The sequence below is a fragment of the Colletotrichum fioriniae genome, assembly GCF_027942845.1.
Source record: "Colletotrichum fioriniae strain IMI 355084 chromosome Unknown scaffold_1, whole genome shotgun sequence".
NCBI classification, from domain to species: Eukaryota; Fungi; Ascomycota; class Sordariomycetes; order Glomerellales; family Glomerellaceae; genus Colletotrichum; species Colletotrichum fioriniae.
In genome coordinates, this window is record NW_027076837.1 from 3,946,876 (window position 1) to 4,351,532 (window position 404,657).

At 52.8% G+C, this 404,657-nt stretch overlaps 108 protein-coding genes and 2 non-coding genes across 110 annotated transcripts; 58 read left to right on the forward strand and 52 right to left on the reverse strand.

Annotated features, from left to right (window-relative positions):
* Positions 1–2,050: 2,050 nt before the first annotated feature.
* Positions 2,051–2,545, reverse strand: N0V96_000990 (uncharacterized protein; the record flags this gene model as incomplete). Its single annotated transcript, XM_053195349.1, has 2 exons — positions 2,051–2,465; positions 2,529–2,545. 2 exons carry the CDS (start codon positions 2,543–2,545, stop codon positions 2,051–2,053), a joined length of 432 nt encoding a protein of 143 aa, XP_053047319.1.
* A 1,759-nt stretch (positions 2,546–4,304) lies between these two features.
* On the forward strand, positions 4,305–9,119 carry N0V96_000991 (uncharacterized protein; the record flags this gene model as incomplete). Its single annotated transcript, XM_053195348.2, has 2 exons — positions 4,305–8,885; positions 8,937–9,119. The coding sequence occupies 2 exons, from the start codon at positions 4,305–4,307 to the stop codon at positions 9,117–9,119; spliced, it is 4,764 nt and encodes a 1,587-aa protein (XP_053047318.2).
* Positions 9,120–11,358: 2,239 nt separating this feature from the next.
* Positions 11,359–14,070, forward strand: ADI1_1 (1,2-dihydroxy-3-keto-5-methylthiopentene dioxygenase; the record flags this gene model as incomplete). Its single annotated transcript, XM_053195347.1, has 4 exons — positions 11,359–11,446; positions 11,511–11,786; positions 11,846–13,756; positions 13,811–14,070. The coding sequence occupies 4 exons, from the start codon at positions 11,359–11,361 to the stop codon at positions 14,068–14,070; spliced, it is 2,535 nt and encodes an 844-aa protein (XP_053047317.1).
* Positions 14,071–14,782: 712 nt separating this feature from the next.
* On the reverse strand, positions 14,783–16,054 carry RAD14 (DNA repair protein rad14; the record flags this gene model as incomplete). Its single annotated transcript, XM_053195346.1, has 2 exons — positions 14,783–15,892; positions 15,965–16,054. 2 exons carry the CDS (start codon positions 16,052–16,054, stop codon positions 14,783–14,785), a joined length of 1,200 nt encoding a protein of 399 aa, XP_053047316.1.
* A 645-nt stretch (positions 16,055–16,699) lies between these two features.
* Positions 16,700–17,449, reverse strand: PHO88 (phosphate transporter (Pho88); the record flags this gene model as incomplete). The annotated part of the gene is made up of 3 exons (XM_053195345.1): positions 16,700–17,094; positions 17,152–17,312; positions 17,433–17,449. 3 exons carry the CDS (start codon positions 17,447–17,449, stop codon positions 16,700–16,702), a joined length of 573 nt encoding a protein of 190 aa, XP_053047315.1.
* Positions 17,450–18,950: 1,501 nt separating this feature from the next.
* N0V96_000995 (uncharacterized protein) lies at positions 18,951–20,150 on the reverse strand (the record flags this gene model as incomplete). Its single annotated transcript, XM_053195344.2, has 4 exons — positions 18,951–19,061; positions 19,127–19,723; positions 19,786–19,899; positions 19,953–20,150. The coding sequence occupies 4 exons, from the start codon at positions 20,148–20,150 to the stop codon at positions 18,951–18,953; spliced, it is 1,020 nt and encodes a 339-aa protein (XP_053047314.1).
* Positions 20,151–22,052: 1,902 nt separating this feature from the next.
* On the forward strand, positions 22,053–22,512 carry RSM19 (mitochondrial ribosomal small subunit component; the record flags this gene model as incomplete). The annotated part of the gene is made up of 4 exons (XM_065756095.1): positions 22,053–22,095; positions 22,157–22,172; positions 22,245–22,424; positions 22,479–22,512. 4 exons carry the CDS (start codon positions 22,053–22,055, stop codon positions 22,510–22,512), a joined length of 273 nt encoding a protein of 90 aa, XP_065615335.1.
* A 350-nt stretch (positions 22,513–22,862) lies between these two features.
* On the reverse strand, positions 22,863–23,535 carry N0V96_000997 (uncharacterized protein; the record flags this gene model as incomplete). The annotated part of the gene is made up of 2 exons (XM_053195342.1): positions 22,863–23,270; positions 23,332–23,535. The coding sequence occupies 2 exons, from the start codon at positions 23,533–23,535 to the stop codon at positions 22,863–22,865; spliced, it is 612 nt and encodes a 203-aa protein (XP_053047312.1).
* A 5,607-nt stretch (positions 23,536–29,142) lies between these two features.
* Positions 29,143–29,868, reverse strand: N0V96_000998 (uncharacterized protein; the record flags this gene model as incomplete). Its single annotated transcript, XM_065756096.1, has 2 exons — positions 29,143–29,440; positions 29,798–29,868. 2 exons carry the CDS (start codon positions 29,866–29,868, stop codon positions 29,143–29,145), a joined length of 369 nt encoding a protein of 122 aa, XP_065615336.1.
* A 782-nt stretch (positions 29,869–30,650) lies between these two features.
* Positions 30,651–31,655, forward strand: N0V96_000999 (uncharacterized protein; the record flags this gene model as incomplete). Its single annotated transcript, XM_065756097.1, has 3 exons — positions 30,651–30,928; positions 30,993–31,048; positions 31,105–31,655. The coding sequence occupies 3 exons, from the start codon at positions 30,651–30,653 to the stop codon at positions 31,653–31,655; spliced, it is 885 nt and encodes a 294-aa protein (XP_065615337.1).
* A 507-nt stretch (positions 31,656–32,162) lies between these two features.
* On the reverse strand, positions 32,163–33,209 carry N0V96_001000 (uncharacterized protein; the record flags this gene model as incomplete). Its single annotated transcript, XM_053195340.2, has 1 exon — positions 32,163–33,209. One exon carries the CDS (start codon positions 33,207–33,209, stop codon positions 32,163–32,165), a length of 1,047 nt encoding a protein of 348 aa, XP_053047310.1.
* A 1,275-nt stretch (positions 33,210–34,484) lies between these two features.
* On the reverse strand, positions 34,485–48,166 carry N0V96_001001 (uncharacterized protein; the record flags this gene model as incomplete). Its single annotated transcript, XM_065756098.1, has 3 exons — positions 34,485–48,067; positions 48,110–48,134; positions 48,161–48,166. 3 exons carry the CDS (start codon positions 48,164–48,166, stop codon positions 34,485–34,487), a joined length of 13,614 nt encoding a protein of 4,537 aa, XP_065615338.1.
* Positions 48,167–50,842: 2,676 nt separating this feature from the next.
* On the forward strand, positions 50,843–52,133 carry N0V96_001002 (uncharacterized protein; the record flags this gene model as incomplete). Its single annotated transcript, XM_053195338.2, has 2 exons — positions 50,843–51,316; positions 51,387–52,133. 2 exons carry the CDS (start codon positions 50,843–50,845, stop codon positions 52,131–52,133), a joined length of 1,221 nt encoding a protein of 406 aa, XP_053047308.1.
* Positions 52,134–52,595: 462 nt separating this feature from the next.
* N0V96_001003 (uncharacterized protein) lies at positions 52,596–57,336 on the reverse strand (the record flags this gene model as incomplete). The annotated part of the gene is made up of 7 exons (XM_065756099.1): positions 52,596–52,697; positions 52,753–54,291; positions 55,980–56,027; positions 56,127–56,438; positions 56,500–56,912; positions 56,998–57,131; positions 57,221–57,336. The coding sequence occupies 7 exons, from the start codon at positions 57,334–57,336 to the stop codon at positions 52,596–52,598; spliced, it is 2,664 nt and encodes an 887-aa protein (XP_065615339.1).
* A 2,809-nt stretch (positions 57,337–60,145) lies between these two features.
* FGM1 (Cytochrome P450 monooxygenase fgm1) lies at positions 60,146–61,590 on the forward strand (the record flags this gene model as incomplete). The annotated part of the gene is made up of 2 exons (XM_053195334.2): positions 60,146–61,168; positions 61,255–61,590. The coding sequence occupies 2 exons, from the start codon at positions 60,146–60,148 to the stop codon at positions 61,588–61,590; spliced, it is 1,359 nt and encodes a 452-aa protein (XP_053047304.2).
* Positions 61,591–63,103: 1,513 nt separating this feature from the next.
* Positions 63,104–63,796, forward strand: N0V96_001005 (uncharacterized protein; the record flags this gene model as incomplete). The annotated part of the gene is made up of 2 exons (XM_065756100.1): positions 63,104–63,322; positions 63,650–63,796. The coding sequence occupies 2 exons, from the start codon at positions 63,104–63,106 to the stop codon at positions 63,794–63,796; spliced, it is 366 nt and encodes a 121-aa protein (XP_065615340.1).
* A 1,111-nt stretch (positions 63,797–64,907) lies between these two features.
* N0V96_001006 (uncharacterized protein) lies at positions 64,908–68,278 on the forward strand (the record flags this gene model as incomplete). The annotated part of the gene is made up of 8 exons (XM_053195332.2): positions 64,908–64,998; positions 65,060–65,281; positions 65,380–65,579; positions 65,649–66,191; positions 66,320–66,860; positions 67,076–67,404; positions 67,510–67,687; positions 67,923–68,278. 8 exons carry the CDS (start codon positions 64,908–64,910, stop codon positions 68,276–68,278), a joined length of 2,460 nt encoding a protein of 819 aa, XP_053047302.1.
* Positions 68,279–69,645: 1,367 nt separating this feature from the next.
* N0V96_001007 (uncharacterized protein) lies at positions 69,646–71,089 on the reverse strand (the record flags this gene model as incomplete). The annotated part of the gene is made up of 3 exons (XM_053195331.2): positions 69,646–69,936; positions 70,081–70,853; positions 70,969–71,089. The coding sequence occupies 3 exons, from the start codon at positions 71,087–71,089 to the stop codon at positions 69,646–69,648; spliced, it is 1,185 nt and encodes a 394-aa protein (XP_053047301.1).
* Positions 71,090–72,151: 1,062 nt separating this feature from the next.
* Positions 72,152–73,442, forward strand: AMT6 (Glucan 1,4-alpha-maltohexaosidase; the record flags this gene model as incomplete). Its single annotated transcript, XM_053195330.2, has 4 exons — positions 72,152–72,205; positions 72,265–72,354; positions 72,421–72,516; positions 72,579–73,442. 4 exons carry the CDS (start codon positions 72,152–72,154, stop codon positions 73,440–73,442), a joined length of 1,104 nt encoding a protein of 367 aa, XP_053047300.2.
* Positions 73,443–74,828: 1,386 nt separating this feature from the next.
* On the forward strand, positions 74,829–78,585 carry N0V96_001009 (uncharacterized protein; the record flags this gene model as incomplete). The annotated part of the gene is made up of 8 exons (XM_065756101.1): positions 74,829–74,856; positions 74,958–75,322; positions 75,398–75,804; positions 76,879–77,004; positions 77,095–77,732; positions 77,799–77,819; positions 77,875–78,333; positions 78,452–78,585. 8 exons carry the CDS (start codon positions 74,829–74,831, stop codon positions 78,583–78,585), a joined length of 2,178 nt encoding a protein of 725 aa, XP_065615341.1.
* Positions 78,586–80,259: 1,674 nt separating this feature from the next.
* N0V96_001010 (uncharacterized protein) lies at positions 80,260–80,914 on the forward strand (the record flags this gene model as incomplete). The annotated part of the gene is made up of 3 exons (XM_065756102.1): positions 80,260–80,340; positions 80,404–80,718; positions 80,771–80,914. 3 exons carry the CDS (start codon positions 80,260–80,262, stop codon positions 80,912–80,914), a joined length of 540 nt encoding a protein of 179 aa, XP_065615342.1.
* Positions 80,915–81,706: 792 nt separating this feature from the next.
* N0V96_001011 (uncharacterized protein) lies at positions 81,707–82,072 on the forward strand (the record flags this gene model as incomplete). Its single annotated transcript, XM_053195327.2, has 1 exon — positions 81,707–82,072. The coding sequence occupies one exon, from the start codon at positions 81,707–81,709 to the stop codon at positions 82,070–82,072; it is 366 nt and encodes a 121-aa protein (XP_053047297.2).
* Positions 82,073–83,058: 986 nt separating this feature from the next.
* Positions 83,059–84,918, forward strand: N0V96_001012 (uncharacterized protein; the record flags this gene model as incomplete). Its single annotated transcript, XM_053195326.2, has 1 exon — positions 83,059–84,918. The coding sequence occupies one exon, from the start codon at positions 83,059–83,061 to the stop codon at positions 84,916–84,918; it is 1,860 nt and encodes a 619-aa protein (XP_053047296.2).
* A 1,465-nt stretch (positions 84,919–86,383) lies between these two features.
* Positions 86,384–88,341, reverse strand: N0V96_001013 (uncharacterized protein; the record flags this gene model as incomplete). Its single annotated transcript, XM_065756103.1, has 6 exons — positions 86,384–86,940; positions 86,997–87,093; positions 87,155–87,471; positions 87,531–87,883; positions 87,941–88,082; positions 88,131–88,341. The coding sequence occupies 6 exons, from the start codon at positions 88,339–88,341 to the stop codon at positions 86,384–86,386; spliced, it is 1,677 nt and encodes a 558-aa protein (XP_065615343.1).
* Positions 88,342–89,799: 1,458 nt separating this feature from the next.
* N0V96_001014 (uncharacterized protein) lies at positions 89,800–91,234 on the forward strand (the record flags this gene model as incomplete). Its single annotated transcript, XM_053195324.2, has 4 exons — positions 89,800–89,955; positions 90,017–90,151; positions 90,234–90,610; positions 90,688–91,234. 4 exons carry the CDS (start codon positions 89,800–89,802, stop codon positions 91,232–91,234), a joined length of 1,215 nt encoding a protein of 404 aa, XP_053047294.2.
* A 396-nt stretch (positions 91,235–91,630) lies between these two features.
* Positions 91,631–92,394, reverse strand: CAP22 (the record flags this gene model as incomplete). The annotated part of the gene is made up of 2 exons (XM_053195323.1): positions 91,631–92,013; positions 92,088–92,394. The coding sequence occupies 2 exons, from the start codon at positions 92,392–92,394 to the stop codon at positions 91,631–91,633; spliced, it is 690 nt and encodes a 229-aa protein (XP_053047293.1).
* Positions 92,395–99,290: 6,896 nt separating this feature from the next.
* Positions 99,291–100,298, reverse strand: N0V96_001016 (uncharacterized protein; the record flags this gene model as incomplete). Its single annotated transcript, XM_053195322.2, has 1 exon — positions 99,291–100,298. The coding sequence occupies one exon, from the start codon at positions 100,296–100,298 to the stop codon at positions 99,291–99,293; it is 1,008 nt and encodes a 335-aa protein (XP_053047292.2).
* A 1,059-nt stretch (positions 100,299–101,357) lies between these two features.
* N0V96_001017 (uncharacterized protein) lies at positions 101,358–102,647 on the forward strand (the record flags this gene model as incomplete). Its single annotated transcript, XM_065756104.1, has 2 exons — positions 101,358–101,916; positions 102,010–102,647. The coding sequence occupies 2 exons, from the start codon at positions 101,358–101,360 to the stop codon at positions 102,645–102,647; spliced, it is 1,197 nt and encodes a 398-aa protein (XP_065615344.1).
* Positions 102,648–103,927: 1,280 nt separating this feature from the next.
* N0V96_001018 (uncharacterized protein) lies at positions 103,928–104,860 on the reverse strand (the record flags this gene model as incomplete). The annotated part of the gene is made up of 1 exon (XM_053195320.2): positions 103,928–104,860. One exon carries the CDS (start codon positions 104,858–104,860, stop codon positions 103,928–103,930), a length of 933 nt encoding a protein of 310 aa, XP_053047290.2.
* A 2,853-nt stretch (positions 104,861–107,713) lies between these two features.
* Positions 107,714–109,327, reverse strand: N0V96_001019 (uncharacterized protein; the record flags this gene model as incomplete). The annotated part of the gene is made up of 1 exon (XM_053195319.1): positions 107,714–109,327. The coding sequence occupies one exon, from the start codon at positions 109,325–109,327 to the stop codon at positions 107,714–107,716; it is 1,614 nt and encodes a 537-aa protein (XP_053047289.1).
* Positions 109,328–111,123: 1,796 nt separating this feature from the next.
* Positions 111,124–115,191, forward strand: N0V96_001020 (uncharacterized protein; the record flags this gene model as incomplete). Its single annotated transcript, XM_065756105.1, has 3 exons — positions 111,124–114,128; positions 114,183–114,497; positions 114,573–115,191. 3 exons carry the CDS (start codon positions 111,124–111,126, stop codon positions 115,189–115,191), a joined length of 3,939 nt encoding a protein of 1,312 aa, XP_065615345.1.
* A 395-nt stretch (positions 115,192–115,586) lies between these two features.
* Positions 115,587–117,421, forward strand: N0V96_001021 (uncharacterized protein; the record flags this gene model as incomplete). The annotated part of the gene is made up of 3 exons (XM_053195317.1): positions 115,587–115,897; positions 116,012–116,282; positions 116,333–117,421. The coding sequence occupies 3 exons, from the start codon at positions 115,587–115,589 to the stop codon at positions 117,419–117,421; spliced, it is 1,671 nt and encodes a 556-aa protein (XP_053047287.1).
* A 2,088-nt stretch (positions 117,422–119,509) lies between these two features.
* Positions 119,510–120,370, forward strand: N0V96_001022 (uncharacterized protein; the record flags this gene model as incomplete). The annotated part of the gene is made up of 2 exons (XM_053195316.2): positions 119,510–119,700; positions 119,770–120,370. 2 exons carry the CDS (start codon positions 119,510–119,512, stop codon positions 120,368–120,370), a joined length of 792 nt encoding a protein of 263 aa, XP_053047286.2.
* A 561-nt stretch (positions 120,371–120,931) lies between these two features.
* On the forward strand, positions 120,932–122,117 carry N0V96_001023 (uncharacterized protein; the record flags this gene model as incomplete). Its single annotated transcript, XM_065756106.1, has 4 exons — positions 120,932–120,974; positions 121,047–121,085; positions 121,138–121,675; positions 121,757–122,117. 4 exons carry the CDS (start codon positions 120,932–120,934, stop codon positions 122,115–122,117), a joined length of 981 nt encoding a protein of 326 aa, XP_065615346.1.
* Positions 122,118–124,031: 1,914 nt separating this feature from the next.
* Positions 124,032–125,444, reverse strand: N0V96_001024 (uncharacterized protein; the record flags this gene model as incomplete). The annotated part of the gene is made up of 1 exon (XM_053195314.1): positions 124,032–125,444. The coding sequence occupies one exon, from the start codon at positions 125,442–125,444 to the stop codon at positions 124,032–124,034; it is 1,413 nt and encodes a 470-aa protein (XP_053047284.1).
* Positions 125,445–132,641: 7,197 nt separating this feature from the next.
* Positions 132,642–132,935, reverse strand: N0V96_001025 (uncharacterized protein; the record flags this gene model as incomplete). The annotated part of the gene is made up of 1 exon (XM_053195312.1): positions 132,642–132,935. One exon carries the CDS (start codon positions 132,933–132,935, stop codon positions 132,642–132,644), a length of 294 nt encoding a protein of 97 aa, XP_053047282.1.
* A 1,588-nt stretch (positions 132,936–134,523) lies between these two features.
* N0V96_001026 (uncharacterized protein) lies at positions 134,524–135,570 on the forward strand (the record flags this gene model as incomplete). Its single annotated transcript, XM_053195311.1, has 2 exons — positions 134,524–134,806; positions 134,858–135,570. The coding sequence occupies 2 exons, from the start codon at positions 134,524–134,526 to the stop codon at positions 135,568–135,570; spliced, it is 996 nt and encodes a 331-aa protein (XP_053047281.1).
* Positions 135,571–139,162: 3,592 nt separating this feature from the next.
* On the forward strand, positions 139,163–139,640 carry FAD1 (3'-phosphoadenosine 5'-phosphosulfate sulfotransferase; the record flags this gene model as incomplete). The annotated part of the gene is made up of 2 exons (XM_053195310.2): positions 139,163–139,258; positions 139,314–139,640. 2 exons carry the CDS (start codon positions 139,163–139,165, stop codon positions 139,638–139,640), a joined length of 423 nt encoding a protein of 140 aa, XP_053047280.2.
* A 1,813-nt stretch (positions 139,641–141,453) lies between these two features.
* N0V96_001028 (uncharacterized protein) lies at positions 141,454–143,327 on the forward strand (the record flags this gene model as incomplete). Its single annotated transcript, XM_053195309.2, has 4 exons — positions 141,454–141,723; positions 141,782–141,888; positions 141,957–143,092; positions 143,149–143,327. The coding sequence occupies 4 exons, from the start codon at positions 141,454–141,456 to the stop codon at positions 143,325–143,327; spliced, it is 1,692 nt and encodes a 563-aa protein (XP_053047279.1).
* Positions 143,328–143,396: 69 nt separating this feature from the next.
* Positions 143,397–145,408, reverse strand: N0V96_001029 (uncharacterized protein; the record flags this gene model as incomplete). The annotated part of the gene is made up of 4 exons (XM_065756107.1): positions 143,397–144,038; positions 144,088–144,755; positions 144,806–145,070; positions 145,133–145,408. 4 exons carry the CDS (start codon positions 145,406–145,408, stop codon positions 143,397–143,399), a joined length of 1,851 nt encoding a protein of 616 aa, XP_065615347.1.
* Positions 145,409–145,869: 461 nt separating this feature from the next.
* N0V96_001030 (uncharacterized protein) lies at positions 145,870–147,661 on the reverse strand (the record flags this gene model as incomplete). The annotated part of the gene is made up of 7 exons (XM_053195307.2): positions 145,870–145,925; positions 146,263–146,587; positions 146,641–146,849; positions 146,912–147,053; positions 147,114–147,213; positions 147,267–147,394; positions 147,458–147,661. 7 exons carry the CDS (start codon positions 147,659–147,661, stop codon positions 145,870–145,872), a joined length of 1,164 nt encoding a protein of 387 aa, XP_053047277.2.
* Positions 147,662–149,708: 2,047 nt separating this feature from the next.
* N0V96_001031 (uncharacterized protein) lies at positions 149,709–151,437 on the forward strand (the record flags this gene model as incomplete). The annotated part of the gene is made up of 2 exons (XM_053195306.2): positions 149,709–150,147; positions 150,500–151,437. The coding sequence occupies 2 exons, from the start codon at positions 149,709–149,711 to the stop codon at positions 151,435–151,437; spliced, it is 1,377 nt and encodes a 458-aa protein (XP_053047276.2).
* Positions 151,438–152,515: 1,078 nt separating this feature from the next.
* On the forward strand, positions 152,516–154,414 carry N0V96_001032 (uncharacterized protein; the record flags this gene model as incomplete). Its single annotated transcript, XM_065756108.1, has 3 exons — positions 152,516–152,747; positions 152,807–154,043; positions 154,102–154,414. The coding sequence occupies 3 exons, from the start codon at positions 152,516–152,518 to the stop codon at positions 154,412–154,414; spliced, it is 1,782 nt and encodes a 593-aa protein (XP_065615348.1).
* Positions 154,415–155,168: 754 nt separating this feature from the next.
* On the forward strand, positions 155,169–156,218 carry N0V96_001033 (uncharacterized protein; the record flags this gene model as incomplete). Its single annotated transcript, XM_053195304.2, has 1 exon — positions 155,169–156,218. One exon carries the CDS (start codon positions 155,169–155,171, stop codon positions 156,216–156,218), a length of 1,050 nt encoding a protein of 349 aa, XP_053047274.2.
* Positions 156,219–161,803: 5,585 nt separating this feature from the next.
* On the forward strand, positions 161,804–162,169 carry BAS2 (Biotrophy-associated secreted protein 2; the record flags this gene model as incomplete). The annotated part of the gene is made up of 2 exons (XM_053195303.1): positions 161,804–161,837; positions 161,904–162,169. 2 exons carry the CDS (start codon positions 161,804–161,806, stop codon positions 162,167–162,169), a joined length of 300 nt encoding a protein of 99 aa, XP_053047273.1.
* A 1,350-nt stretch (positions 162,170–163,519) lies between these two features.
* Positions 163,520–164,951, forward strand: N0V96_001035 (uncharacterized protein; the record flags this gene model as incomplete). The annotated part of the gene is made up of 6 exons (XM_053195302.1): positions 163,520–163,726; positions 163,790–163,950; positions 164,010–164,182; positions 164,263–164,688; positions 164,744–164,808; positions 164,865–164,951. 6 exons carry the CDS (start codon positions 163,520–163,522, stop codon positions 164,949–164,951), a joined length of 1,119 nt encoding a protein of 372 aa, XP_053047272.1.
* Positions 164,952–165,426: 475 nt separating this feature from the next.
* On the forward strand, positions 165,427–167,422 carry N0V96_001036 (uncharacterized protein; the record flags this gene model as incomplete). The annotated part of the gene is made up of 4 exons (XM_065756109.1): positions 165,427–165,967; positions 166,017–166,133; positions 166,250–166,433; positions 166,549–167,422. The coding sequence occupies 4 exons, from the start codon at positions 165,427–165,429 to the stop codon at positions 167,420–167,422; spliced, it is 1,716 nt and encodes a 571-aa protein (XP_065615349.1).
* A 189-nt stretch (positions 167,423–167,611) lies between these two features.
* N0V96_001037 (uncharacterized protein) lies at positions 167,612–168,504 on the reverse strand (the record flags this gene model as incomplete). Its single annotated transcript, XM_065756110.1, has 3 exons — positions 167,612–168,051; positions 168,117–168,201; positions 168,259–168,504. The coding sequence occupies 3 exons, from the start codon at positions 168,502–168,504 to the stop codon at positions 167,612–167,614; spliced, it is 771 nt and encodes a 256-aa protein (XP_065615350.1).
* Positions 168,505–170,750: 2,246 nt separating this feature from the next.
* Positions 170,751–173,028, forward strand: MRE11 (meiotic recombination; the record flags this gene model as incomplete). The annotated part of the gene is made up of 4 exons (XM_053195299.2): positions 170,751–170,766; positions 170,827–170,954; positions 171,009–172,098; positions 172,151–173,028. 4 exons carry the CDS (start codon positions 170,751–170,753, stop codon positions 173,026–173,028), a joined length of 2,112 nt encoding a protein of 703 aa, XP_053047269.2.
* A 13,899-nt stretch (positions 173,029–186,927) lies between these two features.
* On the forward strand, positions 186,928–188,893 carry PIN4_1 (Peptidyl-prolyl cis-trans isomerase pin4; the record flags this gene model as incomplete). Its single annotated transcript, XM_053195298.2, has 4 exons — positions 186,928–187,257; positions 187,329–187,851; positions 187,910–188,773; positions 188,838–188,893. The coding sequence occupies 4 exons, from the start codon at positions 186,928–186,930 to the stop codon at positions 188,891–188,893; spliced, it is 1,773 nt and encodes a 590-aa protein (XP_053047268.2).
* Positions 188,894–191,307: 2,414 nt separating this feature from the next.
* N0V96_001040 (uncharacterized protein) lies at positions 191,308–191,824 on the reverse strand (the record flags this gene model as incomplete). The annotated part of the gene is made up of 2 exons (XM_053195297.2): positions 191,308–191,662; positions 191,820–191,824. The coding sequence occupies 2 exons, from the start codon at positions 191,822–191,824 to the stop codon at positions 191,308–191,310; spliced, it is 360 nt and encodes a 119-aa protein (XP_053047267.2).
* A 568-nt stretch (positions 191,825–192,392) lies between these two features.
* On the reverse strand, positions 192,393–193,240 carry HTZ1 (histone H2A.Z; the record flags this gene model as incomplete). Its single annotated transcript, XM_053195296.1, has 3 exons — positions 192,393–192,581; positions 192,663–192,794; positions 193,136–193,240. The coding sequence occupies 3 exons, from the start codon at positions 193,238–193,240 to the stop codon at positions 192,393–192,395; spliced, it is 426 nt and encodes a 141-aa protein (XP_053047266.1).
* Positions 193,241–195,145: 1,905 nt separating this feature from the next.
* Positions 195,146–195,772, reverse strand: N0V96_001042 (uncharacterized protein; the record flags this gene model as incomplete). Its single annotated transcript, XM_053195295.1, has 2 exons — positions 195,146–195,168; positions 195,223–195,772. 2 exons carry the CDS (start codon positions 195,770–195,772, stop codon positions 195,146–195,148), a joined length of 573 nt encoding a protein of 190 aa, XP_053047265.1.
* A 1,329-nt stretch (positions 195,773–197,101) lies between these two features.
* Positions 197,102–199,154, reverse strand: N0V96_001043 (uncharacterized protein; the record flags this gene model as incomplete). The annotated part of the gene is made up of 3 exons (XM_053195294.2): positions 197,102–197,381; positions 197,434–197,645; positions 197,706–199,154. The coding sequence occupies 3 exons, from the start codon at positions 199,152–199,154 to the stop codon at positions 197,102–197,104; spliced, it is 1,941 nt and encodes a 646-aa protein (XP_053047264.2).
* A 2,285-nt stretch (positions 199,155–201,439) lies between these two features.
* N0V96_001044 (uncharacterized protein) lies at positions 201,440–205,357 on the reverse strand (the record flags this gene model as incomplete). Its single annotated transcript, XM_053195293.2, has 7 exons — positions 201,440–201,884; positions 201,939–202,152; positions 202,208–202,388; positions 202,454–202,748; positions 202,808–202,865; positions 202,925–203,008; positions 204,904–205,357. The coding sequence occupies 7 exons, from the start codon at positions 205,355–205,357 to the stop codon at positions 201,440–201,442; spliced, it is 1,731 nt and encodes a 576-aa protein (XP_053047263.2).
* A 1,503-nt stretch (positions 205,358–206,860) lies between these two features.
* N0V96_001045 (uncharacterized protein) lies at positions 206,861–208,481 on the forward strand (the record flags this gene model as incomplete). The annotated part of the gene is made up of 2 exons (XM_065756111.1): positions 206,861–207,023; positions 207,094–208,481. 2 exons carry the CDS (start codon positions 206,861–206,863, stop codon positions 208,479–208,481), a joined length of 1,551 nt encoding a protein of 516 aa, XP_065615351.1.
* Positions 208,482–210,925: 2,444 nt separating this feature from the next.
* Positions 210,926–210,998, reverse strand: N0V96_001046. The gene has a single exon. It is a non-coding gene; the product is annotated as a tRNA-Lys (tRNA).
* A 1,706-nt stretch (positions 210,999–212,704) lies between these two features.
* On the reverse strand, positions 212,705–214,271 carry N0V96_001047 (uncharacterized protein; the record flags this gene model as incomplete). Its single annotated transcript, XM_053195290.1, has 5 exons — positions 212,705–212,750; positions 212,823–213,003; positions 213,062–213,349; positions 213,403–213,936; positions 213,986–214,271. 5 exons carry the CDS (start codon positions 214,269–214,271, stop codon positions 212,705–212,707), a joined length of 1,335 nt encoding a protein of 444 aa, XP_053047260.1.
* A 206-nt stretch (positions 214,272–214,477) lies between these two features.
* N0V96_001048 (uncharacterized protein) lies at positions 214,478–216,788 on the reverse strand (the record flags this gene model as incomplete). Its single annotated transcript, XM_053195289.2, has 2 exons — positions 214,478–216,567; positions 216,785–216,788. The coding sequence occupies 2 exons, from the start codon at positions 216,786–216,788 to the stop codon at positions 214,478–214,480; spliced, it is 2,094 nt and encodes a 697-aa protein (XP_053047259.2).
* Positions 216,789–217,164: 376 nt separating this feature from the next.
* On the reverse strand, positions 217,165–218,904 carry N0V96_001049 (uncharacterized protein; the record flags this gene model as incomplete). Its single annotated transcript, XM_053195288.1, has 4 exons — positions 217,165–217,275; positions 217,329–217,701; positions 217,763–218,135; positions 218,739–218,904. The coding sequence occupies 4 exons, from the start codon at positions 218,902–218,904 to the stop codon at positions 217,165–217,167; spliced, it is 1,023 nt and encodes a 340-aa protein (XP_053047258.1).
* Positions 218,905–221,058: 2,154 nt separating this feature from the next.
* On the reverse strand, positions 221,059–223,134 carry NOP58 (Nucleolar protein 58; the record flags this gene model as incomplete). Its single annotated transcript, XM_053195287.1, has 3 exons — positions 221,059–222,781; positions 222,928–223,017; positions 223,100–223,134. 3 exons carry the CDS (start codon positions 223,132–223,134, stop codon positions 221,059–221,061), a joined length of 1,848 nt encoding a protein of 615 aa, XP_053047257.1.
* Positions 223,135–223,628: 494 nt separating this feature from the next.
* On the forward strand, positions 223,629–224,886 carry VMA6 (H(+)-transporting V0 sector ATPase subunit d; the record flags this gene model as incomplete). Its single annotated transcript, XM_065756112.1, has 3 exons — positions 223,629–223,660; positions 223,720–223,808; positions 223,859–224,886. 3 exons carry the CDS (start codon positions 223,629–223,631, stop codon positions 224,884–224,886), a joined length of 1,149 nt encoding a protein of 382 aa, XP_065615352.1.
* A 201-nt stretch (positions 224,887–225,087) lies between these two features.
* N0V96_001052 (mitochondrial 37S ribosomal protein uS15m) lies at positions 225,088–226,110 on the reverse strand (the record flags this gene model as incomplete). The annotated part of the gene is made up of 2 exons (XM_053195285.2): positions 225,088–226,001; positions 226,065–226,110. The coding sequence occupies 2 exons, from the start codon at positions 226,108–226,110 to the stop codon at positions 225,088–225,090; spliced, it is 960 nt and encodes a 319-aa protein (XP_053047255.1).
* Positions 226,111–226,526: 416 nt separating this feature from the next.
* RPS0 (40S ribosomal protein uS2) lies at positions 226,527–227,622 on the forward strand (the record flags this gene model as incomplete). Its single annotated transcript, XM_053195284.1, has 3 exons — positions 226,527–226,696; positions 226,831–227,279; positions 227,357–227,622. The coding sequence occupies 3 exons, from the start codon at positions 226,527–226,529 to the stop codon at positions 227,620–227,622; spliced, it is 885 nt and encodes a 294-aa protein (XP_053047254.1).
* Positions 227,623–230,180: 2,558 nt separating this feature from the next.
* On the reverse strand, positions 230,181–235,767 carry LTE1 (Guanine nucleotide exchange factor lte1; the record flags this gene model as incomplete). The annotated part of the gene is made up of 2 exons (XM_065756113.1): positions 230,181–235,116; positions 235,343–235,767. The coding sequence occupies 2 exons, from the start codon at positions 235,765–235,767 to the stop codon at positions 230,181–230,183; spliced, it is 5,361 nt and encodes a 1,786-aa protein (XP_065615353.1).
* Positions 235,768–251,109: 15,342 nt separating this feature from the next.
* N0V96_001055 lies at positions 251,110–251,181 on the reverse strand. Its single transcript has one exon. It is a non-coding gene; the product is annotated as a tRNA-Met (tRNA).
* A 326-nt stretch (positions 251,182–251,507) lies between these two features.
* SPB4 (ATP-dependent rRNA helicase spb4) lies at positions 251,508–253,505 on the reverse strand (the record flags this gene model as incomplete). Its single annotated transcript, XM_053195281.1, has 3 exons — positions 251,508–253,232; positions 253,283–253,385; positions 253,441–253,505. The coding sequence occupies 3 exons, from the start codon at positions 253,503–253,505 to the stop codon at positions 251,508–251,510; spliced, it is 1,893 nt and encodes a 630-aa protein (XP_053047251.1).
* A 1,709-nt stretch (positions 253,506–255,214) lies between these two features.
* On the forward strand, positions 255,215–256,426 carry DGK1 (Diacylglycerol kinase; the record flags this gene model as incomplete). The annotated part of the gene is made up of 1 exon (XM_053195280.1): positions 255,215–256,426. The coding sequence occupies one exon, from the start codon at positions 255,215–255,217 to the stop codon at positions 256,424–256,426; it is 1,212 nt and encodes a 403-aa protein (XP_053047250.1).
* Positions 256,427–264,869: 8,443 nt separating this feature from the next.
* Positions 264,870–265,772, forward strand: N0V96_001058 (uncharacterized protein; the record flags this gene model as incomplete). The annotated part of the gene is made up of 3 exons (XM_053195279.1): positions 264,870–265,204; positions 265,279–265,431; positions 265,691–265,772. 3 exons carry the CDS (start codon positions 264,870–264,872, stop codon positions 265,770–265,772), a joined length of 570 nt encoding a protein of 189 aa, XP_053047249.1.
* A 1,560-nt stretch (positions 265,773–267,332) lies between these two features.
* N0V96_001059 (uncharacterized protein) lies at positions 267,333–268,097 on the reverse strand (the record flags this gene model as incomplete). The annotated part of the gene is made up of 1 exon (XM_053195278.2): positions 267,333–268,097. One exon carries the CDS (start codon positions 268,095–268,097, stop codon positions 267,333–267,335), a length of 765 nt encoding a protein of 254 aa, XP_053047248.1.
* A 919-nt stretch (positions 268,098–269,016) lies between these two features.
* N0V96_001060 (uncharacterized protein) lies at positions 269,017–269,640 on the forward strand (the record flags this gene model as incomplete). The annotated part of the gene is made up of 1 exon (XM_053195277.2): positions 269,017–269,640. One exon carries the CDS (start codon positions 269,017–269,019, stop codon positions 269,638–269,640), a length of 624 nt encoding a protein of 207 aa, XP_053047247.2.
* A 1,270-nt stretch (positions 269,641–270,910) lies between these two features.
* On the reverse strand, positions 270,911–272,135 carry N0V96_001061 (uncharacterized protein; the record flags this gene model as incomplete). The annotated part of the gene is made up of 3 exons (XM_053195276.1): positions 270,911–271,204; positions 271,256–271,839; positions 271,907–272,135. 3 exons carry the CDS (start codon positions 272,133–272,135, stop codon positions 270,911–270,913), a joined length of 1,107 nt encoding a protein of 368 aa, XP_053047246.1.
* Positions 272,136–275,346: 3,211 nt separating this feature from the next.
* Positions 275,347–278,162, reverse strand: N0V96_001062 (uncharacterized protein; the record flags this gene model as incomplete). The annotated part of the gene is made up of 6 exons (XM_065756114.1): positions 275,347–276,232; positions 276,301–276,651; positions 276,708–277,071; positions 277,136–277,296; positions 277,352–278,015; positions 278,078–278,162. The coding sequence occupies 6 exons, from the start codon at positions 278,160–278,162 to the stop codon at positions 275,347–275,349; spliced, it is 2,511 nt and encodes an 836-aa protein (XP_065615354.1).
* A 131-nt stretch (positions 278,163–278,293) lies between these two features.
* On the reverse strand, positions 278,294–279,286 carry N0V96_001063 (uncharacterized protein; the record flags this gene model as incomplete). Its single annotated transcript, XM_065756115.1, has 2 exons — positions 278,294–278,374; positions 278,900–279,286. 2 exons carry the CDS (start codon positions 279,284–279,286, stop codon positions 278,294–278,296), a joined length of 468 nt encoding a protein of 155 aa, XP_065615355.1.
* A 1,108-nt stretch (positions 279,287–280,394) lies between these two features.
* Positions 280,395–282,249, forward strand: N0V96_001064 (uncharacterized protein; the record flags this gene model as incomplete). Its single annotated transcript, XM_053195273.1, has 2 exons — positions 280,395–280,864; positions 280,920–282,249. 2 exons carry the CDS (start codon positions 280,395–280,397, stop codon positions 282,247–282,249), a joined length of 1,800 nt encoding a protein of 599 aa, XP_053047243.1.
* A 119-nt stretch (positions 282,250–282,368) lies between these two features.
* On the reverse strand, positions 282,369–283,567 carry N0V96_001065 (uncharacterized protein; the record flags this gene model as incomplete). Its single annotated transcript, XM_065756116.1, has 2 exons — positions 282,369–283,506; positions 283,560–283,567. The coding sequence occupies 2 exons, from the start codon at positions 283,565–283,567 to the stop codon at positions 282,369–282,371; spliced, it is 1,146 nt and encodes a 381-aa protein (XP_065615356.1).
* Positions 283,568–284,430: 863 nt separating this feature from the next.
* SEC18 (transport between ER and Golgi ATPase protein) lies at positions 284,431–286,887 on the forward strand (the record flags this gene model as incomplete). The annotated part of the gene is made up of 3 exons (XM_053195271.1): positions 284,431–284,555; positions 284,610–286,479; positions 286,540–286,887. 3 exons carry the CDS (start codon positions 284,431–284,433, stop codon positions 286,885–286,887), a joined length of 2,343 nt encoding a protein of 780 aa, XP_053047241.1.
* Positions 286,888–287,214: 327 nt separating this feature from the next.
* Positions 287,215–287,859, forward strand: N0V96_001067 (uncharacterized protein; the record flags this gene model as incomplete). Its single annotated transcript, XM_053195270.1, has 1 exon — positions 287,215–287,859. One exon carries the CDS (start codon positions 287,215–287,217, stop codon positions 287,857–287,859), a length of 645 nt encoding a protein of 214 aa, XP_053047240.1.
* Positions 287,860–288,859: 1,000 nt separating this feature from the next.
* N0V96_001068 (uncharacterized protein) lies at positions 288,860–289,300 on the forward strand (the record flags this gene model as incomplete). Its single annotated transcript, XM_053195269.2, has 1 exon — positions 288,860–289,300. One exon carries the CDS (start codon positions 288,860–288,862, stop codon positions 289,298–289,300), a length of 441 nt encoding a protein of 146 aa, XP_053047239.2.
* Positions 289,301–293,788: 4,488 nt separating this feature from the next.
* On the forward strand, positions 293,789–295,649 carry N0V96_001069 (uncharacterized protein; the record flags this gene model as incomplete). Its single annotated transcript, XM_053195268.2, has 3 exons — positions 293,789–294,060; positions 294,118–294,318; positions 294,395–295,649. The coding sequence occupies 3 exons, from the start codon at positions 293,789–293,791 to the stop codon at positions 295,647–295,649; spliced, it is 1,728 nt and encodes a 575-aa protein (XP_053047238.1).
* A 2,135-nt stretch (positions 295,650–297,784) lies between these two features.
* Positions 297,785–299,397, reverse strand: N0V96_001070 (uncharacterized protein; the record flags this gene model as incomplete). Its single annotated transcript, XM_053195267.1, has 5 exons — positions 297,785–298,006; positions 298,057–298,460; positions 298,517–299,054; positions 299,130–299,157; positions 299,219–299,397. The coding sequence occupies 5 exons, from the start codon at positions 299,395–299,397 to the stop codon at positions 297,785–297,787; spliced, it is 1,371 nt and encodes a 456-aa protein (XP_053047237.1).
* A 1,419-nt stretch (positions 299,398–300,816) lies between these two features.
* N0V96_001071 (uncharacterized protein) lies at positions 300,817–301,219 on the reverse strand (the record flags this gene model as incomplete). Its single annotated transcript, XM_053195266.1, has 4 exons — positions 300,817–300,843; positions 300,910–300,991; positions 301,043–301,074; positions 301,124–301,219. 4 exons carry the CDS (start codon positions 301,217–301,219, stop codon positions 300,817–300,819), a joined length of 237 nt encoding a protein of 78 aa, XP_053047236.1.
* A 363-nt stretch (positions 301,220–301,582) lies between these two features.
* Positions 301,583–302,172, forward strand: N0V96_001072 (uncharacterized protein; the record flags this gene model as incomplete). The annotated part of the gene is made up of 4 exons (XM_053195265.1): positions 301,583–301,600; positions 301,654–301,785; positions 301,850–301,917; positions 301,980–302,172. The coding sequence occupies 4 exons, from the start codon at positions 301,583–301,585 to the stop codon at positions 302,170–302,172; spliced, it is 411 nt and encodes a 136-aa protein (XP_053047235.1).
* A 925-nt stretch (positions 302,173–303,097) lies between these two features.
* Positions 303,098–304,967, forward strand: N0V96_001073 (uncharacterized protein; the record flags this gene model as incomplete). The annotated part of the gene is made up of 4 exons (XM_053195264.2): positions 303,098–303,155; positions 303,209–303,405; positions 303,454–303,867; positions 303,930–304,967. 4 exons carry the CDS (start codon positions 303,098–303,100, stop codon positions 304,965–304,967), a joined length of 1,707 nt encoding a protein of 568 aa, XP_053047234.1.
* Positions 304,968–308,801: 3,834 nt separating this feature from the next.
* N0V96_001074 (uncharacterized protein) lies at positions 308,802–309,887 on the reverse strand (the record flags this gene model as incomplete). Its single annotated transcript, XM_053195263.2, has 1 exon — positions 308,802–309,887. One exon carries the CDS (start codon positions 309,885–309,887, stop codon positions 308,802–308,804), a length of 1,086 nt encoding a protein of 361 aa, XP_053047233.1.
* Positions 309,888–318,691: 8,804 nt separating this feature from the next.
* Positions 318,692–321,340, forward strand: N0V96_001075 (uncharacterized protein; the record flags this gene model as incomplete). The annotated part of the gene is made up of 2 exons (XM_053195262.1): positions 318,692–320,480; positions 320,532–321,340. The coding sequence occupies 2 exons, from the start codon at positions 318,692–318,694 to the stop codon at positions 321,338–321,340; spliced, it is 2,598 nt and encodes an 865-aa protein (XP_053047232.1).
* A 102-nt stretch (positions 321,341–321,442) lies between these two features.
* On the forward strand, positions 321,443–322,201 carry N0V96_001076 (uncharacterized protein; the record flags this gene model as incomplete). The annotated part of the gene is made up of 2 exons (XM_065756117.1): positions 321,443–322,070; positions 322,176–322,201. The coding sequence occupies 2 exons, from the start codon at positions 321,443–321,445 to the stop codon at positions 322,199–322,201; spliced, it is 654 nt and encodes a 217-aa protein (XP_065615357.1).
* Positions 322,202–322,891: 690 nt separating this feature from the next.
* N0V96_001077 (uncharacterized protein) lies at positions 322,892–325,002 on the reverse strand (the record flags this gene model as incomplete). Its single annotated transcript, XM_053195260.2, has 2 exons — positions 322,892–324,949; positions 325,000–325,002. 2 exons carry the CDS (start codon positions 325,000–325,002, stop codon positions 322,892–322,894), a joined length of 2,061 nt encoding a protein of 686 aa, XP_053047230.2.
* Positions 325,003–325,818: 816 nt separating this feature from the next.
* On the forward strand, positions 325,819–326,701 carry N0V96_001078 (uncharacterized protein; the record flags this gene model as incomplete). The annotated part of the gene is made up of 2 exons (XM_053195259.2): positions 325,819–326,122; positions 326,187–326,701. 2 exons carry the CDS (start codon positions 325,819–325,821, stop codon positions 326,699–326,701), a joined length of 819 nt encoding a protein of 272 aa, XP_053047229.1.
* A 160-nt stretch (positions 326,702–326,861) lies between these two features.
* N0V96_001079 (uncharacterized protein) lies at positions 326,862–327,481 on the reverse strand (the record flags this gene model as incomplete). The annotated part of the gene is made up of 2 exons (XM_065756118.1): positions 326,862–327,119; positions 327,185–327,481. The coding sequence occupies 2 exons, from the start codon at positions 327,479–327,481 to the stop codon at positions 326,862–326,864; spliced, it is 555 nt and encodes a 184-aa protein (XP_065615358.1).
* Positions 327,482–328,288: 807 nt separating this feature from the next.
* Positions 328,289–328,809, forward strand: N0V96_001080 (uncharacterized protein; the record flags this gene model as incomplete). The annotated part of the gene is made up of 2 exons (XM_053195257.1): positions 328,289–328,690; positions 328,792–328,809. The coding sequence occupies 2 exons, from the start codon at positions 328,289–328,291 to the stop codon at positions 328,807–328,809; spliced, it is 420 nt and encodes a 139-aa protein (XP_053047227.1).
* A 466-nt stretch (positions 328,810–329,275) lies between these two features.
* On the forward strand, positions 329,276–330,526 carry N0V96_001081 (uncharacterized protein; the record flags this gene model as incomplete). The annotated part of the gene is made up of 1 exon (XM_053195256.1): positions 329,276–330,526. The coding sequence occupies one exon, from the start codon at positions 329,276–329,278 to the stop codon at positions 330,524–330,526; it is 1,251 nt and encodes a 416-aa protein (XP_053047226.1).
* Positions 330,527–330,779: 253 nt separating this feature from the next.
* On the forward strand, positions 330,780–331,908 carry EAF3 (Esa1p-associated factor; the record flags this gene model as incomplete). The annotated part of the gene is made up of 4 exons (XM_053195255.2): positions 330,780–331,058; positions 331,247–331,518; positions 331,571–331,686; positions 331,736–331,908. The coding sequence occupies 4 exons, from the start codon at positions 330,780–330,782 to the stop codon at positions 331,906–331,908; spliced, it is 840 nt and encodes a 279-aa protein (XP_053047225.2).
* Positions 331,909–332,585: 677 nt separating this feature from the next.
* On the reverse strand, positions 332,586–332,846 carry MRPL33 (mitochondrial 54S ribosomal protein uL30m; the record flags this gene model as incomplete). Its single annotated transcript, XM_053195254.2, has 1 exon — positions 332,586–332,846. The coding sequence occupies one exon, from the start codon at positions 332,844–332,846 to the stop codon at positions 332,586–332,588; it is 261 nt and encodes an 86-aa protein (XP_053047224.2).
* Positions 332,847–335,332: 2,486 nt separating this feature from the next.
* Positions 335,333–337,402, reverse strand: acl1 (ATP citrate lyase subunit 1; the record flags this gene model as incomplete). Its single annotated transcript, XM_053195253.2, has 2 exons — positions 335,333–336,865; positions 336,935–337,402. 2 exons carry the CDS (start codon positions 337,400–337,402, stop codon positions 335,333–335,335), a joined length of 2,001 nt encoding a protein of 666 aa, XP_053047223.1.
* Positions 337,403–344,189: 6,787 nt separating this feature from the next.
* acl2 (beta subunit of ATP citrate lyase) lies at positions 344,190–346,164 on the forward strand (the record flags this gene model as incomplete). The annotated part of the gene is made up of 2 exons (XM_053195252.2): positions 344,190–344,630; positions 345,136–346,164. The coding sequence occupies 2 exons, from the start codon at positions 344,190–344,192 to the stop codon at positions 346,162–346,164; spliced, it is 1,470 nt and encodes a 489-aa protein (XP_053047222.1).
* Positions 346,165–348,430: 2,266 nt separating this feature from the next.
* GAS4 (Glycolipid anchored surface protein 4 precursor) lies at positions 348,431–350,212 on the reverse strand (the record flags this gene model as incomplete). The annotated part of the gene is made up of 2 exons (XM_053195251.2): positions 348,431–349,870; positions 350,207–350,212. 2 exons carry the CDS (start codon positions 350,210–350,212, stop codon positions 348,431–348,433), a joined length of 1,446 nt encoding a protein of 481 aa, XP_053047221.1.
* Positions 350,213–356,329: 6,117 nt separating this feature from the next.
* On the forward strand, positions 356,330–357,164 carry GUK1 (guanylate kinase; the record flags this gene model as incomplete). The annotated part of the gene is made up of 3 exons (XM_053195250.1): positions 356,330–356,339; positions 356,515–356,834; positions 356,907–357,164. The coding sequence occupies 3 exons, from the start codon at positions 356,330–356,332 to the stop codon at positions 357,162–357,164; spliced, it is 588 nt and encodes a 195-aa protein (XP_053047220.1).
* Positions 357,165–357,965: 801 nt separating this feature from the next.
* CDC10 (cell division control protein) lies at positions 357,966–359,142 on the reverse strand (the record flags this gene model as incomplete). Its single annotated transcript, XM_053195249.2, has 3 exons — positions 357,966–358,295; positions 358,352–358,914; positions 359,028–359,142. 3 exons carry the CDS (start codon positions 359,140–359,142, stop codon positions 357,966–357,968), a joined length of 1,008 nt encoding a protein of 335 aa, XP_053047219.1.
* An 857-nt stretch (positions 359,143–359,999) lies between these two features.
* Positions 360,000–360,469, forward strand: N0V96_001089 (mitochondrial 54S ribosomal protein bL32m; the record flags this gene model as incomplete). The annotated part of the gene is made up of 2 exons (XM_053195248.2): positions 360,000–360,360; positions 360,420–360,469. 2 exons carry the CDS (start codon positions 360,000–360,002, stop codon positions 360,467–360,469), a joined length of 411 nt encoding a protein of 136 aa, XP_053047218.2.
* A 1,286-nt stretch (positions 360,470–361,755) lies between these two features.
* On the forward strand, positions 361,756–362,790 carry rec14_1 (Ski complex subunit Rec14; the record flags this gene model as incomplete). The annotated part of the gene is made up of 1 exon (XM_065756119.1): positions 361,756–362,790. The coding sequence occupies one exon, from the start codon at positions 361,756–361,758 to the stop codon at positions 362,788–362,790; it is 1,035 nt and encodes a 344-aa protein (XP_065615359.1).
* A 524-nt stretch (positions 362,791–363,314) lies between these two features.
* On the forward strand, positions 363,315–364,463 carry rec14_2 (Ski complex subunit Rec14; the record flags this gene model as incomplete). Its single annotated transcript, XM_065756120.1, has 4 exons — positions 363,315–363,317; positions 363,369–363,405; positions 363,489–364,034; positions 364,093–364,463. 4 exons carry the CDS (start codon positions 363,315–363,317, stop codon positions 364,461–364,463), a joined length of 957 nt encoding a protein of 318 aa, XP_065615360.1.
* Positions 364,464–364,932: 469 nt separating this feature from the next.
* N0V96_001092 (uncharacterized protein) lies at positions 364,933–365,596 on the forward strand (the record flags this gene model as incomplete). The annotated part of the gene is made up of 2 exons (XM_053195246.2): positions 364,933–365,364; positions 365,426–365,596. The coding sequence occupies 2 exons, from the start codon at positions 364,933–364,935 to the stop codon at positions 365,594–365,596; spliced, it is 603 nt and encodes a 200-aa protein (XP_053047216.2).
* A 645-nt stretch (positions 365,597–366,241) lies between these two features.
* N0V96_001093 (uncharacterized protein) lies at positions 366,242–367,400 on the reverse strand (the record flags this gene model as incomplete). Its single annotated transcript, XM_053195245.2, has 2 exons — positions 366,242–366,414; positions 366,473–367,400. The coding sequence occupies 2 exons, from the start codon at positions 367,398–367,400 to the stop codon at positions 366,242–366,244; spliced, it is 1,101 nt and encodes a 366-aa protein (XP_053047215.1).
* Positions 367,401–368,914: 1,514 nt separating this feature from the next.
* On the forward strand, positions 368,915–370,937 carry UBA2 (E1 ubiquitin-activating protein uba2; the record flags this gene model as incomplete). Its single annotated transcript, XM_053195244.2, has 4 exons — positions 368,915–369,109; positions 369,170–370,180; positions 370,239–370,585; positions 370,640–370,937. 4 exons carry the CDS (start codon positions 368,915–368,917, stop codon positions 370,935–370,937), a joined length of 1,851 nt encoding a protein of 616 aa, XP_053047214.2.
* Positions 370,938–371,008: 71 nt separating this feature from the next.
* Positions 371,009–372,433, reverse strand: N0V96_001095 (uncharacterized protein; the record flags this gene model as incomplete). The annotated part of the gene is made up of 5 exons (XM_065756121.1): positions 371,009–371,157; positions 371,267–371,359; positions 371,494–371,580; positions 371,793–371,970; positions 372,119–372,433. 5 exons carry the CDS (start codon positions 372,431–372,433, stop codon positions 371,009–371,011), a joined length of 822 nt encoding a protein of 273 aa, XP_065615361.1.
* A 2,276-nt stretch (positions 372,434–374,709) lies between these two features.
* Positions 374,710–376,709, forward strand: LCB3 (Long-chain base-1-phosphate phosphatase; the record flags this gene model as incomplete). The annotated part of the gene is made up of 5 exons (XM_065756122.1): positions 374,710–374,884; positions 375,020–375,236; positions 375,298–375,586; positions 375,652–376,561; positions 376,627–376,709. 5 exons carry the CDS (start codon positions 374,710–374,712, stop codon positions 376,707–376,709), a joined length of 1,674 nt encoding a protein of 557 aa, XP_065615362.1.
* Positions 376,710–379,852: 3,143 nt separating this feature from the next.
* On the forward strand, positions 379,853–384,615 carry N0V96_001097 (uncharacterized protein; the record flags this gene model as incomplete). Its single annotated transcript, XM_065756123.1, has 5 exons — positions 379,853–380,200; positions 380,276–383,421; positions 383,476–384,112; positions 384,176–384,281; positions 384,344–384,615. The coding sequence occupies 5 exons, from the start codon at positions 379,853–379,855 to the stop codon at positions 384,613–384,615; spliced, it is 4,509 nt and encodes a 1,502-aa protein (XP_065615363.1).
* A 1,401-nt stretch (positions 384,616–386,016) lies between these two features.
* On the reverse strand, positions 386,017–388,856 carry N0V96_001098 (uncharacterized protein; the record flags this gene model as incomplete). The annotated part of the gene is made up of 3 exons (XM_053195239.2): positions 386,017–386,635; positions 386,688–388,628; positions 388,753–388,856. The coding sequence occupies 3 exons, from the start codon at positions 388,854–388,856 to the stop codon at positions 386,017–386,019; spliced, it is 2,664 nt and encodes an 887-aa protein (XP_053047209.1).
* Positions 388,857–390,957: 2,101 nt separating this feature from the next.
* Positions 390,958–394,014, reverse strand: N0V96_001099 (uncharacterized protein; the record flags this gene model as incomplete). Its single annotated transcript, XM_065756124.1, has 2 exons — positions 390,958–392,883; positions 392,944–394,014. 2 exons carry the CDS (start codon positions 394,012–394,014, stop codon positions 390,958–390,960), a joined length of 2,997 nt encoding a protein of 998 aa, XP_065615364.1.
* Positions 394,015–404,657: the final 10,643 nt, after the last annotated feature.

The window sequence follows — 404,657 nt, forward strand, 5'->3', positions numbered from 1 at the left end:
CAAGTGAGGTTTCCTCAGTCTGGTAGTAGTCTCCGCTGCTGGCATACTAGGGTTGTGTTTCTTGAATACTGCATAAGCCCATGTAACACGAACTATTCTCGCCGTCATCAAGTACAAGTACTCAAACAAATCAGACCACGATATGGGATATAGATTGACCTTGTATAATCATACCAACCTTGGCATCTCTTGCCTGCGAATATGAGAACTTGAGCAGGTCCACAGAGCCTTCCAAGCTTCCGTATAATATGTTGATTCCCACACAGCCTTACCTCATGGCCCAGAAACCCAATTCTCTGAATGAGTCCGATTTCCCGTCTTCTCAGGCAATAACCATCGAAGAAAACATCAAATAAATCATCGAAGATGGTTACGTGGGCTACTTGACGGGATTTAGAGCACAACTTAGAAATACCGAAATGTGTGTTTCCATGAGAAACATCGATATAATATAATGGAGAAGCTCTGACTAAACATTAGACATGATCTTGATCTTGGTTTCGAAAGACTTCAAAGTTGACAAATGTCCTTGAATACACGGAAGGAAAGTCCGGTACTACCTCCAAGTTCCATTGTCAAGTTCTCTTACAGGTCGTCCTAGCAGGCCAGAGATGGCTTTTCCCCTAGATCTTACGAAACACGACGATACCCATTCCAACTTTCTTTTCTGAAAGATCCCAATGTCGAGACAAATCAAGCAGCGTATGTTTGTTTCCAATGTTTCAAGTATGAGATTATTCACTGAAACGCACCTTCATGAAGAAAACCGCTTGTACTCGTTCTGGGAACATTGACATGTCCCTAGCCTATGACCTGAACATGACAATCCACTCACGATACTGGATTTTAACTGAGTCATACTGCTGAGGAGATCTAGATGCTTTCGAAACATGGACTACGGGAACTTATTTTATTGTGTCGTGCCCTAGCTCAAATATCTGATGGCTATGCCTTAGCATGTGCCATTCTGGGAACAGACCTGAGTTTTCGGCTTCACGAGCCCAATTCGATCAGCTTGCAATACCTTATTGGAGTAGAACGGCCTCTCAACACACTGCCCGTCTCATACAGCGTACCATACTTGGTTAATGAGTGTACCAACGCGGGTGTATCGTGGTCTGGACTCAATTCGCATGTGGTTTTGACTGGACCTACTGATTTAGTTTCAGTATCATTGGGGATGAGCCAAAGATTCGTGTGTTTAATATCATTGCTATACGGTTTCAAGCTTTTCAAGACGTGAATATCCCAACCAATCTCGGCCAATTTGTTGCCAATCCGTTCCAATAAACTCCATCATAATGGCGCAAAGGTCACCGTATCGCCTAGGATTGAGCAGATACCTCAAGTTTGGTCTCGCAGAGACGCCATTATCGAACGAATTTCAACGTAACCTTCCTACCGTCCAAATATACATTGGTCATCTGAATCAGCTTCTGGTTCCCCGAGTAAAAGAATTATGTCAGGTTATCAAACTGACTTTCACCACCAGAGGAAGTGCTCGATTGTCTTGCCACCAACACCTGTCCGTCGTTTGACATCACTGCAACATGCCCTCTACTTTCACCCGTCATGGCTACCCCTCAACAACGAGCACAAATAAACCCCGGGTTACATAGAAGAGGAAGATTATCCATAGTACGAGTGATTACTGCATCTTTCACGACCGTGGCATCGCAGCCTCCCGCAGACAAGGGCAGCTGGACGGTCAACGCGGAAATGATGCTTGGTTGGTATCGTATTGAATACATCTATATACCCAGGTGCTTAAAGGAATGACCCTACGGAGCACAAACGTTCTGCTCTATACGGGGGGAAAAAACAACCCCTCGAAAGACTAGTGTCCAATAAGTACTCATGGTGCTCTATTCCACATGGCACCACACGCACCATGTACAATATAAAAACGCCCTGGAATGCACCTGAGAACCACCGTGGTATACCGCGTGTCCATTTTCCTGCCCTATTATCTTGCCGGCTTTTCCCAACTTCGCAAACAGTCGTTACTCATGAACACTCATTCCTTCACACAGTCTGTCAGCAACCTCGCCTACAAGCGAATGTTGATGTCTAGGCAGTCAACCCGCCATTCCCTCCGGCCCAGCAGACTACGCAACCACTCGATACCCAACCCTGTCCACTCCTGTCTCTGCCGCGCAAGTTCCTCTGCCGCAGCTCCGGCCAGGGCGCTGGCTGTGGAGTTGATGACTTCCACGACGGAGGCGTTGAAGCTGGTATTCGGATCGAGCTCGGGGAGCGGAAGAGAAGTAGGCGGGCGAGGTTGAAACCAGTTGCTGCTAAAGTCGAAGAAGCAGCGGTCGGACCAGTTGCACGAGGTGAGGAAGAGGATCAAGAGCAGGAAGCTGCAGTAGACGCAGGGCCGGTTGAGGAAATAGGTGCAGATGAAGAAGAGGAAGATGAAGGCCGGCGAGGCGTTGGTGGGGATGAAGAGGAGGGGGAGCCAGCTGTATGGGAGTTGTCAGCAGGAATATTGACACTAGGTCAGGGTATTGCTTCACGATGCTCACCTCCTTAAACAGAACATGGTGACGGGTGTGCGTGCGAGAGGGCCGTGACGTAGATGAGGGCGACGTGGGATCCCTGAAAGGTTGCTGGCGTCGGGAGGGGAGGGGGGTTCCCCAGGCTGAGCGCTTCCTTCAACGCGATATCGAATCAGGGGACGTTGCCACGTTCCTAGAGTACAAAAGCTGGTTCAACCGGTTCGCGAACAGCGCAGAGTTGGAGCGCAGCGAGGTCTTGCGTTTGGAGTGTTTGTGTAATCGCAAACGACTTGGAGGTTTTCGGTTGGGTCAAAGTATGTGCACACTGCACACGAGTCGGCACAGGGGTTCAGTGCGAGGAATGATCTTGTGGTTCGGTTGCAATCTGGGTGCAGCGAGGAATTGTTGAATCCAGGAACCAGTGATACAGTTTCCTGACAATGTCATGGAATGCAAGGCGAGGCGGGATGGCGTCGAAGTGGACGGGAAAATTAAAAAAAAAAAAGGGACGTTTACTGGTTGCGTGCAGATCTGTTGCAGTCAAGAGCCTCTCTCTGTCAGGCTGTCTGGGACTCTTAGGTAGTCTCTCGGGTCTCAGGACAGGCATTTGGAGGATTGCTTACGTCAGGAAATCTATGTATGTACGAACCCGATTCTGCAAGCAGCTTAATTACCGGGGAGCTCTCGGTGGGCTGTCCAGTGGGAGCCGTCCTACCTTACCTAAGGTAAGGTAAGGTAAGGTAAGGTACGGTACGGAGTAGGTGTTGAGAAATTAGGTAAGGCTGCAAAATCGGTACGTGTGGGAGCAGTGTGAGCGGGGAGGAAAGACCACCAGTGGCACGTCCCCACGTCGTCCGCCACGTAGCGCACAGACCAGATGCATCCTGCCGGTCTGCCCAAGGCCACAAGCAAGCACCCATGGCCGCCAGCAGAAGCAGAAGCAGCACCAGCAGCACCAGCAACAGCACCCAAGCTCTTCGTTAATTCTCCAACCTAGGCACCTCTACGCAGTAAGCTTAGGGCGAAGAAAGGTTGGTACCTCTATTACCTAAGCTTCTCTGGCCAGGAACAGGAACCTCTCACCTCCAAATTGCCTCAAACAGCACCCGCGCTGGCACTAAGGCACGCCGCACCACCGATTGAAGGACCGCAAGACACGCCCGAGCCCAAAGCTGCGCTAAATCGAGTGGTCGCAGGCAAATCGCACCTTGCCCTGCGTCCCGCACCGCCTCAGACACTCTCCAGTCCAGGCTTGTCTTAGCACCTTAGCACCTTACCTAGGTATCTTACCTTCCACTTCTACAGGGCACCTCAGCTGCAAAGACGCGCCGGCCCTTTGTTGCTTCCGTCCAGACCGGGCAGACAGACAACCTGGGGAAAGCACGGAAAGTACGTACAGGCGCAGACGACGACCAGTTCCTTCCTCTCAAAATTCAACCACGTCACCCCCCTGCTCTTGCTCCTTGCTCTCTGGCTCGCGCTACAGGGTTGTGCCACCTTTAGGTTGGGCTCTCAGGAATTCCAGCGCCGCCAGCCTCTCCCATCCTTCCATTCTCCGTCCCAAAATTTATTTTCAGATATCCCATACCTTCACCTACCTTCACCTTACCTTTCTTCTTCCTTCCTCCCTCCTCCTCCTCCCTCAAAACCTCAATTCGCAAGAAATTCAACACATTCTTGTGTAACGACGGAAGGGTCTGCTCGTCAATTGTCCTTCATTTCCCTCGTCGGATCACGTCCCTTGCCTCTCTCTGCATCTCCTCTTTCCTCCCCCAAACTCCCTCACATCAAACGGGCGCCATCATGGTGTCTCCCATGCCTCCCGCACCGACACCCCCTGGTGGCAGTATGCCCTCAAACGGCGATCGCAGCAACAATTTGCTGAATTTGCTCAAGTTCAGCGGTGTCGGAAGTGCGTCGGCTGCGCAGGCTCGTCAGGAAGGCTATCAGCAGCAGCAACAGTCTCCCCAGCAGCAGCAAGCCCAGCAGCACCATTACCAACAGTTACCGCAACAGCAGCATCACCAGCATCAACAGTTGCAGCATCAACCCCACCAGTCCCAGCCTCAGCCTCATCAGCAAGGCCGTGACTCGTCCTCGACGATGCCTTCGTCCATTCCGACGCAGATCGTCGCACCCGCCCGCGCCCCGGCCGATCCTACCGGCCTGCTCGCCGCTCTGATGAAAGGAGCTCACGATGGCGAGGAGTCGCGTCCCGAGCCGCCTCAAAACGGCTCCTTCTCGACTTTTGGCGCATCGTCGCCCCCCGACGATACGCGCGCCTATCTCTTGAACTTGCTGAACCGTCCGAAGCCCAGTCAGAATGACTTGCTTCTGTCCGAGTCCACCCGTTCCAACCCCCCTCAGGCGGGCGAAAACATCCTTCACAGGGTGCTTGCTGAAGCTGGACAAGCTCCCAACTTGTCCCACATGGCTTCCAACTCGTTCGAGTACGACCCCAACAGCTACGCTCAATCGAGCGGCAACTATGGCGCCTACTCGTTCCCTTCTACCCAAGATTCGAACCACCACGTCGCCCACCACCAGCACCAGCAGCAGTATGGCTACAATGCCAACCACAACGGCAGCAGCTTCGACGAGTCTCAAATCACTTCGCCACACAACAGAACTCCCAAGACGGGTTCCATCTCGGGAATCGCCCCACCTCAGTCGTCTGGCCAGTCACCTGCTGGTCCGGCTTTCCAGATCCTCAAAAAGGCTCACGACTCGCCGAGCTCTCACCACTCCCATCACTCCCATCATGGAAGCGAGTCTAAGCGCATCGTCAACGAGCACCGCAGCCCTCTTGCTAGCCCCGAGCGCCTTCGCCACAGCTTCGGCCACGGTTCTTCCCCTGCAGACAAGCTTGCTAATCCTACGCCTGGCTCCACTGCCTCGTATGCGAGCATTCCTGCCGAGAAGAATAAGGAGACGGTTTCCGAGGCAATCCACGATATTGCCCAGCAAGCCGACTACGAGGCTCAGCAAGCTCTGGCCCGCGCTGAGGAAGAGCAGTCGCGGCCAGAGTATCTGCAGGATCTCGAAGACATGGACACCGCCCGTACCGAGAGGGAGTTCGAAGAGAGCGCCCACCATGCTGCTCAAGCCATCAAGAAGGAGCTCGAACGCGAGGAAAATAGAGACCTCCTCGAAAAGGTTGTCTCCGCCGAGGTGGCCGAGGAGGTTCGCGAGATCATCGAAGAGGCTGCGAGTCATGCCGTCGCCGATAGCTGGGAGAGCGCCGACCAGGACGAGATTGTGGTGATCGAGGAGGAAACTCCCGCTCCCGTCAAGGTCTTCAACTTCCCCATGAAGCCTTGGATCTCAATTGCTCTGCAGGACAGCGCTACCGAGCCTCGACCTCAGTTCAGAGACGACGCCATCATGGATATCGCCCGCCTCAAGAAAGAGTTCGACCAGATTGACCGCAATCTCTACACGGCCACCGAGAACTACATGGCTTACGGCATGTCCAAGGCTGGTGGTCTCCGCGTCATTAGGCAAGACGACGGCAAGGACGCCAAGATCTTCACCGACACCAAGGACCGCATCTTCAATGTCGCCATGTCCGTCACTCCCACTGACCATACCGGCATCCACCGCGAGGCCATCATTGGCACTGGCATCACTGGCACTGTCTACTGGGTTCAGATCAAGAGTGGCGAGAAGGATCACATCGAGGATGCTCACCCCGAGCAATATGGCTTCGCTCTGCCTCCTATGGCTTCCCACGAAGGTGGCGATGCCCCTGGCGGCGTTCTCAAGACCCGTGCCCGCACGTCCACCATCCACCCCGAGTTCTTCGCCGTTGGCCGCGGCAAGTCCATCAACATCATCTGGCCCACATACATCATGCAGAACAACCTGTTCAAGCCTGGCCACGACCGCGTCGTCGACACGGAGAGATTGGCTAAGCAGTGCTCGTTGAAGATCAATACCGGTAAGGCCGGTAAAGACTTCACGTTCAGTCAGGACGATAGCGTGATAGTGTCTCTTGACAAGTCTGGACGTGTCAAGTTCTGGGACGTTCGTGACCTGACCGCCGCCAAGGAGGGCAGCGACCCTCGTGCGCCCATTCCCGCCCACACTTCATTGGAGGTGAAGGAACCTCTCATGACACTCACCAGCACCCCCGAGGGCGAGAAGGCATGGCCCACATCTGTTCTCCTCGTCGACAAGCTTCGCCCGTACCAAAAGCGCTGCGCTTTGCGTTACATGATCATTGGAATGAAGCAGAACCACACGCTGCAGCTCTGGGATCTTGCGCTGGGCAAGCCTGTTCAGGAGTTCAACCTCCCCCACACCAAGGAGTCTGACGCCGTTTGCAGCGTCATGTACCACCCTCCCACTGGCATGTTGGTGATCGGACACCCGACCCGCAACTCCATCTACTTTGCGCATCTTTCGGCTCCTAAGTACAACCTGAAGAGCGTGTCGCAGGTGGACTACATCCAGCGTCTGGTCGCCCAGGACACCACCATCCCCGCGCCCGACTCGACTGCCGTTATCAGCGGCGTTCGTGAATACTCGTTTGCAAACCGTGGCATCCTGCGCAGTCTCGACATCCTCTGCAACCCTGCTATGGCTCAAGAGACTGACGAGCCTACTCTGTTTGAACTCTACGCCATGCACTCCAAGGGAGTAGCATGCCTTTTGATCAAGCAGGCCGAGCTCGGCTGGACCAAGGACAACAAGGTCCTGGCACCCGTTGATGCAGTTGACGCTGGGGTCGTTACTATTTCGAAGCTGAAGCCCCCCGCCAGCCAGCCCGCTGAGCCCAACCACCAGAATGCTGAAGGCGCCCACCCCTCGGCTCGCAACATTGCCAAGGACTCCCTTCTGCAGACCACGCCTTCTCACGATGATAACGCTCCTCGTCGCGGCCCCGAGTCTGTCACGCCAGTCAAGATCGCCAAGGCGGAGTCAAAGGAGGAGGAGACGCCTGTTCCCGCTCCCGCCCCCGTTAAGGAGGAGAAGCAGGAGCGCAAGAGCCGCAAAAAGAAGGCAGCTGCAGCCGCTGCAGCAGCGGCGGCGGCCGCCGCTGCCGGCAACGAGCAAACGAATGGCTCGCCCCGTGTTGGTCCTTCCAACAACAACAATTCCAATTCCAAGGACTCAGGCAAGTCTTCCGGCAACAACTCCAACTCGAACTCCATCACCCAAGAGTCTGTCGAATCCGCAATCAGCAGCATGGAGACTCGCCTCCAGAACGGATTCAACAACTTGCTCAACTCGTCGTTCAAGACGCTCCACGGCCGCATTGACGAGGGTCTGCGTGCTCGTGAGGCCGACTTTGACGACCGCCAGCTCAAGCTCCTAAACATGGTCTCCGAGGTCCTTAACGAGAACACCCAAAAGGTTCTCGAGGCCCTCATCCAGGAACAGTTCAGCAACGCGGTTATCCCCGCTATTGCTGACGTCGCCGGCAAGGCTGTTTCTGACCAGTTCACTAAGAGTATGAACAATCAAGTCTCGCACTCCGTCCAGAAGGAGATTCACAAGGCCCTTCCTTCCGCGACTCAGCACGCGCTGCAGAACGGCGACTTTGTGAAGGCCATCTCGGATAGAGTTGGAGCCACGGTGGCGGCCAACGTCCAGCAAGAGGTCGTCAACACTTTGACCTCTCGCCTGGCTCCCTCCTTCACCAACATGGCGACCCAGGCATGTCAGCGCGTGGTCGGTGAACTCCAGAAGCAGCACCGCACCGAGATGGAAACTCTCAATGCTCAGCGTCTCGCTGAGAGCAACAAGGTTGACCAGCTTTCTGCCATCGTGACTCGTCTTACTGGTACGATTTCGAGCATGGCGGCGTCCCAGGAGCAGTTCCAGAACGAGTTTCTCAAGTTCCAGCAGCAGATGATCCGCGTTCAGGCCCAGGCCCAGGCCCAGCAGCAGCAACAGCAGCAGCCTCAACAGGTGCCGCATCACCAGCAGGCCCCTTCGTACGCCCCTTCTGTTGTTAGCCAAGTTCCCAGCCAGGTTCCCAGCCACATGCAGAGTCAGGCCTACAGCAACCTGCAGAGTCCTGACAGGGCTTCGCAGCACTCCATGAGCTACAGTGGCCACTCTCAGGCTCTCACGGTGGCCAAGTCCAACAATGAGTACGATGCCGATCTCCAAGCTCGCATTGCTGTTGTGAACCAGCCGATGAAGGAAGGCAGAGCCGAGGAGGCCGTCGTCCGCTGGATGCAGTCTGGCCGTGAGCAGGAAGTGTTTGAAAAGTACATGTCCAAGTACAGCCCCGAATTCGTCCGCAACCTGCCGCACCTCGTTCTCTTGACCGTGACTGCCACGGTCAGTTTGAATCTGGAGTCGTACACTCGTGAGAGAATCGCCTGGCTCGAAATGGTCGTGCACAGCCTCCAGGTCTCGCTCGGCGAAATGGTGAGTTATTCTGACTTCAGTCTATGCAAGTCGATGCTAACAAAGCTCTAGGATGGTGATGCTCGTGCGGTTACACCAAAGATTATGGGTATGCTGGTGGCCCGCGTTGAGGGTCTCTTCGTTCGCATCAGCAGCACATCGGGCAACGACCCGGTTCTCAAGAACCTTTCGCAGATTATTGTCAATGCGAAGCGGGTGATTGACGCGTGCCAGGACGAGCAGCAGTATGCTTGAGAAGCAGACAGACGAGGGTGATTATTTCTCACACCTGGCCCGATGACGACATGACGATATCAAGTACATAAGACATTTCGACACCATACACATTTGCAGGATGGCCTTGCTACAAGGCATGGTTACGATGTTGAGGGGATACGTCCTCTGAAGAATGGGTGGGCACAATAGCCGACGGTCGATACCTTAGTGCACATATGGATGCGTTTTCTTTGGCATTTGGAGAATGGGGTCTGTGAATACGTTTTTCAATGGGAGGCGTATGACAGGCATGCGAATGGAGTAGTTTGGGCTCCAATGGATGGATCTGCGTGTGGATGGCTGACAAGATTCCCAAACCTTTTCCTTTCTCTTTTTCCTTTCCGTTGTAATAAGTGGTACGTTTGGGTGTTGGGACGAACCAAAAAAATGGCTTGGGAGCAAGGGCGTGTGGACATCGACCCAGAGTCTATAGCATTCTTGGGGTTGGATGATTCCATTGGGACGTTACCTCGCCGTCGTAGACAGGAATATCAAGGCGTGATCTAGCTTGGTGCGTTGGTTGTGTGACTGTCTGTGTAATGTAATGTGAGGTGGAGGGGTGTGTGGTCGTCGTAGGCTTCAGGACGCCCGTGAATCAATATTATGGAATTACCTTTCCAAACCAAGCACATACGACCACACCCATCAGAGAATTCGGGATCCCGTCCGCTCTCCCATAGACAAGCTGATGAGGGCCAGATTAGTAGTTGAGTCGGTGACGATCAGCGAATACCTGGTGTTGTATGTTTCTTTTTTCTTATTTGGTGTCTTGTCAGTGTCAGGTCTACTCACGATTGTTTGCCCCGGGGAAGTAGAGCGAGATTGTACAAGATATTGAATAGCAATCCGAATACATCGACATTTTCAATCTAGAATCAACGTGTAGAAGTTGAGGGTGTGAGAAGCGAAACCTGTCTTTGTTGTCTCAATGGGTGCATGCGGTAGCAAGATACCTGTACCTTATACCTACCTTACAGTAAGGTACCTTAGGTAGCGAGGTTATCGTCGTATAATAATTGGGGAATCGGTTACATAATCATCGAGATGCAGCAATGTGGCCTGTGCCCCTGAAGAGACGGCAGAACCTTGCAATTTTGCAGGGCTTGATGCCTGACAGCCTCACACCCTCGTTGGCCATGTCTAATTGGACAAGTGGCTGGCGGCAAGAGCAGGACACCTGTGGTCGTTTCACTGTTCAGTCAGTTTTTGGGGAAAGCTCGAGTCACACAGCACAGCACAGCACCTGCCCTGTGGGCTGTGGCCGCAGGAGCCACCTCCCGCAGTAAAGCCAGGTACGTGCCTTGAAGTCTGAACAGTGGAAGGAACCCCGGGCAGTCAGACTCAAAGAAAGAAGCACCGCTTCTGATTCCACCTATCTTTACAGTGAATACATGCCTGCCCTGCCTCTCACTCCCTCTACCCGTGCTGTTGGCCCGAATTGAAGTCGAAATCTTTGCTGCCACCTCTATAGCCAAACTGCCATTTTCACCCAACTAAGTTTTCTCTTGTTTATTGTTGGGGGAATAATTCCTACTTCATCAAAGGCAGCCTTTCAAGTTTCAACCATCCCAGCACGTAGTTTCTCCGCGCCCTCGACTCGGCCAATTGCGTTTGACAGAGTGTACTTCCCATCCGCTGCGCGGTACATGGACTCTTCCACTCCAAAGTACCTTACCTCAGCCCTTTCAGGTACACCCGACCGTCCAGAGTACTCCGTACAGAACAGACAAACGCCGACGCGACGACAGCAAAGCTCCAATTGAATCGACCAGGGGTGTCAACGCCAACACCACAAGCACAGCTCCGACCACCGCTTTAGGGGTTTTGGACCTGGATTTGGATTGACAACCACCTTGTTCCCACCTCACGACGACACGACACCACGACTACGACGGCAAAGACCGCTGCGCCAGCTCCTCGACGAGTCGCCGCCGATACCTTTTTGACCTTTTTGCTCGTCTGATGTAAGGACGACGCACCATCATCACCTCGAGACGATACCAAGGCGCGCAGACTACTGCGCCTAGCGGGACGATCCGTGAGAAGGAACCCATCCCGACACCCGTAACGACCACCGACGAGACGATTCCCGCACCTCGCATCTACCTCCTCCCAAATTCGACAGCAGTGCTGAGCTGCCCGTTGGGGACCAGTCCCCCCTTGCGCGCGTATGAGCTGGCAGGTGGTTCCGGGTATGGGGTCGAACGTAGGCAACGGCATGGGCGGGCCTGGAGGAAACGAGATGGGCGGCGCGATGCAGGGCAACGGCGGCAACCAGCCCCATGCGACCGAGTATACGCTGCAGGGTACGTTTCTTAACGCGAACATTGAGTCCCTCCATCATTTTATACTGACCGCAATGCGTCACAGGTGTTATGCGCTTCCTCCAAACCGAATGGCACCGCCACGAGCGGGACAGGAATGCTTGGGAGATTGACCGCCAGGAGATGAAGGCTAGGATAGCTTCCCTCGAAGGCCAGGCAAGAAGGGCCGACGCAACTCAAAAGGCACTTAAGAAATACGTCGCCATTCTCGAAAAGAAGGTTAAAGACCAGGCTGCACAGCTCAAGGGCGCTGCCAAAGCAGGCGAGGACGCTGCAAAGGCTGAAAAGGATCGCGCTGCCCTGGTCCAGGAGAAGCTGCGGCGTGAGTTTTCACTCCTTGCCATTATCGATGCCGAAGCAACAGCTAACATATTTATACAGCTTCCTCCAAGAAGCCATTCGATGCCCATGGTGGCGAGCTCGATGTCGATAAAGCCGACGATGAATCGCAAAGAGCCGACCTCAAGTCTTTCCTGGATCAGTGCCAGGCCGAGTTCACCTATCTGATGATTACCCCGGCGAATCCTCTGCCTCCGCGAGATTCACCCCCTCTCCCGATACTCGAAGACTTGCGCGAAGGCGAGCCGTTCGGCGTGCCTGGTGGTAAGCCATTCCAGGAGCCGCCCTTCCCCTTTGCCTCATCGTCTCTTGTGCCTCAAAACCATGTCCGCGAAGCCAACCGCCCACCTCCCGCCCCGAACCATGCACCCCCGATGCAGCGAAGCCAACCAACGAGTTTCCAAGTCAAACCTGTCGAACAGCAACAGCAACTACAGCAGCAGCAACAGCAGCAGCATCAACCACAACAACAGCACCAGCAGCAAATGCCACCTCCCGCACAAGAATCTGCGCCTCCTGTCATGTATGCCGCTGGCACCGAATGGCCTCAGCCAATGTCGTCGACTGGCCGTATGCTCGACGACAATATGCAACGTCCCAGCCATGCCGTCGAGTCTATCAGTAGCGTTGAACCAACGGAAGAGTCTCAACCTAGCCGCCCTGCCCCTGAAACCGACGGTTGGGATTTCTCCGACGGATCGTTCGCCGATGCCAACTCGTCGCAATCTCTACAGCACATCACCAATAGATCCGATACCGATGCATTCCCCACCGCAGATAATCTTCCAAAGTCGCCCAATCGTGGACCGAGCTCCCATCGCCGCAAAGGTTCAATGTCGCGGAGACGCAGCGCAGACCATGAGCTATCATTGAACTCGGCTGCTCAAAAGGCCGAGACGGGCAATTTCAAACTGCGCTTCGGACTACGAGGCCATCTGGACACTGTACGCACCGTCATCTTCTCCGGCGGTGGCAGTCCTGGCGAACCCGAGATCTGCACAGCAGGCGACGATGGCATGATCAAGCGGTTCCACATTCCCCGTGCCGATAACCATGGCCAGACCAATGCTGCGTCGGATCTCGACGTGACAGCTAACTTCTCTCATCGTGGCCACGCCGGAGGCGTGCTCTGTCTGACGTCTTGGTCACCTTCGCCAAACTTCTCCACCGGTGGTCGCGCCCAAGGTGACGGCTGGATCTTTTCCGGCGGTCAGGACGCTACCATCAGGGTATGGGAACGTGGAAGAGTCGACCCCAAAGCTACCCTCGAGGGCCACACCGACGCCGTCTGGGCATTGTGCGTGCTGCCGACCACATTGGGCGCAGTCTTTGGTCAGAACAGCCAATACGGAAGCCCCGATCGCATACTTCTCGTGTCTGGCGGCGCTGATGGATCTGTCCGTCTGTGGTCCGTCAGCGCACCGCCTCAATTGACATCGCCTCAGCCTGGAACGAACAGAGCTGGTCCGACGGGCAGCAGAGGCCGCGTCCGCGGTAACTCGATGAGTTCGGGAAGTGCTTTCTCGAGCACCCCGCAGCCCAACATGGCATCAAGCTCCCCCTTCAACCACACACTCGTCCACAACATTAAGAGGCCGGATGGCTCTGACGCCAGCCCTACATGCATCACTTCCCTCAGCCCTAGCGGCGACACGTTTGTCGTCTCTTACTCTGACGCAGCCATTCTCGTCTACGATACCCGGACAGGTGAACAGACTGGCACAATGGACAGCTCTGAGACATACGACGGTTCAATCAACACCAGTGTCAACGCTGTGGTTGCAACAACAGTTGGTTTGGAACAACCTCAGGGCGGGTTGTCTGAGGAAGATGGCAGTGCCGGTGGTGGACCAACCGGTGGTGGAGGCAGATCCATGGCAGGATCTGGGGTCGAAGGCGTCATTATTTCTGGACACGAGGACCGGTTCGTCCGCTTTTTCGATGCCAACAGCGGTAAGTCACAAAAGTTGAATGCATGTGAGGAGGATGTGCTAATTGAATGCCCAGGCCAATGCACCTACAACATGCTGGCCCATCCGGCATCGATTTCGGGCCTTTCACTTAGTCCAGACGGTCGCGAGCTTGTCAGCGCAGGCCATGATGCCTCATTGCGGTTCTGGAGTCTTGAGAAGCGATCCTGCACCCAGGAGATTACGAGTCACCGCATCATGCGTGGTGAGGGCGTCTGCTCTGTCGTGTGGAGTCAAGACGGCAAGTGGGTTGTCAGCGGTGGCGGAGATGGCGTGGTGAAGGTTTTTGCGCGGTAGACGGTGAAGGTTTTGGTTGAGTGAGGAAGAGACAGAAGGGGAGAGAGAGAAAGGGAGAGGGAGGGGAAGAAGTGAGGGAGGAAAGAAAATATACAACAGCAGCAGCAGCAGCAGCAGCAGCAGCAGCATAGCGTCCGTTGAAATGGCGTCGTCTTTGGGTCATTACTTGCTATGGGATGGATGTCTGAAAAGATGGTCTGCTCTCCGAGCTGATTGTGCCCGGGCATGAGAGAAGACGAAGAGGGTGTTCTAGGACTTTGTTTCAACTTGTTTTTTGGGCATGAAGTATAAGACTCTAGGGGCTTTTGGCTGCAGCAGTGGGCTGCGGGCCAGATAAGGAAAAAGACAGAAAACGAGGGGATGAATGGAATAGGATAAGGGGGCGTGGACCGGCGCGGCCGACCCGCGTCCTGTTGTAATATTGTACTGGGGCATCATTATTGTTCATCACACGTCGATACCCTTACACTTCACCAACCAGCCCGACAAAACCGACCGACCTACCCCTTGCTTGCCTGTTGTTTGGTGGACTCTGGACAGTGGTCTCTGTTTCTACGTACATAGCTTTATTTCTTTTTGTTACAGGTGAAGAAAATAGATGATTGTATGATTCTGGGTATTAAGAATGCTATGAAAAAACCAAAGTTGCCGTCGCTGCTGTGTAGTAGGAAGGTCTGCTGACTGAGAACCTAAGAAGAACATGTACATGGGGCTAGAATTCCAGCTCCTCGACCTCCATACCACATCCATTACACTTCTTCACCGTCATACCCTCCTCGTTCTCCACCGCTCGTCCCCAATCGTGAACGTGCTTGCCACCGCCAACCGAGTCTCCAAACTTTCTCGGTCCCGCGCCGGCGGCCGTGGTGGCCTGCTGTCTGCGAATGGCCTCGGTCCTGGTCTTTCGCTTGAGGTCGTTGAGCTTGTCCCTGAACTTGGCCTCCTTGCGCCTCTTCTTGTCGGCCTCGCGCTTGGCGAACTCGGCGTCGAGCTTCTCGGCGGAGCCCCATTTCGTGGTGAAGGCGTACTCTTCGACCTGCATCCGGAGGAACAGCATCATGTCGTGCCAGTGCGACTTGTGCGGGTTCGGTCGGGAGAGGTGGGGGAGGAGATCGGCGTCTTTGAGTTCCTCGTCGGTGAGGAGGTAGTCCTCTTTACATTCCGTCTTTGTGAGGAGCGAGTATTTGTCGGGCAGCTTGTCCTTGCAGGCGTGGCAGACCTGGATACCAAAGATCTCGTCCCAGACAAAGTCGATTTCGTACGAGGAGCAGTCGGCGCACTTCTTGCGCATGGTGGCGTCGGCGAGGACGCTGAGGCCCGGCTCAAAGGGTCCCGCTTTCTGCCGGCGGAGTTTCTTGAGGAGCTGGAGGCGTTCCCATTCCTGCGAGGACATGCCTTTCGGTTTCTCTTCCTGGGGCGGGCCGCCCGGTTTTGCTTTGGGGACGAGGGCCGTGTTGTGCGGGTCGTCTTCTGCGGTGAGGAAGCCGCCTTTTGTATCCGTCATGGCGGACATGTTGTAGTCGACGAATTTGGCAAAGTTGCGCGCCGGGCGCGGGGCGGCGTTTGTGTCGCGGGCATCGCGGTTCGTTGAGGGGTGTGATTCTGCTGCTGCTGCTGCTGCTGCAGGATTTGTCGTCGAGATGGAAGAGTGTGGGCGTTTGCGGGAAATGTCTGTCGCTTGGGAGGCGCCGGCGTTGGTGATGTGAACGTCGTTGGTGGCTACGAAGCCCGAGGCGGTTTTGGGAGTCGGGATTGCGCCTGAGGCGGCAAGTTCGGCATCGCGGCGGTCGCGGATTGCTTTTGCTTTGAGGCGAGATTCTTCCTGTGGGAAGGAAAGTCAATTAGTCCTGGGGAGGTCCGAGTAAAATCGAGGCTTGAGGATTCATTCACTCACCATGCGACGGATTGCTGCTGGTGTTGGAGGGGTTCTGGCGGGTAGCGGCGCCGTTGCCGGGTTTGGCGGTGGCGTTGAGGGACGCACCATTGCGATTGTCTGTTGGGAAAACAATTCGGAGTATCTAAAGCGTCGTGGTGGTGTAGACAGAGGGTTGGGTATGGAGGATGCAAGTGGGAGGCGTGAATCTGCGTGCGCGCGGAGGGGCAACTTTTTGGAGAAAACGATTATGTCACTACGGAAATCGCGAACGCACGTGCCTTGCCGCCATGACCGAGCCATACCGAAGTGACAGGAGGGAACGGAACTGGCGGAGCTGTCAGACACGAATTGGAGCGAATATAGAGAGGCTACAGAGTTTGATGTCAGGTACGGATAGTATGCTACAAGACATTCATGGTAGGTAGGGAATGGCGAGAACGAACAGAGCGCGGATTAATGAGCTGTATCTTGATGAGACTAAGCATCTACGCGACCAATACGGAGTTGTGCCACTCCGATTTCGAGAGAGTCGCACCATCTTGGAAAATCTACTTCCCAGCCGTGAGAGCGTATCCCCCGTATTGCCTCCAGGTAGGTACGGTAAAATATACGACCACCCCTTGTGCGCAACCAAAAATGTCTCCTGTATAACCAATGGTGACACCCTATTTTGATTTTGTATTTTATTCACTGTCCGACTGTCCGTTTTCCCCCAAGCACCAACTACGACGGGCGACGAGAGCGAGCAGATATTTACTCCTCCTTGGCACCACCGCGGCCGGCACGCTCGGCAGTCTCAATGGCCTTCTTGTCGCTAGCAGCGGGGCCGCTCTGGAGACCCTGCATGAAGCCGGCGGGAGCCTTGAAAGGACGCTTGAGGTCGCCGGCGGCGGGCTGGCCAAAGACGTGGATCTTGACGAGGTTGCTCTCGAGGGCGCTCTTGAGGGGGATGATGGACTGGATCAGGAGGGGGTTGGTGTACTTCATGTAGATGTGCATGAAGGCCATCATGGCAATTCCCATGGCCTGGGAACGGAAGGCCTGGCGGAGCTGGGTGGTGTCGTAGGCGTGGATGGTGGTGGTGACAAGCTTGCCCTCCTCGGCGGATCCCATCGCTGGTGGCTCGACGTACTTGAGCGTGGTAAGGTCTACTGCCTGTCAGCGACTGCTTCGATAACCCTGTACAATGCACGAAATGAACGCACCCTTCTTCTTGTTAATCTGGGCCTGGACGTAGAGGTAGATGATGGCGATGATGATGTTGCTGGCAATGTAGCCGGCGCGGCACATGTTCAGGACGTTGGGGTCTTCGAAGGGGACCTTGCGGGAGACCTGCACCATGCCGAGCATGATGATCAGGTTGGTGCTGCAGCATTATCAGTAAGGTATTCGACTTCGTTGCTGAAGGCGCGCAAGAAAACATTGAAATCAGAGATTTGCAATGCGGTTCGGTGCGACAGAGGGAAACGGAGAGGAGGCAACGTACATCTGGGGGCTGACCATTTTGGCGGTTTGCGACGGAACTGATGGTATTTGACTGGGGAAGAATTGGAAACAAGGACGAGGGCAGCAAAGAACCTAGAGGTCGCGAGAGAGTGGGAGGGCTGGCTGGTTTATTAAGAGGAGAGCAGAGGAGGAGGCTGGCTGGATGCAAAGGCGAAGACGGCGCGGCGTGGAGTTGGCGAGTTTTTGTACGGATTAGCGCGTGAGGGCGAGGGCGTCTTTGGGGGGCGATGGAGAAGAAACTCGGAGAGGGTGAGGTGGTCGAAACGGCGCCCGTCCGGTGGGTTGGTTGTGTGTGGCCTGGCTGGGGGGTGGAGGTGGAGGAACCTGAACAAGGTACCTTTTTAGTGCGCAGCACTGCAATTAAGGTGGTGGTCTCCTGGAGAGGTACCTCCTTGCCTACTGCAGACGTGTGCTAAGTTCGGGGTCCAGCGGGCTGCGGGATGGCGAATTGCAAAATGGCACAATTTTTAGTCCAAAGCTCTGTCAGTTTCTGTAGCATTCCGCTGCACTCTTTTTGGTCTGTTCAGGGTCATGCAAGGGTGTCTGCGCATGCGTGTGTTGCCTGTATCTGAGCCTCAACTCTGTCACATGGCTCAAGGTATCTCTTTAACTCTTGTTCCAATAATATTGGATCTCGGATATCATTCTGTCTATTTATTTGCCTCTCTATCGTCTCCGTTGAGGCACATGATGCAAGACGGCACATTGCAACTTTTGGGTTGTCTGCAGCTAAGGAAAGGTGCTCAGACTAATACATAAACTGCCCAAGGCAATCTGCCATGCATTCAGTGGCTGGGAACTTGGAGAAAACGCCACTGAATTTTGAATTCTGACAAGTCTGATTCCCCGCGTTTGCTCTTGAGTTATGGTCAAATTTGCGAGGCTCTTGTAAATTGCGGGCTCTATTGATTTGCGAGTTCTGGGCTCTTGTTTTACCAGTTGCAGTCTCGGACTACGACACCAACACCAACAACAACAAGGTGAGAGGACACGTTCGTAAATTGCAACGTGGGGAATCCTGTCAGATATATCCACCACCTGCCTGATTGAGACAGCTCCCTTTTTGCCTCATCTTACAGCTGAGATTTGGTCATGCAACACTGATAATCAACCGAAAACTAGCATCAGATATCTCTTACCTATCGCTTCGTGACTAACAAGTACCTGACTTCCAATTGCCTCAATCATCAGTTGTTATTTGTCGTAAAATCCAGTCACAAACTCACAAATATTGCAGTATCACTACAACTGTAACGGCAAATACGAATGAAAACTGGGCTTTTCATATTCCAGATATGTACACCAGGGGCCAGGATACCCACGATCAATATCTACATTGAGAATTTCATCAGACTTCAGCACCCATGTCCGCGGACAGGCACTTGAGTCTTCGGCAACAACGCCGCCATGAAAATCACGTGGCGCCGGCCGCAAGCTCCACTTCCGCCGATACGCACTCCACCAAAGGTACGTATCCACCCCGATGTCCGGAATAACCTCAAATGAAGCTCTTGAGGATCGGGAGGTAAGTTCCGTACGCCTTTCCAGTCGTGGGCTCCATGGAGTACATGTAGTCCGCCCACCAAGGTCCAGCTGCCCACCAGAGCACCTATGGTTTCGATTGTTAGCGGCGTTCAGAACAAGAGAAAATGGCTGAAAACAGGAAACACTTACACCTCTCCACTGCTCAGAGTTATCAGCAAGGTGCTGGATGGCACCCTTGACGGCAGTCTCGCACTGGGTGTTGACACCGGCGCCAATCTCGCCGAGAACACCCTGCTTGTTGTTGTCCTTGAGCCACTTCGTGGCAACGGCGAGACGCTCGGCGCCAATGGTGCTGCTGACGCAGGCCTCGTTGGTGCCGGAGCCGTCCGTGTCGAGGTACTGGTGCATCTCGTAGAAGAGAAGCTTGCCAGTCGAGTCGGACGGGTCCGTGAGGTTCTTGAGGGCGTCGCCGGAGCCGCTCTCGATCCAGTGCCACGCGCCAGAGTACGAGTTGCCCTCGATGAAGATGTTCTGCTTCGTGGCGCCCGCCGCGCGGATGTTGGTGATGGCGGCCTGGTTTAGGTCGTGGACGAGCGTGTTGTCCATGTCGTGGTACTCGTTGTTGGTGTCAAAGATGACCTTGTCGTTGTCCTTGAAACGGGCGGCGACCGTCTTCCACCACGCTCCAAAGTCGGCAGAGCTGGTGATGATGTTGCCGTAGTAGCGGCCGTAGTTGTGGGGGTCGATGACGGCGTAGGATCCCTTGGAGGTGACGTCCTTGACGAGCTGCAGTCAAAGTTTCAGCATACGATATCTCCATCATCACACAGGCTGCACAAAAGACTTACATCCTCAAGACCAGAGAAGTAGGTCTCATTGATCGTGCCAGTCAACTTGTCAGGAATGATACGCTCCATCATCGTTCCGATACGGAAAGTGTTCAGGCCCTGGGCTCTAAGGGTCTACAACCACGAAGTCAGCTACCATACGGCATCGTCGTGTTTTTGTTGCTCACATCAATGGCAGTCTTGTTAGGCCATGTGTACTCCTTGCCCAGCTGTCCGGGGAGAGTACCCTGACCGAACTCGCCACCGCTCTCGTTGACACCGGTGAAGAGAAACTTGCCCGCGCGCTTCTCCTTGGCGCCGTCAATGGGGGCCGCCAGGACCGATGCGACGGACGCAGCTCCGAGAGCAATGTTGGAAAACTTCATGATTCTTGATCAAAGAAAGGAACGAAAAGGGTTAGACTAGAAAAGAAGGTAAAAAGGTCGGATGCAGTTCAAGCAAAAGCCAAGACCGACCCCAGAGTGGCTCCGAGGCATGGCAGACTTTATATCCTCGTGGCCAGGACCCTCTCTCTCTCAGTCTCTCTCCTCTCTTTCGTCTCCTCTTTCGTCTCCTCTCTCTTCCGTCCCTCGTTTACAGTTTAGGGGGTGGGAACCTGGGACGGAATGGCAAAGACGGTACCGAACATAGTGGACTGTCGACAGGAAAAGTTGCCTGTTGCGAACGTTTGGGTAAGAATTACCAGGCCACCCCCCTACAACATCGTGACGGAGTCCCTTGCTCCGTCCCATGTATAATGGCAAAACACCACACGATTTGTGGGAAAAGAGGGAACGCAATCAACGAGGGGGGGCCGGTCACTTTGCTTCTCAAAGTCTAGTCTGGACACTCTGGAGCCCGTGGAAGCGGCGAGCCTCACCAAACTAAGCCTGCTTGGCATGGATGATGTGCCGTGTGGGGTAGTCCCCGGTAGGGAAGAGCACGATCTCGGGACCTGGACCTCCTAGTGCTGGTCGTGCTGGACCTCCTGGGACCTTGCAGGCTCCAAACTGTGGTTCATGGTTACGTTGATGCCGAGAGTGCCGAGGAATGCGGCTGCTTCGTACTGTCCTACAGTTGGGAAGCTTTTTTGTTTGCCGCCTGGGTTAGATTGCGCGCAGGTCTAGTCTGAAGTTGTTTGGATAGACGGCATCATCATCGAAAGGGGGCCTGGGATAATCTGGCAGGTAGTCGAGTGGCGGAGGGTGACATGCTCCGGTATTTGCGCAAATTTCCCGCGGGTGACAAGTGCCGGCATGAGAGACAAGAAAAGCAAAGTGCGACGCAACAGTACATAGGCAGAAAGAGACTGACAAGTCGAACTCGCGGCTCGCTAACAGGCTTTGAGGTGTCGTTGGTCCCAAAGGGGGGGAATAAAGTTGGCTGTTTCAAGTCGCCGGGGGAATTCCCTCCGCGTGGTCACTGGTATAGCACCTGGAATTAAGGGATCGCCAAACCCCACATTGATCATCAAGATGGGACTTGAGGGCTGCGAGGGGGCCAAACTGAGCCGCGAACTCGGGACGACGGCGCGAGAAGGTTACATATAGAGGATGTGGCTGTTCAAGGAGACGGCTGGAAGAGAAAGGAGAGGTAGGCTTAGAGTGCAATGACGTGATAAGAGCGACATGAGATCAGAGGAATAAGCCGTTCAAGCTAGAATCGTTAAACTTATGGCCAGCGGACCTCTCTCTCAGTATGTAGACTTTGGGAATTATCGGCCAGCAGGGAGACCCTTGGGTCACAGCAATACTGACAAAGTTTGGACTGAGTCGTTTCAACAGAGTTCGCGGTTCAGGAAACAAGTTGACTGATAGCTCTGCACACTCTGCTTTACCGTCGCCATTGCCGTCTGAAACAGCGTGGAACGGCCGTCCGAGCGTGCGCTGAGATGCCGAATAAAATAGTACAAAGGCTACAATTCGAAAGCCCTCTTCAACGTTGCAACATTGATAGCTTCATGCCAGACTTGCAATCATTTGGAGAGTTCAGATAGAGGAAAGAATTTACAGGACTGAATTCAGTAGCTTTACTGCGGTAGCTCAAGTTACGCCCATCAGTGACGTTGGTCGAGATGCACAGAAGTTACCGCTGAGTCCAATGAGCCGTGATTAGCTAAGCCGACACTCTGACGTCGGGTCCGAAGCACGGAGCATCGGTCATTCACGTGACCCAGCCAAATTCTGGAAGCTCGGAAATTCTTCCCGCGTGTCATCGCGACAGCCCAGAAGTGACTTGGAGGTGGAAGTAGATACCAATCCCAGAATATCGCAAAAGGAGTCGCCAAAATGCAGCCAACACGACACCTCCTGAAGCGATCCGTGTGGAAAGGTAAGTTTCGAATATGTTATGCTGAAATGAAGGTGGTGGTGAACTGACAGCTCTTTTCTAGGACCTCACATCGTCCCGTAAGGGCTCCCTCCCCCTATGCGAACACCCCTCGATCGAACCACTTTCAAATCTAACATTGACGCAAACAGTCTCCCCATCGTGCGCCCCGCCCCCGGACAGAAGGTTGTGCCCATCCGGACGCAAGCCCGTTCCGCGACGATCCTGCCCAACTTTGTCGGCCTCAAGTTCCAGGTCTACAACGGCAAGGCATACATTGACGTTACGATTACGGAAGACATGGTCGGTCACAAGCTGGGAGAATTCTCGCCGTACGTTGGAATCGATCTTGGAATATTGAGGTTCTTGGAGCTAATTGTTGGCAGGACGAGAAAACCCTTCATCTGGTCCAGGATGTAAGAGGCGGCGATGGTCTAGGGATTTCAAAAGTTTATCAGCGTGCGGATGGCGTCTCCGTCAGGGTCAAGGAGTGGAGGAAACATTTGTACAACACTGTCAAGATACCAGCGATATACTGTAGCATAAGAATTTGGGGCCTTGTGCCGTTGACGATCCTCTGCTAGCCGAATGGATGTCCATATCATAACACTTCGAGCACCTCTAACGTAGTGCTCGTCAAAGCCGGACCTCCCTGTCATGTAAACCCCCGTTGACGCCATACCCAAGCCCGTCCAACGCCGTGGTATATGTACACCAGCCCGAAAAATAAAAATAAAAATGGCAGCTCCAAGCTGCTCTGACGAACCCCCTTATCGATAAAATTCACTTCTTTTGACGTTGACTCCGTACTCGCCGACTGCCATGCCAAGGTCCTCCATGGTAAGAACGGTCCTGTTCTGGCTGCCGCCCTGTCCACCGCCGCCGTAGCCTGGTCTCTGGATACCAAGAGGGCCTCCGCGACTCTGGTCCTTTGCGCCGGCTGGTCCTGTGGGTTGGCCCGGGATGGGGAATCCCGCCGCGGCACCGAGGTTGCCCATGGGGTTATTGGCGTTGGAGTTTGAGGCGCGGATGCGGCTGTACTGATATGCGTCGGCAGAGATATCGGCAATGAACTTTTGCGTTGCGAGAGCGAGCAGGCGCGCCAGGCGCGGGTCGGTCTGCGGTGGTGGGGGGAGACCGGCCTTGGTCATGTAGTAGTTTGTGACTGCGTCGGGGATCTAAGCAGGTGAAAGCTGTCAGCCAATATTCATTTCCCTACAGATTGGTTTCGAGACATACAATGGGGGCGTAGTCGTCCATCTTGGTCAGGAACTCGCGGAGAGACATGTCTTTGCGGGTGATGGCCTTGGGCTCTGGGCCGGGCGCGACTGCCTCGGGGACAGCCGCGGCGTCAACTGGGGCGGCGGCGGCATCGGTTGTCGTTTCTTGCGTGTTGGGAGCGGTGGGTACCTGTTCGGCAGTCTCTGGTGCGGTGGTCGACATTGTGATCGCGGCAAGTGAAGAGCAGAGGTGTTGGTGATAATGCCGGATAATATGAAGTCGAGTCACAGGCGCGTTGTACCACAAGGCTGATGAGGCTGGTGATGTAAGGTCCAGGCGCCTTGCGAGAGACGCGGGAGTGGCGTCGATATCACGTGCCCAACAGCTGAGCCCACGGTCCACCTCAGGTGTGCAGCGGGCCTCACCTCCTCCTCACCTTTGCGGTTCTCCACATTCAAGGTCAGCAACCTCTAATAGGTACGTATCCGTACATAGGGAGTATGGTCTGTGCATTCGAGTTCCAGCATCTTATTTAAGCTTCAACAGGGGTGCCACGCCAATCATGGTGTTAGAGGCCTCAAGGTGACTGTCACGGAGTCATTAATATTACGGGCAAATGAAAGGCATTTTAAGCATCCAACTACGCCGTACTCACTGATTGTGAAGACGGGCCGACACATTCGTTCCCTCTTCATAAATTGGCACCTCCCTCAATCATAAAATTCAAGATCATGGCCACCTGATATTGAAGACTTCGTAGCACCGCAATCACTCTGGCATCATTCCTTAGAGCCACCTTACAAAATACTGTGCAAGGGAACGCTGCCAACAGCGATAATCGTGAATGGATTATGTTGCTAGAGGCCGCAGTATGGGATCGCTATGGCTCGTCAACCCAGCCGACATGAAATCTCATATAAGAACCTTTGCTAGGTATATGAATCGCATCCCCGTCTCGATTATGTGCATAGGAGGCCTGGAACTGGGCGCAGTGATTCGGGCGTTGTCGTTATCTTTGATACCGAAGTTCGTTCATCGGAAGGTATTTGTCGGCCGTCCTTCTACGAAATTGATCATTAGTTGGAGGCTTGGAAGACGGGCTTATCAATCGGCAACGGGGTGATATTTCCATCTTCACGTTTGTCAAGGAGTAAGTATGGGTCGCCTTCTCAACAATAGAGAGTATGAAAGCCCAACATCTCTTCTTACTCGAAATCAATCGCTATATAGTCCATCTCAATCCAACAAACCAGTTAAATATCCAGAAATTGCTAAAACGTAGTTTTATTTATCAACTTTAGTTCTGGCTCTTTTCGGCCTTCTTGCCTCCCAAGCAGTGGCTTGGCAGATTGTAAGTGAACACGCAATACCCGACTTAGACTTGACTTGAGGGGAACTTGCGTATACAGCTTGCATAACGGCGTGCGAAAGAAGACCTGGCGTATGCTGGGGCGGAGATAACGTTGGCTACTGCAAGAACCTCTGCAGTCGCAACTGCCCCAACATGTTTTGAATGTTGGATGAATCATTGGATGGATATGTAATTGAAGCCTGGATAGATTCTTAAAGAATCAACAATCCAGTATATGATCACTTTTCGATGGAGGCAGTATTGGACCTATGTTCTTCCTTGCCCCTTGCTGTTCGAAGCGCTCATCACGCCCATGCTGATGATCTCTAGTGTACAACAACGCCCCCTCGATTCCAATGTCTGACAACTCAGGAACAATATCCTGTGTAATTTTAGTAACTATACAGAAGCGTGCTATGGTTACCTGAACGCGACAGTCTTCGGTTCTCCTTCACCAGCATCCATTTCAAGACCCAAGCCATGATCGCGGCTGCCACAGAGAAAGCAGCACTTGAAAGCATAGCCGTGGTATATCGAGGTGCATCTGATTCTGGCCAGAGATACTTTGAGCAGTCAGGGGGTTTGCCGGGCAATTGTTGAAGCTGGATAGGGGGCGGTGACTCACTGGGGTGTAGATTGAACCGATGGTGGCGATGGTGTTAACCAACGCGAGGGAGACTGCCTTCTTCTCCCTCGTTTGTCCACAAGTACTTGAGACCCAGCCGAGGATGATAGAGTTACAGGCGTAGACACCGCTGGCAAAAGTGCACATGGCAAAGTACCTCGCACCGACATTCAGAGTACTACAGGCTAGCACGAAGCCAATTACCGCGACGGCTTTGGCAATGGTAACGTGCCAGACTCTTTCGTTGAAGTGACCTGGCAATAGTTGTCAGTAGTACGCACGAACGATTTCTTAGAGACCTCACCTGAGCTGGCAGCCCATGCTATGGTTGCAATACCGGAAATGATATAAGGGGGGCATGTTAAGGCAAGCGTAACGTTTCGGCCGAAGCCCAGTGTTTCGACAATGGTTGGGAAGAAGTTCTTGTATCCTGATGCGCTGAGATGCAAATGCTGCATAGCTACCAGAACCCACAGACGTGGATCCCGAGTGGCTTCGGAAAGACCGGCCCAAGTGCTGGTGTTCGCTTGAAGTTGGACTGTATCAGCTGCGACTCGGGAGTGTGCCAGCGTCCTTTGCTCATCACTGAGCCAGCGAGTATCGAGCGGTTGATCAGGCAACAAAAAGGCCGATGAGACCGAAATTATGAAGCTGATGACACCCTGAAGAATGAACAACCATCGCCATCCGCTCAAACCAGCCACCTGGTCCATCTGGAATACTCCTATGGCTATGAGACCGGCAAAAGCAGTGCCACATATGTTCGCCGTGAAGAGTATGGATATTCGAGTTGCAATCTCCTTTCTGGTGTAAAAGATTCCGAGTAGATACAGAGCACCGGGGTAAAATGGCGCTTCCGTGATGCCCAGGAAGAATCGAGTCAAAAGCAGGCCTTTGAAATCTTTCGTCACACCTGTGACCGTGCTGACTATTGACCAAAGGGCCATAGTTGAAGCCATGAACCATGAGGGCCTGACTCGTGTAATCAACATGTCTGTTGGTCTTTGTCAGATTCTGCTTGGAATAAGAGCCCAAGAGGGGATATCAGGACGCACTACTCGGAATTTGTCCTAGGATATATCCAACAAAAAGTATGGAAACACAGGTCTGGTACTCAGTCGACGTCAGGTTGAGCTCGTTCTCGATGCCATCTAAACGAGCAACGGTAATGGCGTTTCGATCAAGGTAACTGTCGCAAAGATAGTCAGAGAGAGTCACTGGTTGAACATATCGCCTACTGATGCTTACTTGAACCAATACTGATAGTATAGTGCAGCAGTCAGCATTCATATTAGGCTCGAAACACCAGACCGTGAGTACCAACCATAATCCAAAGGACTGGTAAGATAATCCAGTCCAGTCTCCGCACCAATCTTCTCTCGGCCGAGCTCATGCTCCCGCAAGTTCCCGCCGAATCAGTCTTCGGCGTGCCTGTGTGCGATCTCGGTGCCACGCTCATCTCCAGATGCTGGCATACGGCAACTTCATCTACTTTCGGTGCAGATATAGGCTCGTGCGCCTCAAGATCAGGCTGCTTAGAAGTAGCCATGTTGAACTTTTGTTAACAAAAAGGTATACCTGCCAAGATAGGGAAGGAAAGCTTCCAGACTCTCACTATAATCACTGGAGGAACACGAAGACTTGCCAAAGAATTCATGCTCCCCCTTCTTATACCGAACGCGTCTCAATTTAGTAGCTACATCCCAGACTACCTATCTAACGGATAGCCCAGGTTTCCCCGCATTATCCTGCGAACACCTACCCGCTAGTGCAAATGTATGTCTTCGTGACATACCTCATTTGGAGAAATCTACGGGATACTTAACCGAAGATGTGTAAATCAAACAAGTTAATGATGGGGTGTTTGAGGTGATCAAGACTATACGATGGCTGGACGGAGTTCAGCGGACTGAGACGGGCGGAGGAGATATGCGCTGCCAATAAAGCGACGGACGATCTTGGACACCCCTCAACTCGCATGATGTAACCGACATCCACGGACTGACACGGCTTGACGCGGACAATCACGGATGCCTTGCAGGAGGCTAACACGAAAGACTGTGCGGAGATCTAGAACCAGTATCACTGACACATTCCCATACGGATGGTTTACGTACGAAGCTATTTGGCCGTGTGCCTCTAACTGATATCTGGGAGGTTCCACAGAAAGTTTAGTGAATCGATGTCAAACCCCTGGTAGAGCTGATCTGTGTTGTCACTGAAAGGCGCAATGCTGGAGTCAAATTGCAGAGCCCGCCAAATCCCGCTCTGATCCATGGACACGCCATCATTCGTACTTTGATCCGGCGGAAGAGCTGGCATCGCGAGTCCAAATCCATTCAGGCTGTCATGGATATCATTGAGCGCTCTCTGTGGTTCAGATACAAAGAAGAGATTTGACTTCAGGAATTGGGTATGTTTCTCAATGAGATGGGCGTATCTTAGTGCAAAATCCATGTCGTCTGGCGGGTACCGTCCCAACGCAGTTACACATCGATCTAACGTCCGTATGGCTGAGGGAGCATCTGTGGCTGGTGATCCGAGACTAAGGGCCTTTAACAAGAAGACAGATGCAGATATCACGCTGATTCTGACACTTGCTGGCGCGTATGCAAGATGTGACTGGAAAGACGTCTGGGTGGCAATGCGTAGCACTTCGCTGCTGTCCGACACAACTTCTTGCAGAAATTTAGCGTCCTGGGCAGTCATATAACCGGCGAGACTGTCCTTTTCAATTCCATCCGCTCTGGCTGTCGCAGCTCTTCGTACGACTGCCTGTATTGATATGGCACCTATGCAAGCTCTGATGTGATAGTACTCGATAGATAGTGATATCCTTAGAAGCCCTGCTATGATGACGCATTCATGTTAGCCATCTGAACTGTTGGGATGAATACATGACGAACCTTTGCAGTCTAAATCAAATGAAGACTTCCAGTTGGAAAGAGAGCTCAGGAAATGATCCAATAGATCTGGGTAGCCATCGCTCCGAAGTAAGCCTTCCAAGTGCTCCACAGATTGGAAGAACATTGATGAAGCTACTTTCGAGAGACGGGTAAACTCGAGGTAGACATCCATGTATGAGGCCCATGAAACCTGTGAAGAATCGCTCACGTCTTTCATTGAGGATCGTGAGGCTGCGATGGATACACCTTCTGGAAAGACGGAGCTATACCCCAGTCTCGTTGCGGTTTGTGTCATGTAGGCATAAAGGAGCTTTTGAGCTCGAAACTTGCGACAATCTGCAACATTAGACGCCAGATAGTTTGCGCGTTGGTCGGTTGATAATATTCCAAGTTCATAGGCAAGATTCGTAGCGAGGCCAAGGAGCATCCATGACATCCTACTCGCTCTTTTCGCAGGCTCAAAAACATCCTTGCGCCAACGAAGGAGGGGCTCCTCATCATTAGTTCGCCTCCGGTTTTGACGGTCATAATCCAGATCGATCAGCAAAGCATCCCATCCCTCTGTATCAGGGGGGAAATGGATGGCTCGCGGGTGCCAATCCGAGATGAGCAGCAGACTCTCGATTGTGCCGATTATTCTCATTTTAGCAGTGGAAATCTTCTCTTGACCCAAAATAATACGTTTGATCATTAGCTCACAGAATTGCCAAAGTCGATTGTGTATCAGATGACTCCTGGAAATACCACCTGCTCCCGGCAAGAGGAAGAATCGAGATGAAATCATCAGGATAGTGCAGCATAACATGGATTCTTCGTAAACAAGGCTTGAGTGTGCATCGTGGTTCCGGAACTGGTCAACGATGACAGGAGAAAGTGGAGAGAGGTATTTGAAGAAGCTAGGTGACGTCAGTGAGAATTGGCTGCACTGGGGCCCAAAGAGTTGAAACTTACAGATCGATGTACGTGACGGCTTCTTGCGATGTGAACCAGCCCTGTCTGACAAATCTGCACTTGTCCCACATATCGAGAGTATCGTCGCCAGGATCGGATAGTGCCTGAATGATGAAGCCCACACCAATCTGACCTCCAGTCTGTTCTCTAGCGGGCACAGCGACGGGGATATCTTGCGCGACGTGGGCTGGTTGTGCTGAAGGGGGACCAGAGGATGGGGATACTGTAGCATGGTGAAGTAGATTTGCGGCGTCGGACAGCACATCAAGAGCGTCATTAGAGCCAGTCACAAGACTGGAGACAACCCGTTCTGAAAGTGAACTATCATGAAGAGAGCTTCGACGCCACCCCGTTCCAGGGTCTTGGGTGAGTGCTCTACTAGACGGAGTGGCTGCAGGTGACATGCTTTCTTGTACTAGTGTATCAACATCTTGCGGCGATTTGGATAGACTGGCGCCAGTAGGCTGTGGTGTAGGAGCATACGCCTTCGTCCTCGTGCTTTTCCAACTTGGCGGATCCCTATGTTTCGAGGTTCTCGGACGTCGATCGAACCGACAGTCGCGATGCTCACGCCTGCATTTCGCGCAAGGGGGCTCATCTCCCATGATGCACCTCACTTTCCGAGACCTACAGGTATCGCAAGCAACATACGTCCGCTTAAATCGTGGTGATCCGACCGAGGTCGGTCCTGCGGCGGACTTATTTCGAGGCTCATCGCTCATGGTGAGTCAAGTTAAGCAAGAACCATTGGAGTTGAGAAAAGAGATTCGACTGGATGATGGACAAGTCAGCTCCAAACATCTCAATCATTCATCAAGTCTTGCTTGTCATCTTCTCTTACCCTATGCGTCTATTGAATGATCCAGGAAACAGAAAGAGGTGCTTCCTCTTGATGCTGGTGGTCTGGTGGTTTGATGAAGCGAGGATAACCACTGCCGAGGAACCCCGCTACGATCCGCTATATAGCGCCAATGCCCGCGACAGTCCGTGACTATCCGTGTCGGTCCGTCGTCGATGTCTGCGCTGACATCATCTGAACTTTGCTCCTCTCCGCACCGGGGGGCACTGTTCAATCAGCCTTCGGCATAAATTCGAGTACCAGACAGGCTGCTTGTAATCTTGTGAGACTTTGAAAATTACATTGAAGGTGGGTGCTACGAGTCTTCGACTCCGAGAACCGGAGCTCTCGGAGATGCTGCATAGTTGTTGGTGAAGCGTAGAACTTCGTGTATATAAGTCAGGAGAATCGCTTGACAATGAGGCTCATGTAAGTCTGACAACAGCACAAATATCAAAAACCTGCCGGCTACCAGAGATTTCCATACCAAGCGAATCCCCACAGTCAATCATGTCGAAGTCCATCGTCAACACCACTCCTTACCCGTTTCAATTCGACGCAAGCAATGGCCCAACCATCGAGAGAAGCGACAAGAAAGCGATAGTGAAATTAGACAACTGCCGTGGAAAGACTCCTTCACTCCAGGCAACCAAGATTCGAGCCATGATGCAAGAGGCGCATGAAGATCCATCCAAGATCCTTGCCCATGTCTGCAGTTACGATGCTTTGAGTTCACGACTTTGCGAAGAGGCCGGCTTCCCTCTAGTCTTCCTTGCCGGATATGCCATGGCTTCAGCGTTTGGCCTTCCAGATACTGGGTATATCGCTTTCCAGGAAGTTGCTGCCAAGGTTCAAGAAGTTGTCAGGGAAGTCAAAGTTCCCGTCCTTGTGGACGGTGATACTGGATACGGCGGGCCGATGAATGTGAAGAGGACCGTTGAGGGGTAAGCTTGATCTTCGCTTAAGCCAGGAAGACATATGGTGATCATGCTGACATTGCTTGTGCAGCTTTGCGGCCGCGGGAGCTGCTGGCATTATGATAGAGGACCAATCTTGGCCAAAGAGTATGGCCAGTCATGCCCCGTGATGAAGAAATAGACTGGATCTAACAGCTATGCAGGATGCGGCCACACTGCTGGCAAGAGCGTGGTCTCTAGAAGTGAGGCTTATGCCCGATGGCAGGCCGCAGTCGATGCCAGAGACGAAGGGGTGGACATGTGGATCATGGCCCGGACCGACAGTCTCATCCACGGATACGACGAAGCTCTCACCAGAGCCCGAAAGGCGATTGAGATTGGAGTGGATGCCGTCTTTGTTGAGGCGCTCCCCGATCGCGAGACCATGGAACGACTTCGGAAGGACCTCGACTTCCCCGTCTTTGCCAACATTATCGAGGGTGGTAAGACGGAGAACTTGTCTGCGCAAGACCTGGGTAAGCTCGGGTATTGCGGAGTTGCGTATCCGTGGACTCTGGTTGCCGCAAAGCTGAAGAGCATCCGCGAGGCTTTAGAGGCGCTCAAAGGTTCCTTCACTGTTGGAAAGCCTCCGACGATTCTATCTTATGCTGAGGTTTGTGAGGGGGTCGGCTTCAACAAGTACTTCAAGCTTGAGGAGCGCTACCAATTTGAGGGGCGCACAAATGGAGCGAATGGACACCAGTGGCAGGACTAAGAGAAGCTCTCGGCTCCTCGGATCCACGGCCGACACCTTGTAGTCAAGAGTTAGTGAACTTCATCTCACCCTGCCTCAAAATTGTTTGACTTCGAATATCACCTACCAGGATAAGAAACTGTACAATTTGTGCTTCTCAGCAATGTGCATAGTGCTACTTCCCCGCAACATTGGCAATTGGGGGTCGACACTGGCCCAACTATTGACACAGGTGCCAGTGAATGGTGGTTCTCCCAGGAAAAGAATTGTAAGAGTCTCGAGATTCGAACCGATTGCAGCCTAATTGTGGCTTGTCGACGGCTTCTAGCCATGTTGGATTTGAAGTCTAGGTACTGTACGCGTATTTCCAATTGACGCTCATCTGACTTTTGTGTGAGTTGAGTTATTCACTGCCCAATACTAGAAATCATACAGGTGTTGACAGGTTTCATCCAAGCAGATACATGTAAAACCTGGGCTAGAACTCAACAAGAATGGTCCGAGCAGTTTGACAGGTGAGATAAGTACTTACCAGTCAGCCTGAAGGCCCATCATTGTGTTTGCGACTTCAATCGGTCGTGGAATACGGCCGTCGCGGCTCAGCCGGTCCAGGCAGTCGAGGGCGAAGCGTCGAGCGTCTGGGGGCGTGATGGAAATCTCAGCAATGACTGATAATGGCCAGATCAAGCATCTCGCCGTAACAGAGAATCGGTCTTCGGTGGTTTCTAGATACTCGCCACAACTGGCGAGTACCTCAATCACCAGAGTCGACATTTTCCGCATCGCGGCCTCCTGCATGGCAAAGTAGTCCGCAGTGGCTGATGTGGGACCCTGAAGGAGGCTCAAGGATGCTTGCATCCAAATAAGGTCGTTGAGAAACATGCGAATGATTCTCAAAGAGTTCCAGTACCGCAGCGCTCGAAGAGAAGGGTAGCGAAAAGACATTCCCTTGTATGTCATTGGTGCCCTCTCATATGGGTCCCTTGCCGTGAACCTCCATTCTGCCGAGACTTCTTGCCCAAGCTTCGCTGTCGCCGCGTCCAAACTAAGAGCTTCAACAAGGATCTCATGTCTCTCCGAGTCCTCCAAATAGGCTATCCTTGACCGTAGAGTGGCGACCCTGTCGAGAACGGGGGTGACTTTGAGGAAAGGGTCGTTGTGATCAAGATACGGCTGTGCTTTATCGTATAGCGCTATGAATCGGGTCGGGACTGGTGTTTTGCTATGCGCGCAACTCGTGCGGATGTTGTTTGCAGAGTGAACAAAAAGCTTGCGGCCGAGGGCAGTCTCAAATTGCCGACTTCCACGCAGGCGCAACAACTCTACGGATCCAAGCGTGTGCTGATTCCAGCTATCCATAGACTGCTGTCCGGAAAAGACGATGGCCTCGAACAGTCCCAGAAGAAGCACGGCAGCTAGAGTGCTATCCTCGACGGCAAGTTTCGGGGAGCTAAGTGCTTGATTCGTTTGGCATAGTGCGCTGGCGTATTGGACTCTAGCCTGCTTCATGAGTTTTGGATCCGATATCTTTAGCGACAGACTTGCAAAGCTTGCAGCCAGTATCGACGCGGACATGGCATCGCTTCCTGTTAGCCCATAAGGGCAGAGTTTAGGTAGATAATCAAATGGCGAGGTTGCTATGTAGTCGGTCATGAAATAGGTGCGGGCTAAATCCTCGATGGGCGACGAGATTGATCGATAGCGAACCACCTCACCGTCAGACGGTGGAGTTGAGGACGATGAGCTTGATGGAGACCAGTGATTGACCAAAGTCCCAACAGCCTGCCTTGGTGTGGCCGCCACGGTTATAGTACCGCTCGAACTTGCATGCTGCTTCTGCGCATCTGCTTCCGCCACCGATTGCGTTTGCTGCTTCGTTTTGGCGGCCAAACGCCTCCTGGGTTTCCTATTCTGGACCTTAAAAGCAGCGTTGGCGGTCTCGTCTCTAAAGTAGAATTCCGAAGGATCCCTGTAGCCGGGGCAAACTATCTGCTTTCGGGAGCACTGGGTACATCCGGGCTGCAGGCGATCACACTGTAGAACGAGAACGGAAAGAGACAATTGTCAGCCTTGGCTCATGTCCGAAGAGTGTGGTTCATGTTGGTTGTTATAACGCGCTGGACAACGGTGCAGAAGTGTGCGTGCCGTGGTGTCGTACAGACCGCCAAAGGGACTGACGGGTCGAGGCTCGGGGCTGAAGATACGAGCGGACCAGTCGGAGGGGGGATTTAGGAACAAGATGGAGTACGAACCCTGAGTCTTCCCTTGCGACAGGGGTAGCACGCCTCTGACGGCCGGCCCAAGAAGACCATTATCAGTTTTCGGTTGGACTGGGGAAAACGAATCGTGTCGGACGGTGGTGCGTAGGGACCGAGACACACTGCAGCAACCCTCAAGACAGAGACACACTGGCGATATCTTGAGGCAGATGGAGATGTGGTGTCGATACTTTCCTGATTGTGGCTGTGTTTGGGGGCCATCCTTAACGTCGAAAGACCGTCGGGATACGGCCGGAAAAGCGGCATAAAGTCGTACATCTTGGCATTGTCGAAACACGATCCCCATTTGGTATGGTCGTACTTTATGAACAAGCACAACTGGAATTCAGTCTTCACAACTCCACATTTTAAGGCTTGTTTTCAGGTGGCGCAACGGATCATTCAATTCAACTGGAACGCGAAGTTGCGGGGTCGAAAGATGTTCAACAGAGAAACAAATTTACGCCAAGCTCCTATCTATGGTATAAAGTACCAAACGCCATTCCGATATCCAAACACTAATCTCGGGAGATAATAAAGCCATTTTCAACAGGATAACAAGGAAAAAATGATAAACTAAAAGTACAAAATCTCAAAAGCCCAGAGAAGTCAGCAAGCCTGCCTGCGATTCCATCGTCGGGTGCTGAAGAAGTTGCTCGAGATCGAGGAACACGTCCAGGCTCTCATATATGCCCTTCAAAGCCACAGCGACGAGGTTGTCATTCCATACCTCGAACATGGAGGTAGGAGTTTCTTCTGACGATGTGTCTCGGCAATGTGCCTTGTGCAGCAAGCTCCACGCCTGATTGACAACGGCGCGTGCATGCTCGTCAGGATTCTGCATGTCGGAAGACGCGACAGACTCGTCCTCATTCCCAGATGGGCCGCCCGGCAAGAGCGGCGCGTTGTTCGCTCTGGTCTTCTGGCTTCGAGTGTCGGGCAGTGGTGCTTCCGAGTCCCAGTGGTGGCCGAAGTGCTCAATGGCGACACAGAGTGCCTGCAGGAGAGTCTCGGCGGTGTTGTGGTTGATCGTATTGAGGGCGTGGGTAAGCTCAATACTCAAAAGGCCTTCCGAGGGGCGGGAAGTAGTGATGATCCAGATCGCAGCAGCATTCGAGGTACCTCCCTTTGCGCTCAACTCAAAAGGCAAGTCAGGCGTCGTCTCGTTCAGCTCGGCGGCCAGTGGGATGTTCTGGTGCTGGACGATGGACGCGCCCGCGAAGGACGTCCGGGCTGGCCAAGACGTGGCTCCCGTGATGATGCGACGGAATCCAACGTGCTCGTGCTCCATGCTCTTGGTATGCTGAGCGTGAACGGCTTGTAGAAAGGCGCGCGTGCTGGTATCCTTCAAGATGTTGTTGACGCGGACAGGAGACAAATTGACGCAAGGTCCCACCACAGACTCGATGCCAGGAACCGGAGCGAAGCGACCGGACACAAGGCAACCAAAGACAACGTCAGAAAGACCCGAGTGTTGGGCAAGGACGATGGCCCAGGCGGCCTTGAGAACACTGGCGAAGGTTACGCTGGCTTGAGAAAGATTTGGCAAGGTCACAAGCCGAGTAATGTGGCCCTCAATTCCGTCATTGGCAGTGATGGCAGCAGGGGTGATGACTGGAGTCATTTGTGAGTTATCAAGGAGGCGTCGCCAGTATGACATGGAGTGCCGAGAAGGAAGAGCCTGAATACTGGAAGAGAACTTGGCGAATGAGACTTCGGGAGCTAGCTCACTACGCTTCAAGGCCTGAGAAAGCGTCTGAAGGAGAAGTGGGAAGGACAAGCCGTCGTAGTGCGTGTGAGCAAGTCTCATGACAAGTTGGGTTTGCGAGGCGGACTCGACGATGAAGAACTTGGTAGGAATCTCATCGGAACCCAAGCGACGGGCCTCGTCAGTTTCGATCAAGCGCGTCGTAAAGGAGACAACGTCATCCGACGTGACACGGAAGAACTCGAAAGCGGCCTGGAAGGAGGATTTGGAAGCAGCAAGCTGCCAGAGTCGGCCGTTGGCGAGCTTGAGCTTGGTGCGAAGGATCGAGTGATGCTGGACCAGTTGTGTGCAAGCGTTGCGGATGCGTTCATGACTGAAGCGATCGAGGAAGCGGAGGACAAAGTAGTTGACGAAGCCGCGGTTTCGGAGCTGAGAGAACTCGAATGCAAGAGCCTGGAAGTCTGATGCAGGTGTGATGTGGTACTCGGCTGGGCTGCTTGAAGAAGCCTGTGCCATGGAAGACACTTCGGTACCAATGGCGATGTTGTCAGCGGCGGCAACTTGAAGGGCCTCATCATCGGTATGCTCAGCGTCTGGGGTGAGATCTTGACTACCGCCAAGATCCGACCACTCATCTGTTGAGGACGACCCGTCTGTGCGATCTTCCTCTCCTTGGAGATGGCGACACAGACTGGCCAACACGGGGTACTTGAAGACATCAGAGACACGGAGCGTGAGACCACCCTCAGCCAGGATTGGCACCAGGCGCATGGCTGTGATGGAATCACCTCCAAGACGGAAGAAACTGTCCCGGATGCCAATCTTGCTGGTATCAAGTCCAAGGACTTGTGCCCAGGCAGACACCATGCTCCTCTCCAGAGCAGAGCGAGGAGCTTCTTTGACACCTTGAACACCACGAAGAAGTTCCAATTGCTCGACAGTAACATCTGCAACAATGGCTTGTAGCCTGCGGCGATCGACCTTGCTCGACGAGGTGAGCGGGATTGAGTCGAGAGGGATGTAGAGCGTGGGAACCATGTAAAGCGGCACTGCATGAGACACCTCCACTGTTGCCTTCGACCAAGACTGCGCGAAAGCCTTGACAGCTTCGCTGTCGAGCGGGAGCATGGACCCAAGGGAGTTGCCCGATGCTCTGCTGCTCGAAGGCACGACAAAGGCGATCAAGGCCATAGAGTCGTTCTTCTGCTGGGGGAAACTGACGATGTCGGCAACGACGTGGCATTCAGGCAGAGCGCGACGCATATGATGTTCAACTTCGCTGAGCTCAATGCGCTGGCCCCTGAGCTTGGCCTGGTTGTCCTTTCGGCCGATGAACAAGATGCCACCGTCTGAGTCGTATCTCACAATGTCGCCAGTCTTGTAGAAGCGTCTGGGCCTGCTGCCAGGACTAGGGAGAGCTTGAGTCCAGGCAAGGTCCTGTACGAAGGCGGCGCGGGTCTTCTCTTCTTGGTGAAGATATCCGCGAGCCAGGCATGGTCCTTCGATGAGAAGCTCTCCAGGCGCACCAACTGGTGCCAGCTTGTTCGGATCTTCGGGGTCCACAATCCAGCAGATACAGCCAACACCTCTTCCGATACGTCCAGGCTTGTGGTTGCTGGACTCCAAGACGCATACAACGGTGCACTCGGTCGGGCCGTAGCCGTTGCTGACACGGCGGCCCTCCCATCGCTGGATATCTGAGCTTGTCACAACCTCAGCACCCAATGCAATAGCCTTGATGGCCGGGACCTCCTTGGGACGAAGGAGAGAAGCAACTCGAGGTGAGAGAGCAGCAAAGTTGACACCATACTTCCGAACTGCAGCGTTCAGGTCTTCGGAAGCTTCCTCCGACGATGGAATGCAGACGCAGGCCCCGGCCAGCAGTGTGCCGAGTACCTCGAGCACAGAGGCGTCGAAAGTGTAAGAGGCGAACTGCAAGACTCGACTCTCGGAAGTGATTCCCATGGCGGAGCCGTGGGCCAAAGTGCTGGAGGCTGTAGCAGAATGAGACACCATTACTCCCTTTGGCACACCCGTGCTGCCAGACGTGAAGACGACGTACGCCAAGGAGTCGGGTAGAGACACACTGTGGCCAGGTGGCGGCGTGGTCTCTTTCTCCTCCGTCGAGTACTCAAGCGATGCTGGGAAGACTGGAGTAACAGGGAGATTTGCTAATGAAGGAAGTTTTGCCAGCTCCGGTGAAGTGAGAAGGACGCTGATTTTAGCCTCTTCGACGATGAACTTGAGACGACTTTCAGGCTGTGCAGCATCCAAAGCAACGAACGCACCGCCGGCTTTGAGGATACCAAGCATGATGACTGGAACCCATTTGGACTTGCCGTGGCTAAAGGCAACCACAGTCTCGGCGCCAATGCCGACTCCAATGCCGCGGAGGCGATGGGCCAAGCCATTGGAAAGTCTGGTCAAGTCGGCATATGACAAGTCACCGTCCCAGGCACTGACAGCGGGTGCCGAGGAGGGATTGCGACCGATGATGGTGTACACAGCCTCTCGCGCTCCAGCAGGAGGACCTCGAGCGTTCCATGCCTGAATTTGAGACAAGTCTGACTTGCCAGCTAGGTTTAACGCCGAGATGAGAACGTTGGGGTTCTGGTCGAGGAGTGAGGCGGCATGCCCGATCTGGTGCAAGATGCGGCGCATCTCGGGGGGATCAATAATGCGACTGTCGTAGGTGGCAGACAGTTCAAGCTCATTGCCCTCGACCGTCGCTTCAATGCCTAGTGGGTAAGTCTGAGGAGAAGCAGTCTCATCGCTGCTTGAGGCGTGGCTGAGCTGGTCACCAAAAAGACTCTCGCAAGCAGGGCTATCGTCGTCTCTCTCAGGCTGGACGACGAAGATGCTCTGGAACTGGCACGATCTCTTGGCCGACTCGCTGATCTTGGCAATGTTGACCAGACCCATCTGCTCGAATGGCATCATCTCCGTGGCCTGGCGCTGGGCATTCTGGAGGAGCTCCTGCGCTGTCATATTGGCATCCCAAGACAACCGGACTGGCACAGTCGTGATAGTTGGGCCAACAATGGTCTCAACACGGGGGACAGGGACATTGCGGCCACTCAATGTCGTGCCAAAGACAACATCAGAGGAACCGGTGTATGTCCCGACGACGATGGCATATGCTGCACGGAGGAGAGTCGAGACAGTAACTCCATCGCGTTGTTGTGATCTCCAAGACAGATTCACCTTCTCGGACCTGTCGGCGCGGAATTCCAGAGAAGCTCCATGTGGAACCGCCGGGAAAGGAGAAGCGCCTGCTTCGTCAAAGTAAGACTTCCAGAATGACTGAGCAGCGGTGGCATCGACTCCCTGGATGTGCTTGATAAATGTGTTGAAAGCAGGAGCCTCAGGGAGCATCACTTCCATGTACGCTGTGGCCACGGCTTCTTTAATGATGGGCATTGACCAACCATCGTACATGGCGTGATGAGCAGTCCAGATGAAGATGGCATCGTCGGCCGGGTTGGTCGGCAATACAAGACCATACCTGCTCAGAGCCGTACCTAGGCCCATTGTCTCTTTCTCGTCTTGGGCAAGGTACTCCTCCAAAGAGGACGCCGTGCGCCATCGCATTGCCTGTTTTGTGCTGATCACGGCCTGGAGAGTTCCGTAGGTATCCAGATGAACGAGTTGGGTGCGAAGAATGGGGTGAATGTTTGCGACGTACTCCCACGCCTTTTGGAATCTGCTCACGCGGACACTCCGGAGGCGGAAGATCTCACGAACGATGTAAGACCCCTCTTCCTTGACCGAGAGTGAGATGAGACCTTGTTGAAGCGGAGTGCAAGGATACAAGTCCTCGAGGGCTTCAGGGGCCACACCGCACTGCCGGGCAGCCTCTTGATGCATGAGAGTGTCGTATGCTGGGATGAGAGAAAACGGTGGAATGACTTCAATCTCATCGCTTTCGTTGCTACTGCACCGGCAAAGGTTGGCCAAGACGGGCGTCTGGAAGATGTCCGACACAGTGATGGAGATGCCGACTGATCGCGCAGCTGTGACGAGCTTCATCGCAGAAATGGAGTCACCACCGAGACGGAAGAAGCTGTCATTAATGCTGATACTCTCAGGATCCAGTTGGAGGACGGTTGACCAGGCGGATTGCATGCGCCTTTCAACATCGTTTCGAGGTGCAACCTTAGGCCCGTCGCCTGTTGCTCCACGCTGAAGGGCTCGCAAGGTGTCGAGGTGCTTGTGGGGGATCTTGGCTGCGATGGCCTTGAGTCTTTGCCGGTCCGTCTTTCCGGAAACCGTGAGAGGCATCTTGGAGATGGGGATGAAGATTGAAGGGACCATGTAGGGTGGCACTGAGCGAGCCAGCTCAGCGACAGCGGTCGAGGCAGCTTCTCCGACCTGCTTGAGTGAACCAGCGCTTATGCCAGCGTTGCTCTCAATGTTCACGTCGACGCCTTCAAGGACGACAAAGGCAGCGAGGGCTTTGAGCATGCCGCTGCCAGCCTTTTGCTGCTGAAGATCGACAATGTCTGAACGTACAGTGGCCGACGGGAGAGCACGGCGAATGTGGAAGTCAATCTCCCCAAGCTCGATCCTCTGACCACGAAGCTTGACCTGTGTGTCCTTGCGTCCGAGGTAGATGAAGGAGCCGTTGCTTGTCTGCCGCACCAAGTCACCCGTCCTGTAGAAACGGCGCGTTACCGAGGGCTCGTCGCTGGTTGCCCAAGCTGGATTGAAGATGAAAGACTCTGCCGTGCGCTCGGCATCATTCAGGTAACCAATGGCAAGACTAGGTCCTTCGATGAGGAGCTCACCAGCACACCCGATTGGTACCAGCTTGTCGATATTGTCGGCATCGACGACCCAGGCACGACAACCAACAGCGTGGCCGATGCGACCACCGTCCCGAAGATCAGGATTGACGACGCAAACGACAGTACACTCTGTAGGCCCGTACCCATTCTGGATGCGACATTGGCTAGACCAGCGTGAGATATCATTGTCGGTGACTTGTTCGGCGATGAAAATGATGGAGCGAAGTGAAGGCGTGTCCTCTGGGGACAGCAGCGCCAGAACGGACGGAGTAAGCATGATAGTGTTGATGGAGTAGGAGTTGATAGCTGCTGCGAGATCATCCACACGCTGAGCATCTGAAGGCATACAGATACAGCCGCCGGTAGCAAGCGTTGTGAAGATCTCAAAGATGCAGGCGTCAAATGTCAGGGATGAGAACTGCAACGTGCGACTGGAAGAGTCGACCCCGAAGCGCTCAGCATGAGCCGTCATACTCGAAGATGCCGCGCGGTGACTGATCATGACACCCTTGGGTACACCGGTACTGCCAGAAGTGAAGATGACGTAGGCAAGATCTTCAGGCGATGAGATGACTCCCTTTATGAGGGCATCACTACCAGAAGCTCTGTGCCGCTTGACGAAGGGAGCAGCGGTGTCTGCCAAAGCAACAAGTTCCGAGGTGCATACGACGTTGGGTGCATTCTTGGAGAGTCTAGTCAAGCGCTCCTCTAAGCCCTTGGAAGTCAAGACAAGACGAGCCTTCGATAGCTTCATGATCGTTGCAAGTCTGTCATCCGGCTGGGCTGGATCAAGAGCAACAAAGGCCGCGCCAGCCTTGAGAATGGCGAGTGCTGAGACGATGGCCCATCGAGACTTCTCAAAACACAACAGGACCATCTCGCCCTGTCCACTACTACCGACGCCGACGCTACGAAGCCGACCAGCGACTTGCGACGATGCCGACTCAAGTTCCGCGTACGTCATCTCTCCGTCCCAGGCGCTGATGGCAGGGCGTGTGGCATTGACGACGGCGGCCGCTCCCACAAGGTCATGCATAGTCTTGTGGATTGGGTTGACTCGTCCCTCGTTCCACTTGATGACCTGGTCATGATCAATTGGATTGATGAGATGGAGATCACTGACTGGCTTGTCAAGGTTCTCAGTCTCGACAAGTTGAGAGAGAATGTGCTTGAATTGTTGCGCCATTCCAGAAACGAGGAAAGAATCCAGTAGCTTCGGGTCGTAACTCATCCGAAGGGTAACTGTCTTCGATGAAGTCTCTATAACACACTCAACCAACAATGGCTGGGTGGTGAACTGGGCTGAAGTGTCTTCGGAAGCGTCATAGAGCTCCATGATGTTGGCGACGGCTTCATCTTCCTCACTGTCGTCCTGTTGGACGACGAAGAGGGTACCAAACTGACAAGCAGCTTGGGCATCCTCATGGAGACGAGAGATGTGTTGCAGACCTGTCTGCTCGAACGGGATCATAGTTGTGGTATCTTGCTGGACCGACTCGAGCAACGAACGGATAGTGGTGCTTGCCTTCGAATCCCAGCGGACACGGATGGGGACAGTAGCAATGGTTGGGCCACTCATTCGATCGATGCCAGGGACAGGTGCGTTACGGCCGTTGACTGTCATGCCAAAGACCACATCCGAATCGCCGGTGTAGCTTCGCGTGAGCAGAGCCCAAGCAGCGCGGAGAATGGTAGACGAAGTGATGCCATCAATGGCGTTGACAGAGAAACCCATACTCTCATCGTGTGTTGCACTAGGTTGGGCAGTCTGGTTCGGGAGTAGTGAAGCAGGGAATGTGGTACTCGGCCCCTCGAGGTAGGACGACCAGAAGGAGTCTGATTCGGTCTTGTCCAACCCGTTCAGGTGCTTGATGAAGGCATTGAATCCTGGGATATCCGAGTCTCCACGCGAGGTCTTGTTGTACGCCTTGGAGAGGTCGCTGAGGAGAAGTGGGAGTGACCAGCCATCGTATATGCAGTGGTGCAGCGTCCAGACGAAGAAGAATCGATCGTAGTAGGGGATAATGGCGTATCGGCTAAGAGGCGCCCCAAATTCGACTTCACGAGAATCGTCGTGCGCGATGTAGTGGTCAAGATCGATGCTGGTGTCCCAAGACAATGACCGAGTGGTGATGGCTTGATACATGTTGGAGCCGACACTGACAATTCGCGTTCGCAAGATTGGGTGCGCCTGGACAACCTGCTCCCAAGCCTGATGGAAGTCGGCCATGCGTATATCAGTTGACAGCACCAAGACTTGACGCATGATGTACGATCCGTGCTGCTTCGCCGAAAGCGACATAAGTCCCTCCTGAAGGGGCGTGCAAGGATAGACATCTTCAACTTCCTCAGGTCGTACACCGCATTGCTTGGCTGCCTCGACAATGATTGATTCCTTCTCGCTTTGGTCAACGAGAGAGAAAACAGGAATCTTTTCGATCTGAGACGGTTGGGTACTCGCGGCAGCTTGAGAAGCCAGATCCCTCAAAATGGGAGCGCGGAAAACGTGGGCAACTGAGATGTGAAGACCGAGCTGTCGTGCAGCAGGGACCATCTTCATGGCAGTAATCGAATCTCCGCCAATTCGGAAGAAGTTGTCGTCGAGACCAATTGTCTCAGCCTTGACGCCAAGAACTCCAGCCCACACCGCCTGCATATTGACTTCAGCTTGGGACTGCGGCTGCTCCTTGATATCCGAGGTTCCCTGAAGCAGGGCGAGATCTTCAGGACTCAACCCTTGGGCGAGTGCACGAAGCTTTCGGCGATCCGCCTTGGCTGAGATTGTCAAGGGCATCCCGTTCATGGGAACAAACAGAGTTGGGACCATGTAAGCCGGCAGCGAGCGCGAGAGATCTGCGATGAGCTTGGGTCTGATGGTAGCCAGCTTCTCGACAGTCGCAGCATCCAGACATGTGGTGACTTCGGCAGACTGCTCCTCGTCGTTGGGGAAAACGATAAATCCGACGAGGGTGTCTGGAGCTTGACTGTTGGCTTGCATCGTGGCGATCTCGGCAGATACATCGAACTCTGGGAGTGCCTGGGCCAGTTGATGCTCAATTTCACCGAGCTCGACGCGTTGACCTCGGAGTTTGATCTGCGTATCCTTGCGGCCATGGTAGAAAACGGCACCCTCGTCATTGGCATGCACAAGATCACCAGTCTTGTAAAAGCGACGCCGTCTTCCGGATCCGTCGTTTGACCAAGCCGGGTCGAAGATGAAGGACTTCGCGGTGCGCTCGGGATCCCCGAGATAGCCACGAGCAAGGCCCGGCCCCTCGATCAGAAGCTCACCCGGCGCACCGACAGGAACGAGCATGTCGTGGTTGTCAGGATCAACGACCCAAAGGTTGCAGCCGACACCTTTGCCGATGGGGGGCTCCTCGTTGCTGCGTCTGTTGAGAGGAATAAGGGTAGATGTGACAGATGCTTCGGTACAACCATATGAGTTGAGGAGATTGGTGCTCTCAGGCCACCGGCTGACATCGCTTCCGTGGGATCGATCGCCTCCAAGGATGATGGTCTTGAGGGAGGGAACCTCTTCAGGAGTGAGGAGGGAAGCAACCTTGGGGTTGAGCTCGGCCCAGTTGGTCTTGGTCCGACGGATCTCACCGGCTAGGTCGTTGATTCGTGATGCTTCCGACGGAATGTGGAGGGTAGCGCCCGCAAAGAGCGTACAGAAGATCTCTTCTGAGCTGGTATCGAAGCTGTAGGAAGCGAATTGCAGGACTTGTCCGTCGGATCGTAACCCGCTGTCACGACCAAACTCATACATGGCGGAGCAGAAGGCCCAATGCTCCGTCACACATCCCTTCGGAGTGCCCGTCGACCCAGATGTAAAGATGACATACATGGCGTTGTCTGGGCTGCCATTCGGCAAGGGCCTTCTGGGGAGTGGCAGCTTCAGGATCGAAGCATCACAGACGACGAGAGTGTTTACACAACCCGATGGGAATAGTGACTCGGTCGAAGGTGCCACGACGGCAACCTTGGCGCCGAGCTGCCGAACAATGACCTCTTTCCTGTCAAGAGGATGGGAGGGCTCGACGACAGCAAAAGCGCCGCCAGCCTTCAAGACACCCAGCATCGCGACAACAGCCCAGATGGACTTCTCGAAACAGATGGGGACCAATATATCCGGGCCAACTCCGAGGGCATGGAGATGACCTGCAAGGCGGTCCGAGGCATCGTCAAGTTGAGCGTAAGTCATCACACCGTCCCAAGAGCTAAGGGCGGTATGAGTCGAACGCAGTCTGGCTTGGTGGCGGAATAGGTCATGAGCCTGTCTCCTGACAACCGCCGGCGGTATCGCGTTCCACTCCTGGATCTGATAAACATCTGCATCGGTGATCAGGTTCAGAGAGGAAACCTGGGACTGGGAGTTGCTGCTTAGGTACAAGACCGTCTGCTGGAAGAGAGTGACGATTCGCTCCAGTCGTTCCTCGTGCAAAACGCGGCTGTCGAAGGTGGCGATGACGCGTAGTTGATGCTTATCCATCTCACACTCAATGGATAAAGGATGGTCGTCGTATTCTGATGACTTGTCACGATCCTCGATACCAAATACTTCTTCCAGTTTAGCCTGGTCGGCAGTGGCAGGAGGCTGTACCAAGAAGAGACAAGAGAACTGGCATGCTCCCCGAGTATCCGAGCTGATGCGTGAGATGTTTTGCAGACCCGTTTGCTCAAAGTGCCGCATGTCGAACTCTTGGCGTTGAACGGCCTCGAGAAGTTCCATGATTGACATCTTCGGCTCCCAGCGAATGCGAACCGGAACAGTCGCAATGGTTGGGCCGGTGATGACATCGAGGCCAGGAATAGTCACGGGGGTATTTCTGCCACTTAAAGTGTTTCCAAAGATGACGTCCCGAGAGCCGGAATATCTGCCAGCAACTATAGCCCACGCCGTCTTCAAGAGTGTAGACGCGTTGAGACCATTCGTTGGCTTCCAAGTCCAAGGAAATTGGCGCACAACGGTCGAGTCAGGCTTGGGTGTGGATATTGAAGATGGGACCGACGGGAAGAATGACAAGTCTGGTCCATCGAGGTAGGTCTTCCAGAAAGTCTGGGAAGCCTTGGCATCGATGCCATTGAGGTACTTGATGAAATTACCGAAAGGGGGAGAAGGGGCGATGTTCTGACCGTTATAGGCCCTCCAGAAAGCGTCTTGGATGATGGACATTGACAATCCGTCGTAAATGGAATGATGAACAGTCCAGACGAAGACAGGGCTCCTCTGCGCCCCCGATTCTACGTCGATCAAGGCATAGCGGCAAAGTGGCGTACCGAAAGTCATGGGATGTTGCGCGTCTCCGGCCAAATACGCATCCAGGTCGTTTCCGAAGTTCCAAGACAAAGGACCTCTGACCACAGCCTGGAGCATTCCTTGGTCCGCGGTGTTGACAAGTCTGGTGCGGAGAATGGGATGTGCGAGGGCCGTAATGTTCCATGCCTCCTCGAACTGGAACATGTTGATCTGGCTGGGCAGGTTGAAGACCTTCCTGCTGATGTACGCCTCCGAGGTGTCATGCTTGGACGATAGTGAGATCAGGCCTTCTTGGAGAGGTGTGCATGAAAAGAGGTCTTCGATATCCGCGGGAGAGGTGTTACATTGCTGAGCAGCTTCCCGGCGTAATTCCAGAGCGGCATCGAGCGGGATGAGTGAGAATGGCGCCACCTGATCCTCCACCATTCCAGTCGATGCTTCTGATGCAAACTTGGCCAGATCGGAAAGCTTTGGGCACCTGAAGAAGTCTGATAGGCCCAAGGGCAGACCGATAGTTCTAGCCGCGCTGGCCGCCTTCATTGCAGCGATGGAGTCCGCGCCGAGCTCGAAGAAGGATGTGTTTTTTCCAATCATGGTGGGATCGATGTCGAGGGTCGAAGCCCAGACTGATTGTAATTGCTGCTCAGCTTCAGTCTCCGGGGCTTCAACAGACCCTTGAGCACCACGAAGGACTGCCAGTTGGCTCAATGATAGTCGCTGCGCCACCAGTCTGAGAACGCGACGATCGGTCTTCCCAGATACAGTGAGAGGAATCGAGGGAATGGGTATGAGAATAGCCGGAATCATGTAGGCAGGCAAGAAACGGGACAGCTCGGCTGCGACTCGCGTCCTGGCTTCTGCTGCGGCAGTGAGTTGTTGTTCGCTGGGCTGTTGTCCGTCAGATTCGGGGAACACAACAAAGGCCACCAGAGTAGCTGAACCCTTGGATGATGCCAAGTCCTTAACGACTTCAGCTACAGGCTCTTGGCCGGGAAGACTCTTGCCAAGGTGGTGTTCAACTTCGCCCAGCTCAATACGGTGACCTCTCAGTTTTACCTGAGTGTCTTTCCGACCGAGTAGAATCAGAGTTCCGTCAGCTTCATACTGTCCCAGATCTCCTGAGAGATAGAAACGAGCCGTGTTGCGATTTGGGAATCTGCCGCGCCATTTGGGCTCGTCGATGAATGCTCGTCTGTCGACGGGTCGGTAGTAGCCTCTGGCAAGTGCAATGCTTTCGACGAGGACCTCGCCAGGTATACCGATGGGTAGGAGGATGTCGTGGTTGTGAGGGTGGACAATCCAGATCTTGGCACCGACGGTGTGACCCACGTTCCGGTTGTCACTCTCGGGCGTCAATGAGAGTGTGGAGGTCTCCCAGATACCCATCTCAGTGCCACCATAGGTGTTGATGAGATTCAACTTTGGACTCAGCGAAACCACCTCCGATTTCCGCAGAGGCTCACCGCCTACAATGAGATACGTAAGAGAGGAGGCAATTGTCGGCTCGACCTGTGCGGCAACAGTCGGTGTGAGGAATGCATGCGTGACTTGAAGTTTCGCCATGCTGGCGTTGATGTCATCGACAACCTCCTGATTGTTGGGAATACATATGCAGCCTCCAGCGTACAGGATCGTCAAAGTCTCTGACATTGTAACATCAAAGGCGGGAGAAGCGAACTGCAAGCATCGGGTGTGTTGGTCGATGTGAAAGGGTCGAAGAACGTCTTTGATGCCGTTGCAAATGGCTTGATGCTCGTGCAGGACGCCCTTGGGAACACCCGTGCTTCCAGAAGTGAAGAATGCAGTCGCAAGAGCGGTAGCGGCCACCTGAGGGAGTGGCTCCGAGTCAATAGTGCTGGTCTCAGCTACTTGTGGGAGGTTTTCCATGATCTCGAGACCATTTCCAAATTCCGGCAGGGTCTCATCAACAAAGTTGGTGATGAGACACTTAGCAGAGACCTCATTAGCAATTGCAGCCACACGGTCTGCGGGAGCTCGAGGATCCACGGGGACAAAGACGCAGCCAGCTTTCAGAATAGCGAGCATGGCTACCATACTCCATCGCGATTTAAGCATCTTGGAGATGATAAAGGCGCCTTGACCCCATCTCTTGGCGACAAAGTGGCGGGCCACAGCTTCGGAGTAGTAGTCCAACTCGGCGTAGGTGAAGCTCCCGTCCCAGGCACAGATCGCCAAGTCTCTGGGGCGATGGAACGCGTGAGCAGTGACAATGGTATGGACACACTCTTGACTGTCTGATTGAGTGTTGTTGTTCCATCTAGAGAGCTGCGCTACCTCATGGAAAGGCAAGAGGTCAATCTGGTCAATCCCCAGATCTAAGTTCATGCTGGAACTAAGCAGCTGATGGCAGATGATTCGGAAAGTGGCGGCCACGGCCTCCATCTTCTGCTCGTGTGCTGCACCAGAGACATTAATATGGCACTGATTTGGTTCTTGACCAGACAGCACAAGTGTGTAGAAAAGCTGGAACGTGGTCAGTGACGCAGTACTACCATGGCGTTTCTTGATTTTACTCACCTCTTCGGGAGCAATGTGGGCGATGGAGGAAGTTAGCTCGTCCTCTGTGACGAGGAATCGGGTAGGACAATCGCTGAGTCTCAAGCAAACACTAGCGTCTTCCGCTGCGGCAGTTTGGCTCACTCGATGTAAGACGGCGCCCACCGTGATAGAATCAGGCCCAGTGTGCAGGTTTCGTATCGTGACATAATGGCCATCTTCATGACTGTCACTCTGATGCAAATTTGCCAGATTCACATCGTCGGAGTCTGTGTGCACGTGGCTTGTGATTGCCCATGCGGTTTTGAGAACGGAGTTGGGTTGTAAACTGAGCCTAGAACAAGCTTCCCGAAGGGCTTGGGATGAGACCACCAGCGTTTTCGAAGTAGACTTCATTTTTGTATAGTGAAAAGTAATGTGATAATACAGTCTACCAAAAGATTGTTGATTATTCGAATTAAGACAGATGGACTGGTAGAGTCAAAAACGAGGTTCATCGAAGAATACATGTATCATGCTACGGATTCAGGCTTGTGGTGAAGTGGCTTCATGCAATAATTATCCGAGTGATTGTACTTCCCGTCCCTTCCCGCCCTCCCCTAGTCAGTACCCTCTCCTCATGTCATATCGCAATAGCTGACACTGCCAAAACAACGCTCGGTGTTGATGGAAATTGAAGAGCGTGTTACCAGGGAGTCTTGGCCGCCGGCAACTCTTGCTCCAAGCCGAACAGGGCAATGCCAATGACCCTGCCCAAACCTTAAGACGGCAGACTGATCCTTTCGACGAGCAGTGCAGTCATCATTGCGCACAAACGCGAGGGATTGGAAGGAATCGAGAGCAGTCGCATTCGGGGTCCTATGACTCCAACTTCCTACACAAACTAAGTAAGCCCGTATGGATCGTGAGTCGTGACCTTGTTTCAATCTCCGGCATGTCACTGCGAGTTCCACTTTGGCTCCCAGGCTTATGTTATGTGTGGTGGGTTGATGCAATTCAGCGAATAGGAGACACTACACTCTTCGCCGAAAAGCAGGGTCACATCGCCCGTCGGCCTGGCTTTACATAACTGCAAGGTTCCGCGATGTTCGGCTTCGACGCGACAGTGAGCCTCTGCGGAGATTACCCCGGTCATGCTGCTATGATCAGACGAACCTCAGCCGAAAATTCCTTAGGATTCCGGATCCTTTGGAAGCAAGGTGGGGCCGTAGACGGATCCGGATCGTGGGGCCAAGCTGCAAGGTCAGCAATATCCCCTGGCTGCGGCGTGGCTCAAACGCAGGACAAGCCCGACACGGAGAATTTAGATTACTGCAAGAAATCGTTTCCAGAAACCCAGAACCAATGTGGTAAAAGCAATACCACCACGGGTAAGCCGGGTCATCACACAACTGCAGATGTTGCTGACCCAGACCAAACAATCGGAATACCGAGAGTTCCTGAATCCTGCACGCGAGGCGTGAGAGAAGTTACATCGAATCTATATGCGGCCCGCACGGCAGCAATGCAGAGCCGAAGTTGGGCTGAATAACTCCAGCTTGAGCTTGAGTGTTGCCAGTGGCCACGGAGATTTGAGCCATGCCGACGGTCTCGGGTATTCAGGGCAGAGGAAGGTTGCCACAGTTCAAACTTGGGAGACTCGTATCTGCACGTGCGGTTAGGTCGGGATCCGGCTGGTGCTTCAAGAACGCGGGAGCGAGCACGACATGCCATTTGTCAGGGTGCCATCTGGGCTTCTTATGTATCCTTGAATGACTCTAAGTTTGACCCCGTCCCACCGCCATATCTGGAGTTCTAAGACAAGACATCCATTGCCACGGAACCGGTGCCAAATTTCCACGTCCACGTTGCACCTGGCCCAACGCACTGCCATCAACCTACTCCAGTTCAATCCCTTCAAAGTGGCTGCCTAAACTGATATCACTCTTTCACCAAACCAAAACACTCATTCACGGCAATCGGCACGATGACGAGCTCCAAAGATACGGATTCGTTGGAAACACCAGAGCGAACATGTTTTGGAATACCTCTGTCTGCACTGGCGGTGTGCATTGCCTTGTCCCTCACCGTCGGACTGATTGGCATGGTGAGTGCACGGGTTTTTATTCCCTAGCCAAATCTATGAAATAGGCGTAGATGGCATCACATACTACTGTTCTTGCGTGTAAATAATATTTTGCTAATTCATGTCGATAAATAGGATGGCACGATCGTGGGAGTAGCAACTCCTGAAATCACGACCGATCTCGGAAGTCTTGGTGACGTTGGTTGGCTTGGATCTGCCTAGTATGTGCTTAAAGTTATCCGAACATCTTTTACGCACCCAGATCAATCTCGAACATGAACTGACAAAGACAATTCAGCTTTTTGGCAGCAGCGGCATCTCAACTTGTCTTTGGCGCTCTCAACCGAGTAGTCCCACACAAACATGTCTACATTGCAGGAATCTTCCTATTCGAGCTCGGATGTTTGCTTGCCGGGCTAGCGAATACATCTGCAATGTGCATTGTTGGTAGAGCATTTTCTGGCCTTGGTTGTTCTGGAGTTGTATCAACTTCACTGGTGTACGTCAAGGTGTATTCCAGTACTATGCTCAGAATATCTTTCGCTGACTACCTGACTGCCCTGATGTTAGACTCGTAACAGAAATTCTGCCACCCGCCCGCCTCCCACTCATGATCGGAGTCTTGGGCGCCATGGAGTTGGTAGGGCAGATTACCGGCCCTCTCATCGGTGGCGCCCTGACGGACAACGCCTCATGGAGATGGTGCTTCCTGATAAACGTACCCATGGGAACAGTGGCCGGTGCCGTCGTTTTCTTCCTGCTCAGAACCCACCGAAAGCCTTGGAAGACGATCTTCCAGGAACTGAAGTTGATTGACGGCATCGGCATTCTCATTTTGACTCCGGCCATTGCTCTTATTTTGTTCGTCGTTCAGTCTGGTGGCAACACGTTCGCATGGAACAGCGCAGAGTCCATCAGCATGTTGACCGTAGGATTCGCTCTCCTCGTGGCGCTGATGTTCTGGGAGCATCGGAAGGGCGAGGCTGCTGTTATTCCCCTGGCACTGTTTAAGAACCGCAGCATCTCTTTCGCTGCAGTTTTTGCTGTGACAGCTGGCATGGCTATGGCTTTGTTCGACTACTACGTAAGTACAACCCTATGGAGGTGGCATCCCTCCCCACACCTTCGACGAGCCACGTTCTAACACGTTGTAGATCCCGCTATGGAATCAAGTCATCAAAGGCTATTCAGCCGCACGCTCTGGGATCCTTCTTTTACCCCTTAACGCTTGTTCTGCTGTTGGTGTGATGGCGGGAGGCCTTCTGGCGAACACCATCGGTCGCGCCAACCCGGTTATGCTTCTCGGCGGCACTCTAACGGCCATCGTGTCTGGTCTTTTCAGCACAATCACTATGGCCAGTACTGATTCCCGTATCATGGGATTCTCGGCCCTGGCGGGTTTCGCTGCTTTGGCGTCACAGCAGCCCATCGTTGTGGCTCACAACGCTGTCGAGACCAAGCTATCACCAACTGCGATCTCCATGATGCTCTTCAGCAGCATGGTGGGCAGTGCAATCAGTCTTGCTATTGCGCAGGCAGTTTTCCTCAATAAGCTTCAAGGCAACCTTCGTCCAGTGCAGGGAGTCGACGTGGACAAGATCATCCGAAGCGGCGCGACAGAGCTTCGCCACATTGTTGATCCATCCTTGCTACCAAAGGTTCTCGAACTTTATAATCTTTCGATTGTTCAAGTATTCTACATGGCTTTAGCTGCTGGTATCGCTATGACAGTAGCATCACTTTTGGTCAAGTGGACGAGGATCTTGGAAAAGAAGCCAAAAGATGCAGAAACATGTGAACCTTCGCCAGTCACATCAGCCGGTACTGGGGTGACCGAACCTGAGGACAGAGAAAACGCCCAAACAACCACGGAAACCATCGTCGAGAAGGATAAAGATTGATGAGTAGATCATTTTGGGTGGCCACAGTGTACAAGTAGCATCCTGGGTTTGTCGTTTCATGCAGTTCGTTGATAATTACTTTATGCATGTTTGGGTCTTGTTGTTTGATCATTTGTTCAAGAGGGTTATTACTATTTGGCAGATTAGCTCAATATACGTTTTCTCATTTGTCAACCTTTTATCGTCCTTCCCAATGGTGTGACAGCGGTATCAATGCTATATATTCTGAAGACATGGCGACTAAGGATTTGATGCTATACGCAAAAGTACTCGATTAACGAAGGACCTAAATTGGCTATTTCAACCGGAGCCGAGCATCAATAAACGTGCTCGCTTTCAACATGGCTACCTCATCGTGTTGGTGGTGGCTTTATCAATTTTAACTTAATTTACAGGCAAGCAGTGTTTCCCAGGATATCCATGCACAAGTGTGACTTTCTTATCATCAACCTTCCACAGTGCTTAAGCTGTCGCCGCAGTCTGAGTTGTGCTTGCGGCCGCGATCTTCGCCATAGCGTTTTGCTTCTTGAGCGGCAAGGTTGACAATTTCCGACGGTACATGTGCTATGGCTAATGTTAGTGGCAGAAAAAGAAGTAGGCGAGGTAGATATCAACTTACTAATGACGCCGAAACAACTGCCATTGCCTGGGCATTCTCTTCATTCTCGTCGATGAAGTAGCCCCATGTGGTCTTATCTCCCTCCACACAGGTAGCAAGGACGCAGAACTTCCCATTGAACCGCTCAGACAGCTGCTGAGTGTGATGAATATTGGCGACGGCATTAAGGTCCTTCATGAAGTGCAAGCCCCTGACAACGGCGGAAGCGATATCGGGCCCAGTTCCATCGATTCGAATGGCGAAGCTGTCGGCAGGGTTGATCATCCCGACAACAGTTTGCAGCGTGCCATCGCTGGTGATGGAGATGTTGCCAATATTGGAGGCACTATCGTGCTTCTCACTTGGCGTAAGTGCGTAACTGGCAATGAAGAGGTTGATGACCTCCTGGTGGGAGATCTCTCGTGCAAGGGCCTCGCACATCATCTGAACCCGGCCTCCAAAGTTGACCTGAAGCTCGACGGGGATATCAAGACCCCAACGTCTGTTGAGGATCCAGGTTGCAGCAGCCTTGCCACTCTGGGAGTTAACCCGAATGATTGTGTCCAAGGGAATGCCCAAGTCTTCAGGATCAAGAGGGAGGTACGGAATGTCCCAAATCGGTCTTATCCCCTTCTCGGCAGCCTCGACTCGTTGCGCAATGCCCTTGCGGATGATGTTCTGATGGCTGCCACTGAAGGCTTGAAGCGCAAACTCGCCGGTGTAAGGCATGCGCTGAGACACAATGAGTCCTGTGAGCTTCTCGTACTTTCTCTTGATGTCGTACAACTTTGAAAAGTCGAGACCGGGGTGGATGCCGCGCGAGTACAAGTTCAAGGCCAGTGTGACGAGATCAACATTGCCAGCACGCTCTCCGTTGCCGAAAAGACATCCCTCGACCATGTCAGCGCCTGCAAGCATACCCAACTCAGCCGCAGCAACACCGCATCCACGGTCATTGTGGGTGTGGATTGAGATGGAAATCTTTTCGGGGTCAGACAAAGACGCTCGGAAGGTCTCGACTTGGTCTGCAAACACATTGGGAGTAGCAACCTCGGTGCTAGTCGCCAGTACCACAACCAATGGGTCTTCCACAGTGGGCTCCCAGGCCTCTCTGACAGCCTCGGTGATCTGCACAGCGTAGTCATGGTCGGCTTCGTTGTAAGACTCAAGGCCAAAGGCCATGGTCCAGTCGGTCACCGCCGCCGATTCTGGGTCATCCTTGGTGATAGATCGCAGGTACCTAACAGATCTGACGGCCTGCTCGAGTGCTCTTTCTCGCGTGAAGCCCTGGTATTTGAGCTGCTTGTCACTGACGCAGATATAGGTGCAAACAGACGCCCGCTTGGCGCCACGAAGCGCGGCGACGGTGCGAGCTAAAAAGTCCTCACGCGTGGGGGAAAGGCCCCGCAGACGTACAGTGTCGGGGACGATGTTTGGCGTCTCAATAAGACGTCTCGTAAAATCGAACTCGACTTGGGATGCGGCGGGAAAGCAAACTTCAATCTCCGTATAACCAATTTCCACGAGCATCTGAAAGTATTCCCATTTTTGCTCAATGGTCTATGGCCAAAATTAGCTTCCTGAAGTGTTGAGTGTCAAGCCTACGTGTAATACTGACCAAAGGGTTGATGAGAGATTGGTTGCCATCACGCAAATCAGTGGAAAGCCAAACTGGAGGCTTCGTCAGAACCTGGTTAGGCCATTTCCGGTTTGGGTTGTGGATTTGCTGGAATCCTGTGTATTTGGTGTGTGGGTCGGGAAGCCTGTTGTCACAATAGCTGTAAGTAAACCAGCTACAACGGAATGTAAGGGGATGCGCTACAATCGAGGGGCACGCACATATTGACTGATTGTAATTTGCGGAGCACCGAGAACGCAATTAACTCGACAAATGAGGGCACAATATGACTAATGAATTTTGAGGCTGGTAATCACATTGATCAGTTGAAAACTTGAGAACTTGAGATGCCTACACCCTGTAATTGGTCCCACTGGCACTTGAAGGTATATGTATCAATCAGCTCAATCTGGACAGAAACTCCCTATGTTCTAGATACGGGTCTATCACCCGAGCTTCCGACAAAGAATCACCAAGGGAAAAGAAGGTTCTTGACTATGCAGCCATGACACTGCATATGGTGGGCTTTCATCTGGGGCGGCAACGTGGCAGTGACACAGCGGTATTGATGCTAGGTCTGTGTGTACAACAAGGGTCCAGTCCCGTTCCAACTTCAAGGGGTCCCCCCGAAGAAATATTGTTCCCGTCGACTCAATGTACGAAGTACAAGGTGGGCGCATCATCGGTCAGCAGCACCCTGGCCCGGATCAAGACGGAAATCGGACCCGTCCGATGTCAGATTTAGAGTGCGAATCTCATGTTTAGTCTCATCCATTCAACGTCGGTTGATGCAAGACTCGGATATGCAAGTCAGGAATGCTGACCAGGTAGTAAAAGCGCTTCCTTTCTAGGGGACTTCATGCCTTGCGGAATTAAGCATGGAAGTCTCTTCTTTTCTTTCGCGAAAACGTTTTCTTGCGGATGTCAACCTCCAGGAATCGAATGCTAAAGAGTTGGAAGATTGATCCGTAAACAGGAGTTCTTTACACCGCCCGATCCCCATTACGGCGCTTTACTCAACGCAGCCAGCGCAAATTCTGGCTTTCAGTTGATTGATTGACTTCCTGCCCCCGGAGAGTTGATTGAGGGCACATTGTTTTTCTTGGGAAAGTTGTTTGTTTGAATTGTTATTTGGCTTGTTGAAGTTGCGTTGAGTGAAGCGCTACCCCCTTACTGAGTACCTATACTGCCACTCCATGTCCAAGGTACCGAGAATCCGAGACGATGTCAATCTAGTGAGAGTTCAGGATATAAAGTAGCTATACCGGATGAGATGATCAGAGTTCCAGCTAATTGCCAAGGTTTATGTACGTATGCCTTGGGTATGTTATGCTTATCTTTTGGCGGGGATCGCTGGTCTCAAACAATAGGCTGGAAGATTCAACCCACCTAAGTCATGGAACCTAAATCACATAAAGTTCAATCACTACAATCAAACAACGTTTCGCATTCTAGTCTTTTCTGTCCATATCCCTATTTTTTTTTTTCATGAAGTTCCCAAAACCTTCTTTAGAGCCTCAATGATCACATCAACCTCCTCCACTAGATACGAGAACATACGTCAGCTTTCTGGATCATCCGAACATGTTGAAGAGGGTAACTCACCGGTGTTGTAATGCACCAAACTCACTCTGACAACGCCATCTTCGCCGAGACCGAGAATCTTCTCGGCCAGCCGCTTTGAGAAGAAATGACCCCATCGAATCCCAGCGATGGATTGAGCCTCAACTCCCTCTACGACGCTTTGAGACGATTTTCCCTTTACGGTAAAACTCACGGTGGGAACACGGGTTGAGGCTGCAGGGGATGCGTCGCCTCGAATAGAGACGTCAGGCCGTGACTTCAGAAACTCGAGGAGATGCTTTTGCAAGACCTCTTCATGTCGAGCAATCTCAGCCCAGGTCTGCTTCGGGTTTTCTCCGAAATATTCCACCAGCGGCATGATCGCCTGTGTGAGCTCATAGCTAGCCGCAGCCAGCTCAAGCTTGTCCATCAAAGTTCCAGACGGATTAAAGTAGTGTCCAAGTGACTGCAGCTGCTCCTGTGCCTTGAAGGATCCGTACAGCAAAGATATGTGCGGACCGTACACCTTTGAGTTGTACACACTGTCAGTTTGTCCAGTACAGATACTTTCTCATGGAATCTCTTACCTTGTACCAAGAAAAGGCATAGAAATCAGCTCCAATCTCCTTTACGTCAATCGCACGGTGTGGCGCATAAGCAACGCCGTCAACACAGAGCAGGGCCCCCGGGACTTCATGGACGACATCTGCAAATGCCTTGATATCATGAATGCTTCCCAGGATATTACTGGCGTGTGTGCAGGCCACAAAACGAGTCTTCGGCGTCAAGAGACTCCGGAGTGTCGCCACATCGAGCTTTGGGTTTGAGTTATCAGAAGGTGCCCACCACTTCACCGTTGCGCCGGCGAGAGTTGCGTAGTGGAGCCATGGGTCAATGTTAGACTCATGGTCAACTTCGGAAAGAATAACTTCATCACCGGCCTTCAACCTGAGAGCGGCTGCAAGGTTACGGAAAGCTTGAGTTGTTGAAGGTGCAATGACTAATACGAAGGGTAAGAACATGTGACATTGAATATTGGGTCCCTTTCTTCTGAGTCTAGGCGTGGGGTGGTGGGTGATCCTTACCAATTTCACCGACATCAGCATTAATGTAATCGGCGGCAGCTTTGTACGCCTTGTCGAATGTTTGCGTTGAGATCTTGGATGTTTTGTAGCTCGCTCCCAGTTGCACGTTGTTGTTCACGAGGTATTCCGAGATGCTGTTCGTCGATGTCAGTAAGTTAGCTACCTTCCATGTTGTCCACCGTGTCTAATCCCTGAGACTTCTTTATGACTGGCTGCTTCTCACCTCTTTGCGACACTCCCAAGAACTTGACTTCCACCAGCGTTGTCGCCAAAAATCTGGTCTTTTGCCAGAGCTGGGAACTGAGCCCTAGCCTTCTCAACTGAAAATGTTGAAGCCATCGTGCAGTTGGTCATCCAGGTAATCTTTGAGCGGTGTTTTCCTTACTTACGCTAAGACACATACAACACAATTGTAGAACCTCAAATCTCTTGAATTCAGTATTCTTTCGCGATGTCGATTGATGATATGAACAAGCGTTCAACCCCTCATTCAAATTCCACGATGGAATAAGGTAGGGAGGATGGTGCCTCAGAACACGCATTGACCTACTCCATATGCAAGGTCACAGTCAGCCATGCTGGGTCGCAGCGAGTGCATAAGCGACGTCATGATGACCAAGATACCCAGCGACAGTCACTGAACAAAATCTGCATAAACTCTATCATCTTCCATACAGTCCCTTCAGATTTCAGATTCTTGAGACAGTGCAGGACGAAACACGGTCATGATGCTGACAGAGTACGGGGTGTCGCTGGCATCGATGAGGCCCTTAGAGCTCCACTAGTTGGGTTCTGGGCAGAGCCTTAGTTGAGTGTAATCAGATCTAGAGGAGGGGTCCAATGACCATGTAGAGACAGCAACGACACCGCATATTCGTAGTGCTTATCGTGCATTATCTTATCAACAAGAATTACTATAACTGGGTCAGAATTCTCGAGAGTAGACAGGACAAGAGGTGCACACTCCAAGTCCGACCCCAACTGACCATCGCCCGTTTGCTCATCGTAAAGATCATAGCCAATCTCAACCTTACTTTGTCGAGAGATCTCTGGGCAGTTTCTCGGTCGAGCAATCTGAAAATGGAACACGGTATGGAACCTTGATCGACCCGCATGTATCCCGATACCTGTAATTAACTGCCCATCAAGTCGTTGAAATCGGAGGCGTCCGCGTCCGGATGACACCTGTCGACGAAAGCCCGAAGACAGCCGTTGCCTTCCAGGATCTTGTTGGGCAGCTGCAGATGACTACGGCTCTCGCTAGGATCCCTCGACCAATTCCTGAAGCCCGTCGTCGTGTTCAAGTGCTCGTGTCAGTCGACTTCGATGCGGTGTCGGGCTGGATGGGCACAGGGCAGCATCCCAACAATTGCCTCGCCGACTTCTCATCGGGCATCTTCGCAGGCCGCGTCGGCGTAGGCCGCCTTCTCGGTCTCTTTGACCGCATCGGTGTCTCCGACAAGGTAACGTGGTTCATACCAGGTCACTCTATGGAAACATTCCCAGCGGAGACGAAATCTATCGTGGACTCGGGCGCGGAGATTGCACTTCATGGCTACTGCCACGAAGACTGTACCAAGCTCGACACGAAGCAAGAGGAAGACGTCTTGGACAAATGTATTGCCCTTGCCGAATCTCTGACTGGGAAGCGCCCTGTCGGATTCCGAGCTCCTTTGTACCGAATCCGTCATGAGACGATTTCTCTCTTGGAGAAAAGGGGGGTTTCTTTATGACACCTCACTCAGCGGCCACGACTCACAGCTGTACCCTCTTGACCGCGGCTTTTCCCTCTCCCCAGTCGACTATTCTAAGCCAGCACATACATGGATGCAGCCCTCTGTCCAGCCGGAATCTACCGGCATTGTTGAAATCCCTGCCAACTGGTACATGGAAGATATGACCCCTCTTCAGTTTTGGCCCAATGTCGAGAATTCTCACGGTTTTGTGTCGGTCCAGACGATCGAGAAGATGTGGAAAGACCGCTTTACCTGGCTGTGGAGTCATGGCGCTGACGGAAATGGCCCCAGTGACTTCGTCTTCCCGTTGGTCCTCCATCCCGATACCTCGGGCATGGCACACATAGCAGGAGCTATCGAGGATGTGCTGCTCTGGCTGCAAAGCTGGGGGTCGCAGGTGGAATTTGTCACATACGAGACAGCAGCAAGGTCATATGTGGAGCAAAGGGTAACAGTGCAAGGTAGATCTTGTCCCTATAACATAATGTCGTACACAAAATAGACTTTCTTCGCCGTGCCCACATACTAAATACGATGTATTGCGTGTAAGATTACTGTGCTTTGAATGATGGGCGATCAATTGTGAGGCAGCAGGATTGGTGTCAATTCGAGTTCAAAGAAATTTGAATTTGTAGAACTATGATCCCTTATAGAGTAAGACTTTCCGCTACATCTTCTTCACCTGCTATATCGTGAATATTGTGCTAGGGTTAATCTTCTCAAATCGTACACACAGTCTCTAAAGCTGATGTGTAAACATTGGTAGACTAATAAGTACCTACATTAAGTACCTAGCTGATACACCCTTGATGGAGGCTATACTTAGTTTTTGCAACGCAATGCTGCGTCCATCTCAGTTACGTTGCTTTGATGTTTTCTTGCGGTGACGCGGAAACTTTCCGGCGTAATCTTACGACTACAACTGTCTCAGCCACAAGCTCTTTTGTTTGACAAATTATCACCAACATCAGGAACCGCTTACGCGAGTCTCCGCTCGGAATGCAAAGTCAGCGAACGTTTGGGGCCCATACAACATGCCTGTACTGTCACACCATCTGTTGAAGACATCATCATCGAGGCTGTAATTGACAAAGATGATCCTCATGGCAAGTCAAATCATCTGGAGGAGGAATAGATCGCGCCTACAAGTATTCGTCAGCCACGTTCCTGTTCAAACGAAAATCTATGGATGAGCATCCTACAGAGACACAAACTTCCTCATCACCCTTCCAACCTCTTTTTTACGAGCACCATGGCCAATCTTATCACTTTTCAGATCTTTTCCCGCTACGTCGGCCTATTCGCCTTAGTGCTGACTGTTCCCGTTCTCGCTTTCGTGCTATGGCGGGTGGCGAAATACCGGCATATTCCCAGGCCCCTGGCCATGCCGAATTTCCCATCACTATGTTGCAATGTTCGAATTGATTCGTCAACGGCCTCAGGCCATCGCAAAATGGCATCGGAAATATGGCCCTTTCGTGCTTATTGCGCCCGGAGAAGTGTCAATCTCCGACGTTACGGCTATGCGAGACCTTTACAGCAGTTCCAAGAGGAATCCCAAGAGCGATTACTTTGACCACTTCATTTATCACGGAGAGCGGTCCATATTTGCCGAAAAGCCATACGAAGAGCACAAGGCGAAGAGAGGGTTATCTTCGGCGTTCTACCAGGCAACTTCCATCTACAAATCTGAGATACAACAGCCTCTCCGGCAAAAGGCGCTTGGAGTCCGAGAGACACTTGAGAGACATACCAAGTTGGAGCAAATCATCGACGTGTTCCCTGTCATTAACCATTACGCATGGGACAACATCACTGCGTTGGTTTACGGACCAAGGCACTGCTCTCATGCCGTTCAGGGAGACTACACAGATCGCGACATTCTTGCCAGACTCAAGAACACCGAGATGTGGAACTCCCTTAAGTTCAACCTACCTTTCGCCCACAACATGATGGAAAAGGCCGTTTCCATGTACACTGGCTCGTCCAAGTTCCTCTCGGCGGAGCGTGACCTAGATGTCTGGGCCATGCAGCGTCTGGCTTACTCACTCTCGGATCCCAAGTCATCGTCTGATTGGTCGCTTATCCGCCTCATCCAAGACCTTCGACTTGCTGGTCGTGATATCTCTGACGATTACGTGGCATGCGAGGTGATTGATAACCTCCACGCGGCTCAGGCCACCGTCACTGTTGCTTTGACATATGTGGTCTACCACCTGAGCCGGAACCCTGACTGGCAGGCCAAGGTCCGAGCTGAGATCGAGGCGTTACCGCGGGAAGATGACGGTCTCCCGGTCTGGCAGTTACTCGACAAAGCCCCTATTCTAGAAGCATGCATAAGAGAGTCATATCGGATCAACCCAGTTTCTAGTGGGCGAGCCGAACGCGTATTGGCCAAGGGCACCCGATACGGCGATGTTTACATACCCCCATACGTAAGTTGCCGGTTGCGTTCCCGCTGCCGTAGAACCCAAGCCAGTATTCTACACGCCGTTCTAACATTTACCCATGTAAAAATTAGACCGTTGCATCCGCTTCGACCATTGCGTTGCACCTGGACCCGTCAGTCTTTCCCGAGCCTCTGGAATTCAACCCAAGGCGGTGGTTAGACGTCAAGCCTGAAGGCTTGTTAAGACTGGAGCGGTCTTTCATCCCGTTCGGGTATGGTGCCCGTTTGTGCCTGGGCAAAGCATTTGCAACTCTCCAGGTGAAGATGTTGATATCTGCTGTTCTTCTCACGTTCGAGACTGCATTGGATAATCCAAGTCGTATCATGGAACAATGGGGAACACAGGATGCTTTGCCGAAGGGGCTAAACTGTAAACTCCGTTTCCGAAAGAGAAAGGATGTTTCATGAGCAGAGCCGATGTTTAGTCGGATGAACCGGTAGCATCGGAACCTGACAGCTTGTCAAGAGACGGGACGTGGAAAATGGTCCCGGTGGGGGAGTATCGTTGCTTAGTGAGTAGCATAGTACCACAAAAACGAACGGGAATAATCGTAAACGGCTTGACCAAGAAACCTTCTCAAAGTGTCTTGACATTGCATCGCCAGCAGACCACAAAGGATCTGGTTTGAGAGCGTTACGCCTAGTCCTAGCATTATTAAGGAGCTGCTGATCTCGGACACATTGGCTGACTCGCCTTTCCCCAGTAGGGAAAAAACGTGCTTCCTTCGTGGTCTGACAATCAAACGTTCAAACCCTATATGTATTGGCACGCCTAGACCGAGCATGGAGGTGCGGCCGTTTGCACGCTTCGGCGCGGGGAATAATGTCCGCAGTTGATCCCACGCGGAGCACTCCCGTTGCATTTTCCCCGGGATCTCGGCACCGGGGTCACTATGCTGTTGCCAGGATTTGATGCGAGAATCCTTCCCCCTTCCCCTGGAAGCTAGTGGGACTCGCCGGCGGTGTGGATACAAACGCCTCAGCCTCGGTAGCACCGACACTGGCTTGGCGAAAGTTTAAGGTGCAGGAGGATTTCGTCTGACCCAGGTTGTTGAATAGTGTCACGGAAGGACGGGCTTTACTCCATGACGTGCTGCCGATATTCATATTGTTCCTGCCCGCTGCGGCCCGTCATGAGGCCTGTCTGTCTCTGATGTGTCTGATGCGGTTAAGAAATACTTCTGCAGCTTCCTGCAAGTTCAGCGCCTGACTGCATTCCGTACTTTTTAGTCTTTTTTTTTTTTCTTTCCTTCTCGCTATACGGACCGAGTGCAGATTGTGCTCTGAGTAGTTTATTTACAGTTGCCGCCACCATGAACACCATGAGCTGCGAGGGTGACATGAGGTCTCTTTTGATGGCCCTAACAGTCAACCCGGCCGAGCGGAGGAGAACACAAAACAGACTGGCAAAGCGAAAGTCCCGTATGCAACCTCAAAACCAACATGCCTTACCCTGCCTACACCCTCACTTCACTATCTTTACCCTCACTCCCAGCCCAGCCCAGTCCAGCACATACCACAGCACATGCCATAGCACATGCCACAACACCGTCCGTTATCATCCATCCAATAGAGAAAAAGAAACGTTTAGAAACCAACAATTCGAGCTATTCTAGGAGCAAAGGGAAAGAGTGCCGCAGCAGCCGCCGCAGCAACGAGCCATGTCGCGTCATCATCCACAGCAACATCAGCAACAACGACGAGGAGGTCAAGAAGCGCTTCTTCTTCACCCCCAACGGTCACAGCAAGTGTGCTTACGCGTCTTTACGGTACCATTGTCACGAGAGTCTGTGCTAATTAGATTCTGCAGGACCTCACATACACCGCAGCACTTGCCGATCCGTTCGGTTCACTTCAGACCCCGCCGCATGAGCCGACCCAAGACTTTGGGCAGGCAGCAGTAATTTTCCCTGCTTCGGAAATGGGAGTGTCTGGAGAAGCTGCTCCACGGACGCTGCAACGAAACGCCGTCACTGATGACCTTGACGCGAGCTCATATTCAGCGGGAATCCCCCACAGCTTGAACACTGTCGAGTTCATTGAGCCGTGGACATTAGACGCCAGCATGACACTCATGACACCAAACAGCAGACACGAAGACATGTCCGACCTTTCAACAGAAGATATCCTTACATTAGGGGTAAGTTGTATAACTCACTTCATCCTACCCTCATTTTCCTCAGAGCACAGATGAGGATTTCTTATATAAATACTCATCCGGAATCTCTCACATTTCATTTTTCTGCCCCGAATCTCAGCGTCCATCAAAAATTCCATCACTTCACATCTCCATTTGCTGACAATACGGGGAAAGTTTTCGAGACCAACTCAAGGAAGCCCTTTGCATATTGCGGCAACACACGGCCACATCAACGTGGCTAAAACGCTGATCCTCCACGGTTCGGATGTCAATGCCGCGGATAAAGCTGGGCTGGCCCCGATTCACTACGCGACACAAAACAATCAGGGTCCCATGGTGACCATGCTTGCGGAGCATGGAGCTGACGTCGACTTCTTGGACCCGGACGGTTGCACGCCTCTCTACAGAGCGGCGGAAAGTGGAAACAAAGCAATGGTTGAGCGTTTATTGCGACACGGAGCGAAGCTGAGCTAGGAGTGTAACAGAAACGGAAACAAACGACTCTGGCACGGAGTTAGAGTAGCATGGGAAACGGAGGAGTCTTGTTAAATTGGGTGGCTATCTAAGTTTACTGGTGTAGAATAGGCCTGTTATCAAACATGTTCACAAATCAAGGCCATTCTATACGTGTTACTCAACCCACTTCTCGTGTGGTTCTGAATTGCATGGTGACCCATGTGTGCTAAAAATCTGGGTCATTCTGATGTCTGTGCTCTTCGGTCAGCCTCAACCGTATCTTGGACGTTACACACGCCCAGGTCACCAGAAAGACCAGACATCGAAGTCATGTTTAACTTTGTCTGCCCATGTAGAGAAGCTCGTATTGTGGAGCAAAGCATGCCGTGGACCCGTCTTAGTTCTCACGAGTAATTTAGGAGACGTGCGATTTCAGTATCTTAGCCAAGCAAGCAGCGCCAAAGTATCAAATCAGCACATGGGAATCTTCGCATGGACATCTAGCCCAGCTCGGTAGATACACGGACTCCGGATGAACGTAGGAAACGGTTGATGTCTTTCGATCATTCGAAGTTGCTGAGCTTAGAGAGCAACTTGCTGAACAGAGGAGGGCGCCCGAAGACGGAGCTTCTCTGTGGGGCCGGCCGCCGCAACATCGGAGCCAGATTGTTTTCATCCCCCTGCAGCCATGGCTTTTCAAACATGCTGACGATGCAGCGTCTGTCACAACAACGTGTCTGGTTAGCATGCGACTGTAATAGAACACTTTTGAATTATGAGAGGGAGTGAAGTCACGTACACATATCCGTAGACGTTGAGATGAACGAGGTGTTCAGACGCTGCACAGACGCCCGCACGGATGGATCATGAGATGACTATGCGTCCAATCTGACCTTCGCTTTTCCAGCTGACGAGACATTCCCAGCGCCATGTGAATGGCAGAAGGAAGAAAACCAAATCAACAGTATTTTGGATTCAACTTCGAAGTTCCTGATAGTCCTATAGTATTTATTAAAGAAGCTCTGGGCCGGATTTGTGTCTTGGGCATCCATTCTACCGGCAAAGTAACACTTTTGCAACATTCAATCGAAGACTGCGCATTGTTAATTGCTGAATACTTCACACAAGCATGGCGGAACAGAGCTTCAACGAGCAGCTTCTGCAGCTGCTGGCTGCTACACGAGATCTCCACTTGAAAGACGAGCGTACACCTAACGGTGGTAAGTGTCCAAATGTCCATATCCCCTGTTCATCGCTAGACAGAACTGATGCCCAGATTAGGATCGTCGGATGTAGAGACCGAAAGCTCCGAGCACCCTCTGGTTGTTCTTTCTGCCCTGGCAGCTAGACTGCAGCGAGATGGCAAGGAGAAAGAGGCGAAAACAATTCTGCAGGTCGTTAGCATCGCCACGGCGTCCCCCGACTACGGCGGCATGGGCTTGACCTGGAACGGGGAGTTAAGCGCAACGGACCGCAGCGAGTTGATTCTGCTCACATCAGCATGTAAGCATACTTTCTTTCCTCTGCTGTGCCGCGAGCTACTGGTCCACCCCTGATTTTGCCGCACTTATTGGATGAGAACTGATCATAATCTTCATCAGGGCTCGAGAGTCTGAATTCCAGCGATCGACGGGGGGGACCGATCGTTCCCCTGGTGAGCCGGCCTGCCGGCCGTCGCCCCATGAATGTTACAGAAAAGATATTCGCGCTGCATGACGTGACTCGCACAGGATGGGTCCGAACTGGGGACACAATTAGAGTTTCTGTCGACTGGATCATGGCTAGTGAGGCTAGCTGGCATGTATGTTTACACTTTACCCTGACCTTCAAAACCCCCACAGGCCCAGACGGCTTGCTGACGCTGAACTAGGGCATGCTTCAAGTGTACAACAAGCTGGGAGATCCCGGAATCTTTTCGAATTCCAACTTCTGGCTGGCCGGCGATCATGTGGTTGATCCAAGGCTGATGGATACACCCCTTGTACAGAAGCTGGTCGGCGAAATGGACTTTGCTCGTAAGAAGTTCAAGATGACACAGTTCCAGGGCAACAACTACACCATCATGCACACCGAGTTCTACCGTGAGCGGGCCCAGCCAGGTCAAATCATCATTGGTTCGGATTCGCACACGTGTAGCTCTGGGGCCGACGGTTGTCTTGCGATTGGACTGGGTGCAACCGAGGTCACAATGGCTCTCGTCACTGGTGAGATCTGGTTCAAAGTTCCTGAGGTCGTCGAGATCCACCTAGTGGGTAAGCCCCAGCGCGGAGTCGGAGGTAAAGACATTATCCTCTATATTCTGCAGCAACTTAAACGCAATACGGTGGCTGCGGATCGGGTTGTTGAGTATACAGGCCCCGGGTGCCGATGGTTGAGCTCCGACGCCCGCTTTGCCATTGCAAACATGACTACCGTAAGCAGCTGCCTTTGCTTTTACCCTTTTTGATCTCACCGATTCGATTCCTGTTTATCCCGCCGGCACAGCATACACACTCTTGGCACTTTGCACTAAGTTTCAGGGTTGGCTAACCTCAAAAGCAGGAGTTTGGTGGTATCACAGGGATATTTGTTCCCGACGAAGTCACCAAAGACTTTATCGATGCCCGTAAAACAGCCCATCACAGGACCGCATCGTACTACTTCAAGCCCGATGAAGGATGCTCCTATGCGGAGTCACATACTATCGACGTCTCTCTGGTCGAGCCTTTTGTGGCCAAGTACCCGAGCCCCGACGATGTAGTGCCAGTGTCCGATGTGGCAGGTACTCACCTCGATGGCGTCTTCATCGGCGCTTGCACAACAGCGGAGGAGGATCTTGTCATGGGCGCGCTTGTGCTGCAGGCTGGCCTGGACGCGGGAAGGAAGCCGGTGGCCCGGGGAGAGCGCCGCGTCGTCCCCGGTAGCCGCCCCATCGCCGACTACCTTCGAAAGACAGGCCTCGCAGACATTTACGAGAGAGCGGGCTTCATCATTGGCATCCCTGGATGCAGCTACTGTGTTGGTATGGGCGCTGACATGGCCAAACCTGGGGAAGTCTGGCTTAGCAGTCAGAATCGCAATTTCGAGAACCGTATGGGCAAGGGTAAGTCTCGTGGAATATACTCACGATCGTTCTTATTTCCCTGTCTATCCCTTTTGGGCCAAAACTGCCCGCAGGTGTGCCCCATTTCCAGGTGGATCCGCGAGCAGTTGTGTGATATTGCACAAGAGACCCCTCTTAAGACCCTCTCGAGACCCAAACTCAGCTGACAACGAATGCAACGTTGGGCAAATGTAAACTAACAAATGGCTTGACAGGGGCTATCGGCAGTTTGGCGTCCGCTGCAACGGTGGCTGCGTCGTCTTTCGACATGGCTGTCACTTCTCCACAAGATCTTATTGACCTCATCCCAGCGGATCGATGGGCCGCCGTCAAGGGTAAAGGATCCCTTGCCGACGGTATCCTCAGCCAACCGCAATGGGTGGAGCCGCCAGGCCAAGACGCCGAAGAGGATGCGAACAACATCGCGGAGGATCAGGGACCCAGCCCGTCCGGTGAGGACGAGGCGGCCGACCAGGCTAAGCCCGGCTCCGGGACCATTAGGAGTAAGATCTTCCGTCTAGGAGATTTTGTTGACACCGATGCGGTAAGCCACCTTTCCCTTGCTTTGCCTCTGATTCGTGAATTGCACATGAAATCAGCAAAAGAGGCGCAGAAGAAACATTGTTCTAACGGGCCGTCCCGCAAATAGCTTGCGCCGGCACAATACCTTCTCACATCCAAGAACAACGAGGAGCTCGGTACTCATTGCCTTGAGTTCACCAACCCGGAATTCCGGCAACTCGTTAAGGAAGGTCATAAAGTCATTGTTGCTGGCGATGCGTTTGGCTGTGGATCTAGTCGTCAAGAGGCTGTGCAAGCTTTACTAGGTGCGTCGGAGTCTCATTCCCTCAATCCTTTGCATGTTCCTTTGCCCATCATATGCCCCCTCGCTCTCGGTGATTCTTACGGCCGCACTGTCCGTCAATGAGTTCGTCCGCCGGCGTCAATGATTCCCCGAAGTGATCATCATCATCATCACTACCACCATCATCATCATCCTTCATTCCTTCGTTTCGTTCCTTCGTTCGTAATGGTGGGCTGACCTGACATTACTCTATGTAGGCGTCGGTGTCGAATGTGTCATTGCGAAGGCATTCGCATTCATTTACAGCCGAAACCAGCCGTCCTTGGGTCTGTGGGGCTTCACCATCGACGATCCCTTGTTTTACGAGAAGGCGCAGACAGGAACCAACATTGAGATCGACCTGGATCGCAACGTGCTGACTGTCGACGGCGAGACATTCGAATTTCAGTTGTCCGTGCTCGAGAAGAAGTTGACCAAGATGGGGGGCATGACGAATGCCTTCAACCAATTTGGCAAACGCATCTACGACGTCTTGACAGGTCGCAAAGCCTCACAGGGCGGTGTCGCAAAGGAACTCAAGGCTAAACCTGCCCAAGATGTCATGGCATGGTGAGCATGCACATGTGGGTTCTACGGATGGTGGAGGGGCCGGTGGAGGGGCGTGGATTTATGCAGGGTCTTGACCCGGGATTCAGCAGGGCATGGAGTTGAACAGGTCGTGCCATACCTAGTGTGCGGAGTATGTACGGATAGGAGTACGACGGAGTAATAGATTGTCGCCGTATACCGTACGGATATTAGTGTAGCCTCTCGCGCGAGCGCGCGCTACGCCTTCGGTGACTGTCAATGATTCCGGTGTTTGTGTGCTGGCAGCTTGGCATTGAAAGCCCCATCCTGAATATTGTGTTCAGCAGTTTCCATGTAGGTTTGGGCGCGACTATTGACATTGGACAGCGATGACCTCGGTGTAGAAACCCCTGGAAGGCTAATTTTGGGGTCCAGGCCCATACCCAAAAGACCCTTACACCATCTTTGGTCAGCAGCGGCTGCAGACTGCATCAGTAAGAGCCAGGCACCCAGGGCAGACCTCAAAGGCCTAGAATGGCTGTTGCTAGGGTTCAGACGGGGAAGCCGGGGCCAATTTCTGGCCATGCTGCATATTTCGCATGGCATTTCTTGATCGTAAGCAGCTGTGGTACGATATAGGCGGGTGAATGACTCGAGCTAATACAGCGGCTATTCATCGGAAACTGTATTCCACGTCGCCAATACCTTATGTACTGTGGCAAAGGTATATGTGTTTCTGCAAGCGAGGGGGACCTGCGAAACAGCGGCCGAATGTGCGATCGCTTCGTACCCATAGTAAGGTAGAATGATTCGCCTAGGTGATGTCTGTAGAGGAGTATTGCAACGCTTGGCTACCTGCTCTAGAGACGACTTTCTACTTAACTTGCCTGAATTTAGTGGGTATCCTGACTACACGACCAGGATACCCTTCCTGGGTAATGTTTGCGCTGTCACTCGAGATCATCATAACACATTTATAGGTAGATCCAAGACGGGACAGCTATAATACTACAAGTCCTCAAGACCCCCGCAAAACGAACACCCCCGTAACCAGAGCATCTTACTCGTGAATCCATCTCCTGAAATCACGATATATTACCCAGTCCCTTGTAGATTTCACCTGGAGTTGAGCATTCCTTGGTAGGTTTCAAGGGGACGCCCACCGGCCCAGTTTTTAAGAAACAAAGCACACAGCAACGCCCCATACGTATTCGTACTCCGTATTTCGAGTGGAAATAACCCTGATGGGCTTGGAAGTGCAATCTATCTTGAGCAATGCGCAACTCTATCCAACTCTACCCACTGGCCGCAGTCGGGGTCTATCCGCTTCGTGTGATACCTACGAATCGTAGGAAAAAAAGGAAGAAAAAAGAACGTGAGTCGTTCGCTGTCTCAAGACGTCGGTACCGAGAGTTACTCCGGAGACTTCGCTGACCCAGTGTTGGTGATCCGCTCAATGTCATTGCGCAAAGCATCGCCATTGAGTTCTTCTACCCAACCCCACGGCTCTGTATACAGGCCCCGCTTGATTCCTTGCAACCTGTCTGTCAACCTGGCATGAGCGGATTGCGGAGACTGCGCATCGACGGTAAACGCGAACCGCTCGCCAGTCGACTCGCGCTCAATCGCGCTTACGGGCACCAGCGATGATGCGGTACCGACGGTGTAGACTTCAGAAAACTCGCCAAGCTCAGTGAACGGGATCTAACGCCATGGCGCCGGGACATTAGCGGTAATCTCCCATAAAACTCAAAAACTTCCGCCGAGATTTTGGTCCTCCCCCACACGGAACGTTGAAGGGAGCAATTGGCCCATGATGGTGGATCAGACAAGAAACTCAAAACTTACGGGACGCTTCTCAACTTTCCATCCAAGTTCCTGGGCAATTTGTCCCACGCTGTTAACCGTGATACTTGGGAGGATATGCTCGTCTTTGGGAATGACCATCGTAGGCGGAGCTCCAGTCTCCGTAGACTCTGCCTTGATTCCAATGAAGCCACTAGCAGAGAACTCGTGGATGAAGGACTGCGTCTCGGCGTCTAGGTGAAGCGTCAAACCGTAACCTTGCTTTCGCGCCCGCCCCATGATGGGAATGGTGGGCCCGTAATTCCCACCGACTTTGAAGGCGCCGGTGCCTTTCGGCGCCGTACGGTCGAATCCCTCCACAACCAACGCTTTGAGACCCGTTGCTCCGTACAGCAGCCCGACCGGCGTGACCAAGACGGCGAACGTGTACTCTTCCGCCGTGTACATGTTCATGGTCGGGCTGCTTGCGAAAACGACTGGACGCACATACATGGAGCATCCGCCCTCGAAGGGAGGTACAAAGTCGCTATTGAGTAGAACGGCCAACCGCACCGATTTGGCAAACAAGTCGGCCGGGATGGCCGGAATGTCAACGGCAGCGGCAGACCGGGCGAACCGGGCCGCATGGCTCGCTAGGCGGAAAAGCTGGACGCTGCCTGACTCGCTGCGAAAGACGCGTAGGCCCTCAAAGGCTTGCTGCCCGTAATTAAGCGCCGGGGACAGGCCGTGAACTTTTAGGTAAGGCTCCTGCACCCAACGCGGTTGGCTCCAGGCGCCAGACTTGGTTGTAAATGTGCATTCGATGTGACCGTTTACTAAGCGCTGTTATTACCACCAATTTAAACCCAAAAGCTCGTTTAGCAGGTGTCATCGGTTGCTTCATGTTGGTTGATATCAGACCACAGTGACCCCATTGGCAATCGAACTGACCTTGGAAAGGCGTAAAACCGATCTTGTTCCATTCTACGTCTGTCTTCGGCGGACGAACTGCGAAGAGGATCTCGCTCTCGCTCTCGCCAGGCGCTGAAGAATATGCGGGAATAGAACCCATGGTGGTAAATGTTTCGTAAGAGAAACGGGGATGGATGTGCCGATAGCCGGTAGAATAGGTCGTTGTAGAGAATTCGTTGTGATAGAATAACTGTTCAATTCAATAATGGAAGTTAACCAAAGCGACGATAGTCACCATTTGAATCATGCTCGAATGGGGCTCTATTAAACTACATTCTAGGTTACGATAACGAGATGCTAAGTGCACTTATTTGCACCCTCAAATTGGTTCTCGTCGATAGCTGACTGTCAGCGTCTGACCACAATCTCTAGCTAGAACATTTCCCGCTTGACCATACAGCTGAGGGAGTCTTACAACGCGTTGTCCGGCGCATCTGGAACGCCACTTTCCGGAGTAGTAATACTCTAGCCACACTATCTCATTGAGCCCGTCTCCAGTCTCAACTGGCTGTGCCGTATGCAAAGTCCCTTGGCTTCACGCGCTGCTGTGTGGTTCCCTTGGGGCGGCCGTGTGGGCCTGGGGATTTAAACTTTCTCGGGGTTTTGTGACACGGTCACACGGAGGAGGCCTCGGTACGTATGTATAATCAATATTTTCTTGCCGCCGAGTTCCGATTGACCGAATCAAAGGGGGTGTTGGCGCGCCAGGGCCAAAAGGCTAATCAACCCTTGCTTCTTCGTTGGAACATCGTAAGACGGTTGACTAGCCAGGACCAGGGCCATATGCAAGGTCAGCAAAATCATCATACTCGCAGGGCGGGTGAGCCCCTGATCTTCGGATAGATTCACATTCCCGTCACATCCTCAGCCTGAATGCACTGTCTTCTCTCTCTGTCACTGGAACTGCTTACCTCCAATGCATTGTCCGGCAGGCAAGCAGCGTCAACATCATGAACCCCAAAGTGATGTCTGGCCGAGCTCGGCTCGAAGGAAACAATTGCAACACCAAACATGAGAATAGACAAACTCAATTGGGAGTCAAGTGTATACTTGAAGAAGGAAAACGCGATCTAGGTCTCATTCAAGAAGATTCAGCAACTTTGCGCAATTGTTTCCCCATCTAACTTTCCAGCTGAACGACAGAGAAAATCGATTCATCAAAATGTCTACTTCGTTTAAGATTGTTGTCTTTGGTGGAGATTACGCCGGGCCAGAGGTAGGCTCACCCATACACCCTTTGGGATGGATGAATCCCGTCATTAATCATAAATGCAGGTCATGTCTGAGGGGCTTAAGGTCCTTCACGAAGTCGCTCTCCGCCACCCCGAAATCAAGTTTAACCTGACGCATCATCCCATAGGCGGAGTATGTCGACGTCGAACCTTCTGCCAACCCGCGTATTCTTGGTCTTTCTAACTCTTTTTGTCACAGACATCATTTGATCTTCACGGAAAGCCGATCCTTCCCGAAGCTCTTCAAGATGCAAAAGAGGCCGACGCAATCCTGCTAGGCGCAGTCGGTGGCCCTGTAAGACACCCATGCCGGCGATCGCCCTCAATGAACCGTAGTGCTGACCACGAGCTACAAAGAAATGGGCTGGACAGGTTCCTTCCGTTGAAGCCGCGAGTCTCGGGACTCTGCGCCGCGAACTAGATGCGTTTGGCAACTTGCGTCCGATCAATTTCCCCGCCCCATCTCTAGTCGAAACGTCACCAATGAAGGCCGACATTTGCAGAGGCACCGACATTCTCATCGTTCGCGAGCTTACTGGTGGCATTTACTTTGGGCACCGAGAGCGTGGAGATCTCATTGCCAAGGATACGGACCAGTACACCTATGAAGAGGTAGCGAGAGCAGCGCGGCTGGCTGGTAACCTGGCGAGGTTGTCAACTCCTCCCAAGCCTGTCATCAGTCTTGACAAGGCGAACGTGCTCGCAGCTTGCGGCAGCTTTTGGCGTCGTGTCGTCACCGAAGTTTTGAGCAAAGAGTTCCCCGATGTTCGTTTCGAGCATCAGCTTGTGGACAGCGCTGCCATGACCCTGGCCTGCAACCCGACCAAGCTCAACGGCATCGTATTGACAAGCAACCTATTTGGCGACATCATTAGTGATCAAGGAAGCGCCATTGCTGGCAGCATCGGTCTCCTCCCCAGCGCTAGTTTGCGAGGCATCCCACCGCAATCTGGCAGCAGCATGATCAAGGGCTTGTATGAGCCAGTTCATGGTTCTGCACCAGACATTGCCGGAAAGCAGTTGGTAAATCCTGTTGGGATGATCCTCTCTGTTGCCATGATGTTCCGTTACTCTCTCAACATGCCCGAAGCCTCTGATCTTATCTGCAAGGCAGTCAGCGACGCGATTGAGTCTGGTGTCCGGACTTCGGACTTGGGGGGCACCGCGACAACAAGCCAATTCGGCGATGCAGTGGTCAAGATCATTTCTCATCTTCCTTAAGAGGGATAAGCACAGTAGTTGTAAGCCAAGGGGCATGGCTAGCGCCAAGAACTACGAGACATGGATGCAAGTATTGGAATCAAGGATTCGTAGACTAGATACAGAGGCGGAGGCATGGCAGGATAGAAATCTGCTCCCGCGCGGTTACATTGCACTATATCACCTAAAATGCACACCATCTGAAAAGACTTGACACTCTGGACTCTATCTTTAAAAGAACGTACGGGTACATCGAGTCTTCTTGATATTATTCAGAGCTTATTTCCACGATCAAGACTCAGACAGTGATTCCCACGTTTAGTAGACAGAGTCGGGGAATAGCTTAAGTTCATGTCAACAAAATCGAGGTTGGCGTGATCAAGAGACGGACCAATTGCCCATCCAAAGTCCGGTTTCTTGTTAGAACCAACCTGAACCAATGACTTGTCAAAGCTTCTTCTGAAAAAAGAAGTATTGTCACCACAAAAGCTCAAAAGTTCGCTGACCGTCGTCACATTTCAGACCCCCTTACCCCTGTTGCACACGTTTCTCGTGTTGGTTGGATAGTGGTCTGTTACAACTAGACCCGCTTAGACGTGACCCTCGGAGGGTCGATGGAGGGTCGATCATGCCGAGTCGCCGGCAGCGCTGGATGGGGGACGCGTCATTTGCGAGACACAGAGGTCGACCAACTTGCTTTCACTCTAGGCACCAGCCTTGGCACCCTGAGCTCTCGGAATGTAGTTGATGCCGCTATAAGATAGATTTTTACGCTAGTACCCAGCATCTTTAAGTTGGATGTGGAAGCCAATTTGAAGGATTTGGTAGATAAAGTCTTCAATAATATTGAGTGGAAAAAGCAGCCGACTTACATTTTCTAGACCCATCGAAAATTAGTGCGAATGCCTTTCGGGTTGCTGTAAAAATTCGCACTTGTTCATCTTCATCTTTTTCTTTTTTCTTCCTTTTCCTTTTCCCTTGACCCTGCCGAAGCAAGCATAATGTTCCCAACACCAACGCTGACGATTCGGGACGATGGCGATGATGACCCTCCGAGAACAGATTGCACGAGTGCAGTGCCGGGACCAAACGGAGCGGTTCCTTGGGACGCTTGCAACTCAAACTACAATTTCCATCCCGAGTTGACACCTGCTATTGCAACGGCTTCGATATTTGGTATTCTGACGTTAGTTCATCTGATCGAGGCGATATGGTACCGAAAAGTAAGACGATACATCCAAGACTTCCCTTGAATTGTTCTTCTCCTTCCACAAAGAGCAACGCAACCATCGAAATACTTATGTTAGTGGAGGGTATGTATACTAACATTCAGTGTTGCATAGCCTTTCACATGGACAGTTCTTATGGCGGCAAGCTGGGAAATGGGTGCATTCATTCTTCACGCATATGGCTCGCAAGATCAACAAGCCCAAGGGTACGCCACGGGCCATCAGGTGCTATTCCTGTTGGCTCCTGTATGGCTGAACGCTTTTGTGTACATGACATTTGCACGAATGGTTTACTTCTTCCGACCAGGCGGGGAGCCTCGAGTATGCTACATCCCGGCAAGATGGCTGGGGCGCATCTTCGTTGTTGCCGACATCGCCACATTTATCGTGCAGGCCACGGGAGGTGTCATGGCTGGCCCCACAGTAGAGCCTAACACAAGAGCAAAGGGTGTCAAGATTTACATCATCGGCATGGGTGTTCAAGAGGGCTTCATTGTGGTATTCTTGATGCTGATGGCTCGCTTCCATTATCGCGCCATACAAATGAACAAAGAAGACGTCTATGGACTGGAGGGCGGCTCATACGACCGGGAGGATGAAGAAGGCTACATGCCACGACGAAATTGGAAGGCCCTCCAATTCGCACTTTATGCAGCTTTGCTTGCAATCACGGTTAGTCCTACCCTAATCCCCGCCCTCCGCAATTCCTGTAGCTGCAGTTTAACTGACAGCTATGGGCATGCTAAGGCCCGCATCATTTTCCGTCTCGTCGAGTTTACCGGAGGCATGACTCCTGAGGAGAACCCCATACCTTTCACGGAAGCATACGCGTATGCCCTAGACGCCTTCCCCATGATGTTGGCATTGCTTATTCTCGCCATAATACATCCTGGGCGAGTCCTTCAGGGTACGAATAGCGAGTTCCCCAGGAAGGGATGCCGACAGAAGCGCAAGGAGAAAAAGGAGAAAAAGGCGGTAAAAAAGGCAGCAAAAGAGGAGCGCAAGGCAGCCAAGGAGGAAAAGAAGCGAATCAAGAACGACCGGAAAAAGATGAAAACATATGGAGAGGTACCTGATGCAGAACCGGATAGCTACGGGATGGGGCTGATTGATGGGCAGAACCACGAGCCCATGCGATATGCAGACTACGCTAGGTACGCCAGATGAATGATGATCCCAAGAAGTTATGACCGGTTGCAATTATTCACATTGATCAGATAATCAACATCGTTGTGTACTCATGTGTACATGATTGCCCGCTTCTTTTCCGTTTTCTCCACGACGCTCCTATGCGTTAGTCGTCTATTACCCATGGGACACAGCTCCCTACCAATTACATAGATTGACCACAATGCTCAACTTCGCTTCATCGATAGAATTAGATCTGACCCAACTGAATCCGCCAACAATACAAGTAATTTACCCCAGAAACCTCGGTTTCAAGAACACACCCAAAGTCCGCTTATTCATGAGAGGCGTTACGGTTGCTTGCTGAAAATACCGCCGCCGCATCTGGAATGGATTCTTCTTCAGGTTCCTTCGCTCCCTCTTACGACTTGGCACTCCCCTTACAACATTGAATGCAACGTACGCTATCCATGTAGGTGGCAGATTCCAGACTTCTTACGAATACACGTCGTAGCTGACAGTGCATATGGATAATGGATCCCGATCCTGGCACATTTGAGAGACCCGAGGAGGGGGTACCCCTGGTGGATCTGTCAATGCTTTTGAGTTTTGTCTGTGCATGGATGTCATCCCGAATCTCGGGAATGACACGAGAAGTAGACAACTTGTTGATGGGAGGAACTGATCATGGCCTGAAGTTTTGGATTCTCGCGCAATAGTTTTCGGAGACCTCCAGGTCGACGCTGATGCAGAGTCAGCGGAAGAGACTGATGCATGGTTCAGAATAGGTCAACACGCATCTAAATAAGCAGCAATATCATGTCAACAAGTTAGTGAGAGGTCATCGAAGACTGGGTCAAGACATCGATGCCTTCCAAGACCGTAGACATGCCTTTCCTGATACTAGGCTCGGCGCTGCCATTTGTGGCTATTCTCTTTCTTCTTGGAGTCTTCTTGTTCCAAACTTTGTACCGCACTTTCACGGGAGGTCTTTCAAAAGTACCCTCCGCTCACTGGACATGCTCTTTCAGTCCCGTTTGGATTCTTTGGCAGCGTTATCATGGAAAGGAGTTGAAATCTGTTCTCGCAGCTCATGAAAGACTGGGCAAAATCGTCCGAGTTGCGCCGCAAGAGATCAGCATCAGCGACTATGAGACTGGTGTTCGTCAGGTCTACAACGCCGGATTCGAAAAGCCAGGCTACTTCGACTTCTTCCAATACTATGGGTAAGTGCTAACTGCAAATCCGATCGGTACTCAATCTGATCTCGTCAAGTTGTGACCATTTCACGTGCTGACCTGGTTGTGTCTTACTAGACAGCGGAACTCTTTTGCCAGCCGGAGCCGAGCCGATCATGCTGCATGTCGCCGACGAGTCTCCTCGTCTTACTCCAAGACGACGCTTTTTGCCTCCGAGACGCTGAGCAAAGTAACTCACAATATCATGTACCAACGTCTCATCCCAGTTCTTCAGCATCACTCTGCACACGGACAACCAGTAGAGCTCCTGAGACTCTGCTATGCCTCTGGGCTGGATATGCTCAACTGTTACATTCTGGGTCTTTCCAGCGGGCCCGATTTCACCCGAAACCCCGAGTTGACAGAGATGTGGCTGGAGCATTACGAGAACAGATACAGTCCTCAGGGTTTCTGGCTGCAGGAACTTCCCAAACTCTATCACGGGCTTCGGAAAATCGGGCTTGATGTGATGCCTCGTAAGCATTATGAATCGACCGAGTGGATCGAGAACTGGATGCTGGAGCATTGCGACAAGTCTGAGGCAGTCTATCGACGCATGCAGAACGGAGAGCAGCCCCCTGCGGAAGACATTCCAGTTGTGTACAATCAACTACGAAAGGCGATGTCTAACTTGAAAGATGGTAAATTCCTCGATATGCAGGCGTCGGAAGAGCTGTCTAGAATCTCCATCGCCAGCGAAATCTTTGATCACATGTGTAAGGTTACCCAACTCCTTACTTTGCGATGATGATTTGTTGCTAACGAAATTCTGTCTATCGTAGCCGGCGCTCGCGAGGTATTTGGTAAGCTTCTGAAATCTTACTGAGACGTTTTCCGCCTGCTGACTTGATTTTCTAGGCCTTGTTCTTGCCTACGCGGTCTACTATCTTGCTCAAAACCCGGCTCAGCAAGAAATGTTGAAGCATGCGGTTGCCGGACTTGGAATGCACGTAAACCAAGTCGGGACCAATGACGCCAATAGCCTGCCTTCACCTCAGACTATTGAGTCAATCGCATATTTGCAAGCTGTCATAAAGGAATCTCTGCGAATGAGACCTAACAGCACCCCGCTACCACGCATCACACCTCACGATAAGTCCGTGAGCATCTCGGGGGTCGATGGTATCCCAGCGGGTACTCGAGTCAACTGTTTCCAATGGTTTCTGCACCGTAACCCAGAGATGTGGACACAGCCGAATGCCTGGGTTCCTGAACGCTGGTTGGACCCGAATGGCGCAGAAAGGACCGATATGCCCCCTCTCTGGGCCTTTGTCACCGGTCCGAGGGCTTGTATCGGAACACAACTGACATACTATCGTAAGTATTTCCTTCCCTTGATAAAGATGTGTGTAACCTTACGTTGAAATGTCAATACTCTCAAACCAAGTGGACTGTTCATATAATCTTCCTAGCAAATGCTAACGCTCGCTCTTAGTGTTCGGATATATTTTGGCTGGTCTGTTCTCCAACTTCAACGTTCAGATTGCCCGCCCTGAGACCTACGGCCGCCACACGCCTGGATCTCTGGAAGACGAACTCTTCGTCTTGATGACACCTATTGCTGCATAAACTAAGGGAGGAATCGTAGTTTAATACATTTCCCTCCACTAAGGTATCTCAGATCGGTGTAGATATCTGGTTGGCTGCCTATCACATGCCTTTTTTTATTTTATTTTTTACGCAACCTGGTTTTGAAATAGCTGAAGAATGCTGGTTGCACGAGATTTATTGCGTTTAAAAAGACTGAGGATAGCTGAGCGCTGTAGACATGATTAGGTAGAATGAGTACCAATACGCCGCACTGGAAGAAAACTTTGATATGTCACTCTTTCGAAGTCCTATCTTATTGGAATACACTCTATGTTATTTATAAAGTTCTCGAGGGACCTAATGCCTGATGGCAACTTGAATGACACATAGCGTTGCCCCGGACTACGCAAATCCCCCTGTGCTGTTGCCATCAGGAATGCCAATGACTGGGAATCATGGGGGTTTATTAGCGATCTTCCTCTTTGACAAAGAAGGTAAGTAGAATGGCGTCACAAAGGCTTCTCTATGAATGCATCAAAGTAACCTTAACTAGCTGGGGTGGCATCAGTAAGCTATGCGTACAGGAAGGCCTTCCTGTGATGAGTCAATGATTCCCATTATGCCTGGATTTGTAAGATGAGTGGGTACCCAAAAAGGATTCCTTGTGATACCGGCCGCCTGCACAACGTCAATACTAGATAATTACAGAGGGGTTGGTTTAGGAGGAACCGCCGTCGGCCTACAACATCGGTCGATGCATGTCAGAAGTGACTGAAGCAATGGCCCCACCTCGTTGGCCTGCCTTTTTAGATGGTCTAACTATACAGTAAGGAGTTTCGTGCCACCTAATTCGATATAAATCATTGGACAATAATCGTCGCATTGACCAATTGACGTTGGTGTTGTAGACTTGCTCGTTCACGCAAATAGCCTATTGGAGATTGCAGACCACCGAACGGGCGACGATGTTGGGGCGTCAGAAGAACTCCATGATTATCATCAGTGAAGTGAAACCTATTTGAGCGGAACGGCTTTACGGTTTGCAGCAATTCCGCGGCAAGAGGAGAAATCAAATGATGGCTTCCTACCTTGACTTCAGATGGATATTACCTTAGTTAACGACACGTTGGTTAGCATGTATTCCTTCTGGCTGGCGCTGTTTGTACTAAATAGTCTAATTTGAAGTTATTCAGCCGAGCACGACGAATGCATTTTTGCCCCAAAAACGATCAACGACGTCGCAGGGATTATTAGGGCTGACATTCGGCCGGTGACCCCGAAATGTCAGCTGCGGCTGTATGTAGTATGCAGTGAGACAGCCACCAACTCACACTACGACCTCATGAAGGCCAAGCTGAACCCCCTTGCCTGCCATCTTGAGGCTGGAGGCCGTGCACAAACCCCGCCTTATTAGAATACCTTGAATCTCCATTGATCGCGAAAAGACAGCCAACGCTCAGATTCGGGAGTCAATGCCCATCTGCACCTAGCAACATGGTTTCTATTGCTCGTGGTGCTCACAAGCGCTTGATTGTTTGTTGCGATGGAACATGGATGGATTCGTTAGGTAGCAAGGGGTAAACAGGCCTTTGTCTCCCTTAACAGCTTCATCGTCCGCTAACCCGCACGCAAAGCACGGAGCCGCAATCCAACGTGACAAGAATATCTCGCGTCCTTCGGCGAACCTGTCAAGCTGGCACCCATCAAATCATTATGTATCACCCTGGTGTTGGCAGCTCAGATAGCGCAGTCGACAAATTCACAGGCGGACTCTTTGGGGTTGGACTTGACCAGGTAAGGCGGATTGCGACTTATCATTTTCTTCCTAGACCTCAGGGGATGCTGATGCTGTCGCAGGCCATTCGTGAGGTCTACAACTTTATTTGTACTAATTACGTCGATGGGGACGACATCATTCTCATAGGCTTCTCCCGTGGTGCTTTCACGGCGCGCTCTGTTGCCGACATGGTTGCGACGGTCGGCTTGCTGACTCCTACGGGCTTGGATCATTTCTACGCCATCTTTGAAGACTATGAGAACATGGGCGGTTCTGATCGTGATCCGAGTCTCTTCTTGGACCCCGAATTACTTCCCTACAATGGCGAGAGAGGAGCAGCCAGGGCTAAATGGGAGAGGGATCGGAAATCACAGTATGAGAAATGGCTTGCCAAGGTATATCCCGCTGAAGTACCTCTTCTCCAGACGTAATACTGATAGGGTGTAGAATGGCCTCACAAGGCACACATACGAAGATGCAAATGGCGTGCACGAGATCAAGATCAAGGCAGTTGGCGTATGGGATACCGTCGGCGCTTTGGGCATTCCCCCGGCCCCGGTCATTGGCCTTCATGGAACATCAGATCAATAAGTCTTTCCCTGCTGTGACCATTCTGAAATTGAATACGGCTAACATAAAAATTTCTACGTGGAAGTTCAGCAATACCCAGGTATCCGACCGCGTGGAAAACGCATTCCATGCCCTGTCCCTGGACGAACCCCGGTTCGCATTCCGCCCTGCACTCTGGGAAAAGCTTGAGGGCAACAAGACCAATCTCCGGCAGGTTTGGTTTCCAGGTAACCATGCCGGTGTAGGTGGGGGATGGCATGAGCAACAAATCGCCACCATCACTCTAGCTTGTATGTAGCTCATACAATGTGGTGTGCTTTTTGACAGAAACTGACAGAAGAAAAAGGGATGTGTGATCAACTATCAAGTGTTGGTGTAGAGTTTAACCCGGGTCGTATGTCAGACATCTTCACTGAGGGACTTCGGTTCTCAGCTGGCCACCCATTCTCCTACGTGCCCAGCTCCTGGTCATCGTGGCTCCGGCCGAAGCAACAACTGCCGTGGGCGAATCCTAAGATATGCCCGGTAAAAGCATCGAGCATCCATCGGGATGAGGCTGAATGTGATGGAAAAGATCGTCATCCCGCTAGTAGTTCAGAAGAGCTCTGGAAAACCGCTCGTCCGTGGGGACTAGGCCAAATCCGATATCCGACGAGCCGCCTCCAGACCTGGTCAGGAACCACAGTCCGGCACCCTGGGACCTTTATGCGTACGGACCCGGAAACAAACCAAGACACGCACCAGCCTTTGCTCAACACCAACGAGAGAATTCATAGTAGCGTGCGGGTCCGATTGGCTTGCCAAGGCCTTGCTATGGACGATGACGGGGTCTGGGATTGCAGACCTCTGACTAGAGCCGATGATGGGAGTGGCCTATGGAAGCTGGAGCGCGGCTCCGGGCTTGACGCCTCTGAGGCAGATAGCGTCAAAGACGGCAAGACCAGGGAGGTGGATCTTGACGCAGAGGGAGATGTCTTGAAGCCTTATCCGGTCGAGAAGGAAGACGGCCAATGGAAATGGGTGTCGGCCAGCAAACAGACCAACGCCTTCCCGCAGGCCAGTGTGCTGCCCGAGGAGCCTTTGACGGGATACTGGGAACGGAAGTTGCTCGCTTTGACTGCGGGAAATCCCGACGTGTGGAGGTGGGCGGAGGAGAATCCACCCTTTGGCTTGATCTAGTTCCATTCTGTCTCAGTCGGTGGCATTCGGGCAGAGTGGGCGGCAGCCTCGAGATCACGGCGAATGTGACGAATACGGTTGAATGTCTTGCACTTGATTTTACCGCTCGAAAGGCCAGCAAATCAGACAACCTCCCCTTGCAAGTGATCGCCATGGGAGCACGAGTGATCGCCATACCGGTATTGTGTAACATGCGTGCCTGCGTGCCTCCCGCCTGCTTGGCTATGGGGTCCTCCACAATGTCGGCCCCATCCCATTGTTCAAGAGTTTCCAGAGTGAATTTGTTGCTCAGTCTTTGCCCGAATTCTGCTCACCGTGCACATAGACTTTGACCGGCGTTATTGGTACCGCCACCATCGCGATATATTGACAGTTGTACGATCCCCGATCAGATTTCCCGCATTCTTGAGGATGGCTGCATGCGATACGAATTGCGCAATTCCGTCAATTCTTGCGCCTATGGGGCGGACTACTGCGGCTAGCTAACGGGAACTACCGATGGACTGGCAAAAGGGAGCCTACGCCGTGTCTCTGGACAGGATGAGACATCGGCGGACTTAGGCTTGTCCTACTTGACCAGTAACGGCCTTGTACAACCTGACGAGACCTTCTCCCGTCTCAAGCCATTTCTCCGGATGTTCTGTGATCCATCCCGCTGGGAAGATGTCTCTCTGATGGCCCAAAGGTTTGTTGTCTCCCAGCCCAGCCTGGCAATAGAGGTGATGAAGGTTTGGTCCTTTGGGCAGTTGACAACGGCAAAATTGATTCCAGCTATTGACTGCATTCGTCGATCAGCCATAATGATGTTGTCTTAATTGAAAATATCGCGGGATTCAGCAGGACTGAGAAGCATAAGACATCGGGTATAAAGTGAGTCAAGATTTCCTTAAAGGTTCAGTTCTTTCGTTCTTCACTCGCCACATCAACTCCAACATCTTCACCTCTTCAGCAAAGGTTTCTTGAATCAACAGTTTAAATATCTAGAGATGGCTTCCATCCGCACTCTTACCACCTTTGTCCTGGCTCTTGGTGTCGCTGCCAACCCTGCACCTGCTCCTCATCCCGAAGCTGAAGCTGGCATCGCTGACTCCATTGGCCCGGCCGCGGTCAAGCTTGAACCAGTCTCATTCTCCTTGACTCTTCCCAATGTCGAGCTCCCGACCCCGCCTACCATCAACGCTCCCCGCGGCGTTCCTGACATCGATCTTCCAGTTCTTCCCACTACTCTTCTCTCTGTTCTGAGTCTCAACCTCCCTCGTGGTCTTACTGCTCCGACCCTCGCACCTCCCGCGCTCCCAGCACTGCCGACTTTGTCTGTTGACGTTGCAATTCCAGCTTCGACCGTTTCGTTGGCCATCGAAGTTCCGGACCTTAACATCCCTCGCGGCCTTACGGCTCCGACTCTTGCACCCCCGGTGCTCCCGGCTCTGCCTACTCTTTCTGTTGACGTTGCCGTCCCGGCTTCCACCGTCTCAGTGGCCGTTGAGGTTCCAGACCTGAACATCCCTCGGGACCTCCCCATCCTGTCATCTCTTCTCTCGCTATCGGCCAACGTTGAGGCCACCGGCCTCCCCCTTCTCCCTACCGTCAACATTCCCCGAGAGATACCGGCGATTCCCTCTATCAGTGTTGAGCTTCCAGTCCTGCCCTCGACTTCCATCGCCCTCCCAGTTCGCAGGCACGCTCGGGACATCTCGATTGCCAATCCTCCCCTACCTACCCTGCCAGCCGTTAAAGTCGCTCCCTACACTGTTGCTCTTCCCGGTATCGCTATTCCCAATGCCCCTGGCGTTGTCGTTGAGCGCGATATTCCATCCATCACTGGTCTCCAGGTCGACATTACTCTGCCTGCCGTTGCGCTCCCTACTCTCCCCAAGCTCAACCTTGAACGCGACCTTACCGCCACCATCGATCTCTCGGTCCTCAGCACTCTACTCGCTGTTCTGCCCACCGAGGCCCCGAAGCTGAACCTCGGGCGAGACCTACCTGCTGTTGATGCCTCGATCCTCAGCTCGCTGCTCGCCGCTCTGCCCACCCCAAAGTTGAACTTGGAGCGCGATCTACCTACCGTTGATGCCACCATCCTGAGCAGCATTCTTGCTACTCTCCCTACCGCCATTCCCAAGTTGAACCTTGAGCGCGACTTGCCTGCTGCCGATGCTTCAGTCATCAGCTCTTTGGTCGCTGCTCTGCCCACCCCTTCCGTGAAGCTGAACCTCGAGCGCGGCTTGCCCACCATTGACCTTTCGGTTCTTAGCTCTCTGGTCGCCATTCTGCCCACCGCCATTCCCAAGCTTCCGGAGCGCGGCTTGCCCATTGATGCTTCCGCGGTCATCAGCAGCATTCTTGCTACTCTGCCCAGCCCTCTCGCCAAACTCAACTTGGAGCGCGATTTGCCCGTCGATGCTTCCGCGGTCATCAGCTCCCTGTTTGCTGCTCTGCCCACTCCTCCCGCGAAGTTGCTCGAGCGCGAAATCGCAGTCCCGCTCCCTACTGTCGCACCTGTCGCCTTCTCTCTCACTGCTCCCGTCGTTCTCCCTGCTTCCGTTGTTCCTGCGATTCCCCGCGACGTCGCCCCGAGCTCCGTCGATCTCCCCGCGCTCCCAACTCTGCCCGTCATTCCTCCCGTCAACGTCAAGGGCGAGCCCATCAGCGCCAACGTCCTGCCTCTTCGCGCCCTCCCGGTTCTTCCTATTAACCCTACCACCTTGATCTCATTGATCCCCGCCCCGACCGGAATTCTCAGCTGCTCTACCGTCCAATGCATTCCCGATTTCGTCTGCAGGGAGAAGAATGGCGCACCCATCTGTGTGCCCGTCTCTGCGCCTACCGTCCCTGTTGTCTGAATTCCCTGCTGCCGATCCCGTTCCTTCGGAGACGGGGCGCCCGATCTAGCAAGCCGGCACTCGCAACTACACTAGCCCCTCGGCGACAAACTAGTAATATCTTAATAACTTGGGGATAAAAGGAGGCTTGGACAGCTCTCCCCACAAATTGGAACATGGAGGATCGTAGTAATGAGGACGTATAATGGGGAAGGGGGAAACGTCAAACTTAGCTGCCCCTGAGGCATGAATCTATTAATTACTCAATAGCTAATCTAATCCATCTCTTTTCTTAACTTCCAAGACGCGATCACCCTCTTCGTCCGAACATGCCGGGCGCTGCTTACTCCTGTTCCTTTAGCCTTTAGGGTCTGTTCTCGGACCTTATAGCACGCTTTGTCCGTGAGCTGGCCAACGCCCGTGCCAGTGTTTAAAGTTAGCCCATTCCTTTCATATAACTGGAGACAACCAGTTGACGCCGGCATTTAATCACTTTCAAACAATGAACTATAATTGTTCCCTGAATCGCGCTAAACTTACTCCCGCCGACAATGGGGTCGAATCCTTCGTTTTTGGACCATAAAGGTTGACCTTGCCGCCTGAATTTGAACAGGTTTAGTTGTTCCTCAAAGCCATTCACTCGTTCATCTTCAGCCAAAAACCTCGATTCCAACTCAGTCAGTCATTCCTTTACCAACAAAACCAACGATCAAAATGATGTTCCTTCACTCGCTTATCGTCGGCGTCTTCGCCGTTGCCGCCTCTGCCGCCCCGGCCCCGGCCCCTCAAGGAGAACCCGCTCAGGATCGCTGCGCCGGCGTCGCTTGCCCCGAAAACTCCTACTGCAAAGTCTTCGATTTCCGCTTGGAGCACCCCGTCGGTTGCCAATCCAACGGCACCGTACCAGCCGACGCAGAGACTTGCGGCTCAGTCATCTGCCCGACAGGAACAACATGCTGTAACTCTCCTTGTGGCGTGTGCGCGAAGCCAGGGGAAACATGCTTGCAATGGGTCTGTTAAGTGGTGGGATCACGAATGGAATGGGACATTTTGGGAAGCAATACCAGGTCATTGTCAGGAGTTCAGGCGCCCCTCGATCATCTTCAAACCTCAACCACAGACACAATTGAAAATGATTTAAGCACCGGAGAATAAAGCATTTTCCATCTCACCAACTTAAAAGAAACCCACCTCATGCTTGTGTTTCTCGCCCCTGGCGGAAATTGCCGTGTGCTGATGACTCGCGTGAATTACTCCGAATATCAATCGCCGTAAGGTATTCAACGAGAGGCACAGTGAAATAGTGTCACAATGTCAAGCATAGGTAACTCTCAGGACATGTCCTCAAGGATTTCAGAAGCTACTGCTTCGCAAAAATAAGGTCTTGATCTGGATTTCTGTTTCCCCTGAATCGAAGCGAACATAACTTGATGATGCCTGGCGCGGTGCAGCTGATGCAAAGACATCATCCGATCTCCAGACCCTGCTAAGCCTTGGTGATAGCAAATTCTGGTGCCTGGGTCATCCCGGTCTCTGCATAGTACCGTTCCCAGTGATCGACAAGCCTCCGCATCACCTGCGGCTCCTTGTCTGATACATCGTTCATCTCCGCAGGGTCCTTCTCCACGTCATATAGCTCCCAGTCATCTTTCCCCCTAGGTTTATTCAACCAAACTGCCTTCCATTTGCCTTCGCGAATCGCTCTGAGCCCGAAAAGCTCCCAACCGTGGACGTGCACGTCTTCCCCGTGAACCGTCGAGCCCGGCGCCGTGTAATCGGGAGAAGTGAGGTGGTCCACCCAAGATTTGCCGCGGGGCACGACAACTTGTCGACCTCGAAATGTTGTACCGGGATGCTGGACCTGAGCCATCTCCAAGATCGTGGGGAGTATGTCCATAACGGTGGTGAAACGATGCGTGATGGCGTCGGGCTTGGCTCGAAATGGTGGATAGCGGATTAAGCATGGGCAACGAATACCACCCTCCGTGATCCAACACTTCGAGCCACGGGATGGCGCCGTCGCGGCACATGCCCATCGCGGACCTGATCCACGTCAGCGCTGAACTGCATCCACCGGAAGACTAGATGAGGTTACTTACCATACCAGGCGAAAGACGTCTTGTCGCCAATGTTGTCCAAGCTGTTGTCATAATACTTTTGTACTATCCCAGCAAACGTTGTTTCTCCTCCCATCATCTACGGTAGGGTAAAAGTTAACATCAGACCGACGCGATGTTGATGACGCGGCTACACTTACAGGTATGGCCTCGAGGGCAGCACCTTCGGCACCATTGTCCGACATGAACAAGACAAAGGTGTTGTCGAGCTCTCCTGTCACCTCAAGGTAATCAATGACTCGCCCAATGTTCTCGTCAATGAGATCCACCATGGCAGCGAAGACTTCCATCTTCCGTGCAGACGCTTTGCGCTCCAATTCCGTCATGTCTTTCCAGTCTTTACCTAGGACACCAACCGGCGGCGCATGTTCAATGTCTTTGGCCACAAGCCCGAGATCGACCAAGCGTTGCAGTCTTCGCTGTGTCAATGCATCAGGACCATCGTCATACTTTCCAGCTAATGGAACCGTTAGCAAGCATCCATCATCACAACTCTACTCACAATCCAGTTCATACCGTATTTGTTAACCACCTCCTGTGGGGCCTGAAGGGGCCAGTGAGGCGCGGTGAAGGGCAGGTAAGCGAAAAACGGTTGTTCTCTTTCCTTCTCGTCTCTCTCCTTTAGAAAGTTGATCATACGATCGGTGAAATAGCGCGTAGAGTAGAAGTCATCAGGAAGGTCCGTTCTATGATTGATGAACTCATCGCCATCCATCCAATGGCCTTCCGTGTCAAGACAAGGAATCTTGAACTCGTCATCGTCTAATTGAGGCTCATAAGCATGATGATTGCCGGAGCCCGGTAGGAATGTGAAGTTCTTCGTGAAGCCGCGATTGCAAGGCGCAAGCTCTTTGGTCAGTCCAAGGTGCCTATAGGACCACGAAGGTTAGTCGCTTGTGCAGTCGTCTATCATGCGATGAGCTTACCATTTTCCTGAAATGATGGTGTGATAGCCAGAGTCTTGCAGGATCTCGGATAAAGCAGCTACTCTCCAGTTCAGGTAGCCTTCATAGCCGGGCTTATCTTTGAAATAATCTCCAAAGCGCCTCATGTGTTCAGCCATTTGGCCTTGAGATAAGTTAGTCTTTGCCACGTGATGAACAGAGGAACACTTACCAAGCCCAGCAATATGATTGTCAGTTCCAGAGAACAACATGGACCTTGTTGGCGAGCACGCAGATGCAGTGTGGAAGTTGGTCATGCGAATACCATCTTTGGCAAGCTTTTCGAGAGTTGGGGTATGGATTTCACCTCCATAAGGACTGACATCAGAGAAGCCAAGATCGTCGGCAACAATGATCAGGAAGTTTGGCCGTTTAGATTTCATGATGATTGATTTCTGGGGAAAGAGCTTGGAAGAACTTTGCGGGCGGTACGGCGCTCAACTACGATTGTGGTCTTATATCTGAAGTGACTGAAGTGGACTGGAACATCGAGTGAGTCCTCCCACGGTGACGAAGGCCATTCCTTCTTAATTACTCCTAATCATGGTGACATTACTCTCGGGATTGACGCAATACACTTGATTCACTCATCGGAGACGATTATCCCTCTTTTGAGAGGGGCTAAACCATTATGGCATGGGGCATGTTCGACTCCTCTCAGACAAGTACGAATGTGGTAGTTATCTCCCCGTTCTTACCCGTCGATGGGAACAACAACTTGATGACGGATACCCCGCTGTCGAGATCCGCCGAGATCCGGCACTGAGCGACAGCAACTCAACCCACCGATCTCTCATGCAGCTTTCCATCAGAAGCGACTGCTAAATTTTGAGGTCAAAATTGGATATCACTTCCTGAAAGCTGTAGATAGCTATAGACAATAGTTGGAATCTACTATTTGTGGATACCAGCACGCCAACGCAGTGTTCTTGAAGTGAAACATAATCATACGTAATCATGACCAGTCACTGATATGTTACGATTCGTCAAAGTACCAACTGTCCTAGCGGCCTGGGTCCCTTTCTGGGTGTTTCTGGGTGAAAATCGTCGTTGGCGGGGATGGACGGGGAGATGTTTCTGGGGAATGACTCAAAAACAACGAAGCTCTGTAGAATCTGGAATCATCGTCGTATCCTCCCCGCACTAGTCAATAGTCTGGCCCACTTCATTGACAGGGGCTGCCACCCTCGAGTAGAATCCCTATACCAAGGAGCTGGCTCAACTTTTCCGGGAGTAAAACCTGGGAAGCATCAACGCCCGGCATATCGTCAACTTTAGTATTGATGGCGCAATTGAGGCCCTGCCATTATATTTGTACAACAATCAGAAAAATGATATAAAGCCGCTGTGTTTGTCTCTCACAAAACAGATGGTCGTGAAGCGGTGGCGTACCTTGACATGCTCACCTAGATCGACAACCAATATTTCGGCATCAAATCAGCGATCATGTTCGCCCACCTTGAGTTCAGGCAGTCTTTCAACAGATCGTTGACTTCAACAATTCTGCTCATTGCTGTGTCTCAATTCAACTTTGGCTTTGACCAACAAGGATTCAACTCAACCCAAGCGATGGACGCTTTTGAACGGCAGTTCGGATGGTATAACGCCAAAACGAAAGCCTACTATCTCGAAAGCTGGTGGCTGTCTCTTTTTGCCGGCCTGCCGTATGTTGGATTCGGGTTTGGTACGTTACGTGATAGGTTGACTTCCAAGCATAGAACATTGACAGGTTCGTTTCGGCCGTAGGTATCTTGATCGGAAGCACGGTCAGTAAACGCTACGGCCGGCGTATGTGCATGTTCTCGATGAGCATATGGTCTTGTGTGGCTACGACAATTATCATGACGTCCAGGAGCCGGGATCAGATCCTCGCTGCCAGGATATTGGCCTATATCTATATTGGCATGGAGCTCGCCGTCGTGCCCATCTACCAGTCGGAAATAACCCCGCAACGAGCTCGCGGGTTCGTCGTCGGCACTTACCAACTAAGTCTTGCAGTAAGCTCGATGGATTGACATTTTCCATGCCACCAAGATTTATGCTGACAGTTTCTTTCAGACGGGCGGCTTGGTCGTCAATGCCGTGGCCCGAGGTACCGGGAGCTTGAACTCAGCTGCGGCATATTTGATCCCGTACGGACTCTTCTACATCGTACCCGTGATTGTCATTGCAGGAATCTGGTATGTTCCAGAGGTAAGTACTCAGTCGTATTTGAATATTATTTCGTGAGTGGGCTAAGATATAGTACTGACTGACTTTTACTTCTTTCTTAAAGTCTCCCCGTTGGCTTGCAATGCAAGGTCGTAATGAAGAAGCACTGATAGCTCTCACTCGTCTCCGTGAAGGCAGCTTCACTGAAGAGCAAATCGCGACTGAAATGTCTCAGATCCGCGTGGGCATAGATTACGAAGTCGAAAAGGGTACCTTTATGGATATGTTCAAGGGCAAGCAAGTGACGAAACGAACCATGTCAGTCATTGGTGTCAACTTCTTCCTGCAGGCTACTGGCTCAATCTTTGCCTCTGTGTACGGCGCCATTTTCGTGAAGCAGTTGGGGTTCATCAACCCTTTCACCGTCACCATGATTACCTCAAGCATCAACATCGTCATGTGTGTCTGCTCAATGGTCCTATTGGACAAGTTGGGACGGAGGTAAGGCCCCTAGTTTGCATTGTGTGCCTCGAGCCAGAGTTACTCGCACCGATTGGCTGACTTATCATCGGCATTAGAAACGTCATCTTCTTCGGCGGGTCGATTCAGACGGCCGGTCTCTTCGCAATGGGCGCTCTCGGACTCGCGTCCAATCCGAGCGTCGCCGTCAAGTCAGCCATCGTCGCCATGATGATTGTGATGACTACGGGATTCACTCTCGGATGGGCACCAACATCGCATGTCCTCTCTGCCGAGATTCCGAGCATGCGCCTCCGTGATGTCACGTATCGGACGGCCAGCGTTGTTAATATTGCAATGCAGTTCACCGTCGCTTTTACGCTACCGTATCTGCTCAACGCCCCGTACGCGAATCTGGGGTCCAAGGTTGGTCTGATCTTCGGCACAATAAGCTTTCTCTCCCTTGTCTTTGTCTACCTCTGCGTGCCGGAGTGCAAGGGCCGGACACTTGAGGAGGTAGACATGCTCTTCGAGCTGAAGATTCCGATGCGGAAATTTCAGAGCACAGTCCTTGCGATAGATGCTCGCAATCGGAGCAATGTCAAGCGAGATGAGGAGACAACCTCTGAGATGGCTGTCACGTTGGGACTTAAGGCAAGCAGTTGAAAGTGTTAAACAGTCATTGGTCAATTTGAGGCACAAGTGAATTGATCGCGAAGAATCACAGAAGGTTTTGGACGCAGTGTTCTGAGTGCGGCACAAGTGAATTGATCGCGAAGAATCACAGAAGGTTTTGGACGCAGTGTTCTGAGTGCGGCATCTATCGTCAATTGCAAAAACCTGTAAGCAGTACATAGATATCTCATTCGCGATACAGCCAAACCCAAAAAAAAAAGACCAAAGGAGTGACGCAAACCATGATACTCCCCCGTCTCACGCGCAACCGTTACTTCATCAGACATAACAAACTACCATGCATATTATCCTCCTCTTTCCAAACTCCTGTCGTGACATATCCATACACTTGATTCCAATCATACCCGGACGGTGGAAACCAGCCATTTAGAGCATGAAAGCGCCAAGTGCAAAGGCACCAGCGACGATGGCGCCGACGGCGCCAAGCATGCCGTTGCTGCCGGGGGTGTGGAGGCCAGGGGCAGCATTGCCGGTCTGGCGTCCACCGCCAACGATGGTGGAGGTGGCGATGGAGGGAAGACCACCGTTGCCGGAGGTGAGGAAGGTGGTGGTGATGGTGGAGCGCTCGCTGGAGCGAGTACGGCTGGAGGAGGACTCAGTAGTCTGGGCACCGCCGAAGGTGGTGGTAAGCTGGCTGCTGGCAGTCAGGCGGGTGGCGAGGACGATGACAGTGTTGGCGAGGGAGGTGGATGAGGAGGCGTAGCCGCTGGCGCTGGGCAGCTGGCAAACGTTCATGATGCTCTGGATACCTATGTGTGAAGCACTAGGTTAGCTCACTGGTTCAAAAGGAGACCGCGATCCGATAAGTTTAGAAGTAACATACCCTCAAGGCTGCGCTGCTGGTCGGAAGGAACCTTCTCGATCATGCAGGCATTGCACTGGCCAGCCAAGTTCTTCAGGTCGAACGAGTTGTTGGTGCAGACACACTGGGAGTCGAGCTCATCCTGGAGCTGATCGCTGTTGTTGTTGCCCTGACCGGGGACGAAGTTGACGGTGCAGATGTTGCCAAGGTCACGGACGGGGCGGCAGATGGCAGAGCAGTCCTGGGGGATGTCGTTGTTGTTGATGCGGAGATCAGCGTGGACAACCGCCGCGGCGGCGAGAGAAAGAGCAACGGCCTTGGCGTGCATTTTGATGATTGTTTGGGGGTTTTGGTTGGTTAGAAGAAGTTGAGAAGATGCTGAAGAGCGAAGGAAGCCGAGGCTTTGAAAGATGTTAGAGTCGAAAAAGGGTTGCGAGAGACTAGCTGTCGAAAGGCGAAGTGAAGCTGTGTGAGAGTGATCTGATGAGAAAAAAAGGCTACCAGACGGGTTCGTGATAGGATATTTATGTTCTGGGGGTCAAAATGTTCATGGGCTGCGTGAACGTGAACCGTCCCGTTTCGCCCGGAGATCCGCTTCGGCAAGCATCCAAGATGAGGCCCCTGGGCGTCGAAACAGTCACCTCTGCTGTGCCATGACAAAGGACAAGAGAGTGGCACTGATGGGGAAGGGCATCCATCAACCACGAGGTGGGCTGTGGTGGGCAATGCCAAGCTGCATCTCAGAGCCCCGAGCAGTCCAAGCCTCAGACCAGACCGAGACTGAGTGACGCTATCGGTATTCTTGACTGACTGAGCAGGTTGTGTATGCTCTCAAGCAGCTAGAGCCCAGAGGTACTCGCTGACTCTGGGCTCACTACGGCTCAGAGCAGGATGACGTGGTCCAAGAGCCATGCATCTTTGGACAAACATCTGTCGAAGCATAACATCGTGAAACGCCTTTTTTGCCTGTCACCCGTGGGAGTCTCTGCCGCCGTTCCTCCCCACGTGAACGGCGTGGACTAGTGCCTCCGGTCAAACCTTAGTTTGTTAGTGCGCCCCAGTACTCTATCTGCGTAGCCTTGGTTGAGAGAGGACGGGGCCCTTCTTCAAGCGTAGCTGATACGGGAGGACATGATGCAGGGAGAAATTGATGCAAGGCACGGGTCTTTGCAAAAGGAGCAATTGGTGATTGCGGCGTCCGTTTGATCCCCCTGGCAATCCATCCGTAAAGCTGCTCGCCAGAAGATGCGGCGAGAACCGATGGTTCGGTCCCTATGATATTCGCCAAGCTGAAGCTCCATGTTGAAATCCTTCCCAAAAGCAGGGTCGAAAGGACGAGGGGTTGGGAAGGATTCCATCTTGGCAGCGGGAAGAAGCATGCTCAAAGCTCGGAGTGATCTTTGCCACACCAGTGCCACTCTCTGGACCTCCCTCAGAACGAGCATATTCTAACCCCAAGGGCCTGAAAAGGCGGTTCATACACAACCGCAAGTAGACGTTATTTGCGGTCGAGCTGCCAGAGTAAGGTATCCATTCCAGTGACAAGAAATGAATCACATTCTCCCTCAGCATTACCGTGCTAAGTGGAGAGATTCACATTCGCCACGACTGCCTCTCTGCTTCCCCCCGCTCAAGAAAGCACTGCCAGAGAAATTCCAGGCCAGCCTGGACATCCGCACGGCGCTCTCAGTCCTCCTCCATTGTCCCGACGATCTCCCCGTCGTCGAGCTGTCGCGTTTCACGTCCGGCCGTAGCACCGGGCCGTGCCCTTGGGCTAACGAGCGGATTTGACCTAGCTTGTCTAGGTCGGCCCTGCACTTCCCCAAGGTATCCGTTGAAAAATGGGAGTCCTCTCGGTTCTACTTGGTGCCTGGGGGCGGTACCGAAGTGCCGGCTAACCGGTTCAAGTTGGGTTATTGTCTGGTTCTGGGGCACCCGTTGAGAAGCCGGGCAAAGAGTCTACAGACCCACACACATATGAATAGAGTCGACTAACGTACATAGCTCGGTAAGTAGGGAGATTCGCGGGGAGGCTAGGGAAACAAAGCCTGTCCGTGCATCTACTCCGGAGGGATTTTCCCCTGCCCCTCGACTATGAGTCTGAGTCGCGAAAGCTGGAGTTGAAGAGAATCTCATCTCCGAGTGCCTTGGCTGAACCACGGAGCTTCGAATTCAGCGGATGAAGAAACGGTTGTCTTGGCATGATTACCATGCTGAAGGAATTCTTCGGCTCTTAGTCCGAAATGTCTAAGGTAGCCCGATTGTATAGCCCGGATCTTTGTCGCCACACAACATAGACGACGGCTGCATCTAGTGCCAGGGCAACACAAGGTTCCCATGGATCGTCGCCTAGGCAATTCTTAACTTCTAGTTCCCGATGAAATACGACACTAACAAGCGCCCCTCAACGAAACCCCGTTCCATTTGGATTCTAGCCCCAACGAAGTAGTTTGTCAACCTCGGGAAAGCATCAATGCAAGCGCATTGCTCGTTGATTTGCGAGCCTGCGTTGCTTGCCCAGAAAGTCGCAAAGCAACAAATTTATTTGGAAAAATGGGTGTTCAGCAGATGAAGAAATCTCGGCGTGAATCACTTGGCCTGCTGTCGTTCGTCGCCCACATGAGCAGAGTTGCGCTTTCTCGGCAAAGGGATTCATGCCGTAAATCCAACCGAAGCTCAGGTCAAGCAAAGGCTCCAGACATTACCCATCGAGATGACAAGTTCGTCCAAGGTCCCACATATCACGGGTCAACGGGCCATCCCACTGCCCCAAGCTCCCAACCATCTCAAGTCCCCAATTTTGTGAGAGAGCACACCCAGGTGACTGGTTCTTTACAATCAACGTCGCAGATGGACCACTAGAGCTGCTGGGTTCGTGGCGGAGTCTACCTGCATCGTGGCGCGTGGTCCGCAGTTCTTGGGACGTGGAAAAGCCCCAAACAGGAGTTGATAGTAAAAAGTCGAGCTGAACCAAACAGTTTGCTGCACGCTGTACCCCGGGTTTGAGGATAGAGGGAGGCGGCATGGATGATTTAAGCCGAGAAACATCTGAGATATCCGAATTCTCGGCGGAGGCGGCCTTGATGACTGGCTCCTTATCCAACATTTCGCCTTCGGACTGGAGAATTTCCACGCTCGGTGCCACTCCGTGCATCAAATGCACTTCATGAATCACACAGAAGAGTAGAGACGAAAGAGAATGTCCCCAAGAAAATTTCCGAGCTAAGCCAACCCAGTACATTTTTTTCTGCAGAGAGTCCTCGCCTCAGTCCTCAGTCCTGCAGAGAAAGACATGCTAGGGACTAGCAGCCCGTGCCCTTCGTCTCACGGTGCAGTCTAAGACGATCCTCCAGAAAGCGAAGGCGACGAGGACGAGGACTGTGGCTCGGTCTGCACTGAGATTACACGGCGGCGAAACATGTCAAGGCCGTCTGTGCGGGGACAAAGAACCAGCAGAATACGGCTGGCCATCACATGTCCAAGTCCTCCGTCGGGCAAGTCGAGGTATGTCAAGGCGAGTGATTCTTTGATTCCCCCTGGCGCATTCTTGGCGGCTCAAAATTACCTAGTACTGTGACGGGGTCTGGTCAATCGACAGTTACCGTAGGTTGCTGTTGCCATAGTCCACAAGTTTCCACAGTCCACAAGTTTGATTTTGTCGCCTACCCAGACGAGAAGGACAAGGCTTGGCAAACAAACACATCATCAGGTGAAAACCTTGAGTAGGATTGTATGAGATGATAGGTGCATGCTTGTCACAAAAAAGTGAGGTGGTCTCGATGGTTGCAGATCGAGAATTAATGTGATGTATTTCGGTCGGAGTTGAGCACGATAAAATTAACGTAGCTATACATATCAACCTCACTATCCGTCAATCCGACCGTTTAGGACGGTGAGGGTAAATTTCCTTCAATAACGCCTCCATGCGAGCCTTTCCAGCCAGCTCTGCTTCTTCAGGCGACGGCGATGGTAACGGGCTGCCGAAAAGCGGCGCCCGGATCTGGCGGTCCGAAGGAGTCGGAGTGCTGACGTATCGGTCGATGGAGTATGTCGGGTCCGAAGGTACGGGAATTACGGGTCGTTCAACTTGTGGGGCCGGAGCTGGAATCGGGACTGTGGGCGGGGCTGTCGGTGATGCGGCGGGGCCTCTGTATGGTAGGAATGCCAATAGGTCAGCAGGAGGGGAGGGGGAAGGGTTCTAGGGATGGCGGTACATGCAAAAGTAACAGCACCCTGCTCCATAAAATAGCCTCGATTAGCACTTACCTGTGACCGTCGTTATAAACAGCCCCAGTGGACGAAGGTGGCATGATTGCGGCGGGAAAGGAATTCCAGGCGAAGGTAAAGGTTCTGACCAGGCCGGAGGCGGATAGCCGTGTGATCAGGATGCACCTGATTAGGCGGGTGGGACCGTATCTTGGCCGAAGCTGTTCGGGTGCGGAAGGTTGGTGGGTCTTCAGCAACTGGTAGTAAGGGCGTTAAGCTCATCAGTATCACTGGAACTTGGAAGCAGACAAGGTCAAAGGCTGATGCAAGGAGCTGTGGATGATAGCTGCAGTAAAGGCACGATGGGCACAGATTAAGGGAAGCATTCGGATCGATCCATCAGGGCACCAGGAGACATACGGAGTATTTAAAAGCATCAAACCGAACCACTGGCGCGGGAGGGAACAAATCCAACTGGAAAGATTCAAGAAACCATTCAGTAAACTGTTCCGCGGAGGCAGCCTTACGCTAGACGAGAGAACGCCCCCCCAGCGAACCACACCATCAAGCAGCATCTAAGTGAGATCCCGCAACGTGGGTGCCAGAATGGCGGGAAAACGCCATCTGGACAGTGACGTGATGGCGCGTTCCGAGCTTTCCACCCTGGCACCTCTAAGCTTCTGACAACGGTCTATAATATATCCACAAAGTCAGTGGTTCGCGGACGATATTCGCCACACGAGAAAGCAATAGTAGCTCCATTTAAGGTAAGGCAGATCACAGAGTAAGGTAGGTTTACGTGCGGATGGAAGCTCGCGGGGTCACTCACTGGCTTTGCATCGCAACCCCTGGAAAATGTGATGGCGATGCGCCCACCGCAGATGCACTCAGGGTCTCAAGCTCCAGAGGGTCTAGACCTTTTGCACACCATGTCAAGAACCCGCTTTGCCGGGAATGGATAATCTGACAATGCCATGAGCCGTCGCATCGCAGTACCCCGACATACCACTTTGTCCTTGTAGCCAATCTTCATCCGTTGAGAAAACGAAGAAACAAAGAGTCGAGTCCAGACTCTGCAGCCAAGATGCACGCAGACGCAGCCAAAGGTGACGTCAATCAACAGGACGACTCGAGCAACGGGGCGCCGGAGAGGCATCCGATGGGGTACCAGGGGAGGGGGGTTCTGTTGCTCAAGAAAGCAGTCTAGCGTTTTCGCATTCCTGCGCTCACTGTGTTCACAGCCACCACCCCGGCGTCAGCGGCCACCAGGCGAAAGGTTCCGGTCCGCAGCAAACACTCTTCGCAGTTTGAATCCCCTTCCCCAAAGCTCTAGATTACCCAGGTGTCAATGACGTGGGCGGCTCGATGATGCTTCTCGGACTGTGCTGCTGTCGTATCGAGCTGCGCAGTTATTCGACTTGCTCTGCTCCCATTGCCTGGGTCGGTGTGGCTCGAGAATGATCGCTGACGTAGCGCAGAGAGGAAATAGTCGCGATATCGGTGCTTTGGCTACGAAAAAGGGTGCCTAAAAGAACCTCCGGAAGACACCGGCATTCACATTTCCTTCGTCAAGAGACCGGAAAGTCGAAAAATGCCCTCCCCAGGCGACTTTTCTGCCCTTTCCACCCATCCACCACACCCCTCGCGGACAGTTGGACCCTGAGTCGTCGCGCGTCAGGGGTCCAGAGACCACTAGCCGGTTCCAAAAGTGCAGAGATCGGCGCCCACGCCGTAACCCCCACCAAGGGCAGTCAAGGGAGCTCGGAGATCGTCAACAACACATTTCCCAATCCGAGTTGGCTCCCCTCGCGATGGGCATCTGACCTTGACGCCCCTCGTACGATATCTTCTTCGAAATGGCTTGAACCGGATGCGCTCCGGCGAGGCAACAAAAAGGCGGACAGAGGATCTGCTACTTTCAAGGTCAGCTCAAGTCCAGGGAGAAGAACAGCCATGACATCACCGTCGTAACCGGTTTGGCCGTCCCGGTATTTATTTGCCTCGATGAAATGCCCATAGATGGAGCGAACCCAGAATACCCATGAGGCTCCCATGTAGGGCTTCATCTCGCTCCCGGGATAGTATCTCAGTGTCTGGTATGGTCCGTTTTGGAGCATCTGCTTTCGCATCAATAAGTTCGTTCACGCCAAAGGATTCTGTCGTGTGCTATCGTTAATATTAAGTGGTCTTCCTAGGATTGCTTACACCCTCAGTGCCAAGCAGCTCGTCGTCGCCAACAACAATAACAACATGGACACAACTAACCTCCCTACTTTGTAACCGCCAGGATCGCGCGATTGTTCCTTACTGTCGCCGGGGCTGTCGAATCGGGAAAGATTCCATGCTTCCTCCAGGACCCTGTCCGTGAATTTGTCCAATTCACATCTCGCCAACCCGACCGTAATTTATATCCAGTTCATCACAATCCAGATGCTTGACTGAACCCAAAGTTGCATCCATCTTCTCTGCCAAAGACATAATCGAATTCCTTGGTAGAGATAGAAAGTGGCGGCGATGATGGTGACACCAACAGGGCCTTCTGATCTTTAGCCGGTGGCACATCTTGCTTGCGGCACTGTGGCCGGGGCTTCTTTGTTGAGGCTTTCTTGACAGGGGGTGCAGCTCTCTTCAGTCTGGACTGGATATCGGGTTCTCTATCATTCCATTTACATGCCAAGACCTTGAATTGAACCTTCTTGGGGTGTCGATGCTTGCTGTTCTTGCTTTGGGTGGCGTAGAGGATGAATCTTTTTTGTAGCCAGGATATGGTGTCGATTACTCTAGACTTGACATCCCAGTGATCCTCGTCCGGTTCGTGAAAGACTCTGCCTCTACATTTGAAACCATGTGGTACAGCCCTCGCCGTCGAATTGGCGCTCCGGAATTCGATCTCTCTCTTTGTGTTGCTAGTGACTTTCAATGTCTTGATCATGCCAGCCACTCTGTTCAGCGATGAAGGGACGTCATCAGTATCTTCCTTTGTACCTAACCAAATCTCAAGTCAGTATAACACTCATTTTAAATCAACGGAACAGTCTCACGCTTCTTAGACGGTTCAAGGATAGACTCCTGGGGGTTGGTATCTGATGATGGGGTGGTGGTCTGGTCCGGGTTGACATCTGACGAGCCAAGGCTCGAGTTCTTCTCAACGATAAGGTAGTCAATAAAGTAGAATGTCTCTAGGTTTGGCAGATACTGGGCAAGAAACTCGTAGAGGTGGACGGGGTAGACTTTGGTCGCGAGGCCGGAATAGCGGGTGCCGCAGTGGCCGCAGCGAAAACCGCTGACACTGGTTTCCCAGGCGTGACAGTAGGGGATGGCGACGTGGCGGATATTTGCAAGTTCATTGCATCTGATGGATTGAGACATGCGACACCAGCTTCGAAAGTCGTCTGCGGACAAGTACTCGAGGCACACGACGTCAGAAGAGCCGCCAAGCAAGACGACGCGGCCGTCTTTTAGCTTCAAGCCACCACGTGCGTTGGTCAGACGTCGAACGACTTTGGCTGACTCGAAGCAAGTAGCGGAGAGCTTGTTGAGGACGCGGTTGACAGAGATGTAGCTGGAAATGTTGGCTTGCGGTGTCGGGTATCGAGGCTCCAGTATGGCGGGCCAGACTTTCTTAGGTACACTCTCTCGAGTAAAGTCGAGAAGGACATCGTCTTCGTCTTTGGTATCTTGGTCACCGAGTGACCCTGGCGGCATCGGAGAGGGGTAATGGGTAATGCGAGCTGCAGTCTTGAGGCGTAGGAAGTGCATGCCGGGTTCGAAGATGGCATCCTCCCAGATTTGCTCTCGGATTTCGGGCGGCAAACGCGAAAAGCAAGTGAAGGAGCGAGCGGACGCCGGAATATCAAACTTGACTGGCGATGTCATTCTGAAAATGTTCTGCTTCTGCTCTTTTGATTGTTGGTGTCTAAAGTGAGCGGGTTGAGAGACTGATGGCGAGCTAGCGATGGTGGTTGGCTCCGTGAGACGAGGTGGTGAGGATGCTGTTGTGTCTGATGGAGATATTAGTGGAAGCATGTTGTCTGCTGGAGAGAGGCGGTTGAAAAGCCGGCACGCCCTCTTGGCAGGTGGCAGTGGGATGGGCCACTCCATTGAGTGGTGGCGGGTAGTGAATCACGCACCCAGGCGAAGGTTATCGAGATGCTCTTGACTGGACTTGGGATGACGGGAGCGAGTAATGGAGAAGGTGAAGAAGAGAAGCAGCAGTGAGGGTGATGGTACCTAGGTACCTTACCTTAGGAGGAGTCACATGGAGCCAACTGAGGTGAGACGAAGGTAGCGTACCAGTGAGCAGTGCTTCGGGATGGAAGGTGCGAAGCACTTTAGGGTAACTGCCTTTTATATTCAAGGTCGACAACTCCACTCGACCTTTGCGGACAACAGACGGGAAGGCTGAAGGAAGGAACGATTAGAGTGCTCATGTCAGTTAGGGCTCAGGAGCTTTCTAACGCTTCTTTTACTTTCCAGGTGGCTGTCTGTAAACTCTATCAAGCTCTTTCAGGATATGACTATCCTAAATTCAGATACTGGTGTGAGACTTGCTACCATTCAAGGAATTAACAGGGTTTCAGATGTTCGTGGATTTCGCAATTCAGATCAAGTCAAGTGACCACAGTAAGGTAAAATTGAACAAGAGTGCGGTTGCTTTAGCAGGAATGAATTCAGGGGCGCTCAGCATCAACAAGGACTGTCTCATTTCTCCTGTCAAGTATAGCTCACTTGAGGTACTCGTTGAAACAACCTAAGAGGAGGTTGAAGGAGGCAGGCAGGATGGGAGCACTTAAACTCGGAGCCGACTCGGACCCGTCGAATACGTACCGCTCGCCAGGACCCATAAGGTTAGTAGGGTACCGTAGGTAAGGTACCTTAGGTAAGGTAGGTAGTTCGAGTGAGTACGTACCGCCGGCAAAGGTGCCTTGTACCCCAAGACCCTGAAAACCTCCGGAATCTGACCATCAGACGACGAAAAGCCTCCGACTGAGTCAAGCCTGCAAGGCTTCCGATACCTTCCTGCCCATCTCATCCACAGCTATGCCGTAGGACTCAGTCGAAGCATACATCACTGCGTCGACCAGCATGACCTTCGCAACGCACCCGAACCAGAAGCGGTCTGCCTGCGAGCGATGCCGTCGCCAGAAGCTCCGATGCTCCCGCCAAGACGACGAGAACGAGACGCGCTGCACGCGATGCGCAGAGCGGGGCCTTGACTGTATCGCCGGCCATCAGCGCCGGATTGGAAGACCGTCGAGACGCTGGGCCTTGAATCACGCGATATCGATGCGTCAGCCAGAGGTTTCTGTCTCTTCCACGAACACAGACGATGAACAACAACCGGCCGTCTCTGGGGTCCATGATGACCTTCCTGGTGATGCGCCACTAGACTCCTCAGGGAGCCTGGCAGAGTTTGGCCATGGAATCACCACCGATACAACTATCTCTTTGGACTACCATCTGGATGACTTCCCCTGGGATATGTCCCTCGATCCTCACTTGGACGGCTCCATCTCCGCCCAGATGGCAGAAGAGGAGATGGAGCGCATAGCCAGCACATCTCAGATCGCAGATCCGGCAATTCAAAATGAAGCTTTCGTCAAAATTTCAAAGATCAACGTCGACCTCCACTCCTATCTGTCAAGTATTGAGATCAATAGACCGCATCTCGACTTTTGTTCCTTCACACACTCATCCTCAATCCTCAGCGTAGGCGGTCATACTGTGCCGGAACTAGCCCTTGTTGCCTTCCAGGACTTTATTGGCATTCTGTCGGGCATGAAAAAAACGGACAGCATCCATCAAGGTGTTTCACCGACGGCTAGAACTTTGCCCGTTCAACCGGCACTGGCACAGAGCACCTCATGCTCTGAGTCTGGATCGTTGAATCCCTCGCTGCTTGTGTGGAGCAGAGCATCTTCGCCGCTTGCTTCTCAAACCGCTGTCCCCATCACCGGTGTACTCAATCAGGCGCTAGTTCTCGTGATTACTAGCTGCTACGTACAAATGATCACAGTATTTGAGGAGATATTTATCCAGATACACAAGAGACTAGAGGCAATTGCTTGGGACCCAATCCAGCCGATCGAAGGGATCAAGTTTGGCGCCTTTCCGATAGGAGATGCCCATCTTCAAGGCATCATTTTCTCCCAGATTGTCGAAAGTCTGCTGGAAAAAGCTGATCGGCTTCTTGGTGTTCAACACTCCATGGTATCCTCTGCAGGAACCGTCATATCCTCCGGAATTCTCTCCTCTAGTCAGTCCGACCTTCTCCATGACCAGCTCAAATCCAAGAACCAAGCCTCCATACCAAGGTCCATTGGACTCAAGAGTGCTATTCAACGCATGCGATCGACTTTGACGGCAGCAACGTGATTGCAAGCCAGGGATGGAAATGTCTGTTTCATGGAGGAAAAGCAGCACCCACCTGACATACAATCCCCAAGGAGGTCATACGTCAAGTCCTCCACCAGTAAGGAATCCCGAATTTCTCGCAATACCGGCATTCAAGGCCCACTGCTGGAACAATGTCGAGCATGTCATTGATGCAAAGGTACTCTCACTCCACTCCCTCGGCCCACAACGGCGCAACGATCCCGTTGAATCGGCACCGCCCTCCGAATGTCTCTTGCGGAATCATCTAGCTTAATGTTGCAAACAGACGGTTACTCGGCAGAAACTCCCATCGGCATGCCTCCTCCTGTCCACGTCAATGCTCGAGCTCAATCGGCATATTCCATCCGCGCGGCAGATTGCTCCCGTTTGCGCACTCATTCGACCTCAAATCTGCTCACGCCGGCACTATCTACTCCACCACACCCTCCATGGAACCCACGCAGAATCGGTATATATACCTGGAGCAGCCACCCCTCGACAGCGTCTTGGCATTCATCCCGTGTCATGGACCAAGACCTTCGTTATCAGTCGATGGGCTCGTAGGGATAAACCCTCAGATACCGGTCACGAGCGGCTCGCCTTCACATTCTCGTCCCGTCCCCCTTTTCAAATCTCTCTTCCGCTGGCTCCCCACATTTTCATCTATACGTGACGGCTATCCACACTGCCTGCGGCACAGCGGTCTGCTTACCATATTCGTCATCCATTGAAATCTCTTCTCCGGAAGCTAGCAACACGCTTTATAGAGAGGTGTACTGGTCCACGGTTCAAGGAATTTACCCTTGCGACATGTCAGCGGGCGCCAACAGCATAGCACCCAGTCTCTGATCAGCGCTACTCCCGGCACCGTATTCAAAGGATGAACTACAGATACCACTTGGTGATCTGAACATCGCGCCAAGCAAGGCCTGGGAATTGGTACAGCGGTAAGCCAAGTCAAGCTGGACTTTTCATCACGAGTTGCAGTCACTTCACAGAACGAGGCAGGCACAGAGAAGATTGTTTGAACAGATATACATTGCAAAGCTTGAAAGACGCCCAGCAGCAAAAAAGGTGCGCTAGACGCCCATGGTGGTGGTCGACTGAAAAAAGGGTGTTGTGCTTGCAGCGATATATACACCGGGTATAAATCTATTTACATGGTTGTTGAGAAACGAATCAATGTGCTCATTCAGAAACCTTCTTCCAAGTGGAAGAAGGTCTTGTGTTTTCTTTCCTCCCAGTTTTTCATCTGCACACACACTGCATTCTACCAACGCTTAGTGGCGGAGGCGGAAAGAGCGAGCGTGGCGGCGAGCCTTCTTGGCGCAGGCATCGTCAGCAGCGCCGGAGACGGCGGGGGGTGGCAGACGGGGCGGTGGTGGAGGGAGCAGAGGGGGTGGCGGGGTGGTGCTGTTGGAGCCAGATCCAGAGCCGGAGCCGGAGCCAGAACCAGAGCCGGAGCCGGAGCCGTACAGGGCAGGGCCGGGGATGGTGTAGCTGGAGATAGTGCCGTAGGGGTTGAACTGGATACCAGCGTCGGTGTTCTTGTACAGCTCAGTGCCGAGGGTTCCCTCGGGGTTGGCGGTACCTGAGCCAGTGATCTTGACGTTGACACACTGGGGGTAGTTCTGGGCACCGTTCAGGGAGCCAGCACCGTGCATGGCAATGATCTCGTGACGGAGAACGTAGTTGCCGGCGGCGAGGTCGGAGGGGATGGTGGTGGACCAGGTGTTGTTGTTGGCAATGAGCTTGGTGGCAGCCCACTCCTGGGTGGCGATATCAATGCCAGACTCGTCAATCTTGACCCACTTGAGGGTGGTCTTGTCGACGGAGGCCCAGTCGTCACCGTCGACCTTTGCGGCGTAGGTGAGGACGGGACCGAAGTGAGACTCGGGCCAGGCGGACCACTCAAAGTCGACGGTGCCACCGGCAGCAACGGTGGAGGCGACGGCACCAGGAGCACCGTTCTTGTGGCAGTTGATGTCGGCGGAAGCGTAACCGGTGCCGTCAACGAAGCCGTTGTCGAGGTTCTCGGCGGACCAGGCAGAAATGGAGGGGGGAGTGCCTCCGTTCTGCTTGAGGTAGTAGTAGTCGAGCTTGTAGCCGGCCTCGTAGGCGCCGTCGAACTTGAAACCAGTGACGGTGCCGTGGGCGAGAGCGCTAGCGGCGAAGGCGCCAACGAGGGCGATGGTGGACTTGACGGAAGACATTTTTGAAAAAGGTCGGGCTTGTTGGGATGTTCCTGAAAAAAAGGAGGAGGGTTGGGAAGAGAATGAATGAGCTTGAATTCGTTGGATGTAAGAGTGTTGCAAAAGAATGTCCCAGCTTCACACAGTGAAGAACTGACGGTTGACGGTTTGAAAAAAAGAATGGAGTGGTGAAAGAACCAAAGAGTGAGTGCGACCTGCAATGTTGGATGAAGAACCAAGAGGGAAAGGATATCAAAAAAAAGCGAGAACATCGTCGTGTTATTTATCCCACCGGGAGACTGTTGTGTAAGATGCCAAGCAAGCAAGCAACCCCCTTTCGTCCTCTTCCAGCTCTCAATCGTTCCTAACCTGGTCAGTTGGCTGCCAAGATAGTCCTACAAGCGCCTGATAGCTGAGCCGCCCCCTCAACCCTGAAGTGGGAAGACTGGGAGAGAGGGCTAAGTGGAGATGGCAGAAACTTCATAAGACCGAAACACCAATATGCAAACCAGAGTGGTGGAATTTTGGGGGGGTGGCACCCGTCAAGGCCGGGGGGGAGGAGACCAACAGGTCCAACACAGCGTCACAGCAGCCGGATGTGCTCCGATTTGGAAGGGATACCGGTCTAGGAAAGATGAGATGGACCGTTCCACTGAGCGGCGTAGGCGCTCAGTTTCGTAACGTCTGCCGTTGGATTGTCTGGGCGCTCAGCCGTCGTCCCCATGGTCAAAGCCCTGGGAGTTGATAGCCATGATCTGGTCCGGGGGCCTATGGCTGGGATCATGGCTGGGCCTGCTGGGGTTTAGTGCGGCGCAAGGAAGGTGACGGTCATGATGGAGTCACCTGGGTATGCATGCTGTGCTGCTTGGGTTAGTATTGAATATCCGCACATACCCAATGCCCAGTCCCAATAGTTTACTCATCATCACCAAGAAGCCCTGGCGAACACGACTCTTTCGCCCAGAATCGGCTGCATGGTAGAAGCAGGGGATCCCGTAATAGCCATGGTAACCCCCTGGCCACAGTACCTGAAAGGCAGTCAGAAAGCACGCAAGCGAGTTGCCAGAATTTGCCAGACTTGCCAGAGTGAGAACTTGAAAAGACTCTATTCAACTTAGTCATGGGGCAGAGTTGCCGCGTTGAGAGGTTGGCCCGCGGGAACTGTACAGATACGGCGCAGCACGGGCGCACCGGAATCTCAGACGTAGCGCCGGGCTTGAAACAGACCCTCCTGCCGCCCTTAATATGGGAAGGTAAATCATAGGAGGATCGGATGCGCGTTACCTAAATGCCACCACACTCTTGCTGGCAGCTGCTTGTCTTACTCTTGCAAGTTGCTGAGCTCTTCAGAGATATCGTGATTCGTGCTATTAATGCACAGTCCAAGAGGTTCGGAGCCGAAGATGATGACTTCAAGTTAAGGGGCTAGTGGTGACGAGTTTTCGGATACGCCCCCCCATCTTCGCTAAAGGAACCTGCAAATATGCATATCCCCGTAGTCTCGTTCTTAAGTGAGTCTCAATGACAGCCGTACCGCACAGTCCGAGTGTGGATATTCTCCAGTGGTGCAGACTTTCACGTTAGTCTCTCTCTCTCTCAGCCCTTATCCATAATCTCACTTTCCAGACAGTCGAGCTTCTGTGACTCCATCAGTAAAACTGCCAGTGAGTTGTTGCAAGTGCCTCGGTTTCGCACTTCTCCGCATGGTCTGAATAATTAAGGTGTGGTTCCTGGCGCCATATTCCCCTGAGTATTGATCCACATTTCTCGTTGGCGCCCACGTTTTTTTTCTAGTGTATCTCTTCCGATTGAATTTTCTTTGCCTTGTTAGGTCCTACTTCCCGCCGTCCGGTCTGCCCCCTTTCACTATGGAATATGGATCCCGTCGTGGCGTGCTGCTGAGCCTACTGGGCCGCTGGCCTGTCGCATTGTGAGTGAATCTCGTTTCGGGCATTCCCATGCGTCGATCCGCGTAGTCGAGATGAACTCGCCAAGACAACTGCCGCCAGACCGTTTCTTCTTTAATGCGCCGAGCCTCTAGGTCATTGGCGATTACGTCTCGTTCCATGGTCCTACGGGTTCGTCCACTGAGAGATCAGTCAATCATCAGTCTGATTCTTTCCAACACGTCGTCTGTGGGCACTTTCGATGAAACGGCGCCCGCATACCTGTCAGCGACTGTCAGCAGCTTTGTCAACTTGTCAACCGTCAAGCGACTCGCCTACCCAGCCTTCAAGCCCCTGGAAGTCTGGCCTCAATAGAACATGTCAGTCTCTCACTCAACTTCACACTTTCAAGACTCTTGGATGCATGCCGCGACCGCTGCTCTCGTACGCGAACGTCGAGTCTTGCCCTCATCCCCTTATTTTTGGCGTGATTCATGAGCCGCACTTCACAGCGTCGCGCCGAGACGGCGTTGCGGCGCGTGATTCCTGTACATGGCCGCATTCGACAGGGCTGGTCGCCCAACGGTCGCCGCGCCACGAATCGTGTCCTAGCCTCAGCCTTGATTAGGTTAGTGTTTGTTTGAGATAGACTTTGATGGTCGTCAAGCCCCCTCCCCTGACAGCACTCTCCAGGATCGCTGCATATCAGAACTTCTGCTCGATATGACGACAACGGCGGTGAACACCAATTCATGTCTGCAGGTTGTGAGTTGCAAGCAGTGCAGGGGACATCTCTGCTCGGTATGGGCAGCCCATGTCTCACGGCAGATCGATCGCGTTAATGGCCCCCCTTCGTGCCCCTCGCGTCCCCTCTTAATCCCGGCCGAGCATGTCAGCAGAGTTGTTTGCGGCGAAACTCTCGATTGAATCATTCTTGGCCAAGCTTTTTGTTGCGCTCGATGAGAAAACTCTCTTTAAGAGAACTGTTTTACAAAAATGCCTGGATGGCTTCCCAAAACGCTGCAGGGCTCTCCCACATGGGAAGATGGCCGGCGTTTGGCACAATCTTCAACTCGGTGCCGTGGTCGCCCAAGGCATCCTTGAAACCCTCCATTGCCTTGACCAGCGCACCTTTGGCGTCGCCATCACCCACAACCAGCAAGCCGGGAACTTGGCAGGATCCGAGCGCTGGCTTCAAATCATAGTCCCACAGCGCTTGGCAGCTATATCTGAAGCCCTCTACGTTATTGACTGCAACCATTTCCGTCATGGCTTTCACAACCTCCTCCTTCTCCATCGTGGCCGGATGGAACCACCGACCTACCGTCTGCTCGGCTAGCTTTGCGATTCCGGCTCCGCTGTTCTCCTCTGCAACCGCGATACGATCCTTCCAGGCCTGGGTGTTGGCCGCACTCGACGTCACGTTGAAATCGCAGGCGATGAATTTCTTCAATCTATTAGGGTACTTGAGCGCAAAGTTGGTTGTTGTTGCGCCTCCCATCGACACTCCGATAAGGACGTGCAGCTTGGGGATGCGGAGTGCATCGAGAACGGTGCGCAGGTCAGAGGCAAGCAAGTCCAGCGTCGCCGGCACGGGCGGGCTCGGGATCGCGTGTCGGCCTCGCGTATCGTACCGCAGAATGCGCAAGTCCGGACGTTGTTCCTTCAAGATCTTGACAATTGGATCCCACATGTGCAGGGACGTAAGCAAAGAATTGCAGAATGCTACAGTAGGTGCCTTGGGAGAGGTATTGCCCTCCAGCTTGTAAGGGATCGAAAGTTGGTCCTCGGCCGTGATGTACGAGTCGATGACCTCGTCCTTTCCGGGAACAGTCGTAGTCTTGCCATCCGGGGCCGTGAAAGTGGAGGCCGTGGCTGGTAGCTTCGCCAAGTTTTCCAGGTCGCGAGACGCGGGACCAAAGACGTAGAAGAGAGAGTAGGTACGGCGGTTCATGCCTGCGACCTTCTTGACCATCTCTGCTGCCCAAGGAGTAGCTGTGGAGGCCTTGTGTTCAGGACCGCCTAAGCCATTTGTACGGGCGTAGTCGTGGAGCACGAAGAAGGTGGTCTTGCTGCCGACGCCGTCGCCAATGGAGGAAATCTTGAAGAGACGGGTCCTCAACCAACCGGGAACCTTGGAGAGCATCGGAATATGTTCGTCGGCGTACCACTTCTTGAACTCGGCCTCGTCTGCTTCGTCCTTCAGAGTGGTCTCAATGGCCACAAGCTCGATGCCCTCGGCTTCCATGTCGGAAAGCTGCTCAATGGGGATGAACAAAGGGGCCTTTTGCTCGATGACCAAGTCGAAGAAGTATCTGGTGACGGCCACCTGGCCAATGGTCTCGGCCTCACGGGTAGATCTGTTTGCGCGGAGCGTAGTGTATGTGGGTGTCTCGAGGTGGGACATGTCCGTCACATCGTAGGAGGCGAGGTAGGTCGGCTCCTTGCCGTCGTTGGCGCGGTAGCGCAGGCCGTTGGTGAAGATTTGGGGGAGACGCAGGCGGGTTGGGCCGTGCTCGTTGTTGTACCACTCGTGGAACTGCTCGATAGCCAGTTCAGGCTTCGGCTGCATAGTAACGTAGAGCATTCCGGGGGGAGCCATGGTGATTTCTCGACTCGATTGGTGATGTTTGAGGCGTATTGAGAAGTCTGGAAAGGTTTGCAAAGGAGCAAAGCCAGACCGCCGGGGGAACTCGGTACGTGAGGTATTCTGTCAGGGTGACTTCGGGTGCCGTGGGAAGCTCGGGGCGGGGCTTATGACGAACGCGGGGTCGAAATTGGAGAGAGGGTCCAGCGCATTCGGGATCTTGACACGGCAAGCTGCGCAACGGCAATTCGAGTCAATGCTTTCGAGGATGCTTTGAAGAAGTTTCCTCGGGAGTTCCTCGAGAGGATTGGTTTGTCTCAATGGGCCTATGTGCTTCAGAGAATCTGCGTCTTGCAAACTCAAGAGACGGTAATCGTGGGGAAGAGGGGCGTTGGTCTCGGCCATTGTCGAAATAAATAATCTGGCGCATTGTGGCGGAAAAGTGTTCTGCCAGCACCTTTCGCATCACTGCCTCGCGATTGATGATTCTTCCAGAAGCATGTGCTTGGAGCGATATCGGTGGTGGTAATGGACCGTTTTGTTGAAGGCTGTTGACTGACTGTTCCCCGTGACTTGCGATTTTTGTTTGCTTCAAGATCAAGATGCGACAAGTAACATCGCATTTCCTCAACCACACCTGACGTGTGGATCTGATCAAGGTGCACCGTACCTTACGGTACCTTAGATGGAATGGAAAACGCCGTGGAGCTTTTGGATGGAAATGGCAATCGGCTAGAACTCGGGAGAATTCGTCTAAGCCTTTGAGATACCTTGAGCTCTTTTCTTCTTTCCTTTTGAACTCTGCCTGCCTCTTCGGAATGTTTGCATCATGAGAAATCAGACGGCAGGTGCATCACCATTTGTGGCTTCCCTTCATTCTTTCCGCCCGTACCCCCACGCCCTCATTCAGTTTGAAGGAAGCCACCCACCACCATCGACACACCTGCCACCTGCCAACTCATTGGAGGACACGGAGGGGTAGCGGTAGGGCGCCGGAGGCCAGCCAATGATCGCCGGTATCCTCCTTCTGGTTGGCCGAGTCGCGGTCCTCTGACCCGCTGCAGATTAAGCGAAGAAGGGCTTTTCTATTTCGGGACTAGTGCAGCCAAGGCCCAGAGCGGCTAGCGCGGCGCTGATTGCAATCTGATAGACAGAGCTTCGCGACGTTTGAAGCTTTTCGCAATCAACGTGTTCAGGGAGCTGGAGCTTCTTTTCCACGCAAGCACGGGTATAACAAGACCGCATTTCATGAAATCCTCAGTAAACCGCACTACCTTCACAGCCCGCAGATTGGCATCTCTTTTCATTCGGTCTTCACCGCCCCCTCGACAATCGGTGCAGCAACTGTAAACAGGGTCCGCCGGGTCGACCCAACGCCGACGCAAACCTGCATTCTTCTCACTGTTCCTTGCCGTCCTGACCGTGTCCAATCATTTTGTTCTGCATACTTTTCGGGCGTGACTAGCAAAAGTTATGGGAAGAAGGGTCCGCCCTCGCTTTTCAATGTGTGCTGTGTGACCTAACAGGACTGACATCCGTTCCAGATGTGAGGTGCTCTCAACAAACCCATTCACCTTCCATCAACAACTCCAGCACCTGATACTATCTGGCTTCTGTTCCTGAGCTCATCCTTCGATGCAATCGTATTGTTCCTCACGCTTAACCCTAATTACTCCTCTGCTGTTGGGCTTCTTTCGCGAACCCTCACTCTTCTAGGGCATCGGTCTCGTCCTTAGCCCCAGCCTCGTCTCGTAGCTTCAAGTCGAACAAACCTTGCCGCTAACTACTACGAACTTGCTGTTTCTTTCGCAATGGAAGTCTTTCTCACCAACGTGCCTTGGCAACTTACGGATCGAACTCTGGAGAAGGAGCTTAGGCCGCACATGAAGGCTCTCGGCATTCTTGAATGGGCAGGCTCGACAAAGAACAAAAACAACAATGGCTGGGTGACGTTCCTCAACGCAGAAGACGGAAAAAGCTTCCTGAAACGTCATGGAAAGGAGACTCTCTCTGATGTTGGGGCTACATTCAAGCCCACGCCGAAAGGGGGAAAGCCTCCAAAGGATCGAGCGAGAGCAAATCTGCTTCTCATGAACACCCATGTCTGGGTAGCGCCAAGCATCAGACCACCCGACCCATTCATGATCAAGAGCCTTATGCATCGTCTGGAGGAAAAACACAGACAGCGGACTCAGCAAGATGCTCCCTCTACCGACGACGCCATCGTTTTTCAAGTCAGTCACCTGGCTTGCGGCCACAACACCTTCCAGCCAGACAAGACCTTGACCTTCAACGAACAATGCCGCCTTTCTCAAAGAGGCCTAGCAAATTTTGGCAAGAGAATGCTCATTCTGAAATTCGAACAGGGGCTGAAAGTCGAGATCCCTCACTCCGCCATCGTCGAGATGATACACACCTCTGTTCCATCCACTTTTACCCTTCTCCTGAGTGAACCACCACGATTCTATCATACAAAGTCCGATTTGGAAGAACAGATGAAACGTCTCGGCTTGATCGATGATTTCAAGAGACCTCAGGGAAAGTCACTCACTCGCAGTCTCGGTCTATCCAGCAGCAAGGAGCATTCGAAGTGTGCGGGAACCTGCCTCGTCTATCAGCTCGGAATCTTTGGCCCCGACTTCGATTACAACATTATCAGCCTCAAGAAGAAAGAGATCATTGTCATTGCGCACTCAAGGGTCGCTCTTAACCAAATGCCCATCTTTCACGGAGTTGACTACCACACCGAGTGGGCCAAATTCTATGATGGTCTAGTCAAGGCAGGATCTGCCAAGACATTACCTTTTGGCATTCTTTTCCAGCTGCAGTCCTTGGTCTTTAACAACTTTTTGCATCCACGCAGTGCCCACACAATTTTGGTGTCCCTCGGGAAAATGTTCCAAAGCGCCAAATTGGATGGCAAGCCGGAGCCCGTTTCCCAGCAGGCGTTTAAGATTTTGCATGGCACTGGCCAGGATGGAATCTCCTACCCATGTCATAACACTGACCCAATCGAACTGGAACCTAACGAGATCCTGAAATATCTTCTCTCCATTGAGAAGCGGTTGCAATCCGAAACCAACATGGAATTCAGAGATGCCCTGCTCGAGCCTGAGATAACCGATCATCATGCCTGGGTTTTCAAGGCCACAGTGACCCCGACGAGAATCACCTTGCATGGACCCGATCTGGAACCTCTCAATCGCATCCTTCGCAAACATCGAAACCAGACGGACTATTTCATGAGAGTAACCTTCGCCGACGAAGACGGTAGTGATCTATTCTTCAGCGGCAAGGTTTCCTACGATAAAATCTTTGACCGCTACAAAAGCATCCTCGGCAAGGGCCTCGAGGTTGCTGGTCGGGTATATGGCTTTCTTGGTTTCTCCCACTCTTCACTGCGGTCCCATTCAGCATGGTTTTCGGCTCCATTCTTTGACGATTGGAACAAATTGCAACTATACGGAAACATCATAAAATCATTAGGTGATTTCGACAAGATACAGATTCCGGCCAAGTGCGTGGCTCGCATCGGACAGGCCTTTTCAGAAACTCCCTCATTCATTTCCATCAGCCAGGCCGACATAAAGCGCTACTACATTCCGGATGTCAAATCAATGGAGGGTGAAACTGAACGAGTTTTCAGCGATGGTGTAGGCACAATTTCCCGCGAAGCCCTGGAGCTGATTTGGCCACGCCTGCCACGAGGCTCGTTGATTACCACTTGTTTGCAGATTCGATGGGGGGGCGTCAAAGGAATGTTGTCTCTGGACACAAGGCTTCAGGGTCGAGCAGTGTGCATTCGAAAAGAGTCCATGGAGAAGTTCCCCAGTAAGGATTGTGAGAATCTCGAAATCTGTGACGTTGCATCACGGCCCCTCAAACTGGTGCTCAACCGGCAATTGATCAAGATCATGGAGGACTTGGGTGTATCAAAGCAATGGTTTCTCCGACTGCAGAAGATGGAGCTTGATCGACTTCGGGCAGTAACGGCCGATGCTTACAATACGGCAACATTCTTGCATCTTCAGGGCATCGGCACAAGTTTCTTCTTGCCGACCTTCGTCAAAAGCCTTGACAAGTACGGCATAGACTACCGGCAAGACAGTTTCTTGAGAGCAGTGGTCGAGTCGGTTGTTTTACGGGAATTGCGATTGTTAAAGCATAAAGCCAGAATACCCGTTCCCAATGGTGCCACCCTCTTTGGAATCATGGATGAGACGAGGTTCCTCAAGGAGGGTGAGGTCTACGTCTGTTTTGACACTTATCGACGACCTGGAAAACCAGCAAATGTCGAGTCTATCAAGGATGGTGCTTTCATCCTCGTGACGCGGTCGCCAGCTCTTCACCCCGGCGATATTCAGGAAGTCATGGTTAGAGTACCACCCGTAGGCCACCCCTTACGGAACCTCCGCAACTGTATCGCGTTTAGCCAGTTTGGAGAGCGCGACTTGCCCAGTAAGCTAAGTGGCGGCGATCTTGATGGCGACTTGTATAATATCATCTGGGACCAAGATGCAATGCCGGCAATGGTATATGAAGCTGCCGACTATCCCAGAGTAACACCGGAGCCACTTGGTCGATCAGTGACGAGAGAAGACATGGCCAACTGGTTTGTTGACTTCATGAAGTCTGACGTACTCGGCATGATTGCCACTAGGCATCTAATTCTGGCCGATAAACACCATGAAGGAACTGTGAGTGACGACTGCATCAAACTAGCCGGTTTACATTCGACTGCTGTAGACTTTTCGAAGACGGGCATCCCAGTCGCGCGCGAAGAAATCCCAAAGGCGCCCATCTTTCGCCCGGACTTGTAAGTACACGATGTCGCTCGGCGTAGTCTATTACTGCTGACAGTGTCTCGCAGCCTTGCTCCCGCCCCCCCTGCTCAGTTGTATGATCGAACGCAGATCGACTTCCTTGGTAAGGACGAGGCAGTCGACGATAACGACGACGACGGCTTCGCACCATCTTACAGATACTACAAATCGGACAAAATCCTTGGCGAGCTTTATCGCAATGTCGACGAAAAGCAGATCTGGGATGACGAAATCAAGAGATCTATCGCCAAGACCGGTCCCTCGGTTTGGGACCAGTTTGTCGGCTTGATAGAGCGAAAGATGAAAGACTACACTCATGGGCGAGTGAGCTGGGAAACGAAGCTCAAGGAGGCGAAAAGCTTGTGGGACGTGTGAGTGGCTCTGGGACTTACGTTGTGGCGATTTCATGAATTCTTTCCAGCTGACAGTCCCTCTAGATACGAAGATCACCTCTTCAGTGCCATGACAACGTACTCTGACAGTCACTTGAAGCAATTAACTGAAGTCGAGGTGTTCTGCGGCTCAATATTCAACAAGACCGGCGCGCAGACTCGTCGTCAAAAGGACAACTCAATGAAACTCAAGCAAGAGTTCGATCGACTAGCCGACCTCATGGTGCAACAAATGCGGCGCAAATTCCGTAATGTTGGGGACCACACTGCTCAACCTGCCGATATCTACAATAATCCTGCACCGCTTGGCACCAGCCAGGTTGACGACGACATAGAAAGGCTCTTGGCACCGAACAAGGATGCATTGGAGATGTCATATGCGTGCTTCATGGTTGGGTCGCTGCCGAGTACCGATACCGAGCGCGGACATCGAGCAACGCAGCTGGATAGCTTCAAGGTCATTTCCGCGGGTGTCTTGCTCAAAGAGCTTACTGAGCTTGCCAATCGCGTGAAGGGCGGCCGGCTAGTCGACCCCAACAATGGCGACGCTGCGGGCGGTGGCTTTGTGGGTGTCAGTGGTGGGCCAACAATGTTCTATGCGTACAGCGGCTATGATATGGATGTCGGGCAGTATCCCAATTATGGATACAGCCATTGCATGTAGAGTGCCTTTGGGAGGTAGACCACGACAAGGTCAAGAGCTATTGTACGATATCGAAGCTGAATGTTTGGTGAGCAGTCGTCGACATTTAATTCGAGGCCTCGGGGGATAGTGGGAAAGATGATTTGCTGGATTGATCGTCGCTTCCAATTGGGCAGCGCGTGAATGGTAAAAAGCCTCCGATGCTTCTCACGTCGAAGGATTGTTCCCTGACCAGTAAAAAGACACCAGCGTAAGCCTCCGACCAATTTCCCTACTACTCGCAAAGCTTCCTGCTGACGCGAAATGGGAAGTCTTTATATACTACATGACGAGAGAATGAGACTATGCGCCTCGTCTTCATGAACCATTTGCTTTTCCGTTATTACTCTATTCGCCCACCTCCTAGAATCGCGATGATGGCCTCCCCAAAGCCGGCTCCCAGCAGCGAGTTATCGAAGAATCTGAACCCTTCGCACATTCTCACCGAGCCTAGCAAGACACCTCTTAGAGATGAAGGCCAGAAGGAAGCCAATCAAATTGTGGCTGAGGCGCCGACAGCGTACAAGAAGGATCTACGCTTCTGGGCTATCTTGTTCGCACTATGCATCACTTCTCTGCTCGCTTCCCTGGAGACCACGGTAGTCGTGACGTCGTTGCCGACCATCGTTGAGCGCTTGGAGTTTGGGAGCAGCTATGTCTGGGTTGGCAACATCTTCTTTCTCACTAGGTTAGTCTCGGGGCATCAACCCGGCTACATCTAGTCAAATTACTGATATGAGGTGCAACCAAGTGCCGCTGTCCAGCCTCTCTTTGGGCAGTTCTCCAACCTTTTCGGTCGCAGATACCTCACGCTATTCATTGTAGCAATCTACACTTTCGGTAGCGGAATCTGCGGCGGCGCTAATAGCCCAACGATGCTCATCGCTGGGCGCGCTGTGCAAGGGATGGGAAGCGGTGGCATTAACATGATCATAGACATCATCATCTCCGACCTCGTCCCACTCAGGGATAGAGGTAACTATATCGCCATCGTCCTAACGATCTACGGGGTCGGCATGGCAATCGGACCATTCGTGGGAGGCATCATCGTGCAAACCACTTCATGGCGATGGGTGCGTACTTACTCTCAATCAGGATTTTCCAAGCCATACTGACGGAATAGGTGTTCTACATCAATCTCCCAGTTGGCGGCCTCTCACTCGTTCTTCTCTACCTTTTTCTCCACGTCAAATGGAATTGGACCGCCACCTTCAAGGAAAAACTCCACAGGATCGACTATATCGGTAACTCGATGCTCATCGCATCTACAGTCTCCGTCCTCATAGCCCTCACCTGGGCCGGCGCAATCCACCCTTGGTCCTCCTACCGCGTCATAGTCCCTCTCATCCTCGGAATTATAGGTCTCGCTGCCTTCTGCATCTTTGAGGGATCAGGCCTTGTCCCCGAACCGGTGATGCCCCTGCGCCTCTTCGCGAATCGAACCTCCGCCATTGTCTACGCAACCACCTTCCTCAATTCTGCGATTCTGTACTGGGCATTTTTCTTCCTTCCCCTCTACTTCCAGGCCATCAAGCTTTCGACCCCAGCTCGCTCGGGGGTTCAATTACTCCCCGTGACCTTGATCTCCATCCCGGGCGCCGCCATCTCCGCCGTCGTCCTCGCACGATGGGGACGCTATAAAGCCCTCCACATCGCAGGCTTCGCCCTCATGACCCTGGGTCTCGGCATCTGGACCGTTCTGAACAGGAACAGTAGTACGGCAGCCTGGGTACTCGTACAAGTCGTTCCCGCCGTGGGTTCAGGCATGCTCCTCAACACTCTGCTCCCAGCCTTTCAGGCAGGCCTTGCGGAAGCAGATCAAGCTGCCGCGACGGCAAGCTGGTCTTTTATTCGCAGTTTCGGGAGTATCTGGGGCGTAGCTATTCCCGCGGCCATCTTCAACACGTATACATCGTCGTATGCCGCGCAGAAGATTGATGACGATACGGCTCGGGGTGTCTTACAGCACGGGGATGCGTATGCCAGCGCCACGAAAGCCTTCGTTGAGTCTTTTGATGAGCCGACGAGAAGCCAGATCATTGATGTATTCACCGAGGCTATGAGAAAGGTATTCTTCGTAGCGATTGCATTTGGAGGCCTGGCTTTCTTGCTGAGCTTCTTGGAAAGGGAGGTCGAACTGAGAAAGGAGCTGGAGACTGAGTTTGGGCTCGAGGAAAAGAAGAAGGCCGACGGAGATAAAGATGCCGTCTGAATGATACCTATCAGAAGGTCAGAACCGCCCTACCTTATCCGCTAGTCATCTACAAGTTGCTTCTCACATTTACCGGATGGATTACCCCATCTGGTCACTCAATACAATGTCAACACTCTCACCTACGATGTTTGATAGGCACTTGTTCAGAGCCTTCCGAGCTTCCAGGCAGGCTCGAGGTCGCTCGGCCTGTACATCTAATTTGCAGATCACAGCCGGCGGGATACTCTTCAATTCCAAGACCTGGCCCAGTCGATATGTACCATGACGACACCGAGAATCGTTGCAATAGCCGGGGGCACACGAAGACTGCAGCGCCTTTAAACACTATTTGAGCGACGTTGACGGACAGCGGAGTCGCGGGCCAGGACCTCCATGACTCGACTCCGTCTGACCATCACGGAGTCAAAACTAGCGTCCGTAGATGGATGTTTTAACTTCACGACTTCAGATTATTGCCCACATCCCGCTCCAAGCCTATGTGCCCGTCGATAGAAGCGCGGACAGAACAGGCAGCTTGCTACCCTTGCCAAGTCGGAAGCCCCCGACTTCAAATTGAGCATGTCCACTACTTCAACTCAAGCGTGCAAGCAAACGAATGGTATGAACAGACCGAAACCGAGGCCCAAGCACCGCACGGTTAGGTGACATGCAGGGAACACAGGCGGTTTCCCCCTTCTCTCCCCTCTGATCGTTTCGTCGCGCTGGTCCTTGCGACAGAACAGTCTGCCCAAAGTCTAAGTTCGTCCGCCGTGCTTTATCCTCGCCGACCCCATTCTACCATCGAACAAGAGTGGGAGGAGCTATCCGCGGGGTCAGGTTTCTTGGTTCCTGGGACATGGCAACCCTGACCATCTTTGGCCGCCACAGGAGCTACACAGCTCACTTCAACTTCCTTTGGAAACTTTCAAGGTCAGAAGAAATTCATGCACACGTGGTGAAGAAAGCCTCCAATTGTCGGGCGAACCCGCCACCAGGGCAGAGAGGCTGCTCGCTGGCCAAAGCTTCAGGATCGCCGACCGGCACCCTAAACTTTTTTTCCCCTTCTCTTTCCCCTCGACTGACTTTCGGCACTTTGGCTGGGTCAACTTCGGCTTCTCTTTCTCCGTCACACCATTCGAATGGCACCCGACGCGTTTGGTGTGGTTGAATTTGGACCATCTCATATTACCTACTTACCTTGCCCTAACGCCGTTTGGCAGCTAACTTGAGCTGAACACATACAGTGGAGTCATGCACGACTATGAATGGATACAGAGTCAGCAAGCCAAGCGGGCCCCGTAGCAGAGCATCGCCTGGGCAACGACGATGTCTGTCGTGTCGCAAGTTGCCGGCTGCGGTGAGTGGACTGAGACGCGACATGAGATGGTATTTAGGAAAACGCATATTGACCACGATTACAGTGTGATTGCCAGCAATCCCGGCATGCGAGGGAAAGGTCACAATCAAGTTCCGGAATCTCATCCATAAGCGAAAGCTCACCGACCACCAATGCGACCATTGAATCAAAGATCACCACACCAGGATGTTTAAGCTCAACGCCAGCGAGTCTGGAGCCCTTGCCGGCTGACATCACAATGGCTTTCTTCGCGTTCGTAGGCGATTCACCTTCACCGATGACCGATGTCTTTTCGCTCTCCTTCATGCGGACATATCTCGACACGTCATTACCAATTCGTGCCGTTGTAACAACAATTGGCAAAATATGCCTAGAGTACTCCAAGACCACCGCCTTAGAAAAGAAGCAAAAGGCCGCAGCGACAATTATAGCCCAGGACCGACATAAGTTGAAAGAATTTCTTGACACTCTCACATCTCCCGAGAGCAGTGATCAGCACTTGATGCTGCTGTATGGGATCTTGATGGCTTATGCTGAGGTGGGTTGAAACTTGAACAACCAGAAAATGCAACGTATTGCCCCGAACTTTTGTCATACTCAGAGCTGACTGTTATGCTTTTCAACAGACAATGACTGGCCAGTCATGGCTCTTCTTTCAGGCCACAATGAGAAAGTTGACAGAGAAGGTCCAACAGCAGGTCCAGGAGAGAAAAAGAGCACCACTTTTGTACTTTGACAAAGGATTGCTGATGAACTATTCGCTCCTGGCAACTTATCACTGTCTAGTGTCGTTCGAGGACACTTTCCTCGTCGACGTCGAACTTTACGACCCAAAGCCTTTTGATAACATTGACGAGATCACTAGCCAAGTTCGCATCAACTCCGCCATATTACACCACTACACAAAATACGTAGCCAATTTTGCGCGGCTACACCACAAGTAAGAAAAGAAGCTTTCGGGGGGAAATCCGGTTGCGTTTTGTACAAGGAAGCTAATGACTTCATGTAGGGCGACGAAGTGGGTGCGGCAAGCGCGTCACGTTTTGAACGACCGCCATCTGGCTGCTGAACCGCCACCACACCAAGAGCTCAAGAAGACACTATCAGAAGCTGGGCTTTTGCAACAGGGCATGGAGATTATTGAAAGTTCGGCAGCGGTAATTGACGTGATGGAGAACCTCCGAGGAGACAGATACGACGACAGCGACGAGGTGGACAAGAACGACTTCGGCATTCTGCGCGAGGTCTTCTACCATTTCTCGCTAATGGGAATCACGCGAACGTTTTGGGATCCAACATGGAAGCTTATCGACGAGGATTTGCCGCACATGACAGATATGCCGGATCTCGAAGGACACGGATTGTTCGTCCTGGAGAGGCTAGAGCAACGTACTCCTGTCGTCGGATTAGAGTCATGGAGCTACCTCGTCGTTCTCATGGGCGTTGCCTTGGAGGCTAAACGAGATGATATCCGGCAACGAGTCGCTGTCCTGCTCAACGACATTTTGGGCAAAGGCTTTGCAATTGCCGGGGCTTTGCTGACTGACGTGAAGATGATTTGGGGCATGGATTATGCATCTGGACACGAATGCATCGGGCCTAGCTCGTGAGGAAAGAACGAGATTGGAGCGAGGCGACATGCATAGCCTATGCAATTTACATCAGGTCAAGATACCTGCAAAGTAACTGCTAGTGATCCGGTGTACATTACAAAGCGAGCAATGTTAATGCAAATGACAGACACATATTTTAATGAAACAGATGGACTCGAGCCAGTCATTTGATTCTCTGCTCAATATCCGCACTAAAGCGCCGTGTCGGTTTTTCCTTAGTTCCTACGTAAACCTGCCTTTTTGGCAAGTTATCTGGGTATTTATATATACCGTAAGAACTGCCGACGGGATACAATTCTAACCGCAATGCAATGCTTGTTACCTTACTCGTTACGGATAAATCTTTATACTGGTGAAATAAGTGGCTTCAACTTCGTATGTAATTCAATTGGTTGACATGACGTAATGTTGTTCTGAGTCTCCCCCCGCACAAAAGTCCCGCAACCGGCGATTAAGAGATGAATATCACAACAAAAAGACTGTCGGAATCAGGGATTTGAAACTAATCTAGAAATTTCGTTGCTGTCTCAAACAAGACTATCCAGAGCAATATTCAACATGGCACCTCCTATCTGCACAAAGGCGTTCAAGCTGAATAACGGTACGGGGCCTCGTCGCCGTGCAGCATGACACGCATCTCATGAGTTCCCATGAACTGATCAACCTTTTGCAGGCCTCGAACTCCCCGCCGTAGGTCTAGGAACATGGCAAGGTAGGGAGAGTCTTTACACGGAATGCGTCCTACAGAGTCTGACAGCCCCAAGGCACTCCAGGATCGGATGACTCCAAGGCTATGGAGGAGTCCGTGATACACGCCCTCAACTCCGGATATCGTCTTATCGACACTGCTCAGCTCTATGGCGTCGAAGACGTTGTAGGCAGGGCCATTCGCAACAGCGGCGTCCCTCGTGAGGAAATCACCGTCGTCACCAAGTTCTGGGGCGAGTGGCATCACGATCCCGCGACGGCCCTGCAGATTTCGCTGGACACCATGGGTCTCGACTACATCGACATCTTCCTCATGCACTGGCCGTGGGCCACAACTCCGGCACCGGAGAAGAAGGTCTTGAAGAAGTGGGAGAGCCCGACGTTCATCGAAACCTGGAAGTTGATGGAGAAGTTGGTCGGCCCCAAGTGCAGATCAATTGGCGTCAGTAACTTCATGCCCAAGGTCATGGATGAGCTGCTCAAGGAAGCCACGATTGTGCCTGCCGTCAACCAGGTTGAGTTGCATGCGTTCAACCCGAACCTGAATCTCGTACCTTACTGCAAAGAGAAGGGCATTGTGGTCACGAGTTGGAGGTGAGTCTTTTCAATCTGATTCCTGTTGCATCAAGGATCAAGGACATGTTGGACAAATGAATGGGGCGCTAACCGAGGCAGCACGATGGGTGGCTCGCGTCCATCCCAAAATGAAATCCTCAACCACGAGCTCTTCACCAGCATCGCCAAGGCACATGGTATCTCTGCTGGTGTTGTGTCCCTGTCCTGGTGTGTCCAACGCGGCATCGCAGTCATCCCAAAGAGCGCCAAGAAGGAGCGCATCGAGGAGAACATCCGCCTTGTCACCCTTACCGAGGAGGAGATGAACAAGATCAACGAGGCGCACAAGACAATCAAGAAGGAGAGATTCTCCAACGGAATTGCTGTGCAGCACATGGAGATCGATGGAGTGATGACCCAGCAGGGCTGGACCTACGTTGATATGGGCTACGAGGATGAGAATGGCAACTGGCTGGCCTGAGATGTTGGAGCTTCGGCCGGTTCGGTCGAGAAGCATCGGGATTTCAGTATAAACCCATCTAGAGGATAATACATTGCCGCCGCTTCAAACACATCCAGCATTCGTCCGTCATTTCATTTATCGTATCGGCACGCTTACAAATCTATGGGTCGTTTGCTCCCGTTGTACGTAGAGCCAAGCCTATGCATTCGTCACCAAAAGCGCCTATAACTCTTCATGTCAGCGGAGTTAAAGTAAGACCGGGGAGGCAGCCAACTTATAGGTGTTGGCGCACTAACGTACTTACGCAGAATGTCTAGCCCTATCCCGACCCAATGAGACACCTTTCCGAGGATCTTTACCGTCTTTACAGATGAAAAGCTAATTACTATATGCTTGCCGTTACTGCAAACTCGAGACGGAATAAAGCAAACTGCTCAGTAACTGGCTGACTTACTCGTAGTCCCTCGCATTAAAGATAAAGCAACCGAGTGAGCTAAGCCAAGCCATGCCTGGCCATAGCACCGCCTGAATCGGGGAGTGGGCCGCTAGCGTCGCAGCGAAAAGCATAAAGACAACCACAGCAGCCACTCCGTCTTTCTACCAAAATTTCCCCTCCATGTCGAGAAAATTGAACAACCCGCAATCAGTAGAAGACGCCGAAATGAACGTGTCACCTCAGGAAGGGGAGCTATCATTGGTGAGGACGGGATCCTCATCGGCGTCAGAAATCGTCCCAGTATCTCTAGGACAATTGCCAGCGCAAAGTGAAGCCCTAGAATCGTCAGAAGATTGGACAGGCTTGACGTCAAGCAAAGAGCGGAGGAAACTTCAAAATCGACTAAATCAAAGAGCACGCCGTTAGTTTACCCTGTATTCCTTGGCTTTACACAAGTTATTGAACGCCATCTAACCGGATGGGCTGCATCTAGGTAGAAGAATGAAGCAGGAAGTGTTTCGTCAAATAAGTCAACTAGAGGGAGTGATCAATGAGACCATAGCAGAAGCAGAATCAGCTGGCCGTCTGCAAAACGGTACCACCGGAGATGAAGGCTACTCGCTTCTGCCATGCCCCAAAAGGAGGGGCGAGCTGATGATCCTCGCACAGGAGGCGCGAAGCAATTATGCCCTAGGAACTCCCGCCCCTCGACAGTTGAGCGCCCTCGTCAAGCTCAACCTGCTCACTGCGCTATGGCGAAATACGCAGATATTGGGCTTCAACGTGCATTCCATCTGCGAGGACGAATTTATTTCTCCATATAATCTACAAGGCCCGGACCTTCCATGCTATTCTCGGCAAGAACTCTCGTGGCCTCCCTATCTACGCCCAACGGAAGCTCAGAAAAAGATTACACATCACCCTTTTCTTGATGTGTTCCCATTTCCGTCATTGCGAGAAGCCGGAATCCGGGCCGAAGAGCTTGGGTTCTTTGACGAAGACGACTTTTGCCTCGACATCTTCCATCTCGATGACAAAAAGGACGGCGTAGAGCGGCCGCGTATGATAGTATGGGGCGAGTCTTGGGATCCCCGCGGTTGGGAAGTCAACGTCGCTTTTCTGAGGAAGTGGGGCTGGATGGTCCGAGGTTGCCCGGAGTTACTAGAAGGCACAAATTACTGGCGTGAGAAAAGGGGCGAAAAGAGATTGAATTTCAATCTCAACCCATGATAGCGATAGAGCAATGAAGCAGGATACATCATTTCACTAACTGTTTTTGTAAGGGGTAGAAAATATGAAGTCTTAGATTCACAACAGAGTCTTTTGCAGTACTTTGATCAATTCGAGCTAGGTTCCAGTCTTGATCAAGATTCATTTTCCTCCATTCAATGGCAAGTTATCATCGTCTGACTTCCATGAGAGCCCCACAAGGCTAACTAGTGATGAGGTAGTTGAACGACTTCCTATGGAAGTGTCAACACTAACTGATTAGTTCCTTAGAAAGGCTGGGCAGTTGCATGCCAGAAAAGCTCGCCAAGAGCATATCTGTCGGTCAGAGGCTTGACCTCCTCCTTTACGCACGTCTTTTCGACCGGAACTCCGTCGAATCTCGCCCCGATCCAAGCAGCAATGTCAGCTCTCGCAGCCTCCAGGACCTGGCCATGGCCCATGCTCGGGTAAACTCTAGCATGAACAGGGCTCTCGGGGAACGAGGTGCAAGTCTGGTTGAAGTCGTCGAGTGTCAGGTTGTTTGGCGTGATGGTGTCGGTCTCGCCCGAAATGACCAACATTGGCGCGGCGATGGAGTGCGGGCCTTGGCCGTTGTATCGAACAGCCCATTCGTCAACGATTGGAAGCGTCAACCAGCTTGTATTCTTGTAGAGTTGCTCCGGGGTGAAGTCACCGACGATAGCAAAGCCGGACGTGAAGCACGACTTGTCGAGGGCACCCAAGCGCTGCAGGGGAATCTCCCCCAGGTAATCTGCAACCTTAATCTGGTCGGGGAAGAGCAGAGATAGAGATTGGAGGAAGTAAACTGAGAAAGGATCGTGGGCAGCCTTTCCTTGGGCAAGTGCAAGAGAGGCGGGGATCAACTTCTGCGGTCGCAAAGCAGGGGCGGCAGCCACGGAGCCGATAAACTCGCCAGCCTCCAAAAGAGCTTCTTGATCGGGCTGAGCCAGACGCTCGTTGGTTCTCCAAGCCGTCATACCACCCTCGCTGTGTCCATAGACCACCCACTTCTGTCCCAAAAGGTCACCGATGGCCTTCCTCGAGGCAACGAGAGAGTATGCGACATCAGCAACGTGGATCCAACCCGACTCGTACATGAAGCCCTGGGGAATGTCGGAGCCCTGACCAGCATAGTCGGGAGCAATGACAGCATAGCCAGACTCGGCAAGGATGAAAGGGGCCTTCCAGTCGTAGTAAAGACCCTTGTTATTGGTGGGGGCACACAAGCGGCTACGGCCGGCAGTTCCGTGGGTCCAAACAACGGTGCGCAGCTTGTTCTCTTCGGCCGTAGCACCGGGCTTGGCAAACGGGTTGGAGAAAGGCAGAAGAACCCAAGCGGATGCGGGGATTGGCTTGCGGTCAATGTCTTCGGTTACATAGAGGACCCTTGACAATGACAGACTGGCGGGGATAGTCCAGTTCGAAGAGAGCTGCGCAGCGGGCACGTTCTCCCATCGCAGGATATCGCCAGGTTTGGCACCGGTGAAGTTGGCAGGGGTAGAATAGAACGGGTCGGACACGATATCGCTCACCCAGAGGGAGGCTTCGGCTTCGTACGTGGTCTGTATGGCGGTCTGGCAAGCTGCGTCGCAGCCCTTCTGGCATTCGGCATCGCAGATCGGGTCGAGCGCAGAGACAATGCCAACGAAGGCAGCAGCAATGGCTACAAAAGACTTCATTTTGCCGGATGATCTTGACTTGAAAAAAAACGTAACCCTGCTGGATGAGGAACGGAAGGCAATGATGATCGCTGCTGGCACCGGGTCTTTATACAAGATCGAGGTCGGAAAGGGGGTTCATCTCATTATCTGATTATCAACCATAGATATGATTACAGGAGCTGCAATCCTTGATCTTGAACCTTAATTCTACGCTTTACCTACACGATACTACGAGCCTAGGTTGTTGAGCAGTCATATTAAGCATACGTGCGATGCAAGCTTGGTAGTCGCCCCAGTGTCGCATACAACTTCCCCTTTTGGGATGGATCACCCGCCCCTCGTTGCAGCAGCGCATCCATCCCGAATTGTAATCGGGGTCCAGTCCAGGCCCGGAACCACGGTAATCGACTCAGCTAAACATTTGTCGATAAACATTCTTGTTGCTTTCAGCTTGTATTCGGATGTTCCCAATCAGAAGCATTCTCGGAACGCTTCCGACCAATTCCGTCTGATCTTCTGTATGCCTCTAATCGTAAGAGGCGGACTTCGGAGACTTGTGTCAAGCTGCCATGCATTCCACCCCGCCAAGTTTTTGTCATGTCGGTCTCCCACCGGTATCTGTTCCCAGTGATGCGGTATTGCTCCACCTTCAAAGATGTCAGCTTCTGATCGGCCGACCCTGGCAAACTTGGTCATGCACATCATGTTCTATGGCATTGCATCTTGAGGTTACTTGCGTGCCTTAGACAAAGTGACCCGTTGATCCTTTGGGTATATCTCGAGTTGGCAGCATGGTGTTTGTCGCATCCAATACATATGGTATACTGATTTTATCTTCTCAAAACTTGTATGTTCCCTCGGTCTTACGATGCAATAGGCATCCCTGTCAAATAGCAATCGTCTTGTGCCTATCCTATGTTTCATTCGCTGAACAACTACAACATCTTCCCGAACCTGTTGCGCTTAATCCATCAAGCGACCAGAGCGGCGCATCAGTCACGCGATAAAAGCCGCTCATCAGATTGATCAATGAATGTGAGGTGGGCAGCGGAGAAAATTACGATTCTCTTCCGGTACGTGTAATAGTAGATATATTAGGTCATGGAGGAAGACGTTTATCCATTCTCATTACCCGCGATGCATAATTAGGCAATCTGACAGGAAGGGGAGTTTTATAGTGTTCAAAATGATATCTATGGCGTTTCATAGTGTACTCTAACTTAGTCTCAAATGCAGTATGTAAGTCAACTCTATTCTTACTTTACTACAAGAGACTTTGCTGCTCAATTTAGATCTCATTTAATATTCACGAGTTGTAGAAAATGCGTCATTGATGATGCTAGGTGAGCGATAGCAGCATAAAACTTATCACAACTGGTTTCAGTCGAAAGGAAACATGGTCTCACGATGATCCTCGAGAAAAAGGCATCCAGATTCTAGTCGTCCGCCATTAGGCATTGAGATGAAGGATGACAATCTTATCGCTGTCGGAAATGGTTGTGGAGATGCAACAGTACACGACTCTGAGATTGTTTTCCAAAATTCCAGTGCGCAATTATCTTTTGTTAGCTTTGATGTCGGGTCCAAATGTTCAACTACAATAGCGCCACGTGAACGTTTGTCTTGAACGGTCGCTTCCGTCATCGACACACCAGGAAGCCGTGCAGGCGTGACCGACGAGATCTAAGCGACTCCTCTTCCCCGCACCATGTGGCATTCCGGCTTCAACTACCGACGAAACTATCTCGGCTTAGCCATTTCTTCCCCAATACACACCTATTCACTATCAGTTCCTCCACCTACCTGTGTTCTCAAACTCAAAAATGGAGAAGACAGATACAGCTGAGGGTGTTAGACGTGTCTCAATGGCCGACAGCGGCGAAGTTTGTCTCTCGGTGTTGCGAGTTTTTGAATGAGGTGCAAGATTTGTAAGTTGTTTCACCGAAGACATGGTTTAGATGGAAATCAATCCAATCAACTCACATTTACCACACTAGAACACCCGGCAAAGCCTTAGAGACCCGACTCAACCAAGAGTTCGGACCTGGCAATCAGTACTACGAAGACTTCTGTGCATATATCAAACAGGGTCTCGAGGAAGGATGGGTGGCGCAGACCGAGATTGACGGACGCAGATATCGGCGGGGCAAGATTGCGCTCCCTTCGGCGTCGACAAGATACTTCAGCATCACGACTGTGTTCATGGATAGCGATACTGAGTTTAGGGGACAGTATCACGCTCATCCTTACGGCGAGATAAACTGTGTCATCCAGCTTGATCCTACGGCGGAACTCAAGGGAATGCAAGGCTGGCAGGGTGCTGGCTGGACATCCCCTGGGCCCGGAACACATCACTTTCCCGAAGTCCGGAAAGGGGCTTTGGTAGCACTGTTCTTTCTGCCTGCTGGTCGAATCTCATATAATGCTGAGCCAGGTGCCCCACAGCCGCTATCGGTTTAGGTTTGAACACATTCGCAGAGCATGATCAGCTCGGCGGTTCAAGTTTGGAATTTGCTAGTAAATAAAGACTTCAAATTTCTACGTAACTCTAAGGAGTGGCACAGCTTTATTCAACTGTTCGGGCAGTAAAACCTTTGCGGATAACATGATTTCCGACAGGCATTGTAAAGAAAGTGAGGTTTATGACAAAAAGCCAGGGGAAGGTACGAAAGTAAAGCATCAAAGAAAGTTGCAAAGCTCGACACAATCCAAGGCACGAGGCCCTATCGAGCCACGGGATCTCTGAATCCCTGACAAATAGTCAGAACTCATCAATCCTCGGTATGAGCCTTTTTCTGTCTCCTCAGGCTTGGACCGTTGATCTGCCTTTGTCCAGTTGCTTTCTGAGCACGGTCTTGGCTCGACAGCGTGTTGCAACCGGAATAGTAGGCGTGCAAGACCGGGAGCCCACACAAATCTCGGTCGTACGTGGCATCGATGTTGTTGATCTGGTCGCCAGCCCCAGACTTTGTACAGTCGATGTACAGGAGGGCATTTCCGGCAGAGTTCAAGTTCTGAGTCATGTACGACGAAGCCGTGGAATTTGCGTTACCAAAGTGGCTGTACTTGAAGTGAGGTCCAGATCGCTGCATAGCCATCAGGTCAAGCAGATTTGGGTCGTTCTCGACGTACAGTCCGTTTATTTGGTTGACGCCTTCACCAGCCGTGCATTTATGGTACATGGCACAACCTTGGACTTCACTTCCGATCGGGAATTTCTGTTGGGGCCAATCTTGAGAACAAGGGCGATCGCTGGTAGGAAGGGGATGAGCCTGATCTGGCTCTGAAATGGAGCTTTGTTCAGCTTCGTTGAACATGTTTGGAGGGTAGGTATGAAGAGCAGAAGCAGGCTTCCAGTCTTGGGACCCATGTGAAGACCTCACAATCGCGAGTGAATCACCGCTCGTTGCTGATGAGGAACCACCGGCTTGCTTTTCGAGTTCGACAGCATAGTGCTCAGATCCAAGCAACAGGCTCGCCTTTGTGTTGCGCAAGGGACGGTTCGCCATCACGCGTAGATCTGATTGTATTTGGTGGAGTGTGCTGGCCTCGATGTTGTGGATGATGAGAGAAAGGTGGGACTTGCGCCTTTCTAGGATATCCAATGTGTTCTTCAGATCTTTCTCTTTGCGAAGAAACCCCAAGGATTGTAACAAACGGCTTCTGCCCAAAATTGATTCAATGTCGTATTGGTTGACAATCTTCTGTAGCGAAAGAGTCTGTACACCAATTTCTGTGGTCTGGAGAAGGGGATTGAGAGATATAGAGTTGGAAAGATCATAGAGTTCTTGAAGATGTGTTTGATAACTTTTCAATGCTGACGGCGCCTCTTTTATCTTTTTCATGAGCTCGAGAATTGCAAAGCAAGATACCGCAAGCTGGCTAGCAGCAGCCGCAACTCCTATGATTTCGGCCATGATTGAGAGACCGTGGAAGTGAGTCAAGGCCCGACAACTCCAAGGCTATGTGGAAAGAATACTGATCACCACCAGGCGGTGAGCAGGGTAGGCCAATAGGTTTGTCCGCACAAGAGATTCTTGCACTTTGAATCTTAAGATAGCTTAGTGGTGTGGCCGGAAGACATGCGGGCAGACATGTGCGCCGAATGAAGGTTGCGATAACGTGGCAGTAGATGGTCAAGTCGGTCTCTGTCTTGGGGGCCGCGGAGTGAGGAAGTCATGAGATGACTATGGGTGAACTCTATACATGTTGAAGATGAACAGAGATACATTCCACGTTGTGATGTAGGTAGGGAGAAATAAGGCTGATATGCAAGACCGGGCAGGGTTTATCCGGGAAAGGGGGCTGAGTCCATAAAACGGCTTAGTTCAATTGGTTTGTGAAGAGCCTCACTAAGAGAAAATATTTCATGTCATTGGTTCCAACGCAGGGTGTAGAGGCAATATCGCCATGGTACTGCTTTCGTGTGGTGTGGAAATTCAAATCTCTCCTCTCACCGCCATTAGAACATCAGTGTTGGAGATGAAATGGGTGTACTCACTGCTTTAGATCAGCGGTAGACTTGTACTGCCATGAATTACGAGTACTTGAATACTAGTGGGCAGTGTTGGTCATCTGGAGACTAAATCTTTTCTATCTCGTCAGAGTCGAGATGCCATAACAGTTAACGGAGACCAACGTTCGTGATGTTTCACTATTCTCTAGCGACCCAAGGCAAGGTACTTGAATATATGATTTGTTGATAATGCCGAAAATCATTCGACTCAACATAGAGATGCCCTTACCTAGGTTGCTCGCGGATAATGAGAAGTTGAGAACCTTCCCCGATCACATAAGAATTCACACTCTTTGAGGCTCCGAGTAAATGTCCCTGAGCACAACTCTTGATCGGATCGGCGAAGCTTGGGGTTGATGAGCTGTACATTGGGGGCGAGACTTGGGCTTACTCCTAGACAGAAGATGGTGGGCATGGTGCCCGATGCGTGTATGTCGGCAGCCCTGTTTGCGAGAAGCTGCGATCCAGCTGATCTCGGGCATCAGACATAAGATCATGCTGGGGCTCACGTACTCGTCAATTCTTTCCATACAAAACACTCTTAGAAATAATGAGCTGATTAGAGTCTATTGCTCTAAGTACTATATCTTGCAACGCTATCGATATCATGCTGGGAGAAAGTGATACCTGCACTGACACGAGATTATCAGTCTGTAGCGGTGTTTCGCGTCTCGCTTCCGCTCGACATCTTCTTACCGCGGTCGAAATGCAGGGTACCTTGTGCCCGACGCAGAAGCGTTTACTCCTCCCTCTTCCGCAATGGCCACAGACGCGTCGAAATTGCTTTGCCTACTTACTGCATGCCAGACTCTTTGTCATTGGGCAGACCCCTGGACATTCACCACTTGGCGCTTCACAACACACGGCCCCTTGCTTCGACCTTGCCGCAGCGATGGCCACACAGGCATGGTCCCAGCCCTCCCACAACAGAAACATTGCTTAGTCTCCCGCACATTCTCCCAACTTGGGTTGCCTTGAGTTAGGCTAACCACACCACCTTCCGAGTCATTACGACGACTGACTGGTCAAGCGAACAACTGCAGTGGTTCGATTCGCCGACAATGCCACCGAGAACGAAGATGAACTACGACGCTGCAGGAAGACAACCCGAGTTCACGTATCCGTACACCGCATCGAGCAATGTTTGCTCCAGAGCCGAGAATCAGTACAACGGGCCCGTCGAAATAAACAAAGGGACGATCACCAACAACATCCAACCGGTCACCTTGACAAACGAGCCTTCGTACCACTTCACATTTGTTTCCAACGGGCAAGCTCCCACTGGGACATCAAGCTCTTGTAAAAAGTGCGATACGGACAATCCGGCCGGAGGCGATATTTCCCGTGGTTCATCCAAGACAACATCCACTTCCGACGGTCGGCAGATCTCGCCACTCAACAGCGTTGACCAAGCCAAATATGCACGCATCCCGCATCGGGTTGCTTGTTCTCTTCGCATTGGCTGGATAAATTTCATCATTCGCCATCTAAGCTTGCGGGCTTACGGCCTTCTCTGCGGGTTTCTGATGTGGTAAGTTCGAGTTGCATGACGAAACCTCAATCAAAATGCGAGCCCCGCTAATACAAGTCATTTGATAGCTTGATTTCTTGCTATATTGGAACTCTACGGCACTCCGAAAGCAATCGTCGAAAGCGCTTGGGTACTCTCCATCTTCTAGTAAACCTTATTTCCCGGCGCCGTTGAGGAGTGTACCCACCTTCCAACACGTTGTGGCCAAGCCGAAGACCCGTACTGAGGTCCCGGGGTTTCACCGGAAGCAAAGAACCTTGTACCGCGGAAAACAACACTATGGGGATAGGACGTAATCGGCACAGGTTGGAGTCGTAAAAGCAAGATTTTAAGAGCAAGTCTATACATGTGGTTGGCGGTATCTTCCTCTCATGCCTCAAGAATCTGTCATATCCAGAATAGAAAGTTTCTTCATCATGAATTCGTTCGGAACTTGCGTCACTCCGTCTCTAGCAGTGCTCAATGCCGCTTCCTCCCATTCGTCGCATAGACGAAGCTGCTCCTGACATTTTTGTCTAATGACCTCAACGGAGTCCACTCCAATTGGCACCCTGATTGGGAACGCCTTGTGAGCTGCTAAGCCCTGCCCTTTGATCACGTCCCAAATGACTGGCGGTAGCTTATCCACAGACGACGGAAGGTTCGGAAAGAGTTCTGCCGCGATCCTTCCCATAGCTTCACCATACAGGCCTTGGTAATCTGCAATAGTGGGGAAGCCAGGAGGAGGCCCATCAGACTGAGTCTTGTCTTCATTCTTGTCGTTTATGGCAGTATTGACACCACCGGGCTCGAAGATGACGGCTTTGATGCCGAGATGAGCAGTCTCTCTTTGTAGACTCTCCACAAACACTGCTCAATGGTCAGACTCTTGTACTCTTCGACTTGGTTCATTCGATGCCCCCTCTTCTGGCTTGGGTCACTTACTTGTGAGTGCACCTTTGGCCATGCCATAATGAGCCATAAATGGGAAAGATGCCCAGCCGAATCCAGCACCGATGAACCCAAAGGTACCTGATTTTCTCTCACGAAAATGCGGAAGAACTGCCTGAACCACCTTCATTGCTCCAAAGAGGTTGGTATCGAACATTTTCTGAACGAATTCTTCGCTGGAGGCTGTTCATCAGTAAAGCCCCATCGTTTCCCGCATGACATGAGGTTTCGGAGGCACTTACTCCGCTTCTTCGATCGAAGACAAGAGAGAATAACCGGCATTACTAACAACGAAGTCGATGTGCCCGAAGATCTTAACAGCTTGCTGTACCTGGGATTTGATATCGGCAAGCGGGGAGGTCACATCGAGGTCGAAAGGTGCGATGTTATCCGACTTCTTGTCTGCTAGCCGCGCCGTCGCATTCCGGCCCGTTGCGATGACCTTATCGCCCCTTTCGGCGAACTGTTCCACAAGGGCAGCACCTATGCCCGAGGTGGTGCCCGTGATAAACCAAACGTTTGGCTCTTGCATTTTGTCGATTTGTATAGTCCGGGTCGAATGGTTTTCAGTGTGGCTACATGGTAGAGTAGGTCGTCTATCCGGGTCTGGCGGACTTGAAGAGGTATAAATGAACAATGAAACGCCGAGAACGTGGTGATACCAGGGAGCATCATAGGTAAGCTTACGAAAATTGTGGGGAACTTTGTTGGACAGCAATCCTTAAGGAACAAAGTGCAACAAACTACGTCACTCGCTTACCCTTCGGTGTCAGCAGAAAGGGGCCTTCGGACACGGGATGAAGCTTCAAGTCCCCTCAAATTCCGGCCTTATAAGTGGGCTGCGGGCTTCGGGCTCTGAGGCCAAGACGGACCTTTCCGAGCAGCCGAGCAGAAATGCCGGCGCTCCATCGGAGCTGTCTGATTCGGCGCGGCCTCTACTAGTCGTCAGCAGTAGGACAGGAACGTGCAAGTTATGCTTACGACACTTTTGCTAGTCGCTTCAAGCTAGTGAGTTTCCGGGACTCTGTCGACGACCTGTCACTATCTGATGTGAAATCGTTATCGAAATCTGCTCCACGTTCGGAAGTCGGTGCTCGTTTCCATCAGTACCTATATGGATTGTGGGACTTCAATGTGTAGGTAAGGTAGTTCTACATGGAAGTCATCTATCATCTGCCAGATTCGGCTACGCTTTTCGCGTCAAGCCCGTTATATCATGTGTTAACTTTCTTCCTCAAATTAGCCCATGTGAACGGAGGTGTTGGTCCTCCCCATTGTCATCTCTTCATCGTCTTGAATACTCACAGAGAGCGAAGTAGCTCAGTCGAAAGCCTTCCAGAATGGCAACAGCAATCAACGCAGGTACGCGGACTCAGGATGGCATGGGAGCATCGCGTATCAACCCAATTTCCATTCCTTTCCAAAACCGCTTGCCCGACACCTCATGATTGGGCGGCTTCAAACTCGGCTCGCAACTCTCCCTAACAGGGGTGTGTGGATTCCAAGCAACGTTTAAACACGCTATTGGGACTGTGAGTTCGAGTGGTTTCTTGGAAGTCTATTGGCGCTTAAATCAAGAAACCGTCCTTGCGCCATGTGACCATCCCAGTATTGCGGGTACTTCCGGACACCCACGCGATGGCATCATGAACAAGGGGTAATAACAAGGTTCGCAACTGACTTGTGGATTTCTCCAGATAATTCTCCCCGCAAAGCAATGTGGCCCTCCATGGGGCATCTTACCGTACTACCGAAAGAGGCCTGTCTTCCCCAGGCGCTAAGCCCGTGAACGGACGTGATTGCACCGTCTGTGGGGTTTGGTGTCCCCGCATCGTGAGAGAGCTCGGTAAGACGCTACCCCGACTCGGAGCTAGACAACTAGGCGCGCCATAGAAGAGCAGCATTGATTTGAAGCTTTGCACTCTTAAGTCGGGAGAGCTCATTTGCGACGGAACTCGAGAACTTGATGCCAAGGCCCTGTAGTCACTTCGATCACCTCGTCGCCACTGACATGAGTATATATACGATGGCAGTTTCCAAGATGCCTTTGATGCCGTGTGGGATGAACGACGACATTGCTTCTGTGAGCCCACTCCACCGAATTTGAGAATAACTTCAAGATGCGCGTCTTTTCCATCCTAGGCGCCCTCGCATCGGCTGCTGTCGTAGCCGGCAACCCTGTAGCCCGCCAGACATCCAATTTTGCCGGCTACCTGATCTCTACCTTCAGCGACGCCAACCCAAAAGTGCAATTTCACTTGTCAAATGGCAACAGCGCGTCTAGCTTCAAGTTCCTCAACAAGGGTCAGGCAGTCCTCACGTCGACCGTTGGTACCAAGGCTGTCCGCGATGTCTACCTAACGACAAATCCCTCGCGATCAGAGTGGTACATCATTGCCACTGGTGAGTTGACTTCAACCAAGATGCCGAGGCGATTGAACTAACTCTTACCAGATCTCGACATCAATGCTTCTGGCTTCAACTGGGACAAAGCCACGAGAACTGGCAGCAGAGGCATCGTTGTCTGGAAGTCAACCAACCTCGTCGACTGGTCTGCTCCCACGCTGAGAATTGTAGAAGCCGACACCGCCGGCATGGTCTGGGCCCCATCGGCCGTTTGGGACGATGCAAAGTCCCATTGGTACGTCTTTTGGTCCGCCCGACACTATCGATCCACCGACACGGCCCACACTGGCACCGCAACACTCGACCGAATCCGATACACCACGACCAAGGACTTTGTCACTTTTAGCCCGGCCCGGGACTACCTTGCTCTAGCGGACACTCCTCTCATCGACCAGGAGTTCCAGTACTTGGGCACATCTGGCGCCTATGCCCGCTTCCTCAAGAACGAGACTACCAACCAAGTTTACCAAGAGGTCACTTCGAACGGCATCTTTGGCACTTGGAAGCGTATTCCTGGCTACGTCAGGAATGAGAGCCCTCGCGAGGGACCTGCCTCCTATGCCGACAACACCACGCCTGGACTGTACCACCTCCTGCTGGATGACTACACTCAGTATGTGCCATTCCAGACCAGCAACATCCAGTCGCCTAGCTGGCAGGCTGGTAGCACGTCCGGCTTCCCTTCTGGATTGAAGCACGGCTCGGTTACGCCCCTTACTCAGGCCGAGTGGAACGCCCTGAACTCGAGATTCCCTGCTTGAGAAAAAAGTCAATGAAATGTTCATGCACAAGCATGCATCTTCTCTGTACATATTCTACATCATGACTTGAATGAAAGCGATTCTCTGGTATTGAAACCTCATATTGCTGACCCTATGCCATTTCATTGGAACTTTGGATCATCAGTTTCCCGAAAATGTGCCTATCGTACAATGGTAAAGTCGATCATCAAGAAGACAATGTCAGAGATATCAGTCGACGTGATCAGCTTACTCCCATACTCCCTGAGAAGTTCCGCAATTGGAATAGGCCATGCCACGAATACCTAGCACCCGCTTGTCAGCAGGTCGAGACGCGTCGGTCGATGTGGCGTCCCTTGAGCGACCGAGCTTTTGTGACAGATCCTTGAAGTTGTGGTCTCCATTGAACTTTTTTAACGTCTTTACTTGACGTTTAGGAAGACGCCCGTTGAGCCAGGCAGTTTGTGTGACTACCTAGTGGTGTCGCATCTCAGTAGGTAAGATTTAACATAGTCGATCTGTCATGGTCTTGTTCCGGCAAAAGATTGCCGAAAGGTACATTTGCAGGCTGCAGCTCTTGATGTGATCCATCATCTGATGGAAATAACAAGCTGCTCTAAAAGATCTGTTCTTGCCCAAAAGTTGCCAGCAAAGGCCACAAACATAAGAGCCTCGAATGCTTTCAGACGGCAACATCGAAGGTTTGCCACTGTGGAAGACCTGCACGTGAAAGCATATGGTACATGTGGCTTGCAGGCCTCCCGCCTCGGACTCTGCTAACCGGAAGGTTGTCTCCTTGCAGCGGATAATACCGTGAGTGCGTGCAGGACAGATGGACTGATTGATAGCAAATCGTACCCGGTTTACCGGAAACGTAGATCCTCTTTGGCTGACACCAATCGACGAATGCCTCTAGCACTTGCCGAAAGAGCTCGGGGAAGTGCGCCGGTGGCTTTGTACTTCCTCGTTTCCAGCCCTAACGAAAAGCCCGAAACAACAGGCCACAAGTCAGCAAACTTCGTTTCTTTGAGAAAAAGTGTGGCGTTGGACTTCCACGGCCGTCGCTGATAGGTCCCTTGGATTCGCCATGTGAATCTACGGCATCAATGGCTGACTGTTTACCGACGCAGATTGGCCCCGAATCATGGTTGCATGGAGTCGGCTTCAGGCCTGTGGGCTCTAAAGACCACAGCCGTCTACATTGTGGCGGCTGAAATACATCGTGGCGTGGCCGCTTGCGGTGACGAGTCTCAAGATGCTGTTCCCTCGGTAATTCAGGCTCGCCGGACATGGCAAGCCTTCATTTTTAGTGTCTACCTTTTGGTGTTCCTTGAATCTCTTTGCATTCCATTGTCTTTAACGTCCGCAGTCCCAGGCCATGTGTCCCATAGCACCCTGACATTTGGTTTTCAGTTTCCGCAACGACTTGACGAACTGTTTCAGACTTCCTTGGAGGCTCAATGTCGGCCTGAAAAGACATCTGAATTCGAAATTTGGAAAACCTACAATTCTTTACCTGCCGCCTGTCATAGATGCTCCATCAACAGGGACGGAAGGGTTGATAAGAAGTCGCGATGCACAATGGAAGCTTCATGCGAGGGGATCCTACCCCGCCATACACGGACGCCACAAGAGCCCCATTGCTCATTGGCATGACTGTAGGGTTTCTCGGAATTGCATTGATTTTCGTCGCACTGCGTGTCTATGTGCGGGCTGTGGTATTGAAGAAATGGGGTTTAGACGATACTCTCCTCGTCGTCTCATATGTGAGTATCCATATCCTTTCGACCCATCACCCAAGGTATTTAAAGTAGCATGGGCAAAGCTAGTGACTGACTGAAATTCACTAGGCTATGACGGTGATGACGGGTGTCATATTCTCGATATGTAAGCGCCTTGAACCCATGGCGGCGTGAGGTTACTGAGGTAGAAAATTTGGACTAACAATTTGAAAGGCACAACACTTGGGCTTGGGATGCACGTGTGGACGGTTCCTGTTGAGGTACAACAAACTGGCCGCAGGGTCAGTGTATCCATTCCTTGGACACTATGGTTATGGAATCTGTGATGCTAACACCTGCTACAGGCGACAATTGCTGCAACTTTATCATACCACATTACCTTCATTTTCGTGAAGATAGCTTTACTCCTTTTGTACCGACGCGTGTTCGCTCACCCCACGTTCTGTCTAGTATGCGACGCAATGCTAGGCTTCATTGCGGCGTTTGGTATTACCGTAGTGGTGTCCTCCGTTGTTATCAGCGCACCAAGTTGGAGAGGCGACACCTTCGCGTTTGAGCGGTACGACCAGGGAGCATGGTGGATGGCAACAGCTGCAATTCACTTGGTGACTGACATGATCATATTCTTCATGCCTATCCCGCTTTTGAGCAGCTTGAATTTGAAACGAGCTCAGAAGGCTGCGCTGATAGTTACCTTTGGCGTTGGATTTATGTGAGTTTGTAATCCATATTCCGGCGAAGCATTGCTCTTACTGAAGCCTTGATTTCAGCACAACGGCTATCTCTGTTGTCCGGATGTCTACCCTCACACATGTGTTCACAGCTGACGTGACGTGGGATGTGATCCCATCACTGATCTGGTCTGAGGTCGAGCTCTGTTGCGCTGTAATTTGCGCGTGCATACCAACACTTCGACCTCTCCTACGGTCTCCGAGAACTACCTCCTCGCAATACTATGAGCGACGACGATCTGAAGCAAGCGCCGAGGCGAAACTGTCTCGCAAGCGGATCAATGGGGGAACGTTCGGGAGTCACAGCCAGCGAAGCATCCAAAATACAACGACGATGGATTTGGATTTGGACATGGAGATGGGCTTTGGGGCGAACATGGAGCCGGAAATGCCGCCAGAAGCGCCTTACAACCAGAAGGGGAATGTTCAAGGATTGACTATCGTGACAGATATCACTCCAGCGATGCCAGCTGGAGAGTCTGATGATGGATCTGACGTGTTTGGGCCACTAGACGAAGAGCTCATAACACCGCTGAGCCCGCCTCCCAGATCATACACCAGTCCTGCAAGACTTGTTCCCCGGTCCCGGCCATTATCAGAATCATCCAACGAGGAGGGAAGAGAGTGGGGGATCAGTTACGGCTCAACGCAGGCCAGGTCACTGCCGAGAGGATCCTAATGATGGGAAGAACTGGGGGCGTTTGTGTTTAGCAAGGCGTTGGGGACCATTTTTACCAAAGGAGTAATGCCAGGACAGCAGAACAGAGTCATAGTAATAAGTCTTGGAAGATAATGCAGTAAGTTATCTATGAATGGCATCAAACTGAGGGACTGAAGTTGCAAGAAGGAGGAATGGTGGTGGCAGGTGGCAGGCGGCAGGCATCAGGGTTCTTTCCACCTCCTGTTATTCCCAGAAGGAGAAGGGCAAGTCCGAGGTGGACGGGACATGGTGGGCCAAGTGGACCCTGAAGAAAGCTACCGAGTCAGGAACATGTGGCCTCGGCGCACCTGCGTTTTTCGGGGTCTCGGTTCCGGGCGGGCCGCTAGACCTGATGAGCAGCTATGCACGTGCGGCGCTAGACTCTACAAAGAAGGCGGTCGGTATCCCGAGGCATCGAACATCTTAGATAAGCCGGCAAAATGGCAAGTGTCGCCCGCCCGCACGTCCCCGCCATCGCCGTCTCCGACAGGACACCGAAGTCGATAACTTTCCGCCCCATTCCACTCTTCCTGCCTGTACGCCTGCCCTCCTGCCACCTTGGCTCTTGACGACACTCTTAAATCTTTCTAGTATTCCGTAATCGCCGATCTAAGCAGTCTCGACACCATCCACACAATGTCAAATGGGAACGGCGAGCACGCTGCCGCGGCTGCCAACGGTTACCCCGCCAAACCCCACTCATCCGAGTCCCCGCGGAGTTTCCAGGAAGTGTGCCACGATCTGAAGGACAAGGTCGACGCTTTCTTAGCCAATGACCAGAAGACGGATGTTTTGCGCAATGTTCAAAAGCAGCTGCGCGCGTCAATGGGTGTCGTTGACGAGGCGTTGGCAAGATATAGGTGCGCGATACGCGACACGCCATGTCAGCTCTTCTCTTGTGTTCGCATGGGTCGCTAATGCGCCGAGGCAGCCTGGAACAGATTTCAATCTCATACAATGGAGGAAAAGACTGTATGGGCTCACATATTATATCCCCGACATATTCCCCGCGGCAATGCGAATCGTTCTCGTCGAGCCATAGCACCGCACCACCTTTGACGTCGCATACCGCCGTCTTTCCTAGCCTAATGTCTGATGCTGATAGACCACTTTAATAGGCCTCGTACTCCTAATCATACTCCTTGCCGCCCTCGCACGTCGATATCCCTCTCCTCCGAAAGCCTCCCACACGAACGGGTCGAACGGCACCACTTCCTTCCCTCCTGAATTCCAGGCAGTGTACATTGTATCGAAGCATCCATTCGCCGAAGTTGACGATTTTGTCGAAACCACCAGCGCCGAATACCACTTAGACGTAAAACGATATGCCATGTCAATGAAAGATGGTCTCGAGGCATACCTAGCAGACAGACCAAACGTAAAAGCCATTTTCGTAGGGACGAGGAGGACAGATCCCCACGGAGAGAAGTTGACAGATTTTGACCCCACGGACTCCGGGTGGCCTGCCTTTATGCGGGTACATCCTGTAATTGATTGGCATTATGGTTAGTCATTACCACTGTCATGTCATTGTAAAGTTGCTTGCTAACGCTTCTCCACAGCCGAAATTTGGGCAGTAAGTTGACACATTTTGCCGGGCTTTTGCGATAGTGGCGTTATGGACCTGATATACTAGTACAAGGATACTAACCAATCTTTAGTTCATCCGACATCTGGAAATACCATACTGTCCTCTATATGATCAGGTAAAATCTTCGATCCAAGGAAACCAATATTGGGCGACTGACATCTCTCAAGGGCTACACGAGTTTAGGTGGAACGCAAGATACCCATCCCAACCCTCAGCTAAAGACTGAAGGACAGAACGGTGCGGGTTTCCGGCCTGCGTACGAGCTTACGGAAGACGACGAAGAGAGACTAGGTCGTGATAGATGAACAAGAAGCCAACCTCCTATGGACGCTGACTTGCTGAACCCGAGAGAGTTGGATTGAAATCGAGAGTAGCGCAGAATCATCATGGAGGAGCCCATCGTATAGAGAGCGCATAGACTTGCCGCATCACAACCAATCTACACTGATTCATCTTCAGCTCGGTGCGATTACCGCACGAACCATGGCAGCCATGTCGCGTTAACAAGGGCTGTAGTCAGAAGCTGACGGAGATAGGTTCCTAGGCATTTGGTTTCAGAGCCACTCCGATTTGCCCCTCGAGAGCCTTCTGCGACATGGAAAGTGGCGAGGAAGTACGAGCTTTGCTCTCTGGCCTGTGGTTTTCCCCACCTCAACTTGGCATTATGGCTACGCCCCGGGATCAAGAAACCGCCGAAACGCGCACGTCGGCGGCCATATGCGCTCAATAGGCACTCGATGTGTGGCTGTTCAGATGGCAGGAATCAGCAAGATCTTATCTGTTTGGTTAGCTGCCAACTACCATTCTCAAGCAAGTGCTGTTTTTCCCATTTCAGTCCATGATCAGTTGTCCGTCACCCGCCCCCACAATGTCAGCAACCCCCGCGCGGCAATGTGGACCTTATCGGTATGAAATTGGTACCTTATCATCGGAAGCTTGGCCCTTGCCATCAGTCCATCGGATAACTGGCCCGAGTCGCATCAACATCGACGCTGTTTGCTATAAGACAGTACTGAGCCAAGGCGAGGTGGTTGTGAGAAGGTGCGGGCACTAGTGTCAACTTACACGACTTGGAAGCACGCTTTGACTGGGCTTGCAGTGCATATTCCGCCGTTAGTCTCATGACACTCGGCCTTCATCATGCTGTACTCTGGAGTTGATTTTTTAGCGGCATTGTCGACCATTCTTCTGCTCGCTCGTTATGTTTCTGCAGGGCCAACGGTGAAAGTTTTGAATGGCACCTACAGGGGCTTGTCTCTTCCTAGCTACCAGCAAGATGTTTTCCTTGGAGTCCCGTATGCGCGGCCTCCTACTGGCAACCTCCGCTTCAAGGCGCCACAAAGCATCGACTCAACGTGGAATGGCACTCGCCCTGCGACGGAGTATGGGGACACATGCATGCAATACACTGTAAGCACAAACATGGCAACTACTCGGCTTGGGTACTCGGTACTAATTGAAACTCTAGGCTCCTCCTAGCCACCCAATGTCTGAAGACTGCCTCTCGCTTAACGTCTTCCGCCCGAGCAGCCTGAATAGCACCGGACTTCTTCCTGTCGCTGTGTGGATTCATGGGTGAGCCTTCGAAGCTTCCACTTCAATTTCGTCTAGACACCAAGGGACTAACTGGCACTTCACCGTAGCGGCGGCTTATACGCAGGTTCATCCAGAGACAATAACCTCACAAACTTTGTGCGCCAAGCCTCTGCAGCACATAAGCCTCTCATCGCCGTCTCCATCAACTACCGACTGTCGGCGTTTGGTTTCCTTTGGGGATCCGACGAGGTGAAAGCCAACGGCAGCGCCAATAACGGTCTGCGGGACCAGCGTCTGGCCCTCCACTGGATCCAGGAAAACATTGCCTTCTTCGGTGGCGACCCGCGTCGTGTAACAATCTTTGGCCAGAGCGCCGGAGGCTTGTCTGTCGGGAAACAACTCATTGCATACGGAGGCAGAGATGATGGCCTGTTCCATGGTGCGATCATGCAGAGCGGCGGCATGGCCGAGAAGTGGCCCTATAACGTGAAGAACTCAGCTGCCTACACCCAAGATCTCTACCGGAACCTGACAGAGACAACTTCTTGCTCTGAGGCAGCCAGCCCGCTCGAGTGCCTCCGTGACTTGCCTGTGGAGACCATCTCCGCCGCCCTCAACGTGAGCATCACACCGGTGTTCTCAGGCACGGGACTCGGTCCCTGGCTCACTCAGGTCGATGGTGATTTCCTCCAAGACGGGCCAACGGCGTCCCTCGAAAAAGGTCACTTCGTGCGGGTGCCGATTATGTACTCCACCACCACTGACGAGGCAACCGTCTTCATGTTTGGCGGGATGCTTGACACGGACGAAGACTTCCGGGCTCTGGTTGCAGCAGGGGGTCCGGATCACTCCACCGTCTCTGCCATTGAGCGACTTTACCCCAACACCGACGGCACAGGGCTTCCGGTCGGGTACAGCCCGACTGCCGAGGACAACCAGCTTTACGGATCTCAGTGGAAGCGCGGGGTCGAGTTCCATACTGACGTTGTCGAAACTACTTCGCGACGCATGACGTTGAAGGCGTGGGCCGCTGTTGGCGTAAAAGCCTATTCAGCTCGTGTTAACCTATTGCCGCCCAGCACTACTTCTCGCCTGGGGTCTCACCATTCAATGGACGTCTCATTCATATTCGATGCTCTCGACGAAGAAACGATGTGCGAACCCCAGTTTGCGACGGCGTCGAAGCTCATGGGTAGGGCATGGGCGTCTTTCGTGTCGGATCTCAACCCGAACAATCACGGAGGTACGGCTTCTCCCTCACGTGCAAGCCCTGATCACCCGCTAACATGATTATTCCAGTCCCCGATACTCCTGCGTGGCCGACGTGGAATGCAGAGAAGTCAAACAAGACCGGCTCTAATTTCGTTTTCAACGCTGATAGCGACCCATCGTCAAAGTCTTTCGTGGAAGTGGATGATTACCGCCTGCGACAAACAACGTATTTGGCAAGTGTCATGCAAAGTCAGATGTACTACTAGAGAACAGTTGGGTACCTTAGTAATGATTCGGCGTCAATAACTGGAGAATCCGAAATATGGATGATTGAATTACAAGGTAATATGATAGTATCTAGTTCCTGAATCATACTCGAGAAGCACCTCCGCTTCCATCTGATCTACATCGACCACTACCTGACGCCACATGCTCAACTCATATGAGTCGGCCATGAAGCCTGGGAGGACCATTGCGCAGAGAAATTTGGTCCCCCTCGTCGAAGTAAACCCTGATCGGCTGACCAAGTCACCAGTGAGATCCCTTACATTCGGTCCTACAGCCAACTGGGGACATAGAATAACAGCCATGTTGAGCCCGGGAAGGCCCATGGGAAAATTCGAAGGCGGATTCCAGCGCACAACCATTCCAGGTCGTATGCGCTCTTTGAAAGAGACGTCGACTGCCTTTGGGTCCGGGTCCACGCTGGACGACAGCATCTCCTGGTTCATGGCTGTCTTGTCGCCCTTTCCCTCAGCAGGCTCTGCCTCGCTCTTGACTTCTGACTTCTTCCCGCTAGACTTTTGCGAATCAATATGCAAACGCCAGAATTTGGCGTGAAAGGCGCGAGCTTGGTCTTCATCGACTCCTGGGGTCTTCAAGCAGCGGGTGAGAAATTCGGGTGTGGGAAGGCGGAGCAGCAGCGAACCGGTCTCGGTGGGCGCGACGAGTTCGCCGGAAATGGCAGGGCTTCCAGACTTTGATACTTTAGCTTGATTCAGTGGCTGGTTTTGAAGATAAACTCACGCTGGTGTTGATCCAGGTCTGTAACCGTTCATTATCCCAAGTTGCAGGCGTCTCGGGGTCATAAGACTGAGCCTTGGCTTTGGGCAGCAACACCCGCAACATCTCGGCATATTTCAGCGTATTCTTGCCGGCACCAGCATCTGGAAGACTGGGATTGACACAGGCAAGCACGACAGTCTTGCAGGTACGTCTTCCTGCCGGATCGAAAACGTGCTTTAGAATTTTGGTGAGGGAACTCTGCCGGAATGGAATATACGTCGGGCTCTTGGTCTTGCCCGTTAGAGAAGCCACATCGACGGTCGCCCTGCCCCTGATACAATCTTTCAGTACGGAAAGGCTGGTGTTGATCTCCCGGGCCTCTTTCATGCGGTCGGGTGTGTGGTTGGCAATGTCCCGGGCAGCTTCCGAGCCTGCCAGGTCGATGAGGTAGAGGAGTCCGTCTTCGGCTGTTGGTATGGGACTTTCAATACGAATGCGACAGATGGCGTGGGAGCGAGATGATGCGTCATTCTTGAACGTCGATGCTGTACGGCGGAAGGTTGCTGCCTTTTCTATGAGCTCGAGGAGGGTAGCTGCTTCGGTGATTTCGTGTTCCAGGGCGCCTGCAAGCTGTGTGACACCGAAAGAATCCTCCAAGACAGAAATTGGCTTTCGAGAGTTCAGGAGGTCTAGGGTATCATGTTAGAGCAGATTAGCAAAGGGATGCGAGTCGACATACCGAAAGAAGAGTTGCCGGCCAGCTCAATGATACATGCATACACCTTCCGCTTTCCCTCCATACCTCCGCCCATGAGCGACCTTGCGACCAGCTTCTCAATCTCGCTGACTGTGAAGGTTTTGCCAGACCCAGTCTGGCCATAGGCGAAGACGGTACTAACGCCACCACTCCATGCCCAAGGGACCAAGGGCTCAACCAGATCTCGGTAAATCTGCTCAGATGTATCATCTGGACCATAGGCTTTGTCGAGCTGAACTGAAGTGGTCTTTTTGATATATCAGCTCAGGTCACGATGTTTGAATCTGTGGCAAGCAAGTGGCTGCTTACATTAAGTGTGGGAGGTCCCAGGGGCTTGACATGCTTTCGGATCTGGTGGATATCTACGGCGCCATTACCGCTGGGTCTGGGGAAAACGCCACGAATGAGACCTGCGGCCACTTCATCCTCCAAAATCGGCCGAAGTCGAGCTGCCACAATCATGTCCGGGTTGGAGGTAGTGTTCGGATCCTGTGCACCGGCCAAGTCTTTCTTGGCTGCTTTGGCGCTGAAGGCCTCGACGGCGGACTGGTACCAGGGCGTATGTTTGATGTGATATTCGTCCATGGCGAGTGATTTGCAGCTTCAATTATGTGCTGTAAAACAAAGATAAGGATTGACGTAATTATCTGGCTTTGAGAAAATTTGTATGTTACTGTTGGGGCTTGCAATGAGACTTATATCCCGAGAAGTCTTCAATGTTCTTTGCTCGTCGTTGAAATGTTCGCATCTCGTCTTAGTTGGCAAGTGGTGTGCTGTATCCGCAAGGGACACGAGAAACGTGGAGCACTCCGCGGTCCCCCAAAGTCGTTGCCTGGATTCGGTTGCCCAAGCAACCAGGCAGACAATTCGACAAGTATTGCGGTGAAACAAACAGATTTTTCATCTTCAAAACTTGTATGGAAGCTTTGAGTATTGAGATAAGGTAATGGAGGTACGAAAATATGCTGCATTGATAGATGCCTAGTCAAGGCTTCCATATTCTGCACGCCATGCACCTCTCCAGCGAATATTACCCGCTCACTACCTCAAATGTAGATGCCTAAATCGGTAAGATTTACCATGTTCCAAACGTGCGGAAATGCTTAGGTGAGTATGTTATAATCTTTCTTACATAGAAAATTAAGGTACTATAGTTACGATACCCGCTTCAACATTATCATTCCTTTGGATCGCCATCCATCATATCTGATTGTCAGAATTATTCACAGATTGTCTCTTCGGGCCTCTGGCAAAGGTAAAGGTTTTTGGCGACAGAACCTTGACATTGCCCTCCGCGTCTTTTGCTGACGGCATATACTCTGTGGTAATGGCAACTTCTACATCCTTTCGGATATCAGTATTCTTCCGCCGGTTGCTGTGACTCCTCCGCACGCTGTTTGATCTCATAGTCCCACTGGTATTATCAGCATGAGGATCACCCCAGGTCTTGACGTCTTGCATCTTGTACTCGTTCACCATGCGCTCTTCACTCTCGTTGAAGGTGATGTTTGTAATCGGGTACGCTGAAGGGGGTCCGCGACCCCGCCAGCTTTGGTTGCTGCCGGCCCCGAAAGTGCGTATTTCTTTCGGGGTCGCGTCGGTGAGCTTCTGGGTCGATCGGAGCGAAGTGAGAAGAGAACCAAAGACGGGTCCAAGCCAAATCTTGATGATTGAGAACACCATAGGCAGGTTGGCGGTGATGACGGCGACAAACGTCTCACGAACAGCCCATGATCCGGCAAGCTGTGCACCGTTCTGAGGGTCCTGAAGAAGAAAAGGATAAGTAGGAGTTTGGATGGTACAATAGGGAAACTCACTGTGACAATCAAGATACAGCGCAGGGTTGCGCAGACAACAACAAACAGTCCACCACTGAAGAGGAACAGCAGACCCCATTTCTTGATGGGTTTGAGCCTTGCTTGCCACAGCATCGGCAAGGGGATAGATAGAAGATAAAGATCCGTGGACACGTTAAACGCCAAGTAAACCCAAACGACTTGATTGGAGATCGCTGGTTGACAAACGTCTGTGAGGTGGTCATATCAGCATGGTCTTCGTGCACTAAGTTCCGACCGGAGAGAATCTTACTTCCCGGGTCAGGATTGATTTGCCAGTTCTTGTGAAAGGGGCGACAAGCGAGGAAGAGATTCATGATGACGACGATCCAACTGACGACTAAGAATCCAAACCCAAAGTAGATGCGAAGCCGGTAGCCGCGACCCAAGCCCGCCTTTAATAGTCAATATCCGGCGTGGTTGGATGGATGATGCAAGTTGAGTTGTTCACTTACAGTCAGTCTGAGATAGAACACTAGCAGTGAAGCCTTGAGCGACCACAACAACACCGAGTAACTGGACCAACCACACAGCTGAATGATTGAACCAACCACCCTAGAAGAAATATAAGTCAGTAAGAAGACTTGTTAAAAGTGCAATAGTCTTACCTGAGTCGATACTCCTCACTGTCTGGGGATAGAGCTGCTCGTTGCTCGTCCGTCATGGCGTTGTTCGCCATACCCTTTGCGACAGCTCCGACGGAATGCGCCAGCGCAGTCTCAATGGCATAGAATATCTGTAATCACCATTAGATGGCAATTTCTATAGTATTAATGCGGGTAGAGTCAGAAGTACTAACAGCGCCGACCCAAACAAGATAGTCATCCGCTTGGAGGCCCTTGAAGCCTACAGACCTAACCCTAGCGTAGGTCCTCAACATGGTAAAAAGAATGCCGACTGTCAAGAGGGTCCACGCCTCTATTGTGAATGATTGCATGGCCGCTTGAGCAGCAGCAGCAGCGGCCTCCGCCGCGGCGGGGTCCATGGCGGCCGGTGACGACATGGCGGAGTCCGATACTGTAAAAGAACGACTCGAAAGAGATTTGATGCAAACAACGAAATAAACGAGAGAAACCAGCCAAAAGAATTCAGGAGGGTCTCGAAAGGGCATGCAGGTTCCCGGGGTGTCTACTTTGTATAATCTTTGGCCAGAGCCCCCATTCTGGACGAAGCCCTTACTCGATTTGATCGACACTTGTCAAGCCCGAAAGACCGGCGCCGATCCACACCCATGGCAGCGGTTGAGCTCCATTCTCGCTGATACCCCATAGCTGTGCCACCAGGAGAACGTTTGAGGTTTCCTTGACGTTGATTACATGTGCCGGAAACGGCAGTGGGTGAAATCGCATTGCCGAAGCTTTTGTAAGGCCCACGTGCTCGGTATGCGAGGGAAACGTGGTGGCAGGTTGTATATCGTCCAACCAACATGAAGATAAGTAAACTTAGTAGTAACTGGTGCTCTGCAAATCAAGAGAGATGCTTGCAGTCCAAACATCTGCATGACTACCAGGCACGCCACAAAGGGAAGCAGGAGATTCGTTGGCATGTTTACAGCAATGTTCCGACTGCGCAACCCCGGATTGGAAAATCCGAGGACACGGTAGATGGCAGAGCATTTTCGGCGTGTCAGTCTGTTTTGCTTCGAATATCCTTCCGCTGTTGGTTTGCTGTTACATTCATGGCGCAACTCTTTGCCGTTTGCAGATGCCAACAATTGGTCGCGCATCTGAGCATCATGCCATTAAAATCTTCTGTCAAGCTAACAAACGGTTTGGTGTAACCCTAAACTGGAGAGTTTTCCGAAGGATTGAAGATGACCACGTTGCCCTCCCTGGCCACAGGGACTTGAGAGTACGATACGCGTCTTGGGTGGCATGAGTGAGAGACTCGATTTGTGACCGGTCACCGGAGTCCGGACTTTTCACGGTTCAGAAAATTGCATATATGTGAAATAATGCCTGAATGCTACGGCGAGTCGGCCAACTGCATGTCGATGAGCAGGGGTGTTCTGCCATCCGAACCCTTCGGTCAACGGCTGACTCGCTCATGGCATGTCTCTGTCTAAACGGTAGCATCCAAGCGTTCAATATGGCACAACTGTTGGCGCACACATATGTAAGCCCTTGTCCACAAGAGTTCGTTAGGACTAACACCTGGTTGGTTCAATGTTTTGACAGTTCCTGATCCATAATTCATTGCATGTACGAGTAGCCCTGAAGAAGGGCATCCAATCGCTGATGCAGCCGCGGGGAACCTGAATGAATTCCCGACGTCCCCGACTAACATCAGTCGTAGTCGCCCGCCATTATACGTAATCCCGAATGTAACCCTAAAGGAAATTGATAAAGCCAACACGCATCGCATTTCGCGTCCGTTGGAAGTGGACCCGGGGTTGGTTCTTCAGAGTTTAATAAACACTTTTACAGCCAAGCCTGCACTCAAGCACAAACTCAGGGGCTCCTAGCCTTGCCATCACTTCTCAATCTGGAATATCCTCGCAAACTGGGTATTTCCGCACGTAGTATCACCTTCCAAACAGAGAAGATCGACAGGACATGGGATCCCGGGGAACCGTCCCGTTGTCGTCTCATTCTAACTTGGCGGCCGTTGGTAGACTACATTCCGTTAGTCGCTCCTGAGTCGTGCCTTGAGCAAAGATTCATCAAGATTACTTTCCCTGCGCGTCTCCGACTGTTTCGGCACTGATCACACAAGTCTCTCGCATTCCTATTCACTGCTTACGAAATGGAAAGGTTTGACTGCATTGTGGTTGGCGCAGGTAACTTATTCCCGAGCCTCCGAAGTTGCAAGTCTTCATGCAGTTCTCTGATCGAGGTTCAATGGAGGGACATAATGCCATAGACTGACATGACACTGCAGGATGGTATGGCCTGGCCGCCGCAAAGCAGTATCACTGCATGCAACCAGAGTCTTCGTTAGTTGTCTTCGACTCCCAACCCACGCTCGGTGGGACTTGGGCAGAAGAGCGCTTATACCCGGGCTTGAAAAGCAACAACATGCTGGGGACCTATGAATATCCTGACTTTCCCATGGAAAGTAAGAGATTCAACATCAAGCCAGGGCAGCATATTCCAGGCGAAACCATTAGCCTCTATCTCAAGGCATATGCCGACAAGTTTGGCATCACCAGCAAGATCCGATCGAGCCACAAGGTCCTTGTGGCAGAACATCAAGAAACCAGCGAAGGTGGCTGGTTCCTAACAGTTACGAATTCCAAAGATGAAGAGATCCGAGTGTTTTCTCGGCGTCTGATTGTTGCGACTGGCTTGACGTCGGAACCGTGGCTGCCCCATTTCGATGGTCAAGAGTCTTTCGGCGGTCGCATCTTTCACGGCAAATACTTCCAGCAGAATGCCGATACCTTGGAAACGGCCAAGACCGTGACAATCTTTGGTGGTACCAAGTTTGCATGGGATGCTGTCTACTCTTACGCGACTGCTGGCGTTAAAGTAAATTGGGTCATCCGGTGTAAGTCAACTTCAGGTCGAGAGCTGAACACCAACTAACTCAGCAATAGCGACGGGACATGGGCCTTGCTGGATGGCACCCCCCTATGTCACTCCATTCAAAAAGTGGTTGGAAAAGCTTGCCAGTCAGTACATCTTTGCTTCTTCCCAACGTGTTCCTAGCTAACTATCCCTCAAATTAGACACGCGAATGTTGACCTGGTTCAGCCCTTGTTTGTGGGGTGATGCTGATGGCTATATTGGCACGCGTCACTTTCTCCATGGAACTGCCATTGGCAGGACGATCGTCGATGCTTTTTGGAAAGTGCTTGGCGGCGACGTGATGACACTCAACGCATACGACTCTCATCCAGACACGGCAAAGTTGAAGCCGTGGACAGAAGCCATGTTTACAGGCACCAGCTTCAGCATTCTCAACTATGATACGGACTTCTTTGACTTGGTCAAAGGAGGCAAAGTCAAAGTCCATCTCGGGGAGATCGATCACCTTAGTCCTGGAACGGTTCATCTGTCCGATGGAACCGAGTTCCCAGCCGATGTTCTGCTAGCTCATACCGGCTGGAAACACGTCCCACCGATTAAGTTCCTCCCGGAGGGTATCGAGAAGGAGCTCGGTATACCGCATGCACCTATTCAGAACGCACCCAGGGAGGATCTTGCCGGTCAGGCCGACCTTGTTGACCTAGCAGATAAGGAGATCCTAGAGCGCTTTCCAAGGCTCAAGAACCAGCCAGTATGGAACAAGAACTATGTGCCCTTGACCGATCAGAAGGGCATCGACAGTGATGACGCAGTCACTCCCTACCGAACCCTTACTCCGTATATGCTTCATCACTTCATCGTCCCGCCATCGCAACGCTTCTTACGCACACGCGACACAGCTTTCATCGGCATGGTCGGCAACTTTAGTAACGTCATCACGGCTCACGTTCAAGGCCTGTGGATCAATGCGTACTTTTCAGGTCTTCTTGCCAAGGACCCTGCGGAGGCAGTGGGTGATGACTCGGCGATACAAAAGTTGCAATACAACACGGTCTTGATGAACCGCTTTGGTAATTGGCGTTACCCTACAGATTGGGGCTCCAACAAGTGCCCGAGCTTCGTTTTTGATGCCGTTCCTTACCTAGACCTGTTGCTGAGTGACCTTGGTCTTGCGCATTACCGCAAGAAAGGATTCATGGCCGAGTGGTACTCACCTTATGGGCCAGAAGACTACAGTGACGTCAATGAGGAATGGAAGGAGAAGTTCATGAAGGGCAAGATTGTCGGTGCTACATCACTTCAGGATTAATCATGCATTCTGTGATACTGAGATAGTATCGCTGATTCAATGAGAAAGATTACGCATAACGACAGAAAGATGATGTTTCTATTCTCTGTTGCCGACCTTGTATGGTCAACCGCCCCCCCTAAGCCACTATCTTGGCCGATTTAACCGCGACCCCTGCCCTTAGGCTACCATTACTCCAGCTGGAAGCTCGGATACATCATTACTTAGTATCCTCGCTGCGGAGAAGAAAATTCTTAGCAGAGACTTTGCCAACTTCGGGATGTATGAGTGCTTTCTCAAAAGAGCCAAGACCTTCGGAAAACCCCCCCATAAGGGTGACCACCAAACCCCCCTTCCTCCAACATCCGTCCGAAGGAGCGATAGAATACAGACTGGGCCCCAACTCCTTAACCCCCGGGGAAAATTGAAGAGCCATTCTAGGCATAAAAATAACATACCATAGTGTACAGAAGTTCAGCCTCAATATTACTGGGGTAGGTTTGTGGAAAGGTTGAGATCTTTACCGTACAATCTGATGCAGTATACACCAATTTCGGATACTGGCCGGCATTGAGTTTGCCTGGTGGCATTGGGCTGCCGCTTACGGCAAACACCTACATGACTCGCCAGTATGAAGAGCCAATGCCGGCGGAAAGCCGTCCTGCTAGCAAAGTGTGCCAGCAAGCCAGGACCGGGGCCGAGTCTCCGCTGACGGTCCGGACTGCCAACGGCAAACACGGCGATGCTCCACCCCGATAGCCGGCCGCTGGCCCGAGCATCCCGGCATTTGGAAATTACTGGAAAGCTCGAACTTTCTCTCCCCACCCTTCTTCAACTCTTCTCCGTTACGTCACAGACACGGCATCCTGCGACAGCGTGCCCGTTGCACGGCAGGAGAACTCACCGCAACGTCGTAACGTGGGACAGTGGAAACGCAAGGATTCTCCTCGATTCTTGAACTTGTACGATAGGCAGTTTAACTATTTTATCCTCATAACTATTCTCTCGACTTTCTCCTACCCGAAGATGTTCTTCATCTTCCTAGTTCATTCGCAATCCTCTATCGCGAAGCATTGATACTTCTGCAATACCCCGGGCAATGTCTCTTGCTCAGCACGTCACCCAGGCCGAAGGCTTTGACTACGAACGTCCCACAGAACAAGTCGACTCAAATGGTCAAAGCGAGTCCATCTTCGGCACACTAAACCCGTTCAACACAGAGAGCAATAATGATGAGCCACAATGGAGACGCTTGAGCTTTGCGCCTATTGAGACCGTACACGCCGAGAAGCCAATCGCAGCTTACAAGGTCTCCAATACCATAAGATGGGGTAAGAGCCACAATCTGATTTCTAGATAATCCTCCAACTTTGGAACTAACGCATCGCAGTACAAGTAGCGACTAGCATAGTAGCATGTTGGCTAGCTGCGGGCATCGTCTTTGGGTTCGCTGCCCTCAAGCCTGTTCTCATCGCCGAGGGCGTCTACAGCGATCTCTGCGATGCCAACGATCCAGGCACGGTGGACAACGGCGACTACATTCCATGCACCGAGCAAGACCTCAGGTTGAACTTGTTCTTCATCGCCGCGTCTGTTACAGCAAATGTATCTTCGCTATTGGCCGGCTCTGTCCTTGATCGCTATGGCAGGCGGGTCTGCTGGATCGCCTCCTGCCTATGCCTCACCCTGGGCTGCATCCTCATGGCCGTCTCACGCAACTTCACCTACTTCGACGGTTACTTCCTAGGAAACATCATGCTTGCCCTCGGTGGCACCTTTGTCTTTGTCTCCAGCTTCCAGCTCGCCAACGCATTTCCCAAGTACAGTGGGCACATCATCGCACTGGTCACTGGAGCCTTTGACGCGTCGGCAGCTGTCTTCCTAATATACCGCGCAGCATACGAATCGACAGAAGGCAGGCTCTCACTTGAAAAGTTTTTTTACGCCTACATTGCCGTTCCTGTTTTAATCCTTCTGGCCGAATTCGCCTACATGCCCGTTCGGTCCTATCATTCAATTCCTCAGCTGGAACAGAAGATTGAGAAAGTCCAAGACGAGACGCACGATGTGCATGAGTCCGATGACGAAATTGATGACATTAGGCAACTGCGCAAAGTACGCAGTGCCCGGGCTGATCGACGGTTGTCCAAACTTGACCAAATTGAAGAAGTCGCTGGTGACGCTGAGCAGCGTGAAGAGCGTGTCAAGATCAACGAGGAGCGTCAGGAAACCAGCGGAGTCTGGGGAGTTCTCCATGGTGTTGCAGCCCATCAACAAATCCAGAGTCCATGGTTCATCCTCATCCTGCTTTTGACTATTGTTCAGATGTTGAGGATGAACTACTTCATCGCAACTATTCATGCGCAATACCGATATATGCTAGGTTCCGAGGTCGACGCCAACGACATCAACCGTTTCTTCGATATTGCCCTGCCTGTCGGTGGATTGATTTCTACCCCATTCATTGGGGTTCTCCTCAATAACCTCAGCGTACCGGCAACCTTTGGCGCGCTGACTGCCCTGATCGTTGCTATTGGCCTCCTCAATTGCCTACCCTTCGTATGGGCGGGATATGCTACGGTTGTCTTGTTCGTCATCTTTCGCCCCTTATACTACTCGGCCATCTCGTAAGTCCAGCCATGCTGTTTTCTGACTTATATGCTCGTGCGCTAATCAAGCTTTAAGGGACTACGCAACAAAAGTCTTTGGTTTCGCCACCTTCGGACGTATCTACGGCACGATTGTGTGCGTCTCAGGTCTGGTAAACTTCGCCCAATCTGGCCTGGATGCTCTTACTCACGGCCCCTTGCACGGTGACCCTACACCTGTAAACATTACTCTCGGCGCATCAGGCACCATAATTGGGGCTCTCTTAACGGCATTCGTCGCCATCAAAGGTCGTACTTTCGTCACAGAAGAGAAGCCTGAGTTGGATGCCTTGGAGGAGAGACGGAGACTACTGTCATCGGCAGGACAAGACTATGGTAGTCGAGAATGAGAGGTTTCTTTGGCGACAGGGTCATCCCCAATCAAAAACACTCTCAATATCTGTCTTCCAGATAAAATGATTAGAAGGACAATAAACCTAGTATGCTGAAACCGATCATCAGTTACCTACCCAAGCTTTTGCCACCCCCCTTGGAGCATTTAAGGCCCCGACTCCTTCTGGAGTATTTGTCACCAGCCAGGACTTTGATCTTTTGTTTTTGCAAAAAAAGAACACATTTACGGGTTAACATTTTGTCACTCACGACGGGCTCGGAGTCTCTTATCAACCCGTAGCAATTCTTGGCGACGAATCCGTCTACCTCGGCCGACGTTGTTTTGTAAGCTTAACCCATATTTCTCTCTTTCTCTACGTTCGTCGGGAGCCTATTCCCGGATTTCTTCCTTCAGCATGCGTTCTAGCCAGATCTGTCTATTAAGTTGGGTCTGATTCAGGCGTGGCAAGATGCAATGACTTTGTGTCCGGGTCCGCTTGTGGTCGGTACGCGGAACCCGTGGAATCCATAAAGAAGTGACGTTGGCCTAGAGCAACTCGCCCTTTCACAGATTGATCTCAGTGTGATTGAAAGACAAATCGTTTAGTCAACATGTCCATATCTTCTCCGAATACACACCATTTTTATCTTTATTTTTTCATTTTTCTTTTATCAACTTACTTTACATGAAGTAATGTCCATTGCAGGGTTGAGATCCAACTTCACCCCATCCTCTACTCACAGCAAGTTTACATTCTGCATTCGCTAAACATGAAGTACCGTGGCGTTGTATACGATGTAGGCCTTCACTTCGCTGCAGACAGCCCGTCCGTCGAGCCATTCGATCCAAAACTCGTCGCCCACGATCTCAAAGTCATCGCTACCGACCTCACCGCCAACGCCGTACGCATCGAAGGCGACTCTATCCAACGCCTCGTAGCAGCCTCGCGTATCGCCCACTCACTGGGTCTCGCAGTCTTCTTCAATCCGTGGAAGATGCACGCACCCGCCGACGAAGTGCGAGCATATCTCGCTGAAGCAGCCGAAGCCGCGGAAAACCTTCGTGGCGAAGGACTAGACATCGTCTTTGTTTCGCAATGCGAATATACCATCTTCAACGAGGGTATCTTTCTTGGCAAGGACCTGATGGAGCGCGTCAAGTGGATGAGCGAGCAAATGAAGGAAACGCCCGAAGGTCCCAGCATGCCGGATTTGCTGCGTGAGGCTTGCTCGAAGCTCAACGATATCCTCAAGTCGTTTTTGCAAGTAATCCGCCCCTTTTTTCACGGCCGGGTGACATATTCAGCAGGAATGTGGGAAGTTGGGGATTGGACGCTCTTTGATATTGTCGGCATCGATCACTATCGCCAAGGCGAGAGCGAGAGCGATTATCTCAAAGGGTTGCATAGGTACCGTTGCGAGAAGCCTATTTCTGTCATGGAGTTTGGCTGTTGCGCATATGAAGGCGCCGCCGCCCTCGGAGCTGGCGGTTTCATGCTTCTTCGAGGCACCAACCCAGACGGTACCGGCAGCTTCGCCGGCGATGTAGTGCCAAAGTATTCAGAGACGGAGCAAGCTGATTACGTCGAGGCAATCATCAAGATATTGGCCCGAGCTGAGGTGGACGCTATGTTCGTTTATGTCTTCTCATTTCCGACGTATCGTACCGGAGAGGGTATGCGAAACTTGGACATGATATCCTTCTCGTTGGTCAAAACCTGGCCGGAAACGGATGAGAGGTCCAAAGCGATACCACTGTGGGCACCGAAAGAGGCTTTTCGAAGAGTGGCTACTGCCTACAAGCAGCTCGAAAGCTCATAAAATGCACAAGGGGGGGCGCATTTGGTGACTATAAGAAAACTGGGAGATTCATTTGTTTTTATCTTAGTATCCATCTTCACTTACAGGAATATCTGAGCTCGGGATACCCAAAATTCATATTCGCCCGCCACTGAATGTCTAGTGCTCGGATGACGCGGTATAGATAGATCCACGTTGCAAAATCGACAAGGTACTGACTTACAGGTAATGGCTCTTTCAAGAGGGCTATGGTGAGCAAATAGACACGCCTTCAAGGATGATAATGTGTTCAATCTGTCTGCTCGGAAAATCGCTCGAGAGAAATTGCATCTGAGAGTGCTGAAGTAATAGCGGGTGAGATGCACTGATTCTGAGATGGCGTGTAGCTTGACCCCCTATTTAAGCAGCAGTTGGAGGAACCCCAACTTTATGGGGACAGCCCCGATTCCCTTCAGGGCTGGTGGGATCGAAGATGCTGCCCCAAGGGTCTTCGGAAGCCCGCAGACAGGATGAATGGTCCAGCAAGCCTTCTTCCAGAGATAGGATGAGTCCTTTATCAATCTATTCTCGCATATGTCATGCTTGCACTGATTCTCCTAATGACTACCAAGACCATTGGTTTTCCTTTTTCCTTCACTTACTGCAGAAGAAATTAAGACTGAAAATTTGGTCCATTCGATAAGCTTGGCGTGACAATACGCCGATCCATGCAAACACTTTCTAACTACAATCTTGCGGGACTATATAAAGCGTCAAGCTCCACGGGATGAATATATTGATTGCCGGCCACGGAGTCCACGGGAAGCTCTGTTCTGGTCGTTGGATCCGTATTCAGCTCGGCTAGACGAGAGCGATAATCGGCCGCCGAGCCTACCGGAAGCTCTGTTCTAGACGTTCGTTTCGCGATCGGTTCATCTTGATAAGAATTAGGGTCGACCACCGAGGCCACCAATGCCGCCGGAAGCTCTGTTCTGAGCGTTGTGTCCTTACTCGGCTCGTCTCGATACGGACGAGGATCGGTCGCCGTGGCCACCGGAAGCTCTGTTATGGTCTTTGAGTCCGACTTCGGCTCATCTAGACAAGAACTAGGATCCGCTTCAAGTTCCTCCGTCTGAAGGGGGACATCCACCGTGTCATGCTTTGGGCTCGTGTTGTCGATAGCAGGTAGTGGTACGATGATTGGCCTCTCCGAACGGCCGTCAATCCACATGATTGCTAAAAACGCAAGAACAGCTAAGATAACCGCAACTATGGCGGCTCCTGCAATAGCATTGCTCGAGGTCTCTTTAGCCATGGGCATCGCTGTCGGCGGTGCTGTCGGCGTTCCCGTGGGGATAGCTGTGATCTTCGCTGTGGGCACGAAGAAAGTCTTGACTTCCTCCGATGACCATGACACGGAACTAACACCCCTAAATCTGGTATTCAGCTATTGTTTCGACTCTTCACGACTGCAGACTTACTTCTCACGGTACCAGCGTTGAATTTCTTCATGGCTGCGATAAGCACCAGCGCTGGCGTTGTACTCGTTTTTCCAAGTCCACTCCGCCAAGTCGAACAAGCCAAGCCCTTGTGGCCACGGGTCTCTAAGAGCCCATCTTCCAGATTCGCAGCACTCTTGCTTGTGGTCCTTCCACCAACAACAACCAACTGTCGATTTCCTACTACTGCACAGTGGTGATCGGTTCGTGGGGATACGTCGTCGAATTGCACCTGTCTCCAGACAAACCCCGGTAGACTCAATACGAAGACATCGCTGTATGCTCTGTTAGAGGATCCAGCTGTCCCGCCGAATAAGAATCTGCCTTTGTCAACACTTGTAATGAGTCGTAACATTGGTCCATTCTACTTACATCTCATACGTAGTTTCGCTCTTGAGCCCCACCATGCAGAACCACTGTCGTCTGGTCGGAGCAGATCCTGTAGTCGTTTGGCTATACCATTTCTTGGAGACCGGATCCATGAACGTAATGTTGGAAATATCCATCCATTGGTAGAGGCTATCACTTCCGCTTACAATTGGCTCCAAAGTTGCCATGAAGCCACCGAGGAGCACGATTATACCATTTGGCCCAAAGTCAGGGACACATAGTGCTCTTGCGATGGAAAGAATCTTTGCGAGCTCTGCCAGATATTGGCCCTTTTGGCCCTTTCTCCGGAAACCTCTGCGTCGCCATCAAAGTTCAGAACCTCTGCGGTTGAGGGCCGCCTCCGACCTTTGCGGCCGACCTCTGCGGTCGACCTTGCCAGCTAGCGCCGCCACGTAAATATATCGCTCAGCTTGTCGTCAGTAAGTAGCGGCAACTTACCTATCCCGAATTATATAGCGGTTTTCGTATCGAAATCACTATATTAAGTTGAGCGCGTGCTTAGGGCACATTGTGCGTACCGTAAAGTTAAAAAGTGTACCGTATCGTGTGATTTCCCTTGAAAGCCTGATCCCGTTAAGGTCGATCTTTTGCGCCTGTAAAGCCGGAAAAAAACCACCACATAGTGCTCTTGCACCTCTCACTGTCCCATAGGGAGGAAACGCATTTCTCAACGCGGCTGTCTCATTCGACCACTGGTTGGTATTCCAATCGTAAACAACCATGCCTGGAGTTGCTCCAGCTGGGGCTAACTCTGCATCGCCGTTAGTCGCGTTCACCTTCGTACGAGTTCCCGCCCAGCCCCCGAACCAAAAGCAACCGTGAGGAGTACTGCCAAACGCTCCGTCCTCACTCCTCACTAGCTCTGAGAACTCCGTGGGGTTGACGGGGGTCTCTTTCGTCCATTGGCCACCACCACTACCATCGGCTTGGAACTTCCAAATTCCAGTAGCCAGCGATTCGTCCTTGAGGTAAAGGGTGTTGGCGGTGTGTCCTCCCCATATGTAAAATGAGTCGTTGTCAGCCCTTTCCCACAATGCTTGCCTATCCATGGCGTACGGTTCTTTCAGTATTTCTCGGATTGAAACGTTGGCGGGGGACCATGATTCCGACAAGTCGATTGAAAGGGTAGAATTGACTACGTTACCACTCTGTCAGAGAAGTGTCGAAATACGAGGAGATAGGGTCACTCAGTTACTGACCCGGATGGGAGCCATGAGTTTGGTTTACTTCGTAATCAAAGAAAGTATATGGCTTTCCTTCGGCGTCGAGTTGAGAGACCTCTCCGCCATCGATGTAGAGAAAATTACCGATGACAGCAACTGAGGTCACATCAAGTATTAGCCGATCGTTCTTCTAAGACGTTACAATGAGCCAGGTGTCGTCTACGTACCATTAGATAGGCCTCTTCGAAGGATGAGATCCGGAGCTGGTACATCAGAGAGTTCCCATGCGTGAACTTCAAGCAAGAATCGAATCTCCAAAAGCAGATGAGCATTCCTTCTAAAGTACCGAAACAACATGTTGACTCTAGGTTACGTTGATTCTAAGTTAGAGACGTCAACAAAACGTTATTAGTATCTGTATGAATGGTTCAGGTAGACTTCAGACAGAAGAGCTTGAAAGGGCTTCACTAACGTTGCCGCATGCCGTGGCAAAAATAGAACGGGAGACACCTCTCGTTGATCAGGGGATACTACACGATTGATATCAACCATGGACGCGGATCATTTCGACACGTGATCTCCGTACAGTAGTACAGTGATGTATCGCACAGGCACGGTAAGGGTCGAGACCTCAATTCCTTCGCTGCAAAGAGCCTCTGGCGAGCTTGAGATTTATTCGGTGTAACCATGCCATATCATTACATCTCCAATGAAGCCACACTTCTTAAATACATTCAAATTGGCGTCACGCTTTGTACGACTGAAGCAGATAGGTAGGTTCGGTCCGTTCAAGGGTCATTGACGCACTCTCCCGCTCGCATCCCAAGGCGGCTATGCAGCCAAGACGGCATTTCTATTCCAAGTCGTAGGTCGTACATGAGCATTCTAAAAACATCATGGTACTGATGATCGTGCCTTTAACTTGGTTTTGTATGACTGAGTCATGACTGAGTAACGCTCTACATCTAAGTTGACCGCTTACTATATGTTCATCCTAGAAAACTGCAAGCCCATCCTATACACATATAAGGATGGCAGAATATGCATGGTCTTTCCTTCCTAATGTTGATGATCAAAATGCACAGCAACCTTTGGGTCCCTTCGTCTTTCTACAGGCTCAATGCCCCAATGCTTTAAGATGACGTTTGACAAGAGTGTTTCCGACATGTTTTTAATGACTCATCGCGAGGATTCGGGCCCACTGGTAGCCTAATTGTGCCCTTCTACTGCGAAATAGGAAGATAGAAAGAAGGCAAAATATAGTGACGACAGCTAGGAATGGGATGGCAGTGTCCCTGCAATAAACGTGTCTACGTTTTATCTCACTCGAACAAGGCCCCACGACACACACACGTCCGACAATGACTCAGCTAGGAATCGAGACCTAGCGATGGCAATTCAGAGACCACTTTTTGGTGGTATGGAAAGAAACAAAACTTCAAAAGATTTGAGGGGAAATTCTCATTGTAGGTTTTATTCTCGTCGTCGAACTTCCAGATCTACCGACATATCAACGCTCATGGTGTTCCAAGCCTTCATTTTGCACTCAATCCAGAGGTTCAGTACTTAAAGTCTTGGCTCAATTGTGGTCACCTTCCATAAGATGGCTGACACCCGATTTCGACTTCTCGCGACTGAAAAGTATAGCTCGTTGCAAATTCAAAACCGGAGTCTAAATGGACCCATGCAAATTCGGACATCAGAAGAAGCCGTCCTACGTGAGCTTCATGTACATCCCCTACCTAAGGTAATTAAGTACCTAAGTGATTCAAGGACTTGTTATCCGAATCAACTCTCGCCTTCCCCCTATGACTTGACTTTCATCCCTTGAAACCACTTAGAATTCACACAGTCTGACGCCTGCAACTCCGTCATGCATGAAGCTACTTACTAACTTGTAGTGATGATGAAGACAATCACACAATCACCGAGGAACTATGCTCTACAGACTACGGGTGCATCATCGCATGATCAATGGAACAGCGAACGAGGCCGTGTAATACTGGTGGATTGATACTCACTTTTGCGGTGAGATGAACCAGTCAAGATCGTCAGTTGACCATCGGAAGTTTGCCCCTAGTGGTCCTGGGCGCATTAATAGTAGACGTTGCGCCAAACATGGTTCAGACGACGATCAAACCGCAACTGACCGATCTATCCGTTCGGATGACACATGTCATGATCCGAACCCGATGGAGTCTGGGGAGAGTTCAGCCGCAAAACTAGTAGTGATTCGATGGCGACCGTGCTATTTCCATTGCCAAGTTTCAGGCACTCAGGGAATGACTTCAGATTTGCTGGTACTCGTCTCACGGGCAAGTGTCACGATGCCGGTGCCGGCGGGATGCCCAATTGACAGGGGACCAATGTCCACAAAGACGAAACTCTGTCAGTCGAGACATTCAGCGAGACTGGGTATTTAAAGACTCGTTGCCTCTAGGCTAAGAGGCTCTCGATTCTTCATCAATCGTTCTCTTATCAATCTACAGTGCATGCACATTCGCTTCAACGACCTGGAGTCGCATTTTATTTCAACATCTTTCTTTAATCATCAACTAAGCTTACACTCGCAACAATGGTCCGCATCACTCTCTTCGCCACTCTCGCTTGTAAGTACTATTCAATCTAGCGGACCCCCCGATCAGAGTATTGCTGCTAACCCCGTCGCGACTCAGTTGCGATGACCGCACTCGCAATCACCCCCAACAACGCCGGTGCCAAGAACGTCGGCCAGGGCAACGGAGCTCAGTTCATCACCGGAGGCTGTGTCGACAACGCCGATTGCTCCTCGGCATGCTGCGCGGATGCCAGCGGCGTCGGCGTCTGCTCGGCCGAGGCCGCACAGTTCCAGAACGGCAAGAACGGCTGCAACTTTGTCGACCCCAACAAGGCGGCAACCATTGCTGCTGCCAAGGCTCAGGTTGCAAAGCAGGGCTTCTAAGCTGGAACGCAGAGGCCCTAGCAGCTATGATGGAAGGTGGATTTGGAGGAACGCCTGGCCATACCTTGGTCCATAGAAAGTGACTTGGACTATAGCGTGAGCCAGAGGATGGAGAAGTACTGTACTCGATGGCTTGTAGCACTGCCAATCCTGCTTAGGAATCGTAAAATCTACTGGACCGTCCAAGAATGTCCCATGAATATCATGTCGTTGTGAGCTCATCTGCTCTCCTGTCTATTCTAATCACCTTTTGCCTCAAGATCGTCACATTTCCAGTTCTTTGAATGGCACATATGGTGTGAATGCGTGAATAATCAACTTACTATCCTTCGAGCACCATGCTATGCGGTTTACTCTGCTGTTAAAATCCTGCCGTGGTAAATGTATGTCTAAGTAAGTATGGGAAGCAACTTACTCCCGCCCAATTGTGGAACTTCCCAGTTGAGCCATTTAAGGAAGCTGCGAGGTTTAAAATCCTTAAGCGAAGGTTCGTGCCAAGATCGTGTTATGGCTCCAGGCCGGGCATCTTGCCAAGCACTAGAACATCGCCCAGACCTTGGTGGGTGTGGAACTTCCTAAATAGCAATGGACCTTTTGCGAAAAGGCAGACTGTGCTTACTTATACGTCAATGGCGTGACTAGGATATTTCATGGCGAGCATGAATGAATGAAGTCACATCTGTTCTGACCCTCCTACTGACGCGCGATGGTGGAAGGCTCAACAGCCGAACCTAAACTGAATGAGGCAGCTGCGATGAGCTTAATGCCTTGGCGACCCAGATAAGCTTAAACGCAATAGTCCTCCTGCCCCATGCTTCTCTTCGCTCCGACGTAATGTCACCATGCACACAAACCACCATATAATTATGTTCTGGCCCGCTGATCACTGCAACCCGGGGCACCCGGGGGCCGATGCAGATGCCTTTTTCAGCAATTACCAGACCGGAGGCTTCTGCGGCCCAGCCCGGAAGCGCGGGTGATCCCCCGCAACTATAGGGTGACGCCTGTCGAGTTGGTTATTCTTGTCTTTCGTCTGATATTGCAGTCCAGGGCAATGGGGCGTGAAGTACCCAGTGCCTAGAATGCATGAGGTTTTCGCCAATTTCTTATACGAACCTTGGAAAGAGCGGGACAGAAGTTTCTTGGAAGGAACGACCAGTCCTCCTTCCAAAAACGCACCCACCGTATAAATATTGGCCACCCACTCCACCTCGTCTACAACTTCCTTTCTTCTCTTCTTCACCCACGAGCTTCTCCCTCAAGCCGTCTGTCAACTTCACTTCCTCACTCATTCATCTTCAAGTTCGTTACCTTCCATCATCAACGGCTTCAAGGTAAACAAGAGCCATCATGCGCTTCAGCACTACTCTCGCCGTCGTGGCGGCTTCCTGCGGCCTCGCCGCCGCGGCCCCCGCGACTGGCGACGTTCAGGTCAACCCTGGTCTGCGCCTCGTCAAGACCTATGATGAGGATCCCGGAACCTGGGTCACTGAGGATGAGAAGTACGAGAAGTACACCTCCAAGGGCATTGGCTTCATCGATATCACCGATGTCTCCGTAAGTAATGCTCGGGAAATATTCTCACACAGATCATGAAGCAGGAGCTGATCAAACGTCCAGGATGAGGAAGTCTTGAACGCTCTCTCGACCGGTGGCAACCATCTGGCTTCCCGTCAGACTGTCGTCTACCCGACCACTCTCAGCCACGTCACCGAGGCCAACTCTCTCATCACCAGAGTCAGCAACACCAACCCTCAGACTTGGCTTCGCACCTTAACCAAGTGAGTCTTGGTGCATGTTCCTCTTATACTTGATCGGGGATGCTAACCGATTTCCTCAGCTTCCAAAACCGTCACTACCGCTCTACTTACGGCACCGAGGCCTCCACCTGGCTCTACAACCAGGCTGTCAGTATCGCCTCCGGCTACTCTGCCATCACCGTCTCTCGCTTCACCCACTCCTTCAACCAGCCTTCCATCATCGTCAAGTACCCCGGTACTAGCTCCAACCTGAGTAAGTCGACAATTGAGTATCAAAACTTTGCTCAAGACCTTTTCCCTCCTAGAAAACCCCAACTAACAACTTATTCCCAGTCATCGTTGGTGCTCACTACGATTCTACCGCTGGTTCCACCACTGCCCGCGCTCCTGGTGCCGATGACAATGGTACCGGCACTGTCAACTTACTTGAGGCCCTCCGCGTTCTCGTCGCTGCTGGTTTCCGCCCCCAGAACACCATCGAGTTCCACTTCTATGCTGGTGAGGAGGGTGGTCTTCTTGGCTCCCAGGCTGTCTTTGCCAACTACAAATCTGCGGGCAAGCGTGTCCTCGGTATGCTGAACCAGGACATGACTGGCTACTCTCCTGGTGGCAAAGCCACTGTGTACACCGACTATGTCGACACGGCTTTCACTGCCTACGTTCGCCTCGTCACCACCCAGTACACTGGCGCTGCTCCCTCCAGCTCTTCCTGTGGCTATGGCTGCTCTGATCACGCCAGTGCCCGATCCAACGGTTTCCGTAAGTTAAGCTTTCGCCTTCTTATAGTGGCTCTGTACTAATGTGCAATCAACAGCTGCTGCCTTTGTCAACGAGGAGCCCTTCAGCACCTCCAACCCCAAGATCCACACTTCCAGCGACGTAAGTCAGACAGATCATTGACCCTCAATAAGACAAATTGTCTCACATTTTCACAGACCTATGAGAGCGTTCAGTGGAACGCCATTCTCCGTCACTCCAAGCTCACGGTGGGCTTCCTCGTCGAGGCGTCTTATCTGGCTTAGGATGTCAGAGCCATTTGGTGCATCACGCCCGACCGTCGTCGCCCTTGCCCTAGGAAATTGAGCTCAGGTGAGCATCTTTGGAAGAAGACTTTTGCTCCTTTCCGGACTCTTTCCAACTCCTTCAGAGTACATATTCAATCAGTGAACATTCAATGCTGAACAGGGCGTGTCTACGCTCATAGTAACAGAAGCAATTCATCACATAGGCCAAAAGCCTTTGCAAGCATCAAGTTCCAGTATCTACCAAAGTCCCCCTCTTGCAGTCGTGAACCCAGTGACTCGTACCCAATAAATAACCCCTTGCAGTCCCCATTTTCTTTAGCCTAAACAAGCAGGTCATTGACGAAACCCCAAGATGTCAGATTCGGAGTAGCTTAAAGCCGTGCCGCATGCTGACATCCCATGCCCTTTCTCCTTCCAAGATCCTTTGCTAACACCCCTTCTCTCAACTTCGCATCAGCGCAAAGACGACATCATGCGGATTCTCCAGGCTTTCAGTCTTCTGGCCATTGGCGGATTGGTCACTAGCCAAAGGGCCGCTCTCAGCAATTGCCCTTTACTTGGGCCAGCCTACCCTCTTCCAAACCTTCATAAGTCACAAGTGATCAAATACACGCAGGAGTCATTCGCAAAACTCATCCAGGATGCGATCTCAACCGGTGAAACCGAATTGGGCAAAATAAATACCGCCACTGCCTCGTTTTCAATCGGTATATTCTCGGCAGATTCGGATGAGTTCCTCTACGAGTATCATCATCAGGGGACCGAGCTCAAGGGGGCGGTTACCGGGGGCTCATTGGATTCGGATACATTGTACCGCATCGGAAGCGTCACGAAACTGTTGACCGTGTACACCATTCTCGTCAAGCTGGGCACTACGTACTGGAACGATCCGATCACCAAGTTTATCCCGGAGCTTGCTGACGTGCCGGCAAGGCGCCGGGGGCATCGCGTGCAATGGTCTGAGGTGACTTTGGGAGGTTTAGCCAGCCACATGAGTGGTATCGCGCGCAATAGTAAGACGACCGCCTGTCTCTGTGATCATCCTTAGCTCATTATGCTCAGATCACTTCGTCGACCTATCTGGTATACCTGGTATCAAGGATATGGGACTCCCCTACCTGAACGATTCCGACATCGTCAAGTGCGGTCTGCCGGAGATGCGACCTTGTACTAGAGAGGGTGGGCCAATCTTCACGTTTCTCTTTGATATGCTCCTGGCTAACCCGGGTCATATATAGAAGTTTTCAATTCCTTGCTGGAGCAGTATCCCGCTACGTCAACTTGGCACACCCCAGTGTACAGCAATGAGGCCTTCCAGCTCATCGGGTGGGCGTTCGAGAACATCACAGGCGGTTCCGTAGGAGATGTCTTCAAGAATGCTATTGCAGAGCCTCTGGGGCTGTCTCGAACTTTTTGGGATCCGCCCAAAGACGACCCAAATGCCAATGTTGTTGATCTCGACCCGTCGGCGATGAAGTCGTTGATAGGCTACCCTTTTCAAGAGGGACTGGCCTCATATACCCCGTAAGATCAATTATTAGCAGTCAAATCTTGATACTGTTTACTTGTTGATTGGAGCTGACCAAGTCCTCAGGACCGGCGGCGTCTATTCTTCCTTGAGCGATCTTTCTGCCATCGGCCGCTCCATCCTCAACTCGACTATCCTACCCAAAGCAATGACCCGCGAATGGCTCCGACCGGTAACGCACACTCAGCACACCCACAGTGCGGTTGGAAGACCATGGGAGATCACCCGGATGGACGTCGCTGCAACTCCCGGCTCGAAGCACACCCGGCTCGTAGATCTATACACCAAGAACGGGGGCATCGGTGCCTACCTGACCTACCTCATCCTCTCGCCCGACCATAATATCGGCTTCACCCTCCTGACGGCTTCCAAGACCGCCTACGGTGATGGCATCCCCGACTCTACGTTCGACGTCCTCAGTGAGTTGCTCTTGGAAAAGTGGATACCCGCCGCCGAGGCCGCGGGCCGGGAGGCGGCGGGTGAGGACCTTGCTAGCACTTATGTGGCCGAAGACGGATCGGAGTCTCGGGCTGAGGTGACGCTCGTCCCCGGCAGACTCGGTTTGTCGCTCCAAAAACTCGTGCTCAACGGCGCGGACTTCTTTTCGAAGGTCGGCGGGAAACTTGGTTTTCAGGGTGCGGATCTACAGTTCATGGGTCTTCAAGACAATGGTGAGATTGCGTTCCGTGCCGTATTTTCGAGTCCTGATGTGGCGCCTTCAGGCCGGGAGCCCATTCTGGGGAAGAAGTGCGGGTCGACCTGGGGAGGTGCTGGATCGCTTACATACGGTAACATTGCTATCGATGAGGTTCTCTTCACTGTGGGCGAAGACGGAAAGGCAACGAGTATAAGCTTCCCCGCGTTGCGTGTAGAATTTGCTAGGGAATCGGCCAAGACATCGACCAGAGCGAAAGAGAACAGTGTCTTTGAAGAATTATGATTTAGTCAATATTCTTAGGGTATTGCACTCAAGTCAAGACACCTGATGGTTATATCCCAGAGCCCTCGGCCACTCCCAATCATAGATCTCATCAAATCTCATCAGCCTCTATTCAAGCTCTCCCTAGTTCACGCTCCCAATGCAACACCACGCCAAAATGACAAAACAGTTATCAAAGAAACGACCCATCTACGCGCGGTACTGGTTCCAGAAGCTGTACATGCGAGTCTGCTGGTTGGGAGTGAACTCCTCGTAGCAAGAGTCGTAGGAGTAGTCCATGTAGTTGTGGATGGGGTCAAGACCAGCCTGGCTAGGGCAGGAGTCACGACCGGTGGGGCATCCGGTGGAAAAGCTGGCCTGGGCGGGGGTGTCGGCAATGGAGTCACCTTCGCCGGTGCAGCCGCCCTGGAAGGTGTGGTAGAGACCGAACCAGTGGCCGACCTCGTGGGTGACGGTCTTGCCGAGGTTGTAGTTGGTCTCGCTGCCGCCGGGCACGGTGGAGGAGAGGATGGTGCAGCCGTCGCGGATGTAGGCGGTCGAGCCGGCGGCGGCGGTGGTGGGGAAGTAGCAGTACCCAAAGTCGCCGCCGAGGGTGCGGACGAAGTAGAGGTTGAGGTCCTTGTAGGTACCTTGCGGAGGGCACGCTTCATGGCCATCTCATCGCCATCCTGGGCCCAGTTGGAGTTGATGGTACGGGTGGTCTCAACTAGGGTGTAGCTGATGCCGTGGGGGGCAAAGTCACTGTTCATGACGGCCAGCTGGTCAGCCAGCATCTTATCCTATTGAAGCTGTTAGGTATGGGCAGTACAAGTATAAGGAATTATGTCAATACTTACAGTGATGTAGCCGTTTGCCACGGTCTGTGAGGAGGCAACAACGTGGAAGTAGACGTTGACATTGATGGTGGCCGCCGCCATCAGGCTCATGGTGCCATTATTCGCAGCCTCCTCCTCGGCAAGCTTCTTGGAGATCTCAATGTGCTCAGGGGTAGGATCATGAGTACCACAGCCGAGACGGGCGGGGGTAACGGCGGCGGAGGCGGCAGCGGCAAGGGCCGCAACGACAGAAAGCTTGAACTGCATGATGACGAGCTAGACCGATTGGATCGAGGCTTGGACAAGGGGACCGGGACTTGATAGAGCTGAGAGGGATGGGGGGCAAGAGACAAGAAGGACCTTGATGGTGGAGGATTGGTCATACATATATACTCGAAGGCATTCTCTCGAGTGTGTCTCGATATTTCTCGTTCTATGATACATGGTAATGGGTTCGGGAGTCAGTCGGGAGCTAAGATGTTTGCGACCTTCCGGATCGCGGATCGGTTCAAGACAACTTTTGGCTCTGACAGTCGAGGTAAACTTGGAGCAAAGGACAAGTTTTGAAATGAAGAAAACTGGATGCGCGGGAATGAAGTTCATGGGGTAAGCAAGAATGCCTTCCTCATTGAGGTTGAACTGAGAATCTCAATATAGGCGACGGGCCATTCAACGAGGCCGGGTACGGCGTGGACAGCGGGATTGAGCCACCTGGGGAAAGGCTTGTGGTTCTGATTCGTGGACTCTGAAATACGACGATCTTGGCATGCCAAAGGCCATATCGAGCTGAGCTGAGGATTTGAGGCGATGCTTGATGCTTCCTCGGGTCCTGGTTGGGTAGCGTTGGATGCACGAGTTGCATGAGTCGGAAGAGGCCGAGAAGCGCTGGAACACGACAGAGCACCCGCACAAGTTACAACCATATCCAGGGCCGATAAGAGATCCGATGATCTCGGTACGTCGATGGTCCACGGCCCAGCGAGACCGGACGGTCATTGACACCCCTCGGAGATGAAGCTGGGAGGACGAGTAAGCTTTGAAAGCCGGCGCTAGCGGGGTGCGGTGGTATCGCGACATTAAACGCTCCGTTCAACGTGCATGCCAAGCTCTCGCCAAGACGGCCAATCATCCAACCAGGGCAGCACCGTTCAACCTCCCTATTTGGGCTTAATCAAGTTATTCCGATCGCGTCTGTAGGGATTGACTCAGTTGAGACACTTTTGCTCAATAGACTACTCTTAGTACTTGTCGTGGCGGACTGCCTACTGTCGACGATGAGAAGATGTCTTGGCCCTTGGGTCGCCTTGGGCAAATGGGGTTCTTGAGCAGCATCCACCACGACGATCTGCCTTGCAGACAGCAAAGCCAAAGAGATATGTGATGTCAGAACAACCTTCTGTTTTCGTCGAGGGACTTTTGAGAAGAAACGGGGCATCGGTGTAGGGTTGCACAGACAAGCCAGAGTCTTGGCTTTGTCAAGTTAATGCACTATTGGCAAGCATGGCCAGGACGGGCAACTGAAATAGTAGGGAATGGATTGATCGGCAGAGCTTCGCCCATCACCTCCTTGCCAACGGCCCATTGCCATGGCCTCACCGTCCCTGAGATTTCGAGTGATCATGACGGAGGAGTTCGCCGCAGATGGCATCCCAGAGATTCGAACATTCGATACGAGGGACCGATCACTCGACGGGTGCAGTGCATATCTTGACTCGCTACAAGCTGACTGGCTGTTCACCAGGTCGTTACTCAACGACTCGAAATTCCTGACTCCCCTCAAGAAACTAAGCTGTGGCACAAAGTCCAGTTGGATTACGAGCAAGCAGTTCAGGCGTTGCACATACTCAAAGAGAGATCGAGAGGCCGCCTCAGGCGCTTTGCCCTTGCGCTAGTCTGACTTTGCCTATTCCTCTATCACTCGCCAGCCCGGGTAGAGCCAAAGAACTTCCCAGGCAACGTTGAAACCAGAAACAGGCGTACACTAAATATGCCCGCTCCAACAGTGTCAATCATCGAGAATCTTTCCAGACTGAAGTGAACGACGGTTAAGGTCTGGGATCATCCGCTGTGGTGGAAAGAAAAGATGGGATGAAGAGCAGGAACAGGCCAGGGGCAGAAAACCCTCGGAGTAAGCTTAATTTTCGGTCCGGCTCATCTCACCACCGTCACCGGCCAAGGTGAACGGAGTATCGAGGTGAGGACTCGGCAGACAAGGTGTGTCTCGGTGAATAATCAGACGCAAGCCACAAAAGCACAGGCCAGCCGGGAGGACCCCTCCACCACGTGAGTGCGCAGCTGTGGCGCCTGGGATTTCGCGTCGCTGCCTATTGGAGAGGCGCGCCGCGCGACGGCCACTTAAACCCCAATGTCGACGGCGGGCACTACGATTTGATTTCTCCCCTCCAATTCAAGAAGCATTGGACCCCAATGTCACAGTAGAGTTTCCGCCGACCGAGGAGTCTCACCAGTGCACACTGTCGACCTAGGATTGACCCGTTGGTCCGCTCGATATCATGCCCGACTTCACAGGTAATCCTTCCTTCTCCTCCCCAGACTACGTACCGCCAGACAGCTCTAACTCACGTATAGAAGCGGACACTATCCGCATTCTGGTCGCGACAGATAACCATGTCGGCTACGAGGAGCGAGACCCGATCCGCAAGGACGACAGCTGGAAGACGTTCGACGAGATTCTGAACCTCGCCAAGAGCCAAGATGTACGCAGATGCCTCGCCCCAAAGTGGTGCTTCGCCGGCTGACAAGGAGCATAGGTCGACATGGTGCTGTTAGGCGGCGATCTCTTCCACGACAATAAGCCCTCCCGAAAGTCCATGTACCAGGTCATGCGCAGTCTTCGCAAAAACTGCTTAGGCATGAAGCCCTGCGAGCTCGAGTTCCTAAGCGACGCGAACGAAGTCTTTGAGGGTGCCTTCCCCCACGTCAACTACGAAGACCCCGATATCAACATCTCCATACCCGTCTTTTCGATCCACGGAAACCACGATGATCCCAGCGGCGAGGGCCACTTCTGTTCACTAGACTTGCTCCAGGTTGCTGGGCTGGTCAACTACTTTGGTCGCATTGCCGAGGCCGACAACATCGAGGCCAAGCCGGTATTACTACAAAAGGGCCAGACCAAGCTTGCGCTATTCGGCTTGAGCAATGTTCGTGACGAGCGTATGTTCCGAACATTCAGGGACCATAAGGTCAAGTGGTTCCGCCCGGGTGTCCAGCAGTCAGACTGGTTCAACCTGCTCACCGTACATCAAAATCACCACGCACATACCGCAACATCATATCTTCCCGAAAATGTGCTACCCGACTGGATGGACCTTGTAGTCTGGGGCCATGAGCACGAATGCTTGATTGACCCTCAGCAGAACCCAGAGACCGGCTTCCACGTCATGCAACCCGGCTCCTCGGTAGCGACATCTCTGGTTCCGGGTGAGGCGGTGCCAAAGCATGTGGCAATTTTGAACATTACAGGCAGAGAGTTCAAGGTCGAGAAACTGCCATTGAAGACCGTGCGCCCGTTCATTACGAAGGAGATTCAATTATCTACCGATGCGCGGTTTAAGGGGCTGCACACGAAGAAAGAAAACAGACAGGAGTTAACCAAGAGATTAATGGTGGTTGTCGACGAGATGATTCAAGAAGCAAATGAGGAGTGGTTCGCTGTCCAGGACAATGACGAGGAGGAACCTCCACTACCCTTGATCCGGCTCAAAGTGGAGTATACGGCTCCGGAGGGTGGTCAATACGACTGCGAGAACCCCCAGCGGTTCTCAAACAGGTTCATCGGCAAGGTGGCAAACACCAACGATGTGGTGTACTTTCACCGCAAGAAGGCTGGTGCCACAAGTAAGCTATGCTGTTTTCCAAAATCTGGTTCACTGATACTGATGCTACGCAGGACGAACTGACGACACGGACATTCCCGAGGCTCTCGAGGAAACACTGGGTCTGGACACCATCAAAGTGGAGGCCCTTGTCCAGGAGTTCCTCGCAGCCCAGTCTCTCAAGATTCTGCCAACGGCACCATTCGGCGATGCCGTCAACCAGTTCGTCAACAAGGACGACAAGCATGCGATGGAGGAGTTTGTTAGCGAATCGTTGGCAGGCCAGGTGAAACAAATGCTCAACCTTGACTCCGACGAGGATGACCTTGACGTTGCGATGGAGGCGTACCGGGCGAAGCTCGAGGAGGCTTTCTCCAAGGGGGCCCCGAAGAAGGCTTCCAGGCGTACTGTCAAACCGAAGCCAGACGATTGGGACTCCGACCTTGATGGACACTGGGAGGATCAGCCTGGAGTTGTTGAGACTGAGGCCGTCGCTCAGCCTATAGCCAAACCGCGAAGGACCGCTACCCAGGATGACGAAGATGATTTGATGGACGAGGACGAACCACCCGTCCGTCAAGCGCCTGCGAAGAAAGCAGCGGCCACTCGAGCTACGAAGGCTGCCCCAGCAAAGAAAGCCCCGGCGAAGAAAGCTCCAGCCAAGAAGCCGCCTGCGCGAGGTCGCAAGAAGCCCGTCTTTGAAGAAGAGTCAGAGGAAGAGGACGTGGTGATGGACGACGACTTTGAGGAGCCGCCGCCGCCGCCGCCACCGACTACTCGGGGCAAGCGATCTCAGCCTGCACGTGCGGCCCCGAAGACCACCCGGCAGACCAAGCTCAACTTCTCGCAGGCTACGGCCTCTCAAGCCGCTGTCGAGATCAGCGATGATGAGATTTCGGACGAGGATGCGTTCGAGCCGGCGCCGACCACCACCCGTAGCAGACGAAGATAGTTGTTGAGATCATGAGAGGGTCTGGTATGATGTGATGGAGAAGTTGCCGGGATTTTTGATGGTTTCTCTCGCAATGCATGGTTAGCCACTTGGAGTCGGGGAGCGGGATTTTGCTTTGATTTAGATCGATGAACCAAGATACCACGTCGCCAATGATAAAAGTTTGACTCTGACCACACGTTCTTCGTTGAAGTTCTCTGTCGTTTTGTTTACTTTGTGCCTTGTCATGTTCTTCTGTTTTTGGTGAACTATGTTTACCAGATGATTGAGCTTCGGTTTACGCAAACACCTAGAATTCTCAAGTCTGAATATGAGCATTATCCGGGCTAAGCATTGGGCTCGACTTCCAGTAGAGCCATAGTAGCAGCCGCCATCTATTCTGCGGGATGATTATTAGCTATTGCTTCATAGATTGAGTCGTCATAGATTCCGTTATTGTCTAGATCGTCAAGTTGCCTATTGCAAAGTGAATGTAAGTATATAGCGGGAGCGTACAGGACTTCCGTTTCTGGACGCCATTGTCCGGTACGATTTTGCGAACGTCATCAAAGTGGCATTAGTCTTCACTCATTGGTCAAAGAACTGGGAATAAAATCAAGCCTTCCGCTAAGCCATAGAACACCGTGTTCTGGCCGAGTTTCGGACGCAAGCCAGTTGGGATGCTTGCCTATCGCCAATAGGGGTATTCAACAGGTAGCTGCGTAACAGCCAACACTTCAGGATTCCTTCGCTGGGACCTACAGATCCGAAAATTCCATGGCACTGTTGGACCCATGGATACAGGTGCGCAGCCTTACGCGACGTCTTAATCCATCTATGCAGGACGGGTTCTCCGTTAGTTATCCGAGTGCATGGTTTCGATCAGTAAGCTATTCTACAGTGCTGTTTTCCAACTGCCACGAGCCGTTCGTTCTCCTTCTGCGGTGCATCATGGGCGAATATCCGTCCAGAGACATTGAGAGAGGCCCATGTCTTGATAAGGACGATATGACCATGAAGCTCAACTAGGCACTTGGTCGCTAACGTTCTAACCAGGTAGTTACCGATGCACGTTTGGTGGAAGTTCTACTCTGCTATCACGATAGCTTCATGGAGAATGAAGCACGGTACCAAATCAAAGACAATCTTCTTGACGAACGGAGGTTGAGAGGGAGCAGCCTAAGGGGCTATCCGGGCAGTCCCGGATCTCAAGTGACTGAAAAGAGGGCCCTGAGCTCATTCGACAGGATCATCAGTCACGAAATGAGTCCTTACATAATTAACAGCATGGTTAGGAAGATTGATACGAAATCAGATGATGCAATTACAGTTTCTCTCTGTGCCCGGACGATAGAGGCCGATCGCGAGTTGGAAAAGATGCTCGACACATCTAGTAGTAAATTATGCTGACGAAAACCTTGAGCTCGGAGAGGAATGAAGTAGAAGAAAGCGACAAGTCTCCCCTAATGAGTTGAATTGGAACTACTATGGGCGGCGGTGGCTTGAGATAAAAGGATATGAAAACTCAGTGTTTGCCATTCATATGAATGGAACCGAAAAGGGGCCATGAAAAGGGTAAGCGCGATTTGGTGAAAACTTCGGCATTACCAGCTTCAACATCTGGCCGAAGTAATTGGAATCCAGTGACTATTAGCAAACTCATATCTTCGGTCCAACGCAGAGTTGCCGTCACGGTCCTCTACGAAATCGCGGCCGCAAACCAAGAATCAAGAGGCACGGCGCAAGATAAGTTGGTTCACAGTGACGTCTCTACCCGCCATCGACGATCCTTCGCTCCTCACCTTGCAAGGTCTTCGTCTGTAATAACGTCTCTCCTCCGTTAGGAGCGAACAGCGTCCTACTCATGATCCCAAACCCGCGAAACACAAAAGTCTCAATGTCGTCGCAGCCTTCCCACGACTATATTCCAATAGTACCAGTCTCCAGACATCTCTTTTGGCATTATACAAAGTCCACCGCATGTCCGTCTCCAACCATCACAAACCGGAAGGGAAACGCCTCACCCCGAGGCATACCTTGCGTACCATATCTACATACGTGCCTAGGCAGGCCGCAAATATATTCATTTGTCTCCAACCTTTCAAGTTTCCTGCGCTCGAGAAGGCGAAAAAGTTCACTATTCTTCTACCTTTTTTTTTTTTTTTGCCTCTGAGCCATCAGAAAAGGGGGTTCAACCAAGGTGCTGACGAAGCCAACACCAGAACGGAGATTGTGACGTCCGGAGTATCCGGGGGCCAAGCTGTAAGAAGAGCCATGCCGAACTCCCTTTCAGTCTCAAGGAGCACCGGCCCCCGTCCAATACAGATATATGCCCCTTTCTTCACTTCGCAAAGCCGAGCTGGCTTCGAGCAACCCCGTCGAAACGCGGTCTCGATAGCTATAGATCGCGCCATCATGCCCAACATAACTTCAACAGACTCTCCTGATGGTGACTGCGCGTAAAGAAGCCCCTATTTGACGCTCAGTGATTCATTCTCGGTCCTCGAAAATATGCCGTGCGAGTTATATCGAGAAAGACAAACTTCGTAGAGCTGACATCGAGCTTTGAAATCGCCAAGAAGAACTTATCGATCTGATAGACACTGAGCGGTCTCCACAGCAGTCAAGGTTTCGAGGCTGCAGGAAGCCTCATTTAGCATGACTCAATGGCACTCTCACTCATCTTAGAAACTACCAAATGGCACCTTAGATCTAATTCCTCATGGGCGATGTGATGATTGAACATTATTTCCGCTCGGGGGCTTTAGCACCATTCACGTACCGCATGTAGCAGAGCATACGAGACATGAAGCTGTGGTTAGCGCTTCAAAGGACCCTCACAAGAATTCCCTAGCATGAAGAGATGAAGCTTCTTCACAAAGATAAATGGCGTCTTCTTGATGGTTTCAACACCGGGAACTCTCGTCGCACGTCTCGTGTCATCTAATGCGCCCTTTCCACACCCCCTGTCCTCCTCACTCAACCCGCAAACCTCGCGGTTCCAACTGCGACAGCAACGATCTCATTTCGCGGGAGCGAGCCGGGCTTCTCGAAGCGCTCATGCGTGCGAGTGGAGTCGGATGAAGGAGTAAAGATTTTTTTTATTTTTTTGGATGAATCCACTTGAAGCCTAAAGCCGTTGGATCTCATCAGGGGTGCTTGTCTTTCGCCTCTCGGGCAGGAAGACAGTCTGTTAGTCTCGGTAGAATTTCTCGAAGGTCCCGACAATGCCCTTGACGGAGCCAAATCCCTGGTCGTCTCCAAGAGTGGACACGTCCAACGGTCCAGGTCTTCAAGTTCTATTTGTGAAACAGGCATCACTAAACATGGTGGCGGCAGACGGACGTGGCTTATAGCACCTCATAGCATTAGAGCTTGGTGTCCTGCAAGACGTGAGAACGTATTCTGGCACCGAGACTGTCCGTTATGTGGTCGGTTGAGTCAACTTGTCCGGAAGCGTACGAACGGTACAAAATAGAATTATGCTCGCTGGCGTTCGAGCAGGCATGAACGTATCCATACAGGTCAAGTCCACAGGCGTGAGTCCCGCAAGGGGTGCAGGGTATTCCACCTCCCAAGCTTTGGGTGGCCACTGAACTTCGAAAGTAGTTGTCTATTACGGGAGTCGCGGTCGTTTGCCGTCAGGTTCTCGCGAGAAAGATATATCATCTAGGGATTGACCAAAGAATGCCATGTGACCGATCGACCTTTCGAGGAAATAAGGGACCCTCTTCATGGAGTTGGGATCATCTTGCTGAACAGTAAGAAGATGATCGGTTTCACGTCGCATGCAAGCGAAGTACTTGGTAATACAACTTCATTGTGAGGAACCTGGCCGACACACGATCGTGGAACTCGAGTGCTGTGTATGCTGGCGGCTGTACCACGCATGGTACAGAGTACATCAGAGGTGATACCTGGTTGACCACAGCCCCTCGAGTGAACCATGGTCGTGGGCCCCGGCTTGGCCCCATTTGTGTGATGTTTGCTTCCCGCCTTGCATAAGCGGAATATGTAGCCTTTTTCCGCGTGTCACGTCGATCACGTGGTATGAGAATAACTATCGCGAGGAGATCCACTGTCGAAGTAGCCGGGATTGACGTCTCTTTCCATGTCTGGAAGAGAAACCAAGGAGTTCGTATGCAACCAACACCAAGAGATTCCAGGCTCGGGACACGGAGAACAAACATCAATCGGAGGCTTCTCCATCTGGTGACTCAACTGAAGTATAATTGTGAATGCACGTTATGCTGTAGGCAATATATCCTGCATTGTCGCCCTCAGTCTTGATTTCGAGGCGACATTCCCAATATCTTCCCCATGCGTAGAGAGTGCATTATACGCCCAGGCCGTATCTGGTGTGACTCGTGGTACAGTGACGGCTAAGTGTGTTTGGTGAAATGAGAGATGACACTGCCACTTTATTATTAGGAACCCTGTTCAGAGAGACGATACTCGGGAGTTGGGGAACCTCGTAGATGGGGGCCAACACTGAATAGTAAATTATTGGCTGATTAAGAGACGAGAATCGCTGGGCTTGGGCGGCGATTGTGAACCTTGGCCGAGACATTGAACAGGCACTTGCCCGAGAGCTTACAGCGATGAGACGCCTTCTCGGGTGAGTTGCGCAATGTAACTTCGATATACCGGAGCAGCCAAGCTTGTTATTGATATTTAGGAATCAGGTGCCCCTTGTGGAATGTCTTACAGGCCGGGCTTCCAACGTAGCGACCGGTAGGGAGGCTTTTGCTTCGACAAGGAAATTGGGAGGGATGTCAGCTCACACGCAACGCAACCTCGGTCGCTAGTCATCCTCAGGGCTGTTTGACGCGAGTGTACTAGTACCGCGAGTTGGCTCACGGCTGTAACGACGCATACGGAGCGATTCTGAGATCATCGCGTTAAGCATCGAGCGTGGTAATGTAATCACTCTGTTGCAGGCTCACAGTTTTGCATCCATCATACATTGTATCCGTTTAAGGCTTGCTTAGTTTGCGCAGCCTTCGGGGAGCGGCTTTGAGGAATCCGGTCTTGTGCAAGCCACCATCGCCCTGCTGGTACCCACCATTGGACAGGCTCAAGGGAGCTATTGTGGTAGGATCGTGTCCCGGATCGGCCAATCGATAGCGCTGACTGGGCATGATTGACGCATTTGGACGAACTGGTGACCTGCAATATCCTTGGGTTGTTGGGTTGATGCAACGTCTTTAGAAGCCAAAGTTGTATCTTCGTGTTCCCGGAGAAAGCTCCAGGCAAGGCCGGAATGACCTAATTGGTGCCGGTATTCGTACGGCCATCAGGAGCAAGACATCTGGCCTCGACCGTTGACTATGTGCGGATGTGGTCGTTTTCGAGAGTAGGAGCAAGGCAGACTGAGCCCACCATCATCATCCATGTATCCGACCCGTAGGATCTTGTAAGGCAAACTGGCGAGTCGGGGCCGCTCCGGAGACATTCGCTGCGGCGGCGCAGCGCACCGGTCGGTGGGTAAGATTAAGCTCCATCCCCCATCTCGCATCTCGTGAACGGCAGGGATGTTGAACGGGGATGCGGAGCGTGGAACGCCAGGGTCCGGCACATTTTATGCAAGGCGAGTGCCGCGTGACGGCGCGTGGGCGATTTTGTGCGACGATGCATCCTAGTGTCGAATACTACCATCGCTTTCACAGTCCGAAGCTCAGGCCCGACTTAATCGTGAGATCGCGATTCTGGCCAGGATGAATATCTTGCAACCTCCAGTCGTTGTATAAATGGTTGCTATCATGGGAAACGCTGCAGGCCCTAAGAAGGTTGCAGGAAATCCGGAGCTATTGGAACCAAGCGGGGAGATGGAAATTAGGCCGCTACACTTTGCCCGCCCCATTTGCCAATTCGAATTAGGGGATAGAGTATCCGTCTCCCGTGTGTGGCTACAGCCTACAAGTGGCCGATGTTGACCGATTTGTGTGTTGCAAGCATCGTGACGACAGCCTGGGGCTGAAATAGGGGTTCACGAACCCTAGGTTATTACCAAGGAATTGGAGGCCGTCATCCTTGGTACGGAACTTTCGAAGCAGTGGAGCAGAAGAAGAAGCGTCTCCTGGGCCTGAGTCCATTTGTCGATCTCGCTCCGTCTCGAATTGATCCTCCCCGATTTGCAGAGCTGAGATGTCAGGCCGCTCTCTGTGCCTTGGAGTCGACCATCACTAGGGGCATCTTGGAGAAGGGCGCGAGGACTAGGCGTGTAGATCTGGGCCCAGCGTGACGGCCCGAAGACGTCAGGGCAGTTGAGCCAGGTTCGCGTGCGAGGAGAGCCGAGGCGTGTTGGGCTAAGGTATTGCCGGTGAGCATTCGAGTGGCACGGGTAGAAGCGCGGACGAACAGCTCGTATCGTCGTTTCCTTTGCCGGTCCAGCTTTGCTTTTCGAGGTGACATTGCAGCAGCCAGCCTCTCAGCGCATTGATTGCCAAAGCGATGGGTTCATCCTAGCTGGCGAGGCAACTGCATGTACCTAACGTATAACGCATGTCCTCGTGTCGCAAAACGCCCACGGATCTTGCGTTACTTCGATTTCTTTTCGAGATTCTTGGGTGTCGAGATATGCAAGCTTACACATAGAAACCAAACGGGAAGAGACATGGTCTGCGGGGGACGTTTTAGGGACCACTCGGCCTCGTCCGCTGAATATTGCTAAGGTAGCATTTTTTGGTATTGGTTCTCTGCAGTCCGTACAAACAGAAGTCTCTTTGGTGGACGGGAAATCATGGGAGCGAGGCGGCTGTGGATGGCGATGGAGGACAAAGACCCTGGACAATGTGCCACGCGAATTGGGTTCCACGTCCAAGGTGCTGGATCGTCAATGGATGGATGCGACAGGCACAGAATCGACCCGTCATGGCGGGTGTGCCGAAGGGCCTTTACTTTTGGTGAAACGGAACGGCGCGAGAGATGCGGAGTCTTTGTGCTGCCGGTGTCCTTGTATTTGGGAAGTCTTTATAACAACTTCATAAGGAATGCCAGGCGATGCAAGATTCCTTCAAAAGGGGCAACAAAGGAGGAGGAGGGTCGAGGTCGATAATTGGGGCTTCTGAGACAGGGGCACCAACGCCTTTGAGGAAAGACGGCGGGCGGTGTCTGACGCTGCAGACGCTGTGTCGTGAAGCTGAAAGAAATGGAGGAGAATCGAGGAAATAATGTTGTTTAAGAGAGTGTGTCAGAGCGATTCCCTTAGGCTTGCCAGGATGGAATTGCTTCCCGGGGAGGCCTGTGGCAGCGAATTGCCCATGTCGGAGCTGTCTCAGCGGTAGGCTCCTGTGCTTGTGTTCCTTGTCGCGCTTGTTGTGCAGTGATTTCGTATCTCGATATGATGCGGAGGAATGGGGGCGGCATGCATGTTTTCCTGCAAGTCTTGCGAGCGCCTTGTCCACGACTCAGGGAGGATTTCTCATAGGTTGATGCTATTGCGAAAACACACCGTGGCTGGCTGGGAGTCTCGGGAGGTCGATTGAGCCCAAGTCGTTGCACACTGACAACGCAGACAGGCAAGGAAGTGGCGGTTTATTAGGTTGTAGTTGGTTGGTATCGCAGGGACGCGTACCGAAGTTTGAGTATTGGAGAAACATATCTCGACATTGGTGTTGGAACTGTGTAAGGAAGGTATGCATTCCTGTGAGGTACCCAAGTCCTGGCAAGGTAAGGTAGGTACAACTTAAGTACGCAACAAGTGCGTCCCAGGGAAGGTGGGAAGGTCCAAGTGCGCAGTCCCTATGGAGTACGTACACAGTACTCTGTACTCTGTATGCATGTCTCATTCGCTGCTGGTGAAAATGGATTGGAATACTTCGTAGATGCCGGGCGGGCGTGAACTCGTGGACTGTGGAGAGACCAAAGTAAGTAGGGCCTTCGGTATTTCCTCGGTTGTCATTGGCTGCCATTGGCTACAATTGCTGTGTCTGGAAAGTGTCGTGCGGCGTGTCTCCTCCATTCCTGCACAACACAACTCAGGTGCTGCAGGCACAGACAATCATGACTTTCCACTTTGGCAGATGAAAATACTGTGATTGGTTACCCATACAGTGCGGCCGAATCTAGAAACAGGGCATCTGAGGTGTTCAATATTCTCTGATACCTCAGTCCAGACATTCACCACAGTTTGTCGCATCTTCCTGGATTCCTGACTCTGCTAGGTGGTGGCGAGGGGAAACTCTACCTGCAGGCAGACAGACACCCTACGAATACACCAGAGACAGGCACTAAAAGGCCGTCGGGGACAAGACGATACAAGCATTCAAGTTGATACGGTGTATTCGAGGCGACACAAGGTAAAGTAGGTAAGGTAGGTAGTCCGTACCTTGTACGCGAACCGCGCTGCTGTGGGTTCGTCTGATGCTCACACTGACACGGCAGCATCGCGTTCTGGAAGAGAAACCATGGTTTTGTGCTTGGATGTGTGGTTCAACGGCGTTCCTTGGGGAACCCTTCCCGACCGTTCACCGTTGGAGGTGATTACATACCGCGTACTCCGTAGAAAGACCCTACCTTGCCGAAATGCTGCTAAATGTCGAATACTTTCGTTTTGTAGCATCGCACTGTATACTAGTCATGGATGCACAGCGTGGATGCAGGTGTCGAGGGATAATTTGTGGATTTTGTGCGTGTTTCCTAGCAACACACGAGACGGTGACGGAAAGACCACTCAATTTATATTGGACCGGTGTGTGGCAACGGCAGGTCAGGAACGACGGGCGGGCTTCCTTCCTTTTGGCATCGCAGCCAGTGACAGACGCCGCCATTGCAGCTGACACTGTGCTAGCGCCTTCCTACACAACCCAAGGTAAGCGTGACAAGTTCCTGCCCATCTGGCTTATCCCACAGGCTGGGCCCCTTCCTTCCCTCCACCGTTCTGGCAGTAGCCGTAGTCCCCGTGCCACCTTCCCGCCCCTCCCTCCCAAACGCATCCGACCACAGACCACGGACCACGGACCACAGGCAGGCCGCAGACCACAGACCACACCTCACTCACCACAGACCCCAAACCGTCTGTGGCCCGACATCGCGACGAGACGCAACGTGCCTGCGAGTCGAAAGGCAAGTGTTCCTCAAGTACTTCGTACAAACCTCCCGACTGCTCCCTACCCCATCTTTGAAAAGGAAACATACCTTAAAACCGAAGCAACAAGATACCTTATCTTGGGCACTTGGGGGTGCCTTCCAGGTTGAGGCATAGACACTGAAAGCAGAGGCAAGAACCTACAGCATCGTCCATTTCTCTCCTGCCGTACCTTACGGAGTACTCTCTACTACGTACCTACCTGATGCCATGGTGCAATCGTGACTTCCCATTCTCGAGTTCATGATACCTAAGGTAGGTAGCAAGGTAATAGGGAAGATATGGGGCAACGACAAAATTGACACTACCTTCCCCTTTTCTGGTATTCTTTCCTCAGCAGAATTTACCTCAGCAATGGCATGCCGCATGCCTGAGCAATGCATTCGGTCTTCAACCTTCTGACACCATCCACCTTTCACATTTCTCCAGAGGAAACGTCACTTCATAGATTATTCAATCCGTTATCCACCACTACGCAACACGCACAAAGCATAAAATACCGCGGGCCATGGGCCACCGCAGGCTGATTGCGTTTTCCGAAGCGACACCGGCGACAACGGCGGTCGCGCCGCTTTGCTCCCTCTTGCCCCTTTTCTCTTCCATATCTTACTTCGAGGCCTAATTCATCGCCATTCGGTCTCTACTATACGTACGCAGTAGTATCCGTACGAATGGTATACAAAGACACAGCCCCTACGAAACGTAAAGCTCCAATATCCATCGAGGATCCTACGTCCCGCTGTGGACTTATCCGGATGCCGCGATTCATCGCGGCGGACACTGTCGGAGCCGACTGCTTTCCAGAGATGACAACCCGTCCGTTCAGCTCGTGGTCGCGAGGATGAAGGAAGAAAAAGGAAGGAGGAAAGTCTGGAGAGCTGGTCCCAACCTTTGTCAAATACGGATGATTGGCTGTACATCTATCGAGTGAGGTACCTGGATCCTTGATCTATTCGTACGGTTACGGCTCCCTACTTCAACGATCAGGGTACTTCTGCCCCTACCGAGCCTGGAGCCATACCTTACCTTACAGTTCTGACTGTTCTGGAGACAGGTCCTTGCTCATTGGCAATCCAGGACCCAGGGTTATGGGCACGACTACAAGCATGGGTCAGACATGGCACTCTAGCGTACAGGCACTGCGTACCTTTTGCTCCAATCGACGACTCCCTTCCAGTAGAGGGTACGCATACTCGGCCATGCCATAGGAAGACATATTTGCATGTACTGCGTTTTGCGGCCATCTGAGAAGCACTCCTCCGGTCAAGGTACGCGACAAGTCAGAGACTTGGAGCAAGACGAGACGAGCCGTTCTTTCTCTCCTCTCCCCCATGGCACGCCGCACATGCCCACCGCAACAATTACCATGAAATACCCCACTCACCACGCACACCACACCGCATCGCGCCGCGCTCAGTTTGTCAGGGGTACCTAGCTCCGCGGTAATGCCTGGGCTCTCCGTCTCCTTCCCGTCTGCCGCCTGCGTCTGTGACTTGCACAGGGCAACAACGGGTAGTTACAACGGCACAAGCCATGTGCGCATCGGGCCCTGAGGCTGGGGGTCAAAGGGCCAGACATTGTCATAGCCGTGGGCACCAGAGTCAGTGCCAGTGTCAACACGCAGCTCCTTCTCGCATCAACAATACTCTCTCGACACAAGGCCGAGAGGTACATCAGCAGAACCAAAGGGAAGAAAGGCTCCTGAGCCTCGGACGTTGCGAGATGGCCAAACCTTGCCGAGCTTGAGAACAATTTTCGACGTATTCTGGACTCCTGTGTATCCGTATGCCCTGTCGGCAAGAAGCAAATGATGGGTCAACGGTTTCCCCGTCAGACACGATGGATACGGAGAGAAGAGGACAAGATAGATTGAGACGGAACACCGCCAACGCCATTGCACCAAAGCTAACCAAGCCTACAGTGTGAGTCGGCCATGACAATAACAACAACAGATCCTGACCAACGGGACACTAGTGTTTTCCTACATACATAGTACGAACAGTAAGTCAGTTGATGAGGTACGGAGACTTCTGACTGACTGGCCGGCTAGTTAGAAGGGCGATAGCGTAAAGGTGCCTTCTAGGTTTGTTCCCGCACGTTGCTCTGAGCGAGCCGACTGGACCCCAGAGGTCATGGACCCCCAATTCCTCATACAGCGGGCCCCAGGTGAGGGCGAAGAGGTTTGGAGGTTCCGAGATTCGCCATATCGTTCAGCGTACGGATACAGAGGAAAACCTTGGGCAGAGGAACCTTGCCGAACCGAAGAGGACCGGGGCATCCAGTCTAGCCAAACAGTGAAGGCTTCCGTCCATATCCGTAGGTCCCTCACTCACATACTCATACTGCGCGATACTTTACAGCGACAGGTTCTAGTGGCTGGCACTAAGGCGAAGAAGAAAAAACACACTGACCTCGGGAATGTCAGTCCCCGCTGCCAGATGGACGGGCTATTAGCGGCGCTGTCAGTGTCAGATCTGAGGTCTGTTCATGTTCAGCAACCTCAGGTACCTACCTTACGGATAGATACTTACCACCCTCCCCAAGTTATGTCGCCATGAAGTTGATGATGCAGCTCTTCAACGGATGCTTTTTTGTTGTTCATGACTTTCTCTACCTTGGAGGGAGAAGGAGGCTCAAGGCTCAAGGCTCAAGGCTCAAGCACAAGCACAAACACAAACACAATCCATAGAATAGACTCGACTCTCTTCATCATCGTCGGTCGCCCTGGGTCCTCGCCCCGATCCTTGTATTGCATCTAGGCCTGCCCTGTCGGTCTTTGGTGCTGGGTCCCTGACTCCTGGTCCTGGAAACCTAGACTCCTCCACTGGTAAAGAAAGGTATCCGTCAAGTACGGGATATTAGTGTGGTGTATCCGTAGACCGCAGAATGGGCCCCTCTATTTTCCATTTGTTCCCTCCACCGTCTCTTTCTGCCCTGTCAGTCATTCTCCTTGCCGTTGTGGTCCACTGGTCCCTCCCCCGAGCCCTTGTCAAGGAGTGAAGTCTGTCTTCCTTTTGCCTTCTGCCGTTCGGGTTGTTGCCACACCACACCCCTTATTCTTTTCCCACAGCCCTGGGGTCTGAGTCCTGAGCTCAACTTCATCAAGTCTTCTTTGGATACCCGCTGGCTAGTCCCCGTCCGTTCGGTGGGGGCCCATTTCATCAGCTGCGTTCACTGGGGCTCATCATCAACAATAACGGGGGTTGAAAGTGAACTGTGACGGGGGAGGAGACAGAGAGAGAAACTGCAAATCCAAAGGAAGGGGAGAGGGGACCAGAAAAAAAAAAGAGAGAAGCTCCCCTTTTTAGCCTCCTCACTTCAGCTTCTTCTTTTTTTTTTTTTCCTTCCATGCTGCAGCAGCACCAAAATTTCCCTTGCCGCTCGAATCTTCTCGCAAGCTCTTAACCTCCCCTTCACCCCCCTCCCTCACGGTTCATCATCCTCCTCCTCCTTCGACCTTTGACCTTTTTTGAGCCTCAACACCAGGCGAAAATAGTAGTACCTAGCGTCGGTCACCTCATCATCCGCTATCACTCTTCTTTATCTATCTTATCCTCTCCTATCCGTCCCTGACTTGTTACCTGGCCTTATTTACCTCTCTCCTCGCACATACATACCTTAGCACTTAATTGAGGTACGCACCATCAAGCAAGGAATACAAACACACCCACCCCCTTTGCGCCTTGCCCTATCCTAAAGGTACTTCACCTTGAATCAAGGCGCAACACACACCAATCTCCAAGCGATCGCGTGTCAAACGTCTGCAACCCGCGTCTGCGACTGCGACTGCAACTGCAACTGCGTGTGTCTCCAGTACCTAACTGCGTGACCTTGCGTCTTTGGCGGAAAGAACGAGCGAACGAGCGCCAAGGGCCCAGCCAAGCAAAGCAAAGCAGAAGAGAAGCTGAGAAGTTGAGGAGAAGAAGAGGACGAAGAAGAAGAAGATCCTGACCAAAAAGCAAAAGCAAAAAAAAGCAAAAGCACCAGCCCGCTTGCGCCCATCCCGCAAGGAGCCCGCTACATACCTTTGCCATAAGGTAGACAGGTACTTCGAACGGAGAGTACCATTGACTGGACCACTCACCTTCACCCTCACCCTCCCCCACGCCCACGCCCCTACATAACATCCGCCACGGCATTTTTTCTGTCCTGGTCACAGCGTGCGACTTTTTTTTTTTTTTTCTCTTCCTCTTCTCTCTCGGCTGCTCGCATTTCCTCCTCCCAACCTGTTTTTTTCAAAGACCCATTTTCGGAGGGGGTCTCTGCACGACTATTAACGACGAGCGATCCAAACGAGCGAACGGCCGTCACATCCACACACGAGAGAAATTCCTTGCGACTTTTCTGTTGCATGCTGCGTGTTTGGTGAACTGCAACTTGCATACACACACACACACTGCATCACTTGGTACGCTACACCGCAATCAAGGTTACTGCCGTCGCCTACGTCCCCGACGCCGCTTTTGCGTCTTAGGTTGCTGTCACTTTGGCTTTGGCGAAAGGCACTGACTGCTTGCTCCGCATCGCCCGCCATTTCCTGAGGTTGCCAGGTCCCTGTCCTCACTCGCGTTGTCCACACACGTCAGTCGGTCGGTTTTGTCGAGGGCTTTTTTCGCTGCATCTGCCAACTGCCCCCCTTGCCAACCCAACCTGCATCTCCCTCACACATACGCATTACCGCCTCCCGCCTTTTCCTCCTCCTCCCTCCCGCTCCCCGTCGGCACATCACACGGGTTACTGGCCATCAAATCCAGTACCTGCCGTCACAGGGCCTACATCTCGAAAAAAAAAAAAATCACGAAAAAAAGACAATGAGCCAGCAACAACACGACATGTATCTCGACTACTCAGCCCCCCCGAATCGCTCCCCGAGCTCCTCGAGGCAGTATGCGGGCGGCTTCCAATCTGGTCTGTCCCTCCCTCGTCAGGCCCAGCGACCCTTCGATAACGGCTTGGGCTCTTCTGCCCTGTTTCCTTCCGACCGTCTTGGTTACAATCCTAGAGCCATGGATCAAATGTCTGCGAATGGAATGCCCGGAGGATATATGCTGGATAACAGCCAGGCCTGGAACTACAATGCTGGTGGTGTCGCGACCGTAAACGGCGCCATGAACGGCGCCAATAGACAGAGGAGCGTCAATCGCCGAGCGGCTCTCCCCACTGTAAGTTTTTTTTTCTCTTTCCCTCATCTTTTCGCTCTCTGTAACGTAGTCGTGATCTGACCGCCTCTAAGAACTGGACCGATCAAGGACTCGGCATGCACGGCTCATATGGCTCCGGCCTCAACGGTGGAATGTCGAATGGCCTCCGCTATGATGGACAGAGTGATATGCGTCCCAGCTCGCAGACGGAAGAGCAGCTGATTCCTACCGCCATCGTCATCAAGAACATTCCCTTTGCCGTGCGAAAGGAGACGCTTGCCGCCGTCATGTTGGAAATGCACCTCCCCCAGCCCTACGCCTTCAACTACCACTTCGACAACGGCGTTTTCCGTGGTTTGGCCTTTGCCAACTTCCAGTCTCCCGAAGATACTAAGATTGTCATTGATGCCATGAACGGAATGGAGGTCCACGGCCGAAAGTTGAGGGTCGAGTACAAGAAGATGCTGCCAGAGGCCGAGCGAGAGCGTATCGAGCGCGAGAAAAGAGAACGACGTGGTCAACTCGAAGAACAGCACCGCGCCCCGATGCTGCACCAACAGCCGTCTCTGCAGACGCTGAACAGTGTTTCCAGCAACCCTCCCCGCGCTCCCCTCGGTACGTTGCGACGAAGCCACGAGATGATTTTGAACACCTGCTGACTGGCCGTGTGTAGAGGGAGATATTGATCTCAACGATCCCGAGACTCTGGACTTCTACACCGAGCTTACTCTTTTCAAGCGTGACACCAACCGTGAAATCCTCATCTTCCCCAACTCGGTCGCCCCCGAGCAGCGCCGTCGCATCCACATCCTCGCCCATCACATGGGCCTCGAGCATAACTCTGTGGGAGAGGCCGAATCGCGCCAGATTCACGTTGTCAAGCGCCAGCTTCCTTCACCCACAGCCCAGATCCACTCTCCTGCTGTCGGCTTGGACTACCACAAGAAGGGCCTCAGCAGGGCAGCCACCTTTGACTTCGCCGCTGATAGGGAAGCCCGGAGCGCTAGCACCAACTACTCCCATGCCATGGGCCGCCAAGGTCCGACCCTTGAGCTTCCTGGAAGCCCTGATGGAAATGGCCTGGCCAACCTCCGCGCTGCCAAGAGCTTCGCCGATCTGCGATCCTTCAGCCCTAGCCCGTCCGCATCCTCTTCGAGCTACTTGACGGCCATGAACGGCATCGGGAACATTCCCCAGTCAGGCAACTCGGGTGCCCGCTTCGGCGACTACAACGGAGGTGTCAACCAGTCCGCCGCGCTTGCCACTCCCAACCTGACGCCGACTTCCGGTACGGTCGGCACTCCTGGTACCGACAGCAGCCTTCTCAGCTCGCTTGGTGGACTGAACCTTGGCTCCTACGAGTCGGCTGCTCATTCTCAAGCCCGAAGCACCCCTGGTGCCATTGGAAGCCAGCGCCCCGGTGCCAACAGCGGCAACCGCAACGCACCCGAGAGGCAGCCCAGAGGCCCCGAGTGGGAAACTTCGGCCGGCTTCAGCGGCCGCAACCGCTCCAACGGCCACATGCAACGTGGAAGCGGTAAGTCCTTTTTCGTCTGCGCAGACTGGGATACATTGAGTCCAAGAAACTAACCCCACGGCAGACTCTTCCGACAACGCACCCCGTGCTGGAAGCGCCGGCGCATCTCGATTCCACTAGACAAGAACCATAATTTACCTCGCCGAGACTGCCACGACAACCATTACAATGAGGAAACGATTCATGACTCGCGACGCATAGAGACTACAAACGACATTCGACGAGTTCACCGTAGCTCACCGCAGCTCGGTAATCGACAAAACCCCCCCCTGTGTTATACCTACCATTGCTTTTCATGATGGACACTCTCCCCCACAACCACACCCGTATTGCTTATAATGATGATTTGTTGGACACGAGCCTTTGGCAGCGTCATGATCTTTCGCTCGGCCGTCTCGGATTTGGTGGATAGAAGAATTCCCAGTGTCGTGGCGGCATCCAACTTTTGGATTCACGGCACCCGCCCGGCAAGGAAACCTTGGCTCATGGCTGTTTCAACGACCAGAGAAGGATGAACGGAAAAGAAACTTGGATACAAGAAAATACCTGATATGGGCAACCATTTCGACATGGCAAAAAAAGGCCCATGGGCGGTCCCCCTATACCCTCCTGTTTCCCCGCCATACCTCCTTTCATGGCGCGCGGGAGCATATGAACCACCCTTGACGATGAATACGCTGTTACGACCTCTTTATGTCTAGATAGCTGTACCAGCATGCTCGACAAAAGCCGCTTCTTTTTTGGATGACGAGACCATGCCCTTCGGCGACCATGACTATACCCACCTAATTACCACGGTTCGGCAAGTTTTGATTAAGACACGACCCAAGACTGATGTTGCCTTCGGACTTTCTTTTGACGGCCAAGATTGGTTGTTTGTCAGCTTCAGAAAACAATGCCAGCTCTTTATTGGGCTCACCGACGAAAAAAAAAAAGTTTGATTTGGTTGTAGGCGTCTTTATGCGCCGGCATTTCCTGATTTCTTCGTTATTTAGTCTTCATGTCCCCTCAGCCCTCAACCCTGCAAACTGCTCTCTGTGTTCACTTGCAGAGAGTTGCCTATAAAACGAACACTCCTGTTCCATCATGGATGGTCTTTCGGGACGACTTTGGCAGGGACATTGGCGTTGAGGCTGCATTGGGGGCCATTTGGTTGTGTTTCCTGGTCTTTGACCTGCTAGAGTTTTCCCGTGTTTTTTCTTCTTATTTTCGTTGGATTTACATGCATTTGCGAGCATCTGAGGTAGGATGACAGGACGAGAGATCAGTGGACGATCCAATGTCGATATTTTTTTCCAGGAGAACAACACACGAGAGAGATGAGACGGCAGATGCGAGGACTGGCCAAACTATTTGCGTGTAATGTGCCATGGGGCACAAAGATAATTTCGATGAAGAGAGGATGATGATGTACCGAGAGAGAGCCGCACACATTAGGCAGCTATGCTATTTTGCGCCTTGTCAAATATAACTGCGTTTGATTTGATACCGAGTCTCATGCCAAGGTGCTTATTGTGAGGATGGCAAGCGAATGGGACAAGTGAATAGGACTCGAGACCTCTTTTTTGTTATCGTGTTGTTCAGATCTACCGCCGGAGCTTGAGGGAAGAGAAGCTCTGTACAAATCACATGAGTTGGAGGATCCTAGGTCAAGGATGTCTTCTCACAAAGCAAGGCACAGTTCATGTTCTGTTTCACAGCATCTCATGACATTTCGGTGGGTGGATGAGCGAGCGGTAAACATGTTTTTCTTTGTTTCATGAAACCGGGGGGTTGTGATGTGCATGACCAGATCGTGGGTAAATGATGAGGTACGGACAGGAAAGGACCAGCCGGATTCTGAAGACTGGTCTCTTAATAGTGTCAAGAATTTTTATTTTTATTTTTATTTTTTATAATTTTTTTTGAAAACGGGGGACAGCCAGCTATCTGAACTCGGTCTGTTCTACCATCACACCGAGATATTGTTCCTTGTTCACGATGTGGCTCATTCTCCCGCTCGTACTGGTGAGAACCCCCAGATATCATGGAGATACATACATACACTTACACGCTTCCAACCCTAGGTCAATTTTGCTGTGTGGTTTGCACATTGTCGAACTTGGATAAACAACGAGGTCGATCAGCCGACACCACCATCGCCAGACGTTCCGGGGGGGAGTCGAAGGCGGAAGCGAAGGAGGAAGGGGCGTAGAATGGCCGACCATCTCCAAGAGGATGAAGCCAGCCATCGTGGACCATCATTGACAACTCCCCCGGATTCACCACTACCACCACCATCACCATCACCACCCGAGCCAGACGCGATCGTTGTGCAAATCACCACAACGCCTCCTACACCCACCTCACCACCGCCTCCGCCTCCATCTCCATCATCGTCATCCACATTATCCTGGCCCTCATCACCCTCATCACCTTCCTCTCCCTTGAGATCAGAACCATCACCACCAACACCAACATCACCAACACCAACATCACCAACACCAACATCACCAACACCAACATCACCAACACCAACATCACCAACACCGACATCACCAACCAAAATGGCGCTGGCGCACGCACTGCGGCACTCGCTTCCTAATCTCCTGCACAAACCGCTGCATCCACTGCGGCCGCTTCTTCTCCAATAGACCGGCCTCCAAAACCGGCCCGCTCTTCATTTCCCGCCTGTACATGAGAGATAAGGCCTTACTTAGCTTGCGTCCCGAAGACGCAGAGTACGGCTGGCTCGTGGCGGAGAACGCTGCGAAGCGGAGGAAGAATCGTGGTGGGTCACGGGCAGGTAGAGCGAGGGTGGTAGCCAGGGCGAGGGCAGAACGGTCGGCGATGCTCATGGCGAGGGCCGTGTTGGAGGATTCGGTGATGGCTTCGCCGCCGTGGCTCATGCTGTGGCCTTCTAGATGGGAGTATGTTGAGCAGCGGCAGGTGGGAGCGTACCCAACACGAGGAACACCAGTCAAGCCAGCGTCTGGACGACACGTTCGCTTCAGCATTCCATCAATCAAATAGTCAGGCCGCAGTATATATACCCCGACTCACAAACACCATGTAGATAGATTTTCAGCATTCATCTGCAATCAACTAGGACAAGGGCGTTGCATCAGTATAAGGAAATCAAATGTGTGCCCCCATTACAGTTTTATTCATCTACCTAAGCCCATCAGCTAGTGCCTTGTCCGCGCGTGCCTTCTTGGGAACCGAAACAGGAACCTCGAAATGTTGTACATTGTGAGTGAGTGCCAGACTCGAGGCGAATCTGCGTGGGGTTTTGAGAGTGCAGGCACCCAGGTTGAGTACCCTGCAATCATCAAGATCAAGGCGCTCATGGCTCATGCGCCATGTGTTTTTTTTTCCCAGCACCATATCTGTGAACGTCCAGGACAGAATCGCGTGCAACTCTGAACCGTTGCATGCCTCTTCCTTCCTTTGTTTCCAGATGTTGTGAGAAGATTATTCAACCTCTGGCACACCTGCATCATCGTCGTTTCTGACCAGTGTTGTAAGGAAAGCAGAAAAAAGCATCCCTTGAGACCAAACCACTCCCAAATAACCGTCCTGAGAAAAAAGCCAACCGGGAATATCAACGTTGCTGTCGTTGTTGTGCAAGACGCGGGATTTATGCCTCGAGCGCCTTGGCCTTCTTCTTTTGCTCGACCTTGAGGAGGAGCGCGCGGTTGATGTGTGGCAGGACACCACCAAAGGCGATGGTGGCACGAATCAGGGTGTCAAGTTCCTCGTCACCACGGATGGCAAGCTGGAGATGGCGGGGGGTGATACGCTTGACCTTGAGGTCCTTGGCGGCGTTCTACAAAGCGCGCGTCAGCGAAAGATTTAGGCAGAGACCCCGATGAGTCAACGGAGTACGCCGGGAGGGATGGAAACTTACGCCTGCAAGCTCGAGGACTTCGGCAGTCAGGTACTCGAGAACGGCGGTGACATAGACGGCAGCCTTGGCGCCGACGCGCATCTTGTTCTGGGTGTTGGCCTTGAGGAAACGCTTGACACGACCACAGGGGAACTGGAAAGTCCGTGTTAGCAGACTGCGACCGCTAGCTTGAGAAATTTTCATTGCTGCGTGCGTTCCGGGCGTTGCGCCATCATTTTCGAGCCCAACGACATCGTGCACGCGACCGCATCCCGTACATCATCCAGTACTGCCTCAACGGCGGAAAAGTGATGGCGCAGATTCACCGTTGCAGGTGAAAGATGCTGCGCGACACGAGATGATGGCTGGAGGACGATTCTAATCCTTGTTGCGGTCGAACGCGTCGGAATCGGGTGGTCGTCGGTCGATGCTTGATATCGGGGCCCAAAAATCGACGTGCAAAACCGGCGCATCATCAGCAGAGCGCAACTTACCTGGAGACCAGCGCGAGCGGAGTGGCTCTGCTGCTTCTTGGGGACTTCGGCCGTAGCCTTGCCTCCGGACGTCTTTCCGCCAGACTTTCCCTTGCCGCCAGCCATTGTTGATGTTGATGCGAGGACGCGAAAAAAAGGTGTAATAAATTCGAAAGTCGAATTTGGGATCCGATGATTCGATCAAAGTGGGGATGCGCGTGTCGAGTAAAAGGTTTGAGAAAAAGGACTGTTATCGAAGAAGACCGTTCCGGTGTTGGGTTGGAGTTGGAGGGGTTGTCGAGGGAAGCTTTGGTGGGAGGTGGATGGAGATGGCAGAAATTTAGTTCGAAGGCTGACAGTGATTGTTGTTGTTCGTCGGTGACGGCAGGAGAAGAGGACAGGGGGGCGAATGGGAGCGAGGGAGCTTCGGTGCAAGCAAGAAAATCGCGGTCGGTGTGGTGTGGGAGGTGCGAGGAGGGGGGAGCCGTCGATGGGTGTGCCGGGTGGTGCTGGTGCTGGTGCTGGTCGTCTTTGCGGTGCTTTTCGTTTCTGAGCAAGTCCACGGCGCGGCCTGTGTCTGCGTGTCTGCTTCTGCTGCTGCTGCTGCTTCCAATGGAAAGGTATGACCACCTGCGCACCTCTGCTGCTCTGCTCTGCTGTGCTCTGTGCTGCCACGGCCCACGCTGCCTCCTTGCTCAGAGTTTTGCTGGTGAGCTGTCGCCTGTTCCTATTCGTCGGTTGGAGCTCTGTTGTGGATGGCTGTGTTATGGCGCTAGCGTCGAGTGCCCAGAAATTGTTGACAAAATGTTATTGCCGGAATGTTGCGAGAGCTTGCTCGCGGCTGCCGAGGTTTACCCGAGCCGCATCGCAGGAGCCAGGAACCTTGAGGTGCTTGGTTGGCCCGGGCGGGCTGTGAGTGAGTCCGATGAGCGAGGCGAGAGAGCCTGCCGCCCAGGACGTAAGTACATGGCACTCGCCATGGCAGAACCGTCAGAATGCCAGAAATGAGGCAAGAGTAAGGAGACTGACCTGCTCAACTCGAGCAAATCACCTGGAATCCAGGAGACGCCGTGGCGGCAAAGAAGCACATACCTTGAGCTCACCTCCAAGTGAGGCTCTGCGACGGATGCCAGCAGCAGGCTTTGGCCAAGCTCGCTGCACTGCAGCGGGATGATCAAGCAAAGCTCAGAGAAGAATGAGAGGTAGCCTTCCGATCAGACTGGGCCCAAATACAGCCTGTCTTGAGCCGTGGGGGTGAGTGTTGTCATTTTGACATGATCGTTGCTGATGTTGACCTTTGATGTCGACGCAAAACGCAGACCGAGAAAGCGTCCCGCACGAGGCTAGTGACAGCCTGTGGCGCTCAAGACCACGTGACGTGGCTGGTGCTTCATCGGGCCTGGAGTCTCACGTGCAATGGTTAGGTACCTACGCAGTCACCTTTTGATCTCACTTCCATCAAGGCTCAAGCTCAGGCCCCGCCTGCATTCGATCGGATGACCGGCCCCATAAAACACCGGGAAGATCTGGCACTGGAGCTCGGGTCTCATCCGGGATCCACACCACCAAGTTCACTCTCTCTCAAGAAGTGAGCTCTCATCCTCCAGCCGGCACCAGCTGTCCGAGTCGGTATCGTGCATCAAGTCATCTAGCAAGTACCTTGTGCTCCGACCGATTCTCATTCATGTCAATATTGTCTGAGGTAACTACTTTCTACCATGATCTTGTCCTACTTTGCACCTTAATCTTCAATGAATTCGTTATGAAGCTCCATCTCATGTTGCAACGAAGATAGTACTATCATAGAAACTTCTTGCTCGCTATCTCGGGTCCTGCCTCTTGGTACTCAGCACTCGTGACACACATCCCCTCGAACGTGGAAAGTTCACTCAACATGGAGCCCCCAACCCAAGCGGAATACGCTCTATTTCGAGGAGAGATGACGTTGATAGTAGTCCCCTCTCGAAATAAACGCTCTAGGTCATACTTCAACCTAGCGCCGAACCCAGGGAACGAGGTGTTCCCGCCAGCCTACACCATCGTCAATAACACGGCTACTCATGCAATAGCACAACAGAGACAAGTACTCACCAGCAGGATATTCTGACAGAGTCTGTCCCGAAGACCCTGGTCGCACTTCATGATAACACCAAAGGCATCATGCTGCAGCCCACCAACATCAAGCCCCAACATGGAAGGGTTGAAAGACACCTCACCCGCACGCAAACCTAGCGGGGTGTCAGGCTTGACTTTCATCCCATCAGGCAGATCCCAAACCTCTTCTTCCCCTCCGGCATCCACCATCTTCTTCCACCGCATGACGCCCTCCTCAAAGTCCTTCGCGACGCGGCATCGTTCAGTCTTGGCCAGCCAGAGAACGTCGTCCCAAGCCCCGTTTGACGGAAGCTCGAGACCGACTTCATTCGTGAGAGCTTGCTGTAGCCAGTCGTCTATCGCCTGTCCCGCAACGTCATGCCGACGGGCATGGTACCGGATAGGCGCGTGGTCGTAGACTGGTAAAGTTGCGGTTCCCGCGTAGCCCGAGTCGATGACGAGAGCGGTGGGTATGTTGGCCGCGTAAGTTGACAATACAGCCGGCGAGGCAGTGTAGTACGCCGGTGCGGAGAAATACTCGAATATATGGGACATCATGGTCATCCTAGTTCATGGATATTTAGTCTCTTTGCAGTATCAGAGAGACTTTTGGAAGTTACCGCTGGCCTGGAGAGAGGTAGACTGGTTCTGTCATAATAATCGGGTGATAGGAGAGCGGTATGGAGGCTCCCAACTCTGCTAACGCATAGCTCCATATCCTATCTGTGTCTTGCCAGTTCGTAACCACGCCACCTGCTCTGATCGGGTATAGAGGTCGGTTGAGGCCTTCATAATTCGGATTGACGGCGTGGCCAACGTTGTAAGTGGTCTGTGATATGGTCAATGAGTCTTGTGCCTAGAGGAACTTGCATGGGTTACGGAGATATCATGCCAACTAACCATCCAAATATCAGTGTTCCTATTCTCGTTGGTCCTAGTAGGATATTGGATCGCAGTTGCTAGTTTGAAGTCAGACGGCCGAGAACCGTTACAGTTGGGGTCTTTGTCTTTAGTCACGGAATACTCTGAGAGGCAGCCGGTCGCCGCCGAACCCAGCCTTGGTGAACCCGGACCTGATAAATGTTTAGAGCCTGGGTCACTCATTCAGGATCACGCCTTCGTTCGTCAGGCAGCACTTACCCGCTATCAATGACAATGGCCCGTGTTGACATGTTTGACCTAGACGACATGTTAGATCGGACGCCGGATATCTCACTTCATGAGATGTTTGGGGCAAGCTTATGAAAGAGCTCGGCTGTGAGGATTTGACGCTCAGGCATCTTGGGCTGTATACCATTGCTTTTCGAGGCTGAGGTGAGCTGGTGCCGATCTGCATATGCAGGCGGCACTCATTCAGGTAAGGTAAGCATGCATGTATGCTTGGGAATGCCGCTTATTGTTCGTTTTCATTCAACTTTCATGATTGAATGAATCGAAACGTGAAGGCCCACATCAGGGAAGCTCATTTGCCATGACCCGGCAAGGTTGTTGTAGAGAGGGGTTCTTCCATTTGACTACTGGTCAAGTCTCTAACTACACTACTCTCCTCTCTCTTCATGAAGCCTCCAAAGATCTTCCAGGTTCAAACTTGGTAAGCATCAAAACTGATTGCCATGGTCATTGCCAGCGCCATGTCGTACTGTGAGACCCAACAGGCTTCTGGGCAGGTATCGCCTGCAATCATACACTCTGCACGCCATGGTATTCGCCGTGGCAAATCTGCCAAAATAAAAAAGACCATGTGATCCCAATTCCACGCCAGTCGCATCCAATACGCTTGCAATCAATAAAACAGTCATCGCTTTCACGGATCCTCTTTCATTACCAAACTCCGGGTTCGCGGTCGTTGCTGGACGCCTTTGCGTCATACGTATTTGGTGTTCTTGATAGCGTTTAATACATCATTGTCGTAATTTGCTGCTGCTGTTGTCGTTGCCGCTGTGCGTTTCTCTCAGCGAGGATTCTCTTGACTCGTCGTCGGCCGGTGTTAATGAAGTGATATTGCGGCGGGTACTCCTGTTCCACGGCTTGAGGATATGTCCAGTACACGAGCCCGGCGAGAATCATGTTGAAGAATCGGGCTGCGGGAGTGAGTCGGGGCTTCTTGCGCGCAAAGTGTCGCCATTCGAGCGTGAGAACAATGTTGCCTAGAACGTTGAGTAGGCGGAAGAACCTTTGCACTTGTTAGCTCCTCAGAACGTAGTGAAATAGTCATCCACACTTACATGTTCAAGACGATGAAGACCAGAGTTACTGTAACGCGTCGGTCAAACAATCCAGCTATGCCGTCTTCCACATCCTTGACGAGGACGTAAATTGGTAGACACCAAAGACCGAGTATCGCTGTCTCGAGGATCAGCGAAAAGTGATATGTGCGCTTGTGTTCGCCTCTGACAACGAGGAGAGCCAAACACCACCACAGTAGGACGAAAGCAACCTAGTAAAGTTAGAAACCCCGGCTTTTTAGAAAAAGCGAAAGTGATATCCGTGAACTTACAATAGATGGCACTAGGACGAGAATCTCGTCTCTAAAATACCTCCAGCAAAGCGCACCAGCGACGATACCGAGACTCAACTGAATCCAGCCCAAGACAAAATACACCAGCAGGACATTGTTGTAATGATTATAGCAGCCTTTGTGAAACTCGGGCTGGTTGGGCGCCGAAGCAGTGGCGACGGGATACCCGCACCAGCGACAGATCCATACACTCGCGTAATTACCCAGCGCCACCTTCTTGCCTACTGCCAACTCATTCTTCTGGTAGGCGCAGTCGACACATTTACTGGCGAGAGGATACCGCGGATGGTTATAGTCCGCCCAGAGCAAGCTGCCGCGCGTGGGATCGTACTTTAGGCAGATGTAGCAATGCGCCAGTAAAGCGAGGCGGAACTGCTCGCCAAAAAGGTCGCGAATGGTCTCCTTTGTGAGAAAGTTACGGTAGAAGCGACACGTGCGGCGTAGGTTCTCGAGCTCGCCGAACTCGAGGTAGTCGATGATCATGAGATGCAGCTCGGGCGGGAGATCCATGAGACTATTCCCTGTCTTAGGGCCTAGTATACGAGAGCGCCGGCGTGAGCCCCGGGGGTCGAGCGAGGCCACCTTTTCAATGACTGAGTCCCGGCGTGAGCGGGATGTGCGAGGTCGGGCGCTTCGTGCGCTGGTAGGTCGTATTGAGCCGCCATCTTTGCAGGACAATTGCTGCTCGAGTTCGAGGGGCAGCGGTGACTCGAGGGGTGAGGGCAGATACTGAGCTGGTGAGGCTGCGGCTGAGAGGTTGAGAGGTTGGGGCGCCGGTGAGTTGGGGTGGACCTGAGGCGCGAATGATATGGCCGACGGAGTAAATGAGGGGGAAGCCAGAGGTGCGCTGGGTGAGTGGACTATGGCGGGCGGGGGTGACAACGGCGACACAGGCTGAGACTGAGGCCCAGGGACGGTGAGGGTTTGAGTGGTGATGTTATTCGTTAAGGTCTGCGCATTTGATGAAGACTCGGCGGGGTAACCGCCGGTGAGAGCCTGGAGGGTTGCGTCATCCTGAGTGGGGGGTTGGGCTGATGGGCCCAGTGTCAAGGTCGGAAGCGTATGAGTGTGATGTCCATGAGCTGAGTGAGGGGGCAGCGGCGAGGTCGGCTCCGTCTCTGGTGTGTTTACAGTCGGTGTGAAGGGCGGCGGCAGTGGTGATGTGAGCGGAAGGGCCGCATAGTGAGATTGCGAGGCCGTGTGAGCCGGAAGTTGAGCTTCAAGATCGGACTCAGTGGTCGGTGCGGGAGCGTGAGCGGGTACGGGAGTGTCCTCGGCGCTGGTGGACGAAGCGGTTAAGGATGGGGCCGATGAAGCCGCGGATGACTGAGATGGTTGCTGATCATCTTGGGAACCCTGAACCTTTTTGCGGACGCCGCGGGCAGCGCGGGAGATGCCCCTCCCGAATGAGCTGACAACATTATCCATAGTGAGCCCAGGGCGGGAGATGGTCGAACGATGTTGTCGGTTAGTTGCACCGTCGACGGGATATGTGCCCGCTGTACGTACGACAGCGAGGAGAAAGAGAGATCTGGCGGGTCGGCTGGGCGACCGGGGATCCCCTCGTCACGGAGGGTTGAAACTGCTTGGAACCCGGGGTGCTACAGAGAGGCCGATGTGAAACGGGTCTGGAAGCCGCGCCGGGAATCCTGGGCGAACGTTGGGGGCGATGCCGAGGGACTGGGCAACCTGAGGTGACAAGAGTGTAAAGTGAGTGTGAACGTCAGCGAACGGTGTGGTCGAATGAGAGCGGGGGCGGAGGTGAGTTGAGTTGAGAGCGTTCGAGTGAGATGTTGGTTCAAGCAAGTCTTAGCCAACGTCTGCGATAGTAGCCTCGGTGGCCGTGAACCGGTAGGACATTGTTTTGATTCAGGATATGAGGGAGGGGGTAAAAGTTGGTAAAATAAGAGAAGGAAGAGAGGGAGGAAGAGACGGGTGCGAGTGGAGGAGGTCGAGGTAGTGGTGAGTGATTGATGATCGATCCGTGATGTGGTAGTCTGCCCGCTCGTGGGTTCGTTTCTTTTCTTCTTCGTTTGTTGCGTCCCTCCTCGTGACCCTTGTGACCAACGGACCTGATTCGATCTGGTCTGATGCAGGGTTACTTTCTAGACTCCTTGGATCCTTGAATCTGGGGTTCCGTTCGAGTTGGGATGCAGCAGGCCAGGCGCAAAATCTACCAAGGCGTGCCAGGCAGAGAAAGGCAGAGAGTGGACGACAGGAGTCAGAGTCAGTCAGTCGCTGCGCGCAAGACTGCAACTCTCAGTCTCACCTTTTTAGAGCGAGCTGCAACGGATGGGCTGGAATGGGCGTCCGCCACGCGGCGATCGCAAGGGGGAGTGGGGGCGGTGGTTGGGTTGTCCGGTGCTTGTGCTTGTGCCTTTGCAGACTGCCCACAGGCGGGTGCGCCAAACCGGCGTGGACGCGGTGGGAATAGTGCGCCCTGGGACCAAAGAGAGGGGGAAAAGAGAAGACGCCGGCCCCCTCGACTTTCGACTTGATGGGTACACAAAGGTGGTGCTGTGGTCGGGTGACCAACAAAGTACCTCGGTTGTCGAGTGGCCCCCGGGAGTTGGCGGTGGGGTTCCGGTCTGTGAGCACCCGTCGAATGTGTTCGGGCGTCAATAATCAGTTGTGGTAAGGGCGTTTGCCGGCCAAGCCAAGGGATATATCGTAGTTCGTTCTCTCTCTGGTGGGAATAGCAACAAGTATGAGTAGTAAGGTGTAGGTAGGGTGGACAAGAGAGAATAGACAACAGGCAAGTTGGTGAACGAGAATGCTTGGAAACAAGGAAACCAGCCAAGTGAAGAAAAGATGAATCCCGAGACCTTGTCTGGATGGATGGCGCTGTTCATCCGCACAAGCCATGGAGGACTCTCCTTGTATTAAATCCGCCCGTGTTGGCTGCTTTACGTCTACACATAGATGTTGGTTGACTTTTCCACCTACACAGACAATAAGGAGGCAACGCCAAGCCAGGAGGCCTGCCTGCCCGGCACATCACCCTCGGCCGCTCAGATCAGCCTCAAGCTTCGTCAAAACGTGGCCAAGAAGTCCCCATATCCATCTTTAGCAACGCTCCGGGCTTGATGGTGTGTTGGGCTTTGGGTGTGTCGCATGTTTCGAATCCTAGGGGTTTCCGCACCGCCCTAGCTTCCTAGCATACAGTAGCTCTTAGCAAGGCACGCATGCTTACCAGCATGATTTCTAGCATAGCACGCATAGCATAGCTTGCTTCCAGGATGTCTCTTCCTAGCTCCCGGTGCAACTTTGAGAGTGCTGGACCGGCATCTGGGTCGGGTACGACTCGCGATTTCCCTCAGTCTAGTACAATTCTCGTCATTTAAGATTCTGTCAAGCATATTGTTACTTTATTTTTGCGACGAGGGTGGTGACGCCGTTGCGCCGAAAATGCTGATTCACGAGGAGGGAAAGCCTAAGAGCATGGGCGCACTCTATCAGTCACCTCATCAAGACATCAACTGACAACAGCACGGCTTCACAATCATGTGTTGGTCAGGGAAGCTCCTAGTCGATTTGATTCAAATTCTCCGTGCTTCACCAGCCGGTCTGAAGCGACAGACGACACGGCATGCCTCCGCTGTCCAGTGCTCAACCGGCTACCCACATTCGTCGCCGGAACCGATCCGTACAGTCACTTCAACCCTGCAAAGCCCACAACATCTTTGCTGGCTTGTTTCTTATGTGGACAACGCCTAGACCTTTTCCGCAGCCTTACGGACCTCCACTTGCTCAAATGTAGCATCGCCGTCCATTCCCGCCTCCTTGGAAACTTTGGCATCCTTGCCGTCAAACAGGACGGCGATTTCCTCGAGAGTAGGTCCCTTGGTCTCCACAAAGAGGAACCAGATGCAAACCACCTCAATGACCAAGATGACGATGTAGACAAAGTAGAACTTCCAAGCCAGCGACGAGAGCCCGATGGGGTTGACGTATTGGTTCAAGACACCAGAGAGCGCTGTCACTCCCAAGCAGATCGCCAGCCCCTTGGCTCGTATGCTGAAGGGGAGAATTTCGGAGCAGTAGGCGACCGTCAAGCCAGGCCATGCGAACCCAGCGACTCCGTAGAAGAGGAAAATCATCGCCAGAACCGCGGACCCGGCGTCTTTATTGCCTGTTTGGGCATACACTGCAGAGCATCTAAGAAGGTCAGCATAGTCTAAGTTGCTGCTGCGATATTGCGGGGGTCCATACCCAGTCCAGACACTGAAAACAACGAGCATCCCGACAGCAGCGATAAGGAAGAGAATTCTCCGGCCGAGTTTCTCGATGAAGTAGACCGAAAAACAGATTGCAACGAGGAACGACCAAATTTGGAGACCACCATTGAACAGAGACTGGGAATTGGGCTCGTCGATACCAACGGAACTCAGAATGTCATGAAGGTAGTACGAGACCAGGCCATTTCCTAACAGAGTCGGTGTGTCAGTCAAGTAGAGGTTCTCCAAGGGATGTGACCATACCTGAACACTGAGAGAAAAATGAGGTGAGCACAATGAGCAACAGCCTCTTGCGGTTTCCTGGTGTCTGGAAAAACACCATCCAACCCGTCTCCGCCGCCAGCTTCTCAAGCCTGATGGTCTCCTGGATCTCGGCGAACTCAGCTCGGACGAAAGGGTCATCGCGATTTCCACTTGCGTGATACTGCGCGAAATTAAATCGTCAGTCTTGAGGATACACCACCTGAAGTGAACCTGCTATCTCCTCACCTTAACCAAGATCTCAAAGGCCTCATTAGATCGGTCCTTGGAGCACAGCCAACGCGGACTCTCAGGCAACGTGAATATGCCTATCAGTTGGAGCACCGGCATAAGGCATTGTAGAGCAACGGGAACACGCCACGAGACTTGGCCCGTGTACTTGATCGTTCCGTAGACGGTCCAGGCGGCGACGATACTTCCGACATACCATAGGCTGTTGTACATCACAGTAAGTCTACCTCGATGCTGAGGATAGGCGAGTTCCATGATCAGCAGCGGACCGGCTCCGATGGAGATGTTGGACCTAAGATGGCCAGTGATCAGTGGTCACATCAGCAATTCTGGGCATGAATTCTTGCTTACCCGAACCCCACGAGGAAACGACCCCCGATAAACATGCCTTCGTTGACGCTTGGAACGGCTGGCCGATGTTAGATTTGATCTTATGCATGCAGAAGCAAAAAGAGCATGAGTGCCTACATTGGATAATGACACCGACGACCAGGATGATGATGCCGATAGCTGTCGCGATACGACGGCCATAGAAATCTGCAATGTACGGGGCTATCGTCAATGGTTATGTTAGTAAATGTGACGGTCTCGCTTGACTGGTGTCCCCAACTGACAGAAGAATAGTGCACTGAAGCCACCAATATTGACAATCGCAGTGAATAGACCAAGAGTGGAGCCGGAAGGGTGGTTAAAGTCTGGAGATCCGGAAGTCAGTAGACTCTTCAATGAAGTAGTGACAGATGTTCTGGCACATACAAGCTCGCCAATTCTCGATGGTCTGGAGACCATTCAAGAGACTCCCATCATATCCGTTGATAGTGGCGCAAAGCATCAAGATTGGCATCCTGATATAGAGGCTCCGCAAGCCGGCGTGCTTATACCATGTTACTCGTGGAACTTCGAGATGTGGAGGCTCCTCAACATAATCTGGATGTTCCTTGGTTGAATCCATTATGCTCCTGGGGGTACAGCACAGGAAAAAGTTGAAGACAGGTTCCTCGAGTTCTTGGCGTCAGATCGTTGTGGTCCAGGGCCGCTATGTTGAACGATGATGGGATTCTGGGAACTGAAATTACATTAGATCTACCCATGCCTTTTAAATAAAGATGAGGCAACATGAGAAAGATATCGAAAACAAAAAGAGCCTGCAACTACTTACTGGCATGTCCAAAAGGAGTTAGCCATGATCACCATCTACCGTATTCCTGGGAGGAGACCCCAGGTTCGTGGGGTGATTCGGTAACAAAAGACTGGGGTAAACCAACCGGGCACATGTCTTTCACTCGTTGCGGCCGAATATGCGGCCTCTGCACCAATCATCTGGCCGTTTTTCCGACATCCAGGAGAATGGAATTGTCACCCTTCTGGGGATGCGGGATGAGTGCGCGCCTGGGCTTGGTGGTACATTCACCAGCCTCTGCGATGAGGGTAACGGCATCCGAGCTAACCAGGAGCTAGGTCCGGTACGATATTAGCGCTTCATTCGAGGGGAAACTGGCACTGGAAATGACAAACCCGATCGAACGGAGAATGAGAAACATGATTGGCTTTTCCCCCGAGGCCTGTGAAAGTTTGTCCGCTACATAAAGAGGCCTTACCAAACCGCACATAGCATGGCTTCCTGCATGGGCCACGAAGGCGCCCTCAGATTAGAATGTGATCTGTACTTTCACATAGTGAAGCAAGTACTAGACTCAGATTAATGTAGCTTTGAATCGGCGAAGATTGTTTTTTCATCATCTTATGCCGTATCATCTCAGAACTCTTTCCCGTTCGTTACGACATGTCTCGAATGGCTGCATACGGATTTCAACATTGACGGAATTCTTCCCACTAGTCAGGCTACAGAACTATTGATGAAAACTAAATTAGGTAGTCGAACTCATGAAGTTGTAAGCTATAGGCATCAGAGGTATCTGTCTGAAACGAAGTATACCTCCCTTGCTGTGTGAGTTCTTGTGTTCGAGCCGAAAAGCTGTCAATGTCGTAGTCCATGCCCGATCTCACATGTTGAATATCCTTTTCTTCCAGAGGCAGTGAGTATTCGGTCAGAAAGCGCACCATCCAGTCATCAAAATCATGCGTTCTGGAGTCGCCTGACAACAGGCAAAAGTTTTGAAAAGTTGCAAGGCGTTCGATCTGTCATCAGATTAGCTTTCGTACACATGGGAGTCGGCCACGTGGACGGGAACAAACCATTGGCGCCGTGTTTGGCCAGTACTGTCGCAGTTCGACAATGGCCGCAAAGTTCGCATTCAGGGCATCTCTGGCACTCTTGAGATCTGCTTCCTCGCCGAACAAGAGTGTATGCAGGAGCACAGATGACGAGACTACCGCCATGTGCCCGACAGTAGGATAGACGACTTCACATCCCTGCCTACCCCGAGCGAGTTTGACAAGATTGCTGTAAGCCGAGGCGTGGGACTTACACCTGCTATGATACATACTAGCCGCGGGAGATCTCGGCTCTTGAGAGCTGAGGAACCTGAAGTAGAGCAGGACGGAGTAGTGATGATACCCAAGATGAAGGGCGACGTATGGCCCTCCAGTTCCTCTGTTGATATGCCAGTCCAGCATTTCCTCTTTCCATTTGATGTTGTTGGGCAGGGAATCTTCCCAAGTTTCTAGCTGCTGAGACAAAGAGAGAATGCTCCTCTCGATATCCTCCGCGGTCATGCTTCTGTTGACACTATGACGATTGAGCTGCTGTATTGGGCCGAATAGCTGTACCAGAGAGATCTTGAAGGCCCATATTCCTGGTTGCCATGGCTTCTCTAATTGCGTTGCTGTAGGATCTAGGGATTCAAATATGGCTTCGTCCATGGGCAGATCAACAGCAAGCTCTGTATCTCGAATCTGTGGCAACAAGCGGAGGCTTGAAGACGACCATCGATCTGCCATGAAGAGCGACCACCATATCCTCCTGTGAATCTCGAGATCGACTACCCGTGTCCCTACTGTGGAGGTGCCAAGCTGCATAATGTGAGAGAGACTGATGCCGGTGCCTTGTCCACTGTGAGCAGATAGATTCAAAGAAAGACATGGTTCTACCAATATATTTGTACAGGTTCGGTGTCGGTCACTTACGGAAGAACAAAGCTTCTGAAGAAGGGTTCAGGTGAGCTGCGCAGAGGTTCGCGATGAGGATACACGCCTGAATGTTTTCGACGCACACATTTTCCAAATTCGCCAGCAACAAACGCTTAGATTCCTCCATCAAACCGGCCTCGAGGCGCCGGGTCTCGTCGTCGAGAGCGAACCTCGAGCCCATACTGCAAATGGCGAAAAGGAGAATCCTGCTAATGGACCCATCTTGAACCTCCTGTCGAAGTTTTGCTGGGTGAAACAAACTGTGTGGTCGATTGTGTAGCTTGTCCAGATAGTAGTCGACGAGAAGTACAGCCGTGTGAAGCGGCAAGTCTGTGCCTTCGGTCTTTGACGAAGTAGGCGTGGAGGTGTTTGACAATGAAGGCGTCGGTTCAGGCCTTGGGAGCAACGGCAGCGGCGATGGAGGAACGCGCGAGAGGGAGCTTGCACACGGCAGGCTTCTAACTCGACAAGTATCGCAGGGCTCACCTACCGCGAGACTACGACGGAGACATTTCCGTTTGCTCTCCCGACACTGTCGGCATGCTTTGGGGGGCTTCATCCGATTGCAGGATCAGATGAAAGTTCGAGCGTATAGATGCCATTCACACGCTCCATAGTCAATGTTACTGATGGAGACAGGGAGACGCCCTCTATTTAGTTTCTCGGAAATAAACACCTTTCACTGGGTGTTGGCCCGAATACCCCACAAACCAACATGTGGAGGATCCTGTTATGCATCAGTCGACGCCACTGAGGGGAAGCAAGACAGGCATGTTGGTGGAAGTCTTTACTCGTTAATCGATGCTTCGATGTCTGGTGTGCCGGCATATTCCCCTCATTTCTTGCGTGTTTCGCAGATCCCGAGAGGCTAAGAACGAACGAACGCTCGGGTTATAAGCCAATCATCTTTCACAGATTCCGACGGGCGTTCAACACCGCAGATCCATCCTCCTCCCCTTGAGTTGCTCTGCTGTCACTCCGAATCCTGAAATAGCAACCAGGAACACTTTTGTTCTTTTCTCTACATTTTCTCTTTTCTCAATCCATTTCTCTTCTACGTTTCTTGTCTCTAATAACATTCGAAGTACTCATCGAAGAAGACCGAACCGAGACCCCGATACGATGACGTTTCTCGACGCAACACCCCAAGCCGCCGCGAAGATGGCTAACGTTAGTGTGAATATCCCACATCTTGTCCAAACAGATGGATCGAAACAACTTGTGGTGGAGGGCGAGCCTTTTCTCATGAGAGCTGGTGAACTTCAGAATTCTTCACTCTCGTCCCCCGAATACATGGAAACTATATGGAAGAAAATGGCCGATACCAATATCAACACCTTGCTCGGCAGCGTGTCCTGGGAGATGATTGAGCCTGAAGAGGACAAGTTCGACTTCTCGGTGCTCGACGAAGTTATTAGCGCCGCACGGAAGCATTCTATGCACTTGGTATTGCTTTGGTTTGGGTCATTCAAGAATGGTATGCTGCTCTATCTTTCCCCTGTCTTCGAGTGACAAATTGAAAACACAATTGAGACTAACAATCAAAGGTCTTTCTTCATACACACCGGCTTGGGTGAAAATAGATGACAAGAGGTTTCCGCGCGTCAAGCTTCGAAAGGCCGGAGGTCGCCTCGAGACGGGCGACGTTCTTTCAATCTTCAGCGCCGAAAGCCGCAAAGCAGACGCCAAGGCCTTTGGCCGACTAATGGAGCACTTGAGAGAGATTGACGAGTCGCACTCTACTGTTCTGATGGTACAAGTCGAAAACGAGTGCGGTGTACTGGGAGATTCTCGAGACGGTTCAGAGCTCGCAAATAAAGCCTTCCATGAATCTGTCCCAAGGGACCTTGTCCACTTCCTGTCCGCAGAGTGGGATCAACTACACCAAGATATGCGAGAGCAGAACCTGACGCAATTCGATCGTCAAAGTTCACAACTCGATGGAACCGGTGACTGGGAATCTTTGTTTGGAAGCAGTCCCCGGACGGATGAGTTATTCATGGCTTACAACTACGCCCTCTACCTGAATCAAGTTGCCGCGGCCGGAAAGGCAGCGTACTCCATCCCGCTTTACACCAATGTATGGATGAACTACGTTGGTGAAGACTCGGACAATGACTTTCCCGTGGTGGTGGGCGGCGGCGGCCTGCCGGGTGACTATCCCTCTGGAGGCCCCGTGAGCAACGTCTTGGACGTATGGATGCGCTTTGCGCCGAAGCTGGACTTTATCGGACCGGATGTCTATCTCAATGACTACGCCAGTTCTTGCGCCAAGTACAGGCACCGGAATCAGCCTCTCTTCATTCCGGAGCAACGACGAGATGACTACGGAGCGCGCCGCATCTGGATTGCGTACGGTACTTACGGTGCTATGGGGGTTGCCCCTTTTGGTGTGGACACCATCGAGCCAGAGGACAGTCCTTTCACCAAGCACTATGGTCTGTTGAAGTCTGTTTCGCCCATCGTCCTTGAAGCACAACGACACCTGAACACGTCAGTGGGCTTCTGCTTCGACGAATTGCCGGCGGATAACACCGGAAAGGACCCAAGCCCCGTCATCCGTCGTACCTGGGGAGACTTTGAGATCACCATAGAACGGTGCTTCGTGTTTGGAAGGCCAGGAACAGGGGCTGGAATGGTGATACATCGAGGTGGAGGTAGATTCTTGCTCATCGGCTGGGGTTTCCAGGTCAGGGCAAAGGCATTGGGTCAGGGCCGGAGCTTCACCGGCATCCTGAAGTTTGAGGAGAAGATTGTAGGGGACGAAGGGACCGGCCAATTGAAAACGAGTAGGGTTTTGAACGGGGATGAGACGAGGAGCGGCAAGTTCGCGATGATGCCCAACGAGGACCCGGATTATGGCGGCTTTCCGATTTCCGTCACGATCCCAGCCAGGACGATGATTGCTGAGGTCACATTTTACTCGTTGTCTTAACTAGATTTGGGTAGTTGCATGTCACTGGATCAAAGCTTATTGTGAGAAGACTACAGCAAGGTTCTGAAGGGCTAGCATTTACCACGCAAGACCGATCCGACTCTTACGTACTTTGATACCACCATCGAAATGAAAGCTGCGAGCATGAAACCCCCGGCAAAGATCCAAGTACCCTGAAACTCCTTCTGCACATCTAACACTGTATTTCCTTGCGGACGCTGCGCAGCACCTCCGATAGGATTCCCAATTAATGCGCCAAAGCTCGTGATGGTGTATCCCATGCCCATCCTCGTCCCATACTCTGACAAGTCGTCCGTCAAATTCGCAATAGTAGCCGGAGGCAAAGACACCATACCTCCCGAGACGAAGCCGTACACGATTGATATTGCGACCAAACCCGGCAGATCGGTAGCAAAGCGTAAGAGGAAGAGGACGATAGCCGAGCAAAGGCAGCAAGGAAGCATGACGGTCATACCGCCATACTTGTCAGCAAGCCAGTTGGGGGCTAGACGACCCAGGAAACTTGCAGCGTTCATGGCGCTGAGGATGTAAAAGGACGTGTTTTGATCCACACCCAGACGAATGGCATAGGCATCCACGTAGAAGAAGGGGATGTAGACCGAGCCGATCATCAGTGCGAAGGCTGATTGTGTGTTAACCACTGCGGTAAGTCGAAGACCTATTGGAAAGGAGACTGACCAATGCAAAATGACACATAGGGAACATCGCGAAAGTGCTTCAGGCGGAAGAGAGCACCGCGCCGCTTAATATTGGGCCGAAGACGCATGATCGCAATGCAAATCAGGAGGCTTCCGGTGACGATGAATGCGAACACCCGAACAGCCCAAGGAAAGCCGATAGATGCAATCAGGCGTCTCTCCATAATGGGATAGACAATTCCCGCTTGACAACACATCAGTGCCCGTGCCTGCGTAGATATTCGTCTCAGAGTCTGTTCGAAGCTCACCTAGACTGCTTCCCGTAGCAGCAATGCCAGTCGCTATCATCCTCCTCTTGCGGAAGTAGAGAGGAATCACGGCCACACAAGTCAAGCCCAGCAATCCACTGCCGATTCCGACGCATAGCGCCTGCGCGAGGAGAATCTGCCAATACTTCGTGCACAAGCTCAGCATGAATAGACCGAGGGACGTCATGGTAGTGCCGCAAATGAGGATGAAGCGAAGATACCCCGCGTCGAGAAGCCAACCCGCGCAGACGCCGATGAGCATCATGAGAAAGATCTGGATTGAGCCGATCCAAGAGATAGCCGAAGGGTTAACGTCTGGTAAAAGGTCGTTGGAGTAGTAAGCTTGGAAGACTCCGAATGAATTTGTCAAACCCCTTGGATTACGTCAACTTGATTACTGCGGTTTTTGTCTGGACCGGCATAAGCTGGTATGGGGTCATCGTACCAGGTATTGGCAAACAGAATCCAGCTTCCAAGAACTTGAAGCCATGCAACGAGTCCTTGGTCCATTACTAGCTCTTCCTCGTCGACTCGTGCTGTCTCGTCGTCGCTTGTCGGCAATGACGGAAGTTGACTTTTCTCCCCATCATACGCCATCACGATTTGGGAGACTGTTTTGAAGGGAACACTCTGAGTTTCGGTCCTCGACATTTTGGGTCACCAGAGGGAATGGTAAAGTCGGTCTAGGAAGATTGCTTGGTAAGATCTGCCAAATATTGTAATCTCGAGAGCGCTGAGCCGCTCTTAAAGCCAATTGAGTAATTCCAGCCGTCCAGGTTGGCATTCTCAGACCGAACCTATATGTCGCATCCCGTCAGACAAGCGTCGGCTTGCGAAGTCGCTAAACGAGAGCGCCACCTGGTGGATCAAGCGGGAAACGGCCAAAGGTGGGTGTCCACGTTGCGTGAGCTTCTCTCTGACCTTGAACATCAGTCCGATCAATAACGCCGGGATCTTGAATCCAGTTGGAGGACACTCACGGCCCCTCGAAGCCAACATGTCTGGATGGTGTGTGGGTCGAGCCGAAGATGGCGGAAACAGGGTATGAGATTCCTTGACTCCGACGGCTTCTCACTTTGAGCCGAGGCATCATAATCAATGGAAACGAGTTCACCGTATGCTCATTCTGCCTGATCGAGTAATGCGGAATTTATTCGTCAAGTACCTGTGGGTGCCCTGGGCACTCGCATGTTTTATGCTTGTCCGTTGAGGGGCCTTCGGCTTGACTTGACTCACATCGGCTTCGGCTCCGGCTTCACCGCAGCTTGGGGAAGACAGGCGAATGATGGTGGCTACATTTTGAGTTGCATGGAAAGAAACACCTTAGCCAAACACCTAGTGGTGGATGCCAAAATAAGGTTGTGTGGCTTGCCAATTTGTTTCGAGCATCTTCGTTGATGGTTCAGGACTTCAGCGGTGCAAAAGGCAAAAGATGAAGAACCCGAGGAGTGGCTTAGCCAATCGCGGTGAGGATTTGAGCCTCACGCGGGGGTCGAACCCGCAACCTTGAGATTAAGAGTCTCACGCTCTACCGATTGAGCTAGCAAGGCGGGTCTTGTTTGATGACCTTTGTGGTCGGTTCTGGGTCTGAGTCCTTTTCCGCAGCTAATCCGCGTTGTTTTTTCTCTCTCTCTTCTCTTTGCCCCCGTGAAGCTGATCTTGATCTTTCTTTTCTTTTCCTCTCCTGTCGCTCGAGCCGAAATGATTATTCACTTGAGTTTCAGTCACCAGTGTTTCGCGCATCTTCATTTCTTGAGGATGTCTCCAATCACCTCGCGCAGTGTCTCGCTCCCTCTCTGAAGCAAATGTCCCTCCCGCAGATCTCCGGCCACTATCCCTCCAGGCAAGAGACTCCTCGTCATCTCTACGAATAGTTCAGCCGTTGGTGGGCGATACAAATTTGCGAAAAAATTCTCCAGCTGCTCGTTTTCCACCAGAGTTACCTTGACCTTGTTGTATTTGAATGTTAGATCTTCCACCGCTCTATGCACGTCTTTTGTTGAATATGATTTTGGTCCGTATAAGTCGAAGATGTAGGGATTATGTCGCATCGGCGAACTTGTTGCGAGAGCTTCCCTTGCGCATGTCCGACCAACGTCTTTCACCGAGACCTTGAACGCGGATTTTAGAAAAGTGTATCCCACATTTAGAGCGAACTGTCTGGTAAAGCTTACCATGGGTATCTCGTAGTCTAGAGGGCACAACACAGAAGAGAAATGTGGTAGATCATCATTCGCTGTCTTAAGTACTGGTGCCCAATTCTCCATGAAGTAGGCACATCGAACAAAGACCACCTCGGGGGCGGCTCCGATGAGTGCTTGTTCTGCCTCATAATTCGTTTTTATCTCGCCCTACAGTATTCCCTTCAGCCATCTGTTTCCTACAAAGATCCTCTCTTCTCAACTTACCGTCCCATGTTCCAAATGAGCTCCTATGCTAGACACATATACCAGACGCTTTACCGAACACCCGACCCTACTGACAGCAAACTTGACATTTGCGGCCATCTCACGTGCTCTAGTTATCGGCTTGGACTCGGAGTATTGCGGAGGCGTGATGGATACGATGGCGTCGGCACCGGCGAATTTGAGACTCGAAACATCGGCAACGTCGCCCTTGATGGCCCTAAATCGAGGATGGTCATTGAATCTAGCCGGCACCCTTCCCAAGTCTCGATATACACCCGTTACGTGTGGTTGCGAAGGATGATCAAGGAGGGACTGGACAGTCGCCTGCCCAGTCTTGGGGGACGCCGGAACGACAAAGACGTTCATCGTTGCTGGTGATAGGGAGAGACAGCTTCAGCACATCGAATCCGAGCCTACATCGGCCAAACCCATTTGCAGCTGGACTTGTAACTTCGGGGAGCTCCTGATTACTATATAAAGGCCTGCTGCTATGTGACATCACACCACAACGGTCTAGACTCGGGTCCATCGGTCGCCTGCATCTCCTGCATCCCGCCATCACGGTCCTTCCGGTGCGTCAGTGGCTGCAATGTTTCACGGCCGAAAGCTTCCAGAGAACCCCCCATGAGTTCTGCCATGTCAGCTGGGCGTGGAACATGGGGTTTTCGGCCGTTCTAGACCACCCCGCCTCGCAAAATGTCCCGACGCTTGAGCCAGGCGATGTTGAGTTGGGTGGTTGCCTATCTGTCTCTGGACATGCCAGAGGTCATCCGAACTTGTTGGCCTATCACCTCAGAAACCTTAACGGCAACGGTCCAAGCTCCGATCTTGGCTAGGTACTCCTCGAGCTAGTTGAGACCATCCTCGGCCCTTCCCGGAGCGAGCTTCAGCGAGCTTGATCATATCAGTCAAACTATCCCGTAATTGGAGCCGAGGGGAATGTAGACGGCTCTCGGTCTGACTTACCGCATCGCAATATCCTTGCGGTAGAACATGCCCTCGAAATGAACACTTTCAACCCCCTTGTAAGCAGCCGATACTGCTTCCTCGAGGGTTTCACCCGTCGCGGCAACGGACAGGACGCGACCGCCTGCCGTGAATAATTTATCGTTGACCTGATCAGTTCCAGCGTGGAAGATGTGAACACCTAGATATGAATGTAGTCAGCGATGGACTATAGCACAATCCTGCTGGTGCCGACTCACCTTCAGAGGTAGATCCTAGTCGGATAAGATCCCCCTCCCTGTATGATTCTGGATAACCCTCAGCCGCAACAGTAACGTTACAGGCGAAACCTGCAAGTGTTTCCAGCTTGACGTCACCAAGCCTGTTCTCTACACAAGCGAGAATGATTTCAGGTAAGGCCTCGTCTGGAAGGAGAAGCACCATGCTCTGTGTCTCCGGGTCCCCGAAGCGCGCATTGTACTCAAGCACTTTGGGACCTGTGGGCGTCATCATTATCCCCGTGAAGAGCATGCCGTTGAAAGGTCTCCCTGTATCTCTAGATTAGCCTCGTGTGTGCTATCACTATTTTGTTCAAACTTACTTTCTTCTTCAAGGCCAACAATGGTTGGCAGGATGATTTCCTCTTCAATAACGGCCATCTGCTCCTCAGTCACGGAAGGAACAGGCGCATACACGCCCATACCACCAGTATTCAGTCCCCTATCGCCGTCAAGAGCCCGCTTGTGGTCTTGGCCCGGCGGCAGAGAGAGAATTGATGTTCCATCAGTGAAGGTGAGAACGCTGATCTCGTAACCCTCGAGGTACTCCTCAATGATCACCATTTTGCCAGCATCATCGAATTTATCCTTGAGCATAATGTCCTCAAGGGCTTGCTCCGCCTCTGCAGTCGTCTCGGGAAGGATGACACCCTTTCCTGCTGCAAGACCGTCCACCTTGATGACCACTCTGCGGCCCAACCTCCGTACATACGACTTGGCTTTATCGCAATCGACCTTGTCAAAGGTTTCGTAGCACGCGGTCGGAATCTTGCGTCTGCACATAAAGTCTTTCGCAAAGTCCTTGGAGCCTTCGATAATGGCCGCCCTCTTACTCGGGGCAAAGCAACGGATTCCATCTGTGTTGTGTTAGACTCAATACTCTCTTACATGATCCTATTGACTTACTGCTCCGGAAGTGATCTCCCATGCCTCCAACAACAGCATCGTCTGGGCCGATGATAACAAGGTCGATTGTAAGGCTCTTTGATAGCTCTACGAGGCCATGATGATCGTCCACGGCTACATCGCGGCAATTCGAGGCTTTCGCCAGGGCTCCGGTGCCTGCGTTGCCTGGCAGAACATAGACGTGCTCAACTGACGGTGACCGAGTGAGTTTCCATGCGAGTGCATGTTCGCGACCGCCCTTTCCGATCAGGAGAATCTTCATTTTTGAGTGCTTCATGACTGCCATGCTGAACTTGGGCTTTTGGTGACAATCTTTGGAATCAGATGATGTGGAGGCTTGCATTCGGAAAATCATCCGACAGCAAATTCCGCAGTGTGCAGGAAAGAAATGTTGCTTGATTGGTTAAGTCGGGGGCAGCAATGCGCAGGCTGAAATAAGTGGCCGTTGAGGTGGAAAAATCTTGAAGACTCTTAAATTCTCGCGACCGCGACTCAATGGAACTCAAAAGTCACCCGCGGGGGACCACCACCACGATTAAATCTCACTTTCTCCGTCATCTTTCCCCACATCAGCTCTTCATCGACCAAGTAACAGCTCCCAACCAGCAGTCGGTGATCATCTCTCTGTCGTGCAATGAAGGGCATCCGCCCCCCGAAAAGAACAACGACCTCGTCCCCAGGCTGCATCATCTTGGGCCCGATGCCTACACGACCATCACGGGTCACAAACACTTTTCGGTTGTTCGAGTAGGTACGCGCCCCTGCTCCAAAGACCTGCAGCTTGTCCTCTCGATCCGGGTTCCCGAATTCCATCCCCGTTGGCGGGAGACCGAACTCTGCCATCTGGGCGAGGAACGTCTCCGCCAAGTCTTGAGCCTCTCGGTCGAGTTCTGCGTGAGGTTTATGAGTACGGTCGTCGAATAACGGGTTCAATCCTCCCTGGTTTCTAGTCAGGAGGTGACTATAGCCAATGATGGAACCCAGAGCGCCAGCCAAGATGCCTTTACAGAATGCCACGTCCAGTAGGCTGTTATCGCGATATTTTCTTCCGCATCTGGGGGCGATTGACAAGTTGAAAAGCTGCTCCCAAGCCTGCACGATAGCTTCCGCCGTAGCTCGAGCCCCGAATCCAAATACAACCGTTTCGCTCGTTTTCGATACCACATCGACGTGATATCCATCCAGAGACAAAACTTTTGGCCGCACGGGATCGTCACGGACCGGTATATCGTGAAGCTCGGCAAAATAACGGAAATGCCCATCGCAAAAGCCAGCGAGATAGGCCCCCTTGAACACGGAACATGTCCTTTGATCAAACCACTTTGGAACCCAGGACGGGTAGTCACCAGTGCCTGGGTCCTCGTTATGCTGTACGTGGTCAAGGATGTCTAGAATTCGAGGCTGTTTGCGCAAGAGAAACCTTGTGAGATCGCAGTACACCAGCACAGTCTCCCTCTTGTAATCCGGTCGCAGAGCTCTCGGCCGACCAAAGTTGAGATCCGGAGCAAGACCATTGACAAAATTATTGACCCGCGTCAAGCCCCGACGAATCAACCGAATGCGCCAACTATCGTTGTTTCCAAAGATCTGCGTCAACGCCAGCACGGGGTTCAGCCCCTCGTCGCAGATGCCGAGGAGGGAAAACACCTTGTCTCGATCATCCGTCGCCTGCAGTGTTCGGGTCAGCTCCAGAAGTGCGAGAAACGAGCCAATCGAGCCCTCGACCTCGGGCTGACCGAGGAAGCTGTTGGGTTGCCGTCGCATGAGAATCAGATTCCACAACTGGTAGGGTCGGTCGATGACTATTTCATTTTTCCAACCCGCAAGCACAATTAACGAGGCGATCAAGTCGAAAAAGGACATTTCCAGGTCCTCAATCTTTGCAATCGCCCTGGAAGATGCCACCACCTCCTGCACGCACCAGCAACGGCTGAAGTACTGGCGTTCAAAGATTTCATCCAGGTGGACCATGCATGTCTCTGGTAGGTCTTCAAGCATGCTGCTCATCAGATCCTGGACTGTGCCGGGGTCGAGTTGCCCGCCGTCAGGTCCAGTGGCCGCCGGATGAGTAAGTTCTCTGATCCTTGCGAGCCGTTCCGCGGCCTGGAACGCTTCATGAGTACCCGAAGTCTTGAGACCGAGCCATACGATGACCCGGGCGGCGTGCTTGTAGACCAGCCTCATGTACTGTACCTGCCGAGCACGCTCGTCCAGGTCAGACTGATCGATGCAGAGCGCATCAACCCACAGCCTTCGCACTTGGTTCGGCAAGCGTAGAGAACGAAGGGCGTCTTCTAAATTTGGCTTGATAGGCATAGGACAGCCTTGCATCCAGATGTAGTCTCTCGGCTGCTCCATCGGTTTTCCCCACGTGTAAGATAAAGCCTCGTAAGGAGGCGCATGCTCGATGTCGACGATTTCTAGATGCGCTTCAAAGGGGTCCTCTCCCGAGCCTGGGTACAGGAAGATGAGTCGGGTGAAGGACGGCGTGCGGCCCTCTTCCGCAATCGGTGGCAGAGATTGATATCGATACGTGCTATTCGGCTCCATTTTGCCCTTTCTTCGAGGAGCGGATGATGCTCCTAGCTTCAGATCAGAGTACCAGCTCGCGATATCCTGTTACATTGTTAGCCAAGTTGTAGATATCTTTCGGACCATGTCAGGTGTCATCACGTGTGGAATTTCGTTTGAAAAGCCTTATTACCAGAATCGGATACAATTCGTCCGGTTCAGCAGGGGTCACGATGGAAGTTGCCAATCAGTTGAGGGCCAGACCTCAGCCGCTCGCGCTAGCTTCACGCATGACAGGCAGCCGTGGCTGCCAAGAAGACACGGAATGGTGTGAAGCTGTTGCTAAATATGCGGTGGCACCTCAGTAGGGTTGTCAATACAGTAGGCGCCTATGCCATCCTTTCATGGCCGCGTGAATGCTGGGAATTCTACCAGAACGGCCCTTTTGTTGGGCGTAACGTGCCACCAAACTCCTAGCTCTGTGAGAGCCTTCTCCGCATCCGACTTTTGGGTATCATTACAGCAAAAAGAACAGTTGCAGTGTCATATGCAGCCCATGACACGCTAACGCCCTCGCCCTATGAGTGGCACGTCCAGCTTAGCTGGCCGAGGCTGAGGGTCACTCATGTGCCGTGCTCGTGGGTCAAGAAGCAGATTCCACTCCTGACTCATCGAATCTCAGGTTCCTTCATGAAATCCGGAACGGAAAGGCCAGCCTCGAGAACAGAGAGATCCCAGGGGTCTGCGGGTTCCTCGTCTGGTTCCTCACTTACAGCTCGCTTTGATTTCTGTCAGTCACATACTTGTCACATGTTGAGGAAGATCAACTTACGCGGTTCGACATGTCCGCGTCGATGCTGGGGGTATCCGTGTCCGCGGCGTAGATCTTGATAGAACGAAGGTGCGTATCCTTACCGTTCTGATGATTCTCAAGTATCTGCATCTGGAACACATAGGACACCAGTGTGTTACCGTCGGGGCCGCCGCCAGCGCCGTCGACTGGAACGATCTGCCAGCCAGAGGGTGTCGAAAGCTCCATTGTGGCAAATTGAATGAGATTGTTCTCGCTGGTGCCGGACTTGAAGATGATTTTGGTTGGTGTGTAAGATTCATCTTCGTTGTAGTCGACGTAGAAGCGGATGTCCCTGATGCCGACTCGTTTGATGAAGTAGACTGTAAGCTTGTGCGGCTGAGGACCATCGGATCTGTCTTATCGTCAGCAAAGGCGTGCATTACTTTTTTGAATGGGTCGTCGGATGAACGCACTGCCAATAGGTTTTCAAGCTGTCGTCGCGAAGCTGGTCGACGCCGTTTCCCTGCTTATGGCTGCTGACTGTGAATTTTCCCAGGTTTGAAATCTCCTTCAAACCGACAGCAAGGGGGTCGAACTCGGGCTCATCTTGTTGGTCCCCGACTTGGTCGCCGTTTTCTCCATCCTCGACACTAGTGTCGGTGCCAGAGATCTCGCCCAGGTCATCGAGTGGCATGCTGATGCCTTCCTCGTCAGAATACTCCGGGATGGGCTGGCTTCGTAGATACTCCTCCATGTTGGCGCCAGCTCTCATGGCCTCCCAGTCAACGCGTTGTGGTGGGAATGCCTCGCCGTCATCAGAATCCTCTTCGTCTCGACGTGAGCCGCCTAAGGGGTAAATGAGTCAGCAGTGTTGTGATAATAAGCTAGAAGTGAAACGGTCGAAATCCATGGCTGGGTTGCTACTTGTCAACCGTCCGAAGTCCATAGCCGGGGCCAGAACATGGACCAGGCGGGTGTCATGCGGCCCCCTGGTCCAATCTCCCGCACTGGGCGTCTAATCGACTTCGAAAGACATAAAAGACTAATATTTTCCGCATTTTATCATTGTCTTTTGTGCAAGAAGTGCAAAACAAGGAGAACATTGAAAGCTAGACGAGGCTTGCGCAAAAAGCTGCAATGGGGAGCTATCGATTCTCATTAAACCGTAGTCGAAATGATGTCCCTCCATGAATAGACCACCACCCCTGTCGGACGCATGCAACCCGAGGCAACATCAAAGAACTGGCCATCACCTCTGAACTCGCAGGGCTGAATGGCTAAATATTATAAGAGCGATGCCCTTCGCTTCGGCTTTGGGTACGTTGACGCGCTGGTGGGTTGTACACTGGACAGCAGCCAGAGAGCGAAAAGCAGCAGGCGATATTTGGGGAGGCGACCACCCGAGATTGGGATTTGAGCATCTCTGAGAGAATGAAAAGAGCGACCTACCATTGGGACCGAGAGCTCGTGTCGCTCGGCGGTCGTAATAATCACCCGACCACTGGCTTCCAGGTTCAGCATCGAGGTCGAACCCGTTCTGGGTGACTTGCTCGGGACTCCGCAGATCAGGCCGCGGGCGGCCGCCATGGAAATTGCCCCGCCGTCGGTCGTCCATTTCCACTCACCAGCTCAAGAGCAGCATTGGTGTATGAGATTGGCGGCGACAGCGCTTTCGTGAGAGAGCATGCATGGTGATGCCGCTGTTGCGTTCACGGTTGAGATCACGTGTATCCACCGAGGTTTGTCACGTGCTCGCTTGTCGGTGTGAGTTCCCTCACCGATTCACCGGCTCACCTTCTTCAAAAACGTTTGGTTGGCGAATGGGTGGACAGAAATAGGTCACATAGACATGAGAAAAAAAATCCTTAATTACTCTGAGAATAGTTTCCTCAAGGTTCCATTGTGGCTTGAAACACATGCAGAGTATGTTTGTTGGTGGTCAGAGAGCCAGAGCTATCTGGCGACTCTAACCCAGATTGCAACATACTTGCCAAAGACAAATGTCTAAATAGTTTCGTGAGGGGTTCCCAAGCCAAAAATGTAGTTCTTTTATGGGAAAGCTCCAAGCGATTGGTCGTGGTTGTCTTGGTCCTAAATCTTGCATTTCAGCTGAACACCTCGTTTGCTTTTTGCACGGTCTGGACTCAACGTTACCCCGACTCCGTGTAAGCAATCTATTAGACAACCTCCTCGAGCAGTAAACCCTCCTTCCACATTGGAACTAAAGTATTGAAGAGACTAATGCATTGAAAAGCCTCAGTGTGTCTTCGTCATGTTGTCCTATGTAAGCGCCCGTGGAACGATCTAGTCGACTATTCTCGTACTTCTCGGAGTTGTTGCCCAAATGACCAGATAGTGACTGGACCAACCAATGGTGAGGTTGTCGTCTCACTTGAGAAACATAGATGGAAGTCTGCATTGGCCCAGACTTCTGCGATGTAGCCTTTTGATCCTGATTGCTGCAGTGGCAAGGCGCATGTTCCAAAAGACGACCGGTGAGGAGGGGATCGTCTAACGCGATGCTTCTGGCAAGCTACGGGGGACCTTCATGTCCAAGGCTTGCGTTCAAGGCCCGGGTTAGTCCTCGCAGACCAGAGGTTCAGACCTCGCAGTGGCTGGTTATAATACTTTATATCGAGTTACCGGCCTTAACTCTAGTATATAAAAGGCCAGAAGCATCCCGTCAGGAGGAATATGTGAAATTGGAAGCAAGCAGCACAACTTTAATCTCCTGTTCTCATCTTCTTACCTTTTTTATATCTCAAAGCCCGAATAACAACAACTATGAAGACTTCCGCGCTCATCTCAGCTCTTTTCGCCTCCAGTGCTCTGGCAGCTATCGGAAGCTACTGTCACGACAGCAAGGTCTGCTTTATCCTCAAAAACACGTCGATGACCTCCCCTAATGCCTTTTCATTCTTTACAGGGAAATTACGGAACTTGCCAGAAGACCTCCAAGTGCAGCTCTCTCAATGGCTACACCAAGACCAACCTCTGCCCCAATGACCCGGCCGATGTGAAGTGTTGCTTCTACCCGGACTGCAACAGCAACGGGTATTGCCAGAAGGATACTCTCTCCTGCAGTGGCACATACTCCACGTGAGATTTCTTACCCAAGTATTCATCTAATCAATATCGGAATGCCTGGCTGATCTTTTCACAATGCAGCGGCGACTGCCCTGGTCCCTCTGGCTACCGTGTAAGTCTTCGTCTTCCTATCGCTCGAGTTGATGCTGACATTGAGCAGTGCTGCAACGTTAGAAAGCCGCCCATCTGCAGCAGAGGCGACAGGACTAAGCGCTGCATTCCCCTTTGAATGTGGTATGAGGTGGATTGGACGAGACCATGTATGTAGTCAAATTGAATAGCAGACATGCCTTACAGTGGACGGTGACCTGCTTGAATGCAAGTGATATGTGCTTGCGACCAACGGTGGGCTTCTTCATTATCGTCCGTGTTGTCATTTGAAAAATATCGCTATGTGAAGAGCAAGGTATAGATAATTGAGGCACTGGATGGATGGCAGATCACATTCGACGGCGGGGGAGCAGTAGTCAAACTCAACAAGCAATTACATTGCACTTTTCCTGCCAGTAGTAAAAGAGAAACTATGCCCATCCAATGATCAGACCATGAAAACCCCCCAGGTCCATCCCAAAACGCCGGCCAGAGAGATCGAGGTATCATACAGCGCATTGAACACAATATGTTTATGCACATGAGGCCCAAGTGCCGTCTATGAATAAGAAATGCGACGCCGCTTGGCTTCCTAAGCGAGGGAGCTGCGCTTCTTCTTCAGCTTCTTCTCCTTCTTGGGCGTCTCATCATCTTCGTGCTTGCGCTTCTTCTTGGTGCTGTCGGTAGCCTTGACGGGCGTCTCTTCGACCTCATCCTCGGCCTTCTTGAGCTTCTTCAACTCCTTCTTGCTGAAGACAACGGGCGTGCCGTCCTCGCCGAGCTGGACGTCACCACGCTCGAACTTGCGCTTGAACTTGGACACGCTGATGCCAGCGGCCTCGGCGAAACGCTCGTAGTCCTTTTCGCTCAGCTTCGCCGGTGTGCCCTTGACAGCCTTGCTCTCCTTGACGGGAGTCTCGACCGCGGCGATGGAGACACGCTTCTTCTCCTTCTTCTCCTTCTTCTTGTCCTTTTTGCTCTTCTTCTCTTCTTCGCTAGCATCGTTCATCTCGGCGTCCTCGTCTTCGCTCTCGGCGTCCTTCATCTCCTCGTCGACAACCTGGATGAGCTTCTTGGACTTGCCGTTGACCTCGGTCTCAACACCGTCGGCATCGGCGTTGTACTTGCGGGACTCCTTCAGGCTGAAGCCACCGGGGGCGGTAAGCTGACCGTCAGGGCCGACACCAACACCCTTGGGGAGAAGAGGCTTGCCCTCCAGCTTGCGAAGGAGGTTCTCAAGCTTGATGCGGCTGGTAAGGCCGAGGATGCTACGCTCCTCCTCATCGTCCTGGTTCTCGGTGTCGCCGAGAGCGTCAACACGCAGACCAAGGGCAGTCTTGGCGGCGAGGGAACGGGCGATCTTGCCCTTGTTCTTGCCAGTGGCCTGGCCAACGAGGGAGGAGTGGTAGATGATACCGTACTTGGGTGTGTCGTGCTTGGTCTTGAGAGCGCGGAAAAGCGCCTTCTCAGCACCGTAGATCTGGATAGTGGAGGAGGGGGCCTTGGCGAGGGAAATGAGGGAGCCAGCGTGGGCAATCAGGCGGGCACCGACGAGGTAACCAACGAGAGCAGTCAAGTTGGGGGCGAGAGCGCGCATGCGGGTCTCGAGGTAGGTAGAGAGGGAAGTGCGGTACTCGGAGTAGGTGATAACCTGCTGAGCCAACAATTGGATGTTCTCCAAATCTTCAGGGGTCATCTCAGTTCCCATGGAAATCTCGGCGGCAGTCTTGACAGGGCCCTCGAGCTCCTCGGGAAGAATATCGGAGAGGTCGGTCTCGGCGAAGTCCTGGCGCATGCCAACGGCAACAACGAGACGGGCGTAGACCAGGTTGTCGTTGAGGATCTTGGCAAGCTCGGGGAAGTGCCAGCCGTACCATTCCTTGGTGCGCATGGCGTAGACGTTCAGCTCCTTGTCGAGATCGTCCACCAACTTGATGGCCTGGACAACCATGGCGTCGACCTTGTCGGCGGAGAACTTGAGCTTGTGTCGCGAAATGGAGTGCGACAGACCAAGGGCCATGCGGTCCATGGTCTCGGTGCTGAGGCCAGGAATGAGGGAAGAAAGGTTCTCGCGAACGGCACGGAACAGGTCCTGGGAGGCGGCATCGGAGACGGCCTTGATATCCAAGTCGGGGAGCTTGCCAATGGCAGTACCGAGCTTCAGGTCGGCAACAGCGAGGGTGGCCTTCTTCTCGTCCTTGATCTCCTTGAGCAGGTTGGCGAGCATTGGCGGGACACGACCCTCCTTGAGACCGGCGGCTTCCTCGACGGCGACGGCGGAGCTATCGAACTTGACGAAAGACTTCAACTTGAGCCTTTGCAACAGTCAGCCTCGATTGTATTCGAACACAGCGTTTTAATCACAGCCGAGACTACGGGTTTGCTTGCACGCGGGTGCGCTGCTGTCTAACACTCCTCGCGAAGACTGGCTGCAATTGTTGATTCTGGGAGCGCGACTTACATCTCGTTGATCTGCTCCGAAGAGGTCGGTCCAGTAGTGAGCTCATCGCGCTTGAGGAGCTTCTTGTCGGCAGCCTTAAACAGACCGTAGCTGTTTCTCGTGTTAGCTTTCCAATTGCTGCCACGAGATTTTTTTTTTTTCCTTCTTGTTCTTTTCGCAATGGAAGACTTACCCTGCCGGCGTTTCGGCGAGAACGAAGAGAGACATTGTGAAAACTGTCGGTGCTCTTCAAATCTGGCCAAATTGGTCCCTCGGGTGAAATCCTCCGCGCGTGGGTGTAAATGTTGTTGTCGGCGGAGGCAGGTTTCCAGCGAGCGGATTGATGGTTTGGAAATATTTTTTTCTGAACCAAACCAAGCTCCACCAATTTTTTTTCGATGGCTGCAGAGCCTTTGGGCGGGTCCCACCCCACACACCAATTGGCAAGTGGGATGGCCCGGAGCGCGTAAAATCTGTTTCGCCGAGAAAAGCCGCCTCCGATGGCCTGTGCGCTGCTGCAACTCGTAATGCCTAAGGAAGGTGGACTTGGTCGGCCTTGCTGGGACCTTGGAGCTACCGTGCAGTGATTTGGTTTGGCAGAGAGTGAGAGCGAGCAAGCGTTCTAAAGTCAACGACCACAGCTGCCTCCGTTTGCGCCTCCACCTGACCGGCGTCACCACTCCCAGCCGCCTTCGATCCAAACAATCCACAACACAGCCAAGATGGAGGGTTTATTCTTCAACGTCAACAGCGGGTGAGTCTTGGGTTTATGATGGGTGACAAAGTACATGGACTGTGGCTAACATGGTGCAGCTACATTGAGGGCATCGTTCGTGGATACAGGAACGGCCTTCTTACCGGCTCCAACTATGCCAACCTGACGCAGTGCGAAACCATCGATGGTGAGTGTTCCTATGTGCTTCTGTGGGATGCATGTCTAATACAGTCCCAGATCTCAAGTTGCAACTCGGACCTGCGTACGGCGACTTCCTCGGCAACCTCCCTCCCAACCCCTCAACATCAGCTCTCGCCGCGAAGACGACCGACAAACTTGTCTCCGAATTCCGCTATGTTCGCGCCAATGCTGTCGGCTCGCTTGCCCAGTTCATGGACTACCTCACCTACGGTTACATGATCGACAATGTTGCCCTGCTGATTACCGGCACCCTTCACGAACGAGACACCCGCGAGCTTCTCGAGAGATGCCATCCCCTCGGCTGGTTCGAGACGATGCCAGTCCTGTGCGTCGCGACGAATATCGAGGAGCTTTACAACAGTGTTTTGATTGAGACACCGCTTGCCGCCTACTTCAAGGGCAGTCTTAGCCACCAGGATCTCGACGAGCTTAACATCGAGATTGTCCGAAACACGCTGTACAAGAACTACTTGGAGGACTTCCACAACTTTGTCAACACCCACCCTGACATGGCAGGCTCGCCGACGGCTGAGGTGATGTCAGAGATCCTGGAGTTCGAGGCCGACCGCCGTGCGATCAATATCACGCTCAACTCCTTCGGCACGGAGCTTAACAAGAATGACCGCAAGAAGTTGTACCCCAGCTTTGGTAAGCTGTACCCGGAGGGAACCTTGATGCTCTCTAGAGCGGAAGACTTTGAGGGCGTCCGTCTTGCGGTTGACGGAGTTGGCGACTACAAGAGCTTCTTCGAGGCAGCCGGTCTCGGCGGCGGCCCGTCTGGCCCGGGTAACCAGGGCGGCGGCTCAAGCTCCGACGGCAAGAGCCTTGAGGACATGTTTTACCAAAAGGAGATGGAGATCTCCAAGAGCGCATTCACTCAGCAATTCACTTTCGCCATCGTCTATGCGTGGGTGAGACTCCGTGAGCAGGTAAGAACCCAAGCCCCTGAGCATGAGCTGGATGAAGCTAATGACAAGCAGGAAATCCGCAACATCACCTGGATTGCCGAGTGCATAGCCCAGAACCAGAAAGACCGGATTGGCAACTACATCAGCGTATTCTGAGTTTAATGTTTTGCAGTCCTGTTCTGTTAGTTTTGTAGAATACCAGTTTCATCGTTTAATGGCAGGTCACAATGGCGCAAGGAGGGAGCTCAGGTTCATGACGTGGAGATCAGCATCTTTACCGATCGCTATAGTGTACATAGAGGACAATTACAAGTCTGAGTTTTACACGTGTCTACCTTTTCCCGCTCCTAGCTCGCTCTAGAAGCTGATCTGCTCCTTGTAGGTCGCCGGTGACAGGCCCAGCTTCTCGAGCAGATGCGTCCACCGCCCACTTCCCCTCTCACTGCGCTCCATGTACTTGAGGAGCTTTTGCCGCCTGTGGCACAGGACTCTCAAGTTCCTCTTGTTGTGCTTGTCCTTGTAACCACGGTTCTGTGACAGCTCGTGCGACAGCTTTCTGATCTTGGCAGTCAGGATGGCAACCTGCACCTCCGAGCTGCCAGTATCGGGGCCGCCTCGAATTGGCGGCTTAGGGGCCTTGGGATCGACGAGAGCAGACTTGGGCTTCTTCGTCAGAAACTTGTCGGTGTTGTGTCGGCCAAACTCCTCGACACATCTCTTGATGTTGGTGTGGAGGAGGATCTTTGAGTTGGCATTGTCCATAGACAGGATACGCTTCAGAGCCTCTACTGCCTTGGCGTGGACCAGCTCATGCTTCTTGTCCGCCAATGCCTCCATAGCAGGGTCTGCCAGCTCCCTAATTTCCGACTTTACAGGTTTCGTCAAAATGTAGGCCTTTTCTATCACTGCTTGGAGCTCCTTCTCGTCGACGAGGTGGTTGAGAAGCCCCGGCGAAGTTGGCAGAGGGCGAGGATCGGAGATGATGTTTCCATTGTCGTCCTTGACGGGCTTCGTTGTGGGCGCCTGGCCGGCCGAGTCGAACGACTCCACGAAAGGAGTCGGGATGCCGTGGATCGGGTCGCCCCAGCTCGCATCTTTTTCCGCCTGGATCTCGCTTTGTCTCTTCTGGTTGGCAGCCTTGCGCTGTAGCGCCTGTTGATGTTTGTACGGGTCCTGCTTCGCTTTGCGCTTCTTCTCGCGCTGAGAGAGGTTCGCGGTCTGGATGACGGGGAGGAAGCTCGGGGTCGGTCTAATAGCTGGGCGTAGGCACACTGTCACAGTCAATTAGCTTTTAAATTGCTCCTTGAATCCCTGAAGATAAAGCTGAAGCTTACAGCTGGCGGTGCCTAGCCGTTGCAGGCTCTGTAATCTGGGAGGCATGGCGGCAGCAGTTTCCCTTCAACGCGATCATCGACAATGGGAACCATAAAATTTCCTAGACTCTGGTCCCATATCTGGAGTGCAGCACTCCAATGGCGCCCGGCCCGTTCGTCCTCCGCTGCACATCCCCTGGGTGGGGAGACATCCCCCGAGGAGGACTAGCGCATTTCCGTGTTCATCACGTGAGCTCTGGATCTTTTGAGGTACGTACTATGGAGGGACCTTGAGGACGCTTGGACCACAAGGGCCTAGCGAGGGCTTTGCTAGAGGCAGGAGCTGCCCACTTACCCACGAATTCGAGACGCACAACTGGGCGAACTTTTTTTGAGGATCGCGAAATCTTGACTTTCTTCCCTTTCCGCACCACCACCGTTCGACACCGTCTCCCCGTGGAAGAAAGACCGAAATCGCCCAAGATGGCTCCCGCTAACCTCCCCTCGATCTTCAATGCCACTTCCCAGGACATTGAGATGCTGCTTGCAGCTCAAGCCCACCTGGGAAGCAAGAACCTCCAGGTTCACATGGAGCCCTACCTGTGGAAGACCCGTGCCGACGGTGTCAACGTGATCAACGTTGGCAAGACCTGGTAAGCAAAGAAAGCGACGCGATGGAGAGGTTTTTATCTTGGGGAATTTCGAGAAGAAGAGATCACCAAGGAAACCTCTTTTGCGCCCTTCAAATTGCGCCAGCGCAAAAATCGCTGACTTTTTGCGCCTCCAGGGAGAAGATTGTCCTCGCCGCCCGCATCATCGCCGCCGTCGACAACCCAGCTGACATTTGCGTCATCTCTGCCCGTCCCTACGGTCAGCGTGCCGTCCTCAAGTTCGCCGCCCACACCGGCGCCGTCGCCATTGCCGGTCGCTTCACCCCCGGTTCCTTCACCAACTACATCACCCGCTCTTTCAAGGAGCCCCGCCTCATCATCGTCACCGACCCCCGTACCGATGCCCAGGCCATCAAGGAGGCTTCCTACGTCAACATCCCCGTCATCGCCCTCTGCGACACCGACTCCCCCACCGAGTACGTCGACGTTGCCATCCCCACCAACAACAAGGGTCGTCACTCCATCGGTCTCGTCTGGTGGATGCTCGCCCGTGAGGTCCTCCGCCTCCGCGGCACCATCTACAACCGCGAGACCCCCTGGGACACCATGGTCGATCTGTACTTCTGTATGTGGAATTCCTCTCCCCCTCCTAGCGAAGATCTAGAGAGATATCGAACAAGTGAGAACTAACACGCGTAATAGACCGCGACCCCGAGGCTGAGGCCGAGGAGAAGGTCGAGGAGGAGAAGCTCCCCGGCGTTGAGGAGGAGGGTGTTGCCGCCATTGAGTCCGGCTTCCCCGCCACCGGCGACTGGGATGCCCAGGCTCCCGGCTTCACCGGTGCCCAGGCTGGTGCCAACTGGGACGGTGCTGGTGACGAGTGGGCTGCCGCTGGCGCCGCTCCCACCGGTGACTGGGCCGCTGCCGGCGACGCGGCCGCTGCTGCCCCCAAGGAGTCTTCCTGGTAAACTCCTTCCCGTCATTCAGTTGTCGTCATGACATACAAAACGAGAGGATTCCCCCAAACACAATAACCTACAAACGCACCGGTCATCGAAGCACGGTGTGTTAAGATATCCACAAAACGGCGGAACAGCAAATGGTCATGGAATGGTAGATAAAAGACTCTGGCGGAGTTTTTTTCTTTTATGATCGCTGGTAGCAATCTTGGGGGCAAAAAAAAGGAAAGGGTCAACTTGGTCTGCACTAATGAGGGAAAGATACTCGAACCAAAAAACATTGTGAAATAGTCGGCAAACCACCAATTGTTTGTGATGTCGTTTTTGGGGAGAGGGAAAGCCCTGTGTGGCCAAAAGGGGTGGACTTAATCGTTATCCCGCCCTTCTTTTTTCTGCTTTCCGTTGAAAGCTTCTGGTCGAAAAAATCATGAAATGTTTTGAGGACTCGGAAACAAGGTGTGCAGACTTTGCTTTTGAAATACCACAATCCCGTTGGTCCCTCAACCTTCCATTCACCATGCGTCTTCGTGACTTGGCCTTACTCCTTGCCGCCCCTGTCTTCCGAACCCAGTGACATGCCGTATTCATCGCCCATTCTCTCTTAAGGGATCGTCGTATTCCAAGTGCCTTACGCCTCTATGCTGTCCTCCGCCAACCATGACTAAGGCATAAGTTGCCACAGCCGTCCAACATCTTCAATGTTACGGTCGTCGCCATCTTATTCTTTGATAAAAGCCCCTTCGTTAATCAGCCAGAGGAACAAATCCCTGATAAAACCAGATCTCCCAATCATAATTGATCCAGCCGCCGCGTAATCTTGGTCGCTTCCACCCCTGTTATTCATCTTTCCTCCACCAGCAAAGCGGGATCATTGACAGAGGCCAATCCTGAACAAGAACGAGAAGAGAAAGTTACCGAATGACATAACACTGATTAGCTGTGGGTCATTGACCAGCCTGCGTCTCTTTTTGACCAAAAGAGTCCAAACTGGAAGTACAAAAGGAAGGTGAGAAATACAGCTCGAGCTGGTATCGAACAGTCGGATCATAACAGCTGGTGAAGTGCGGGGACTTCATTGCACATACTAGCCCATGAACACATATCATTCGAGCAATTAGTCCCTAGGGTCAGTAGCAAAATCAGGAGGATCATTTCGATATACATGACCGATCAGCACCGGGTTCTCGCCTTCTTGCCTTAGGTATGGAACTTGGGAAATCTAGCAAAGACTACCGTCTGTACTGCTCGGTATTGCTCGCCTTGTACAGTTCTCAATCCCTATTTTAACTTGCCCGGTTATCTCTCAAGTGAGATTGGAAGATTCCCAGTCGTCTTGATCAAGACGTCAGCCCAAACTTTGCTGAACCACCCTTCTGGAGCACTCAGAAGGTGAAATGGTACTCAAAGTACCGCAACCGATCCGCTAGGATGTGAAGGAAGGCTCGCCTTAGGAGTTAGAATATGCGCTGTACCCTATGATACCCTATCAAACCTAGCTACTATTCACTTAAGACCGAAAATCTATTGATGGGTTTGCTCATTGATTATCCGGTTCCCTGAAAGGGCTGATTGAGATTACCAAAGGGGAGATGCTAGCAAAACACACACCAAGAGAGCCACGGAAGGGCAACGGCACTATCTCGCTGAAAGCAGATTGGAATCATCAAGATATAAATGAGAGCAAGTGATGAGTGACCGTCCTGTTGGTCTCCCTCAGCACCGGGTGCACATCACATGTCCACAGCAAGTCGCAAGCCCGGCCCACTTTATGTTAGGTTAGGTTTCTAGAAGGGTTACATCGACCAGGGCAGTCAGTGGAGAAACTCCTTTTGGCGCCAGATAGGAAGTGCTCTATAAACTACACACCAACGATCCATACTGAAGTTCACATGCCGTGCAGTCATCACATCAGAGCCAGGGATGGGTGCACAAGGTTTTGAATAATCTCTTTATGTTTGTTTGATTGACTCGCCTCCTCGAGCCGAATTCCAACATGCAAAAGGGGTATTGAACGTTGTCCGAGAAATCCTCGAGCCCGGGACACCCAAAATGTCCTTTCCCTTCCAGTTAAAAAGATCCCCTTGTTCCTCCCCCTTCAACTCCTTGTCCTAGTTGATATGGTCGCTCGCTCGCTTAAATGACGCAAAGTAAGGGGTATAGACCACCGCTATCTATGTGCAATGCTCGGCCATCCCTGGCCTATTCTTCTTTCCTCCCACCCTCCCCCTCCAGTTGCTGAGCCTTAAATAAGGTTCTTGTGATATCATATGGTAATTATCAGTACAGGGTATATTGCCACTGCTTTGAAACCAAGGCAGGGCGACGTGAAAAATGACGATGACTAAAATGAGCATCGAATGAGTGGTTTGGTTGGGATACGCGTTCGTCACGTATGATGATGTGAGAGAAAGGAGACATGAACGTGAGCGTGAGCGAAGGTCGCGTGTAGGGCACACGTATAATGCAGGGATAATTTTCGAAGTTGGCGAAACCCTCAACGGTCGTACAGGCTTTCTTCAGGACTGGTTGTTTGTCATAATGTGCCATGGAGGAAGCCGATGACTGGCCTACTCCAGACGATGTGAGTGCTTGCGAATCTCTTCGTCGCTAAGAGCGCTCATCCAGAGACACCTCTCGGTGATACCCTCCACTGGTTGGAATTCGTAGAGTGTGCTGGCCTCGAGCAGCCTCAACAGTGTCTTGACAATGGTCGCGGCGTACCTGCACCTCTCAAAATTCACCAGCGGTGCAGTGGTTGGGGAACTAGCAATCTCCGAGGGTCGTTGAGCGTTGAAGAGAAGGTCGTGGGTGTAGATGCCTACGAATGGAATGCAGCCTGTGTCAGAGCCAACTTCCATCTCGGCACGCAAGTTGTAGAAGTTGCGGGTTGGGGAGATGAGAGTTTCCAAGTCCCGCAGAGTCTGCATATCGTAAGGCGGTACCATCGCCCAGGTGTTTGTGAGCCGAGATATCTCCATCGAAGTCAGAGCGATGGCAATCTGACTCATGGTAGCAAAGTTGCGGTATCGGCGGCAGTGAGCAGCAATGTGGATATACTTGATGATGCATCGTGCTCTTTCCTCAATATTTTGAGTCAGCACGATCTCGCTGCATGCCCACTTCACCATGATATTGAAGCGCGCAATAACAACCTCAACGCCATGAGCATCCGTATTGCGAAGGAAATCAACCCAGGACCGAGAGTCGTTGTTGGTAGCATTCTTCCAGCCCATGTCAATGAGTTCCTTCCAATCAATCTCATTGAGAGCATCCTTTTCGATCAGCGTAAACTGTTGAGCCAGAATCTCGGAGTCAAACGCAAGCGTGAACGGTAGGTGAACGGAGAATCTCAAGGACGATTCTCTTTCGCGTTCAGAGTACTTTGGTTGCCCGCGCAGTGCTTCTCTGGTGCCGGTAGGATCAAGTGGCGAGTTGGGCAGGTTCGCCCCTGGAGTGGTGTCGGGAGTCGGTGGTAGGGGCTTTTGCTGATACACCTGATGTTCGTGAAGTTCGGGGACCAGGACTGCCTCAGGTGACATCTGGAGAGCTTGGACAAGCGTCATTGGTGGCGACGGAGGTTCTCGGCTGTCTGAAGGGCCCATTGCCGATTCTCTCAAGGGGCGAGGATCAAACTCCAAGATGGATGCACTGCGATGAGCATTGCGGTCCGGAAGAGGTTGTGTTTGATTCATGGCAAACTCTTCGGGCTCGACAATCTCGGCTGACAGCTCGGATGACAGGTCAGAACCAAAGTCTTCTCCATCGCTGTCGTCGTCCAAGAATGACTGCTCGCTAGGCGGGGAATCGCCCAACTTGATCTTTTCCAGGCTCTCCGTCTTTCGGATGAACTCGTACGAAGATGTGTGAGATGATACCTCGAACATAGGGCGAGGAGTCACTGCTGGTGATATTTCTTCCTCGGGGTCTTGAAGAACAGACATATTGGTCCATTCCCGCGCGGATGCTTTACTCTGGCCGTCGTCTGCCAAACCGCGTTCAAGAAGAGGAATGGAGCAATACGAGCCTGCCGAGTTATCTGACAGGAACGAACTCGCATCGGTTCGGGGTCCATTGGGTACGTCGAGAAAGCTGGAACGGGGCTCTGATCCCTCTTCTTGTTGGGCCACGGCGGCGGCGTCCACAGGAAGAACATGCAAATGACGATGTCCTCTCTTTTCTTGCCTTTGAGCCTCAGCGGGTTCACCTTCAACATCCGTCGCAGTATCGACACTTTGGAGAGGAGCATTTGTGGGCTCCATGGAAAGTTTGAAAGATTTCTTCTCATACTTGCCTTCCAGCTTGGCCAAGGCTGACTCTACGCCACCATCGTCTTCGTCGTCGGGAATTTGTGCGAGCTTCTGCGCCTCAGCTTCGAATGAAGGACGCATGATCGGCTTGGACGAGTGGGTGCTGAAGAGCGAGAGTTGTCTTTTTGCCGATGGCTCAGCCATTGCGCCGAGGGAGAAATTATCCGCGTCTCCTCGATGGGAGAACTCACTCGACACGACGTCAACGAACGCGCTAGAATCATGCTTGGGGCTCTGCAAATAGGAACTCCGCATGGATTCAGAGTAGGTTGTGAGGGAGCCAGCCGACCGCGACTTACGCAAGGGCAAGGCATCTCTGTCACCCCCGTTGTTGAATGCGCGCAAATCTCCGCCTGGTCGTCTCCTCAAAATCCGAAGAGGCTGAGGTACGGGGCTCGGCTCATCCTCATCAGCGACGGAGCCTTCAGTGTATGTGGTCGCGTCGAAGCTCTTGACTGTTGAGCGCGGGTTGAAGGTACTTCCGAACGAGGTAGTACGCCGGTGGACGACGGCCGAGTCGAGGGATCTATTTGTCCTGCTTGACTTTTGCCGAATGTGCTTCTTCGTTGACCTTAACAAAGTAGGACGGCTGGAGGTAGCCCCGATGAACTCCGACAAAGGACGATCAGTATCCATCGACGGGCGAGTGCTTTGGTCATTGCCCAGAGTTGTCAGGTCAGGCACAAAGGGAGGCAGTGGGTCTACCGAGATGGAAGGTCTGACAACATGTTGGTTAAGCAAGTAAGACGACCGTCTAGGTGTGCCCATGGCATGGCCTGGGGGTGTGTTCGGCGGCGTTGGATCCGCACCACCTGGCAGAAAGGTGTCGGCAAAAGCCTCCACGGACTCAGTCGCGGGCAAAGCTCCATGCATTGCTGGCAGAGAAAACTGGATTGTGTCATCTACGATGACGATAGACTTGCTGCCGGTAGTGATAGCCATGTCGCTGACCGGCCTCAATACGTCATCTTCCGGGATGCTTCCAAAAGATGAAACTTTGGGAGCCGCCGAATAGTCGAAATCTTGTTCGGATACAGCTCTGTGTAGAGCGGCAGCGGTGGGGTCCAGATGTCCGCGTCTCGCGACCTCGTCCGCTGCCTCGGCGGCTGCGTCTTCTCGAACAGCCTTCTTGAAGTCCTCCACAACCTCCGCGCCCAGAAGGTCTATACGCACAGGAGGCCGAAATCCGTTCTGTTGCCGTCTAGCCTGGGGGACTATGGCGGTTCCGGGCAAGCGGTTGGTCGTAGCCCCGCGCGGGCCTATGGGGGAGATGTTGATGAAGTTACCCTGTGTGGGAGAAACGCCTTGTCCTCGGGTGCTCAGCGCACGTCGGACGCTGCCGATCAACTTCTTCATGCCCTGGCCAGACATGGCTGATGCGCTCCGCTGCTCTCCCGGCACTTGAAAGACCGTAGTGTGACGCTGGAAATCACCGGCGAGGCTAGGTGACATAACTTCAACGTACGGCTGACCTGGAGGCATCAGATTTCCTCGAACCAGGCTGCCAGCGAAAGGCAGTGACATGAGGAAGTCGGTGTCCGGTAGACCAGTCTTTTCGGCACTATGCTCTCGTTCTCTGAGCGAGTCCGTCAGGCTGCCGTTTCTCTTATGCCCGTGCCCTGCCCGTACACGCTTTCCAACAAGAGCTCTTGGAGTCGTTGCCACTGGCCCTGCGCTGGAATAGACCGAGCTGGCGGGTGCCACTGGGTGAGCACCCAACGTGTAGTTGTTGCCATGTTGAGTTCCTTTCGAGTTCTTACCCGGGAAAGAGCAGGAGATGATGTCCATGCTGGCGATGCTGGTAGGTGAGGCTGCCAGCCGTCTGTCAATCTCATGAACATGGCGGTTATCTGGTGTGCCGGGTCTGTCGATGATGGGTTGGGAGTCAGCAATATGACCAGCTCGGGAAACATCGGCGTAGAAGCTTGTCTGCTCCTTGTCCTCGGGAATGGGCGCAAATAGGCCATCCAGCTGTGGGACAGCGTCCTCTCTCTCCCAGAAGGAAGGATCTAGGCCGGCGTTTCTATGACCTGCGATTCCGCCAGGAGCTATCGGCACGTTGGCGCCAAGAGAAGGGTCAAATTCCGGTCCGTCCCAAAACTGAGCACACACTCGCCGCCAACATTTCTTCAGTTCCGCCAAGATCTTGAGTTGAACCTTGCGACCACGAGGATCTGTTGATAGCTCGTCTACCATGTCGTTCAAAAGATTGCAAAACGATACGCGAAGGCCGTATTCAATGACGAAGTCGTCCATGAAGTAGTTGAGGATCCAATGACGCATGGCGACGAACGTTCGCACTCGTACCACCATTCCAATTTCATCGTTTCGGCCCAGGGCCCATCGCAGGCGCGCCATTACCATCTTCAGCAGATCACCAGCCTCGAGGAAGGACCGATACGTGAGGAAGAAGTCGGAGATGAGTTCATAATCGAGAAAGCTTGGAGAGGTAAACTCGGCCACGAGACGAGGCGGGGTAGCAGCTGTCACTGCACCCGTAGCCGGAGAGTATCGCACTATCGATCTGTCGTCGCATGTCGGTTTGAAGGTGAGGGCATCGAACATGGCTGGTTCGATGACCAGATGGGTCGACATGTAGGTTGAGCGGATTGCAGGCAGCCGAGGTGTTGTCATGGGAGCGGGACTGAGGGGGCCATTGTGTCTCGCGGGTTCCATGGGCGGCAGGCGTATTTGAGGAATCGAGATGGGACTAGGCTTCTTGGACGCTATTGACGCAGGTATTCTTGGAGTGAGTTCGCCGGTCTGAGACCGATGGAGGAAAGAAACGTTACTGGAGCGGGGAAACTCTTCTGTCGGGGCGTAACTCGATCCTCTGAAGAACGCAGTGCCTCTGGCGGTGAATCGTGGGTTGCCTAATTTCCAGTTTGGAATCTCAATGTCTAGGAGGGGGATATGAGGCGCATCCAGATCCTCCATAGTTTTGGCCCGCCGTTCATCGCCCGGCTTGGAGATGACAATTTTGAAGCCTTCAGCTTCGGAGTCCCTGCTCGTAGTGGCACCGTCATGAGCTGTCGAGTCGGAATGAGCACGTCTGTGTTGAGAGGGTCTCGGGGCGTGGCCAGAAAAATAGCGACTGTTTCTCGCCGTTGGGGGAGTGGCAGCCGTTGCAGGCGTTGCAGGAGTTGGTGGCGTGGCGGTCCATTGGCTCAAGTGAAGGTCGCTTGCATCTTTTTGCCTCTGTTTTTCGGTCAAGGCATCCAGACCGGCCGTCCCAGGAGGCGTTATGGGAAAGACAAAATTTGGCTGAGGGTATCTCTGGTTGGCTGGACGAACCGTCGGTCTGTTTATTGTCAGCACGCTTTCGGAAACCCGAGTAAGATTGTGGTGAGGTCTCAGCATTCCCGCCCATGTGGGAGGCACTAAATCAACAAACACCGCATGCAGTCATGAAAGTAACCCACCTCAGATATATCCGACCGTTATTGCCCACGTTGGCAACGGTGAATTGACGTCCTTCACGTCCAGCAGAGCCTCCATCGGGGGTGATTTCGAACTTGTCGTCGGCAGAGCTGTCAGCTCTCATGCGGCGTATCGGGACCTGATTCCTTTCCTCCTCGGATATCCTTTCTGTAGCCGGTAGTAGCGGTTTTGTTGAGGGTCCTGGCTGGCGCATCTTGTTTATCCATTTTCCTCCTGGGCCAGCAGTCACGGCACTCTGGGGTTCCTTGCCTCCGGTTGCGAGTTTCGGCAGCTTTCCTGATCTCGAGTCGCGGGGGGCGATTGGGCTTCTGGGGCTCAGCGGACTGCGCGGGGTCTGGTCGCGTTGCGGAGAGCGCACACTGAAGGCGAGTCCGTCGTGTGAGGACCGCGATTCGGTGGCCTCCATGGCCGGTATCGCGCGTGTTCGATTACAGCTGCGGGCAGCGGGTGTTGCTCGCTGGGGTGACTGGTCGCGAAGGCATTCGGTCAGCTTTCTGGCGAGACACAACAAGATGTAGTCGGACTAGGTTGGTGTGCGACCCAGTGGAGGAAGGAATGAGTCTCGGAGCGGGAAGTAGGGTAGTAGTAGAAGAGACAAGAGACGGGCTCAAAAGCGGCGCGTTTGTTTGTGTGTGTCAGAGCCCCGAGGTGAGGTAGGCAAAGTAGGTAGGCACCAAACTCGGGACGAGGTCATGGACACTTGAGTGGTGCTATACTGGATTCCGTAAAGGGCCCTCGCGGGTCCGTGGGATCCAGGGACCAACTCAGCTCACAGGGTGGCACGATGGGTCGGGTCTGACGCTCGGAGGAAAAAAGGCAAAAAAGATGAGCTCAGGGTGCATGTGGGAGTGGAACGTACGTTTTGACGCCATAAAGAAGCAATGGCAAGCGGCGGCGGCGGTGATGAGGGCGGCAGTGTTTTGCAACCAGGCACCTCTCACAGGGTTTGCTCAATAGAGACAGAGACGCAGAGGCAAGCACAAGCGTCCAACGGGCATAGTCCAAGGCCAAAACCACAGATACCGAAAGTTGAGACCTTGTGCGAGAGTAGTAGTAAAGTCGAAGGTAGGTCGCGGGCTACCTTGGAGAGACTCGAGGAAGAGAGGGTGGAATGCGAATGCGCTTCGACGCACAAACAGAAACACAGAGCTGAGTTGGTGATTCGTGAATCGCAGGAAGGCGGCCGGAGACTCGGAGGATGCGCTCGTTCTCGTGCAGCGGCTGCTGGTTCGTTATGGTATGATTGTCTGTTGCCTTGAGGTGTCGGATTATTCGTACAAAGTGTATTATCGAGGTCTCGTGAACGGAAAGAAAGAATGAGGAATTTGAGATAGTATTCCCGTACTCCGTTCTCCGTGGCCGTCTAGTAGGTAATTACTCGCCAACAAGTGGTGGAGAGAAGGAGGAATGGACAACGATGACAATAGAGGAAGGAAAGGCGAGAGTACCTCGGTGTGTATGTACCTTACACAATGACCCAGGGCAGAGGAAGGAATGGTACAGATACGTAGGGAAGGATACAAACACAAAAGAAAGCAAGGCGGAAGGAGACTTGGGAGAGAGGCCAGGCCAGGCCCAGACCAGCAACCACCAGCAACCAGGAAGCGACCAGAGAAACGACGACAAGCCGCAAAAGACCAGGATGGTAGGCCGCAGGATCATGGATGAGGGAGCGAGGAACACAACCGGGAAATGGGCCCTGGGCAGACAGTCACTCAACTCAGTCAGTCAAAGTGAGTTGGTGGCCCGTGGGACGGGAGTTGATTGAGTGCAGGTGAACCGTGAAGCAAGGTACTGGTACGTACTCCCCTGTTCATATTTCTTCCGCCTGTCTCTCTGTCAGGTGGGAGATCAGGGACAGGGGACGCCAGGAATAAGGACAGGGAACCCGGCTGGGCATTGGTTGGTCAATTGCACCTTGCCCACAGTATCTCACCTCACCTCAGTCTACGTACCATCTTAACTATTCGAAGAGAGATGTTTGCCAGCTTGATATTTCACTGCTATTCTAGGTGTATCAATGGGTTGTAGGAGTGTTCTATCCACACAGCAAGATGCCTGTACTGGTAGTAAGAATGAGCTTGAAATAGGTTGGTATTGTGCGAGGTGTCCGTTGGGTGGACAATGCTGACTGACCACAACCTGGAAGATGCAGGAGCAGGTGGTGCGCGTGGTTGCTTGGGTAGCCCAGTGCGCTAATCTCCCTTAGCAGCTGCTAAAATACCTAGGTACCTGCAAGAGGTACGTATCCTACTGGGCTGATGTGTTTTTGGCAAGAACCACCCATTCCCACCCCACTTTGTCCATTTTCCAGCGTTGTGGCTGGTCCGGCCCAGCCATTCACCACTACCTACCTTACCTAGCCAGTATCTGCACTAAGCTAACGGTACGTATCTACGTAGGAGAGTAAGGACTCATAAGGTAGACCAAGCAGGGGTCAACAACGACGGCAACGGGGAGGGGCCAGCCACTGGTGACTGCCCGCCCGTTGCTGTGATTTTTTTTTCCCTCTTTCGCTGGCGACCTGGACGTACCGCGCGCACGGTTAGAGCCCCGTAGTTCCAGTCTTGTGTTTGCAAGGGGGGCCACCGCAGATACGTAGTGTATCCCGGTGTACATCCTCGTTGTACCCGGCCGAGTGTCATGGAACTGCGAAAGTCCAGGAGCGCCGCCCTTACCCTCTCGGGGTTACCTCGATGAACCTGCCGATTGAAGTGCTGCTGCTTGTTACTTCCTACTACTGGCTGCCTCGCCTTCCAATTGGCTTTCATGATGGCCGATTCGTGCGCTCATTCGATACCCGTTGCTTTTAACCTTGATTTCTGTCATCCTCCCCTCTCGCTGCTCTCTATCGTGGATCAGTCTGATTCCGGATCCGAATTACAGACAACCACTGCACGGAACGGAGACGGGACTTGATTGACTTGAAATGAGACCAAGCCGACCCAATTACCAGCCGAGAGAGCCTCACAAAGTTACCGCAGACTCACCACAACCGCACCATGTGACGAGATATGAGTCGCCCTGCGTTGGCTCTATAGCTTGCCTGCACCCTTCGGCCGCGGCCAACGCAAAAAAGAAACGGGACGACAGCTTTCAGAGCCGCCATACGCGCATCATTGCCTTCTCTCCCCTTGCCCCCAGTGTCCATGCAGGTAGCGTTTCCCCTCGACGAGAGCCTCGAGCTCCAGCCTCCAGAGTCCACCCTCGCAGTGTCCGGCCCCGAGGCCTCGTGCACCAAGCTTCTCGTCGGGATCCGGATGCCATCTTTGCCGTCATCGCCATGTCACTGCTTTGCCCTGCTCAGTATGCCGTTCGCCCGTTTACCACCCGTACTCCGTACTGCGTCCCCGACTCTGTGCTGAGTATCGACGCAATGGCCAACGGCCCATGCTTCGGAATCCTCGTCTCCCGGTTGATGTCATTTCCTGCAACCAACCTCCTGGATCCCGCCTGATATCATTCCCAGAAGCGAAAAGAGGCGACCTCACAAGCGAGGCGGCGATGGACAAGGACGCCGAACCCTAGCACTATCTCCAACCCCACCCGGCATACGGAGTACTGGGATTCGACAATCCATCACTGATCTGAGACTCAGAGGTGCCTGCTTTGCACTCCGTCTTCTCGCTTCTGCCCAATTATTCTCTCCTCTCTCTCACTGTTCGCCTAGCTTCAAAGGCTCAGCGCCACGACAAAGGTACCGATTATCTCCCTGGTCCCTCCTCGCTCGTCTCCGTTGCTTGCCGCGGGCCGTCAAACTGACGTTCTGGGATTATGGGATTGAACGGGACTGAAATTGAAACGACGCATCCGAGCATCAAGGAACTTATCCCTCGAACAACGTGACCCATTGCACGTCCGAGTCCCAATCAATTCTCTACATGGCACGGATGCCTCACAAATTCAGAATTGCTTCTCTACCCCACGGCAACGTGCTTCCACCTCTACGGAGTAAGGATACAGCTTCGCAACTAAGTCAATCTCTTCGGCCAGGACGTTCACAGGAGTGTCAAAGACACACTTGGCTCTTACCGATAGATTCTCCGTGCCGCGCTGGCCTTCAGATCAGTCCAATACCCTCGTCGCTCTCGGTCTCAACCCCGTAGAGGGGGGTAACGGGGCAGACACAGAAACGGAAGCCACCCGGCCAGATTGCACAGGAGACTGGCGTACGAATACAGTGTACTACGTACGTCTGACGGATACGCTGGAGTCGCAAGTCACCCATTGTTGCTCTGCACCTGCATCTGCACTTGTTTCTCTGCAGACTGCAGCACCGTCGTGAATCCATTCGGCCCAATCACTTTCTCGTCCGGCCCCTGTCAGTCATGGAAACCCACTTTGCCGCCTGCGATTGGCAATACGCTTCTGGTTCCTGAGACCGAAGCCTCAGAAGAAGACTTTCAGAACACACCGATTGTCCTCTTTAGGGTTGTGTGCACATGGAATACTAAGCCCTGCTTGAGGACAGAACATCAGGAGGTTGGCCCGCATTTCGCATCTGCAAGAGATGCTTATAGATCACACCGTTGAGCTTGCTCTTCGTTGCACTCTGTCTATTATCCTCTCAACAACCGAGGCAAGAATGAGAGTGGAGGATGCGACATATCTGAATAAGCTAGACATCGTGTCGTGACGTCTCAAGTTTTCAACAGTCCAATAAATAGGGCAAAAAGGTACACTAATTACCCCTCCATACCCTGGACAGCTGGCTGGAGTTCGGAATACCTACATACAGCACGAACCCTCGTCGGCCATCTAAAATACTCGTGGCACCCATCACGAAGGAAAGGCCGAAAGAAGGGACGGAAATACCCCGCAGACGCACAGCAACGGGGTCGCTTAGCAAACCTTTTCCCTGGTTTTCGGTCAATGACAAGTGCAGTTCAGTTAGCAACTTGACGCACCTTTGCAGCAAAGTCCACACCTCCCAACGGTTACCTCCTATTCCAACTGCATCTGAAGGAATAGTTTCTTTGAATTACCAAGGCCATGGCGAAAGACGAGTCTCGAATGTGGTCTACTCTCTTTTGCCAAAGTTACAGATCACTGTTGGCGGCACTAGCATGGTGTCTTCCATTTCCGCCAACACGCCTGACACTAAACAGACAGCTGCAGGGATGGCGGACGTTGGTGGGGGGTTAGCCAACGACGCGCTTCAAAGAAGACGCCTGGAAGGTTGATCCATGATGCTGTACCACCATCGCGAAAAATGGTGTTCTCGAACCCAGGCAGAAGATTCAAAGTCAACAAGCAAACACGCGTTGCGGTCGCAGACTCGCAGCTCACGGATACAACGACACTGTCGACAATCAAAGACGCGGCGTCCCCGCCCGCCGGGGTTCCTGTAATATCACACTGTTAAATGACCAGCGGCCAGGATCGGAAATTGTTGCAGGGGCCAGCGGCGACGGCCACCAGAGTCCCCGCCAGGGCATTTTGGCAACGTCTCTCCCGTATACTCCATATCTGGCTGCAAAATGAAAGTCCTTCTTCTCTTCGTCTGCGTGATCGTCCTGGCCGCCGGTAGAGGCTTGGGTCCGGCCCAGATCACAGTAAAGAAGATGGATGCGAAACGCCATCAATGTATGAGCATCGAGCCAGTACGATGAGACGTGGGAGATAGAGTCGACTTTTCGCAAACCCCCGCCACCAGGCACCAGAGGGGCGAAGGTTGCACGCCACTCGATACTGGAAAGTATACGGATACGTCCGCCATCACCACCTTGTACGGAGTACACTATCTATCTGACAACAGACAGTGTACACATCTACACATCGGGACTACCTACACAACGGACAGGCTTCAAACTTGTCGGTCCCGATACGTCTTCCATGGCTTATTTTAGCAGTCTCCATAAGCCGTTTCGTGGCTCGGTCTGGAAGTGCAAATTGAAGGGAGCTAACGACGCCGCTCGCGGCACCATAGGCTCGTGCCCTAGCAACAATAACGAGAAAATGAGGCAGAAAAAGACAGCGGCCGTATTCTCAAGCGCGTTTTTTACTTCAGGGACGAAGCCAAGATGGACCTTGCAGCCTACAACCCCTCATAGATCTCCATTCAGGAAATGCACCGTTGCAAACACGTATCAAAATTCAATGCCATGATCGGATGTCGTGTTACAGTGTCTTTCCGGTGCCAACCCCAATGGGCCTGTCCCTCGTCTCCAACAGTAGTGAGGAGAATAAGCAAACAACACCAAGATAATGACCAAGGTCAAACCAACAAGACGACCCAACGAGGAGGCAGCTGGTCAGCTGATCACACCGTCATGCTGAACATGTTACACCCGGTTTCCGGTGGATCGTAAAATGCAGTCTTCAGCTCTGTTTTTCTTCTTCCTCCAGCTTCTGGTCTCGAAGGGGGAGGCTCGGACAAGCCGTGCTAGATCGTCTGTTAGTGACTCGCGGTAGAGCAGCTTTGTACTGCTGATCTCAATGCCCAACGCCCAACTTTGGGAACGAAACACTACGCCAGTGCGAATCCACGGAATCGAAAAATGGAGTATAGACAATCGCACACGGCTACGCCTGTATGATCCTGAGTAGTGAGGATCTGTACTGATACATATTCCGCAGCATGCGGGCCCAGAGCGTTGGAACCCGCATCTCTAGTGATCCTATTTAGGTACTGTGGCTCCCGAGTTACTGGTCCGGATGTCTTCCAGCTGCGATTTTACGAGTCAAGCATCGACAGGCTACATACAGCGTCGATGGAGAACAGTGACTTCTAGTTCGGCTGATCTTTGGGCTGCGTCTATTCGGCAGCGACCTTTGCTCGGCTGAAGCAGTCCACCACGCGTATCTGGTCTACGTAGGCCTGGTTCGGCAATGTTCAGACATGAAGATACAAGTTGATGGCGGTGTTTGCGAACAAGAATGGAGAGTCTTGATCGTTTGGCCAGCTGTCTGCAATCTGCAATGGAGAAAGGCAGATAACCTCACTAATAACCTTAGTGACCCTCCCATCGCTCATACCATCTTTTGGCCGTCACATCTCAAGTGTGTCCTGGCCGCCATGCCCGGCTTGCAGATCCGGAGTTCCGCGGCTTCCAACGCCATGCCTGGATGTCGTTGCCAGGCCAGAAAGAATCATGACTAACACCATTCACAAGTCACACTATCCGCACCATGGGGAAGCAATGCATGGACAGTTCAACACTCTCTCGCGTTTGCTCTCTCAATCCGCGCGGCCTGGATAAGGATGAAGGGTTCGGGCACCACCAGGACATGCCTTGGAGGCCTGCGAGAAGGCATAATCCATCATATCAACCACCTTGTTACTTTGCGAACCGGCTGGTCTTCGAGGATGAACCCCCACTCCAGGGTCTCGGCATTGACCAATGACTCTCTTCCGGGGGCCTGACACCATCATGCCGTCTGCCCTCTGGATTTTTTGGCATCACCATCGTACTATGCCGCCGCAAACCCCTTCGGTCATACAACTGGCACATATTAGCCCTCTTTAACCCTTGGAAATCGGGCCAAGGACCTGTTCGATCATCTGCACGTTGCAAACGAGTGTCACCCCATCTCGATCCCCCCGGCAAGCAATCGTCCGAGAGCAAATCATCCGGTTCCCCTCCTCCACGGTGGGAAACGCATCAAACCCTCTCCGAGGCCACCGAGTGCGCGATGCTTGTCAATGCTTGCTCATCAGCTATGACCAGCTTTAACCACCGGCACCGGGCGGCCCTGTCAAGGCTCTTCAGATCTCGACGAGCTCGAGACTCCGCCAACCCAGCTTCTTGGGTTGGCCCCTGGTCTCTCTTGCGAACAGTGCCTCTCTCCATCAACACTGCCAAAACCCTTTTCCAGGTCGGTGCCACAAATGGTCCGTAGTAGCCAAGCAAAGGTTTTGCTCCATTGAGCGCTATCAACAATTGCTGCACGCACCATCGCAGGCGCAAAGCGTTGGTTCGGCGCGTCGGCGTGGCGACGCTGCACGTGAACCACAAACGATACTCTCATCGCGTTTGTCACCAATTCAGTTGTCCTTGGACACGCTCTATCCGTACAGAGGTGCCTCGGCCAGTGTCCGGTTCAACAAGCGCGGCACAATATTCACCTAGTATCCTTCATCGAACGCCGGTTTCGATAGCATATCAAGGACACATAGGACATATAGGGCCCCCGGCGAGTATCCCGCTGAGTGGTTGCAGTAGACGCAACACCCGCCCTCTCGTTCGCCATGGTTCTGGGGGTTCACCAAGTGTCTGCGGGCCGCGGGGTAATAGCACGTGTATGCGACGGTGCAACCTCGCCCGTCACACCGTCTTTCGTTATCTAGTCACTTTGACAAACAGACGACGCGATTAAGCACTGTCAAGATCTTATTGAACATGTGGTAATATACCTCGTCGTGCCTTGGAGGTTCAATATCCACCAGCACGGCGTCTGTTGCAACCCATGGGCAGAAAAGTGGCGGGCAGGTCGCCCAGTTCTCCCCTCCCCTGGGCTGGCTGGTCCTGGGGTTGCAGTGGCAGTGGGATGGCACACCAAGAACTGCCAAGACAAGGAAGTGAATAGAGGCCCAGCCGACCACGCGAGCTGAGGCATGGGGGATGCGTCAATCTGCCGCCGTGGGATTGATTGAGGGTATATGCTAATACCCATTGCCCGCGGCTTTTTTACTGCCTTGCTGCCCATGAGTTAATAAGCTGGCTGGTTTATACTATAGACCCGCCTCCGTGAACTCAAAGCAAGAATACCAGTCGAGTAATAGCGGGCGACTGATGATGGATGCGGGAGACTGGAGTGGATGCGCTTTGAAGCTATATTCGGCAGATCGTCCTATTAAGGTCATGGGCATCAACAGCCTGGCGAGTCTCCTTCGTAATACGCGAGAGACCGCAAGCGATGTGATGTGATGGCGGGAGGTCACCGGTCTCAATCCACCCGCATTCTCTCCCGCTTTGACAGCGGCCCTCTCTGTTCCCACCGTCCGCCTTGTCTCAACCGCCTGCTCATTGCAGGTATTTACCGGCATCACATATGCAAGCTAGATATTGCAGGCGTGTTCGACGGTGGACTACCTGGACCTGGAACCCGCCGGGGCCCCACTGAGCACTATATTTACTTACCTCACTTTTGTCCTGAATTACATGCAGGTCTTTTCGAAAAGAGACAAGATGGATTTGGATGGAGACGTGCCAGAGAAAGAGGAGTTCTCAAGAGGGTGAAAGAATAAGAGGGGCGCGCTTCTGCAAACTGCACGAGTGGAATTAAGGTTGAGTCTATTGCGAAGAGGGTATTAGGCGCGTCTCGCGGGCAGCCCCGTTTGTCTCTCTGTCTTGCAGCTTCACCGCCATTGTCTCAGAGTCACGTTGGACAGAACCGATAAAGGAGTGTAGCAAAGGAGGAAACAGACTCCATCATCCCACTGCGGAGCGTTTTCTTGCTCCCTCTTTTCATTCGCTGCATCGTCTGAGCAAGTTTAAACGTCACAGGTACACAGTATTTCTTTGGATCCCGATTGGGAAGGCCAGAGAGAGAGATTTCCCCAAGGCGGAGTAACTAGAGGTAAGTTGCAGAGTGCATCTGTTCTGGATTGAGATGTGATCGGCGAGAGGATGCAGGTAAGTTAAAAGGTTTTTTTGGTTCTACCTGGATAGTTAGAGCGAGTATTGATCACCTTGCCTTAGTCTATGGATGCGTGATGTGCAGAATTACTGTTCTGGGGGGGAAAGGTTGTGGGGTTGAACTGCCGAAGTATTGGCGGGAGCCTCCGATGGGGAGCGGGATGTTGTCCGTGAGGCGGTTGAAGGAGGTCTAGCCTTTTGAAGTGCGTTGGTTCTTGACGGCGCGGTGGTTGGCATGTGTGTGAGTTGTCGTGATTGTCTGGTTGGTTTCCTCTTGTGAAGTATATGCTTCTATTTCGTTGCTGATCGCCGGGATATGTGCTCCGGTGTCTAGAAAGCTATCCGTATTGTTCATTAGATCGTGATCAGCTTGGGGTCCTCGTCGTTTGTCAGGCTTGCTGTCTCTCGGATGGTTAGATCGCTCACAAGTAGGAATATTCTCCTGTGAAGCGGTCGTTACTCTTGCCGATGACTTCGAACTCCGAGTATGAAATATAACATGAGTCATATTCATTGGACGATTGTGATACCCAACACCAATGCATTGCTGTGGTGGGTTCGAATGCCGGATGACTGCCCTTTATCAACCCCTCGATTCATGTTGAACCTGCCTAACACGTTTGACAACAATTCTCGCATTCCGCGTGTGTGGCGGATTACACGAGACATTGTCGAGGAAATCACTCAGAAGAGTCAACAATCTGTATGCCAGAAAGATAACCTTTCATGAATCAAGGAGAGGAAGTCGATGGGCAGCCTTTTGACAACACGAAGTCGAACAAATGTAAAGGAGGAGGTAAAACACACTCAGTAGCAAAAGCTTTCCGAAATAATGCTGCCCTTTGTTGTCATAGTACTGAAATGTAAGTCCACTTACGTGAGAATGATCAGTATTAATTGTTGTTACTATGCCTCATCCAGCTCCTAAATCGAAAGAGCCACGTCTCTGGCATCTCTTGAAGACATGCGTGCTGTCTCTTATTCATCTATCCATCTCACCTCTGCCCCGTTCATCAGGCAACGTGTAATCTTGCCATACTGTTCCCAGCGAGAACCCAATTGTTCCAATTCACGCCACAGATTGTCATCTTCGATAATCCAATCCCGGTGTTCTCTCAGCATCTTCGCCGCAACCAAATGCCATTTGCACTCTGCAAATTTGATTGCTCGCAAGTATTGCAACCGGCCTTTCCCACCTGTTTCCGCTCCCATGCTCAAGAGAAACTGGAGCATATCTATCCTCCCACGCATAGCCGCGCCTTCCAAGGCAGTTCTGCCGCTTTTTCCTGCACGAGATGCGTTGATGTCAGCTCCCCAGTCGATCAAAATCTTCGCGATGCCGACTCTGCCATCGATGGCCGCCTGCTGTAGAGCCGTGAGGCCACCATCTCTTGCTGCTTGTGTGTCGATCTCGGCCCCTGCTTTGAGTAGGAATTCAGACACACTGAGATCACCCCACTGCACAGCCCGTCGCAAATATCTTCCTGCTATGTGTTTATCGATGGAGCACGTCGTTGTGCCATCTACTCCTGCAAATAGGAGAACCTTCGCGTCGTCCAGCTTGCCTCTGTGCACTGCCAGATCAATTTGATAGTATATATCGTCAAACCGCGTGTTTTCTTGGGTCTTAGAGATCTTGTCTCTATCAAGGTCGGCGACTATATCTCCCGACTGCTCACCAGCGCAATGCCCAAGTGCCTTTAGTTGCGGATCTTGTGGTGACTGCCCTGTAAGCAGAAGTGTCTCAGTACCATTAAGGCTCTTGTCATGCCAGAAAGGTAGCTCTTTCTTTCCGAATTTGAACGATAGCAGAGCTTGCCTAATCTCATCATGGCTGTAGACTTTGCAGGAGGGACAGATAGGATGGGCGGCCTCACTCGGTGTCCCGAGATTACCGCCGAGTGTTTTCAGCACTTCTGCCTCAGCGCCCCAAGCAGCAAGACCCATAGCTATTCCCTCTAAATATGTCGCGTGTTTGGACATGGGACGATTCTTCAGAAGCCTTAGGAGATGTTTGGTGCTCTGGTGTTCCGATGCATAACAGACGGCAGCACAAAGGGCGCCGTCGTGGTATGCACCTGGGTCCCAACCGAAGACGCGATGTACCATATCTTCAGACCCCGAAAGAAATGCTGATTCGAGAAGAGAAATAGGACTGTCATTTCGGGCAAGCCCGTATGGGTGGGAAAGCAGGATGCTTTCAACAAGATCCCAATTGTTCAAGAACACGGCCATTTCGACCTCGCCGCCCAATAGAACTGCACCAGCATTCAGAAGTTCGAAACAGAGCCGCACACATCGAGATCTGAATTCTTCTATACCATTCATCGATTGTTCGAACATCCGCAAGGCCGTCCTTGATGATGATAACACGGTCTGTAGCGGTGTTTTCTCGTTTTTGCCCTTGCAATTGACATCGGCATTGCCTTTCAAGGCAACCTCGACTATACCAGACTGGAGGAGGTTGTGAGCGCCATAGTATATAGCCCAGTCGGGCAGTCTGGCACCATGCTTGGTGAGGTGCCTGTATGTTTCATTGTTCCACTTACATCCAAGGATCGCAGCGCCTACTGGGCTGATAGTCGAGATACCCAGATCAGACAAACGGTAGCTCAACCTGGCGCGAGGCGTATCTGGATCAAACTGAGGCCAAATCGAGGTATGCCAGAAATTTGGAACTGCATTGAAAGCGAAGTTGCCGTTGAGGTCAGCCCCGTGCCGATGTAGAAGCTGCACAATACTCTCATGCCCCTCTAATGCCGCGAGAATCATGGGAGGCGGAGCCCGGGTCGGCGAACTTGGTCCATCAACCAATGAGCCATATTCCAAAAGCCTTTCACATAGACTGTAGCAGCCCTTAAATGCAGCGATATGCAGGGCAGTGACTCCTTCGCTTTCGGTGCCGGCAACATCACAGCCGATTCCGAGGAGGAATTCAAGAATTGAATGGTGTTCCCTCTTAGTAGCAATCAGAATAACATCTGCCGTGATAAAGTCCGCTTGTGATCTCGATGGGTATGCGGCCTGTGCGTGTCTGAGTAAGAAGATCATAAACTCTTGTGCCTTTGCTTCATCCTCTATATCAGCTGCAAATCCGATTGCGCCGATTTTCATCCCGTGCCAATGATATCCCACAGATGAAGTGTCTAAAACGTTGGCTCCGACTTGGATGAGCTTGTCAGCCAGGGATATACTTCTTCGATCAATGGCACTGATCAAAGCGGAAGACTTTTCGCCTTGGGAAATTCCAGCATCAACGAAGCGCCCCAGCACTTCTATCATCTCTGGGTTGAGATCATAATAATGGCCTGAATCACGTTCATCACTCCGCTGTGCTCGGTCTATCGTTCGGTCGAATCTCTTAGATAAGAAATTCGGGTCGGCACCTGCATCTAGGAGCTGATTCGCGAGATGAGCTTCATTCAATTCCACAGCCAACTGCAGTGGTGAAGACGTCAACACCATATCCTCGATCCGTATGTTCGGCGTCTGGCCTAAGTGGAGCATTCGGATCACCAACTCCCTTGCTCTTTCTATATCATCATCATCTTCAAGTGAACTGTACTCGTTAATTCTGTAATTCAATAAGATGAAGATTTCCTGAAATAACTTCTCGACAAACGCATCTATTGTTGGACCTAGGTGTTCGCCGACTGGGAGTTTCGAACTCGTTACACCGGAACTTTCGAGGATACCGATGATTTCAGTCATATCGTCCAGATAACAATCGTCCATTACAATCTCATGCATGCCATTCGAGACCTGGTAGACGAGGAGTTTGTAGTACTCGGGTATCGACAGCTGAGATGATGGTTCGAACAGGGATTGTGCGAAACGAGTGCTCGAACCGCCCGCTGCCTCGGGCATGATTGCGTCAATTCGAACAGCAAGGAGAGCAACGTATGGCTCAACGCTGGCTATGGTCACACCAAATATCCGCGCAACATCATTTTGACTAAGGCCCCTCGAAAGGCTGCTCCGAGGATTGCTTATCGGGTGCGCTCCGCAAGTTTGAAATACTAAGAAAGGTTTAACTGAGTGAACACCAACCTCATTCACAGGTAGCCTTACATTCTGGGAAGTTTGTCTGGAATCTAAGCCAAGGCAGGTGACTTGGCCAAGAAGACTGAACGGGGCGCTGTGTTGGTGTGCGGATCGAAATGTTGAACTCCTGAGGTGTCTGGGGATTGCTCAGACCTAGATTTACAACATAATGTTAAGTACCTCGGAAATAAAGCGGTAAGTGGCAAACATTCGCACCTTGCTGATACTTCATCAGAGAAGTTGCCTGGTATCGACTCCTTTCCTTCCTGACCTTGGCCGACGCAATGATTTTGCCATCATGAATAACTTCGCTGAGTTTGCCTTGCTTCTCCCGCCTGGAGAGGCGGCTATCGACAAATTGCCATAGCATCTCGGCCTTGTTTTTTGGGGTTCGACTACGGAGACCCCAGACCCTGAGCTTGTACTCAAGCTGCGATTTCCTAAGACTTGTTATGCGACAAGTTGAAAAAGAGACACATCGCTATGTTGACTTACGTCACAGAAAACCCGACCTTCTCGAGTTTTCGCAAAATCTCGCTGAATGAGCATTTTTCGTGAAGGAACATGCCCTGGATGCTGACCCGATGTTGTAGCCACTCTTCGTCTGAGTGACGCTTCCTAAAGGATGTCATTTTGGCGACGAGCCGAAGTTGATTTCTTGCTTTGGTCTGACAAGTCTCCGTTTCTTGGTGTGGGTGACTGCTGCTGGGAAAGACCAGAAAGTATATCTCAGTCTGGATGATGAAATGATGTGTTTACGGGAAAGAAAGGTGTGGGAGACGGAGGCTTGTCATATAGCTCGGGATGACTGCGCCGTAAGACTTTAAAACATCATTGGCTGAAGCCAACATCTGAAAAGCAGTCGAAGCTGACAGCATCAATTGGATTTCATTGGTCTGAGCCGATATCTGAAAACCCATCATGAATGGGTGCTCACCGACCTCTTCGCATGGCCCATATGCACCGACGCAGATCGACGTGGATGTGGCTCTCTGTCAACAAGCTGAATCAATTGGCTGGAGCCAGTATCCGAAAATGGTCCCGCAGCTACGTACTAACACAGGACAGTGAAAGCCTCGCGGCTGTTCACGGGGAGATCTTTCGGAGCAGTTTATTGGCTCAAACCAAAGTCTGAAAGCGTGGTGCTGGTAACGAAATGCACGCCTGGCGTACACATCTGTCTCTCGAGGCCGGATCCAAGGCAGCTTGTCTTCTAATTCGTCGGGACCAAAGTCTGAAAGTATAGTTCAAGAAAGGCGCCTGGGTTGCGTGCTGCCGGAGAAGTCGACCGAGGAAGGAGGGTATTATAGCCTCTGGTTTCGAATATAAGAAGACACCTTCGAGGGAGCTTGAACACGTCTTTCTCACGTTGTCCATGAATCTTCTGCTTTTCATATATTCTGTATCTAAGCATCAGACAGGCATAAGCTGCCCCCGAACTTTGATCCTCGCATTCTTAGAACAGAGCTTTAATACACCATGAGTCAAGCTATGCAGATGAACCCCGAAGCCATCATTGGTATTGTGGCCCTGTTTATAGGTCTGCCACCTACGTGCTTTATCCTCTGGAGATCTTGCATGCGCAGAAGACAGAAGCTGAGGCAGGGTAAGAAGGGCGGAAATGTGGTACCTCAACAAGACTCCCACTAATGTGTGACAATGCAGCTGTTATCCCATTACACGGGCGTCACACGATCATTCCGAACCAAACCCCTCAGTACGAGCAACCCCCTTGGCCAGCACCTGGCCCTGCCTGGAGATCTCGAACGATTATTGCCTTCGAAACAGAGATGAACAGGGTCCCTGGTGTCGAGTTTGCATCTCGACGTAGCTGGCCAGCCGAAAACTATACCCCATATCATTTGGGAGGCCATCATGCTTGAATGATGGGAAGCAAAGTGCAAGGCCTCTTCAAAGATGCGAAACCCCCTTGTTCGCAAAACCCAAATTAAGAGGGAATATCTCATATTCTCTGGAAATCTTTCTTGAATCTGTTGAAACGTGCAAGGGCGACAATCACATACCTGAACGACTGTGTAGATAGGGTAGAATAGCCAAAGAGAAACGTGTACACGTACCTGGAATAGAAGGACTTCAAGACCTCGAAAAAGTAAAAGATTTGATAGCACAACCTGGTTTCGATCCAGGGACCTCTGGGTTATGAGCCCAGCGCTCTACCCCTGAGCTATTGTGCTTGTGTTATTACTTGTTAATGACATCTTGTTCAGTGTTTCTGTTCAAAAAGGGCCAGTATGGGAGTGAGTCATTCTTGTGTAAATTTTGTTCGGCCTCGTCTCCGCTGTGGAAACGTAGAACTCAAAGCCGAAAAGGTTGGCGACGAGAACGGAGACGGGATGGGGCGGACGGAAGAGAGGGTCTCGTGAGACTGCATCGTGTGAGGCCAAAAAAGCGTTCACGGGGGGTATTGCCTCCACTTCCTCCACTCTTTGAGCCGCGAGCCGGAAATCCCCCGGGCAGGAATTCAATGACAACGACAGATAGTATTACAACAGACGCTTTCTTAATCATCGAACCCCTCAAACTCATCATCCTTCCCGCCAGCCGCCGCATTGGCCTGGTTCCTTTTCCTAATCTCCGCAATCATCTCATTCAGCTCCATCGCCTTGATTTTCTCCTCCTCGGTCATGGTGGACATCCGCTCGGCCTCCCTCTTACGTCTCCTCTTGTCGCGGCGCTCCACCCGCACGTCGTCCCTCTCCGTCTGCTTGCTCCACGCCTCGTTGGTTTTGCGCTTGCGCTTCACCTCGTCCGCGGCAGCAGCCTTGTCGCCGTTGCGCTCCGCCTCCGCCGCCGCTAATCTCGCAGCCTCCCTCGTCTTGTCCTTGTAGGTGAAGTTCTCCCAGTCAAAGTCCTCGTTGCCGAGCCACTTGTCTCCCTCCCAGTTCTTCGTCTCGGGCATGCGCGGTAAGCGGAGCAGACCCCAGGCCTTTCCGAGGTCGGCCCAGTCGAGGTCTTTAACGCGGAAGATGGAGGTCGTCAGGTGAGCGTTGTAGCTGCGCACCCAGCTCACAAAGGCTCGTTGCGCCTTGTCGTGATAGGCGCGGTCGCTTCGGAGGACATCGCGGAACTTTTCTGACGCCTCGTTGGCTTCCTCTTCGGTGATGGTGATCTCGGGTTTCGTCAGGGGGAAGATGGGCGTCTTGCGGACTTCGAGGAAGGGGATGTAGTCCTCCTCGTGGCCGGGCTGCAGGAAAACAACCGAGAGGCCCTTTCTGCCTGCTCTTCCGGCGCGTCCGCTCCTGTGGATGAAGACCTTGGGATCTGAAGGAGGATCAACCTGGCAGACAAAGTCTACCTGCGGGATGTCGAGACCTCGTGCTGCGATATCTGTGCACAGCAACACAGATGGTGATACCGAGTTGACAAACTTATTGAAACTCTTCTCTCTTGCCTTGGGCGGGAGTTTGCCGTGCAGTGGCACGAGTGTGAAGCCTTCCGGCATGATGGTGGGGAGGACGTGCTGGAAGTAGTCGACGGCGGCGCAGGAAGATAAGAAGACGATGCTGCGCTGTGGTCGCGGGTTGAGGTTCTCGAGGATCTTGCTTAACGCCGGGAGCTTCTGGCTTGCTGGTGTGACAAGGTAGGACATTTGCAAACTGATTGGCGTTTTCCGGTCCTCAATAATTCCTCCATCCCTTAAGCTCTTCACGCGTACGGCAATCTTGACCGGGTTTCTCAGACCGACGGTGATAATCTGCGACACCGCCTCCGACACTGAGGCGCTGAACAAGCCTGTTCTCCTCTGCTTCGGCAGGTATCCCAGAATTCTCTGAATGTCCTGTTTGAAACCCATATCCAGCAGGCGATCGGCCTCGTCGAGAACCAGCATTTCGAAAGTGGAGGATGTGCAGTGGACGTGCGGGGACGCGAGAAGCTCAACAAGTCTACCCGGTGTCGAGACCAAGATGTTGGGCGCATGTCTGACGAAGTAGCTGAGATCTTGCTGTGTGGTGGTCACTCCGCCGACGAGCAGCTGAGGGACGATGACCGGCACCGTCGTGTCAGGGCGCTTCTCGTCTTCTTTGAGGTGGGGCAGAATCTCGGCGGACGGGGGGTGGAAGCCGGCGAGGGACTGGAGTACGCTATGGATCTGAATGGCGAGTTCGCGGGTCGGGGAGACGATGATGGAGAAGACATGACCGCGCTTCGTCGGTTCGGAGAGGCGCATGAGCTTTTGGACGATCGGGAGGAGGAAGGCGAGCGTTTTACCACTGCCGGTGACAGCCTGAGAGAGTTAGTATGTGCTCCTGCTTGGATCGATGGTGTCGCCTTTACCTCTACTACGACGTCCTTGTTTCCAAGGAACTGCGGCAGACATGCTGCTTGTACGGGCGTCATGCGCTGAAAGCCTTGGCTGGACACGAAGTCGAGGATCCATCTGGGCGAATGTTAGTTGGATGCGCAAGGAGAAGGAGAGTGTAAGGGGGTCGTACTCAGCCAAGGGAGGCGTGAGACCTTTCCAGGCCCTAGGGTCCTTTTTCTTCTCTTCGGGCGCCATGGTTCAATTGGACTGGGACAAATATCGAAGGGACGTCGAGCAAAGCGAGGATTTGCGCCGCATGCGACTTCAACGAGGCCGTCCGAGCTGGAGGGGCTTGATTTCCAGAAACTTTTTTCGTTATCGTTATCGATACAAGATACCTGTTATCTTATCTTATCAACTACCTAGACACCTGGGCAGGCTGGGTGGGTGTGCTCACGTGGGGCAGTGACAGCATTCGAGGCCTCCTTGGCGCCATGTCTCTGTCCGACCGCCCACGGACAAAGGCAGTGTGATATCATCCCGACTGACCCCCAACCGTCCTCAGCCACTCGCCTTGACATCCCGCCCAAAACTTTCAGCCCGTTTTTTGCAAGTGCACCACAGTTGAGCGGTCTGGAAAAATCAAGGAAGAAGCACCGAGTCGCATGTCTCTTGTCACTTTGTGCACGTACCGAGTACAGGCTGCCTACATGAGGCAGCTCGGCAGCGGAGAGACGGGATGAAGTGCATCCACCGGTCGAACCCACCCGGCGCGCAGAGAGAAGAGGAGCCACGCCTGAGAAGGACATGGAACCGGCGGGACGGCCGGAGATGGCTTCACATGCTTGCAGCAGTAAACGGCGTAGCGCAGCCCACTGAGGAGGGAACCAGAGAAGAAAAAAAAATCACCGCAGATTGAATCGTGCCCTTGAGAAAAACCCCCTGCCAAATGGACTTGGAGTGCGGCGGTGCGCCCGACAGGCCGGCCATTCCTGGGTAGTCGCGTGCACCGGACATTTTGGAGTGGGATTCGGGGCGTAGGTCATTCGGCCCTCGGCACACTGTGCTGCGGTTTGTTCAGACTGTGGTTCACCCCGAGGGTCGTCTTTGGGTTATCCTTGATTCTTGCCTGTGCTCGTATCTCATGAGAACCGCAATGGTTGATTGTTTAATCTCCATGTTGATAATGGGTGAATGAGAAACGGAAATTCCATTTCGACATCCCCAAGGGTTCCCGGAAGGTGTACCTAAGGTACCTTACCTACCCTTTAAGACCTCAGGCACTGCACATACCTGGTACCTAAGATAATACCTTAACCTTGAGAGGCTCTTCCTTACTAAGGTAAGGTTCTTCTGTTTAAACCTCCAACCAAAGACAAGACGGCTTACCAAAGCAACAGTGCGGCCGGTCCCCGAACACCGTTTGGATACGTCGCTGCAAGTACTCGGTACCTTGGCCCGCGAAAAATCCTCTCTCCCAGTCCCCAGGAATCGGCAGACTCGCAGCACAACAAGACACCGACGATCCGGTCCAAACACCTCGTTCTTAAACACATGTCACGCTGCCTGCTGACCGACCGCATGTCTCCGTGGTCTTCTTCCCCCCCGTACCAACCCGGCTCAACATGCGGCGGAGTTGCTCTCTGCTGCATTCTCAAACATCACCCTGGATCCAATAGCCCAACCAGCCTCCATCCTCGAACCCCAGGCCCAGCAGCATAGCCATCAAAGGAATACCGGTAATCGCTGTTCACCGGCAGCACCCTTCGCCATCTACGACACCCACGCCCGCGCCGACTCCGCCTCCGTCTCTCCCGCCTTGGGACCCCACGACTCCCGTTTATCTAGAAGAGACAGACATCTCCACTCCTCACTCTGGCCGCTAAGACGACTCTTCTTTCCCTTCCAACGTCTCTTCACGGGAGCTGTCGTTTGTCCTGCCCTCCCGCCCTTCCCCTTACAACATGTCGTCCGTCCGCGCCATACCCTCCACCCCGCGGGTGATCTCCCCGAGCCCGACACCTTCAGAGATTGATGCAGCGTCACAAGACAACTACTTTGGCCCGGTGACGAGGTCTGCGGCGAAGAAGAGGCGAACAACGCCCCAGCCGCTGGAGGAACGGGCAGAGGAGGATGACTACGAGCCATCGACAATGCGCAGATCGCGCACGAGAAGTCGGTCGCCCATCGAGTCCCGCCGAATCACGCCCATGACAACGGTCAAGTCGCAGAGCAAGAGAGGCAAATCGCCCATCATCCCGAGCAAACCGATCACGGAAGAAGTCACCGCCAACGGCGAAGCGAACAGCAAAGCCAAATCTACGACGGCCAACGGCCACCTGGCCCCTCCCTCTGCCGCTCCCACGGGATGGAGCTGGCGCGATTTCAGTCGAAGCCCGAGTCCGTTGGGCTTGATACCGATTCACAGGAAGTGGCGGACCTTTGTACACAAGCACGAGGTGCCTAGGAAGATCTTGCACGTCTCGATCGGGTTCTTCACTCTGTGGCTCTACGTTTCGGGTATCCAGACAAGCTCTGTCGCGCCTTGGCTCTTTGCTGCGCTGATGCCCATCACGACCGCCGACTACCTCCGTCACAACTACGCCTCCTTTAACCGATTCTACGTCTCTGTCCTTGGCGCGCTGATGCGTGAGAGCGAATACGCCGGATGGAACGGAGTCATCTTCTATCTGCTCGGCGCGTGGATTTCGATGCGCTTCATGCCCAAGGACGTTGGTGTTATGGCCATCCTCCTGCTCAGCTGGTGCGATACCGCCGCCAGTACCTTTGGCCGCATGTACGGCGCTTACACTCCTCGCATCCGCCGCGGCAAGTCGCTCGCAGGCTCCACGGCTGCCTTCCTCGTCGGCATTGCCTCTTCGTACTTCTTCTGGGGATGGCTCGCGCCGAGAACGGGACCTTTCCCCGGTGACGAGAATTATCCTTTCATGTTCACCGGAGCGCTGCATCTACCCCGCACCATCGCAAGCGCCGTGGGGCTTTCGGACGCTCAGGCTACCATCACCGGACCGCTAGCGCTCGGAGTCATGGGTCTGTGGTCTGGATTTGTGGCGGCCGCCAGTGAGGTGGTGGACATTTTTGGCTGGGACGATAACCTGACGATCCCGGTCCTCAGCGGGGCTGGAATTTGGGGGTTTCTCAAAATCTTTGGCTAGAAGGCGGAACTCATGGGCCGGCGGGGGAATTTAGACGGGCAGGAAAGATCTTTGACTAGCTCACCGACGGCTGCTAGTACACCAAACGGCGATCAGGATCAAGAAGCGAGGGATGGGGGAGTCGGTGGTCGGGGAAAAAAACGGCGCGTCCTCTGCCTCGTATAAACGGCTGGCAATGGCGTTCTACTTTGCATGATTAATCGGCGTTCATATCGTGTCCACGGGATAAGAGGTGGGGATGGGGCGGGGCAAGGCATGGTATGGCAATGGCAGTGGCATGCGAGGACGGCCGGAATGAGGAAACATACCATCATCACGACAACGACGAGGTATTTCGTTCACCAAGTTTGTACACTTTTTTTTCTTTTTTGTGTGGTGCGAATACAGGAACGGAAACACCAGGTACGGAATCAAAGGAAACGTACAGAGGGGACCTGACGTCTAAAACCACGGGTATATAATAGTTAGCTGCTATTACAAGATAACGATTAAAACAATCAGAACTTCCCCCCTTCTTACACTTATTTTGGCTCTAATACTTTGCTTTGCGCCCTCCCCTTCCTCTCATCGTCTCCGTCTCCGTTTGACCCCTCACTTTTTCACCCATCTGACATGCATCTTTTCTCGCGCGATGATACCGAGTACAAGGACAAGGCCCCGAAGAAGGAGATTTCTTGTCAAAGTATTGGGGAACCATCTGAGCGGTCAAACATCGTCACTGCCTTAGCGTCGTGGGAGAAAATGGCACAGAAAAGGATCGACCCTCTTAGTGCGACTTGTGAGTTTGAGCTTTGCGTCTTGGCCTGCCAATTTGAAGTCGCAGAAGCAGTGAGTGGTGTGTGTGAGATTAGCCCTATCTATGAAAGATGAGTATGAGATGTGACTTTCATGATCATCGTCACATCGCGCTTTCGTCACACTGCGGGCAAAATTATGTTCAGCAAAGGAGCAAATACATCATCGTCATGATACCAAAATGTTCCCAGGTCGGAACTGGGGCTGAGTGGAAACTGGGCTGACGGTCTGGCCTGTTTGATGCGGGCAGCTGCGTGGGCTGGGCGATGTCGTGCAGCTTTCGGATCTTTCGTTCACGGGCTGCTTGTGCTTACCTTATGCCTCTGCCTTGCCTTGTTATCCTCACCGAGTGGCTCGTCAGGTTCAGCCATTGGCATATTTTCCGAGGTAGGATGAGCACAGCATATGATAAGCGTGGCAGTTGAAGTTTTACAAGAAGGAAAATATACGAGGCGGAGTTGACGGGCGACACGACACGAGAGCGAGTGTGTGCAAATATGTGTGCGTAGGTGGGACGTGAGAATTGCGCGGATACAAGCGGTTTGGAAGGAAACACAAAACTCATCACACACCAAACAGTGATTGTACTGTCGGCCTGATTATAGATTTGACCTTACACGACGGTCGATCCGTGCAGGATACAGAGAACCATGCGGTACTGCAGTGCCGGCGCAGCGCTGTGCTTCCCCTTCTTCTCATCCTCGTTCTCATGCAAAGTAACCCGACCTTACTTACATACAGAAGGCGTCTGCGTGGCTGTATCCTCTTCAGTATTTCTTCAGACTTCCGTTGTGCATTTAAGGCTTGAACTCATTTCTATGGCGGAGAAAGAATCTTGGCTTGAGCTGAGAATGAATGGTTCAATGAGAAACTTTGTCCACGGCTGACAGGTGAGAAACGCGTGAGAGTTGGGAGATGCAGAGGGGTATGCGAGTGTATCTGCAGGATGGGCGATGGCTCGCGGATGGCGTCGATGGGAGGCGAGTGAGTAGTGACATGGGACATTGGGGGATTGGGGAGATACAAACGACAATGTAACGTCGACTGATCCCCAAAGAATCATTGGGAGCAAAGCAATTTTGCGCAATCGAGGAAAGATGTTGATTGGGAGTTGATAGCTCACCCTTTTCTCTTTCAAGTCATGGACCAACCGACTCGTTATCCAGTAAGGTGGTGCCCCATCATCAAGCAGCCCTGTTTGACTGCATCTGCATCTCCGCTCCTCACGCTTCCCGGTTCAAGCCATGGCATGTTACCGTGCAGCATGGGAAGGGCAGGAGGGCAAAAAGAAATTGCCAGCGATGGTCTCGGATAGGTGAGAGACGGATGTGCGATGTTGCGTGTAGCCTGTCCCACCACTACATCCCTCGTGTGTCTGTCTCTTTGAGATACACCTTTTTCCCATGTGGCCGCCGCCCGACCCCCCGGAAGACATGACATGTCCATACCTTACCCTGTTGCTGTTGGAGGGGAGCAAGGGGACAAGGGGCACCGGCGATTGCAGTGTTGGTTCGGAGTCCCGTGTTCAACTTTTCGAGGTTACAATGTCACCCCATTTTCCTTCACAACTCGGGAGTTTGATAAGTCTCAAAACAGTCCGAAGAAAAGAATCTAGAAGCGCGCAATGGTTTAAGAAAAGTGAAAAAAGAAGGTTTGGTGGGCACGTTTTCCGTGGCACAGACCGTTCTCTCGTTTCACCCGTCAGATCAGCGGTCGTCACCGCTCAGTCTCATCTCACGTAGTTTCTCAGCGAGATTCTTCTCCTTTCAGTCTCACATCAACTTCACACTCTACGCCCGTTACTACACACAAGCGCCCAACCCCGAACGGAAGCTCGGAATCGGTGAAGGACGGGAAATTCACACCTCTCGGTGGTCAGTGCCTGCGGTTCCTCTTCCGATTCACTCACAAATCTTTTTTGGTGGCGTACACCGGATGGAGGATGGAGGGGTTCGAGCCTCACAGCCGAAGCATTGGCTCTCTTACACTCTCGTCTCCCCATGCAAACCCCAAAGCCCCCGTGTCCATCACCAGATGAGATCTCGACCTATGGGCGATACCTCACATTCCCTGACCCTTGCTGGGACTGGGGTAGGTACACTACCTAGCCTGGCCTGGATAGCTCATACATCATCACCTTAACCTTTGCGACTACCGCCCCAACGTGACTATTGGCGCCATGACTGTCACTCAAAGTCCCTACTGCAACACTAGCCTGTTAGTCGAGTTCGAGAATGGTCGTCGTCGAGGACGTGCCGGCTTCTCAAAGTCTCCAAGTATTTTGGCGAGCAAACTGTCTGAGGTGTGCCTGTCTGAATGAGAGTGCCGTTGGAGCGAATGCCTGTATGTAGATAGAAAGGGACAGGCCCATCCATTGCCCCTCCCCCTCCTTTTCCCCCAATTGACACATTCAGCACCAAGAAAATTCCTGGACCTCCTGTCCGGCTCCGGCTCGAGACCCGGGCAAGCCATGGACCTCCCTTCGTCCCCCTAGAGCAGAAAATTTCCTACTTGCGCGCCAGTATGCTACGATTTTTCTTTCTTTTTTCTCTTCTGCCATGCGGCGGTAAGTTCAAACGTCAGATGGCTCCCGGGGTAATCCCCGGCAAAAGGGGGCTTCTCTTCTCATGCAAGCCCGTATCCCCCTCCATTCACAAACCGCCGCTCGGGGTATTCCAGAACGCCGTTCGTCATCCGGGGGACACCTTGCGTGGGGCATCTCGGGTCCTTGCCGGTGTCGAGGAGGGACGAAGAGGCAGCCCGGCGAACTGTGAGTTATGAAGATGGGGAGGGGGGAGGGAAACAGTTGGTCATGCCATGGATCAAGGCAACCCGTTTGCGTTGAGCGGGTTCATGGACCGGAACTGAATTGATCACTCAGTGAGCAGTGGCCATTTTTGTCTGTTACGCCCGCATCAATCCCCGCCGTATGGCATTGCATGTCTTCAGAGTTCAACCTGACGATCCCACTCACACGGGAGACGAGTGAGAGCCGACTTCGCGTCGGGGGGTTGAATATACTTGATACTTGGATACCAATGTGAGAGGAAACAGGTATCCTGTGTATCATGTAGCCAGGTAAACAGGAATGCCTTGTTGGCTGCCTTGCCATGCTCAACATCATTGTTGCATTTGAGGTTCCACCCCCGGTACATGGAACCCAGTTTGCCGATTCCTAACAACCACCCGAGAAAGAATCAATCGAAAAGTATCAATGTTGGAGGGGACCCATCCGTAAACTCCCCCATCCAAGTTTACGGCGTATCGTAGCACACGGCGCACGGAATTTGCAGATCCACACGGGCAGCAGAAAAAAAAGAAGAAGAAGAGATGCCCACAGCAGCAGACGCATGCTCAGGGAATGGGGTGACGCGAAACCAATGCGCCGCTAGATCAGATCGGAAAAGGGCGCGCCGTCATTTGATTGCACTCTTTGCCTTTCTGCAACTCATGACATTAGGCAGACAGAAGTGTACATAGGCTTTTGCGTGGTCGTTGGGTTGATGATGATGAAGCGTCCCTTTCGATTGGGCTGTTTTGGGGTCTCTTTGGGTACCTTTGCGTATAAGGTCGACTTTGGGCTGCCTCTCACTCACTCTCACTTCTCGGTGCTAGTCCAGATACTCTCTCGGCTCACTCAAATCTTCGGGTGCAAATTGGAACCAACTTTGTCAACCGTCACCGGCTGACGATGACGACGAAAAATTTGGGAGGGGGAAGGGGGGAGGCCACTCACTTACACCGCCGCTCTTGGAACTGCGGGTGTAAGATCTGCCCAGGTTGCCCGCGTTCTTACACTTCCCAACGCAACGCGCAAGCGACGCAAAGCAAAGCACAACATACATTCTCTTAACAGAAGACGCCTTGTATTCTCAAAAAGCGCAATTTCATTTTCAGAGATCACATGCGATGCACCTCGTAGAGGAAGCTCCGCCTTTGCGCATACATACATGCCTCACATACATGCTGCTGCTGCTGCTGCTGCTGCTGCTCCTGCGTATGATGGGGGGCTACTCTACTGCGTAGATGCACTCACACCCCCACCATTGAGAAGAGAAAGACTCACAAAGAGACAGAGACAGTTACAGAGAGAGATGGGAGAAGGGAAGAGGGAATCCTCGCATCGGTGATGGAAGTTCGGCGGGGGCGAATTTGCACTTGAGTCGGCGCCGCTTTTCAACATTCATCGCCAATGGAACATTGTGAAAACATGTTGATTTAAGCCGACCAGTTGCTGCCCCTCACACCCCCCCGTCAAGACGTCTCTAGACTCTGCATCTTTGAGTGCATCTTGGACGGAGCCAGGCGTGCCAGGGTCATAGGGTGGGATTACAGGGGTGATGATGAGCCCTGCCGGAGCCCTGGAGAGGTATCCAGTTCAGGTAGATTCTGGAAGTCGTCCGTCTTTTGCACCAATCGAAACTCTGAAAAATGGCAATGATTCGAGTCAATCAGAAGCGGCAAAAGTAGACGGTGTGGAAGAGATTGGGAGGGGAAGACTCGGGAGAGGGAGCAAAAGGACTCTGAGAGACCCAATGGGGGCGACGAGAAGTCCCGACCAATGATAAAAAGCCGGAATGAACTAAGTTGAAAGTCGAAAAGGGGAAAAGGTACTTGCAGGGGGATTGCAACAAAATAAAATAAAATAAATAAAAATAACAATTAAATGGAATAAACCAAAAAAAATATTATATCCTTGGGGGCTCCCATCTTGACAACGCATCACCACATAAAATGCCCGAATCTACTGCACTTCTGCCTGACCTGACGCCAGGGTTAAATCACAGAACGAATACCTTCTATTACTCTGCAGTCGCATTCGCACATTGTTAAACGGCAACATGACCGTTTCAAGAGACTATAGTACCTACAGATACTTCTGACTGGGGGATCTTTTTCTGCCCAAGAAACGATCAACATTTTTGGGGGCACTTCTTTATCCCGCAGTCCACACCCATCCCCGGTTCTATCAAGAAGGTGGCTCCCACAGTCCAACGAGGCGACGACACGAGCTGCGTGGGAGTGGACAATCCCACGCTGCTTTTGATTCAAAGTCTGTGAGAAGTTGCTTGGCCTGCATGCTCGGTACATGTATCATCGCATTGTTCGTACGTTGTATTGTACCGCTGTGCCTGAGCATTGCGTCGTGGTGTCGTTGAAGACGTCTCGACATCAGGACGATATACCTCGGGTTGGAAGATACCTCAAGGAACGCCAGGTTCGTTCGCAATTGCGAACGAACAGCAAACGGAAGAGGAGAAGTGTCCCCCCTCTTCCTCACCCCCGGCCGGTCTTTGCCCCGTTACATTCCCATTCCATTCTTGTTCTCCCAATCTTTTGCTGGCCTGTTCTCCATCCCGCCTTGCCCTGCCCTATCCAAACTTCTTAGCTCTTGATATTCACCCTATCCTGTCCTATCCCCTTTCATCCCAACCCATCCTCATCCTCGTTAGCCTGGCACGCTCGTTGGATCAGAGTTTCGATCAACGTCGGGCCCCGTCTCGTTTCCCCATAGTCCCGGCTTTCCCTAATCGTCCTGACGTCTGTCCATCTTTCAACCCCCAAAGTTGCCTTCGTCTCCATCTCTGGCGTGTATCCGTTTTACCGCCCTCCTCTTCCTCTTCCTCCTCCTTCCCCCTCGACACCGCATCCGTCACGAATCAGAACCATACTGTGGCCCCTCTTCGGACGGGTTGAAAAGCCGGTTCGGCTTGCATCTGACTGGATCGATAAAACACATACGACCCGCATGGCCCTCCGTCATACGTCCTTTCTTTACCTCCCATCTACGGCCATGGCGTGTGTCCTGTCCGCCAGAAGGAGACGTCGTCGTTGGGTTCCCGGGGGGAAGGGTGTGTGACTGCCCTTAACCAACGTGCCTGTTTGTCTTCCGGACTCTTCTGCGTACGCTTCTAGATTCTACACACACCTCTTACACCCACACCTTCTTTCCCACGCCTCGGCCCCTTTTGGAGCTAAAGCACCTTCTATCCTTCTTGACACCGCACGGGCGTGGACGGAAGGGAGGGAGGGATGAAGGAGACGGAGGGGGGGCCACCCCAAGCAACCACAAACCACACAGCCCAAGGTTGATGAAGGAACCCTCCACGCCATGGACGTGGACTGAAGACGTCCGTCCCTGCCCACAGAGCCCCATGCCCCTGGCTTGCAGGTTGCAGCCATTCCATCCTTGCCTCTAGTCGGTAAAAATGAGTAAGGTAGTGCGGAAATACTTTCAAGGTTGTACCTCCCTTGTCATCAGGTGGGTGGTTCGGCAATGTCTGGAACTGCATGTCTCTTGGTTCGCCGTTTTACACGACATGCATCGTTTTTTTCCCCTTCTGCCTTTGCTTGAACCCACATACCTACATTCTTCTCCGTGTGTCTTGTCTTGTCTTGCCGTGTCTTTTTTGCCCTCCCATCCTACTCTTTTGCCAACCTGCGTCGGCCAAGTCCGTGCCCCCTTGAGTCTATCGGACTGTTCTCTCCTTTCGTTTCTCCGTAAGTATCGACCCTGGCTACCAAAGTATTTGGCATCTTTCGTCTGGATATTCCAGACTCGAGAGATATTAGATCCTTTACCCGTTCCGGTCTGCCCACACCCATCCACGCCTTCGTGGATCATCTCCACCAATCCCACTCGTGATAGTCGCCTCCCTCGGCATATGCAGACACCTCTTACTCCCTTGCTCTCTCTCCGTCCTCGTCTTTGCCTTTGATACTTGCCGCGTTCTTTCCCATCATTTTTTACTTTCCTCTTGAGAAATAGGAAACGCGGCATGCAGACGTAGTAGCAATCTGCTTTCCCTGCTTCTCCTTGGTTGGCCAATGGCTCTGTCCATCATCACCCTCCCACCACCGTCCGGCTGCCACCCTTTCCAATTCCTACACCCTCCACATCCAAACGCATCATCGTCGTTGGATATCTCTCTCTTTTTTTTCACTTTTGTCTCCTCTCTTTCTCCACGGCCCATATATCCACATCAACAAGCGTTGCGGGTGAAGACAGGGTTTAGTCTATGCCACTTCCCTGTCACTAACGCACAGGCTAGACCAGGCCCAGGCAGGTCGACCGGCTGCCGCTCATCATGGTCCTTGTCAATGTCAATGTCCATGGCCATGTTCAAGGTGGACGTTGTTGTATGCGACCCTTTTGGCCGCTTTCTCTCTCTCTCTCTCTCTCATCATCCCATCACATCATGCCCTTGGACCATTCCGTCTGTTCCCCCTTCCGCGGAAGGAGACCCGGTTAATGATGAAGCCACGGCTTGTCATCGGACGAATCGAGGCTTGATGTCTTATCCCCCTTCCAAACAGACGAAGAATATGGAGTCCGAGGAGGGTTTCGGAAAAGTATAAAAGGGCACAACTTGAGCGGCTTGATTTCATTCACTTCTTCTTCCTTTCTCATCATCAGATTCTTGACTATCTTGAAGCTTCCATATAGCTTTCTCCAAGTTCTCTTCTTTGCTCAACAAGCAACTTCCTTGCACACTTGACTCTGTCTCACAGAGTGCCGCCATCCCCAGTCAACACTTGAACTTAGTCATCCCTTGTTTGCTTCAAACAAGTTCCCACATCGTACATACAAAGTACACGTCACGCCTCTATCGTCAACTGCCGGCCTCCACCTCCTCCCGCGCCCATCATGTCTTCCCACTACAACTCCCACTACACCCTCCCTTTGCCCGTCCCCTCCCACAAGGGCCAACACTACCCAAGCTACAGCAGCACCTACTCTGTATCGCCTCCAGAGACAGATGAGTCCGTCAGCTCTGGCACCGGCCCATCATACAGCAACAGCGGCTACTCTGGCGGCTACTCGGTGGCCAACTCCAGCTACGCCGGAAGCAACAGCGGCGACTACGAGAGCACCCACCACTCGGCCAGCGGTGTCGACTTCAACGACTACATGCAGGACCGCTTCGCCCAGACCTTTGACCCCATTCCTCTCGACCGCAACATTGCGGTCCAGGCGCAAACGTAAGTTGTTTTCCCGCATGCGGCAGCGGCGAAACAGAACAAAGAGGCTAACGAGAGGGAATTGCAAAAAATAGATCCGGAAAGCTCAACGCAAAGCACCGTGAGCTGCTGGAGCTGCAAAAGAAGGCGCAAGCTCGTCTCGCAAAGACGCGCGAGCGCTTCAACGAGGGTTACCGCGACGCTCAGGACGTGCGCGCGGACCTCGAGTGGACGCAGAAGAAAGTCTCGTAAGTTGCACCCTTTTTCCTCTCCAATGCCCTCTTCCGGGACTCCGAAAAATCCAAAGGAGAGACAAATCTGCAGTACTGCAGTATGCGATCCCAGAAGTTTCCCCGCGAACCAGTGGGGAAATATCTGGACCGGATTGCTGGTCCGATTGAATTGCGCAACTACAACATTGGCGTCGGAAAAGGAAATCTTTCGGGGGGGAAATCTGCGAGATCTGAGACATTGCGGCTAACACGCGGACCTCTTTTTTTTGTGCAGATCACTCAAGAGCAAGACTTCTCGCAAGCACACCAAGGAGTACAGCAAGGCCCGCGCTCGCTACCCGTCGCCCGAGTACTAGGAGAATTTTCCTCTGGTATTCTGGGTGGTTTGCTGCGGATTTGAGTTGCGAAAGCTTCTCAGCCGCGCGATACCGACGACGTTGAAAGCAAGCAGCGAGCTTCTCCTTTTTTTCAGCCTTGTGTTTTTTCCAGCGTGCCATTTTCAACTGCGACCAAAAGAAAAAAAGTTCCAGCCTGCCGTCACCAACACCACCATTGCTACTACCACTACCACCACACCACACAAAAAACGCACGACATACATACATCCCTGCCGACAAAACTGCAGGAACGAAGATACCAGATTCCCGGAGATTTACTTTGCATTTGATTTTCTTTGGATGAGCGCACGCCTCCCTCCATCTCCGCTTGTTTACTTACTATCATTTTTTTCTTGGGTACATATTGGGCTGGCAAGCAAGGGAGGGGAAGAGGAGACAGGGGCCCTAGGCGAACCTGACAGCCGGGACGGCTTGACGCGCAGCGGCACGGCGCGGGGCGAGCATGGGGGGGGCCCGCCTAGCCGCCCATCTCACGCTGCTTTTGTGACGGGCAGGACGGCGTACCTGCGAGCTGCGAGCTGTAGCAGGGTCGAGTGAGAGTGGGTTGAATGGGGAAGCATCATTCCCAGGCGCCCGGTAAACCTCCACACACACACGTATATGCCCCGGGCAGTTTTCCCCCAAGGTTGGCAGTCGTAGGGCTGCTGTGGGGTTCCGACCGACCTTCTTTTAACCTTTTGCCTTGAGAGAGAGGGGGGAATGTTTTTGTTGCACGAGACGATTATGAGACATGATTGGATGAATGGGAAATGATTTGAGGCGGCTATGTTGTTAAAAGTACACCTCACCCCCTCCTTCCGAGGGCGACGGGGCCAGGGCCAAGTAGCCCAGGGGCTGCAGTAGTCGTTGGAAGGGTCTCTAGGCCGGTAGAACGGCTCGGTGGAGACGGGAGGGAGGGACGGGAGACAAGGAGATCAGGCCAAGGTGAGGTACAAAATTGTTGGCAATCTGTCTGGAGGCGCTTGTCCTCTTCGGGGCGGTGGGATATTGCTCTTTCGGGAAAGATAGCGACGAGGAGCTGGGCGTGGGTCATGTTCCTCTGACCCCCTCGGTGGTTCTGTAGCGACGACAGGGTGTTTCTCCGTCTCGATCCATAGTCATATCATAATCTCTTCTTGTTCGGTCGTGGTAGCCCTTTGCCGGGCTGCTGGTCCACGATATGTCCACCGTAACAGCACCGTTGTGACCCAGGAGGCTCCGTAATGCCACCGTAATAATCCCCCAGACCTTGGCCAAGTCTAGGGGTCCCCATATATCAAGTGATATATCAGGTGATGAATGGGTCATGATGTTTCCCCCTGCCCTGTGCCCAGGCGGACAGGGATATCACGTGACATGATCGGTGAGGTAGTCGGTGAGTAGCATGTCGATATGCCAAGTGGTATGGTTGAGAAGGCGTCCAGGTGGAGGTGAGGTAAGCACGTCGATATATGTTGACCACACACTCTACACCATGATTCACACATCTCAAATGCCAGCCCATGTGACATTGAACAGTGACAGCCCGTCAACGTTCAATCAAGCCGTCTGAGCTTGGGCACCCCTCGCGACCCATGTTCCCTTGGACAGAACCCCAGCCTTCTTCTCAAGCTTCTCCCATGGGTTCTCATTCGACGCGGGGTCGTAGTAGCCCTCCCACCAAGGCTTGCCATCATTCCTCTGTTGCTGCTGGTACCCCTGGCGACCGCCACGCTGGTGCTGGTGCTGATGCTGGTGCTGGTGCTGTTCCGAGCGTTCCCTCGTCGGCATCGTCGTCGGAGCGGAGCCCATTTCCTTGCCCCACGACGCGTCGGGCCGCTGGGGCAGAGCCGATGATGTTGGAAGGGATGAAGTTGTGCTCTGCGCTTGCGGTGCTGAGGTTCCGTCTTCTGGTGCCGCGCCCCGATTGGCGAGTTCGTCTATCAGACTTTGCGCGTGGGCGAGTGCGGGAGCGACGGTTGGGTCTGTGTAGAGATTTGCGCCGCCTTCCTCTGCGTCCACGTCTTCTCCGGCGGCAGTACCAGCGGCAACCGCAGCAACGGTTCCGTCGTCTTCGTCGTCATCGTTGAGGGCTATCTCATCAGCGTTGGCGGCGGGATCAGCAGCAATCTCGGTCGTCGTCGACGGAGCGGGGCGTGGAGCGCGAGGGGCGAGGGCGGTCTGGTTCGCGCCGGTCGCGGAGGAGACGGCGTCGGTGCGGTGGTTGTATTTGCGCTTCTTGGCAGCCGGTTGGGTCCCGAAGGAGGCGAAGCCCATGAAGGCTGCCATTTCGGGGTCGATTGCGAGGGAGTCGTCTTCGTCCATTGTAGGCGGTGAGGAGACTAGTCACACGGGGTTGTTTGGAGCGTCGCGAAAAGGTGCTCGCTGTGTGAGAAGTTTGGCGATGACGTTGGAAAAAGAGATGTTGGTATGGTAGGCCGATTTCCTGCAGGAAAGAAGCAGCTCTGGGTGATGTGGGGAGGTAAAAAGGCAGTCAGCCAAAGAGGAACAGGAAAGGAGCTTTGGGCGCGGGAAGAGCCGTGGACTTTTATCAGGGAAAGGGGAGGGAAAGAGAGAAAAAAGGTCAAATTAAGACCCTTGTTCGGCACTGGCCCGCTTAATTACAGCCTCGTGGGACTGGGGCACAGCTAAATGATTCAAGGTAGGGGAGTTCCAGAATTCCAGGGTCTTTGAATGGCATGTCGTCGATAAAAGAATGACGGCCGACATGTTCGGGTATCTACGGCTGTAAATTTGGGCGAATGAGAAAGCAACAGTTCATTTGCGAATCAAAAGCATTGTGAGAGGAGTTGCATAATTATACCGCTACTCCCTTGGTAAGGTAAGTAAGGTAAGGAATTGGAGAGGAAGGGGAAATTGCGCGAGTCTCAATCGTCAGTGCCGCTGAATCGCTGACATCATTTGAAACGCGACAAAACTCCGTACCCCTGGCGCGGATCCCGGAGCTTGGGGCCATGGTTTGCGCTTGTCTTTCAATTTCATTCCAATCCAATATTCCTTCAACGACAACCTCTTCCCGAGAGACCCCAATTACAGCAGCACCAGTCCGAATCGCAGTCGCACACGTATACCCGAGCTCTGAAACGCGACATCTATATCAAAACCCTCCCTCTTGATAGTGCTACTCCCGACAAGCTCCACACAAGCTCCGAAGCACCATTTCAACCTCCACGATATCCACCATATCATCATCTTCACAACATCAAAACACGCATAGAGCATCATGGCATCCCCACCAACAACAGTCACTCTTCGCTCCCCCTCGAAATACACAACCACCTCCTCCCCGTCATCATCAACTTTTGCCGCCCCGCCCCTCGAATGGCTCCTCCGTACCTGGTCCGTAACCCACTCCACCCTCGCAATGTGGCGCGACGCCCGTAACGTCCGCATCTCCTACGCCTCCATGGCCCCGAAGCCAGACGGCACGGCCCGCATAGACGACCTCGTCGAGTACGAGTCCAACAAGCCGCCCCACCCCTCCGCGGCCGTCAAATCCGTAAAGGGCGTTGATACCGCCTGCGCTGTAGGGGATACCTCCGTCTGGGACTGGCGTGGTAAAGGGTGGTTGTTCTTCGTGGGCAGCCATTGGGAGGTTCTCGGGTGGGGGGAGAGGCAGATCGAAGGCAGCGGGGAGGTGGAGAGGTGGGCTGTTACGTGGTTTGCGCCGACGGTGTTTACCAAGGAGGGTGTTGATATCTACTGCGATCGCAAGGAGGGGTTGAGTGCTGCTGGGTACGAGGAAGTCATGGGCGCGCTGAAGGGGCTGGAGGCCAAGGAGTTGGTTGGCATGGTGGAGAAGGATATGTTGCCTGTTGAGATTGCGTTGCCCTGGAAGGAGGCGTGAGTGTTTTGTTCTTGGATGCTATGTTGCCTAGTTCAGGCATGTCTTTGAGTTGAGTTTGTATAGTAGTGACATAATACCTAGGCTGAGCATCTAGTCTTATATCTATAACCCATCACAATAATAAACAAACCAGCTCGCAGCTGTATAGTAGGGCAACATTGATGTCTTGGTTCGAGAGTCCTCCAGCAGCTGTTAATATTTGTGGAAATGTCTCTAGAAGTTACTGGCCCTGACATTACTCTGTCTTATGATCGAGGAACTTTTGAGCCTATATCTACTTAAGTTGCTTTGTCTCCTTAAACTACTACCTCAGATCGTTCATAGTAAACTACTCTCCCAGCCCCTGTTGGTGACAAAACAAGGTAAGCTATACAGAAAGAACGTTGTTGACTTGTTCCGAGATTGTTTTTAGCGTGCGTCTAGCATCTTGTAAAGGATGATACGTGAGGGGGTATGGAGATACTCCTTGTTGGTGTCATGAGTTCTACAGAGTCAGTGTCTCTTGTGTTCACGGATGTTACTCATAGCAGATGCTAGCCTACCCATAATTGTTCTTCATCAATTAAATCAAGTAGTCCAACGACTCGAGCCGCGAGGTTCAACCCCTTTCTTCCTCCAGGTTTGACCAAGACTTGAAAACATTGTTTTTCGTCATATCCTCGGGGCAGTCAGACCGTCATTGTACAATTGCTTGCGAGCTCAGTTCGGTGGATGTGATGGCACATCGTAATATGGAGTCAATGTAGATCGCGCTGACTTGGAACTCAGATGGTAAATATGAAACTGATTTTACAAGAACATATGCATGCACCCGAATGGACAAGGAGACACTTTCCAGAGACACAGTCAAGTAGATCAAGGTGGAAATTCGTATTCAATTTCAGTACCATTATCATTATGTCCTCCGAGTCAAGTTTCAAGCGAATGAAATGGGTATACTGCAAAGCCCGTCCAACGTGATCATGCCGATTCGAGGTATCATCTCCCGGGCAGGCCTCTGTCCATCCTTACCCAAACCTCTCCCGCGTGCTACAAGTACATGTTTTTTTTTTTTTTTCTGTTTTTACTATTTCGATGTATGGAACTGTTCGTCGCAATGGGGTATTTGAAAAATCAATCGTGTCGGAGTATCGTGAAGCGCAAGGGGGTATTGACGTCGCAGCAAGAGAATAGAATCAAAGCGTAATTGGTGACAGCCGTAAAGGGGTCGGCCTTAGTGTGACCAAGCTATTCCCCCACACGAGACCTCAAGTCAGCACTTGGTGCGAACTCAAATGTTTTCGATGACACGAGAGTTAATGGCTTGCTGGAAGCCGGAATCCTGACCTCCAAAGTCGTTGAAGTCGCCAGTGCCGTGGTTGGCACCGCTCGACTCGCCCGTCTGGTTGTTGCCGCTGAGCGACTGCTGGATGTTGGGCATGGTCTGGCCAGGGCCAGGCAGGAAGATGACCTTGCTGTTGGAAGACTTGGCCATCGCCTGCATGGCTTCGAGGTAGCGGATCTGCATGGCAGGGGCAGACGACAGAATGTCGGCAGCCTGGCGCATGAGCTTGGCAGATTCGACCTAGGTTGTGTTAGTTATGAAAGGCACTCATATGACATTTAAGATGCGTACCTCAGCCTTGGCGGCGATAATCTTGCTCTCACCAATACGCTTGCTCTGGGCGGCCATTGACAACGATTCCTGCAACTCTTGGCTGAAGATTATGTCCTTGATGAGCATGCTCTCAACCTGGACACCCCATCCGGCGGCGACATCCTCAATGATCTCTCCAATGGACTGGGCAATCTCCTCTCTGCGCTCAATAACATCCTGGAGAATGCGGGCACCAACGACGTGGCGGAGAGTAGTCTGGGTTCGCTCCATAAGAGCCTGGCGCACGTTGGAGATACCGAAGGCGGCTCTGTGTGGTGCGACAATGTGGTAGTAGATGACAGAGGTGAGGTGCAGGGTGACGTTGTCCTTGGTCATGCAGGTCTGCTGGGGAACCTCTGCCATTTGAATCTTGACGTCGACCTGAATGAGCTTCTCGCTGAGAGGGTTGACCTTGACAAGACCAGGGTCGACGGCCTTGTAGAATTTCCCAAACTTGGTGACCAGACCGACATTACCCTGGTTCACGTTCTTGTAAGGGTTCGGGCAGACGATGCAGCAGGGGATGGCACCAAGAGTACCAATGCAGGCACCAAAGGTGTTGACTAGTGATATTGTGTTAGTGGTTTGCGATAAGCTTGGAGAAGAGGGGGTTGCAGGTATAAGACATACTCATGGTTCCATACCAGCCCTTGGGGTTGGCGTCTTCGGCGACGACTCTGGCGTAGCTACGCTGGAGATCTTCCTTGGTGGGAGGCTGGACCGTCATCTCATTGTGAGGCTTGAAACCGCCCTGTCCAAGACCGAGACCGCCACCGTTGGCCGTGGTCTCGCTGCGCTCCTCATAGTCGGGGGCGCGGGCCTTGCCCGTGGAAGTGCTCTCGTGTTGCGGGGCGCTCATCGTGGGCGAATGCGATCGGGACGAGTTGGCTTGGAGAAGGTGTCGTGCAGATGTATCGGAAGAAGAAGCTTGTCGAGTACGAGTATCTAGATGATCAGAATCTTCGTTTGTGGATTCTGAGTGATGGACCATGTGTGCTAGCTAAGGTATAATTTGTGATGGATGGGGTGCGCGAGGTTCTTAAGTAGACGACGTCTGGGGTAGGTACGAAATGGAGATGTGTCGAGGGGAGGATGAAGACCGAGGAGTGCACTAAGAGTTCTAAGACCAAGGGATCATAGACACCCGACGGGTCTAAGAGCAAGGGTCGAATCATTCCGTGGAACAGGGTGGGCTGTGTTTGTGCCCAGGAGCTCTGGCTTCTTGGGGTCATCGTCTTGGGGCCTTCTTTCTGGTGAGGTAGTGGTGGTGGCACTGAGCTATCGGCAAGCGCGATGATAGGCGGGAGAGGAGAGGAGAGGAGGCAGTCGCAAACCGCGAAAAGGAAGCTACAGGAGCCGAAGGGTGGAGCAGGGGTCTTGCAGCACCTCCCTCTCCGTACCATTCCATGTCACCTTCTTGCCTTCAACCTCAACTTCTTCGAATGTGCAAAAGTGCAGGAGCAACCATGCATGGGTGGAGCTAGAGGTACCTCCCCCATGTTCCAGTTGGTTGCCCCGTCTGTGTCCGTGGGCTGTTGAACCGTGAACGGGCAGGGATGCGAGCACCACCCACGAATACAAGTGCACAGTAAGGTAGGAAAGGTACGCTGGAGCCATGCGGGGCAGAAGTGCCCGACGGTGGAGAGCACCTACCTGCACTGCCCGCGAAACTCCAACATGCGGTGGCCCATGCTCAATTTGAGCTTCCTTCCACCTACCTTACCTATTCACGGTCACGGTACACCAAAACGTTTCCTGATTTCTTTCTGCCTGCACTAAACATCTTGCTGACTGTTCTACTCGGCACACATTCCGCATCATCATCACTTGCCCAGATACCTACACCAGGGTAGCCAATATGTCGAAAAGATCTCGTGGTCATGGACGGCCTCAAAAAAAGCCGCAATACTAGCAGAATCGACACCGATGCGACGGCTTGACTTTCCATATCGCACCCAATCGCGAAGCTGCCGGTCTGCCGTCTTACCTTCAAGGTGCCTACACCCCAACCAGATTGGCATGGTTGCTTCTTCTCCTTTGCCCGGATAGACAGCGCGACTTTCACCCTCAACTGCGCGCATCGACCAAGTGTGATCGCCCGACTGCTTCCAAACTATACCACGAGGGCAATGTCGCTGCTCCGCCCTCTCCATTCTTCGCTGCCTAGGCAACAAAAAAACCTCACGATCCGATCCCAACGGTCCGTCCTTGGTGGCAGAGCGGTGGCGGAACCCAATCCGTCCTTCAATCAGCCTTGGCTAGAGCCAAGACACGCCGCGCACGGGGTTGATTGCTGACTGCTGACTGCTCAGGGCGGGTACTCGGTCATGGCACCTTTGCCCTTCTCCAACGTCTCCGAGAAAAAACTGCACACCATCCCATCCAAACGCGCCGTCTGATCTCGACATGCTCCAGGCGGCTGTCTGTCTGCCAGGGGCAATTGAATTACTGCCACTATCAACTAAATGTCACACGCCAACGGAGAACGTTTCACACATCATTCATCTCTGTGTCATGATATTCGGGGCCCTGTCAACCCAACATGCTCAACAGCCAATCAACGCTCTTGCGCGTGCCGACTTCCGCCAAGGGAGGGCATGGCAGAGTGGCATGATATCATGGAACCCCAGCGCCGAGATTTGGAGAATCCTACACTACGAATACTATACCCTCAAGTCAGACATCGCGATTGTCCGCCGACTGCTTTCAGTTAACAATTGCATGGCATAGCGAATGGTTTGTTCCAAGGTATCTTTCCGTTACCTAACGGCTCCTGCGGCCGGAACCTGAACAATCACCAACGGATCCTTCATCGCAGAGCCTCTCTCAAAGTCCGAGGAATTTGGAGACCAGGGAATGACTTCATTGACTCCGCTCTTGAGGATGCGCCTCCAACCGCTCGTGCATATTCTTACATTATACGTACTCCGTAAGGTAAAGTGGTGTCTTCTCCACTCAATCTACCGTCGCCGCCCAGCTTCTGGGCAGAACGCCATTCACAACTCTCAGCCTCCGGATCGGCCAATCCACGCCGGCTGCATGTCTCCACCTTTCCGAAAGTGGCCCTAGCGTATCTCCGGTACGCGTGACCCGGCACTGCCCCGCCAATATTTGTCGCCCGGCGAACTTGAGCAACAATTTTCAATTTCTGCCTTTCCGCGCATCAATATCTCTGCGTGTTTGAGCAACTTGGCATTGTATTCCGGATTGGCCAGAACTTCGGCCGATCTTCCGCCTTCATCCCGACAAACCAACACCAATTTCCGGTGGCGACCCGCGGGCGGCTGCGATCTTTGCCCGACTCTCACCGAATCCAGCACCCGGCGAGACCGTCTCCACGTTGAATCCATAACCTTCGTCACATGCTCCCGCAGGGCGAACGCAGACTCCGCAAGGCTTAAATGGTTGACTGATTTCCTCCTCCGCCATCCTTGTCGTTCTTACTGCGTGGTCCCGCTTGCAGTGCAAATGTGGAAAGTAGCTGAGGTCTCTTCGAGAGAATCTCTAGATCTTACTACTCCGAATATGCCCTAATAAGCTCAGCCACCGACGAGCGCCCCACCGTCGAATCCTTCCAGAAGCCTTCCTTTTCCGCCACCCCTGCGCCGCGGTGCATCCCTCGTCCACGATCTTGCAATTCCATCGTCATTCCCATTTTGTACGAGGTTGACTATCTAGTAACTAGCTGACAATATGCAATGCCTAAGAATCCATGTCACTTTTGTTTTGTAGATCACTGGCACGATCCCGTATAAGTAAGTCAATGTGGCAATGGCTGTGTTTGGGTCACGATACCTACCCTAGATGTGGAGGAAACATATTACCTGGGCAAGGCAAAATGACCCGCACGAAATAAGCTATCGAACTCTTCTAGAAGGTCCATCCTGTGGGGATCAATCACAGGATGGCGATGATCAAGGGCGCGGCCTGGTTCCTGGTTCAATCTTGAGCAACACTAATCCCATGTCTACCGCAACGCCTTGCAAGACACATCCAAATAAGCAAAAAAAAGAAACAGCCACTTTGCTAAGAATTATTACCACCTCGTTCCACAAGGCAAACTCATCACATCACTGCCCTCTCGTCCCCTTCATCCCCTCAAAATCCTCCACAATAGCAGCATGATCCATCTTCCACCCAGGGCTCATGGACACCATCCAATCCCCCTCCAGCAACTTCTCATCCTCAATGCTCCTCCTCGTATCCGCATACGACGCCGCCCAGATACTCCTATAGATCCCCTGCGCCGGATAACTCACCAACCCAAACGTCGCAGCCGTGCTCTTCGTCACAAGACTAACCACACCCTTGCCCAACCCCTTCGCCGCACCCAGCGCGCCCTGCTCCTTTTTGCCCGTGTACGTGTGAACAAAGATATCCGTCAGCCCACCCTTCATGTCCTGACAGAATGTCTTGCCCGCCACCGAGATGCCGCTGCGGAACCCTTCGACGGCGTCGTGCTTGCGGACGGGCTCGCCGTAGAGGTTCGGCACCGCGCGGAGACCCTCCGTCACGGCGAGAGGTATGTCGACGAGTAGACCTTTCGTCGCGTTGCTCGCGAGTTTGCCTACGCCGTTGGCTGCTGCGGCTGCCATGGCGCCTGGTTTTGCGCCGTTGGAGGATGATTCTTGGCTACCCCTGGATGGCGGCGGCCGGGCCGAGGAGGATTTCTCCTCGGCTGCTGACGCTGCCGCTGCCGCCCCGTCTGGGACCCCAACGCCGGGAAGGGGTAGCATGGCGAACGCGGGCGCCTGGCTGTGTCTTTGGGTGTTCTCGAACTGCTGCTGCTCGAGGTTCTCGCCGGACTCGCTGGTGCGTTTGTACTGTTCAAAAGGCTTGACAATAATGTCGGCTGTGGCGCCTGCCATTTTGACGATTGTCGAGAGGGACGCTGCTGATACTGCCGTCAGGGGGTCCCATCTTTGGTTTTCGATGTTTGTTGGTTTCGATCGGTATCTGCAAAAAGAACCGTGTCAATGAGATGCGACCTCGAAACGGGTGAGTGTGATCTTGTGTTCACGTACAACTTGAGCTGCTTCCGCTGCAATTTCCCATTCTTGACCAAAATGGACGCGACAGGCCTACACATCTTGACCTGCTTCTTGCCTCTCCCGTAGACGAGCGCCGCGGGCTGGTCGGAGAAGAAATCACACCCCATTTTCGACTGCGGCAGGTTGGCGTGGAAGGCGTCGACGGCGGCCTGGACGCCGTCCTCCCTGTGCATCGCGTCGGCGAGCTTCCTGGCTGAGCGGACGGCGTCCGGTGAGAGGCAGAGCTGGATGGCCTGGATCAGCTTTTGGGATGTGAGGGAGCGGTAGGGGATGGGGTCTGGTCCCGCGCCGGCTTCTGCCACCACGGCGCCCCAGAACGGTTGGCTATGGGAGAAAAGTGTCAGTAAAAACGTGGCCTAGGTGGTCCGTATTTTACTCACTCTCCAAAGAAGGGTACAATGGTCGTTGGCTTTCCGTATCTCAGCCCGCAGGCCGTGGTACCGGCGCCACCGTGGTGGATGACGGCGGCGACTTGCTGAAATAGCCATTCGTGCGGGCAATCTCCCACGTAAAACACTTTGTCCGACGCTTCGCCGTTCAAGTTGCTCCAGCCCCTCGAAATAATAGCTCTGACTCCTGTTGCCTTGATTGCGCTAAGGACCATGGTCATGAGGCCCTCGATTCCGCCAATCACGATGCTCCCGAATCCGACGTATATGGGTGGCGGGCCGGCCTTGAGAAAGGCTTCTAGATCGGGAGGTGGTATATACGGTGCAGGATCGCGGAAGAAGAAGCCGCTGATGTCTGTTGTTGTTGTTGATGCTTAGCTTGACTTCTTCATCGAGTAGTTCTTAATGAGGAAACTGACCAATGTGCGGGCCCCAATCGCTGGGCTTGGGGACCAGGGATGGCGACCAACAATATGTGAATGGAACTTGAAGACTCTCCAGTATACGATGTCCCTCGGTAGACGGAACAGGTTCCAAGCCGAGTGACTGGACTCTCCACGCATTTACAAGATCTCCCAAACTATTTTGCTGTCAGCATCGAGCCATTTTGTACCAGGGGTTAGAAACGGACTCACCCCTGCCACGTCAAAAACTCAACAGCAGCATACGAAGCATGATTCGTACTCTTCTTATCCGCCTTTGAAAACCCAATATTCGCCAACGGATGCGGAAACGCCTTCGTACTACTCCACGGCATCGTAAACATCAAATGCACCGGGATCCCCAGCGCCTGGGCACAGTGCACGTGAGCGAAGCTCGGCGGGTTGGCAATAATGGCATCGGCGACAAAGGGAATGTTGGAAAGGGGGTCCGGGTGGACGCAGGACCGCCAGAAGCCGTCGAGCATCTCGACGTACATGTCGCGCTTCCGCTGGATGATGCCCGCGCGGATCTGGGACATTTTGGGGATCAGGGAGGGGGACTCGACCATGTATGCCATGAGGTCGGCCGGATCGCCGCCGACGGGGAAGAACTCGATCTTGTTTGGAGAGGCTGGGACGGAGTTGTTGGATTCGAGGACAAAGGAGGAGAACTGCGGGTGCGTTGCGATGCGGACGCGGTGGCCTGCTTTCTGGAGGGCGGAGGCGAGGGCGAGGAAGGGCTGGACGTCGCCTCGGGAGCCGACGACTTGGATTACGATGTTGAGGGGCATTGGCCACTGGCGTTGAGGTGTGTATTGGGGTGTGTACTCGGGCGGTGTCTGGTCTTCGGCTTGTGTTGAGCTGGATGGTTCGTCTTCTATATAAGACCGCGTTAAGTGTTTGCTACAGAGTTACTACGGGGCCTTTGGGCTGCTTCACCTTCGAGGTAGAGGTCTTCGAGCCCCAAGGCTGAAGTCTTTGACTCCCTAGATGATCCAAACGTCTCTCTCTTTTCGCCTTCCATGTTTGTGTACTTCACGTGCTAAATAGCTGTGTGGTGTTGAGAGTGGATAGTAAAGGAGGACTGGGAACTAAAGTAGGAGACAGGGAGGGGCAGGTTCAAGTACATATAAAGAGACTTAAGCATACCTTGATCTACCTAGTACCTTGCCGCATAGCCTCCTGGGTAGGCCGCGTCAGGAAGTCGGCTACTCCCAGTTTAGCCAGTGGATCTACCTATTGCTATCAGCTAGGCATCCAATGTCATGAATACGAAATGAGCGGCCCGAAACTCAACTGGTCTCGCTGCTTCGGGGTGCCCTTAGATGGAAGGGAGGTGTTCCTTGCTGCTTAGAAAAGTCTGATGGTAAGCTCTGCCATTTGTCTTGTTGTCATTCGAACGATCCTGTCACTAATCTACGAGACTTTGCTTTCGAAAAATGCCGGATGTTTCCAGAATTAAGATGTGCTTTGCTCAGTCTTACGAGCTCTCTTGCTCCCAAAAGTCGATAAATCTCTATATGCCTTCCAGTAATCACCCATTTTCCGCCCACAAATCCAACGCCGTGCCTGTGTGTATTGTAAATGAGTCCAAACCCCGCAGTCTATCTAGACGTTCTCTTCCCGACTATTGGGAATACCCTTCAATTCGAGCTTATCCCCTTCTGACTCTTGCTTCTTCACCGTCCTCTTCATCTTCCTCGACGCACAACAAAACGCGCATCCGTGAATAGAGCTCAACAACCACAACAGCATACTAACCCCCGCAATCCAAGCACCCGCAGCAAGTCTCGAATTGACTTCACCCGTAACGTAGACCTTGTCCTCGCCGCCCACGACGATGGTCGACGAAAGACCGCACAGCGCGGCCCAGAGGACGGCCAGCCCAAAGTCCCAGACGGACCAGGCGGCGTGTGTGACTGTCGCGAAGACGTGGTAGGCGCACGTCAGCGCCGAGAGGACAGCGGGGACGAGGGCATAGATCCAGTTTGTCGTACTGAGGTTTTCTGTCGGGAGGGTGTTCCAGGAGCCGAGAGTGGCGGCGTAGAGGCCTATCGTGACGATGGCGAAGACGAACTGGAGGATTCGGATGCAGGCGCGAACCCAGAGGCCGAAAGCGCCTGAGAGTTGCCAGTAGTCTGTGTTCATGGCTCGGCTTGTGGTATGTGGTTTGTGTTTACAAGCTGTAAGGTACTTATGAAAGATGAGGAGCTTGAGGATGTTGATGCGTTGGTTGAAGGAGAGAGAAAGAAGTTTGGATTCAGGGGAGTAAAGAACTGGAAATTGATGGATGGTAGGGATTTGAGAGAAGAATGGAGGGGAGAGGGGAAGGGAGAGGGACGAATCTCGGTACTCCTTCCCGGGCGATAAAAAGTCAATGGATCTTTATCCTTGCCGACACTGTTAAAGACGTCTGGAAAAAGAAGAGACGCAAATTTTCCATACGTCGCTGCTCAATGTCATCTTGGTTGCTTTGGTCTTTGGTGCGTGTAAGTCATCAGCGGGGTCTCCCTCGTCCCTGAATCATGGCGACGAGCCAATCAAAATATTTCCGCACATTATACGAAAATTCGCTCGTTTTCAATACGATTATTTTGTGACTACGAAGTCCGGCCCCTGTTTTGGTCTCCAGCCTTAATTACTAGTTTTACCCAATCCCTCCCTCCCTGGTCCTAGCATAACGACCCAGTAACGAGTCGCACTACACTTGATGACTGGGATTTAGATCATGTTCCTTCTACACTAGCGTACAGGTTGACAGGGTCACCGGCAAATGGCCGATCGCATGGAGCTATGCGGACTTGGCGCGGCGTACGACGGTCCTCACTTAGTCTGGGAGGTGGTACCGAAGCCATACCGTCATCACAAACACCGAATCATGGATGGACTCTTCCTTGATACTCCATTTTCCCATGCCTTGTCTCACTAGGCGTGGCATATTGTACGCGTCTCGGAGGCTCGGCAGTCAGGATTGATACCCTCATGCCCTTCACGCTGTTGACATAGCCTTGTGGAACCTCTCTGTCGAATGTAACTTGGACTGGGACGACTGGGACTGTGACGAAATTGGTATGGAGAGTCTGTAGCGAAGGCAGATACGACAACAGCCAAGTTCCGTTCAATGATACGAAAATGAGGAGATAACAAAGTCCTCCGTGTTCATATAAAGATGATTGTCGAGACAGGATCATGGCCTTCTCAAAGTTAGCATCCTACAGGCAAGCATACAAGCCCATCACCCTCTCTCGTTACTACAATGGCAGCCAAAACCGCCATCTCGTTCCTTGCCGCCGTTTCCGCTCTAGGCGCTTCTGCGCAGCAGACGTGCAAAATCACCCCCGACGATGCTGCATGGCCGTCCGATGAGGACTGGTCGACGCTGAACGCAACAATCGACGGTGTTCTCATCAAGACTCGGCCCGCCGCATCCTCCTGCTACGCCGGAAACCCGTTTGGCTCCTCGCAGTCGTGTGAAGATGTCGAGAAGGGATGGGGATACTCCGCCTACCACGCATCCCTTCCCGAGTCCATCGACTCCTCCATCTACGCCAACAACTCGTGCCTCCCTCCGAGTGAGTCCGCGGCCAAGGGCTGCGAGATTGGCGGCGCGCCGCAGTACGTTGTGAATGCCACGACGGAGGAGCAGGTTGCTACTGCCATGGGCTGGGCCAGCTCGCGCAACATTCGTATCGTCATCAAGGGAACTGGGCACGACCTCAACGGCCGGTAAGACGTCTTCATTTTCATCCTTGGAGCGTTTAGTCTACTAAACTGACCCCAGCTCTTCCGGCGCCTACTCGCTGTCCATCTGGACTCACAACTTCAAGCAACTCGAGTACCACCCCGAGTGGAGATCCCCCAGCGATAACAGAACCGAGGCGGCACTCACCTTGGGAAGCGGCCACAACTGGGGCTCCGCCTCTCGAGGAGCAGCCAAGTTCGACAAGGTTGTCGTCGGGGGCGTCGACGAGACAGTCGGAGTCGGCGGACATATGCAAGGAGGCGGCCACGGTCCCCTCTCGAGCACATACGGCCTCGCGGCAGACCAGATCCTGCAAGTGCGCGTTGTGACGACCGACGGCCAGATCCTCGTCGCCAACGAGGCGCAAAACCAGGATCTTCTCTGGGCCGTCCGCGGCGGAGGCGCTGGCCAGTACGGCCTCGTCTCCGAGTACGTTATCAAGGCGAACCCCCCGCCGGGCAACGTGGTCTCCAGCGGCATTCAAGTGTCCGCCGTCGGCAACGACACGGCCTCTAGAGAGGCGGCTTGGAGAGGTGCCGCGGCTCTGTTCGCCAGTGTGCCTGACCTGATGGACGCAACCCTCACGGGTACCGGCATGGTTACCGCCGGAGCTTTGCCGGCCAATTCGTCCGAGACTGTCCGCAAGGTCACCGCCTCCATCGGCTTCTTCGCGTACAACACGACAGCAGAGAAGATGACCTCGCTCCTCGAGCCCGTTCGAGCCCGCATCCTCGCCGAGGTAGGCAACAACTCCGTCACCGTCACCCTGAGCGAGCCGTCGTCGCAGCCTGACTTCATGAGCTTCTTCGAAAGCCTGAATACGTCGCCCAGCGCAGCCGGCGCTGGAATGATGACGAGTCGCCTCCTCGGACGCAAGGAACTCGTGGAGACTCCCGTGTCGGCCGTGTCTGCGTACCTCCAGCGCCTCAACGTACCGCAGAACCCCACAGGTAGCGCCCTCATGGTAATCGGTCTTCAGGGCGGGCTGGGGCCTCGCAACGTCCCCGAGGTGATGCGGGGTGCCCTCAACCCGATGTGGCGCTCTACATACATCCACCTGATGAGCTACGGCGCATCGGCGGATCCCAACGCATCGCCCCAGGAGGCTCTGAGTGGTGTCGCGCAATGGCTGGAAGAGACCAAGGAGCCCATCTGGCGCGAGTGGGCACCTGGTGCTGGCTCGTACATGAATGAGGGCAACGCTTTTGACTCCATGTTCAAGGAGGACTTTTACGGTACTTCTTACGACCGCTTGGTTGAGATCAAGAGCAAATATGACCCTACCGAGAGTCTTTTCGTCTTGTCGGGTGTCGGAAGCGATGCTTGGGACTACAACCTCAACAGTGGTAAGTTGTGCAAGTCGGCATAGTTTGCTCGGACTAAGGGCGGTGTTTCGATGACCGCCCATGATTGGCTTGGCTTCGATGTCACAAGTAGCTATTTTCTGCCCTTCTCTTGTAGCTAGATATATCATTCCTACTGCTGTAATTAGAATTTGCTTGGCTCTCGAGGTTCTCCTGGCCGCCGATGGTCATCTCGTTGTCGCGAATCAGAGTCTCGTTTGCTTCGTTCGATTTTCGTCTCAACTCTTCCTTCGTGGCGGCTCCTCTCATCTCTTCTGGATAGCCTATCGCCTTCATCCCTTCTTTCATGTCGTTGGCTTCTCTCTTCATGATGACGTTCCCTGCTCCGGGGGCGCTCATCGTCTCGGCTTGACCGAGGATATCGTTCGCTGTCCCTCCTTGAACGGGATCTGGCTTCACCATCATCCTCTCCACGAGATCTATCTCGAGGGTGGCGTTCTTTATCCCTCCGGTGCTCTCGTCTCCGCCGCTCATGTCTCTCCTTTAGCTTCTCCTCCTTGCGCAGCTGCTCAAGCTCTCTGTGTCGCTCAGCTTCAAATCTTTGGCGCTCCTTCTTCACTTCTCTTACTCTGGATGCTCCCATCTTCATCATGGCAAGAGGATCGTTCGCAACTATCCTCTGTTCGTTTCTCTTCTTTCTTCCTGGGTCTTCATTTCCGAATGCGTCCTTGCCGGCTGGCTCGAGCTCTGCTAGTTCAGCTCTTGATCCAGATGCTGCGTACCAAGGGCCGACCAGGCCGTCCTTCCCGGCGGCATTTGACAATCGCATTGTGTATTGGTCCTCGATTTCCTTCTTCTTTTTTGCAGCCTCCTTCTCCGCCTCTTCATTTTTAAGATGACGACCCTGTTTTCGTTCGTCGCCAAAGAGGTCAATGTGCCCAGCTGCATCTACGATCGGCGCAGAGCTGGTTGACTTGCGCAAGGTCTCGTTGGCTGTCTGCACGACGCCTGAACGCTCTCTTGCAACACGTAACTCAAAGTCAGTGTCGTCCTCACCAGCGCGCTTGCGCTTCTTCCTCTCCCTGCCGAACGAACCGGCATCACGGTCCCGACGTCTTGGCTCATCTTCAGGAGTTTCTTCTGTTGGCGGCAGTGGTGATGGTTCCTCGCCCCGTAGGATAGCTAGTCGGCGCTCGGCATCGACCTCTTGCATGCGCTGCTCCTCAGCCTCCTCCTTGGCCTTTGCGGCAGCCTCATCGCGGCGAACACGGGCGATGTTGTCTGCATTGTAGACGTTCCAAGACTTCTTGCCCAGTAGATGTCTGTTGATCAGTTAGTCTCTGCCTAAATCGTAACAATCGGGATATGGACTTACAGCGGCATACTGGTTGTTTGAGCTCTTACCCCCAGAAAACTTACCTTGAGGAAGCGATTGGAGAGTTATGTAATGAAGATGATTGCTCGCAATGAGACCGAAATGCGAGCAGCTCCAGTGAAGAGTCCCAAAAGGGACTAGACTGGTTCTCGAGCCAATCGACGTCATTAGTCAGGCGGCAGCTGGAGACCTAAAGTAGGTCAGGCCCGGCAACGGCAGCTGCGTGCCCCACTTCACTTTGACTTGCGCCTTCCCGTCGTCAGTCGCTGGAACAGCTGCACAATGTCACAATGGAAATTGCTGAACAACTCCCCTTGTCAAACTTTGTTGCCTATTTACCTTATAGTAAGACTTATTTTGTATAATCAACTCATGATACAAATCCTACGCCTGAAGATGATTAGACGCCCTCTTACACTAAAGTTGCACAGGCAGCAAACGCTTCTGCAAAGAAGGCATCTGGAGCATCCTCAAACTGGCCAGAGTTGAAACAGATTGAACACGGTTACAAACCACTGCTGAGATCCACATAAGCAGCAGCGCATCTTCCATGCCATTCGCTGCAGCAAGGGTAAGGTAAGGGTCCCCTCGATACGTACCTGCTTCGCCTTGTATCCATTTGGCCCAAACAAGGTTTAGCGCTCCCCGGGCCCAGGGGACTTGAAGCGAAGACGAAGCCGCGCAGCCCCTCCAACATCCACCATTCCACATAACACAGTACATAACTTCCCCTCGTCATCCTCACCGTCTTCCTCAACACATCTCAAAGAACAAGAACAAGAATCAGAACAACCCAGCCCTACGAATTCATAACCAGTCTCACAACTAAGCGATCCCGTCTTTTCTGCCACACCGGCCGAGCGTCTCAGACATGAGCTTTCCCGAGAAGCCGCTCCCCCGCGGCCAACCGCAGTCGCCGAGACAGCCCGGTGTGCGGCTGAGGATCGAGAAAGTCAGGGACAAGGCCCTGCAGACCCAGCTCATCTATGCCAACGTGTAAACATCTCGAACACGCAGTCACTCCTCCGCTGCTAACCATTTCTCTCCCAGCGCTGGTGTCAGCTACCGAGACTTCGCCCCGAGCCGCGACGGCCAGGACATCAACGTCCTGATTCGAGCCAGAGACCCTGTCCGAGGAACAGTACGAGAGAACGTTGTCAGAGCGCGACCAACACCCGAACTCCCTGAGGGTACCATCAGTCTGTCCGACCCGCAACGATCATGGCTGAAGATCGGAATGACCGACACCTTCGAGGGTGAGGTGTACGATGCGAACAGACAAGGCGCAACTCACCTCGAGGCCATGGACCTCGAGCTGTCCTGGGCCTCGATGAAGAGAGACCCCAACTACGAATTCAAGCACGAATACTTGGCCAAGGTCTTTGAGCGTTTCTTCCAGATGCACTTCTTCGCACCCGGTCAGCGCACTCTGTTGGACATCGAAGGTCTGAAGATCTTCGCTACCGTGAAGACTATCACTTTTGCGGGAGGCAAAGGCCCCGACGCCGTCGTCACATCATCGGATCCCTCTGCCCGCGGATTCTTCAGCACGAACACGCTACTGTCCTTCTTCAAGGGGGCCGAGTCGGATATGAAGCTTCAAGTCGGTGAACACCAGGGTAACGCCAACCCCATTATCTCGCCAGACTTCAAATTTGAGGATATGGGTATTGGTGGTCTCCAGGACGAATTCGCCACCATTTTCCGCAGAGCTTTCGCTTCCCGCGTCTTCCCTCCCCAGCTGGTAGCGAAGCTGGGTATTCAGCACGTCAAGGGTATCCTGCTCTTCGGCCCCCCTGGAACCGGAAAGACACTGATCGCTAGACAAATCGGAAAGATGCTCAACGCTCGTGAGCCCAAGATTATCAACGGTCCTGAGGTTCTTAACAAGTTTGTTGGTCAATCTGAAGAGAACATTCGAAAGATGTTCGCGGATGCTGAGAAGGAGTACAAGGAGAAGGGCGACCAGAGTGGTCTTCACATTATCATTTTCGATGAGCTGGATGCCGTCTGCAAGCAAAGAGGCTCTGGTGCCGGTGGCGGCACTGGTGTTGGTGACAGTGTTGTCAACCAGCTTCTCACCAAGCTCGACGGTGTTGACCAGCTTAACAACATTCTGCTCATTGGTATGACCAACCGTAAAGACATGATCGATGAGGCGCTCTTGCGTCCCGGTCGTTTGGAGGTCCAGTTGGAGATTAGCTTGCCCAACGAAGAGGGTCGCAAGGAAATCTTCATGATCCACACTGCCAAGATGCGAGACAACAACATTATGGATTCCAAGGTTGACCTCGCCTCACTGGCAGCTCGCACCAAGAACTACTCCGGTGCCGAGATCTCTGGTGTCGTCAAGGCTGCAACTTCATTCGCCTTCAACCGTCACACTGAGGTCGGCAACAGCGCCAAGATGAAGAATGATGTATCCGCGATGAAGATCACCATGGATGATTTCGACAACGCACTGACCGAAGTCAAGCCTGCTTATGGTGTTTCTGAAGACGAGCTGGCGTTTGCCCTTGGCATGGGAATCCTCCAGTTCAACAACAACATCCCCGCCATTATCCGCACGATGCAGGGCTACATTGACACAGTCAAGGAGTCAGATGTACTCAACAGGATACCAGTCCTTCTTCACGGTCCCCCGGAGTCAGGCAAGACTGCTCTGGCCGCCCACACCGCCTCCCTTTCAGACTTCCCCTTTGTTAAGCTCATTTCGCCTCAGCACTTGACTGCTTTCAGAGATGAGTTTGGAAAGAAGGATTACCTCACCAAGGTTTTCACCGACGCTTACAAGTCTGAGCGTAGCATCGTGATTTTGGATAACTTTGAGCAACTGATTGAGTGGAACCCCATTGGGCCACGCTTTTCCAACACGGTGCTCGACAGACTTATTTCCCTCATCCAGACCCAACCACCAAAGGTCAGCTTCAATTCCTCTTGCTTGTTTACGTTTTGATGACTCGTTACTAACTCCGCCCAGGGCCGTCGTATTCTCATCATGGTCACCACCTCAGAACGCTTCGTGCTCAGCAACTTGGGTGTTCTCAAGCACTTCCGTAGACAGATCCCAGTACCCGCCATCTCCGATGTACGCGAACTCGCTCAAGTCCTGGACCAGTCAGGAATGTTTGGCGGCAACGACATCCAGACTGTCATCCAGTCCGTACGCAATGACACTCGGTCAGACAAGATCGGTCTTGGCATCAAGACGATTCTTGAGTCAATCGAAGAATCAAAGATTGAGGCATCTTCACAAGGCACCGACATGCTGGAGAGTTTGGCAAACAGGATTGTGACGGCTATTTCCTCCAATGCCCTAGACGAGTAAAGAAGGAACTCGGAGGTTGCATTACATATTATAGAATAGACTCTGAATAAAAGAAGTCAAGTTCCCCAGGCAATAAACGTTTCTCAATCATCATACATACAAAGCAGAGTCCTTCAAGTATATCGATTGCCTCAGTGATAATGGTGAAGCTTGGAAGAGGGAGGCCTCTGGCTTATGTAATCCCGATAAACTTGAGGGGCGGCCATGCAGACCCGCATCGCACCTGGTGGGGCCAGCAGTGAGGTCACAGTGCACGGCACTAAGCCGAGCTACCACTGCAGTAACTTTCCATCTTCCATCATCCACCATCCACCAACCCACCTCGAGATGGCCGACAGAGCACGATCAAGATCGCGCTCGCCTCGGCGCGATCGAGACAGAGACAGAGACAGAGACAGACCACGGAAACAAGGCGGTTTCAGATGGAAAGACAAGAGCCGCAGAGACGACCGCGACGACGGCAATGAACGAAGAGGCCTGGAGCGAGGCTACCGCAACCGTTCCCGCTCCCCCCGGCGCGACCGCGATCGCGACTCGGACAGAGATCGCCGCAACGATCGCCGCGGCGGCGGTGACGACAACTACAGACCCCGCGACTCGGGCAGAGACAGGGACAGAGAAAGAGACAGAGGCGATAACAACAAGCCCACCGCCGGCGCCTCAAGCTCGAAGGATGCGCCGACGAAACCCAAGAAAGAAAAGTCTGTACCCGCGCCGGCTGCGGGCGGCAGCGAGGAGATGATAATCGTGCACGTCAACGACCGTCTCGGTACAAAGGCCGCGATCCCCTGCCTGGCCTCGGACCCGGTCAAGATGTTCAAGATTATGGTGGCGCAACGGGTCGGACGCGAGCCGCACGAGATCTTGCTGAAGCGCCAGGGCGAACGGCCGTTCAAGGATAACCTTACGCTGGAGGACTATGGTGTCAGCAACGGTGTGCAGCTGGATCTTGAGGTTGACACTGGTGATTAAGGAGGTTTTGAGGCTTGGGTTATGGGGTTGGTTTTGGCTGTGGAGGGCTCATTCAAGCTTGCGGCGGTATGGGCAGCACTATAACGATTGGTTTACCTTATTCTGGCGTTATGGGGGAAAAGAGTACACTACACTATGGAATCAGGTCTGGAAAGTCTAGATGTCACCGATACCCGTACAAATACGATGGTATGCAAAATTCACATAAGATCATTGCTTGAGAGCTCAATGTACCGTCCCCATAGTTCCACGAATACGCACCCAAACCTTCATCTGATCACCAGTAGAGCCTTTATATGCCCCTCCAAGTCCACTCCTGTCACCAGCCAGGAGGCGCCCGTCTAGGTCGACGGGTCAGGTCAAACTGGCTGGGTGGTGGAATGGTTCATGGTCAATCAACAATTAATTTCTACACCAACCAGCCTACTCGACGACAGGCTAAGCGCATACGAGTCCCTGAGTTCGAATCCCAGCATGAGCACCAGAAATTTCCCAGTGTGAGCACCAAGAGATGTAGCCCCTAGTTCAGCACCGGGGGGGTGAACTCTTTTTTGCCGTCACATGGATCTTTGGAACTTACCTCAAACCAAGTCACGTCGGACATTAGAGTTTCTACTAGTGAAAGCGTCAAGTGAAGCCTGCTATGGACGTATGTTGTCTTATCTCGCCTTTGATTGTCTGACGTCCAGTGTTGAAGTTGTGCTTCACCCTTGGTTGGTTAAGTGCATAGTCACGTGTCCCCGCGAATTCGCGTCAAATGTCCCCGCTCAGGCCGTCGCGCTTGCGACGCGCCCTTGTCTTGACATTTGACCCAACCTTCGCCGTTGACTCAGAAAGACCATCTCACGCGCGCTTTATTGCCTCGATTCCTCTCATTTCTTGTTTCTCAGGATAACTTTCTTCTCACTCAGCAATACTCGTCTACAAAAGAAGCAAATAGTGAAAGCTCACCACGCCCTCAGCAACACCGTCTCACTCATCTCACACTTACACCATCGCCATGACAACCACCACCACTACTACCAAAAAGACGCCCGCGACGCGCGACATCATCTCGGTATCCATCCCAGAAGGCGAGGGCATGAAGACACAACTAGACCGCATCGCCCGCTCAAATCGCACAGCGTACGAGAAACGGGTATGGACCGCGCTGTGCCAGGTCCCAAAGGGCCAGATCACGACGTACGGCATCCTGGCGGCCCATCTCAAGTCATCGCCGAGGGCCGTCGGCAACGCGCTGCGTCGGAATCCCTTTGCGCCGCAGGTGCCGTGTCACCGGGTTGTTGCTACGGGCGGTGCTTTGGGGGGCTTCAAGGGAAAGTGGCCGAAGAATGGGGAGGGTATTACGCTTGAGGAGAAGAGGATGCTGTTGAGGAAGGAAGGCGTCAAGATTGATTCGAGTGGGCGCGTTCTTGGGTCGCCGTTTGTGGCCTTTATTTGATGTCGTTAATGAAGCCACTTCTAATGATCAAGCATGCAAGTTTCCTTGTTTCTACGAATCTGTCTACTCTACGGCGGCTCTTGTTGAGCTGCTTCTTGTAAAAGAGACCATAAATATCCGGATTCCTACATCTGTGTGTTTTGAGCAGATGCTTCAGCAATCCAGTGGCATAGGAGCAAGTCTTTCCTATATCGGTGGGAGCATCCAGTGTAGGATTGCGCCAAAGGGACTTGGCGATGAGCGGCACGGCACGCAAATTGCACAAACACGTACCCGAATAGAAGCCCCTTGTACTCACAAGCAAGCTATCGGAAGACATACATCCAAGCAGAAAGTCTTCATGTCGATCTGAATCCGGGCGGGAAGGATCGGGCGGTGCAGTAAGGGATGGCCCGAGAACGAGGAGTGAGGGACTGAGGGTCAGATCTCTTGCTGTCCTGTCGTGAAAGAATCTAGAGGCACATGGCTGAGGGGTATTTAGAAGGAGTCGTAGACTATTTCCTAAATCTTCGAGTTTCGCTCAACCCAATCCCTTGTTTGAGTCCTTACTGATGAATTCCCCCCTTTCCATCGTGGAAGAGTCTGAAGGAGCTACTTGGGACTGCGAGGGCGGGGAATGCTGAGCGATCAACCCCGCAAATGGCAAAGATGAGGTAGCGTCGCAGAGGCATCCCGCCAAGTGTGTCACGATCTCGAGAATCCCCTTACCTTGCCTTGGGTAGCATTGGCCGTGCCGAGCACGACTGCGCCAAGCGAGTGCTACATGTTACTCATCACTTTCCATGTCAGATGAGTGACATTTAGCCGCTACTGAGAATACGCCACGTTACTTACCTTACGGAACAGAAAAAGTTCAAGTGGAAATCATAATTGAATCAAAAAATGCAAAAACAACAGGAGCCGACCGAGGTTCTAACGCCGGAGATTCCGCATGCATCAGAATGGTTCCGACTCCTCATCATTCACTGCCCCAAGTCATAATGAATAAAATAGAAAATAGGTATAAGAGAAACGGCATATCTAGACTCATTCCGACTTAAGGTAGTGCATGGGAATCACTGAGTTTTCAACAAAACTCCCGCCAAGTTTTCAAACAACTCTGCGCCCCCTTTGTAAAAGGTTAATGTCGCAAGGAGAAAGCATAGGCTGAGTCCGGAATTTGGCATATCGTTTCCATTCGGACATGGCAATTCACCGACGGCGAAGACGTACCTGAGACGTTCTCAGGGTTCATCCACCGGCAACCACATCTGAATTGGGGACTTGTCGCCGAGGACAACTCCCTGCCGGCGGCCGACCCTGCCCAACTTGACAGTGACAGCTGACAACCAGCAGCGGCATCGTGATAAGCCTCAACCGTTGTGTATCTCTCCGAGTTGGTGGCGAGCTAGCCCACTCGGTCGTTGGACCGCGTATTTCTCAAAGTAGCATTCAGTGAACACGACCTCTGAATCTGGAGATTTGTCCACGTGAGGATAATTGCCACCGCCAGGCCTTTCTGGGATCTGTGGATTGTCCTGCAGTGCAACACAGTCTAGAGACTTGGCAAACACCGATAGACCCGGGCCACGGCGACGGGCAATAGCTGCAAGATACGGATTGAGGAGGACGACAATGGGCAGAGCCGCATATCTTCCTTCCCGAAGGAGACAGAAGAATACAGCAAAAGGAGGATAGGACGTATCCGTAGATAAAAACGGCCCCCACCATCGGAATATACACACATGTACGGATAGACATGGGAGGAAGTTGCGTCAGCCTCCTAGGCTCTCCTCGTACTAGTCTATACTACTTCTCTATTGTCTCTAAAGACTCCATCAAACTAACGTTGCGCACGAGCTTCGAAAGAAGACTTGATCCCCGAGATGATCCCGGCGCAGACATCCCCATCCGAATCCACCGGTTCGCCTCCGGCCCCTCATCCCGTTAGCACCAGCACGTGTTGGCGTCAAAGAGGAAAACTTCAGAAAGTGTTGGCGCGATGGTATGCAACCAAGGTATTGGTATTCCGTAAGCAAACACAACCCCCAAAGAAGAAGAGAAGAGGAGAAGTAAAACTGGGTTCTGCTGGCATGCTGGCCATTGCTCTTCTGCAACGCTCAGAGGCGCAGCGGGAAGATACCAGGTTCGGCACTCTTCCGAAGCTAAGAGACTCGCTGCTTCGCATAGGGTTGCGGTTGGATCCCCCCAATTGCCCCCTCTCTCCCTCGCCTTTGCGGGGCTGTTGGACGTTGGACGTTGGACTTCGACGGCCTAAATCAGAGACTTCTTTTGAATATATCGCCGAAGTTATATGGGCGCATGGTTCGATGTCGCCACATGCGACGTTGGCACAACGTGCCAGCCTGCCAAAATACCCCCTTACCTTTGCGTCTTTTCCATTCTTTTTCCTCCGAGGCTAGTGAGTGACATCGCGGCCCCCCTTGGAACGTTGGAACGGTCTGGCTAAGAGACCTAGTGTAAACTTCGGTCTTCGCGGGAGAGGACCGTTGAGAAGCTTGAACTGGCCACAAACGCCGCACCTAAATCCTGATGGGAAACACAACGGCGGCGCTAGTGGCTGATGCTATTGAGCGGACACCACGGAGGAACCGCGTTTAAGACAAAAAAGAATAGTTACCGTGACGCCGTTTCTGTGTTTGTTACCTCATGTGGTTGCGTGGCGTGGTTCTTTACGGGAGAGGCGGCAAACTATTGTTTTCTGCTCCGGCAATTTCGATCTTATTTAGTTTGTTGGAACTCGGTTGTTGTTGGTTCTCGCAGAATGGTGTGTCTGCCTTGGCCCAAAGAGGGAACAAGTCCACCCAACCATTGGAAAAAGAAGAAAAGACGACAAGAGATTTCTTGATCGATGAATGCCGTCAGTCCCCCACACTGGCACACTCGGAGCGCGTGCTATGTATGCATGTCTTAGCTGACGCTTTGTTCTTTCAACTCAAAATAGACGGCTTCTCAACCTAGCGAGTCAAGTCAACACAGACACCACCGAAATTTCATTCTTGTCGCTGGTTATACGACTCAGCGGGCGTTCGTCCGTACTCAATCAGCGTAGGGCAGAAAAGAACAGGTCCCATCAGCCCTTCCCGTTGATCCCAACTTCCGCCCAACGTCAAGGACACGCGACGGCCCCCATCGTCCAGTTGTCCGCCCGTGATGTAGCAACGGAACCAGCATCAGGCCTGTGCTGCAGGAACAGAGAGAGCGAGCACGAGCAAGCGGCAATGGAGACCCGGATTGCAGGCGCGAAGGATCCAGATCAAGGGAAATACAGGGGCTTCTTGGGTTCCCCATCGGACCTCGACTGGTCCAGTAGGGGAACATTGATCATCGGGGCCGAGGCAAACTCCACGAGTTCACAGCACCTAGCGCCAACAGGGGTTCCATGGTCCATACGGATACGTTGACCCGTTGAATAGGTTCCTCGCACTTGGTCGCGTTCACTTCGCTTTCACACTGAGTTTGGATGTAGAGTTGAGAAGTGCAGAGTAAGCGGTTTGTGCTGTTATCTTGTTTGTTCATCCCATTCCAACCGCTCTGACCAGCACCCCCGGCAGTTTGCGAGATTCGAATTTCATGCAAAAGTCAATACTCGTCAACTTTCTTCCACAAACCCCTTCCAGAAGCCTGCCGCAATCGAACGACGGGTTACGCACGTCTCATTTCCCTCTTCTGACATCTAAGCCCCCCGTCTTCTTCCTTCGGCTTCGGAGGGCTCCCGGACGGGTGCCAATTCTTCTAGTCCTACGCAACAGAACCTCGTGTCGATCCCCGTGGTCAAAGCAGAAGAGCGAACGAGAAGCAAGTGCAAGGTGTGGATGGCGCTCAACTGCCCTGGTCCATGCCTCGCTTCAAGCCTCATGGAATCAAAGAGAGAGAGAGAGAGAGAGAGTGTGTGTGTGTGTGTGTATGTGAGAGACAGTGAGAGACTCTGCGAGAGATTCTGGGAGAGGGAAAAAGAGAGACCAAAGGCTGAAGGGGGGCTCCGCATCTACCCCGTAGCCACCACACTATCCCGGAGCATGCTGCCCAAAGGGGGATAATCCTAGCAACGGGCCCTAGACGTGTCGTGGGAGGAGAACTCTCGACTCCTCGACTCTCGACACACACTCACGCTGCTCCTCACACACTACCCAGTCTAGAAGGGAGATTGACATCCATTATCCGCCCCCATGCCTCAAGCACCATGTTCAAGCACCATGCCTCAAGCAACACAGCCCGCCTAGCAGGGCCAAGAAAGCTCGCCGTCGCGCCGGAAACAGATCCCTGGTCATTCATGACCCTTCTCTCGATTCTCCAACGCAGTTTGCTTTCCTCAATATAAAGACTCTGCATCATGGCCCTCTCACTTGATGAACTCGTCAGGAGTCTTCCCTGCAGCCTAGTCATTCTTTAATATCCCCCTCGGGTCGGTCATCCCCTCCCGTCCCCTTCCTCAAGGCTCCAAGACTTTCCTCCGTTCCGCTCCTTTCTCTCTTCAGCCCTGTCAAGATGAAGTCCTCCGCCGTGATCGCAACGGCGACCCTGGCCGCCGCGCCTTTCGCCGCCGCGGGCCTTCTCCCCAAGCGCGTCGAGAATGCTACGTGCCGCTCCCTCCCCGGCGACGCCAGCTGGCCCGCCACGACGGCTTGGGATACCCTCAACACCACCGTCAGCGGCAAGCTCATCGCCACCGTGCCCATTGGCTCTGTGTGCCACGATCCCAATTACGATGAGGCTGCCTGCACGGCACTGCAAAATTCGTGGACGCTTCCCGAGACTCAGTAAGTTCATATTTGATGTCGCAAATTATGCGAAAGATCAACTAATAAGCCCCCTAGTTTCCCTTCCTCCTCTTCCGTGATGCAGAGCTACTTCGCCAACCAGTCCTGCGATCCCTTCACGGACCGTACGCTTCCGTGTCTGCTCGGAAACTACGTCAACTACGCTGTTGAGGTGACATCTGCCCAAGATGTTGTCGAGACTATCAACTTTGCGCGGGAGAACAACATCCGATTCCTCGTCCGCAACACCGGTCACGAGTAAGTCTGCACTATTTTGCTCTTCTACTCTGAGCACTTTTCCCCCACGAAACATTCCCGCTAATCAATGACCCAGCCATCTTGGCCGCTCAACCGGTGCCGGAGCCCTCGCGGCGTGGACCCACAAGCTCAAGGAGATCACCGTGACCACTTGGTCCGACGATCTCTGGTCTGGCCCCGCAATCAAGATGGGCGCCGGCGTTCTCGGCTACGAACTCACCGAGGCCGGCAAGACGGCCGGCCTCGTCGTCGTCGGTGGCGAATGTCCCACCGTCGGCCCCGCCGGAGGCTACATCCAGGGTGGTGGCCACTCGGCCCTCACCACAAACTTTGGTATGGCCGCTGACCAGGCGCTCGAGTTCGAGGTCGTCACCGCCGACGGCAAGATCGTCACCGCCTCCCGCACGGAGAACGCGGACCTCTTCTGGGCCCTCAGCGGCGGCGGCCCTGGAACCTTCGGCGTCGTCACCGCCGTCACCGTCCGCGCATACCCCGATGCCACCATCGGCGGCGTTGGCCTCCAGACGGCTGCCTCGTACACCACTCAAGAAAAGTGGTGGCAGATGCTCGACGCATTCCACTCCCTACTCCCCGGTATGACCGACCAGGGCGCCATGGTTGTCTTCCTCTACAGCAGCAACGTCTTCGCCATCAACCCTCTCACGGCCTACAACAAGACGGCCGAGGAGGCAAAGACCATCCTCCAGCCCTTCCTCGACGTCCTCGCCAACCTCTCCATCCCCTACTCCTCCGCCGCCACAAACTACTCGAGCTACCGCGACCACTACGACAAGTGGATGGGTCCTCTCCCCTACGGCCACGTCGAGGTTGAGTCCTACAACTTTGGCTCCCGCCTCGTGCCCCGCTCCGTCCTCACTGACACCGCCGCCCGCGCAACCTACGTCTCGGCCATCCGCTACGGCGCTGACAACCACGGCGTCCTCTCCGCCGGCGTGGCCCTCAACGCCACGGCGCCCGCGGGTGTCGACAACGCCGTGAACCCGCACTTCCGCAAGGCCGCCATCCACGTGCAGTACTCGACGGCGTGGAGCAACGACCCGGCCGACTGGGAGCAGATGAAGGCCGACCAGAAGACCATGACGGAAGAAATCATCCCGCCCATCGAAGCCGCCACGCCCGGGTCCGGAAACTACGTCAACGAGGCCGACTTCAACATCCCCGACTGGAAGGAGAAGTTCTTTGGCGGCAACTATGACAAGTTGCTCACCATCAAGACCAAGTGGGATCCCTCGGGCGTGTTTTACGCGCTCAAGACGGTCGGTAGCGACGCGTGGAATGTTGCTGCTGATGGTCGGATGTGCCGTGCATGATTGTCTTTTTTGATGATGAGGTTTTTGGAAATCAAGCGTCTAGGAGTTTTGTGAGGGTTTATGAGTACATATACATCTAATACAGATAGAGGCACTGTATAAGTGACCTCCTTTTCTGGTTCAACATCGTTCGGCTTCAGTTCAGTACGTGGTGATGTGTAGTCAGTGATGCGTTCGAAAGTTGAGACTCGACATGGGCCATCACAGTCTCGACGTCATTCTTACCCGTAACACCACCAAGTCTGAAAGTCCACGTTGCTCACAATCAATGTCCAAAATCTACCCCCCACTCATGCCCTCATTCATGATCGTCATTGAGGCTGATTCTTCCCATCCGTGATTACGTGAGGGTCGCTGATCGACTCCCCTGTTCCCCCGCCTGTCTCTGTCAGACCCGAGATGCATAAGCACCCCCACAACGAATCCAATAAACCACTATCCACCTTTGGTTCGCCTTGTAAGGTTTCAGTAAGATGCACCTCGCAAGTCAGGATGGATGGGTACGACGAGGCAACGGGCACTCCACCCTCTCTGTTTCTGCCTGGCGCCAGGTGAGAATGTCGGTATGCTTAACAGTATTGCGGCCTCCACCTCGACTTCTCTAGAGTCTCGGCCCCGGCAGCCTTGCCAGGCGTCGTGGGGAGGGGTGAATTTTGCTGACATGACGATCACAGACCAAAATTGGGTGTGTACCATCGTCTGAAGCGGCTCTACACGAGACCGCCATGTAGGTACATGTACTTGAGTATCCAAGAGGAAATAAAAGAAGCCCGAAAATCCTTTCTGTAAGTTTTCCTCCAATCTCGAGGATTGATATCAGCGCACTGCATCTCGGCGAAGCAAATACCATATGCACATCAACATGAACTGCAACTCATCCTTTTCGTGTTACAATTTAAACCCATCTGCATCTCCCACCCGGCGCCTATGTGCCCGTTGTCTCGAGCCGTACGAGTCCCAGCATGTCTGCCACCAGTCCCAGAAACCCTCTGTGCCGGTAATAGCTTGACTTACGGTCAGTATCTAAGTTGGATTGATAGGTACGATGCCGGCAAAGTCCTTACCAGTGTCAAGGTTGGCTAATAAATGACTAGCTGCGAACTCCGATGAGATGGGGGAAGGATGAGTCGATGAGAGCGTGTTTGAGGTTATTCTACACTTCGGAGTTTTTACAATTTTCGAGTGTAATACAATGACCGGTCAGGCTTCTACAATGTTTCTTACCCTGTGATAGGAAGACTGTCAAGGTCTTAGGTGTTTAATATCATTCAAACCCCCCTCCTTGGTATTCCAAAAAAAGAAACTGTGCTCTATGTTACGTACTTGGACGTGCCATCATAGACGACCTTACTGAGTGGGATCATAGCTCTAATACTAAGGTATCAAGTAAGTAAAGCTCAGAGTCAAACTTAGTGACGTTGCGTTTCTTTCCAGCCTTCAGAGAGGGTAAGTACGTCAAGCTGCTCATGTTGTGGAAGCACACCCAAAGCTCCCAAGTACCTAAAGGCGCCTTCTCATCACTCGTCGAGATTTTGAGTAGCTTCAAATAGCGAGCTGTCAATTGAGTGAGGCGTTGGATTGATACCGTGACACCCTTGGCTTCATTGGCCTGCCATGGTATGTCAAGCCTCAAGAGCAAACCGAGAAAGGCCTAATTGATCTCTGGGCAGCTGTGCAACCTCCCCTCTGTTGGGTCATTGCGTCTTTGTTTGAGTAGGGCTACATTCTAACATCATAGTTATGAGTTTTGTCCGATTAGCACTCGTAGGGTCTTATGAAATTGGGTATTAATGTCTCATTCCGTATGTTTTTTTTTTTGTATACCGGCCCCGAAAGTCATGCTGTGTATTGTACAAGCGTAAGCCACGCAACCCAACACCGCCAGCCATGCCAACCGCCCAGAAACCAGAATAGGGGAACCGAATGCCTTGATTGTTCATTAAACAACATCCCTTACCCATCCATTCCTTTACCAGCCTTGACACCTATCAAAGCCATTGTAGTAAATCACGTTGCGAAGGGCGTCGCCATGCCCCAGTCGTAATGCGCCGTCGCGTAACGCGCGACGCCGCGTAGGAATTGAGCCTACCCAATGACCTCTGAGAGGCCAGAGAACGCCGCTGGACAGAGCGTCTCTATGACTCTTCAGTCCGGCGCGGTCCACGCTGAGAGATGGAGCCGCCGCGAGGGCCGCCACGTCCTCCCCGGCCACGGCCATCGCCACGGTGTCCACGACCGCCGCGCCACTCGCCACGACCACGTCCGCGGTAGCCTCCCTCACGATCGCCACGGCCGCGGTTGCGGCCCTGGACCTGGTGGAAGCCGTCGTTGGGGTCGGCAGCAGCGGGAGCAGGGGTCTAAGTACAGTCAGTCTCTCATTCAGTCATCACAGCTCACTTAGACGTACCTCGGGCTGGGTCTCGTGGTGCTCAGGCTGGTCATCGGCCCAAGACTGGGTGTTGGAAACGGCAGCGGGGGTAGCCTCGACGCCAGTCTCGGTCTCTGTAGGATCACGGGGAACAGAAACCCACTCCTGAGAAAGCGACATGCTGTTATCGGCCGACTGGTCCCACTTCTCGCCGGCGGCATTACCGGCGCCACTACCGATGTTGGCGTTAGTGGGGGTCTCGGTGGCCGCCTCCTCGGCCTGGCCGTTGGTGATGGCAACATCGCCAGCCTCGATCTCGTTCACGGTAGCGTTGGCAATGGTCGGATCGGTAACGGCTTCGGTCGCGGCGGTCTCGGTCTCGGCGGGCGCAGGCTCGTCGTAAGGAGACTTGTAGGCCTTGGCAGCTGCCTTGACTTGGCCGACTAGGTACAGAAGGTCAGCATGGGATGTACTATCGAGTTGTGAGAAAAGAGCTCACAGGTCGTCTCGAGCAGCTCGCCGTTGACGCTGTACGTCTGCTCTTCGGCGCCGTCAATCAGCTTAAGCATGGTGGTGACAGCACTGTCGTCACCCGTGTAGATGGCGAGAAGGACACCCTCCAGGGCCTTGTTCTCCTCATTGCTCTGGTCGGCATCCTCGGAGCGGCGGGCGGCAGCGAGACGAAGGAATTGTGACAGGGTGAGGAGCTTGCTGTTGATGCTCTTGCTAGAATCACCCTCCTGCTGAGCCTGCTGAGCCTTCACCTCGGCGACGGCGGCGGCCTTCTCCTTCTCTAGCTTCTCGGCGAAGGACTTCTCCAGCTCTGCCTTCTCAGCAGTAGCACGAGTGCGGTACTCCTGGTCGATCTTCTTGTACTGGGCCATCTGCTCCTCGTACTGTGAGATCTGAGCCTGCAGGGCAGGTTTCTTGAGGTACTGCGCCTTCTGGTCGGCATTGATAATGCGAGCAGCGACGAGGTCGTCGAGGGACTTGCCAGCGTTCTCGGCAATTAGGTTGTCGATCTTTGAGGCATTGGTCTGGTGGGTGGGAAGTTAGCTGATGAACCTTGCCACAGAGAGGGGTAAAGGTAAAGGTATAGGGTAGGCACGAACAAGCTTCTTGGTGGTGTTGCGAATGTTCCTACGGAGCGCGATTAGTATATGAGCAATGGGAGGAGCTCCAATTGTTGATTTCCACCTACTTTTGGATCTCGCGAATGTAGGCAGTCTCGCCGGACTCGTCGGAGGCGTCAGCCTTCTCGGGGGCAGGAGAGGCAGTAGGAGCAGGGGACTCGGTGCGCTCGGCGGCCTTGGCCTTCTTCTTCTTGGCTGACTTGGATTCGGCTGAGACAGCGGGGTTCTGAACGGGAGAGGCGGCCATGTTGAAGCTTGTGGGAGGAGCGCAGTCAACAGGGTCGAGGTCGCGTGAGCTTGGATGGGAATTTTCCAGAGGTGGTGGTGGCCAGCTACGGGCAGAGAGCGCGCAGGTGAGAGGCAAGTAAACAAACTTGTGAAGAGTAAGGTAAGGTGGGATGTACAATCGTAGGAGGAAGGTCCTAGGATAGAAGAAAGATACTCAGAGGAGAGGCGTTGTGATGGGGGAAAAGGTAAAGTTATTGTGAAGAGGTGGATGTGCAGGTTTTGGACGGATCAAATTTGGAGTTCACGGAAGATGACACTCCAGCTCGTAGACGGCAGGCAGGCACGTAGCTCGGGGCCAGAGTGCAGCTCAGTAGAGGGGACACTGTCGGCCGGGAGAAGCTGAGGTCCCGGGGTACCTTTTCGGTGGGGGGTTTTCAGGCGTTCAGGCGGCGATTCAACCTGGGAGTGGGTTCCTAGAAGCTGAGGAGCCGGAGCCACCCCTGCTGCCAGGCTACTTTTCCCCTTAAGTTCCCCTTCCCTTCCCCTAAAAACCCCTGTCTCCACTGCTCTCCGCCGGGGTTCTAGAACTGGTCAGAAGAAAAGGTACATGCACTTGTACTGAGGTGGTAGGGTAGGCCCATGGAGCATTTAGGTTGGAGGCGCGTCAGGTCTTCAAGACTACATGTTTCGGTTTCGACGGTTGGCATGTTGAATCTGTCATGTTTCTCGCCTACTGTCCTGGCAACCTGAGTACAGCTCAGTCCTCTGAGGCTTTGTGTTGCAAAAGTAATAAGATTCATCGTACTACGCCTCGCGGCACCATCTTCTTTTATGCCTTTTACTCCTAGCCTTCCCTGTTCGGATGACGTACCAGACAGGGCATCTCAGCCTTGTCTGGGACTAGCCATCGCTCTCTCACGGGAATTACCTATGGACATAAAGTAATCTGTACGGTGTACTCCGTACTCATCCGCAAAACTCCCCTACTGACTAGGCCGCGAGCATCACCACCCGGACCCGTCAATGACAGAATTCTATCCATGAAAACACGCCATGTCGCCATTAATTAGGGTGTCGTGGTCATCCAAACGTTGACGAGGCTCATGCCGGTGCTGTTCAGATGAAGGGGCCACTGAACACCCGCGCCCTGCTCCTCCAATCATTGCGTGCCGACGCGGTACAAGAGACGGTGGCTAGCATGAGGCGAGCCTCTCTGTCGCAGACCAACGCGCAAGCCTCGAGACTGAGTCCATCTTTTACATAGCCCTTCTACGCCAGGTATGTTATGTTGTTGGTTGTCGCCATGTGACATCAACAGGATCGCGTTCGGGCGTATTCGACCACGCTGATGGCATCGACAGCCTCGGGTCGCGAAGTAGTCAAGTGCTGTTTAAGTCTCGAGTGATTTCTGGAGGTTCGATATCGATGAACTGGAAAATCAACCTCGGAACTTGGTAAGAGTGTCCTACAAAATCCAATATTAGCCTCCCCACGCAATCAAAGTTGCTGTTAGTATGGCTGTGCAACATACCGAGGTCACTTTCTTGACACTTCGAGCCGTGATGCCTCGTTCGCCAGACTTCTTTGACTCAATGGCGGCCTCTTTGACTAGTCTATCAAGAAGTCAGCATCTAGATGTGCCAATTGTGAGTTCGATAACCTACGTCTGCATGTACAGGACGTAGTCGAGGTAGATCTGAAGACTAGTCAGCAGGGCGTGCAAGGCGCGTTGGTAAGCGACTAACCATGACGTCCACATTCTTGCTCAAGTTGCAGTTCGAATGCGCTTTGATAATCTTTTTGACAGTGCCGCGCGGGTATGCCTTTTGGCCGGGTGCCATCGCGAGCTGTGGTAGACTGTGTGTACCGCGGCGAGGACGAAACGTGGTTGAGATTGCAGTCGCGGGCTGGATTGAGGTGTCGCGTGCAAGCTGTTGCGGCTCGGTGTGACGTTCCGGTGTGGGGGAACCCAGAGCTTTTGTTTTGTTTGGCACAGGCCACCAGTGAATAAGGTAGGTAGAGACCTTGATTGAACTTTCCCCGAGAGTCGAGAGTGGAGCAGTGCATGACCCCTCCGCACTGTGGCGCGTCACTGTGACCCTCCTTCTGAGCTTTTTGGTAGCTCCAGCGTTGAGGCTGTGATCGTTACCGACATCATCGTCAAACACCACCCCACGCAACACGTTGCACCACACACCTCCAAGATGTTGTCACGGCGCATGGTATGATTTCCGCATTCAACGGCTTACTGTTCATACTGACACTATATTTGCAGCTTACCAAGGCGGACGAGGAGTCCGTCGGCGACGAGGTCGAAGTTAGGAGGGAGGACCAGGACAAGATCAACAAGTTCAGTCGTCTGCACCAGCGCGAACTCATAATCGAGGAGGAACTCAAGAACAAGAGCGTTAGTCGCATCTCTATACGATCGCCGACAAGCAAACCCATCTAATATCTATGTGTCGTTGCAGAAAGAAAAGGAAGAGCTCGAGGACCTCAGCACAGAATTGGAGCTTGCCGACGAGGACGAAACCGTACCGTACGCACCCACGAAGGAATCTCGAAGACGCACCGAAAGACCATACTGACAATCGACCACAGGTACAAGATTGGCGACGCTTACTTCCACGTATCGCAGCCTCAAGCAATAGAGATGCTCGAGCAGGCATCGACCAAGATCGAGGAGGATGTCGAGGGGTTAGAATCGAAGCTGGAAACGATCAAAGAGGACATGAACCAACTGAAGGTCGAGCTGTACGCCAGATTCGGAAAGAGTATCAATCTCGAGACATAAAAGAAATACAATCGAGAACAAACTTCAACGTCGTCACGAATCGCATCGCCGTTTCGGATCGCGTACCCTGAGAGAAAATCCGGTCAATACTTTATCAAAACGTGGCCAATGAAGACTGAGGGAACATTTTTCCGTCGTTGCGGATGTGCGACTCGAAGGGATCTGATAAGGGTAGACGCTTTCGGCCGACTCAAGTCTCTCCCACGGTAGGTGTGCACCTCAATCTTTGAACAACGCATACCTAGGTCCATCCTGAGACGCAGCGGCGCATTCCACTAGCGGTGGCGTCTTTTTACCGGTGGCGGCATCGCTGTCGCTACTCTATGAGTCGTGACGAAGCGCGGCAGTCGATGGCGCTATCGCAAACCCAAATGACCTCTGTGGAGGGGGCAACAAGGGCAGCGCCGGGGATGCGGCGGGAAAGCACATCGCCGCGCCGCGGCCGGATAAGCGGCCCTCCAAAACCAAGTGGGTCTTGCGGTTCGGCTCCGATGAGTCCATGACAGACCAATGGCGAGACACGCCTTTTGTTCTCGTCTACCTACCAGTACCTAGGTAGTTTGCTGTTTCCCCCCTCCCCCTCATCAGCCGTGAACGGGGATAAGGCTTCGTCTCTTGTCTCTTACACCCGGCCACTCAGGAATGCTTCTCGGTTGCTAAATTGTGAAAAAAAGATGGTGGGAACGACGACTAGACCGGCTCGGTCCACAAGGGTGATCGGCCACATGCAGCATGCAGTCACCGATTTTCGGGCATCTGTGGTTTTGGGGCCATTATTCTTTGGGCCATTATTCATCCATTTCCGTATTTGACGGCCACCCTCACCCACACCTCCCACCACTTTGCTCTCCCCTCGTGTCTTCTGAGATGGGAATCCAACACAGAAACATAACAGTGTGTGCTAATACGCTGCTCCCGGTTCGCCATGCCCGCCTACAGCGAATCCGCAGAAGATGCTACAGATAGTCTGCCATATTTGCAGCGTGAGCATCCCCATGGACAATACGTTTTGTGACCAAAGTGTAACATTACATAGGCAATCGATCCTCTCTGTCAGAGACGGTGAGGAGGATTGATGAAGATGAAGCACGCCAAAGATATGAGGCTCGTGCTGAAGAGCAGGGTCTGGACGAAAAGAAGATGGCCAGCCCCAACTCATCAAGCGACGAAGATGAGCCGACGATAATATCTTGGGATGACGGCGACCCAGAGAACCCGTATAACTGGTCACACGTATGTTATAACCTCATATCTACATATCTAGTGACTAACCAGTTGTAGACCAAAAAGTTCCTGATCCTTTGCTTAACCATGATGCAAGTCATCAACAGCACGATGGGCTCAGCCCTCCCGTCCAACGCGATCCCCTTCATAACCGCCGAATGGGGCATCACAAATGAGCAACAGCAGGTCTTGCCCATCTCCGTCTTTCTCATCGGCTACGTTTTCGGGCCCGTAGTCTGGGCACCTCTCAGCGAGCATCTCGGCCGGAGAATGTTGACCATTATAACCTTTGTCATGTTCACCATCTGGACCATGGCCTGCGCCCTCGCGCCCAACTGGCCTGCATTCCTCTTCTTCCGCTTGTTCACTGGCGTCTTCGCCAGCTCACCCATCGCTATCGTGGCCGGTATCCTCGCAGATATCTACGGTGACACTGAGACCCGCGGCCGTGCCATGACGGCCTTCATGGTCGTAAGTCATCCCTGCGACTTTTCCCGATTTCGCTCTCTTGAAGCTTTGCTAAAAACTCGTAGACAACCACCTTCGGCCCTCTCTTCGCCCCCATCGTTTCTGGTTTCTGCTCCACGACAATAGGCTGGCGCTGGTCCTTCTGGGTGGCTCTCATCTACGCCGGCCTGACCCTCATCCCGATCCTCCTTCTCCCCGAGACCTACGCGCCCGTCCTGCTCCTCCGACGAGCACGAAAGATCCGCAAATTAGACCCCTCCGCCGCCGTCATTGCGCCCCGCGAGATGGAGAGCACAGACTTCAAGCACATCGCAACCGTCGTCCTCACCCGCCCCGTGCGCATGATTATCTTCGAGCCCATTGTCAGCTGCACGTGCGCCTACCTGGCCCTCGTCTATACAATTTTCTACATGTCCTTCCAGGCCTTCCCCATCATCTTCCAGAAGCTCTACGGCCTCTCTCCTGGCGTGGCCGGGCTGGCCTACCTCCCCATAGGCGCCGGCGCCCTGCTGGTGGTGCCCATCTTCATCGGCTGGGAACAGGGCCACCTCCGCGCGCAGCGCAGCGGTCGCGCGTGGGCGAAGCGCGAAGAGTTCCGCCGTCTCCCTCTAGCCTGCGTCGGCGGACCGCTGTTCTTCATCTCTTTGTTCTGGCTGGGCTGGTCTTCCAGAGAGGGCGTCAGCTTCGTCGTGCCCATGTTGGCGGGAATCCCGTTCGGAATGGGCTTCATGCTCATCTTCATCGCGCTGCTCAACTACCTCACCGATGCCTACGAGATCTTTGCGGCCAGCGCCAACGCGGCGGCCTCGACTAGTCGGTCTCTACTCGCTGTCGTGCTGCCGCTAGCGACGACGCGCATGTTTAATAAGCTCGGCATTGCTGGTGCTTGTAGCTTGCTAGGTGGATTTAGTGCTATCATGTGCATCATTCCCTTCATCTTTATCTGGAAGGGTGAGCAGATTCGAGCGGGGTCACGGTTTTGTATCGCGCTTAGGGAGAGGAAAGCTGAGATGCAGAGAAAGGTCGAGGAGCAGAAACAAAGGGAGGAAGCGAGGAGGGTCAGGTTGAGGGACAGCTCTGGGGCCCGGAAAGAGGAGGTTTGAGTTGTCTTACGAACGAACGAATCGACGAAGACCGTCCTGAGGACCGTTGGTCTAGCAAAGTCAGAGATGAAACATCTACCGAAAGAGAGAAGGAAATACTGGCCTGAGAGGCATATATAACGAGAGTGGTCACAAGAGGTCTGTCGATGACATCCACTGAGTGGTAAAGGGGTACAACCTCTGGGCAAGAAGTTTAAAACGGCGATTTACATCAAGATGGTGCCTTTTCTCAGCAAAGATCCAGAGATTTGGCTTTTGGGGAGGTTGAGAGCGGGATAGCATGTCCAATGAGGCATGGACACAGCACGACCTCATCCTGTTCCAGTGGCAGGACGAAAGTTGAACATAGCATTGACGATGATCAACCAAAAGCATTAATCCATAACACATAATACAAATTGCTTCATACCCCGACACTTCCGCTTCAGGAGCGGCTTTCCATGATACTTAGGAGCCTAGTGTCGTATTATGTGGGGCATCAGAGCATATCTCATGCAGGAATCTACTTCGCAACGATATAGCTTCCCCAAGACTCAAACTTGACTTCGTCATTGCCTTCCGATATTCTCTTTCTGAGGTTCTTCACTGAGATGCGGCGTGATGGCTATACTGACAGGCTTTCCTCTCACATATTGAAGTGTTTGCAGAGCGTCATATCGCAATACCGGTCTCTCTTCGATATTGCGAAAGTACCTGAGGTAGAATCTCCCATGGTATAAAGTAAAGAGACCGATGTGTTGACACTAAGCGGTGCACATACTGCAACAGCAAGTCTCTCTTTAGCTCACTCAAGAACCTTGTAAGTATAGAGGCGTGCTTCGCACTTGACCCATGTCATTGACGTCGGCTACCAGCGAAGGGTTTTCCTCTATATCAAAAGTCGGGGCTTTTCGGCTGAAAGCCATGTACTTTGGTTGGGAGTAGTGAGATTTCTGCCTAAGAATTCTTGAGGAGGAGGGAAGTCTTTCACAAGGACACACCTGTGAAGGTTTGCATGTATTGGTCAACATAATACTCCATTATTTCACCCTTTAAAACTACCTCCAACAGGGCCTGGCTTGTCGTCTCTTAGGGAGAACATAGAATTGTCCGCCAAGAAGCTATAGAGATGAGGAGAGACACCAACGCAGACCTAGTAGACGTGCCTGCAGCCCTCGTAACGATCCACGAGGACCCTGCAGCTGGGGCATTGATTTTGACAAGAACACTCTAGCAAATTAGCTCATGCGGTTGGTAGTTTGGCTGGAAAACGGACGTTTTTGCCTATTGACGAGCCTCGAAACTGTTTTTCTTGCGCTACTAAAAAACTCACTTATAAAGCGACTTTGTCAATACCTTTCTCTTTCTTTCAGTACATGAAAGCTTGGGTGGAAGACTGGGTAGTAGCTCGGATCGAAGCTAGAGACTTGAGTCTAGCCAGAACCCGTGGACAGGTCGGCATGTGGTCACGTTGGACGTGGTAGGAATTGCAGACAAGTTCAAAGCCCACTACTAGATAGGCTGTCAGTAGAAGCCACCTATCCACACTGATATATTCTAAAGCGTATAAACGTCTAAGAGGGTGGAGGCTTCACAAGCGAGTTTGTGAAATCGAGAGGCTATGCCGTATATCTATTCAGACCATTCTTGAAATTTCTCATAACGGCCTTAGTAAGAGATATCCTCCACACTATATAGTCGGAATGGCAGCTCGGAATCCGCCTTAGGATCACTCCTTACATTTTACGAAGTTATGCTTCTAGTGAGAAAGTTAGTCTGCCAGGTCGCTTCTAGATATCCAACTTCTTCTCGCTAACTGGGCCATGGGCTTAGCACTCTATACAAGAATGGCTGATCCTTTCTATGTCAAAGGCGATATACCAGTTGTGGTATACGGCGAACCGTTCCCTTGTTCCACTCCCGAATGAAGACGTTGCGGAGTCCACCTGAAGAAGTATTATCGAGGCGGATAAAGGTAAGCTAAGTAGCGCGGGGCCGGCCAACCGCTTCAAATTCTCACGGTTAAGCCATCCCGGAATATGCTTTAGCAATAATCAACCAACGTGGTCGAAGTTTGCTGACCGGCGCGCCAGCGAGATAGGAAGTCATCTAGAGAAGGGTGTAGGATATGTAGGAATTTCCCTGGCGAGAACCTCGGCGACAAGGATTAGATTCGGTGGCGACGATCATACAACAACTGAATACGACGAATCGTGTGAAAATCCATCAGTAGTGTAATCACCATGGGAACTAAAATAGCCTGGCAAAGGGATTAATCCCAGGCCCGACGACTAGGGATGCTTTTACACACCATGGCTGGCAGAAACTCCGAGGAACTTAGCCTAGCCGTCCGTCTGACGAAGGGACTTCACGAAGTCGCTCTTGGCGAATTCGTCGACCCTCTTATATGGAGACTTCATGTGACGGTCGCGAACATTGCAACCCCCGCCTCGCGAGGCACATTGCGCAGTTTATGCCGCAGCATAGTACGCATTGTAACCCAAGGAGGGAGACACCCGTGTCATGCACAGATTTCCCGATAGCAAACCAAGTCTTTGGCAGTATACACAGCTGAAATCTTATATTCACCAAGAAATCTTTACCCAGGAGATGTGGCCAGTGGACTTCGCCTTCACGATATACCATCACAGCCTCTACTACGTATCCGTCGCAAGACAGAGAGCCTCAGAATCTAGGTCACAACGTGGAAGAAAACGTTGTTTCGGCTTTCTCGCCTTTTACGAGAATTGTAAGAGTACACGTTCTGGCAGGTAATCTCGTCATCTGCCAAAAGCTGCCTGGGGTAATTGGGAAGGGCCCTGCCACCCAGTTCATCACGGCCCAAATTGCCAGCAGGACTAGACCACAGATACGTGCGACCCTTACTTTGCTCTTCCACCTATTATTTACAGAGTGATGTTCATAGCTAATGTCCCATTCTTGAGCGTCAAATAGAACACGAATTGTGGTACATGGGCTTGCTACTCAAGCAAGGTCCCGAGTGGGCTCGCGGAGACGTGGAAAGCCGAACGCCTTGGGCGAAGCAATCCAAGGTCATAAACATCAAGGACCTATGATTTACAAGTCATCAACCGACAGCAGAGTCTCACAAACTCAATCACTTCCCACATTCGTCTCAAGTTTTACTCGAAGTCGAAAGAAAGTTGAAATAAACTTCTCGTCTCGTTTCAGCAGACTGCAGCACGACATGGCACGGGGAGCGGGAGCGGGAGTGTGGGAAACAAAAAAAAAACCGTCTCATCATTTCAGACCAGGGGGGTGTGTGTGTGTGTGTCGGAGACCAAACAAAGTCGCACCAAACCTCATCCCCATTGTGTTGACTGTCTCGTCGAGTAAATAAGTATGTACAAAGTAGAAGTGAAATGATTTTCTGGATTTTTCTTCGCAAGCACAACTGTTTGAGCAGAAATAGAAAATAATCTTTGTTTGGTCCCCAACGACCCGCTACGCGAATGCAATGATGCCCGTGTTGATCTTTCCCATAAAAAAAACACACAGAAATGCTTTGACCACCAGACAAAATAGGACAACCCTTCCAATGGACTCGCCATACCAAAGGTGTCTCCCTTTTTTCTTTCCCATCTAGACAAAAAAGAACACCACACCAAAAAAGCAGGCAGGACCGAAAAATAAAGTGCGAGTTGTTTGTATTTTCCCACCCCGGCTTTGTGTTGTTTTGTACAAAAAACTTCGCTTTATTCTCCACCCCAAGAAGTGTATACAAGACAAAAAAGTGTAAGAAGGATAAGAATGTGTTTGTTCATGAATCATAGATTCTTCTCATAACCAAATATAGCTTGACATGCGGGGGGGAAATCAATCTACATCAAACACTTAGAAGAGCTTGTTGGAGCGCTTGTAGTAGCCGGTAGGCTTAGCGGCACCGGAGGCGGTGCCGTTGGTGGGGTAGGGGGCAACGGTGACGGTGGTGGAAAGGGTGACAACGTCCTCATCGGCGGGGCAGTCATCCTCCTCATCGTCCTCGCCGTCGGCACCGACATCACCGGTGGTAACGGGGGCCTCGGCGGAAGCGGTCTTGCTGGCGGTGGCGGACGGGGTGGCAGCGGGAGCAGAGCCACCGATGGTAACGTAGACGGTGGAAGCGGGGATGGTGACGGTCACGGCGGAGGGGCAAGCGCACTGGCCGTCAGCACCGAGGGTACCGCTGGGAGAAGCAGACTCAGCGGTCTGGTTGGGGCGCTTGATGGTGACGGTACGGGTGCCGGTGGAGGTGGCAGTGGTGGTGGTAGTGGGCTCCTCGCCGGCGCCGGTGGCAGAGCCAGTGGGCTTGGTAACGACGATGGTGGACTCAATGGTGGTGGGGATGGCGGTGGTGACGACGGAAGCGGTGGAGCCCTTGCCGACGGTCATGGTAAGGGTCTTGGTAGAGATGATCTCGGTGACGGTGGTCTCGACATCGCCATCCTCAGCGGGGCAGTCATCGTCCTCCTCCTCATCGTCGCCGCCAGCGGTAGGGGGGCTGGTGACGGTAGGGTCCTGAGCAGAGTTGGTAGCGCCAGCGGTGGACAGGGGGATGGAGGGAGCGGCGGTAGGGGTGGTGATGACGGGAGCGGTGCGGGTAGAGCCCTGGAGACCGCCGGTAGAGTGCTGCTGAACCAGAGACTTGGAAAGGCTGGCGGCCTCGGTGACGGGGCAGACAACCTCGGTCAAGACAACGGTGTTGGTGACAACGTAGGTAGAGAGGTCAGAGGCGGAGAGGGTAGCGCTGCGAGCAGGGCAGTTGGTGATGGTAGGGGCGCAGGAGGTGACGGTAGCAACCTCGGTGACCTCGACGGTAAGGGTGGTGTAGCCGGCGGGAGCGGTGGTGTTGTCGCGGCGCCAGTGGAAGTGGCGGGGCTGGTAGGCGGAAGCGCTGGCGAGGGAGGCCATGAGGCCAACGGCGGCAATGGAGGACTTCATTTTGATAGTTGTGTATGGGTTGTTTCCAACGACTCTTTAGATATCTCCACGAGGGTAGACGGTTTGCTTGTTCGGATCGGGGATCGTAAAGGGGCGAAAGATCAATTTCGCGGGGGTGTTTCTCAAAGGTGTTGGCTGCAAGACACAGTTTGCGCAAATGAACGAATGGTATACTCGATAGAGAGCGTGGGTGAGGCTGAATGAATGGAATGTGTCCGAAGACTGACAACGAAAGACTGTGCGGTGGAGAGAGAAAGGTAGAAAGAGTAGGTGAAGGAGAGGAAGGGCGAGATGATATTTAGAAGGGGAGAGGGAGGTCAGAGTCCTTTTAGCCCGTGGAGCCCATGGTGGATGTACATGGGCATGGGAGCATGGGGGGGTAGGGGAGGGGAGCCTGGAGGGACGTGGACTTGTGGATAGGATCGAAATCCTCAAGGCTCGAGGAGGAGGGTGGACTTTGATGGAGGGGGTGGCCCCGGGTGGGAGCCACATTAGACCGTGGGCCCTTCATCTTGGAGGGTGATGGACCATCATCCAGGGAGTAAGAACCATATGAGAGAGAGAGAGAGAGAGAGAGAGAGAGAGAGAGTGTGTGTGTGTGTGTAGAGTAGTAGAGAACTAGAGATGCCATGGACATTTGGGATTACAGGTCCAGGGCCCGGCCGAGACCCGTTGCGCTTGCAAGGTAGGCCCAGGTTGCCAGCACAGCGAGGGAACTTTCCCACTTACACTACCAAGTACCACATACGGAGTACACACTACACAGAACAGAGACGGGAGAGAGAGAGAGAGAGGGAGAGAGACAAATAGAGGGAGCAAGGAACTTTGTCGCGGTTCGGCGGCATAGGCGCATCGCACCGCATTAGGGGTGGACCGACTGGGGCCAAACGCTTGCTTGGCCCGCATGGGATGACATGGATGCCAAGGAAGTGTACCTGACATGGTGAACCGTGAAAATAGTGTGAGGGTGAGAAGGAGATGGCAGGACGCGCGAGACTAGTCCGGCACCAAGCAAGAGAAGGGTAAGGTAGAGTGGGAGTGGGAGAGAGATAAGATGGCGGGATGCTAGTACCTCGGGCTGCTGTGAAAGAGTGAGTAAGGAAGCGCAAAGTGAGTGAATAAGAGTGAGTGAGGGTGTGGTGTGTGTGTGTGTGTGTGTGTGTGTGTGTGTGTGTGTGTGTGTGTGTGTCGTTGGGAGGAGGTACGGAGTAGAGTGGAGAACCACGGATGTGGTGGGAAAGAAAAAAAGGATGACGGCGCCGGGGGGTTCTCAAGGACCCTTGCTCGATGATCCAGGGGGTACGAAGAACCGCTTCCCACCTTAGGAAGCTGGGCTAAGGCCAGAGGCGAACCAGCGGCCACCGCACCGCTTGCCGCACAGCCCTCGACTTTTGCATGGGGGTAAGAGATGAAGCCGCCTTTATTTTTCGTCTTCCATCTCGAGGAGTCAAGCGTCAAACCCACAGACGGAGTCCTCTTCATTAAAAGACAGGAGTGAGATGACCCCACCTGCGCCGGTGATGACGGCCGCCCGGGTGGCATTCGACAACGACGACGACAATATGTGAGGGAATATGAGCGGTAGCAGTGATGGATGACCCGGCTATTGAGCTCGATGAGAAAAAGTCAGTGCTAGGTAGTCATGACGGTAACAATAGTGATGCTCGACTGAAGTGTAAGTGAAGAAGTGTAAAAGTAAGGTGAGGTACTTAGAGAAGACAGACCGTTGATGTTGACTCCTTTTCCGACCTTGTTTTTTTCAAAGAGGCTTGAGAGCTACGTACCGCTGGACGTTGTGTTTCCCCTTTACCCAAACAGGGAAAGTCCTGCGTGGCGCCTCCTACCTTACCACCTGTCAGCCCGTCGTTGCTATGCTCTCGTCGTGCGCGCCTGCCTGTTATCCTGAATTTGCCAGTTGTCAGCGCAGTTCTTGGTCAGCCTACCCCTGTCGGCTCAACCCCTGCCATCCCGCTCCTCATATGCAGGTACCGCCAAACATGAGACACAAGCGTGGCCAATCGTCTGGGCCCACACCATCCACATCAGCCAAAATCCCAGTCAAGATCGCGGCCACAGGCGCCCTGTCATCCCTGACTCCTTGAGTAAGGTACGTCCCTGTCCAGGATGCGAGGGTCCCTGCGATTAGGTACCTTGCTGATCAATTTAATGAAAGATGTGATTGTGGATTGTATGGTCCCATACCTACAGAGCTGGATACACTGTCGTCTGTACGGAGAACGGATACGCAGTATGGATAATTGGATAGTACCTATGCTGTGCTCCGTATTCCTACGTATTAGCTGAGGAGAAGCATCAGGGAGCATGCATTTACTCACTCTTGATCGCTGCCCGGAACCGTACTGAAGCTTCTTCCATTGCCATCTGTACAGCTTCTCTGCAGATGCCAGCAGACGACGGCAGTATCCCTCACAAAAGTGGCCCAGCCTTCTCACCAGTGACCAACATCTAGATCTCTTGCGGATCCAGTCGGTGGAGAGCGTACCCGTAGAGAGATTGATTGCTTCTTGATCATCGATCCCGCGCGCGGGCTGCTTTTTCTTCCTTGTTGTTGAGCTTGTTCTTAACTTCTTGCATCATGCCGGCTTCGCAGCCTATTCGTACAAAGTACAGGTCGACAGCCGACAGCCCCCATTCTCAGACCTCAACGTCTACAGAGCATCCCGGGATGCTCAATTTGCTTTTCATTGAGAGACCATAAAAACAGTGGACATGGCCTGTTGACTGTTGCCGCTGTCCCGTCCGCGGTGCCGAACCACAGACATTGTGCCCTCCTGCGCTACCCAAGAACAGCTCTTCATGCCATTTTTTTTTTTTTCCGTGTACACCAGTTGGCAATAAGCTCATGGGCCACCGTATGCCGTACGACATTCAGACATACGAGTATCCGTCCGTATGCACGGCTGAGTCGTCGCTCCTATGCGTCCAATCCAATCTGTGCGCATATGCAAAGCTTCGGTCGACGGTGACAGGCGCAACATACCGCTAACAGACTGACCGACAGTTGGCTCAAGCCCGTATCTGTACGGAGTGCCTACTACGTATGCAATTAATAGCACCATAATAAGGCATGTCTCGTATTCTCGGCCTTGCAGACACGGCGATGCAAGTCTCGAAAAATCTCTACCTTCCTCAGAGGCTTAGCCAGCCGACCGTTGCATCAATCTGTTAGATTTTGTTTCCAAATATTCGTAGCTTACCGTTCTTTCCCCTCACTTGAAACCCCAGCCATTTCTCATTTTCTGTCCACTCACCGTTCAACTTTCATTGCGATCCAGTCTAGCGCCAACAGTCAGCCAACGGCACATTGACAAATGCAGCGGTTAAGTCTGATCCGGCGGCGCCAAACCAGAGCGAGCCACAAAAGGGCTAAAAATGAAAACGCCATAAGAGACTGCCGCTTAGCCGGGGGGTCCGTCTGCTTGACGTGTGTTGTCTCCTCTCTCTCCCCGTAGACCCGTAGCGTCCTTGTTCGCTACGAAACCAACCAGCCTACCTCGATGGAGGCGTTTTAGCGACCGACCTTAAACTCACTTAACCTTAGGCTGACCGTTTTGACCCTGCCCATCTTGGTGTGACGTGAAGAGACGTGAGACGAACTATCCATAGACGCGCTGAAAGAGAGAGAGAGACAGAGAGAGAAATCGAAATGCGGTGCTAAATACGTGTTGAATGGCGAGCGCGCCGCACGCGCGCGTACTGTGGCTGACTTTACACTGCCGCCGACCGGAAATATCTGCGACGAAGCGGTAGCCAGTCGATCCCTTTTGCGCCCCTATTCGCATGTACTCTGCACTCCTGCACGGTTGCAACCTGGCGCCGGCCTGCCTCTCACCACAAATTCTTATCGGGAGCCCTGCTCTACAAAAAGCCATACGGAGTAGGTATTGTTCGTTTGCAGTGAGTGACGTAACAGAAGACTGCACATCTCGATATGCACCGCTTCCGTTGCAGTGCACGAGCATGAGCCAACCCTCGTGCAACCTGGCCCCTTTTCTCTGCGGGATATATCATACTGTGTACGGAGTATGGTAGCCATAGATGTGTCGGGAATAGTCCGATGAAGCCTGTCGATAGTGTCATCTTTCAGTCGTGCTCAATGTTGTGTCAGGCTCCGTAACTAGGGAATCGGGACGGAAACTTGGAAGCGGAGGAGAAAGTAATGAGTCGGCACGGCAGTATGTCGGTTGGCTCAGTGGCTTCATTCCCCTCGATACTTTCCCTCTCATTATTAGGCGCTTTTAATCGCTTGGTCGACTCGGATACCTTGCCTTAGACCAGATTTTAGCCAGGAACATGTCGAGGCACCGACCAACAGGGAGTATGCGCTCAGCCCCCCGGTCCCCCCTTTAGCGGTTGACCTAGATTTGCTGACAGCCTCTTCAGTCTCTGGTCTCTGTTGCGCATCCGCACTGCGGTAATCTGTACTCCGGAGAGCCAAATATCAGGGGGGTCGGATCAATGTGGCGTCTCTTCGGGGGGAGAATGGGATCGACGCGGTAGCCCTGAAATGGTCCATTGTGTGCGACGTTGTCGCGCCATGCGGTTCCAGAGTTGTTGGAAGTTTTGGAAGTTGGTACTTGGTAGTCTGGCCCCCAAACTGTCACTGACCGACTGCCTCTGCCGCCGTGCCATTTCCCAGTCCACATCGTCACGTTGTCTCGATGCAACTCTAGACGGGAGGCAGAGGGCCACGATCCATCAACCACCTCCCATCTGCCGCTGCGGCCAGCTGTGCCAAGACATGCGGTACGTGTGCGCCGACGTGGAGCAGAGAAAATTTCCGCCTTCTCCATGATCGTCCATCAGAATCGAAGATGGAGTTGGCAACGCCGGGTCCAAGCTTTGTGAGTTGTCGTCCTGGTTCGTGGTCCGTGGTTTGTTCTTCACTACTGCGGAATGTTTTCGTCTCAGATATCATGAGGATTGAATCGTTCTGCATCTTCCGGGGATTGTTGGAATGTAGAACAAAGACTCGGGTTTTCAAAGGCCAGATCTTGGCCGCAGCTGGCTTCAGCTGCTGCAACATGATGCTCAATGTCTCTGGTGCTTTCGTGTGGCCGACAAGAAGGCCTGGATGACCCTGCCGTAACCACCAGGGCAGCCAACCCGGCCAGAAACATGAGATCGAAACGACGGGATGATCTGATGGAAATGAGCATCATCAGACGGAGCAGAGTTAAGACTCCTCCAGGTACTATTGCCCGTGGCCAGCCGCCACAGTGACTGAAAGCCCAGTCCACTACTTGAGTACAGTTGCAATCCTCGCCATTTGGCTCGTGGCCAAGCAATGAACCCCCGAAGAGAAAAGTTTCAGACCCCCGAGGCGATCCTCTCGCCCCCTCGGGCGCTCAAGTGTTGCCGCTCACAGTTGCATTTTGCACCGCACTGCTGGTCTGTCAATCCTCGTCGGTTCTCTTCCCCCCGGAATTGGCGGCGGAGACCTTCATCTGGGAAAACCTGCGGGAAAACTGCGCAAAGTTGCACACAAGACTCCAAAAGTCCAGCCTCCGAGTCGTCAATCCACGGTGCCACGGACCATGGCCCCTCGCCCCCTCCTCGGCAGGGATGGAAACACCCAAATTTCCCCCCTCAGGGTTCGCCCCGGAAGTCCCTGTCACAGACTGATTGTATCGAGATTATGTCGAAATGTACTGTCTCCAGCGCAACTGACACTTCTGTATGTGCGGATATGCAGGCAGTGAGGTGGTGTTCTTTTTTCTTCCTTTCAGCTCTGCGGTAATAATAACCGTCAAGTGAGCCGGCGAGTCGTTACCCGGCAGTTCCCAACTTTTCGGGGAGCCTGGACTGGCCGGGTCTGGGTTCTGGGTCTGGCCTGACCTTGACCAACGGCAATCTGCATAGTATTGCGCATCTCTGCGATGGCAGCGATCCTGCTGGGCCGTTGACTTGATTAATCTTGCAGAAAATTCGCGCTGGAAATTGCACACCTGGAGCTTACATTATCTTCACCTGAAGACCCTGGACAATGATGATGAATCTGGTCACTTTTGATGAGGCTTCAAGCCATTCGTACGCTGCCGCGTGCATCCTGACGGTGGTTTCGGCACGGGTGGTGGACTCTGCCCCTCTGGAGTTTTGAGTCTGAATTCATTGTCATAAGTGACTGGCTGATGGATCGATTGATGGATTGCTCCAGCTTGTCAGATTGCTTGTCAATAGAAGTTGTCAACGTCAGCCTGCACTGGACATAAGGCCACCCGCTGACGGCTCCCGCCCGGTCTAGCTCCTGGGGCAAGGCGGGAAGGTGGTCCCGCCTCGGTGACCTCAGCTCCTTCGGTTCCTGGAAGTTCCTGCCCCTCGCCGTCCGGTGCCTTCCTCCTGCATTTAGCTCCTACTCTGCTCCTTCCTCCTCCGCCCTTTCCTACGTTCCTCCCCGGGACGGGACCTCATCGTGAACTTGGTGCCTGGATCAGGCAACACTCAACATAGGTACTGAGGTATGCGTAGATATCTTACCTCCGGATGTTCCATCTCCCTCAGAGACTCAGACAAATCGGCGTTGGCCCATTCCATTGCATTTCACCCCGCCATTTTGTCTTACATCCATCCTGGAAACCAACACGGGATTGCCTTCCCCTTCACCTCACATTCTCAACGCCTGGGTGATCACTGATCTTGGACCAAGACACATCAACGCCACCCCGCTTTGCCTCCCGTCGTTGCTTCTTTCGACTTCCGCCTGCTTCACACCACCGCATCGCCTTCCTTGATTTGCCTCATGTTCGTCGCAACCGCGCCGTAATTGCCGTTCCCATTCCCTGATACGAAGGCTTGATGCTCTGTCAAATCCTGCTAATCAAAAGGACCGACCAGGCGAACCAAGTCGGAACACTCGTCAGAAAACGTCAAACATGGTAGCTCCCTCCCTGGCTGGCTGGCTGGCACTGCCTCCTGGAGAGTTGGGACTCCTGGGAGGGGTTCCTCCTGTCTGACACCCACGTCCTTGTTTTGAGTTTGATCGCTTGCAATTGTTTGCACAGCATCGGTCGTTCACCCGAATACCAACCCTGTCGCCAAGTATCATGCGGCAGCTCCGTCTCCATAATCAACCGGGTCGGGTCATCCTTTCGACTACAATTTAGATTGTTGCATGCTGAAGTCTGCGAAAGCCATTCGCGAGTCTGCGCAGTTTTGACGAGTCTAGAACCTCTGGCAACAATCAATTCGGCATATTGAATGGATACCAGCTTCATCACTTCCATGTCTCGCGTGGACAATTCCACAAGCCAAGAAAGCCTGTTGCGCCACCCGTTCGTACTTGCGGCCTCATAGGGCATAACGGCGGATGTCTCATTGGACGGGCCGCTTACGGCCGCCTTCCACTGACCCACGTGTCCGGAGCCTCCATTGTCGATGGAATGTCATCGTCAATTCCAACGGTCTAAACTCGATAAATCGATATTTCAATACCAAAACGCGGGCTTCCCTTCCCATATCTAGCCACAGTAAAGCTGCTCAGGAACGATCACCACAGAACAGAATGTGTCTATGAGCCATGAAACACCTTCTGGGGATCGAGGATGTGGTGTTCGCTGCACGAATCGAGACGGATCGTTGAAACTAGAGTTCTTCGATGCCAAGTGGCACAAGATATTGAAAGTCCGAATTTATGGTCTGTTAATACTACCTTCACGATGGGTCTGATTGGTAGCAGCCAAAAGGCCATCTGGAGGATCGAAACAACGGCAATAGCTACCATATGACCTAGTTATCAAGAGCTGGTCAGTCAGATGTTCAAAGCAGAGTCCTCTTAAAAAGACCCAGTTCGATTCCTCTTACACAAATGCGTGTAGGTCTGAAATCGACTTGATATTTCAGCAACCAACCTTCGCACTTGTACGTCCAAGCGGATGATTCGAGACGCAGTTGCAAAGGATGCCCAGAAAGACGCCCCAAAAGGATACTCCAAGACTTCGCTCCAAGGTGATGTTCCAAGGTGATGCTCCAAGATGATACTCCCAAGTGGTGCTCAAAGACAGTCTTGAAGGCTTCAGATTGGGGCTCGGAAAGAATGATACTAGTCGACATGTGCAACTCAAATGGCTCGTGTTGTAGAGTCTGTTCGAAAAAGACCAAATCAAAGTCAAGTTGATAGTTTCAACAACCAACGCTTGAACCACACTACAGTATGCATAATTACTTCAACAAAAGCTATGTCGGATGGGCTGAAGATGGGCAGCGGGTATATGGAGGTCTCAAAGCAAGCGATCGCCCTCAGTTTCAAGCACAAGCAAATCACACGTGCGGCGCTGCCTTTGTCACATGCTCTCACGAGCTGCATGGCATTATTGATGGAGGCAGCTGCTGGTCTTTGGTGACCACTGCTCGACTTGAGTGCCCGTGTTGCTCGATGATGTCGTCCCTGGTGGCTGCCACCAGTGAAAGCAACAGACCCTCGAGAAGGAACCCTCAGGGGCACCCGCTGTTTTCACTTAGCAGAAAGATGACATCGTCAGGTCAACCTCTCACAGGTTGACTGGGCCTTCTGCTTTCCTTCTCTGTTTTCTACTCTCCACAGAAGAAGCTACTTGCCAAATTCTCCATCTTCTTCAACCTCTCCTTTTTGGCCTTGGCCTGTTGCAAGACAACCTCGCTCATCAGACTTTCATTTGCATCATTCTCCTCTTGGGCAGGTCGAGCAGTTTCTTGGATTGGTACCGAGTATTTTTCGCCAGCCATCCGACTATCACCACCTCTTCGCTCGTTTGGAGACCAAAGCAAACACAGAGAAAATCGAGCATCCACAGTGGAAACTTATCAAGATGATGCGCGTCTGCTGCATCGGCATTCCCTCCAAGAAACAGGGCGAGGATGAAGACGCAAAGGCAAAGGAGGCGGATCCTCCCGAGATACCTCCAAAGGACACGCAGTATGAGAGCACGAAGTTGAAGAGCACGAAGTTGAAGAGCACGAAGTCGAAGGACAGGAAGGCGAAGAACGCGAAATCGAATGATGCGAAATCCAAGAACACGATCACGAAGGAGAAAATTCCGGCCCAGGTTCCGAAGCAGCCCCTTGTCGAGCTGATCAAGCTGCCTCCTCCGGCCAAGCTGCCCGGAAGCAACTACAATATGGAACTCATGCTCAGTGGGACCAACACAGGAGGCTCTCTTGCGTCCTCTCGCCGCTCATACGTGCGCTCTCCTGAACTGGATTTCATTCCTGATCCCACCGAGGTCGAATATGTGTCGGACCACGAGGATCAAATCGAAGCGCCCAGAAGGAATGGTCCCTGGAGCAGACTCAGCCGACGCCGCTCTAACAACAGCAACAAGCGGTCTGATAGTCCCGACAGTGACAAGCGGGTGTCGATTATCAGCATTCAGAGGCCCTCTTCCAATTCCGCTGCTACAGAGATAAATGGCCCCCCGCAGTACGACCAGGCTGCTTATACTTACTCTGTGAGACAGAACAACATGAGGCGCATTCAAGCCGACCTCGAGAGTGAGCACAGTTCGCGATCTGTCACGCCTGGAAGTAAGAGATTCCGTGGGCTGGAGACAGTAGTGGAGGTTCCTGGTGACCAGCAAAGCGAGCGTCAGAGCGGACCGCGACCGCGGAGCGGAATAGAGGTGGAGATTCCCACCGATGTTTCTGTGGTTGATATCACGTCTCTGCCGCAGCCGCCGCCTGCTGCCAAGCTTTCGAACGAAGGTGTTAAGGTCCATCCTATCGATATCACCACTGGAGACCGCCGACGCAGCAGCTGCCCAAAGCCTGATAGCTCCACGAAGGTCACGGCAACAAATCTTGTTCTTCGAGAGCGAGGATCACTGCCTGATATGCCTCCCCCGGCTCCAGTCCTCCCTGCTCGCCAGAGTCGCGCCGATCAGGATGATGAGTCTTTCAGAACTTGGAGACTCTCCCAGTGTATCCCCCAAGGCGAAAGTCAGGCGGCCCTTTGTCTTCAACCTCAGGACATCCCCCTCCCACTGGACGACGAGAGCACAGCTGCCGTTGACGACAAAGAGGCCTTCGAGGCCCAGTCTCAAGATGATACTTCCAGCAACAGCGCAACTCTTTGTGACGCGGAGAAGTCCAACGGAAAGCTCACAGCCGAGTCCGTCGGCACATCTCTGCCTCCCCGCACTTCGGAATCTGGACAATCCCAGGATGGCAGTGGCTGGGAGACCTGGCTGCTCGCCGAGAAGCTCACGTCTCGGGAGGATTCCATCACAGCTCAGAGTTTGAATGGCAAGGTAAAGTCTGCAACTGCAGTGCCTAGTCGCAGCTCTGCTACCGAAGCTGGCGACGAGAAAGGAAAAAACCGTCAACTCTCGAGCCCTGTCGGCTTTCCCCTCCGAAAGGTTTCTGGTCACAAGCCGTACGTTGACTTGCCTTCGAAAGACGACTTGGAGGTGAATAGTGCTTTGGTCGGTAGAACGCCCTTGCCAGTGAACGAGCCGTCGCACTATCCGTCATCTTCGGTATACTCGTCCATGCAGAACACACGCAACGCCTCGCCATCAGGCTTCAAGGATGTCAGTGGTGACGACGATCGCAACAGCATTGCTGAGAGTCTTATTGATCTCGATCTCGCCAGCTTCGACTGTAGGTTTATATCAATCGCGAAAGCTAGTATCCCGACTAACCAAGCAACAGTGTATAACCTTAAGGAGCAGCGTTCTGACGAGAGTTATCGTACCGCCCTAGACAAGGACCCCGACTCTGACACGGCTGTACCTCCTATCATCCAATCAAGTCATGAAGGGTCTGGCGCAGATGGAATTCGCTTCCAGACTGAGAACCATCCCAACTACGGTACCGCCCAGAACGTCTCTGCCCTGGACAACCAGAAGCTTGGTCCACTCGGTGGTCTTGAAGGAATGTCTGGTGAATCCCAGATCGACATGCCTAACGACGGCTATGCACCGTCGCGGAAGTTCTCATTCCTTCAATTCCTGGGCATCCGTAGAAGCTCGAGTACCAAGGGTCGAAAGCAGTCGCATAGTCAGTCCTCCACGGAGCCCGCACAGTTGAGCTCGGTAGCGAACCAGATGCTCAAGCTACGGGAGAACACTGAAGGACTGTCGAGCCACAGCATCACTTCTTCGACCCGGCATATCCCGAGCGACGCCGCATTCACTGCACCCAAGCTCACTGAAAGCGCCACCGTGGTCTGGCAGCGAGCTTTCAAAGTTGAGCACGACCAGCGCGAGACCGAGTCCACTACAAATTCCAAGAAGTCTGCTATGGCTAAGGCCAGCATGGGAATGATCTCAGTCGATGCCAACCAGCTTTCTCACCCTACAGAGCGAGATGTAGCCGGATCTCGCTACGAAGAAGCCAAAGCGGAGGATTCCATCGCAACACGAAACGCCAGCCAGTCAAGCACTTCTCGGCAGTCTTTCTCTGGCACCATTATTCCCAAGAAGTCGGAGAACAACCAAGATGTCACAGGCACCAAATAGAATTTGGGCTTCCAGACGGTTGCTACACCCCCTTCTTCTTGGGCCAAGTGGCCATCCCATGATAGGGCCAAGAGAACTAGTACTGCGGGCCCTGATGACAATATGACGCCGAAGGATTTTGCGGCAGTCCCTGGCACGGAGACAGCGCCGTATGTTGAGCTCGCCGGCAAAACTTCTATGCCTAACGTCGTCGAGATCAAGAAGTCTTCTCAGTCCATGTCGAAGAAGCTTGGGAAGGCCATGAAGACCAGCTTGGGAAAAATGTTGCCGTCCAAGCCCGGTGCCAAGTCACCTGGTCAACTCGAATACCCTGAGCTCGAAATCCTGCCCACCAAGGAAGGCTACAAAGACCTGGAAGCGCTCCAAAGGAGCATTGAAACCTTGAAGGGCAGTGAGCATGCCAAGATGGCCACCAATCCAGCTCTTGCTATTGCTGAGTTGGAGGACCAGCCAGCGTCCTCCCTGGACACTCTGCCTGCGCGGCTCCACGAAGCCGAGCACGCGAGACACGAATCTGCTAATGATACCACTAACACCGTCCATAATGATGTTGCTCTGGAGAGCAAGAACGCTCACAAGAGTGGTACTGAAGCACCGACTATCCGGCCCGTTACACCGGCCAACATTAATATGCTTCCTGCGGGAGATTCCACCACTGCCACGACTGAGAAATGGGCTACCCCGGCCAGTTGTCTGTCTTACACCACAGCTCTTGATGAGAATGACGCAGGTGAGCTTTTCGATCTTACCCTACACAGCCGTGGAGTCTTGACGCTTCACAAGTTGAGACTGCCTTGGTTTACGATTTCACATTGAAGCTAACTCTGATTCTCAGGTGATGATCAGCGGATCGATACTTAATTCTCGCAACACGATCATGACCGTTGCTGAAGTGGCGAGGTCTGGTCATCGACAACAGTGCGGTATGATTCCGTGGCGAAGAAGGATGGAGTACGGCACCTTGACAGAATTTGACACACTATGATGACGCTCAGGAAGAGCAAGGAATGTTATGAATAAAGGCGGTGGTTTTGCGGCTTGAAGAAAGTCTCGGCGAGAGCATTCAGATAGGCTACGAGACCAGCTTTTTGTATGGTATAGAATGGGGTCGAGGTTTGAATTTCCCCAAGTGTATAGTTCTTCATAGGCAAAAGGTTTCCAAGGCAATGTCTTAGAAATGGCCTGAATGCTGCGGTGACACTGGTTCTGGTGAGGGGTTAATGACTAAATGTCCACTTCGTGCCAAAGGTGTTCAATGAGCCGGTGGGACTTCAATTGAAGCCACATGGTGATATTATGGTGTAGCACATCACGATTATCTGTTTGGTCTTGTCAATGGCAGGCACTGAAGGTCATGAATCATCAATTGCGTGGTATCCCTAAGACAGCCAGCCAACGCCTCCGTAGTCAATGTCAAGTATCAATATCCCGCGATGTAAAAACCAGCCCAACACCAAGTCCGTCCTGAATTCCCAATGGCTTTCCCAAGTTCCCCCGAATATCCTTGAACGGCACAACACGAAATCCGCAATATGTCTGCATGTTGTTTTCTCATCCAAACAAGACATTTTCGAAACTCTGCTGATCCAAGTGCTTGAACAGCACGTCCTGCAGCGCGGCCCTGCTCTTGACGATCTGCGGCACGACGCCGTCAATCTGCTGCAGGTTGGCCCGCATGCTCTCCATGTGGCTGCCGACCTGCGCCGCCAGACCGCGCAGTTCGTCGTCCTCGAGGTCCTTGAATAACGGCGTGCCGTTTCCGACGCCCTCTTTGGAGACGATGAAGTTGAAGTCTGGCTCGTCGTGCTTGACGGCGGTCTCGGCAGCAACGGCTGCGGAAGCAGTGCTGGGCTTCGTGGCCTCCGGCAAAAGGACGTGCGTCTTGCGGAGACTATCCTTGAAGTTGCGTGCCTCGGAGCGCGCGTTCGCCTCGAGGGTGTGGAGGGTATCGTAGTCTTCCTCCAGAGCCTTTTCCTCGCGCTCCTTTTCGGTCTTAAGGAGGTCGACTGCGTGGAGGAGGGGATCGAGCTGCCTCTCGAGCGTCGCAACGCCCTCGATGACGCGCTCAAAGTTGAGCTCATCGACACGTCCGCTGTCCGTGTCGAGCAGCTTCCTGCTACCGTTCTTACCTCCCGTGGGTGGCGCCGAGGCCGGCGGGAAGGGCAGGCCGCGGGAGAGCTTCTTGACGAGGCGGTTTGTGATGAGGTGAAGGGCGGAGGCGGCCTGGTCGCGGCGCTTCTCGCTGCCTGGGATGCGCTGGAGGACGGGGCGCTCGGCGAGGCGGAGGAGGTTGGAGACGATGGAGAGGGAGGGGTTCGTGAGCGGGGACCATTTCTCTTCTATTATGGAGCGGGGGACCTGGCGGACGCGGGCGGCGATGTGACGGTGTTTGGGGGCTCGTCGAACCGTTTTCGGCGCTTCGGGTTTGGGTTGCTGCTGTTGCTGTTGCTGCTTCTGTTGCTGTTCTTCTTTTTGGATTTCGTCGGACGTGCGACGACGGCGTTTCTTTGCGGGCGCTGATGCTTCTGCTGCATCATCTTCCGTTGTACGTTTCTTGGATTTGCGCACTTGCGAGGTTTGATCCAGTGTGGATGCTGCATCTGAAGTTCGAGGACGGCCAGGCCGGCGACGTTGGGTATCTGGTGACGCTTCTTCCTCCTCCTCACCTTTCTTCCGCAGCTTCTTGTTAGGCTTTTCGGCTGTAATCTCCTCTGCTGGTTGGGGCTGCTTCCCCTTCCGCCTCTGGCCTTCTTTCGGCTCCGACTGTGACGCCTCCTGCGCTTCTGATTCGGCTTGCGCTGCAGGGCGACCGCGTCTCTTTTTTATAGCCGCCGGTTCCTCTTCAGCTGGTGGCTCCTCCACCTCCTCTACTGTTACATTTGCTTTGCGTCCGCGCTTCTTCTTAGGAGGAGCCTCAGCCTCCACTTCCTCTTCAGGCGCAGGCTCTTCGACCTCGGGAGCCTTTTCCTTGGGCTTTCTTCCCCGTTTCTTGGGCACGACGTCCTCCTCGGCGGCTTGTGATGGTTCTTCGGTCGCTGGTTTCTTATCTAGAGACGGTCGCCCGCGCTTCTTCTTGGGTGCTGGTTCTGGAGATACAGCCTCCCCGGGCTCCTCCTCCGTATTTTTTGCCGGCTGCCGTCCACGCTTCTTCTTGGCCGCATTGCTTGTGTCGGCCTCGTCTGCGTCCTGGGCCTCCTCGTTCGCCTCCTTTCTTGGTTTTCGGCCTGCTTTACCTCGTGAGGCGGCTTTCTCTCCTCGGCTCGTTAACCCATCTGCGTCTGCCGCTTCCTCGCTATCCTTTGAATCGCTCTTGTTGGCCTTCTTCGATTTTGGTTTCGCTTGCGCCGGTTCGGGTTCCTCTTCATTCGCTTCTTCAACTTCTGCTTCTACCGCTGCTTCGCGGGGTGGTCTGCCCCTCTTTTTGGTTTTCGATACCTCAGCAGGAGACGACACTTCAGCATCCTTTCGTTTGTTTGGTCGACCGCGTTTCGCTGGTGCCGTTGCTTCTTCCGTTTCTACAGTTTCGGGAGAAGCTGGCGACGCGTCGGCCGATTTAGACGCGTTTGAGGGGCGACCTCGTTTTCGCTTCTGGTCTGCGGCTTTTGGGGGCTACTATCGTATCAGCTAGAGTCAGCAAGAATCAGGATTGAAAGGCTTACCATTGTGATGTTTTGCGCTCACAATGTTATGTCGCAAGAGTGGATGCTGCCTCGAAGCGCATTTGAGCTTCCAGTCAGTTTGGTGCTCTTCAGCATGTGAGCTCTCGACGCGTCCAGCCAGGTCCCCTCCATATTGCCAGTACGTACCGGCTTCTCCAGCCTCATGTGGCTGCTGGACGCGAGACATCCAATCGTGGCTGCTGCGAGTACCCCGGACCGCCGTTCCACCTGGGCGACCCGAAATGACGCTGACCAGCAGCAAGCGCCAGTCCCATTACGGCTAGACAGTGTGGAGGAAGAACCTCTTCCTCGTTCTATGGTGCGTGCTTCCGAGCTTCTGGCAGCGGGCGGGTTTCAGTGCTCTTCTGGATCCCCCAGGCGACCAAAGCTCCTTTGTTCCAGCCGGATCACCAACGGGACAAGGTTCAGGAGAAGCCACACGCTCTCCCCGAGTCCCAAAAGGGTCCCTTTCCAAACTGCCTGATTTCGCACCCGTGTCAGTATCTGTACTTAGGCTCCTCTTCCACTTTTTTTCCTCACATCCGAACTCTGTGTCCTTTTTTTCGTGTGTCCAAACTTCGCGCCGGAATCAGGTTGCCTGTATACTTTACCCTCGCCAACCCGTACTTATCGTCCCTCCTTGGTCCCTTGTTGTAGTTGTCGGCATTTCCTCCCTCCTTGCCCTGCTCGTTGTAATTACGCTTCCCCTCACCCACCATCTCTTGGCCGCTTGATCACGACATCCAAGCTACCTCCTTTCTCTCTACGCGAAGCGACTTTCCCATCACACACACACACATATACACAGCCATCATCAATATGCGCGTGTCCGCCACCACCCTTCTCGCGCTCCCGCTGCTTGCGACAGCGGCCGAGTCGCCTTTTGAGCAGTACAAGGCGCAGTTCCAGAACTTCCTGAGCTCCTTTGGCGCCTCCGCGCCCAGCGCTGAGAAGGCTGCCACCCCCGAGGCCGCCGTGCCTGATGCGACGGCCGTCGATAAGAAGATCTCCGTCTTGACCGTCGAGAACTGGAAGGATGTTCTCTACGAGCCCGTCAAGGCTGATGCCACTACCCCTGAGGAGTGGTGGGTTCTGATCACTGGTCGTAACAAGACCTGCTTCGGTACGCTCCGCAACCGCGCGTCACATTTGCTCCATCTACGAGATATGCTAATTCTTATCTACAGGCCACTGCGATAAGATCGAGACTGCCTTTAACGAGTCTACCATCAAGTTCGCCAAGCTTCCCGAATCCCCTCACTTGGGTCTCCTTGACTGCGATGACCAGCCCGTCCTCTGCAACGCGTGGTCTGCCGGAACCGCGTCCATCTGGTCCATCGGTCTGTTGCCCCCTGGAGCCGACGTCGATGTCTACAGGAAGCGCTTGAACATCACCACCACTACCTCGGACGACATTGTCGACCTGTGGAAGGCGCAGTCCAAGGAGGAGTGGGTCCTGACGGATAACATTTTCCACCCCTTCAACAGCTGGATCGCCAAGAACAACCTGTCTGTCCCCGTTGGCTACGTCTTCTGGGCCTTCAACCTGGTCCCTAACTGGCTCTTCATGATCCTCGTCTCCTTTGGCAGCCGTACCCTGATGAACCGCCGTATGGGTAACACCTTTGACAACCGCGCCGCTGCCGCTGCCGGTGGTGCTCCTCCCGCTGCTGCCGCCCCTGCTGGTGGTGTTGCGCGGTAAAGGGGGTGAGTAGCTTTTGGATAGGCAGTTGAAGAGAGGCTGGAGGGCACATTGGCATGGGTTTGGATATCCAGGTAAATCCGCGGGCCGTTGCAATGATGCAACTGAGATCCCCGGTCATTTGGATTTAGATAGGACCGAATTAGTAATCTTTAGTTGATCAACTTTTCCCGTCGCATGCATCTTGCACACTCTTGAGACCTTGAATGACGTCCTCTCCGAGCTTGGGGTTAGCGAGGCGTCCGTAGCGGAGATCGCTCATGCTGCCGACTGTCTGTTTGACCGACTCCATGAGTTTTGCTTCTTGAGCCTCTAGCTCCTGAATCTCTGCTTCGAGATCCGCTATCGCCGTGTCCATCTCTGGAACAATAGAGTTGATTGTGTGTTTGGGATCTTGCGCCCCAGCCACGCCAAATAGCTTTACCTTCTTGTTAGAGACTCCGGTCTATCATGATGATATGCAGCATAATCACAAAAACGTACCGCTCTCTCAATCTCAAGCTCCTGATCGGCATCCTCGGCTTTCGCACGTTTCTGGGCACGCGCAATCTCGCGCTTGATGACCCTCCCGTTCTTCTCCTCATTCTCAATGTTTTCCGTGATCGTGTCAACGAGCGCCCTCCTTTGATGTTGCAGATCACGGTACAAGGAGCGGATTTGCGGGTTTGCGCGGTGCGGTTTAGGGAAAAGCTCGGTGAACTCTTCGAGGGTTATGGCTGAGGGCAGCTGCGCCGGGACAGTCAGGTAGTTGTGCAGGATGGCGGCTTCGGTGGGCGCCATGATGGGTTGCGCTTGTGAGATGAGCTGCTTGGAAGATAATGAGTCTAGCAAGTGGCCGTTCAATGGAAGTCGCAGCAGCCCTCGACGATAAGATATATGGATATCGGACAGAAAGTACCCGTAGTCTCTGACAAAAAAGCAGGGGAGGGGGGTAAGCATAGATGGAAAGTCAGATATGTGAGCCTGTGAGGAAAAGTTGGGTAGTAGACAGTACCTAAGGTAGGGTAGACATGGCAGGCGGGATGGGGTGGCGCTTGGCTTGGGGCAGGCATGGAAGACGCGGTAGTTCTTGCGGGACGCGTTAATGAGCCGCAGCGCGTTTCACTCCGTAGGAAGAATCGACACACCTTGCCATCTTCACCTTATCCATCACGGTTGCACTTCACGGAGACGGCTCTACCCACAACGAAAGCAACACTGGGAAAGTTGACCTTGAGTTATCAAACGACCTGCAGTAAGATTCAAATCCAACTTTTTTCATACTCGTTGTTAATTTTTGGCTAGAAACTAACCAGTCCTCCAGCTTGATACCGTGTTAGCGACTTGATCAACACTGTCATCCGGATTGAGCGAGGTGCCACGACTGGTCCCGATTCATACTGTGCCAGCAGCCTCGATCTGCGCCAACTGGCCTTGAAAGTGACTGTGTCTCAATCTTCAGCGCACTGTCCGAGAATTTAACCTCACTGCCCCTTTGGCCCATCAACCCTTCAACGACATCCAGGTTATCGTCAGAACCCTGCTGTCGATACTCTTTGCTGTAGCCCACCGAGTAGATTCGCCAACCTACGGCCGCCTCATCCAATCATGGCACCCGCACGCCAACCGCCCCAGCCCTTCTCCAAGGATGAGAAGGTTCTCTGTTTCCATGGTGAGATGCTATATGAGGCCAAGATCCTCGACATCCAGCCTGCCGAGAGTGGCGAAGGCTTTCAGTATCGCATTCACTACAAGGGTTGGAAGAACACTTGGGACGACTGGGTTTCCATCGACCGCATTCGCAAGTTCACAGAGGAGAATAAGGAGCTTGCCAGCCAGCTGCATGCCCAGATGAAGGACCTACGCCAGAAGAGCAGCGCCAAACCCCCCAAGAAGGGCAATCTTCGTGTCAATGGGACCGACTCAGCTCGCGGTAGTGAGGAGCGAACTGCAGGTGTCGCTGCCACTGGCCGTGGCCCTCGCCGGGCGAGAGATTTTGACCTCGAGCAGGTGAGTGCCAAAACCGAGTTTGTTTGTGTCTTGCTTTCTGTTCTGCGTTTGTTTCAATTTTTGGTTTCTCTCGATATGCCATTATGTTGGTCTCCAAGTAGACGCTCATTGTGAAGTGAGCTTGAAACAAAGTCCGAAAGACGCGAAGGAGGAAGGCAACGATAGGGGGTGAATGCCCTCATCTATGTGGGGCCATCAGCAAAGCTGGTCACCAAATACTTCCCGGCCTCCTCACTGCCGGGCGGCTAGTAATCTATCTGATCGAAGGAAGGAGCGTTGTGTGAATCGGCGTCCATCGAGGCACCTGCCGCAAAGCAATTTCCACCTTCCTGCCCGGAAAAGTCTTCGCTGGTCAAACCTTTCTTCAACACCACACCTTCCACCGATTCCTCACATTCCTCTCACTATCCACTCTTCTCCTCACGAATCGCCGGTTCGATTTGCTATCCTTTCCCCGAAAATTCCCCCTTCTCGCATGCATCGCATTCATACTCAACACAACGTCTTGTGTCTTGCCTCGGGAATTTCAGGATACACGATCACAAACTTCCTCAACTATCATCATTACCCTACCCAAGCTACAAGATGAGCTCCCCGGCTTGGGATCGTTTTGCTCGGGTGTACGACTGGGTTCTGTCGCAGCAGGCTGCGCAGTACTCCGGCGTTCAACCCAATTACGCCTCTCCACCCCAACGCGGATTCATGTCTCGTCTAAAGTACGCCCGTCAACTTGCCCATTACCGTCACAATAACCCTGTCGGTTGGGCAGAAGATGCCAACGAACCCGAATATCGACAAGATGTCGAAGCATCTCAAGGCGAAGACATCGAGATCAAGAGCGATTACGCCAGTGACTTCGACTATGAAAATTACGAAAGACCGGCTCCGGCCTCAGACGATTATCTGTATGCCGACGCCGACGTGATCAATCATCGCCCAAATCAGCGCTATCAGCAACGCAAAAGACGTCAGCTGGAGCTAGATGACGATGACGATGAGGAAGACGAGGCGTTCGAACAGCGTCACAAAAGGCGTCGAATGTATTCGGACGAGGACGAGGACGGGAATGACGACTCTTATCTGCCCCGATACTACTCTAGGGAGGAGTATGACGAGTACGACGAAGAGGGGGCGGGCATCAACCAGAACCGATTCAACTATGAGGAGGAAGACGACGAAGTCGACGAAGAGGAGATGGGCATGAACCGATTCGACTTTGAGGGAGATGAAGGTTTTAGGGACTACGACGATACTCTGAGCGAGAGGCAGTATCGGAATAACCTGTTCCGACAGCGACTCGAATCTGGCGAAGAAGATGACACGTCCCTACCCAGCAGACGTCGGAAGTACATGTCTAACGATGATGACTTCGAGGGCTACGACAAGGCATCTTTTCGCCCACGCAAGAAGGTTCACTGGGCTTCACCCGTGTACGAGGAAAATGAAGACGAGTTCTACCAAGCCGACGACGAAGATGAGGAAGACGAGGATCAGACAGTCGGGCGAGCCTCAGAGTCCGATGGCGACGAGGACCCTGCCGAAATCATCGACCTGATCAGCATTTCCAGCGATGAGAGCGTTGGCAGCGACGACCACGACGACGGGACCAGCATAACCAGCAACTCCAGTATAGAATTCCTTGGGGAGCGTCCCGCGAATGCCTACATCGAGAACCAGCATGATCTACGAAGCTTCCAAGATAGCGAGTCGCAAGATGCCAAGGATGTCGTCGAAGAGCTTTTGCAGAGGCCCTGCGGCACAAACAAGAGAAAGCGTGAGAGCAGTGTGGAAGAACTCTTCGGGTTCCGCCGTAATGTTCGACGCAGGCTGCAGTAGGCCGTGGTTGGCCCAACACACCAGCATCAGAAACGTGCTGCTGGTTCCGCCTGTCTGGCAGGAGCGATCCCCGACTACTCCTTCCCGCAGCAAAAAGAAGAGTCTCCGATCTTCTATCACCGGATTTCCGCCCTTTCGTTCTCGAACCATCCCCATACACCAGCTCCTCTTTCTCAGCTTTCTTGCTCACAGAACCACTGCACTCTACTCGTCAAACGCTACACTGACTCTTCCCACACTCTTCTCATTCATCATGGCTTTCGCGTCTCGCAAATCTCGGCCTGCCGAATCATTGCGTCGGCGACCTCATCATGATCAAGCGGCGATTTGGAAGGAGCCGCGCTTACTGAGGGTGGATAACCTGGCCCTCTCGCCTGCTCCCCGCGCCAGACCCTATGTCACAAAAGACGGCAAGCCCAACTACGACAATCGCTACGATACGAGCGTTACAACTCTCAAGCGAGAACAGCCTGCCCGGACGAAGTCGTCATCTGCTCGCTCTCCGGAAACGAGCGAGGAAGAACTTCCGACTGTGAGTTTACACAAACGCAGTGCTTACCTTAGTGGGAAGCTTCCGCACGTATTGAGGTGAACTACCATCGAGAGAAACCATTATCAGTTCGACAGCCCAGTGGCCTTGAGACTTTTCTGTTTTTCCTTTTTTCTTATTCTATTGCATTAAGTCTACCAGTCGGCACAAATACTAATATCACACACCAGGAGGATGGATTTCATGCACGCCCATCCATTAAGCTTCCTATCCCTGACCACATCAAGGCGATGCTTGTTGACGACTGGGAGAACATCACCAAGAACAACCAGCTGGTCCCGCTTCCTCACCCTCACCCCGTTGACGATATTCTGAGCGACTACCTCAACTACGAGCGCCCGAACAGGGAAGATGGTTCTGCAAACATGGACATTCTTGAAGAAGTCGTTGCAGGACTTCGCGAGTACTTTGAGAAGTCTTTGAGCCGTATCTTACTGTACCGGTAAGTTTTCTGCTTGGACTTGGTATCTCGAACTCTACTGATCTCCCCATAGCTTTGAGCGTCCCCAGTACCATGAGATTCGCAAGGTGTGGGAGAAGGCTGGCGAGGAAGACAAGCACAAGTCTGTCTGCGATACCTATGGACCTGAACACTTGTGCCGCCTGATGGGTAAGTCCATTCGAGACGCCTAGTCTGGCTTAGTGCTAATTCAAGACAGTGTCTCTTCCCGAGCTCGTCGCTCAGACAAACATGGACCAGCAATCCGTGGCGCGTCTGCGTGAGGAACTCTCCAAGCTCACCGCCTGGCTCGGCAAGAACGCAAAGAACTACTTTGTCAGCGAATATGAGACCCCTTCTCAGGAGTATATCGACAAGGCTCGGAGCTTCTAGGCGGCCAGACCTCATCTTGCATCCTGAGTCAAATGGTTAGCCGACTAAACGGCAGACAGTTTGACGTTTCATCTTGACTTTTCTTTTTTGCGTTATTGGAATCCCAGCACCTGGTCATGCAGGCTTGATGAGGGGTTTAGTTGGAGGTGTGGAAAACGGACATCCAACATCTTTTGTGTCGCCTGCTAGTATCAGGCATACTCAACCAATATAAGAGTTGAGACAGATAGTAATCATTGTTTTCCATTCGCAAAGCCATCCTTTCCTAGAACCCTTGTATCTTGTGAGGCAAGCAGAAGAACATGGACCATGCTGTGCCTCAGCACTCAGACAGGTCGTTATCAGCGTGACAAGCTCTTCATGTGCCAATGAAATAGACGAGCTCGAATCACCAGTATCTGGTCTTGAGTGAACTTTTGTTTCATTCCCAGTAACTTGATGCAGACATCCTCGTCTACGTATGTTTGTTGTACAGTCCGCCATGATTTTGTACAGTTTTCTCCGTGGTGATGGTACACGATTTTGACCTCTACTACGCCCGAGCTGCCACTAGCCGGCCCTCTCATGCTCCAAGACTCAACCTCCACTTCTCCTCTCGTCGTCCTCTTCCTTCTTTTGACTTTGAAAAATCATCCAGAACACCGATCTATTTCTCGCTTCATCTTCCTCCAGCACCTTCATCGCGCAACAGCCTTCTCGACATAGAAGCCCGGGTCCGGCCTCCGCAGGTCGCGCATCTCGGGCTGGGTCATGGCGCGGTCGACCTCCTGAACCTTGACGAGCTCCTTCACCTTCATAATCATACCGGCGAACTGGGGGCTGACGGGGTGGAAGACGGTCTGGGAGCGGCGGCGGAGGCCGAGGGCCTCGAGGACGCCGCGGGTGCTTTTTGGCAAGCCGATGGCGGAGCGGTGGAGGGTGATGCGGAAGAAAGTCATGATGGGCTGGCGATGGTTTTTTTGATCAAGGTAGGCGGTGATGGGCGCGAAGGTAGGGGCTTGGCTTCGTCGTCGAGGTGCTTGCGACGTGGGTTTGTCGTGTGCTCGTTGCTCGTTCGATTAGGGATGGGGCGACGGCTTGTTTCTGTTGAGAAATTGATGTTAGCGCCTATTCGTACAGCTCTTAACGCACGCTTGATAAGCCGAGGTGTACCGTACAATTGAGCCTCTGCTAGAGCAGTCTTTCCGTCGCGATGTCGTGGAATTTCAGGGAACCGACCCGATACTCGATAGCCTTCCTAGCGATGCGATCGAGGTATCCAAAAATCGTCAAGCTGGGCGTTGGAATTTCGATGGACCGTGCGTCAGTCACGGGCGGAAGTTGCCGAGGCGCAGTCACGGTCAACTTGAAGTGGTCTCCACTTGTTGTCTATCTAGTGTAAGTATTCCCCTCGGGAGGAGTTAAAATCGCAGTGAAGTCGTTAGGCCCATTGGGCTGTCCGACTGCTCCCACGATAAGTATCCTTTTCGGGCTGGGAAATGTAGGTGAGCGGCGCAAGCTGTATCCAGTCCGCTAGTTTGCGGTTCTTCCCTCGGAAGGACTTGATATTGCTGTGAAGCGGTGACGCCTTCGCTTTGGGACACACCAACAAATTCTCCGCACAGAGTAGTAATTCACGTATTGCTATGAAGTGATCACGCCTTCGATTTGGAATACATCAAAGAAGCTCACCGTAGTAGCTCACATACTTAACGTGTCGCCGTCACTGACCTGGTATGCTTGAAGTTGAAGTTGGCCGAGCCTATACTTGTGCATCACCTCAGAGGGGGTTAAGATTGCAGTGAAGGCTGGTATCCCTGTCTATTTATCATAACTATTCCTTTCGGGAGGAGGAAATGTTCCGGGAACGTGACGTTGGTTCCAGTCCGCTGGCTTTCGATTCTTCCCTTAGAGGGGGGCTAATATTGCTGTGAAGTGGCCAACAGTTGCCTATGGTGGTTCGCCTATGTGTGTTCGCCTGAGTATCTCGCCCCAACACTGCCTTTGCCTTCATCGGCCTAGCATGATCGAGAGACTGGATATTGTCTTAGCATCCGCCTGCATCCATCGCTTTGAAGGGAGTTTAGATCGCTGTGAGAACTATAAGCACTATTCAAAACTCGGTGGCTTGAATTACATACTCACCTGCACTATGCTCGCCATCATTGGCCCTAGGCAGTATGATAGGGAAAACCTGACGGCTAGCTCAACCTCGGCTTTCAAATTCATCATCGTCTTGCAGGGAGGTAAAATCGCAGTGACGACGCTCGTTTTGGAATATCGCACACTGACACCCCTGCGTTCGATACACTCGCCATCATTGGCCAATTCACAAAGGCCACGGAACATTGATGTGTGTCATCGACAAGGCCCAGCCGGCTTCTGGACTGGCCTTGTCAGTCTGCTGCGGATGGTCCAACCCAGGGAATTGTAGAACCTGTACGGTCCTTCAATTAGGCATACAGTGTAAACACGAGGGATACTCTCTCACGAAGTATTCTTGGCGTCAAGTTTATTTTTTGCATGAGCTCATTCTCTCTTGTGAGACCAGGCGCCAAAGTCGTTATTTTGGAACTCATGATGGAGTGTAGATACCAACAAGTCCAACTTGTCAAGGTCAGATATTTTCGAAGAACTTTAAAACGACCACGAAGTAGAACCACGACAATATGATAGATAGACCACCAAGTCCCTTCAACCCCCGAGATTCGTATAGGAACCTACCCCTCTCTCGCAATGGACCAGCCAAAAGCATACCTCACAAGAGCACACCCAAGCGCCCTTAATCTAAAGCACCCAACACACACAAGGTTTGGGATGACTGTGCCAAGACAGAACCAGATATTCCAGCACTTTCTAGCTCCCGATGTCTACTCGGCAACTCGTAATTCAAACCAATATACCAGTAGAAGGCCACTGTAGTTTCTCAAGGTAACAACAATTCGAAACATCGGTTACCGACGAAAGCGGCCACTTCCCACGCGGCTTAAGACGTGCATGATAAGTCTGAACCAGACACCTATCCGGGCCGGGTCACCAGCGCGGTCCGGACGACCCAACCAGTTCGACATGTTCAATTTAAGCTTATCCCAGGGCTCCATCCGAACTGATGTCGGCCCACCATCCAATCCCTGAAGTGATTGCCGTCGCCGCCGCTGGGGCACAAGCGCGACCTTAGTGTCTCGGAAGTACCCGACGTCTTGATCAACAAGGCATGTAAGTAGTCACTGTTCATGTCACGTCAAAGGCAATCCTTCAAAAGATAATCGGGCAAAACCATTAGTATATCCCGGGGGGACTGCGCAGCACTACACGTATATAGCTTGTCGTACAAGACGCCATTTAGCACACCATCATCCCTCGCATGACGTTAAAATCATAGACTCCATTTCTATAGCCACATCCCGTGGCAAACCGTAACCTTCCGCCGCTAACCGTTAAACCCTTACATCTGCACCTCCACTCTGCCCTCGGCGCCTGGTGCGCCGCCGCCGCCGAGCTGAGGAAGGATGTAGGTAATGTCGTCCCACGGGTGACGGTACAGACCAGTGCGAAGTCTCTTCTGGTCGAGGTAGTGGGCAATAAGACCGATGGAACGGCCGAGAACGAACAGACCGTTGAGGACACCCATCTTGAGGTAGTCCTCGGCCTCTTCGGAGGAGAAGGCACCGCAGTTGCGCATCAGGTCAACGAAGCAGACAGCAATGCAGCCGTCGACGTTGAGAATGAGGTTGTCCTTCTTGGAGGTGGTGACGGTCTCGACAGCCAGGGCGTAGTCGAGAAGCTTGTGGGTGGGGAACTTGGCCTTGACGTACTCCTTGACAAGCTCGACACGGAGATCGGGGTTGTTGCGGGACTTGACACGGTGACCAATACCGGGGATGAGCTTGTTCGCCTTGCGCATGTTGTCGACGAACTCACGGGGGCTCAGGCCCTTGTCAAAGGCCTTGGTGAACTCCTCGGCGGCACCGTCAAGGGCACCACCGAAGCGGGAACCGATGGTCAGGAGACCAGCGACAAGGGAGGAGATGAGATCCTTGCCGGCACGGGTGGTGATGATGGTGTTCATGGCACCGGATACGGCAGGGCCGTGGTCGGCAGTAAGCATGAGAACCATCTCGAGGAACTTGGAGGCGTAGGGGGGGAGGCGGCGACGGAACCACAGAAGGGACATGACACCACCGATGCCAATTTCTTCCTTGAAAACGTCGGAGATGGGCATGCCAGCGTACAGGAGCTCCTGACCACGGTCGTCGGAAATGGTGGAGATGAAGGCAGCGGGCTTACGGATGAGACCGAGCTCCTGGGCCCAGGAGTAGTCGATGGGGATCTTGGGAACAACGGGCTCAGGCTGGGGCTTGATGGTGCCGTTCTTGACGAGGGAGTCGTAGAGAGCCTTGAGGACCTGGGGCATCTCCTCGAAGGTCTCAGGGACGTAGAAGCCAGCCTCCTTCATCTTCTCGTTCTTGGTCTTGGCCGTCTCCAGGGTGGAGTTGGCGAAGGCACCGGCGTGACCGAACTGAACCTCAGTCTTGAACATGCTGGCGCAGGTACCAATGGCCCAGGCAACGATGGGCTTGGTAATGACACCATCCTCAACGGCCTTGATGACCTTGTACTCCTCAACACCACCAACCTCACCGAGCAAGACGAGGATCTTGCAGTCGGGATCGGCCTGGTATCTGAGCAAGTGGTCGATGAAGGTGGTTCCGGGGTATCTGTCACCACCAATGGCCACACCCTCGTAGACACCGTCGGTGTTGTTGGCGATAATGTTGTTGAGCTCGTTGGACATACCACCAGACTTGGAGACGTAACCAACGGAACCCTTGCGGTACAGCTTGGAGGCAACAATGTTGTCCATCATGCCACCAGTGTTACCAATCTTGAAGCAGCCAGGCTTGATACCACCAACAGTGGCGGGGCCAATGATGGTGATGCCCTTCTGCTGAGCCTTGTGGGCGATCTCACGAGCGCGCTGAATTGCTTGTTAGCGGGGTACAAATCCACAGAGGGAACGAGGAGGAGAAGAAGAGGGCAAACTTACGCGCTCGGGGACACCCTCAGCAATGATGGCAATGGTCTTGATCTGGGGGAACTCCATCAACTCCATAGTGGAGGTGTAGACACTTCGGGAGGAGGCGAAGTTGACGACGACGTCGACGTCGGGGTGCTTGGCAATGGCCTTGGGGACCTCCTGGTAGACGGGCAGGAGAGTCTCGCTGGTTCCCCAGTACATCTTGGAGACGAACTGACCACCGAAAGTGTAGATGATACCGGCGACGGAGGGGGTCTTGCGCTTGCAGATGAAGTCGAAGTCGAGCATACCCTGAACGGCGCGGGGCTGCAGACCGTAGACGAAACATCTGGTCTTGTCGTTGAACAGAGCGTGTTCGGGAAGAGGGCTCAGAGGACGGCTGGGAGCCGAGAAGCGTGTGATGTTGTCGTTGGCAGACAGGCCGCTGGCTGCCTTGGCGCCATTGGCACCGTTAGCGGGGGTGGTGGCCGAAGGCATTGTGAAGAAAGTCGAGCTTCGTCTGGGAGAATGAGAGTCTCAACAAGGGAAGAAGAAAAAAGGTCTGGCGAGGGGTAACAAGGTCAGCAAGCTTGTTCGAAACAGACAATGGGCGCCAGAAACAAGTCTATAGATGTCTGCCCGCGAGAGAATAGAGAGATGGAGAGGAAGGTGTGTCCAAAGTAAGGATTGGAAAGGTTGAAGGTGGAGGAGGAGAATGAGTAGTAAGAGGAAGTTTGGTTGGAAAACAAACGAGTCGGAATTATGGTGGGGAGAAGGTGAGATTTCAGGAGGGACTCGGAGAGACGACAGTTCGCTCAGGGAAGCTGAAATCGTTGGATCTGCGAGGCTACATGCTCATCGGCAGCTGGGGACACCACCAGACATTAAGTGGACCTTTGTAGCTGGCGTAGCCCCAGCTCCTTGGTGGGAGAGACTTTTTTTTTCTGGTCCTGGTCGTGTCTGATGCGATGTGCGGCGGCGAGCGGGTGTGGAAGTGACATGAGGTGTGTGTGAAGCGTTCGGAGGTGGGAAAGAGGCGTCGGAGGGGCAGGATTGACATGACCGGGGTGGGTAGCATTCGGGGAGCGGTAACTGACCTAGGCGGTGATGCTGTTGACTGTCTAACCTGGTATGGGTGTAGGTATTGATGGATCAAGTAGCGGCGCACAACGGCAAAGTCCAGCTTCTTTTTTTGTCGAGCTGACGGAGGGATCCTTTGGTGAGAAAAGGGATTGGCGTGGGGGTTAGAGAGAGAGAGAGAAAAAAGGAAGCTTCTCAAGAGCAGCAAGAGGGTGAGAAGAAGGAGGGAAGGAGAGGAAAAGCGAGAGAGAGAGAGAGAGTCGAGTGAGAGTGAGCGAGGGTCGGAGGAGGAGAAGAAGAAGGACGGAGGTCGGGTATCGTAAGTAGTTGAGGAGCACGGAGACAGGCCACCAGCAGGGTGTGTGAGATTTTGGTGAGGTGGAAGTAGTATTTTTTTCAAGTATTTTCTCACTCTCCCATGGTTCTCTCTGTTCCTTCTTTTCCTTGTTGCTAATGTATCCGTATGTCGGATTCTCTCCAGCGGGAATCGGCAAGGGAGTGGGAGGAACGAACGAACGGTGTGCTGTGCGTGCGTGGTGCGGGTGCGTGGTGCGTGGTGCGGACGAAGTACATGACGGTGCGCGGGTGCGTCTTGCGTTTGTGTGAGGTGATGGTGAGCAGGGATTGTTTTGGCGGGCTTGCGTCCCAAGTATCCGAGGGAGCAACGAGCAACGAGCAACAACCCAAGAGGAAGGGGGACAGGTCCACGTTCGAGTCAAAGTCAACCTTTGGAAAGAGGTACCTCTGATACTTGGCACTTGCCCAAGCACACACGACCACGTACAGTAAGGTAGAGTGAGTACCTACCTACCTACCTTACCCACGGTGAGGGATGTATCTGTATCTATCTTTACACATCCTTATCGAGACGAGACCAGCTCAGGTACCTTGGCTCCAGATCAGAAAGAAAAAGGGCCAATCCCAATCCCAATAATGGCTGGTCACCAACAATGCCAAACAATGCTTTGCAGCGGCAGGAACAGAACGGGCGGGCAGAGAGTGGTGAACCAGCAGCAACGGACGGGGTGACTTTGTGGTGGTTGTGGACTTCCATTATGGTGAAGGCTACCTTAAGGTACGGAGTAAGGCGAGGTACTTTGCGGAGGGGTCCTCGACATCGGCAAGTACCCTAGGCAAGGTACGGGCGATCAGTATGGCCGGCACTGCGTCGGGTCAGGTACAGGGCCCGGTGGATTTTCTTGGGACGGCTTGACGGCGCAGTGACACACAACTCTGCCAAAGTCGGGCCATTGGGACTCTAAGAGAGAAGCCTGAGACTTTTTTTTTTGCCTTGGGTTTGTGTGGTGTGTGGTGCGTGGTGGTGCGTGGAATGGAGGGGTGATGGGGAATGGGAATTGAGAAAATGGAGACTTCCGTCATGCGACGGCCGAAAGAGTTGGGGAAGTTCCCGACCAATACCCCAAAATGATTGGTCCGTGGATTGTTGAAGTGTTGAATTGGCCAGCGGGCAGGGAAGGGAAAAGGCGAAAAAAGGGAGATGCGATGGGGACCGCACAAGGCACGTAGCTCACGCACCAACCAGGCAAACGGGCAAGGACCCTTGGCCCCCGCTTGTTTCTGGCGGACCCCACACAACCTGACCTCACTGGGCACCTTACCTTACGGACTACGTACCGCAAGGTCCCAGAAAAAAGGTCCCGGTAGAAATTCTGAGCTACCTAAGGTACTTGCACCTAGCCTCATGGACAGGGCGGGAAATAAGACTTGCACAGGGCAGCGAGGCCGTACCTGGGGGACGCTAGACTGCTAGTGGCCAAGCACCTTGCCAAAATTGGAGCTCACCTCACCTAAATGCTCAATGCTCAATGCTCTCTCTCTGCCCCAAAGGAAGCTGCCCTGCCCGTCCACGACTGCCTTGCACTTGCTGCCCTGGGCTGGACCTGAGCTTGAGCCCAGACGGACGCTGCAACTGCGGATAGACCAGGTACCGGTACCAGCTCCATCCGCGGACGGGCTGGCCTGCGTGCCTGCGTGCCTGCGTACCTGCACAAGCCCTGACTCTCACAGTCTTTTTTTTCGGCGCTCTTGCCTGCTAACGTAGCTTCCAGGTTGGTGCAACTCGTACTTCTCAGAAACATTGGGCAGAAACAGATGGAACAGACGCAACAACGATAAGATCCAGATCCATCATCCCACGGACAAACAGACAGACATTCGACCTCGAAGGAAACCCGACCAGTGAGACGGGCGGTGTCCGCCCGCCGGCCACCGCAATGTCAGTGTCAATATCGAATGGCGGTTGTGTCTCTCTCTTGTCCCAATTGGAGGTTCCAAGTTCCAGGAGCTCCCCCCGCCCCGACCAGTCCAAGTTGAGACCAAGTCGGCTCGGCTGGCGCTGGCGCTTGACCGCCAACATTACCTCACGTCGGGAGGCGCCCGTAGCTCTCTCTCTCTCTCTCTCTTATCGTACCTCGACGCACCAGGGCTTTCGGGAATGCAGCAGCCTGCACTTTGGTTTGGCCGCATCTCGAGTCTCGCCCAATGGCCTCGGACTGGATTGTCAGGGAGGATCGACATTCGCCAACTTGGCCGCCGGGATGGCTTCTGAGATTGTAATCAATCTGAACACGACTGGGTTACACGCACACGCCTATCCAGACACCGTTGATACTACACAACTACTCCGTACACAACCAACAACAGGGCTTACACCGTCAGGTAGAGGCACTGGGAGGCTCGCCTGTCTGAGTGGGGGCGAGGCGGTCACTAAAACAGCCTCGTCTCCTTGCCCGTATTCCTTCCATCGCTGCATGCGACTGTAGTGTGGTGTTGCTATCAGCCAAGTGAATCGAGGTATTATTTCGAAGCCTGTGTGGGATTTTGTGTGCGTGAGAATGAGAAATGGGGAATGGATGATGATGATGTTGTGCATCCATCCAGATCCAGGTATGTACGGGTACAAGGCCACTTGGGATATTGCACTACCTTACTCTATTCGACCAAAGAGGGAAAAGAAGTAGCAGCAAGATACCCGCTTGAAAGAAAATTCAGATTCGAAAACCAAGGACACTGCAGATGCCAGACGGAACAATGCGGCGATAGTCGTAATTGCGAAGCGCCGCGAAGAAACCACGGCCGAAACAGACCGGCGACGGCGACGGAGATGGGAAAGAAAAAAAAAAAGCACTCAAAAGACTCGCGCGACTAGGACAAGCAAAGAAAGACAGAGAGAAAAAAAGACCCAAACGGGCATTTCAGCACCCATGCTCGCATTCCCCGAAACCCGGCATGCCGCATCCACCTCCGCCGGTTTTCGGTCCTCCCCATCGTCACTCCGCCGACCACCGGGCATTGCGCACCTTCATCTTGAAGATACCCGAGTGTGTGTACGGATGCGCGAGTAATAGCAGTTGTTCTGGCTTCTTCCCACTCACACTCATACGGGAACACGAACGGCCATCGCTAATGGCTTCTTGTCGTGGCTTGGGGGATCTGGTTTTCAATAATGACAGGGCCAGGCCATGCTGAGCGAGCCTAATCCAAGTAATAGGAGCGAGGAACGAGTAGGGGGTCGATGTGCCGTCTGACCAGGCAGTCCAACGTCTCACTCGAGGTTGATTTGATGACTGTGCTTGGTCGTCGTCCCAGTGCCAATCCCAGCGCCATGGCTAATTACGGCGCCAATGCCCGGTTCCTGGACCAATTTGTGTGTGTACTTTGACTGACACCGAATTTGGGGGGATCTGACCTGACATCCGGGCCACCGTCCGTTGTCCCACGCACGAGATGAGAAACGTCCGAAATAACAAAGTCATCCCGCGGCGCTCGAGTGCGCCCGAATCGGTAGTACTGGAAACGCAACTCTCAGTCTCCCGTTGGCTACCGGTGGATAAGCAACGGCTTTTTTTTTTTTTTCTGTTTCCTTCTCTCGGTTGGTTTTTGGCAAGGGCACTGATCCTGATCTCGATCGGATACGAGGGGGACGGACAGGAACAGAAACAGACCACCCCCAATTTCCCTAGGTGAGGTAAGGTAAGGTAAAATAGGTAACCCCAACCCACGAGAATGGAGAATCGTCTGGAAGCATTGGAAGACCACAACCGGTGTAAGCGACGAAGCGACGAGGATGATGCGCCGTACCGCTTCGCACCGCACCGGCAACGTCTCCAAGCTCCATCAAGCAGCGCCAGCAGTCTGTCTTCCAAGTTCCGCCCCGTCCCCCTTCCCGTTCGGCTGTGGTGCACCTGCACCATGCTCGTGGACCATGTTGGAATCAGTGAACCCAAGGTTGATGAGCACAACAATGCAGTAGGTGTAGAAATGGCGGTCCCTGCGATTTTCGGCGGACATTCTGGCGCTGGGGTTGCATCGATCCATCATCCGGGAAAGGGCGGGAGAGGTGGTGGTCCAACACTTGCTGTGTATGGAGTACTGCCACGACTGTGCGTACTGCAGTCTGCGTGTAGCTGTAAAAATGCCGCCATTGCGCCTCCTCTGGGAGGGAAAAATCGATAATTATTGCCGTCCGGTTCGTTAGGTTTCTTTTGCCCATTTCCCGTCCGCTCCCAGAGATTCTCATTTGGTCTTCCGTGGTTTTCAGAGCCTACAAGATTGTCAGTGAGTGAGCAGCAACAGAGTGACTTTCCAACGGTACGATACGAGATCCACTTAAACCTCTCAACAACCACTGCTTGTCTCTTTTTTTTTTTCATCCACCTTTCCCAAATTCCCCCTCCCCAGACTTTTTTTCATTAGGTTCCATTTTGGTCGAATTCCCCTGCCCTGCCAGCATTTCCCTCTCAACCCCTCCATCCCTTTATTGCATACCTTGTTGCAATCCAACCTGCAAGATTGTCGACAATTTCGAGGTGAGTCCCAAAAGAAGAAGAGTTGAAAACCTAAGGGTATGGCAGGTAGGGCAGGCACAGGTACGGGTAAAGGTACAGGTACTTGCCTATCCTATCCGTTGCCCCTTCCCTCCCGTTGCACTTACACTTGCACTTGCACTTTCCCACCCGTTTTCCCTAGCAGTTGTTCTTGCTTTTTGCGGATATGTCGAGTGTGCCCCCTGTGAGGTGTCGTGTGTTCTGCCACCGCCATCGAGGGGTAGCGTGCATGGACATAGATGGAGCTTCCCAAATTCCCACCCCCCTCTCAAAAAATACACCCGGTCCCCAAAAAATACTTTCCCTCCCCCAGTTCTTTTTTTTTCCTCTCCCGGAGCTTGCGAGAGATTCTCACAGGTCCTTCCAATGCACCTCACTGCACCGCACAACCACAACACGCACCACCCCAAAACTTTTTGGCGTGGTCCCTTAGCTCCCTCAAGGTGCAAGGTGAAAATCCACCGATTTTCGAAGCCACCAAAAACGATCCCGGTCGGTACCTGGGCGCGCTTCGTTGCCCCAAGATGTACCTCCCTGTCCCTCTCCCGTCACTTTCTCACCCCTCCCCTCCCACCACACCACCGTCACATACACACACACACACACACCCACCCCCCTCCTCCTTCGTCCGCTCTTCCTGCTCTTCCTCTCCCCGAAGTCCCAGCAACAAATAATCCCTGGGAGCTTCGACAGAATCCAAAATTTTGAAAGGCTGACGATCTTCTCCCTCTCTCTCCACGCTCCAGCACAGCTTCTCTCCTTCCACTCCATTCCTCCCACTCCCCAATCCATACTTCTCCTTCAACCTCGCCGCTTCTTTCTTCCCTCACACACCGCTCTGCTTGACTCGACCCGACTTCGACTCGACATCCGATTCCTGACATTCACTTGATTTCAGGTCTTCACTACAACTTCGTCCCCAGACTTCGACTTCGTCGCCTGGTTGTATTTGCTCTCTCTCTCTCTCTCTCGGTATGTTCTCATCACAGCCAAACACCCCTCCAAAGCTCAATCTTGTCGCTTCGTCTTTCCCCCATCCCAGCCGAGTCTCCAGTCGGATCGTGAATGCCCCTCTTCTAGAGCTCGGCGCGAGCACATCTTGATTGAGTCTTCCACTTGCGCATTTGCCGTGGTGACACTTGCCGCCCACGAAGCTCCGCCCAGAAGCTCAGCCAGCTGAAAGAAAGTCTACTGCTGGCTGGCGGGCAGTGGAACTCCAACTCCAACTCCGAGCCACACAGATACACTTCGTTTTCCAAAAGCAATTGCTGACCAGTCCGCTCCCAATTCAGGCCAAATAAAGCAGGGAAAAGAACTCTCAAGGAAACTCACCTCTTTCTCACCTCACAACCGCCACAATGTCCGCCAAGTCCATCCTCGAGGCCGACGGCAAGGCCATCCTCAACTACCACCTCACCCGCGCTCCCGTCATCAAGGCCTCTCCTCTTCCCGTCCCCACCAAGCACAACCCTCCCCCCAGGCTGTGCTCTCTGCACTTCCCCGAGGATGCCAACGTCGAGGATGTCCTCAACCAGGCCGAGGTCACCTACCCCTGGGTTCTCCAGCCCGGTGTCAAGTTCGTCGCCAAGCCCGATCAACTGATCAAGCGCCGTGGCAAGAGCGGTCTTCTGGCCCTCAACAAGACCTGGCCCGAGGCTCGCGCCTGGATCGCCGAGCGTGCTGGTAAGGAGCAGAAGGTCGAGACCGTCACTGGTGTCCTGCGCCAATTCCTCGTCGAGCCCTTCGTTCCCCACCCTCAAGACACCGAGTACTACATCAACATCATGTCCGTCAGAGATGTAAGTTTTGTCGCAGATTTCCTCCCCCTTCGAGCTGGCGGTTGCTTTGTGGCAGCAGCGGCGGCAGACGGTTCGCGGACAGGCGAGGCGTGGTTTTCTCCAATTCGTTGGCGGGGCCGGAGTGGGCAGTCCATCCATCAATGAGTCGCGCGGGTGTGAAAACACCAACGCATCATCACACTACCAAAGTGAAACTCATCGACGGTTGAAAGTAAGAATAGCTGGAAGAAAACTTTGTTTGGCAACCGTGGAAAGGGAATTTGCATGCTTTATGGCATTTCCTATCCATGGGTCAAATAAGTGGATTCCGGCCGCTGGACTGCCCTTTCCGGTAATTTTTCTCCCGAACCGGACGAACGGATGCCACGAGACGAGGCCTGTGGCCCGTCCACCCCGTCCACCCATGCCTCTTGCAGAAGTTGCCATATGCACACGGCGGCCCTTATGCCTCATCTGTCAAAACCCTTACATCAAATCATCGATGCTAATCATGGATTTCCGATAGGGCGACTGGATTCTGTTCACCCACGAGGGTGGTGTTGATGTCGGTGATGTTGACGCCAAGGCTGAGAAGCTCTTGATCCCCGTCGACCTTTCACAATACCCTTCCAACGACGAGATCGCTGCGTCTCTGTTGAAGAAGGTCCCCAAGGGTGTTCACAACGTGCTGGTTGACTTCATCACCCGGTTGTACGCCGTCTACGTCGAGTGCCAGTTCACCTACCTCGAGATCAACCCCCTCGTTGTCATCCCCAACGAGGATGCCACCTCCGCCTCTGTGCACTTCCTCGATCTTGCTGCCAAGCTCGACCAGACTGCCGACTTTGAGTGCGGTGTCAAGTGGGCTATTGCCCGCTCCCCTGCCGCTCTTGGCCTGACCAACGTCGCCGCCGCCAACGGCGAGAAGGTTAACATCGATGCCGGCCCGCCGATGGAGTTCCCCGCTCCCTTCGGTCGTGAGCTGACCAAGGAGGAGGCTTACATCGCCGACCTTGATGCCAAGACCGGTGCCTCCCTCAAGCTTACCGTCCTCAACCCCAACGGACGTATCTGGACTCTGGTCGCTGGTGGTGGTGCTTCCGTCGTCTACGCCGATGCCATTGCCTCTTCCGGTTTCGCCGACGAGCTCGCCAACTACGGTGAGTACTCTGGTGCTCCCACCGAGTCTCAGACCTACCACTACGCCCGCACCGTCCTCGATCTCATGCTCCGCGCTCCCCTGACCGACGAGGGCAAGGTCCTCTTCATTGGTGGTGGTATTGCCAACTTCACCAACGTCGCCAGCACATTCAAGGGTGTCATCCGCGCCCTCCGCGACTACGCCAAGCAGCTCAACGAGCACAAGGTCCAGATTTGGGTCCGCCGTGCCGGCCCCAACTACCAGGAGGGTCTCAAGAACATGAAGGCTGCCACCCAAGAACTTGGCCTGAACGCCAAGATCTTCGGCCCCGAGATGCACGTCTCCGGTATCGTGCCCCTGGCCCTCGTCCCCGGCAGATGGGAGGCCAGCGGCGCTGAGGAGTTCAGAGGTTAAACGGTATAAATGAAATGAAATATGTGTGTTTGGGGGGGTGGACTTGGAGAGCCATAGTTCTGGTATCACGGGTTTAGACGAAAGGAAAGTTTTTGCCTGGCACTTGGAATGGCATCTTGCCCACTTTCTTGTACGCTTGCAAGTTTACGGTGTTTATGACGGCTGGTGCAACAAATGCTCTTGACGGGAAGGTCGAGGGCCGGGTCCTTGTATCGTATGTATGGAGGGCATGGTCGACGATCAGATGAGCAAATAATTAGACGCTCTGTAATGTGATCTTGACTAGAGGTTCAATGCTTGTTTCTCGTTTCAATGTTGTTGTGACCCAAAGTGATTAAAGTGATGTTCATCTCGTGTGTGTGTGTGTGTGTGTGTGTGTGTGTGTGTGTGCTCGATTATCAATCAGAGATATATCAGGGAGCGTTGAATGTCTTTCTCCTAGTTAAGCTAGTCAACTGACCATACCTATCAGATTACGGGAGAGGGAATCTAGCTTTGTCCCATGTATATCAGTAGAAGGGCAGGTTGAACTTCACAGCCAAAGAGGGGAAGTGCTATTTGGAGGCATCCTGTGTCTGCAGATTCTTGTCGCTGTGAAAGTGGTTCAATTCTTTGCTCTTACTTTTCTTTGGAATGTTCAGCCTGAAACCCACATTCACTTGCTTTTTAGACAAAACTTGTATACACTCTTGTAAATGATTGATTTACCGCACTCCGCCCTTTGACTTTTTTTTTGTGATTCGCTTTTTTTTACATACGTTCTAGTGAAGCGTGTGATTGGGGACGACATGGAAGGGACTTCAATAGAGAAAGTAGGGGCTGAGGAGATGCCGGTGTCAAAAGGCCCCCCTCGTAAATAAACGGATTTCCATTTTTGTTCTTGAGCTTTGGGCTTGTCAAAAATGAAAAAGGTGTTACTTGAGCACTTTCTCTCATTTCTCAAAAGCAAGTTCCAGAGCACCATAAACTCACAAGTCAACATCTCGATACATGATACTTGATTTGTCAGGGGTAGTTTGCGAATGTGAGAAACGTCCTTGTCTAGAACAGAGGAGTTGTTATGCACTTGGAGCTCTTTTTTTTTTTTTATTCTTTTTGTTTACCTCCGATAAAACAGAGGGAGATCAGCAGTGACCCTTCTAGCAGGACAGGGTTAAGGGGCTCTATTATCCCAGAGCTACGGTAGGAAATAAGAGCGATACACGTTCTGGTTCTTCATTACATATTTAGGTTTTATTTCTCTCACTTGGGGAGATCAATTTTTGTCAATAAGTCCCAAGTATAGCCAGGCTGGGCAGAGGCTGCTCATTTGATATTGGCCTTGAAGACAAGGTAGTCTAGAAAAAGGCGAGACATATTTTTTGGCCTCTGGGGAAGCTTCTGACACTCTTTCTGGCAAGTCTGAGAAGGACACTATCCATATTAACAAGGCCGAGATGATCTTTTCTTAGGGGCGAAGGCAGTAGATAAAGCTAAACCGTTCCAGCCTGATGAAAAGCTTTCGTCGCTCTTACTCAGTCAGATTAAGCAACGGCACAGGCAGGTTATCTTACAATAGGATCAACCAGGGTCTTACTCTTGCACACTATCTGCCAGTTGCACCAAAGGTTTAAAGTTCTCTCCACATCGTAAGGGAAGTGAGTTCCGCGTTCCTCCCTTCATGCCCCTCCGTCTTCTCGCTCCTTCTACTACCAACCCCCTAATCATCTCGCTCACGTCCTACATTCACGAATACGTTGGGGGCTGGAAGAACGTGAAAGAACGGAACGCAATTCAGGGGTTACCGATCTACATTTCTTTCTTCTTCTTAGAGCTATCCTAGGTGAACAGACAACAGATGGGTGCCCCTCCATCTCGGTCACTTGGCTTTTCGGGCAGAATCAGCAAGCCTATCAGCATCTTGGTGCCCCCTCCGACCAATTGTTTCCCGTGGGCATCTCGTTAATATAAGGTATGTCGATATAGAATGGGCCATCTCAGACGTGAGTTCCTTCATCAAGATTTTTAAAGATGTCTCTCAAACCATTGCGAGGTACACGATCGCGAACCATCGCCAATCTCAAGTTACACCACTTGGAAGGATTTAGCATGCACAATATTCAAGTATTCATTCATCACATGTGACACAACTCAAGTCTTAATAAGTATCAATTGAGGTTCATAAACAAACCGCGGGGAATCTATGATGCCAGAAAGAAACCAAGTCATTACCTCCAAACCTTCCTAATGAGCCACATACAACATCCAGCGTACGCTTCCAGAGCTTTTACAAGAACAAAAGAGCAAGCAGAGGTGCAGCAAGAGCGGCAACCTCGGGGCGCATTGCGATGCCGGCATTGGGGGTAGTGCTCGACGAAGGAGTGGAAGTGCCAGTAGGGGTGGAGGTGCCGGTGGCAGCAGGGATAGTGGTACCGCCAGTGTTAGTGCCGGGGGTATTGGAGTCGGAGTCGGCAAGGGGGGAGACGGCAAGGCCAGTGATCTCCGTCTTTCCATCAACATCGTAAACCTTGTGCTTGACGGTCCAGTCGGAGATGGAGATGATCTTGCCCGAAGGCTTGTTCTTGATACCGTTGTCGATGAGGTCCTGACCACCAGGGGGAACGGCCGGCAGGGTGAAGTTGTTGTTAAATCCCTTCTCCTTGATCAGGGACGAGGCGCACTTGGGAGGGTCAGGGGAGGAGGCAGGAGCCTTGGTGGCCTGCAGGGTCTTGAAGTCGACCTTCTTGTACTGGGTGGCAAGGTTCTGGTAGTCAATGAGCAGCTTGACGGACTTATCGTCGTTGACCTTGACGAGGCCATAGTTGTTGTCCTCCTGGCTGTACTCGTAGACGAGACCTCCGGAGAAGACCGAGTTCATGTCGGAGCCGTAGATGGAGCCAATCTCAGTGAAAGGGCGAGGGGTGACCTGGTTGCAGCCAAACTCGGAGAAGAAGACGGGCACAGAGGTGTCCTTCAGACTGGAGACGAGCTGGTCGTAGGTGGAGGTCTTGAAGCTGGAATCACCGCACCACGAGTAGGAGTTGAGGCCGAAGAGGTCGATGCGGCTGGGGTCCTTGGCGTCTCCATTCTCCGCACACTGCAGGTAGTTCCAGGAGTCGACAAGAATCTCGCGCACGTCGGCAGCGGAGTAGCCGACGGGGATGGCGCGGTCGGAGTGCTTGGCGATGTAGTTCTTCAAGTCGCGAGTGACAGCGCGGAGGTACTGGGGAACGAACTCGGCCGTCTGAACGTTATTCATGACCTCGTTACCGGAGAAGAAGGCGAGGGTGTTGGGGTAGCTCTTGAAAGCCTCGACGATGGCGAAGGTGCGGTTGAGGTAGGCAGCGTAGTAGCTGGTCCAGGGCTCGAAGCTCGTGATACTCTCGCCGACGAGGGGAGAGTTGACATCGAGAATCATGTACATGCCAGCTGCGTTAAAGACGGAAGCGCAAGCATCATGGTTCAGGTTGGGGTCGAGGTTGTAGACGCGAATGGCGTTGGCGCCCAGACGCTGGAGAAGGGCAGCATCGCGCAAGCAAATGTCACCATCGCTGAGGGGGTCACGGCCGTGAGAAGGGTCGTAACCGGCGCTGCCGCCAATCTGGTAGTCGACACCAACGATCTGGAACTTTTCGCCGCCCTCAGTAACGAAGGCATTGCCCTTGACGGTGAGGGGCTTGACAGCGGCAGCCAGAGTCGCACTCAATGCGACGAGGGCAGTTTGGACCTGCAGGTTGGCGCCAAATTAGATTAAGGTTACACGGTTATGTTGGTGTTGCAGCATGTCTTGGAGAAGGAAGAGAGCAGGAACATGAGGGGGAAGGGGATCGACAGAATGTGGCGTCGCCAATGTGCAGGATTCCGGCGATGGCCCATGGGGATGTCTCTCCACATGAACCGACAGGAAAGGAACTTGGCTTGTCTCTTGCGCCCTGATCGACGCCGCGCGATGGATTGCTGCAACGATTGGACCGGTCGGCTGGGTCAAACGATCCAATGGAAGGAAACGCCATGAAGAAGGGATAAAGAAAGAAAAATAAAAATAAAAAGGGTCAAAACTTACAAGCATGGCTGCGATGCTGGCGGCAGGATTATCTCGAGGTAGTAGTGTTGGGTTGGTAGGCGTAGGGTATTAGACGTGTAGTCGTAGAAGTATTTGGTGAAGTCGTTATTCCTCGTTTGGTCGTGCCTTTTAGTCTAAAAGGTGGGACGAAATCCAAGAGAGCGTCGAGATGTGGGTATTTGTGGTGAGCCAAGGCAAGAAAAAGAGAATTGAGACACTAAAAAAGAGTCCAAAAAGGAAACAATTCTTCTGTGGATTTGTGGATGTGATTTGAGAGAGTGACGAGAATCGAAGAAGAGGAACGAGGTGTGAAGTGGTCGGAGGAGGGTGTGTGCGAGTGTACGGTGCTTTTCTTCCTTCAGGAATACACAGACGAACAATTACAGGCGCGACTCTGTCGAGCGAGTGTTGCAGACTGCAAACGGCGAGAGTTCTCCAGTCGGATTCGTAGAAAGAGAAAAGGGAAGCAAGACCAGGTGCGACAGACAGGTTCTGGGCTGATAAGAGGAGGCAAGTAATAGTAATAAGAAGGAGGAGCAACGGCGAAACTTGACACAGCGGAGGGAACTGAGGGAAGTCGTGACATGTAAATTAAAAATGGAAAAGGCACCTTGGCTCCCGCCTGCTGGATACGATGCTCACTGCTTTTGTCTCATCTCGGCCTAGCGTCACACAATCTCTCCCACCTTTGCACCTTCTTCTCTCCCACCCTCGATGTACCCTTTTTACTCCGTACCTTTACCGTGATACTTTACGGTTTACCTCACGGTAAGAACGGTAAACAAGTATACCTCGTTAGGTACCGCCACAAGCAAAGAAAAGGATAGAATAACAAGGACAATCATGTCCCTCCGTCCCATCTCGAGTCCCCGGCACTTCCCTCCACTGCGGCGACTTTTCCCCCTCCAAGTCTCCCGGACCTTGAGGCTTGCTCTCTCATCACCGTCTCATCTCTGCTCACCTGTCCAGCCCATCCATTGGCTTCTTTGCCTCTGCGCCCCCCTGTTCCGAGTCAAAAACAAGTCGAATTGGTTTCCGTCTCGCAGGCGGCCTTAGCCCCCGTCGTCGACTTTTCCAGACCAACGGTCCTATCTTTACAACCACACTTTTCGACAGATCGCCGTCATTAGCTCGCGACTTTGCCTAGAGTCCGCTTTTACTAATTGCCTTTCTTTCCGTTTGTTGTCCAGCCACACCCGCCATACAAACTCTCTACTGCGTACTCGCGAGGTCACACACACACACACACACACACACACACAGCCTCTCGGCATCACAGTTCCTGAAGCAAGGCCCTTCTCTCACACACCTACAGGGCTGGGAAGCGTCAGAGACGGCCCCTCTCTCCACAGTCAAAAGTCCCAAACGCGAGAGAAGCGAGAGAAAGAAAAGAACATGGGATGGCCCGGACAACTCGCTGATCCGGGCGTAGACTGAACAGACATGGGCAATTCGCAACGACTCGACGAGCAAATCAGTGGACGAGAGCGAGGGGCGCTGACTAGTCGCCCACTTTCTCCCATCTGCATGTGCTAAAGCTTGGCTTCTCATTACTTTCCCAGCCTAAACTAATCTCCTTGTTGGTCCTCGGGCTCGTTTATCTGCAGGGCCGCTGGGGGTCCATTCCCATGCTGCAGGGCTCCATCTCTTGGGCCTTCCTCTTACGAACAGACGACATGCGCCCGAGAGGCACCGTCTTTCAATATTTGTTGGACACACTGGTCATGGAAGCTGATGTTGTTTTCAGTGACAGGTCCGAGTCTGCTTTCAACGTCACCATTCAGAAAGACAACTCCCGGAAGAGATAGTCCCCTTCGAAACCGTGTGAGACATACATGTTCAAGCTTTCCCAGGACAATGCGTCCCGACTAGCCAACAGGAGACTCTGAGACACGGGGGACGGGCGAAGTGGATTGATTGACAGAACGAACCACGGCCAATTCTGAACTTTCGCATTCTTCTCCCCTTCCACCACTGAACATATCCGATGTTTTCACCTCAGCATGGTGTCATCTCTACGCTACTTTTCCAGGGTCAGCCTGGTACATCTGCCTTTGTTGCGAGCCAAAACCGCCTCAACGCTCGGGCAAACCGCTGTCTCTGTAACTCTCTTCCCCAAAGAACGCACTCGGGAAACCAGAGACGGTCGTTTTGAGACGATTTTACCTTTGGTCAGCACCCAACTTGGTTCTTTGTTCCACGCACTACCAACCACGTGAACCCGACAACCTCCCGATCTGGATGGCCTGGCTGGCGACTGGTCCAACCGCCAAATGGATTTTTGGGCTTAGGTTTCTTGCGGCTGACTTTCTAGGCTATGTTGGTGGAGATGACGAAGCCCCGTCGATGCGCAAATGGTTCTCCGGCGCTGTTCTTTCACAAGCCACCGTACCTTATTGGCAGTGTTCTATGCCACAAGTTCGTGCTACTATACGAGATCCAGGAACACAAATCACCTCGTTCGTTTGCCTCCCTTCTGCCCCCATCGACTAGTGTCAGTAGTAGCGCCCTACCAGCTGCAAGGCACGAGACTACGACGGCTGCGGGCAGTGCATCGCATGTCACGGCATGGCATGGAAAACGCGGGTGTCCCTCGTGCCGTGGAGCCGCTGGGCCCGTTGAACACGAAGGGAAATCCTCTCGCAGGTGGTACTCCGCCAGAAGTCAACCACTTTTGATGCCCCATCACTGTCGTCCCCGTGACTGGCTCTTTACGATGGGGTTCAAAAGATTGCACTTGCCAGCGGCCCAGCACATCGTATTTCGGCCGGGTGAATGGGTCCTGTCCAGCACAAGTGCTTGATTGTGATAGACTCGCATCCCCATGCTGGGCCCCCACATGCAAATTATTACCTCACTCACCAAACGGCCCCCATCTTATTTGACTCTTGGCGGGGGGAGGAATATTTTACTCACTGACCAGGGGCGCACGGGGGACAATTGACCGGTAGACACGGCCCCGCCCGGCATCTTGGTTCCGTGCCGTGATCGGCTCCGACGGCCGACCTTCCCGACCCACACTCACCGTTTGTGGCATCGCCACCACATTCTTGCCCGCGCTATCCGGCATCTTCAACCGAGCCTTTTGCATTCCAATGCAGGCTACATGGCGTCAACCCCGGATTTGGTGGCCGGGCAGATGGCGCAGGGTACTCCAGAATGCCGTGGGCCGGCAATTAAAGCCTTACCGTTGGCTGAGCCTGGCTGTCATCTTTAGTCTTCTTTTCTATTTTAAGCATCCTCCTACCACTGACGTTGCATTCTCGAGTTCCTTGAAGCTCTTCAAAGGCTTTGTTGGCACAAGATATGCAAGTCTCAGGGCTCTATGCCAGTGCCGCACCCACAGATTTGACATTCTTGCCATCTCGCCTGCAACATCAACACCAACTACCACAACTGTGCGGCACTTCCAAACACTAAGAGATCGACAGCCGCCATCAAGATCAACGAAGGAACATGTAAGTGGGCTTTGGCCCCTCTAGCATATGTGGGGCATCGAACGGGATCGTTGCCGTGCTCACACGGGCTGAGCCACGTTCTGAATGCCCTCAATTACTAGTGCGTACCGCTTTCAGGTTGCGTGTAATTTGCTGCCAAGAAATGGAACACTTCTTTGATGACGTGGCCTCCCTATACCGGAACAAGGTTCGGTAATCAGCTCCATTGACTGTTTCCCACCTGTGTGGCTGAGAGAGATTTGTAGTGTGTACATTGTCGCCGACTGGCTGTCCCAGTAGATGGAAGGATGTAGGTGACGGGTCTTATTGCCGTTACCCGAGCCGTTTCCTTTTATCGAACATAAAAACGCCCATGGAACTTTGTCACAGGTTCATTATCAATCAGACAGTACCTAAATCAGTCAGATAATACTTGGATCATAAATATATCGGGGCTAGGGGGTTGACGAGCTGCCGCAAGAGATTGCTGTGTTGCTGCTCTTGAGAATCATCTTCTTATGTGAGGAACTTGATCATTTTCCAAGGCAATCCAAACCAGGGCCAAATCTCATTTAACAACGCGTAGCTAAATCCAGAGCAGCGCACTAGTCTGGATATCGCTTATACCAACCGTGGTCTACTTCGAGGGGTATCTCCAGCCTACCTGTTGAATGACGTGTAGTCCTTTGACTCTTTTGCATATTCCCTTCGACCTGTCATTTCGACATCTGTGAAACGAGAAATATTTCGAAACCCCGTGTAGCATCATACTGCTGAGCCATGTATGGATTTCAACTGTGAGTCAGGGGTGGCGAAGGCGCTGATGGCGTCTTTTCAACAGGTAGACATGTTGAAGTTTGCGAGGAGGCGAGCGCACAATAAGAATTCTCTTCGGGTGGATCATGTATTTACATGAGAACTAATTCTCATCAAGTTGTTGATTTGGAGTTCAGTGTAGTTCAATGTAGGTCCGCCTGCAAAAACCCGCGCTGCTTTGAAGTTTGCTTTTGCCCGAGATACGTGTAAAGCAGCATGCAGCGACCACCGGCAGAGACTGGCAGACTCCTGCATGTGGTCATTTTGACAAAGATTGACCTTTGACGACCGGTAGCAAGCTTGAAATCTCTTGATGGTTGATACGAAGCATTTGGCCTATTTCGTGTCACCTTATGCTCTCAAATGGCGGCAGATTCAAGGGACGGTATCCTCGGAAGGTAGTTCCGAGCTATCCCCCCTCTGGAAGACAGAAGTGTGACAACAGAGTTGTTTAATGCCTACACATCCCTTCAATATTTACGAGCTAGGTCTAGATAAACCGTTCAAAGCTTCATATAGTGTGTAACAGTTTACGTCTGACCTGCTTCCAACACACACATATACATTTTGGATCCTGGAAGTCAGTTTGCTAATTGACGATGATGCAAAGGGAGCATCATTAAATGGTAATTAGGTGTAATAGAAGTTGAAAACTGCAAGCCACCGGTCAAAATAAGCGATGTTATCAGCCATTGCCACATTCAGGTGTCGACAGCGTTAGGAATCTTGAACAGGACGTGTGCTTCACGTATTCTACCTATGACTGATACCGCATCTTCCATCAATGTTTAAGCAAGAATACAACTGATCGAGGGTCGCAGACACTCGTGTTCTCACTTACGCCCGCTGTTTGTTTGGTCTTCAATCTACGTTATAAGCCGACTCTGTATTTACGAGCCCCCAGTGTGGCAGGTCGCTTTCAAAGAGTTGGGACCTGATTCGGTTACTTTGTAGTGCTCTGGAAGATAGCAAGAACAGAATGAATGGTGTAAGACACAGATTAACTCACTGATGATATACAGTTAGGCTTGGAGGTTGAATGTCTGGACATTTACACCGCAATTGTGAAAGTTTATGGAGGAAAATCATCTACGCAAAAATAAAATGAGACTACCTTACAATATGATCATTACCTCACCCCAAATGTCAACTAAGTACTGACAATCCGCTAAAAACATATCTGCCTTATGGGAGTTTCTCATTTCATGCAACTGCTTTCGTTCAATGTAAGGCTCAAGCCTCTGAAAAGCAGCGTTGACTGTTCACATAGTTACCATACCGCTACTTCGTCAGGGCAAAAGCAACGACCAAAAGCAAGGGAGCAAATCAGAGACAAAGTGAACCCTGCCGCCATGCCCCCAACGGGCACCAACACACCGCCCCGCTGACTCATGGGGCGCCCAACGTTGACTCTTCAGCGGCATATGCCACCCCCAATTCTGCCGGCAGGAGCTCCCCCCACCACCATTGGATACCTTACCCTGCCGCGCAGTCACCACTGCACCAGTGCATCCGTACAGCGACCTGAGTGTCACCGCGTCCCCCAACTCCCGCCGTGCCTGTCTGTGTCTCGTCCACCCCCTTCCTCCACCTTTCCCGACCCTGAGGCTTGTGACTGTCCAGACTCCAGACCGCCCGTCCCAACCCGCTGACATCCAGTCTGCCCCTCCTCCCCCCTCCTCCGACCGCCGCCGCCGTGCCCGTAGACCTCTGAAACTTTCGAAGCTAGCGAGTTCTTGCTCCCTTGGAGCCTTGACCGATACTCCATCTAATGTTGCCCCGCCTCCGACCCTTTACCCACGCCTTCTCACGACAACCTCCATTGACTAGATTCCTATCCAAAAGTCAAACGTTTCGTTTTGCAAGCACAATGGCGCCAGGTAAGCTTCACCAACTTCCCATACATGTCACTTCCTCTCCCAACCCTCCGAATCGCGGCCCAATTCCCTCAGTCACTCCAATCTTTCTCCCTCTCCCAAGCCGGTCCAAGAAAGGGGGGACGGGGGGGAAGCGTAAGCTTCACAAAAGACTGACAACTCCCAAAAAACACAACAGTCCTCCCCTCCGACCGCAGACCAATCGTCATCTCCGGCCCCTCGGGCGTCGGCAAGGGCACCCTCTACAAGCTCCTCTTCGAGCGCCACCCAGACTCCTTTGCCCTCTCCGTCTCCCACACCACCCGCGGCCCGCGGCCCGGCGAGGCGGACGGCGTCGACTACCACTTTGTCACAAAGGACGCCTTTGACGACCTCGTCGCAAAGGACGGCTTCGTCGAGCACGCGACCTTTGGCAGCAACTCGTACGGCACCTCAAAGGCCACCATTGAGGAGCAGTCCGCCAAGGGCAAGCTCGTCGTTCTCGATATCGAGATGGAGGTACGCTTGCTATACACCCTCGAACTCTTCCGAAAAAATACACCCACAATGCTGACACGAGCCACAATATAGGGAGTCAAGCAAATCAAGACGTCAAACTTCCCCGCCCGCTACGTCTTCATCGCGCCCCCCTCAGAAGAAGAGCTCGAGAAGCGCCTCCGCGGCCGCGGCACCGAAAAGGAAGAGAGTGTCCAGAAGCGTCTCGCGCAAGCCAAGCTCGAGCTGGCCTATTCCAAGACCCCCGGCGTCCACGACCTGATTATTGTCAACGACGACCTCGAGAAGGCCTACAAGACTCTCGAGGACTTTGTCTACAACCCTTCTCAGTAGGGAGTCAATGACCATAACGAGGAGCGCACAAAAGAGAAAAGGAGGTGGGAGGCTGGGTTGGATGACATGGTGGCGGGGCGTTGGAAACTGAATATCCTTTAAGAGTTCACAAAGGTCTGTGCATCTTCTTCATAGCACAGGCGGTCCTTGTGAGCATATATACACATATGAGAGCGTATAAAAGCAACCCATAGAGCCACATCTACATGTGGCAGAAACCTCTGGCTATTGCCTTACTTAGGACAGAGGAATACACATCACAAGAAACATCAAAGCCCGCAGTCATAAGCCATGTCGGTTGTATTCCACGAGGTATCGAAACGAACTCTCTATCAGAGTACGAATGGATTAAAGTGTAAGAAGAAAATGGGGGTACAAGTGAAGCCGAGCTTGAGATGCTGCTTTAAAAAAAAGCGGAAATAAGAAAACAGTAGAAGTGCGTCCAGCTGATGAGGCGGAAAGGGGGAATATTGGACTATTTTCGCCAGCACAAGTACTTAAACAACGACCATGAAGTCTAGAGAAGGGGGTATGGGCCTATATCCGTGCGCCACGCAAGCAAGTTCGAGCCTCCCATGCGAAATCGCTTTCGCCAAGTTTTCCCATGGACGTAGCGGCTGCTACCTCCCCTCTGCATTACTGATCGATGCAGCACCCGCATGCTGTCGAGGCTGTACCGTGCCTGTTCTTTTGTTGGTCTGCGCATAACACCATGAGATTGAAAGTCGTCAGAAACCCAGCTGCCCAAGAATATCATGGCCGTCAGGCGCCTCGAGTAGGTGGGGGTGGGATATCCGGAAACTAGTATCCGTTCATGGTCATTCGTTGAGAGTTCCGGCTGAGCTCACGGTCAGCAGCAGGGCTGATGGGTCTGCTACCGCCACCGTGCGCGCTGCTCTCCTTGAGCGCAAGCAGTTGCTTGGCACGGAAAGTCTCGTAGTGGATCTGCGAGGTAGTCTCGATGAGGTCCTGAAGATGGGTGCGGAGAAGGAAGTTTCTCAGGTAGACGAATTCGCAGTGGTTCTCGTCCTCAACGTTGATGACACCCCACCGGTTCTGGCGACCGCGAACCTGCTTGCCGTTGACAATGATGGACTTTTCGGAGCCGACGACGGCGAAGGGAACGAGATCCTATGGGGTCTGTTAGTAATTTTGAATGTGCGCAGGCCACAAATGGCATGACTGACCTTGATCTGGGTGTTCAAGCTGCGCTCCTCGTCATCAAACTCGTCATTGTCGTACGGGTACATCTTGAGGTTGTGGAAAGCGAACTCCTCCTTGATACGCTCCTTGAACTCTTGACGCTCCTCGAGAGTCAGAGTATCGGACTTGGCGATGACGGGAACGACGTTGACGACATCGGACAGCTTCTTCAGGACGACGATGTCGATGGGCTTCAGGGAGTGGCCCGAGGGCTGGATGAAGAAGAGGCAGGCGTGGATGCGGGTGTCTTGAATGTAACGCTCTCGCTGAGCGGTGAGCTCCTTTCGCAAGTAAGCGGAGTGTTGGTCCTTGATGTACTTGACGATGGGATCCCAGCAGCGGTCGTTGTTGACCAGGTCGCCGTATCCGGGGGTGTCGACGATGTTGAGGCGCAGACGAACGCCATTCTCCTCGATCATGTGGGAGACGGCCTGGATCTCGGTGGTGGAGCGGACGGGCTCATCGGGCATCAAACGACCCTTGGAGTCGATGAGGTGGGAGGCGAAGATGGTGTTGATCAGGGTGGACTTGCCCAAACCAGTCTGGCCTATATCATGGAAACACGAGATACAATCAGTCGACTGCCGACGCGACGTAGGGGACAATCCAGCTTGCTAGGCCAGATGATTATGATCTGGAATTGCGGGGGGGATGACTTACCGACACAGATGACGTTGAACTGGAAGCCTCTCTTCAGGAGCTTCTTCTCAATCTGGGACGTGATGCTGTCGAAACCGACATGGGTCTGGGGGAAGATGGTTTGAGGCTGCGCCATTGTGATAGCTTTTCCGCAAGGGAGCGAGAGTGAACAGTACGCGCGGGTGTGTGTGTGTGTGCTGTTAAGGAGTGAAGTTGAGATACGTTTCTGTATTCCAAGAAGGGTATCTGTTACTCGAACTTCGAATTGCGGCCTCGTCAAGGGGGGGAGAAGGGACGGAGTTGGAGAAGGCGATGGGCAGGGAGAGAGGAAAAAGAGGATCACGAGGTTGGCGGATGTTTCTGAAGGACAGAAGCCGGTGAATGAGAATGAGAATGAGCCCAGGTGGGAAAGTCAACCAAATGATTTGGCCCAACCAAGGGTAATTTCCTCTCTTGCTGGCACTTGCTTGCTACCCGTCCACCCCCCAGTGCCCCCCGTGTCTCCCAGTTGTCTGCCAGGCACTGGCTGTCGCCGTTGGCTGCAGCTAATAGGTTGCTCCTTCCACTCCAGCAAACAAATAATTTCCCTGCAGGGAGGTAGGTGCAGGGGTTGTGGGAGGGAAAGGGGAAAAGGGGTCTCCATCGCCTTGATTGGCTGATGGCGGTCTGTGCACCCTCAAAGCTGTGATTGGCTGGCAGATCTCAATTGACAGCTCCCCGGTCGCAAGCCGTTTTTTTTTTCCGGCTCGGAATGGAACAAGCTTAAGCCTCGCGATGTGCATGACAGTGGTGTAGGTAGCAGCTTCAGCATAGATACACATTTTCGCGACAGAACATCCACGCAGCCACGAGCCCTCGATACCCGGCAGCAAAACAACTGTCGGTCCGACTTGATACCGTCGTCACTCTAGGACCCGGTTCTACTTTCGGCAGTCCCAGACTCCCCGACAACCCCTCCATCAGAGCTCGAACCGATCGATCACCATCTAAAAAATGGCAGCCATCGCCATGGGCGCGCAGCCTTTGCGCATCACCTCCCTCTTCCCCCGCATCTCCGCGCCAGCCTTCGCTCAGTCACCAAGAATCCTCTCCCTCTACACGCGCCAAGTCACCAACTCGTTCCTCCCGGCGCTCTCCTTCGCGCTTCCGGCTTTCAACCTCAACATCCCCGCCTGGCTCGGCGGCATCTGGGAGTCCATCCTGCGGGCGGTACCCAAGAAGAAGACCTCTCACTCGAAGAAGAGACACAGGCAGATGGCTGGCAAGGCGTTGCAGGATGTCAAGTCACTGTGCAAGTGCCCAGGCTGCGGCCAGATCAAGAGGCAGCACGTTGTATGCCCACACTGCCTGAGCAGTACGTCTCCCTTGCAAGAAACGTTCTTCATCTACGTCGAACTGACAACCATTGTGCAGAGATCAAGGACATGTGGAAAGAGGAGAACCCCTCAGGAAAGTTCATTTAAATCGCCCCGCGGCTGTGTAACATTTCGAGACGTGTATATTCAAGTGTACAATTGGTTAGCATACTTTGGCGTTTGGGACAATCCATCACCTTCTTCCGATGTGCCTAGCTGTCACCAAACTGGCGTTCGCTGGCTATGAAATTGAGTGAAGTGGAATCGAATTGCTTTGAAGCAAGGCTCGCCTCTACGTCTGTCGCAACCGGCGTCGACTATGGGCTATTCATCCAGGGTCTATGAAGTTCCTCGAATATCATCTAGAGGTTACGAAGTTCCCCATCATCCCTGAGACTTGTCCGTAAAAACATTATGCTCTAACTGAGTAACTTTTATAGCTGGAAGCGACCAGATGACGGGAGAGTGCAGGACCCTAACCAAGTTCAAAGTGGTAAGCTCAGGCTCATCTGCATGCTGTTGGGAACGTGGGAAGATGTTGGCAGCACAACACGACTATCAACGTATCTTCCGTCTGTAGACCAGAGGTAACGTACCAGAAAGGTTCTAGGCAAATACAGCCCTTGAATACCAATATCAGACCTCAGTTACAGCACAGAAAGACTCGATCCATTCAGTTTTCAATGGCTGGGCCTGTTGAGATGGAGGCATGAACATTAACCTTAGCGAAACACAAAGGCCATTCTATATTCCATCGTCTGCTGCACTCGTTTGATGATGCTACCTGATTTTCTCAAGCTTGGCGCCTGCAGAGGCTTACGTCCTGAGCGAACTTTTATATTTGTTCCGCTGCGACTTTGACGTATTGACGTAGGTCTTGCTGTCAGGCCTTTTCTTCTTTCTAGCTTCCCGTCCTTGACGACCCGGCCCAAGAACCAACCATCGGGTACTAATTGGATTGATAGGATCAACAAAGACATGTTCAACGGGACGGGGGGTTGTGACCTCAGACAAAGATGGAGTCTCAGTTTTATGATATCGAGGCAATGCCTTGATTGTTCTTTGTGAATAACAAATGGTATTCAAGACAACAAGAACCAATAGCAAAGCGACAATCAAGCCATGCAATCTGATAATCATACTCAACTACGGTGAGCAAAGATATGGTCAAAGATCTTTTGTGAGAAGTCAATCTGCAGACAAGACCTCGAACTATCTGCGCATCGACATGCCACATTATATAAGGCATTGACTGTCTCTTCCAAAGTCAACCACAACTCGCAAGTAGACACAAATATGCCCATCTGACATCATCAACAAGCATCGCATAGACGTGAGTGGAACGGCAAATTCACCTTGTAAGTTCGACTTTGGGACTGAGCCAAGTTACCGAAATGACATCACCTCAGCTGCCTCGAGACAACTCCAAAACCACCGGTCTGGCAGGTATTCCTATCCCAACGGAGCTCGTCCTACAGATCGTCAAAGCCATTGGTCCGCGACCGCAGCCAAAGCCGGCAGAGCATCTGAGACTTCACGGTGCTCTCGAAGCCGGGGCCGACTCCGACTCAGATGACCTGGAGATAGTGAACGACTTCTTTTACGAAAACCCTAATAAGCCGACACAAGCAGACGTTCTTGACGGCATCACCGACCTCAAGAACCTAACTATCTCGTGTAGGACACTATACCAAATCTTGAGAGGTGTGCTGTACAGACGAAGTGGGCAAGAGGATGACTGGTATGCTCTTCGATGGGCCAGCTTCAACGGCAACCTCCGTGCGCTGGAAGCAGCCGTCGAGGCCGGCGCATCAGTCAACTACGCTTTTGAGAAGGCGGGAACCCCGATAAACATGCTGAACTATGGACGTATAGATAGCACCTTTGGGAGAAACTTCCCCAGACTTCCCAGGTCAAAGACGTACAACTTTGGCACACCCTTGCTTGCCGCGGCGTATGGCGACGTCACCCGGCGACATCAGGCAATCAAGTGGTTGCTCTCCCACGGCGCCGATCCAAATGCCACGGACGCCAACGGCATCACGCCGCTGCATGTCGTGTGCAGATGGGGCGTACGAGCGAGCGTGACCGTCGAGCTCCTCCTCGAGAAAGGCGCGGACGCCAATGCCCTCGGCCCTCGGGGGTGGACGCCTCTGCACATGACGTGCTACGCGCGCAGATGGCATCCTGATCCGGAGGACCCTCGGCGTCTGTCGCAGCAGAAGCAAGACCTGGCCATGATACCTACTGCAAAGCAGCTGATCAAAGCAGGGGCTGACTTGCGGGCCAGGACGACCTTGGGCGGAGCGAAGGAATCTGGCGAGCCCTACATCGGTGGCCTGACGCCGTATGAGTTGGCTCTTTACTGTCAGAACGTTACAATGGTTGAGCTCTTCCGTGAGCAAGAAGCCATTGCTTCGACTAGGTGAGTTGAGCTCATGGAGTGACCTGGTAAGTTTGAGGGCTGGAGATCGTTGCTTCCAGATTCCGTTACTATAGACCCCTGTGATGCGTACAAAGAATACAAGGGCGTTTTGACTTACACGAAAGGCCATCGAAGGCTGAAATAGAGGCAGGAGCAATGTAAGTGGGCAACATTGTTTTTCAGAGGCAAGTTGGTCTTTCTGCGAGGAGTAAGGTCATCGCAAATTTTCATTTAAGATAGGCTAGAACTATACCGAAATAAGTGTTCTATGAGATACATAATCAGAAGATGAAAGAGAGGGTCAGGTTGAATCAAGTCGGGGTGCTGAGGTAAACTGAGCATGGGTGCCCGCTTGCTGGTGCCCCTCCATTGCCCCTCCTGCCGTGCCCCGGCTGCTCTTTACAGGGGTCTTTTCTCGCAAATGTGTGATGTCAGCCCCCACCTTGCCGACCACATCGCGTTCGTTACCTTCCCACTCACAACCGCGCATCAATTACAGCGGTACGAGCTTCACATGGGCCGGGAATCATGGTACGACCTCAATTGTCTGTTTATATATGACACGGAAGCTAACTTTGTCAGTCGAAACAATACTTGACCACACACACTGTGGATAATGGTAAGCTACCTACCGGCTGGAGCTTGAGAATCTCCGAACCACCGTTCCCAAAGATTCATCTTGCTAACATAGAGTAACGTCAGCCCACATAACCGACATTTTCAGTCTGGCCACTACCTCAAGGGCTGTATTGTCTGCGAGCGGCTCATCGAACCTCCACATCCACGACACCGCCGACCCCACGATCCCCATCACGCAGTCCATCAGCGGTGCACACAAGCTGGGCTGCCACCACATCTGCACCTCCCGCAATGGTCTGGTAGCCGCGAGTGCAGGCTTCGCCGGCGAGGTGAAGATCTGGGTCATCAACAAGGACACGAGCGAGTGGAAGCTCCACTCGGAGATCACGAACAAGGCGGCCAAGGCCGGTGAGGTCTGGGCCATTGCGCTCAGCGAGGATGGAAAGTTCCTCGCGGGTACGACCTACGACGGCAGGGTGAATGTGTGGGATGTTGGCGAAGAGGGCACGCCCAAGATTAGAGAGTATGAGACGGGTAGTCCTGGCCAGGGGAGCTTTGGCATGTCGGTCGACTTGAGCCGTGATGGACGGTATACTGCCAGTGGCCACCAGAACGGAGCCGTCTACGTCTTCAACAACGACAACGGAAAGTTGTTGTTCTCACTACCAGGTAACATCCCACCCAACGTTCTACTCATCATGATTGTTTGCTGAAGGGATATCCGTAGGCCTGGTCAAATCTGTCCGCTCTGTCGCATTCTCTCCTGGAAACACCAGACTAGCTGCTGCTGGCGACTCATCCGTCATTGCTCTCTACGACATCAAGAATGGCGAGCAAGTCAGCAACATGACTGGCCACTCTTCATGGATCACATCTGTTGACTGGAACGACACGGGTGAATACTTGCTTAGCGGAGCGATGGACGGAAAGGTCAAGGTCTGGTCAGTTGAGCGTAGTGCCTGTGTCGCGACACACAGCGAGACAGACAAGGCTCTGTGGGCTGTCAAGTGGCTCCCGAAGACTGGAAAGAACGAGTCTTTCTGTACGGCGGGCGCCAACAGGAGCATTTCATTCTATAGAGAGGCTACTGGTGCATAAAGGAGTTTGGGAAAGCAAAAAGTCAAGGAAAAGTCGACGTGCATCTACAATACCCTGGAACATGAAACTTCCTGCGGCAGACCCAAAGACAGACGATAGAGACATATCGAAATGAACAATCACGATGATGATGAGGACAGTGTCAGCTACGGTGCGTATTATTCAATAGACACAGTAAATCACGTGCTTTGGCTCCAACCTCGCGTTGCCCCGCCAAATTAAAGCCCCTGCCACCTTCCTACCTCTTTCGTCATTCATTACACCCCAGCGCTGGTTCACGGATGACATTGCGACAACACCCATTGGCGACGTTGTTTCAGGCATTCACCTTCGATCAGTGATATCTCGGATTCATCAGATTGACGTTATCAATATTTCGACTTTTCGTAAATCAGTAACTCAAACTTGGCATTCTCATAGCCACCCATTTAGACCCCTGCCAGTCTACGCACTTGCGACAATTCACACAATGCCAACCACCAGGAGATCAACAGGCGGAGGCCGCGCCAGGCCTGGCCCGGCGCGGGGCCAATCGACCATCAGCTTCTCCAACAGAGTATCGAAGCCCGTACCCAAGGACACCAAGAAAGCGGTGGTTCTTTCCGCGGCCATTGACCGATCGGACGTCGCCAAGCCAAGCAACAAGGAGCACAAGGATGTCGTCGACGAGATCCAGATCGAAGACCCCGCGTACCCTGAGGTCGAGGAGGCGGAGCAGGTGAAGAAAGAAGCCCCCGAAAAGTCAGAGGCCGAAGTGAGGGCCGAGAAAATCAGCGACGCCCAGATCAACAAGTACTGGAAGTCGATCGAGGCTCAGCGCATTGCGCCTAGGGTGCACCAGGGTGATGTGAGTTTGGCTGAGAGAATTTTGCGATACTTTGATGTCAGCTCTCAGTATGGTGTAAGTCGCTTTCGATCAATTTGCTTGCTTGCCGGACTGAGATACTGATATACCTTTGTAGCCCTGCATCGGTCTCCAGCGCATGAAGCGGTGGCAGCGCGCCGAGAGACTCGGTCTCAACCCGCCAATCGAGGTCCTCGCGGTACTTCTAAAGGAAGAAAAGAAGGGCCACGCCTCGGAGCGGGCGCACCTCGACGAGCTCATGAACTCGACAGCGGTCGGGGCCTCATGATGTGTAGGATCCCAAAGCAAGCGAGTAAGCATCTCGAAGGTTAAAAAGACAAAAGAGTTCACCCCCCCGGTGCTGGACTGGGGGCTACATCTCTTGGTGCTCATGCTGGGATTCGAACTCGGTACTCGTATGCGCTGAGCCTGTCGTCGAGTAGGCTGATTGGCGATTTGATTGTTGACCATTCACCATTCCACCACCCACGCCACAGTTTGACCTGACCCCCGACCTAGGGGGCGCCTGCTGTGCTGGTGACGAGAATGGGATTGAGGGGGTATATGAGGGCCCTGATCGTGGCGGGATGGCATCGGATGAATGTTTGATTGTGTATTCGTGGACCTTGGGGGAGGGACCAAGGGGGAAGGCGCGGGTCGCTGACCGGGTGACCGTTGAGGTGCCTTCTTCCCGCGGAAACCATGTGTGAATAAGCAGACGGAGTTTGGAGTTTTTAGCGATTCTATGGCTTTATCGGATCGGTTCTCGGAGGAGAAAAACACGAGGCATGCGACACGAGGGTTTTGCTGTAAATTACCACGCGAAATGTGCTATGCTGGACGACAGCGAATATGAATTATACCCCTTATCAGAGGTGTTGAAGGTGTCTCGTCTCCCCAATTCGGCCATACATTGACCAAGCTGCTCTCTACCTTAGTACCAAATACTCCGCGTTCTGTGATGTCCTATCGTCTCCGTGCCAGCGGCCTCCAGCTCCTTCATGGTATCATACAAAAAGAAATCGATCAAAATGGCATTGACGCTCGTTCCCGGGTGGTCCCTCTGGATCTCCCGCTTGATAAGCTCAACGCACCAAATACTGCACGCTGTTTTCGCAGTTAGCAAAATATAGCGAGATGTGACACAACATTGGTGACGACTCACCTCTCAATTGCAACTCCAACCTCGATCCACTCTCAATAACCCGCTTATCAGTGATAGCCGTCGCCAGCGAGGGGCTATAATACAGACAACCCATGGTGCTGAGAATCTGCGGGACCCGGTAGTCGGCGAACATGGTGATCTTGTCGATATCCTTAAAGGCACCGATACCCTCACCGCCAAAGCATGCCCAGATGTCGGCCACGAGGATCTGCGCTCTCTTGAGAATCCTCACGGGCTTCCGACGGCCGTCAAATTTGTGCTCATCGCGGAAACAGTCGAAATCGCGGGCGAGTAAGTTCACAAGCCTTGCTGCTGAGCCATTGGCGGCCTCGATGAGTTTCGTCACGCTGCAACTGTACCTCTCATACAAGACGGTGCCGGCTTCTCGCAAGCACGCCAGGCGTTCCTCGAGGAGGGGCATTTCCTCCTCCGTCTTGGAGCGGAAGACGTGCCTTAGGACCTCCAAGCTGCACTCGTCCTCGCTCTGCCAAAAGTCGGAGCTGGTGATGGGGATGCCCTCCTCGAGGGCGCGCTGCAGTGAGGCGACCATGCTCCAGTAGCCCGTCCAGGTCTTGCCGCGGTACTCTACGGCGTACCTCTCGTCCTCGGGCTTCTCTGACCAGAAGCAGAAGTTGAGCAGGTCCATGGTGAAGATGAAGGCGGCGGTGCTCTCGTCCTTTGTCTTTGGGTGCAGCTCGTGCTCTGCCCAGGTGGAGGTGGAGTACTTCTTCTGCTCCATCTGGGCGTAGATGGTGGCGGCGGCCCTCTTTGTGGCCCTCATGTCGATAGCGACGTCGATGGAGTTGTCGTAGACGAACTCGGCACCGTCGAGGACGCCCGTCTCGGGCTCATCGTCAATGTTGAGCTTCCCCTGGAACCGCTGGCGGAGGAGGGCCAGGAGTTCGAGGTCGGGCTCGTCGTCGGACATGATTCGGTGAGTGTCCAGTGCCCCGCGGTGAGATGCTTGCAGGCGATATCTGCTTGGAGAGAGCCGCAGGAATACGACCTTAGAACTTGGCTTGACTGCACCTTTCAGATGCTTCTAGCCGGCGGCAATGCAGTAGGATCTTTCACAGAGCTTGGACGACGATGAGGGCAAGAATCGCAGGACTAGAAGTTTGGACTAGGCGGTAAAGAAGAGACCCATATTGCACTGACCCGGTTGTTTTTTTGTTGGATCAAAAGGCGGGATCACAAGCGGCGATTATCCCAGAGGACCCCTCCGAGTGATTGACCTGCGATCTCGTCACTTCAAGGATACCTGTGAACCCCGTTTCTGAGGTGAAGTTCCAACTGGCTGCTTTCCACGTGAAAGGGGATGAGAAGCGGCCCTACCACGGATAGAGAGGACTCGAGGAACCGGTGGAGGCCCAACGAACCTTCGCTGGGCAAGCGAGGTCGGTCTGTGTTTGGTGAGGTACCTACCTAGGTACAGTGCAAGGTAAGCAGCTAAGGTAATGGAAGGTACCTTACTTTCCAAGGTTCCAAAGGTAATGGAAAGGTGAGGTACTTTAGGTGAGGTACCTGACTACCTACGAGCAGGCGTCCAGTGTTTCAAGGTGACTGTAGGGTGCATTAGACCGCTGAGGTTACAGCGTGCTCCAGCGAGCTTCCATCGGCAAGCGAGAGAAACCCGCCTTTATCTGCCAATCAGGACTCGAGCGCGGAAGTTCCCCAGGAACCAACAGCTCCAATCCCTGCTGGGATCTCGTCACCGGCTGCCGGTATTGGCTGGAACCTTGTGCTAGGCGATCGCTCCTTCTGCTGACCTCAGGGAAAACCTCAACCTTGGAACCTTCCTCTTCGCAGCCTCGCTCCCGTGCTGAAACCACCCGCCGCCGTCGTTCCATCCCACCTGGCGCGGCTTATTTCCACCCTCAACTTCCTCTTCCCGAAACCACGCGATCGCACCAATCTTTCCCCTTCCCAACCCATTGACACGTCGACGCACGTAGAACGGACACCTCATCAATACTGCGATCGACCGAAAGCCGATGGATTCCACAGCGGAAGCAGGAGCTGCACCTGCAGCAACCGCGGCAGAGGCGACAGCGCCCGCCGCCGCGACGGCGCCTACACCGGCATCAGCACCACAGCAACAGCAGCAGCAGCAGCAGCAGCAACCAGCACAAACGGAAGCAATCCCCGCCCCTCAACCACTCGCGCAAACGACGCAGCAGCAACAGCAACAAAAGCCGCAGCAACAGCAGCAGCAGCGACCTCCCGCCGTGCAGACGCGTGATCGGTACTTCCAGCAATCGCTCGGCGGCCCATTGAACGCCAATGTGAAGAGAGTACGTCGTAACCCTCGTCAGAGCCCCGGCGCATCAGACCACGCGACCTACTTAGCATCGCGGCTTTCATCCAACGGCGTCCCCCTTGCCTATTCCCAAAGCAGCCAATTTTCTCCCGATGATGGGTTACGATGCAATTGAAGAGTCAATGGAGCTAACTTACAACACGCAGGCGCGCGTTCTTATGGTTGGAGCTGGCGGTATCGGATGCGAACTACTCAAGAACATCGTGCTTACGGGTTTCGGTGAAATTCACGTCGTCGACCTCGACACCATCGATTTGAGCAACCTCAACCGACAATTCCTCTTCCGACACGAGCACATCAAGAAGTCCAAGGCATTGGTATGGTACCAGAAGCAATGTTGAAGATGTGGAGATTATTGCAATACTAACTTACAAAAGGTGGCCAAGGATGCGGCACAGCCCTTCAACCCCAAGGTCAAGATCGTCGCGCATCATGCCAACATCAAGGATGCCCAATTCAACGTCAAGTGGTTCCGCGACTTCAACATCGTCTTCAATGCGCTGGATAACCTGGAGGCTAGACGGCACGTTAACAGGATGTGCTTGGCCGCGGACGTACCTCTCATCGAGAGCGGCACGACGGGATTCAACGGTAACGTCCAGGTCATCAAGAAGGGTGTTACCGCATGTTACGACTGCACGCCGAAGGAGACGCCTAAGTCCTACCCGGTCTGCACCATCCGAAGCACCCCTAGCCAGCCCATCCACTGCATCGTGTGGGGCAAAAGTTATCTTCTCAATGAAATCTTTGGCGCAAGCGAAGACGAGTCCGCGTTTGACAATTCGGCCGATGCCGACAATGCCAAGGAAATTGAAGAGTTGAAGAAGGAAGCCGCGGCTCTGAGAACGATTCGCGAATCATTGGGCACCGATGCTTTCCCGCAGCTGCTCTTCGATAAGGTCTTCAACGCCGACATTGTGCGACTCGCGTCCATGGAGGATATGTGGAAGTCCAGACGGAAGCCCGAGGCTCTCGACTACAAGACCCTGTCCGAGCAGTCAGCCGCAGCCCTCGCCTCGAAGGAGACTATTCTGCAGGAAGGACAGCAAGTATGGACGTTGGAGGAGAACTTTGCAGTCTTTGCCGACAGCTTAGATCGTCTGAGTAAACGGATGCTGGAGCTGAAAAAGGCGTACAGAAAGGATGCATCGGGCCCTGAGCCCCTAATCACCTTCGACAAGGACGATGAGGACACGTTGGACTTTGTGACCTCGAGCGCAAATATTCGATCATCCATCTTCGGCATTGAAAGAAAGTCGCGCTTCGATATCAAGCAGATGGCTGGTAACATTATCCCTGCCATTGCGACAACCAATGCCATTGTCGCCGGCCTGTGTGTCTTGCAATCGTTCAAGGTGCTGAGAGGCGATTTCACTCAGACTAAGGAGGTAAGGTCGAAACTTTCTGCGTCTTAGCCGGAATCGGTAGTCTAATGTGTCTGGCTAGGTGTTCATCTCTCCTCACAACCCTGCCCGTTTGCTTAACTCGAGCAAGTACCGCGCCCCTAACCCAGATTGCCCGGTATGCAGCGTATATCAGACGAGCATCACTGTTGATATGTCCCGAGCGACGCTCAAGGACCTCGTCGAAGACTTTGTGCGCCTGGAGCTTGGTTACGGTGACAAGGAGTTCGCGCTGAATAATGACGTCGGACCGCTCTACGACCCGGATGAGACGGAGAACCTCTCTAAGAAGCTGAGCGAGCTTGGAATCAGGGAGGACTCTTTTCTAACAATTATTGATGAAGACGATGACGAGCCTTTTGTCAACGTCGTCATCAGCATCCAGGAATCGTACGTTCATCTACTAAAAAGCTAGTATTAAACCACAAACTAACAACCGCACAGCAAGGAGCCCCTGACTGACAAGCCGATCCAGGGCTTGGTCGCGGACAAGAAGCCCGAGATCCCTCGCAAGCCCAAGAAGGAGGTATCCGCCGAATCCAACGGCACGAGCGAGCAAAATGGCAAACCCGCTGTTGAGGCATCGGAGGGGGCACCTAACCTCAAGCGGCCTCGGCCGGATGATGGAGACGAGCCGATCGAAGCGAAGAAGGCCAAGGTAGTCGCTACCACGAGCGGCAGCGACGACGTGGTCATTGTGGATGATTCTACAGGCGGAGCCATTGTCATTGACGATGACTGATTGTGCGTGGGACCACTTTCTTCCAAGTCAAGGGTGTCCCTTCTACGTAAAAATGGGAGCTGCACGCCAGCTCAGACAGCACTGAGCCCGCCATCCAAGTTGAGGATGCAGTTATTGGCGTAAGTGTTTTGAGCAAGAAAGACGGCGGCATCGGCAACCTCGTCAGGCCGCCCCAAGCGTCCCAGTGGTATCCTCTTCTCGAGAGGCTCCCTCGACATTGCTGTGATAATTTGTATATTAGCTGTTGGCCTACCTAACCAAGGATATTTGGTTTATGGGGTCCTCTGAGGTCGGGCCTGCAAATGGGAGATAAACAGAGGATCTCTCACCGGCAAGCATGTTTGTTTCTATGTATCCAGGGACGATGGCGTTGGTCCTGATGCGCAGTGGCCCTAGCTCGACGGAGAGGGCGTGGGTGAGGCCTTCAGCAGGGCGGCACGGAGGTGTTAGACTTGCTTCACTAAATCGGGGGAGATGGGCTAGAAGGGATACAGCCACGGCGACCCCGCGATGTATGAGAGACGAAGCAGAGACCAAAAAAGAAAGAAGAACCTACCAATGATACCGGCCTTTGATGCAGCATAGACACTGGTGCCAGGGCTGCCCTTTTCGGCCAGCAAGCTAGCAACGTTGATGATGCAGGCTGAAGAGAGCGGATCTCGTGGTTAGCGGGGCTGTTGATGCAGTGCGTGCGCGTATGTGAAATGTGTGTGTGTGTGTGCAGCACATCATTGGCATGAGGCTGGCGCATCTGTGCGGTGCGGGCGGGTGTTGCGATCGGATCGATCGTGTGTGGCAACAACGGTTGTGTAGGAAAAGTGAATATGCATGGTGTAGCGTCATGTCATGACTTACCATCCCTGTCTGCGCGTCTGCGCTTCATGCGTTGGGCCATGTACCTAGACATGAAGATTGTGCCCATGAGGTTTGTGTCGATAAGCTCTCTTGCGGCCTGTGGGGAGGTGTTTTGCAACAGCTGGAATTGCGCAATACCCGCGGCGTTGACAAGGACGTCTATCTGGCCCGTACGTTTCTGAGCAGGGGAACGGGGAAGTCCCTGTTAGTCAATGTGTCTACTTGTTCATGGTGCGATAGCTAGGTAGCCTCATTTCCATAAATGTAGTATTTCGATGTGTTGTTGATGGCAGGTTGATGTGAAGGATGGTGGGGGAGAGACAAACCCAGATATCATCGAGGACAGCCTCATCACGAGCGTCACCGGAGACGTCCATGACGGCGTAGGAGTGGACTGGTTTAGCCTCGGAGGGCGACGATGAGGCGGAGGCAGCGGCAGAGGAGGTCAGAGGGGCGAGGCGATGATCCCGGAAGGGCGGGAGCTGAGCGCAGAGGTCACGTAGCTTGTCTTCCTTGCGGCCGAGGAGGGTCACCAGGGCGCCCTCGGCGGCGAAGCGGGAAGCAATTGCGGCGCCGATGCCCCCGTAGGCGCCGGTGACGAGGCAGTGCCGGGCTCGGAGGGGAAGGAGGGCGCCGGACATTTTGATGGGGTTGATTTTCCTGACGTAGCTGTTGTGGAACTTCTGTTTGCTGGTGAGAATATCTTTCCCCGGTGTGACGTGTGTTTGAGTACGATGGAGCTCGTCGGCGAGGATCAAAGAGTTCAGCTTAACGGTTGGGTGAGGTATGTGGAAAGAGAGCTCTGGAGCTTCGAAGCTTTGGACTTGTGGATGCCGTAGAATGTCCAGGATGCTAGATGCCTGAGCCTAGAATTTTGGTGGGGGTGTGTCGTTGTATTCTGCATGGCATTCTCCGTGTAACCTTTCTAGAAGAGGCACCCCGTTGCTCGCCCTTGCCCGTCTACCTTACACTTGGTACTTAGCTTGGTAGGTACTCGGAGTAACCTGAGGCACCATAAGGGCACTTACAGTTAAGTCTCTGGGTATTGATGAGAGGAGAGCAACGAGAGTGACGACAAGCAAAGGCCAGTGAGGTCAGAGTGTCGTGTTCTCGAAAGGCAGAAAGAAGGGGCCCTCGGACTCGTTCAATGCAAATGCGGAATGGTCTTGGACATCTGAAAACCCCCCCTCTGGCGAAAGATGGTAGCTAGCGCATAGAGGATTAGACCAAGACAGGATGAGACGAGAGCGAAAGCTGTTGATTCTGGGGAGATGCTTGTTGGAGGTGAGGTTAGCTTGGACGGCCGTTGGTGTCTGTGTGCGCGCGTTACAATGGCATTATTCGGGGTGGTCCTGGTGGCTCTTTCCTGTCTGACACTTTGGCTGCTGAATGGCATTGCTTGGAAGGAGGGGGGAGAAGAGAAGGAGGAATCTGATCCCGAGGCTTGGTGGTTACTTTGCTTGCTCCCGCCCCATTTCCTCTATTCATACATCTCTTCGTCATCTCATATTCAAGCTCTTTGATGGTGAGACAGACGCCCGTCCGTTGACGACGTGCCACCAGTAGACTCCACTCCTTCTGGTGCATGACGAAAAGAAGAGAAAGACCGAGTCGAGGTCCATGGTCTCGTGCCCTTGTGTCCGTGGTTTATCTCGCGGTCTTTGCGAGACATTGTATGTCGAGTTGGATATTGGAAGATCAATCGGTGGACGAGTGGAATTTTTCCTTCCTACCTACTGAAGGTACTTACCTGTGCGATCGATGTAAGACAGGGAGGTAAGTGGTGTTGGTGATAGGTACAATAGAATGCCGGGGAATGGGGAATCTCGCTGGCGAGGTGGTCCACATAATAGGTACGAGGGACATTCCATTGAACAAAGTACCCGAAGCCTGCGAAAGTGAAAGCTCAAGGTACCTACCTGCCTTAGGTACCTTATTGGCGACCTGGATGCTGGAGAGAGCTAAGGCGAGCGCCCCCGCCGTTGTCGATTCCAAGGGCGAGCAGCCTCGGATGGTGGGTGGGTGCAGTGGTCACTGGTGTCTCTTATCTGTCACTGTACGGAGTGGGTAGGTAGGTAGTGTTGCTGTCAGGTACCGATCCAGCTGAGATGCTTCCATCTTTCCATGAGGTGTTCGTAACGCCTGACACAACGTAGCGCTAGCTTAGCGCGGGACCCTTCCGTGCCAGATTCATTGTCTCTTTTTTCCTTCTTTCTTCAGTAGACCCGTTGTGCCGTTCAAGAGGACCTCTCTGGTGGTTTCCTATCGTCTCCCGAGGTGGCCCAGTATTGAAAAAGAATGGAAGACACAAAAGGTTAATCACCTCAAGTGCTTCATCCGGCATGCCAAGAGCACCTAACCGCCCAAGAGAAAGGTACATCGTCTGAGGAGTACCTCAAGGTAAGTCAAGTAAAGGTACCTTGCCCAACACAACACACCACTTCAGCGGTTCCAGTTCGAGTTCCAGTTACAGGTTCCCACGCCCGTTTGTGGCGCGAACGCAACATCGCAATCCCACTACCATCCATTTGCTGCACCTGCAAATTTCCCCTGCACTCTCATCGTTTTCCTCCCACAACCTTGACGCCAAACCTCGCTTCCTGCGACATACTCACAATATTCCAGTCGTTGGCGATCCCGTACGCTCTCCCAGCAACCGCATCGCTCGTTCCTCGGCGTCCCAGCGAATTCACCGCCCCCAGATGCCCAGTCGCTCGCCAACCCTTCGAGCAATTGCATCTGCTTCCCCTCCACCTCAAACGCCTTACACCGAACACTTCCCTCACCCCCTCCGAGCCTGCGAATCTACCCGCGAATACGCACCACGTACACCGAATACAATTCGAAGAGAACCAAATCACACTACGAGAATACGAATGGCCGTATGCCTCACGACCACAACCTCAGACACCGCCCGATGACTAGCCATACCAATGGCGCCGCATCTGCGCCGAATACCCTGCCGGACGCTACCCTTGCGAATCCAAAGCTTGCCGTCCCAGCTGCTGTCGCCGACGCCCCCGCCCCGCCTCTGATCGTAGTCAAGAGCCCCAGCGATGCCCCCGATGCGGGCCTTAGAAGTCTCGATCACTGTACGCTGCTACACTCTCCCAACCTTGCCTTTCTTGCTATCGCTCATGTCTTGAGCCTGGCGCATTGACAAGAGCCCCAAATACCTTGCCCGTACGCAAGCCTCCAAGCCTTGAGCTGACGATGCCTGTCCACAGACAAGAGAGCGCTGCCACCATGGCGATATCGACTGCGACAGTCACTGCTGCCACTGATACGTTGGGAAACACCCTACCTGGCTTATCTGCAGGAAACGATGCGCACCCCGTGGCTCGATAGCTACTTTGCGATCACGGCCAATCTCGGTACCCATACATTCTTCATGATCGGTTTACCCATGCTCTTCTGGTGTGGATACGCCTCCTTCGGCAAAGGGTAAGCAAGAATCGCCGTGTAGAGTTATATAGAGCCTATCTAACTAGCTGCGGCCTCACAGTGTTATTCACATCCTGGCCGAGGGCGTCTTCTTCACCGGCTTTATCAAGGACTTCTTCTCCCTACCCAGACCGCTGTCCCCGCCACTGCATCGAATCACCATGTCCGGATCTGCTGCCTTAGAATATGGCTTCCCTTCGACACATAGCGCCAACGCCGTGTCAGTGGCTGTGTACGCAGTATTGCTCCTGCGGAGCCCTGAGAACGCCATGCCAGAGACGACCAAGACCGTCCTCGAGGGCTTGTCGTACTTTATGCCATTTCTATCATTCTCGGCCGACTGTATTGTGGTATGCATGGCTTCATCGACGTCATCGTGGGCTCGGTCTTGGGTGCTGCAATCTCTCTTGTCGAGTTCCACTACGGCCCGCCGCTGGACGCGTACATGCACAGCAGCTCATGGTGGGCGCCCGTTATCGCTGCTCTCGTCGTCATTGTTCTCGTGAGAATACACCCGGAGCCAGCGGACGACTGCCCTTGCTTCGACGACAGTGTAGCCTTTGCTGGAGTCGTAATTGGCCTGGAGATCGGAACATGGATGTATGGGCGGACTTCAATCGATTCGTTCGGAGGATCTGCCCATACCGTTGAATCCATTGATCTCAACGCGCTGGGCTGGCACATTGTGCTGGCTCGTGTTGTATTCGGCGTAGTTGTCATCCTTCTATGGCGAGAGGTCATGAAACCTACCATGCTGAGAGTTCTGCCTCACCTTTTCCGTCTCCTGGAAAAGGTCGAGTGGAATCTTCCCAGACGTTTCTTTACACCAGCATCCATGTACAAGTCCATTGACCCGGGCTCGAGGATGGATACGCTTATTCCCAACGTCAGAGACTTACCCCGCGTAGTTCAGTCCATTCGTCATCCGACAACGCGTGGTCGCTCAGTATCGATCGGACCACAGAGTGCCGCCGATGCATACGAGACACTCGCATACCGCGAGCGACGACGTCGGGAGAGCATCGGCAGCAATGGTAGTATCAAAAGCAAGGGCAGCATGCACGAGCTTCGAGAGAAGAGCAGCGACTGGGAAGGGAAGGGAGCAACGTCTGGTGTTCAAGGCCACCACAGCAACTCGCTAAACGACTTTGAGCGCATGATGGGTACGGGGAGCGTGCTGGCGAGCCCGAGCGAGGAGAAGGGCGAGGTGGAGTTGAGAGTCGGCCAACAAGATGAGATGAGTGAGAAGGAAATGTTCCTTCGACTCATCCGCCCACGAGTGCGCTACGATGTCGAGGTGGTGACCAAGCTGGTCGTTTATACAGGTAGAGCTCCATCCCTCTTCCGCAAGATCCGACCTTTCTCCACATTTGCTGACAGATGCCGACAGGTATTGCTTGGCTGGGCGTCGGCCTCATCCCAATCATGTTCGAGTTGATCGGCCTTGGATCGAATCATCTCCGCACCGCGTGAACCAATTCCAAATTCTGGATAAGTTTCCACGACTGCTCAGCGGGGCACCCTCTATTCACATATGTCTCTTCTATAAAATTCTTAACTTCTTGCATGGCGTATCGGCAACGTTGTACAGCAAACCTGCCGGAGGGAGGATCGAGGGGTTTGGGAAGAGAAAGAGACGCATAGAACCTTTTCTTATTTTTACGAAGCACGATCATATTGCACATTCTTCTGGCAGTCGCATTTAGCCAGAGGCGGGTTTTTTGAACGTTTACTTTGATGACGGTATATCAGACACGTCATTTTCTTCCACCCCGTAATGAAAAGGGCTATGAGATTTACTGGCGTCAAACGGTGGTCAGAAGAGTTTATCAATCCAGGTGGTACTATTGTGTGATTTTGTTGCTGAGGTAGAGACATCAGAGCTCAATGAGAGAAGCTTTGTTGGCGCGTTACACCAGTCATGGATTATCTGCCGGCTTTGCCTCTGCTGTGAGACGTGCACGTTGCTATGGGCTACTTTCTACTCTAGTGTGACTGACGAGTGCCTAAGATAAGGGTACCTCACCTCATCTCAGGCAAGGTGATGGGAAGGTATGATACCTTTGGGGGTTGGCAGGCATGGAGTGAGACCAACAACGGCCAACATACCTACCTAGCTAGGCACGGGTACTTAGTGTATTGGTTCCCTCAGACGTGCTTTGCAACCAATATCCCCTCATACTTTCTTGCCGAACCAAATTCAACCCTGTCACTCACAACATTCGACTGAGCGGGAGACCCTTTGCAGCTGGGGCCGCCATCACCCTCAGTGATGTCAGGTCAAAACTATGTTGACAATGAGAACCTTGATGGCTCATGATGAGCAATTGATATTTCGAGCCGCGTGCCCACGCTGCGCAATAGGTCGGCTTGCGAACAGCGTCAACGGCGGTCTTGATCGGTATCTTGAAAGGGTCCGAAAGAGGTCATTCATAGGCAATGGAGCAGATCCAGCATCAGTATCCACGAGTGGTGCTTGAAGTCTGGAGTTTCAAGGCAAGATATGGCTCCCATCACGAGAAACCAATATTGACGAGCATCGCAGGAAACCTAGTCACCAAGGATATATCTAGTCGGCGTCTTGTTATGACGGAACAGATGTCGAATCAAAGACCTCGTTCGAGGAGGCCCAAGTCCACGTTCGTCCAGGACTCAAGTCAACCCCCTCCCCCATGGTCGGGGACGTATGTGGGGGGCTCTGCAACTCTGATCTTCGCGGCTCCAGCTTCCTCGCCCCTCACACACCGTGGAGAGTGCGGAGTCGATTGATGATGCTGGACTCTACCTTAGTCGGGCGCAGTCCGATAAGGGGCTCACACAATAATGCCCATGGCCATAGATACTTGGGGACTTGGGAACGATCATCATTCCCGACAAGACTCGATACCATTATCAACATGAGCAGTCCTCCAACTGATTAAGCTCACTGGGGAGCTTTTGGTGAAAGTCGAGCTATCGCGGGCAGTGATGCGGACGGGAGCCAGCCATTCCTCTCGGCAGCCCCTCTCCCCTACCTTACCTCAGGTCGCTTCCTCCGCCGAGCAGCCAGGCCAGGGTACTCCGTAGATTGGGTCATCGGACGATCCGCTGCCGGCCGGCGGATGCTCTCGACCGATAGGGCTGGATGGGTCACACCACACCCCCCGGAGACTTTGGAACTCCAGGTGCCATGCGAGATTATCAGATCTTGATGCTTCTCTCCATTGGTCGAAGCTTTTGAGGAGGGGGAACGATTCACGATTACGTTCCTGGCGCGATGTTCCCCTGGCACCGTTCGCTATTACGCCCTGCCGTGAGTGACAGCATCTCCAAACACCAAAGACCAGCCAACGGCAGGGACCTGCAACGTTTTGCAGATTTACAACCTTTATAACGGTAAACGTCAGGGAGAAGAAGAAATTCACGCTGAGACACAAAAGGGCGATAGCTTGCACTGCAAAGTAACCCAGCTCCACAGGATCCGAAACCATTGGATGCTCTAATGAGCTGCGCAACTTGAATGAAGCCATCGAAATACCGAATCTGACAGTACACTCATAGCTGATGAACTGCTAATACGATGGTAATTATGAGCCAAGTTGCGCGCATAACTCGCGATCAGATGCGCCGGCGAGAACAATTTCACTGTGGTTGCAGACTCGACCTGCTCTCACGTGGCGACGTCATTTCCCTGCACTCCGGTGCCGGATTCTGCATTTGCCTCGCGTGCCTAAGGCACAGGGGAACCTCCTCAGTCGGGACTAGCGCAGATCTAATCAGTGCGGACCTTGGAAGCGAGGAACTGGAGGTCAAGGGGAAGAGACGGAACTTGGAAGGTACGAAGGCAAAAGAGTGAAGGGGGTCGCCAGCACTGCCCACTTGCCTGCCCTGTCGGATGCTGAAAATTGGAAGGTGAGGTGCCCGCGCACTTTCCGTACCTGAACCACCCACTTCCCCCACAGCAAGCAGCCATCGCGCAAGTGAGGTAACAGCATCCGCAGCCGCAACCGCATCTGCCCGATGGTGCAGCTCTTTCTCGACCCGACACCTCTGGTTTTTGGCTCTTTGCAACCAAAGAAAAAAAAAAAGAAAAAACTAAAGGAGCAAAGGCCACTGCCCTTTCGAGTACCCTCAATACCTTGAAGATTTTCATCAGCCGACGAGTAGGTACGGTACTCTATTGCTCACCTTAACGTAAAAGCCCTTGTCTTTAGTAGGCTGATTTATTTTGCCAGGTGCGGTGCACGACTGCCGACCGCACCTGCCTTCCCTTCCTTACCTAACAGTAATCGTCAACCTTGGGAGGTGCAACTTCCGCCCTGCCTGCGCCAGCCCTGGTTCATCAGCCCAGATCCGCCAAAAATCGGCCCATTTAGCGAGCCAGCCCAGCCAGACGCAGTTTCCTCAGTCCTGCCGCTCCCTCTTCGAATACTCTACAGTGGCCAGTCCCCCGCAGGATCTGATAACCAAAAGAACCGAACGAATCTGTTCTCCGCACTCAACCAGACGTCTGCACCTCATATTTTCGGCGACTTGAATACACCAAGCCTGCGCACCCTCCCGACACAAACCATCTTGACGACGTGCGAGGCAGAAAATTCCCAGCGCATCAACGGTCGCATGTAGTCCCCTCCATGATGTCGACCGACGCTGTCAGCGCTCCAGTCTCGGAGCCTGCACCTGTGCCGGCGCAATCCACGACTGGTGACCACGACGAGGAGCCGACCCTTGGCCAGATTGAATGTGCAAAGCCCGCCTTCCTCCACTCACCCCCCGACAGCAACAATGCGCCCAAGTCGGAAGCCAGCGACTCTGAGCTCAGCGATCTAGACGACGATGCTGTTGATCCATCTGCTGCTCCTACGACCCAAGATGAGGCGCCGCCGCCCGAGGACGACATTGGCGAAGTCCTTCCCGACCACTGGTCCGGGACTGTCCCTGTCTTCAGGCCCACGATGCATCAGTTCAAGGACTTCAAGCTATTCGTACGCCCATGCCACTTCCCTTCGTGCTCTTTGTCCCCGTGTCTTTTCATCGGCTGACTGTGACCGTGACTGTAGATGACCAAAGTCGATCATTATGGGATGAAGTCCGGCATCGTCAAGATTATCCCTCCCCCCGAGTGGAAAGAAAACCTCCCCCGACTCGACGACCTGGTGAAGCAGATCCGAGTCAGAGAACCAATTAAGCAAGACATCATGGGATCGAATGGAACCTATCGCCAAGTCAATATTCTTCATCAAAGATCCTACAACCTCCCACAGTGGCGACAACTTTGCGACCAGAGCGAACATCAGCCCCCAGCGCGGCGAGGCGAGCGCCGAGCCAACGTCGAAAAGCCGAAACCCCGATCTGCCCCCAAACCTCGTACAGAAGCGAAATCAACTCCGGCCGGGTCAAGAAAGCGGGGCCGAGGTCGACCGCGCCGGGGTAAGGCCAAGGGCAAGAACCAGGATGACGATGACGAAGCCGAAGAAGAACAGGAGGAAGAGAAGCGACCGATGACGCCCGTCTCCCCTAAGCCGGCTGCAGATGCGGATGTCAAGCTCAAGGTCAAAAAAGAGGAAGTCGTCGACTCTGTGGAAGACCCGGGACTGGATGTCGACGAAGATGAACCACCAACCGTTGGCAGAATGGGTCGGATGGGTGGCGCGAGACAAGCGAAGCCAAAGACCCAGACTGTTTCGGCCCGTCGGAAGTACAGCAAGAGGGAAGGCTCCGCTATGATTGACGAAAAGGCATTCGAAGACTTTGACTACCAGATGGATGTCTCTGACTATACCCCTGAGCGCTGTGAGGAACTCGAGAGGATCTACTGGAAAACCCTCACGTACGCCCCGCCGCTGTACGGCGCAGATCTAATGGGGACTCTCTTCGACGAATCGACAGAAATGTGGAACTTGAACAAGCTTCCCAACCTGCTGGATGTCCTCGGAACAAAGGTTCCCGGTGTAAACACGGCTTACCTCTACTTGGGCATGTGGAAAGCCACTTTCGCATGGCACTTGGAGGACGTTGATCTTTACAGCATCAACTATCTCCACTTTGGCGCCCCCAAACAATGGTACAGCATTTCACAAGCTGACGCCCGCCGTTTCGAGGCTGCCATGAAGAACATTTGGCCCACGGATGCCAAGGCTTGCGACCAGTTCCTTCGCCACAAGGGATTCTTGATTTCCCCATCGCATCTCAAGCAGCACTACAATATTACCGTCAACAAGTGCGTTTCGTATCCGGGCGAATTCGTCGTTACCTATCCTTACGGATACCACTCTGGATACAACTTGGGCTACAACTGCGCCGAGGCTGTCAACTTTGCGCTCGACTCTTGGCTTCCCATGGGCAAGATCGCCAAACGTTGCGAGTGCGCGCAGGCGCAAGACAGTGTGTGGGTTGACGTATACGATATCGAACGGAAACTCCGTGGCGAGCCGACTCCTGAGTACGAGGAAACTGACGAAGAAGACGAAGAGGATGATGAGGATGAGGATGAAGACGACGCTACTGGCCTTCCGTCTCCTCCTGGTAGCAACGGTATTGTTAAGTCGGCTCGCAAACGAAAGCGCGCTGCTGGAGACAAACAAGGCAAAGCAAAGACCAAGCGAATTCGTCTCAAGGTTAAGACGCGCGCAGAGCCGACGTGCTGCCTTTGCCCCAGCGATATCCCTGGTGCAGAAGTCCTGCCAACAGACGATGGCCGCAAGGCCCATCGGATGTGCGCGCTATACCTACCCGAGACTTATATCGATACCGTCGACGACAAGGAGGTCATTGCGAATGTTGCCAACATCAACAAGGAACGTCTGGATCTCAAGTGTCTCTATTGTCGTTCCAAAAAGGGTGCCTGCTTCCAGTGCTCCCAGAAGAAGTGTGCCCGGGCCTACCACGCCACATGTGCGGCTGCCGCGGGTGTCTTTGTCGAAGAAGCCGAAGTCCCAGTCTTTGGCGAAGATGGAACCGAGTACAAGGAGCAAGCGTTCGAGTTTAGCTGTCGCTTCCATCGTACCAAGCGTGATAGGAAACATACTGGTGACTCCTTGGAGGATGATGTGCGGATCCACGAGGCTGCGGCAGCACTCAGCAAGAGCGACATCTGCCAGTTGCAGTACTTCAAAGGCGACATCTTTGCCGGTGTCGTGGTTGAGAATCGCGCCGATGAGCAGATGTTGCTCCTTGATATCATTCCTAATGGGTATGTCTCATCCAACAACTTTGATGAACAAAGTCTGACGTGCTTTAGTGATCGTCTCGAGGTTGAGTGGAAGTGGCTTCTACTGCCCGACCCATCTGACTACCACCTTCCAAAGGCGTCTTCCAAGGCTATCCCGATGCCATCATCACAGAAGGCAAAGGAACGACTCAATGCGAAGCGCCCTGCTGATGAAATCCCCCGAAAAGATGCTCCCTTTGTTGAAGGCTACACATGGGCAGAGTTCCATCCATGCAACGAGTGTACTAATCCAAACCAGACCAAAGTTGACCTGTCGAAGGACAGCCAAGTCTGGCACTATCTTGGCAAGACGTCGACGGAGGCGAAGGCACAGTACTCCGAGGATCCCGCCAAGCAGCTGCACAATCCCAAGAGCAACTTCCTAGACACCATTCCCAAGCCTCCCAAGCCTGTTTCTGCAAGCACGTCGCATCGCAGGGTGTCAGTCGTTCCACCGCAACCAGCCCCATTGCCAGTGTTTACGCCTGGAGTCGCTGTTCAGAATGGGCCCAAATCGGAGAAACCGTACGTATATAAGCCCAGGAAACCTGTCGAAACCAACTACGCTGGTACCGGCTCTTTCACCACACAAAAATTCACACCCAAGGCTTCTGCGCCCCCGACTCCCGGAGGACAGCAGCTCCACTTCGGAGCTGATCCTCGATACCCGATCCCCGGGACCCAATTTGTTCAACAGAAGTTTGCTCCTGATGTGCATCAACAGTATGTACCTCGTCCCGCTCCAGCTGGGCAGGATTATTACGCGGCTCCGAACTCGATGCAACGGCCAAGCCCGTATAGCACCCCGGGACCGCAATCTGCAGTCGGCGCGCGGCCCGCGCAACAAACGTGGTCGACGCCATCACAGAACTCCAGACCTCCTTTACCACACAGTACTTCGCAAGGCTCAACTCAGCAGAACCATCGGAGATACTCTGCCGCCCCAACGCCTTCTGTTGCTATGAAATATGCATTCTTCCAGGTTCACCACAATAGGTCAGATTTTTCCAACCCCAGCAACTTTGTGAATGATACTCACACACTCCGTAGAGACTCGAAGACGTACCGAACTCCTTATGCTCCATGGGGAGGGTTCACCAACGGATATGAAGGTAACCTGCGAGCTCACCTCATGAGGACGTCTCCAGAAGCCTTCTTCAAGAACCGGCAAGGCTCCGTTCAGGGAGGCACACCGACACCCGCTCCGAATACGGTTCCGCAGGGACCTGCTTACGGCGGTCCATACCACAATACACTGACGAATGTGATGCCTCAAGGCTCCATTGGGATGTATGGTGTCAAAACAGCGGCCTCTTATTCTTCACCAGCGCCGCAGATCTCCCAGAATCACGCCAGGACGCCGTCTTACTCATCGATATCTCCGTCCCCTGCGCCGGGTAGCTCTCGACCCAGCTCGCATGGTCAAAGTCAGGGTTGGCATGCGCAGCAACCACAATCGGCGCCGCTACACCCGGCGATCCGGCCGCAGTACGGAGGTTGGGCGAATCAGCCACAACAGCAGCAACCTCAGCATCCTCAACCAGCACAACATCAACCCTCGCAACAGCCTATCCCTCAGCAGACTCCACAGCAGACTCCGCAACAGTCTCCTGCCAGCCAGCCTCAATCTACCCAAACGAAACCTCAGCATACAGCAAAGCCCGCTGTGCCGAAGGTGCAGTACAAGGTATGACCACGTAATACATCATATTTCCAGAAGTAGACCAAGTCCAAGCTGATTCAATAATAGATCCCCGAGAAGCAGACACCGGTTCCCCTCCCGGCCAAGTATCTCGCGGCCATGAGCAAGATGCCTTCGGCTGCTACTCCATCCAAGGCCAGTTCGAAATCAACCAGTGCGTCTGTGCAAGGTACGAACCTACCCCCGGCTTCGCACCCGGGGAAGGATGCAACCCAGGAGACATCGACGGCAGCCGTCAATGGCTCTTCCGCGCAAACGCCTTCTCAAGCGTCAAAATCAGCTGGCCCAACGACGGAGACGGCGCCTTCTGTAGCTCAAGCTTCCGTGTCGGTACCGCACACGCCAGTGCCGGCTCCAACCTCTCGAATGCCCTTTACGAATCAATCGATGACTACGGCGTTCCCTCGACAGCCTACACAGTCTCAACCCCAGGCTTACAACATGCCTTCGACCCAACCGCTCCCTCCCGCGAGCCGACCACGGACTGAGCATCTCAACCCGGCGGAGCTCTTGGCCCAATTTGCCCTCACCCCGCGCGTGAATCCGCCGACGCCTACAGCACCTTCCCATCAGTCCATACCGTCGCCAGTTCCGCCGCAGACAGCTGCCATGCCAGGCTACCAGAACCATGGTTTCAATTGGGGACCGACGCAGCAGCACTCACAGCAGCCCCAAGCTCGGGCGCCCCCGCCGGGACAGTGGCAGCCTCAACATCACCAGCAGTATCACCAGCATCCTCCGCTACAGCAATACCAACAGCATTATCAACAGCAGAATCCTCAGCAGCAGCCACCACCACCACCGCAACAACAACACCAAATGCAAGCGCAGCCGTCGTTACCCCCGCCCCATCAAACTCCTGAGGGCGACGTCCCTCTGCCCGATGTGCCTGCGGACTCAACGGCCCTCGTCGAGAGGATGATGCAAAATCTCCGCCGCGCTGCGTTCCAAGGCTGATGCAAACATCCACCTGGCCTGCACGATACGTGTACATGTTTGATTAGTCTACGATCCGAAAACCAGAAACCAAATCTCTCTTCCACTGTGATACAGCCGCAGTCTGACTGGAAACGACCAAACGAGAAAGAATGCCGAGGGCGGAGGTGTATGGAATGAAAAGATATGCATGATTTTGCACGGGTTTCGGCGTTTGAACGGGGTGTTGGTTGGGCTAATCTAAGCCCTCTCATGGAAATTCCCCTTCCGGGGGAGTGGTTTCATGATGGATGGGCTTTTGTGTTTTGTTCTTCTTCCAGAGTTTTTTTGAGGTTTTCTTTGCAAAAGCGTACATTAGGTTTCGAGGAACAGGACCCGAGGAAAGCAGGCTTAGCTAGCTGTAAGCATAACTTGCTTTTCTGGGCGTCTTGGGTGTATAAATAATGAAAAGTGCTATATTGCCCAAATAAACATCTCGATTCTTCTTCGTATAGCTGGCTTTCTGTATTGAAAACGGAAGTGGGTGGGAAAAAAAAGGGGGGAGGGGGGGGTTCTGAAGATGAGACCAGTGCTCTTGGATTCCGCTGGTCATCGGGCAGGTTATTCATTCCAATGCAATTTTTGGCCACCCATAGGTGATGAGGCGGTCAAAGTCAGAGGGTGGCTCCTTGGTCATCGTGGTTTGGTTGGTATATACCACGGATGTGTGGTGTTCACTGCTTTTCAGCTGCCCTCGAAGGCAAGAGGGATACTAGCAAGACATTGACATCGCATCGCTTAAAATTGCATCAATAGACACACGAACGAAAGGCCACAGACGTAACAGCATAAGTGATGATTGATTTTTTTTGCTTTTCCACAAAAGCCAGCATCCTATAGCTACTAAACTACAACTTGGCCGGAATATTCCCTTTCTGTACTCCTCCAGTTGTTGTCATTTCATCCCCATCAATTCACGCATACTTGTTGGCGACAAGCCACTCCTTCAGCTTAGCAGCGTCACGCTCGCGGTATGCGGCGCGGCCACGGACCTTGTCCTTGACGGTCTCGAGGGTACGGGCAAAAGCGCTTGTGTCCTTGTCGGCGAAGAAGGCTTCAATGTCCTTGACGGACTCAAAGTCGGTGAACTTGCCCAGGGAGACCTGGATGAAGCGGTCAACGACAATGGGGTTGCCGAGCTTGGCGAGGCAGGCCTCCCAGTTGTTCTTGACGTAGTCCCACTGGATCTGGCGGGCGACAGAGTTTCCGGCGAGGGCGGAGCCAAGGGAGTGCATGTCGGCGGACGGGACGGAGTCCGAAGCCGGGGCGGGCGGGGACTTGTTGAAGAGGAAGGGAAGCAGGTTGTCCTTGATAATGGCCTCATCACGGACGAAACCAAGGTTGGAGAGGCAGATCTCCTTGCCGTCGATGGCAGGGGTAGTGAACCACTCCTTCTTCAAGGCCTCGACGGCGCGGGCCGTGTCGTTCTTGATGGCGACGCGGAAGACGGGCGTGCGGAGGGCGGGGTGCAGGGGGTTAGACTCGGGTGACTCGACCCAGGCGTTGAAGCGCTTGGTAGCCTCCTCGGTGACGCTACGGTTGTTAGTACTCATACCGATTTTATCAATGATGTTATCAGACTTACCCAGCATGGCCGTTGACACCAGCAGTCAGGAGGACTCTCTTGCGGAGAAGTCCGTCAAGGTAGCTCTCGCCCTCGGGGAATTCCCAGCCCATCTTCGCCACAACGTCGTTGATAAGCTTCAGTGTGAAGGTCTCCAGACCCTTCTTGATGGTCTCATCATCGCTGAAGATGGACTTGACAAGGGCGATAGAGTCAAGGACCTGACTCCACACGAGGTAGTTGTCCTCCTTGGCAAAGCCTTGGACGAAGGACAGAAGAGCTGCGGTGGTGCCGTAACCAGAAAAGGCAAGGTCGGCGGAGGAGCCGATAATGGCAATCTTGTCCTCGGTGGTGAGGCGATCAAGCTGCTGTCCGAGCTTCAGGAGACGCTCAGGGGGGTAGTTGACACGGTAGAAACCGGAAGACCCAGAGTTGAGCTTGTAAAAGTCGGTGTCGATATCACGGATCGTGTCCTCCTTCTTCTCGAGAGACAGGGAGGTGACACCCTTGGTGCCGACCTTGCCCTCAATCTCAAGAGGAATCCACCAGGTGGTCTCGTCGTCCTCGGGCTTAACATCACCAGTGGAAAGGAAACGAGACTGCTTGACGGAGATCTGGCCAGGCTCTTCGGCGACAGTCAGAACGGGGTGGCCAATCTTGGAAATCCAGGGGCCCATGAGCTTGTTCACGTCCTTTCCGGACGCCTCGGTGAGAGCATCCCACAACGCCTTGGTCTTGGCGTTGCCGTATTGGTGGGCCTTCAGGTAGTTGGAGACACCCTTGAGGAAGGTCTCGACACCGAGGTGGTTGGCGAGCATGCGAATGGCCGAGCAACCCTTGAGGTAGCTGATGTGGTCGAAAATCTGGTTGACGTCAAGGGCGTCCTTGACAGGCACGTGGATGGCGTGACTGGCTCGGATACCATCAAGCTTGAAGGCCATCTCCATACCCTCGTTAACGAACTGAGACCAAACCTGCCACTCGGGGTGCAGGTAGTCCGTCGCGTGCCATCCAACCCAGGTGGCGAAACCCTCGTTCAACCACAGCTCATCCCACCAGTCCATGGTGACCAGGTTGCCGAACCACTGGTGAGCCAGCTCGTGAGCAACAACGTAAGCGACGCGGTTGCGGTATCTGGCCTCGGACGTCTTCTCGTCGAACAGCACGGCGGTAGTACGGTAAGTGACAAGACCCCAGTTCTCCATGGCACCATGGGTGAACTCGTGTACGGCCAACAGGTCGGCCTTGGGCAGGGGGTACTCGATGCCGAAGATGTCAGAGAAGAAGTCGATGATGCGGGGCGCGTGCCACAAAGCATAACGGCCCTGCTCCTTGAGGCCACGAGTGGTGTAGACACGGACGGGGAGCTGCTTGCCGTTGTAGCGGCGCTCGGTGAACTCCTCGACGTACTCAAAGTCACCAACAGCCCAGGCGAGGAGGTATGTGGACATCTTGGGGCTGGTCTCAAAGGAAACCAGCTGCCAGCCCTCCTTGGTCTTCTTAGTGTCCTTGACGGGCATGTTGCTGAGTGCCACCTGGTCCTCGGGGATCTCAATCTCAAAGTCAAAGGTGGCCTTGAGGTTAGGCTCATCGAAACAGGGGAAGGCCCGACGGGCGTCGCAAGACTCGAACTGTGTGCTGAACATGTAGTGCCACTCGTCGTCGCGGGGTACAGACTTGGCGGGCTCGGCGGCGGGCTTGTACTTGCTGCGGTAGAAACCAGCCATCTCGTTGTTGATGATGCCCTCAAACTCAATGGTCAAAACAGCCTTTTGCGCCTGGGGGATCTCCTCGTCAAAGGTGACGGTAGCGCGCTGCTGCTTCTCGCCATAGCTGAAGTTGGTGGACTCCCATGATTGCGTCGACTTGGTGTGGCCGACAGCGATCTTTGCGCTGAGCAGCTTGATCTCGAGGGCGTTGAGGACGATTTCCTTGGTAGGCTTGACAACCTCGGCGTCGATGCTGTGGAGCGCAATCAAGAGGTTAGCATGGCGGGATTGTCTTTGATGTGCTTGTTGGAGCTGAAGTTAAAGCTGAAGCTGAAGCTCGGAGCTCGGGCGGGGTGAGGGGTAGGGTGTATCCTTACGTCACGGTTCCCTTGTAAGTCCAGTCCTTGAAGTTGAGGTCACGGAGTGACAGGACATAGTGGGAGGGCCGAATCGACTCGGGGAGAACTTCGCGATCAGCCATGTTGCCGACTCTGCTGGCGTACAGTGCCTTGTCGGAAGTGGTGATTGTCGAGCAGTAGTTGCGGTGGGAAACGGGTGCGGGGAAGGAAGAAGAAGGTCGGCGGTAGCTATTTGTCCGCGAGGCGAGTTTTATGTCAGTGTTGTACTCTTGGGGTGGTTAAAGGTAGGCTGCAAAGAGGAGTAGTAAGACAAGGGGGATAACAGGAAAATGGGAGGACGGAAGAAGAGGAAAGAAGAGTAAGGTGGTAGCAGTTGTAGGGAGGCGGAAGTAATAAAAAAAAAGAAGAGTAGTGTAATGGATTCGATCAGAGTAGAAGCTGCACCAGCTCCACAAGAGAGTGCCTTCCTACTTGGGATTATGAACAAAGCAGCAAGCGGCAAATGGGAGGACTGGCGCGTGGCAGTAGACTCTCAGGTACTGCTACTGAGGCAGGTGTCCGTATGGTTGTGGGTTTGATCAAGGTGAAGGAGAGAGTTCCGGGGTGGATCAATGGTGATGCTCCGAGGTGAGGGGCAACGAGGGGCACACAAAAGGTCCCTGCATGGGTCAAGCTGGTAGCTCTCCTGCGTTCTGGGGCTGTCCACTCCTGTCCACTCATGAGGTGAGGTAAGCGTGGAGTGTGCTCTGCCCACCACAGAAAGGCGCCGCTACGCTCGACTTGGTCCACGGGTGCGCGCAGGCCACTAATACCTTCCGGTACAGGCAGCCCAGGAAGTGCCCGTTTCTTTCATCGTTGCTGTTCCATTACCAAAGAGTAAGGTAAAGTAAGGCAAGGTCTACTAGACCTTTGCCATCCGAGATGAGGGTCCTTTTGGGGAAATGCAAAGGCCCCAACAGATAGAAAGATGACCATCTAACAAAAGGGAACCTTGGAACCAAATGAAGGCAGACCAGACAAACTTACCTCGCAACGAAGGCATCGCGAGCAATCCGTCCAACAGTGGGAGCTGAAGACCAGAGAGCATTAGACGTAGACGTAGTGGAAGCTGCTGCCTTGAAGACAGAAGTAATCGAAAAGTGGCGTCTGAAGCCAATGTTGTACAAGGATGATGAAGAAAAAGAAGACGGCGCCGTTGAGCCCAAAGATGATGTTGTTGGTGTTACAAGAAGTGATGGTAGTGGTACAGATACACAGCAGCCGCGGACCAGACCGCGCGCCGCAGGACCAAACGTCCGTCCGGCCAGCTGCCCTATCGGGTTCATCCTGTCGATCGGTCCGCCCAGGGCAGACTGAACGCAGACGATGGAAAGGACTATGGAGCTAGGAAACGGGTTGAAGAGACAGGTCGCAGACAATCGCCTCAGTGCATCGTCGCTACCGATTCCTTCTTTACGTTGGTTGGAATACTTTGTAGATAAATCTCTGTACGAGGACGGGACAGACTCAGGAGGTCACACAGCCTGTCGACTCGGACGGTTCGGCGCGGAAATTAGCCTGTTTAGGTAGAAAACGGGGCTGGCTGCTACTGGTACAGTGGTGGTACGAGGCTGTGGTGGCTTGTGCTCAATCATAAGTTCCCTCGGGAAGAAAAAAAAAGTTGAAATGCTCAACGCCGATGACAAGCGAAATGACCTTGGGACGGCTGCCCCCATATAAGGTAGGTGAGCTTTGAGATACGAATGAGGGACATTAACCAAGTTCAATTAATATCATATCACAGTCTCAAGTGAACTTTGTGAGAACGAATTGAAACGATATATAGCTGTAATGTGAATCGTTGTTGCTCTTCTTCTGCCACGCTCAATGTATATAATAAAGCCCTCTCTCGCTATTGCATGCCAAACCCTCTAATGTTCGCTTGGTATAAGGTACACATCGTCAGACACGATCGATGCCTACCTATAGTGCTTCCCTTCCCTTGCCTCCAGACAAATTCCCTCCCAACACTCTGAGCGCGCTAATTCACAAGATATCCAATGTGTCCCAACCATGCCATGAAAAACGATCTCGAAAGCAGCCAATCCCACACCGTAACGCCTGCCCCCATTCGATCCCGAACAAGTACATCATTACGTCGTCAAGAGAAAAGTCCTCAAGAATGCCTCCTCCTCTACTCGTATATCGTACCATGCATACACACGTGCTCTTCGTCTTGCAACCTTATGCCGAACTGCCGGCGCTGGCACTGGCGCTGGCCCCCGGCGCTCCTCCCTCCGCCGCCACCTTGGCCGCGACTTCGTTCCACCACGATCCGTGAGCCGCTCTGTCGACGGCTCCGACCTTGGATATCTCGTCTAGCATCTCCCGAACCTGCACCGCGAACTCCGCCAGGCCAAGACCCGCCAGCTTCTCATGCGCAGTCGTAGCCGCGTTGAGCTTCTCCTTTGCTGAACCAGCAGTCAACCTGGCGTTCATGTGGCCCCTGAGCCTGGCCAGGAGAAGCCGCAACACGGGCTCTGTCGGCTCGATGCTCTTCTTCATCGAGTCTTGGCTAGCCTTCAGCACCTTGGTAACGAGGGCTTTCAGGTGCGTTTTGGTTGCTGCTGGCATAGACCTGCCCGCTTCTAGAGCCGCCATGACGCCCTGTACTGTCGATTCGACATTGTCGTGATCTGCCTCAAGCACCGCTGTAATCCGCGTCGCCTCCGTCTTCCATGGCGTGCGGACGTCCCGCTTGAGGAGGTTCTTGCATTGCAGTAAAATGGCCCCGGTGGTGACAATCCGCTGCGAGGCCAGGGATAACCGCACCATGCGCTTGTAGTCCAAGCCCAACATCTCGGGTACTTTGTCAACGGCGATTGGCGCCGGCTGCGTGAAACTGTCGACAAGCAGCTGTGCGTATATTTTGTCGTCCGTTGGCCGATTCTTGGGGTGATTGATGCCCTCCGGGTCTCTCTTCCGAGCCTCCGCCAGAACCTTGGAGCGTGCAGAACGCCACGCCGTCTCGGCCGCGCTCAAATCGTGTGCACCGCTCTCAAGTGCCCCAGTAAATCTCTTCTTCTCATACTCTGGTGCAGACTCAATCAACTGAGGAGCTGCAGTGGAGAACATGTAGTTGACGTAGTCGCACAACATGAAATCGACAAATTCTGTCAATGCTTCCACGCGATCAACCAGGCTCCCGTTTTGAAGCTTGTTTTCCACTAGATCCTTGGCCTCGTTGTCGCGGAATGGTGCGCACAACTTGGGCAAGAGGTTTGCCATGGAAATGAAAAACTTCTCATATGAGAAGCTCCCCATCTGGAACTGTCGCTCGGCCACTTCAACATCCAGAATCTCACTTATTGTTGTGTGCATGTAGGCGCCGGGCTTGACGAGCCGCTGCAGGTTGTCCTTCAGATACCTCATCATGATGACAAAATATGCAAAGCTAGCGTCTAAATTGTCTTCCTCCATGCTTGCTCTCATCCCCGCAAATAGGGGTATCTGGACGGCAGCATGGTGTTCCCGGTATTCGCTTGAAGGGATGCGGTATTCTCGGTTAATGGCAAGCTCATGGACGACAATCCTGTTATCGGGCAATAGGCCGCTGAATCCAGGCTTGATCTCTATGGGCTGTGGTTTGGTATGGCCCTTGGCCGGCGTTGGCGGCGGTGTCAAGGTCTGCGAATCCGGCGACACAAGGCTTTCGGCAGTAGCGGAAGCCTCTCCGGGCACGTTTTCGGCGACGCGAGGCTTCATATCGCCAGTGGGCTTCTTTGCGGCTCGTGCCTTGCGTGCCTTGCGAACGGCATCGCCAATCATCTTCTTGCCCTTTTCCTGGCCAGCAAGCTTCTTTATCCGCACAATGAGCTGAACCTGATTGCTCTTTATGCTCTCTCGGTATTGCTCTGCGGCCGCGTCCTCGGTGCTTTCCTGGACCGTCTGCAAAATCATGTCCAGCTCAACAAATTGCAAGAGCATCAACTGAACAAGAGACTCCGAATCCCGAGACTTCCACGCAAGGAACGCGTTGAAGAAAGTGGCGTAGATCTCGGGCAGTGCACTACGCAGAGTCGGCGGGGGGGTATAGTTGTTGGCTGCAGTCAAACGCGACATGATGTTCTCGAAAGAAATTAGGAGATCTCGGGCTTTCGTCACGAGGTCCTGCAGCTGTGGATTAGCAAGGTCATTACGGGGCATTGGTTGAGGCTGTGACAATCCAACCTGTTCCCTATCCCCCGTGCCGTCCTTGTTACTCAGAACCTGCGTGGGGTGGCCCAGAATGAGATAAGCGCTGAGAAATGTGCGAACGGCGGCCATTTCCTCAACGGATCCCGTCTCGCCCTCCTGCAAACCGCATATCCTGAGGATACGGGCGGTCTGTACGAGGACCTCTTCTTGCGCCAACAGCTCGAGTACTTGGTCAAAGGACGTGTCCCGCACGCCGTCAATGGTGATGCCTAACTCGGAGAACTCAGCGACAGCCTTTCTTCTCATGAGGCTCTTCCACCACCATTGCAACTTTTCGGCCGCTTCAGGCTCACTCAACATCCGAGCACGCTTCTCGTCAGAGGTATTCGAAGAGGCCTCAGTGGGCTTCCGCGACATGAGACTCTGGCCCCGCGCCCTCTTGGTGGCATTACGGCCTTTCAACTCTTCTCTCCTCCGCTCGGCCTCGGCCAAGCGTTCTTCCATCTGAACGCGGAGCTTGACCAGTTCCTGTTCTCTCTTGCCCTTCATGGTCTCTGCAATGGCCTTGGCCCTCTTGACCTCCTCGGCACAGGAAGCCACGATCTCAGCTAGGTTGCGCTCCCGGGCTTGTTGGGCAGCAATAGCTCGTTCTTCGGATAGGGAGGTGTCGCGGTGGCTGGCCTTAGCCATGGCGGCTCTCAGACGAACCTTTTCGGCGTGGGCAGCTCGGTCGGCGAGGCGTGCTTTTCGGTCTTCGAGAAAGGACGTGCGCCGGAGGTGCTGTGCAATGTGCTTGCTCTGGTCAGAATCTCCATGGCGGGTAAAGGTCTGGGTCGAGGAACAACGGGAATGAGCAGAAGAGATGGAGTTGCGGCGGGAAGAAGCTGCTGAGTCCTTGCGACGGGTCTGGGACGGCCGGTAGAAGCGGGCGGCGATGTGCGGAGGCGGGGTGAAGATGCGGCCGTCAGTGTCGTCCATCTCCTCGTCGGAGGTCGGGGGCATGGATAGGTCAACGTCTGCTCCCTCCATGGCTGACGATGGTGAGCCAACAGACTCCTCTAGATTGCGCGAAGGGTCGGTGAGGTCTGCCGAAGGGCGACGCATGTTGTATGGCGTGCCTGGCTTCGATGTTTCGGAGGTTCGAGCGGTTGCGGTTTCGCAATAATGGATGCAATTGAAGACGATATTGGGCGAGCGATAGGGAGGCAAAGGTGGTGATGATGTGCTTAAGTCGAAGACTCTTAAGAAGAAGAAGGTTTCCAGGTGACACAGGAGTCACCAGGGGTTGTGTGTCGTGTTGTAGTCGCAGTCGCGGTCGGTCGTCGAGGGGGAACTGGTCGGGTCGCCCAAACAAGGTGGATCGGGCTGAAGCCTGGGATTAAGCCAAGGTTCCTAGTAGGCAGGCAAGCGAATGGATTTCGGCTGTCGATTTTGGGGGAAAACAACAACAACAAAAAGGTGTTGCAAGGGGAGGGTTGGTCCTTTAATCTTCTGGTCCCGAGAAACGAAAAACGACTGGGTATAAGACAGAACCGAAAAGGTCAGAAGAAGGCGTCTGCCGTGTGAGGGACGAAGGAAGCGGTATGTGAAGTTGAAAAGTCAAGAGGTTCGCATTGCAACCTTGGGGAAAGTCAAGGAAAGCCCGAGGAAATCATGGCTGGCCGCTGGGCTGCGGGAGGTGCTGGCGTTAGGTTGGTGGTGGATGGTGACTGGTGCGTGCCGGGTGGTGTAACAAGTGCGAATGGATGGCTGGGCTTGTGTGTGTTTGTGTGTGTGTGTGTGTGTGGACTGTAGGCTGTAGACTGTGGCCCGACTTGCTGGGAGTGGAATGACGGAAGCTTCCAGTTTCCCATACCTTAGCACTAATTGTGAAATTCACCGTCCCGCCCGTCCTTCTCTTGCGGCTTGCCCTGCTGACCGAGCATTGGGGCCATTGGCGCAATTGCTCAGGATCTGCAGGTATGACAAACAGTGCACTATCCACCGATATGCACTAGCGTCTTTCCATCTTTAGCGAAGCTAGCGTGCTTCCGACTCCTTCCAGCTTAGATCCCAGCACACTCCAGCCCCCCCACGGTGATACTTATCCGAACTCTAGACGGAAGACCCGGAGCCGATGATACTCTGTCTTACACTCACTCAGTCCGGATAATGAACTTTCATGTGATTCAACGTGAGTTGGACTGTTGGCTTGACCGACTACTTTTTATCACATATCTTTGGCTGCCTTGTTATTGTTCCCCGTCGAGACAGTACATGTCCCGTATCGAAGCAAGCGAGGACTTCTGGTGCAAGATCGCGGGTCCATGCCGGATTGGGAAAGACGTTGGCGTCATATTCCAGCCAAGATGCCCATGATGCGACTCTAGTCACGTGGGAATGTCCGGCCCCGTGGACCACCGACGACCTAGCTTATCCCCGGCCGCAACGGACACTCCAGACGGTTGTGGCGCCGTCCCAGGCCTTATTCACGAGCAATGTTCCCCCTCAGCCACCCCAATGTCTTCCAGTCTTCCGCTGTTGTATTGGTAGCTCGCACTTTTCAGATTAGCTTACGATTCGTGTTCCAGCGGTTGGGCGCCTCTAGCGACCCGGCCAAACCCACGATGTGACGCCTTAGACTCGGGGCTTGCTGTTGGACTGCGCACTAACACAGCTAGTTGGTGATCGACCTTCGAGAACCATTTCCGTTCGTCTATGTTGTTTCAAGAGATGCGCCATGTGGCATTCGATCTCATCGGTTCTATCGTCTCACGCCTGGCGCCAAATTCTAGAAACTTGATCATGCCGACTTTCGCATGCTTCCTTTTTGACACTGTATGGTATTTGGATCCCAAACGTCTTCATGGGCTTGGGTCCCCATGGATCTGAATCCCCGTGGGTAGTTGGGCTACCCATAGATTTGGGTCTCTGAATCTTATTGTGGGCTCGAATCCCCACGAGCATCTCGGGTACTCATGGTTTAGCTTGGACACTCATGACTTTATGTGCCCATACGCAATCGTAATGTCGAATCCCTTGGGCTATTCCCAGTTCTCAGCGGAGGCAGCTGAGTAGGAGAATGATTTGCAACCCAATACATCTTGAGTTCTGAATTGCACACGCCACTATCGCTGCAACTGATCATACTCACTGGTTGTCTTGATGCATTTTCTTGATAGTGTCATACAAGAAGCTTCATACAACAAATAATGGTAACATAAAGAGAGGCGGTGGTAGAAGAAGCAACTTATTATATGGACCGGCCGACTCTTTTATCGACTAATTGGCTGTTACAGTCCATGGGTAGTTCGGGTCCTTATGGGTAGTTTGCGTCCTCGTGGGTTTAGTTCCCAATGGGTTTGAGTCTTTGGGTCCCAATGCATATCTTGGAGTCCTAGGCAGCGGCATCTATAAGCCAAGTCCATACCTTAGACCACGCGAGCGTGCTATCAGAGTATTTGAGGGATAACGACTACATACTCGGCCAAGTCCTGACGTTCTGATTCGACTTTTCTACTCAATCTTATGCCGTTTGCTGCAAGGAAATTATCCAAAGATCAATCAACTTGCTCAAAGCACGAAACCAGCGAGCAGGGGTCACCGTCACGCAACCCACTCTATTCCATCTTCTCCAAGACAGGATCTCGAGCCTGATCTAGATCTTACGCATTCCAAAAATCTAACCCACTATCATAGCTGACCCTGCCAGTGAAGATTCAAATAGACACCATTTCTCATTGACTTGTGAAGAACTTGGATCTCGGGCAGGTGACTTGCTTAGCGTGAGATGTCCCGCTATTCTGTTGCCATCCGCATGTTTCCAGTCTTCAAGGCATTTCCGTTGCCATCAAGTGCTGCTGTTCCCATTCAAGAATCGTAGATCCTTCGCAGGTCTCTCTATATCCGTGAGCAGAACGTCTTTGTTGTGTACCCAAGTCAACAGATGAAGTGCTTTGGAGTTATCTTCGGCGTCAAAGCTATTGACTAATCCCCATCTTACACTTCCTCACTAACGCTTAGCAACATCCCAAATCACTATACAATGGATGACCTAGACAAGGCAGTCATAAATCATGACCTAATTACAACGGGTTGAGACTGACTCCGGCTGCTTTGGCTGATGAGCTCCCACAAGGAGAACTATCGGCGTTCTGCAGATGGAGAAGATTTCCATCAGGCAGCAAAGAGATGAAGAGCTGGCTTCATACATTCACTTGAACCCCCAGGGATATCTCCCCGATGGAACTGGTTCATCAGACACGCCCATATCTGCTGAGGGCCACAAGAATCAAACAAATTTGACCACACATCACCTCGAGAGAACTGCTTCAGATCTCCAAAGGGCCTGTTCTTCGTTTGGAGATCACGTGAAAGAATACATAAGCCCGTCTAATTTCACCATCGTATCCGCGGAAAACAAAGCCACTCATCCTTTTTAGGTCATGGTTATGTCGGCAACTAAGCCAGGACAGCAGTTTGGCCGTGTCCCGAACTTACACCCAGCGACTTTGGAGCATGACTGAAAGGGTATATCAAAGGCATTCGACACCATCACGGAACTCAGAAGCTCCAAGTTACCTTCGAAAATCAGTCAGATTCGATTTTACGTAGACTAGCAAATCTGAAGGGGGGGGGGGGGGGGTATCCGTAGATGTAAAACGACAACATACACGCTTCTTAGCTAGCAGTGAAAAAGTCAAGCTCAGTATGTTACCCGACTGTTAAAGGATACCACAACTTCATCTCAGACAGAGAAGCTAAATCACCGTCCTCCAAAGGGGCAAGGTTCGATCCTCCCGATCAGAAGAAATCTTGAAAAAGGAGGCTGTATGAACCTGACAACTTCTGGTGAATAGGAACATCGATAAAATCAGATTACACATAGACTCCTTCCGACACGAGCAACAACGGAAAACGATAAATCAAAATGAAGGGAAGACTTTACCTCTACGTCAAAGACCCTCTCACAGTGTCAAGTTGAATACCTGCTCTCCCCCCCTCTTCATCCATCAGCAATCGCCCTCCTCCCTTACTCCGAGCTCGTCATGGCGCGCTTCGTCGATGACCACCCTCCCCAGATCAGTTCGGTTGAGCTTTCATTGCTACTAAATCAGGAATTCTCTAGGATTCACTCTTATGTGTGTGTGCTACATCGATTAAATAGAAGCTCCAGCACCGCATCAATCGTTCGCCCTCGATGTACCAAAGCCAAGGTAAGCCACCGACCTGAATTGGTATGAGCCTAGATCCTCAAACATACACCAGACCTCGTCTCCCGGCTCTCTCTCATGTATAGAATATGAGGACTACATCGATGGAAACAAGACCCCTTTCACCGCCTTTATTCCCCTCTCGACCATCACAGAAGTCAAAGCAGAGGTGATGAGCACTCAGGGGGGAGAATCGAGACGGCGAAATGGGGCAGAAAGAAATGACCTCGAGAAGAGAGATGACAAGAACGCCGTTTTGATGTTATCTTGGATGATCCAGGGCTGGGGTGCGCTTATACTCACGAAGAATCTCGCCCATCTAGCATGTCTAGAGAATAGTACCCATAATATCGTGACGCCCATGGTCGATGGAGATCTCGCACCCCTCTGATTCCAGAGTCAATCTCGGCATGCGGTCGACGGTGCGCTGGTGTTACTCAACAGAGCAGGCGAGAGGTCATGAGAGCCCCAAGGTACTGCGAGAACGAGCACGGTTCCCAAATATACGATATGACTTGGCGAGCTATCAAATGCCACTCGGAGAGTCCGACGATCATTGCTGATAAGTCCACTCAAGAGCAACCAAGCAACATCATAACATCCACAATGTTGGCGAAACACACCTAGAGTTCCAAAAGGAAATCTCAATCAAGGGTATGAGAGACGAGAGAATGTCATTCAGGATGTGTGGGATCCAACTTGGCCCCGTACCGTCCAACATGAGGGTCTTTCTACAAGTTGTTTCCTGCTTTCCAACGGCACTTGCTATGCGAATTTGGTGACATCGACATTAGACCTCATAGGTGACGTCTGAGGTGCTGCTTTACCCTAATCAATATCACAGCCACGGACTATTCAAACCTATACACAAGGGCCATAACCGAACATTCTTTCGCCATGATCCTTGCCACATCAGGACGTCTTACGCAAGACTCTCTCTTCCACCAGAACAGCAGGTTCCTCATTCCAACCTTTCAAACGCCTTAATCGCAAAGCCCCCTATCTTCCCGTAACTACCCAACCCAAACCCCGTCATCGTTGTCATACTTACCAAGAATCGTTGAACCCATCATTGCGGCGAAACACGGCGAACGTCGGCGAAGTTGGCAATCTGTAACCTCTCGACACCCAAGAACTTGAAAAAACGAAACAAACTTCCTCCCAACCATGCGCTTCTCCTTGCCTTGCTGCGCCAATATTGACGTCTCGAACGTTACATGTGATTGGTGACATTGAGGACTGGAGTTCCCTCTTCAACCCAGTGACCACGCATCTTGCGAACGAATGAGCGACAGGTATAACCAACACCACATAAAGACAAAACACAAAATAAAACTACACTACATCCCTAATCTAAATGACCAAGGTACTCTCAACCTTCCTACCTAGTGTACGACAAGGGAATTAAGAAACGGCGACTGACATCATAGGCATGTGGGAGCAAGTCTCCATCGTACGTACTGCCACAGGAGAATGTACTGTACATTGCTATTTTCAGGATTTCCGGGGGTGGAGTTCTTTGTTCAGGTTACTTTTTTTTCTTCAACGGGTTCGCCGAACTCTCAGCGTGTCATGAGCAAACCCGACGTCGCCTTGAAGAACAGAAAAAGAAGAAAAAAAAAAAAAAAGCGACCCCCTGTTTCTCGTCCGATGTAGCACTCATCCGCTTTCTCGGTGGGGTTCTACCGCACCGGTCGTGACTTGCATCGATAGGTAGGTAGGTGATAGCTAGCTTTTCCAATGGAAAGGGGAGCTTGAAAGTGTACGAACCGGAGACTGGAGAACCATTGTGAAAGTAAGGCTGAAGTGAGATTAGTGACTTGACTGGTGAGGACTGGTCCCGGTTGCCATCGATCGGGAATCTAGTTAATTTGTTCCGACAAGGGCGCTCCCGCGGTTTCTGTGTTGTCTACTTTTTTTCCACCGAAATCCAAGTTCGGTTTTGAGTGAGGCTTTCAAAGATGCGATGGCTGCCCCACAACTCTTCATTTGCAACAGACGGACCCCAAGGATATGGCCATTTACAATAAGTCGACAACAGTTGACATTTCTCTGACAATGTAAATTCCAACAGAGATTAAAACCCAAGAGCGCTTGATCCAAGACAGAGCAAGAAAGCAAATATGAGGGCAAAACATGCAGCGAGACACTTGATTGACTCGGTTCGAGTCTCACGGAGGGACATCCGCTATCCCGGTAGCACACAGCAGCCGTCTGTACTTCCCCAGGCTCAGGCTCGGACCGGAGCAAATAGGTAGTGATGGGCAACAACGTTGAACGGACACCACTGTCCACTGAAGAGGGACAGCGCAGTCAGTGATCCCGGAGACAAGGCCCCGGCCTGTCTGGCGTCCTCGACAGGGCCTAAGATTAGCGGGCAGAAAAAGTAAAGAGGCCCAGGACCTTGCTGTGAGGGTGCTACCGGTGGAGAAGGTGGATACGTAGAAGTGTTCTAGATCGCAATAGACACCAGCGTTGCAAGTTTCGGTGTGCGATATGGAACGGTTTTCCCTGGAGAGATGTGGGTGGAGATGCTGTACCTAATCCCGCGCCAGTGCCCGTGACTCTCTCTCTGTCTCTCCAAGGGGGGCTATGATAGTCGTGCTGGTGCGACGACCGGTGCGGGGGAGAGGAGAAGGGTCCAGTCCGTGTTGGCTACGGCGGCCGGTTGGGCTGACGGGTGACTCGGCCATTTTCTGATTTGATACAGCGCCGGACTTGCGGTCGGATTGTGAAGCTGATCGCCTCTGTTCAGTTAAAAACAAGATCGACATACTCTTGTGCGTTGCGCGTTGAACCAGCGGATAAGAAGCACTCCGTAGCCATGAACGCTAGGCACAGCAGGGATAGCGAAACGTGGCGCGGCGGCATGAGCAGCCATGCAGTCCAAACTTGACGGCGCGAGAACCGCCTGGTTTCGAGACAAAGACAGACCTACAGACTTGGACGAATGGCCGCCTTTCCCGTCCATCAGATACACGACGCGCCTCCTGCGTAGGAAGGCTGCCAAGACTCCAAAGTTGAAACGCGATTGTTTTCTTGTCGAGATTCAGCCCTCAAAGGCCCGCGGCTATGCTGAAAGTGATGACGTTTCGATTACGGGTCCTGCACCGAGCAGATGGAAACCTTAGTGGTGGTACTCCGTACAAAAATTGCGCTGAAGAAAAGGGGGGTTCGCAGGGCTCAAGGTTGACTGTGCCGGCTGCATGACGAAAGAATAAGGCCATTTGGACGGATCGCGGATAGGTATCCGTAGTTACAGTACGAATGGACTACGAAGTATGCGGATAGAGGTGAGAGAGATCAGGGTCATAGTTGTCTGAGAGAAAACTGTGGAAAGCCCAATTCCCGCTGCAGAACCGCTGCCCTGGCCTGAAAGTATGTACAACAAGCGTTTGAAGGTTCCAAGCGGACGAACCGCAGTTGTCCATTTGGTGACAACAGGCATCTGTGCTCTGTCGTTTCAAGCCAGTAGAAGGGCGTAAAGGCGTGTGAGTGGACACAAGGACTTGTCTCGAGTTGGAAATTGCCGATTACTTCTTGGCTTCTGTCTGCATCCATCGTTGATTCTGCTCGTCTCCGGATAGTACTACTGCTACAGTAGTGCCATGTACTGTCTCCGTGATTCAGTAGTATCCGTACTTGGCAGCTTGATGAGCCGTTGGGGTCTGCCGCCTACGCAGTGCGAACCGAGAACCCTGCAGATGGCGCAGAGTTACTTTGGCCGGGCGCTATGCAGCCTCAGAGATAGCGCAGCCTGTACCTAGCAAATGAGAAGAGCCGTTGCTGATGAGCCGGCATCGAGTGACCGCGCAGCAAAGGACCGAGGCGACTCGGTAATGTTGGCACTATCCCAGATTCCCAGCATCTTACGACTCGAGGAAGAGGAGTCGCGGTTGGATTGCTCCGATCAAACAAAGGCTAGCAGAGTGGTGGGTGGGCAAGCAGCTTTGCGAGTAAGGTACCGTTGGCGGTGCTTCAAGTTATTGCACGTGAGGAGTGATCAAGTGGGCCAGAAAATGTAGAGATCATTGATCATGACCGTGATGGGGCCAGAAGCGAACAGAATGTCTTTGGTAGGCTGGCGGAAGAGCTGAAAAGCCTCAAGGGTTCAAGGGAATGAGGGCCATGCCCGAAGCAGTATGGCATACCTGGGAGCTAGTTCTCCATCCAATTGCCGCTGAGTTGTTGAGAATGAGACAACCGGGGCTTGATGGTGTAATGACTTGATGAGGGCACCGTCTGCCGGCTGCCGTTATCGCCCGGTGGGAGCACCAGGACCCTGAGCTTCTGGCGCGATGGAGGATGAACAGGTGAGGGAGTTTGGTGTTGACCTTCCAGCTAGCGGTGCTGGTCTTGGTGGTGGTGCTGCAGCAGCGACAGAAGACAAGCTGGAAAGTAGCGAGCTGTGCAAGATGGGACGGAGCCACGTCCGACGCGGGTGTCCGTGAGACAGGCCTGTCCCCTGTTTCTTCAATGTGCCGTCCTACTTAGTGCCAACTGCCCAGAAGGTTGCAAGAAGCGATGGTACTCGAACGGTCAGCAAGCGGGACGCTTGGGATACCGGGCGCGCGAGCTAAGATGGAGTGGGGATTGGTTCTTTGCAGAATCCTGATAAAAACTGGTCAATTGTTCGTGTCGGTGTGGGAAAAACAGGGTGGCATGTCAATGCCAGTCTGCCAGATGGATGGGACGGAGTGGGAGGAACCATGGATGCGATGGATGGGTGCGATGGATGCAGAGTGAGACCCAATGGCTTGAGGCTTGAGGAGCTTGAGGAGAGGGGCACGCCGCACGGGGGGTTACGACTGCGCTTTGCGGAAGGAATCCACCGGCCGAAAATGGATGCCCGGGCAGAAGTCCGACAATCAACGGGGGAGGACGGGTGAACGGGGGACGGGCAGACGGGATGGGAAAGATGAAGACCGCGGGGGGGTTGAGAGCGGAAAGACACGGGGGTGAAGGGGCCCAAGGGGGAATGGGATGGTGAAAGGGTGGTGAAAGGATGGGGAAAAGACGGGAGAAATGCAAAAGGTGAGGAATGCCAGTATGGAATTGGAGGGCAATTTCTCATGAGCAATTCCATTGGCATCGGGGTCCCCTCGCTTTCTGCATTGTGGTCCCAGGCAAGGAAGGTAGATACTCGAGTCTCAGGCATCTAGACGAATGCAGTAAACCAAGAGACATGAGGGCAAGAAAGGGGAGGGCCAAGAATGGAAAACTTGGAGAAAAGACGGACACGGGATTCGGGAAGGGAACATGGGATATCCGGCGAGACAGCAACGATACCTAGTAGGTAGGTGGCCACGGGGGGCGTATGGGACTTCATGGGAGTGGAGGCAATTTGCCATAAATGGAAATGGAAAAGAAAATGGCAAAAACCCTCACAACAGAAAGGTGAGGGCTGAGTCGGAGCTGAAGCACAAGATGGGGGAAAACGGTGCCACGATGGAGGTTTTCCGTTCCAGCTGTTGGCCTTCTCCAAGTTTTGATTTGGTAACGTTTGGGAACTTGCGAGTAAACGTACCCCCACGAGCCCCTCACGTGCTGGGTAATCTGCCATGGCAGCCGTGGATAGCTCCGACCCGAACTTGTTCTTTCCCTGGGACCGCATTTGTTGTCAACGTGGAAGGTACCTTTACGTATGGAGTTATTGACACACGCACCCATGCCTGCCGTTGCGTGTGTGCGTACCGGTATGACCTTGGGCAAGAGAAAGGTACTCGTAGCACCTGCTGGATTCCTCTCATATGGATTGGTGTCTTAGTAAACCATCTCAGCCAAGGTAGTAGTATACGTATACCATCTAGCATGCCATCCGACGGCCTGCCAAACCTGGAAAGTTGGAATGGGATTGGCGGTTCACCTGAAGGGACATGTTTATCGATATTTCAGCGGTACCGGTGCAAATGGCCGCGTCCCCGTTTCAAGTGTGCCTGATTGATTATATGGAATTGAATGTCACTCTTGTTGTTGACCGTTGGCGCCTGAGGACTTTGAAATATCAGGTACCTTACTAAGTATGTACGGACAAAGGGGCGTTGCTCTATGAACCGGGTCAATATGGCAAAGCTTGCGCTGTTGTCTTCGGCGACTTTCCGGCATGATGCTCTGTCTTGCTTCCATTTACAATTCTCATAGAAACCCAGAAACAGTTGTTGACGGTATCGCTGAGAACAATGACTGGGAATCGGCAGGTTTGGGGATTAACCGTCGGACACCTTGTAGTCGGCGGCTCATTATCACCAGGTACACGAGTCGAACAGAGTTGATGGAATAGTTCTAGGCCCTCGGGACGATGAACAGAGTTTGAGCGAATTGGGCAGACAAAGTTGCAAAGCTGATAAACTTTGCTGTGTCACGCAGCTACAGGCTACAGCCCACTGTACTGGTAGCTGCTACCTGAACCTCAAGGCTCAAGGCTTCATGGTGGTATTACGAATGTTCGCCGAATGGAAGAGAGGGGCCCCACGCCGAAATGCCAGCTGAAATGGACGACGGGTACCTGACCGTTCGTAATGCTTGCCTACGTCATTCCCCAAGGAAGGTCCGTTA